This window comes from Vigna umbellata, chromosome 2 (genome assembly GCF_029865625.1).
Source record: "Vigna umbellata cultivar VRB3 chromosome 2, Vumbellata_1.0, whole genome shotgun sequence".
NCBI classification, from domain to species: Eukaryota; Viridiplantae; Streptophyta; class Magnoliopsida; order Fabales; family Fabaceae; genus Vigna; species Vigna umbellata.
The window spans coordinates 48,802,544-49,377,997 of record NC_142166.1 but is presented as its reverse complement, the minus strand read 5'-3'; the positions used below and the strand labels follow the sequence as shown (position 1 = coordinate 49,377,997).

Below are 575,454 nucleotides of genomic sequence, written 5' to 3'. Positions count from 1 at the left end.
CTTGAAATTCTTGGCATAAGTAAAAGAAAAAGAAAAAAAAACTATAACTACAGACAAAATTAACATGGACGCATTAATTATAATTTTTTTACAACACATCTATTATAAATTATATAACTCATGTTTTTTTTAATCTGTATTGAACAAATAAATTTTCCTTTTGTTATATCTAAGTTTGATGAAAGTATATACACCAATAGTAACAATAAACGATAATTCATCCCATAACTTTAATTATATGGAACTACATATAACTGGATTAAAATCATTTGTCTCTATTTTGTGTTTCCTTTTCTTCCTCCAATAAATTTTCTGCCAATTCAAATGATTGTTAAATTTCATTTGATATTATATATCAATTGATGTGGGAAGAATTTTCTCTCTCCCTCCAATAAATAAATTTGATATTAGAGTGGCTTTGATACCATATTTAAAATGGTTTTTAAGCCTAACTCAACTTTATAAAATTGACTTTTAAAGTAAGGTTTGTACCCATATATATATATCATAAATTGATTTTATTTCTAGTCAATGTGAGATTGACTTCCAACACACCATCTTCACGCCGAAATATAAACATCTCGAACGTAAGAGTAAAATTAATGGGTGGTCTGATAGCTCCGATAGCGAGTGGAACATAATGTCACATAGATCTCGCTAGCATAGACTCTAACCATGCTCTGATACCATATCAAAAGCTTTAAAGAATAATTCTGATGCATTATTTCAAAGAGCAGAGTACCATATATATATATATATATATATATATATATATATATATATATAAGATTCTATATTTCTTCCTCTATTAAAGACAGTGCACAAATTTACACAAATTATAATAATATCTAAATTATAATTAATGTAATATTTGATTGCCTGTTAATAAAATATTTGACATATCTTAAAATATAAAAGAGAGAAACAATTTTAATCCATATTAATTAATATATGTTTTATGTTATTAATTTCAATTTTAAAATGCTTAAACTAATTTATAATATGCCTAAACTAATTTCAATTTCAATCCATATTAGAGGCACATGTATGCATACTCCGACGTGCACGGTGAACTTTTAATTTAATGTGTTGCAAAAAATTGAATGGAAATATCAGATATATGTGATCTCGGAGACGAGATAATGGGATGAAGTGGACTCATTCAATCCAGATACATGTTTTATTCGATTTTCAACTCATCTTATATTACCAACTTATATCTAATTTGCTTATAATTATCAATTGAAAAAAAAGGTGAGAAAAAATAATGTTACACAATTTTTAAAGGTGAAATTAAAATAAAAAGTGAATATAAGACCAAAATACAGTTTTTTGTATTCAAGAATTAAAGTTTTGTTTGTGATCAGACCTCTTTATCTTCTATCACAAAAAATGGACATTTAAACTTTCCTACAGTGAAAATTAACTTTGAAAATATATAAACTAAACAAAAAAATTTACCAGACATCCACTTCTATACATGGGAAGTTGATTCCTACATGTATATAAATTTACTAGACATTCAACAACGTTACTTGCGTACGTGCCGAAATAATTTGTGTCACATAGCAATAGGCAAAGACAGTTGTATAATGAAAATGATATGTTTTTCCACTTGTGAGCATGTGATGTGTGAATATAAAGGGAATCACCAATGAGCAACAAAAATTGACTGAATTTTATGTTTTCTTTATACGTAGAAATAATAGCGACGTAGACGTTGTATGACTAAAGTTTTATATTGGTCGGTGTTGGAACAGAACCGTTGGGATTTTTATGTCTTGGGTGATTGTAAGTGTATTTTTTGGGTACGCTAATTGTTGTTGAATATTACGTGTGGAATAATAAAGGATGAGAAAATGAGCTGGTTTTACAGGTATACATAGAGGAGCGAGGGCTGAGGGTGACACCATGCTTAAAGTGGCACACTACAAAGATGAATTTATGAGCTGCCACTGCCACAGATTGTGGGGTCCATCACAGTGCCCCTAATGGGCCCCACCATATTATTGAGACTTAGCTTTGAGCCATGTGATGCAGGACACTAACCTAGCTGGATGTGCCCAATCTGTTATCCCAATCCAAACCTTTTACATCATACTCTTGCTTTACCTGAATCGGAAAAAAAAAAGTAATTAAGACCACATTTTCAAAATATAACATAACCCACCAACAATCTATTCCTAATATATTTTTACATTCTCTCTTATAATGTCATTTTAGATGTAACTTTATTCTTGATTTCTAAAGAGATATTCACTTTTTTATTTATTATAACGCATTATCATATTATCTCCATTTTTCACTTTTAACTTTTCAATATATATTTTTTCATATACAAGTAAGAATCTAAGTTTTTAAATAAAAAAAAGTTTTATTATAAGGAAAACTATTGAGCTTCTCATACCAGATCGTTTGGTGCAGTAAATGACTAAAATTTTGGGTCAAAATACCACGTTACATTTAATTAGTAAGAAAGTTGTATAAACATTTTTTTAAAAATATTTACCATCACACAATCCTAAAATTATAATTTATCTAATTTAATTGATTCATAATAATCACGATTTTAATATATATATGTATAAATTCTTCGCATTAAATACTAACTGCCTTGTTGTTTAAACATTAGAAATGCCTTTTTTCTTTAAATTGTCAAAGGAAAAAGAATAAGATGAGTTTGGTTCAGTCTTTTTTATGAAGTCACTTAATAAGGATAAATTAATTCAATCTTTTTTTAAATGGTCCATAAATTACAACCTTTTACTATCATAATATCTTTTTGTCCATATCGGTCTTGTACTGAAGTTTTTTTTTCTTTCTTTTTATTGTTTAAATTGGTATAAGATTGATTGGGAGTAAAAATATGTCATTAGATCCAATGAATGTGGTAAAATCGTATGTAAGACTATATCAGGATAAGTTAAAATCAAACACTAGAATCTTATAAATAATTTAGTGTCTCAAAATTTATTTGTAAAAAACGGTTAAAGTCTTGTGAATAGTACACACTTAAGATTAGGTACTTAAAAAAAAATAATTTTTTAATTTTATAATATAAACAAACCCATTTTAGATCAGACAACATAGGTTGTAATTTTTTAACTCAAATTAATTTACGTATTTTTAAGGTGAATATTTGACTAACCTTATTTTAACAATCTTATTATTTGGCAGTAGTTGACCCACAGAATTTAACTATAATATATAATTACATTAAATATATCTTTAATGGTAATCTTAGTAATAAAGTAAAACTGTATGTATCTCACAGAAGCTCCATATGTAAATTTATGAAGTAACCACTCTTTATTAAATTACAAAACAACAACGTCATGTTTATTTATTTTAATTGAACTTCTTTTTTTGTTTCTTTATTATTGTCTATCATGTCTGATTCGTGTAAATAATTGTTTTTAAAAATACTAAAAAAGTATAATTATAACATGTAAGATTTGATATTTGAAATATTAAATATAAAACATTATTTAAAATATTTTCAACTTAAATGTCAATCTTAATCCGTGCTATTGTTAATTTCACGTGAAACAATTCTTTGTCTTATTTTCCAGTATCCTCATTTTTAAATCTTTGTTATTATTTAACTGTTGGTTTTAAAGGTTCAAGAGATAATATTAGTCATTTTTCTTTATTTATATTCTTATTTATTACTTAACAATTACGTTATATATATATATATATATATATATATATATGTATTAAAGTAAAAAATTTATAGATATGTTATTAAAGTAAAAAAAATATTAAACGATAATGAAAAGAAGACAGATTATCTTTTCATAACAGGCAATCTTGTTTGAATGAAATAAAATATTATAAAAAATTTATAGATATGTTATTAAAGTAAAAAAAATATTCATTGTAAAAATAAATAGATATGTTATAGATATGTTATAGATATGTTATAGATATGTTCATTGTAAAAATAAAAAATAAAATAGAAAAATTTATAGATATGTTATTAAAGTAAAAAAAATATTAAACGATAATGAAAAGAAGACAGATTATCTTTTCATAACAGGCAATCTTGTTTGAATGAAATAAAATATTATAAAAAATAATTTTCTTTAAAAAATTTGGCACATTTGTAGAGTTACTCGTAACATAAAAATAAATTCATTAATGAGAGAAAGACAAATTAAAAATGTACCAGCATGTACATGTTAACGTGTACCCAGATTCTACGATAGAAAAATCTGGGGGCATATATAACATAAGTGCGTGGAAGTAGGATGAGAAGTTAAATGCATAAAATGTTTTTCACCAAGCAAAGACGGTGAGAGAAAAAAAAAGAAAAGAAAAGAAAATGAGAAGGATGTACATATATACTATGGCACCTGTGAAATGTGGACGTGAGTGACGATGACTGGGTACCGGCAAAGACGCAAACCTCCCTCCTTTCTCTCCATAATGGTGTCTGTATGTGGTTCCGCGTCACGTGGCTTTGTGCGTTGCGTTATTCCTTTTCCTACCTTTGTTCTCAAATCCACATCCCAACTAGATTACGTTAGCTTTCCTCCATTTTCTCTCCCTTCATCTTTTTCAAGCTCTGCCCCTTTCATTTACTTTTTCATTTTCTTCAATGTAAAAAAATGAGGTGAATTCATCTACCATTTTTCTAAAATTTGGACCACATCCAATATTCTTTTTCTTATAACTTTTTCAAAAGTAAAAGAATCACTATAAATATACCCCCCAGTTTGGTTTATTAATAACAAATCAAGAGTTTCTTTAGTTTGGTAATAACATAAAATGTTTACGCGTAACCATTTCTCTTAAATATATATACTGTTTGTGCATATAATGTGTAGGTTTGAGAGATGTATTTTTTTGTTCTGCTCGCTTGTATTCTTGATTATGGAAGTTATATGCAAAAGACACGTTTAAGTTAAGAACAATTTAATGAATTGTTTAATACAATTGAATATTTTGGGTTTAGTCGATTTTGGTCTTCATTTTATATTTATAAGTCATATCATGGATCTTAAACTAGCACAAATCTAATAAAATAAAAACAAACTTACATTTAGATTCGATTAGTTACTCATAAACGGCTTATCAATATCTTTAATCAGATATCTTTGATTATTTATCGTCTGCTCGATTATTGGTCCAATAATAATTTAAACGCTGATTCAATTATAACCTAATATGGTTGATGTAAGTCATGAATGTTAACCGATCTATATTATATACTATACATATACAATTAAGTATTTCATTGCTATATTATTTATTAAAAAAAATTAAGGTAAATTTGTCTAATGCATGTGTATATAAGAAACAGCATCTGTCAAAAGAGTTTAATCAGTTAACTATTTTGTATAATTAATGCCTAACTTTCTGTTAAGAAATAACTTTTTCGAATAAAAAAAACAGTTCTTTTTATTTTCTTGGCGTTTTCTTTCATTTTCCTTCTAGTTAAACAGGTAGATGAAATACATTATTATGTATATTTAAATTAATGACGTTAATATTTGAGATATCTATTTAATGGCTTTTTAGTTGGACGTACGTACTAATGGGACAATTAAATACGCTTTCATACACTAAAATGATTGTTTGGTCATTAAGAAAATGAAGGTGTGGGTAAAATGGTAAAAGCGGGAAGAGAAACTTTGATGCGGGAGTACAGTTGGAGAGGGTCGTTGTGGAGGGGTAAATTGGGAAAGAAGGTGAGAAAAGGTTGAAAGCACGCGACCACAATGCAGTGAAGGTGAAGGGAAAATGATGGTGGTTGTTGTTCTTACAGATGCCTGGCGCGGCTCGCTTATGAGACCCTTTCGTTTCCACAACTACCCTTTTTCCCACACGCCCTCTCTCTCCACTTCTAATTATATTGCTTTCTCTCTCTAACATTGTCGGAGAACACACTCTCTTTTTTTCTCTCTCTCTCAATCTCTCTCTCTCTTCTTCACACTTTCTTTCTCGAGCAACTGAATTCGTCTCCGATTCGCTCTCCTCTGCGTCTCTCTGTTACAACGCTGCTTCCCCATGGAAGCAGGGGAAGATTGCTGCGTTAAGGTCGCGGTCCATGTTCGGCCACTCATCGCCGATGAGAAGCTTCAAGGATGCAAAGATTGCGTCACCGTCGTTTCTGGGAAGCCGCAGGTTCACTTACTTACTCACTCTCAGCTCAATGCTGTCGTTTAAACTTCGCCATTGGCGAATGTGAAAATGAACAGAGCGCATTGTCGTTGACTGTTGACACTGTTTGAGTTCCGCTGTTAGCTACTATTAATTTCCTCTTACGCGAGAGATCTGGATCCGAAACTGCTTACGTTATAAAACATGTGTTACAGAGTTTGGAATTGGAATTACTTTTGTTTGTGATCTGACAAACTTACCTAATTTGGATATTTGACTTGTGTCTATTTCTGACTCCTGACATTCTAGCCTAGGCTTGATTCGTAAGTTTCTGAAACGTTATTTTGGGGAAATAGACAGGGTTTGTTTTTGGTAACTATATTTCGACTAGTGTTTTCAACGAGAGAAGGAGAAGAAGGCTTTTATCCAGTTTTACAGTTTCACCTTTTTTTCGTACGATCCATAACCCGTCAGTTACTAAGATACAGTGTTTTAAACAGTACACATATGTGTGTGTATTATGATAATAATTCGCCAATTCTTCTCAACTTTGGTAAGGCACACTAATTGAACATGATTCATTAGCAAGGGCAGGGAGATTTAGGAAATAAAAATAGCTCTACAGTTTCTCTGTGTCATCAGAACCTCGGTTCAATTGCTTGCTGCATTATTTTTTGCCTTTTTCTCGGTTTCCAATTTAAATTTGCACTGTATGCATCGTGTCTGATATTATCATCTTCATTTTTTTTTCTGTAATAGTAGGTCCTAATTTCGTCTTCTTATTAATAAAGCTATTACAGTGGAATATGTCAGTCATTCTCTTATTTTCAAAGAAATCTAGCAGCTAGCGTTCAGTATAATTTTCATGTAACTTACATATTTGCATAGACCCAAACTGCGTATGGTTTATTTTCAAGTCACTGGGACTCCATCATCGGAAAATGAACCCACTAATAATAATAATAATATATTTTTAAGTGGCTAAAAATTTGGCTGGGGATTCATATGCTAATAATTGTTACCACAATCCAGGTACAAATTGGTGCTCACTCCTTTACATTTGATCACGTTTATGGAAGCACTGGTTCTCCCTCAAGTGCCATGTTTGAAGAATGTGTTGCTCCCCTTGTTGATGGTTTGTTTCAAGGATATAACGCTACTGTTCTCGCTTATGGTCAGGTATACTTACTATGAAAGTGAACGGAAGTTACATGCCACTACAATGGTCTCTTTTTGCATTTTACAGTTTCAGTCTACTGCAGACAGGTTCTGGGAAAACGTACACCATGGGAACTGGCTTTAAAGATGGTTGCCAAACAGGAATAATACCTCAAGTTATGAACGTTTTGTTTAGCAAAATTGGGACCCTAAAGCACCAGATTGATTTTCAGTTGCATGTGTCTTTTATTGAGGTTTGTTGATCAGTTCATTATTTGCAGCATGAGTTTCATAATTTGATTGTTCTTTAGTTAATGAAGCTAATAAAAAATTTATATGTTAAAAAACATTTAGATTAAGTATTTGACAATAACCTTTAATTGTGAAAAGATTCTTAAAGAAGAAGTAAGAGACTTGTTGGACCCCTCGTCCATGAACAAACCAGAAACTGCAAATGGACATTCAGGAAAAATTACCTCTCCTGGGAAGCCACCAATACAAATTCGTGAGACATCAAATGGTGTCATCACCCTTGCAGGATCCACTGAAGTCAGTGTTACAACACTAAAGGAAATGGCTGCTTGCCTGGAACAGGGATCATTGAGCAGGGCAACTGGGAGCACAAATATGAACAACCAATCCAGGTAGACGATTCATTTTTCTTCTCTTCTTTGAACTACCTATAACTAAATGTTAAAATTGGATACACCTTTAAAGTGTACCGGCTGTTTTTAAGCATCTGACGGTAAGGCTGACTTTGTAATAAGCCATGTAGAAATGTTTTAACTTTTGGATCTCTGGTTACCGGTGAATAGCTGAATAGTTAAATTTCTATGCACTAAATACAAAAATCTGACACTGTCAATCGAACATAAATTATCGTTTTTATAACTTTAAAAACAGTTATTATAAAAGCCTATAAACTTATTATACACAACAGTATGTGATTGAATGATAGTGTGAAAGACTTTTACATCAGAGCATACAAATTTTACTTCGTGGTACTAGTCTATGATAAAAAAAAAATGCCTTAAACGGCTGTTCCTGTTTATTCTACTGGAGTTTTATTACTTATTCTTCTTTTTGTGTAGTCGATCTCATGCCATCTTCACCATCACCCTAGAACAAATGCGAAAGCTGAATAGTCCTGGTGAGAGTGGTTTAAATGATACCATGAATGAAGAGTATCTTTGTGCCAAGTTACACTTAGTAGATCTTGCTGGATCAGAACGAGCTAAAAGAACAGGGTCTGATGGTCTGCGTTTTAAGGAAGGTTAGTTTGGGACATTTTTTTCACCTTAAGTTAAGTATGTTTTTGAGAAAACATATTCACCGGTCATTTAATCTTTCAAACAGGAGTTCACATTAACAAAGGCCTTCTAGCCCTTGGCAATGTTATTAGTGCACTTGGTGATGAAAAGAAGCGAAAGGAAGGTGTTCATGTTCCTTATAGGGATAGTAAGCTTACTAGGCTTTTGCAGGTTTGATATCTTTATATACACACCTTTCAGTTTTCTGTACTCACTTTTCTTTATTATGAAGTATGTGGTACTTTTTTTGGATAATAATCATTGTGCCCTCTATTTGTCATTTCTCAAAAAACATCAACATATAATTTCATAGGAAGCTCTTTCACAGCATGAGCTTTAAACAAATACTGCAGAAACGAAATTCTGTAAGAATACAATATATCAAAGAAGGCTCCTCTGCCAACACCCCAAATCTTTCCCCAAAATATGAAGCCCCCTTCCCTTCCCCTAGCACTCCATTTTCATATTATCGTTCCCTTGCATGATCCAAAAGTCCTCCATCTCCAATGTCCTTATGACAGCGCCCATTTTGTTAGATCTCACCACTTCCTCTCTAACAGAATTGAGATTTTTTATTCCGAATTATGTCCCTTTTCCGTCCCTTGGTCAAATGGTATGTTGGGTGATTCTCAACTGAAATATTACAATTGCTTTTGTGAAAAGAAATAATTATTGCTAATAAAAGAAGACAATATAAAGTAAATATGTATGTAAAGTATTTTGTATTTGGTTTTCTTTGATATTACAATTGCTTTGCTGAAAAGAAATAATTATTGCTAATAAAAGAAGACAATATAAAGTAAATATGTATGTAAAGTATTTTGTATTTGGTTTTCATTCTTTGATCTTTAGTTTGATTATTTTATATTTAAAGATGAAAGTTAAATGATTCTGCAGGATTCACTAGGAGGTAACAGCAGAACTGTCATGATTGGTTAGTTGTTTCTCTTTCTTTCTTGTATTCCAATAACTTCTACATTTCTTGGGTATCTTAAGCGGCATTTGGCTCCAAAGAAACATTTCTAATCTTCAGGATGCCAATCTGTTTCTTAGCCTTTTTAAATTCTTTAATCTTAATATTCCAGGGTGGCTTGATATGTTATAAATTATTAACAAATTTCATGATAACACATAAACTATGATTTTATGTTTTTCATTCTCAAACTTTTCCCTACTCTGGAAATAATTATTTTTCAGCAGATTTGAACTTCTTGCATCTCCTCTTTGGTAATAAATGATTGAAGGCAAGAATAATGATGCTCTGTTCTGTTTTACCGATTTCGTCCAAACCTTTCGTGTTTCATCTAATATAAGCTGCTGTTAATTTGTTCTTCTTCTTCTTACGTAAAACAATATTTCTGTCAGCTTGTATAAGTCCTGCTGATATTAATGCTGAGGAAACCCTTAACACTTTGAAGTACGCAAATCGTGCACGCAATATCCAAAATAAGCCTGTTGTAAGTATCTGCAAAAAAAAAAAAAAAATCTGTTCTTTTCTTTTGGAAAAATTGAGATAATTTTATTTTGATTTATGTTTGCTTATTGATTCTTCTGTAGATCAATAGAGACCCCATGTCCAATGAGATGCTAAAAATGCGACAACAGCTAGAGTATTTGCAGGCAGAACTTTGTGCTCGAGCTGGTGGCTCTTCTGAGGAAGTTCAGGTAGTGGGATCCAGTTAACTTCAATCTTAAGAGATTGATGTCTTGATTACTTCAATATACTTCCTATAATGGGCTAGTAGTACCATGGATGATTTGCATTTATCATAAATATAATAATTTTATAACTTATTATATAGGTCCTTAAGGAAAGAATTGCTTGGCTTGAAGCTGCTAATGAAGATCTTTGCCGTGAACTTCATGAATACCGTAGTAGATGTTCTATTGCAGAACCAGGTGAAAGGGAAGCTTATGTATGTCTCTTACTTTGTCTTACTTTTCATATTCAACTAAGGATATTTTTCTCAGTTTCTGTTTTGATGCGTCTGTCCTTTCATCTCATCTTGGTATTTACAGTCCACTTAATGAAGTGAGTTCAGGATATTGGCTTGATAATGTATGCATGCGTGGTTTAAAACTATTTTCCAGGATGGTAACACATACATTGTGAAGACTGATGCAATTAAGAGGAGCTTACCTATCATAGAAGCTGAGTATCCAATGAGTGAAACAGTGGGTAAGCCTCTTCTTTGGCATTTCTAAAATATTGTTGCTGCTATTTAGTCAAATGTGGTTTGAACTGCAATGATTCAGGGTTTTATTTGCCCTTTTAGCAGGTGATTCTAGGGAAATAGAAGAAGTAGCAAAAGAGTGGGAGCACACACTTCTGCAGAATAGTATGGATAGAGAGTTACATGAATTGAATAAACGCTTGCAACAGAAAGAGGTTGTTGCAATGTCTACGTGAATGCATACCCGTGACACACTATGCATCAATCAGTAGTGTATTTTTATGTACCATGAGCAACTTCTTTTCTCTAATTTGGTGAACCTTATTATGAGAAACTTATTTCTGCTGCTTAATACTGTTCCCACTTGTGTTATACTTGAATCCATTTTTTTTGTAACTAAGTCACATATCTTCTTAAGGTTGTTATGCTACTAAAAATGATCAGAATATCTTATCATACGGGAACTTAATAATTTAACAAGAGAAACAAAAGCTAAAACATATCACTAAAGCTGTAAAATGTTTCTTTTACAAACCTTATAATTATGCTCTCTTAGAAATTTCTTCCATGTCTTCACCTGTCGCGTATTTTATTTTATTAATTTAATTTTTTTTTATTAATATCTGGGCAGTCCGAGATGAAGCTTTTTGGAATATCTGATGCCGAAGTACTCAAGCAGCATTTTGGTAGAAAGATAACGGAATTGGAAGATGAGAAGAGAGTAGTGCAGGTTCGATATAAGTTATGCAAATTTATTTTACGCTACTTAAAAATTATATTGATTTATGCACTTGATTTATGAATGCAGCGAGAGAGAGATTGTCTTTTGGCAGAAGTTGAAAATCTCGCTGCCAATTCTGATGGACAAACACAGAAATTAGAGGATATTCACGCCCAAAAATTGAAAGCACTTGAAGCACAGGTGCCTCCTTCTCAATTTTCGCATTAATATTTAAATTTATTTTCAGTTCCAGATTTAAATTGAAAGATATTCTAAATTACGAAAAAAATTTCAAAACCCTGCCCAAAAGATTATGGATCTGAAGAAGAAGCAAGAGAGTCAGGTCCAGCTTCTGAAGCAAAAGCAAAAAAGTGATGAAGCAGCAAAGAGACTGCAAGATGAAATACAGTGTATAAAGGCTCAAAAGGTTGACTGTTGTATTTCTTCAAATCAAGGTTATAAAAATCTCTTAATATATTATCTCTGTTATAACCTGAATAATATTGCAGGTTCAATTGCAGCAAAGGATAAAACAAGAATCAGAACAGTTTCGGCAGTGGAAGGCTTCAAGAGAGAAAGAGTTATTGCAAGTATGACAAGCTTTTTCTTTTTTTCAATTAACTGAATAAACATCTTAAAATGCTTTATTTTTTTTTTCCCAAATTGAAATATTTTCTTCATGACTAATTTGATGTTTCTTTGTAAAATAATAAACATCAATTCATGCATAATTTAAAGTTTCAAGACCTGACTGCTCAAAAGTTTGCAAATAACAAATAAAGAAGTTAGATGTAGAGGCCATGATCACTTCATATATTTACTGTAAACATGATAATTGATCACTTTTTCTTTGCAAAACAGTTAAAGAAGGAGGGAAGAAGAAATGAGTATGAAAGACACAAGCTGCAAGCTTTAAATCAGCGGCAGAAATTGGCAAGTATTTCTAAGTTGTTTCATTGCTACTATGTTTTAGATAATGGTTTTGCTTTTCATTATAAAATTAATCTAATATGCGATATGAAATTGAGTTTTTATATGTTTGGCAAATTAGAGTGGTTTTTAAGCGTTTATAGGCTGGCCTCCCCTAAGCGTTTACTCCTGCAAGTATTTAAAATGTATGCGTACTTTTTAGCAATAGATACACTTTGAACTTTGATATTGAGAAAATTGCTTACCTCAAATTATTAATAATTTTTAATCTTCAAGAATGATGATTTTGTTTACATTATGGATAAATATCACTGAGGAAACTGGTGGTACAGTTCCCCCCGGCCTACCCAGTGGCTTTATTTAGCAGGGAGTTGGGGAACTTTTTGCATGTGGCACGTGTTAATTACCAAGAGACTGTTAAAGTCTGCCTTTCTATTTTATGTTTGAGCTTTTTATTCAAACAAAGGTAATGAAAAGAAAAGAAAATATGCTATAATGCATCGAAGTCTTTATTCTGAACCGCAAGATGGAACGAATTGCCAAGGTAACCAAATTGCTGTTGCATGGTATCGTGTCAGTTAATTTAATCAATACTGCATAGTTATTTTCAAAATATTATTTCAAATAGGTTACATGTGAGAATGGTAACATAAGCAGATTTAGGAAACTGGTGCACTATCTTCGAAAACGTTTTCCCCAAAATAAATCATGTTTAAAAAAGAAGTTGAATGCATGCATTTCATAATGTTTACTCGATCTTAAAATTATATACAGAAATTCAGTTCTTGTTTTTAAGTTGAATAAAACATATTTCTATTTTTGTGATTTGAAATTGTAAATCGAATAGACATGTGGTAAATTCTTCCGTTTATCTTTTCCGCTAAAAAGTGCATAAATCTTTGTATAGGAAAAAGGAAAAGATTCACAGAACCACAAATTGATGTTATTGTTGATTTTTGTGATTGTCATGCAAAGTGTGTATATATTTCAGGTTCTTCAGAGAAAAACTGAAGAAGCTGCGATGGCTACCAAGAGGTTAAAGGAGTTGTTAGAAGCACGTAAAACTTCAGGCCGAGAGACTTCAGGTGTGATTTTTTTTTACGTGGACGGACGATGCTTATTTATTTATTTATTTTTATATATATTTTCATCCGTATGGGATATTAAAAGAATCAGGTGTGGCTTAAATGTGATGTGCTTTTGAAATGTCTAAATAGAAAAACAGTCCACTAATGAATTGCATGGTAGTATCATTGCATTTACTCTTTTGTTATTTTTCTAATTATTTTTCATCTTTCAGTTACAACGAATGGAAGTGGAACAAATGGTCAGGTAATGAGCTCTTCTTCTTTCTCTTAGATTTGCTTTAGTATCATGTGGTCTTAACAAAGTTTTTGAGCTTCATGTTTAGAGCAATGAGAAGTCTTTACAACGGTGGCTTGATCATGAGCTAGAAGTTATGGTAAAGGAGCACGAAGTCCGTTTTGAGTATGAGAAACAGAGCCAAGTGTATGTAACACACGTCCAGTACTTATTTTTTCTTCTGATTGATCTATATTGGATAGTCTATAATATTATGGTGCAATCTTCAGGCGAGCTGCCCTTGCAGATGAATTAGCCATGCTGAAGCAAGTAAATGAGTTTGCTGCAAAGGGTCTCAGTCCTCCAAGAAAGAATGGATTTGCCAGGTACTATTTCTTTTGAAAAAAAGTTAATTTAATTTGTCAAGTCTTCCTCTTAAGTTCTCAAAAATATTTGATCTTTGAGGTAGTGATGCATAGAATATATGATGGATAACGTGTTTTCCTGGCTGCTTTTAAAATTGTATTTCCCAGGGCATCCTCCATGTCACCAAATGCAAGAATGGCCAGAATAGCTTCCCTTGAGAACATGCTGAGTATATCATCTAATTCACTTGTTGCAATGGCTTCTCAACTTTCTGAGGCAGAAGAACGAGAAAGAGCCTTCTCTAATCGTGGACGCTGGAATCAATTGCGTTCAATGGGAGAAGCGAAGAATTTGCTTCAATATATGTTTAATTCTGTTGCAGATGCTAGGTCCTTTGACCTATACCTTTTCTCTCGATCATTAATTATATTTTTTTCTTTCAATTCTCTATAAATAAGATAACTAAACAATTTTCTAATTGAACAAGGCACAATTGTGATACTGTATACCGTTATGAATTTCTGTGTTGACAATAGGTGCCAACTCTGGGAGAAGGACATGGAGATCAGGGAAATGAAAGATCAAATAAAAGAACTCGTTGGTCTCTTACGGCAAAGTGAGATGAAGAGAAAAGAAATTGAGAAGGAACTAAAAGTGAGAGAACAAGCTAATGGAAGCACACTGGCTACACCACCTTCGGTAAGACTTGCTACTCGGTGAGGCATCATATGCCAATAAGAAGCCTGTGATTTTGGGAGACATTCTGGAGATATACTTCGGTGCCTAAATATGGAATGAGTGCTGCTCCCTCGATGTGAACAGTGCAAAATTAGATTTAGGATTGGATGGATTTTATAACAGATTCAAGCGAGAATCAAATATGGTTTAAAATAAATATATAACTAGTTGTTGAGTCGTCTGCTAACTAAGCCTATAATTAGGGAACAGAGGTACTTGAACTCTTACATTTTTGTGCTTAGTTATTGATTTTGAGTAGTGCTCCCGGCTGTAAGCAGTCGGCAAATTTTGGATTTAGGATTTGATGGGTTCTAGAGTAGATTCAAGCCAAAACCGACTGGGATTTAAAAGAATAATAATTGTAGTGTTGTCTGTCAAAGAGTCGGATCCAGGCAGCTGACTGAGTCGAAAAAAAAAATTAGGCTTATAGCAGTATTAACTCTGTTAGCGTACCTTAAGTTCTTCAGTTATTGGGTATCACATAAAAGGTCGTTAGTTCATCACACCTCTTGGTGACACGGAGAGACAATATTATTTGGCTGGATAGAGTCAAAGAAAAGTCGTATTCCACCATCAGCCACTCCCTATTTGTTGTTTTACAAGTGCAAAGCTTGACCAAAGTTTCCATCTTATTTTCAATTCCTCATTAACTCAACCGACTATGCCTCACGACTTGACCTTCTAAATCTTGACAAAATTATCAAAATACTTCTAAGGACTATAATATGAACAGAAGTAACAACTGGCTAATTCTAATCCTTGTACCTTCAAATATCAAGTCTAGTAATTTCTTGAACTAGTAGAATCAAGCCCAGAAATCGAAGTAAACCAAAATAGTGAGATTCTTTGATCTTTAGGCTTACACTTCATTGATGTTTCTGTTACCTGAATACAAGACCTTCGGTGCTTGATTAAAAACGAATTTAAGTTGAAGGTTAACATCTATTTAGTATAATTTTAAGGTTTATAGTAATTATTAGTAGCAAAGGACAATCATGTTACAGTGCTTAAACTATAATTGAGGATGTTCTGATAGCTTCATACTTTATCATGAGTCAGAACTGTCTCCTCCATTAGGATTCTGCTAATTATTGTCTTGATGAATTGCAGCTGATATTTTGTGATGGTTACAGCAAACTTTTGGTTGCGTTATTTTACTTTTGTATATCATAGCAGTGGTTATCAAGTTATTGCTTCCTTTGCAAGTAGTTAGCTACTTAATTTATCATCATTCAACTTCAACAGGGTGACTCCCCTAATCCATTGAAACAACAAGCTGAAGACATGAAAGGGCCTTTATCTCCAATGTCTATGCCAGTGCCTAAACAGCTAAAATACACGCCAGGGGTTGCCAATGGGTTGGTGAGGGAATCGGCAGCATTTGTAGATCAGGGTAGAAAGGTAAGTTAATCTTCATTCTTCACTTGAATCGGTTTACGGCTTTTATTGGGCACGGTTGTGAATTTACTGTTAATGTAGATGATACCCATCGGACACCTGTCAATGAAAAAACTAGCAATGGTAGGACAAGCTTCTGGAAAGTTATGGAGGTGGAAAAGAAGTCATCACCAGTGGCTGCTACAATTCAAGTGGAAATGGCAGAAACCATGGAGACTTTCAGAATGGATACGACATAGTGATGAGACGATCATGAGAACAAAACCACGCTCACAGGCTTTGCCACGTATCAGGTGATCTGTTTTAGGATCAGCCTATTCATGTGGCTCGGTATTTTTCGAACCACAAGAATTATCCTAGACACATGGCATTGGAAATAACAGAGCACTAGGTACAGGTAAATTAGTGATGACCATTCTTTTTTAAATTTGTCTTCAGTTAAAACTTCTTGCAAACCACTGCCAAACCTGTGGTCTCGAGAAAAATTGTATAGTCCAATATTCTTTAAACGAATAGATATCCGACCTTTCAACTTTTCATTTTTGCTATATTTTGTGCTAATTGTTAGTATATATAACTCGAACATTATTATCCAAAAAAGTTTAGTATGGTATTGATCTGACATTCATCGTTTCTTGCAACAGTGTAATATAATTGGTTGCTGAAGCAATGTATATACCTGCCAGTCTTGAATAATGCTGTCCAGATCTTGGAAATTTTGCCATAATTTTGTGCATATGGATGATCTTGGAGGTATGTTGCAATGTAATGTTTGGACAGCGCTACCCAAATAATGAAAAACGAAGATGTCGCTTGCTTGAAGACAATCGTAGATTCTGGACAGACAAACTATCTTGGAAAATAGTCTGTTCATACTAACAGTACAAGAAACAAAGGAAAGAATTTTTTGTCAAGTCTTGGGAAGCTTATTGTGTATGTTATTCTTTATTGCAAGCTCTTACGGTCCTATTGTGTTTAAGAAAATTGATTTTTGTTTATAGGTTCTATGTTGTAGCATTTGTCACATAACAGAAGGAAATTCCTGGGTAGTTTTTTAGTTCTCTAGTGCTTCGTGTGTGTAAAGAAAGTTAGCTGCTATATTGAAAGATATTTTACCATACAGATTGTATTATAATAACGTAAGCTACTGTTTCATCTTATCATCGTAAACCTCCTATTACGCGTACTGAATTGAATTGAGATATTAAAATATCAATTTACTAGTAAATTTTAAGGATTACATGTGTGAGAAATCTATTAAGTTTTCTTAAAAAAAAATTTGTGCATTTTAAACGGTGTGTAAGGGACTGATTACATGTTGGGCTGGGAAAAGTCAACGTGCTGTTGGACTACTGTAATCTAGTTTAAATATATTTTAAGAGTGTTTGTTTTTGTATCTCTACATTTTTAAAATAATCTTTTTTAATAAATTTTGAAATCAGTTGAAGTTTTCAAAAAAATTTATTGAAAGTTCTTTTTGAACGAATTTCAAAATTCATAAAGTGTAGGACTTTTTAAAATATAAGAATAGTTTTAGAATTTTTTAAAATGTAAGAATACAGGAAGAAATGTGGAGAAATACTCGTACTTTAACCCGTTGGAGAAACCCATGTCTTCTTACTACTATTAAGATGAGTTAATTAACAGAGGACAAAATCAAATTAAAAAGTTTAGTAATCATGGCATGAAGTGTTTACGGGATATATAAGCTTGAATATTGGTCAATCCAATCTTAGGATAAAAAATGTCTAATATATTTTGATTTCGAAAATTGAACTCAAGACCCACTTAAGAAAAGAAAATCTTAATTTTATTTATTCTTATTTCACATACCCACAACCTCTCTATTTTTATAATAAGAATGGATGGTAACTATTTCTAACTCTATAAACATAACTTCTCAGTTAACATTGTGAGGGGGAGAACATTTGAATATTTCTGGCTTAAACATTTTTCCAGTCTTAACAGGAACAAATACAAATAAGATGGTTGAGATTCTCGTATTAGAAGAAATTATTATTTTTAGAAGGCGTTAATTTGTTTTCCTTATAAACTTATAACTATGAAGTGACTTTTCATCAAGTTAAAAATTGGTATTTGTTGTGATGAGTATCTAAGGCAAACGTGAGATGTCACATCTTGCATATAAGATGTCAGTTCCTCTGCCATACTTGCCCACATCATCTAGGTTATCCGACACAAATGTTTCTCATTATGTTGACGATACGATCAACTAAGGCTCGTCGTCTTCTTTTGAACTTTTCACCAATTCATTACACATTCTGGTTTCCACATCATTCCAAAACATGTTGATCGTCATCTTCAATTTAGATGTATCACAACATTTAACCAATTTCAAGCAAATTCATGATATTTATAGGATCATTTTCGCAGCATGTAGATTAGGCAAGAGAAGTTGTTTTTTTTTTTTATTTGTATTGTTGATTTTTTTTTATATATTGTCCTACAATTTTAAAAAAATAATCATACCTGTGGTTTCATTATTAATTATACATGCGGTTTACTTTTTAATTTAATTTATTTAAATTCCAAACCGCACAATTTTTAAAGTACTAATAAAGTTTAATTTATTAAAATATAAAAATCAATAAACATGTAAATAAATAGTGGATTAAAATTATAATTTTAAGTATGAAACAAAAATACTAAAAGTGCATGTACTAAAATTGTGAATTAATAACTGAAAATTAATTTCATTTTAATGTAAAGAAACAAACCTTATTCTCAAGAGAGATTGAAATGAGCGATGAATTATCATTTTATAAAAAAAACCAAATTTCATAATTTCAAAGACATATTATAACAACCAATAATTTCATGATATAAATTGACCATTAACTGACTAAGTCATTTGAAAATGGCAGGTAGTGAATTCCCAGTCTTTTAGATAAATCATATCCCTTAATGGATAGCCTTTTAGGTAGAGTTTCATAATACGACTAAACAAAAACTCTGGAAAAGAAAGAAAAATGAAAAATATTTACTCTCCAGCAGCAATATACAAGCCCAAAATGGGACGTTATGAACCCTCCACAATCTACCAAGATGGTAAAGTCTATTTAAGTAGTACAACAAAGTATAATTTATGGATTTCTTTCTTAAATTTTTTACCCCAGTTTACTAATATTTTGTCCATCTATCCACAGTTTATCACATAATTAAACCGAAAATTTTTGGAAAAATAAAATAGAATAAGACTAAGGCATGTCATCACCACTGCGCAGTTCCAATTCACTGGTATCCTCCAATAGTACAATTTCTTTGATTTCCTGCAACATCTTCAAGACCTGCCACATAGTTGGCCTCTGCTCCGGTGAGGTCAAGCTACAAGTTGTAGCCACCTGAAGAAGCATGTCCATTCGGCTATCTTCGCCCCCATTGTCATCCCTTATGGACCTCACCCAACTTGACATGTCACCAGGAACCATAAATGGAAGCTCGGAGGGAAATTTCCCAGTCAGAAGCTCAAGCAACAAAATCCCGTAGGCATAAACATCGGATTTGTGGGTTGGCTGATGATTGGGGTTGCGAGTTTCTGGAGCTCTGTACGCTGCTGAATCGCCGTCTTCATCAAATGTGGATGGGTGTGTCAACACGGAGAGGCAGTAATCTGTGATGCATGCCTCGAAATCAGGTCCAAGAAGAACATTCGTGGACTTCAGATTGCCATGGACTAGTCTCCATGCCTGGTGGATGAAGGCCAGACCTTGTGCTACGTCCTCTGCTATTTTTAAGCATGATGTCCAGTGTAATGGCCTTGCCCTGCTTGATCTCGATCCTGCACAAAAAATTACCAATCATCAACAAACTATTTCTTCTATAATGTTATGTTTGTTCATTATGCGTCTGAGCATGAATCACACCATTAAAGTATGTATTGGATTACTCATTTTGACAGCATAATAGGAAATTAAAAGCAACAATCAAGCCTAATGCTAATAGAAAAGATAAAAAGAAATATGAAGTTAGGTATAAATATTGGTAGTTGATTCATCGCATTGTGGTTGCATCTAGGGAAATTCAATTCAACACCGAAGCCCCACAGAGATCAGTTTACGATCTCACAGTTTTCACCGAGGAAATACAGTACAAGCGATAGAAGCAGAAAAAAACAGAAGTAGATTGATTCAGTGATCAGATAAACGTCAGAAATTTAAAAATCAGACAGACAAACGTCAGAAATTTAAAATCTCCGACCACCTTGGGTTCCACCGCCTGCATACGGCCAAAAGGGTTCAGTGATTTTGAAACTCCTAAATCAAAAGGTCAGATCTTTTTCCAGTTCAACGGCTATAAAGACTTAATGGTTTATGAATGCACGTACCATCATCAGCCCCACACAGTGATGCCCATCTTTACCTTTCAATGGAATCTACCTGTCCTGAATTCAACAGGAATCTGCCAATACAATTAACAAGCTACCCGCCCCAACTGCCAAAGTCCAAATACCATTGCCATCTATTAGCTGGTGTTACAAAGAAAAAGCATTCTCCAGTAATACCATCTGTCCTCATCGCTTACAAAGGCATAGGACCGAAAAAAAAGAAAGGTGAAAACAGCTAGCTGGCTAAACGACACGGACCAGACACTTCAAAAAGACTATTCAGTAGCCAATAGACCCATGTTTTCATTAATTATAAATTAAAATTCCCCGTCCAATCTTAAAATAATCCACTGATCCACATATAACAAAACCAATTCCTATTCCCACGTAGTCACTAGTCAACAAGATTCTCGCTGCTGGATGAAAAGCTTAACCGCTATCAAATCCAAAAATGCAATCACATGCAAAAGAGAATTTCAAAAACTTTCCACGCACAAATACATTTAATAATTTTGTTATTATTATTAAAATTTAAAATGGGTGAAACGAGTCAGAGTGGCGAAGGTTCGCTCGCTAACTCAGTGAGTTTGAGAAGGGTACCATACCGTGTATGAGGGAGAAGAGACTGCCATTGGGCTGAAAGTCATAGATAATGAGCCTCTCTTGCTTGGCCTGGAAATACGCCCTAAGAGGAACCAAATTGGAGTGTCGAAGCCCACCCACGGATTCCATGTGTCGCTCGAACACTTCCTTCGTTGCATGGGCAGCCATTTTCCCCGCATCAAGGCGCTTCACCGTCACCATCAGACGGTTATCAAGAGCTGCCTTGTACGTGGTTCCCAAACACCCTCTCCCTAAAAGCTCCGCGGAACCCTTCATCAACTGGTCCAGCGTATACACCTGCGCCTCACCCGCACAGAATACCAAACTCCCACTCTTCGCCACCTCCGCTCTCTTCACCTTCTCTTCCAACTCTCTCTCCATCTCCATCCGCATCACTGCCGCGGCCTCCGCCGTCGCTGCCGCATCCGCCGCCATCATCCCGCACGGCCGGTCCTTATTGCACCGGCTCCTCTGCTTCCTCACCGCCGCCGCGAAGCACACCAGCGAGCAAACTAGAACGAACACGCCGGCGGAGAATCCGATTATCACAGCCCGTCGGTCGCGCCGCTTCTTCGCGTACGGCTGTCTGATTAAGCCACTGACGCCGTGCACCTGCGCGCTCTGACCGAGTGGCGCCTTAGGTGGCCCAGCGGACCCGAAGAAAGGCTGCGCAGGACGGCATTGCACGCGGATGATTTCACCGCAGAGGTTAGGGTTGAACGCAAAGGAAGACGGCGGAAAACGAAACAGCGTCGGCGTCACCGGAATCGCGCCGGAGAGGTTGTTGCGGGAGATTTCAAGTATTCTGAGAGAGGACTGGTTAAACGGAGGGACTGAACCGCTAAAAGCGTTATAACTAAGACGGAGTGTGTGAAGACGATCTAGGTTAGTGAAGGCAGCAGAGATAGGTCCAGAGAGATTGTTGTGAGAGAAATCCAAGTTTCGTAAACGGTGGAGAGAGAAGAGTGAAGGAGGGAGAGAACCGGTGAATCGGTTGTTGTCGAGGAAGAGGCTTTTGAGATTGGAGAGAGCGCTGAGGTCCGGGATGGTTCCCGTGAGTGAGTTGTTCTGTAAACTGAGAACTCGGAGCTGGTCGAGACGCGTGAGTGTGTTTGGAGCCCAAACGCCGCCGAGATCTAAGCCCTGGAGAATGAGACGCTCTACTTTGGGGCCGTTGCATATGACGCCCTGCCACGTGCAGAAGCGGAGGCCGCGCGTGAGGGGGGAGAAGTCAAGGTGGTCGTTTACGTCGGCTTTAAGTTTGAAGGCGAGGAGGGCGTGGGCGTCCGTGAAAACTAACGGCGGAATATGACGATGGAGTTGGGAGGAATGTGCGTAGCAAGAAGCGTGCAGTGGCAGGAGCAGAAGCAGTACCAGTAATGGGAATGGATGGTTTGTGTTCGGCATTGTCGGAGCAACCTCAGAACAGGGTGGCGAAGACTGAATGAAGTTTTTGGTGTGTTGATAAAGCAATTGGGGATTTGTCCATTCGATACGCTCCGCTTGGCTACTAGGAATGGAGTTTTTGCGTTTTACAAGAGAGAGAACAGGTGACAAGAAGAGGATGCAGATGTCTGACCACATAGGTCAGACATCACGTGAAAATAGGTACAGAGGGAGCAACATCTAAACTTACATCTATGGCGCTTTGCCTCCTCTCATCACAATATTAAGCTATGTTTCCATTCAAAAATATTTCTCCCCACTACTCACTATCCATTTTCAATAACAAAATTAGTATTTATTTATCTTTTTATTATTGGAAATTATAGTTTTATTAGAAAGTGTTCATTAATTACCTTGATTCCTAAACGAAAATTATATTATTTATACTAATTTTACTCATCTTTGAACTGTAATCGTAGTATAATGAAACATGAAAAAAAAACTTCATTTGACACGATTAAGTTTATTAGCACTCAGCCTTAACTTTATAGGTATATAAAAACCTATGCAAAAACCTAGTTTTGTCTTATTGTTAACTTAAACAAAACTTTAGCATCCACTCTAAAATGTGGCAATCGTATCACATGCATTCAGAAAAAAGATGTCGTGATAACCATTTTTTTCTACAGGAAAACGATAATTTTACAACCTTTTCTATATACAATTAATTGATAATTAATTTGTAATATGATGATAATAATAATATATAAATATTTGTTTTCCAATGATTTAATTCACGCTTTGGCAGACGGGCTTTTGTCAGTGAGCATTTGATCATGAGTAATCTGCCTAATAAGGAAAGAAGGCTAAGGAGGAACATGATACTGAAACTCATGGACAAAGTAAGATTGACATCATTGGCAGATGCCAAACAACCGTATCTTCCTGGTTCCAGATTATCATGTTCTCAATTCTCCGTTCAAACCTAGGTCAACGCTGTAATATACCAGCCGGAATGTTCCAGATATTATCATACCACATTACAGAAAGCATTCTACCCACGAAATAGGATGAAAATCCATGATAGTTGAGCACTCTCAAACTTTAGAAAGAGATCGATGACGTTCGAGTTCACACCAGGATGAAATGTTGATGAAAAAACTTAATAACATCATAGACATCTCTTCCGATGATATTCGTGATAAAACAAAGTACATGCGCAATCCAAACAGTAAAAATTAACTAAAGAGGGAATTGACGACAGTTTGACCAGTCCAGTCCAAAAGTCAAGGCAATCGTCGTTACACATGCCACTGTCAATCAATTATGGAAAATTATACTCTTTTTCCAAATCCTTTTGTTTTAGCAAAGTGGTTTTTGATCTTCAGATTAAAAAAATATTCTAACCCGTGGAACTAAAATAAGTATTTTCATATTGATCTTCTATTTTATAAATAAAAAATAATTATCCTTTTTATACATTTCACTTTTCAAAACCTGCTTATCTACTGTCATTCTATTTCTTTGCCAAATAGAGGCAGAGAAATAGCTTAAATTGACAATGTGATTGAAACGCGTGTTACGTGGTAAAGGAAAATAACATTTATCATCATAAATGTAATTTTGAAACTTGTAATTTAAAATTGCATTAAAATATTTTCAATTAAATTTTATTTTGTTAAGCTTATTCTTAATGGTTAATTGCTATAAACATGTCTAGAAAAAGTGATTTGTCATGTCCTTAAGCATCAAAACAAACACGGCGTAATTAGTGGCTTGGTGCTTTTGATTGTTGGGCGGTAGGGGCACGTGACTTTATGTGTGCCTTCATCTGTGCGCGGTGGAGCTCAACTAATTCAATGTTTCACTTCCAGAAAAACACCATTAAAAGTGCTTCTACTCTCATAATTCTCAATACAAAATTTTGTTTTTTTAATTATTTTGAATTAAATGTTTGAATAAAATTCCTTTTAAATTGATAAATCTAATGAAAATGTTATATATATATATATATATATATATATATATATGCAAATTTACCTCAATGAAATTCGTAGTGCAAAAAAAAGTGACACTGCGTGCTCAAGGTAAATTGATACCCGTGAGTGGTTTCTGTTCCAAGTGAGCGTGAGTTGCTTTTTATTCGAATGCTTTATAGAAATAGTAATTTGTATTATGTTAGGTACAAAAAACATATAATAAGGTACACATGGTTGGTCTCATAAACGGGACAGTGGTTGAACAGATATATATCTGATAGTTGGATAATCAATTGCTAAATCTTTGTTCTTTTCATATCTTTGTTCTATTTAATGTTAAAAGTCTCAGATTTGAGAAAAAACTAGATTTCTTTTCTGGATAATGGCAGAAGCAGGATATATAGAAAAGCAATTTCGATGGAAGAAATTCTAATACTAAAAAAAGATAAAACGTATAATCAGATATTTCAATATATCCTTATAATTTTTGTGTGTGATTTCAGGTTAAAATTAATGCTATCATTAGTTGGAGGGTTGATGGGAAAAAATAAGAGCAGTAAAATTAATGGAATTTGTTTGGTAGGTTGAAAATGAGGAGATAAATGGAAAGGAATGTAGTTATATTTTACTCGCATACATATTTTTATTCATTTTTTATTTTTATTTTATATTTTTTACTTAACATGTTTCATTTCTTTTTTGCTTTATCACTTATTGTTTGTACTCATTTTATATTATTTTTTTTATCAATTGAAAATGTTTTTCAGTCTTATTCGCAGTTTTAGTAGATAATTTTGTTATTAGCTTGTCGTATTTTTTTAAATATTAACTTTTACTTTTTTTTGTTATTTTTTATATTTATTATATTAAATAATATGTTTTTGGTCATCATATTAATTAGTATTACTTAAGTTTTAGGCTTATAATCAAGCTATGATTGCTCAAACATTAAATGAGAAATTAAGTAAGGGATATAAATTATCTCGAGTGATGTTGGATTGTTCAATTAAAGAAGTCTTCATAGATCCAATGAATAAGATTCCTAAATAGATATAAGGATGCTCAAATGATATACATTTATTCAAACAATATCTATATGATATTAATGACAATGTTTAATAATGAACATGTTATATATATACACTACAAAAACATTGCATTTTAGCGAACACCGTTTTCGGTAGCTAAAATATTAAAATGAGTCACTAGACCTTTTAGCGTTAAAAATTAAACAGAAAATATATAGTTAGAACAAATTATAGTGACAAAACCTTTAGTAATCGATTTTTAAATTAGTCACTAAATAATCATCAAATTTTTGGTAGTTAATTGAACATTAAAATATTAGTCTATTATAAATATATGTGACCAATTTGTGATCGAAACGTATTGGGTAGTTTCAACCACTAATTCGGTCACCAAAATAAAAAGTTTAACGGTTTTTTTTTTTCATACGCTTATGAGGGAAAATGGATTAAATTTTTCAAAAAGAATGACCACTAATTTGGTCTCTAAATAACAATGCAAATTTTGGTTAACTAATGACTGAGTTTTTTAATTTAATTTATATTTTCTTTAGTGGTTAAATCAGCCACAAAAAACAGAAATATGTAACGACTACCAACTTTTGATTACTAAATAACAAATTTAAATATTTTAGTGACCAAAAGTTCGGTAGCTATGTACAAGACTTTGATCTGATTTTAAATAATATTTGATTTATTTGTAAATAATTTCCTAACCTGCTTGTAAATACTAAATAATAATCAACTCTGTCAAATATAATAAAAGGTAATATAAAAATTATATATATATATATATTATAAGCTAATATACATCATAATAGTTCTAAATAAATATGTAATGATATAATAAAGGTTGATTTTTAACATCAGATTTATCAACATACATTATTAAACCAGATAAGCGTGGTTTACTTCTAGATCGTTAAATTTGAAGGTTTAGTCATCCTCACAAATTATTTGAAATGATATATTGAGATTGTCAAAATTTATTGAAAGGCTCAGACAAATTTTAATATCTCAATAATTGATATTTTCGTGCAATATTACTAATAAAATAATAATTCAAATTACACACAACATTCACACGACACGAATATAATGTTGATGTTGTAAACTTTTTTTTTTTCAAAACCAAAAGTAGTAAAATTAGAAGAAAAAACATCAAACTAAATAATGTAATAGAAAATAATTTGTTTTAAGTAATCTGGCAACAAAAAAGGTGAGGGTGAAAACATGAGTCTTAATTCGTTCTATACAAATAATCAAAAGTGGCAAAATATATACTTCGAGTTTTCTCTGGTAAGTGACCCAATCTAGTTGGAACTCAACACTAATAATAGCACTGCTGAATATTTCAAGTGATGCACCAAATCTAAGGTAGAGCGTATGATGACTAAGATTAAGATTTCAACATAAAGAAATTAATCTTTGATTTTGATATGAAATTAATAGAATTGGTTCTGCGCTTTATAATAACCATAATATAATCTTTATATTAGTCACAAAACTTAGCCTTTCTTAATCAGAAACAAGCAACCAAGATAACATATAATATAACAATCACATCGTTAATAAACTAATAAATAAAACAAACTTGATTAAAAAATATAAAAATTATAATAACTTAATATACATTTGGCCGAACGGTTAGCATCCAAGACCGATCGGTCTATCTACTGCAGCAGCGTTCATCGATAACAATGCTCGTCAGTACGGTCACAAACTGCAACAGCGCTCGTCAACCAGACAACGCTCGTCGGCCAGGTCAAACCGCGACAACGCTTGTCAATTATGTAGATACCGAACGGTCATACACTCAGCACCGTTCGGTCACCACTAACATTCAAAGATATCTGATTAAAAGATATTCATAAAGTTGTTTATGAGAAACCGCTCGAATTTTAAGGGAAATCTGTTTCCAGCCACCCGGATTTTAAGGTAAGTCTGTTTGGCTTGTGACAACTTATAAATACAAGGTCAGGGACATCAACCAGGTAGGCTCAATTCGCACTCCAAAACATTCCATTTACATTCTACTCATGCTCTACTGAGTTCATAATACTCAATTACCATAATATCCATTTGTGAGCAACATCTCCTTCAATAGACACCTAACTTGAGCGTCAGAGTGCCTTTTGCAGGTACCTTCCCCCTTGGCTCGGACTTGAAGAACTTGGAGCAGGAGATTCAGAGGTCAAGAGAAGGAAAGCCACATTAGAAAGGTAAGTGTCTCGGTGACCACGAGGAGCATGGATGAACAGCAGAATACCAAAGATTTAATAGCATAAATGCAAGCATAGATACAAGCCCAAGCAAGAACCATACAGGTACAGGCGCAAGCACAACAAGAGTTGCAGCGAAAGCGTGTAGAGGAGATTGCGGTGCTTAGAGCGGAACGAGCCCGTACCGAGCGCACTGCCTCAAACCAGGAGAATGAAAAAGAGAGAAGTCATAATTGGTAGCCATCCCAACACATTAACCCAATGGTCGAGGAAGGAGAGAACCATCGCCCCTCCAAACCGTTCGGCCTAACAGTTTACTCACTTTTACGGCAAAAATCATACAAACTCCAATGCCGGAGAAGAATCCTCCTACATTAGAGAAGTATGATGCTCGACAGATCGCGACAATCATCTCAGGATCTTCACCAACGCAATGGCGTTCTACACGGACAGTGATCCGGTCATATGCAGATTCTTTTCGTTATCACTCAAGGACGAGGTATTGGAGTGGTATAACACTCTTCCCCCAAACATAGTGGATTGCTTCGCCACCATAGAAACCCTATTCAGAAGGCAATACGCCTCCAATAAAAAACAAGAGATAACCCCGGCGAAATTGGTAAACACTAAATAGGAGAAAGGGGAAACTTTAAAGGCCTTCATGAAAAGGTACAACGAAACCGCACGGCGGGTTAAAGAGAACTCCAAGAAAGAGTAACTGAGTTCATCCGTATTGAGGACATGTGAATCTCACAAAGAAAGAAACAAGAAATCTCTACAAGTGGAAGCAAGAAAGAAGGCACGCAGTCATTCAACAGTAGTGACATGAATGGAGGTACATTTCACAAGGATTTCGTCCGAACACCCAGGTATAATCATTACACTCCCCTCAACACACCCAGGGTAAAAGTTCTTGAGGAAGCTCTAAATACTGAGCTTCTTACAATTCGGAAAAGGTCTTCACCAAAAGACGTTGACGAAAGGAAAAGTTGTCGATTTCATCTAAACCGAGGACATACTACAGAGGAATGTGATGCATTAAAGGATGAGATAGAAAGGCTCATCCGAGGGGGGCCTCTGCAGAGATTTGTAGAAGAAAGAACTCGAACAAAAAGTCCTACCAGAAAAAAGTCTCAGCATAGAGAAACTGAATGGTCATATCAAAGGACCAAACGAAGACACAGGTGAAGTCGTAGCCACAGTCATAGCCCTTACCGCTCAGTTCGGGACTGTATCGACTAAAATAGATGATAAAAATTCCTTCCTAACATGTGACGCGCAACAAGTCTCAAAGTTTACGTTACTATCATGCTTATTTCAATTTCTTAAGGCATAGACTTTTGTTGTTTAAATTCTTTTGTTGGAATAAAACGTTAATGACACTGCCATCATGCTTTATCAAATGCATTTGACCGTTCGGCCTTACATGTATTTAGCCATTCGGCATCCCATGCATTCGATTCTGTCGTTCGCCCATCAGGCCTCATAGGCGCTCGACCATCAGGCCTCACAGGCGTTCTGCCATATGGCCTCACAAGCGCTCAGCCATCAAGCCTCACAGGCGTTCTGCCATCCGGCCTAACAAGCGCTCGGCCATCCAACCTCACAAGCCCTCGGTCCCGTTGGCTTCACGGGTACTCGACCAATCGGCCTTATAGGATCTTCCACAAAACTTAGGGAACGTTCAAAACCGAACGGCAAAAACAGTCCCCCATGGACTATAAATCAAAGACACTCCCCCATGGACTATAAATAAAAAACAGTACCCCATAGACTATAAATCAAAGACACTCCCCCATGGACTATAAACCGAGCAGTAAAGACAATCCCCCATGAACTATAAATCAAAGACAGTCCCCCATGGACTATAAACCAAGCGGTAACGATAGTCCTCCCTGAATTATATAAACCAAGCGGTGAAGACAGTCTCTCATGGACTATCATCCGAATGATAAAGGCATTTCCCCGATGAACGCTCGCTCATACGCATTCACAAGTACACGGCCATTCGGCCTCAAAAGTGCTCAGCCATGCAGCCTCACAAGTACTAGACCGTTCGACTTCACAGACATTCGACCATTTGGTCCAAAAAGTATTCAGTCAGTCGAATTCATATTGTAGGTAAACAAAAAGGCTATCAAAGTCACTAGTCAACATAGGAAAAAAGTTCTAAGAAGAACTCCCATCACAAGCCGATCGACCAATAGAACACGGACGACCTTCCCCAAGCTCATATAAGTCCTATACTTAACCTTGGTTAAAGCCAAAGGGTTAACTCGGACTTGGGGGACATGTATAGTATGATATCTAGGCCGAACAGTTAGCATCCAAGACCGATCGGTCTATCTACTATAGCAGCACTCATCGCTAACAACGCTCGTCAGCACGACCACAAACCGCAACAGCGCTCGTCAACCAGACAACGCTCGTCGGCCAGGTCAAACCGCGACAACGCTCGTCAATTATGTAGATACCGAACGGTCATACACTCAGCACCGTTCGGTCACCACTAACAGTCAAAGATATATGATTAAAAGATATTTATAAAGCTGTTTATGAGCAACCGCTCGAATTTTAAGGAAAATCTGTTTTCAATCGTCCTGATTTTAAGGTAAGTCTGTTTGGCTTGTGACAACTTATAAATACAAGGTCAGGAACATTAACTAGGTAGGCTCAATTTACATTCCAAAACATTTCATTTACATTCTACTCATGCTCTAATGAGTTCATAATACTCAATTACCATAATATCCATTTGTGAGCAACAACTCCTTCAACAGACGCCTAACTTGAGCGTCGAACCTTTTGCAGATACCTCCCTCCTCGGCTCGGGCTTGAAGAACTTGGAGCAGAAGATTAGTCACATCAGAAATGTTAGTGTCTCGGTCTCACAAAAATAAACAAAATAAGAAACTCGTATAAAAATATCCAAATAAAACTTAATTAATTTTTTTATTATATAACATTCGGTAAGAATACCAGTTATTTATCTTAATCACAACATCAATCAAATGATCTAAACCCAATGCCATTTATTGAATTGTGTTTTAACTTCTATATTAACCTAAAAAGTGCATTTAAAAAAATATATATTATGAAGTTATATTTATAGACATAAGTTGTTTTAAAATACAAACAATATAGTTGATTCAGTCTGACTTTGTTGAAGTTTGGCTTGTATAGGCTCAATTAAATTTTATTAAATATCCAATTTATTTTATTGAATTTTAGATTGAAATTGGATGTTGAAAAAATCTACTCAAAGGACTATTACACTATTTTCCAAGCAAAATATTCAAATACATTTTGATTTTACAATTAAAAAGTTCACTTAAACAATAACTTTTCCACTGCAAAATACTTTTGCTTATTTAAAATGGACTTCTTTACTTATGAAGCAGAGTGAGAATGACAGACGTTTGATTTAGTTTTATATGCCCTCGCCATTCATGAGCGCTCAATCACCTTTATTTTATTCGTTTAATAGCAATAATCAAAGTTATCAACATTAATTATTATAAAATGATGACGTCTGACCTTATAAATGCCCATTTCCTCCCACTCCTGCAATCACCAAAAATATCGAAACAAAAAAAGAAAATGCAGACAAGTAGATCTTCCGCGCCTACGATCCTCATCGTGCTCTTCACGGTCTTCACAGTGTCTTCCGCGTTGGACCTGTCCATAATCTCATACGACAGAACCACCTACGCCGACAAGACAGCCCGGAGAAGCGACAAGGAGGTGAGAACCATATACGAGGAGTGGCTTGTGAAGAATGGCAAGCTGCATACCACCCTCGACCAGAAAGAGAAGAGGTTTCAGATTTTCAAAGACAACCTCAAGTTTATCGACGACCACAATGCTGAAAACCGGACATACAGGGTTGGACTGAACCGGTTCGCCGATCTTAGCAACGATGAATACCGGTCCAAGTACCTGACAACCAAGATTAACCCCCTGAGGATGATGGCAAAGCCAAGTAACCGTTACGCTGGGCGCGTGGATGACAACTTGCCGGAATCTGTTGATTGGAGGAAAGAAGGTGCTGTGGTGAGAGTCAAAGACCAAGCAGAGTGCGGTAAGTACTGTACTCTACTATTATATTAGTATTGCATACTTTCTTTTCTTCTTATTCTCTGTTCTCTTACACTCCTTTGACCAATAATTTATCTATTCTTCTCCCATGTTTTTCTTGAGAACATTATATTTTAAGTTTGGATAATATTTTATAGTTATGATAACTGGCTTATATTAAGTTAAAGCATTCCTTTAATTATTTGATGTTTTTAATATAATAGTAAAGTTAATTTAAAAATAAAGATGAAAATGATAAATTTAAGTGTAAGAAATTAAAATGTCAAGTATATTTATAAAGATGAAAGAAGACTGATTTAAATAGTCATTTTCTTAAACTAGTTGTTTCCTCAAATTAGATTTGAAATTAAAACAAAAGGGTATGTTTTTTAAATTAATACAAATTAAATGTAAGTACTTAATACATAAGATCGGTATAAAACGCATGTCTCCTTTCTCGTGATACGACATTTCACCTTCAAGTTATGTTCCTATTTACAGTTAAAATTACAGTGTATATATACTTTATTTGTTCCTACTCCAATGAAAAAATGAATTTAGTAATAATATTTTGTGTAGTTCTAATAAAGGCGTTTAAGACTAAATTAAACAAGACTCAAACTTATAAATCTAATTTTTATAGAATAGTCTTCAATCTCGCACCCAAGATTTCTTAGATATTAAAGTCCTCCATAACACTTTCCTTATATGATAAATTTATTTAATGTAGTCCATTTTCATTTTCTTATCCTAAAACTTTGGTAAGATTTTAAAAAAGATTTGGATTGTATTTCATGGTAGCTTTGTTTTCGATGTTATTGGAACCGTGTATAAACTTAAAAACTACTGTTTTTCTGATACAGATGGTTGCTGGGCATTCTCAGCAATTGCCGCAGTGGAAGGGATTAACAAGATAGTAACAGGCAATCTAACTGCATTATCAGAGCAAGAACTGTTGGACTGTGACAGAACAGTAAACGCAGGTTGTAGTGGCGGACTTGTGGACTATGCCTTCGAGTACATTATAAACAATGGTGGCATTGACACCGAAGATGATTACCCCTTTCAAGGCGCTGATGGTATATGCGATCAATATAAGGTTCGTTTTTAACTCTATTATTTGTTAATTTGGTTAATGTTTTCAATAGGTTGCAGCTATTGCTTATATACTTTTTTTCTCATCTTTAGCAAAATGCTAGAGCTGTTACAATTGATGGTTATGAACGTGTTCCTGCCTATGATGAGTTAGCCTTGAAAAAGGCAGTAGCAAATCAACCGGTGAGCGTTGCCATTGAAGCATATGGCAGAGAGTTTCAGTTATATGAATCTGTAAGTTTGTAATCAATTTTATCTGAAAAGTATAACCTACATTCTTCTGAGTAAACATTGCTTCTTGATTCCTGGAGTCATATTATGAATTTATTTGTCTGCATTTTACTAGGGTATATTCACAGGAACATGTGGTACTTTTATCGATCATGGTGTAGCAGCTGTTGGTTACGGCACAGAAAATGGAACTGACTATTGGATCGTGAAGAATTCATGGGGTGAGAAATGGGGAGAAGCAGGTTATGTAAGAATGGAACGCAATATAGCAGAAGACACTGCAGGGAAGTGCGGAATTGCGATTCTGTCACTCTATCCCATAAAGAGTGGCCAAAATCTCTCAAACCCTGTCAACCCACTGGGAATTTACATGTAGGAACAAGATGAACTTAAGCAAACGATGACCAACTTAGTTCTCATTTTCGATTTTTTTATCTTTCTGTGAAAAAAACAAACACCACAAAATGTTTTGGCATAGGAATACCGCACGGCGAATTAATGGTATGCCATTTCACTCTACTGTTGGATGATGCATCATTATATGTGATAGAAATCTGAATCAGCAAACATGCGTTGCTTATTATTAGTTTCATACTTGTTAGTTTCGAATTCTAGAGTAGTAAAGTTCGAATAAAGTTGGATATTTTACGATTTAAAGTATAACATGTCGGACATATTTGTAGCTGTTAAGATCATTGGATTTTTATTTTAAGTTTTAGATAGTATACATAGTGCTAAAGTTCGAATTAGATTGACGAGAGAATAAAAAAAAAGTTTAAGAATCTTAGAAGCGCAGACAATCATTAATAAAAGTTTAATTATAAAAACTCAAGGGCAGTTGGTTTTACTAATAATGATCACTGATTAACCTCCTTTATCAGAGTTTCGTTTCTTTCTTAGTATATGCCCAACAATTTTGAACCCTTTTTTCAAGTTTTAACCTCTAAAGAAATTCATTTTATAATATTAGAATAAGAGATATTGCATGATTTATTTTGTAATTTTTTTCTAGTAATTCTAATTTAGTTTCTTACTTTTCTCTTTGTTTATGCTTTTAGGAAATAGCAGAAATACTAAATAAAAGAGTTTTAGATTTCTGTCTTTAGAGGTGGAAGAGGCCCATGAAAAAATAAGTTGGATTTTTCCTCCTCTCTGTATCTAAGAATACGAGAAGAATATCAGGGTGTAAACTCAAATACCATTTATTTAGCTGAAAACGGCTATTCCAAACTAACAGACCTCGTAATTGAAGCAACTCCACAAGATATCATTCTAAACAGACACATATTAAAGAAGATATTTTCCAGGAAACATTGAGCCTCGAATGGAATGATAAGGAATTGTGTAAGAAGTAGTGAAGTTTAACGCAAGGCGCAGTATAAATGGGTCCAGATAGTAATTCCTGACAAGAATATCTAAGAAAGTGTGTCTGTGAGAGTTTGTGTACACATGAATTCACACACGTAACTTTCACACACTCGAGTTGTCAAGGAAACAGTACTGTGTTGGGGACCAGGGCTCAAATACCAATTGTCGCACAGAGCAGCTTGACGTTGAGTTGCTGACTTCAATTATCACTCCCTTCTTCACTCTCCTTTTCAACACAGCCCCACGAGATGGAACACCACACTTCAAACCATACCCTACCATCTCCATCATCTCCCCACCACGCTATTCTCATCTCTAGCCACACACCCTTCCTTTATTCATCTTAATACCATATTATTTCCCCTTTAATTTTCAATTATTGCGTCCTATTAACTTTCTAGCAGGGAGTTAGGCACCATCCATATCTTTTTGACATGATACAAAAAGTTCCACTGCTTAATCAAGTTCTGTTCTAGATAATGTCTGCTTTGCATTCATCATTACATAAATGCGCGCAGAAAGAAACACCAACAGTGATCGCTATGATTGATAGATTGTCGGCCACCAATAAACATACCACAATACATAGTGCCCACCACACAAAATAAATAGCTTACCGTTTTCTTAATCTATACTAACTACTCTGATTAAGTGTCATTACGGTCGAATCCATGCTACTCGTTCAAGGAAGGAACCTTTCCCTTGTGATCACCGTCATGGGTAGGATAAAATTCGCAGTCCTCGATCTTCACTCTCTCGATGGTGCTGCTCTGTGTCCCAGAATTAGGGACTTGATTATGCAGTGGGATTCCAGATGGTAACTTCGATAGCAAAGCTCCAAAACTGCAAGGCATGGTTGGTAATGGTAATGGTAATGGTAATGGTAATTGTAAAGGTGGAGAACCTGAACAAAGAGATGGGCCTGGTGCTCCGATTTGAGGGTTGTTCCAGGCCATGTCATATGGAGGCATTCCATTGCTTTCTATGAAACTGGGCTTCACAATGTATGGATGTTGAATCGGTAGGTATGATCTTTGAATACCAAACACACCCGGTATGCTTTGGAGGTAGCTGAATTGTCTTTGTATGCTGATCACCAGATTCAGGTCCTCTGCAATCTGAAGAACTTGTGGACTGATTAATAATATGGAGATATTGCAAAAATTGGGAAACACCAGGGGTGAGAAAGTGATGCACCTTGTTAAAAGAACCCAATTGCACAATGCCTTCTCTGACTGCTATTATGACTATACTCTACCAAAGTGAATTATAATTGTTAGAAGTCATTAGCTTTTTGTATTGTGTGGAGTTTGTGAACGAATTTTTACCAACCTGAATCCCTGAATTGAACTGAGACTCCCATGCCTTTGGTTGCTGTTAAGTATCATCAAGACAAATACAATGAATATTAAAAAAAGAAAGAAAAGGGTGAAGAGATGGGCGAAAGGTGGAGAAATATATTACACATTTCAATTATTTCTGTTTATAACAATGACTTCTTACAGGCTCTACCGAAGTGTTCCATGTAGCAATATAGCTAGCTTCACACTCGTTGTTGTGACTCTCGTTGTAAACCCATTTGTGACCATTATCTGCGGCAACTTTTCCCACTAGTCTGCAGATATATAGAGATCAAAATATAGATTATCTTGCCCCTCTTGCATCACTTGAAATTTGCAATGCTACTTTTGGAAAACAGAGGAAAAGATAATGAATCTTGTTATGGCAAGAAAATGTAAAGGTAATGTCAACGCTCACCCCTCTCCATAATTGTAAACCTCATGGGACATTTTGAAGAATACGTCAGCTCCAAATCTACCGTTCAAATAACCACTACCACTCTTCCTCTGTTCGCATTCGTTAAAATCGCAGAACCCATCTTCCCAGACAAGAATCCTAACCAAGGAAACCTTCTTTCTGTTGATAAAAGAAGAACTCTACAAAAACGAAACATTTGCAAAGTTGCATACAAAATTACCAGTTCCTTTTATTTCCTTTGGAGAGATCAAGCGCAGTTCCTCCAAATTCCCACCTATGGGAAACCAGACAAAGAAAACTCATCAGCAACAGAATAAGTTATTTATAATTTAAAAATAGAAGCCGTCAGTAAAATTTGAATGAGCGACTGATTTTTGTTTTGGTTATAGTGTTTGACATTGTTGTTGTACGTAGCACATGCATTAGTTATGACCTTGGTGGAGGAAAGTTTCGAGGCAGTATCCTCCAGAAGACAGCATAAACCCACTTAGAAGAATTGGAAGAATTGGAAGAAGTGCAAATGGTTCTGAGAGTCTGCTGCAAGAGACAGTTAAGCAAAGGTAATCCACTTTCCATCTTCTAAGGACAAGGAGTAAAGAGAGTGGGGAAATGAATGGGGGCAACAAGATTAAAATTTAAAAGGCAATATGCAAACAAACTGAGGATGGTACCCACTGGCCTCTTGCAAGCACCAACACTCACACACCCTTCTAAAAGACAATTCAACTTGTTCTAATTTTACAGTGGGACCTTAGCCTTCACATTTCCCTTTCCTCTTTCCATGATTGGTGAAGGCATTTATAACAAAATTTATATCCTCATACTCAATTGGTTACACTTTGATATTTCCACTGCAATAGCAGTATCATGCGTAGGAAACCCTTATTTATCATATGCTTCCTTCACTTGTCACTTTTTAACCCTTCGCATTTCTTCTCCTCCTTCATTTCTCTGTATTGATAAGATATTGTCATTGTATGTCAAACTTTCTAAATTTACTTTTGATACGTTGGAACAGGTAATTAGAGTTAAATGTAGTGATGGGGTTCCTGCTAGCGTTGTCTGTAGTGGAAATGGTCCTGTTGTTGGATGATAATTGATTTCAGCACTTGGTGTTCCACCCGTAGTAACAAAGTGGCTTTTCTTTTGGGGCATGATGGACCTTCTAAACATGGGGCCATAACCCCTTCTTCACTTAATATTACTACGACTTAAGTGTTGTACTTGGACAAAAACCACAAGTTTAAGCCTTCAATATATCAATGTCCCTTCAATCTAACTTCTTTCCGTCTCCTAATTATCTTTTTAGTCAAGATAATTATTCTTATCCTGCCTAATACAAGTTTATTTTAGTATAATCAGTTAATTAGATGAATTTACACACATGTTCATCTCCCCACTTTAAAACTCATTCTACCATATTCTATATTACACAAACTCATACTCTTCAATTATCACTTGTTGATAAAAATAGATTAGTATATATTTTGATTCTCTAGCAACCTTGAAAAACATTTCTTTCAACTTATAACTCTAAAGTAACCTATCGAGTAGTCGAGTGGTCAGACTAAATTGAAATTAATACTAAATTGAAATTAATACTGAATTGAAATTAATACTGAAAGTAATAATGTTAAATCTAAGCAAAATCATTATTAATTGGGTTATAATTTTAATTTGAAATCCATCTCGATGTTTATAAATATAGGTTTCTAGTATCGTAATAGGTTGGTTACACCTAAATATTATCAAACTCTTACTTTAACATCGAATGCTTCCTAGATTAACTCTTTCTTAGACCAAATAGTACAAAGCTTCTAATGAAAAAGAATTGTGGCCGTACTTAAAGTTGAAAAACTATATAAAAAAAGGTTTAATCTCAAAAAAAATACTTAGATTGACTTAAAAATTTAATATAAAAGGTGATAAACGAGAGTAAAAAAAAATAATCTGGAAGCAATCGTCCTTTCAAAAAGAAAAAAATCCAAATGTGTAACGAGATAGAATTTAAATTCTTATTGAGTGTTTTATATTTTTATGTTAACTTTTTTTTATCTTTTAAAATATATCTAGACACTAACTTACTGATTTTAATGTTCTAGAATATATTAAAAACTATTTTAGTACACCAACATTAATTGTATTTTAAAAATTCAGCATATGAATAACATAGAAAAAATCTAATAAAAATCCAAATTTCTTACCTAACTTTATACATTCCAATCGCTCCCGGTCCACTGCCTCAATAATTTCAGGGCACTTTTTTAAACAATCCCATATTTTCTTTTCACACCTGTAATACAAGAAATGACTTATATATTCTTCACATAAAAATTCATAATCAATTGAAACTATATTCTAAATCTAAATTACTTAATGTAATTAGAATAGACTTTAAGGTTATAAAATTTAAAATATTATTTTAAATTACATAATCTGTTATATAATTTTGTAATTATAACGTAACTCTGAATTATAAAATCTCAAATATGATTATACGATTATAGATTATACAATGTAAAATATAGTTTCATATTAAACAATAGGTGTTACTCCTACCACCACCACATTTTCTCCCTCCACCTCCCCAATTCTATTACATATTTTTTGAATTACAAAACTAACCTTTTATAATTATAAAAATAACTTTTTTACTTTTTAATCCTAATTATTTACTTTAACCCTAAAATCTATCTTTCTACCCCTTCTCACGACCTCCCAACTCTCTCATATTCTCACCCAAACTCCATCACATCCGTTTTTCATCTTTCATTTTTTTTTCATATCCGTTTTCTTCTTCCTTCAGCGGTTCGACGGTGTATACTAATAACAATAAAAATCCTCAAAAATACATTATTAAAATACATCAAAATATATTCAAAAATAATATATCAAAAAATATAAATTATATTATTTAAATATCTTCAAAATTAATATAAAAAAAACTGTAAAATATAACCGTATAATTTTTAAACTGATGTTGACATCCGTTGATTGATGCTCACATCCATTTAAAGATTATACAGTTTATATTTTAGGATTTTATTACGCACCTTCACGCCTCTGAACCAGCACCTTGAAGCACCACCGCACTGAATTGTTTTCCCCACTTTCAATCTTACTAAATACAAAGTCCACCACACTCTCACGTCACAATGGTGGAACATGAGAGACAACCTAAGGATAGTGGAACGTAAGAGACAATCCGGGAAAAATAATAAAGAAAAAGAGAGAAAAATGATAAAGAGAATGAATGTCCACGTAAAATTTTAAATAATATTAACCATAAAATTTTAATAAGTGTAAAATAGAAATAAAAAAATAAACATAAGGGTAAAAGAGAAATGGAATGGTGGAGGAAGTTGTGGTGGTGGAGGCCCTCTCTATAATTTGAAACCACAATTCAAAACTATACTATATATGGATCATTCAATCTGAACACAAATATACAACTCTGAATTGCTAAACCTGAATATAGATTTAAAAACCCAATTCAAGTTACCTGATTCGTAAATCATTATTAGAATAACAATTACAAATTTCTGAAAATAATAAATTCATAATGTATTTTCATATAAACTATTCCAAAACTTATTCATGTAACCCAGAAGATCTTTATTTTATCTAAAGAACACACCTAAATATTTTGGTAAATGGATTAATAGCGTGGGAAAAGGAAAAACGAAAACAGAGAAAAAAATGTCTTATGTAAAACATTAAACCGTAGTTTTCGTTCTTAAATATCAAATCAAATAAAAAATATTTTTTAGTATCATTTTAATTCCTAAAAATATTATAACATTATTATTCAAATTAAAATAATTATAGTTTTTCAATTTCAATTAAATTTCCAGATATATTTTTTAAATATGTCAATTCTAGATTCTAAAGTAACAATATCTCACATTTTTTTAACTAAGAAAATGGATATTCACTCGTGTTTCAACACGTGTTGTGTAAAATAATATAAGTTGATATGTGGAAAAACTTCATTTGTTTTATAACTAAATGTGTTTTTAGTTTCTTTTATTTCTTTAACCGTTGATACAAAATCATTTAGCTAATATATAAGTAAAAAAATTCAAACATTTATGTTATTTTTTTATTTCTCAAAATTAATTTTGACTAATAATAATCATCTGAATTATTATATAGTTAATTATTCTTGCTAAATTTTAGAGATTTTATTTTGCATACATTATCTTCATTTTTTTTTCCAATTTTTATTCGTTCATCCGATTCGTTAAAATGTTAATATGTGTCACAAAAATAATCAAAAATAAATAAACCGTAACGATATTTCGTTTTTTAAAATAAATCTTTTTAATATTTTTATATTTTATATTAGAGATTTCAAAATGCTAACACTTAGCCAATTTGATTTTTGGGGTTAGGTGGAAAAAAAAATGTGAGTTAAATTAATTCTGTCGTACTTAACTTCGATAGAAGCATAACTAACAACTGTTTATTATTTTTTTATCATTTTTCTAAAGTTTTCATTATAACTATTTAATAGGTACATTCCTTCCATTCGAAAAATAATATGAAATCAATATAATTATTTTCATGATATCCTGTATATATTATTTTTATAATAAACACAATTATAATATACACAAATCTCATTAAATGTAATATATATAGAAATAATAAATTAAATGAAATATAATTTATTCTTATTTTTAATTGTGTATATTGATATATTATTTTTATAAATATTAAAATAATGTTTAAATAAAATTTTTAATATAATTTAAATAATTTAAATATTTAATTTATTTGTTTGTTAAATTATATACGTAAATTCATACTTTAATTTGTAAATTTTATAATAATATTTAGTGAATCAGTGAAAACTTTTATTATAGTGTTATAAACAAAATGAGTTAAGTTAATTTAATTTAATTGTATGCAATAATTATATAAAATAAAAACCTGAGTGACAAGTGGTATTATATTATATTATATTATATCATATTATATTATATTATTTTATATATATATATATATATATATATATATATATATTCGTCATACATTATTAATTAACTAAAAAATAAATTGCGTTAAAATTGAGAAAAAATAACGATAAAATAGGAAAAAGAATTAAAAGATAAAATTTACAAAATAATAATAGTTGAATGTTAAATGTGGGCTTAACTCTTATGTATAGTGAAAGAAATAACTGAGAGTGTAAACAAGTTGTACAGTAGGTTAATGGAGAAGTTTTTTCTTATATATAATTCATAAGTCATAATAATAATAAAAGTAAAAATCGGTTTAACTAGAAATGCAAAACATGATTATCCTTTAGGTATTGTTAGGCGTGAAAGCATGAATGAATGAAAGAAAGTTGTGTCTGGGTGACCTCTTCAAATGGATCGGGTATAATAGGGCTGGGTATGTGCAAGTCACGGTGGCTGCAACATAGACGCACTGTTCGGTGCCCACATAGGACGTGCTGCTCATCCCTGTCTGTCACCCTTTCACACTTCCAAACCTTCACTATCTCCAACTTCGCACACCCACCACCCAACATCAACGCCGACACTCCCTCATCAGAAATAGGGCAACCCTCCATGTACACTTCTCTCAGCGCTCCACATTTCGCCGCCATGCATTTCATCTCACTGTCACCAACCGTTTCACTTCCACACACCGCCAATTGCTTCAAACCCTTGCAATTCGAAACCAACATTTCCAAACACTCTTTGCTCGGATTCACGCCAATCAGGACCAGTTGCTCAACATTAACGCAATACTCAGCGACACCCATCAAACCTCTGCTACCTATTTCCTCCATGTCCCACCCAACACGAAGTTTTCTTAAACTCCTGTTGCAACCCTTTGCAACTGCAACCAGTCCTTTGTCAGTGCACTTAGGTGTCCTTGTCAGATGGAGAACTTCTAAATTCGAACATTTTGCAATCGCTTCCAAACCAATATCGCTGATTTCGAGCATCACGAGGTGGAGTTCCACTATGCCAGTAACCTCATTCGTCAACACATGAAAAAGAGTATTCAAGTCCCCGTGGCACCGGACGAGCTTCAATACCCGCAGATTCTTGGCGCCGAGAAAAGGATAGAATAAAACGGTGTCCTTGAGAGAAATGGCTTTGAGTTTCAGCTTTGGCAGTGCAACACTCGACGCGTTTTCTGTTCCACGAAAACCGTCGAGGGAGAGGTCTTCCAGAGCCTTGCAATGATCCATAAATGCCTTCATTCCTCCGCCTCCCAAAAAGTTGGACCTTAACTGCAACTTCTTCAAAGCCTTGCAATTCCTGGCGAGGAGATTGAGGTCTTGGTCGGTGAGAAAGCAGGAGGCCAGGACTTGGAGGCTCGTGAGATTAGGGCAGAGTTGGGAGATACGGATGAGAGTTTCGGCGCTGATGGTCTCGTCTTCGTAGCCGAAATATCTGAGACTGACTTCGGTGACGGTATTGAAGCGAAGGAAAAGAGAGGGGATGAAGTCAGAGAGATGTGATTCGGCGGTGAGGGAGAGAGAGTGACGATTGTGTCCATCCACCTTCAACCACCGCCGACACACAAGCGAACAACTGTTGCGATCGACGGTGTCAAGTAACCGGAAAACGGAAGCCAAACAGTCATCGGCAAGGTCATCAATACTGGTAGGTAAGCGTTTAGCCTTTTTGGAAGGGTAATACATTCCGTTGAAACCCATTATTTGCCTTCATCAGAGAAAGAGAATCCGATATTTGAACAAATTTTTTGAAGATATATTACGTGTTACTGTTTTACAGTTTCGTATCTTTGAAACAGATAATCACAAATCACATTAATAGTTTTCAAAAAATTATCAAAAAAAATTGTTAAAAAAACATTTTTCTAATAAAATATATACATTTTCTAAAATCGGTTTTCATAATAAGTTATCATTTTTAGCCGATTTTTCTCTCATCTAAAAAATGTTATATTTTCCAACTTTCAGTTGCATATCCTTTTATATCAATACTTCCCGTTTGAGTTCGCTTTTGTTTCTCAATTATGCATCTAAAATTTGAATCCTTCTAAAAATATTAGTTCTACGTTTTTATTTCTTTTTAAAAAAAAAAATCAATAGTTAGTATATCATATATTTACTAAATAGGAATTTTTTAAAACACGTCTGTGATGTATATTAATGTCAACTATTTATTCATGCAAATCTTAGCAACTGATTTTATCATCACTGACCCATATTTCAGCATATTCAATTAGTAATTGAATATTATATATATATATATATATATATATATATATATATATATATATATATATATATATATATATATATATATATTAATGATTGATCAAAGTTGTTTAATTTGGAAAATTTGAATCTGTATGTGTAAATATGTGGTGATAGCAATTCATGGAGTGATTCGAGACTCGTTATTACTTTTAGATGAACTTTTTCTTCGTATGTATTCTTAAAAGTAAATAATTTGTATTTATTGATACATTAAAAAATTTAAATAGTGATAGAATTTTGTGATAGGAAAGAATCCCTCACGAATATTTTGTTATATGTATTATGCACTGTAAGGGCCTAGAAAATTATAAGGCCATTGGGCCCAGTTGGGGGCAGCCAGACCCAAACTAAGGGAACATGACCTTAGCAAGGGTCTTTCTCCAAAAGTCAGATTCTTCTTTCTGTTTTTCTTTCTCACTCTAAAAAGAAACTCTTGTCCTAAAAGTTTTCTCTGCCTTCTCTCTAGATACCCAGAACCTTGAACCATAGAAAGTTGACTCTGGTGCTGCCTAAGTGTCTGTGGAGTAGGGGGTTTCGTTTCCAGGGAACAATTTCCTGTTCCGACCGGTAAGTTTCCTTTTTCCCCTTCTTTTTCACTGTTCTAGAACCTAAGGCATGTGAATTTGCTGGGTTCATGTACCTTGTACGTTTTCCTTCCATTCTCTGTCTATTTGGGCTCTAAGAGTTATGTTTTATCACCTATATGGTGATTTGTAGGTTCTGTCAAGTTCCGCTCTGTGTGGAGGGTACTGTTAGGGAACTCCAGTAGGATATACTGCTCATCTTCAAGGTAAGGGGAGCTAGTTATAATTTTGGATGATGTATGATATGCTTGTTTGATTTCTTTGATTTTTACTGTTCTGCTTGTTTGGTTGGATGGTTTAATGTATCTCCGATTGATTTCATGTGTGTTGTGATTAATACATCTTTGTTAATTGTTGAGTTCGGTTAGGCTTTCTTTTGGTCTCGTTCAGTTTTCATTGGGTTATCTGAAGAATGTTTTGTGAGCCATATGATAGGGATGTTAAGCACTTATGATAATGGGTGTTGTCTTGTTCAGTATATTCATGGTTTTAATTCTCTTTGAAAATATTGGTTACGTATGTGCTTTGTCTTGGGTGCTTATGGCCATGAATCTGGTTTTTGTGACATTTGCGGGATCATATAATCTTTAGAGAATCCATGGGTCTTATAGATTGGGGGAAAGTAAGATTAAAATTAGAAGTAGTCTATCAAATAAAAACTCTGGAAATAGTTAAGGTGGGCAGTGAGTGGATACCTGGACTGTTTCAGGTTGATTACGGTGAGCTAAGGGGGGGGCTGGGTATGTTTATTTGATTTAAAATCATATATACTGCATCTGATGCAAATCTGAGAAGGAGAGGATGAAAAAAATGGGGTTTCTGGAAATCTGGTGTTTCTGCATAATTCTGCAAAATTCCGCAGAATTCTGCAGAACGCGCGTTCGTCCAATTGCTAGACCAATTTAGCGTTCGGCCAAAATGTCATGAGTGTTCGGTCTTGTGCCCTGCGAGCGAGAGTTAGCGTTCGTCCTTGGCATGTGTTATGATAGTTTAGCGTCCGTCCTTGAGCCAGTGTTAGTGATCAGTTAGCGTTCGTCCTAGTGATGTTAGCGTTCGGTCTTGATCATGTGTTAAGTGATAATAGCGTTCGGTTTTATACTCTCAGGTAGCAAGTGTTAGCGTTCGTCCTAGTGATAGTAGCGTTTTGTATTGGTGCATTAGTGACGATTAGCGTTCGTTCTCGATGAGGTTCGTCCCCAGGTACTTTTCATAGGTAGCGTTCGGTCATGATGAGGCTGGATATTTGAGCGTTCGTCCAAACAGTACGCGATCCATTATGATGTTCGGTTTTAGCGTTCGGCCAATTTTGTTCAGTTTAATATGGCGTTCGGTTTTAGCGTTCGGCCAATTGTGTTCAATCTAATGGTGTGGGGTTTGAGCGTTCGTCCTAGCATGTTGATCTCACAGAGTTCGTGTAAGTAGTGTTCGGTTCCAAGTTCCTTGCTCTTGGGTTGAGTTAAACGTGTAACATGTTTGGAATGTATACTGTAATTTGATTTATGTGACAGTATGTGAATGCATGAGATATGTTTAAATTATTGTGATAATATGCTTGTGAATGTAAATGTAGAATTTGATTATGAGTTGGACATCTCGGGGAGAGATGGATGAAAGTGATATGTGGGGTGTTGTTGATGTTCTGTATAACTGTTTGGAGCTTTGAACTGGTATGTCTATCCCTACACTCGAAGCATTGTTCATACTCAGATAGAGGAGAGCAGTGTAAGTGGTGAGAGTAGAGGGAGGTCCTCGTCTATAGTCTTAGAGTTTAGACATAGACAGATTTGGGGGATTTACCTTGCATAGTGTTGGGGAGTGCCAACTGAACTACGCAAGTGCAAAGACGACCAATAGTTCGACAGTTATACTAATCCGGATTGAGTCGTGTGAGTGTTGGAGTCATGGTTTAAAGTGTTATGTATTAACTGTTTTATATGTACTAAGCATGATGATTACTAAGTGATTGAATAGTATGATTATTGCTTGTTTATTTAGCTCACCCTTGCTTCTGTGTTGTGTGTTGCTTGTGTATGTTTTCTTTGCGATGATCATCCGCTTGGATGGGAGCAGATGTTGTTGAGGAGATACCTTTGGAGCAAGAGCTAGAGGAGAATGATGCTGCTGCACAGTCTACTTAGGATTTAGATATTTAGACCTTTGGATATTAAATACTCTAAATTGTTTAAGTTTAACTATGTATTATGTTTTAGATGACTGTAATTTCGTGTTCAAATTGCAAGTCATATTCTAACTGTTCTCTTTATTGGGGATGTTGACTCCTAAATTATATGATGTGGTTGTTATATTTTGGGGTGTCACATGCACAGTTTGTTTCTTAATAAGGCAAAATATGATGTAAAATAGTGATTTTATGTAAATATTATAATATGATTTTATGTTATCGTTTCTATAATACAATAGTTGATTGATTATATAATTAAAATTTATTTCATAAACATTTTTTTTAAACGTATAACATTTAATTTGTAATGGTTAGGAAAGTTCTTGTATAGTGATAGGTAAAATAATGGTTTCTGGATAGATTTGTCTGAGTTCATATATATGAATATAACATTTTACTAATGTTACCATTAAAATGTTGCGAAGATAAAAATAATTAAAGATAAATGTTTTATAAAAATATAAACCTAGGAAAAAAAAGGAGAATAAAAATTAAATGCTAAAACATTTTAATTTAAAACATATAGCTAATATTCCAAAGATCTTTCATATTAGCTTTCACGAAATCATATTTTTAACTTTATATGAAACTTATTTGAGGAACTCTCATATTTAAACCAACTCCCAAAAAAAATCCCCACAATTTCTCTCCTATTTAATTATATGACCTTTTGTTATTTTCATAATGTCAATAGCAATACTATTGTGGTTTAAAACACTGGACACTAATTTATTTAATACCTTCTAAAATAACGAAAGTCGAAATCTACTTTTAGACGAAAAGCATATTCAAACCGAGTTTCGTTATACGAAGAACCAAAAAACTAAGTAACAAAAACTCATCAACAATATTCTGTAAAAAATAATTTGCATGACTACTTATTATATATTAACCCAACACAACCAATTATGGATATATATGTTGAGACACATAATTTATCAAGCACAAGACTATAATCAGTCATTATACACCAACTTCTCATTATAGTCTATCATCTATATCATTACAATTATTTATGATTTTATAAATAGTGAACGGATATCCGATTTCGTTAACAAGTGAGCTGGCAACACACTGTGTCGGGTTGAGTTTATAATGAACTTGATTGAACCATTACAAGAAGATTCTTTCTGTAATTTATGTTTTCATCCTGAACCCATAATCCTAATGAAATGACTTAGTTATTCCTTATTAAAAGTTTTGCATCTTCTTTTAAATTTGCAGACTGTACAATGTAGTATGTGTTTTTTTATTTTACATTATCTTGTAAATTTGCTACATTTTAGATTATCCATTTATATTAAGGATTGTATAATCCAAAATGCAAATTTGTAATATAGATTTTACCATCCAAGATGTAATTTACATTTTGAATTGTCTTTTAAATTTTTATCATACAATTCAAAATGTATATTTGAATCACAATTTGTATAATCTATAAAACGTAATTTACGTTTTGAATTATCTTCCAAAATTACATTACAAATTATATAATTTTGAAATGTAAATTTGCATTAGAATTGTATGATTGTATAATCCGAAATATCTACAAATTTTAGAATCTCAAACTATAACTAAAACACAAAAAAAAAGTAGACACTATAACTTTTTATTAATTCATTTAATTATTTGGATGTCTTCATTTTCTAAAAAGTTTTAATTGCGTGATAACTTTTGAAAAAAATTATTCAATTAGGTTATTTTTAAAAAAGAAATTACTAATTTCATTAACCAAATGCCAAGTCAATATGTAATTTTTTAAATTTATTTTTTATTTTTTTTGTCAGTCCTTAGTGTGACATGACAGTGTCATTTGATAGTGTACGTGTTAAGTATGATCGTCTTTATTTTAATTTAGTTTTATATTTGTCTTTTGATTCAATTTGATAGTAATTTTTCTCATAATGAAATAATATTGTTCCTCCCAATAAGACAAAATTAATTAGTTGTATAAATGTTATAATTATATTTGTTAAAAATTTATTTTTAACACATCATAGTGTATATTATTCATTTATGTTTCAATTTCAATTTAATTTTTATATATGTTTTTTGTTTAAATGTAATCTCAAATTTTCTCAAGCAATATTATCAGTTATTTAAATTGAGACAAAATTTATTTGTTGTATAAATATTATATTGATATTTTTATTAAAAATATTTTTTTAACATATTACGTAATTATTATTATATATATATTATTAATTTATGTTTTTCTTAATTCATGTTTCTTTTATTAGATTAAAACTAATTAAGTATATATATTTTTTAAATAAAAGAATATTTAAAACTAATATATTATTAGCCAATGTGTTTTTTATAAAAATAAATAAATTAAAACTATTTATATAAATAATAAATTTCATTGGGCCAAATTTATTATCTGTATACTAATATATTATATAATAATTTAGTAGTTAAAAGACAAAAACTAAATTTAGAACTTTGTTTTTTAAAAGAATAAAAAATTTTGAGAAAAAATTAAAAAAAAACCACCATTAACATGTGACATGTCAAATGAAACTTTTTTTAAAAGTGGAAACAATTTGATATACACTCCCACTGATTGGAACCTATCATGCCTTATTAATTTCAGTGTGGGTACATTTGAAATTTTAGAAAGTATAGGATGGAGGGAGAAAATACGGGGTGCAGGAAGAAATTCTCATTACGAGATTATCAGCACTCACCACGCCACCATAAACCAAAACCCCATAACCCATGGCTGCTCCTCTTATTTTCAGACAGGCTCTCCTCCTTCGAGTTTGTTTCCATAACTACCAAAGCTTCACCACCGGAGCTGTCGCGGTGCGTCACAGGCCGTTGTGCAGCGCCACCGCCAACTTATCGTCGGACGAAGCCGGCGAGAAAACAAAATCTAGCGGCATTAGCAACAACTCCTTTGTGCGGAAAGCTCAGTTCCCGTCTAGTCAGTCGCGGTGGGAAGATGACCCTGACTACCGGAAGTGGAAGGACAAAAAAGAGGAGATTCTGAAGGACATCGAGCCTATCATTTTGCTCGCCAAGGACATTCTCCACTCCGGAAGGTCGCTTCCGAATTTCATTTCTACAAATATCTCAAGTTGATTTTACTTGTTTCTTAATATATTATGTGTCTCACACTTCAGGTACATGGACGGAGAGCGATTGAATATGGAGGACGAGAAAGCGGTTGTTGAGAAGCTTCTTGCGTACCATCCACAATCTGAAGATAAGGTTGGATGCGGCCTTGAATCCATTATGGTAAGCGCGCGGTCTGAATAATGTCTTCGTTGCGTACGTCGTCGTTTTGTAATAGAAATGCTGTTTTCTCTGTGATGTGAATGTGTCATTACTGTGGTGGCTTTACTATTTCTTATCTTATCAGTTTGCAACTTCTGACTGTAGTAGTTGTTCCAAGTGCTTGTTATTTCTGACTGGTTAAAAACTACTTAAAATATTCCAATCGTGCAATTTTTTGTGTTTTTATATCATAATATGACAAGATCGTATGTTTCTCACCCATTTCATATTTAAGTAAACGTCTTTTAACCTGAATTTTAATTTACATTTCTTTGATAAGCATTTCTAAGACTTTCATTTCAACATGTTTGGTGGCTTGTTTTCATCTACACCCCTTGGACTATTTTTTTTTCCCTTTTGGAGGGGGTGTATCTGTCACAAGTCATATGACATCACTTTAACAAGAATGTCCGAGCTTAGTTTGAGCACGGTGGTGGTTGCTCTGTGGGGGTTAGAACCTGTGTAAAACGGTAAAACTATGGTTCCTGAACGGGCAGGTAGACTTGTGGTTTACTTCTGTAAGATACTGAAATCCATTAAACGTTCTCCACAACTGCCAATAAGGTTTCACTCAACTGCCAAGATTGAACAATGTCCACAATCCACTAGAAGGTCCTGGGTTCATCCTTTCTGTTTTTCTTTCCTTGAAAGGTCGTTGTAAGTACTTCTGCAAGACTTTGCTTAGTCATCTTGCTTATCTTATCCTTAGAATAGGGCCTCTTCTCCCAAACTTTTTTTTCTGCCAAAAAAAATAAAACCTATATCTTGGCTCTTTTCATGTTGGTTTATGAACTTTGTTCCTTTAATTTGTCTGGCTGTTTTAGTTTTGGTGTAAATTTTGGTGGTGAGTGAAAGAGATGGGCAATTTGTCTTCTGGATTAGCAAGGGTAAGCTTTGTTAGCAAAGGAGGAGAGTGGAGAATCCAAATTTAATTTGTTTGGCTAGAATAGGTTGCCTACTCTGTTATTACCCACACCTAATTGAGCCAAGTATTATTCCCTTCAATTTACCCAATGTTACTGTTCATGGCATTTAAACAGCCACTAATCAGTTCTTTGAACCATCCCATGGCTTCTAAGTTCACCATATCCTCACATATATCTATCTAATGTTTTAGGTTTGAATTAGAGACGTTAAATCAAAATGATGAACCAAGTACTATAACCTTTACCCGTCTAAACTAAAGATGCGGGTTTCATTCTCACCACTTGATTATAATCTATATTTATTCTATTTAAATTTATCTTTTTCTGAAAGAATGAATTTAGAATTTTTAATAATCGATGTATTCTCGGCCATTGATCCACCTCTAATCCAGACTCATTAAATCCGAAGCCCTTTCCTTGATGTCAAATGTACTATGTAACACGAATACTGAAACGAACACTAGACGCAGGCACAAATACTTCGACTTAAAATGTAGAACATGAGACACGAATATGTATATTAGGTCATTATGGATTATTTAATTAGCAACCAATATTTATGTATTCAAAATCATATAAACAAGGTTTGTCAAATATAATACTCTGAACAAATTGTCAATACAAAAATGAATCTAATCCATCTATCTAACATCCAAAAAGTGAAAAGAGGATATAATTCATATAGGACATTTCATCCCCTTCTTGATCACCATCATTGAAAAAAACATTTTAGTCAAAATTCATTTAAGACGAATTAACAACTTAAAAAATTCCACATTACATGAAGATATGATAGGAGACTAAATAAAAAAATTATCAATAATAATATGTAGTCTAAATATTCGAAATCATATAAGATATTTTCCTTATTCTTACATTCACAATAGAAACTTATGCAATAAGTTTACAAGTTTATGGGTTTTTTTAGAAAATAATTGTATTTGTCCTTATTAACATTGTGTTGGAGTCATGTCAAAATTTTGGAAAAAAAAATGTCTTTTGAATTGGGCATTTCACATATACATGTCAGACATGGAGACAAACCTATTGAGAGGCATGTATGAGCTTCATAGGTTATTACAAATTGTTGAGCGGCTACTCACCTTAATCAAATAATTATAGATGAAGATTGTTGTTTCAATTACCACTCACTATCAAGCTATTGCGAGTTGAACTAACCGTGAAGATAGGCGTTGATCTAGATATTGGGAAACACACATTATGAAGTGAATAGTTAAGCAGTTAGGAATTAATTTTATCTAACTCGTTATTCTTTGATTACCACCAATTCTTTCATTCAAATGCATTAGAACAGGTAGGATCCAGTAGTTTCATGAAAACTTTTTCTTTTATTAGAATCATATTTCTTATATGAAACTCAAGTATAAGAAATATTAGATTTTAATCACAGATATCTGAAAGATATAGTTCCTAATCCAAATCTAGCATTTAATCCAATGACCAAATACCATTTGTAATTCAAAACGTAAGTATCAATTCAGTGGTGATCAATCAAAGGAAAACATTAACAGCAAACTTAGAAAGAAACATCGACCGAATAAAATTGATCTAAACTCTAGAAGAGTAAACTCTATTCAAGGTCAAGTAGAATTCATCCTTAATTAACCCAGGGAAAGTTAGAAATACATGATAAAATGAACAAAAACAAGGAAAATAGAGATGAGAAAAGAATCACCGTAGCTGTAGGAGTTAGTCCTAGGATGAGTCTGCACTTGAAGATGACATATTGTAATTTGGAGTACCCTCCCGTGCAAAAGTTCAAATTTCGGGTTTGAATTGTGTTTTGGTATTGTTATATTTAAGTATGATTGCTTAGCAAAGAAAATTCAGCATCGACTGATTTTTTGAAAAAAGATCAGACTGTTGTGGGCAAAAATGTTAGGCAACTATAAGAGAAACAGACCTGGCAATGACAAGCTTCAAACAGATTTTGCATGGTGAGCAGTCTTCACTAAGCAATAATGATGGAACATGGGATCTTAAAAAATAAAGGAAATTTAAGATAAAATTGTGATATCCCTATAAAAAGCCAAACAAACTTTTAGTAGAACTCTTAATACTAATATACATCCTCAAATACTCGTAACCTGTCTCCTGATAATTACTAATTGTGCAAAATGTACATTTAATTGCTAATAATATATTTAAGAAACTCTTTACATGACTGCTAGAGTTATATTTCCCATCTCTTTTCCTTTTTATAAATTTAGTTCGAGCCTTGATTAGATTACATGTCTAAAAGCTGAAATTATGAATAGAATTTTTAAATAATTGATATTTGCCCTCCCATTCATGTGGAACGATTTGGTGGCCCAATTTAAATGGCTGCTTTATTTCTTCTTCATCACTAGACCAAAACTATAATATGAAAAATGCTAGTTGATTATTTTTTTTTTATCAGCATGCTAGTTCGTTAGTAGTTTGTTGAATACTAGTTTCCATGAACCGATACTGTATATTTAAAGTTGTAAATGATTTCCTTTTGATAAATCTTCAAATTAATGTAGAAGTTATGTCAGAACCATGTTGACAAAAAGATTCGGCCCCTTTATCTACTCAAGTAAAATACTAGGTTTAATTGTACTTTTAAGCTCTTTAAACATTTTCCCAATTCAATTGCAAAGTTTTATCCTTTAAGTTTTCAGATTGTTTCGAGTAACTCCCTTTATCGCGCACCTTGTTATTAAAGAGATTCTCTTTTGATTATTGGTGGCATTGTGCAATACCATTTAATTGTAAGCAAAATCATTGAAAAAAGGAGTTCCTCAAAAGAATTTGATTTCTTTCCAGCGAAAAAAAATGTGTTTTTGTGGAGCTCATTGCAAAACTGACATAGGGAGTAATTTATAGTTAGTATAACTATGCGGACAATGTTGTAGAAATTAAACTAGAGTACAAATCAAATTGCAAAAGTTAAAATTGCAAAAGGATCTTTTATAGACTATGCATTTCTGTCAGTTTTGTGCTTGGTAAGGTGTTAAGATTTTTCATTCTTTCTTACTTTCCTTGCCTTTTGAAGGAGCTGTGATCTTCTATTACTAATTTACTATCTACGTTACCTCCTCAGTTAGATCAAATATACTTACTGATGCACCTCTCATAAATAATACATTATGTATATTTGTGTGGGTCTTTCTGAATTTTCAGATATTCTCATTTACATTTTAGCAAAATAGATATACTTTTGTTCTTTTATTGGCTTGTTATGTTAATTTTGATCAAATGATTTTGTGCTGATCGGTTCTTGTTTAAGTGATCCTAAAAGTCTGTCTTTCAAAACGCATTATTGTGGAATAAAGCACTTCTTCCTTTCTGGATTTCACTTCATCCTTTAAAAATGTGATTGATTTGATAATCATTTCTGAAGACCAAACTCCCTCCTTTCCAATTAAAATTTGGTAAATAAGGTCATTAATCTTGTAAGATGTCCATGTCCTTGTACTTTGCAAGGGTAAAATCCTTTATCTCATTTTATTTTTAAACTATCAACTCCTATGTATTTCCCGTACATTTTCCATTTTATTAAAATTTACATGATTCGAACATAAGATAAGACTGGAACTTCAGCCATTATTTTTTTTTGGATTTTCTTGTCAGTGTTCTGCTTTGGTTACTCCCCAAAGCGGAAAAATAGTGCAGGATATGGATATGTGACTTATTTTGTTGTAGGTCGACCGCCATCCCCAATATCGACAGTCAAGGTGTCTTTTTATTGTAAGAACTGATGGTGGCTGGGTTGATTTCTCCTATCAAAAGTGCCTTCGGGAATACATTAGAGATAAGTACCCTACTCATGCGGAAAGGTTTATTCGAAGACATTTTAAACGTGGCAGTGGTTGATGTATATATAATGGAATTTGGTTACTTTGGTGTGATCATAGCTTTTTACATATGCTTTTCCCTCTAAATGCTCTCTGGCCTACCTATACTGTCAATTGCAGTAGATACCCATTGATTGACTGGGATATCAAGCTTATTATGAAAGAAACAGAGAAAATTATTGAAGTGGGCTTCACTTTGTTGAATTATATGTTTTGTAAAACATTTTATTGGGCATGCAAATTGGTGGTTGGGTAACATTCTGGTTGGCAGTAAGGAATGGAATTTTGTTGTCTAATATTGTAAGAAATTTACTAAAATTCAATGTCATTCTATAGTCAGAGCATATTTTTATTGTTGCGTGGGCTTCAGCATTTGAATTTAACCCCGTAATTTTTGGAGGATGCTTTCAACCTGAATTTGGATTCATTCCCAGAGATTCACATAATCGTCACAACGAGGTTAGAAAGCACCCGGAACCCGTAAAAGTCTATAAAGTGATAGGGAAGCCTAGGGTTGTACTGCGTACCAACTCTGGATTATGGGTCTTGATTGAGGTGTCCTATATCCAGCTCTATTAGTCACGGGACATTTAGGAGTGGTTGAGATTCGACATGTACATGTCAATACTCGGCAAGGGTCAAGCTCAACTAGGTTCAGTAGGAACCTCTGCCAAAGTCAAAACAAAGAGAAACTATGTCTGGCTGCTGCTTTGAGATTTTTAACTGAATCATGTTAGTCTTGATGACAAGTCAAACATTCGAACAAATTTCCTCTCTATCAGTATTACCGTCAATAACATATTCCCCAGGCTAATATGGCTTATAACTTCACCAAGGGCTTAGAATCAATGCCTACAAACTCGAATGATTTTTTATTCTAAACCTTTAACAAAAATTTGAAACTTTAGCATCAATAATAGGAAATAACATAGCCCTACGGTCTCCAATTAAGCTACTAACTTCTTTTGTCTCATATTCCTCCCATACTCCAAATATTGATAGCAAGGATAGAAAATAACGTGATCGACTAACCTACTATGGTCAGAGTGGTGGGGTCCAGTGAAGATGTGACTCGGTCTTTTGGTAGATTTACAGTATTGGAGGCTAAGATGGTGGAGGGTCGGGGATTAGCCAGAAAAAGGATGTTCTTTCACTTTATAAAATAATTGACACATAATATAGCGGTGTTTCGCTTAGATTTTTTTTTTTACATTTTAATGAGCATTATTATGAGTGTGGATATTCTTTTTTTGCTTCAGGTTTGAAAGTTTGATTTGGTCGTGGGTGTTAACCAAGTGACTTCAACTCGAGGGGAGGTACGTTTGATTGTGAATAATCTTTAAAAATTTGCAAAACTTAGAAAGAATAATTTCAAGAACCAATATGAGATTAAGTTGGCAATACCTAGATGGATATAAAATCACTAACGCATTGATCAGATAGCAAAATAATGACTGAACTTTTATAATTCGATTCAGACCAAATGTGAAGGATACCTGTAAACTTACTATATCGTTGCAAAGGATGCCTGATAATGACAAACCATTAACAAAATTCACAACCCAAAGGCAAGTATTTTAAGAAGAGTAAACTCAATTTGCCTATCATTAAGAATGTATTTGGGCGAACTGACTTCTTAGGAAAAAAATTCTTTGTAAATTAAAATTGATATATGTATGAATTAAAAATAAAATTTTTAAACATTATATAAAAGGGCTTATAAAACTGTAACTTTTCTTTTTCATCTTCAAAATCTAAAATTAAAAATAAAATAAAAGATCAGCTAAATATCTCAATTTAGAAACCACGTGGTTCAGCATTTCTGCAGATATGATCGTATTTTATTTTCTCCCTTGGGTAAAAGGAGTTTCCCATAGTAATAGCATTTGTCAATCTTATGAGAATGAAAAATGATTTTTTTAAGCTCTTAAATTTTTTACCTTCATTTAACATTATTCTTATTTATTTTTTACTTTCTTCTTTCTTAAAAAATACAAAAATTTATATTTTTATATAACCGTTTTATTCTTATATTCTATGTCAAATAAATATAAAAATGTGTTATCATAATGTATTTATATGAAAATTAAACTTAGAAGATCACTCTCTTCGAGAGACTAGTATAAAACCACATTATTTAGAATAAAATAGTAATTTAATCAAATTAACTTAAATAATATTTAAATTTCAAAATGCATGTCACGAATATGGAATCGAGCTACAAGCACTACGTCAATGATTCACCAATAATATCATGAGAAGATACTTTTTTACTTAGCATTAAGTTTTGATTATTTTCTATATGCACATGCAAGAATGGCAAAATCTGTAGCAGGAAGAAAAAATCCATTGAAAGTTAAAAAAACTCTTAGAACTTAACAGAGTAACATGACATCGTTATAACTGATGTTATTTACCAAAACCCTTCACTTTCTAACCTGCTGCAGACTTATGTCAAGTCTTATGATTTGGGTGGTTCGCCACTTAAATCAAGCAGGTTGTGATTATGATAATCAGACGAAGTTCTTCTTTACTCATAACAAAGTCCTTTTTTAAAAAAAATAAATAAATCCTGTTTAACCTAATCAGTTAAAATTCCCCCTTTTAGTCAAAAGTCCTTATGCATGTCCACTCTGTGATATATTCTTTAGGTAAAACTGCAACTTAGCCTTTGATATATTTATTTGAGAAAGATCTTTATCCCCTTTAAAGCAGTTAAAATGGATTGTCAAGGAATCAATTATTTATTATATACAGTTAAATAACTATTTCTATACAAAAAAAAATAGTAGAAAAGTTAGAAATATAAAATTAATTTTTATGTAAACTAAACTTAATTTAAGTCCAAGCTGATCTATATTTACAAGAAACTAATTTATACACAAATTAATTTTAATTTATAAAAATATGACTCTTTTATTTAATTTTCTTATAAGTACTTGAACATGCCATAAACAATAATTGAGCGTCTGCAAGCATATGCTTGGGCAACTACTATTTGTGGATGGAGTGGCGAAGTTCTTCTACAATAATGCAACAATATGAATCCTCAGTGCAATTGACTTATGCCATGACTAAATAAAGAGCAAAATTTCCACACTTTTAACATGACCATTGACCACTATTACACGTCAATTTCAATCTATCTTAGTCGTTTGTTACCTTTTATTATTATATATTTTAACAGATGATCATGGACAAAGATTTACAATCTTCTACGTCAATAATAAACTTTTTTTATTTATTTTATAATGAAATTTGTGTTGGGTGAAAAAGTGAAAAAGAGAGGTAAAAAGCAAGAGGTGATGGAAGTGAACATTATTTGAGTTCATTCATGGTAGTTATGTTATGTTACCTGTGTAGCAATTATGTAGTGTTGTGGTATTTTATGATTACTGTGAAAACATTATGATTAAGCTCTGACTCTGTTGCGGACCCTTCTTCAGTCTTCAACCAGCTGGATGAAGATCTTTGTGGCCCATCGTCTTCCATAACTCACACACTCAAACACTGTTTTTTTCTTAGTACAACTTCCCAGGGAGGGATCCTCAGTTTTGGACAAATCAATAAATTCAAAGAATTATTGTACCTCAAAATAACCTTCTCATTTTCTCATCCCTTCTTTTCATTCCCACAACTTTAATATTATAATCATTTTTCTTTTCAACACCTCTCCTCCCCCTTACCATCATGCTTTAATTCATTATGGGCAAATTTATATCTTATATTTTAGGCGTTTGGTTAAATAAAATTAATGCACACAACTTTTATGAATTTTAAAATTTTGTGGAAAAAATCAAGATATATAACATTTACTTTGTTGAATTTACGAACGTGCAACTTAGCTCGTAATATAAATCGGTTATCGATAAATAAATACATAATTTTAAATCCTTTGCAATCGGTGAAAATTACTTGTATAGATAATTATTTTTGTTTGACGTTTATATCAAGTGCATGGGAGACAATGTAAATGTTCACAAAAGATAAACTATTTTTAAGTTAAATGATTTATTAGTTGAAATATTTATTAGAGTAAGAAATAATTGAATTTTTTAAAGCCAGGTAGAACATGGTTAAAAATAAATAAACTTTAGACTAACTCAAATTTATAAAATTGATTTGTAAAATGATTTTTTTTTAACTTGTATTTATGATTGTTAATGCACTTATATATATATATATATATATATATATATATATATATATATATATATATTACGTAACTAAACATTAATTAAATAAATTTTATTAAGATATTATCTATAACTCTGATAATATGTTAAGAAATAAAAACTTTAAACTTAATAAAATTAATTTTGTAAAACTAAAATAAACTTAAAATCAATTTTTTTATCATAATATCAAAACCTAATGCGTTCCTCAATAAAGTTTATCAGTTTAAAAAAAAGTTTATTCATGTGCTTAGTCATCCTATAGTGATAAGATATATAAACATATGGAATATGATAAACAAAATGCATGACAATCCATAAAATTTTGAAATTTATAAGAAACATACTCACAGACAATATCAGCGTGCAAAGTTTGAACAAAAGTTTCAAATGATTTTTAATTTCAATTTCATTGTTAGATGTTCAAAATACTGAAAACAACACAAAACCATTATTCATTAAAAACAATCTAATCCCTATTGAATTATCATCCATAAAAAAAGAAAAAATATTAAAATCTTAAATTTATCTTAACACCATTTGTTCTAAAATGTCAAAATGAGTTAGGTCAATAAGTTTTATTTCATTTTTATATTGCAATATAAATTACGTAAAAATTAAAGGTATAATTTATTAAAAAATCATTAATATTACTTTAACTTTTAAAATATTAAAAAATAGTTCAAAAATTCTTCAACGTGATAATAATTGACCGAGTACCTTTTAATAATTAAATGCATTATTCTGTCTGTTATTTTAATTATCATACAAGAGATTAAGTACCTAGAGAAAATGGTGAAATGATAACTTGCTATATAATATTATTAATTGTCCAGAGCAATAATTACCTTGTCGAGTATCAAAAACAAAATCGAAAAGGTTGACTTGACAAATAATTTACCTTTCTACGTACCTTTTTATCCTTTTTGTATGAAGGAAAAACAAAACAATTTAAGCTAGAGAAAAAATAAAAATATTTTAAGTTAGAGAAAAAAAAAGATAAATAACTGAAATTAGGGAAAATAAAAATAATTGAAGTTAAATAGGAATTAAAAAAATAAAGATAGGAAAAAAAAAGAAAAAAAAATGAGTTGGAGAAAAAATAAAATAGAAAATATTATCATTTTCGTGTTCTATTTCATTTTCGTTAGTTCCCATCAAATAAAATAAGATAAATTATTTTTTAAACTTTGTTTTTTTTTTCACTCATACATTCTCATTTTCTCCTATATTTTCCTCCAACAAAACAATGTGTTATTAACAAAGTATATATGATACCAGAAAGTTTCCTTTTCATAGTAATTTATTCATATGTTTTTAACCAAATGTTCATTTTAATAAATCCGTGAACAATTATTTTGTAGGTATTCTTATGGGACACACAAATGTGTATTTTTTTTTTAAAAAAGAAGAGTATAATTTTTGTTTTATCCACCATGCATAGATCATTTAGACTGGCAAGTGCACGTATAATTTATTCTTTGAGAGTAATTTCATATCATCCTACGAAATCTAAGTCCAGTTTTATGAGATGAGCGAGTCAACAATATAGTGTTTAGAAAGGTAACAGTTGATTAAATCAGTCTATAACCATATATATTATTCAATCAATCAATCTCCAATATTATAAACAAATAACAATAATAACATTAATAATAATAAATAAATAACATTAATAATAATAATAATAATAATAATAATAATAATAATTACACTGTATGATCGATCGGTCCGTCCTCAGTTGATCGCGTGATCAACGTTTTTATCTGTATTTATCTCATAAATCAGATGAATCTCACTAATGAGCAAGTAACTAATCAGTATAACATATGTTAGTTAATCATATTACAAATTGAACACCTTTATAGATAACATATATCTATCAGTTTTTGGGTTATGATTAAATAAACTTTAATTAAAAGTCGAATTTGAAACTTATAAATTAAGACTTTACTATGCTAACCGAACACTTGAGCGTTGGAATATCTTTAAGATGTACTTATCCATGCAGCATGATCAATGAGTGAGGAGAGTGAAAAACAACATAACTTGGCCAGGTTTGAATTTGAATGTGACATGTAAGGATGACAATCGGTCGGATTAGACATAGACAGTGTCTACCCGCTACCCGCATGAATACCGTTTAAAAAATATTCGTAAATATTTTAAAACACACAGTTATCTCAAAATATTTAAAATTTTATTTTATAAAATTTTAAAAAATATAAAATATAATATAAATTAAAATTTAATTTTAATTAAATGTAATACGATAAAATATAAATTAATTTTAATTTTAATTAAATTTAACTTAATAAAATATAAATTAATTCTTTTATTTTTTACAAATAACAAATATCTATAAATATGGATAATATAATACTCACATCAACTTCTTTATAAATAGATATTAAAATATTGGTTACATGTTTATAAAAAATAAATCCCCACAAATATTAATTATACATAACCGATTTTATCTAAAAAAATATCGACACAAATATTTTTCTGTCCTTAACTATTTGATTGTAAACTCCCCAAACAATGATTATTATGATAATAATTATAATAAAAATAATAATAACAATTAAAAAAATAATAATAGTGGTAGTGGTAGTAGGAGGTGTGGAAAGGGTTGATGAGTCCCAATAAAGGTTATGTTCCTTTATTTTCCTGCTCTGAGATTTAATTGGAAGAAGAAATCAAGATCTCTGATCGTGGAGGGAGTGGACATGTCTGAGTTTGACCAGTATAAAGTGCGTGTCGCTGTTTTTGTCTTAGAAAGAAACGGTACATACACTAGCACACTACTTTTGGGAGAAAGTTAGGAAGAAAAGAAAAGAAAACTGATAATCATGTTGTGATAAGAAAGGGTTGATTGCAAAAAATGGGCGAAATGAATGAATGAATGAATGAATGAATGAATGAATGAATGAATGAAAAGTGTTAATTAATTAAACACAGTGAAAGAGTGAGTAAGTGGTGAGATTTCGTACCATAGTTTGGTGCACAAGAGTAAAGGTTGCTTGTTGCGTTAGTGGTGTGCTGTAAACCACAAATTCACCTTTCACTCACTCATTCTGTCTCTTCTCACACCTTCCACTATCACACTAATCACTATGTTTACCTAGCTACTCCTCCTCTTTCCTCGAACATCGAGCCTACAAAACAACCATGTAAATTTCAAAAACAAAACAAAGAAAGCAACGTCTCATCACACCACCACATACTTAATTACACCTATAACCATGCCTCTAATTTTATTTACTTCTCTCTACCTCTGTTGTCTCACCATTTAAGACATGTTTTTAAGGCTTCATCAACTTTATAATCGTTAATAATTTTTACATGCATGGCATGGCTAAGCAGCTAGCTCTGAATCAGTCCTATTCCTACGGCTCGCTGCTCTGTTCCAACAATTTATTGTGATGGGGCAATTGCAGAGACATCTCTTTATCGTACGACGAAAAGAAGAACTGAGTTGTCCTTGTGTTGTGTTATATATTAGTAGTAAATTATGTTGGGAAGTGTATCCTTCCGTATTTGTCACATTGCGTTATAGTTTTGGGTATCTGAAGCACAGGGAATGATACTCACGAATCACGAATCCAAATCACAAATTTCACCCTTTCTATTTAACTCTCTTTCTAAAATCTCAAATACATCCACTCATGCAAACATCCTAAACGCCACGGGGATAACTCTTTTTCTTCCTCCATTCTTTTTACTTTTACAAATTATTAAATTATTAATTTCATTTCTATTTCTACAAATCCCATTTTATTTACTCTATATAAATTATTAAACAAATAGTTAATATCTTATAATCATTATTAGAGAATCATACTTATACACTATTTATTTATAAACTCAAATAGTATTATATTTATTTTTTAAGATTATTTTATCTTCTAAATATTTTCATAGATTTTTTTTTAAGTTTTAATTTGTTTATTTGAATACAATATTTGAATTACTATCCGATACAAAAATATCGTATAAATGACATAAAAAATAATATTGGTTTTCGACGATATATTTGTAACAACAATTAAATATCCTTTTATATTTATTTTTTATGATTTATAATTCTTTCTATTTTATTTTTTAACAATAAATAATAATATAATAATAAATAATTATATTAACAGAGGTCAAATCATCATCTTCTAAACCATATTATTACTAGTCTAACGGAAAATAACAAAACTAATCATTGAATGTCTTAACATTCATGGAAAAATAACATTACTCATGTTGATAAAGAAAATACTAACAAACATTAATATATAATAATTTCAATGAAAAAAAAACTAAGTATATTGTATATCTATGTCAAATTGAATGTCTGTTTTAAGAATATTTTGAATATCAAAACTACATTATTTTTAATACGTGGAAAAAGCTTTTGCTACGGGGAGATAGAGAATTTGCCGTGTGGAAACGATTATACAAATTGAATTTGATGTTCCCAAAATATATAGAATCCCTAAGTCTTCATCGTTGTCGTATCATCTTAATTTGCACTACATCCCTTCGCAAAGGTCAATAGACAAATTTGAGATTTTAAATTGGGAACACAAACCAAAGCTAACAAGGTCCATGACATGCATATTCATTTCATGAAACAAAATTAAACGTATTCATTTTCTTAGGCCAATGTATTATAAAATTGTATACATACTGATTAAAAATCTTGCTTAATTCACCATAATCTTTATCTATAATGGTAAAGTTTATACGAAAGACCACATCGCAAGCTATTGTTATTATAAATAGAACTGAATAAGTGTAACGAAATCACCATTAACACTAATTATTTTAAAGAAAAGTGTGATTATTAATAATTAAATCGTAATTATATTGTTATTAATCTAAAATTTATTCTAAAAACTATAAATACAAGTTTGAGATAGAAAGATTAGTGATTGTATTTAATATTTATTAATTATTCAAACCGCTAAATCTTTCTGATTTTGATATCATAATATTTTCTGGAGATAACTTGCCATGACTTAATATTCAAGAAAGACTTAAACTCTAAAAAGAAACATTAATCAATAATAATTAACCTCCACCTATAACCAGAATAATTTTACTTAAATCCTATTTGTTTTAAATTTTAGTATCAATACTAAAAAATAATTAAGACGATGTTATATTCTCACAATATAATTATGAGAAAATAATAAACTAAAAATTAAATTTAATGGATCAAATCTATATATTTATTAAAGATTTTATATATTTTCTTGCCATTCTTTACTGTTTTGTAAAGGGAGATATTATTATTATTATTGCAAGGTTTGGTATTTAGTTTAGAAATTATAAGTAGTTGGATAGAACCTATGAAAGTCAGAAAGAAAATATTTCGGTATAGACACTCTCTCTAGGTTAATTAGGTTTTATGTCTGAATAGCGTTATTATTGAAGTGATGAGCAAGTGAAAACTAACTGTTTATGCAATTATCAATTAATACGAAGATAATTATTACTAATTGATGTTCTATAATGATTTAATCACAATATACATAATATACACATGTTAAATCTATAATTGTTATTCTATGTTGTTTGTAAAATATTTTATAGGTTAATATTTCTTATACAATAACATATAGTTAAAACGACACTCGTACGGCAAATACATAAATCACTCAAAAGATAAGATATACGGACATTGAAATAACATGAATTTTAAGTTTAAGCAATATAATCTAAAATTGAAATGATAATTTGATGCTTGATCAAAAGATAGTTCTAAACAACCATCTCTCATTTTTATTTTTATGTACTCAAACATTAAATATTTGTGATGATATATAGATTGTTAGAAGATGAGAGACCAAATAATCACGTCAGTGCTCACAACGAATGTATTTTTTGTGATTTAACATTTAGTATTACTATAACTAAAATTTAAGATTGTGTGATACATGACAAAATATCTTACCGAATAAAAATGACGTTATTGAAAAATTCTAAAAAATCATTTTATAATTGTTTTTTTAATTGTAAGTAACCACGTTAACAAAAAAATTGATAATAATTTTTATGATAATGTTTTCGATTGATAAATGTTAGTTTCAAGCAGAATGAACTTTATATAACTTTTTCAGAAAATGTTAAGTGTAGAAAATTATACAGTTTCATTCACGTGTAATTAGAAATCTTATCAATTCAAAGTGATTGAATTGTTGTTTATTATTCTTGGTTTGTTAATATATACATATTTTTGTGTTTGATGTAGATGTTATTCCCTGTCATTATTTTTTTAAAATTAAATCATCCTATATGTCTTCGTGTATTGTTGTAATCCATAAAATTAAATATTTTTTCTTTAATTTTAACGTATTTGTTATTTTTCAAAATTTTGTATCACTTTTGAACTAATATAAGTTAGGAAAGACGAGACGATTAAATAATCAGAGTATATATAATTTATTATTGTTAGTTTTAAAAATTTTCTTCACCAGGTAATTTATTTTGAAAAAATATCGTTCAAATATGTAAAGAAAATTACTTTTGTTCTTAGAAAATATTGTGAAAATCAGAATAATATCAGTAATAATTGTAAAAATTATATTGGTATTTTTTAAATACGAAAACTCAAACTCAACAACAACAATAATGAAATTAATTACTTTATTAATGACAATATGTATGTGCAAAAATTTTATATACCAAATTTTAGATAATATATTATTATTGTTTAAGGAAATTAATTTTTTCGCTTATGATAAATTATTGTTACATGAAATAATTTTTTCATAATAAATGCATTATGAATTTAACTTAAATATAAACAAATTAAATATTTATAAGATAAAAGATCTATAAATATATTATTTAAACAACTTAAATAAAAATTAGCGTCAATCGCAAAGAGTTTTTATCATAAAATCAACAAATACAATATAAAATAAATAAAATTAAATAAGATAAAAATTATAAAATGAAAACTCATTATAAAATCATTTTTTGTAAGAATTTGTTTAACAACTGTTTATGATTTTTTGCAGGCCAATTACCAATTCTTTTATGTAATTATACTTGTGAAAATTAGATAAAATTATATAAGACAAAAATTATAAAATAAAAACTCATTATAAAATTATTTTTCGTAAGAATTTGTTTAACAACGAGTATTTCTGATTTTTTTTCACATTAATTACAAATTCCTTCGTATGTCATTATGCTTGTAAAAATTAGATAAAATCAAATAAGATAAAAATTATAAAATGAAAACTCATTATAAAATCACTTTTTTATTGTTTAACAACTAGGGTTTTTTTCAGTTGGGGCTACAATAGGATGACAGAAAAAATGTTTGAGTAATAGAGATCAAAGAGAAAGGATTGAGATAAATGAGGTAGGTGAGCAAGGGTTTGAGGTTTATTTTAGTTGAGAATGAAAATTATTCAAATATCCTTAACCTTAAAACTTAGAATCCATAGTATATGAGAGTATTTTTGTCTACTAAAACCTAATACACATTACTAAAATGTACCAACTAAAAAACAGACCTACACAAGTTAGCAAACCCATATATATATATATATATATCAAAGTCTTTAAATATTTTCAATAGTCTTTATCAACATCTTATAGTTTAAAATTTTAAGATCTCCCCAGTAGTATCTTAATTATACACATGTTCGATTAGAATATAATTATTAAATGTTAACAATAAAATTGATTACTTTTAAAGTGATCAAAGAAAAAAAATCATAAAAAAATATATGAAGAAACTAAACAACCAAACAATTTTACAACTCCAACCCATGTTTTTAATTTTATTTATGCTTCGACATTTAATAAATCATTTCAGATTCAAAAATGTTTTACAGTTCAATTTTTTTAATCATTTGTTCCAAATTGTTCAAAAGATATTTACGTAATATATTTTAATATTAAATTTAACTATTTAATAGTTCAAATATTAAAGATTCAATAATTTTTATCTCAAATTTATATTTTTAAATACTAATTATATTTTATATTTGAAGTTATTCAATATTAAAATTAATTATTTTAATAATTAACTAATCTTTAGATTTTTAAAATAACAATTTACTTATATGTCTCACTAATAGTCGTCCGACGGTTTTCATAATTCCAATGTGTTGTTTACATTTTATGACATCACAGACACATAATATATATAAATACAGCTAACCAAACCCATTTCTTTTGGAAGAGCAGCTAACTTTCTATCATTCTATTATTTCCTAAACCAAAGTACAGACATTAAAACTAATTACTTCAATCATAATAATAATTTATCTGTACATTTCATTAACAATGAGACAATCATATTATACATAACCTATCATTTTTCTAATGTCACCAGAGACATCACAGACACATAATATATATAAAGACAACCAAACCCATTTTTTTAGAAGAGCAGCTAACTTTCTTGCATTCTATTATTTCCTAAACCAAAGTACAGACATTAAATAAGAAGGTTAAAAGAGTGGGGTTACATAATTCAATCCCTTTACTATGTAACTGGGCAGTCAGTGACTGGTGATTAAGAATGCTTCAATGGAATTAGGTAAAGGTACTTTAACATCTTTCCATTAGGGTGATTGTTTTTTATGATTAGTTTATTACTAATTAAGATTTGCATGAGTGTGAGAACGAAGAGCATCTAACCCTAGCTTGTTCCCAACCGTCGCTTCACATCTGAAGCCATAAGCACATGAAGGAGTCGAGTTCCAGCCAATAAATACACCACAAAAACAGATAGATAAAATATTCTGCATCCTCATATGACAGCTCATTCTGTAAAGATACTTTAATGTCCAAAACTAATACAATTTGTATGTATATGTATACGTATATGTATGTATTGTGAAACGAAAGGATGCAGCAGGACTGGGATGACTTGTCAAACCTTGGTGGAGGCTTTGCCATTCTGTCTCAAATCAGATATCAGATATCAGATATCAGATATCAGATAGAGAGAGATATGTTTGAACATGTTCTTTTCACGTGTAGCCCACTGTGTTTCTTTTAATTCCCGCGCGCGCCACTTTCTTCATTTCTCTCTTTTACCACCTTCAAATAAAATCATATATTATTATTTCAATGTTATATTCAACTCAGTTAGTATCTTTTATATATAGGCATTATATAAATAAATATGTTTTAAGTCTTCAAGCCTATTTTTATTACGAAGAGTCTGATATTCAATTTACAAAAATTCTACGATAAATATTTAGTAAAATTCCAATGTCGTGGTAATTTGTAAGGAATTTGGTTAAATAAGTTTAAGTCTTCCATTTTTCTTTTTACAGAAAATTTATATATTGAGAGTTTTGGGTACAGGTGATAAGAATGTTTTTTAATATAATATTTTTAAATATATTTTTTAATAATTCATTTTTAATGTTGGGTACGGTTTAATTTACATAAATTTTGAGTTTATACCGGGTCGATCCCTTATAATTAAATCAAGTTACTTGTTATTCATATTAACTAATTTATCTATGGTCATTAATAAATACATTTTAAATGAGCTCCATAAGACTTTTGTGTCATTTATTTTAAGACTCTGTATACTGTTAATATATTTATAAAAAAATAGTGAAATATAATTTATCATCAAAAAATTATTAAAAAGATTGTTAACTTATCACCGTGCTTTGTTTTTGTAAGAGACTAATCGGGTTTTTAGAAGAGGTGTCAGGGATGGAGGGGGGCATTAGAAGTAAAAAAGTACCGTTAGTTGTGATGGGATTGTACAGTGTACCTTAACCAGGGTTTAAACATTCTATAAATAAATTGGTAACCAGTAATAGTAACACAGAACATAACATAACACGATGTTTAGGAGGAAGGGATGAAAGAGGGATCCATTAATTTGTAGGGTACATTTGTCACGTGTCGAGTAATTGTGGTGCATGGCCCATCTTTCATCCGCCTCTGGAGCTACCGCCAGAACCTCACAACAAATAAAATAATACTTCGTTTCGTTTGGGGAATAAATAACAATAACACGCTCTTTTTTTATCGTCACTGCTCACTGCCAGTGGTCACGCACACACACTCCTTCTCAATTCTCTCTTCTCTTCTCTTCTCTTAAAACACAATGGAGGACCTTCTTCTTTCTCTCTCTCTTCTCTCCATCGCATAGGACTTCCCTCATCCAACATGGCTAATCACCACCACCATCATCATGCGCACGACACCAACCTCAAATCCCTTCTCGACACCCTATACTGCTCCGAAGAGCATTGGGAGGAAAACGTCGGGGAAGATGAATTAGACCAGGCAGAGGATGATTACCCAACAGCTAACGATATTACTAATAATAACGCTACCAGTAGCACCACCCTAATTAACTCCCTTCACTCCCCTCATGCGTTGTTCGAAAGCGACATGTTTTGTGACGAACAGGAGTTGACATCGCTGCTGGGGAAAGAAAAACACAACCCTCTAACCACTTTCCTCCGAAGCAACCCTGCGCTCGAGTGTGCTCACAGGGAAGGCGTGGAATGGATGCTCAGAGTGAACGCTCACTACTCCTTCTCTGCTCTCACAGCTCTTCTTGCCGTCAACTACTTTGACCGCTTCCTCTCCACCTTCCGCTTTCAGGATGGCAAGCCGTGGATGACACATCTCGCTGCCGTCGCTTGCCTCTCCCTCGCTGCCAAAGTGGAGGAGACACAAGTTCCCCTTCTCCTAGACCTTCAGGTATCTTCCTTTCTCCACTCTCTCACATTACCAACAAACAAAACTCTTTACGTCTTAACTCAAAAAAATTACGAGAGGAGAACTTTTTACTTCTTCTCTAACATTTTCTATAATAAATGTGGGATTTCAGCTTTACAAGAGTTGTCTCCGTTTACTTCTTATGTTTTCTAACTATTTATACATGTCTTGATTCTGATTGTTCTCTGAATTGTGCAGGTGGAAGAGGGTAGATACTTGTTCGAAGCCAAAACGATTAAAAGGATGGAAATTTTGGTCCTTTCCACTCTTGGATGGAAGATGAACCCGCCTACCCCTCTCTCCTTTCTTGATTACATCACAAGAAGACTTGGATTGAAGGATAATCACTGCTGGGACTTCCTTAGGAAGTGCGAAGGCGTTCTTGTCTCTGTCCTCGGAGGTAATTTGGTTACACCTTCGTGGTTAGAAGAAACACCGAATCAGCAAACAAGCTGAAAGACAATTTTCGCTTCTGATAGTTCATTACAATTCGATGATTTCTCGTATCGTGAGTTCTCCCTCTTGATTATGTTTATATTTAAGTCTTATTTTCCAACATTGCAGATTGGAGATTAATGGGCTATCTACCGTCTGAACTGGCAAGTGCGACGATGATACACGTAGTGAAAAGCGTGGAGCCTTGTCTAGAAGGCGAATACCAGAGACAACTCTTGGGTATTCTAAGATTCGACAAGGTTGGTGGAGGTTTATTTTTAATTTGGTTTTTATGTTTGATTTGGAGGTTGGTAGGAATAAGAAATAAAAATGTGGAATGTATGCGTACAGGAGAAGGTGAATGAGTGTGGGAAAGTGTTGGAATTGTGGTCAGGATACGAGAAGCAGGGGAGACAATGCATGAAAAGGAAATTTGGAAGCGTTCCGGGAAGTCCAAACGGCGTGATGGAGATGTCGTTTAGCTGTGATAGCTCGAACGAGGAGGTGTGGAGAGTAGTTGCCGGTGGTTCGGTGTGTTGTTCGCCGAAGAAGAGTAGAAGTGAAGTAAAGCGATAAAGGAAAATGTTGTGGGCAGCCATTAATTTCAACTACCCTCTCACTCCTAATGGAAACATATATAGTCTTTCCCTGCTTTAATAACTGCGTATCTTTCTCTTTCTCTTTTTGACCACCAAGTTAAATTGCCAACCATCTCTGCCTCGCACTACTTCCATTCACCCCTCATTTACTGATCGGATTATAGATTTAGACCTTCCACGCAACCTCACATCCCTCTTCCTGTCTAGGACTGCAACCAGATATTGTTGGCATTTTATGAAGAACTATTTTATATAATTCATTACTATTAATAATATACTAATACTATATATTTATATCAACAAAAACACCACCTTAATGTATTTTTTCTATTCTCTTTTCCTTTCAAGCGATGAGATATTACAATCATTAATTTCATGTTCAATCCACCAATAATAAAAAAGCATTTGTGGAAAGATTTGGGTGAATGAAATTTTGTTTTGCTTGTGAAGAGAGAAACACAGTGTCGGCCAGCGGCAGATATGAGGGAGCGAGTGATTATTATTTATTTGTTGGGGGTGTTGTGTTGACCTCTTTGGGTTGAGCTCGGCTTCCGTTTGTATAGCAATTATGGTAAAAAGTAATCATACAATGAGCCATCCAGCTGTAAACCATCCTTTTATGTTTCTATCGCTTTCTTTTTAAGTTTTTTAATGCTTCTTCATTTATTCTCATTTTTCAAAATTTTCTCCTTTCCTTCTGTCTTTTTGTCATCGCAAAAAGCCAAAGCGGACCCTTGTCTTCCCCATCTTGCTGCTTCTTCTTCTGCTCCCCGATTCAAACCATAATAATGTCATTATTAAAAGAAAAACCATTTCTTCTATAGACGTGGATCTTCTTTATTTGTGTTCTAAACTAAAATCGAATCATCTTAACATTTTAAATAGGTTTTCGGTTACGTTAAACATCACGACATCGATTTCGAAGATACTATAGTCTGTCGGATATCCTTCCGAGATAGAGACGTTTGTGACATCCGCGGCAAGTGTTGCACTTAGCATGTATTATTTGTTTGTCTATTTTTCCTTTAACTGAAAAAAAAGGTCAATTACCATTGTGCATTTATTTTTTTAACGAGCAAAATAAAGCAGAGGAAAATAAAAGCGCGTGCCAATAATCTTTTACTTTCCCTACGTTAAAAGAAAGCGCTTGTTGGTAGGTATGGCAGTGGATTTTCGATTTTTGAAGCTCTCGAGTGCAAAATTCGTCTCCGATATCCATCCTTTCTCGGAAGCACCGCAAATCGAATAATAAAACAAGACCAAGTCAAAATGAGTGCAAAACAAACAGTTGTTTTCTCAGATCTCAACCAAGAATAAAAGTGTGATATTTTTACTGCATTAACTCCTCGTAATAACAACTTCTACAGAGCTTTTGCAGCATTCCTTTACAATTCAGTGGTAAAAGATAATGTTTCCTAATTGCAGCAGAACAGCATCTTGAATTAAAAAAAATTATAAACTGGCCGTCTATGAAACCTTGTTGGTTCACTTGGATCAGTCACAAAAAAAAAAGAGAGACAATAAGAAAAGATTTGAGTTTAAGAATTGGTTTGCTCGGCAGAACAATTTTCTTTTGTAGTGGATCTTGGTTCTGTCTTGTTCATAGCACGCAAAAGACAGCCATGAAAGCCCCTGCATATGCTTTCCCTACCTTATTAAAGGGGACCATTGCTTGACTTTATTCCCTTTCTCTATATACGTGCTGCTTTGAGTTTTTTTTTCAAGGGAGATTGAGTGTTGTTGTTGAAATGACATTGAGAAGAAACAAAAACTTTTCAATTCCACCAAATACTTCCACATTTCATATATTATGTTACCACTAACAAGACAACATCTTATTATTTTAATAATGAACTCATAATGTGTAGATACTGCATCATGATATGTGTTTCCAAAAACTAAAATGTTTTTTTTCCCTTTCAAGCACATTCTTCCACCCCAATCTGACTGAAAATTTTGTAGTATAGGTGATGAATATTTTTTTTATCTAACTCAATTCAATTCAATTAAAATTGACGTAAAGTAGAAGAATTTATAAATCTTCCATCGTATAAAAAAAATTGTATAAAATAATTTTTAATGATATAAAGCGTATATGAATTAAAAAGAAAAAGGAAGAAAAAGACAACCACGGAATAGTATAGACTATTGGCGAAAAGAGAAACATGTTGCTTCTTTCTCGGTATAATTTATTTAAGTACACTTTTTTTTACTCAATTGTTTTAGTATATTTCAATGTTTGAAATGGGCAAAGAGATGATAGGAGCAGTGTGGCACCCTTTGACCTGTTCAGTTATTTACTCCTATTGTGAATGGAGTGCTATTACAAGCCTTTTCTTTTTAGTGCTCAGAATAGTTTCAATAATTTATCAGTTTATGCCGATGGTTAATTCTTGGTAGATAACTGTAAATTTTTTTTTTTCACAAAGTATAATTATTTTTCTCAAACAAAGAACGTAAAAATAAAATTACAGTGGAAACTAAATTCTATATAAAATTTACTGTGGTCATAGGTCTAACACTGAAATTTAAAATAATTAAACATTGTTATTAATATTTTTGTTTTGTGTGTTTGAATTTGCTGTGGAAAGAGAAGGAGGGGTCCAGAGAATATGGAGCCCACCACACTTTTAATATGATTGTGCAGTCAAAAGTGTGGGTTTTGTGATTTCACCGCGTGAATGCATTAAAAGAGAGAATGTAAATTCGAATTGCACGCTATATGATTGAAGTGGGGAAATAATTGATCCTATCCGAGGAACTGTGGAAGATTGTGTGTGAAATATGATTATTATAAATGAGAATTGAAAGGGAGAGAGACAATTGGAATTGTGAAGTTAGGAGGAGATACACATTCCGTGCGTGAGTGTTATAATGGTGAAGGACCCCTCTAAGGGTCTTCACATGGGGCACGGGATGACATTGGAATGGGCTTCTGGGCTTGGGCCGCATGCTGCTGTCTGTTGGAAGCTGTCACTGTCCGAAGCAGGCTAATGCCAAACACTGCTGCTACTCAGTACACTTGTTCATTAACTGCATCTGCCATCTTCTCCTATTGTCTTTGCCTCCAAAGGGATCCACCTCTTCTACCATCATTTACCAAACTTTCATTCAATTTCATTTACCACATGCATTCCACTCACCTATTACTATACTCACACTCAATAATCTGTTCACTCTCCTTAGGAAATCTAATCCTTAAAACCTAATTAATAGGGCCTCAGAAAATCTTGTAATTTTTTCTTGAAATTGAGTTGAATTGAAGAAAGATGGATGGAGGAGTGAAGAGAGAGTGCTAGTTAAAGAGTTAACATCAAGGGCAGAGTTGGGTCAGTGGCATTGTCTATTTCCTAAACAAAGTTTTTGTCTTGTTGAAAAGGAAAGTGACATTAATAAACGTCACAGGTCACAGACCTAGCCATGGATTTGGCCACCGCCACCATAATCATCAACAACTAACTATACTCTATACATCTTTCAAAGATAAAAGATCAAGAATATGTGAACCAACATTCATTGCTCTTTGCCTCCATCTCACCTTTCCTTTTCAAAATCTCCATTTCGACACAATGCCAAATCACCCATTCAATACATGTTTTAAACACATTTCATTTATAAAAATCTATGATTGCTATATTTTATTTTATTTTATTTGTTGAAATTTCGTTTTCATCTTTGATTTCTTAAGGATTTATTTGTTACTCTTTGTTTAATTTGGATCGATGTTGTCTTTTGAAGCAGTGACCTCTTTTAAAGTGTAAAAGACTAAAATAAATCTTTTAAAGTTACAAGTTGAAAATTAATAAGTATATAAAATAAATATTTTAGTCCATTTTTTAAGAAAGGGACTACCGAGTAACAGAGATGAAACTGAGCCTTTTTGTGTTAATGTTAGCAATTCCTTGTGCAATTGGGTTGGACCGAGAACTCAAGCCCAATCAACATGGCCTGCTTTGGAGTGGAGTTGGGGAAAACAATTTCAGGCCTAGCGGTCATGTATTCTTTTAATGATTAACAGTGTTTTGGTCCACATTATTATAAAATGTTTTCATATAATTCAAATTGGTAAGATCTAAATGAGTTTAAATATTTAAATTATACGATAATTAAATTAATAATATATATTTTTAAATTATAAAATATAATCTATATATATATATATAATAAGAACTATTTATGTTAAACTCTAATAAACCAATTCAATTTGAGTTAAATTTTTTTAGAAAATACTATTTGTTTCCTTAGACTAACTTCTCTTAGAAACTAACAAATTAGTTTGAAAATTGACATATCAAATTAGTTTGAAAATATTTATTGACATAATATTCACCAGAACATTTCATAAACTTCAATTATTCTTTAAAAGAAATACTTTTTATAAAATCAACAAGCGTTAAATATGTTTCGAACATATTCTTAATATTTAATTAAATTTATAGATAACAATCGGGTATGACGAACCCACTAAATTTACCGGACTTATTTGCTATTTTTTGTTTTATTGGATTTATCAAATTGGTGGATTAGAGGTGGAGTGGAACAGTCTAATCCGTTAAGTTTTTTTAAAATAAAAAGTAATCTAAAAATTTGATATTTATATATCATATTATTTGAAGATTGTAAATATATAATAATATTATAATTTAAATTATTAATCTTTACAGATTACATTTTAATTATTAATTATAAATGTATATTTAATATGTAAAAGTAATAATTATTTTAATATAGATATTAATTAATTAAAACTTAAAATATATTTATGATGTACTTTTAATACATACACACACACACACACACACATATATATATATATATATATATATATATATATATATATATATATATATATATATATATATATATATATATATAAATAAAAAAGATAAAAAAATTAAAATAAAACATACTAGCGGGTCACATCACCTATCCTTCTTTAGGCAGAATGGGCCAGAATTTCTAAACTTTTTTTTCCTCAGAAACCTGACCTTGGATGTTTTTGGCGAATCAATAACAGACTAAGATTGTCCCCTTAGTTGAATTATGTTTAATCATGCAACATTTTTCAACAAGTTTGTAAAACATTTTTATGTAATAATTTATATGAACAGATACTATTATTATATTGGATATAATTATAGATTTGAAATAGAATTAAGACAGAGCAAAATATTGATAGAAATAAAACAATAGGTGATTTTTTAATAAGGAACATTTAAGACATTTTGAATGTTGCTTTATTTATCTAAAATAATGATAAAAAAAGGGAAATTCAAAGGAATACCAATAAGAGGAGGAAACAATACTTGGTTGTTATAAAATTAAAGCGATGCGACATTGAAACACGAAAAGAGATTTCAGCATACGCGGAAGATAGCCTCAGAATCAGTTTTATTGGCCATTAAACGGCAAAAACATTCTTAAGAAAATACACGATCGTATGGAAATTGCATTACCGTTCACGTTCTTTTCCATTCGTACATTGTCAACTTCAACGTAAAACATCTTCGTTTTCAATGGTTGCTTTCGTTGAAATGCATAACTCAATGTCAATGTGCCATCAATTGACACTGCCTAATTCTGTTAAGGTGCGAGTTTCACGTTACTAATTTATTCATATTATTTATTTCACTCCACACTATTCCTATTCAACCATTCTTCCTTCAAATTTAAAACTAACACCACAAAACATATTTTATTTTACAATCAATTTACAATAACCACACATCTCATAGTAAGCAATGTGGAGCTGGCAAACTTTGTACAATTTACGAGCTCCTAAAGTTAGAAATTGGTGCGCTAACACCAAGAAGAAGCAAATAAATGATGCTATATATAGTTGGAATAATCGATGCGTTAACACCAACAAGAAGAAAATAAATGATGCCATAGAATGAAGTCGACTTCCAATCATGTAGCCAATTAAGACTTGAATATGAGGAAGGAATGATAAATGCTATCTTCATTAAAATTGTTTTCAACTTAAGATACGTGTTGGGGAAAAAGAAAAGAAGAAGAAGGTTAGAACCATACCATAAACAGCAAGTGAAAACCTTCAACTTGGGGGTGTTTCACATGGGCTTCTTCACATAACGTGGAAAATGTGCAGTCAGAACTAAATTCTAAGGTCACATTCTCACAAAAGAAGCATCAAAACTGTAACCACGTAAATAGGTAGATGAAATAATATAACGGGGTTACATTATATTTTCTTTTTTATTTCCTAAAATTAGATTGGGATACTTCTAAGATGGGATTATGTCAAGAATTATGGGTTTATTTAATAATATGATATTTTTATTATTTTGTATTTTATTTTCATAGATTAGTTTATTAATCAAGGGTCATTTGAATTTTCACATGATCGATTAGTTTTACAATGACAGTAGCTCTGTAACTTTCCCAGTTTGTTTTCATGAGCTATTTCGACCAGCATGACATACCAACCAACTTTGGAAAGTAATTATGTTCAATCATTTTCCAGTTCTTTTACTGCGCTTTTAAATGATACCTACTCAAATATGAATTTTGTTATTTCTTATCTTAGACAAACCAACTTTACCTTCCTGACTATGACCACAACCAAACCTTCGTTCAACAGGAATTCTTCTGTCCACCACCACTGTCTCGTAACCGATCTAAGTTAATTTCTACAGAATTGACTTATAAAATGAAATTAATATTTATATATATTTTAAATTAGTTTTATTTTTGGTAGATATAACAAATTTAATATTATATAACAAATAATTTTATTATATTTGAGAAATTGTAAATCCTATGCTACATTTTGTACATAAAAATTCTCAATTTTCTGGATGACAGAAGAAATGTATTCTCGCTCTGTCTCTGTACATATATCTTCTACTTTTTAAAAACAAATAAAGTAGCAATTTTCCAAACCATTCAGGTACGAACTAGCTAGCACAGCACATGGGACCAGGAGAAACGTGGTGCAGTACATGAAGAAGAAGAATACAGTTTTTTTTTTTCATTAAAATGGTTCACTCTAATCTCAATTTAGATATTCTGACAGGTTTTTAAATTAAAATTTGGACGTACAATTTTATCATCAACTTGGTCACCTAAATAAGGATTTTGATTTTTTTTCTGGTTTATTTTATGAATAGTTAGATATTTAGAAATTAAGCCAATTTAGATGATAACTTTTGAATCCTTTTTTGTACTTAGACTTGCTCAATCGAGATTTCTTCATTAAAAGATGAAATAAACTATGGTATATAAAGATTTGGAGATCGGACATGATAGTATATTATTCAATAATGTGCCTCTGATATAATAGTTCAGCACATTCGTAACTTTTATATGATGCAAAGTTCATTGCGTTACTTCTTAAATCCTAGTTTTTGTTAAAGTTAAGCATCAAAGACTTCAAAATGTTGCATGATGATTATTCAAGTACCCATACTTTTCAAATAAAAAATATCAAGTTATTTTGCTATTGCACAAAATAGAGATCACAGGATCTTTCCATCAGTATTTATAATTGTTAAAGGTAAAATAAATGAGACACTTTGTTGAACTTTTGACAAGCGTACTGTACTATAATGATTTTTAAGTAAGAGTGTCGATCCCACGAGGAATAACTTCAATTAAATAGATAAATTTATCTCAAACAGCATATATACAAGGGTATTCAAACTGATTCATAATGAATTTTGATAATTTATACTACGTTGCGTAAAAGTGAAATATTAATGGCAGATAAGTTAAAGAAAGTTTAATACGAGAAGTTGGGATTGAATTCATCTATCTCACTCGTCTACAATCTAAATGAATATAAACATATAGCAACTGAAATTACCAATATTGATCCAACACACAAAAGTCATTTATACCGATTCCTCGGGTATAAAATTCATAAGATTAATTCCTTGAATATCAATTCCTCACATATCCAACAAATTGTCTAGCATTATATTCAAGTGTTAAAAGCAATTAATAAACTAAAATTTATCCCTAGCATCACAGGATATCAAGCATTCTTGTTCAGATCATATTTTAGAAATACTTTTCAGTCAAATCTAAAACCCATATTCATGAAATTATTGATCAGATAGAATCAAGCGCTAAGAGGAGAACAAAAATACCAATATTGAATAAAACAAAAATGCTATATATAAATATCACCAGATTACATCCGAGTTCGAATCAATTACATTCAATCCCAAGAGAGAAGATCAGCCACTCATCGTAGCCATTAGCATTCTAAGCGATGAAGAAGAAGATCCTACAACTAAAGTGGAAGAAAAACTCTTTGGGTAACTTCTTTCTCCGCAGCTCTCCGTCTCTTCCTATCTTTCTGACTCGTGAGTATATATATTGCCCAAGTTCTCGCTTAAGCTAGATGATTATCACTTAAGCAAGAAGAAACTTCTTGGAGAAGATAGTCATTTTCGCTTAAGCTAAATTATTTTCGCTTAAGCGAAAATGACTTTTAAATCGATGGCTTCCTGATGAATCTAGCTTAAGCGAGATCATTTTAATTTGAGTGAATTGTTGTAGGATTTGCTCTTCTTTCTTAATTTACCCGGAACATATACAAAATAGGAATCAAATGATTTCCTTTTAATCAACAACTCGGAAATATATGATTACATTTCATCTTTTTTATATTGGGGCGAATTGATACAAATGTACACAATTTAAAATATAAGTGTCAAAATTTCATATAAAAATTTACTATTTTTTGGACTTATCACACTTGTGTGTTCTTTTAACTTGGACAATAATATGTAGCACATCGGTAAAACTTATGCACTATGGAAACAATTAAATATACAACTGAACTCGTTCATTTAAACCCACACCCGCATAAATTTACATTAAAAAAAATTCTTAGTGTATAATCTGCATGAACTTCAATTTTATCACATACCTACTCTCACAAAAATTCTCATGTTATATAATATAATTGAAACTAATATTAATACATTTCAAAAATACTTTAAGCTTTATTAAATTAAAATTTAATACGAAGTACACTGAAAATTATATGACACAATAACATATAAAAAAAATCCAAAATTAAGACATAATAAAATAAACTTATATGCATCTATTATCTTTGATCTTATACATAAAAGAAATTGTGAAAAGACTTAGGTGCAAGGTGGTTGTAAGTATTGTGGAAAGGAATCAAGTGTCTGATGTTGGAATTCAAATTGTGTAACACGTGTTGAAAAGTGAGTTAAAACACTAAACTAAGAGAGAAATCGAAAATTTTTTCTTTTAAGACATAAATGTGACAATGAAAATTGGACATAAACAAAATTAAATAAAAAAAAATCATTACAATTCGGAATTATATATTAGTCATTAAATTTTTATCAACTTACATAAAATAAAACTTTTGAAAAAGTTTTGATTTTTAAAAAATTGAAATTATGACCTCTTAATAAAATATAAATTATTATGTGAGCCACGATTTCTTCGTGAATATATTCTTCATGATGAAATTTCATACACACGTATAAAAAACAAGTCCAAATCTTATAATTTGATATCAAAATTGCACTGTCTTAGTGGAAAAAATGAATACAAGGATATTAAAAGTTTGAAAAGTATTTTTATAAATTTAAAAAATGGAAAATTTCAGTGCTTTAAACGGAGAAAGAAATAAAATTTATTAATAAATATATTTTTTAAATTTCTTGGTACGAAATTGAATCATAAAAAAGATATCATTAATCGCTGTCACTCTTGTGTTAGTGGCCTACCCAAAAAAGTAGCCTACCCCAAAAGTTGGGAAGTGCTGGTCAATTTCCTATCAGCGTGGGCTATTTTTATATATTCAAGACAGTATCAGTTTTTTTTTTGGAATATTTTTATTTTATATTAATTTGATGTCATTAAATTTTTTCAATCAATCATGAAAAATATAACCTGTAATAAAAACCTTTAGAAGGAAAACACAATTATGAGTATTTTTCAAATTGACAAATATTGAAAGAAGAAATCCATTCAATTTAATTGAGATTTTGGAAACATTATTTACTTTTGAATGAACTTTAGATGATTATATAAATAAAGTGGAGTTAAACCATTATTTGATAATTTTATGGCATATATTAAGTATTTTTTATAATTGGAGATTAAAAAGTAAAGAAGATAAGATATCTTAGTTTGGGTTTGTATTGGTGAGAGCTACAATGGTTGGGTCCACACAAGTTCGTAGCATTATCTCTTAATATCTATGGCGATCATTAGTCATCTTAAACAGCCAATCACAACCTTATCTTTCCCTTAATCAATTATTATAATCATAAATTTTCTAAATAATTTCATAATCCAAATTGAGATTTGTTTATTAAGTTAAGGGTTGAGCCAGTTAATAAGTAAGCACGTGCATAACGCATCAGCTGTGACTTATCGTGTTAATTAGTCACCGATCTTACCCGATTTTCTATAGCCGCCTCAACTTTCTACTGGAATCCATCTCACCAGTATTCATTTAAATAAACAATAAACTCAAAACTTCTTATAAATAATGCTACCAATTTTATCTTTACTTTTCAACATAATTCATTTCAATTTTTATTTAAAACATAATTTAAGTAATATTTTATTATTATTTGTTTTCTTGTACCGGACCAATCAAATCATATTTGCTTTTATTTTGTCATATCTCTATGTTATTTTATTATTATATCATCTTTTATTATATTTAATTGTTAAACAAGATTTTATATTATAAAATTTAATAAGTAGCTAAAATTATTATTCGTGATTCAACGATTATATTGTTTATATTATTATCATTATTTTCATCTTATCTAACTTTTAATTAGTTTTTATATATAAAAAGTAAAAAAAAAAATTACGAACATGTTATTAAAATTATGAAAAAATATTACTATTTTTATTTTTCAAAATATATAAGTAAAACTTAAAAACGAAATAGGAAAATTGAAACACTTGAAAGTCAATAAGAGTTTTCAGGACCCTGCAGAAATATCACTGTGGCTTTTCTATTGTCTTTTCTAAAGTGTATTGGTTCTATAAATTCTTAATCCGCTATAATAATCTACATTAAGTTGTAGAAATTGAAATTTTTTGTCAAAGCATTTAGAAATGAAATTGTTATAACACGTAGTATCAAATTTGAAGGTGAAACTATATTATAATAATAATTTTATTGAGTTTTTTAATTCTGTTATCTTACCTTTTGATTAATATTAGTTAAAATGTATGGAAAAATAAACTAAATAATGATTCAGGTCACACTTCCCGGTGAACCAAAGGGATTCCAGATTCCCTCGTTTAAATAAAATTATCGGTACTGCAAGATTCTTCTGAAAAATACTGTATACGTGCAGTGACGTTAAAAAACAAAATAAAGAAGTTCAAATTGGACATTTTGCACCCTTACTGTAAAATGATTAATTAAACCGAGATATTATAAATCAATGTCCTATAATAATTCTTAGAATAAAAAACATGGTATGTTTTACGTAAAAAGTGGTTATGGTATTTTCATTTCAATTTTTTTAAGGAGGAAAACCATGTTTAAAACATGGTCAAACATAGATGTTGTAATAATATCCTTGCCAAAAGTCCATGTTAATTTTAAAATAAGTCCATGTAATAATATCCTTGCCTCGTCATGGGGATCATACTATCTATTTTGGCATTTTAATTTTTTTAAAATAATCAAAAAGTACTCCGTTTATTGTTAAGAACAGTCCATGACGACGGGAGACAATTTGCTGCGAACAGACATGTCTGCTTCAACTAACCATTTTTTAACATTTTTCGAGGACTCAATTTTCTCAAATAGACATTTTAAAGCAATAATTATTACCATAAAAAGATTTGTTTAATTTTACCGATCACTATACTTTAGAAAATATATATTCCTTTGGAATAAATACTCTCTATTCTGTTATCAATATTCATGAATATCACTTAAAGTCATCAATGTATTTCTCAAATTATTCATTGTCCAAACGAATATACATTTATTACAAGAGAAAATCATTTAGTACTTTCTAAAGTAATTAATTTTTTAATAATTATGTTTAATGTCTTAATTACTATATCTTAATAAATTTTGATAAAACATATTTATCTCTATTACGGATAACTGTCACAATAATATATTTGTTATTATAAAAAAAATAAAAATATTATTATCTGATTATCATAATTTGTTTTCTTTCATTTAATGTTTTATTCTTCTATTATTTACATAGTTTTGAGAAGTTATTTTTTGTTTTTTATTAGATTACACTTATGATAATGTCTAAGTGAAAATGAAGTGTAACAGATAAAATTTCTTTTAGTATAGGTTTCTTTTTTATTTCATAGATTTTTCTCATTTGTATTTTTTAAAAACTTTTACAGTAAAGGTTTATAATTTTAAAATATTTTAAAATTATATATTAATTTTTTATAATATATAAAAATTTAGGGTGACAAAGATCTGTCTTAGCTTCCACAATGAGGTTTTATATAAAAAAGAACATCGAAGTATACATATTTGACATAAATTATATATGATATATATTTAATATAATATTATTTTTTATATGTATGTATATATTTATTTAGTTAAGATAACCATATACTCTAATTTGGCAATATACAACAACAATATGTAATGTAATGTGCATATTATTTATTAAACTGAATAATCTTTACATTTTTGCATTATATGTATGTTATCTACTGAAAGGGGGTAAAATTAAATATGTACTTTTAACCAATGCAAACATAGGTTTAACCAATTTGTGTTTATATGTTTTTTATGATAATAAAAATTGAAAAGTAATGTTAGTCATTAATAATAATTATCAAAGTAAACTAAAAAAATAGAAACTGTCATTACAAATAATTTCTTACATATCATAACAAATTATGTTGACTTTGAAAACTATTTATAGTTTGGAGCATGATTTATTAAAAAAATTTCAAAAACTTTAGTTGAAGAATGATTTTTTTTAGTTTGTCATAATTTTTTGGATTAATGAATAGTTTTAAGAGTTTTAGAGAAAAATAATGTTAGTGTTTATATTTTTGTAAGTAAGTATAATTCAAAAATTTTCATTTTTTCTTTAGGAAAATCATTATCACGATAAATTAGTTAATTTAGTTTTGATTAATAGAGAATAATATTAATGATTTAGCGTTTTATCTTTATGTATTTATTTTATTTTTTTTATAGATATAATTTTCATATCTTTTATGAATATTTTGTTATAATAGATATATCTTTTTGTGTGTTTTAATTTGGTGTGATCTTTTCATGTTTTGTATTTTTTTTATCTTATTTTTTATTAAATTTTCGTATAATGGCAAATTGTTATTATGAGTGAGATGTTGAATGTTTGTTTGATACATATGAATAGTATTAAATATATTAAATTACATAATTTCATAAAAAATTACTTCATTGAGTTTCGAATAGAAGAAAAAATAAGTTTAGTGTTATTATCAAAATATAAATAATTATGAATTAGTTTGATTGATGAAATATATCTAAAATGTGATTTAGTTAATATAATAAAGGTAAATGTGTTAATTGAAGGGATTGTATTTAATGAATAATAATGATTAATTTAAAGCATGAAAAGAATAAGTTGAATCTTACCCCCTCCCATATCCAATAGTGAGAGGAAAACAGGGACAGAAGAGAGCAGCGTTGGACACCGAAGTCTGACTCATTCTGCACAAACTGGGGAAAGGGCAAGTTCGGAATACGCACCCTTCCTTCGTAGTTGATAAGGAATCCGAGTTGTCCAAGTCAGGGACAACAACTCTCATGCATCCGAAACGACCGCGTACCACTTTCCCTCCCTCAACCCTAACCCAGATTTAACTACACCAGATAATCACTTTCAAGTCCGAATTTCCCTATAAAACCACCAACCAACTTCTACCCCCAAACACAACACAAAACGATACACAACTGCGTACATAGAATAAAGAGAAATAATATCATGGGGGGCTGGGCAATAGCGGTGCATGGTGGCGCAGGCGTGGATCCTAATCTCCCATCGCACCGTCAGGAGCAAGCCAAACAACTCCTTACTCGCTGTCTTAATCTTGGCATCTCTGCCCTTCGTTCCAATGCTTCCGCCGTCGACGTTGTCGAACTTGTCGTACGTAATTCTTTCCTCTCTCTCTCTCTCCCTCCCTCTTGCATGTCCTTTCTTTGCCCTTACCATTTTCCAAACGAATGTATACCCATTCGTGCCATGGCGTTCTCTCGCGATTCTCGGACCAATTTTGCATTTAAATCTGTGGAAAACGCTGAAAGATTTTAATTTAACAGAAAATGTTTCCCGGCTGCTTCCTGCATGCCTAGTTCTCCATGCATGCATTCTTTAACCGAGTACAAGAAATACAGAACCCGTGGAATGAATAACAGTAATAATCAAACTCAAGAAATGTCGTAGCGGTCGCGGTCGCGGTTGCTGTCATAGTTGTGCAGTGTCCAAAATGTTAACGTTTCAATCAAAGTTGCTCTCCGGACCCTTTTATATCAAAACCTTCATGATGATAAATATATCTATTGCCTAAAATGTGATCGAGATTATTTATTTATTCTATGAATTGCTGTTTATTTAGTGGCGTCGGAGTGATTTGGTATTGTGGATGCAGGTACGGGAACTGGAAACGGATCCCCTGTTTAACTCGGGTCGAGGATCCGCCCTGACAGAAAAGGGAACAGTGGAAATGGAGGCAAGTATCATGGACGGTTCCAAGAGACGATGCGGGGCCGTTTCGGGCCTCACCACCGTCAAAAACCCCGTCTCACTCGCTCGCCTTGTCATGGACAAGTCTCCACATTCCTACCTCGCCTTTAACGGCGCTGAAGAATTCGCCAGACAACAGGTTCTTTCTTCTATTAACGGTTCCTTTTCTTCTGCATACAAGATAAGAAACTGTCACAGCCTCACTGGTGCGACATCATCATCACACCACCGTTTATCACACATGTTCATTTTATTTCAGAGCAAATTTATATATTGTAATATAATAACACAAACAATGTTGGCCGGTTAACAGGGTGTGGAGGTAGTGGAGAACGAATACTTCATTACTCCTGAAAATGTCGGAATGCTGAAACTGGCAAAGGAGGCAAACACAATCCTGGTACGAACACATTTTTTTTTTATTGAATAAAATAGAAAATAAATTAAGGAATGTTTTGTTTGGTTTACGATGCAGTTTGATTATCGGATTCCAACGGCTGGATACGATAGTTGCGGTGTGGGGGCCGAGAGTCCGTTGCAGATGAATGGACTGCCAATAAGCGTGTACGCGCCGGAGACGGTGGGGTGTGTGGTGGTGGACAAGGAGGGGAGGTGTGCGGCTGCGACGTCGACAGGAGGTTTGATGAACAAGAAGAGTGGAAGAATCGGTGACTCGCCTCTGATAGGTGCAGGGACTTACGCTTGTGGAGTGTGTGGGGTTTCGTGCACTGGGGAAGGTGAAGCTATCATACGAGGCACGCTGGCGCGTGAGGTGGCTGCAGTGATGGAATACAAAGGACTGCCACTGCAGCAGGCTGTGGACTTTGTGATCAAGCACCGCCTGGACGAAGGGAAAGCAGGGCTGATCGCCGTCTCAAATACCGGTGACGTCGCTTATGGCTTCAACTGTAACGCCATGTTCAGGGGCTGCGCCACCGAGGACGGATTCATGGAGGTCGGAATCTGGGACTAGAAAATATTAAGAAAATAAAACGTTTTTTTTTCTTCATTTTGGTTCTGCACTTTTTATTTTTAAATCAATGTTGGGGTTCTATTACCGGTAGAAATTAGCATTAGCTCTTTTGAATTTCGTTTGGGTGTGACACAGATGCCATGTTTCCATAAGTACGTCATTCATGTTTTGTTCACATATCCAACAACCGCTAATTTGCTGCAGTTCGTGTCAGCCAGTACAAACCAAGCAAACAAAATTTAATCTGACAACACGAGAAAGAAAAATGTTTTTTTAACTTTTGATAATTTATTTTACTGATTGTTCTATTTCAAACTAATAAAATAATGATACATAAAAAAATTATTAAAAACATGGTTAAGGTTTCTAAACAAAATTATTGAGTCATTGAAAATTAAGGATATTTATCATAAATGAAACCTCTAATAAACATTAATTTTTTTATATGTATTTTATTTGAAGGTTTAAATTATAATAATTATGCATTAAATTATATGTTTATCTTAACGTAGTAGTAATATTTAAAAGAACAAATCAGTTTTTTTTGTAAATAGTCTATCTAACAGTTTAATTCATTCTTTAAAACATATTTTCAATTTGTTCACCACATTGCTGCAAACATTCAAACTATATGGTGAATAAGTTTTTGTAGTTGTTTCCAAAGTTATCGGATATATATGAGGAATATTACAATCTAATTAAATTATCGAAATTAAATCATTAATGTAATTAGATTATCAAAATTTGGTCATACATTATTATTATATAAATATTTACATTAACAAATATATCTCAAAATATTTCTTTAATATTTTAGATTAACAAATTAAATAAGTCTTGTTAAATTATGTGACTTAATATACTTGTTAAACTGAATATATACAATAATACTTCAGTAAAAGTATATATACATCTAAATCGACATAAAATATATATAAAGGAATATAATTTTCATAAACACACAAATAAGTTAAATGACCATAATTTCTATAACAATATTTAAATCAACACCAAATGCATAAAGAAATAAACATTCCAATGAAAAGATAATTATGAAAACATATTGAGGTCATAATAGTTTTTTCTTTACTATAAATATTTTTCAAGTACTTTGTGAAATACAACAACAGAAGAAAATATATTATTGCAGTGGTCTCATTTTGTTAAGTAATACATTTTCTATAATACTATTGTACTGTAAAAAATAAGGTATATGAATGAAAGAAAACCAATTATATTCAAAGTTTAATTATATTCAAAGTTTAAATATATATGTTACTTATGACCCGACGGTCTCAGTTCACGATAAGGCTGTCTGGTCATAGAAGATATATGACCGGTATGGACTGGTGGACGTATTTACTGTGTATTAATTATTGCTATTGTTATATTAGATAATCGGACGGTTTAATCATTGACTTTGGCATCAGAGTATCTTTAACAGGTACACACCGACCGGATTAGCGAACCAGTAAGGAAAAGGACCGGATGACAAAGAAAGACAAATTACAAAGATGTTTAGCGACTGAGTCCTATAACCAAAACATATGTTAAAAAATTTCGTAAACACTACAATGCTCTTTTTGAATAAAAAATAAATGAGTCATTTTGTTTATTCACAACTTAAAGGAACACGAAATAAATTTCGGACGCAATTATTATAAATTATCTTTTATATTCTTAATTGTATATTCCCCACTCATCATGTGCAAGTGAATAGTTCTTAAAAAAATGCTTATATTGTTATTACTTAAATCATTTAATTTTATGTATACTTTTAAATTAATTGTAAATTTTTGAAGGAATTAACTAGGTAAATACAAACCAACTCTCAGTATACTAATTCAAAATTAAAAAATATTATTGATACATAATAATGCATTCTCCATAGTATCCGTGCCGTCCCCTAAATTTCTACAAACAAATATTATTAATTATTTGACCAGTACTCTTATCAGAAGACTCTCTTGATACAACTTACTGCATTAACTATTTCTTTTATATGGGTACAAGAATACTTTTGCTTGTAAACAAAATTATTCTTATCATTAATGTGTCTTTAGTGCAGAATGCTAACAACAATTTTAAAAGCAATATTACTTCTTTCTATTAATTTTTGTTCATCATAGTTTAAAATCATTAATGTTATGTTAATCTGTAAATTAACATTTACTTTAATCTAATGCTATGATAAATCATTAATGCTAACAACATCATAGTACGAATAATATTTTCAGGAGAAAACTGTGTTTTGTTAATTATGAGATTATGCGAGTATTTCCTTTTAAAAAAGGCTAAATTATGAATTCTAATAATATATTTTTTTATCTAAAATGAAGTTATATTGTTTATATACACACACGCCATTCTATTGTGGACTCGACCGAGTAATAAATTATCAAGTTTTGAAAACCACATTATTGAATTTCGTTGGTCTAATATTATGTTCTCTTAAAGATAATGTTTCAAACGTAGTTTTTACTAAAGAAAATTAATAAAATAAAATAAAGATAAGAAAAGATGGTGTTTATGATGATTTCATAAGGTCCAAAGCCAAACTTGGGTACTCCTCACAAATTACTTGTTTTTGTTAATAATGATTCGTGACATGCATTGTGTCCAGCTGTCTATATTTTATTTCACATAATTCCTAAAATTCAATTTCAAATTCAAAATGTATGAATATAGAATATCTCGGACCGTTGATGCCGTGTTGCTGTTTGCCCACTTTTTCCCCTTTATAGTTATCGCTTCAAAGCCAGTGGAGATTTCTTCTTCTTTCATCAACACTCAAATGCCACATATACTACCATTTTTTTTATATAAACTAATTCACTTAATTTAAATAAGTCTTCTTTATTCGTTTTCTAAATATAAATATAGGATAAATTATCATATTTTATTTTATCTTTAAATATTTTAATTCGTATTAACACCTTTCTACGTGACATTGTTTTGGTAATTTCTTTAAGGAGCAAGAGTTGCTATGTGATTTATTGCTTTTGTAACTTTAACTTATCATCTAATATATAATATACGAGTTTAAAAATAGGAGTAAATAGACTCAATATAAACCCTTAAGATTGAGTTTTGCGTTGGGATTATTGATATTAGATTAAGCTCGAATGAATTATATTAGATTTAAAACAAAAGCATAATGAAGGGTGTGGTCTACTTAAACAAAATATCAATGGATAAGAAGCAAACATGTCTCTTCCTTCGTTAGTTAAAGACAAAAGCATTTTTTTTTACAAACGAGTTATATGGTATTTGTACAAGATAACCTTAAGTCAAAGTCATTTCAATTTTTAACTTTAACATATAGTAATTAATGCTATAATTAATGAATATAATATACCATCATATCTAAAATATTTATTTATAGGTTTTGTTGTCAACTTTAAAGTTGAACTAATTATAATATAAAGGTGAATAATACTTTAACCTTTAGTTAATTAATTTTATGGTTCATTTGCATTGATATTGTTTAGTCTAATCGGTTTAATTTAAGACTAGACAATCTATTAGGTGACTATCCTGGTCTAATGGCTTGTTTACTAACTTGGTGGTTGACCATCCAAACTAATACATGATTGATCAACCTATTTGATAACCATTCAAGCTTAATGACCAGTTTTTCGAGCTAATGCTTGACTATCCAATGTAATGCATGGTCGACCTGTTTAATGACTTGTCGGGCTTCCTGCCTTGCAATTCTAGTTGGGGGGTTGACGATCGATCTAATGCATGGTTGACTAGTCTATTTGGTGACATGTTAGGCTTGTTGGCTCACTCTCTAGGCTTGAGGTTGACTATCTAGTCTGATTCATGGCTGACTGATTTGTTTGGTGACTTGTCGGGCTCATCAGCTTGCTCTTCGCATGGGGGTTGACCATTTGGTCTAATGCATGGTCGGTCAATCTCTTTGGTGACCTACTGAGCTTGTTGGCTTGCTCTTTGAATTAATAATTGATCATCTGATTTCTCTAGTAACCGTCTGGGTTCAATCCCACATCACGTGTGCAGTTTGATTATTCATATGAACTCGTGATTCGTAATCGATTTTATGATTGACTATCTGAGTTATTATTGACAATTCTGATTATGATTGATTGAATCATCATACAATAGAAGTGGTATCTTAGTTCTATAATTGTTAGCTTTTTTTTTGTAAAATTGATATTGTTCGAGTATACTTTGAATTGAGATTTTAGTAATTAATTGCGTTATATGATAGATGATTTATCATAATGGTAACGACGAGTAAACTAAGAACTCATACTTTAATTTGAATTTAAATGATTCGTACACTGCTCCAATTTTCTTGCGGAGTTGATGTCTAATTACATGATTGTGTTATAACTATTATGGGTGAAAATGGTAATCGCAAAAGAATGCTGCTATAGGACAGATTTGTGCAAAATTGAGAGAAGTGTCATGAACAAGGGAAGCTTGTAAACACAAAAGGTACAGTTGTAAAGCCTTATGGCCTCGTTACGAATTGGGCTGAGATTGTAATTTAAGTTTGAAGAGGGTACGAACTGAAGGAACGCATCAGCCATCATTTGTCCAAGATGAGCCTGGGCCGGAGTGGAGAGGTGTAGCCCATCGGGCTGAAGAGGCAAACCATGTGCGTCCACAGTCCTCAGGTTGAGGAGGTCAGTGCCCAGTTGGGCTTGTCTCACTATCTCTATGTAAGGGCCTGATCCAGATGCCAATGCTACCTACAAAATCACACAAAATTTGGACCAATCACATTCACGTGTCTCTTGAATTTGGACACAATATTATAAATAGAGACTGATACCTGTTTTGATAGAGCAGTAATTACATTTTGAATTCACAGGAATCTTCCTATACGAAACCATTTATTATATTGCAAACTCAACCTTACTCTGCTTCAACAGGATAATGGAATTTTAAATCTAGAAAAGCCATATACACATATATAGATTTTAATTTTAATGATGTATTGGCACAAAATTATTGAAACAATTTATAAGGTACATAAAATTTGTATATATGATAAAAATTATATATGAAATTAATTTCTTTTTGCTAAACATATATATAAAATATTTTATTTATATTAAATAATTTATAAACTAAAACCAAAATATAAATATAATAATAACAAATAAATTAAAATAAAAAAAATAAAATAATATATTTAACAAAATCAAAATTATGAAATTGTACGAAAATTGCGGATATTTTACTATTGTTCTTGAAAAGTGAAACATATCTCTCCCTCTATTAAACGGTGAACAAAGTCCAAGCAACGTGTTTACATGATTTTATTTTTCGAAGTAAAGTTCGTACTTTAAAAGATGTCTAAGAATTAAATTTATGACTCTATATATTAATTATTTCTTGAAATTTAAATTTTTAATTTCTCAATCAAGGGTTATTATTCATTTTCCAATTTTCTAAAGTGTAACCCATATAACATACGGCGTATATTAGCAAAATCAAGTGTGATTATTTTAAAAACGGGAAGAATTAATTTCTATAAGATTAACTTTAACTGTTAAACGTAATTAAAGCATATTTTAAATTAATTTTAGTTATATTTTTCACATTAAAAAAATGATTCTAAAGATTAAAAAAAAGAGACCTAAATTTTGGTTGGTGAATGGGTTAGTTGACTGGTCATCATGGTTGGAGTAAGTCCACATCATTGATACTGAATGCCTATGTTTTACCGTTACAATGACCACCAAGTCTACATTTTAAGTATACTTGCTTCACCAATGACCATAGGTTGCTACACCCAAAAATCATATTATTGATTCTTATTTGCTATGAAGCAGGTATTATAATGAAAATATATAATTAAAGAAAGTAATATGCTTAACAAATTATGATCCAAATTATTTGAGCTATTAAAGTATATGAAAAGGTTGGATTTCTAAATTTATACATTGCCAAAATATATGTTCAGCATAGATTACAACGAGTGGTTAAACCGTTTATAATGATAACATTAGATAAAAAAAATAAACATGAATATTTACAAAATATTTTAAAAAGAAGGAAGATAAAAATAAAAATCGGTGATATAATAAAAAATATATTAAAAAGATTTTATTATATATGGGATTTTCGAGATTTGAAATCTAACAGGGCATATAGTTGATATCCGAAGTTACCTAGAAAAGGGAGATTCCTCTGTCCCAATCACTAACGAAAAATATAATATTATCTAAGGCCGGCTCAGTCTTTTGTATTTGACCCGACATACGTAAATGGTGGCGGATATTACTTCACTCCGAATTAAAAGAGTTGAAGAAAAAGTTTATATGAGCAGCAACTACTTTGTCTTGAAAGCATGTATTCAACTAACAGAAGGCGAAACCAAACCAAATCTACCAAAATTTAATGAATAATGTAATGTAATGCTTTGAAGAAATAATCGAAAAAGAAAAAAACCTGGATAATAGGAAGCAATGGAGACTGCAGATCATCACGAACATCCAAGAAGAACTTGTGGAGTCGTCGTTGGTACAACTGTGCATCGTGTAGGTTCACCGTATCGGTTTCCCCTTGGTACCAAAGCAAGCCCCGAATGGTGCCACCGTCACGAACCGATGCCTTCGAACGCTTTATCGTCTCACTGTAAAGCTCTTTTCCACGTTCCCACTCGCTTATGGTGGTGCCTCCGATCGCGCAAGGGACCAAACCGATTACACCAAATTCTGGGTGTTTTCCCAACACCGAGTTTGCGAATGCCATTCCTGGACCCACTCCGTTGGTCTTCTTATAATCGATGTCCGCGTGGAGCGGCTCACGCGCTTCCACCCACACCAGGTGCGCGTCGAGCTTCAAAATGGAGGGGTTGGAACGGCACTGGGGTGGAACGACGCCGTCCCATGTTGTTACCCCGGTGGCCGTGTCGTTGATTACGCCGCCCCGACCCGCCATGTTGCTTTGACCCGCTAATATGAATATGTTCCTACCGTAGCCCTGTGGCTTCACTGGGCGGGGTTGAATCAGGAATAGCAACAGTAGCAACATTGGCAAGGAAGGCATGTTGTCTGATGGAGGACCTCTTTCTCCACCTGTAGAATAGTATATTTATAATGTTTCTCACTTGCTTTTCACACTTCATTTGTCAATGCTTATTCTTTAATAGTTTAAATTATTTCACTATTTAATTATACAGATAATTTCATTAGCGCATGAAACGCACCCCTTAAACATGGATTATGGGTTGGCAGACACAATAATGTAATCATCACTGTACGAGGTTAGCAAAATTCTTTTTTCAGGACCAAGGGACCAAGGTCCTGGTTGCGTTACCAAGTAGCAACATTAGACAAAAGAGTGAAACAGAGAAAAAAAAATCAATAAAAATAGAAATAATGTGATAAAAAATTAAATGTTTAATTAGTGAGGTGCTCCTTGTATTTATATTTTTTTATTCGTTTTTGGTTTTTATAGTAATTTTTTATTTAATTGAATCTAAAAGAGTCAATATAATTTATTTTGTTAAATTGGTTTTCATCTTGTTTGGATGAGAATTCCGTTTTAATAAAATACTTAATAATTTTGTTTTTATATTTTTATTCTTATTTTTTATTTAACTGAGTTCTTATATTGTTTAAATAAAAATAATACAATTGTTTTGGTAAAATTAATTTTAATATAGTCAAGAGTTAACTTGGATGTGTCAATTTTGTCAATGGCTTATGGATCAATTTTAACACATCTTTGAATAAGTCCAACTTTTGGAACTAACTTGGATGTGTCAATTTTGTCAGTGGCTCATGGGTCAATCGTAGCACATCCTTGAATAAGTATAACTTTTAGAAAAGAATGAAACAAGAGACTAAAAAACAATCTTAAATTTAAAGTCTCTTCTCAAATGAGTTAAAACTAAGGTGTCTTTGATACAATTAAAGATTTTAAATAATTCTCAAAAACAATATCTTGAGTTTTAATCAAAGATCAAGCTAAGTCATCTCAAACTGAAGATCGTCGAAAATTTGAAATAGATCATCGTAGAGATGAGTTGTCTTGTATTGAGGATCAAAGATCGAGATAGATCAAGTAAGACTAATTTGTCTAAATTTCACTAAGTCAACCATGATCAAAATTCAACCGAATTTGACTGAGTCGGAAAAATTCGATTGTGTGGGTCTAATCAAATTTTTTCAAATCCGATTAAGTCAGCTACCATTATAATTTGGTCAAAATTAGATGAGACAACCTTGATTGAAATTTGACCGATTCGACCACGACAAAAATTTGGCTATTTCGACCACGATTTAAATTCAGCCAAATTGGATCGAGTCAGCATCGACCATAATTTATTTGAATTTGAAGCAATCTACTCCTGTTGAAATTTGACCAAACTGGACAATTTTGACCCCGACTAAAATTTAACTGAATTAGATCAGGTCGGGCACGATCAAAATTTTATTGAATTCAGTAGAGTCGATCCTGACCCAAAATTCAGCCGAATTCAAACATCATACAATTCAAACCTAATGAATTTGAAGACAAATTTGAAGCTGCAAAGCATAGCATTAACAAAGCAGAAAATTAACATGTAATTCAAGAGTGGAAATATTGATTCTTCATATACTCTGATCATAAAAGGATATGGTTATTCTCATCATGGATCACTAGTAACATCATATAGTGTGATTACACATTGCAAACAAATTAAAGTGGCTATAAATTGGATTTTGTCATCACAACTACATTAGAATTAGGAAAAGGAAAATGTTGTTCAGAATTCCCACTTCCTAGAAAAGACTTAAAAATAAGGAATACGAGGTGTTTTTCATGGTTGAGGCTATTCGTAAATATGTTGTTCGTCAGCTTAAGGAATTTGAGCGACGGAAATTGGTCTCTGCTACACAGATTTAGCTCATTTAATTATTCAGGTTTTGCACAGTATGTACAAGTTTGTTCTGTTTTAACATAAAACTAAACAACTTCTACTTTTGTGGGAAGTTGTGTGGTTTTGCAGGGTAACAAACTTAATGATAGGATTAGTTTCTTCTTTTTGGTGTTTCCTAATGGGTGATATAAAAAATCATAAGAACTCAAAGGTAATACAAGCAATACAAGATGGCGTAAGAATGGTGTTTGATCGCAAGGAATATGTAGATGAGTTAGAAGTGCATCAATTAGTATACTTAAATTCATACTCAAAGAAATCCCGAGACAACACGCATCTATGCATTGCTAATTCCTACAGTAAAATTCCTCTACAACTTAATTATACATCTTGTTTGTTGATTTCTATCTTTTAAAAATCTTTTTTCTCATATTATCGCAAATCAAATTAAAATCATATTTAGAACCCTAACTAGTGAATGTTGTAATAAGTCAAATTTTGTAGGGTCCCATCGAAAGGATTTCTAACGCATTAAATGCTATTGCACCAGTTGTTATTTGTCAATGTCAATTATTACAAAATGTTGTTACACAAACCACAAATCATAAATTATATTCCAGTAACATTAAGCATAAAAGGGTTTAAAACATCTATTTGGTCAAAAACGGTCCTAACTCATTGTTTAAATTGATGTAAACTTCAACATCTATTTGGTAATAACCATGAAATTCTGACCTCAAGTACCTGTGTGGTTAGCAAGACCTCGAAGAAGTGATGCATCAAATTGAAGCCATTTGAAAAACCAATTTTTCAGCGAGAAAGAATAGTTGTTTCAGATCAGCAACTGCTTCCCCACTGCTCCCAAGTCTCTCTGAATACAACCAAATTTATATATTTTTTTAAAGTTGAATGACTTGATCTTACAAACTAAAAGATATAGTACATGCAATTCGTGGTTGATTTTACAAACTAATAGATAGTACATTCAATTGGCGGTGCCATCGACAACCTTCAAGAATGTAAAAGTAAATATCACAACAACAACGAGAATATTATATTTCTCTCATTATTTACAAGAAAAAGAAAGAGTAAAGATGTTGAGCAAGAAAAGGAATGAACTTTTTCATCATTTAAGAGCCATAACATAAGAAAATTACACATCTGGCACACAGCTACAACAGACTTGAATAATATGAGAAAAAAAAATACTTTGAGATTATCACGAAGACCTTTATCAATAATAGACAAAAGACAAAGACAAGAATATGAAATTTCAATCATTACATAGTCATGAAATAAAAATGGGGTAAAATCCAAAAGAAACAGAAAGGAGATAACCCACACACCATGACATGTGCCAAAGGAATGGATACCAGACGTGCCAAAGGCAGATACGTGGAAGAGTCTTGCCTAATCGGGAAGAGATGGCGAAATTGTAGAATTTCTCCGGCTTGAGATTCGCGTTGGAAGGTAACCATCAAGAAGTTTTCCAACGAGCACCAGAGCCAGCGACCTCGCCGCTGCCTCTTCGTTCGATGCGGCGTTTCTTGCATCTAAAATTTCCAAAAAAACAACTCAATCTTATCCACGCACTCAACGTCTTAAAGTGTCAACAAATGAATCAAAATACAAAAACCATCAAAATAGAAAATGGAATACAATTTAATAATCTTTGAACTCAGAATCAACTCACCTTTTAAGGCAACCAGAGCTTTAGTTTCACACCAGCCACAATTTGTTTCGTCTCCTCAAGACCCCATACTGCGTACACCTTCCTCAATGTGCATTCACTTTAAGTTGAGGGATTTTTACTAGGAACTGATTTCGAGCTTCATGGCTTCTCAATAATCAGCGATTTCAAGTTGTAGGGCTTCTAAAGCGTCCTTCGAACAGCTTTGAATAATTCACCTTCACGGACGACCTTCGAAATTTTAGATTGGGGATCCATGTTTCTTAGAGAAAATTCCTATTAGGGTTTTAACAAAAAAGGGAAAAATGTTGAGGCCTCGCGAACCTGTAAAGATGGGCGCGTAACATTAATAAAGTTTCAACATTATTAATAGGATTTTGTATTTCTAATTTCCTCATCTCAAATACCATTTACCTCATGGGTCGCACAACTTACACTTAATTTTGAAAATATTACTTTTTAGGATCGCAACACGTACAATGTACACTGCTTTATTTTATATTATAATTTTATACTTTTTATCTCGCGTCGGTTTCATCGGCACAAAAATATTATTATCTAATTCCGAATATGTATATAATATTTGTGTTGATTTAAGCGTCCAAATCGACATAATTAATAAATTTTATTATTTTTTGTTTTATTGACTCATTGCTCAATATTATATTTTCTTGTACTCTTGAGGTCCAATAATTTGAATAAAGTAGAATATAGAAGACTTCAGGATGACCGATTTAGAAGGATTCAGTTTGACGTATTTAGTCAACTTAGGCATGAAGTCAAATTCAAAATCTAATTTGTGGAGCTAAGTGAGCTATGGCCTTTTATTTGGGCCTACAGCCGACCTACGGGATCTCTTAAGATCAATGTTGGACTGAACCTGATAACAGAAGAGTGATAACGAACTCAAATTAGGTCTAGACACGTTTAGCAACGCTAACAAATATTGCTAAAAAATCGAGCTAATATCTAAAAGAATGGAATCCTGATCAATTAGGAAGGTCGAAACAACTTTGTAATTCATTATTGTTACAAGGGAAAAATGACTTTGGCCTTGTAATGACATTTTCTTATAATTAAAAAGAAACTCACACGATCAAGGAACAAGACTTTTTTTTACCTAAGTGTATTTTTCTCAAGTCAGGAAGTGTTCATCATAATTATTATTTTATTAGCTCATCGTGTCACCTTTTGATCGGCTAAACCCACTCTAATAACTTTAAATGTTTTCTGTCATGTTAGAGTCATCTAAACAGACTCTAAATATAAACATTCCTTTTCGGACCTGTGCTTCTATATGACAGCTAACATTGAGGCTACGGTAAACGTTGGAAGGTAAAGAAGCTTTGCACAATACTTAAAAGATAATGTTTCTTAATTTCTTATTCTGTCATCTATAACATGGAAAGATTATTTTGCCACTAAATTCATGTTATGATGCCTATATATTGGTTAAAGTGGATTTGAAGTAAATATAGTTTTGTTGTAAAACTAGTTTTATGATATTTATAGCTTTCTAATATTATTTAAAGATCAAAGTAGGAAAATGGCGTGAGAATACGATGACAATGAGGAAGACTTTATATTCAGGGGTTACGTAAAAATGAAAAACGTGTTTATACGAAACTTAAACTGCCAGGAGATATTAAGAGTATAACTGATAGAAGAAAAAGAAATTAATAATTTAATCAGTCATGTTTAAAAACAACATTTCATACTTATAAATCATATTTATTTGGGTTTGTTTCGGTAGATATATTTTGGGACCGACCTCTTCTGACGTGTCTTTCTCGTCTTCGAACGTTTGGATCGCTTGAGTCGCTCGCCTTTCTTCAGTCTTGACCGATCGGTGGACTTCAAGCCTTAACCGCTCACTCGCCTTCTTGGTGGATGAGGGAGTACCTGCAAAAGGCACTTCGACGCTCAAGTTAGGCATGTGATTTGAAGAGCATCAGCTCTTGGTTGAGTATTTAGTTAAGGATTATCGCTACTGAATGTTTGGGTGTTATGAAGTGTGAGCTGCTTATCAATGTCTTTAATTAGATATTCTTGATTATTCTATCATCCGCTGGATCACTTGGCCCAATAATAACTTAAGCGCTGGCCCAATTGCGGCCCAATCTTTGACCTGAGTGGATGGACCGAACGGTGCTGAATGTTAACAGTTCGGTCTCCATTAGGTACGATACATTATGTCCCCCAACTCCGAGTTAAGCGTTCTGCTTTAGCCGTAGTTAACTATAGGACTTATGAGTTTGAGGGAGGCTATTTTTAGTCGTTACACGCGGCTGGCGAAACAGTGGACTTTTGATCTTTTCAATAAGCCGAGCGGCCATTTTATAAGGCTGGAGTAGATTCCACAAAGAACGCTTGTAACAGTCTGGCATTAACGTAGGAGTTCTTACTATAGAACGGGCTTTACCATTCGACTTTGCACTAGGAGTTCTTGGAGAACATCCTAGTGAGGGGCTTTACCTCTTTGCTTTGACTTTAACCTAGGAGTTCCTCCTAGGGAATGGGTTTTACTGTTCGGTTTATAGTACACGGGGGACTATCTTCACCGTTCGGCTTATAACTTCAGTTTGTTGGCAAGAGGGATTTACCACTCAGTCTTTGACTTCAACTTTCGGGTGAGAGGGATTTACCTCTCGTTCTTCGACATCAACTCTTTTAGTTGACGAGAGGGATTTACCTCTCGGTCTTTGAGTTATGAGTGTTTCCTAGTGAACGGACTTTATCGTTCGACTTTACACTAGGAGTTCCTGAAGAACTTCCTAATGGGAGGACTTTACCTCTCTGTCGAGATGAATTTACCGCTCGGTCTTTGAGCTAGGAGTGCTTCCTAGTGAATGGGCTTTACCGTTCGGCTTTACACTAGGAGTTCCTGGAGAACTTCCTAATGGGAGGCCTTTACCTCTGGGTCTTTGAGCTAGAAGTGCTTCCTATTGAACGAGCTTTACTATTCGGCTTTACACTAGGAGTTCCTGAAGAACTTCTTAATGGGAGGACTTTACCTCTCTGCCGAGAGGGATTTACCTCTCGGCCGAGAGGAATTTACCTCTCGGTCTTCGACTTCAGGTTGTTAGCGAGAGGGATTTACCTCTCGGCCGAGAGAGATTTACCTCTCGACCGAGAGAGATTTACTTCTCGGTCTTTTAACTTCATCTTTCTGGCGAGAGGGATTTACCTCTCGATCTTTAACTTCAACTTTAAGGCGAGAAGGATTTATCTCTCGGCCGATAGGGGTTTACCTCTCGGCCGATAGGGGTTTACCTCTCGGCCGATAGGGGTTTACCTCTCGGTCTTTGACTTCAACTTTTGGCCGAGTGGTCTGCATGATCCTGTCACTTACGCTGTGAAGCCAAACGGTTGAATACTAATGAGGCCGGTTGCATGGTTGATACTTGATGTCAAATTTGACTAAGTGGTGAATGCATTATTGGACCATTAATAAATCTTGAACAATATTATAATATTGAATTAAGATATTTAAATTAAATTAAATAATAAAATGAATCTATATCAAAATAATTATCTGTAAAACCGTAGAAGCTTGTTTACGTTGATGGTAGGACTGCATCTTAGTCTGGTTCGTTGTGGTTATAAGGGATGTCCCGGCTCCACGGTGAGCGCCAAAATATTTCAGTAGATATTTTTTGGGGTCGGGTGTTATGAAGTGTCAGTTGAACTGGCTTGTAACCTAGCTTTCTATTTTAATCTGACATAAGCCCAATAAAATATAAACAGAATAAAATACAAACAGTCTTACTTAAAAATATGACTGATGTTTTATAAACTGCTTATGAATATCTTTAATTAAATATTCTTGATTATTAATCACTTGGTCCAATAATAATTTAAATAGTAATTTAATTTGGGATCCAATTTTTAACCGTGAATAAACCGAATGATACTGAACATTAATCATTCACTACCGTTAAACACTTAATCATTCAATCTCCACTAAGGAGGGGTTGACACATAGCAACGAGAGAGATGGGAGTGTTTGATTTGTAAATCTGTTTGTAGCAACGACAATTTCTCATTGAAGAGGTGTCAGGTTGACAGCTGTATGCTAGTAACTACCTCTTCAGGATAAACACATCGCTCCTAACTGCTGTAACGGGTTATCTCCACCGGTTACACAGTTCATCTCTATAACTTTCGCATTTTTTTCTTTTCCCGGTCTCTCTATATATATTCCCTTCCCATAGCTCTGCCAAACTCCCTTTTTCCTTCAAAATTTATCAACTTTTGAAAAACTGATGGAAACAAAAATCGATTTCTTCACAAAAAATAAAATTTCCTATGATGATTTGTATAATGATTCGCGCTATAGGAATGAAGAAAAAAGAAACAAATTGAGCAATGAATTTATAAATCGCACAAAACTGATAAAACTTATACATAAAAGTATCCTTTCTATGTTTGAAAATAAAATTCGATTTTGTAATGATGAAACTCAAAAAAAATATTTAACTAAAACAAAAAAATCCTTTATTAAACTTACAAAAAAATCTGAATACAACAAATAATATTTTGATAAATAAAATGGAGTACAGGACGAAGCTAATAAGCAAATCCATTCGGAGTGATGTGACAAATAGTGCCGATTGCGGTGGTGTAATCCGCTGTAGGCACACGCCAGGTTCGGAAACAAGTGGGCCACCATCGCTAGCCTCCTTAACGGCCGCACCGACAACGCCATCAACCAATTTGAGCTATTCGGGTTTACCTTCTATGTCTCCCATCGAGGCATGTGATGAAAGAGGAGCCCAAGGAATGGCAGTGGTTGAACAAAGAGTACTTGAAAGTGAGGAAGTATGATGTATGTATTGGAAGGTGGAATGTTTACTATCATTCCTATTTTTTACTTTTTTTTTTTTTTTTTTTAAGGTTTAATATCCTATTTTATTAATCTTGTTTATAAAAAATAAATATAAATTTGAAAACAAGTATAAAAAAATTTAAAGAACACATTATAAAAATCTAGAGTATGAATTTAACTTTGGGGAGCTCATATCTGGTTCGACGTGCTCAAAAGAATTGTCTACCGTACATGTTCTATTAATCAAACTTGACATCTATTAATCAAACTTGAGACATCAATATGAGGAGGCAACTTCTTGATGGTGACGGTGAACACACCATTCTGGTCCATGACAGATATGGCATCAGAGTTGGCATCGTCTGGAAGCGTAAACCTGCGCACGAACTTTCCGACTCTTCACCCCATACTCAAATACTCAATTCCTTCTCTCTCCTCCTTCCTCTTCCTATAGCCGTGATTAACACATTCTCCTCCTTCACCTGCACCTTAATGTCCCCAGCTTTCACGCCTAGCATGTCCAACACGTAACAGATAAACTTGCACCTTAAGCGGGTAACTCTTATAAATTTATAATGTTTTTGTTTTTAAATTTATCGTGCAATAACATATTTAATTTTATATTCTTTATAAAAATATATTAATTTATAAAATTTGTTTCATCCAAACAAATAATAATTTCCGTTTGCCATCCAAAATATGTTTGAAGTTTTGCATAATGATAGATAATAAACATGTCATTTACAAATTAATAACAACAATATTTTATTTATTAAAATAAACTCATTACATATGTTTTTATTTGTTGAAAACATAGATAAAACTCATTTTTAAAAATAAAAATTATTAAAACTGAGCATATAAGTTGATTACATTTTAAAAATTAAAATCGTAAATACCTAAGAAGGAGATAATTAATTTAGGTTCTTTTAAAGAATGATAATAATTTAGGTTTTAGTTAATGAAAACATTTCTTAATTTATTCGAAGTAATTTACCTGAGTGGTGTGTATATATATATATATATATATATATATATATATATATATATATATCATGATTATAGGGTTAATTATTTATCATGATTATAGTGTGTCTATCATTATCTTATTTATCATGATTATATTGTGTATAGGTTATCTTATTTATCATGATTATATTATGTCTAGATTACCCTATCATGATTATATTGTCTAAGGTCACCATAATTATCATGTACTTTTATATTAATTTATTTTTATAATAAAGAATTATTTTAGAGTTTCAATCTCAAGTATATATATATATATATATATATATATATATATATATATATATATATATATATATATATATATATATATATATATATATTAATATTAGAATATGCATCTTTATTTGTATTGATTTTGTAATCAAATTTAAAATATTAAATATATTGAAAGATGGTTCAATTATAATTATGTCATATTAAATGCAAAATATATATTTTTATAAACTAATTCAAATCTTTTCTTTTGTATTTTTTATTATCATCATAAAACTCATTAACATTACAAGAATAAAAAAGAAATTTAGACAAAATATATAAAATTAGTCCAGACTAACTCAATTAGGTGTGTTTGAATTTGAAAATAAATTTTGGGTAAGTGAATTTGAAAGAGAAATGAGGTGAAATTGTGGTTGTTTGGATTAGAGAAAATATGATATGATTTTAGGGAATTTGAAATGAAAGTTTAGAAAAATTTGTATTTAATAATGTTTTAATAGATACAAATTAGGTGATTATTACTATTGTTATTATTATTACTATTATTATTATTATTATTATTATTATTATTATTATTATTATTATTATTATTATTTTATTTACCATCACTTATTCTTCTTTAAAAATCAATTACATCTAAAAAAATCACACAATGAAGACACCTCCAACACTGTTCACATTCTCTCCCAACACAGTCATAACTTCAACTTCGCATAACCATCATGCATAAAAAAAACTAGTAGTAATTCATTTTCACTAAAATAGAATCGATTATTGAAAGTGAAAGTAAGTTCTATCTGACACATAAATCAATTCCAAAATTGTAAAAAAAAAAAAAAACAAACTGAAGAACGATTTGATAATTAAATTCTCCGTCTGCCTATATCTATCCACTCTAATAAAGATATAAAATCAACTATCTTTCTCAAATTTATGTTATCATTTTCTCGCAAATGAAGTTAACAAAATGAGACTCTCACTACCTTTCACTCTTTAAACCAGTTGAAACAAACACTACATAATATTTAATAAATGATTCAATACTTAGATCAACGATTTAATGATAAAAAACTATTATTAAAGTTTATAATTATTGATTGTAACACCATATAATAGATAATAGATAGTTTAATCGTTGATGCAAGTAATTATCTTTTTTAATATCAAGTAACCATAAAGAATTGTCTGTGATCACTATATCTACTTCAAATTTAGATGAAATTGAGGTAGACACATTGCATTATTTTCTAAATAATTTTTCATCAAAATTCATGATCAAGGCGACATGGTAGTAGTTTTCCATAATACTATGCTATTCTAAAATCAATAACACAAATTATCAGTTGTTACCAAGTTAAATTTTATTTACGAATTAAGATAAATAGTGAAATAAATTAAGTTAAATCTCATCTAGACTTCAATATTAAATATAAAATTCTGAAAAATGATACACGTTTTGCAAAATTTTGATTTTTTTTTAATTTCTAAAAATGCTTTAAAAATGAATAAAAAACAAAAGCAGCACATATTACATTTTCTAAAAGACACTAATCTAAGATAGCATTCATCCTAATTTCGGTCAAATTTTACCAATATAGCAAATCAAATAAAATCCAATTCAATCCTTGTTTATTTAAATATTTTTTATATTTATTTTATTTTTTCCTTTTTATCTCATCAAATTAACCAAATATAATAATAAACTAGAAAAAAAAACTATGTTAATTTTACACTATTAGTTAATAATGAATTATTATTATTATTATATATTAAATATAACTTTTTAACAATACTTACGTTGAAAACCTTAAATTTATTAACTTTTATAATAATGAACTTACATGTTATACAATATAATAAATTTCCAGGGATATTTCAGCCATGAATTTCACCTTCCTGTTCTCTTACGCTTTTTTTTCTATTAAAGTAAGATCAACCCTAATATAAAGTTTCCTTTTAGTTTTTTTTTTTATTAATCTGAGATTAATTCATTTGGACCGTATCGAGCTCAACTTTTACGTCTGGTTTTAGAGCATTTCTTCCTGCACCCTCCATAAAACCTTTGATTTCCAAAATACCATTAATTAAAATTAGGTTTAAACCCTTAACCTATTCCCACTGAGTTTCCCTTGTTTCCAATGCACCTTGTCTGGACAAGGTACTTGTGCAGATTTTTATTACATTATAAATTACACAGTCCCAAAATACATTTCGGAGTTTGTGTTATTATCATTATTATTTATAATAATATAAATATTTTTTTATGGTCTAAATTCATTTTATCTATTAGTAAAAATATTTCTATAGTATTATGAAGAGTAATTTAAATTTGTTAACAACGGTAACATCTCAAAAATACAGTCTAAAAATATATAATAGAATAATTACATTAAATAATAATCCAGATCAGTCTTACACTAAAGTAGAGCGTACGCTTATGGGCGAACGACCTTACCAAAAGAGTTACAAATTTAAACTGTACAGTGGTATAAATCTGACCGAACGGTTTACAAAATACTATATCGAACGGTCATACAAAACAAAAGAGGAAGGTGGTCGAACGATCAGGCTATCAGGCTATTGCTACTGACCGAACGGTTCTACGGTTCGGTCTTAACCTCTATCTCTACTAGGTTTTCTTCTTCCAGCGCCTCTTCCAACAGCTTGTCTCCTTCTGCTCACATCCACACGGATGATCATTGCAATGACAAAACGAACATACAAAACAGACAAGACAGGAAATACAGGGTAAGCTTATGTAATTTAATTCATGTATAAACATACATTTCACACAAACAAACACACAAGATAAATTTCATCATACGTTTCATGCAAAGCCTAATACTAGACTGAATGTTCGGACTGTATGAAATCTGTGTAGCTACGACATTCGTGCACCCGGGTGATGTAGTAACTGGGATGCCCTCAACAGCTGCCACCCGAGGTTAGTCCTATCTGTCCAAATTAACCATAAGGACTAAGACCTCTTGTCGTTCCCACACATGACCTACCCTCCTCTACGTGAGGACGAGTACTCACAGAAGATCAGGATGAACCGCCAGCTTAACATGACCACATTCATACTTTACCAATTCCAATATTCAATCATGAGTCGTTCTTCCCCGGAACGCTCGTCCATAATCCAACACATTTCATTCATATCATATTCTCTTCATCTTTCATTATTATTCACTTTTAAATAGACTGAACACTTAGAGTGTGACCGAGAGGTCTCTCGTTCCAGAACAGACTAAGGTCAAGAGGTTTACTATCAATTTGATAAAGAAACCGAGTGCAATAGATATCGTAAGAAATGAATGGAACGAACGTTAATTACAAGGTGGGCAATTAGACGAACTGACTCTTGAGAGCTCCGACTGAACACCGAAAAGACCATGTCAAGAAGTTCTAAGACTCTAGGCTGGAACCAATGAATGCATACACTTCAAAACATTCAAAAAATAATACTTAGAAGGAGTCACATGAAGAACCCGAACGTTTATAAATACTTAGCTTATTTGAATTTAGCCTGAAGAAAACCGAATGCCAGTTAATGATCGAACACGGTAGAGAGAGAGAACTCTATTAAAGTTGGACGAACGCTATTTCCTCAAGATGGATTATAAAAGAAACGAGTACGATCGCTTGGTGTAAGACCGAGCGCTACTCAGTACGAGCGCTTGGTGTGAGACCGAGCATTACTCAGTACGAGCGCTTAGGGTAAGACCGAGCACTACTAAACTTATAATAGAAGGCCTTGATAAATATAAGAAGATACTATTGGAGCAGTGTTTAAGAACAAACTAAAATATACAAATACATATATATAAATACTTAAGTTTATAAGCGAATACCAAGAAACAATTATGCTTGGTCGAACGCTCATGCACAGTATTACGAAACGAAGACGCTCGTCCTCAACTAGGATTCTTTCCAAATGACATAATCCAATTATAACCAAGTTCACTAGAAAAACCGAACGGTCAATAACCGTTCAGTAACGATCGTAAACTTTCATAGGGAATTTCATACTTCGAAATCATTTATCTCAATTAAATTTCTCAACATATCTCTTCATAATTTCGTATATTCATATCATAGCCAATTTTCATACTTCATACAATCCATATCATAGAAATTTCATACATCAGAACATAGCACATTCATATTTCATATCCAATCATCAAATCAACGAACGTTCATGCAGCACAGTAAATATACAAATTAAATTAAATAAGCTTCCCTTATCTCTGAGCGTGAACGAACGTTCCTAGAGACAAAATTAAGGCTCGCCTGACTATAATTCCTTCTACTCTCACGTTCAACAATTCTTCAAACTAAACCAAACAATAGAAGACCCACAATGGCTCAAACAAGATGACATCATGCAACCAGAACTTGGTTTTCATGTACCAGATAACGAACGACTAAAGACAAGGAGAACTTACCAGTTCAGAACTCGAAACCGATCGGTTCAAACTGAAGCCCTTGATGCCGAAAATGCTTCTACGGTGCTTGAACGGAGATCGAAGAAGAGAAAATGTGAGATTTCTTAGAGAGAAGGGAGAACTTTTAGAGAGAAGGAGGAGAAATGAGAATTTCAGAGATTAGAGGAGAGGTTGCATGCAGGGAATGACGTGGATTTCTGAAAACTCAAAGTTTTCCTTCCAACGTCAAGAACGAGCGTCCGCTCATCTGTCAACACCTGCCTTCCCCTATCTGATTTTCGGATCTCTTCGCTTGACATCTGACGTCCGTCATCTGAGTGTCGAACCCCCTCTTGACATGTGAACTCTACTAAAATTAGTCCTGAGTGCGTTTTAAATGGGTTCTGACACATTGTATTGTATTTATTATTAAAAATACTGTTTTGACATTATTAAAATTAATTAAAATATAATATATATATATATATATATATATATATATATATATATATATATATTTTAAATATATTTCGAATTGTAAAATTCAAATTTTATTTCCAATTTAAAAATACATTATGAATTATACTCTGAAAATAATCACTTATAATGAGGGACAATTTTGGATTATCATGTTTTATGGGTTACGTGAAGAAAACGGGGAAGCATGAAGAAATTGTCTTTTAATGTTTTATATGTTTGGGAAATTTGCTTATGTTTTCAAAGTTTGTTTGTTTCACATGGAAAGAGCACATGGTACCTTTACATGCAGGGCTCAGAACCATCTATGTGTGAATTTCTAGAAAGTTCACATAACGTTTCTTTGTTGATGAGTCATGTGAATCAAGTAACATTTACATCGTGGAATATCATGTAGTTGAATATTATTTTTGTTTTTGATAACCTATTCAAATTTTATATATGTTCGATGAGAAATAAACTTGTCTCTAATGAAAAAAATTCAACAAATATGAAACATGGTTTATCAGAATTTTGTAAAGAACTTTTGTTTAATATAACTAATACAAATACATTTAAGAACCGTTGAAGAAAAATAATTTGAAAAGAAAAAATAACGTTGAAGAAGAAGAATAATATATTAAAAAAAAAAAAGAACTGGTTGAAATAAAGCAGAGAGAAACATGTAGTTAAAAATGGTTTGTGAAAGTAATCTGGGGATCTAGGAGAAGAAGTAAATATAACAAGCCAACAATAAATATAGTGGAGAAGCAATAATTACTTCTTACTTAATTAATTTAATAATTTAAATATATACTTATTAGGATTATAAGGGAGCTCACAATGATATTTGGTGGTGCAGGAAGAAAATGTCGGGTGCAGGAGGAAAGCCTCGTATGTTATATCTGTAGTTGGGGTTTCGGCCATTTCATTTCACAGGCGGGTGTTACTCCCTCCACCACCACAACTTGCTTTCTCCATCACTCCATTCCCTTTTTACCATTTTTTTTATTTTTTCATTCCTATTTTACCCTTATTAAAATTTTATGGTTAATATTATTTAAAATCTGACGTGGACATTCATTCTCTTTATTATTCTTCCTTCTTTCTCTTTATTATTTTTTTCAGGTTGTCTCTTACGTTCCACTACTCTTGGGTTGTCTCTCATGTTCCACTTCTTCTCTTTTACAAAATTGTGACGTGAGAGTGTGGTGGACTTTGTGTTTAGTAAGATTGAAAGTGGGGAAAGCAATTCATCTTCAGCCGTGAGTGTGGTGGTGCTTCAAGGTGCTGGTTCAGAGGCGTGAGAGGTTCAGAGGTGTGAAGGTGCATAATAAAACCCTAAAATATAAACCGTATAATCTTTAAACGGATGTGAGCATCCGTCAACGGATGTCAACATCCGTTTAAAGATTATACGGTTTATATTTTACAGTTTTTTTTATATTAATTTTGAAGATATTTAAATAATATAATTTATATTTTTTGATATATTATTTTTGAATAAAGGATATGGAGGAAAGATGGAAGATGAGAAACGGATGTGATGGAGTTTGAGTGAGAATATGAGAGGGTTAGAAAATGGGTAAGAAAGGGTAGAAAAATAGATTTTAGGGTTAAAGTAAATAATTATGATTAAAAAGTAAAAAAGTTATTTTTGTAATTATAAAAAGTTAGTTTTGTAATTCAAAAAATATGTAATAAAATTGGGGAGGTGGAGGAAGAAAATGTGGTGGTGGAGAGAGTAACACCCTTCACAGGCTCGTTGTTTAATTGTTTTGGGCCAGTAGCCTTAAATAGGTGGTTGTTCCTGAACCTCCACCCTTTCATATGCACCTTCAATTTTCATAAATCCCTTTTAATTAATAGATATTAAAATTAATTTATTGAAAAATTCTCCGTGTACATTAAATAAAGCCTTTTTCGGCATTAAATATATTGTTTAAAAGACCTGCATCTCATTCACTTTTAAGGCCATGTTCTTTTGAGGGATTTGAGGAGATTTGAGAGGATTTGAAGATAAATTTTTTTGTTATTTATTTGAGTGAATTTAGAGGTAAATGAGAGTGAATTTGGAAATAAAATTTATGAAAATTAGTACAGAATTGTATTGACGTGACAAATTAAAAAAATTTATTTCCAAATTCACTCTCATTTACCTCCAAATTCACTCAAATAAACGACAAAAAAATTTATCTTCAAATTCTCTCAAATACCCTCAAATTTAGTCCCTCAAATCCACTCAAACTAAGTGTTTGCACCCTATGTATTCCATTTCCATTTCATTCATCTCTATTAAGTGTTTGCACCTATGTACCCTATTTCCTTCTTCTCTTGAGTGTTTTTCTACTCAAGCATTTGGTTGAATATTAAGGTGTTGGAGGTAGCTTGGAAGCTTGGAGAAGCAACTTACATGTGGAGGTTGGAGAAAACTGGAAATGGTAGCAGCTTGGACGCTGTTTTTTTTTAAATTCTCCTAATTATTAAATTTGTATATGTTACGGATGTCCATATTCAAATAAAAGTAAAACATAACGTCCGAAAGAATCAGAATGTCGATATTTGAAAAGACAATTTTCGGATCTCAATATCCGGTTTTGTCTGTATCGGATCCGATACATATTTTTTCTAAAATTTGTTTATCACATCTTGAAATGCGATGTATATATATGTTTTTTAAAATAATTGTTTCGTACATCAAAAACCGATGTGCTTTGGAAAGTTTTTTTTAATTTATTAGATTACTTTATAATATAAAAACTCACTACATTACTTTAAAATATTTAATTATATCATTTACAAATATTTAAGAGGTGATTTTAAAATTTGTTATATTATTTCAAAAGGTTTAATTATGTTATTTACAGTGTAAAAGTTTGTTTTTTTAAAATCTTTTCTTATATTTAAAATTTAAAAGTTTTTTATTTTGAATGTGAAAGTTTATTAGATTAATTTAAAATGTTTAATTATATTATTTATAAATATTTAAATAGATAATTTGTATGAATATTTTAATTTTATTAAAAATATAAATTTATTTAAAATTTATATAAAAAAATTATAAAACTATTAAGTAGTTTTAAGTACTATTATTATTTTGGTGTTTTAATTTTTAAGTTTATTAGATTATTTTTTTTGATTTTATAATTTAATTATAGATGCTTAATTTATTTTATTAGTTTTTAATTTGTTAAAAAATTGGTATAAAATAAATTGTATTGTGCTATGTGAGAAGCAAATGAAATGCGATGTAGAGAACGTAAAAGTTGAATTTGCCCTGTTCTGTGTGACAACCAAATGAAATGCAATGAAGAGAATAAAAATTAAAACCTTTAAAAATCTTTGATCAGATTCTTTTTAGTTTTTACAAAAATTAAAATAACTTTTAATTAGGGATAAAATAGTGATTTTGTTAAAATTTGGAGGTGCAGGTGAAAGGATTGGAAGTGCAGGGTGAACATCTAAATAGGTTAAGGGTTTGCAAATATAATTTTTTTACTTTATTTTAGTCATAGGAATTTCTATCGTTTTTAAATTTTTGACACTTTTCAGTGTTAATATCTAATTCATAGTTAGTTTAGAGCTGAAATTACTAACAAAATACTAAACACTTAATATAGACAACATAGTAATTAACATTTTAAATGGAGATAGTTATATTATTTTCAGTAAACAATTCAATTAAAATGTATTTATTATTTATCTAAATAAAAAAAAGTATTTTGTATGTATAATGAAAATCAAACTTAAAACCTTATAATATGTAAACAGGTAAAACTAAGATTAAATGTACAGAATTTAATCCTAGAATATGGCGATTTATATAAGCTAATTTATTCATAATTAAATTTGAAGATATTTAAATAAACTATGCATTGATTATAAAAATGAAACAATTAATTGTTAATAAACCTTACCATCACACAGTTTTAAATTAAACCGGTGCTTCTGGACTTCAAGCTACTTATTCTTATGTTAAAGTCAACTTCTAAGTCTATTTCATGTTGGTTACGTATACATTAACATCCAGAACCACTCTGTAATTATAATTATTTAATTAAAAAATCATTGAGGCACATTCTTTACAATTAGAACCCATTGTTATATATTTTCATTAGTCAGGAAAAGATCCATTTGTGTTTGTTTTGTCGTGTGGCCAACGTCCTTTCTCGGTTAAGCATCAACTGGGCCCCTTCCTCACATGCATTTTATGATTAATGTTTGAAATGTAGGATGTATAGGTAAAGAAATGGAAATATTATAATGTGTAGTTTGCTTAAGAACATTTATTAATTTGGGCAACTCGATGGTCGCTGCTACGTAATCAATCGGATTGATCTGCGTCCATAACAGCACTTAAATTAATATTGATAATATTGTATGATATTTTAATATAAAATAACATAACACCGTAGAGAAAGAGACATTAATACATTAGCATAAATGTTGTGGTAGTGCTAATTAAGATGATGGGATCGACAGGACCAATACTAATTTAGGATAAAGTGTTAATTGGTTGATCGATAAATGTTAGTATATTTGATAATAATAAAAGAGGTTAGAAACTAAACATTAAAGAATATTTGATTAGAGTAAACGAAGAGTTTGAGGCTGAGGAATTTGGAGGGTCTGAAAGAAGAGGATAAAAGATATTTTTGGAAGGAGAAAGAAAAGGCAAATCACATTTTTCAGTGTTTTTAGCTGGTATATGTATTTTTTGTTAGAACATTATGGCATCATGGTGGAATTTTTTGATCCGTATCTCGATGGCCAAAATTTTATTTTTCTAATGCATAGTATTATAGACAATATGAGTGTGGAATATTCACACCCTTTCTTTGCCATTTACCATTTTTGTTGGATTAAAGATCTTTAGAATTAGTATGATGATTCGATTAGTTGTGTATCATCTTGCATTGTGTTGAGATACTATGACTGGTTGGCAATAAAATTATCATTTTGATTGGCAACGACGTGGCATAATCTCATTTTTTATTTATTTATCATTTTTTTATTCTATTTGATTTATCAATATTTGTTCATCTTGATCACTCATTTGTTATTTATTTTTCAGTTGTGTTTGAAGTATATTTCATCATTTATCTCATTAAAAACAACGTTTCTTTGTTGTTCTAACCAAAAGATGAAAATTCGATTAACAACTAGTCTCCTAAAAGTTCAAAAAGAATAGTCTCCTAAAATCTAAAAGGAGCAACCATTCTTTTTAAAAATCCAAAATGAGCAACCATTTTTCTAAAAGTTCAAAACGAGTAACTAATCTACTAAAAATCTAAAAGGAATAATCAGTCTCCTAAAATTTGAAAGGAGCATCAAATCTCCTAAAATACGAAATGAACAATAGTTTCTTAAAAATATAAAAGGAGCAATCAGTCTCCTAAAACATGAAAGGAACAACCAATTTCCTAAAATATGAAAAGAGTAATTAGTCTCTTAAACGTCGAAAGAAACATTAGTATCCCACAAGAAAAGAGTATTAGTCTCCCAAAATGTGATCTTACAAGGCACCTAAAGGAATTTGGACAACCTGATAGCATTTTAGAATGATCTTTCAAGGTGTTCCACTAAGCTGACCTCTTAAGACATCAAGAAGAATTTGATAACCTCATGACACCCAAAAATTACATTTCAAGGTGTTCTAGTATGGTATCATGATATTATGAAGAATTTAAGTGACATAAAGCCATTCAAAACTGACTTTTCAAAAACATCTAAATTTAAGTATTTATTTTAAGGTAACCAAATGAGATGGATTGATAGTAGAAATTAAATGATTAAATTTGGTTTAAAGAACTTTTAGCCTTATATTGTGATATTAAGACTAAGGTTTTGTTCACTTGAATGGATTTGGGGAAGAGTGATTGAGGTGATTTGAAGGTAAATTTTGTTGTTGTTTATTTGAGTGGATTTAGAGGTAAGTGAGAGGGATTTGTAAGTAAATTTTTTTAATCTGTCACATCAATCAAATTCTAGACTAATTCTCACAAACTTTACTTTCAAATTCACTCTCACTTACCTCTAAATCCACTTAAATAAACAACAAAAAAATTTACCTTCAAATCCTCTCAAATCCTCCAATCACTCTTCTCCAAATCCATTCAAGTGAACAAAGCCTAAAGGAGTTGTGTGGTGTTAGGTCTAATATCAATTTAATTAATGTTAAAAATTATACTTTTAGTCTTATGCCTTTTTAGGTTAAGATTAATGCTAAGGAAGTTATGTAATGATATATCGAATGATTATAAAATTGATAAGACTAATAATGATCTAAGATAAAGTGTCACTTGTTTGATATATAAAAATATATTTGATAATAGTACAAGAGATTATAACTTCAGGGATTAAATAATAAAGAAATACTAAAGAACATTTGATTAAAGTAAATGAGGAGTTTTAAAATTAGAAAATTCACATGAATTTAAAAGATATAAAAGAAGTTGATAGAAGAGATATTTGGAGACAAGAAAAAAGTCGATCACATTTTTATGTGACATATTTTAGCTTATCGGTCTCAATAATTTTTTTTACTAAAAAACAATAATAATTTATGTTAGTTTTAATATTTTAATCTGCTTCATTATCTTATAGTATTTTTTATAACATTTTATTAAATATTTATTAAAAATACTTCTCTAATCTGTTTTTTCTCTTATTTTAACAGGTTTTCGACAACTTATGATAAGAGTAAATTATTTTTAAGGATGTTTTTCTTTTTCACTTAATGAAGTTATTAGCAACGTACTAGAGCAGGTGACATTTGACAGTATTTGGTCTTGGTGATTGGGGGTATGGATCCACTCATATTTATTGTGTGGAAATATTGGTTAATTCCAAATTTGAACATTTATTCATCTTACCACTTAGCGCATATCGTGTCATTTATTTAGCTATTCAAAGACACGTACTTGAAGGTGTATTGGTTAATTCCAAATTTGAACATTTCACTAACATTTATTCATCTTACCACTTAGCGCATATCGCGTCATTTATTTAGCTATTCAAAGACACGTAGTTGAAGGTGTAGAAAAAAAAAAAGGGTTAAATATATTTTTCGTCCCTTAACTATCACACGATTTTGGATTTAGTTCATACTAGAAACTTTAATGGTTTTTAGTTCTTATAGTTTTAAAACTCTTACTATTAGTTCTTAAAATTGGACGGCGTTAACTTTTAGTAGATGTGACACGTCTTATGTCAGCTTGCCTCTTCACTCTCTGCCACGTTGTTTTTCTTTTTATCTAGCCAATAAGAATTTGACACGTGTCAGCCCCCTTCCACCCCAAATTAGAGTTTGCCAGATTAGGGAAACTTGCCCCTGCACCTCTGCCACGATTTTGCTCTTCTATCTTACGCCGTAATGAGCCAAGAACGCGAGAAGGGAAGGGTTGCTCTCTTGCAGGTGGCGAATGGAGTTTTTGCTGTGTTTTTAGATTTGCAGGTCTATTGCAGGTGATGGTGATGACGCGAGGGAGGATGTCGCGGCTTGCAAGGATTTTGCGCGTTGAAGGTGGCGTTGATGGAGGATGGCGTCGCTACAGGGTAGCTTGCGAGATGAAGGCGCAATGGCAGAGAGACTTAGGCGATTTAGGGTTCGTCGCAGCACTCGCGATTTGGGATTTCGCTTGGCCGTGGTTCTCGATTGGTCGGAGCGAACTCGATGTGCATCTTCCGGCACGGTGCGATTTGCGATTGGAGTTGGTTGCGTTTTCTGGTTTTGTCTGAGTTTTAGGTGATTCTGGGAATGCCATGGATGCTCGTGTTTTCTAGAATGCCATGGAGCAGGTGTTGACGGCACGGAACAGTAGACGTTGGCGGCCATCTGCTTCGCCGAAATGGGGAAGATAACCCCTACTTTTGGGTCGGGCCGAATCAAAGGAAGGGGAGAAGGTCCGGCACGGCGGCTGGTCCGATGGAGGCTAGGCTCTGCCGGGGAAGACGAACGAAGTTCTCAAGCACAAGCAACGTGCGTGACAGAGAGTGAAGAGACAAGCTGGCATAAAACGTGGCCTCGCTGTTTGCCACATCTACTAAAAGTTAACGCCGTCCAATTTTAAGGACTAATAATAAGAGTTTTAAAACTATGAGGACTAAAAACCATCAAAGTTTCGAGTAGGGACTAAACTCAAAATCGTGTGATACTTAAGGGGCGAAAAATATATTTAATAAAAAAAAAAGACTATAGGCTACAGAGACCTAAATACTAAAATTAATTTAAAACTAATTTAAAACGTACACCCTTGAAATTGTAGAGAATGTTTGACGAACTAACAAGCTTGGAGTTCGGTTTGGAAAAGCGTGTTTATTAGAATATCAAACGAATATTAATATTTAGTTCGACGTTACTTTCTAAAATTCATTTTAAGTGTGCATTTATTTCTATTATTTTAATTATTCACATTTATATTTCATGCTGATTTAAATTGGGTTTTTCCTTTAAAAAAATTTCATTCAATACTACACAGACCCTGATAAAATATAGTATATTCTTGATTTGTATTTGTACAGAAAGAATATATTAAAAAAAATAGAAATTAGAAATGTAAGTGAAATGAAATATTTTTATTAATAAAATAAGCAAAAATCTCAATTTTCCACAAATATAAACCCACAAAATGTAAATTTACTGATAATAAATTAATAATATAAGACTATTTTTTAACTTCTACATAACTATTTTGTTTAATTTTTTAACCACAGCTTAACATCTTTGAAAATATTAAGCTTAAAAATAAAACTTAATATAATTATTATAATTCTCAGACATACTTTAGTCATGAGACTTTTAAAATAGGTTTAATACCCAATTTTGTCCCCACTTTGGTTCGGAAATCTCAAGTTAGTCCCTTTTTAGAAATGTAAGTGTAATGGATCCTTACTTGTAATTATATGAGTCTAATGAGTCCCTTCCGTTAAATAGAAGGAAACGGAGTTAGTGAACTGATGATGTGGCAGTAGTCATTGGTGAGGTGTCAAAACGCAATTAAAAATTTATAAAAATGAGAAAAGAAGAGTCCATGTCAGTGGGGGCAAAAGGGAAATGTCCTTGGACTGTGCTGCAAAGTCGAATGTGTAAAGTCGAATGCGTGTGTTTGAAGGTGAAGAAGACGATATACAGTGCTTCATCACAAATTTGAAGAAAACATATTCGGTTTCATAGCTGTAGTATTCGGTTCCAGAGCTTCAAACCATTCACACACGAGCTGTATCCAGTTCCAGGCGCAAATGTATTCGGTTCCCCATTCTCGCAGATCTCGCACAACACCATATTCGGTTCCAACAGCAGCTGTATTCGGTTCCGTGATGTTCCTTCCAGCATCACAGGGAAGGGAAGCTTGGCGTGGAGGTGGAGGCCGCCTGAAGTGTTTTGAACCCGGACAATGCAGAGAGCCTAACCTGGAGAAGCTCCAATCCACCATTGCAGGCATTGCAGAGAGCTCCATTCCATGGTTTAATCTTCTCCCAAATCCTTCCCAATAGAAAATGGGTTGTCACGACAGCAAGGAGAATAAATCAAAGGCAGAATTCAGCGTTGCTTATGGATCAGGCACTCGCAGTGACAGTGGTAGTCAAAACACTGTTCAATCACCACCTACCACCACTGTTGCTCAGGTTCAAACATCGTTGGTGGCCAGGTACTGAACACTTTCTTCGTTCAAACTACAATGCTTTCTAACTCTTTATTTCTTTCTGTTTTTCAAATTTGTTTTCTGGCGTATCAGAGTTCGGGAAAATCGTTGGTGCTTGAAAGCGTGGTCGGAAGAGATTTTCTGCCTCGTGGATCTGGTGATTCTTACTCTCTTTCTTGCCATCTTCTGCTCTCGTTCGCTACTTTACGAGATCTCTCTAGCAATGTTGTTCATAAAGCAGTTCTACTACTATATATTTATATATATTACAAGAAATGGTGCATTGCGGAGTACTGGTTACTAACTGTGAAATCAAAAACAATTGTGCAGATTATTTATAAAGCCAGAGAAAGCAGAAAATGAGAGAATTGCAGAGAAAGAAGTAACTCGCCAACTGCAAACCACCACTCCTCCGTCGTCTTCCCGCGATCACTGCCTCTGTTCTTTTCCACACACGAACATGCCCTAATTTAGAACAAATTACCCCCAAATCATTTTATCCCCAATTTCTAAGAAAATCCAATTTCAAAATCAGGTACCCTAACACCAGGTAAGCACGCACGCACACATTGCGTCTTGACACCTCACCAATGACTACTGCCACATCATCAGCCCACTAACTCCGTTTCCTTCTATTTAACGGAAGGGACTCATTAGACTCACATAACTATAAGTAAGGATCCATTACACTTACATTTCTAAAAAGGGACTAACTTGAGATTTCCGAACCAAAGTGGGGACAAAATTAGGTATTAAACCTTTAAAATAAAAGCATAAAGAATGAACAAAATCACAGACCTCCATGTATTTAGAAACACGCTGAGACCGGACAACTAAGGGTTTTGGGCAAATTAAAACAAAAATAGTTTAAAAATATAATAATCTACACATAAATTCAAATAAATATTATTTATAATCTAAAACTTATGGTAAAATTATGGAAAGATAAAAAAGTATAAAAAATTCTTAACAAAATGTATATAATTGAAAAATTAACTAACATGGGATAACACGTTCAAATATTTTAAATAATTCGAAGTATATGCAGAAAAACTATTTGAAAATTTATATCAAGATTATGTTACTCATCTCAAACTAATACAAATTTTTTAAGTTATTATGAATTTCTAATTTCTATAATATAGATGATATTTGATACATTCAATATGGATGGTAAGAATAATTGTGATTCGAATTATGGTTGTGAGTTGTCAGCTAAAGACTTATAAACAACTTGAAACCTAAAGGACAGAAGAACCCTACTTTGGCTTTTTTAACAACTTTTTGACAATAAGTCACATGTCATTATTTTATTGGTATGCTTAAATTTATTTTTAAATTTTTTTTGAAACGAACCAATCACAAATCACTATGTATAAATTATAAAAAAATTGTCAAAAAAATTTGTTAAAATAACATTTTCTTATTAAGATGTGTTGATAGGTTAAGAATTACTAATGGGTAAGGATACGTAAACAACTTATTTTTCAATCAACACCTTATATTTTATTTTAAAATGTAAAATAATTTGGAGAATCAACTAATAAAAATAAAATTTTTAATTTTATTAGAAGGGTAAAAAATTATATTAAAATACACACATGTAAAGTTTTCCATTGCTAATACATATTGCGAGCAGCATGCTTGTTTAGTTATAGCTAATATTTATTATCCTTCATTTTCATTTCATCAGCAACTCATTTTATAGGTGATGCTAGATATTTTTAATCAATTATCCTCTTAAATAAAAAGGTATAACTTTCTCAATTATATAACATCTTGTAGGGAAAATAATGCGCATGAATAATGTGAATTGTTTTTATATTTTGATATGATCACAAATTACATTGATATATAATAAGTCTTAAAAGTGATAATATACAATAAAACCCCTTAACTTTGTAATTAAAATATAAATTTTATCAAATCCTAGCATTCGCAGCCTTGTTCTTTAAGGGAATATTTGTTGTGCGCAATCATAGTTCTTCCTATTCTTGGCATGATAAATTGAATGCATATCAACATGTAATATAAAATGGATGGAAACAAAAGAAGGAAAGGGAAGAACTTTACTACCTACCTATAAACCTATAATGTTTCATATTTCATAAAATTTTTATGTGAATATTTCACAAGATTTATTAAATTTATAGAAAAATCTACAACCGACTTATCTTTTACAAGTTTTTATCGTAAAATATGAAAAATACAGTAATTTATGTACTTTCTTGTTGTTAATTTATCGATTTATGATTTCCTACATTATCGATCTTCTTTTTTATATGTACACACATGTAAAAAGAATCCAACTAAACAAATAGGCATCAAACATAATACCAATAACAATAGTTTTAAAAACAAAAACAATTGGATGTTATGACAAAGTCAACAAGAAAAAAAAGGAAACAGTAATTGTAGATTTATATAAAGATGTAGCAGGTTGGACTGAGGCATTGATGGTGTATCAACATCGATTAATTCATGTACTTTATGCTCCCAACAGCAATGGGTATCAAACCCTTTATCCTTCTCCTCTTCATCTCAACTTCATCTGCTGCAGCCACAGATACACTTCAAGAAGGTTCTTCACTTTCAGTAGAGAAACAAAGCGACATCCTCTTTTCATCCAATGGTGATTTTTCAGCTGGCTTCTTCCAAGTTGGTGAAAACGCCTTCTGCTTCTCCGTTTGCTTCACGCGCTCCGAACAACCCACCGTTGTGTGGATGGCCAACCGTGACGAACCTGTCAACGGCAAAGGCTCCTTCCTATCACTCTGGAAAAACGGCAACCTCGTTTTGACGGATGCCGGAGGAACCGTTATCTGGGAAACCGCCACTATCTCCTCCTCCCAACTTTATCTGAAGCTAAGAAACAACGGAAACCTCCTTCTCCTCAATTCCAAAGGCACCACCATTTGGCAAAGCTTCGCTTCCCCTACCGACACCCTTCTTCCAACGCAACCACTCACGGAACGAGGCGGTCTCGTTTCTTCGAGAAGTGCAACGAACCATTCATCGGGGTTCTACAAGCTTTACTTCGACAACGACAACGTTCTTCGCTTACTCTACAAAGGTCGCACGTTTTCCAGCGTGTACTGGCCACCATCGTGGAAGCTTGCAATTGACATAGGCAGATCCACCTACAATGTAACCAAAACTGCTTCTTTAGATTCTTTTGGACAATTCACTTCCTCTGACGGGTTTCAATTTCTCTCCACGGATTATCCCAAAAAAGTGTACAGGATACTCAAGTTGGATTCTGATGGTAATTTGCGTTTGTATAGCTTCAACGAGGAGCGTAAGACGTGGGAGGTGACGTGGCAAGTTATTCCAGAACCGTGCACCATTCATGGAATTTGTGGAGCGAACAGCATGTGCAATCATGATCCCGTTATTGGAAGGACTTGCTATTGCTTGAAAGGGTTTAAGGTTAAAGATCCCAATGACTGGACTCAGGGCTGTGAGCCTGAGTTTTCTCCTTCATCTTTTTCTTGCAACAGTCGCCAGTCATTTGGTTTTCTCCGTCTTCAAACCACGGAACTGTATGGCTACGACTGGAACGTGACACGCGTTTCGAGCTTAAAGGAATGTCTGAATATATGTCTGTCACTTTGCGATAAATGTGTAGCTGTTCAGTTAAAGTTTAACGAGTTTGCTAGCTATAATTGTTACCCGAAAACGATGGCATTCAATGGACGGGATATTCCTAGTTTCGATGGAGAGATTTATCTAAAGTTGCCGAATTCGATTCTGCGCTCGTCCACGAAGATTCTAAAGCATTCCCGGATGAATTGCCCCGTTGGTTTGTCTCAAAAGTTTAACAGGGTTTATCAGCCGCCAAAAAAGAACTCCACATTGAGTTTCTTGGTTTGGTTCGCTTGCGGGGTCGGAGTGTTTGAGTTTTCCACCATTTTCTTGGTGTGGTTCTTCTTGTTCAGAACAAGCAAGCACCCTCACAGGCTGGATCAACAACACCATCTTCTGTCTGCCACAGGGTTTCAGAGGTTCACCTACGCGGAGCTAAAAGCCGCGACAAAAGGGTTCAAAGAAGAGGTTGGGCGAGGAGCAGGTGGGGTTGTTTACAAAGGGACATTATATGATAACCGTGTTGCGGCTATTAAACGCTTAAACGAAGCTACTCAAGGGGAAGCTGAATTTTTGGCTGAAATAAGCACAATTGGCATGCTGAACCACATGAATTTGATTGACATGTGGGGGTATTGCGTTGAAGGGAAGCACAGGCTTTTGGTGTATGAGTACATGGAACATGGATCCTTAGCAGACAATCTCTTTGGCAACGGTCTTGATTGGAAGAAAAGGTTCAACGTTGCCGTGGGCACAGCCAAAGGTTTAGCTTACTTACACGAAGAGTGTTTGGAGTGGATTTTGCATTGCGACGTGAAGCCTCAAAACATTCTACTTGACTCAGAGTTCAAACCCAAGGTAGCAGATTTTGGGTTGTCAAAACTTTTAAACAGAGACGAGCGTGGAAACTCTAGTTTTTCACGAATAAGAGGGACTCGAGGGTACATGGCTCCGGAGTGGGTCTACAATCTGCGTATCACTTCTAAGGTGGATGTTTATAGCTATGGGATTGTGGTGTTGGAAATGGTGAGTGGAAGAAGCCCTGTGGCAATTCACAGTCTTGAGAACAGCAGGGACATGGACCACCATCGCCTGGTGACGTGGATAAGGGAGAAGATAAAACATGCACCCACTTGTGCCTTTTGGATGGAGGAGATCATTGATCCCAAGTTAGAAGGAAACTTCGACGTTTCAGAAGTAGAGGTTTTGGTTAAAGTGGCTTTACAGTGCGTCCAAGATGACATGAATGAAAGACCATCCATGAGCCAAGTTGCAGAAATGCTTCTGGCCAACGAAAATAAACTCATCTCTCCTTAGTTACATGTTTTTGCATTTTTGTCACCAGTGCTGCATCTTCTTTTGAAGGAAAGGATAAATTATAAACAATAAAGTTTTATTTATGCTGCATTGCTACTGTTCTTATACACAGTATTATTTCGGTTTAATTGTTGATCAAGTTCTTCAGTTATCACAAAATCAATATTTTCGTTATAATACCATCTTAAGATAGGTTAATAATATTAATTGTATGAATCTTAAGATTATTTTATATGACATGCAATAATTATAATTTGTCAAATAAATAATTATTTAATATTTTGTGCATCATATTACTAAAGATCAAATGTGACAATTTCTATTTTTAAAAAGATTAAAACAAAGTGTTTCTAGAGGAATTAAGATCAAAATTATCAAATTATACAAGAATTAAAAATATAGTTCAGTATTGTTTATCCTTTTTATTTTGGACTTTTGAACTTGTAAGAGTTTTATGTTTGAGTTGGAATAGCTCTTAAACTTTGCTTCTTATTAGAAAATTGTTCATGTAGAATAAGGATAAATAATTTAACTATGGTTGAACATTAAATGTGGTAGAGATATTATAAATAAGGATTAGAAATAAAGATGAAAACAGCCAACAGTAAACAGACAACATAAGCCAAAACTCTTGCCGTAAATCTGTAAATATCCTTAATCATACAATAAGAAAATGGATTTATTAGAAATTTCCTTGATAGTTGTATCAGAGGGAAACATTATTCTTGATTTTCTTACATTATTTTTTAACTTCCTTTTATAATTACCGTTTTATCGTGTTGTGTTTTAACAATTTTTCTTAACTCGACTTGTTTTTTCACAGATAATGTTTCTTAATACTTCGATCTGTTTCTCTCTTTTCCGTCAAATGTCACGTATTCTTTTGGTATCAATTTATCTGAGATAAGATTCATTATCTGTCATTTTCTTTCCTTTTCCCGTTTTCTTCTTATTAAATAATTTGATATCTTAAATAAGAATGTAAAGAAAAATAAGACAAAAATAACGTGAGCCAAACATTACTGCTATACTTGATGACAAATCCGAGTTCTGACTATTTTATGTCAAGTTGAGCTCCCACAAAAACTGTGTGAGGATTGCTCATGGAAACGAAGACCACTGAACTAAAAATCCACTGAAAAATTTGGGTCAATTTGAGACAACTTTGGGTTTATAATAATAATAATTGTGATAATTTACACATCAGCAATACAAACCTATTTCATTTTTCTTTCTGTCCTCGTATTTGTTTTTGAGTATTTTTTTCAGCCAAGTTCATAGTCTTCCATTTGGAGTCAAGCAACCAATAGATATATATATTGTTAATTTAATCAAATAATCCATACCGACCCAAATGGCATACCTAAACGTAGCAACTTGGCCAATGACGATTATCTATGCTTCAATTGGAGAGGTTGGTCAAGTTTTTTGGCTTTTGGCAAGCAACTCAATATAAGAAACATTAGTCACGGGGTTAATTTTAGTTCTATCCGAAGTCTGCGTTTTTCTTTTTCTGGAACATCATCGGAGTTTTGAGGACCTAGAAGTGGAAAAGTTATCCAGTTTTAAAGTTCCAATTAAATTTGTGCAGTTTTAAGATTTCCATAAATTTTCAAGATTTGGTAATTCATGGAATGTGTTTCGGTAGATGTTTTTGGTAAATTGAGAGACGAACTTTTGCTGACATGACTTTTCTTTTTCTGACTTCTAAACCTCTTACTTCAAGTTCTTAAAGAGAGAGTTTACGGAGAACGTTCCTTACCGCTCGGTTTTTTGACTTAGGAGTTCGTTTTGGAACTTCCTAGTGGACGAGAGTGTTAGTCCTTGGGGATGTGCAACACCGCTCGGTTTAGGACAAGAGTGAGAGTTCACGGAGAACGTTCTTTACTGCTCGGTTTTTCGACTTAGGAGTTCGTTTTGGAACTTCCTAGTGGATGAGAGGGATTTACCTCTCGGTTCTTGCACTCCTCTTGGCCGAGTTCTCTGCATGGTCCTATCACCTGTGAAGCCGAACGGCTGAATACCAGTGAGGCCGAATGATCGAACTGTTGTACAGTTGAACACTTGATGCCAAATTTGACTAAGTGGTGAGTGCGTCATTGGACCCTTAATAAATCTTTGAACAATATTATAATATTGAATTAAGATATTTAAATTAAACCATATAAATTAAATATTAAAATGAATCTATATCAAAATAATTATTTGTAAAGCCGTAGAAGCTTGTTGACGTTGATGGTGAGACTGCATCCTTGTACGGTTCCTTGTGGTTATAAGGGATGCACCCCGACCCCACGGTGGACGCCAAAATGTTTCGATAGATATTTTGTGGGACCGAGAGATGAGCCTTTATTGACGTGATTTTCTTTCTTTTGACCTTTAAATCTCTTGCTCCAAGTTCTTCAAGTCCGAGCCGAGGGGGAGGGTACCTGCAAAAGGCACTCCGATGCTCAAGTTAGGCGTGTGTTAGAAGAGCTTATGCTCACAATAGAATATTCAGTGAATTGTTATCACTGTTGAGTATTTGGACGTACTGAAGAGTGCATAGAACGTACCTGGCTTTTAGCCTTAGACCTGTATTTATAGGTTATCACAAACCTAATAAAATATAAACAGACTTGTCTTAAAATCCGAGCGGTTGCTCATAAACAACTTTATGAATATCTTTAATCAGATATCTTTGATTATTCTGGATTATTAGCCCAACAACTTAAATGTTGGTCCAATTGGCTTAACATCTTTTAACCTGGTTGATGAACGCTCTGACTCAACATCATTTAACTTGGTTTGACCTGGTTCACGAGCGTTATCCACATTTGACCTTGTTAACTAGCGCTGCTACAATAGATAGGTCGATCGGTCTTGAATGCTAACTGTTCGATTTAGATATCATACTATACCGTATTATTCAAGATTATGAAACCTCTTAATACAATTCTTTTTAATATTTAGTCATTCATTAATATTATATTTCATTTTTCTTTGCATCTATTTTAATTTATATATATATATATATATATATATATATATATATATATATATATATATTAGAATATCTCACATTTATATACATAAAACTAAATTATAATGTATAACTAATTTTCAAATTTTACTTTATAGACATTTTTGTAAAATTGATTTAGATAAAAACTTACTTATTAAAATAATATTGAAATCTATCTTAGTTAGATTAATTAATTATAATATAATTACTTTAATATATAATCATAATATCGCCTAAATTATAGATTATCTGATATAAGAGATGTTCTTCTTAATACTAAAGTCAATTGTCTATAGTCTTGTCAATGTTTGGCTGCTTGACAGCTATCTAAAAACATTAGAGTTATACTCTTATGAACTATATATCCACCACAAAGTTAGAGATTTAAAATAGTTTTCATTGCAAATAGAAGTACAATAAAGTTCTGCAAGCCTGAAAATAGAGATAGATCAACACTTAGATTATAGTCCCTTAATATTTTTCACTGTAGGTCTAATAGATAAATCTTAGTGTTTTTAATTAAGTCTTCAGTAATATTTTTTTTATTAAATTACAAAATTTTATATTTTTCAATTGCGTTCTCTTTGTTTGTAGTTAATACTATAGGTGATTTTTATTGTTAGATAAGGGTAAATGAAAACAATGAGAAAAGTAAAAAAAACAAAAACAAAATACAATGTTAGGAGATTGCAAAAATAAGTTTGGGGTTCAACAACAAAACAAAAGTGGGATGAAATTTTGTACATTATTTAAGATAATGTCATAAATTTTTCTTTTTCTGTTTCACACGATGTATGCGGTATCATTTTCATCTTATATGTGAATAAAGAATATAAAATGGATATAAAATAATTATATTTTAGATAATACCTGGATGGCTAAAAATAAAAGAATAGTCGTCATCAATGTTTATTAGAAAAATATTGGAAAAGTCGTTTAGAAAATATTGGTATGCAAAATTAGATGTTTGAATTCGATAGTCTGAAAATAAATAACTACTCATCAAACATTGAAGAAATAACATAACAAAAATCTTTGAACTAAATTTTAGAAAAAATTCAATTTACTTTTAAATAAAAATTTTAAATTTTTATAATAAAATTAATTAAATAAAACTAACTCATTTTTATTTAAATGATCAAAATGTTTTCATTTGTTTTTCTTTTAATATATAAAAAAAACAAAAAAAGGAAAACAATATATTTGAATTAGCATTATTATAAAGAAGATAAAAGTAAAATGAATAAAAGATTATTTAATTTAATGAAAAGATAAAATTCACAGTTACCAACAATATTAAGTCTTATCTTAATTCACTAAAAGAAAAAAAAATCTTAAAAGCAGTGGATTTGACTGTGAAATTTGAAGGAGAGAGTATACCCACATTTATCACTGATAGTTTCTAATCACACTTTTTTCTTTTTATATCCAATTTTACTATTTTATGGTTTAGTTTTTAAAAACTGAACATATAATAGTTTCGGTTCAGTTAACTGTGAGACCTGTATTTACTCTTTTCTCTTCTCTAGTTCCCGTTCAATTGCTTCGTATGGCTAAGAAAACGTTATTTAATAATAAAATATTAATAAAAGAAACCGTTCAAATAAAAAATTAATAATGATTTTTTTAAGACAAAATTTTTTATCACAAATTTTTATATTTTTTCATCAATAAACATATATTACTTTTTAAATAATATTATTTTAAGTAATAAAAGTAAAATATATTTTTTTAAAATTTAATTTTATTAAATGATTAAGTAATATAAATCATAAAAAAAGACTCTATAAAAAAATAATACTTTAAATATATTATATTCTTTAATATATTATTAAATATGTAAAAATATGTTAAAAAAAACTTTTAATGATATTAAAATGTGTGTAAGCGCACACACTAAAATAACTATTTATTTTAAAAATCAACTTACTTTAAAATAAATATCAATATTAATATTTTTAAATGATAGTATTTTACATACTAAAACTAAAATATATTTTTAAACGTTAAATTTTATTAAATGAATATATAATGAAATATCATAAAAAAATAATAATGTAGCAAAAATAATTAATATTATAGAAATATCAAATGACAAAAGAATTAACAAACGTTTATTAAGAGTAATTTTTCTAGTATCATCTTTTATTATATTATAATAATTAATAAATATTAGTTTAATTTTTACATAATAAAATATAAATAATAAATAATTAATTAAAAAAAAATTTACGAGGGAATAAAATAAATATAAATAAAAAATTATTTTAAAATAAAATAAGTAGATAAAAAGATAAAATAAATTATATACACATATAAAACAAAAAAAATATAAATAAAAAATTAAAAAAGTAAATATAAAAGTAAAATAATATTCATGACAAAATAAATATAAATAATAAATAAAAAATAAATTAAAATAAAATAAATAATAAAATAATCTTCATACACATATAATAATAAAAGAAATATAAATAAAATAGAAAATAATAATATCAAATAATTAAAAAGTTAATTTGTAAGACACTTATGAATAAAATAAAATAAATATTAAAAAAAAATTCAATTAAAAAGAACATGTATTATTATACTACTCAGTTTAAAAACTAGTACAATTCAGTTTAAAAACTAGTACAATTGAGTTTAAAATTAGTATAATTCAGTTTAAAATTAGTATAGTTAGTAGTTCAGTTTAGTTTATATTGTAGTTTAATATAATTTAGTATAGTTCAGTTCAGTCCAGTTTAATAAAACAAAAACCAGTTTAGTTCAGTTTGTTTGAACTGTTTTACAGCTTAGTTCAGTTTATACAAATTAGTTTTTAGTTAAGTACAGATTTTAATAGTACAGGGCAGGGTAAAAAGTGTTAATGAAGAGATATTATACTGAAGGTGAAAATTTATTATTTTTTCTATAAAAATAAAATATTAATAAATGGATATTCGAAGTAAATACAAATACATATTATATTAGTTGATTGACTATGGACAAGTATACGAAAGTAGAAGACAAAAATACGAAGACAAATAGAAAATGAAGCTGATTTTGAAAATGATTATTATAAGCATTAACAGCCGCCTTAAATTGACCCAAATTTTGCAGTGGAGGATGGTTTTAGTTGGATGCTCGTGGTCTTCACGAACCATCACACTCTGTTTTGTAGTTGGAACTCAGATTTTACCAATAATGGTGAAAACATACATTTGACGGATAAGAATGTTATATTCACATATTCTTGTCTTATTTTTCTTTATATATTTTTAGTTTAAATACTTTTTTTATTCCAATTTTCGTTAAAATATTTCAAATTATTCTTCAAATAAATTTGTTCCTAATTTTCGAAAAATTAACGTAATGGTACCTACTGTTTTAATTTCTATACTTTTACTCGTAGTAAAAGTATCGAATTCGTTTAAAGAAATAATTAGCCTTTTAAAAAGTAGAGTTTAAGAGGTGTTAGTTCTTATTTAAGATTGGTGAGTTGGTTGCTCGTGAGGGAAAGTTGAAACTGTTAACACAGAATTTCTTGTTTGCAGACGTAATAATTTATTTTCTATTATGCAACAGATAGTTTGATTTATTACGATCAATATTCGACTATATATTACTAATAGAATTTTTAAAGATTTATTGGAAAGACTTAACAATAATGAGACACTTAATTTATGTAAAAGATTAACATCATTTCAACTTAAAATTTTAAAATAATATACAGGAATCTTTTTATAAGTAACTTTCTGATATCTATTTAAAATTTAAAATGAAGTTTAGACTCACGTTTAAATTTTAAAAAATTATAATTAAAATATAAAAATCTTACACATTGTTTAGAAATCAATAAATAAAAACATGATTCACGATACATTAATGAGACAAAATGAATGTTAAATTCGCCCACCTATACCTCAAATCATGTCTATAATATAATCTTTATCAGAATTAAAAACACTATTAAAATTGTTTTTAAAAGAGTATACTAATGAAAACAAACTTTAAAAAGAGAGAGAATAAAATTAATCATTTTATAAAATCTAGATAAATTTGATAAAATGTATAAAAATCTTATATATTCATTTTTTCTCTCTTTAAAAAGTACACCAATTTTATCTGATTAATTATATACTAATGGCATACAAAATTTCTTCTCCACTTAATTACTATATATTTAAACAGATTTTTAAGAGTGGCAAAGAATATCTAAAGAAAATACACTAGTTTAGTTGGACGAGATATGAAACATGATCTTCTAGGTATGAAAGATATAAAGTCCTTAAATGAATAAGATCAAATTATAATAGACACTAATGTTGATATGCGGTTGGTTATATGAATGATGAGACGTGGAGAATTTCAATTGTATGACTCATCTGGTATGTACACAATACCTATGATAAAATAATATGTAATTCGTTTCTCTCGTTTTATTTAATAATGGGTCTTTTCTTCCTGCACACCCCATAAAATTTGATATCTCCATTTTACCCTCTATTTAAATTATAATAAAAACCCTAGATTATAATCTTCCGATACCTCCTTTATTGTCTTCCATGTGTACCACATAGTACCTCCATCTCCATCTCCATCTCCATCATCAAGGTTCTTCATGCACCAAAGACACTAAATGGTATGCGAGGGAGGTGGAGGTGGGAACGGAGCTTCCGATGGCGTAACAGAAGAAAGCCTCCTGCAGTGACATGAATGTTGAGCTTTTGGCCAGGGCCGAGAATGAAAGTTGCATGGAGTTCTTGAGGGACATGGAAGTAGTGATGTGGAATTTGGTGGTGGTCTCTTGGTCGGAGATCGCGAAGAAGGTTCTCTAGACGCAGGGCATGGAGTTTGGCTCGCTGGAGCTCGTTAGTGTTGTTGTTAAAGGTGGGCATTGAGCTGAGGAAATCGGTGCAAAAAGCCTGATCTAACGGAGGTACGTCGTCGTTCTGCATGGCTTTAATGCAAAGGGATGGTAGCAGATTGTGGAAGTGGATGCATGGCTGTCAGGTTAAGTGAAAAACAACTTTAAAAGCGCATGTGGAAGATAAAATCCTCCATTACTTTTTTTACTGATATTTTAACAACTTTTACAATAATATATCCATATTTATTACATTAAACTAAATCTTTTTCTAAAACTTAGTTATAATTATAGAAAGGAAATAGTTTCTATAAGCAAATTTTACTCTTTGTATGTTTGATAAACTTAACAAACTTTATTGATGTATGAAATTAGGCATGATGAAAAATTGGAATTGTTTCTATTATATAATTGTAGTTATAGAAAAACAGTGAAAACCTTATTTTTACAATAATTTTTATGATGATTAAGATTGAAACAAGTTATGGACAATTGTAATGATATATTAAGTATCTAATCAATTTATACAATCACATTCTTTTATTTTACTTTTCTTTTTGGAAAGAGATTGGCCTATTTATAGTTCTTAAAACATAATTTTCCTGTCCACGAACAAGCTTGATCACCTTGTTCAAATGACTTAGTTTCTGTGTAAACTGGCCATGGGATACCATAAGTTATGAGAGATGATGCAGATTATCATCTTCGCGTCTACATTTGAGAAGCATTTCTACTACTTGACTCATTGTGGGTCTCTTCTCCTTTTCTTCTTCAACGCATTGCAGAGCCGCTCTCACCAAAGCTTCGATCTTATCTTCCTCATAAACTCCTTTTACATTGGGTTTCAATATTTCACCAACCCAACTGCATCCATTTTTCTGTTTATCTTTAAGCCACGCCACCATGCTGAGATGCTCTTTCTCCACTTCATTATCAGTGTAATCAACATCCTTTGTTGCACTCTTTCCGGTCACCATTTCCAGAACAACAATTCCATAGCTATAAACGTCAACTTTGGACGTGATTCGTTGGTTCAAAACCCACTCAGGAGCCATGTAACCTCTTGTTCCTCGTATCCGTGAAAAACTAGAGTATGTACTACTAGTATCATTTCTGTTTCGCAGCTTTGACAGCCCAAAATCCGCTACCTTTGGATGATAGTTAGAATCTAGAAGAATGTTTTGGGGCTTTACATCACAGTGTAGAATCCACTCCAAGCACTCCTCGTGAACATAAGCCAACCCTCTTGCCGTACCTAGTGCTATGTTAAACCTTTTGGTCCAGTCCAGTTCATCTGACTCCATATTTTCTGCTAGAGACCCTTGCTCCATGTACTCATACACCAAGAGTCTGTGTTTTCCCTCAGCACAATACCCCCACATCTCAATCAAGTTCATATGGTTAAGCCTTCCAATGCTGCTTACTTCTGCCAGGAAATCTTCTTCTCCTTGATTCGCATCCTTCAGTCTCTTCACAGCTGCAACTCGTTGATCCAACAACACACCTTTGAATACAACCCCTCCTGCACCCCTTCCTATCTCCTCACGGAACCCTTTCGTGGCTTGTTTCAGTTCAGAATAACTGAACTTTCTGAAACCAGTCATGGCCAAATGATAGACTCGTCTATCCACACCAGAATATTTTCTCTCCCTTGTTCTCACCAGAAAAAAACAAATCACAAATATGCATAAAACTTCGAACGCCCCCAATCCTCCTACAAACCAAAGCAAGAACTTAACATATCTGCTCTCATGAATCATGTCATACGCTCTCTCAAGCTGCATCGTGCTCAAACTCGAAGAACAATCAAGACTCTGCTCATGTGTGGATCCTTCAAAAGAATATGAACTATTTGCTGGAAGTTTCAGGTACAAATCAGCGTTGAAATACGGTATCTGATACGCATTCCGTAGCTGCAACTTTGGGTAACAAGTATAAGTGCCACTGCCAAAGACATATGTATACTGAATGCCTTTACAGTCGCATAATTGAAGGCATAACTGCTGACACTGATGGAGAGTGTAATTTGTCAAAATCCCATAGTCATAGCCATATAACTCCACGCGGCTTATATGCAAAAACCGAGACTGTGTTTTGTTGCAAAGAGTAGAGAATTTCGGTTCACATCCAAAAGACCAATCGTTATCATTCTTCCACTTGTACCCGGGAAGGCAAGAGCACTTCATACTAGAATTTTGGTGGTAAGAGCACAAACTGTTAGGGCCACAAATACCATGAATACTACACGGTTTTGCTTTGGCTTGCCACGTAACAGACCATTTCTCTCCTCCATTTCTGCGACTATGAACACGAATGTTTCCATCATGATCAAGCACTAATCTTCTTTGGATCAGAGTGCCATAATCGGAAGTCAAAAAAGAGAAATCATCTGAAGAACTGAAATTGCCAAGTGTGTCCATCACCGCAACTCTACTGTTGTTGTAAGTGGATCGTCCAGCGTCCAAAGTGGCCAACCATGGATTTGGCCAGTAAAGGCCAGAAACTTCAGGACCATCGTAAAGAAGACGAAGAACGTTGTCGTTGTCGAAGAACAAGGAGTAGAAACCGGAGGACTTGTTGCTCTCGCTTCTAGAAGAGACCAGCTTCGCGTATCTCGTGAACACTTGTTGAGGCAAAAGCGTGTCCGTAGGGAAATCAAAGCTCTGCCACAATACGACACCGCCACCCTTCGTTTCAAGCAGAACGAGGTTGCCAGTGTTGTCGAGAAACAGTTGCACAGACAACAGTGAAACGGTGTTTGTTGACCAAACGTGGGATTCGTCGGCGTCCCTTAAGGCGAGGTTGCCGTTGGGAAGAAGGGAAAGCTTCGAGCCCTTGCCGTTAACGGGGTAGTCACGGTTAGCCATCCATACGACGGTTGCATCCTGGGTTTCGCCGTTGGTTTGGGAGTACCAAACAGCGAATGAATATGCGTTTTGGCCAACTGCATAGAAACCGGCACAGAAGATGGCATTTGGTGAGAGCATGAAATCGTTGGGGCCCTCCACTAAGAGGGATGAACCTTGATGCAGGATTTCTACTGCTGAAGATGAAAGTTGCATAGACATAACGAGAGAGAGAAGGATGAACCACATGGTAACAATTCAGTGAAAAGTATTCCACCGTTAACAATAATCTACCTTCATCACTCTCAACGCATATATATTTCTACTGCCTGTAATTGTGTCCACTAAGGTATACGCTTTCATTTTATATAGAGTTTCGAGTCCCTTCATCTCATCAGCTGACTATTGATTTAGCTTCATATTCAAATAGTTGCTTCGTGGTTTTGGCATTGGCTTCCTTCTGCTTCCTTGCGCAGACTCTTTGATAGTGATAATTATGTTGTCATCAAAAGAATCATAGGATGTATTGACAATATTTTTCTCTTACATGTCACTGTCGTCTTTTCAAGTCAACCATCGAGGAATTCAGTATTTTGGAATAGTTTAATACCAAGAAACACACTCGTAATCGATTACAACAATCTTGTAATCGCTTACCAGAATGAATCTTGCACCAAATACAACCTGGTAATCGATTACACAAGTGTTGTAATCGATTACCAGTGCGTTTTTGGCATACTAATTTGAAGTCGTGCAGCGTGGTCACGATTTCAACAATCTGTAATCGATTACCATTACGTTGTAATCGATTACCGTCATCATAGGTCGTTTTTCGGATACACGACTTCAACACTGTTCATATAAACAGTGTGAAATCGTGCAGGGGGGCACGACTTCTTCAGTAGAAGTCGTTTGGACCCCCACGACTTCCCCATTTTCGTAATATGGTTTGAATTTGCCCGTTTTAGTAATATTAGAGGCATATTTGCCTACTTTGGTGAAAAAATCCATAAATTAATTGCAACGGAATGTATAATCTTTAGAATAAATAGTCTTTATAAGAATTTTTACACTCTTGTTCAAATGATACACTAACAAATTTGTTGATTATGATAATAATAATTGTTTTAAAGATTATACCAACCACAATTTTTAGTTGACAAAACTTTTGATACCAATAAATTAGAGTATTCCATTGTTGTGAAAAAGACAAAGGGAAAAAGAGTACAATAGACAGTTTGAGGAAGATGACAAATTCTCCTTGTACATTGCTCAACAAGGTGTTTTGGTGTGTCATCATCCCACGATGTTGGTGAGTCCCACTTTAGATAAAAATATTTTGAATCATATATATTTTAAAAAATATATATAAACACGCAATTTAGGATAAAATATAGTAAAAGAATACATTTTTGTAATTTAAAAAAAAGTAAAAAAATAAGAAATTATAATAATAAATTGACTGTAAAAAAATTATATATGTCAATATATAAATTTTTTTCTAAAAATATAAAAATTCACTGTTCTATAACTATTTTATTCTAATAATATATGTTAAATAAATGTAAATATGTATCATTCTACCGTTACTCATTCTACCCTTACTCATGTTCTTATATATTGTATTATAGATAGAAAGTCCAATTAAATAAAAAAGTTTATTTAATGTAAAACATCACATTTTGAATTTATAAAAAAATGAATTTGGTCTGCTTAATAGAAGCTTCCAATTTAACTTATGGGATATTAATGTTAAATATAAAATTATTTTAATTTAATTTTTTGGATTATCAAAAATTAATGTAAATTGGATAAATAACTCAAAATGACTTCATTCCTATTCAAAAGATTTATAAATCAATCTAATTAGAACACTTTGATGTTTTTTTAAAAGATATATAAATCATTCCTATCGTAGACTTTGAACTCGTATAAGATGGTACTATTTTCTAAAATTTGTTTTATATTCAACGTTTTATGATTATTATTTGAATAGCATAAAAACATTTAATAATAACAATAATAATAGTAGTAGTCTACTTCATGACTATATTTAATAATAATCATAATGTTGTTAAGATTAAAATACATAATAGTTCAATAATGATAATAGCAGTCAGAAAAACTGGAAGGCAGCCGTCAGAAAAACTGGAAGGCATCTTAACCACATCAATGGAGATTTGTCATTCAATTATTATGATCACAATATAATTAAATAATATATTTAAAGAACATAAATAATATTTATATAATTAAATAAATATAAATATAAATAAATTTAGTTTTGTTAAAAATATTTTTAAAAAATAATAATTTTAATAAAAATATTTGTGTAACATTTATATATAAACTAAATTTCGTTTTAATTTAAGAAAAAATAAAATTGTTTAATTTAAAAATGAAATTTAAGATTATATTGAGACAAATATAAGAATATAGAACCAAATTAAGACTATTATAATTAAGACATCTATTTAACTATGTTAGCAGTTTATTAAAAGAATCTAATTATTTCAATTTTTAAAAAATAAGAAGTCAAAATTGAAAAACTATAACGATTAAACATTTTTCTTGAAAAAGAAACTAGGTTAACGATAGTTTAGTTTGAATTTGTTAGTTTTTTTTAATCTTGATTTATATACATATTCTCGTGTTTTTAAAATCGTTATTATTAGAATTCATTTAGGAGAAAAAAGGTGACTGGTAGCATAATTTAATTATTTTAGAAATAATAGTCTTGCTATGAATGTATTTATTAATATTTTAATAATTTACTAATATAACTTATGATTTAATTATATTTATAAAAAATATTTAATGGTTTAAAAAATTACAGATTGTTTTTATTTATTTTTGGTTTGCCCCTGCTATTCTGGTCCCGTATCCCTGGGTGGAAAGAAAATAAATGTGTTTGACTTACTAAACTTTCTCGTTTGGTGAGATCCCTGGAAGATATGGAATCACAATTTTGTTTATAACACTTCCTCACTTTTCTTATCTCAAAGAGGAGATTGCCTACCATTCACAATAACCTAATTTGCAAGCGTTGAAACGTGAAACCAAGGGCATTGTTTGGAAAACGTTAAAATCTGAAACAAAACTCAGAAAGATCAACTGGTATTTAAAATTAAGGATGAGTTAGGTAGTAATTTCCTTCCATAATTGGTACACTCTCCGTACCCTCTGAAAACGTCATTTCCAAAAACTAGGTTTACACTTAGCAAATCTAATTTCACATCATATTCATAAAAACGAAGGTAAAGTGCAACTGTGATAAACATTCTATACCAAGCAGCAGCTCTGTGAAACTATGTACAAAGCAAAATCAATTGTCGCCGACAAGCCTAGTCACCTTTTTTGTCGGAGCTGATCTCAATATCTTCAGCAACATGATAAGTAGAAAGGAAAAACGTGCTGTGGTTTTTTTGCAAGAACCTGCAACATAAAGTGGATAGTTATGCATTAAAAATTGTTAGTAAAATGTAAACTGTCAACAGAGGTATTTTCTCGTTTTAATCCATCACGAAAGAACATTGGAACCTTAGAAAGTCAAGTAATTGTGCCCGAAGCTCTGTCAACGTCTCCTCTTCAATGCTAGCATGGAACAATAGCTCGGGCAACTTAACTTCAAAATTCAAATTCAGAAAAAAAGAGGCACCAATAATTAGAATCTTTAAGCATTATAATAATGATAATAACCACAACAATAATAATAATAAACATAATAAAGATCTACAAGATGCAGATTTGACAGAAACATAAGCATTTTGCTGTCCACTCAGGGCAGAATAATCACACAACCGTCTGTATTGTTTCCATTACAACTTGATGCAACAATAAGCTAAACTTGAAACCCGTCATATAGTAAGTTTGTCTGGTGGCAGACAATCGAGCATACCAAAGAGGCGTAACAAATGTTCAGCACCATATATAGCAGAAGGAAACACATTGGCTGGACAAGCTTCTTGGTACTGTTGGCGCTCGGTCTTGTACAAGAGCATCACTGGCAGTGCTTTATCAAAGTAACGACACAATCCTTTCATAATTTCTTCAACTGAATCAGCCATCCTATTTCAAATAGTAGAGATAAGAACAATGCGTAAATACTATAAATACTGTGGTTGCACCAAAAACAGAGAGCCAGAGTAGTAATGAAATTCAAGAAGCTAAACAATTACAGAACTTAAGAAACAAATTGTCATCATACTAATCAAACTGAAAGTTTCCACTTGAATATGCATTGACCGGCCCAAAAAAATCAAAATTATATTCCAAAACAATACTTAAAAAGAAGCGTAAAAGATTAGTGAATAGGTTATTAGGCAGGGGGTTACTCTAAATAATAGTAACTTCAGTTAAAATAATTGCTGGCTCCAGGTTTTCGTTGTTTGAAATAATTTTACACACTTCACTTCCCAATATAGAAAAAAAACATTTCTACATCAAGCTTAAAAAATGGAGGGGTGTGTCAGCATAAACTTACGAGCCACATTTCTTCAATCTGTAATCAAAATAATTTTTCAATATGTCTTTCACATTAGGAGAACGAGGAAGTTTAACGAGCTGCATAGGAAAAAACATATATTCAACAATTTGAAAATGACTTCGCGAAAGTAAAACTGTGTTCAGTAACTATTCACAAACTATATATGCATATCCACTTGCTCCTAAAGAAATGAAGCACAGAGTAATCATCATAAATTATATTAAAATTTTCAATACGATATCACTACCTTGCCGAGATGGTTAATAAACTCACAATCATCAAGTAATTGTTTCTTCAGCGTTGGAGGAATTTGAATGGTGACAAGCTTGTCAGGGTCAAGAGCAGTTTTGGGCTGCAAATAATCAAGCAATAAAATCAACTATACTGATTCTTTTGGAAAAAAGGAATTGTGAAGAACCATCGCCTTACCTACTCACGGAACAAAACATCAGCGAAAAGGTTTGCAATTACTTACACAAGAATTGTCCAACTAATTTGACTAAGAATTTGTATTGATGTTGAAGAGTTACGTGAACTTTGAGTTGAGTGGATATATCACAAGTGCCTTATATAAACAGAAATTTACAAAGGAGACTACCTTGATGACAGGTTCATTCCGTCGCTTCCTGCCTCTTGAAACTGCATTTCACATTTCCAAACATCTCAGAAATATTAGGAACACAAACTAAGTAAAAGTTGATTTTTACATATTTGCATCAGGTCACAAAACCATAAAGCCCTTTTACTTTACAGCACAAACTACAATAATAACTATACTAAAACAAGCAATGCATTGAATATTAGATCAAATGAGAACCAATTTTTAAGTAAAGAGAATAACTTAGCACAGACACAGAGCATTGCACACGACCGGATCTATGTTGAGTTGAATGAGTGATGCTCCAACCAAGCACAGTGATTCGTCGTCATTGACAGCAATATTTGCTTAGAAATCACTCGTGGAATGCAATATTGTTAAGGATAAGACATTATACTTTAGCTAATTAGGCAAGTTATATATATTGTGTTATTTTGGAATTCATCCCACTAAATAAAGTGGCAGTGACTGCAAATCATAAAATCAGCTTTTTTCACCAGTATCTCTCGTGGCCTTCTTTGTGTGTGTCCAAACTACCTTAACGAATTTTCTATCATCTTTTCCTCAATTAATTACACTAATCTCTCCTTGTATACAATCATTTTGTATCCTGTTTTGTCTTTTGTGACTATAAGTCCATTTTACTATTGTTATTTCTTACACTCCGACATGTTTCTCTTGTCCTTTTAAGGCCCAACATTCACTACCGTAGAGTTTAGTCAATTCATAGCAATATGACAAAGATTCTTCAGAACTTGGTAGGTACATTGCAATCACATATAAGCCACAACGTCTTTCTACATTTTAATCATCCCACTTGTATCCTATGTTACATCTTTATCAATTTCTCCATCTTTTTGTAGAACTGATCACAAAAATTTAACCAGGAAAGTTGGGGTGTGACATCTTCCAATTTTACTTCCAAATCATATTCCTCTAGTCTCTTATTCCAATTAAGGCAAAAACATTCTGTTTTCAACATATATTAACAGAAAAAAATAACTCAAAGGGAAATCATATTTTCCTCATTGCAGAAATCTTTTTGGAACAACCACTGAACTAGGATACTATAAAAAGTTAAGTTAGAGATATAGAGCACGTAATATAATATATACGTGTGTGTGTAATTAGGTATATAGATTGCAAAAAGAAACAACCAGTCTGATGACAGCCCCCAACAGCTCATGTAACCTTCAAGTAATCCCCAATTCCCCATAGAGCCAAATATGAGAGGGAACATGATGACGTTCCTCAACAAAACTGTTTCTTACCATGCATATTGATTATTGCGAATAAAATGGCTCTGTAGAAACGAACTAGAGAGCATCATTCAAGAACTACTTTGCTTCTATAAAAAAATGCATTAAACTGAAAATAAAAATCCTCATCGCTAGCCTCATCCCAGTTAGAGAAATTAGTTGGTGGTTATAGACTACTAAAGTTGTCGTTAATCTTTAAATAACATACAATGAAGTGTTATTAATTCTTTCTCATAAATTATAAAAATTGAATACGTATACAGACATTAGTTGGGACCATGAACAAGTGGTGTTCCCAAACCACGAAATAAATTCTCCCTCGGCATGCACAAAAGACATTGAGTCATCAGCAACTTAATACTGCATCAAGAAAACTATGATGAACCTTTTGGTAGAATTCCTAAATGACAAGTCAGACAAAATCAACCTCTGCACTTTCCAGCCGAGACAGCACATGCATAATCTAATTCTAGTGTTATGCCTCAAATTAATTTGGCTTTCACACAGTCGCAAGCTCCACTATAGACAAGAAACACAGGAAGTCACTGGGATTGAATCAATAAAAGTGCAGAAGAGAACTATCTGACCGTTAGTACTCTTGGATTTAGCCAGAGGACCACGTGGGACTTTCGGATTCTTGTCAATGCCGTGCTTTTCATCAAGGGCACGTTTTTTGCGCATATTTTCCTCAGTGTTTTTCAGCAAACGATCTATTCCAACCCATTCATCCCAACTGCAGCAAAGATTGAACACTTGAGAACTAAGCCAGAACCTCTCAATATAACGTTGAACAAAACAACATATAACATACACGCTCACCTTTTCTTCCAACCCTGGAAATAGAAAAAACAAAAAACAAAAAACAAAAATACCATTTAAGAGAAGAAATAAGATTGAGAAAATGTTAAAGGAAGAGTAAAAGGAGAGAAACGTTGAGAAGGTTACGAGATAATGAACGAGGAATTGCCAGCCTTCAACGTTGTGGTACTCAACTTGCCTAACCTTTTAAACAAGGCAAATACTTGGGTTTCAAGAATGATTCTTTTGAAATTTGGGGTAAAGGAGAAGAAGAAGAAGAAGTAGGTAACCTTGGCTATGTAAAGACGATTAGAGTGTGTGGCCAATAGCTGTTCTCCTTCGGCGTAGGGAGCAGGAATGGAGATGTGGTTGTCAGTTTCAGTCTGAGTGCTGCTATTGCTATTGCTGCTATTGCTGTTGCTGCTATTGGAATTGGAATTGTCGGTAACCTCAGTGCTTGTCTTGGAAATCCCCATTTTCAATACTTCCTCTTTCGATCAGATTCAATGCTTATCTTTCTTTCTTCTTCCCTTCCCAAACAAAAAAAAAATCAATTTCTTACTCTTTTTTTCCTTCCTCTCCTTAAACCCAAACCCCAAAACCAACCAAGACGTCTTTTCTTTCTATTCAGTCAACTACGGCACACTTTATCTCAGTCGAAATAAATTCAATGTTTTACATGTTAACCTAAAACTAATCACAATTTACTTTAAACGAATTCATTCTCCCATTTATTTAAGCCACACATATTTTATGTTTAGTTGCCATCTATTCATGTATTCTCATTAGTAATTTATTAACAAAAACATTTTACCTTCCGTTGTTAACAACTTGCACACACATTAACTCATCGAATAAAACCTATATATTTAAGGCCTGCTCGGTTCAAATATGTTTTATAACCTTAAATTTAAGCTTTTTTTTTATTTTTTATTTTTCATTTCAATTTGAAAGGATACAACAAAAGCCTTTTTTATATATATATATATATAGAGGTTTACTAACTTCGCAGGTTTTTTTTTACATTTTAGCTATACGTATCGAATTTTAGTAAACAAAAATATCATCATATATTATCGATTCTAAGTTTTAAAGTCAAGGGTATTTAAATAATTTTCATTCTTAAAACTTAAAAAATATAAGAAACTCTCAGATCTTTACTCACCTCGCTCATTCCTTTCAGTCTTTTTTCTTTCATCTCTCTCACTCAAATATTTTATTTGTCATCTCTACGGTAGTCCAACTGAAAAAATCATAAACACTCACGTTTAAACAATTTTTTACAAAAAAATATTTTATAATGAGTTTTCATTTTATAATTTTTGTCTTATCTAATTTTCACAAACATAATGACATCGGAAAGAATTGGTAATTGGCCTGGAAAAAATCAGAAACACTCGTTTTAAACAGTTTCTTATAAAAAATGATTTTATAATGAGTTTTTATTTTATAATTTTTGTCTTATCTAATTTTCACAAACATGATGACATCCAAAGGAATTAGTAATTAGCTTGGAGGGTTTTTTAGAGATGATTCAACATTCGTAGATGATGAAATTAGAGAGGTTAGTGAAAATGATGAAATTGAAGAGATATTGAATGAACCTTTGTCTGAAGACAAATATGTCAATGACTCAATTCTTTACAAAGGCATGTTGTTTAACAGCGAGTGTTTCTGGTTTCTTGTTTTTTTTTAGTTTTGAGAATGAATATTATTCAAATATCCTTAACCTTAAAACCATAATATATGAGGATATTTTTGTCTACTAAAACCCGATACACATTGCTAAAATGTATCAACTGAAAAAAAGTGTACGAAAGTTGTTAGCAAACCTTTTATATATATATATATATATATGGTTGGTGCTATTATTCCATCAGAATTTAAAATTTCACTTTAATAATTTATATATCAATAAAATGTATTGCATATGGTCTCAAGTGGTTTGTACTTATGTGTTTGTTTCAAAAAATGACAATATCAAAGGGAATCTACAAAGATGGATTGGAGTATTTATTGTTATTCGTTTAAACAAATTCTGAAGATGAAAGGAAAAATATATGCGAGATGCAAGGATTGTTTGATCTTTGTTAAGGGAAAAGATTTGTAGTGACTTTTTGTGAAAAACCAATATTATTCCTCAACTATCATTCAAAACGAGGCAAAAAAAAGCATGCAATGTGGTGGAAATGGTGTAGAGGTTGGTTGGTGTGTGAGGGCACATGGTGTAACCATGGATGTGGATTGAAGCAATGGAAGTCTGTATTCGATTTCAAGGAAGGTTGAATCGATTCCACCTTATGTAGAAAACCTTGAAGAAGTCGTATGCGGTTATGAGCATGGCGTATTTGGTTCCAACAGAAGCATAACTGATTCCAAGTTTCGTTATTCGAATCCAATAGAAGGTGTAGTTCTCGTTTCGGTGTTTACTTAAATATAACTTTTTTTTATTTTAAAAAATATTTTTTTCTCCTTATAATAATTTTTACGATTATATATATTATTAATAATTATAATTTTATATTACTTTTACTAATAAGGACATTTTTGTCATTTTCAGTTTTTACAAATTAAACCATTTTTTTATTTGTCACAACAAATCTTTTTTGAAAAATATAAGAAGAATTGCATGAAGAGAAGAAAAACAAAAATTATTTTATTACAATATGTTTTTATGTTGCTTCTCTCTTTAAGCTCCGTGTCTTATAATTGTCTTTGAAAAGAAAATTTCTTTTACAAGTTTTCAGAATATCATTGTATTGATTTCAAATCCTCTCAAAGAGACTTATACATTTTGTTCTTGTAATATTTTAAAACACTTTGTCTGTTTTGTGAAGTGAAGTAAAACACTCAAATAGGTTAACTAAGTGGAGTTAGACAATCTAATTAGACAAACTAGTGATGTAGGAGTAGTTAAACTCGTCTAACCAGTGGATTAGTTGTATACCAAGAATGATTGAACTCATTTGTAATCATTCGTTATTAATGAAACCCCTTAGATGATGTAAGAAAGAACTTGATGTAGCTTATTTTGGAACCAACCAGTGTAAAAACAATTGTATTTTATTGTTTTTCTCTTTTGAAGGTTTTCAATTAAATAATGTTTTATAAACTTAAGTTAATAACTAATGCATGTTATTTAACTCCTACAAAAATCGAACACTAATTTACTACAAATTTAAAACTATTCAAACTCACCTTTATAAATTTTCCTTTGTTTTAACTTTTAAATAATTTAACACTTGACATCTTTTAAACTTTAAAACATGATACCTTTATATATGTTAATTTACTACAAAAAAAAAATCAAAATAATTCTATTTAAAAAATAAGAAATCATAGTCCCAAAAGGAAAGTTACTGGTTAAGTTAAAACAAAATTTTTAAAAAATCATATAAACGAGGATACTTGCACATATTATACAATTCAAACTTTTATTAGAAAATATTAAAGAAAAAATTGATAATTTTTTTCTTAAATTCGTTACAATGATTCAATATTTTTTATTTTATTTTTAACAGAGTGCTTTTTATATTTTTTAGGGAAAAAATCTATATTATCCTCCTCTTAGGTCAAAACTAACGACATTTCTCTCATTCTAACACACCCCCTTCACGCCGAGGTATAGACATCTCGTGCGTGATAGTAGAAATTGGGTGGTCCGATAAGTGGGTTTTAAGCCTAACTCAACCCCACAAAACCGGCTTGTAAGGTGAGGTTTGTACCTCACTTATATATTATAATTTGGCCTTATCTCTAGTCGATGTGGGACTTCCAACACAATAAACACAAAATGAATAATTATATTCATATATATCAGTTTATCCTATAAATAACCTTATATAAAAATACTATTAATCCTAAAAAAACATAAATATGTGGTTTAATTTTAGTTTGAAAAGTTTAAATCAAAATAATATTTTATTATTTGATTGGATCGCATATGTTATGTGTAATATGAAATGATCTTTTAAGTAATTACTATAAAAATATTAAATATTTTATAATAAAAAATTATTAAATGAAAATATTTATCACAAATTTTAATTTATTTTATATAAAATTCATTTATATTAATAAGGGTTAATATGTTTTTAATTCATGAATTTTAATGCAAAATGATGTATTTTGGTCATTAAACTTTAAAATGAATAAACATAATACATTTTGTTGACATGTTAAACACATATTTTAACTGTCATTGAAGTAAAAATATGTCAAATAGTGTAACCATAGTAAAGGCCAGTGTGAAACGTGTTTAACATTGAATTAAAAAGACTATCTCCATTAATTTATTAAAATTCAAAGATGAAAATGTATCAATGTTTTAGACATGAAAGAATTTGAATTTGATAACTTTTTGGCAACCATACCAAATCGTTCCAAGTAATACAGTGAATAAGTAAAAGTATAGTTGTCCCAAAGGAGTTGTGCAACACATGACAATTTTTCCTTTTATAACTCAATTAGGCATCAAAACAACACATGAAACTCTTTTTGGTATTTTATTAAACAGTTGGTGTGCAAGGAATTATATTTAAAAGAAACTTTGTTGGAATTGGGTTTCATGAATATAAAACTTTGTTCAATATTTCATTACTTCATTCAAACATTCACATCAAGACATACTAGTCATAATCCCTTAGCAACTAGTTCTAAATTAATATATTAAAATGATAATCCCTTAGTCAATTTAACATACAATTTGCATTAAGTCTGATGTTAAGAATGATCAAGTTATTGAGTCTATCCCTAGATCCCAAATCACTTAAGTGCTCTATCTACGTCATATTCAAAGTTACTTTCCAGTAATCAAAGACATTCAAATAACATTATATTTTCATACAATGATAATAAATTCAAGAAAGAGCATATGAACGAACAACGATATATTGATGAGGAAAATTACATCACAGTGAGTTCATTACATCTAATTCCAACAAAAGAAAAATTTACTTACTCCTAGACATCTAGAACGTACACATTTGAAGCAATCCCTTGCAACAATGGTGTCTTGATTCCTTGAAGTAGTCTCCGGAAGTTCCTGAGATGTTTTCGTTTCTTTCCTCTGTCCGGAACTTCTATCAGAAGAATGTTTCTGTCTTTCTGTCACGTCTTTTAAAGCCACTTAACTTCATTAATTCGCTCAGCGCACATGTACTGGTGCGCTATGCGAATTTTCTTAACTGCTGCACTTTAACCGATGTTATTCGCTCAGCGCACAGGTACTAGTGCACTATGCGAATTTCATTCTTCTGACAGTGTGAATTTTGGCTTTCGCTTTGCGAAAATTGGTTGACAGAGTGTAAATAATACACTCTTTCCTGTACAATATTTTACATAACAAATATTTAACTCTATTAATAATTTTAACTTCAATTTATTAATAAATTAAATAATATTGTTCTTAAATATTAAATGAAAATAAATGATTTTACTATAATGATTTTGAGTGAAAATAAATGATTTTACTATAATGATATTATAATATATTAAATGATTTTACAATTTTACTATAATGATTTAACGAAAATAAATAAACTATAAATACGTTACAATCAAATCTTAAAACAAAATAGTCCACAATCAAGTCCATAAATATTTGTTAATTGGGTTAAAGTACAATTTACGTTTTGGAGTATAGTTTTAATGAAACAGATAATCCAGAAAGTGTAATTTCTGATAATTAGATTTTTTTTAATTTAACAAGTATTTGTAACATCCCAAAAATATAGTAATAAACCATATAATAGAAATAATTACATTTAATAATATATCAGTTCAGTCTTACACTAAACAACGTACGCTTACAGCCGATCGGCCTTACATAGAGCTATAAACTTAACTGCACAAGATAAGCAATATTTGACCGAACGGTTTACAAAACCAACATCGAACGGTCATACAAAACGAAAGAAAAAGGTGATCAAACGACTACCTTATAAAATAACTAAACTACTAACCGGTCCTACTATTCGGTCTTCACTTCTACCTCTACCAAATTCTCTTCTTCCAGCGCCTCTTCCAGCAACGTGTCTCCTTCTGCTCACATCCACACGGATGATCATTGCAACGACAAGACAAACGTACAAGACGAGACAACACAAGGAAAACACAGGGTAAGCTTATGTAATTTAATTCAGTTACAAATCATACAATTCATACCATCAACACACAGATAAAGTTAACAATACGTTTCAAGCAAGGCCTACTACTAGACCGACCGTCCGGACTGTATGGAATCTGTGTAGCTACGACGTTCGTGCACCCGGGTGATGTAGTAATTGGAATACTCTCATCAGCTGCCACCCGAGGTTAGTCTTATCTGTCCAAAGTACCCCTAAGGACTAGGACCTTCTGTCGTTCCCACACATGACCTACTCTCCTCTACATGAGGACGAGTACTCAAGGAACATCAGGATGAATCGATAACTTAGCATTATCACAGTCATACTTTACAAATTTCAAATATTCACTCATGAGTCGTTCCTCCCCGGAACGCTCGTTCATATTCCACAACAGTTTATCCATCTCATATACTCTTCATCTCTTATTATCCATCATTCTAATTTCATCTTTAACACCAATTCGACTAACAACAAAAACTGAACGTTCAGTCCCCACTCAAAACGAGGACGAACACTAGGAACAAGACCGAGAAATCTCTCGTTCCATAATAGAATAAGACCGAAAGGGTTACTTTTAGATTTAAGAATAAATCGAGTACAATTATACAATATATGACGAACGTTACTTACAACATGAATCAGTTAAATGAACTGACTCTCATGAACTACAACCAACACTCAAAGAATACATCAGGTACGGGGACTCTAGGTCGGAGACTATGAATGTAGATGTGCCAAGACTTTAAAGAACCATACGTAGAATAATTCATATATATATATATATATATATATATATATATATATATATAGACTAAATGCCGGTTAATGACCTAACACGGTAAAGGAGATTCTACTGAAATTGGACGAACGCTGTTTTATCAAGGTTGACCACTTAGAAACGAGTACAAACGCTCGGTATAATACCGAACGCCACTCTTTACGAGAGCTTGGGGTGGGGCCTATCACTAATTAAACTTATAATAGAAACATTAATAATAATATAATAAGATACGATAGAGACAGTGTTTAAGAAATAACTAAATATACAAATACAAGTTTACGAGATTTTCAGTTCATCACATAACACTCAGCTGCATCTACGATTGGCCGAACGCTCAAACGTAGCACTATTACAAGAAGGCGCTCGTCCTCAACTAGAATTCTTCCCAAATGAAAGAATTCAATTTCAAAGAAGTTTACTAGAAACACCGAACGGTCAAGGACCGTTCAATGCCGAACGTTCAATATCATAGGGGAATTTCATATTCAGAATTCATTTACATTCAAATTCATTTCTCAGCATATAACTTCATAATTTCATACATTCATATCCTAGCACATTTCATATTACTCATACATCAGCTCATAATCATTATCATATATCAAATAATCAATTATCACAGAGTCATGCTTCATACAACTCACAGCACGTCCATGCAACACAGTAAAAACATACGAATTAAATTGAATAAGCTTCCCTTACCTCTTAAGATAGTCGAACGTTCACAAATACAGACTAGGGTTCTCCTTCTAACAGAGGCCTTAACGTTCTACAGCACGTTCTAAGAACTATAACCAACATAAAACCGGAAAGATACTCAGAATGATAGGATCAACTCATGCAACCAAGAATCTGGGTTTGCATGTTACAGAAAACACACGAATGGAGGAAAGATGAACTTACCAGTTCAGAATCCTAAATTGATCGGTTCAAACGATCGTTCTCTACGCCGGAAGAGTAGAACTGTTGCCTGAAGGGTGATCGGAGTACAGAAATGGTGAGTTTCGGTAGAGAGAAGGGAGAGCTTTTTAGAGAGAAGAAGGAGAAATGGAAGATCAGAGGTTTGGAGAAGAAGGTGCATGCAGCGAGAATGTGACGTAACTTTCAAAAACCCAGTTTTACTTAAAACGTACGTTCGCTCAGCTGCTGACACCTGCATTCCACGCGTTTTTAATGGTTCTGACAGTATTATACGCTTATATTGTGAAAGAGAGAATCTATAAAAATTGGTTAAATTAGTTTTTAACTGGTATATATTAATATATGTAATTGTTTAGTATATGTTAACATTTATATAAACATGTACCTACCTGTCTAAAAAGTCACAAGCGATGAGGTACTATCAAATGAGTTGCATAATATGAAAAGACGGGTATAGAGTAGTTACTATGTATTATCATTCTTAATTATGTGATTGTTTTATTATACGACTAGTTTTAATATTAGTTTGTTTAAGTATATATTAGATTAAAAGATATTTAAGTTATGAATTAGAAGCAAAAGAGTGAAACAATAAATGTTTTTAACAATAAATAAAGTAATTTAAATATTGAATAAATATATTTTAAATTATGGTTTGTTGTTTATATTTATATGTTTTGTTTATAAATGTTAATGTATTTAGATGAAATATAATTTTATTGTTTAGTAAAATTAATTGTGTATTACTATTTTGATATGGATCGTATTAAATTAAGCGTATAACTAGTAGTTTTGTTTTATTTTAAGTTGATTATTTAGTATATTATACTTTTTATTGTATGATTATAAATTTGAATTTATATAATGATCGTACTAAGGATTTGCTTTACAAAAAAATATCATAATCATCACCGTTAATATAAATGACATGTTTAACCTTTTGTTATCCCATATATTTTTAATTGAAGCAATAAAAATCATTTACGTTTTATATTAATTCCAAAATTATTTTATAACAACCATGAAGTCCCACATCTCTCAACATGTGAAGAGAACAACTTATAAAACAAAATAAGATAAAAATATTAAACATTTCATAATAAATAGTTATTAAATAAAAAGATTTATCATAATTTTTATTTCGATATACTCATTATTCAAATTCATAATTTCAAAGTTAGTTTATCAATAAATAACATAGTTTATACTTAAAAATTACAATACAATTTTACCATGATGATTTAATGAAAACAAATAAACTATAAATACACTACAATCAAATCTTAAAACAGCATTAAATAGTCACATCCATAAATATTTGTTAATTAGGTTACAGTAGAATTTATGGTTAAGAGGACAGTTTTATTGAAATATATGACTCAGAAAGTGTAATTTTTAGATAATTAGAAGAGCAAGTTTCAATGTTTGAATTCCACTGTCTTTCTTGATGACTCGGTGTAAAGCAAGTCCTGCACGCTGTGGGTGACTCTGCCTCTCCTTTCCCTTCACACAGTATTTATATTTTATCTATTATTCCCATTTCAATTTTAGTGCGTGCATCGGTTTTTCGCAACAAGAGAATCTAAACGATGTTTGACCCAACATTAAACAAAATTTCCTTTTAGTCTTTCACAGTTCTTCCCATCATATCATGTGTTATGCTTCTTTTTTTTTTTAATGACAACCAAACACAACCAACGCCTTAAGGTCATTATTACAGCTGGAAATTTTAGCCATAAGAAAAATAATTTCGTTAACCTGTATGGGACACGGATTGCTTCTGTTGCTAATGCCTAATGAGAAAGGAACATACATAGTTGTTCCTGTTAGTATTATTATCTAGTTGACCAAATTGTCTCATCGTACTTTTCAAACAAGAACCGATTTCATCACTCAGATTCCGAATCCTAATTCATTTGTTTACTGCCAGATTTTTTTTGTAAACAGAGTAACGTAAACGCTCTTGAAAACATGAAAGCGGAGGAAAAAACAATATATTCGTCCGAGAGTGTGTCTGTCTCTGTTCAGTTCTCTGATCTAATACTACAATATTGCTAAAGCATGAAAAAAATACGGTGGGGAAAACAAATAATAGGGATCCCCGTAGCGACAAATATCGTCCCTCAAGAAAAAATTTGGCTTTTGCAGAGGCAATAGAAGTGCAAACTCATTCGTGTGTCCTTTACCCATTGGGCCGAAGTAAGAGCCAGAAAACATAGGCAGTAGCAGACATTTATTACAGAACAAGAAGACCTCAGCCTCTGTCTCCTTGTGCCTATTCGGAAAAAACACCAGGACCGCCAATCACTCATCCTTCCACTCCTTTCGGCAATTCCCCCCACCACACCCAAATTCTTGCTCCGTACACTCCGAAATCCTCCCTTTTTTCCCTTCACATCCACACCCTAATCCATTCTTCCAACTCCCAAAACAAGAAATTTAACACACCATCGTAGTCATAAATCATGGAGATACAGATACATTCCAATACTCATTATATTATATTATTAATCAAATCAAAGTACATACATACAGGTTACAAAACACATCCAGCTTAGACTAATTGCCTGAATTAAAAGCCGATCTGGCAACTGAAATCTAAAAATCGCACCAAATAAAAAAGAAGGGTCGAAAGCCGAAATTAGGTTTAGAAAAGGTAACACATCGAATAGATTACAGATTATGGATAATGGATAGTAGAATAATAAGGAATCATCTGGTTCGGTTATTGAAATTCATCTTCTCGTAGTAACGAATGGAGAGAAGCGAAAGAGAGAGGTGAACCTCGTCCTTCCCCAAACGTAAGGGTTTCGATCGAGTGACTTGGGAGATGGTGGGACCCCAGGGAGAGGAGGAGGATGACGAAGAGGATGACGAAGAAGATGTATGAGGTTTGGAAAGAGGAAAGAGATAAAGCGCGTGGAGGCGACGGAAGCCACCGAGGGCGAGAACCACCGATCGTAGCTGTTGCTCTCCACATCCAGTGTTCGCCCACTGCTTCGTGCAGATCAGTTCCCACAGCCTCTCGTCCTGTGCCGTCTTGTGCCACTGCTTATTGACACACCCTGCCATAGCTAGGGTACGCGCGTTCACGTGCTTCAAAACCTCAAACAGCAGGTTGTCGTCGAAACGCCCTAATCCCTCCACCTCCACGGGTTCCATTTCCTCTTCTTCTCCATCCTCTATCATCACCGCCTTGGCCTTCTTCGTCTTGGTATCGTCATGATGGGCGGAGGTTGAGGGAAGTGAGCGCTTCATGGAGGAAGAGGGTTGAGTGGTTTGTGTGAGGGGGTGGCAGAAAGTGAGGCGCTTGATGGAGGAAGAGGAAAAGGTAGAAAGAGAAGGAGAATAAATAAATAAATGGGGGTGAGAAGATGACGGTAACGGAATTGAGAGAGTTGGGTTTGGGTGGGAAGAGAAGGGATGGGATAATGGGGCAGGTGAAGTAAAGGTTAAGGTTAGGGGGGTGCACCTGCTTTTGATGGTTTTCGAAGACGACAAAGGGAGAAATGAATGCGTTTGGATTCTTTTATGTGATGGACAATTTTGTCCTCATCCTTCTGGCCTTGTCCTTATGTTCCCATTCACCTTCTCACCGCCGGGGGGAATCGATGAATTAATGAAATGAAAGAAAGAAAAGTAAAGAAAAGAAAGTGGGTAGGTATGAACTCTGAATCTTAACGTGAATGTGAAAATGAAAGAACCATCATCTTCTTCTCTCTACCCTCTCCATTCACTGTTCCTAGCCAACCACCCCATGCCTCTTCTTTTAAATATCCTCTTTACTTGCACTTTCTTTTCTGTTTTATTTTCTCAACTTTAATTGTTTTTTCTCTTTCACCTTCCCGCATAATCAAAATTTAATTTTTCATCCAATGTTTTTTATATTATTTTTAATTTTATAATTAAATATATTTTTAATTTCTGTAAATAAAATTTGAAATTGTTTATAAAAATAATATTTTAAAATTTTAATATTAATAAATATAGTAATTTTAATTTAATTATGTAATTTTTTTTGACGTATGTGATTTAGTATCAGATAAAAATCGTATTTGACTTTTTTATGTAAAAATTTAACATAACTAAAATTGCATTAAATGATCGTATTTAATTATTTTTAAAATTTAAAATCTAAAATATATTAAAATTTTAAATAAAAGAAATTCAAACTAAAAACATATTTAATATAATATTTTCTTATCTTGTTACAGGGAATTTTTTTTAACATTCAGAAAATAAAAAGTACAAATCAATAACATTTCATATATTTCAAGAATTGATTTTATGATTTGAAAAATTATATATGTGTATATAAATTCAACTGTGCTTAGATCATGTATGAATTGATTGGAAAAAACAAAGTTAACACAAGAGATAATTACATTAATTCTAAACTAAATCATCATGGTTTGAGTAGTAATCAGTTTAATACTAATCAAAAACTCATCTTCAAAATTTATAAATTTTAGTATTTAAGTAATTAATTACATTAATTTTCTATAAATAATATTTAATTCAACAAAATAGATTGAAAATAAAATCTTAACTTAACCTTTTTGAAAATTTGAAACTCTTTGAAAAAACAAACTTAATCTCAACTTCATGAATCAAAACAATATAAAAATTATATTTTAATAATAGATGGCAAAAAAATTCTCAGATAAAATTCGCGATGAATAGTTACTATCCGCGGATATTTATTACCCACGGGTAACAAGTATTTTAATATTCGCTTTTAAACAAATCAGGTGCGGGTTTTAAACTATCCGCTCTGCGGATACCCGTGCAAAATATAATAAAAAAATATTAAATTTTATTTTTAAAAATTTAATTTAATTAAAAATTAAATTAATTTATATTTTATTAGGTTAAAGTTAATTAAAATTAAATTTTAATTTATATTTATTTTACTTTATATTATATCATATATATTTTTTGTAATTTTATTTAAAATGTATAAAATATATCTTTTTAATTATTTCGGATATCCGCGGTTTTAAAATATTTGCGAGTATTTTTTAAACGAGTACCCGTGCGGGTAGCGAACGAGTAATAGATTATTTTTTTTTTGCTGTTCGAGTTGCGTGTAAACATTATTCACGTCCGATCCGTTGTCATCCCTACAACCAATTCATTTAATGTTACAAAATATTGAACATTAAAATGAAAATAAAATGTTACTCGTGAACAGCGGATAGTACATGATATTTACTTTGATATATCACTCGACTTTAAAAAAAATGTGGCATAACATGTCACCAAAAATTGGCACTAAGAACCACTTAATTACGTTACATAGAAAACATTAAAGTTAAAAAATCAATATAAAATTAAATCAATGCATTATATGGCTTAAAAATTGGAGACTTGGTTTATTTAATCAATTGTGTATACCAAATTTAATGAATCTAAAGTGGCCTTCTTTTGTTAAAAAAGTTTTTGGTCTAACCCTTTTTATCTTATTGGTCGAATTAGGGCAATTTTGACACCCTTTCACTTCTTTCACTTTCAGCTTATTTTGGGCAGCAAATGCAAAGTATGTGGTTAGTACCAACTCCACGTTGGTAGGAACGTGCTTAGCCTCATGCAAATGTTTAACAATGGCTAGCCAATCCCTATAACACTTTCAACCAATATTTACATAATCGCTTCTGAAAATGACTTCTTTGGCGTTTTCTCAACCGCGTTCATTTCAATTTCATCTTCATTCGGTTCGCTCTTTCGGTTTAAATCTTTATATAGTAAGATACCCATGTCATTCATCAGTTTACTTTTTCTATTATTTTCTACATTTAATTATTATTATTTTGTTATAATAAATTCAGGAAACAGGTAACAACGTGAGTCAGAAAGCAAGACACGCTTTTGGACATTGATAATTATATAAGATATATATTTGTTTTATACAATTGAATATTATGATAAATAACAGTTTTTAAATTCATGATTTTTTTAATTTATAAAACGAGTAATTTATATTATTATGCATGACTGTTTTCAGTTATTGATGTTTTTAATAGAAATCATTGAAATTTAACGTAAAGTTATATAGTTTGAATTAATAAAATGATCAAAATGTTTAGATTAAGATAAAAACAGTGGTTTTACAAGGTTGATACGAAAATATTGTTAATGATGAGAGTGTGGTATAGAAAGCAAATAGAGAAATGTATCATTGAGAGAATTCTCACCGTTGATTATTCAAATATATTCAAACCGAGGGTTTATTTTTTGAGGTACACACACACACACATATATATATATATATATATATATATATATATATATATATATATATATATATATATATATATATATATATATATATATATATATATATATATGGGTTTGCTAACGCGCGTACGCCTGTTTTTCAGTTGGTACATTTTAGCAATGTGTACCGGATTTTAGTAGACAAAAATATCTTTATATATCATGAATTCTAAGTTTTAAGGTTAAGGGTATTTTAATACTTTTCATTCTCCAAACTTAAAAAAAAAAAAAAAAACCCCCCAAACCTTTACTCACCTCTCTCATTCCTCTCAATCCTTTCTCTTTCATCTCTCTCACTCCAATCTTTTCTCTGTCATCTACTGTAGTCCCAATTGAAAAAATCAGAAACACTTGCCTTTAAAAAATTGTCTTTGTAAAGAGTTCAGTCATTGACATATTCATTTTCAAGGCAAAGGTTCATTCAAGATCTCTTCAATTTCATCATCTTCACTAACCTCTCTAATTTCATCATCTGTATTTGTTGAATCATAATCTCTAAAAAAACCCTTCAGGCCAATTATCAATTCTTTCGGATGTCATTATATTTGTGAAAATTAGATAAAATTATATACGACAAAAATTATAAAATGAAAATTCATTATAAAGTCATTTTTTTTTGTAAGAAATTGTTTAACAATGGAGTGTTTTTTATTTTTTTCCAGGCTAATTACCAATTCCTTTGATGTCATTATGCTTGTAAAAATTAGATAAGACAAAAATTATAAAATAAAAACTCATTATAAAATCATTTTTTGTAAGAAATTGTTTAACAGTATTTCTGATTTTTTTCCAGGTCAATTACCAATTGCTTTATGCTTGTGAAAATTGGATAAAATTAGATAAAACAAAAATTATATAAGATGAAAACTCATTATAAAATCAGTTTTTTTAGTTTTGAGAATGAAAATTATTAAAATACCCTTAACCTTAAAACTTTGAATCCATAATATATAAGGGTATTTTTGTCTACTAAAATCCGGTACACATTGCTAAAATGTACCAACTGAAAAACAGACGTACGCGCGTTAGCAAACCCCATATATATATATATATATTGAATACACAATTGTGAAAATGAAAGACTTATAAGGTATTCAATTAAGGAAAGTTTGTATAAATTTAACATTTAGCACTTTTGTAACAACATTGTATAACGTGCTATGCTTATAAATTTAATCACTACATTATAACTTTCAATTATTTTTATTCTTTATAAATTTAGAGTGTAAAATAATCTGGTTATCCAATGCCAATATTTTATATCAAGAGAAATTGATTGACAAAAAAATTAAAATCTTATAACGTTATGCATCAAAATTCAAATGTTCTGCTGACCTTTTAGAGATAAAGTTATCGTTGTTTTTTTTAAATAAAAATCTGTTGCACTAAATGTATGTTTACTTTTACATATAATTAAGTTCAACGTAGATTGATATTTTTTATTTAAACTGATTTAAAAAAAAAAAATCACATCAAATGGATACGAATCATACGATACTCCAAATATCAACTGTGGGAGCTAAATAATCTTATTGGAATTTATCAAGGAACGTGTTGAAAAACTCTTGTCTTAAATGTCGAGTTAATGCTTTTCAATAAAAAAAAAAATTATGAAAGATCTACCTATAAAAGATATAGTTAAGTTAGGAAGAGAATAATGATTTGTAAGAGAAAATGAATAAATGAGAAATATGACGATGAAAGTTGAGTTTCATAATTGAGTTTCATAATTGAGTTTCTCCTCTGATGAGATTTATATAGACATTCTAAATTATGAGAAAACATATATATTACACAGATTTTTGTTATTTGAATAAAATTTTATAAATCAGATATATTAAATAATATATTATTATATAATGAAATATTATGTGATGTTATTAACTAAATATAAAATAATTCATAATATATTAGAGGTATTTACAAAGCTGTTTTTTTTTTCTTTTATAATTTTTCATAACATTAATACGAGACTTTAAATATCAAATTGAACGTATATTCAAACCATCTCTCAAAAATTTATTTCTCTATTTTTCAATTTAGATAATCGAGTTCATTATAAACAAAGAGAGCATCGAATGTGAATGTTGTCATTTTTTATTAAAAAAATTATTAGTCAGTTGAATAAAACAATTAATTTCATTGGAAGGTTTTAGAAATATAAAATGAATAAATATATTTGTTTCAATTTAAATTTTGTCCATTAAAGAATTAGGTTTTAGACTTAAGTTATTTTGATTAATCACATTATATTTTAATTATATTGTTTTTCAATTTTTTTTACTTATCAATCCATTCGGCCATCCCACCATAAATAAAGTGAAAGATGCAACATAATGTTGCATTAAATATAAAGTTAAGTATCTTTAAACTTTTATATCTTAAACTTTAATATATATTTTGATCTCAAAGTTAAAAAAAACAATAGATATAATTATTTTAACTTAATTATATTATTTAGGTTAATGTTTGAATTATTTACATCTATTAACATATTCTTATTTTAGTATCTATTAGAAAATAAATTTAATATGTCAAAAATAATTTAATATAATTAAATTAAAAAAATTATATACATTATTATGAGCTTATAGCTGACTGATCGGGTACCATGACAAACTGGATGGAGAAGATCGAACAGTTGACGTACCAGAAAGCATCTCATGACCGCTCAGTTCCAATAGCCGTTGGACAGAGTTAAGGCACAATTAATGTCACAACGACTGCTGTTAAGTGATTAAGGTTTGCATTAATGGTCATTAAAAAGTAAATTGGTAAACTCATTATTAAATTACTAAAGGCCTACATAGAAAAATTTTGACCTAAATATCGTAGTGTGTTCTGCAGGTCATCCCCATCTGCCGATCGGTAACCAGAACGCGGAATGGAGAAACATTCGGCACACGAAAGATCTATACAGACGGATAATCCTCGTCCCATTCTAGCATGAACAATATAAATTTACTTATAAAATTTGAAAACTGAAATATATCAAAATTCTGTCTAAATTTTTTTTTTAATTTTATATCAAAGTTAAAAAATGAAAACATAATTAATCTTTTAAGTAATTTTGTAGATCAGTATGAAACACAAAATGAATACTAGGTCCATTCGTTTAAGGTGGAATGCCCCCTAACTGTTTATGTGTGTTTCTTACTTGGGATGCCCGTAAATGTTTCATTTCGTATAAACATGGCCCAACTATTGGGTGTTGCTCCCTCCACCTCCACAGCCTTCTCCCTCCACCTCCCCAATTATCTTTAATTCCAATTATATCCTTAAAGTTAAAATTTTTTATTTTTATTATTTTATTATTTTAATATTTTAATATTTAAATATAAACTAATATAAATATACATTATTAAAATACATTAAAAAGATATTCAAAAATAATAAATCAAAATATTAAAATATCTAATAAAATAATAACAGAAACATAAAATTAAAACAAAGCTTAAACGGATGACATCCTTCAACGGATGTCAACATCCGTTTAAGGCGAAACGGATGTCGACATCCGTTTTGCCTTAAACGGATGTTGACATCCGTTGAAGGATGTCATCCGTTTAGGCTTCGTTTTCATTTTACGTTTTAGGGTTAAAGGATTATTGGAAAGATTATTGGAAGGATTATTGGAAGGGTTTAGGGTTTAGGGTTTAGGATTATTGGAAGGATTATGACTACGTACCTGGAGAGTAACCACGACAAGCACATTACACCACAAACGCACTGCACCACGTACTTGCACCGAAAGCAAGAGGAAGATTGCTTAATAATTCTTTTCACGATCACTGAGCTTTGCAGAAAAATATTTTACTCATACAAGGATCTACGTAGGTTATCAGTGAAATATGTTATAAATGAGTAAAATTAAAAAACAATAATTCTAAATAAAATTTTACTGAGGGACAAAATAGTAAAGGGGAGGTGGAAGGAGAAGGCTGTGGTGGTGGAGGGAGCAACACCCCCAACTATTTTAATCTTCCATGGCTTACGAAAAAAAACAATAATAGTCATATAAAGTGGTGTTTGTAATCATTATTATCACCTTGATAACTTTTTAATGATTATTGTTGTAATTATTATTTATTTGACTTTATATATATTTTTAAATATTTTTTGAAAAATATTTCTGAAATATCCTCCACATGGCCACATGCAGTATCCAAGTAAAAAGTTTGAACAGTTACAATTTTATGCAATGAATTGTCAGGGCCTGGGCCGTCCAAGATTCAAAAACAAACTAAAATGAGTGTTTCGTCCTACACCTCCAACATCTCATCCTGCACCTCCAAAAATTCCATTTTTAACCTTCTGACATCCTGCACCTCTAATTTTTAATTTTTTTCTCTTTCTTATTAAAGATATTTTAATAACTATCTTTTTATTTTCTTCTCTTTTTTTATTAAAGACACTCTACACCACCTTAAAATTAATTCTAATTTAATTTAAAATTTAAATATTATTTAATATAATTTTATATTTTAATAATTATTAAAATATGATTTATATTATAATAATAGCTATATTAAAAAATTAAAAATCAGTTTTGTTTTTTATTTAAAATTTAATCAATATTTAATTTAATTAAATTTATAGCATTATTTATTATATTTTTATATTTTAATAATTATTAAAATATGATTTATATTTTTATAATAGTTTTATTAAAAAATAAAAATAATAATAACTAAAATAAGAGTAAAAGTAATAAAAGTAAAAATTATATTAAAAATCACATTTAATATATTTAAATATATTAAATTATATCAAAATATTAAATTAAATTAAATAATTATTAAAATTTAAATAAAAAGCAAAATTTTAAAAACGTTATCGGATATTGACGTCCGATAAATTTATAATCGGATATGGATATCCGATAAATAAATTTTTCTAAAATTTTGATTTTTATTTCAATTTTAATAATTATTTAATTTAGTTTAATATTTTAATATAATGTATTTAAATATATTAAATGTGATTTTTAATATTATTTTTATTCTTATTTTAGTTATTATTATTTTTAATTTTTAATAAAACTATTATAAAAATATAAATTATATTTTAATAATTATTAAAATATAAAAATATAATAAATAATGCTATAATATTTAGTTAAAATAAATATTGATTAAATTTTAAATAAAAAGCAAAACTGTTTTTCGATAACAAGTTTTTAAAAATTTGTTTCTATTTACAATTTAATAATTGTTTAATTTATTTTAATATTTTAATATAATTTAATATATTTGAATATATTAAGTCAAATTTTATATTATTATTATTATTTTATTTTTATTTTTTATTATAGTTATTATTATAATATAAATCATATTTTAATAATTATTAAAATATAAAATTATATTAAATAATATTTAAATTTTAAATTAAATTAGAATTATTATTAAGGTGGTGTAGAGTGTCTTTAATAGAAAAAGAGAAGAAAATAAAATGTATTTAATTAGAAAGAAAAGAAAGTTAAAAATGAAATTTTTAAAAAGGTTGGAGGTGGAGGATGTCAGAAGGTTAAAAATGGAATTTTTGGAGGTGCAGGATGAGATGTTGGAGGTGTAGGATGAAACACTCAACTAAAATAGAGTGTTTCATCCAACATCTCATCCTACATCTTCAAAAATTCAATTTTTAATTTTCTAACATCTCAATATACACCTCCAACCTTTTCAAAAACTTTATTTTTTAACTTGAATAAAAATATTTTTATTTTATTTTCTTTTTTATTAAAGACACCTTAATAAATATCTTTCTATTTTTTTCTCTTCCTTATTAAAATTACTCTCCACCACCTTAATAATAATTTAATTTAATTTAAAATTTAAATATTATTTAATATAATTTTATATTTTAGTAATTATCAAAATATGATTTATATTATAATAATAGTTATATTTAAAAATATAAAAAAAATAATAAAAATAAAAATAAAAATAAAAATAAAAAATAAAAAATAAAAAAGTGAAATAATAATAATAATACAAAATTTGATTTGATATGTTAAAATATATTAAAATATTAAAACAAATTAAACAATTATTAAATTTTAAATAGAAACAAAAATTTTAAATATGCTAACGGTTTTGTTTTTTATTTAAAATTTAATAAATATTTAATAGAATTAAAAATAATAATTTAATTATATTTTTATATTTTAATAATTATTAAAATATGATTTATATTTTTATAATAATTTTATTAAAAAAGTAAAAATAAAAATAACAAAAATAAAAGTAATAATAATAATAAAAATGAAAATAGTGTTTAAAATAACATTAAAAATATTTAAATATATTATATTATATTAAAATATTAAATTAAAAAATTTTAAATATGCTAACGGCTTTGTTTTTTATTTAAAATTTAATAAATATTTAATAGAACTAAAAATAATAATTTAATTATATTTTTATATTTTAATAATTATTAAAATATGATTTATATTCTTATAATAATTTTATTAAAAAAGTAAAAATAAAAATAACTAAAATAAAAGTAATAATAATAATAAAAATGAAAATAGTGTTTAAAATAACATTAAAAATATTTAAATATATTATATTATATTAAAATATTAAATTAAATTAAATAATTATTAAAATTTAAATAAAAAAAATAAAATTTGTTAATCGGATAAGAAAATCCGATAATATATCATACGTATATGAATGTCCGATTAAAAATCTTCTTAAAATTTATTTTTTTTATTTAATTTTAATAATTATTTAATTTAATTTAATATTTTAATATAATTTAATATATTCAAATATATTAAATGTGATTTTAAATATTATTTTTATTTTCATTATTATTATTTGAATTATTTTTATTTTTATTTTTATTTTTTTAATAAAACTATTATAAAAATATAAATCATATTTTAATAATTATTAAAATATAAAAGTATAATAAAGAATATTATAATTTTCATTTAAATGAAATATTTATTAAATTTTAAATAAAAGAACAAAACCGTTAGCATATTAATTTTTTTATTCTATTTAAAATTTAATAATTGTTTAATTTATTTTAATATTTTAATATATTTTAACATATGAAATCAAATTTTATATTATTATTATTATTATTTCATTTTTAATTTTTTAATTTTAATTTTTTATTTTTTAATATAACTATTATTATAATATAAATCATATTTTGATAATTATTAAAATATAAATTTATATTAAATAATATTTAAATTTAAAATTAAATTAAATTATTATTAAGGTGGTGTAAAGTGGCTTTGGTAAGAAAGAGAAGAAAATAAAAGATATTTATTAAGGTGACTTTAATAAGAAAAAGAAGAAAACAAAAATATTTTTTTTAAAGTTGAAAAATAAATCTTTTAAAATGGTTGGAGGTGCATATTGAGATATCAAAAGGTTAAAAATAAAACTTTTGGAGGTGTAGAATGATATGTTGGAGGTGTAGGATGAAACACTCACTAAAATAACATGATATTTTTTATCGGTGTAACTTACCATGTTTAAATAATCAAATAAAAATATATATACATGACTATTTTAAGACAATGTAACATATGCACCCAATATTTTCTTACAAAATTATCAATTTGTTTAATTCTTTTTGAAACTATAGATTTTTTTTTAAAAAAATTTATCTTAAACATCCGATTATTGGAATAGAACATCAAAATTTAAAGGTTTTAAGCAAATGAAAAGTGAATCTCAATCATCAAATTAAAAGTGGCAGCGGGTCTACATTAACTATTAAAAAAACATTAAACACAATTTACATCTATTGATATGAAATTTAGGGTGTGTTCTTTTGGGTGTATTTGGGAAAGACGATTTGGGGGAGATGATTTGAATGAATTTGAGGGTAATTTTTTAGTTGTTTTTTTGAGTAGATTTGTGGTTAATTGAGAATGGATTTGGAAGTAAAGTTTGTGAGAATTAGTGTAGGATTTTGATTCATGTGATAGATTTTAAAAAATAGTTTAATTGGTAGAAAATAAAGATGACCAAAATGCCCCTAGTTATAAAAGTATTATAAAATGTTATTTTATAATCTTATATTTAATTGTATAGAGATGTTTATAAAGAGAAAAAATTATGAATAATTTATAAAATTAATGTTTAAAAATTATAAAAGTTATAATGTAGTAAAATGAATGTATTTTAAAATGTAGTATTAAGTTGTAATATAATTTAGTATGAATATGGAGAAGCCACTGTGCAACGCAATACGCATCTGGAATAAGCTAAGTTGTAACCGGTTACGTGAACCTGTAACCGAATACGTCATTAAGGCAAATTCTTCATGAAGTTGTAACCGGTTACGCCTCCGTGTAACCGAATACGTGCAGGGCATATCAGTCTTTCTATGCCATATCAGTCTTTCTATGCCATTTCATCGCAAATCTGTGCACCTAAGGCGAGATGACTTGAACAGTGTATTCTCGCAAATCAGCGCTTTTACATCCGACCAAATCCTTGCAAATCGGCCCAAAAGAACAACGCTGTCACTAGTAAAAAAATTGCATTTTTAACTCGTACATTATGCTTCGGTTTTTTCAGAATCGAAGCATATCAAACGCGGTGGCAGGGCTATAATTTTCAAATCATTATATGCCTCGGTTGCTAAACAACTGGTGTCTAAAAGGCATACTGACTCGGTTGGCAGAATGGACCGAGGTATATACCTCAGGTGAAAAAGTTACTGCCTCGGTTACCAGATGGACCGAGGCATATAAGGCTTGGGCTTTTGGACTGAAAATCTTCGAGAAAACCTAGCAGCTCTCTCATTTTCCTTTTATTGTTCTCGCTTCTCTCTCGTTTCCTAGAATCTCTCTCATTTTCCTTTTATTTTTCTCGCTTCTCTCTCGTTCCAATCTCGCTTCTGCGTGTTGTAAGTGTCGCTGCCGCTACCCCGCCACTGCCTCGCCACTGCCTCGCCACTGCCGGGAGCCACCACCACCTCGTCCTGGGCGACGGCTCGAGTGCAGGTTCCACCTCACTTGCCATTGCATCTCTGGAGCGAAGAGCAAGCGGCCCCGTTGCTACAAGGAGCCACCACCACCTTGCCTGTGCAAGCGGCCCCGTCTCTGGAGTGAAGAGCAAGCGACCCCGTCTCTGGAGTGAAGTCGTGGCTGTTGGCGGTGGCTGTTGGCGGTTGCTGTTGGCGGTTGCTTTTGGCGGTGAAAAATCTCAGATCTACAGATCTGAAGGCCCGACTTCCACCCCTAAAGACCCCTCCTCCATCCCCAACATCCACAACAAGATCCAAAAGCTCACCCGCAATGTCTCCAAAGCTGATGCCTCTTCGCATCTGGGGAAGTGTCGTTCGCAACCTCACGTTGGAGCCGAGGCCAGTCGTCGGACCGCCGTTGTTCAACAAAGTTGCCGTTGTTGGCTCCATTTTACGCAGGTGAAGAAGGAGCAGAGCACGGGCTTAAGGATCTTTTTCTTTTTTGTGTTGTATGATTTTGTTATCTTTATGAAAGAATCTGAATATGATTTTAGGCTCTCTGGATATTTTCCTCTCTTTTTCTGGTTGTGAGATTTTCCTCTCTTTTTCTGGTTGTGGTTTCATAGAGTTTGAGATTAAAAGATGCAACAGAGAAAATGATAATAAGTTAATGTGATGAAAGGTGATCTGTTAATGGAAGGTCATCGGTTAATGGAAGGCAACTTCCTGGAACATTTTCTGGAAAATCGAAAACCACTATACTGCCTCGGTTCAGGTCTCAAACGAGGCAGTAGAATCCGAGATATTGACTCGGTTCAGCAGAAACCGAGGCAAAATCCTATCGTTTTTCGACTCGGCTCACAACCAAGGCAAAAAGAGGTAAACTTTTTACCTCGTCTGTATATGCCTCGGTTATGAAACCGGTGTCTATAACAGAAAATAACTGAGGCCATATCCCTTGAGTGCACTAGTGTGTTCTTCTAAATCAATCCTCGCTAATGCACGTGAACATAGAAATCAGTCCAAACAAACACAGCCTTAAAGATATAAGAGAAGATTCATTTTCTTTTTCTTTAATGCCAAAATCACTGCCAAAAATCACTGAGAGAACATGTCGTACGGTAATTAACAACATCATACCACTACAAGATATCATTTATTCATTTGACTCTTAGCTCTATAGTTGTGGTTGCTCATAATTTAACTTTTGAGAGTTGATTTTGTAAAAAAAAAAAATTAAATGCAGATTGAGTTGTCTCAAATCTCAACAAATGTAAACAAGCCTGTACGGAGAATAAAGTTAGGTGCTGGAAGGATATGGAGACTGCAGAGGAAATGAACCATTTAATTACATCTTATTCTACTTTCTCTGCTTAATCAGATATTGATCGTTTCAAAAATATCAACGTGGAATATTGAAAACTATTTTCTAAGTAATATATTTTTGGCGTGTTTAGACTTTTTTTTGTGGTGTCAGTCCCACTGAGAGAATGAGAATGATAAACGTGAGAATACCGAGTCTAATGAATGGAAGCTCACGAGATTGCATGCATTGCAATTAGAAATATTTAACAGATTATTTTATAGGTAAGAATTTTAGGTAATTAGGTCTATGAATTGCGAAGCATATGTATTTGTTGACATGGTTTCCTTTCTGTTAGGCAACGAAATAAAACAAGACATTATGGGAACCTGTTTTGTCAACCTCACAAGGATCTCCAACTTATCTTCACTATAACAAATTACAATGTGTTTTATCATAATCCAAGAGATTCGTTCATGTGTTATTATGAATTGGAAGTGGTTGCAAAGTTTAAAAAACTCCAGTTTAAAATACCCATACGTATTATATTATATTTGCAAATTATAAAAGAAATACTGGATAGAGTTAAACCTTGAGTAGTCAATACATTTTAAAATATAGAAAAATATAGAAATCAGGAGAAAGTAATTTAAAAACAAACACAATTTCATCTATGAAATTAAAAATTAAGTTGAGCATTTAAAAGATATTTTCTGGCTTCGCCAACTAAACCCATCGTTACCTTTTTGTGTTGTGAAGGGTATATACTACTAAATTATGTTTTGGGGCCCTTTAAAAGTCATTCTAAGATTGGAACAAGTGTGCTAATTAGGAACGGAGTTAGGTTGGTGATTGCTCCTAACGACCCAATTATGATCTTGTGAGAATAAAGTTCGGCGCAGGATATGTATATATTTGCTAAATGATTGCATAAATAGCATTATTAATCAAAAACATTGAAGGTCTTTTGGGGTTTTAAATCTCTATTTTAATAAACTAAGCACCTAGAACAGGCAAGTGATTACACGCTTTTCTTTTAGGGTTAAAATTTTGTAGCATTTGTAATCATGCAGATATTATATGGGAAATGGATACTATTATTTTCACACCCAATTTTTTTTACACATATTTTATTTAAATGGTGGTGTAAGTAGTGTGAAAAAGACATTTTTTTTATAGGAAATATATGTAAAAGACATAGCCTTTTTCAGTTAAATTATGACGTCGATGTGAAATATCCCTATCTATCAGTAACCCTAAATCTTGTTATATAAAGGAATGGACATATATAGATGTAGATGACTTTTGTATGCGCATGGTTTTGATGGCATGGGCCACATACATACACCACCGTCTTCCACTTGAACTGAGAAAAGGCGACACACGCTCTTTTTCCGTACTCGACAGGTGGACGATAAATTTGAAAGGGCACGTTCTTAGTTGTGTGGAGCATGCAAAAAAGGTACATAAAATGTTTAAAAATTGAAATATGAATGAACTCAGCAAGACAACCACGAGTCAAAACCCAGTGTGAAACTAAATGGTCGAACGTGAACATGCAAAAGCATAACATAACCACGAAGGTAAACCTACTTTTCCTTATTTTGGGTTCTTTCGTTGTCACTGATTTTATTATTATTATCCTTCTCGAGCTGGGATGAGGACTGGTACGTTATTGGTGAAAACATAAAGTTGGTATTTATTAGAAGGTCAACATTTGGAAAAGTTGAACAACTTCGAAGGAACAATGCGCAAGTGAGAAAGCATAATCCCCACACGGGCGCCACCAGAAATCTTCAAGTGGAAAGAAATAGCACAGCATAAAATCAAAAGTCAAATCAGAATGCAACTCTTAAGGGCCCACGTGGAAAGCGCTTCACCGTCCTCACCAAAATCTTTTCTGTATATAAACCAAGTTTGGCTCTTCGTTTAGACCAAAACATACAATAGCTGGAAATATTCCAACAAAAAATAGCAAGAGGCCCTTCAAAATAAGGAATATTGTTATTTGTCAAAGGCTTTGTTTCGTGAACAAAGATGCCGATGAAGAAGAGTCTTTGCATTTCTTTGGTTACCATAATGCTCGTGTTTTCATCGCAGCAATGGTTGGTGCATAGCCGAGTTCTTCGATCGAAGGTGCTAGCAGAGGTAGCTGATGACTGTGTAGAGTTGAAAGGATCGGTTTCTTCTCTCTGGGGAGGGTTCTATGTTTCTTCCAACAATTCAACCACTCGTGTTTCCAAACGCAGCTTGGCTTTTAGACTAGCTTCTGGACCCAGCAAAAAAGGACCTGGACATTAACTAACTACATTAAATCAGCCATTACATTCTTTTTTCTTTCGATTTTGGATTTTACATTGTTTTTTCCCCATGTTGTTACTATGTTTTTTTTAGAAGAAAAAACTTCTCTCACAGACACTGATCTGATACGTTTATGCTATCTGTACTTTGTATAGAGTGTTTGCTCATTGTATAAACAAGGCGTGACATAATAGATGTTTGATGCTTTTAATGACTTATCTGCAAATCTTATCTTGAGTATTCGAGTTATTAGCATAAAAAGAGTATTTATTTTTCATTAATATTTGAGTGGTCTGTGTAGGAAAATTAATTATAACCCTACAAACGCTTCATACATCAACTTATTATTCATTGTAAACATGAGGGGAAGATGCGTTATAGTAAGCATTTTGAAATGCGGTTTTGATATATGAAAACCTTTTTGAGATTAGATACACAACTTGGGAATCCATATTTTATTTATTATAAAAGTTAACTTTTATATATATGAAAAATAAAATTAAAAGATAAAATAATGAATAATAAATATGAGTAAAACTTATTGAATAAAATTAAGATAAAATAACGAATATAAAATGTGTAAGAAAAATAATCTACCCATTACAGTGTACGTTTGATGCATTTTTGAAAAAGGAGGTATTTTTACGTGGAACTGTTTCCCAAATACAGACCATACCAAATCTCATGAATTAAAGTCAAAGAAACGATAACGTTTGAATGAGAGGCACTGCCTCAAAACTTGACCATGCTGTATATACAATATTAAACCGACCCATGCAGTATTTGGGTTTTCAACACACACCTTTTGAATACGAACATGCATTTTACAAAACGGGAAGAAGTATATCTATATATGTTTTAATTGAACAGCTGGGAAATTTCCCATTCTCCTTCTTTTGAAAGGAAAAATTATTATCAGGCAAATTTTACACCCCGTTTTTTTTTTATCATTTTATAGAAAAAAACATATAGTTTTTTAACAACTTTTTAAAATAGACACTTGTAGACAATTTCATTTTAATTATAATATACATCAATAATTTAATTTTTAAAATAAAAAATAATTGGAAGAATTAATATAACGAATTGTCATTGTTATCTTATACAAATAAACTGAGAATAATACCCTTGGGAACTTGCAATGTGTCAAACTGGCAAATTCAAATTCAGAATCAAAATAATAAGCACGTTCACGGTACATTTGGCTATAGTGGACGACGATTTTTTTATATTAATAAACCTTTTTTAACATTATTATAATTTATACCTATCTAGCTCCCAACAAAATTTAAATAGTCAAATATAAAGTATGCCTTTTACTGTTCATGCAATGAATTCGAGAGTCTTAAACTCGAATTCACAGCACACATTTGTTTCTTTTCTTTTAGAATTCCGGATTTCACCACCCTGAACATTCTTCTAAATTTTCATATTTGTGTTACTTTTTAGATAGGTATTTAGGAACATGTAAATTTTATTTGCAATATGTAGGATAATTAAAGATGCATTTTTTGTTTTTATTTTATTTTTATTTAATTATTATTTTGTGTAACATACATCTTTATTAATTATTATAAAAAAATTACGAATTGATACGTGAGATTGACATCTTAATACGGTTTGTAATTAAGTTAAATTCAAACATTAAAATTCAATTCAAATTAAAAACTAAAATTGGAATTCAATTAAAACAAAAAACTAACTAGAAACTGACTTAAAATTTTTCAACAAAACTTAAAACCAAACTAATAATTAAACTTTTATCTAAAATTCCACATAAAAGAAAATATTCGAAGTAAAGGAAAGCCATATTTGGAAGCTTATGCCATATTCATGGCCATATGGAACACAGATAACTGCTTTTAAGTATTTAACTGCATATCCACTTGCTTGCAAAACCAACCTCCCAATCAGCATTATTCAGTTAAGCAAGGTCTTATATTTTGGAAGGGAAGATTAGTTATTCCAGTGATCATTCCTTAGTCCAACAAGTATTACATGAGTTCATAGTTCTACCACATGTGGTCATTTGGGTTATTCCAGAACTTTGGGTAGAATTTCTTCTCAATTTTATTGGCAAGGGATGAATACTGCTATCAAGAATTTGTTCAAAATTGCTTGATTTGTCAGCAAGCAAAGACTTCTAATACTCTTCCCTTAGGGTTATTACAACCACTTCCATTTCCTGATATTGGGAAGACATAGCTATGGATTTAATTACCGGACTTCCACCATTTCATGGCTTTACAATGATCTTGGTAGTAGTAGATGGACTGTCTAAGTGTGACCATTTCTCTGCTTTGAAAACAGATTACACCAGTAAACAAGTGGTAGAGAATTTTGTGTCGACGGTGATTAAACTACATGGATTCCCAAAATCCATGGTCTCAGATAGGGACAGGGTTTTCACTAGCCAATTGTAGCAACATTTGTTCAGGTTGAGTGGTACCACACTTAGTATGTCAACTGCTAATCGCACGTAATCCTCCGATGGTCAATCCGAGGATGTGAACAAGTGTTTGGAAATGTATTTAAGGTGCACGTTTCAAAATCCTGAATAGTGGGTCAAATTCTTGCCTTGAGCTGAATTATGGTATAACACTTCCTATCACCACAACAAGGGCATGACTCGTTTCAAGGCAGAATATGGAAGAGACACCCGTAACTAGTGAAATATGTGCTTGACCCAGCAAATCTGATTTCAGTTCAAGAGTAGTTGTTGCAGAGAGACATCGTTCTCTCCCATCTTAAATATAATCTTCATCGAGCTCAACAAATAATGAAGAATAATACAGATAAAAATTGGATGGATGTGGAGTTTAAGGTTGGAGATAAAGTGTTGGTCAAATTGTAACCTTATAGACAACACTCTGTTGCTTTAAGGAAAAACCAGAAACTAAGTTTGAGGTACTTTGGTCCTTTCCCTATTATTGAAAGGATTGGCAAGGTTGCTTACAAGCTGTGGTTACCTGAGACTGCTGGAATTCATTCAGTTTTTCACGTTTGACAGCTTAAGCCTTGTAAGTAGAATCTTTCTCAATCTTATATTCCCTTACTCACATCTTTCGGGGATGCACAACCAGTTGTTATTCTTCAGTCTCGAGTGATTATCAAGGGCATGAAGCATGTTCAACGACACTTAGTCCAATGGAAGGGATTAGATAACACTCAAGCTACTTGGGAGGATCACACCACATTAGAATCTTCTTTTTCGGAATTCAACCTTAGGGACAAGGTAACCAATTTGAGAAAAGACAAATGAGGGGAATATGGCAACAACTAGTAGTAACCACGTTGACAGCTGATACAAATGATAAAATCATAAGAAAGAGTTCACGGTCCAAAATAACTATGGCTAAAAAATTATGTGTGGTGAGACAATTGGCATATAGGTCACGCTGATTGGAGAGAGAAGGGGAGAAGAAACTTATTGGGCCGAACCTTCCTCTCTTTGGGTTCATTATGTTTTCATCCTTGTTCATCTTTTACTTTGTAATTACTGCTATACTCTAGTAGTTGTCCTTCTTTTAATAAAGACATTTCCAGTACAATGATACAGTTACAGAGTATTTCTCTTGTGTGTATTCTGGTGACCACTATTACAACATTCCTCCACCACAAATCCCTGTTCATCTAAGAATATATAATGATTTTTTTTTAAACAAGAGAAGCCAATATAATAAAACATCATCCCCCCAAATGCTGCATTTTTCTCTTTTTGCTCATAACGATCCCAAACCTCCATTATACACAGTCGTGTTACATAAGACATCAAACAAGGATATCTGTGCCATGATATGTTCTAAGAATAAACACAGCAGGGTAAAACGCATGCGAACCAGCGAGCTGCTCCTTACGACAACTCGAAAACTATATTTCATATTAGAAAAATAATAACGAAACATTTATGATATGAAGCCCTCTCAATCGAAGACTTAAGAGTATTTAATTGTCATCCTTTCTTGTGGTAAAAACAATAATGAAGCAATAAGGATACATGATCGCTCCTTATACTAACTGATTATATAAATTCTACTATTCTAAGAGCGATCATTTTCTCCATAAAATAGTAAAATACACGTAGTATAATAATAAGAAAATAGCTCAGTTTGGGATATTCATCACAGTTATATCCTTTTTCAATCAAATATGATTTCATTTTGGTTTTGAATCTGAACTCTTATACTGCATAATTATTTAACTACTTTTTTCTTCATTTTTATTTTCTTCCATCACACCTTAACTCCACATGGTAAGTTTATATTTCTACGGAAAGTATAAGTTCAGAATGCAATGACTAGCAAGAGCACGCAGTTATTACAAAATCTGTTCATAACCAGCACACATCATAGATAATACAGATAATAGGCTCTCTCTACAACTCTCAGAGATTATTAAATATGAAATGCTTCTCTAGTTCAGACCACCCTAAGCTACAGGTGCATGATAACATACAAAACTCCTAATGAAATATTAACCAAGGTAAAGTGTTATGACCACAGAACAGAAACTATGCATGTTGTCCCAGCAAATTGCTCTGATCATTGAGCACACATAGAAATATATTAGCTCAATCGGTTGATCATCAAATTCATGAATCATAATTGCAACGTCATATGGTATAAACAACTCGAATATACAACAAATACACAGTCATCAAGCACACAATATAATACAGACGATACACTCTCTACAACTCCATAAAAGATTATCAAAATACGAGATGCCTTCTCTAGTTCAGAACCACCCAAAGCTACTGTTGCATGATAACATAAAAAGCTCCCAATGACATATTAACCAAGGTAAAGTGTTTAATCTGAATACACAGAATAGTACCATGTCCCAGCAAATTGTTCTGATCATTGAGCACAAATGGAAATATGTTAGCTAAATAGGTTCATCATCAACATCATTAATCATAATTGCAATCTCACAAGGTATAGACAACTTCAATATACAAGAAATAAACAGCATCAAAGCATATTTAAAAACTTTAAGCTGCTCAAATCACCACAAGATACATCGGTCACAACTTCAATATAGCTAAGCATGCATAGGTCACAACAAGATACATAGACTATGCGGAAAAAAGAGTAGAAAATTGATGCTCCAACTAATAACAAAGGAGAATTTGTTAGAGAAACTAATGGTAATTTAAAATTGGATCCAAATAAGCAGTAACAGTAGACTTAATCCAAAATTTGACGAATAGGACCATGAAATCAGAAATCAACAAGACCGTATGGTCACAGCACCTGAAAAAGATAACATAAATATAACTGCGTGTTGATGCACAGTGAGAAATATTTATTATACAAAAAGTCATTGAAGAGTCATTATTCTACGTGTAGAAAAGTTTAATCTCAAGATTGTGGTTTTAGTGTTCAATAAATTGTTGGAAATGATCATAGATTATGCATTTAGGAAATGCATTTAGTGTTTGGGGATCTGCACTAAAGTAATATTAGCCTATGAAATAATCTCTATTAAGCTACGTTGGTCCGAGTTATATTAAATGCAATCTCTTTAAACAATGTCTCAAGATTGAAGGACAGAATCCTCTAAAGGTGACTAGTCAAGTTCCCTTAAGAAAATTAGTAATCGCATTGACAGTAGATATTTCTTATGAAAATAAGAATCTATATATATGAACTACATTCTCTTGCATAATATACCATTATCATTCTCTAAATTCAAAAAAAGCAATTAAATTTAGTCATACGTCCAATCAGCTCTAGAACATTCCAATTTTTGGGGTCCTATAAATAGGTGTTTTTAAATATGTTTCAACTAACTAGTGAAGCCTTACCAATTAGGAGTTAAACATAATTATTCCTATAGAAGGGCTGAAGGGCACGCCCTTCCCTTCTGGAACTAGATAGAAATCCGAAGTCTTTTCAGATTTCGATCTAAGTTGACTCCTCACATCTTTCAAATAATACCACATTTCACTTTAAACCCCAGGTCTACTTCACACATGCTTTGATGTAAACTGTCACACAAAGATATAGAACTCGATTCAATGGTAAGTCTAACTTTCAAGAAATTTATTCTTTTATAAATAAAATATCAGTATTGATTACTCATTACTCAAAAGTCATAGATATCAACTCTGAACTACATTCTCTCGTTGTATATCTAATTCCAAATCAGTACTAGTATAAATACAACAATAAGCAAGCTAAAAGACAAAACACCATATATGCACAAGAGAGGAAAATACTGCAACAGTTAAGTAACCAAGTTTAACCAATCCATAAACAGTTTCACGACTTGCAGGCGTACCAAAACAATGTAAGACGTGAGTTTGCAACAAACAATAAATATGCACCGAAAACAACAACACACACAGTAATGTTTGGAGGAAACAAAGAAAAACCTAAGATGTTCAAGGGAATATATATAATGAAAATTGGTTGCACGACAAATAAACTTAGTTTTACAGATAGAACATCATCAGAGTATATAACATTAAAATATAAACCCCCAGCAAGGAAACCCTGAGATAATATACTATAATCCCGAATGGTCAGGTTTCGGACTCGGCAGCAGCGGCATGATCGCTCTCTGCGGCAGGGGTAGGAGCAACTTCGGAGGTAGGGTTCTCAGCAACACCGTTATCGACGGCGGGAGAGCCGGTGGTGGCTTTGGACTTGACGGTGTCGAGCATCCGTTTGCTGATCTCCTTGGAGTAAACCTGGAGGATCTCGATCCCGTCGCTATCAGAGGTGGAGAAGCCGCCAGCGACGGCGAAGGCCTCATCCTCGATCTGGCGGGCGGCAGCAGAGGCCTCCTCGGGAGGCATTGTCCCGTAGCGCTTGGAGAGGACGGATGTGGAGGACAGGTTTTCGATCAGGCGGTTGATGACGGCATCGCGCGTGCGCTGAGTGGGAGGCCAAATGGTGAAGGTGACGCTAGCGGGGCCGGACTTCGCGGCGGCGGCGGCAGCGGGTTGGTCTTGGGTAGGCAGCTTCGACGGCGGGACGGAGTCTTGCTCCGATTGGGGTTCGGGTGCGTTTTCCGGTTCGGACATTTTGAGAGGAGAGGAGAGGGAAACAGTGGAATTGGATTGAGGCAAGACCTCTCTGACAGACTAGTAAGGAAAGAAGTAGTTCGAAACCTTTGGCTTTCAAGAAAGGACTTCTATTAATTCACCAAGCAAAAAAAAAAATCATCACAAATTAATTAACCATAGAAAAACCTTTCCTAATCGTAGTTTTAAAATAGACAAAAGTAAAAATAAATCATTTTTAAGTATAGAAATCAAAAGTAACGTTTGCACAGCTAAGAAACTAGATGAGTAATTTTTTTTTAAAGTTTTGAATGTAATATACAAGTAATTGTTTCTTAAAATAAACTAAATTAGATATGTATTAAAGTCATGGTAAAGGGAATTTTAGGAAATGTAATTCAAAAAAATTACTGAACGCATTTTGAATTATGCCTTCTAAAATAATTATTATCTTGAGCAATATAATAGATATTATAAAATTATGCAAAATACGAGTATTAAAATATAAAAATAAAAATATATAGAAAAGGAAAACAATGGGATACCAGAAAAAGAAGCCCAAACTTTAATGGTAAGAAATGGAAAAGCCCAAATGTGATTGCGACCCGGTATCCGCCCAAACCCCAACCCACACCACCACCTCCACCTCACTTCAACACCTCTTCTTCGAGCATTTTCTCTGCAGTTAACACTTGAGCCACTCTATCTATTCCCTTTAACAAACTGATCAACAATCACAATGATCTCAATCACCTCCACTGAATTGAACTACTTAGTCTTCCGTTACCTTCACGAATCAGGCTCGTCCTTTTTGTAATCTTTTTTTTTTTTTTTAATTTTTCGCTTTTTTTCTTTCACAATACAAACTCTTAAATATCAATTTTATCACGGTACTTAGTTAGGAGGAACTCTTCCATTTTAGCTTCCATTATCTTTGCTTGACTTTTGCAAACCCAAAGGTTTTATCATTTGTCAACTAGTTTAAAAAAGAAGTTTTTAAGTTCTCATTTGATATAATTTATTACTCGAAACCGTGGTTTCTAGAAAGTTAGTAGATTCGGTCATCTTTGCGATATTAGGGTAATTATTATTTTAGTATCTTGTCATATCCGTAATGGCCTTGATTTCATAGTTACAAATCATATAATTTTTCCTGCAATATGATTTTTGTTAAAAGAGGAAAATATACCGAAGATAACGTGTCCCCCCCTGTTGAATTTCTTCTCATATTTTCTGATGGCTGCTTTGTTTCAGGTTTTACTCATTCTGCATTTGCATTCGGGTATGAAGCGGGGATTGATAGACGCAAAAATGATGATAATGTGGTTCCACCGGGTGCTCTTGTTACATTCATACAGAAAGGCATTCAATATCTTGAGCTGGAAGCTAACCTGAGTGGTGTAAGCAATTTTAATTTTTGTTGTTCATCTTCGTAATATGTTATCGAATAATCAAGTCATTAATACTAACATGCACATAATGAATGCATTGCTCGAGGACCTTAAGCTGATTGGTGTCTGTGTTAGGTCTCCAGAGTGATGCTGACATGGATGAGGATTTTTCGTTTCTACAACCTCTGGATCTTATCACAAAGGAGCCCAATGAGCTACACGATATAGTAAAAGCCAAAAAGGAAAATCTAAGTCAACATAAATCCGAATCGAATAAAATAGTGAATGGCTCGACTCACGACAACGCAAGGAGGGAACATGTTCAGGAAAGAGAGAAGGAGAGGAAAGAAAAGGAAAACGAACAGAGACTGGAAAAAATAAGGTTAGAAAAAGAGAAGGAGCAACCAAAGGATGAATATAAAGAAACACAACATACCGATCAAAACCATACAGAGAAACACGAAGATAAGACTACTGTTGAAAATCTAAACAATAGAGCGTATGGAGGTAAATATTAATGTATAATGTTTTATTTAGTTTTTTCCCCATTGGCTTTCAATCTTTATGAATATAGCATGTCATATAAGGGAAAAAGTAAAGCTGTTATGCACAGGGCCTGAGCCAATGGAGATTTCACAGAGCCCCATGTCGTCGCCTAATGATACTCCATGTCATGATGTAAAAATTTTGAAAGGCCATTCGTCGGAGGTTTGTGCTTATCTGTTTTCTTATTTTCCGTGTAGGTTTTCCTCCCATTGTGAGGCTTATTGAAAGTTATTTCATTCCTGTCAGGTTTTTGCCTGTGCTTGGAATCCATCAGCTCCACTTCTTGCGTCTGGGTGAGTGCAAGCCACTTTGTAAAGAAAACACATTTAGTTCTCAAAAGTATATTCTCCCTGTTATTCTATTTTGAAGACAATAGCTCTTCTTCTTTCTGTTCCTTTTATTGCCTTTCCTCTATTCTCCTATTCATGAATTGCTGGTTATTTCCAAATTTGAAATACTGTTTTATAAGTTCCTTATGACAGCCGTCGTAATATAGGACACATAGTAATACTGTCTACCTATGAAGAATTTAAAATTTAGTTTCTTAATGTATACAAGTCAAAGGAACTTGTTATGTATCAATATACAATAGGGCAGTATGCTTTTTATGACAAACATTCTCTTGATTTTTAAGTTTTGACCGTGGACTTGTACTTCAAATTGATTGAAATTCTCAAATCCTCAAAATTTAATACTTTGATCCAGTGTTGAATTATTTATATGTTCAATAATACTATAACTTAAAACCTACTTACAAAACATAGAGTATGACAGTATAATTTGCCTACAGCAACAATACAGGCTGTTTTCTATCATAAATTAATTGTGAAGTAAATATTTTATTTATTAAAATCACCTTAATGTTGAAGTAGCTCAGTTTCTGATAATAATTATGCAGGATGAACACTTAGCAAACAGTATGAACAGCTATCCTTTTGTTTCCTTGTATCAAATTTATGTTAAGATCAGCCAATATGTCAATTTTGTTTGATTAACTATTCCAGATCTGGAGATTCAACAGCTCGAATTTGGAAAATTGCTGATGGACCTTGTGACTCTGGTGTGCAAAATGAACCAGTAAATGTTGTTGTGCTGCAGCACTTTAAAGAAAACACCAATGAAAAAAGCAAGGATGTGACTACACTCGATTGGAACGTAAGTCTTTGTAGCATTACTATTAGGTACCTGGGTTTGAAACCTAACTAAAACAAACACTCTCGCACTAATGAACAAGAAATAACACTGTAAAACAATGGTTTCTGTATTGATACTGAAAGAAGGTGCATAGATAGCGCTAATGGAGGCCTAATCCCTCTCTTAGCCCTAGCGGAGGCCTAATCCCCCTCTCCTGGCCAAAGTCCAGATTTCACAAAAAAATATTCCAAAAAGCCCCCTCTCACAATATAAGAGAGTACTATTTATACAATTCCTCCACCTTCTATCCTAAACCCATTACCCATTATACCCTACCACCCTATATCCTAACAATTACTGTGGTTGCATACTTACTGTGAAAATCTTTGTACAATTAATTTTACCCTTTTTTGGGTCTTCCACTCTGCCTTAGTCGAACACTATGAATTTTGTCTTCCACTTGTTTTCAGTTTCATTCTTCAGCTTTTATCTATCGATATGCTTTTTATTACAAAGGGGGACGGAACACTATTGGCAATCGGTTTCTAAGATGGGCAATCAAGAATACTATGAATGTCCTCTTCCACTTGTGTTTCAATTTTGTTCCCCAGCTAATATGTTTTTCTATGGTTTTTTTATTACAAAGGGAGACGGAACACTATTGGCAACTGGTTCCTATGATGGCCAAGCAAGAATATGGAGTAGAGATGGTGAGTTGTTAGATATTTTATTTAATGAATATGCATTTCTTGGCATGATATGTGCATTATTTGTGACCCTGGTTCTTGTATCCTTTGCTGTTAGCTGACCTCTTCCTTTTTGAGGTTCATTAGGGGAGTTGAATAGTACACTAAACAAGCACAAAGGTCCAATATTTTCCTTGAAGTGGAACAAGAAAGGGGATTATCTTCTTAGTGGAAGTGTGGATAAGACTGCTATTGTGTGGAATATAAAGACTGGGGAATGGAAACAACTATTCGAATTTCACACTGGTAAGTTTGTTTTTTGCATATTTTCTGGTGAATAAAACTTCTGATTTTCTGTATGACTTTCCTTGTAGTCTTAGATATTAGCAAATTGTATCAGGTCCAACTCTTGATGTTGATTGGCGAAACAATGTTACGTTTGCTACATGCTCCACTGATAAAACGATTCATGTTTGCAAAATTGGGGAGAATAGACCACTCAAAACTTTCTCCGGGCATCAGGTATCTCGTCCTTTCAACCAGTCCTCTGATAGATTTATTTTGTTAAACTACTAACTTTTAAACTGAAAGGACAGGGTAATTGTCCATCAAAAAATAGAATAAAATGTTAATTGTATTAAGCTGTGAGCATATTCAAATATGGTTTTTAATCTTTCCTCAAACATTCTGTAATGCTATTGTTTCAGGATGAAGTTAATGCCATTAAATGGGATCCAACGGGTTCTTTACTGGCTTCATGCTCCGATGATCACACTGCAAAAGTAATCAACAGAAAACTGTCCCTTAGGTTTACTTGGTTGTTATATAAAACAGAGATACATCAGTGAAGTGCAGATATACATTTTATTTTAAAAGAATTATTATAATGTTGTAATATAATCGGTGAAGTGCAGATAAGGGTCGTGAGGAAAAAAAAAAGTGGGAGTGGAACTGAGAAAAAATATTTATTAAATTTAGTTCTTGATAAAAGTATATAACAAGCATCTGTATGAAATATGTCTCTTTTTTTAGCATTTTTGAACAAAAAGTGGATAGAAAACTGCTTGTGGAAGGGTAAACATCACTGTAACTAATTATTTATCATTGTCCAATTGACTGTTTCATGAAACTATGTTGCAGATATGGAGTTTAAAGCAGGATAACTTTTTGCATGATTTGAAGGAACATGTCAAGGTTTGGAGAGATGTTTGTCTGTGTTCTTTTTTTTCCTTCTGATTCCCTTTATTCTCTTTCTAATAAAGAAATGATCCTTTAGGGGATCTATACAATTCGATGGAGCCCTACAGGCCCCGGTACCAACAATCCCAATCAGCAGTTAGTGCTAGCAAGGTAAATATGCTTTCAACATCATGTAAAATCAGCAATAGTAGTAAGATATGAAACTGCATCTTCGTGAAAAAGTTTTTGTTTTGAAACAACGGTTTTGTTAACTTGTGTCCTGAGAGTGGAGGTTAAAAATTAAAAATATATACTATTAAATGAAAAGTACAAGCATTTAATATGTTAAAAATCTAAAAAAATCAATACTTTTCTTTTATCTTTAAGTCCTTAATGCACATAATAAATGTTACTTGTCCTTGAACTGTGTCCCTGAAGGCACACAATTAAATAAACCAAACTCATTATTATGTATTCCCCTAATACTTTTGCTTATTGTTCTCTCAAACAGTGCCTCATTTGACTCAACGATAAAGCTATGGGACGTGGAACTAGGGAGTGTACTCTACAGCTTAAGTGGTCACAGGTGAAGAAACTATAAACATGCTTCACAAGCATAATACACACAAACACTTATGCATATGCATTTGTAAGAATGGATGGATGTATTTTTTATCCAGGCTCATATATCATATACTATTAATCAGTAATGACACAAAACTGAAGAATTGGAGACGATTAATAGGCAGTTGCTAACAAATAGGAATGTTAAGCTTTAGAGAGAAACCAAGAGATCCATAAATTCAAATGTTTTGGCGGGTAATCAAGAACCATAGTTAACTGAAAATATTAATCGGAATCTGACTGTCACAAACTGTAATAAATGTTTTTATACTCCCCTAACATGGTTGGAGTGTGGAGGAAGATTTCAAGGAATCCTACATTGGACATAAGTGGCGTACACAAGTTTCTTACCAGAGCTTTTATGAGAATATCTGCTTATTGGTGTTGGGATTTTGTGTGAACTATTGGAATCTATAGTAAACATGTTTTCAGATGAAAGACAATTAATATCTCTGTTTTGAGCTCTGATTGTGGATATCATAGAAATCCATGACCGGATCCTTAACTAACTCAAACAACCTAAGTAGATCCTGTTGTGGGAACTAAAGCTTATGTAACATGGATATGTAGCTCTGCTGTAATTATTGTTGATGTTCTTTTGAGTCAGCTGTTTTTATAGGTCTTTTTATATGTCGCTTGATGTAATGGAGACGAATTTCAGAACCCAAGAAGCAAATATGTTATTTTTCCTTTCCATGCTTCATACTGAACATCACTTAGCTGGTTGAAAAATGGATCCATTCAAAGACTGAGCTTATTTTGGGCAATCAGTACCCTGCACATGGCTTTGTGTGTAGAGTCGTGGTTCTCACCTGATTGGTAGAGAAACAAGAATCAACCCAAAGCTGATTGATAGAGAAACAAGAATCAACCCCAGATTATCCGGTGGGTGAAGAAAAAACGGAGTTGAAACAGAAGCAACAGTAAGATACTGATATTGAGTCAGAGAGAGAAATGATGAACTGGATCTCATTACAAAGAGGTCTACGGATACATTTAGACAATAACTGAAGCGAATGGTAACAGAATAACTGGATTTCAACAGTGACAAACAAATACAAAAAAAAAATATAGAGGAATAGGTGTTTTTCTGTTTATTGGAATTTATAAATCATCAAGGTTCCTGCATATTACATTTTTAGCATTTTTAATTAATATACTGTTTTCTCTTATAACACTCAGGGATCCTGTATATTCCGTTGCATTCAGTCCTAATGGGGAGTATCTGGCCAGTGGCTCCATGGATAGATTCGTGCATATATGGTCAGTGAAGGAAGGCAAGATTGTAAAAACATACACTGGAAAAGGTGGGATATTTGAAGTTAATTGGAGCAAAGATGGTGATAAAGTTGCTGCTTGTTTTTCAAACAATATAGTTTGTGTTTTGGATTTCCGAATGTAAATTATAGAGGACATACCTCTTCTACTCTAATATCATTTCCTGTGCTACTTTAACAGCATTTTTGTACAGACTCATTAGGTACATTTCTCTACTTCCATGTTACCCAGCTTTACTTGGTGATAACCTTATTTATCTGATGGGTGTTTGTTTCAAAATGGTACAGGATTTGTAAACTAAAATTGTAAGGTTTTACAAAGTGTCAGAGAATTGTCCAGTCTTAGAAGAAATTTGATTACAGGAATTAAAAATATACCATTGCCAATGAAGTAATAAACAATTAAATGATGAAAAAGTTCCAGAAATGAAATTAAACTTGAAAGATAAATAACAGAAATATCAAGGAAAGCAATTAAATGGAAAACTTGTAAATGGACTAGTTGTTATATGCATATTTTCCCTTCATTTTAGTAAGTTTTTATCATTAAAATATAGTCCTATTTTAGTTTTGTTTTCTAAAATTTTATCTCACTCTTTTATTCATTTTAGATTACTCCTTTAAAAAAATACTTTGTATGTACTGCAACTAAACCAGCTATATATATTATAAGAATTTGAAAAGAAGTAGAAGAATTATACTAAAAGGAAAAAACTCAATTATATTTTTTTAAATTACTACAAAAATCTAAATATTAATAAAATATTGAATTAAGTTAATTAATTAAAATATTAATTAAATCAATATTAATTAAATCATTAAATAAAAATTTAATAAAAGTAATTATAGATGATAGCATATTTTTGAAGAGTTTCAAGAATATAAATTTTATGAAAATTATAAAAACTGAGTGAAAATTATAAAAACGAAATTAATGAATATTATAGAATATTAGTGAAAATTTTAAGTTCAATTTTTTTATAATAAAATATAAATAATGAAGTTTTGTAGGTTGTTTTTTTATTTTATTTTATAAATAATTTTTTTTATTGTAAATACTTATTCCAATTTTAAAAATAATTACATTTGAAAAATATAATTAAATTAAAAAATATTATTTGAAGAATAAAATTAATAAAATTAGTTTAAAAAAAATACTTGAAGAATAAATAAAAAATAAAATGTGAATGTATACAGACCATTATAAACCATTTGTTACTTTTTCAAATCATTCTACCAGAAGGCGGAAAAGAAGCGCCCTTCCCGCCATGTGAAAATTCTCTTATATTCCTACACAAACCCTAAACCACACTATACATTTGAATTTGGAACCAAAACGAAATCTCAAGATTCAGTCACGCCAAATCTCTAAATTTTCAGACACACTAATTCATTTTCGTTTTCATTTTCCAAACTCTCTTTCTCTTGTCTACCCATTATACATAAACATGGCACCAATCTCTCTTCTTCACCCAAAACTTCAAGCTCATCTTGTTCCATCTGTCTGTTCTCTCCCTCTCTTCCAAATTCACATCACAGAAGGAACAAGATGGAGACTCGTGCCGCCTCAAAGAGAAAGGCAAATGCAATGGTTTTGGTCCAAAAACAACATCCCAAAAGGCATAGGGTTGCTTTGGCTGAAGAATCCCAATCTTATCCTTCCAGGAACTCAAAATCCTTTGAAAGAGAAATCGCGAAATGTGAAGAATCCCAATGCCAAGAAGCCATCTCCCACAACCAATCACTCTTCTTCCCCTCACATTGATGAATCCCTTGTTTCCGATGTCTATGAGTATCTTCATGAGATGGAGGTAATTTTGATTTCTTCACATTATCAAAACTCTTACTTTTGTCCTTGAGAATTTTATGTATCTCAGTTTTAAATTTGATATTTTTTCTCAGATGCAGAAAAAGAGGAGACCAATGGTTGACTACATTGAGAAAGTTCAGAAGCTAGTTACACCAACCATGAGAGCAATTTTGGTGGATTGGTTAGTAGAAGTGGGTGAGGAGTACAAGCTTCTCCCAGACACTCTTCATCTCTCTGTTTCATACATTGATAGGTTTTTGTCTATTTATCCTGTGACTAAATCGAAGCTTCAGTTGCTTGGTGTTTCCTCCATGCTCATTTCATCGTAAGGATATCATTTTTTTTTATTTTTTAATATTTGTTCTCTTAAGCTGCTTAAAAATTACATTGTGTCTTTTTTTAATATGTAGAAAATATGAGGAAATGGATCCACCTTGTGTGAGTGATTTTTGCAGTATTACTGATTACACATATGACAAGGCAGAGGTAAAGATGCAGTGCTATTTTTGGGAGTATCAAATTGCTTTTCTTAGTGAATTGTCTTTTTTTTTAACTCTTTGGTTTTCATGGCTAATGATTATATATAATATCTATGTATATATAGGTTGTTAAGATGGAAGCTGACATACTGAAGTCACTAAACTTTGAAATGGAAAGTCCTACTGTGAACACCTTTCTCAGGTATGGGCCTAATATTGTGAATATGAATTTTCACCTCTTTTGACATGAAATTAATTGAGTGTTGTTATTATTTAGGAGGTTTGCCGATGTTGTTTCTGACAATAAAATGGTAAGTTAAACTGTTCCACCTATTCTTGGTCATGGTCTTAAAAGCTTCATTGAGCTTCACCTATTCTTATTCATTGTCTTAAAAGAGCTTCATTGTGTTGTTTATTAATTGCTTTTCTTTTATTTGTTATTTCAGACTCCAAATTCACATATTGAATTTTTGGGCCGTTATCTGGCTGAATTAAGCTTGTTGGACTATGATTGTTTGAGATTTTTGCCTTCTGTTGTGGCAGCATCAGCTGTATTTCTTTCCAGGTTTATTATCTCGCCTGAAGTGCATCCATGGGTTAGTATTTTCATGTTATGAATAGTTGTAAGTTGATTTTTGAAATAGTTGGAACTGTTAGCAATTGTTCAAGATACTCATAATTGAGAAACTATTGCAGACTCCTTCTTTGAATGAATGTGCGGGTTACAAACCAGCTGAGTTGAAAGAATGTGTCCGAACCTTGCATGATCTGTACTTGTTACGAAAGGCAGCATCCTTGAAAGCTGTCCGGGATAAGTACAAGCAACAAAAGGTGATTATTTTTGTATTTGTTTAGTTATTAAGTACCTATATTCCCCTTATAACAAATGGAGTGATCCGAAATCTTTTATTGAAACAGTTCAAATGTGTTGCGGACCTGCCTTCTCCTCATTATGTACCAAATTGTTACTTTGAAGACCAGTGATGCAGCAAATTTTGTGATGAATATATCTCCGTTGCTATCTCTTAAATCATGTTTGATAAAGCACATGTCAATAGTGTGGTTGGTTTGATCATTGTTTGAACAGATTTGGTGGGGTAGTTAAGATATCAATGTTCAATTGTCTTTTCTGTTGAACAATCATGGAGAAGACCTTTAAAGATGCATACGGCTCAATTAACATCTTAGATTGTACAGCTTCTTGGTCATCATTGAGGCCCTGAAGGAGACACAGCACTCAATCATGATGGTTACTGTTAAATAATTATGAGAGTCTTTCAATGACATGTATTGGGAGAACTATGGTGTAGGATGAGGTGTGAAAATTGCATAGTTCATTGCATAGAATTTTATATGAACAAAATCACCTTGTGAAAAATAGTCCTTGAGATCTTGCTGATGTCTTTGGCAGAGTCCAAGTGATGGTTGCAATCTTGGGAGAGTCTTTGTGCTTAACTGATAAAGAACGAGGGTTTTATTGTGTTTCTAGACAGCAAACCAGAGGTGTTGATGCTGGGATTTAGGGATGTTGTTTCTGGTTTGTTGGAAATGCCCTATTCTTTAGGGACATATTTGTTTTTTATCATTCATTTTTGTTACTATTAACATTTAGGCATAATACCCAATTTTGTCCCCACTTTAGTTCGGAAATCTCAAGTTAGTCCCTTTATAGAAAAGTGAGTTGAATGGATCCTTACTTGTAATTAATTGACTCTAATGAGTCCCTTCCGTTAAATAGAAGGAAACGGAGTTAGTGGACTGATGATGTGGCAGTTGTCGTCAATACGCAATTGTTTGCGTGCTTACGTGGTGTTAGGGTTCCCATTTTCAAATTGGGTTGTATTAAAAATTGGGGATAAAGAATTTGGGGCTGATTTGTTCGAGATTAGGGCATGTCCGAGAAAGAAGACTGCCTGCCTCTGTTGGTCCTGATTTCAATCTGGACCCTGATTATCACATGCTTCCATTGGCAGACCTGGATTTGGTTACAGAACCACTGCCTGAGTTTATAGATGTTATGGAATGGGAACCTGAAGTTGAGGTGTTTAGCGATGATGCAGATTCAGAATATAACGTCACTGAAGATTGCTCTTCTAAAGGGTGAGAAAGGATGTTCAACCTCCAATGCTTCTGGTGATTCAGGGTGCAGCACAGACAACAGCGAAGGGGAAGACAATCACATGGAAAGCATCCGTAGATCAAAGAGGAAAAAACAGAAGACTGAGGTACGTACAGGTTGAAAACTGTAAAGTGAACAATGGTTGTTAATTTTGTAACAACTTTAAATCATTCCGTTTTTTGTACAGACTGAGATTATGACTTATTCTGGGAGACGTGTGAAAAGGAGGAACTTGGATGAGTGTGATGACAATACCATTGGGAGTAGCCGACGTAGGAAGGGAAAAAGTGGCCAAAAAATATCAAGAAGGAAATTTTCAAAATCTAAATCTTCCCGGCCTCAAAGGGCTGCTGCACGCAATGCTCTTCATCTATTTTCTAAAATTAGTGGTACACCGACAGACGGAGATGGAGATGAAGATAGTTTGATTGGTGATTTTTCAGACAGTGAATCAACATTGCAAGAGTCTAATATTGACAGTGATGAATCTGATGGAACTTTACAGAAAGATCAATTGAATTATCCCCAAATCAGCCCCAAATCCTTTATCCCCAAATTTTAATACAACCCAATTTGAAAATGGAGAACCCTAACACCACGTAAGCACGCAAACAATTGCGTATTAACACCTCACCAAAGAAATTGCCACATCATCAGTCCACTAACTCCGTTTCCTTCTATTCAACGGAAGGGACTCATTAGAGTCAATTAATTACAAGTAAGGATCCATTCAACTCACTTTTCTATAAAGGGATTAACTTGAGATTTCCGAATCAAAGTGGAGACAAAATTGGGTATTATGTCTAACATTTATTTATCTAACAGACTCTAATAAAAGAAAAGTGTCATTCATTCTAGTTCTGTGTTCTTTTTTCTTAAGTTAATATTTGTTTGTGTGATTATTAAATGGGGATTGAGAAGTTGAAAAAATAAATAATAAATAGTTTTAGGTTTAATATTAAGTTTTAAATATAATTAATGTTTGAAAAATAATTTATAAATTTCGAAAGTTTACATATATAAAAGTATAAAAAGTAAACTTTGTAAAGGTAACAAAAATAAAATGGAAAGATGTAAAAGCAATAAAAATCTTCTCTTTTATTTTCTTATCTTTCTATTATTATTCTTCTATTTTTATGATATTTTTTGTTTTTTTATGAAGGGTTAAACATTAGGGTAATTTCCTAATGAAATTTTGAAGTTATATGAACAAAATTGTTTTTTTAAGATTTTTATTGTGTTTTATTTTTATTTGTTTTTTATTTTATAATGAAGTAAAATTATTGATTTTTATATTGTAATAAGTTAGTAAAATGTTAAATTTATATAACAATCATGAGTCAAGAGATTTTTAATTTTAATTGAAAAATTAATTTGATTAAAGTTATAAATTTTCATGTAATTAGATGAAATTTTGCTAATTATTAATAATTTATTTTAATTAAAGATGAAAACTTTAACATTAATTAATTAATTGGATAATTAATTTTTTACTTAATATAAATATAAAAAGTAAATGAATAAACATAATTATAGATGTTAATATTTAATTGAGAATTTATTTTAGTTAAATTTATTACAAAATAATAATAAAAAATTATTTTTTTTAATTGAAAAAATATTTTGGTTAATCTAAAGAATGTCAACATATTAATTGAAGTTTATATTGATTAATTTTAAAATTTAAAACAATCAATTTAGTAATAATCCTTTTAGAAAATCAATTACAAATCTCATTTTAAAAAAGTAGTAAAATTAATCTCTTTTTTTATTGTTTTAATTCATTTTTATTTTTTTTCAATTTTATTTCTTTTTTTTCATTTAATTTTTTATTTGACTAACTCTTTATATAGATTTTATAATAATTAATTTGATAGAAATAAATTTTTGTTAGGTGGGAGTTTAATTTATCTTATCCATTTCGATCTTTTTTATTATTTTTCTTAATGATACATGAGTTGTTACAAGTAATACTTATTTGAAAGGTTCAAACAACAGTTAATAGTTTGGTATGAGAGCCTTTACTTGGCTTAAAACATCAAAGCAAGTCGTTGAATTCTTGCAGTGGAATAGAAGATTACCACATAAGGTAGTTTTGATGGCCAACGTGACCATTAGAGCATGCTAATGGAAGACTTATAAGGAACATTAGGAACTATGTTAGTGAAACTGTACAAATGGAAAAGTAGAAGAAAATTGATGAGATGAAGTTGACAGGTCTAAAAGTGAATTATCTCTACCTAGATTGATCTAACCTTTCTGCACACCATATCAAGAAAAATGTTTTTAAAGAAATGAGATACTAGAAGTTTGAAAGAAATGCATGACTTAAGTCTCAGTTTCAATTTCAAGCTGTAATGGTTCCTGTACGAAACAACAACACATTATCTAAGTAATATTTTGCACTGTGAATGAGACAGAGAGAATACACTGGAGAAGGGAATTTGTTATAACCTACACAATTTCACCAATGTGGTTCTATATTCCGAAAACATGCAAAAACTTTACAAATGTGGCCTGCTCTTTCCAACAGAATCGTGCTCATCATCAAATTTTCCCAAATCACCATTTAAATGTCCTTTTGATGCCATTTTCTAGACATTTTTAACCATAATTTGATTAAAGATGTATGGTTCCATCATTTAGCTTGTGTTTGGATTAGGTGATAGATTTGGGGGAGTGGAAAAGAAAGGAAAAAGGGAAAAAGAATGAAAAGTGAGATAGTTTGGATTTAGTTTGTGTTTGTTTTTCATGATTTACTGCTATTGAAGATGGAGGAGCTAGTGTAGCCAATGTTTGCTTCAAGTGATTTGAACCAAAGATGAACAATTTCAATAGGATCTAAGAGAAAATATACCTAATGTACTTAGGTTATTATCTAGTGAATTGGTGAAAATAATATACCATATTGATATTCAGAGAAAATAAAACAAGGATCAACAACTTTGGACACTATCTAGAAAAATTAAACCATTAAGAATTTTTTTTTCCACTGTAAACTTGATGAGGATTAGTAGCCTCGTTATTTAGGGGAAGCTGATGTTCGAAAAGAATAAAATCTAACATCAGATTTTGGTGTTAAATGATACATCATTCATTTATATGAACTAAATGTCTGATATTAATAAACCATGAACAAACAATATTAAAAATTAAGACACAATATTCAAACTTTACCCTTTATATATTAGTTATCATATTCATCTCTACCACTCATTACACTTAAATTCGTAAGACTAAACCTAGATATAATCCCTGATAATACTTACAACACTAATCTAGTTCTGATTATCATGGTCATTGGCGGTACAAAAAGATCATTACATCAGTTATTGGGTAATCAACTTCAGCCTCCAAGAACCATACAATCTAAGATCCCTGCAATAATGAAATTGTTTGTTAAAGGTAAGACAAAACTTGAATAGAGTTCAGCATTTCCATTCAATCAAATTTAAAAGATCCAAAGAAATGTACCTATCAAAATAGGTTAATTGCTAAATGCAACTTTGGGAGAGATTCTACATTAATAGCCGTAAGAGTGCAATTCAAAAAGAGGTTTATGTTCAAAATCATTATTTGTCAAGGAATTGTCACTGCATCATCAGTCTTCAAAGTAATGACTTGGTACATGTGGAGGAGATGGCAGGTTTGCCACACACTTGAACTGTTCGAGCAGAAGATTTTTGGTCACTCAATTTGTCATAAAAAGAATTGAAGTATTTTTATAACAAAAGAAATGCAAAAGCTTTACCTTGCACTGTTTATATTTATCCCTAACAGATCGGAATGATGCTGCCTCTCTTGAAAAATATAAGTCATGCAAAGTGACAACACAGACTTTCAACTCAAATGGTTTGTAACCGGACCATTCACCCAGGGAAGAACTCTGCAATAGGTTGTGAAGTTTAAGTTTATCTAAACAAGAGTAGTACTTTTCCTCCTTTAATGAGAAACATGAAGCACTATGCATAAGATAAATACTCACCCAAGGATGCACTTTGGGAGAGGTAATAAACCTGGCAAGAAATAAAGCAGATGCAGCTATAATGGAAGGCAAGAATCTTATACAACTATAATCCAACAAACTTAGCTCAGCAAGATAGAAGCTCAGGAACTCAATCTTCAAATTTGGTGTCTGACAATAAAAAAATAAAATAAAATTACAAAACAACACAATAAAGTTTTTAAGATAATTAAGAAGGAGAACAGCAGATCCCCTTACTTTTTGGTTCGCAGAAGCAACACTCAAAAATCTCCTGGGACAATAACCATACCCAATTAGTCAAATTAATTTCATCTACAGAAAGTTAGATATTCACATTTCGGTATAAAGTTCATACTTTAGAAAAGTGATTGCAGTAGGATTGCCAATTTCAAAGTTTAGAGACTCAAGTATTTCAGCTTCCATCTTTACAACCTATGTCATCACCAGAGTGAATGAAAAAAGAAGCAAATGACATATGTTAATAGGAGCAACAGACAAGTATAACATTTACCTCTTTCTTTTCAAAAGTGTTATCGGTGATGCTGCAAAATTTGCGCACACTGGGTGGTTTAGTTTCCTCATACTTCCTGCAAATTTGAGAGGAATATAATAGTGAATCTACCATGTCTACATAATAGAATAAGGGTAAAAATCTTAACAAAACTGAAAACCAGACGCTTACGAGGCAAGAAGCATGGAAGAAACACCTACTAACTGAAGCTTGGACTTTGTCACAGGACTAACTGATAGAAACCTATCTATTAATGACACACAAAGATGAAGAGTTTCAGAGAGAAGCTTATACTCCACAGCAACATCTACTAGCCAATCCACCAATATTTGTCTCATGTTTGCTGTAAGTACCAACTGAACTTTGTCCATATAGTTAACTATTGGTCTTTTCTTCTTCTGCATACCATAAACAGTGAGAAAAGTAAGCTCCAGACAATATATAAAAGAAAAAAAAAACAACAACCTTGAAATTTCTGAATCACCTCCAATTCACGAAGATATTCATCGATGTCAGATACATAATGTTGGTCTATCTGAGGAGAAGGTAGTTTCTTGATGTTGGGATTTTTCCAACATGAAACTTTCTGTTTGGCCAGATTTTGATTAATAAGGTTTGGTAGATTGGGAAGTTCACCCAATACAACCCTATGCATCTTGGGGTGTTGTTTTTCCACCACCACAACAGCTTCCTTTCTCTTTCTCTTTGCCCCAGCACGGGTTTCCATCTTCTTTCTTGTGTGTTGTTAATTTGAAACAGATTGTGAAAGGGCAAGAAATTGAAGAGGAAGGAATAAGCTAATGTTTTATCATGTTTGTGTATTGAGTAGAATAGACAAAGAGCGGTTTTTTGAAATAAAAATGAAAATTTCAGGAATTGGGTTTGGTTCCAAATGCACATGTTTTATCATTAGAGTTGAAAGATTTGTTTTCCTATGGGCGGGTAAGCGGGCGGGTAAGGGCGCGCCACTTTTCATTCACGGCGTCAAATCAATTATTCAAATATATTAATTAATTTATTCATTTCATGTGTAAATATATATTTATATATTAAAGTAATTAAATTGAAAGACTTTAATTTATTAATTATTTATTTATTATAATAAAAAGATGAACAAAATCATGTGAATAATAATATTATTAAAATAAAAAAATTTAAATGATGTTAACAAGAGTTGTTTCATTACTTTAATATAATTTAAACTCACACATATAATAGTAAAAACTATAATAGGGTCATTTAACTACTTTTAAATAATTGATGAGAAAAATTTACAAATACATTATTATTAATCCTACCACTTTAACAAAAACAGGAGAAGGAGAATATAATGCATTTTACTACTGGTTCAAACATTTAAATTTAATTTGTATTAAGAAATTACAAAAGTATATCAAATTGTATGTACAAGTGTGCACATGAAAAAAAGTGTAGTGTGTTACAAAATTGTCATGAGTAAAGAGTTTCTTTCTTGACACTTCAAAAATATGATTAGAGTGTACAAAAATTTTTATATATTGTATAAAAATAGATATGATTAACATGTAAATAAAAATATGCGTAAGGTTTGAAATATTTATAATGTTAAATATTTTTGTAATTACTAGTAAATGTTCATTGACAACTTTTGAATTAAAAGAATAATTGTTAAGAACAAAAACTAGAATTGGATCATTCTTTTTACTTAAAGAGGAAAAGTCAACTTTTGGTTTAAAAAACAGTAGAGGAACTCTCTAAACACATGTATAAATAATTAGAAAGTATTAAGAACCCACTTCAATTCATTTAATAATGTTTTACAGATCTTATATATGTATATATTTTGCATTACTTAAAAAAAATAGGTTAGTACTTCAAAAGACTAAAAATACGAGCATACATAAACTTTATTTCTATATATTTTCATTTTATTATTTTTATCATTATTAAAAAAAATAAAGTGAAGGATAATTTTTCTTTTAATTTGAATGTGATAAAAGATAAAATAAAATTACACAAATTTAATATATTTATAATAACATCGAATCGTGTATGTATTATAAAATCTCATTTATAATCTTTTTATATGTTTATAATAGTATTTCATTCATTTTTATCCATAATAATTATGAAATGATGATACACATATTTTATTTAGGATTAAATATGTTTTAGTCCCTTAACTATCAGATAATTTTAATTTTTGTTCCTTTTCAAACTCTGGTACACTTTGATCTTTGTCCGGAACTATAATTTTTAGTCCTCCATAATTAACGGTGTTAATTTTTAGGTTTAATAGGTTATTTTGTTCCTAGTTTTGCTGAATAATATCAATTCAATTTTTATTTCTCTCTCGTGCTCTTCTAAACACAAGAGTTTTTTTATTTGTTAAATACATTTTAAATTTAAAAATCAAATTGTATTGTTTAAAAAAAATTCATTTCTTTCTTAACATTTAAGAATTCAAAATATATTTAACTTTTAAAAGTAACAAAATAAAAGAAACAAATGACAGTAAAATAATTAAAAATAAAAACTGGAAAAAAATTCTTCACTTTCATTTGTCCAGCTGCTGAATTGTTTCTACAATCGCATTTTTCTGAATTATCCATTTCATTCTTAGCATCTCCACAGCACCAACACAATCCAAATCCTTAATTCCCAATTTTTCACTGTTCCCCGTCCAAACACGATCACCCCCAACAAAGAATAGAAGCTTCTCCCAACACCTTTTGAATTTCATCCTTTTGTAATCACTGTTTTTCATTCACTCCTTTTATTACCAATTATTCCTACTGAAATTGTAGTATCATTGCTAGTTCAAAATGTGTAATACATTCATTGAAATTGTATCAAATTTTTCATGGGCTGTGTAAAAGTTTTGAACTCTTTACCAGCTTAGTTATTCACTTTTGTAACTACATAAAACTTATCATTGTTTATAATAAATGGAATTTGGAGAATAATTATACCTCATTGACATAATCTATAACTACACTTTTGGGTATTCTATTTTGTTTTTCCAATTTTATCTTTTTAATTATTATTTTGTTAATTTAAATAATTATTCATAATAAAACATTATTTTTCAGTCTTGTCATTTTAGTAATTTTTTTTAATTAAAATAATGATTCATTATGAAAAAATTATTTATTCTTTTATCATTTTAGTAACTATCTCTTAAAATTTAAATAATTACTCTTAATATTACTTATAATATTTTTTTTATTTCAATAATTAAATTTATTTTATTAGCTATATATCTACAATTATATATACTTTTTTAATTTTATTATTTTAGTTTTATCATTTTAATTTTATCATTTTAATTAGTATTTTTAAAATATATAAAATTTATAGATATTTAAAAAATACATACACGTACGTTATCGCAGCTTGTATTTATTCAATGACGATTATAAATTATTTAAAAAATAATAATTATGTTCAGTGTAACTCAAGAAAATATAGACAAAAACATTCATAAAAATCACACACATATTTTACCTTCAAATTTTAGCTTCTAATTAATTTATGCTAAGGGATAAGTAAAATTCAAGGCTGGCTGTAAAATATCTTCTTTTAAGAATATATTTACTTTAAAATTGTAGAAAAATTAAAGTAGAAAGAATCAAAATAAAAACGTCATTTCACTCTAAGTTTTGTTTTTGATTATTTTATCGTTCTTTTTTTTATTTTGTTATTTTTAAAGTTAAATGTATTTTTAATTCTTCAATTTTAAGAAATAAATGAAAGAAACAATACAAATTGATTTTTAATTTTAAAATGTGTTTAACAAATAGAAAAAAGTTGTTGTTCAAAGGAATTCAAAGGAGCATGGGAGAGAGAAAGAAAGAAAATAACGCCGTTTGTGCGTATTTATAGGAAGAGATGATGTTGGTGCAAAATTTACTAGATGAGGACCAATTTCACACACTTTTAAAACGAGGGATTGAATTGCCATTATTCAGCAAAACTAGGGACAAAATAGGTTATTATACCTAATTTTTATCTTAGGTGGCTAACGGTGTGCCACATTATTTTTCTTTTTTTCTAAAACGTGTCAGACCCTTATCACCTGTGAGGGCAGAACCTTATCACCTGAGGAAAATGCTGACCTTGAAACCAATTTTAACAATAACACGTGAAAGTTTGCGGGTGATACCCCTTTCGGTAGGAGTCGAACCCCTCATCGTCTTCTTCAGACCCAGATGAAGAAGAACATGACATCACCTCTGATCTATGAAAAAACTTCACCTTTATCCTTCAAAACAACACTCCTAAATGAATGATCCTTCTTCTTTCTCTGTCTAATCACACCCAAGTTTTGTTGTGTAATTCTCTTTCTTTTTAGATTTTAAATAAATCCCCTTTTCTTGAACTGAAAATTTGAAGCTTTTGTTTCGAAGATGGAAGGGTTTTGTGTGGCGTCCTCAAATCACGAGTCTCTCTCCCTCTTCAACAGGTCCTCCACTTTTTTTTCTCTGCTTTCTCTTTTGCTTCCTGCAATGTTCTCTAAAGATGTGTATTGTGTGGGTCTTGCATTTTTCATAGGTTCGTTTTTTCTTTTTTTCTCAAAGTAATTGTTTCTTGCTCCCTTCCTTTTATGCCCTTTGGCATCTGAATTTTGTATGAATAGTGGAAGGGCTTTTAGGGAAGATAAGTACTATGGATGTTATTTTAGGTGGGGAAGGAATAATCAGAGTCTTGAAAAAGAATTGTGAGTTGTTGCTCTTTCCTGTGTGTCACCCATCTGCTTCCTATCTTCGTACTTATACTTATATCCAATTTCACCCATTGCAGCTCTTACATAAGCTTCAGTCGTTGGTATAAAAACTGAATCTTTCTCAATAAAAGTCACCTTTGACACCATCTTCGTTGCAACGTATAGTGGTACCTTCTTCACTCATTAATATTCTTAACAATTAATTAACTAATCCTTCCTATTCATCATCATTCCTCTACTAACTTTACCCTAAAACCAACATTGCAATAACTTGTACCTGACATTGCGATAGATCCCTCTGGCAGATCCCTGCACGCGAAGTCCATCGCCACCACCTTCATGCGCGCGTTTGGATTCTTCGCCTTGATTTCTCGCGCAACGGCTTCCAGCTTCTGCAAGGTTATGCTGACGAGGATGAGGTTGAGCCCTCGCTTTACCAGCTAGCAAGAGAAGGCCTTTTCGATGTCGCCGATGGCTCCGGTGACCACAGCCCAGGAACTGATCTGTTTAGAGCTTGGTTTGAAGGTATAACATTTTCCTCAAGTGTAAGGGTCTACCTCACAGGTGATAAGGGTCTGACACGTTTTAGAAAAAAGAAAAATGATGTGACACACCGTTAGTTACCTAAGAAAAAAATTAACACCGTTAGACATGGAGAACTAAAAATTATAGTTTCCTCAAGGACAAGGATCAAAGTATACCAAAGTTTGAAAGATAGATGAAAACTAAAATTGCTTGATAGTTGAAGGACTAAAAACATATTTAACCCTTTTATTTATAAGAAGATTGTTTAAACAAGCAATAAAACTATCAATTATTAAAGCATTTTGTTTCTTGTTCAAAATCAAAATACATTTACACTAAATTCTTGAACATGTTTTTGATAAACTTAATACCAATTTTTACAATTGAGAATGTGATTACATTGGGAGGTAAGAGTATTTAAATATAATTCAACGTATTATTTATTAAAATGTTGGATTCATGCTTATCAAACTCGCGATTCAACTTGTAGAATTGTTTGAGTTTACATGTAATCGATTCAACTTGGTATTGAACTTGTTTTTGAAGCAAACTCGTTAGTCGTCGTGAACTCGACTAAACTCGCGATTCAACAAACGAGTTTGCGAGTTCGTGTGACTTTTCATCAAATCCAAAAAGACAACAGAGATTATAAGTTTCTGATGTCAATCAACTCGACGTTCTTCTCCTCTCTTGTGACTCGCGATAAGGGTTCCAAGCTCTCGACATTGTTACTCTTGCTACTCATCACGCGATCGTTGGTGGAGTATAGTTCTATCGTGGTTGTTCTAAGTTCTCTTGTTATAGCATGCTATCGCGGTTAATGTTGTGTTGTGATGTGCCGCTATCTTACTCATGCTGCTCAGATATGGATAGGATTAAAATTTGGTGAGACTTAGGATTTCTTGGGTGAGATTTAGGGTTTGCTTACTCTATTATGGGCTTTTAGGCTTAGTCTAGTATTATCTTGTTGTTTCATATAAAGTCTAATATGTGTTATATAAAATGTTGTAACTAATTAAATTTATTATAAAATAATAATTATATTAGAAAATCTAAAAAATATAATCTAATAGTACAATAATATTTTATTAAAATAATTTAAAAAGTTATTTATAAATCATATAATAATAAAATATTATATTATTTATAAATATTTTAATAATTTTTATATAAAGTAAACTCTTACGTATGATTCGAGTTTAACACTCCTGGTTGGATTGAAATCTATTATAAAAATAAATTCTTTTATGAATGATCGTGTAACTTAAATTTTGTAATATATGATGCTTTAAAGATAAATTTGTAATATATATAACATTGGATTTGCTAAATTTTAGTTCATACACTATAAGAGGTTACATAAGTTAACAAACCATATATATATATATATATATATATATATATATATGGGTTTGCTCATTCCAACCTTTTTATCTATTATCCCTACTGTAGTCCCAATTAAAAAAATCATAAACACTTACGTTAAACAATTTGCCTTTGTAAAGAGTTGAGTCATTGACATATTCACAAGATCTCTTCAATTTCATCATCTTTATACTAACCTCTCTAATTTCATCATCTGCATATGTTGAATCATCATCTCTAAAAAAAACCTTCTAGGCCAATTACCAATTCCTTCGAATGTCATTAAACTTGTGAAAATTAGATAAAATTATATACGACAAAAATTATAAAATGAAAACTCAATATAAAATCATTTTTTTGTAAGAAATTGTTTAACAAAATGTTTCTGATTTTTCCCAGGCTAATTACCAATTCCTTTGATGTCATTATGCTTGTGAAAATTAGATAAGACAAAAATTATAAAATGAAAACTCATTATAAAATCATTTTTTATAAGAAATTGTTTAACAACGAGTATTTTTTATTTTTTACAGGTTATGCTTGTAAAAATTGGATAAGACAAAATTATAAAATAAAAACTCATTATAAAATCATTTTTTGTAACATTGTTTAAGAGTCAATGTTTCTGATTTTTTTCAATTGGACTACCATAGGATGAGAGAAAATGTTGGAGTAAGAGAGATGAAAGAGAAATGGTTGAGAGGAACCAAGGGAGGTGAGTAAGGGTTTGAGATTTCTTTTTCTTTTTCTTTTTTTTGTTTTGAGAATGAAATTATTAAAATACCCTTAACCTTAAAACTTAGAATCCATGATATATAAGGGTATTTTTGTTTACTAAAATCCGATACACATCGCTAAAATATACCAACTGAAAAACATGCCGCGTTAGCAAACCCACAAATATATATATATATATATATATATATATATATATATATATATATATATATATATTTAAAGACATGATTTGAAATGATACAACAGACTTAAAATATGCTTTCAACATAATTTTTTTTTTACTTTCTATGTCACCCTTACAAAAAGTAACTTTCCATATAAAAAATTAGAAAAATTTATTATAAGATATACAAATCACAATCACCAAAACCAAAGAGACAATGGTAAATATCATGCATGCAGTCATTAATCCCTTATTGTAGTTCAGACAAAATAATCAAATAACCAGAGCCCAATAGTTTAAATCATGGATTCAAAAGTGAAAAAAAAAAACATGAACAAAACATTTCTGCATGCACTCCTATCCATTAAAGCTTTTGCTATCAAAAATAGAAATTCTCATTGATCCTAGAGGGTTGCAGATTTGCAAACTGTATCACCTCTCATTGCACAAACGCTGAATCCAGTAACTTCAAACAAACTGCAAACATCATGAGGAGGGAAACAAATTAAAATTATGCAGAAAATATGATTGTTTCAAAATACAAATTGATAAATGGTCTGAAAATATTTACCTCCCACAGTAATGGTGATGAATTTTCAAGAAAAATACACTAGACAAGGTTAAAATTTTCATCAAGTAGATTGTCAATCGTACATAACTTTTGCTGATCAGTCATATGCAACTGGTCTTCAAAGTAGTAACTTGGTACATATGAAGGAGAAGGTAGATTTGACACGTATTTGAACTGTTGAAGTGTACAAAAAATTGTCACTCAATTTGCCATGAAGAGAATGAAAATATATTATAACAAAAGAAATGCCAAAATAACCACTTTGTGCTGCTTGTATTTCTCCCTAACAGCTTCGAATGATTCTGCCTTCCTTGACAAATGCAAATCATGCAAGATGAGAACACACTCTTTCAACTCAACTGGTTTGTAACCCGAACATTCAAACAAGAAAGAAGTCTGCAAAATACTCTCAAAATTGAGTACTTGAAGAGCATTTATATTATTCTTTTTAAATTAAAATTCTATCACCATCTATAACATATACTTACCCAAGGATGCACTTTAGGATCAATAAAAAATCTCGCCAGAAATAAAGCGGAAGCTGCTACAACAGAGGGCAAGAATCTTATACAATCATCATCCAACAAACTTAGCTCAGCAAAATACCAGCCCAGAAATTCAATCTTCCAATTTGGAGTCTGAAATATAAAAAGAAAATGTAAACACAAAGCTTTTGTGACAATCAAAAGAATGAGAAAACCAATTCAACTTACTTTTTCATAATCAGAAGCAGCACCAGATAAAAACCTAAAACAATAATCACACTTGAGTTAATCAAATTACTTCTATTTTGTGGAGGTTAGATATTCATATTTGCATATAAAACTCCCACCTCAAAAAAGTGATTGCAGTAGGATTTCCCATCTCAAAATTTAAGGCCTTGAGTATTTCAGCTTCCATCTTTATAATCTTCACAACCATGGAAACCAAAGTAGGGAGAAATAACTAACAAATAGGAAACAAGGCTTATTCTGGTAGCATAAAAAAAAATGCAACAATGACATATTTACCTCTGTTTTGTCATAGGTGTTGTCAGTGATGTTGCAAAACTCATTCAAACTGGGTGGATTAATTTCTTCATATTTCCTAAAGGTATGGCGAGAAAGAAATTGTAATGCTTAAACAAATTAAGGAAAACAATCTTTGCAAAATTAAGAACGGGCATTGAAAGCTTACGAAGCAATGAACATGCAGGAAACACCCAACAATTGAAGCCTCGATCTGATCATGGGCTGGACTGATAAAAATCTATCAATGTATGACACACAGAGCAGAAGAGTATCGGAGAGAAGATTGTACTGCTCGGCAACTTCTACTAACCAATCCACCAGTACTGCTCTGTTGTTGGAGGTAATTGTTCTTTGAACTTTTTGAATATAGTTAACCACAGGTCTTCTTTTTCTCTGCATACCAAGAAACAAACAACTTAAAAATTCAGAGACCTCACAATATCAACAAACTGATAAGTTTAGACAAAATTAAGAATTTGCTAATGTTAAAAGAAACATAGTCACCTCCAAGACACGAAGATACTCATTGATGTCCCAAACATCAAGTTCATGAATTTGAGAGGAAAGAAGAAAGTTGTTTATGGAATTTGGTTTTTCAAGGTTGACGTTATTCCAGGAGATTGCAGATTCTCTTTGCAAAGACTCATTTTTTGAGAGAATGATGTTTGGTAAATTGGAAGGTTGAGTGAACCCAACCCGTTGCTTCTTGGGATGTTGTCTCTGAACCACAACGGAGGCAATGGCATTTGACTTTCCCTTTCCTGCAAGAGTTTCCATGTCTTTTTTCATTTCCTTGAGCGTTTTAATTTGGATTTAAGAGTTTTTGAATTTTGGGGTGATTGGAAGAGTGGTGGGGTTGATTATATAGAATGGATACAAGAAACAAAAGTGTTTTTCAATTGAAAATTTAGCTTGTGTTGAAAAATTCAGGTGTTGTGTGAAGTGAGATTTTCACGCGCTCTTTTTTTCTGCCTTACCCATCAAATTGAAGAAAGAAATATATATATATATATATATTACACATTAGTAGAATCTTACCATTTAATAAATAAATTATCAATTCTCATTACATTAAATTTTTTTTGCTTCTTTACCATATTTATATATTATTATTAAAACAAATTCAAAACTTATTTATTCATAAATATGTTTAATTATATTATTTTTCTTAAATAAATATAAAATTACACAAAAACTACGCATGGGTTAATAGTTTTTAGTAAAATTATTTAATTATTTTCTATATTTAATACACATTGTAATGAAATAACAATATGTTAAAACTTCAAAGTGACAAATATTTTACAGGTTCAAAGTTGTTTGAATTATTGGAAAATATGAATTTATTTTAGTTTTTTTTTAACTTTTCTTTTTTGTATTCTCTGATATTTTTTAATTTGTTTTAGTTTTAATCATTAATCACAAATTATTTAGTGTTACAAATGGAAAATATTAATGAAGATAATTCAGATAATAAATAAATATTTGATTATATTTTCAGGCACGTAAATCAATCAATTAATTTATATAAATAAGGTAATTAAATATAAAGAAAAGATAATTAGGAATACTATATATTACTGTATAATTTTCTTCACAATTTGTTTATTTAAAGGATAAAATAATTGAAGATATCAAGTAAAACAAAAATTATTGTAAACATACACAATAACTTTTTAAATACTATCAATTAAAACATACCACCAAGTAACATTTGATAGTAGTTTAAATAATTTACTAAAACAAAAATTTAAAACCATTCTTTCCAACAAAATATTTAAAAATAAAACCATTAAAATTTTATACATTTTTATTTCCTTCACTAGAGATTTCAACACCTTCTCCTTTGGTCTTCCTTAATTTCAGTGTTTACGTCTCAATCGAGTAGTTGACATTGTTGGATATGTCTAGTGGTCATAAAAGTTCACCTCACAATAGTCTTGGGAGGGTTCATTATGCATTAAATTGAAGTTCATCTCCCATGTAGAAGACTTCTAAATCAACACCAACAAAACTCAAGTCATGCTTTGCAGAAGGCGAATAGATGGAAATCTGTTGATGCTACCATCTCGAGACACAGAAATCAATATCCCTTGGCATTCTGTTTGGAAGTACTATAATAAGTTGTTGCTGCTTTCTTGGTTGAATTACTGTCTTCCTCGAGATTGCAATTATCAACATGTGGATCAATGATGTGAAGCAAGATCTCGAATTCCTCTTTCCACATAGAAAGAACTAAATCCTTCCAAATTCAGAAGAAATTCTCATTATGACAAACACATTTCCTACTTCACCCGAATGAAAGTTCTCTTGGAAGAACTAATGATTTTCAGTCCATCTTGAATCAAAACTATAACAATAATACTCAGCAACTGTTAATCGACCCATCACTTTTTTCCATGATGATTCACGGTAAAAGTGACAGAACAGTGGTACCTAACCTATCCTGTTGCTCTTTCAGATCAAATATACATTTAAAAGATACCAACTTCTATCTAAGTAAATCAGTGCACAAAAATGATATCTTTTCTGATTGAGGCGTTTTTATGAAGGATTCTCAGTGCATCACTGAGTTTCAAAGTAATGACTTGGTATATGTGGAGGAGAAGGCAATCTTGCTACGAACTTGAACTGTTCCAGCAAAAGATTTCATGTCACTCAATTTGTTCAAATCAAATTGAAGTATATATCATAACAAATGAAAAATACCTTGTGCTGCTTGTATTTCTCCCTGACAGCTTTGAAAGACGATGCCTTTCTTGAAAAATACAAGTCATGCAAAATCATGACACATTCTTTCAGTTCAACTGGTTTGTAACCAGAACACTCAGACAAGGAAGAAGTCTGCAATAGGTTCTCAATATTTAGTCCTTAAAATACAATTAACAGGTTATACTTCTAAAAGTATATTATAACATTAGACATTTACCCAAGGATGAACTTCAGGAGCAATAATAAATCTGGCAAGAAATACAGCTGAAGCTGCCACTATAGAAGGCAAAATTCTCAAGCAATCGTAGTCCAACAAACTTAGGTCAGCAAGATAGCAGCTTAGAAATTCAAACTGTAAATTTGAAGCCTGAAACAATATAACATAGTAACAATTAGTAAACAACACAATAGAGCTTTCAAGAAAATTAAAATAATAAGTAGATGAAGAAATATTTAACTTACCTTTTGGTTATCACAAGCAACATCAACAAACCTCCTGAAAAAATGAGAACACTCAATTTTATTTCAATAAAAGCTGAAATTCATATTAACATTTAAGGTATATATCCTCTTACCTTAGAAAGGTGTTCACAGTAGGATTTCCCATCTCAAACTTTAGAGACTTGAGTATGTCAGCTTCCATCTTTACAACCTATACATTACAAGCACCCATATAACCAATCTAAGGGGTAAATTAAAGATCATAAAAGTGAAAAACAATAATAATAAGAGATAAAAGAGAACAGTTAAGGATATTTACCTCTGCCTTCTTGTATGTGTTGTCAGTGATGTTGCAAAAAGCATCAACACGGGGTGGATCAACTTCGTCATACTTTCTGAATATAAAAGAGGAATGCAAATATGAAGTTTAAACACATCAAATCAAAGATAGCTAACTTCAAAAAGGAAATGAAGACTTACGCAGCAATGAGCATGGCCGAAACACCAAGTAATTGAAGTCTTGACTTACTAACAGGATTCACTGACAAAAATCTATCTATGTATGAAACAGAGAGATGAAGGGTATCCGAGTGAAGATTGTACTCTTCAGCTACCTCCACTAACCAATTCACCAATATTGTCCTCATGATTACAGTAACTTCTCCCTGAACTTTCTCGATGTAGTCAATCATTGGTCTCCTCTTCTTCTGCATCTGAAACCAGAAATTTAGAATTTGAAACAGACACTCAACATCACCGAAAATTGTCAGCTTGGACAAAATCAAAACTTTGTTGACATTAATGAATAAGAACTACCTCCATCCCATGAAGATACTCATAGATGTCGAAAACGTAAGGTTGGTCAAACTGTGATGAAGAGGAAATGAACTCTGTGGGAGATGGTTTCTTTAAATTTGGATTCTTCCGACATTGTAGTTTCTCTTTGCGTTTGTTTTGAGTTGCATTCGGAAAATTTGAAAGTTCACCCAGCACAACACGCTGCCTTTTGGGATGTTGTTTTTGGACCACCACCATGGGAGCAGCAGCAGCGGTTGCCTTTCTCTTTGCAGCTGCACGGGTCTCCATCTTGTTCCTCTGTGTTGTTATTTTGGAACAAATAAAGGATGGAAAAAAGAAACAAGATGCAGTTGAGATGTTGGGTAAGGAAGAGATTGTGCCATAATGTATATGTATATATAATGAGTAGACAAAACAAAGAGCGGGTTTTCAAATGAAAACTAGAATGATTTGGTGTGTCTGAAAAATTTTAGGATTTGGCTTTGGTTCTAAATTCAAAAATGTGGTTTTAGTGAGGCAAATGTTTTAGATTGAGAGTAAAAAATTCCATATGGCGCCCAACCGCCAAAGGCGGGCTTCTTTTCGATGAATAAAAAGTTCTGTATTTTTTATAGGCGGTAACCTAAATTATTTAATTCTTTCATTTAATATATATGGTGAGAGAATTTGACTGAATAACTTTGCTTTTATATTTAATTTTAAAATTGTTTTTCAATCTATATAACTTAGTTCTATTACTGTAGTCATTGCTGGCAATTGTTTAGGTAACTTTTTAATCTTATTATATGATATTTTGTGTTCATATTTTTTTATAATAACATTAAAGTTAGAATATATATATATATATAGAAGACTATGGATATATTATTTTCTTAATCAGAAATATAACAAAGTGATCAACAGTTATTATCTTTTTACTTTAATTATTTAAAAAGTTAAAAAAGTTTTCAAAATTTTAAATTTCACATGATGTAATTTATCTATAATTATAAAATTTCTTTCTATAACAACTTTTAATACATGCATTAGTTACAAAATTTATTTTTATTAATATATCTATTTTATTATTTTATATTTTAAAGGTTATAAGTATTGTTTTAAAGTTGATTAGCTGTATATAATCTGTAACTAAATTATAAAAAATATTTATTCATAATTATTTCATAAATTTAATAATATTTTTTATTTTAATAGTTACAATAAAAAATTATGTAATAAAAAATTAAATAAATTAAACATATAATAAAAATAAAACAGAGAAATCACTTTGTAAAATTAAGTGACTTAAGATAAAATTAAATAAACTAAAATGGTAAGGAAATCGAAAATCAGATTTCAAATAAAAAATAAAACATATTTTAAGTGAACAATATAAAAAATAAAATAAATTAAACAACTGAAAAAGGTAAATATATCATAAGTGAACAATATAAAAAAGAATAAAATAAAATAAACAACTGAAAAAGGTAAATAAATTTTTTAAATTTAAAGATACAAAATATTTTAAGGGAAGTTATTTATTTTAGCTTTCCATAAGAGTCTAGTCGAAAATCTCTATATCTTGCCCTCACTGAACTTTTTCTTCTTTCACAACAGCTACTGCCCAAGGGAGTCGCCGCTTGGGGATTTGCGGCTTATTGAACTGGACATCCATTCTATTCTTGGTTAGTCTCATCTACTCAATCACTCTCTATTCTATTTTGATTATTGTTTTTTTTAAGGGTTTCTATAGATTTTCTTTTGAATAACAGAGGCTGAACCTCTGAATAGAATTTTGTTATTAGCTATGTAAAATGAGTTATGACTTCTCTATTACGAATACAACTTTCTATTAAGAAGTTGAATGCTTGAATTTGTATCTTATGCTGTGACATTACAGTTGTGATTTTGTTTTTTTCATTTGTTTTAGAGTGATGTTTATGTTGCTTTGATGCATGAGTGTACAAGTATTTTAGAAGGAGAATTTAGGATCACAAGATCATCTTCAAATCAGGAGTTTTTATCACTCCTTATCCTATGTAGAATCCCCTGATGTCTTTATGCATGAGTCAGCTGAATTCCAAAAACACAATTCAAGAACCTAATTGTAATTTTTTTTTAATTTCAAAAGTTATGCATCTTTATAATAACTGTTTCACTGCATTGTATGTTATTTGTTGAGAGAGCCAAGATTGGAGAAAACTGGAGAGTGATGGTAAACTATAATGCCTTGTATTCATATCTGTAATTAGTATTTAATTATCATACTGGTGTGGAAGTTGGAAGATTAAATTTATGGAATGTTGTTAATTTGTAATTGTTGAAGTGTTTTACTATTTTTCTTGAATGGTCTAATGACGTCTTGGCACATGAAATGTTGTGACTGAGATGCTACGAGTTGAATATCATGGTAGTGTCATTGTGGCTTCTTTAATGGTTATATTTCTAAATTTTCTTTTAGGGATACATATAGATGCTCTTCCTTTAAATTCTAGTGCTAATCTCAATATGTTCAGTGTTAGGCTGCTGCTCTGCTCTGGAGTTTGGATAACTGAAAGTAATTGGTTTTGAAGGAAGAGAGAATGAGTGAACTTCTTTTTGATGATATTTTCATGGTTGAGACTCTAGATCCAGATGGCAAAAAGTATGACAAGGGTATGGGCACCTCTTATTTCTTTGTATCATTTCATTTTCATGCTTTTAAAGATCAAACTGCTGTATGATTTTGAACTTGAAAGTTGCCTCAACAAGAATCATTGGTTATTGGAAAGTATGGCTCTATTCTGTTTATTGTTAGCATTGCAGTAGTTTTGGCTAGAACATTATTGTTATTATTTTCCTAAATCATAATGAGTTTTCAGAGATATAAATAAAATGCTAGGTTCTATTTTTTTAGGAGTTTTAATTTATGAAACAAACCATATTGAGCTGAGGTCTTTTCAGAAAATTAAGGAGAATATAATTTTGCTTTGGCTCCAAGAGTAAATCTCACTTTTAGTGACAAATGACTATGAACCTAGGGTACAAGTGGAGAATTTAATTATGGAAACATTGGTATTCGGGTTCTGGTAGGTTGTGATAGAGATTTGCCACTTAATTGAATTTAGCAATGGCATGTTGTTCAATTTGCAATAATTTTATACTTTAGTTGTTACTTTAGGTCGATAGTAGACCTATGTTAGTTCCTAGTTTTATTAGTTGAAAAACTTATTTGATCTTATGAATAATGTTTGTTAGACAAAGTTCTTTGAGCATTTACAGGATCGTTGCTATGTTCTTGCAGTTTCTCGGATTGTGGCACGGAGTGAGAAGCGTGACATGTACATGCTTCTAGATGTAAATACAGAGATTTATCCTATGAAGGAAAAAGAAAGATTCTTGATGGCTTTGTCTCCTTCACTTGTTTTGAATACTAAGGTAAACTAATTCATTTACAGTTCCGTGCTTAAACCTCTTCTATAATCCAATTCTTATATACGCTTTGTTTTCTGCCTGATCATATTGTGGACTTAGCTAAAAATTGGCTCATTGTCTCTCGATCACATATATAATGGAAGGTTCTTTCTGATGGTGCTAACTAAACAACATGAACTGGTTAAGGTAGATTTAGAACGAAAAGGCGCTGAGTCAAATTAAATTAAATGCCTTCCATACTTTGAAATACAAGTCATGTTGTAGTTGACTGTGGAGAAAGGTCTCAGAATGTTACCCTAAGGTTATCTGCTTGCAAATGCACTTATTTAGAAACTGGAACAAGTAGTTGTAATGCCTGAATGGGATTAAACAAATTATAGATGGTTAAGGATTAGTGTCAGAATAAGTGAAGAGATATTTAGCAGGGTGTTTCAAGCTTTAACTACCATATGATGGTAATATATAAGTATGTGAAAGGTATCTGTTAAATTAAATTCTGATGGATTATGTTATAGAGGGGTTTATTAGGGAGAGGTTAGAAATGTGACACGAGTCTTAAATGACATAAGGCATTTGACACTACTTTTAACTTTTACTTAACTTGGATTATTCTCAACAATCTCTCCTCAAGGATAAGTTTCTTTCATATATTATATTTTCCCTCTGGTGTACTGATAGGATATAATATGATAGGTTATAATGGGTAATAGGTGTGCAGGAGAGAGAAAACAGTTGAAGAATTAATTGTTCAGTTTAGGAATTAATTGTTGTTGGGTAGTTAGAAGTGGGTTGCCTTTATAAGAAGGCAAGGGGGGTCTGGTAGAGGGGACAATTTTTGATATCAATTGTATAGACAGGAACCTTGATCCTCTGGAGGGGGATTATGCTCCCAGTTACTGCTTGTACATGACATTGGTTGATGTACATGACATTGGTTGATGTGAATACATATTTTCATTCTTTTCTTACCATTTGGGTGCTATTGTGTGAGTGTGTGCTGTGAGACAGTTATGTTTCATACCCAGAAACCTAACATGTACGATAAGCTATTTATACCCTGTTGTTATGGTTATGTTAGTGTTGTTGTTATAGCGGTCTAAGTGGTGATACTAATACCTTTTTGTTACGGTTATGGTCATACTAATACCTTTTTGTTATGGTTACGATGTTGTTGTTGTTATAGTGATATAAGTCAGTCATCTTGAACCAGGTTTTGATACCACTGAGTTATGTTATAGAGAGGTTTATTAGGAAGAGGTTATATATGTGACATAAGTCTTAACACACATAAAGCATTTAACACCACTTTTAGCCCATAATTTTAAGGCAATCAGTTCTTGAGTCTTTCATGCATGAATTATTTCCACTTGGAGTCATGGGTTCATGGGTTCACACTTGGATTATTCTCAACAAATTCAATGAATTATAATTGTCGCAAACGTAGTCAATACTGGCTTCACACTGAATTGATCTTTCTCCAGGAGGGCAAGGTGTCAATTCAAGACAAGTTTGAATACATCATGCATGGAAGGCTGTATAACATTGAGGGATGTTCAAAACCTGAGTTTGAAGTGTACGTACATTTTTTCCATATTGGTGTCTTACTTCATTTTGTTCTCGTTAAAAGTATCATCTGAGGATCTAGGATGTTCAATCAAATCGTGCTTTACATGCAAATTGTATTAGCAGAGAAATAGTTTAGTTGCATATTTGTAAGCTTTATGTTTGTCTACTTATTTCATGGAGTTTGATTAGAATGTTATTTACATTTTGCTTAATCGAGTCTCGTGTCTTTGCAATCACAGTATGACGGCGCATGTTTTTCTTTCATAGTTCTACCTCAGTTTATGCTTTTGTTCTTGAGATTGGTCAATTCTCCAACCGAGTTCTTTTTCTTGCACCAGGGAGGTATATGCATCATTTGGAGGGCTTCAGTTGATGCTGAGAGGACATGCTTCTCATTGTGTTAAGTTTGCAGTCGATCAGAACTTGTTCTTACTAATAAGGAAGATTGGAAGTTGAAACTGATGGTGGTGTGGCCTGAAAAAGAAAGGCACCCTAACATTATGTTTTTACTGTATTATTTTTTATATTGGATAAGTAATTTGCATGAACTATGTTTTTTTATGTTTCTCCGAAGTTATTTTTTTGGTATATCAAATGTGTGTTTGAGATCATTGCAAAATTATATTATTTTAACGATTAATTATTCTTATAATCGATCGTATTAGAGTAAGTTTTTATTTGTGTAAACATTTGATTAATATAGAATTTTGTGCATATAATTATATGAATGAACTTTCAGAAGTTTTGCATGGATGAATAGAAATAATCATATTTTTTCTAAAATTTCAAAATACACAAATGAAGATTAATTTTGATTTTTTAAAATATATTTAAAAAGTTAATATACTAATATTAATATATTTTAAAAATTCAATAGAAGGATAATAGACTCCTAAACAATCATAACTTCTTTATGTGCTAACGCTTTTAATGGATTTTTCTAACTTTTACTCTTAAATTATAAAATTGAAAAGATAAGAAATTTTTTTTTTACTAAATGACTAGTGCTTTATTTTATTTTTATTGATTTTGGTAGGAATGATTTTATTTAAATTATTATGAATATTTTTGTTATTATTATAAATCATTATTAGTACGGATTGTTTAGATAAATGTCATGTAGGCTGTTTTACATATATAAATTAGATTTTTTATTGGTAATTGTCAAGGTTATTTAGATATTGATGTAATTATCTTTTTATCATTACTAACAATGATAACTTTTGCTAACGATTTTTTTCCAATGTTATTTTGAAGAATTTCCAGACAATAATGACAAAAAAGTCGGCAAAAATATTCTCTAACCAATAGATATACTAACTTAAATAATTGTGATTAATATTGCTTAAAAACAATTTTAATTAATGTCATTTTAGGAAAAAAAAATTGTCAATACCAGTTAAAATAATCTTGATAAATTTTTTACTTAAAAAGTAGTATCAAGAAGATTGACTAAAAATAATTATTAATATCAATGTTTTCCAATATTTACAATTGATATTTCAGTTTTTTTATATTTTCTAAGATAATTAAAATAAAGAAAGAGATTTTTGCAAATTTTGCAACTGCTTCTCGTGACATATTAATGGGTAGGGTTGCTTTTTAAAGATAAAATTAAAGGGTGTCTTTGTTTTTCACTTCGAGATATTCGGTGCAGATAGAGAAACGAGGAGTGCAAAAGGTCATGGCCCAAGAGCTTACACCAATTTTTCTCTATATTTCTACACCATCACTCATTCATTCCATTTGGCAACAGTGAGAATTTTTAGACTCTCAATAATTCAAACTCAATACGTGTTTTCTTAAGAGAAGAATATACATAATTCAAATACAACGACAAACAAAGTCAACTAGGCCAGCAAGGGCACCATACCCTATTCTGGACGCCACAAAATACAATATCTGACCATGAAGTTATTCAATTTTTTGTGGGTCATTGACGACAGGGAGTGACCCATGTTGTCGTCTACAAATATAGTTGCACCTGTTTTTGTTCTTGAATAATGTTTGTCTTGTCTACTTTTACATATTTTTCAGACAGTCTTTTTACTTGCTTTTAAACCTTAAAACCCAAATATTATGTTTCTTGTACTATAATATATACTGTTGTTTCTTCAGCTTTTGACTTTTACATCATCTGTCAAACATATCTTAATTATAGGCATATCCGCCCTATCTGCATATCAGCGTGTGTATTCCTTGTAAAAGACATCTATTTTGATTTTTGTCACGCTTGCTGTCAGTATTTTGATATAAACGGTAAACCTTACCATGCTTTGCTATGCTTTCGTTCATTTTAATTTTGTTAGCATGCATATGTAGACACTGTTTACTTTTATGATTAAGTGCTGTAATATTTAATGTTAAAATTGTATCCATGTGCACAAGAAATTATAAGGTGATGATGTACTCTTAAGTCTGTCAGTCAGTGTTTAGCGTTTGATTGTGTTTACTCTTGAAGAAGTATATTAATGAAAAGAAATGCAGAATTGAACTAGTTGATGTGGAAAGTAATTAAACTTATAGTAAGTAGCACCTAACGTTCAACATACATGCCTGTACCAGCAATTCAAATACCCGCCAATCTCTCACACCACACCTAACGTTTAGTTTCATAAAAGAAGAGACAAACTCTTCAACTCTCAATGCTGCTATCTTGAATTGTATCAAATCAATAGCTCTGTTACATCCACCCATGCGCACTGCACAATCTCAGCCTCACCGGTGGCAACATGCTTGGATGCTGCCTCCTCTCGCCATTTGGATTTCTGGCATGTCATTTTTCATCTTCTGTGCTTCCCTCCCTCCTTTCATCACTCTTTCTAACGCATTGCCTTTTTCTTTTTTTCCTTTTTTTCTCTATGTTTCTATTTTGCAGTTTCAGCAACACTCCGTTATGGGTATTACAGGGATTCCTTTATCTTGCTTGGTCCTGCCTCATCCCGTTTGATTACAACCAGTTCTGTTTTTGTGAAGCAGCTTCAAGTGTCAAGCAAGGATAAAAATCAAGTCTTTGTTCACACTTTCAATAAGAAGCCCGAGTTGAGCTCCCAAACTAATTGGACGGCGTCGGATTTTTTCCTTGTTGAAGCGTATAAAAGCAAGGTAACATTGTTACAAGGTTTGGTTTGGTTTGGTTTGTTCTAAAGCAATCACCCAGAAGAATGTCTTTGAAGAAATTGACTTTTCAACTTCAGGGGATTTCTCTGTGGTTAAATCACGGCTCCACCATCCGTCTTAGGTGGGAAGAACATACTACTACTGGTTTGGATAAGCTACATGGATGGTGGTTAAAGGTCATGCCTGTCTCTCTTTTTTCATTTTTTTTAGTATGAATTTCAGGTTTGTCTCAAGAATCATTCTTATTTCGCAGGAGACGTGAAGTTTGAACAACTACAGGATTCACATACGACCTTCCTCAATTCAATTTCTCTTCGAGAGACTGTTAATGGTAATTGATTACAGAATTAGCTGTCTTAGCAAAAAATTGGGTCAAAAACGACTTTAGTGATATTAGTAATTAAGCATGGGCTGCAATTTTGAAACTAGAATTTGGATCACGAATTCCAAATTCTTTTGTACTTCTATACACTATTTCTCTCATTAATAATTGACGTGAGATTCTCAACCTACCCTATTCTTGACAAAGATTATTCATTTGAGTTGTTTGATAACACCCTGTTTGTTAAGTTTAACAATTATTAAGGTAAACTTTCATTTACATCATCTTAAAATTTAACTCAACATTAAAAACTAATTTAAAAGAAGAGGGTTGACTCTCATTTACTATACTATTTAGTCATATTACTAGTCAACAAGAATCAGTGATACTTATTGTTGTTCATTATAAGTTGCTTCTCGCTTGTCATGACTTTATTTTAAAGAAACAATCTTTTTTCAGAAAGCTTACGTCAGTCATTATTTCTTTCAATAAGAAATTCATACCAATTAAGGAGCAATATGTCCAATTCTATTCTCTAGTGTTACGCCCATTTATCTTTTATTTGCTAGCTAAATGGAAATTTTGAAAGAGGCAGGGCATTTTGATTTTTGTGGACATTACTAGGTAAAGAAGCTGAATACATGGTCGAGGAAGATGATAGATACCACATTGGAGTTCTAAACATGAATGCAAAGAACATAATCTTGACTATGGAAGTTAATGTTTCAGCAAAGGTATATGATACCACCAAAGCCAAGAAGATGTGCTCCACTGAAAATGGACCTTGTAAGCTCAGTTTTTTCTTCCCAGATACTCATTATGTTATTCTTACGGCAGCCAACAATGTAAGGCACAAGAAACCTTGTCTGACTCATTTAACTTTGGAGATCTTCACCGAAGTAACTCAACAATACATTGTTACATCGATTGGTTACAGGGAGATGGGGTAACGTATGTTGACATTTCTTTAGTGGCCCGTGTGTTTGTCTACGTATTACTTCTAGGTACAATGATTAAAGTTTCTGTTCTGAAGCCTTTGGTTGAATTATATATACTTTTTGTTGCTAAAGATGCCGCATTTTTGCGTGTAGGAGTTATTGCGATTGTTGTTTATCTGATTCTGAAAATTCTTGGAGTTTATGGTGATGCTGAGCAGCATAGTCAAGTTACAATCGATGTTACATACAGAACAAGTAATGTGGTTGCAACACGGGCCGAAACTGAGCCATTGATGCGAGGGGAGGAAAATCGAATGTCATATGGAACAAATGCAAAAGATGATAAACAAAATTCAGAAGCATGTAGTAGCTCTTCCTCAGAGGAGTTATATGATGAAAAATTATGTTGCATTTGTTATGATGAACAACGCAACAGCTTCTTTGTTCCTTGTGGACACTGTGCCACTTGCTATGACTGCGCACAGAGGTACTCACTACTGAATATTTTCACAGGCTTCAGTTTATACAAAGTTCAGAAGATTCACATTTGAGTGCATTTTGCAGGATTGTCGATGAGGAGAGCAGAGTATGTCCTATATGCCGAAGGCTTATTCACAAAGTACGAAGATTGTTTCCCATTTAGGCTCACAGACATGTGTCTTGTAGTGATGTGATTTGAGGGATCATGTAGATAGCTGGGAATTAGACTTTGGGTGTGGGTTTTGTGAAGAGATTGAATGATGTTATTTTCTATTTTTTGCATGAAGCTGCAGGGGAAATGGGTAACTATCGTTTCAGCATATACTTCGGCTAACTAAGCAACCAAAAAAAATAGACTTTTCTTATATATTCTTTTCATATTTTCATCACAAGTTCACACAGATAAATTTGTTCTTACCCGTAACTGACACTTGTATTGAACAATGCTTTTTAACTTTAAAAAGTCTGATTTTTTGTTTTCTTGATTCAACCATGAATAGCTCTTCCAATAGATGTAGTGATTTGAAAAAAAAAAAAAAAGACTTTTTACTACTTGTGTCTAATATTTGGTTTTAAAAAGGAGGTTTTTAAGTATATATAGAAGGTAACTTGATCTTTAGAAATTCATCATAAATGTAAGTTGTGTTTGTTTGTTTGTTACAATTATGAAAGAAAAGGTATACTTTTATTCCCTTAAAGTATTTAAAAGCATTTTTATAAAAGAAGTTGCTGAGAATAAAGGAACTCCAAGTCATTTGTAAGACAGATTTTTGTTCGGATTTGGCATCAGCTCAGTATTCCCCGCGAACTAATATCATGTTTAGTATGCAGCAATTCATCGGTGAGGGCACGAATTTATCTATATCGAGCATGATATAGCTTATTCCATCATAAAAAGCTTTTTTCAATTTCCCCAAACATCATTTTCTTTAAGTCTGTCACTTTGTATAGAAATATTCTACCCTCTGATATAGTCCTGGCCCTTGAAGTCATTTTGTGTTGAAAGTTGTATACTCACCCTTCCATGATGTCCTGATACTTTAACTAAAAGGAATTAACATATTCCTCTATAATAGGCTGTTAAGCTGAAATTTACCAAAACTATTGTTTGTCTGATTGCTGGAATCAGGAGCCACCATGGTACATAAACCACACCTAGTTTTGTAACTCGGGAACATAGTGGTTTGACCCAAAATCTATTAACCTTGTATCAGCTTGTAGCCACAGCCAAGAGATAGCTAGTGATAGGAAATGAGTGATTATAACACGTTTCGAATTAAGGATAGAAAGTTCAGACATATGTATGCGTGGAATTTTAATCTTCAATCTTGAAAGAAATATTCCCAATATAAAGAATGCCGAGTGGTTTGCCAAAAGGGTCAACAAAGGAGACTAGTTGTGTGGCTTCAAATGGTGCTGCAACTGTTCACATGAACTATTGCATGCCAATTTTTTCACTTCAGTCGTTCCTTCACCTTTCATTGACTCTCACATCAGAGTAACCCAATTCTGGTTAAGATTTTCTGAACTTGCAGGTGAATAAAAGCACGGGTACATAATAGAGAATCAGAAAAGGGAGCCAGTGAAAGTGTATGAGGATGGCCCCACTTGGCTTTTTTTCAACAAAATCTGATGGCTGTTGTTATGGCTGCAGATGCTACAATACAAGCTACAAACCGCCAAAATCAAAGCTTTATATGTAATTGCACCCTGCAGATCTTTATGGGTTGGAATTGGACTTACGATCTTCTTCCATAAAGAGCACCAATTCTATGGATTATTGTTGAGACACAAGTTTCAGATAACCATAAGATGCTCAGTATCAACTAGGTAAGGCTATGTTTTCAGTTCATCACACTGTTTACCTTTTGGAATTGTTTTAAACAGTATTGTTGCATGAGACAACACTACACTACAGTGCCAGCATATTTTGGCTCCCCCAATATTATATCTATCTATCTAAAATTACTCCAATAAATTTTTAAATTATAAATAGTTAGTGGTAATATATATATATATATATATATATATATATATATATATATGGGTTTGCTAACGCGCGTACGCTTGTTTTTCAGTTGGTACATTTTAGCAATGTGTACCGGTTTTAGTAGACAAAAATATCCTTATATATCATGGATTCTAAGTTTTAAGGTTAAGGGTATTTTAATAATTTTCATTCTCAAAACTAAAAAAAAGAAACCCCCAAACCCTTACTCACCTCTCTCATTCCTCTCAACCCTTTCTCTTTCCTCTTTCTCACTCCAATCTTTTCTCTGTCATCCCTACTGTAGTCTCAATTGAAAAAATCAAATCAGAAACACTTGTTGTTAAACAATCTTACAAAAAAATGATTTTATAATGAGTTTTCATCTTATAATTTTTGTCTTATCTAATTTTATCCAATTTTCACAAGCATAAAGGAATTGGTAATTGACTTGGAAAAAATTCAGAAATACTCGCTGTTAAACAATTTCTTACAAAAAAATGATTTTATAATGAGTTTTCATCTTATAATTTTTGTCTTATCTAATTTTATCCAATTTTCACAAGCATAAAGGAATTGGTAATTGACCTGGAAAAAAATTCAGAAATACTCGCTGTTAAACAATTTCTTACAAAAAATGATTTTATGAAGAGTTTTTATTTTATAATTTTTGTCTTATCTAATTTTATCTAATTTTCACAAGCATAATGACATCAAAGGAATTGGTAATTGACCTGGAAAAAAATCAGAAACACTTAGTTGTTAAACAATTTCTTACAAAAAAAATGACTTTATAATGAGTTTTCATTTTATAATTTTTGTCATATATAATTTTATCTAATTTTCACAAGCATAATGACATCAGAAAGAATTGGTAATTGGCCTGGAGGGTTTTTTTAGAGATGATGATTCGACAAATACAGATGATGAAATTAGAGAGGTTAGTGAAGATGGTGAAATTGAAGAGATCTTGAATGAACCTTTGCCTTGAAGGTGAATATGTCAATGACTCAACTCTTTACAAAGGAAATTTTTTTTAAAGGCATGTGTTTTTGATTTTTTTCAATTGGGGCTACAGTAGGGATGACAGAGAAAAGGTTGGAGTGAAAGAGATGAAAGAGAAAGGATTGAGAGGAATGAGAGAGGTGAGTAAGGGTTTGGGGGGTTTCTTTTTTTTTTTTTAAGTTTTGAAAATGAAAATTATTAAAATACCCTTAACCTTAAAACTTAGAATCCATAATGTATAAGGATATTTTTGTCTACTAAAACCCGGTACTAAAATGTACCAACTGAAAAACAGGCATATGCGCGTTAGCAAACCCCATATATATATATATATATATATATATATATATATATATATATATATATATATATATATATATATATATATATATATATATATATATATATATATATATATATGTATAATTTAGTCAATTTGTCGGCTACTGCTTTTTCTATCAATATTTTCTTTTAATTATTTTTTCTATTTATGAAATTAAAACGTGAGAACTTACTATAAAAAATTAGGTTTAATTAGTTTTTCTATATCATTTATTTGTTCCGTTCAATTTGTTGTACTTTCAATAAATGGTTCAAATTAATTATTCATTATTTAATTGGTTTCACTTTTTTTCCCAAAATTGACTTAAAATAGCGATATTAATTAATGATAACAGTTTTAAATTGTCATTACTAATTGGCCACGATATTCTTTCATTGACAATGTCATTAATTAAGACTATTAATTCAATTTACACGATAGGTACGGAATTGTATTGATTTTAAAAGATTATAAGACCAAATTTCATTTATTTGAAATTTAAAATCAATTTAAACCAATGAAGTAAAATAGAACAAAAATTATAAATAAGTAATGGAAAAAATTAGCTAATTAACTAACACAATTAATTAAGTATGATATTACGTTATCTAAATATAGTATGATTGTTTGGTTTTTCCTTTAAAGAAAAGGAAAAAGAGTGATTCTTCATACACTTCAGGTATCTCATCCTACATCTCAGGTATCTCGTCCTGCACTTTCCTCTTTTTTTACTTTTACAATAGTGCCTCTGTTAGAAGAGCAGAACCTTTGGCATAACCTTTAACTGCTTTATTTTTGTTTGAGTCATTTTAAAAAACTCATTTTCTCTTTTGCATTTCATACCAAACCCTGCACCCTTTTTTCCTCCTCCCCTTCTCTTCCTCCTCTCCTCCTCCCTTCATTCCCACAGAACTTTCGTCCTTCGAGTGTTGTGTGATTAAGAGGCATTTGTGGGATTGTATCGTGGATGAATAAAGGATTTGTGGTAGGGACAAAGATATGTGGCAGGGACAAAGTTGGAGACTAATGCAGTTATGGTCTCGTCGTAGTTGGAAGTGCGGTTTAGTGTGTGTCGCACTTGGAAGTGCGGTTCTACGGTTGCCGCAGTTGGAAATGCGAGTCTCGCCTAGAGTGTTCCACTTCCAGAACAAGCACGAAGTCAACGTCTCTATTGGATGCAAGTATTATGGTGAATAATATTTGAAGAGTAGAGGCAATGAGCGAATAACATGCCTCGGTGGAGACGACGACCAAAGCACAGTCGTTTTGTAGGAAAAGGGTGTGCTTTTAGGGTGTTGGCTTCGGATACTTCCATACATTGGTTTCAACTTGGAGGGGAAAATTAGGAAGAGGGCAAAGGGATTGTTTCGATTAGGTCCTGGCAACACAGAGAGAGTGTGAGAGATTAAATTTCATAATAAGCTTCCTTCGCTGATCTACCTAATTAAATTACTCCGGTCATCACAGAAAAATCAAATATTGGTTTTCAAATATATATATATATGTATATATATATATATATGTATGTATGTATATATATATATATATATATATATATATATATATGTATGTATGTATGTAAACAACTTTAATTAATAAAAACAATGTAACCAATATAATTTGTATGAAAAATAATTTAAGAATAGCAACGTTAAATAGGGTAAAATTAGTCATTTTGCTTATACTTTATTTTATTGATTAAAAGAGGAGAACTGAGATAGGGTGCATGCACAAGCTTATAATACATGTTAATTGCTATAATATAATAGTACATGATTAAGGGTTGTTGGTGATTGAAATATCATTAAACCATCATTACTTTTTTCATATTTTATTAAATGAGGTATATCTGTCAATTGGGAGGTGTAGGATGAAACAGGTGAGGTGCAGGGAGGAACACTCAAAGAATAAAGAAAAAGAAAGAATAAAGGAGTAAGTGGTTATGTGAAAAGAAAATAAAAGAGGAAGCTTAACTTTTGCTAACCTGAATTGGATAAAAGAGAGAACAATTTTATTATATGAATATGGTTAGTAAAATTGAATTAGATACTAACCTAATAAACAAAAAACATAAACAACCGCAACTCCTAAAACGCAACTCGTTAAGTGCAACTCCATGTGCAGCAACGAAAACCGTAGATCCAAGTGCGGTTCGCCTCAACCGCAGATCCAACTGCGGACCACCCACATCCGCACTTCCAAGTGCGCCAGCCATGCAACCCAACCGCAGGTCTAACTGCGGTTACCATCAGGCGTAGATCCCATTGTGGCGCCACCTCATCCGCACATCCAAGTGTGGCGGGCATTAATCGCAATTCTAAGTGCGGTTATGCCTACAACTCGTCTCGGTTCCAACGCCCATCCCAAATCAAGCACAAAAACCATGCTCAAGCGCATATCAACCAGAAATCAAGCACAAACATATATTCTATCATACAACAACACGAAACAGTGAAGGGAGGAGGGGGAAGGAAGAGCACAAAGGGTAGGAGGGGAGGAGGACCGGAGAGGAGGAAAAAGAAAGAGTCCAGCCTTTCAGAAAGGGGGTGTAGGTTTCAAATGTGAGATGCGACAGAAGCTTTGAAGATGGGTTAACTTTTTTATAAAATCAAAATATTCTCACTGACACGGGTACAGTTGGAATTACAAAAGAATTGGGAGGTGCAAGGTGAGTTTAGTGAGGTGCAGGGAGAAGCGCTCAAGAAAAATTCATGATTTATGATTTATTTAGGTAGTAATGTTTTAAGTCTTACTTTTAATGAGAAAATGATAAAACAAATAATTCCCTAACGTACATAATTTCTATATAGTTCGGTAAGAAATAATAGAAATAAAATTATTAAATTTTATATAAAAAGAAGTATACAAGTGGGAATTTCAAAATAGTAGACAATGAAAGTTTTTATATTAACTTTAATATATGACTTAGTGATAAAGTTAAAAGGTAGATGCAAAAGGACAGAGATTATGAATGGTTGTGGATTCAACTTCTCCTATTAACACTTAAAAGTTATAATATTTGGTAAGTTTAAAAGGAGTGAAAGGCATTGTATACAAAATAAAAATTTAAATTTTCAGATTACTTAAAAGTTAATTTTGTGAACATAGAGAAAAATAATTAATTAAAAGAAGAGAAAAAGGAAATTATATATATATATATATATATATATATATAAATAATATGTAGTGTTGTTAAAACGTATTAAACGGGTTCGAGCCATATTAAATTTAAAAAAAAATTACAAATTTCGATATGGATCAAAATTAAACTCGATCCACTAAGAACCCGATTCACCTAGATTGAACCTGTGGTGAGTCGAATTGACGAGAGTTACTCCCTCCACCACCACACATGACTTCCTGTACCTCTCCATTCCTCTTTTGCCCTTCAATAATATTTAAACGGATGTGAATATGCGTTGAATTTGTAAACGGACATAAACATTCGTTGAAGGACAAACAAATGCCGATATCCGTCCACAGATCTCGACATCCGTTTAAGAATCGAGGTGCACCTAAAAAATGAGTTCCTCAAAAGTGTGAGGGAGACCAACCAATTATCAAATTAACAGAGTTCAAAAGTAATCCATGCTGAAGAAAGAACTTCAATCCAGATTCCCATATCCAGATTACTATATTCTCAAAAATGTCATCATCTTAGGCAAAACGACACCAGTGAAATCGCAACTTTATCATCAAGAAAAAATGGCCTTCACAAAAAAACAAACACACCAATTACTCTAATCTCACGAATAGCTAACCCTTGAATATAAATAAATAAAAATAAAATGTAAAGAAATCAGGAAGAGATAAAAGAATGAAGAAGAAGAAACCTAAAAGAGAAAGAAAGTGAACGGGAGAATGAGAATGAACCAAAGTGAATTTATTTTCTTCTCTTTTGCGAATTTTTCTGAGAATCTTTTTTATAGGTTTCCTTTTTCTATTTTTTATTTTTTGTTTTTTGAATTTGATTATGATTTTTAATCAAAAGTGTGGTTTATAAATCAGACAAGTTGGGTGAAGAAGAGATGGAGAGAGAAAGCACGCACGATACCCGAACATTTGTAGCAGTGGAGGAACCAAGTCTACCTATTGCAGATGAAGATTCTTGTAAAATTTCTTCAAATGAAATTGGTATAAGTGAAGATTCATCTTCTAAGTGTGATGCCAACCCTGATAGAGCTAAAGCAAAGCGTTCCTGCAAGAAAAAGTAAGATGCCTCCGGTAAAGAATGAGGACTTGATTCCTGGGGCAAGTTTTACTGGGAAAGTGAAATATGTGCAGCCATCTGTGTGGAATAAGAGAAGAAAAAAAGGAGGGTGTAGGGAGGAGATTTAGGATTTTAGGTAAAATTTAAATTAAGGTAAGGTATTTTTGGAATAAAAAAAATAGTGGGAGGTGTAGGAAGGATTTGAGGTGGTGGAGCGAGCAACTCTCCAAATTGGCTCATCAACCCATCCATAAATTTTAATTATATTAAAAAAAATAAAAACCCTAAACCTAAACCTTATTATGTTATGAATTTATTCATTCAAGATTCTAATATTATAAACGAAAAGTGACAACAATAATTTGATATTTTATATTAATTTGTTTTGTATTTTTATGTTTCTGAACTGTATATTTGGATTTTAACATGATTTTAGATTGTATTGTCTTTTTTTAATTTTGGACTGTATAGAGTTTGACATCATGTTGGACTATATTTGAATTGAACTTTATTTAAATTTTAATTAGAAAAAAATTATTATTTATCTTTTAGATTGAAGAAAGAAAAAATTGTAATTAAGTGAGCTAATAAATCAATTTGTTTAACCCATAAATATGTGGTAGATTGGACGGAATTCAAAGTTTTCAGACATCCTAATAAATAAATTGGACTGGATTAACTCATTAAATAATTAATTCGTGATGAGTTGAGTTAAATTATACTAAGTAACGTATTTTAACATTAAATAAATATAAAATACTTTACTATACGAAGATGAATTCAAATAATATTCATAAAAACATTTCTTATTGTTCTTACTTTCAATTTTATAATATATGAACGTGATCATAATTAAAACAAAACTCACATAAAAAATTATTATGTAAAAAGAAACACTAAAAAAATAGAAGTGAATTTTTCTATATAATTAAATTAAATTATTCATAAATTAATTTGTACAAATTTGTTTATATATATAATTTTTTAAAATATTCATAAATTAGTCTTACTTATTATATTTTTATTATCTGTAAATAAATATTACGAATGTAAATGAGTTGTTAATTGAAAAGGTATTTAGATATAAAATAAGCTTTATGTTAAAATACGTTACTGATTTAGATATAAAATAAGCTTTATGTTTTGGGTCACCTCATGTTACTGTTACTTTGAGTAAAAAGTAAAAAAAAAAGAAAAGAAAAGTAAAAGTTCACAAAATTAATATCTATGGATTTTAATGTTGTCTTTATATATAAGTCTCTTTACCTTTTAAACCTTTTTTCTAATTAAAGTTAATTAAAAAGAAAATGCATAAGAATAAACTTAACAATTACATTAAACATTTTCATAAAACTACATCAAATGTTCCTTCATATATTTAGCGCCATGCTTCATAAAATAAAAGCAGAAGTTATTAAATAAACTGAATTCATCTTCTATAATATTTTTACTCGTTTATAATTCTTTATTTTGTTATTTGACATTCTGACAGAATATTTTATGTTGTTTTTTAAAATGTAAACTTATGAAATTATAAGTTTCAAAATAGAAAAAATTTTAAATGTGATTATTTATTCTAGCTTTAAACGAAAATGGTTCCAAACATGGTATTCTCCTTGAATCTTAACTGAAAATTTTATTCTAATACGTTCAATAATTTTACATAATTTAGAAATGGAGGTAAAAAGTTAAATTAAATATACGTAACTCTTTTAATCTTTCAACTACCTTAATAAACTTTCTTTTTAAACTCTGTTTAGGTAAATTTAAAATCAAAATATTTATTAAGTATATATTGTATGAACGTTTGTTTAGTCATGGATTGAAGAATCGATCATTTAGCAACGAAACAATTGGTAAATCGATCAATCAGATTCTAAATTAGATTATTCTAAATTAGATTATTAGGGTATGAACGATAATTGGATTAGCCTTAATCAAAAGTTTATTAAAAAAGTTTATAAATACTTTGATTACTTTTATTACGTATTTATTACGTATTTATTATGTATTTATTACGTATTTATTACGTATTTATCGTTAAATGATTGAAACAAACACACTTGAACATTTGAATATTTTTTTGCATGTGATATTTTGTACATAAAAGACTTGACTTCCAGCTACAAATCGAAATAAAGTATATTATATAATTTCTTTTAACACATATCGCCCACTATAGTTCTTTTTAAGATTTAACGTTATTAGATGTAAATGTTTATTTATTATGCACTAAAACTTTAAAAAGTCACGCTTCTTAATGTTTTTATGTAAATTTATGCATGCAGAAGTTATATTCACATGTGGAACGTGTGATGTTGATTATAATTTGTTCCTTAAACTCAACAATGAAAATAATGCGAATTTTCTAATTCAAAGTTAATAACTATTTTAAGCTAAAAAGTTTCTCTAGATTATGGAAGTACTTATTATAAACAAAATAGTTACGTATCATTTATTTTTTAAATAAGAAAATATTTCAGTTACAAAAAGGAAAATAATAACAAAATACAAAAATAATAATTAATATAAAATCCTTTTTTAGATTATAACATTTGTTAATAAAATCGTATCTAATCACATAATGGACTTAGGCGAAGTTTAATTTTTGGATTCATAATTTCAGATCCACCTTTGGACGTCTCATTTCTGATTTAGTATTGGGCTAGGTCCCGAATAACCGAAATGATATTATGCAAACACTGTAAAAATGATATTAATTAAAAAAACACTCATAAATTATAATGAAACAAAATAATAAATATTATATTTTATAATTGAATACATTAGACATTATCATTAATTTATAATTTTAAAAACAATTCAACCCTAAATTATAAAATATTTTATTATTAAGTAATAATATTAAAAGTCAATTTGTATTATTTACATCAATAACATACTAAATTGATTTTTCATTCATTCATAAGGTAAATTTATCATTTTCCCTTAAACAAAATAATTTTTCATTCCACGTGATGGCCACACGCCCTTTAGAGATCAACATGGGAAAAGAACCAAATGTCTTTATCTTTATGAAGATTGTGTGGGCTTAAAACACCCCATCCTTATTATGAAAAGTTCAAAAACACTTTAGTAGGTACAGGGGTTGAAAAATAGTCAAAAAATACCTTTCAATAATTTATATAAATGTTAAATATAGTCACATTTTCTTACACCTCAATGCATTAGGGAAGAAACACTTTTTTTCTAATATTAGATAAGATTAATTTTGTTGAAAATCTATTAAAAAAAGTTATATGTTTCTGACCAACAGAAAAAAAATAATTGAAAATTAAGCTCAAATTACAGTATAAGAAAAACTCAGCTTAGTGCGTAAATTCTGTTCTCAATATAACTTTATATTATAAAATGGACACATACTTTATGTAAAAAGAATAACAAAATAGAGTAAACGCAATAATATTAACAGTTTTACCAGTTTTAATTTTTATCATATAATTTGAAATATATGAATCTTCTGAGAATGTATAATAGAAGAAGGATTAATATTTCGGTAGGTACTTTTTTTCGTACAAAATCTCAAATATGTCACGTATTTATTTGTTGTCTCAGTTGATTTTTTATTTTTATAAAATTGAAACAAATATAGGTTTGTCGTCAAAATGGACAAATATAGTTTAGGAGGTCCTGACGTGGCATGCTGACAATATATTTTTAATTGACGTGACAGTAAAAGTCTGGTGATTAATCGGCTTGGTTGGTAGTCGGCCACTCGGTCTGGTAGTCAGTCAGCTTGGTAGGTGGTCAGCCCAGTGGTGCCTAAATGAAGGTCAATGTTTGTGCTTTATTGACTTCGTTTTATACAACTTGCTTTATACAATTTGACTTTGTTTCTGAATATCGTACGGTCTCCTGACACTACGAGGCTGATTGACCACCAACTGTGTGGCCGACCACCGGGTCGACAACCAGGTCGACCACTCTTCAGGCCGACCACCAGGTTATTACTGTCACGTCAATTAAAAGTATGAGACCTAAGAGATTGTGGACGAAAAAGAGACCTACCGAAACATTAAATAATAGAAAAATAATATAATATTTATTTCATTAAATATTAATTTAAGAATAAAATAAAAATATATGATTATAAAGGTCAAAACATATAATGGATTTTTTAATAAATTTATCAACCGATTCTAAAATTAATATTAGATATTTTTATGTTAGATGACGTGACAAATGTTTATGAACATGTCAAATATGAATGACAACAAAGTAATTCTATATTCTTTAATGTTTATGTTAGATATTTTTATTTTTTATGAAGAAATAATGTTCAATAAGTAAAAACTCCAAAATGCTACTATTAGTTTCTTTTTAATATTTACAGAACTATTTTAAAAATTGTTATTTATAATACTAATTTAAAATTAAACAACATAAATAATCATTAATAGAAATAATGTCAACTAAGAGACATGAAGTACACCATGTTTGGTGCGAAAAATAGAAGTCAGATACGATACGGGACTTGAAGTGTTGTATAAATTGTAGTAATAACCGCGCACCTGACAAGATAAACAAACAAGAATGATGGTGAAATAAATGATCGAACGGCCACAGACGCAGACGATGCAATAGTTTCTCTAAGGAAATGACGAAAATAAGCCCTGTAATTGTGACGTGTCGCTAGATGTTAGTTTAAACCGAGCGATTGCATCTAGAACGGAGTAGAGAGTAACTAGCTGCAGAACACATTGGCTAGGCCAGATGGTAGATAGATCCGTATAAATAGGTGCGTTGAGTTTGCACACGTAGCAGGTAGCAGGCCACCGCGAACTGGCTTCCTCCACCGTCCGCGCACGCCGGAAAGTTTGATCAGAAAATGAGTGCTCCGTCGCGAGAAGAGGGGTCGAAAGAAGAGGAGAAAGACGAGGAGGCGAACCGGCTTCTAGAGGAAGCAGGAGCGGTATCGTCATCGGAAGAAGATGTCGCATACGAAGCGGGGGAGAAGATCCTGGTGGCGGATTTCGATTTTGACACAGTGGACGATGCGACGGTTCCTCCTTTCTCATGGAAGAAGCTGTGGCTCTTCACTGGGCCTGGGTTCTTGATGAGCATAGCTTTTTTGGATCCGGGGAATCTCGAGGGGGATCTCCAGTCTGGGGCCATCGCGGGCTACTCGCTCCTCTGGCTCTTGATGTGGGCCACCATCATGGGCCTCTTGATCCAGCTTCTGTCCGCCAGAGTCGGGGTCGCCACGGGCCGCCACCTCGCTGAGCTCTGTCGGGATGAGTATCCCCATTGGGCCCGCCTTGTGCTCTGGTTCATGGCCGAGCTGGCCCTGATTGGCGCCGACATTCAAGAGGTCATTGGAAGTGCCATCGCCATCCAAATTCTTAGCCGAGGCGTCCTCCCTCTCTGGGTTGGAGTTCTAATCACTGCTTCCGACTGGTATCCTTCCTCGCTGTTGCTAACTCCTGTTTCCATTGGATTTTTATATACCGGAAATGCATTTACCTCAACTTTTGGAGAGAGCCTTGCATGCAAAACTAATTTTATTTGTTGGAAAAAGTTTGATTAATTTTACCCTTTTATCTCGTTTTTCTATCCACACTACTTTATCCAAATTCTTGTTCTTTGAATTCCACCTGTCATGTTTTGAGGTGGTTTTTATGTTGTTTGGTTTTGGTTTCATGTTTTTCAATTCTATTTTTCCTTTTCAAATTAGTTTCTCTACAACTTTATTTTTAATTTATGCATTCACAAGCTCATTTTAGTTCATGGAGGATTTTATTTTATTTTCTTATTACTTTTCTTACAAATTATATGTACCCTTGTTTGTAGTATATTGTTCCCTTTCATTAATTGCTTGCAAGCTTTCCATTTTCTCGTCTGAACGTGTTTTAACTGTGGTATATTCTCTGTTGTTGAACAGCTTTTTCTTTCTATTTCTTGAGAACTATGGTGTGAGGAAGTTGGAAGCTGCTTTTGCAGTTCTCATTTCTATTATGGGTCTTTCTTTTGCCTGGATGTTTGCTGATGCAAGACCTAATAGACAAGAGCTTTTAATGGGTAAATTTCATCTGATGTTGTGGTTGAAATATCACTTTTTTATATGACCCATGTGTTCTTTATTAGCTTGCCCTTCTCACTGGTGTTTCACAAATTAAAAGATATCTAGCCTTTCATAGTCCATGGATATAATATAACTGTGTTTGTTCCTTTTGATAGGTATTTTGGTTCCGAGACTAAGCTCAAAAACAATTCGTCAAGCTGTGGGTGTTGTGGGTTGTGTCATTATGCCTCACAATGTATTCCTGCATTCTGCTTTGGTTCAATCAAGGAAGGTTGATCCTAATAAGAAAGGTCGGGTACAGGAGGCTCTCAACTACTATTCAATCGAGTCATCAGCTGCACTTTCAGTCTCCTTCTTGATCAATCTATTTGTCACAACAGTTTTTGCTAAGGGTTTTTATGGAACAAAGCAGGCAAAAGACATAGGACTCGTCAATGCAGGGCAATATCTTGAAGAAAAGTATGGAGGAGGAGTTTTCCCTATTCTTTATATATGGGGAATTGGGTTATTGGCAGCTGGCCAGAGTAGCACCATCACTGGCACATACGCTGGGCAGTTCATAATGGGGGGTTTCCTCAACCTTCGTTTAAAGAAATGGATGAGAGCATTGATCACTCGAAGTTTTGCAATTGTGCCAACTATAATTGTAGCTATAGTTTTTAATACATCAGAAGCCTCCTTGGACATTTTGAATGAATGGCTCAATGTGCTTCAGTCCATGCAAATTCCCTTTGCTTTGATTCCCCTCCTCACATTGGTCTCCAAAGAGCAGCTCATGGGAACCTTTAGAGTTGGACCTGTTCTTGAGGTTAGTTAATCATCTAACTGTTCTTTCATTTTGTTGATTGTTAATTATAAGATCTACCTAAAGCAACTTCCCACATGGTTCAAAATTATGTTTCAGTAAGAGAACAAAGGTAAAGCTGTCCAATGTTTTTGCTGTGTCTGCAATACCTTTTTCTGTAGTTAAGGATGGTTGTCCGTCAGGCTTGACAGTCAGTGCCCAATCTGATTATCAAATCTGAAGTTATTTAAGATGTGTGTTGGTAATACAATAACAATCTATACCTGTTTGCTGGATAAAACAAGAAATAGATCTGCCAGTTATACTTAAGAGAGTGCAACGTGGTTGATGCCTGATGTTTTTCTATAGTTGCTTCTATCCCCTTTCTTTTCTTGTTTTTCTGCTTAGATGCATTTGGTTTGAATGATTTTTATATGAAGGTGAATTTAAAAAAAAAATGTTTTAATTCTCCAGTTGAATTTCTGCAACAGAAATGATCAACAAACATGAATTTAAGTTACTTCGAGATCTGTTTCTGTGCAGTGTAATGTGAAGATGTTTTAATTTCAGTTCATTTTTCTATAGGAAAAAAATAGAAAAATTATACAGTTCCTTGCTTGAGTTCATGGAGTCCTAAAGTTTTAAGGAATTCTCTCATAACTGTAAGGAAAAGTATTGCTACTCATTGACTTCCATTTACATAAGTATCATATAATGTACATTAAAATTCTTGCCAAGGATTTGTTCCTATACAAGATTCACGTGCTTGTGGGAATTGGGTTGATGTAGAAGTAATTTAAGGAAAAACGATGATCAAATACCATATTCATTAAGTATACTGATTTCAATATTACAAAATCTTCTCTCTTTTTTCCATACTAAAGTTAACTTATTTTGTACTTGTAGAGAGTAGCATGGACTGTTGCTGGACTGATAATAGTGATTAATGGGTATCTCTTGTTAGATTTCTTCATTTCTGAAGTGAATGGCGTCTTGCTTGGTCTTTTAGCCTGCTCCTGCACGACAGCCTATATTGCGTTCATAGTATATTTGGTTTCACGGAGCGGTATTCTTCCTTCTGCATGGGTTAATCGTCTTCCCAAGGGATTTTCTTCAACTGGGAATTAACTCAACAAAATTCATCCTTTGATGAAAAATCTGGAAATAGTACGGCAAACTTCTGCTAGACAATTTTGCATGAGTTTTGCTTCATAAACCATAGAGTTTATAGAGTTTCTCTAACCATGCAACCTGAATTAAATTGAATACAAGGTCAGGTAGGGGAAACCACCTAGTTTTAACTGCACTTCAATTTTGCAATAGCCTTACAAAGTTTACCTTCCATGTGCACCAAGATGGATATACCTTTCGGATGGAAGACATGGAGAGAGCATCATTACAACATGCAGGATAGATTATCGATTTACCGCTCGGCATACCTGCCATTCTATTTCTAACAAGTTGTGAATTGCTGCATTATTCTTTGATGTATACAGTTTGTATTTAACTTGGCACTGGCACATGTTCCGTTCATGAAGGAACACGAGATACATTCCACTTGCTGAGGGCAGAAAGGTAATTAAGACAGCAGACATAAGTTGTCGGGAATACCCAATAGTAAAATCTGGAGTACATTTATTTTATATTATCTTTATGTTTTCCAGCTAGTTATGATCTCACCTTACTTGAAGGTGCTACTCAGTTGCTGAGCAACACACTAGCAATAACAAACTGTTAGGGCCTGAATCTGATTAGGCTGTAGTTATTGGGTTACTTTTTTGTTGAAAAGTAAAAGGTGTCAAACCAATTTGATGAATTACTTGTTGAATTATATGTCAAAAAACTCATTTCTCTTATTTCTATCCATTTTCTCACTCAATTTCTAATATTACTTAAGGTAACCATTTCATCATTTTTTTTCAGTGGTTTCTTCTTTTACTAAATAACTAATTTCTTTGGTGGAATCTACCTCCGGATTTAATTTTAGAAAGACTAAAGTTTTCTAGAGTTACGAACAACACTTAAGCACGAAAGATACCTGAGAAGCTTTTAGCCATGGGATAAACTCTCATTGACGAAGATTTTAAAATAATGTGACACAAAATCTTGTGTCTTAATAATATAACAATTTTTTTTAATATCAATTAACATCAAATTAATTATACACTTAACGGAATGGGAAATGATGGAAATGAGAATAAAGAGAATGGAAAATCAAATTCTTTTGATCATGAGAAAAAGAAGGAATAGTTCCAAACAAGTTTATGAATATGAATGGTTTAATAGGTGTGATGGATAAAAAATGTTTTAATTGATGAAGATGTAAGATTATAATGTAGTTTTTGTGGTTAATATTATTTTAAAATAAAATTTGATTGGTTGAAATTAATTTAGAATAAAATATAAATGATTTATTGAAATAAAAAAATGTTTTAAATAATAAAGTTAATTTAAGTTAAATATGATCGACTAAAATTAATTTAAAATAAAATATAAATGAGAGTTGTTTTTACTTGCAAAACTGTTGCAATTTTTTTCAAGAGATAATTCTTTAGTTCTATACTTCATTTCTTACGAGATTTCAATGTGGGTAAAGTTTCTTTTATAAACCAATTACATATTCAAATCTTGAAGTCGAGATCAATTACGAAACTAAAACAAACAACCCCTTTATCTCTTGTTATATATTGGTCAATAGTTCCAAATATTTTCTGTCACAAAAGATTTCTACTTAACTCCACGTCACTTAGTGCATCGACCAATCACAGAGTCATTTTGTTAGAGTAAAACTTGCAAATATAAGTAAATTGAACAGACATAACAAAAAGTGAACAAATAAGAACCTCTAAAATATCAATGGAGCAAAAACCGTCCCTCTTGAGGCTTTTGGAGATGCAATAATCATCTTTAAACGTAAGCACATGTTAGAAAAAGTTAAAAGAAAGTGACACAAATATTATGATAAAAGAGGCCTTGGAGTTTCTTGTATCTTTTATTGTGCTTTATCCTCGCTATTTCCATCTCCAGGTTCACCACTCTCATCATCATGGTCGTGGACTGAAGTGATACTTGGTTGAACAATTAGCTTATAAGGATATATTTTATTTGCACTGAAGTGATAATTGCTTGAGAGTATAAAAAAAAGTAAAAGAGACCTATTGATCCAATTGCACATGCTAAATTGTTTTGTTTTCTTTGAATGGTGATATGGCATTAAGTGTTGAGTATATATCGTTAGACACCACTTTGAAATGGCCAAGTTAGTGAGCTCTAGTGGCCATAGGGTTGGGTGACACTTTGGGATTATCACTTGCTCACTTGACAATGACTCCAAGGGTAGTTAGCATTGAGTGCTGCTCAAGTACCATTAAAATTTAAATTCTAGAGAGTTCTAGGGCATGATGTGTTGGGCGTTGGTTTTACTGTTGGGCACAAGAGCTCATCGCTGAGTAAAAAACCTCAAACCGTTGGCCATGAATTTGATCTTTTTTTCTAGGGAGCTCTTTGATTGGGTATCACTCTCAAGGTAACATTAGGTGGTATGTATTGATTTATTCTTAGTGGTGAATTGTGGAATCTTATGATTTATTGAGAAAGGTTATAGATGAATGTACTCTCTATGATGATACAAAGGAATGTATAGATTAGAAAGTTGGTTTTAAAAAGATGGACAATTTATGATCATAATGTCTCCAATGAGGAAGTATGCTTTTATTAATTTGGTGTTATACAATGAATATAAATACATGTTTGTGAGAAGTCATCCTAAACTTTACAAAGCTTAGAGACTCGCATGAAGCAGTATAATATAGACGGTGAGATCTGAGGTGAGATTCATTTTCTCGTGAATTTATAAATAAACTTACCCTGTTGTTATGATAGGAGTGAGATCGTATAATTTGGTATGGCCAATATATTTCTTTTATGATCTCATGATAAACGTAAGACTTCTAATGTTTAATTCGATGCATAAATCAGGAATTGAGTCTAGAATTTTTATATCATGAGTATTGCTTTGAATTGTATTTATAAAGGAACGTTTCTTTTGATTCTAAGCTAATAGAAAGTATATTATTCTCCTATATTTGCTTGATATTTTAAAGTAGATTTACTCTATTTTTTTTGTTAGATTATTACAAAAGTACATTTATTTTTATAAGCCGTGGAGATAATTTAGGAATTTTACATAATAAAACCTAAGAAATAATATATATATTGTATTTATATATGCCAAATTTCAGAAAGAGGAAATGTTATTTTCCATATCCATTCTTCTCCCTTAAAGTTTTTCCCAAAAATGATACTTACATATTCCTGATCTAATCTTTTTCCCAAAAAAGAAAATATTGAGTCAACTGATTGACTCCGTGTATGTGAAGTTAATTCCATATAATACTTAGCTGCTCAAAATGTTCACCTTATGCAATTGGTTCAAAATGTATCTGAAACACAAACTAAATAGCTAGTGTTTCTTTTTGCCATTTCTGGACTACAAAGAGACCAACTTTATTGTGGAAGTTGGATACAATTTTGACCCAAACTAAAAAAATGGTAATTGTTGAAACACGCATTCATTTGGGTTCAAAAACAAAACAAAATAGTTGTGTATTCTTAGTTGGGCAGAGTTTGACCCAAATTAAAAAAATATATCAGAAAACAGTCAGCCATCTGGATTGGAATCGATAAATTATTGTGTATATATTTGAAATATACTAAAACAAAATAAAAACTAACTTTATATTATTAATATTTATTTACTTATTTATTTTATAATACTATTAATACTATTTTTAATATTAATTTTATTTAAAAACTTATTTTAATAAATTAATTTTTTTTTATAGATTTAAAGATTAAAAGAGACTGTGTACTTTTATATTGCTTTTTCAAGAGAAAGGGCGTTGTAAAAACAAAGTATATATACTTAGGCAAAGTGGAGAAAACATACTATTCAATAGTACATAGTATTTTTTTAAAAATTATTTTATAGTTTTTAATAAATGTTAAAAGCGATCACACATTTATTGTATCTTTACAAAATTCAAATTTGGTTACACAAGTGAAGAAGTTCACAGAAGAAACAATAAATCTTATTTATAGTAAGGAATGAAGTTAGTTTTAAAATGGTTTTAACAACTACAAAGTGAGAATGTTTGTTAGAGGATTAATTTCTATATTTTGATGAAGAAATTATGAGAATAGATCAAGTTAATTTGGGAGGATAAAAATATATTTAAATAATGAAATCTTATAATATGTGAAAGGAAAATTTGAAACATTTCTTGCTATCGTACACTGAAAATATGCAATTTCATATTATAAAACTAATAAGAGGTTATATTTGAAAAAAAAGTGAGGATATATAAGAGAAAGAAACTATGGTACACGAGTTCGCATCCAAAGCTGCCGAAGCAGTAGTTTCTTTTGGGTTTTCTCGCATGTAATTTTACTATATATTGCATGCAGAACGCTACCCATTGGAAGACTCTCTTTACTCAGCTAAACAACACTGCCTCCTCACCTCCCACACACACTCTTCTTCTTCCCTCTTTCTCACCCTAATTCCTTTTTCCTTTCACTTTTTCAGCAAATAATAAAAATCCTTAATTCCTTTTTCTAAAACCCCTTTCTTTAAATCCTTCTCATTCTTTCATCAATTCCTTTCGTTCCCAATGATGTCGCATGGATCATCATCGTCTGCATTTCAAAATGATCAGTCAGTCTCCTCGTCTTCTCAACAACCTGCGGGGCTGTCTCGGTTTTTCTCGCAATCCCATAACCCTTCCCAAACCCTAGAAGATGCTTTTTCTCGTCTTTGTGTTTCTGCCTCTCCTTTCAACTACTCACATTCCGCCTCTCCTTTCAACTACCCACATTCTGATTTTGTTGCCGACAGTCCTTATGGTATCAATGGTTCTTCAAAGATTCACCCTTACAACAGTTGGGCTGGTGGGATTCCCACTTCTCAGACCGCCAATCTTTGGCACCCCACATTCACTTTTAATAATTATTCTTGTCATGCTGATGGGTGTCTTGATTCCAAACCATTGACGAGACAAATAGAAAATCCCACATTCAGTGGTGTTTATCCTGTTGTACCATTCTCCTCCAATGGGATGATGTCGCAGAAGACCTCTGACAACGGTTTCTTGAATGGTGGTATTTTAGGTGGTAATGGTTTCAATATTCTGGGGTTTAGTTTTGATGAAAGGCGCCTCCAATGGTTCAACAATTTTCGGGGTTGCGTTTTGACGTTGGCTACGGATCAACTTATGTGTAGGACTTTGCAGGAGACTTTGAAAACATTGACGAGAGAAGAGTTTGATATCATTTTCTTGGAGCTTATTAATCACGTGACTGATTTGATGGTTGATCCCTTTGGGAACTATGTTGTTCAGAGGATGATGGAACTTTGCAGCGAAGAGCAACGGACTCAGATAGTGTTGAGAGTGACTCAGTGTAATTTTCAGTTGGTCAGAATTTGCCTGAGTCCCCATGGGTACGGCTGTTGACTTTTCCCTTTTCAAGAATTTTGTCTGGTTACTCTAGTTTCTTGCCTTGTTTCTTGTATTTGAACGCTGCTATATGTCCCTTTTTTATATTTATATTTATGTACAATAAAGCCATTGGTCTTTTGTTTTTCTAGAACCCGGGCTGTCGAGAAATTATTGGAGTATATAACCTCCCAGGAGCAACGAAATCGTATTATGTCAGCTCTTAGTCCCGGTGCTGCTGTATTGGCAAAGGATGTGAGTGGTCATAGGGTGATTCTGCATTGTCTAAAACAATTCCCTAGAGAAGACAATGAGGTAACTATTGTTCACGGTTTGTTTTCTAGTGTACTTTGCCTTATATTAAACTTTCATTTCCTCTGCAAGCAAGCAACTGAGGAAACTATATTGAGAAATTTTGTTTGATGTCAAGGCTAGACATTTGGTTCTTAGAATGAACTATATTTAAGTGATGTGAGTTTAGCTCCGTGTATTCTGGGATAGCATATTTTTCCACTCCTGTATAATTATTTCAGAGCATTTTGAATTTGACCTTTTATGCCATTTTACTTGAAAGTTGTTTTCTTGGTTACTGTTGATATGGTTATATACACTTTCAAGTAATAGTTACTGTAACTTATGATACCTGTTATGTTACTTTTACTCCTTTGGTAGGTCTTAATTATAAGTTTCTTACTAGAAATAAAGTCTATGTTTATCGAATTAGTCTGTATTAAGATCTTCATGCTACTTCATTTCAAATACTTTTAAGAAATTTTTGTTTTTCCTTAATTCATATCTTTTTGACTGAACAGCCCTGTTTGGATAAGTTCTACTGAAGTTATGGAAATGATGTAGCTGGTTTATAAGCCTCACTATTCGATTTGTTTACAGAAATTCAAAAGAAAAATAAATTTATTATGTATGAGGTACATTGATCTGGTATTCTTGGCTTCATGAAGTTTTGATTGTAGACTTTTTCCACAGAATCTTCTGAATGTGGTGGCAAACAAGTGCTTTGATATTGCAACAGATAAAACCGGATGTTGTGTGCTGCAGCCATGCATTAACCATGCTCAAGGAGAAATGAAAAAGAAGCTGATAGCTTCTGTCATGTTTTACGCTTCACACTTGGCTGAAGACTGTTACGGGTCTCTTGTTTTTGCCTTCTATATGATGTTTTCTCTTTTCTAGTCAATGAATTTTAATAAGCTTGACTGTTACTATTGTTTTTATGTTTCCTGGCAGCAACTATGTTGTGCAACATTTATTGTCTCTGGGAATACCAGGAGTTGCAGAATCTCTATGGAGACAGCTTGAAGGAAGATTCTTCTATCTGGCCTGTAACAAATATGGGAGTAATGTAGTGGAGAAGTTCTTTCAAGACTCGGTTGAACCGCATTCAACATATATTTCTCTGGAGTTGCTCCACAATCCAAATGTTGCAATGCTTCTGGTGGATCCATACGGGAATTATGTCATCAAATCAGCACTGTCAGCATCTAGGGTCAGCAAACTCAAAACACTTTGTGTTTTGTAATCTGCATGTTTGTGCATTAATTTTCCATATAATATAGTTTGGGCAATTTGCCCTTTTGCTAGTTACTGAAGTTTGACTTGCAGGGTCATGTCCGGAATGCCTTGGAGCAACTAATCAAACAAAATTCCTTGATGATGCAGAGCAACCTCTTTGGCAAAAAGTTACTTGCTTGGTTTAACAAGGGAAGAATATAAACATGCATTACTGTTACTTTGTTTGTATAGTTCCAAAGACAACTCATACCACAAGGGGTTGCACGTGTCTCCATTGTCTGTCTGTTCCATTACTGTCGTACCAAACATTGTTTATGTCTTCGATTGTGTTAGTTTTGTAGTTTATTTAGTTCTTTTCAATTTTGTCACCTTCCATGCGATAGTAGGACTTGCTACTGAAAGCCATTCAGATTGAATTACAGAGGGGACTATATTGGACAATTCTCTGCTGTATAGATTACTTCGACCCTGCATGAGGGCTGAAGCATGTGATGAAGCAAACTGATAATCTGAAACTGTACTAGTGTTGTTCCTCTGTATTACATGTTCAATAAATGGATCATGAGGATAATTTTGCTTAAGGGGCAATACTGCCGTAGCTCTTTCTACCAACCTCCAACAAAAATGACAAATGCTTGCAACATACTTTTTTATGCATATTTTTTCTCTCTCAATAATGTATTTTGTTATGATTAGATGTAATAGGTGAGATTTAATTCTTTATATCTCTTTGTTTGTCATTTAATATTGTAGTAGACTAATTAGTCTTTTTCTCTTGTATTAAGAAAATGGTTAAGTAGATTTTAAATCTAATTGAATCCCACCAAAACTGACTTGTAAGGTGAGGTTAATGAGTGATTAGATAACGACGAGTGGAACAATGTCCAACAAATAACAAATTTTGCTAGGATAGACTTTAATAATAACTTTGATAAGAAATGAACTTTAAATTTAATTTAGTCTCATAAAATTGGTTTGTAAAGTAAGATTTATTTATATACTCTAAATTGATCCTATTATTAGTTTATATGGGTCTCTTAGAGTCTTAAACATCTCATGGACTTTCTTAACCATTTGATACTCCTTTTTAGCTTCTTTAGATGCTTGAGCTTGTATCTCTTTCAACTTGTTGAGAGTCTCTTAGCATGACTTTAGAGTTGTGACTGCCATCAAAGTTCTTGCATTTTGTCTTTTATCATTGTCCCAACACCAAATTGATGAAATGTGAAGTATATTAAAACTGAGATTACCCTTTTGTGCTATGTCCTTATTAAGCGTGAGATTTTACTCAGCTCATAGTTATTTCCCTCTTAAGCTTAGTATAGTCTAGTTTAGAATATCTTTGTTTTAGTTTGCGTATTTCTTTTAGCAATTTTTGTTTTACAATTTCTAGCAAATAGTTTTATTTTTCCTTTTAATGAGTTAGTATAGTTAGTATAATTTCTAGCAAATCGGTTTGGCTTGGCTCGACTCAGTTTGATTCGGCTAGGCTCACTTCGGGTTTGGCTCGGATTGGCTTGGCTTTGTTCGGTTTGGATAAATTTAGTTTGATTTAGTTTGGTTCAGTTCGGCTCGGTTCGACTCGACTTGACTTGGTTCAGTTTAGCTCGGGTCGGGCGGTTCGGTTCGACTCGGTTCGGTTCGGTAAAGCTCGACTCAGCTTATTTCGGTTTGGTTTGGTTTGACTCGATTCAGTTCGGCTCGACTCGTGAGGAAAGGTTCACTTCAGTTCAACTCATTTCAGTTTGGTTTGGTTTAGTTCGGCTCAATTCGAGTTGGTTGGGCTCATTTCGGCCCCCTAGGCTTGACTCGGTTCACTTCAGTTTGACTTGTTTTGGCTCGGTTGGGTCGGATCGAGTTTGGTTGGGTTGGGTTTGATTGGGTTCGGGGTAGGTCGGGTCGGGTATGTTCTGGTTAGGTCTGGTGCGTTCGAGTGGGGTCAGGTTGGGTGGGGTGGGGTTGGGTTGGGATGACCTTGGTTGGATTCGGTTGGGTTGAGTTCGATTCAGTTTGGGTCGGTTCGGTTTTGATCGGTTCGAGTCGGGTCGGGTGGGGTTCGAGTTGGGTTGGGTTCGGTTGGGATGGGTTGGGTTGGGTTTGGTTGGGTTGGGTTGGGTTGGGTTCTATTGGGTTGGGTTGGGTTGAGTTGGGTTCAGTTCAGGTCAACTCAGTTCAGATCAGTTCGGTTCGATTTCGTTCGGGTAGGATCGGGTCGATTCTGTTTGGTTCGAGTAGGGCCGGGTCGGTTCTGTTCAGGTTGGGTTGTGTTGGGTTAAGTTGTGTTGGGTTCGGGTTGGCTCGGTTCGGTTCGGTTCAATTTGGTTTGGGTCTAGCCGGCTCAGCTCGGTTTGGGTTGACCCGACTCAGGTCGGGTCGACTCGTCTCGACTCGGCTCCACTAGGCTCATGTAAGCTCTGACTCGCTCGACTCAATTCGGCTCGACTAGGTTCGGCTCAGCTCGATTCAACTCGACCGGACTCGGTTCGGCTCAATTTGACTCGACTCAACTCAACTCGGCTCAGCTCGGCTCTACTAGGCTAGGCTTAGGTAAGCTCGATTTGCCTTGGCTCAATTCGATTGGCCTCGATTCGGTTCGCCTTGGTTCGACTCGGTTCGGTTAGGTTCGGCTCGGCTCGGCTCGACTCAACTCATCTCGGTTCGGGTCAGGTAAGCTCGGTTCGGTTCGCCTCGGCTTGGCTCGACTCGGTTCGGTTCGCCTCGGCTTGGCTCGACTCGGTTCGGTTCGCCTCGGCTCGGCTCGGTTCGATTCGATTAAAATAATGAATATAACTATTATTATTTGTATGTAATTCGTTTAGAGCAAAATAAATTGAGATAATGTAAAAGGGATATGTGGAAGTTTATTAGCAAGTCGTCCAAAATGGAGCTTTGTTGCTGCTTCCGCTCAAACCATTTCACGTAAGGAGTGCTAATTAAGCCTTTTTTTTCTCTCAATTTGATGGATCAAACTTATTTAAAAGTGGCAATCTTTAGTAGTGCTAATTAAGCCTGGTTGAGTTTGAAAAAAATGTAATTTTTTTATGCGGGCTAGTTTTCAATCTGGCTCACTTAGAACCCGGCTTATCGAGTTGAACCCGTGGTGAGCCGGATTGGCTCACCAACCCACCTAATTTAATTTAATTATTTATTATTTTGTGTTTCAATATTATTAGTTAACATTTTTTTATTATATTGTAGATGTTGATAAAGAAAAAGATATTTCAAGAGAGGAAATATTATAAATTTATTTATTCAAGACTCTAATATTATAAATGAAAAAGTGTTACAAAAATTATCAATATTATAAATACTTTTTTATTTATTTTGAATTGTCTATGAAGTTTAACAACATTTGTAACTTTTATTTAAATTTGAATTAAAAAAAAGGGTTAAATATGATTTTAGTCCCTTAACTATCACGCGAATTTTGGGTTTAGTCCCTGTTCGAAAGTTTTGTTCATTTTAGTCCTCATAGTTTTGAAAATATTATAAATAGTCCCTAATTTTAGATGGCGTTAACTTTTGTTTGACATGACTAACTGCGGCACACATCTTATCCCAGTTACAAGTTTATTCTCTGCCATCTTCAACCCTTCAACTAGCCGTGAACTCGTTCGCCGCCACGTGGGCCACCAAGCCGAGGCTCTCCACCTGTTCTGTGTAGTTCCCCAGCAGCCCCTCGTCCACGACTACCTTCTCTTCCATTACTCCGAGGTTGTTTCCACCAATGAGGTATTTTCCACTGATTTTTAGCGCACCTGTAGCTTGAATTACCTGTGGAAACAAGATGTAATATAGCAATAATGGTCATTCTTGTAACGGATCAATATTTTTATAAAAACAAACAAGGACCTCAGCAGCTGTTAGTCACAGGATTTGGTCATGAAGAGTGGCACTGCTTCAATGCCATTTTTAATGATGATGGTTAGAGGGAAAAGGAGAGAAAGGTATCTTAATAATTGGCATCTAATGAAAATATGACTTGTTATGTAATGAGGATGCAAAGAAGTACTACCCATTTGTTTTTAATAATTCAGAGTATAACTAGTATATATGCTGATTGCAGCTCCATAGAGATCATTAATATCATAAGATTCCCAAAACATTGAGATTTCTAATATTATAACATAGTTTGCTACTCAATCTTGGCTTTAATTATTTTTAAACTGACTATTCTTTAATTATGTGTTAACTGTCCACCAGTGGTTGAATAGATAGATAGTATCTGGCTAAAATATATTCCGTGCATAAATACACAAAAACATAGTACCTTATTAGTACTAATAAAGCTATCTAATATAAGACTTTAGTAATTCATTGAATAACAATCAGCTCCAAAATCACTACCAAGTTAAACTGGTTCAATAGTTGGTTCTTTAAACTCAACCTTTCTTGATGCTAGGGAGGTATAGGAAACAAAAATGTATGTATTTCTTATCAAATAGTCGTTATATTTGTAGTTGAATCAATAAAAAATATTATTGTAGTTAAAGCAATCATTGATAGAAATCCTTTAAACTAGAATATTCATTAGTCTGACATACAGGGCAAACACTAATAGCTGCAGCCAAAAACATCCCAGCACCGTTGATGAATTTGTGCATAGAATTGGAAGTTTCAAGTTATTGTGGTAGAGGTCAAGAATTGGTACGGAAGGATTTCTTTCTATAAATAACCCATTGGTTTCAAATCCAATCAGTTTCAAACATCATTCGAGTCTTCTTCCCTTGCAATCAAGTTGTACACTGCTCCCATCCTTGAAATTGAATTCAGCCACAGACCCGGCTTCCCATCTCCCGGCCACATTGCCCCCAAATTGTTCCCAGAAAACTCAAGCCGATCATTCCGGTTATCAAACAGCACATCCTGAAAACCAAATAACTGGTCACAGAAATCAGCCATGGTCATCATCACAAAAACAACCACTATCCTCCGAGAAACATGCACCCGTTCACCCGTTCGAATGTGCTTCACCTCAACCCCCTCCGCCGGAACAAGACCCTGCAGTTTCTTCCTCCATCCTTCTTCCCCGTCGAGGACACCCTTCTCTTTGGCGTTCCTGAGTGATACCTCTGACTTGGCAAGGTGTTGCACGAGTTCTTGATCGGAGTACTGGAAGAGAAGGTAGTCGTGGATGAGGGGCTGCCGGGTGACTACACAGAACAGGTGGATGAGAGCCTCGGCTTGGTGGCCCACGTGGCGGCGAACGACTTCATGGCCAGTTGAAGGATCGAAGATGGTAGAGAATAAATTCAGGCATAAGACCTATGCTCATCGTTAGTTACTTTAAACAAAATTTAACGCCATGTAAAATTAAAAATTATTTATAATATTTTCAAAACTAAGAGATCTAAAATGAACAAAACTTTTGAATATAAACTAAACTTAAAATCACGTGATAAAAGGATTAAAAACATATTTAATCCTAAAAAAAATTGTAATTTTTTTTTATTTAAAAAAAACTTATAACTAAATGACCGAGTGAGTTAACCCGTTTAACCCACCAATCCGTGGTGGATTGAGCTGGATTCAAATTTTTTTAGCTCGCTAATAAGTAAACCGGGTTGAGTTGTTCACTAAGTGACCAACCCGTGATAAACCGGGCCGGATCGAGTCGGATTACCCATTTTGACAGCTCTAATCTTTAGTTGCTGCGATACACTGAATAAACATTATTTAACTAATGTTCTAAAAGAAAAATATATAATTTCAAATACTGCTAACTCACCCCAATCCCTTTACTTAATATTTGAAATCTTTTTTTGTTTTCATAGTATTTGTTCTTTCGTAATTTTGTTACATGTCAACAACAACCTTCCATTCTTTATAATATGCTGATTTTGAGATTGATTATCAAATCTCTTATCCATTAAATATTAAAAATAAAAGCAATTTAGAATTTATATATAAATACGAGGGAATATGTTAAAAACCTGATAAAATATATATATATATATATATATATATATATATATATATATATTTATTATTACTATTCTATATGCTTATCGATCATAATCTATATTATTATTATTATTATTATTTTAAGATAATTAATTAAAATTATATTTAAATTAACATTATTTACTTATGTTACTCAATCTTCACCCCGTAATGCAGAATCTACCCGAAAAGTATAATGAATGATTGCAAATGTAGCCTCAGATAAATAGTATGATACACAATATACATAAAATAATATAATAATTGAAAGTAAAATTAATATATAATTAAAATAATTGGATTTTGAATAAAATATAAAAAAGTTTAAAAATAACATATCTATATATTTCATTTTATATTTATTAGTTACCTTAACAAAATCATCTGACAAATTACTTACGATATAATGAGTTAACGAACCAACTTTCCATTATAAGTAACTTTTAAGCTAATTTTAGGTAAAAGATACTTTAAAAAGGAATCAACAACATTGATTGTTCACAGAAGACTAAATTAATTAAAACTAGAACCTTTCGTGTATACAGAAGGACGACAAGGAAACCAATTAAATTACCCTTCTCGTCACACCCAATTAATAATAATGATGATATATGATTCATGAATCAGTAGATATAGGAACATGATTACAGTAATCATATATAGTAAGCTAATTAGCTAGCTAAGCCAATACATAAAGTAGAGGGGAATAGCTAGACAGATCCGTGGCACAGTATTATTATGAAGTTTGGTAGAGTGGAAATGAACATAGAAAATGGAAAGTGTTCTGCAATGAAAGGGATAACAAATTCAAGGGCATTTGCCCTTGCCCTTAGAGTTCTTCATGTCCCTGTAGCAAGGACACTCGTCCTTGTTTCCGTAAGTCCCAGATGGCACACAGTTGCACTTCTTGCAGCAGATTCCACAGAACTTCAAGCATCTGTGCTTAAGCTCAGCCTTCGCACACCTCCCTTTACACTTTGAGTCACAGAAAGCTAAATCCACCACACAACACATCAATTATAATCGATTTCACCATTTACAACAAATGCACTCCTATCATGTAGCAACCAACCAAGTGACATATAACACATACATGCAGTGACATATAACAAGTGATGGAGTCAATTACCTGAACCAGCCATTGAGATTTCCAAGAAAGAGGAGCTAAGGATGAGGAACACAAGGAGCACATTTGCATACACAATCTTCATCCTGTTCTTCGCAAAGCAGAATAGAGAACACAGTATTGATTGTGACGAAATGTGAAGGTTGTTCTTACTAGGTTGTGTTGTGTTGTGTTGTGTTGTGCGTTGTGGTGGAGTGAGCAACTAAAGGGTGTTATTTATACTAACAAGTGAAGGGTATGTAAGACTTGCTTCGACTTAGGAAGATCTTACGTGTGAAATTTATTACTACTTCTTAGTTCGATCAAAACTTGCAAGCAGGATACAGCTGGCCATTTCCTAGTACTTGTAACATCATTATGTACTACACAACACACGATTTTATTAGAGAGAAAAATATGCAACACAAGATGTTAAAAGAGGGTCAAATTCTTTACTAACGTTATTATTCAATATAAAGTTAAATGATATTTGAATTTAATTTTGATATATTACTATTCTTTTATGCTGTTAACTAATTACAAAGCATGCTAAGTATATAATTAACTTTAAAAGGATGTTAAAAAATTACAATTGTACCGCGCATAAGAATTATCATTAAATTTATTTCTAGATTTAGGTTGTCATTAGTCGCAGGTAAGAGAGCATGCCTGCCATTATTAAATTGATTTCCAGATACAGATGACGTTTGTCGTCACAAGTAAGAGGAAGAGCATGAAACATTTCTATTCTTGGATTATGTACCCAAACCAATCAATCAACAATACTCTATATGGGATATTTTATACATGCAAGAATGTATTTGGATTCACAAAATTGAAAACAATATAAATAAAAAAATATTTGATATAATTTTATAACACTTTAAATTTTTTTCTTTTGATCGGATGAAGAAAAAAAACTAAAAATAATATGTAAGTGTTTACAAACGAGTACTATAATCCTTGTTTATGTAATCTTTGTCCGTTATTTCCTTTAATTTTAATATTTTTAATTTGGTCAATCATCAAATTAAAATATCATTTTTTTGTCTCTATACAATTATATTTTATGGCACATATGTCTTGATTATAAATTTATCTTAATTAAATTACTTTAATAAATTGACTAATAAAATATAATTGTCTTAAAATATTTAATTATGTATATATATATATATATATATATATATATATATATATATAAAGTTTGCTAACTTATTTAAGTTTTTTTTCGTTAGGGTTTCTGATTTTTTTAATTAAAATTATTGTAGAAATGACAGAAATAATGTTGGAGTGAAAGAGAGAGGGTTTAGAGGAATAAGGGATGAGAGAGATATGAGAAAATGTACGAGATTTTTTATTCTTTTTAATTTTAATAATAAAAATTATTCAAATACTTTTAACCTTAAAACTTTTTTTAAGAATGGATAACATAGAATATTTTTATCTACTAACCAACTCAAAAAATAGCAAACCCATATATAATAAAATTGGTAACTTACGTGACGAAATCACGATGATAAAATGGTATGAGTTTTGCCCATGCGGTTGTTTGTACCAAAAAGTTTTGAACCTTTCCAGATCTCACTTTAACGCTCACATGCATCTTTATGCCTAGGATAGTTTGGTAACGGATTCTTGTGTATGGAAAATTAAATTCCGAAAATTGTCATATTTCACACGAATTAATAAGTATAATGTCAACAGGATTCAGTAATTGACGATCTTGAACAATAACATTTTCCTTAAATTATCAGCAACTACAAGCACAGTTTTAGTATATATATAAGATGAAAATGTTCATTTTCTGACGTGTTTTTTTCTTCTCTAAATTGGAAAGGAAAGAAAAATATACCAAGTTTGAGAGGACCCAGTTCACCCCACGAATCTGGGTTACAGCAACAGCATTTCCCAAATATCTCTCTCTCCTAGCTTATGATATAATATACTCACGTCATCTATATATATTATAAATCTTTTTCTTTAAAGATTTAAACCTAATTTAAGCTCACATTATGTTAACATAAAAAATAATTAGAAAAAATGTATAAAAAATATGTATAAATTTATTATTTTAAAATTGGTTTAACCTCTAATTCATTGATTTGGTTAATTTTGGTCTTTTTATTATTTTTAGGTTCAAGTTAGTTTTTTAATTTTTTTTAAAAAGTTTAATTGGATTATTTCTTGATGTTAACACCGTGTTTATACATGTGTCAAATTCGTAAAATTTTTATTTTATTTTATTTTATTTTACTTAAAAAAACATAAACAATCATGTGGGAAATCATAATCTTGCCACATAATACTGTTATTCTCTCATGACAGTAATGGTTTTTAATTTAATATCTATTTAAAATTTTGATTTAACATAATTTTTTTTAAACAATCAAATATTAAAATAATTTTATAATTTATATATTCAAATTATTTATTGTTTACAAGTGTAAAAAGTTACAATTGAAAAAAGTAAAAAATAAAATAATTTGAATGTTTAAGCGGAATGATTTGATATTTAATTCTAAAAAATCGCTTTAAAAGGTATATATAAATTTTGAAATATTTTAAAAAAGAATTAAAAAGATAAAAGTTATATATATATATATATATTGATTTTTTTGAAAAAATTAAATGACTAAATTAGACCCAAAAATACTAAAGAGATAAAAATGAACCAAAATAACAAATTTGAATAATAAACTAAGGTTTTATATTAAGAAGCTGATAATTTCTCATGCGAATTCTGACCATGTCTGTAAATTCTCTGTGAATTTTTGTTTGCCACTTCTGTATATCACTAATATCCTCACCAGCCTTGACATTTTATACTATTCTGTCTCCTAACAATTGCCATTTTTCAGAATAGTTTTATATATTAAGAGTAAAATTTTAGAGTTAATGGATTAGTTAATATTTAAATATAATAACTATTGACATGATTCTTTAAAATTCATAACTATAGACTATTGTAGTATATTTTTTAATTTTTGAAAATTCTACATAAGACTATTAAAATTATGTTACATAGTTTAGTTAATTAAATTTAAGTTTTATGAAAAGAATATTAAGCATAAAAAAATATATCTATATATCTATATATATATTTTCTGGCATTGTGATGCTTCCCGTTGAAAAACTTCATTTACCAAATAGGAGTTAAAAGGCAATTGTGTATTCATAGCTAGCAAAAATATTCGTGGTGCATTAATGGAAAAAGGCTAAGTTAGCAAAACACAAAATACAATTGCTTTCTGCATTTCTGTAATCGGATCATCTTCTTCAGTTAAACGTCTTTTCCCTCTCTTTATTTCATTCCTGGATTCTCGGCATCCACCAACAGTGTATTTGAATACCACACAGTAATTCATTTCATCTGATAAATTCACGGTAACATCATAAAAAGGTAAATGATGAAAACAACTTTTTTCTGTTTTTTATTCAAACGATGAAAATGAAGAGTTTTTTGTTCATTTAATCATGCTAATACTTCAAATTAAAGCAAAATAATAATTTTATAAATATCTATGAATATGAAATAAATAATTTTTCATATGCCAGCATAAAACAATTTTTGGCAGGTATATGAAATTGCCAGTTCATGTGTGCTAAGACCCAGAAAGGATGTTACCTTTTTTTGGGACCATTATCTTCTGCTTAACCCTTACAGCAAGCAAACAATTTCGACGTAATTCACAGTTAAAAATAGTTGCATTGCACTTCTATATGGGGAGGAAAGTTCTTCGTTATAACGGGCCCATATACCATAGTTCTATTTTCTTTTCTTACCTTCCATTGTTCATTGTTAGAACACTTACTTTTAGAATGTCCGGAAATGCAACATGTCATGGGAATATAAACGTGGGTTTAAGTCACATCGTAGAAATGAAAAAATTAATCGTCTTATAAGTTAAGTTTTAGGTTGGAATATGTTAATTCCTTATATGTTATGAATTTATATTCATTGATACCATGTTTTTTAGTTTATTGTTTTTCGAAAGACTTATAAATAATATCAGAGTCAATGATATATCTTAGTAATAAGTTTAAACAAGTGGAAAAGATTCGTTTTTAAAAGGTTTTGGATTAGAATTAGTCTCGATTTCTTACATAAATTGGACACATATATATTTGATATTGTATTTTTCGAGGGATTCCCCCATGGAAAGAACAATCAATTTCAGTATTATGCAAGTTGATTTTGGATATTTGCTAATATTTTCTGCACATAGCTGGAATTTCGTAGCACAATTCTCATCTGTCGTATGCTGCCATAATGTTGTTTGGCAACATGTCGAACAATTCGGTGGAGACGAATATCCCAAACTTTATATGGCTTGGATTCACATAGATCTACATGATGTAGTCATGGTGAATGTGATCACAGAGGATGCAGTGACATGTTGACATGCATGGTATGAACAGTTTTTGAAACATTTCAAATTCACAGTTGCCCCTTCAATGATCCCTTATTTGGCCTGGGATCAATGACTAAGGTTGCTCTTGATGCTCCGTAGGACACATGACATGCTGTAGTAAGAAAAAGGGTGAGACGTTATAGTTAACAAACTTTGACACTTCCGTGATAGATACCTAAATATACGGAACTGAATTATTGAATCTATACGGAATAATTTGTTAGAGGTACCAAACTTTCTCACACTACAACCTCTGCACTAGTTTAGTTATATAGAAAGAAATTAAGTCGATGAAACGAGGGGCCAAAGAAACACATAGAAAATAAGGTTTAAATTTATGTTGTTTGGTTTTGGAAAAAAAAATAGAGAAAACGTATTGCAACCTTCGTCGATTAAGTGGGAGGAAAGATAGAAACCGTAATTAGGTAAAGAAAATAAAGAATTCTCAATTAGTTTGTTATTCCAAACAAAAATTAGGTTAGACGTACTGTTTTCTTATTATTTGTTTGTTTTCACTCTATATACCCAAATTGATAATTTAATGAATTTGTATTAACTAAATACATTGGAGATCTCGTATCTTTGAGAATATTTTGTGTATATTTTAATAAGGTTTGGAAAGTCTGTGCATCATTCATTATTCTTATCAAACTATTTATAAATATATAATCTCACTAAATGGGGCAATGTTTCCTTTGGCAATATACAAATCAATTGTTCATGTATTGAAAACTCTCTTAAAATTTGGTTTTAAATATAATTTCATATTGTTTGTGTATGTCGTTTGTCTCATCATGTTTTCTTTTATTGTAATTTTAGAGCTTTTAAAACTCTTGTACGTTTCAAAATTATAAAATTATTATTCGCATTTTTTATTTTTTATTTTTTATTTTTTGTAAAATTTAAGCAATTAGAGGCTTGCCATCAAATTGTTCAAACGATCATTTAAGTTTGTATTACGTGGCTTGATCAGTGTATTATTTTAAATGATATGGCAATTTATACATGATTAACGTGTATTTTTAATTTTTAAATTAAAAAATTGAGAGCAAATTGCGAAAAAGAAATTAAAGGCAGTCACTTTCTCTCTGACGCGAAATTAGGGTTCTGAGAGGTTGTTGCGGAAGAGCGAGATGAAGGAGTTGTGCTTGGAGGCGAGGAGGGTGAGGCAAAAGGTCTTGAGGAGCGCGTGGGAGGGCTCGGTGGTGTCCTGGAAGGTGCAGACGCAGTAGCCGCCGGTGAAGGAGAGAAATAATAGAAAGATGAATGGTGAAGCGGTAAGGTTCAAAAAATCCACTGATGCTTATGGTTTCGGCCGAGAGTGCTAGTTTTAGAGTTTTGATTTATTTGAGATTTGGCGCTGACATGTGTGGCTAGAATCCTCGGATGTTAAGCTGATGAATTTGGAGTGCTTGAGCTTTGTGGAAATTGGAGGTAGCAATTAGTTGCATTTGAGGGAAAAGGGGTTAGCTTTTTTTTATCCCTGTGTTCGTTTCTTGGGCAGTGTTGGATGAATTGAAGTTAGAATTGCCTTGTTATGGAAAAGCTGTGGAACAGGGGCAAATCTTGGTGCTAGAAAAGGCCATGTTGTGAATTTGTTTTGGGTCATTTTTCATAGGTCGTAATGACGGTTCTATCCAATGGTTGTCTTTCTATTCTTTCTCTGCTTGTCTTTTCCTATTTCATGATTCATTAGTTGAATGATTTCAAGAGCTAATTTTTTTCTACAGAGACAACATCCAAAACGGTAATGAAACTCATGGAGATTTTAGGGCTTACTTTGTATTATCTGTAGAGCCATCTTCAGGTAAAAATCATTAGTTTTCTGATTAGGGTTTTTTTGGTTTTTGATTTGGAAATTTTCGTAGCGGTGAAAATGTTGGGCAAACTCGTGATTGGGTTCCTACAATTTGCAGTTCTGTCTACTGTGACTGCCATGGAAGTGTGATTTGGTTATTGGAGAAGATGAAAGATGACATTCCAGGAGCAAAAAAGCGTGATTTAATTATTTCCACTTTGCCCTTCAAAAAAGCTTATTACACCTCTATGCATTCAAATTTTTTAATACAAAATTTGATGGTAATGTCACATGTGATTAATGTATCACATGTGATTAATGTATACTCTGACCATGCCACGTAATCAACACTTAAACGGTCGTTAGTACAATTTGACGGCAGGCCTTTAATTGCTTCAATTTAAAAAAAAAAGGACTCAATTGAAACGCCAAAAAGAAAGAGAACTTATTTGAGATTCCATACCAAAATAGGAATTTACCGATACATTAAACCTATTTTTAATTATACTCTAGAAATCTAAAATTAATTATCAACCAAATTTTAAACCAAACAACCTGATGAATAACTTGAGAGGCCTTAAGTTGAATGTAATTTACGTACAGAAGTGAAAACACTCACTTTTGTGGGTTTTATTTGGTTTTCTGAAAATATCAATGAAATAGCAGGTATCGGCTTTCTTTCTGCACCTCTAATTTTCTTTCTGTGTACCTCCAAAATTTTCTAAATTCCTTAACTTTCTTACAGAGTAAAAACTGTAAAATATTGTTTTAAAATTTTAAAATTTTAATTTTTAACTTGTACATAATTTCATTTTAACTTATGATTAAATCAATTTTATTTTATTTTCTCTTAAATTTTCTAAATAGACCCGTTTAAATAGTCCCACATCTTAATGTCGTGTTTTATATTAAAAAAAAGACATTTTTTAGTGTTATAAGTCTCTTAAATAAAATTAGATTTTTTTTCTTATTTTTTTCCTATTTCTATCTTTAAAACATAGTTGTTGTATGAAAGGGGTATATATTACATGCTCTTTGGAGATAATAAAAAAATTCTATATTTAGTTTGCAAATGTGTGAGTGTTAATGAAAGCGCATACCTGGGTTTTGGATTAAATATGGGAGCTATGTATGGTAAATGTACGGTGGTGGAAAGTTGCTAGCCGAAGATAGAGAAGTGGAGAATGGAAAGGCAAAGTAAGAAGTCTGAGTCAGTGAAAGGGTACAAGAACATTGAGTGGTTGGAAACAAGTGAAAAATAAACATGTTTTTCTGGGATGGTCTGGACTGCTGTGTTTTGATGCAATACTTTTTATATTTGATTAGATACGAGCATGAATATTAATAGTATATAACTTTTTAAATTGAAATATAAAGATAGATATGATTATGTTTATATCTCCGACTTTGATCCTGTGTTAATACTTATTTATGTTCTCATATATATATATATATATATATATATATATATATATATATATATATATATATATAATCTTCTTTTTTTGGTTACATAATTTATTTTTTCCATTTTTTAATTGCTTTATTTATTCTATATTTATAATATTCACTCACATTTCATAATTATTTTTACTCTTATAACTATGATTGTGTTTAATTACATATTATCAATTATAGTCAATATTTTTATGTTTTTATTTATTGTTTATATTTTTCATTTACATAAAAGTATTTAACTTTCGATTTCAAGTATTCAATTGTATATATCTTTCTTTAGTAATAAAAGGTGATATTTTTTTATTCTTAATTTTGTTTTAATTAAAGAACTTTTATTATTACAATCATTTTTACTTTTTTTTAACAATTTGTTTAGTTTGATATTCAAAAGTTTTCTTAGATTAAAATTTTTTATCTTATCGTATAATGACACTCTTTCGTCTGTTTCGTTGTGATTCCTATTAACGAGACATAATAGTCACCAACTAAGATTTAGAAAGCATAATGGAGACTTTCGACTTTGGAAAGAAATGTTGTAGAAGAAGAATTCACTCATACTTTACAACTGTACAAAAAATTTATCGACGGCTTGGTTTCTTCCTGTATTTTGTAGCCTGAACATTCAACTTTACAACGTAGATTTTTGTAGTATTGATTTATGTACCGTTCGATCCTCCCGACACATACATCGAGCGAATGGTTAATCCAATGCCACCCACCCAGGTCACAATCAAGACCGAGCGTCCAAACTAACATTGTCCGAGCTTTCATCGTACGGTCCTCCAAGGCCGCCCACCCAGGTCACATTCAAGACCGCACGTCCGAGTTAAGACTGACTTATTGGCCAACCGTACATAGAACGAGCGGCCCTCCAAGGTCGTCCATCTAGGTCGACCGACAAGACCGAGTGTCCATCGTGACCGATCGGCAGAACCGAGTGGCTTCCCACCGAGGTTGACATTTTTGGCCGGTCACCCTGCTACCGGCCGTCACGACCGTCCCTCACTGTGTCGACTATGCGGTTAAATACTAATGACTCATTAAAGCCCTTAATGAAGATTAAGGTATGATTGGGTCGTTTTCAGGCCCACGAAAGGTAAAAGTCCATTACAATCAGTATAAATAAAAGTTCCAGGTATGAGTTCTGGACAGATTGCTTACAATGCAATATACACATGCATTACAGACCACTTGGTCATGTTGCTGACTTAAGCATCGGAGTGCCTTTGACAGGTGCACGACCGCCCGACTTGGAGAGCGAGGTGGGAGAGGACGAATACTACTACAACCAGGACTTGAAGATGAGAGCCCGTTCGGCCCTTCCCAGCGCATCCAGCCCTCAGCCAAGAGCTCGTGAGAAGGCGTCCGTCCGCCACCGAGTGTCCGTCCGATCCGTAGCGTAAGATATCATCCGTCCGCCTACCGTTCGTGAGTGTTTTAGCAGGGTCCCACCAGATCCGGTCGAAACAATTTAATATTAAGATGAGATTTAACAAAAAAAAATAACATAAATGGTTGAACTATAGTATCTTCAATCCACGTTATGTTTTTCACTGATTTGTAGTTTACGTGGGAAAAGAAAAGAGACAGGTAATAATGATAACATTTTTCATTTACATTTTTAAATATTGATGCGAGACAAAATACATTAGACATATAAAGTTCTTCTGTTCACTAATTTGTAGGATAAGATCACAACATAGTCCAACAAATAATACAATTAATCATACCTCTCCTCACCATATTTTTAGGATCAAACAGTTTTCTTTTATTACTTGATGTTGAAATATTATTCATTAACATCTTTGCGTGAAATTAAGTTAAAAGTAAGTTTTATTTGTTATATTTAAAACATGGGTTGATCAAGACTTCAAATACCACACCAACTATGCATTAAGCCTTTCCAAGATAGTTGCTTTTAGGAAATTGATCTAGTTTTCACTGCTACAATAGACACTGATAAGAGAAAACTAGTGAAACTTCTCTAGCATGACAGCATGTGGATTTGGATTTGAACAACTTAAAAACCGTTATATCCGAGCAAAACATGCTAAATTCCGCATAGTTTGATGTGTCCAGATTAAATCTAGTCCTTGCCATCATGAGCAAAGAACTGTTAATGGTACGAAGAAACAATTAATAATGTCCCCGCCTCAATTGTTTTGGCTTAGTTAAAGGAATCTTTGAAGCATGATCTGAAATAATATTCTTAAGAGAAAGATGAAATCTAAGAAACATCCTATTCATGCTTTCCACCTATGGCAGCCGCATATTCTTGAGACCACCACCACTGTACTTAAATCATGTTTTTAATCTATATTTCTGCTTTCTAAGAGATGCCCTGTGTATTTTTTTATCTCAAGGTGCAAATTTAGCAATGTGACGGGACCACAATCTGGAACTGATTTGAAGGACATTGTTTTGCCATTTGAAGATGTGGTCCCTCACAAGTTTCTCTTTGCCTATTACACTTTAGCTTGTCAAAATATTTAAATGGAGAAATCAGTGGGAATTGTGGGCTAATGTTAGTGAAATCCCACCATCTATTTTCAGTTTAACTTAGACTTTTTGTACTCATTTTTACTTAAAAAAGCTTTATAGGCATAGGTGTAACATTACAGCTCTTGACAAAAGAACTTATTAAGTTGACTGGATACGGGACAGAATGATGATGAACTTGCATAGAAAACTATAAAAGCATCACGAGTCTACACTGTGTGCAACATATCAAAGTCTTATAATTTTCTTGCTTACGTGATCCCCTTTGTCGCATAAGGACGATAAATTCTTGCATAAGAAAGGGTGTACAGAACGTAAGAAAAGTTAGATAAAAAAGAAGTAGAAAAAACTGAAGGTAAAAAAGCCTTCGTGAACAAGTGTTTGATTTAGAAAATATTGTCGGGTTATCGACCAAAGAAAAAGAAAGTGTTGTCGGGGACGTTTAGCTTCCAACAACAAACGTGGAATCGTAGATCATGAGGGAGAGCACCGCACCGAACCAAAGTGCTCGATTAAGAGAAACTTGTCAAAAAAAAAGTTTTTTTTTTAGTATTGTAGAACTGTGTTGAATTGTCCTAGTGCAGTGTAGATAACAACGACAGATAAAAGTTAAAATTCAAATATTATAAATTTCCAAGTTTTATTATCAGTAAACTTCATCGCAATTGAATAAGTTAATAGATGTTACTCATATTTAATGAAACTTTAATTTTAAAAAATAAATTAAGTTACAACTATTATCCAAATATATCTTAACACTTATTTTATTAATTTAAAGTTATGTATTAAATTTAGAAATATTAGTTATGTATTTTAAAAAAATCGTGTTATCAAATCAACGCATTGAAAATGTGTAGAATTGAACATAAAGAATGTGCAAAAAATAAATATATAACACAAATATTAGGTCATTTCAAGTAAGATCTTTGGAGGTATACGCGTGCGTGCGTGCGTTGGAAATGATATCATGCTGAAAAATAGTACAAAAGACTGCCAGAACTATGCAAAACTGGTGTTACGGTAAATTGATCCCTGAAGAAAAAGACTATATATTGCTCTACGAAACAAGAAAGTATTCGACATTTTAAAGTTCACCAGAAGAAGTAAATAACACTTAAGTCATATATAGAGATTAACCAGTTGCATACATTAGAGAGTGTAAAATTGTTCCCTTGGTTAGAACTTTTGAATTTGAATTTTGGAGATGCATCTATCATAAATAGTTGAAAGGGATGGTCTTGTCACTAGCAAGAGCATTACCCAATTGTAAGGATAATGAAACTGCTTTATTGGATAATGAAGGCGGCCAATAGGTGTGGATAAATTATTACATAATTTTTTTTCCCATCAATCTATTTCAACCCCTTTGGCCAAGGTTCCTCATATAATCTACCTTTCTACTCTCACAAATCAATCAACTGAGACAGCTATGAAGTCCCAAATGAACAAAGAGAGAGTAACCCCTATTCCCAATACTCCTTGCAACGCCGGCGATCATATTTGCATCGACCCGGGTTGCTTCTTCTGCAGCATGGGAGAAGCAGATGCATCTCTCAGAAGGGCTGGAATAACGACCTGCTTCAAAGAATTATTTCAGGGAGAGAATCATGAACAGCACGTGCTGGTGCTGAGTGGACTGTGGCACATTGCAATGACCCAACCCAGCGACCCAGAGTTCCCATCCTTCGGAATATTCAAATGCATGGCAAGTCTAATCCACAAAGGGATAAACGACAGCCACTGGCTTCTCACAAATCAAAACATATACATACCCTATTACGCTGCTCACATCATTGGCTCTTACACGATGAACAAGGAGGAGTTTGCACAACTGGCCGTGCAATCAGGTGTGATACCGCCATTGCTAGACCTGCTCAGGGGGAAGATCAGTTGGGTTGAGCAAAGAGTTGCTGTTAGAGCACTTGGTCACTTGGCCAGTTACAAAAGCACGTTTGAATCAGTAGTACTGCACGAGCAAGAGGTAGTGAAGTTGGCCTTGAACTTGGCTTCCACTTGTTTAGAAGTGGTCTATGTTGACTTCGTAGCTGTGAAGGAAAACAAAAGGCTGGAGTATCACAGAAACTTGCTCACTAGAGGGGTTGGGGATTTGGAGATGGAGAATCGCAAGGCAGAGGAATGGGCTAGCCAGCTTCAGTGTTGGTCTCTTTATCTTCTGAATTGCTTTGCTTGCAAAGATAGGGCTCTGGATCTCATATGCAAGAAGGGGTTTCTCAAGGACTTGTGTGATATGTGGGGAGGGATGATAAATCACACTTCACCAGCAGGGGTTGGACTGATACGAATCTTGTGTTATAGTAAAGAAGGAAGGAAAAACATTGCTCAGTTACCCAAAGTTGTGAATGCTCTAGGTAACCTTTCAAGATCTTCAGATGATTGGCAGTATATAGGTATCGATTGTCTCCTTCTCCTTCTCAAGGATCCAGATACGAGGTACAAAGTTCTTGATGTTGCCGTCCCTTACCTGACTGATTTGATTGAACTTAAAAACCTTGGAGATAAATCAAACGTGGGCGAGACCATCACAAAGGTTCTTCTGAATTTGAAACCTAACAGACAAAAGGTTGGAGCAGTATTGCAAGAAGTGATGGATTTGAAAGTGGATAGGAGGGACCAGGAGAAGGTACTCTCGGAGGAAAACTTGGAGGAAACAAAGGCTTTGGTGAGTTTGATAAAACAACAAGCGAATCACAAGTTCAGGTTGGGAAAGATTGAAGAAGCTTTGGTGAAATACTCCGAAGCGCTTGGTGTTTGTCCCTTGAGGTTTAGGAAAGAGAGAATGGTGATTTATAGTAACAAAGCTCAGTGTCATATTTTACTGAAGGACGCAGATTCAGCTATCAGTGACTCAACGCGCGCTCTTTGCCTATCCAGCCCTGCAAACAGCCATATGAAAAGCCTTTGGAGAAGATCACAGGCATATGACATGAAAGGAATGGCGAAAGAGTGTCTCATGGACTGCATAATGTTCATGAACAGTAGCATCAAGTCGGGTGGTGAGACCATGGGTGTCAAGATTCCATACCACCCTGCGCGCCTGATCTGCAAGCACATGGATGCCACGTGGCTCTTTGCCACTGCTCGCTCCAGGCTAGAAAAAACAATGCAAGAATTGAACCAAGTTGGCGGGCATGATCAGAACCAAAAGCAACCATGTGATCATAATAAGACCATGATGACGATGATAGAAAATACAAACAGTCATATGCACGGTAATTAATTCCTTGCCTTCCTCATTTAATTTGTTGCCTACATAATTACATAAATTTCTTGAAAAATATTCACAAAATTAATATTCCAGCAATGGCTTTTGACATAACTGTAGCACACAGTACACAACACTCATATATGCTTCTTTTTTTCATGTACAATAATATGCATCATATAAGCACTGATGATCATAATTCTCAGATCTTAGTAAGTTATTAAGTCATAATTAAACTAACCTAATTTAAATAAATTTCTTCATAAACATTTATTAAAAAAAAGTCAATTTAAACAACTTTTCTGTTAAAATTAGTTTGTGAATCCTTCACTACATGTTTGGATGTCCATCTAGGGTATTGAAAGTGAAATACTATCGTGGTAGTTTTTTTTGTCATTTCTAGCTTTTGACTTACGTCATGAATTTATAGCAGAAAAGAGTTGCTGATACTGAAATAAGCATGCTTCGGTGTAGTCAGAAACTACTTTAAAGGAACCATTGATGTGAAAAATAACATCTCAAATGAAGTCGATGAAATTATTGCTTCGATGCTGTGTTCTCTAATCATTTTCACACACACTATGAGTAATACCAAAATCGAGTATTTTTAACATAATTTTAAGTAAATATTATCATCTTTAATAGTATATTAAAGAAATTATTTTCAATAACATGCAAACTAACTTAAAAAATGGAATGTATACTGTAACTGACTTGAATTTAGAGTACAAACTCTGTTTATTTTAAACTTTACAGCAATTGCGTGCGTGAGGGTCAAAATCACTTTTGCTGTGAACTACTTTTTCAGGTCTGTCAACCATTATTGAAGAACCTTTTCACGCGAAAGAAGGTGGTGGTAGGAGAAAGATGGAAAGGGCGAGAAGAAGATTCAAGAAAGGTGCTGCGGCCGGAGCAACGTAGGTCAATTTTAATGGCTTGTTAGATGCGAAGGAAGAGATTCTTGTGCCACCCAGCTAGGCCCCATATTTTGGCCACTAGGTTAAACTTAGCCATATAAATACTTTCTTTTTTGTGTACTTTAATTTGTGAGGGCATTCATCTGTGAGTGGCAGGTTAGAAATGGAACCAAAATGGGTCTCTAATAATCTATATTTTACATATGACAATGGAAAATGGAGTAGTACGTAATGGAATGGGTAATTATAAAAGAATAGCGTGACCGATATAAACCAGCAGAACCCCGGGAAAATGGAGAGGACCACATCTCCATTCTTAATATAATAATGTAATTTACTACTCGAATTAAAAATACTTAGAAATGTTAATATAACCACACTCACATGATTTGGCTATGTGAATTGAGATTAGAAAAATATAAACTATAAATTTATTAATTTTTATACTATTTTTCTTAGAATATTATATAACAACTGTTATTTTTATTTATTAGAAATGTAAAGTATATATTATCAATAGATGAACATCAATCTCACCTCTAACTAAAACAATACTAACAATACTAGAATATATTTTTTTATTAATCTACATTACGAAATGCTACTGGTGCAATTAAATTTAAATTATACATTTCAAATATGTAAAAACATATATTCGAAGAAATTAAAATAACAATAACTCATTCATTGGTGTAAATAAAAGGTAGATATATGATTTTTATATGAATAATCATCAAAATACCCCTAGCCTTTCTAGAAAGCACGAATTTAATTCTCAGACTGGGATTTATTTTTAATTTTAAATATGAAAATCATCTATGAATGACTTTTGAAATTTTGAAGAATACTAATCACACTAAAGTAAATTGATGGTAGCCAAAAAAGTTCGCAGAAAATTACTTCTAATAGTGTATCCTTAAACTAAAGGTTCCTCGTAATTTATAATTTCTTTTACAATTAATAATTTTATAATTATATTCTGGTTAGAAGAACACCTAATTAATAAAAATTGTAAAATCATATAATATTTTTTTCACGAAGACTTGTTTTATTTTAAGTAAATTTACTATCTTATATTGTTTTTAAGGTTTTGTTCCACATTTTCATTCTCATCAAGACGAATAGTGGGAATTGGGTGAGTCCAATTTTATTTTCATCAAAATAGGAGCGTATTTTTTCTGCTATACTAAAGATGAAGATCGTGTGGTAAGGGAAAAAGTCACACTTTTACACTAAAAACAATAAAAATTGACATGGTTACTGATTTTTTTGTCATGAATCACAACAATGATAAGTTCACTTCAATAAGAAAAGTTAGATTTACATTTAACAAACTAAGTCAAATTAAGAAAATAAATGTTTTACCATATATATAATTTATTACAGATATGTATAATCTTAAATATTTAAATTATATTGTAGTGAGAAGAAAACTAGTACATAAACTTTTTAATTATAAATAATTTTAATTATTCTTATAAATTTTTTATTTTTTTAAAATTATGTACATAAATAAAATGTTTAATTATAAAATCAATTACATATATATCCAACGAATTACATAGTGTTTTTTATGATATTCCCTTGTTTATAGATAGTTATACCTATTTAAAAACACGAAAATAAGTTTTTAAATAGAATAATAAGCTTAATTTTATAAATTGACTAAATATTAATATAGAACATGGTAACGAATTTCGTTTTCAATTCTCTTAAATTAGCTTCATTTTTTTTATGCATGTATCTATTTTCATGATATGTCTTAATTGTTTTTATCCGAATGGAATATTAACAATTTTGTTGAAAAAGAATACAAACACTTAAAAATAAACACATAGCTATTGATTTATTATATATTTAAAACATAATTTATGTAATGTGAAATTTAGTATATGAAAAATACTATTGTTATAAACACCACTTAAAACTCTATATAATCCTAAAAGATATAACAAACTGTCCACTTTTATATTAAAAATTAGATTATACGACTTAATGACTGGTATTTAACTTTTTCGCTCTCTTATTCAATATTATTTTATTTATATTTTAAAACATGAGTTTTACAACTAATTTTTTTTTCTCATCTTCTAAAAATACTTACTTCTTTTTATCACTATATAAGTATTTGATCTACCGTCTTAAATAATACAATAATTTTATCACTTTTTTTTATCCTTAAACTTTATTTTAATAATTTTATATCATAAATAATTACTTACAAAAAAATAGCACAGATTAAATTATATATTATAACTACACAACATAATTACTTTATTTAAACACGTTTTATTTACCATAAAGTTTAAATATACAATAATATGTATTTATTATAAAATTAATTGCGTGCCGCTATATTTAACATCATACTAAATATTTAAATAAAGCAAGAAATATAGAACTCTCAATCTTGGGCTTATCCGATTAGAATTATCATCAGGACAGGTCATCTCATCATTACGATATTGTTACTATTATTATTATTAATTCTAATAAATCGATCTGTAAGTCCAAGAACTCAGACCATAAAGCCTCTGCATCTGCTAAATCCAACCATTCAGATTCACTTCTTCATTTATCCTAAACACTTCCCTCTATCAGATTCAAAATCAAACCAGAAAAACATGAGTTGGTGGTGGGCTGGAGCAATCGGCGCTGCCAAGGCAAGTTCATCAATTATTCATCATGTTTTTTCTTTCTTCAATTAAATTATTATTTCTTAATTTTTGTTCTTGTGCTGATGCAGAAGAAATTCGAGGAAGACGACACTCCGCGAAGCTTCGAGAGTGTGGGACTGGTGATCGGCGTAACGGGCATCGTCGGAAACAGCCTCGCCGAGATCCTGCCTCTCGCTGACACCCCAGGCGGTCCATGGAAAGTCTATGGCGTGGCACGGCGGCCGCGGCCGCCGTGGAACGCCGATCACCCCATCGAGTACGTTCAGTGCGACGTTTCCGATCCCGCCGACGCCGAAAGCAAACTCTCCGTCTTGACCGACGTCACGAACATTTTCTTCGTGTCGTGGACTAACCGTCCCACCGAGGCCGAGAACTGCGAAGTTAACGGCGCGATGTTACGGAACGTGCTGCGCGCCGTTATCCCCAATGCTCCCAATCTTCGTCACGTGTCCCTTCAGACAGGCACCAAACACTACCTCGGATCGTTCGAATCCATAGGCAAGATCCAATCCCACGAGCCCCCCTTCACGGAGGATCTCCCGCGATTGGACACGCCTAATTTTTACTACACTCAAGAGGACATTCTCTTTGAAGAAACCGCTAAGAAAGAGGGTTTGACTTGGTCCGTACACAGGCCCGGAACAATATTTGGCTTTTCTCCCTACAGTTTGATGAACCTGGTTGGGAGTCTTTGCGTTTACGCCGCAATTTGCAAGCACGAAGGGATTCCGTTGAGATTTCCCGGCACGAGAGGCGCCTGGGAGGGTTATTCCTTTTCTTCCGATGCGGATTTGATTGCGGAGCAGCATATTTGGGCCGCTGTTGACCCCTATGCGCGGAATGAAGCATTTAACTGTTCCAATGGTGATATATTCAAGTGGAAGCATCTTTGGAAGGTGTTAGCTGAACAGTTTGGGATTGAGGAGTATGGTTTTGAAGAAGGTTCGGGTTTGAGGCTGTCGGAAGCGATGAAGGATAAGGGTCCTGTTTGGGATGAGATTGTGAGCCAGAATCAGCTTCTGCCTACCAAGCTTGACGAGGTTGGTGATTGGTGGTTTGTGGATATTATGTTCTCCGGAGAGGGATTATTAGATAGCATGAACAAGGCCAAAGAACATGGGTTTTTGGGATTCAGGAACTCCAAGAATTCGTTCATAAGTTGGATAGACAAGAGCAAGGGTTATAAGATTGTACCTTGAAGAATTGAACTGTGGTTAATTTGTAATGGGTATCTGTTTCTGGTTTGATTTATTTGTCTCCACTGTAAGTTATCTGGAATAAATAAAACTCGCACATTAGTGAGATAACAGAAGAGACTGTGCATGAGGATTTGCGTTGTGTTCTGTTTCTGTCTTGTATAATAATGCCTCAATGAGAGATGAAACTGTGTTTGAAAAGGATTGAATTTCTAATTTTGTATCAAGAGCTAGATCTCCTGAAAGGGGTAGCAGTTTTGAATGAAACGCAAGTACCACTTCCTGGAGACGTGTTTAGTTGTTCTTCCATTTATAGCAGTGATTATTGTTATAAAAGGGATTGCAATTTGTTAATAAATATTAGGAGAAAATTGATTTGACTACTGAAACAAGTTAATTCAACTACTCGCTTGAATGAATAGAGTGAGTCCATTATTGCCCTTGAAGTAGTTGCGTTTCTCTGATATCTATATACATTTGACAAAAGTAATGGTTACCACGCACCAGTGAAGTCCAAAGAAAGACTAACGCTCAGTTCGCTTTGAGTTCATACATATATGGAGAATGGTTTGCGTGGATAGATTTGCGATTAATTTCGTTTTCATGGATTAAGATTTGGAAGATATAAAAAAATTCATTCCTAGCTGATAGAGGAGATTTAAAGGTGATTATAATAAAAAGTCATTTTTATTCCTGGTATGAAATAGCTTTTGCAGGATAGGTGCATGCACTGCTGTAATAAAAATATCCATTCTAATTATAAAACTTGAGTAGTTTTAATAATAATATATATTAATAATAAATATAATAATAAAAAAACTAATAATAATAATTATTATAATAATAATATTATTATTATTTTAATTTATTAAATTAAATTTTTTTTACATTTTAAAAAATAATTTTTATTTTTTTCTTCTTATAAATTTTTTTACAATTATATATAACATTAATAATTATCATCTTATATTATTTTTATTACTAAGGGTATTTTGATAATTTTTAATTTTGATCAACTAAACAAAATATTTTATCTGTCACATCAATCAAATCCTACATTAATTCTCACAAACTTTACTTACAAACTTTACTTTCAAATCCACTCAAATAAATAACAATTAATTCATTCTCAAATCCTCTCAAATTCATCCACTCATTCTCTCCCAATTTCTGTTTCCCAAGTCAACACACCCTAAGTTTTTAGAATGAGATGATAATGTTACTAGTTTGTTCCTAGAATCATTGAGCTTCTTGAAGATACGAACTAGGGATGGCAACGGATCGGGTCGGGCACGGATAGTGCCTACCCGCAACCCGACCCGACAAAAAAAAATCCACCCGCTACCCGACCCGCTACCCGCACGGATATCCGCTTAAAAAATATCCGCGGATATTTTAAAACCCGCGGATATCCGTGGATACCCGTGGATATCCCATAAATATTTAAAAAAATATATTTTTATAAAATATTATAATAAAATTTAAATAAAATTACAAAAAATATATAAAATATAATATATATTAAATTAAATATAAATTAAAATTTAATTTTAATTATATTTAACTTTATAAAATATAAATTAATGTTAATTTTAATTAAATTTAACTTAATAAAATATAAATTAAATTTTTATTTTTATTTTTTGCGGGTAGCGGATATCCGTGGATACGGATAGTATAATACCCGCACCCGACCCGTTTATAAGCGGGTATTAAAAAACCCGCTACCCGTAACCCGCGGATAATAAATATCCGCGGGTACCAACTATCCGTCGCGGATTTTATCCGCGGATATCCGCGGGCGCGGATTTTTTTGCCATCCCTAATACGAACGTTCTAAACTATGGCAGTAATTAATGTTGCGGCAACATGTAGGACTGAATTTATTTATTTTACTAAGAATTTCACTCCCCGATTCAAACTAATGAGAATTAAGATAAACAAATATACAGAAAAATAATTGTTTAGAAATACAAATCGAACTTAAAATATGAGAAGAATTCAAAATCAAATTAAAAAACGAGAAAAATTCAAATTCGAATTATAAGATATTGAATAGCGATGGATTGAGTGCACGTTTTTTCTTCAATCGTTTAAGACGTTTTTTTAAAGTTTTTTTAAAGTTAAAATTGATGGAGTAATGAAATTTATAGTGCAAAATACCTCATATAATCATTGATTTAGTGGTATTATCTTAACTGATTTGGGTGTCCTACGCTAACTAAAACTTTATAATTTTGAAAGTTTAATATTATCTTTTATAAAAATCACAGTTTTGGTCATTGACTTTTTTTCAAATTTTTTATTTAATTTTAATTATCTATCATTTTGTTTTTTGAATGCTTTTTTGACAAATTTTTATCCTTTAAATTATTTTTTTATCTCTAAATTTGTTCAATTTTCAAATTATAAAATATATTAAATCACTATGTTGAAAGTTTCACATCGACTAGAGATAAGGTCAGATTATAATATATAAATGGGGTGCAAACCTCACTTTACAAGCCGGTTTATGGGGATGAGTAGGGCTTAAACCAATTTTCTAATATGGTATTAGAGCGAAGTTAGAGTTTATCCTAGTAATATTTCTTGTTTCTTGGACATTTCTATTTCACCCTTTGTCATGTCACTATCGGACCACCCCATTAATTTATACTCTCATACACAAGATTTTTATACAGTGTAATTATATATAAGGACTAAAATTTGAAGAAATAAATATAGAAATACAAATTATAAATAAAATGGCATATGTGAATCTTTTAAATTGGATATTTATATATTGTTGTCGTGAGTGACAATTTTATGTTTGTAGATCAAATGAATCAAAAAATGTATGCTAGGTAGTTATGGTGGACTTGTTTTTGGGATCTTAGTCCGGGTGTTGCTCCCTCCACCATCCCAAGTCCATACACCTCCACATTAATTTTGTTTATTCCAGAAATACCCTATCTCTCCTCATATTGTAACCCTAGGTTTTGAAAGCTGATCATAAACAATGGTACAACGTCTCACCTACCGCAAGCGTCACAGCTATGCAACAAAATCCACAAAATCTAACCAGCACAGGATCGTTAAGACCTCCGGTGATAAGCTGGAAAACAAATCTGTTAGTGACAAGTTTAATTAGTTTAATTTATATTACAATATGACTCATTCGACGTATATACATATATACTAATGAGATTTGGATTGTTACAGTCGCAAATGCTAGTAGCTACCTAAAGTCTGATATTCATTTTACGTATGCTTTTAGACTTTATATTGAGTCATATTCATTTTACTTAGTTTGAATCTTCAGACATAGATGGATTTATTATCAGATTGACACATTGCGGTAGGGTATTTCTGCACCATTGTTTCTGATCAGCTTTCAAAACCTAGGGTTGCAACATGGAAATGTGTAAGGTATTTTTGAAATAAAAAAAACTAACGAGGAGGTGCAGGGACTTGGTGTGGTGGAGGGAGCTTAACACCCTCTTATTCCAAATGGCCTTTCATTTTGTACTGTCATATGGGTCCATGAAAAAACGTTTTTGCTTCCTGCACTCCATCATTACTACTCCACCCCATACTAACTGAAAATAATTAAAATGGCTTTCCTTACTGTACCACATTATCACTCCCGGTCACTGTCTTTCACTGACACTGTTGCAAAAGAAAAGCTCGTTCTGAAAAAACTCTTTTTGAAAGAGATTTCATGTATTTCAATTTGTTTTCGAAAATTTAGTTTGGAAGGTATTGTATTGTTTTGGAAATTCTGTTTTCAAAAACCTGTTTCAAAGTGTATTTCATATATTCTAAAAGTTTCATTATAAAATCCATATTAATTTCTACAAAAATCTGTTTAAGAAAAACTTTTAAAATGGTTAATCTAGAATTCACTTTTACAGAAAGTGAAATAGATATTCTGAAAACTATAGCGTACGCCTAGAAATTAAGGGGTACAGGAAGAAAAAGCCTGAAATAAAAAGGCTTCTCCACTGAGGAATAGTTAATTGCATTTTGCTCTGATTGGTTTGATTAGGCCCTCCATAATGCCTTTTCCCTTTACTCTGTATACTCACTGGTAAAGAAAATAAGAAATCAGAAATGGTTATCACAACCTTCAACGGAGCTGGCGTTGGATTTGGTACGCCGTTTGAGTTTCGCCATTTCTCCATATTTCGAATCTCAATTCCTTTATCTCACGCGATAGTATTTTTTTCAGGTTTCGGCATAGGTTGCGGTTTCGGTGTAGGATGGGGTTTCGGAGGTCGGTGGCAGCATGCTGCATTTATTTTTTCTGCTTTACTTTCATTTCCAAATCGTTTTAATCGAATCCTTTAAGAGGTTTCTCTACCTTTTGATATCGTTTTCCGGTGCCATGGGAATGCAATTTTTATAGTCCCCGCTGTTTACAAGGTCTTTTTAAGCTCTCAGAATCTTGTAAGAGTCCTTGTTCGTGAGACTATGCTGACAATTTAGATGTAATTTTAACATCCTTTTTTTTTCGTGTTAATCTTGTCGTTCCAGCTGACTGTGTTGGTATATGGTATTTTTTGAGTCTGGATAATGGAGAGGAGCGGGGAAATCGAGTGAGGTGGATAGGCTTTAATCTTAACTCAGTTTTTTGGCAGAGAAAAGAATGTGGATGGACAAAGAAATTTTAGTCTTATAATTTAGACCCGGTTTTGATTAGGTTTTTTCTAGCTATGTGAAGTACTATTTGATTTAAATGATAGAGCTTTTTAAAAAGATAAATAATGTAAGTTGATATTTTCCTTTTTGAGAAGTTTTGATTTATTTTTATCACCTTGATTCATATTTCATCTTGGAATTTATCCAAACTTGCTCTGAGTTCATTTTCATACCAAAGTTACTTATAATTGGCTAAATATGGTTGTGTGGAGTGGAGAATATTGGACTACATTTTCTATCATCCCTCCTCGGTTCTATGTTAATTTTCATTCCAAAATTTCACCGGATTTGCTTCAGCTAAACCAATCACACTCCTCCCAAATTCTGTCTATCTATTGTTACTTTCCCCTGTCAAGTCTTCTGCGAAGTATCTGTCCTAGTTTCCTACCACCCTTTTCTATTTAGCTGAGTGTATTGAATGAACTTTTGCCCTCTAGCTGTCTTAATCATTTCACTTATGAACAAACTACATTCTCCAAAATCTTGACACTCAATCTCCTGGATACAAAGGTGATTTAGACAGTTCAGTTGAGGATACAGAATCCTTCGTATCTGGAAACTGGGAACTGGAAGGAGCAAGGAACAGACTGTTGTGACTAGGGGCAGTTCAGAGGCAAAATATAGAGCAATCACTGAAGGTGTGCCGGACTGATCTAGATAAATAAATTACTTGAAGATTTATCTCTTCCAATTCATGAACCTGTGAAACTCTTTAGTGACACTGACAGCGATGCAGCCAAGGGCATAATCCTTCTACTCTCGAATATATGTAAAGAAATTGGCATGTATGTTAATATCAAATACATACAAATAACAACTACTTTCGTCTTATTTAATAACACTATCTTCAAAATATCGTTCATTTGATTGGATTTTTATGATCAATGACATTTTTTTTATTCTTGATATCAAATTCTAATAAAGGGTAGATCGGGGGGAAATTAATTGTTAAACTAGATTGATATAGTTAAATGATGTCTATTAACTTTCTTAATTACTATGAGTTTTTTATTTGTTTATTGTCGGTTAAGAAGGGTTTGTTCATAATCCAATTAAACCTGATAAGATGAAGCATGTGAGGATTGACAGAAACATAAATGCATCATATCCCAGGTACTGCATTGCAACCAAATTATAGGAAGTAGATATGCTCACAAAGGTCTTGTGCAAATACTGATCTAATGTTGGCTAGCTAGACCAACATCTATTTTATTCTAAGAGAATGAGAGCATCTCAATAATAGGAAGGATTTCACTCAAGTATTCTATTTTTATTTTTATTCCTGTAACTTGCTGATTCCTTGTTAATTCTGTAAATATTTATGGATTTTGTTTTTTTCTTTATATAGTGTATCTCTTCTTTTGAAATAGTACGAAGATGAAATCATTTTCTTCATACTCTGGTCATAATTTATGTATCTGATCTGTTGCACAGGTATGCCATTGAACTTATTGGGTCTTGGTGCAGGTACAATAAGCATGAATCTGCTTTCTTTACTATTTCTAAGTTTTAATTTTCAGTATTCAATGGTTATGAATATGACATGCTGCATGATGTGGGTAGCCTTTTTTTCTCCAAAACCTTCATCTTACAGGTTACATTTAATGACTTTTTCTTCGAAGGTGCTTTTGTTGGAAATTGTTTTCTAATTATTTACCCTTCTGGTTTGTTAGTTAGTGCTAATACCTACTAACCTTATGGGATAGGATTGCCATCATTGCTCTAACCCCCTCCTCCCTAATATATATGTGTGTGTGTGTGTGTGTGTGTAGAAAATTACTCTGTTTCTTGTTTCCTAACTCAAGTAATGTTGCCCTTTGCTATTTCTTGGTTTTAGTTCCACTTATGATTTTTATGATTTTAGTTCCACGTTATTTCAAGTACTTCTATACCCAATTGTCTTTGGATTTCATTTTTATGTTGAAATACAGTTACTTTTTTTTGTACGCGACAAATTGTTTACAATTTGTTTATACCCAAACAAAGTTGCCAACCAATCCGGAAATGGACCATTGTTTTCCTTTTGTCTGTTACAATACTGTGTATTGCTTTTATATTACAATAAAGCTTAGATCAAATTAAAATTCAGGTCATTTACAAAGACCATAGATATATGTAACAGTTATTTTCGTATTTGTTTCTTTATTGCATGCTGTTACCATGTCAATCTCACATTTTACAATGGTCATAGCCAATGAAATGACTGCACATAGAGTTTTTTTAGTGTCGCTAAATTGAAAACATGTATTATCTTCAAGGACCGAATTTTTTTAATCTTTTTTTTTGAATTTGACCTATCAATATCGAATTGGGTATGTTGGATTTAATTTTTAAGGTGGAGGCTGTGGCGTTGGAGTAGGACTTGGTTGGGGGTTTGGTACTGCCTTTGGTAGCAAGTATCGGTCCTCACGGGTCACATTTCAAGGAGTGGAATTTGATAGCAAGGAGAAAGTTAACAGCAAGGAGTTCTCAAAGCCCAGTACAGAAGCTGGAGGTGCACGGTAGTGTTTCTACTTTGTAAATTCCTGGTCGGCCTATGGAGATAAATTGAATTTGTAATAACAAGAACATGTGGAGATTGCGACTTCCTTTCAAATTGTAGCAGTTTTTGGATAATGGCTGCCCCTAATGGTAATGTGATATGTACGCATTTTTTATTTCAAGAAAACTAATGGTGTGTTTATAGTCATGGAGTGGATGTAGAGCTTTTGGTATTAGCACTAAATGTGTACGCATTAGATGAGTTTGTTTGGTGGCACGGAGATTGGAAGGAGAGAAGTAAAAAGTGAATCTGAATAGTATTTTTATACATTATTTTTTATTTGTTTCTACTCTTTTTGTCATTCTCTTTTCTGTTTTTTCTTCAATGAAAACTTATGGTGTTTACTTTATTTTTCTATAGTTTTTTTCATTTTCATCGAGTATATTGTTAAACCGTTAGCAATTTCTCCAACAAAAATTTTTTAGTAGGAAATATTGTACTATTAAAAAGACTTTTTTGCAGTGGTATATACTTTTGCAGCAAAAGTTCACATTATTAGAATACTACTAATCATGTAAAGTATATTAATAGGTAAACTTGTTCTTTTTTATTATACTTGAGAGGATTCATTTTCATGGATGGAAGAGAAGCATGTATCACCCGAATTCTATTAATAGGTAAACTTGTTCTGATTTTTAAAGTAATCACCCAAACGGTCTATTAAAGTCAAGCAGATTTGCGTGACAAGATCTATCATTGGAGCAAATGATTTCACGTTGACAAAATAAATGGTATTGCTTATTGTAAAACTCGTAAAATTAAATCAGTATTACTAATATTTAGGTGTTTGTGTGTGTGTGTATGTAGAGTGTTTAAATAAACAACTCATTTAAATAATCAACTTATGCTTAAGTTTTTCCAATTTATGCCTAAATTAAGTTTACCTTACTAGCACATTGATTTGATTTGATTTTTCTTTATTTAGTTTAATGATTTTATTTTATTTTTAATTTTAGGTGCAGTTACTTTTGTTTTCTCCCACCTACTGTTCATCGCAATTAATTATAAAACCACATTTAATGACAAGACAATGTACTGTGATTAGATATCAATATGTTTTATTTTCATCAGCTGTAAATTATTATTATTATTATTTAATGTGATCAAATAATTAAAACGTAGGATTCTCCCATTATTTACCTGATAATTAAGTATAACATTCTTTTAACGTTAAGCAACTCATAATTTATCAAGCGATTTAACCAAATTTACACTATATACGTTAATATATCTAAAATAAACTCTATCCTTTATAAATAACAATTAAAATGTATGGCAAGTAATAAATAAAATTGAAGTCTCGTTATTTATCTTGGAAATATTCTAGACGATGGTCTGAGATTAATCATAAAGAGTAGCAGTTATCATATAAGCCATAAATAGATTTGGCAGTTATTCCCATGCACATGATGAACTGGTAGTTGATAACCATAGAGGAAGAAAAGCACGTGGTGGTAGAAACGGAAAGTGCAACCTATCTACCACCGTTTCATTTATAAATTTGGGTATTATATGTACGTGTCTTATACTGTCACACTCATTTCTTACACGAACTTAACCAAAATCGTCAATCATTAGCAAGAATGGCCGAACCAAGGGTTTTCACTCTCTCACAGGTTGCTCAGCACAGATCCAACAAAGACTGTTGGGTGGTGATCAATGGAAGAGTAAGTACTACCTTATTACGTTGAACACTCTAACTGTCGATCATCACCAACAATATACCAAAAAGATTCACTCAGATGTTTGGTGTGATTTGATTTTTTAGGTTTTGGATGTGACAAAGTTTTTGGAGGAACACCCGGGAGGGGAAGAGGTGGTTCTAGAAGTTGCTGGGAAGGAGGCGACGAAGCAATTTGATGCCATTGGACACAGCAAAGCAGCACAAAACATGGTACTAAAGTACCAGGTTGGTGTTCTCGAAGGTGCCAAGGTTGAAGAGGTAGACATGAACGATGATGTTGTTGACATGGAATCCAACAGCAAAGAGATGAGTGCCTTCGTCATCAAAGATGGTGCAAACTATAAGTCAACCTCATTTTACGAGTTCTTTGTTCCTCTTCTTGTTGCTGCTCTCTACTTTGGCTATCGATGCCTCACCGTCCCTCAATATTAGCTCTTCTTATTCAAACTTGTTGATCATATGATCAATTGCTTTATGCTGCATGTCTTAGCTTTTAATTCAGATTGTTGCTTATTGATATCTATCTACTGGAAGATGTAATAATATGGGTTCAACGAGGAGAATAAGCTCTATTTTGTTTCATTCAGTTTCAAATTTTCTTCGGTTCATTTTCTATTCTTCAACCAAATATGTATTTTTCTTATACAATGTTAGGTTTTTTTATGATCAAATATTATGGGAAGATCTGAGATTATGAAGAATTTTTTTTTGCTATATATGTGTATATATATTATTCACACATGATTTTGTATTCGAAATTTTAGTTTTTCAGGATCAAACTATGCATTAAATAAGCATATTAATGTATCAGGCATGAGTCAAATAAAATTTTCAATGTGTTATATGTAAATTTTCTATTAAAAGTTATATATTCCTTCCACGTTTCACTCTCTTAATACATACATAGTTTTCCTAACAAGTTATTAAAGAGACTCCTGACACCTGGTTGAAGACTAAAAGAGAATTGCTTTGTAGGCTTAACCATTTCGTGATGTTATCTGTTAATTTATTATTTTACTTTTTCTATTTGACACAAACTATGACATGAGTTGTGTTTGGTAAAAGAAATTCTCTAAATGACCAAAAATAAATTAATTTTTAAAACAAAGTAAACAAAACACACAATTCTACATTCGGCACAGTAGACAATTTGTTTTATTTGTTTTTAACCTCTATAGTTGAATATTTTAATAGTCATATAAAGAGAAATTCAATACTGATAAATTATGAAAACCATAATATAAAACATTAAAACATTACTTCTGATTCAAAATATTAAAATAGAATATATTTAATGATTTTTAATATATGTTATTTATCTGATTATTTCTTATTTTAGTATTAAAATATAACTCAAACTTAAATTCTTAAAAAAAAACATGAGAAGTTGTGCCAACCATTATCCAAATCTCTATTCTTTATTCTAACTTATGAGCGACATCATTTGTTTTGGTGGATGACAGTCTTAAAGCACAAATACGAAGATGGATGTGTGAATTTCTGACATGTTTGTTTGAGGGTGATTTGGAAGCGCGGATTTGTTGGAGGAAGAATCATGGACGAAAAGAGGGTGAGATATGAAAGGAATGTACTAAGTTTAATTTGAAATAAGAATGTGTTGTGGAGGTGCTGCTGTTCTCGTCTCATGCTTGATGCTGCCTTGCTCTTCCTAATACTGTTGATGATAATTGTGGAAACCAATGAATGATGGGTTCAAATAAAAGGAGAAAGATAATATAACATAACTGGGAGAGAGAATTGATTCTTCTCTTTACATAATCGATTTCCCTTCCATTGTTATTATTAATAATAATATAATAGTATTAATAATAATGATAATAATAATATTATTATTATTAATAACATTAATAATAATAATATAATAATGTTTATTAAGAATAATAATATTACTACTAATACAACTTTTATACATATATAATTTTTATTTTTTTATTATATATTTTATTAATAATTATTACTATTATAGATATAATTATAATAATAATATTTTTGTAATTTTAAATAACGTAAGACTTTTTAATTATGAAATGAAATCTTGTTAACATGACTTGTTCAACCTCAAAACTTTTTTTAAAACTTGTAACATTTTGATAATTTCAAAATTAAATTACCGCATTGTGATTAAAAAAATGCCTTACAAATTTGTAGCGGGAGAAACACCCTTTGAAATAATTATTTTTTATATATACTAATTATACAAACTTATTCTCAAACTACACAATTTGAAAATTGTGATATAAGTCAATTTTTTTTATGCAAACGATTATTTACAAGCCAAAACACAAAATATGAGTAAATACACGGTTTATTCTTCCAAAAAAATCCGTTCTTATTTAGGTTTATTAAAATATTACAATTTAAAATTAAAAAAATATCACTAAATTATAAAATTCACAGGCCACTTTTTTCCTTAAAAAAACTTTCACATTGTAAAATCCAAAAGTTGAAAATAATTTCTGAATCATACGAAACCTTTTTTTTTAACCATCTCCAACTTCTCGAAGTATTTTTTTTTTAATGTCTTCTGAATTGTGAAATCCGAACTGACAAATTATTTTTATTTCTATCTTACACAATGAAAAAAAAAAGGTAAAATGAGACATTTTTTTATATAGGATAAAGGAAGAAACATAGAGGTAAAAAAAGAAACTTTTCTATAAAACACATAGCATGTATATATTTTTTCTTCAATAGACAATGCCTTGTCTGGGCAGGACAATGGAAACTTTCTTTTTATTACAGATGTACTCCGGTGAAAATTTAAGAGAAAAAACCATGAGAAACAGAAATGAAAGTTTAATCAAATAAAACTAATACAAAATAATTGAAATGACAGGCCGAGTCTTCCAAAGATTCGGTACAATTAATAAATCTTTATTTGTTGAGTCCTTGAACAATATATAATCTTTCCAAAGCTCTAGACTTAGTATAAAACAAGTCAGTTTCATTAGTTCTTAGCAATTGGCATGAATGAAGATGTTGGCCCCAAATTGTAAACGCAAAGCTAAAATCTTTGGTAGATAACACAGTTAAAGCATCCATGAGAAATTATATTGGTTACTGTTCATTCAATTAGTCCTGTACATCTGTATCTCCTGATATAGTACAAAAGCGAAGAGAGAATAAAACACTCTTCCTGAGACCATTCTAAAATAGGTGAAAAATGCCATGAAGAGAAAAACAGCTAGGAAGTGCTACACTGGGTGTAATGGAAGACTCTAAACAGTGATGTCAAAGCATTAAAATGTTACATCAGAACATGTATGCCAAAGAGAACCAGAAAAAGTAATTTATGAACTCGAATCAAGGCTCCGCTGATTCTGCCTGCCGCATTCCAGAAAGTGATAAATAATGGAACAAAATCTTCCTTTCTACATCGTGCAAAAAGCAATAAAAACTGCAGTGAAATCAAAATTGTAAGCAATATATATTATTTCTAGAATGGACGGCCAAAGTAAACAACAATTGAACAGAAACACCCTAAGACTAACAACAATTGCAGTCTAGAATTGACATAGCTTGTGAATATTCCTTCAGCCTGTGAGGCATTAGGACAAAGCTTCAAACAGTTACCAAGTACTATAGACCGAGATATAAGCACAATGATGCACACAGAACACCCTTTGGTAGGTGAAAACAGCGAAATATAAAATTTCTGAGTAAAATTTTAGAAGAGGTAATCTTGACTAATCTCTCTCATATGACATTTGGATGTACCCTCTCCCCACCCTCCCCAAGTATGCATGGAATATAAGCAATAAGCAATGCTAGAGGTCAGGTTACCGACCAAATTTAAAAAATAGTTAGAAGTGCAGTTGCTGATTACTAGCACTGTTTGGATAACCAATGTATGTGATCAGAATTTCAGAGTATACAGTGTAAACATAATAAATAGATTGAAGACTTGAGAAGAAGGGAAATGTAGGAATAATAAAGTTTTATAAGTTCAAAATAGCTTCATGTCCATGTGTGAAATCATGTACATAGAAAGGAACGAAGAGCACCAAGAAGTAGCCTTCTGGCTTTCAGAAACAAAGGAACCAGGAGTAAAAAGAGACGAAAATAGTTCCATGATCAGGGGAGAGCGGATGACCTAAATGGAAAGCATCATCAACACGGCAATACCAATTATTAGAATAAAAAGGAAGGAGGTGAAATTCCACCAATTAAGTAGTGTATGATAAAAGCTATAGAAATCTGAGAGAATGCAAATGCATACGTTTCTTTAAAACACCCAAACAAAGATCTAAAGCTTACCAATCAAGCAAAGGAGAATAACAGCCCAGATAGTTATTTGAACATGCCGATTGTATTGCATTTGGTATTGAGATCTTTGAAGCTGCCTTTGCAAAGCCCCGTACCACCCGTGGAGTTGCTTATCATAAGATTCGTCATAATTATCAAGGCAAGTCTTACTTTTTTCATAGTATGCATTGTTGCCCTGTATTTAGAAAAATAAACATGAAATATTAAGAATTAAGCAAAAGCATCGACATACACAAGCAAAACTCTGTTAAAAAACAGAAGCAGCTAAAGCACAAACCCCATTCAATCCAGCTGATGGTAGTAGTGCATTATCCGTTTCTTCACAATGATTCACTGGTTTCAGCTTTCTATAACCATTCTTCGGCCACTTCAACTTAGAGATAGTTTCCACGGAACCAAAAAATCCAGAGAGACTTGCTACCTTGTGTACAGGATTTAGACTGGAAGAACCATTGGAGGAATTTGATTCTTGCACACCATCAGAAACAGTGATTTGCCAAGAACCAATGTCAGGATCAGCACTAGCTGCCCTGCGATGCCCAAGTGACTTTTCTTGTGCTGCATCAGACGAAACCCACCCAGATGAAACATGTAAATTGCTTGAACAATTAGGGATAGAATCTTTGTCACTTAACTGCACATTTTCACCATCTCTGCTGGCACACTTCACAGGAATTTTGCAAACAGCAGCCGATGTTCCCGAAAGAAATGATGCGAGTTCATCACGCTCTCCTTCATCCAGACGTGGCCAAGGCAGAGATGCCTTGCTACCTGAATGAACAGGTTCTAGTAACAAATGTTCAACATTGCTGATCTTGTCACGGATGGCATCAACAAAATCTCGGTGTCTATTTCTCGCATCCTCAGTTGAAACTTTGCTATAACTTGACCGAGTAGCCCGTTCAAATTCCTCTAACTGCATAAGCCATACAAGTGCAACCACATGCTTTGTTATGATGATACAAAATTTGAAACTCTTTACTAAGAGAAATTACCTGCCATTTAGCAGTGCCAATGGCAGTTTGTAGATCTCGGCGGGCTTCATCGCAGTTCCACAGGCTGGATGCATCCTTCATTGCGTGAATCCATGTTCTATAGATAGATTCCATCCTAGATAACACAATCATACCATGTCAATAACTAGAAAATTAGATCCAATAGATATGTGGTTCAGTTGGAAACACACGCTGAGGAAGACTTAAAGTTCAATTCCAGCAAAAACACATCCAGGGACAGGAATGACGAATTTTAACTATGTTGTCCGTCCCTGACCCACAATTAGTTTCAAAGCCAACCCAGGGGTCGAAGCTTATGAGGAAACCTTGATCTTGTAGCAGAGCCAAAGCTCCCCGTTATATTGGTTAATAATAATAACAAGAAAATGGCATCAATTCAGGCTTCTTCTGTTAAGATTGTGCACAAAAAATGAACTTAAAAACCTTAAAGTCATTCAACATTGACTTCAATGCCAAATAATAGAATAAAAAGGTAGGTATTATTGGGAGGTGCATTTATTTCCCCCCAAAATGGAATTACATGGCAAGATTATATTCTATTATGCCTACATTCCTCGGAAAAACAAAATTAACCATTGGATTAAACATAAAAATCAAATGGAAAACCTAATTGGAAGAACAACAGATACCGGTCAGAAGATTCCTGAACTTCTTCGGCAGCACTAAAGAAAGGATCTTTTTCCCATCGATCAAAACTGGACGCCATGAATATTGAATGATAATATAAATGTATGATAACTGGAATATGGAAAAGAAAATAGTGGGTAATCTGTGTTGGGGATAGAGGGAAAGGTGGTGAATTAATTGGAAGGGATGTTCTTGTTATTCTGTTCTCTCTCAGAATAATGCCAGGAATTGCAATTTGCAATGAAACCAAAAAGTAAGAAGAATAATTAGATTATATATATCCCTCTTCTTCCCTCACCCATTTTATTCATCAAATTATAAGGTCCCTCGTGTTTCACTTATTAATATTAATACCACCAGAATCAGCACTATAATGACACTTTACTTAATTTTTTTTTAATAAAACTATTCTTTTTATTATTATGATTATAAAAATTAAATAGGTATAACTTTTATAATTTTATTGTAAGTAATTTTTATTTATTTTGTAAGTCATGTTTTAATTAAAATATAATTAAGTTTAAAACATGCTAAATAAAAAATATTTAAATTTAAATTAACAATCACCTAAAAATAATATTGATAAGATAATTATTTTAATTTTAAAAAACTATTTAAAAGATAAATACAAAAATTAACACAAAAAAAGAATTTTTACATATTGGCATAAAATTATTAAAAACCTATTTAATACCTCTTTAATATTATTAGTATAATACTAATAGAAAATCTCTGCATCAAATTTTTAAAATAAAGATTAGATTGAGATATAAAGAAAAAACCTATTTAATATTTTTTTTTTTTACAAAGATGGAACGAACCAAACGATATGATCTATAATTTAACATATTTTTTCACTCTTCAAATGCTAAAACAATTATTTTTTCCCTTCCTCTCTTTGTCATTAGTTTATAGTTTATCTATTTAACTAAATATGAAATAATAGTCAATGAAATATTTGTTATATTTTATGATAATTTTTATTAAACATTTTAATTATTAATCAGAGACTTGACTATTAATCCAACAAAATATATATTTCTAAATAATTTATAACTTCTAAAAAATGTGCTTTTTTTAAATGAATATATGGAATTAATTATTTATATTTTGTAAAGGTATTTTTTTCAATAATGCATACCAAATTTTGTTTTATTTTATAAAAAGTAAAAGTGACTTCAAAATTTTAAAAAATAATATTGTAATAAAAATTAAACTCATTCATCTTATAAAACTATAAGCACACTTAAAAAATAATTCCTAATATGTTGTAAAACCAAAAACTTTCTTTTTCATAATTTTTTATCCAATATTAATGTAGAAAATAGAAAATAAATACGAAAATTGTTATAATAAAGAAGAAATGAGAAAGGTTTTAGAGTGGAAGGTGAGGGTTTGAGGTTGGAAGCAAGAAGATGAAGGAAGCAGAGGAGCAACTGTGCGAGGCGGCCAGAAAGGGTGACACGGAGAGAGTGAAGGCTCTCATAGACTCCGGCACCGATGTCACCCACTTTGACGGCGAGGGCCTCAACCCTCTTATGCACGCCGCAAAGCAAGGCCATGCACCCGTCCTCACTCTCCTCCTTTCTGCCGGCGCTCCCTGGAACGGCCTCTCTCCCTCCGGCCTCTCTGCCGGCGACTACGCCATGCAGGAAGGTCACAGCGAAGCCTTCGACCTTCTTCTAAACGCCGGTACACATTCCTCTTTTCCATTCCGAGTAGTACTATTTGCCTATTGGGATCTGATTTCGTATCAATTTGCCAGGGATTCAGGCCGAACTGATCCTGGGAACAATTGCGAGGAAGGAAAACAAGAGCGAAGATTCTGGTGTCGATTATTTGGAAGATAGAGTGAGTTTTAGTGAAGACAAGCTCATGGACTCTGAAAGCAAAGCTGTGATGATGGCGTGGGAGAAGCCGTTGATGGAGGCTCATGCCAAAGCTGTTTGTTCGGGAGGGGGCCACGTGCTCAATGTTGGGTTCGGAATGGGGCTCGTGGATTCGGCCATTCAGCAGTATGCACCTGCATCACACACCATCGTTGAGGCTCATCCGGAGGTGTATCAACGCATGCTTCGCTCCGGTTGGGGTCAGAAGGAAAATGTGAAGATAGTTTTTGGCCGATGGCAGGATGTTCTGTCTCAGCTTGAAACATATGATGGTAATTTCTAATTCTTATCTCCATGGACGTTGATACTTAATTTAGCACTGCAATATATTCAATTTTCTTTTGTTTAAAACAGACGAATATTTTTTTTTTAATTATTTTTGGAGATCCTATATTGGCTATGGAGTCTGCTAAATTTCTTTATTTGAGTCACTTTTTTGGATTTATTTAAGCTTAATATCTAATTTTAAGCTGATAGCTCCCCCAAACGGACCGTCCACCTGTTACCAAATTATCTGCTGAGTTCATTTTTTAGTGTATCGAAGATTTCATATTGTAATGATATGGCTACTAAGGGTGTGACTGATAGAGAGGAGAGAAATAGGTTGGATGTAAATCAGTTGGTGGAGTGGAAATATTTGATAAATAAGATGAAAGTTAAAGGTGTTTAATTGAAGAGAAATAGAGAAGAGATGAGGATACAGATAGAGAGATGAGTATAAATAGGAAACAGTATTTTTCTTTTTTTTTTTAATTATCTTTTGTTCTTTCTATCCTACCAGACACCCTATCTTAATTGATCTTTATCCATTCTCACAACCAAAGTTTATAGTATATAGTGAGGGAAATCTTTAATTTTTTAGCTTTTGGAGTTGAGTTAGACCCAGTTTCGAATCTGGGAGTGTTATTTATTTGTATCAAATGTATCCAATTCTTTGGGAATTTGATCTTTAACTGTTTTCTATATTGTCATGCAATCAATGCACTGACCTCTCACCTAGTAGAAAATTAGGCTTTATTATCATTGTTGTTGAATATGTGTATTATGCGTGATGAGTTTTATCTGGGTTATGTCTGATTTGGATCAACGGCATGAATTGTGCTCAGGAATATTTTTTGACACCTATGGGGAGTACTACGATGATTTGAGGGAATTCCACCAACATCTCCCAACACTATTGAAGCCTGGTGGTATCTACTCATTCTTCAATGGCCTCTGCGGCAGTAATGCGTTTTTCCATGTTGTTTACTGCCATTTGGTATCACTTGAGCTTGAGAATTTGGGGTATTCCACGCAATTAATTCCATTACCTGTTAAGGATTGTTTAGGAGAACAAGTTTGGGAAGGTGTGAAACAAAGATATTGGCAGCTAGATACGTACTACCTTCCTGTCTGCCAGTCTGTAGAAGACCCTGAATGATGTAGGAAATTTATGTTCTGCAGTTTAGAAGAACTGCACCCTCTGCAGTTATTGATTTCACCATTGATGCTAGTTTTTGTCCCTTTTATATATTTAAATCAAAGGAATGACTGAAATCTCATGCAGTGTTTTTTCGAAACTGTTGAGGATATTAAATGGAGTGGTGTATGGTTTGATTTTAATCACAGTCAAAAGTGTTCTAACATTGTTGTTGCATTTGTAACTTAAAAATGATACTGTAAGAATACGGTTGGAATCATATTGAAATCCTCAACTTCATATGTTAATTTCGTTACGTGGTGTCGTTTAAATTCAGAAGTCTTTGGCCATAATCACCATGATTCAAGAAAGATCACCATAGTCAATAACGAAGGATTTCTTTTCAAACTATGGAATTCAGAAAAAACTATTGTTTTCAAGTCTAAGGCTACAGAGTGCTCATAACTAGATGAAGTTTAGGGTAAGTTGAGCTGTATCCCCCTTTTTTCTTTGTTAAGCTTTCTATATGAAGTTGAAGGTAACAATCTAATCAAGTCAGTGTGGTAATAGCTAGTGTAACCGTCTTCTCAATTCTTGACGCTAATAATAAGCTTATTCCTGGAACGACTTCTGAAAAAAAACAAAAAATTAGAAAAATTCACGAGAGAACTTTTATAAAATTAAACTAAATATAAATTAATTTTTCACTGGAAAAATATTTTGTTTTAATTATATTTCTCTTCAATAAATATTTTTAGAGAAATTTGTCCAAAGATATTTTAAGAGGATACAACTAAACTTCCGAGCAAATGCCTTAGCACTTCAGTTTTTGGTCTTCATATTTTTATTCCTTATTACATATCAGTACTACTAAATTACCTAAAGAAATCTAAATGTGCTGGTAAAGGGATTGGGATGCCTGCAGTGGATAAACCGTCTGATAGATAAACCTGTCATGTACGCGCCAACAAGACCAAAAAGCTTAGTAAATACGAATTACCATTCAGTGCCATTATTCATTAATTCAGACAAGCCATTAGTCCATTACCCTGTTTCTTTACTGTACAATCATTCTTTTATAATTTTCAGAGAACAGCAAGAGACACAAACATCATACCCCTTTGCTGGACCGAAAGCAAAACAAAACATAGATAAACGATTATTCTTGAACTCAGCCGCGTTTGCAACAGGTAATTCAGAGTTAGGGCCTTTAAAAATCAGTGTCAAGTCCAGCTGAAAGCAATGGGACTAGAAACCTTGTGTTTCCCATCAGACCATTCTAGATAAGCAAAACTGGTTGTCCCAGAAGGCTTTGAAGAAGACGTGAACGTAACTGTGTAGCTCTTCTTCTCATTTAGTTCACGGAAACTAAGTGTTTGTGGTTGAACCACAATCTTCACCGAGGGAGACTGCGTCACTGAAACTGTATACGTTGCTGGGGCACCCACGTTTGTTAAAGTCCTTGTGTACTGAACAGTGGTTGGTTTTTGAGAACCACCCTTTACTCCAAAAGCCGTGTTAAAAGGAACAGCAAAAGATGGGTAGTTGAGATCTTCCACTCTGTACTTCTTCCTTTTGCTGCAAGTAAAATCTCTCCTTGCAACAAGCTTTATCTGATAGGAACTGTATTTCAGGGCACAGAAGAAGCTCAAGTAGTCATCCACGGTGGCATCATAGACAAGGCCAGGATCAAAAGCAGCCACTGGATCTACATGTCCAGCCCCAAAATCAAACGGTGTAGCTGGTAGGCCATTGTCAACATCTTTTAAGGTTTGCCCATTTTTGTAGGTTCTGTAAGATGTGGTCATGAGGGCAGACCTTATAGCTGCAGGGCTCCATTCTGGGTGAGTGCCCTTAAGAAGGGCAGCTAACCCACTGACATGGGGGCAGGACATGGATGTGCCTGAGATGATGTTGAATTCCACATGCCTTGTGTCTTCAGTCATACCAGTTGGTCCAACTGCACCTGTCCATCCAGCTAGGATGTTAACTCCTGGAGCTATCAGGTCTGGTTTGAGCACCTTTGGTGTTAGCAAATTGGGCCCTCTTGAGCTGAAAGCTGCCACCACTGGGGATGGTTGAACCCCTAACTGGGTGCCACCAAACGAAAGTTTAGCTGTGGGATTGGGAGATGAGAAAACATACTTCTTTAGCTCATTGCTGGATTTCTGGCCCAAAGCTAGTGCGGGAAGGAGATAAGAGTCAGCTATTAACTCTTCCCCGTAATCTTCATTGTTTGCTAGTATCATCCCAATGCCTCCAGCACTCTTCACCACCAGACCCTTTTCCACCCTTGGATTCCCTCCTCTGTCACAAATCACGATTTTTCCTGCTACTTTTGCAGCAATCAAACTACCTTTGCCGCACTGACTTCCTTCTGAATCACCACTTACATTACCGGCATACACAATTGGAATTGGAGTCTTAGGTGGGAGTTTGCCATTGTAAAGGGACACCCCAGTGTATGCCTTCCCATTTCCAAGGGTGACATAGGCAGGGAAGTCACGGTCTATAGTTCCAGCACCAACTGTGGTTAACCATGGTGCCACATTAGACAAAGATGCTTGACTAGGCCCACCATTTCCTGCTGAAGTGGAAACCAGTATTCCGTGGGCAGTGGCAGCAAAGGTTCCAATCGCAATAGTGTCTCTGTAGTAATCCGCCAAACCTCCCCCAATTGACATGGAAAGGATGTTGACACCATCTGCAATGGCCTTGTCAATACCAGCAGCTATGTCTGATGAAAAGCATCCTCCAAGCCAACACACTTTGTATGTAGCAACTCTGGCTTGTGTGGCCATTCCTCTTGCCGTCCCATTAGCAAAGCCGAAGAGGCTAGCTCCTGCAACTACAGAGCCTGCTGCTGTTGTTGAGGTGTGAGTTCCATGGCCATCATCATCCCTTGGTGACTTTGATTCTGTACTTTCATTGATGGGTCCAAACGCCGCCTCATAGCCCTTGGCGAAAAACCTTGCACCAATCAACTTCTTGTTACAGTTTGATGGGTTGAAGTTCTTACCTCTCTCACACTCACCTTTCCAGCTACTTGGAACTGGCTCAAGACCCTTGTCATCGAAGCTTTTTAGCTCAGGCCACACACCAGTGTCTAGCACTCCAACAACCACATCGCTTTGTTTTCCAGAGGCCAGTGAAAAAGTGATGGCTTTCCCCAACCCCAGAAACTCTGGTGTTCGAGTTGTGTGAAGATCGTATCTAACTTCAGGGATGACAGAGAGAATTCCGGGTTGCTTTGAGAGTAACTCTGCTTCTTGGCTAGTTAGCCTTGTGGAGAAGCCATGAGCTACATGTTGGTATGTGTAGAGCATCTCTGCTGACTCTGACACTGATTTCAGTGACGAATCATACCAGAGGAGATGGTCATTGAAGCTTGATGGCATGTTGAATTTGTCCATGTGAATTATGTATGTGCTTTTAGAGTGGTGATTGGTTTTCTTTTCTGCTACGGTGTGTCTGCTACAGAAAACCAGCAACAAAGAAATCAGAAGGGACTTGAATATCACCATATTCATCTTGTCACCTTGCTCTCGCTCCACCATTTCAGGTTTTAGCAGAATTTAGTCTCAGCCTTCTCTCCAATTTGCTTCACAAACACAGGGAAAGTTGCTATATATTGTTGGCTGCGGGCCAAGCTAAGCTATCTTCCAATAATTGGAAGGGAATGATAATAAGGGATGAAAAAAACAGTGTAATGGAAACGCAATGTACACTTTCATCCATATAAAACTATGTTGATATCAAATTTTTAATAAGTATAGCAAAAGTTAACAAATTTATATATATTATAACTTTTTTCTCGTAAAAATGTAAAAAGAACAAAATAAAATCACCATTCTCTTGTTTAAAGATATTACACCCTATGAGAATTTATTTTAATTCTATTAAATATACAAAATGAATTCAAGCACTGAAGTTTTTGATAAAATGAAAGATTATGTAATTCTGTAATGATTTATAGGAAGATAAAAAAAAACCATGTTTATCTTCAAATTTGATCTAATATTGTTATTCAAAAAATACCTTTACCTTTAATTCTATAAATTTTCTCTAATAAAGATGACTAAAAGTAGTTTAGGAAATGTGTTCTATCAAATCAGGAATATTATTAACTATCATTTATAACATCTATAAAACTAGTTGTTTTTGCATTCATGGGCCATGGAGATTGCTTCATTTTATTTCATTTAATTAATTCAATAAACACAAGCAACGGTTGGCTTTAGATTTTCTGTTTATCCCACTAAATTCAATCACTTCCCACCAATCTAAACTTAACTAAGTTAATACGTCACAGCATTAATTTGAACCCATTCAACTTATTTGATTATATAATGAAATAATAACACATTAAAATAAAATGTAATAAACTGTAGTAGTTGGATGTATAATTGCACACGGTGAACTACATAGGATCCTGTTAAAATTATTTTTCACAAAAATGAAAAGGGTTAAATATGTTTTTAGTCCCTAAACTATTGGTCGTTTCTGGTTTTCGTCCCTCTTTCAAAGTGAGGTATAATTTGGTCCTCATTCTTTTCGAAAACGTTCGTTTTAGTCCTCGAAAATTAACACTATTTAAAAATTTGGTCCTAACCAAAGTTCCGGGGACTAAAACGAACAGTTTCGAAAAGAATGAGGACCAAATTGTATCTTACTTTAAAAGAGGGACAAAAACCAGAAACGACCAATAGTTTAGGGACTAAAAACATATTTAACCAAAATGAAAAAATACCTTTTATTTCAATGCTTCTATCAGAAAATTCGATAAGAGAAACATCAGACATATTTTTCAAGATAAAATCATGACACACTCAAACTAAAATATTAATGTCAAATCTTTCTTACTTGATTTCTCACCAAAGGAAAATATAATTACCTAATGAATAAAAATATTAATCTTATTAATGAAAAAAAAAAGAATTCTTTTAATCTTTTTTTTTTCATTTTTTTCGCTAAACTGTTGAATTTATTAGGCAAAGTAATTCTTTAATGTATCAGAATAGATAATATACAACCTCTTTCTTTTATTATGGATATTATTAAGAGAGAGAAAAAAATGGATTTACTGTCACTTTACTTAAACTTCTAACTATATATATATATATATATATAATTTTGTTCCACTGTTTACTTTACATGTCATATTTTCACCTTTAAAAAAGTTTGGAGTGTACTTATATACAAAGAAAAGTGGCATTGCTTGTGGAAATGTACTATCCCAACTAAGTGTGAGTGTGTAAGTTGCAAGAACATTATGGAAATAATAAATCAAACACAATCAATTCCTACAACATCTATACTGTTAAACTATATTTATAAAAAAACATACTTGGTGGATATGGTTCTTTTAATTATTTTATCTATCCACTATTTCTAAAAACTAGCTTGCAATCATTACATTTCTTCTGTAAATAAATAATTTTTGGTGATAGTTCTTTTTAAGTACTTCTCATCACATTGAAGGCACGTCAACCATTTTTTAAAATTAATTTAATATAAAAGAATTTAATTATACACTACAAAAGAAATATTAAAATATAATTAATTCTAGAGTTAATATAATATCATTTTATAATTATTGATAATAAAATAATATTATTATAAATAAATAATTATAATTAGTTTGAAAGTTAAGTCTAAATTGGTCTTTAATATTCTAGTTAGTAGCTAAAATATTGATAATTAATATTAGAAATTAATTTTAATTTTAATTCACAAATTAATAATATTTTTTTTTCATAGTAGAAATTGTTTTAGATACCAATAAATTTTAATTTATAAAATGATATTTAATTTAACTAATATAGTGATTAATTATTTTGATTGATTGCTAGTTAATAATATTTGTATAGTAATAAACAAGGTATGTACAACTAATTCAAGAGAACTTTAATTAAAATTACAAAAGAATAATAACATAGGTCAATTTGTAATAAAAGATATATTTACTTTTATAAAATTTACGAAATTAATTAGCTCTAATACATATTTTTTAGTTGATTGAAATAAATTTATTTGTATTAAATTTATAATATAAAATCTCATGTGATAAGTGTTTATACATAATTTAATAAGTATGCACACATTAGTTAGTATATAAGGATGAATTTGATAAAAAAGATGAAGTTGAAAGATAAGAGATATAGTAAGTATAATATCTGCATATACCTCATTTTAGACTCTTAGCTTTCAAACTAGGAATAAAAAAATTCAAAATTGAACATTATGATATTCTTAAAACTTGATAGGATCTTTTTCAATACATCCAATCACTTAGAAATCAAGGTTAATAACTATTTAATACTTTTATTTTTTATTTTTTATTTTTCTATTTATTTTTTAAAGAAAAAATACAACCGAGTATAAGATTAGAATTGTAAAAGAGTTAAATATATTTTGTCTTAAAACATGAAAATTGAAAATAATTTATGTCCAACACTTTAATATAATTTAATCTCCTAATTTAAAAAAAAACATATAATTAATTATTTTAACTAAATTTTGTTAAATTTATTTTCTAATGTTTTCTTAATTAACTTGAAGTAAAAATATTTTTAACGTTTCAGTATTAATCGAAAAAGTGTTAGAAATATTAAATAAACCTAACAAAATTTAATTAAAAAGATTAAATACACAATTATAAATATGAGGAACTTAAATTAATTCTAACTTTTACTTAAATTTAGGAAGTAAAACATATTTAAACCATTGTAAAATGAATAATATTTTTAATACCATAATTAATTATAAAAATGTTATTTCAATTAACTTAAATGAAAAACATTACCATTTATTTGTTGGAAGTAGAGCTGTCAAAATGGGTCATCTGATCTGCCCACCACGGGTTGGTCACTTAGAGAGTCAACCTAACCCGACTCATTTATTAGCGAGCCAAAAAAATTCAAACACAGCCCGACCCACCACGGATTGGTGGATAAAAGGGTTGGCTCACTGGCTCACTTAATTACAATTTTTTTAAAATAAAAAAAATTACAATCTTTCTATAACTCAAATCTAAACAAATTTCACTCCCAAATCTCACTCCCAAATCTCACTCCCAACATGGTGTTTAATTAATTTTGAAAATAAGAAACTTAAATAATATTTTCAAGAAAAACAAAATAATAAATATTTTTTTATAAAATTAAAATTAAATTTTAATAAAATAAAATTAGGTTGATGGGCCAACCCGGTCCACCACGGGTTCAACCCGCATGAGCCGGGTTTAAATGAACCGGGTTAAAATCTGACCCGCATAAAAAAATACAATTCTTTCAAACATAGCCCAGCTTTTTCAAACCCGTGATGGGCCAAGTTGGTCCACGAGTAGTGACCCATTTTGACAGCTCTAATTGTAAGAGTAAACAAAGGATTAGATAAATGATTATTGTTATATTAGTTTGTTTTTACCCTTTTCTAGTGTGTTTCTGTTTTGATGGTGGTCCAGTGGACAAAACATGATGAGCAGTTAAGAAGTAAGTATACATTAACATCTTGACCATAGGATTCTTCCATGCTGTGCAATTAAAAATAACCTAAATGCCAATAATTCCCTTGCTTTTCTCTCAATCATGGATGAGCATGTGGAAAATGAGGACTCTCACTCTACTTTAGTACACTACAAAATGATAAACAAGTTATATGAATTTAGTTAATGAATAGCGTAACATTAATTCATCTTTATATGTATATATGAATTTCTTTTGTTTTTAAAAGTATTATATAATTATATAAATTTATCATTTGGTTTAAAGCCACTTTTGATTCCAATAACTTTACCAATGTATAATTTTGATTCCCTCAAATTTATAATTGCAATTCTTTACTTAATTTTTGAAATTAATATCTTTTCCATCACTGATATAATATTATCTAATTATGAAAAAAAAACATTTGTCAAAATAAAATACATTAAAATTAATTGTTAAACGTAATATTAATAATCTTACTTAAATGAGTAAATAAAGTTATTATTAATTATTCAAATAATTATAAGACATATTAAAAAAAATCAAAAAGTACTTTATTTAAAAAAAACTGAATAATTAAACCTGCAATTAAAATTTTATAAGGAATAAGAGTGAATGTTATCATTATTATTTTGTACATAATTTTATGAATTTTTACACTAAATTGACATTATTTCTATTAATTAAATTTTTTAAAAAATATTTCATTTTAAATTGTCATCAAACATAACAAACGATATGCCAGTAATTAAATTATATTCTCAAAAGAAAAGCTTTTCCACTTATTTTTTTTATTAAATATGTATTGAGTATTTTTTTATTAATTAAAATCAGTTTCCTTTAACATATTTTAAAAAAAAAATATTTTGTCTTTTATTATTTTTTATGCACAAGTATGTGAGATACTAGATGCTTGATTTGTACCAAGAAACCCACTGAGATATTGGTTGATATAGTGGAAGAAGCACTTAGAGCTTAGGTTACTGCTACTTATACTATTCAATATTTTCAGATATTTATTCCACCATCGCCTCACAATTCTGCAGTATTATATAAAATGTAAAGATACTCTTTATGCATTATGCATTATGCATCATGCATTATTGTGGTTGTTGGCTCCACTCCACCTACACCACTCTTCAATGTTATCCATTAAGCTTAATGTTCCACTTAGATATTATCATTTGTTTCTGGATAAATTATCTGATTCAAAGGATTTATATAATATCAGTACTTATAACTTTTTTTATGAAATTTGTTTCGGTAGATACTTTTAGGGACCGAGAGACTAACCTGCTGACGCGTCTGGGTCGCTCGCTCGCTTCCAAACTCCTCCTATTGGCCGATCGGTGTTGGCGCAAACCGATCGGTCTCCTTCTTGACGAGGGGGATGTACCTGCAAAAGGTACTCCGACGCCCAAGTTAGGCGTGTGATTTGAAGAGTCTCGGCTCTTGGTTGAATATTTAGTGAATGGTTATCACTATTGAGTATTTGAGAGTCATGTAGAGTAAGTGGAACGTACCTGGCTTTTGGCCCTGGCTTTGTATTTATAATTTACCTCATGGATCCTGAGCTGATATAAGCCCAATAAAATATAAACAGAATAAGATATAAACAGATTACCAGAATATCCGGTTGGTTGTTTGTAACCACTCGGTTAATATTTTATACTATACATTATGCCCCCCAAGTCCGAGTTAAGCGGTTGGCTTTAGCCGTGGTTAACTATGGGACTTATGAGTTTGAGGGAGGGTGTGTTTGTTGTATTGGTGAGCTTCTGCCGCTCTTGTCGGTGGTTGAAGAGAGTTCTTTTTAGAACTTTTTCCATGTAACGACAAACTGATGGCGTTTTACCGCTCGTCCTTCAACATGAACCAAGAGGAATTTACCTCTCGCCCTTCAACAGGAATCGAGAGGAATTTACCTCTCGGTCTTTGACAATGAGCGAGCGGGTTTACCGCTCGACGATCGACGTTTGACGATCAACGATCGACACTAACCGAGCTGGATTTACAGCTCGTCCTTCAACAGGAACCGAGAGGAATTTACCTCTCGGTCTTTGACAATAAGCGAGCGGGTTTACCGCTCGACGATCGACGTTTGACGATCAACGATCGACACTAACCGAGCTGGATTTACAGCTCGTCCTTCAACAGGAACCGAGAGGAGTTTACCTCTCGGTCTTCGACATTAACCGAGAGGGCTTTACCTCTCAACCTTCTACTTTAACCGAGAGGGATTTACCTCTCGACCTTCGACTTTAATCCAGAGGGGTTTACCTCTCGACCTTCGACTTTAACCGAGAGGGGTTTACCTCTCGACCTTCGACTTTAACCGAGAGGGGTTTACCTCTCGACCTTCGACATTAACCGAGAGGGATTTACCTCTCGACCTTCCACATTAACCGAGAGGGATTTACCTCTCGACCTTCAACATCAACCGAGAGGGATTTACCTCTCGACCTTCGCCTTTAACTGAGAGGGGTTTACCTCTCGACTTTCGACTTTAACCGAGAGGGGTTTACCTCTCGACCTTCGACTTTAACCGAGAGGGGTTTACCTCTCGACCTTCGACATTAACCGAGAGGGATTTACCTCTCGACCTTCCACATTAACCGAGAGGGATTTACCTCTCGACCTTCAACATCAACCGAGAGGGATTTACCTCTCGACCTTCGCCTTTAACTGAGAGGGGTTTACCTCTCGACCTTCGACTTTAACCTAGAGGGGTTTACCTCTCGACCTTCGACTTTAACCGAGAGGGGTTTACCTCTCGACCTTCGACATTAACCGAGAGGGATTTACCTCTCGACCTTCAACATTAACCGAGAGGGATTTACCCCTCGACCTTCAACATTAACCGAGAGGGATTTACCTCTCGACCTTCGACTTTAACCGAGAGGGGTTTACCTCTCGACCTTCGACTTTAACCGAGAGGGGTTTACCTCTCGACCTTCGACATTAACCGAGAGGGATTTACCTCTCGACCTTCCACATTAACCGAGAGGGATTTACCTCTCGACCTTCAACATCAACCGAGAGGGATTTACCTCTCGACCTTCGACTTTAACCGAGAGGGGTTTACCTCTCGACCTTCGACATTAACCGAGAGGAATTTACCTCTCGACCTTCCACATTAACTAAGAGGGATTTACCTCTCGACCTTCAACATCAACCGAGAGGGATTTACCTCTCGACCTTCGCCTTTAACCGAGAGGGGTTTACCTCTCGACCTTCGACTTTAACCGAGAGGGGTTTACCTCTCGACCTTCGACTTTAACCGAGAGGGGTTTACCTCTCGACCTTCGACATTAACCGAGAGGGATTTACCTCTCGACCTTCAACATTAACCGAGAGGGATTTACCCCTCGACCTTCAACATTAACCGAGAGGGATTTACCGCTCGGTCTTCGACCTAGGAGTGCTCCCAAGGGAACGGGCTTTACCGTTCGGCTTTGAGAGGGTTTTACCTCTGTTTTGAGCTAGGATTGTTTCCTAGTGAACGGGATTTACCGTTCGTCTTTGAGAGGGCTTTACCTCTCTCCCGAGGGGGATTTACCGCTCGGTCTTCGACCTAGGAGTGCTTCCTAGGGAACGGGCTTTACCGTTCGGCTTTGAGAGGGTTTTACCTCTGTTTTGAGCTAGGATTGTTTCCTAGTGAACGGGATTTACCGTTCGTCTTTGAGAGGGCTTCACCTCTCTCCCGAGGGGGATTTACCGCTCGGTCTTCGACCTAGGAGTGCTTCCTAGGGAACGGGCTTTACCGTTCGGCTTTGAGAGGGTTTTACCTCTGTTTTGAGCTAGGATTGTTTCCTAGTGAACGGGATTTACCGTTTGTCTTTGAGAGGGTTTTACCTCTCTCCCGAGAGGGATTTACCGCTCGGTCTTGGACTTGATCGTTAATTATGAACTTTGCTGACAAAATTGGCAATCAGTGCTTGCAATAGGAGACTTCCCCTTCGTTAATTGAATTCCATGATACTTTAAGCATGAAGTTCGTTTATGACTAGATCTTAGTCTGCACTTGCATAGTTGATGGCGTGGATTTCGATATATATTTGTTCAAGATGTTCATTGCTGAAATTCTCATGATGATATATATCATGGTATATAACCGTATAATAAATGTTTCGGTTACCAGATATTATGAATTGCATCGAATAAATAACATAGATAATAAACAAGGTATCAAAACCGTTTCGAGATTTTATAATATTGTTGTTGATAGTTATCTCTAACACAATAATTTATTTGACTATTTGAATCATGCCAGAAAATGTTTCGGTTATAATAATTAGATAACTATATTTATAGTTATGTACTATATTATATATCATATATCATATAATATATTATGGATTATACTATATATTTAACATAAAAATAGTTGTTATAATATCTATTATCAATTAGATATTTTATGAAATATTCATATTTCAAAAAATACTTATCTTGTTGACGACGTCTCACGTGTAGTTTTTACTTTGTCGAAAGTTTCTCGTGTTGATCCGAAATAGTGATGTCGAGACCGAACGCTCGTCTTGGTTTCTTATGGTTTCTAATAATCTTTCTGGTGCTTTGTTGTTCCTCCATGCTCCTCCTGTTGGCCGATCGGTGTTGGCGCAAACCGATCGGTCTCCTTCTTGACGAGGGGATGTACCTGCAAAAGGTACTCCGACGCCCAAGTTAGACGTGTGATTTGAAGAGCCTCGGCTCTTGGTTGAATATTTAGTGAATGGTTATCACTATTGAGTATTTGAGAGTCATGTAGAGTAAGTGGAACGTACCTGGCTTTTGGCCCTGGCTTTGTATTTATAATTTACCTCATGGATCCTGAGCTGATATAAGCCCAATAAAATATAAACAGAATAAGATATAAACAGATTACCTGAATATCCGGTTGGTTGTTTGTAACCACTCGGTTAATATTTTATACTATACAAAATTTAATTTCAATTTTTGAGAATTAATAAAGTTGTGATATGTGGTGGGTGTCTGATCACCGTAGACATAGTCTAAACAGTGATAACTAATATTTCGACCTTCTTGAAAGTCTTTGGTCAAAATATAAATATTAGATCAATATGAAATATTTGTTTGACACAAGTTGTCGACATAATACAATAAAAGTTATAAATAGATAAAGAAGGAATGTTCGACATTTTATTTAATTTACAACAAGGACATTTTTCCTGTTCATTCTTTTAATAAGAGCCTCTCCTTACTTAGGACTCCGAAGTTGAAATAATATTCTCAATATTAATGTAAGAAGGAGAACTTATCTTATTATATATATGTTTCATTTATAGGTTAGTCTAAGTTTCAATAAAAGCTATATTTGTGTCGATACCCTTCTCTGCTGTTTTGTTTTTGTTTTTGTCTTTATTGTATTATATGGGATATTGTACAAAATTCAAAACTTCTGTTTGTGAATATTCCTAAGAGTATAATTAACTTGTTAACATATTTTTTCTTAAAAAAAAAGGTTGACATGATATTTCTTTTTTTCAAGGCACAATATATTTGATACAAATTTTAGAAAACATAAAAAAAAATTAATGAGCTAATTAATACTATTATATCAAAATATTAATTCTATTTAATAATTAATATAATTTATTAATATTTATTTACTTAATAAGTTGAATTAGATTATACATTTGTAATGAAATTTTAATAGGTTTAATTATATCAGATTTTGATTCATTTTTTTTCAATATTTGCTTTTTTTTAATCAAAATCGATTCAATTTGATAATTTTTATTAGAGTTATATAATTACTAAAAGAGTGTTAAATTGATTATTTAACTATTTAATGAACATGTATTAATATATTTCTATTTTTATATTTTTATATTTTTAATTTTATTTTTCTCTCTCTTCACCTTCTTCCTCTCCTGTTATATGGAGTTGTTCCCATGACTCACTTTTAACCTTATTTTATGGATAATGATACTTTGAATATATAAATAAGTAACTCTTCATGTAAATTCTAAAGAGATGTAACTCTTCATGTAAATCAAACATATATTGAATATATAAATAAGTAACATCATTGTTTAAATGTTAAATTTAACAATGAAAATTTAATAAACTAAAAGGCACTACAAAATATTATAGAAATATAAACTTAAAATATACAGTATATAAGAGAGAATTAAAGAGAAGAAATTAAACTGTGTTTCTTGTGCGTTTTGATCAAAGAGAAGTCTCCAACTTACGGTTACAAATGTAATACAATATTGGAAACAATTCAAAAGTTTATTTAAAACAATTAATATAAAAGAACTAATCAACAAAAAAATAATTATTCATAACAATTTTAATTCAATTAACAAAAATAAGGCAGATCTTTCCTCTGTATTAGATCCTAAAATTTGATAAATAAACGCTCCATTCATTGCAATACCTTTTGGATAAAGGTCCAGCTATGATTTCTAACTGTTACACCTGTTTTGCTAAGTTCACTGTCAACCTTCCATTGGTTTCTTTTATTATTTTCATTGTATATAATTTTGACATATTTATAAAATCATGTAATGTAATGAAATATGAGTTACTTCTATTTATAATATTAATTTATTTTAATTTCAATTATTAAAAAATTAAAGTTCTAACAAATATTTAAAAAAGGGTAATAATTAATCATTTTTATAAAATAAAAATAAATAAAATAGATACAATAAAAATAAAAATAATGAAAAAATATTTCGAAATATAAAGACTAATTACTTCTTATATTTTAAATGTGAAAAATATTTCTCATTATTATAATAATGAAAACAAGTAAATTAGTTAAAAACTCTAAACAAATTAAAGTAATTTATAACTTCTAAATTATAAACTTTTTTTAAATAATTTAATACAAATAAATGTTTTCGTATTAATCAAACTAGTTTATAAATTAGTTAACTAATTGAGAGTTGAAGTAACATAACCATAATATAATATTAAAACTTGTCAACGTATGATACTTTTCAACTATTAACATATCTTCCTCATTTAAACTCGCTTTGCAGGAAATGAAAACAACTTCATTTTAACGAAATCATTGTTTTAACGATACTTGTATGTGAAGCTTATATCATCATAACATCAACAATCAAATCACAATGGTTTGGTTGGATCAACTTTTTCAAAAAGCTTTTATATAAAAGAATCAACTTCTCTACGGCTTCGTTAGTTTGAATTATTCGTTTTGAAAGATAGATTTTCAAAAGACTAAATGGATGAACGTGAGAAGATTTAATAACAAATTGATTATTGTTTTTTTAAAGGATTTAGAAATGAATTTGAAAATAAAATTTATAAAAGTTAGTGTAATATTTGATTAATGTAACTAATTAAATAAAATAGTTTAATATGTAGATATCAAAGATTATTAAAATACTCTTTATAGTATAAAAAATATAAAATGATAATTTTTAATATTATATATAATTGTAAAAATATTGTAAAGAGAAAAAAAAGTTAATTTTTAACAGAAAAAAATGATATTATTATTAAACCCATTCATCTTCAACCTCTTGACGTTCACCTGAAACCTCCATCTTCAACCTCTGCAATGGAGAGTCATTCATCTTCAACCTATGTGTGAAGTAACTTGGCTTATATACGAGGGACATTTGGTCATTTTATTGTTAATAATCGCAAATCCAAGCTAAGATGCGAGGATTCACATATGCTACGATCTTTCAAATCTTATTGATTCTTCGCTTTTGAATCATCCAAAATGAATGTGATAAATCTCACAAATCGTTCATCGTCAATCAACATCAACAGTACATTTCATACAAACAAACACAACATACAGATTAAAATTGATCTACATACATACAAATTAAAAAACTTTAAGAAAGTTAAAAAAGAAAAGAAAGGAATTTTAGTTTGTTAGTATATAAACTAATTTTAATTTTTAGTCTTATTTTCGTTTCCTGAGTACCGTTAGTCGTACTAACTTCTCCATCATTTACTTCGAAATAAATAAATGATTGAAATGATTTTTATAAGCTAAAATTAATTTATGGAAATTCTCATATAGTTTGTTAAATATTTATTTCAACTCATACGTAAATTAATTTTAACTTAAATTATTGGTTCTCATTTCCAAACCCATTTCCATCTGTTAGGATTTTGATAGGTCTGCTTTTCTTTTCTTCACCATTAATCCCAAGCTCCCAACTCACACAGTCTCAATTATCCAATTCAATGGGACCTAGCCAGCCATCATTCTGGACGGCCATTACAATGTGAAGCACCGTGCTTGTGTTCGCAAACACTGTCTGCTAAGAAACTCAAATTATTGTTTTAAGTGATTCTTAAGCGAAGATGGTTTTAGCAGTAATTTGGTAAGAGATGTTTGGTTTTAACGAGTCATCAAGTTAATCATAAGTGGTCCTCCATCTTAACCAACACTCCCACTTGCATTCTTTCTTTCCCTTCTCCTGTTACCATCCTTTTCTTTTTATACGCTCAACCTTTCACTAAGTCACTTCACCAATTGAGTAAGTGCTTCGTCTCTTGGAGTGGATTTGTTTTGGGGTAAACTTATTTTTTCATTTTTCTAATTGCTTTCGTCTGTGAATGAATAATGTATATTTTTTCAAGTTCACTTTAACTTACAGAGAAAAGATCTTCAGTTATCTTCAGAAATCCTTCTCGTTCATATACAAGTGTTGGGTGAGATAGATAAATCAGAAAATATGTAGGTAAGGAAGAAGTTGGCGTCAGTTGGAAAAGCATGGGTTTGTCAGTTGGGAGGTGAAAGTGGCTTTAATCATATTATCTTGTCCTTGTCCAACCTCGACACATGATTAATGAGATATGCAGAAGCCAATGTCCCATTGTACCAATTAACCAAATTAACTACTGTGTTCCAGGACCCACCACAACTCAGTCAATCCACACTCCCAGATTAATATGCATTTAACTAACAAAATCATACTCATAAGCCTCGTTCACCTTTTTTTATTACTTATAATGCGACGGTTACACTCAAAAACCTGGGTTTCCGCATTCCACCGTAACGCTCAAAACATCCTTCCCATTTAGCATTTTCTTCATTTTCAATTCACTCTTTTTGTTCTTTGCTTTTCCCGTAGCCCAATTCAGAAACTCGTTCATGACACTATCCGGACAACAATGGTAGAAGCTGCAATCTCCACGCCCAAAAAACTCGCGCCTCGTTACACCTCATCGTCCTCGTCTCCTCGGTCGCCGTCGCCGTTCACGCCCAAACGATCACAGTCGGTGGAGCGAAGACGACCCGGCACTAGTGGCGCCACCCGCACGACGTCGTCTTCTGCCAAAATACTTCCAGCTTCCGCGATAACAAGAAGCCTATCCGTGTCGTTTCAGGGGGAGTCGTTCTGGATCACCGTCAACAAAGCCAAACCGACAACCAACGTCGTTTCCTCTCCCAAACTCGTCGCGCCGAGAAAATCGCCGTTGGACGGCGCATCGTCTCCGCGAGGAGTTATAAATAGCAGGGGCCAGGTTTCTTTTATTCGTCCTGCTTCACCGAACAAGGTTTCTAATGCAGTGCCAGCCTCTTCTTCTTCTTCCAGAGGTGTGAGCCCCCTGAGGCTCGGAAACGGAGCGTCCTGTAACGAGCCTTCTGTTTTGAGTTTTGCCGTTGATGTTAAGAGAGGGAGGGTGGGAGAGAACCGAATTGTGGAGGCGCATTCGCTGAGGCTTCTCCATAACCGCCTCTTGCAGTGGCGTTTTGTCAACGCCAGAGCAGATTCTGATCTCTCTGCACGGAAATCCAATGCTGAGGTATGGTTTTATTTCTACGGAATGATACTTGCAGTTTATTATTATATACTTTTTATATGATTTCTATAAGTGAATATATAAGTATAGCTTCCTTCCTTCTCAACGAGTTTGGCTTAGATAGATTAGAGTAAGTAATCTCTGTAGAAGTTCACTGGAGTTTCTTAAGTTTAAATTGAGATATAGGACTAAGAGGCTGACATTTAGGGTGCAATGGTAAAATAGGCAAGATCAGTGCAGGTCATGTAGAAGTTGACCAGTTCTTTTGTTGAATTCAATGCATTTTAGAAGCTCGCTAGAGTTGCTTGATTTTATATCTGAGTTTCAGGACTCTGGAGCAAGTTATAATTAGAGAACAGTAGCATTAACTAAGAATGATTAGTCCAGGTCACAACCTTGTAGAAGCTCACCAGAGTTACATTAGTACATCTTGAACATTTGGCATGAGCTATCTTAGTCAGTGATAAAATCATGCTTGTGATTTGTTATGGATGTACATGTAAAATTGACTGCTAATTTTATTTTTCTTTTATTAGAATTGTCTCTATGATGCTTGGGCATCTACCACTAAACTACGAGAATCTGTGAGTTCCAAAAGGAGAGAGCTACAATTGCTGAAGCATAAATTGAAGCTGGTTTTCATTCTCAAAAAGCAAGTAAGATCTTCGTTAGCCTGTGAATTGTTAGTATATTTTTAGCTTGATAAGATTTCAATTTTATTCTCTTCAACATGAACTTTCATATCCCAAATTCTAAAGTAAACTTTCACTGTAGATGGTTTATTTGGAAGATTGGGCTATTTTGGATCAAGTTTACATAAGTTCACTTGCCGGAGCTATTGAAGCATTAAAGGCCAGCACTCTCCGGCTCCCTGTTGTTGATGGGGCCAAGGTATTTACTTTTTGCTTTTTATTCATTCGTCTTTTCCTTCGATGATAGGTAGTGTCATAATGATTCAGTTGATATCACTGCATTAGCATGTTTTGGGAATAATATAAAAATCTTCTGTCAGGCAGATGTACATAAAGTGAAGGATGCTGTTTGTTCAGCTGTGGATATAATGAAGGCCATGGGATCCTCCGTATGCTTTTTGTTACCGAAGGTGCATATTCTTTTTACCATAGATAAGGATTTTATATATTAATTATTATTTGAATTTCTGGGTGAACATAATTTTTGTTTGATTTTCTATTTGTTAATAAATTAGTTTTTCTTGGATCACCTGGTCTCTGGATCCTGAATTTCCTATTATGTTATTGTAGTCAAGTAACTTTGCTTGTTTTACTTAAAACACTTCAAGTCTGAAAGGTTTCAAATTCAACCTTGGAAATGCAGTGACATTAAAAAAATTAAGAATAAGCTTTGTTGGTGATAATACCCGGTGTGACCTAAATTAGTCGGATGCTTAAAATATGTATTTCAGAAGAAAACGATAAGCCATGAGTCTAGCATTGCAAAGACAATTTCCCTTGCTTGTAATAACTAACACAAGCGGGGAACCAATTTCTGGGAAAATTGTTCAAATTGTTACCTAATGTCATTTGTTGTATGATGAACAAAGATGGGTTGAGTGCATAAGCTTAAACTGCGACCAATGAGGAGTGTATATACAGGCTTTGGAAAATTTACTGAAGTTTCTGTAATTCATTGAAATGGATAAATAAAATAAAATTATTGATATAAATAAGTCCTACTTGAAATTACTTCATAATAAAACTTATGTTTTAATATATGTTTATAATTTGTTTTCTTTTTTATTGAACTAAAATTATATTTATATTTATTGAATTCCATTTGCAAACACAAGTTTAATTTAAAATACTATTCTTCTATACAGATTCTCATTAAAAAAATTAAAATCATATTTACAGGAATAACTTAATTAACTAAAATCATGTATTAAAATACTATTTTTATTGCAATTTACTGGATAAATTATGAAAACTTTATCCATTTTGATAAATTTAAAAACTTTGTAATTTATACATTTTTATTATTATTTGTTGACTCGATGTTAAAACCTTTATTTCCTTCCCTCAAGTTTTCCTCTGATCATTCTTTTGTTTATGCATTTTTATTATTATTTGTTGACTTGATGTACCACCTTTATTTCCTTCCATCAAGTGTTCTCTTGATTGTTTTTTTGTTTATGCATTTCTATGATTATTTGTTGACTTAATGCCACCACCTTTCTTTCCCTCCATTCTCTAAATTGAATTTATTACACACTTATGTCCACTTTACATACCCCGCCATTCTACACAGCGACAGGTTCTTGTTTGTTTGACTGTGCAACCCTGTTTCTGCATTATTTAAAAATGAATGTAAAACTGTGTCATCTATCGTTACTCTATTTAAAAATAACTACGATTTCTTTAAAAATAAATACATTTCGGAGTGACTTGTGAGTTACAGAGTTTATTTTTTTGACTCGTGCAAATAGTTAGGATTAGTCTTAGTTTCTAAATCCGAGGCCATGCATTATCATGTTAAAGTCGAACGGTGATGCCTGGTGCCTTTAAGTAAGGTTCCATTGACGTGCTAAAATGTCTGAAAAGCATTTACAATTGATAGGTTGGATACTTAAATTCTTTGGTGGTCGAAGTTGCCAACTTGATTACAAAGGAGCATGTTTTGCTTGATGAGTGCAGACACCTTTTATCAATGGTAACAACCATGCAGGTAAATAGTGAAGCTAAATATTTTGCTGATTTTCATTGAACTCAAATGTATGGCTGCAAGCTTATTGACAAAATATTTACGCGTGCAGGTTAGAGAGTGTAGCCTTAGAACGCATATTTCACAACTAAAGTGCTTACCGGAAGCTCAACATCGAAAGTAACAAAGCACAAAACTGTATGTATGACCAAGCTCACATTCTTTGTAAGTTATGATTTTGCGTGCTACCAATTGCTGTGCTTATCTTGGCCTCGCATCAATGCATACCATACCTGTATGATGCTTTAAGATGCAGCTTTATTTATATACGCCTTTTTTTCTTTTTCCTATTGTTATTTTAAAAAGGTCAAAAAGATGTATATAACTCGTGTAGGATGTTATATTTTAGTTGAATCTTTTTATCTGTCGTGTAATTAGCTCATTAATGGTATAATTATGATGCCGTTAACAAGAAATCTGGTTTTTACCCTTGTTATTAAAAGGGCGTTTGGTATGTATTCCATGGGAACTATTTGAAACAGTTCATTTGTAATATATAAATATAATATATCATTGCTCCATTAATTTTTACTACGAAAGTTGACTTTCTCACGATAGCGTTAAGTGAAATACAATTGTGGATATTCTTTATAAAATTGTATTATTCCCTTTCTACATATTGGGGGGTTGAAATATAATTAAATGGAACTACATAGTTTTCTTTTTGTTTAGTGCGACTTTTTTTTATGTATTCATGGCGGAATGAGTTTTTCCTCGTAGAGAGTGACGTGTTTTCTGTTTGTTTTGGGCCATTGGCCCCTTTCACAAAAACACATCTTTCTGTTGGGTTACGGCTCGTTAGCAGGTCAGTTGGAATTTGAGAGGAAGATTATTTGTATTAATTTTTTGCTATTTCCAAATCCTTTTTTTTAAAATATCTCAACAAAAACTATTTTCTATAATATAACCTATGTTCTGAGATATTATAAAATTGATTTCAGTAACGTTTAAAAAATATATTATGAAAGCTAGTTTTGGTAATATATAAAAATTTATTATGCATAAACTATTTTTTGTAACATGTAATAGAAAGTTACACAAACTGGTTTTGATAAGGTTTGTGAAAAGAGATGAAAAAACATAAAAATAAATCAGGATGGCTAAAGATGGCAGGGTTGAAGGAGAGAGAAAAAAAAAGGGAGGGTGAAGATGGGGTGATTTTAATTTTGTATTCCACTTTTCTATATAACAATTATTTTGTATTGCAAAAAATAGTTGTCGAATGCTGGTGTGTAACTAAGGGAGGTGTGCCTAGAACAAGAAAAAACAAATACAAAAAGTAATCCCAATATAAATTAGCTCATATTGGTATAGTCACTAAGATCAGCTTGTATCATGCCACAAAAAGTATAAACATTCATTTTTTTTTCTTTTATTGATGGCCACAATCTCGTCTCTAGTTTTTTACGTGTCTAATAAATTATTATGCACAACAAGTTTGACTTAAATTTTAGGATTTAAGATTTAGCATTAAAAATTAAAATTTTCAGATTTCATGAGATTTATTTTGAAAATTAAACATAATATACTTTCTAATTATATAAAGTTTTTAATAATGTAAATTTTTTAAACTAATAATACGTATGATTTTGTATCAGTTATCCTTGACCTCACCTTTCATCCATTTCCTCTAGTTCTGCTAAATTAAACCATGCTAACTTAAACAGTAGAGTTTAAGGAGAAATTTACTGTTTCATTAAGAAATTTATGTCAGGTTCACACACACTAAAATATATCATCATGTTCTTTTTTTTCTTTTAATTTCCCACTATATATGTTTTTAATAGTGATTGATTTCAAATTTGAAAATGATACAAGAAAGTTTATCTAACTTTTTTGGTTCTTAAAAACAATCCAATTGCAAGTTGGTTGATTTTGCATCGTTTCAATAAAAAAAAAAACTAAGAAAGTATTCTGAATTTGAAATATGAAGTTGTCAAGGAGAGTAATATGTTTTTGTAAAATAAGTTAACGCATAATGTTGTCAAACATCTTCAACTTTGTTGTCAATCGTAATTAGTTAACTATAACATCGAACAATATAGACCAATATTTTGAATTTGGTATCCTTCAACGATCTTTATTCAACAAATCAGAGCCATACCTACAAACATACATACATATATATATATATATATATATATATATATATATATATATATATATATATATATATATATATATATATATATATATATATATATATCCTTGTTTAGATAATTTGCACTCAGCGTTAAATTTTAACATTGTGATAAAACAATTTCACCATCATTCAGTAATTTGTTATATATAATGTTTGAAATTTGAGATGAATTATTCTTTTAAATTTTTAAAAGATTATTTCAGTTCTTTAAAATAATATCCATGTGTAAGAATGAAAATTAAAAACAATGGCCACAGGTAATACTATATAACATTATCGGATATTTTCAAATGAGTTGTCAATTTTAATTTGTCAACTATAACATCCAACAACATAGACCACACTTTTAGATTTGATACTTGTCTATATTCATTAACAACTTTAACAACTCAGAATCGTATATAAATATGTACACATTTTGAACTGTAGCCTTGAATGAATACCTAATTTACTCTATATAAACTTATTCCCAAAATAAAAGTTAACAATAATAATTAAAGTTTAATTTTAATATTATGATAGATATTTATTTCTCAAGACAAAAACAATTCATTTAGACTAAATTTAATTTTTATATAAATGTTATAATGATATTTTTAATAAATGTTTATAATAATATTAAGTTATTTAAAATTATATTTTACATTAAACTTTATTTAAATTTTGTTTCAAACATTAAATTCAGAGAAAAGTGGAATCCAGGTTTATGCAGTTGGTTGGACGGAACGGTTTTTGACGATAGTATATAAGTAAACTTTTCAAAACTTTGAGCCACTTCGTGCACCTCTTCTCTCCAAATTTTTGAGTTTTATTTCTTCTCCTTCTCTCTACAAATTCTCACATTTTCCTTCTTCTGATCATCAATCAGGTTGTGCCTGAGTTTTTCCTGGTGGCAAGAGTCTCTATTTTCACCAATCAAGTTGATGTTTGGAGTTGGTAAGTTAAATTCACTCGTTCTTTGAAGTTTCTGCATTTTCTGATACATGCAAGCACTGTTCAGCTTGCATGTGTTCGTCATCTATTTCTTTGAATTTGTTTTCTGTCTTTGATCCTCTGGTCGGCTCCTTTTCACCGATTAGAAATTAGTAGCTTGCCTTAAAATTTGCTTGTTGGTTAGTCAACATTGTGGAAGCGTAGGAAGTGTTTGGTTTATTCGAGGTAAGGGAAGCTAGTAATTTAATTATGTTTGTTTATGTTTGAAATGATTGGTTGAGCGTGTGCATGTGTGAATAATTCGATATTGGCTTGATTTTTGTGTGTTGCCGAGACCTGTGAACTGGTTGAGAAGTTTTGTAGAATTATGTAGATAGCAGAGCGCTCGTTGTTGAACGCTTGGTTAGGTCATGTAATCGGATTTAGTGGTATTCAGTTTTGTAGTGATATTTTAACTTAGTGTTGTTCGGTTTAGTATTAACGTTCAGTTTTAAAAGTATTTGTTTTCGATATCGGCAGTCTTCGAGTTGATATTAATGTTCGTTCTTAGTCGTACTACGTTCAGCGTTTAGTTTTACTAATATTCGATTGGATTATAGCGTTCGGTCATACACTAGTACTCGGTAATCATAACGATCGACCCGCTTGGTCATATGTTGATTGGCCGCTTGGCCATATTCAGGTACTTGGTCACTAACTGGGTTTGGTCTCTTTAGTCTTATCTGTTCCTGATCGTTCGGCCATAGGTGTGTGGATGGTTTCTTGTTAAGCGCTCGGTCTTATACTGGCAGTAATGCTAGTCTTAACGCTCGTTCTCGATAATGTTCAGTCTTGTACTAGCGCTCGTTCTTGGTAGTGCTCGGTCTCATACTAATGCTCGGTCTGAGCTATACACATTCTGTTTAAGTTTTTAAGCGTTCGTTTTAAACTCTTAAGGTTGGGCTAAACTCCTAGTGGTCGGTTTTTCTCTAGTGATCAGCCAGTATACGATTAAGGAATTTCTTCAGTTATATCTGTTATGAATCGTTTGATCCTATCTTTTGGGTAGTGTGAAGGTGTTCGGTTTCCAACGTTCACAGGTTCTCTTTGTCTTATGAGTGAAAATATAACTGATGAATGACTATTTATGTTAATTTATGAGAATTATGTTTTCAAAACTGTGGAAGAGAATTCCAAGGAGGAATATCTCATGGATGGTTATGGAATTGTAAAGTATGAATAGGGATATTGCTAAGCTGGTGTTCATCCTGAAATTCTATGAGTATCATTCTCACATAGAGAAAGATATTTCATTTGTGAGAATAACAGGAGGTCCTACCACCTTAGGGTGCCGAGGTAGGTATTATGGGATTAACCTTGGGTAGTAGCTTGATTGGTGTCAGTTGTTACACTATCACAAGTGCAAGGACGACTGTAGCAACATATTCATACAAAATCCGGATAGTCAGGTCAGGTGTTCGGTCTATGCATGATTTGTGGTGTTAGGCTTGTATATGATTGCTTGTATTCGGTGTTTGCATGATGTAGCATTCGGTTTCGTACGGTTTGAACTTGCATGAAATGTATGAATGTGTTTATAATTAAATTACATTAGCTTATCCTACTTTCTTGTTTTGTCTTGTATTGTCCGTCCGATTACCTTTCATTTGCAATGATCATCCTGTGGATGTGAGCAGAAGGCGATGAGTGTTTGGTGGAGCAAGCGTTGGAAGACGAGGATCATGTTGCTTAGGTTAGGACCGCTTAGTCATCAATTGTACATAGTTTTAGATTGGATCTTTCGTTCAATAGGCTTAACTTATCTTTTTTAAACCGATCGGTTTATACAGGGTGTTGTATAACCGTTTGGTTTATGTCTATGTTTTGTATCAAACTTATGGTACTTTGTAAAGTGTTTTTTTTTTGTTTTATGGCTATTTTTGGATGACTGTAATGTTAAATATTTTACTAACTCTTGGAGAACTGATATATCATATTGTTATATGTGATTAATCTATGATATAGTATTATGCTATATTTTTGGGATGCTACATTATACATCAATAATTTTATTATAAATTTAAATGTAAAATTTTAAAATATTTTTAAACAAAATTTAAATATAGTTCAATGTAAAATTTTATTAGAAATATAATAAAAATTCAATTTTAATAAAAATATCTATATAAAAATTATAATATTTATATAAAAGTTAAATTTTGTCTCATGAAATTATTCGAGTTTAAACAAAACTGAGAATGAATTGAAAAAGAATTTAAATAGAAGAATTAAATTAAAATTTTTACGTTACACTTTTCTCAATAGTTATTTATGACACTATCACCTTTATATCATGCTATCTTTGTGATTAGATCTTTATTTGATACGTTAGAATTTTTTTAAAAAGTTAAAAATAACACACGATATATAACACATGAATTAATTATCATACTAACAAAAATGATTAAATTGTATCTTATTTTTTTATAGAATAAATAAAAACATAATTGAAATAAATTAAAAATTGGTGACATAATTGAGATTTTTTTTTAGCAAATACGATAACCATCAAAATAATGATCAACGGTCACTCTCTTCACGCTCTCTTTCTTTGAGTAAGATAAAGATATATAATTCCATAAAGAAAGATATGAATTTTAGTAAACAGAGGAGTTTGGAATAATTTGTTATTGAAAAAAGTAAAAATAATAGAATGAGGAGTGAAAGGTGGGTAATGTATGAAGTAAAGTTGTCAAAATAGGTCACAATCCGCGGGTCAATTCGACCCACCACGGGTTCGAGCCGGGTTGGGTTTGAAAAAAAGAGTTAAATATGTTTTTGGTTCCTTAACTTTCAGTGAAAATTGGAATTATTCCCTCTTCAAAACTTTGGCCTAATTTAGTTGTGAATTTAGTTTTTTTACCTCAATTTTGTTAGGTTTATTTGATGTTTCAAGTGCGTTTTATGATAGCATTTGAGTTGTTTACACCGTTTCACACATTTTTGCTTCAATGTTAACTGAAAAATGCGTTTGAAACATCAAATAAAGTTAACAAAATTTGGTTAAAAGAAATAAATTCATGTCGTACTAAAGATGGAGGACTAAATTGGTCCAAAGTTTCAAAGAGGAACTAATTCCAATTTTGACTGAAAGTTAAGGGACCAAAAACATATTTAACCCTTGAAAAAATTGTATTTTTATGCGGGTCAAATTTCAACCCGGCTCATGCGGGTTGAACCCGTGATGGGCCAACCCGGTCCACCAATCCACCTACCTAATTTTATTTTATTAAAATTTAATTTTAATTTTATAAAAATATTTATTATTTTTTTTGCTTGAAAAAAATATTTAAATTTCTTATTTTCAAAATTAATTAAACACCATGTTGGGAGTGAAATTTGAGAATCAAATTTGTTTAGATTTGAATTATAGAAATTTTGTAAATTTTTTATTTAAAAGAAATTGTAATTAAATGAGCGAGTAAACCAACTCAATTATCTACCAATCCGTAATGGATCGAATTAGGTTTGAATTTTTCTGACTTGTTAATATATAAATCAGATTGGATTGATTAATTAAATGATCAATCTGTGATAGATGGGTCGAGTGGATGAGATGACCCGTTTTGACCGGTATGAAGTGAGGCATAACTGGAAAAGCTGTAAATTATGCGTTATGCAGTTGATTGGAAAAAAAGAAGTATATTACACATTGGCGGTGCGAACACTTTTAATGGTTCTCTCGGTGGACTTTTTCCCACTGATTAATTTGTACGCGCAAAGCCAAAGGGTACACAATAGATACACATACACACAGTTCAAACTTGAAAACCAAGAATCAATGTGTTGGTTTCATTTAACGCGAATATTCCACACCATCAGAGTTTGGCATCAAATTGGGCACCTCCTTCCCCAACCAAATCACCTTTTCTTTTACTAATTTTAAATTTTAGATACCGCGTCTGACTAATTTCTCTTCTTCCCACCGTGAAACGTATCAGACCAATTTTGGTCTTCACCGATCCTAGATACGACCATTCAATAACGTGTCACAAGACAACACAACGCTAGAATGCTGCTAATTCAAACCGCTACGTTGCTTTCTTTCTCCAATCCTCCATTAAACCAATTATTACAACGTAAGGATAAGTAACCCACGTGTCGTTATCATCACAGCGTTTAAAAGGCCAAACCCAAACCCTTGTTCTTATCCACACTGCCAAGTTCCTCCTTACATCACTCTTAATCATCGACATTAAACAGAAATTAAATAAGTCTAATATTTTCGTAAAACAAAATAACGAGGGATTTATAATATTCGGGGACCACACCAACAGTGAAAAACCGTTACACACCCAAAAACCGAATGAAACACGCGCAAGTGAGCTCACCACATTTGCCCCACCGTTCACGCGGTTCCACGGCGTATTCTAGATCAACTATCAATCATCTACTACTATTATTACAGAGGAACTGGTAAAAAATAATGAATTGAATTTAATGGAATCACCACTGTAGAATTACAATCTAAATTCTAAAGCCAGAAAATAATAAGGTCCAAGTACTATGTATGTACAAGAACGGATTAATCCAGATAACTTAGAAAAGACTGAATATTTTTGGATCGATCGATTGATCAGGACCGAGGGATTTCAATCTTGGGGATGGTCAGATGGAGACGGGGCTTCTTCGATGGGTGGGGGCTGGAAACCTCCTCATCGGTCGAGAACCTCGTTGGAAAGTCCGGAAAAGCCGGCAGGTTCAGATCGAAATCGCGGTGGCTTCCTGTGTGAGTGGACCCCACACCTTCGGAGGCGGTTACGGCGCTGTTACCACCGCCGCCGCCTTCGTAGTGACAACGTTTGTGTCCTCCCAAGGCCTGTCCCGTCGGGAACGTTTTGTGGCATATGGAGCACTCGTGGGTCCTACCTCCGCCGTTGGAGGCAGAAGTCGTGGTGACGCTGGAGGAGGTGGGCTGGTCTTCGCCGGCGCCAGATAACTTACGGTGGCTGGCCTTGTGCCCGCCGAGGGCTTGGTAAGAGGAGAAGGCCTTGTTGCAGACGGAGCATTTATAGGAGACTTTGGCGGGGAGAGGCGCGGAGTTGTTGTCGGAGAGAGAAGGCTTGGCGGCGGTGGGGATGGGAGCGGGAGCACGAGAGCCGCCGCGAGCGAGCATGATGAGACAGAGAGCGAGATACTCCTCCTCGGTGCATGAAGGGTGTTGGTCCATCCGGGGACGCTTAGAACGCTTTCCCTTAGCCCAAGGCGTGTCTAAGTAAGTGAGAGTGTCTTCTTCGAAGGGAGTGAACGATGGGTTGGCAGCGGTGGGTGATTGAAGAGCTTGGAGAGCCATTTGAAGAAGAGAGAGTGTTGTTGTTGTTGTTGTGGTTGATTTTGAGTTTGGAGGTGAAGTGTGAGAGTGGAGAATGGGGTGGGGGATTTATAAGGAGGTCATGAGGATTTGAGGGAAGTTGCGTGACAAGTGCAGGGAAAAGTAGGCGCAAGGAAAGGAAGTGCCCATCTCAAAAGAGTATAGCACGTGTTTAAGCAAATAGTTTTCTTGGTGGCTAGTGGACCTTTAAGTCGGTCAAATAAATTGTTAGTTCTAACTGCGAGTTTTTCTTTAAAAGAAAGTGCAAGTGAACTAATTAGAAGACCGGTTCAAGTTTCAAAAGTCAAAATCCAGAAAGAGTAAAGAAAGATGTCAAATTTTATAAGTTAAGAGAATGTGGCTTAAATTAAGGTTTCGTCCACAGCAGCCGGTAGGCAAGTGTATGTAGCTAGCCACCAACGACTTTTCTAGTCAATATCATGGGTGCGACTTCAGATTGAATAATCAAGTAGAAGAAAGTGAGTGATTGATGCATCGTTGATTTAATAGCGTGTGTGTGCATGTATCTGTGTAATGCAGATTCCATTGCAAAATTCCATTGAAGTGGCACGTCACATGTTGTGATTGGGAAAACATGTGAAGAAGAGATGAGTGTGGAGTATACTTGGTGTGTGAGATTTCACCACTATTTTCTGTTCTGGTTTTTATGTATAATTAGGACAAGTTGAAGAAGGTTCAAGAATATATGCAGAATTGTTCGGCAAAATGCTATTTCCCTTTCCAACAAGAATGAAGCATGGCATTTTGGCTAACCCGTCTGAACAAACCAAACCCGATCCTGATTCATCCAATTCCATCTACACAATTCAAAAGTAGTTCAGCTAACTCTACTCACTGCTTCCTTCGTTCATAACTTTAAAAGCCTCTTTCACATTTCAACTGTTGTAAATAAATTACAACGTATTAATAAATTCTGCTTTATGTTACTATTTTTCAATATTTTTTTAATTAAAAATTATAATGCAGCATTTATTTTAGTATCAACAAAAATTAACTTTACAAAGTCAAGCTTTTGAAAAAACATCTAACAATTCGCAACTTTAAAGTATAAACCGGTTTTACAAAATTATTTTTCCAATAAAAAGAATAGCTACCGTGGTCGGAATAATGTTGCAAAGCAATGCTTATGTAACCCACAATTTTCTCCTTTATTTTCTTTGATTTTTTTTAATTTAACACACGATGCCTGAAGTTGAATTAATAATATAGATCCTAATTTTTTAGACATGTTAGTGAGATTTTCTTAAGTACAATCAATTTACTTTCAACCAATAACCTTTTTTATACCAACAATATAATTATGGTGGGCTATTTTAATACATGGCTTTTATATTAAGCCTTCTATTTATAAGAACTTTATTTCTTACTATTTAGTTGTCAAAAGTGATTTTTAGTATTTTGTTTTTCTGGTGATTAAAGGATTGAGGAGTTTTAGAGAGAATATTAAAGTAAAAAAGATATCTCATAATTTATTTACAATAGGGAACTGCATTTACTTCTTTGAGATTATCCTTCAAGTTTCAAAACACACAAATATACTGTGTTTTTTATAAAATAACACTCATAACTCCCAAGGTTTTAATAAGCATTCACCTTTTTTGTGTTTTCAATAAATAACTCTCACATGTGTGAATAAAATTACAGTTATCTCTCTTGTTCTCTTTTATGATATTCTTAAAACAATGTAATGTTAGTTTTTAAGTAGATGAGTGGTAGGTAATACATGAGTGTTTGGGCAGCAAGAAACAGCGACTACTGCTTTTGAAGTCTTTTGTTTAGAAAATACTAAAAATCTAGAAACTGTTAGAATGAGAAGTTGGAAAAAAGCTACGCGAAGCATCCAAATTCACACGTGCACTTGTCAAACTATTTTTCCACGGTTTCTAGATTTGCCCTACCCTTCCTCAACGACAAATAAAATTGGTTCACCCAAAACAAATCATGTTCATGTATCAAAAAACAAACATTGAACATTTGAGTAATTAATAATTTGCAGGTACTCTCTACTTTCTTTCTCTTCAGTACTTACAGAGAGTGTATTGTAATAAATTAATTTAAATTATACCAAGTTTTATTACTGGTGTTTATTTTAAGAAACTTCACAGGATGAAGATTTTTCTTTAATGATTATGAAAGTAAACGGTCGGTGATCAGTTCGGACAATTAATTTTAATATTGATTAATTTAAAAATAACTCGTGATTATTTATAATTCAGTATTAATTAATTTGATATTAGTTAAAAGTTTCTTTTAAAAGTTATAAATGGAAATTTGAGATAAATAATTGGATGATTTGTATTTATTGTATTATTAATATCTGAACTATAAACGTTAAGATTCTTTGATTCATTTGAACGAACCGTTTTGATAGGAAAATTTTTAGATTCTAAAGAACTCACTAAACTTTGGATGATTGACTTCCATCCTACGTTCTAACACATTAGTATTATTTTTCTTTAATTTATAATAATATTAGAAATATCTTATTTATCATTATTATATTACCTAAAACACATGTCTCCAGCAATCACACGTTTTATTATAATTAGTTTGATAGTAGAAAATGAGTAAATGAATTAAAATAAACAACAATAATATAATATGAAAATTATAAAATAATTAGATTAATATAATTAGTAATAACATGAGATCAAAGAAACACTTAAAAATGCAATGAAATGAAACCTCAAAATATGACACATTAAAAATAGTATAATGTTTTAAGTTTTATTTAATACATGTTTATTACAACACGTTTTTTTTTTGTTATGGAGAGTCTTGACTAAACTTTCGAAATAAAATAGTATAGTGAGCAGACATTAATAGATAATCCTTCAAATTATTTGTTGAGATTCCTACTATGGTTTTTCATATTTTTATTAATTAATGTTTAATATAAATTATGCAAATTAAAATTTTATAAATAATTAAAATTAAGGCGGACATTCTTAAATTCTGATTTTGAAAATTATCATTACGCTACTCTTGCTAGTAATTTTCCTATACAAATTAAAGTTAAATATATTGTTTGAAATTAAATTAACAGAAATCAAGCTTGAACTATTAATTATATTACTCTCACCTACACATAAGATATTCTGAAAAACAATTTAAATATACTCATGCTCATAAATTAGTAAAGATTCATTTGCTCCCAAAAACTTAAAAAAGAAAAATTGAAATCTTAGCCATGCATCCTTTCCCACAAAACCAACTCAAACAAAGAAAATGACAAAGAAAAAATTTTCTGAAAAATAACTTATGATCATGTAGAAGTGTTTTAATCTCCATGTAAGACAACTAAGATATATTTAGATATATGAAAAATCGAACAATTATTTCATAAATTTATTGAAAAAAGAAAAAAAAAAGTGTTATAGGGAAATAATAATTTTTGTAAAATAAATTTTGGGTAAGTAATTTGATTATTTATACATTTTTAATTTAAATAATAATATATTCAAAAGTAATTTACTTTTTCAAATTTCACTCTTAAACAAATTAACTCAGTTTTTGACAACTAATCAATTTCAACACCTCTAAAAGAAAAAAAAGTGTTAATTTTTTTTACCCATTATTTTCTATTTTATGTTATTGGAAAGGTTATACAGTATCTATAATATATCAATCCCTATAAATATGAGGTTTCTTGAGGCTTCTCTGGTTGTGCGTGCTATTAAGGGTTTAGTTCTGAACTCTTTTCAACTCTCAAATACATATTTTTTGAAGATTTTATTATCAATTATAACAAATAAATATATATGTTTACTGTTGTTAGTTAATATATACATTAAGGATATAAAGATAAAATGGTTTTAAAAGAGTAAATTTTTGTAGTTTTTCGAAAAGAAAAAAAATTAAAAATAAAGAAAGATAGTATCAAATAAATGTAAAAGAATTAGGTGTGTACACACACTGAGGTTTACTAATTTGCGTACGCCTGTTTTTCAGTTGGTACATTTTAGTAACCGTGTACCGGGTTTTAGTAGACAAAAATACACATGGATTCTAAGCTTTAAGGTTAAAAGGTATTTTAATAATTTTTATTCTAAAAAAAAAAAACCTTAAACTCTTGCTTACCTTCCTCATTCCTCTCAACCCTTTCTCTTTCATCTTTCTCACTCCAACATTTTCTCTGTCATCCCTAGGCTAGTCCCAATTGAAAAAAAAACAAAAATACTTGCCTAACCCTAATCTACCTCCCTCACTTATCCAATTTATTTATGTGATTTTGTGAAGCTAAAGGTTTTATTTACCATTACATTCTTCTGGCTTTATTTTTAATTGGCTAAGCTTAGTTTGATTTTGATATTTGTTTATTGATGATGGTGTGCCTGTAGGGGGAGTTTGTAACACAACAAAATTCTAAAATTTAAAAACGAAGTTTAATAATAATCAGAAGGAAACATATATAACACAACTTTCCAATCAAAAATCAACATCAACAAGGTCAATTATTTTTTTATGCAAAAGCAACAAATTGTGGCGTCGTAAGTTGTTGTGTGTGATTTTTTCAATTGTGACTAGCGTAAGGATGATAGAAAAAATGTTAGAGTGAGAAAGATGAAAGATAAATGGTTGAGAGGAATGAGGGAGATGAACAAGGATTTTGGGTTTTTTTTAGTTTTGAGAATATGAAAATTATTAAAATATCCTTAACCTTAAACTTATAATCCATGATATATTAGAATACACGTTGTTAAAATATAAAACAAATATACACTAACAAATTCATATATATATATATATATATATATATATATATATATATATATGTGTGTGTGTGTACGTGTGAGATAGCTCTATGAATTATGTTAATATTATCACACCTCAACAATGATGTCTGCCCTAATATTCTAACTTATAGTTTTGAGTGTGTTGGTACAAACATGAAATTTCACTTCCTTCATGTTTACAGACATGGTGGTACAGTAATATATTAATTGCTAGTTTTTGTCCTTTTTAGTTCTCAATCTAGATATATTAATGTTTAAATTTTGTCCTCAAAATCTAATTTAGATTAAATTATTTTTATATTCTGGTTTATTTAACCAAAATTGTTAATTCTAATTAATGTTATGATTTTTTTTATCTCTACATGTTCTTTTATTTATTTTTGGCAATCCAATTGGTTCACTTACCACAACTTTTAACACACAGTATATAAGTAGGAGTATTTTTTTATTCAAATAAAAAACTTTTTTAGTTCAGTACTAACTAGTGGAGTACGTCCTTCTTTTTAAGAAACAACCTTCGATGAATTTTTTAATCTGTATACAACATCAACCAAATTTTAGTACGAAAAAAAAGTACAAATTTCAACATAATTATTTATTTTTAAAAATAATGATAAGACGATACATTTTTATATTTATTTAACACAATATAAAATAAAATAGCTAGTAAAAAATAAACTTTTGTATTTTTATAAAAAAGATAAGAGTGAAAAATAAAAAAGTAGTGTTAAAATGAATATAAAAATAATATCTGTATCGAAGTATTATTTTTTAATTTTTAAATTCTGGACATTTATCTACCCCAGATCTTAGTTTGATCACTAGCTTAGAAAATCTTAATTGATCATGTATAAGAGTACAAAAATTATTATGGAAAACAAATTTAGTTAAAAAGCTTAAACATGTTAATAATTCAGCCTAATTTTATTTAATGTAAATATTCCGAGAAATTGACTTTATGAATAAAGTGATAGATATATTTTTTTATAACATTAAAATGTTTAAAAATGACTTACTAAAAAATAAAAAAATTTAAGAATATTATTTCTGATTGAATGGAACCTCACTTCACCTACCGCATCAACTGGCAAATGGGAGGAGGCACACTATCTTTGGTTGGACCAAAATACCCTCTCACCGACCATTTTAATTTCTTTATCATTATTATTATTTATTTTGGGTGTTATTATTAGCCAACTGACCCGCGTTCCAATAAAGCAGAATTTAAGAGGTGGGAGTATAGAGTGGTGTGCCAAATCTGGGCACTTAGAAGAAATATATGTTTTTATTTTAATTATTTTTTGTGGGTTATTTTTAATTTTATGGAAATCGAAAAGTGACAAGTGAGGAGCCCAGAAGAGAATGCGGGTTGTAAATTGCTCCATTTCGTGGTCGTTTCGGTCAGCCGTCACTGCCGCTCTCCCCTCTTTCCCTTCTTCTAGATTCCCTCCGCTCCTCCCTTTCTCACTCCCTTCTTCCAACCCTCCGTCCACTGTCCTCCGCCGTTCCACTTCTTCCGGTACGGAACTTTCTATCAATTCCCTTCTCTCTCTCTCTCTCTAATTGTTACTGTTTTTGTCGTTCTCCCAATACACAATAAAACATTCCTTTGTCTTTGTTTGGTTGGGCAGCTAGACGAGTGACCAGAATGGCTCTGAAAAACGCTAAAGAGGAACAAGACCCGCGTTTGGAGAGAATCTCCTCTGCAATCCGAGTCATCCCTGATTTTCCCAAGCCAGGTCTCCCTCTCTCTTCTTCTCCTCTCACACAACCATCTCTTTTCCTTCCTTTCGTTTAATAATTTCTTTTACCCTGCATTTGTTGTCTGTCTCAGGAATTTTGTTTCAGGACATAACCACGCTGCTTCTTGATCCCAAGGCTTTCAAAGACACCATCGATCTTTTTGTTGAGAGGTACAGAGATCAGAATATCAATGTTGTCGCAGGTACTCATTGTTCCTGATTTATTCTTTTCGTGGTTTCGAATTATTTTGCTTTACCCCTTTTTGTTTCTGTTTTCGCTTCTAATTTTGTCGCACTTCCTCAACCCGGGGCCAGGGGAGACTTAGATTTTGTCACTCGGAGAGTTATGTAAAAAACACTTTATTATATGTATCAACTTGCGATCTTTCATTCGCAGTGTCCTTTTTGCTCTTGCAGCCAACTTATTTATTGCGAATTTGGGTAGAGGGAGGGTGTGATAGTGGTTTAAAGGGATCCTTAAATGTTAGTAAGGAACGTGATCTGTCATCTTACATAATGGACCCTATGTAAGTCTTTCTATTTGCCTCAAGCCCAAGGGTCAAATCATTATAGGTATTCATGCATTATTGGTGTTGTTAACTTTGACCTTCGTGTGAGCTTCACTGTTTTGTCTCTAAAAGATGCTTAGTTGGTTAAACAACAAAGATGTTCACAAATTATCACTTGCTTCATTTCTAAGCAACGTCGAACTTTTTTTTTGTGCGTGTACTGGAACAGTGAATCCCAATTGAGGCTAAGGAGATATAAGGCCTTGTGTCCCGCATGTGTGGCCTGTTCTAGCTCTACACCTTTCTTTCTCTTAAGATGACATTCTTTATTAGCCTGAGATAATCCTAATCCATGAGTTTTGTACTAGATAAATTAGAGTTTGCTGTTGTGTTCTTAAGCGTTTTGGTGTTGCAAGATTTTTTTTCAATTCTAGTCTGCAATTTGTGATGGGTGGCAGCATTGCTTCCTTTCCTGTGGGTACAAGTCAAAATTTTATATTTGTTTTGATGTGTTTCAAATACTTCGTTGATAATATTTACTGGAATGATCTCTTGACGACTAATTGCCAACGTGAGATCTTTGTTTTATTCAAACTCAGATACCAATTAGAATCTGTGTTGCTACAAATCTGGATTGTGCATTTTCTCTTACTTCTGCTAAAAATAAGTGACTAATTTTTTCTGATAGCTGTACTTATGTCCCAATGCAGGTGTTGAAGCAAGAGGTTTTATATTTGGTCCACCCATTGCATTAGCTATTGGAGCCAAATTTGTCCCCATGAGGAAACCCAATAAATTGCCAGGCATATTTTCTGTACCTTTCTTTTCAAATCCCTACTTAACAGATAATTGTGGTTCGAGGCCTTTGAATATCTGTGTTGTGTATGGTCCTCAATTCTAACTTTTGCACTTCTTCATTGTGCTTATTTTTAGTTGTTGAATGGTCATGTTTTGATTATACTTACAGGGGAGGTTATATCAGAAGAGTATTCTTTGGAGTATGGAAAAGACAAAATGGAGATGCATGTAGGGGCTGTACAACCTGGAGAACGGGCCTTAGTCATAGATGATCTTATTGCCACTGGGGGAACGTTAGATGCTGCAATTAAGCTACTAGGTAAACTTGTCAATATTACTGCATTTTGGGCTAGTCAAGGAAAACCCATTTTGGGTAAACGTTAGTTTCTGTCTTCCTAAAGCTATCCACGAGTGGTTCTTGCATCCCAACCTAGTTACTCTTGTCTGGTTCATATGATTTGTGTGTTAGAAAGACCTTGTGTTTTTTCTTTTGTGAATTAAAAATGTATTTAGAATTGTGCCAATGGCCAAACATGGACTTCGGTCCATCATTGAACCACATAAGAGACCATACTATCAGTGTTTCAGCATTCATTGTTTTCTTCTTTCTGTTTATTTATACATTCAGACAAGTAATGCCTGTATTATGTACTTTTAATGAGAAGACAAAAGCTTGTTTCTGGGTAATGAACCTAATAGCACCCTCTTAGTCTACCACTAAAATTGTTTTTTCCAGTGAAGTACCTGTTTGACTTGGAAGTGTATTCTATAATGTTTAATTTTATAGTGTTTAATGCTCAACACAAGCATTTCAATACATTCTTAGTTGTTTTGTTTGTTACTCCCTTTATTGCAGAACGTGTTGGGGTTCATATTGTGGAGTGTGCTTGTCTGATTGAATTACCAGAGCTGAAGGTACAGCCCTAACATATATTTATCCTCTCCTTGTCTAATTGTTGGCTGGATTTATTTTTTAAATATGTGGGACATGTCAACTTCAAATATCAATTAAATAAACAAACACTGAAATCTGGATGGCTATTATCTTGCCAAGTTACAGGTGGAATTTTAGGATCTCAAGCGACATTAGCAAAACTAAAAAATGACGGTAAAGTTGAATTGTATCTTTGAAAATTGTGGGAGCCATTAATCTAAAAAATTATTGTGTAGGCAACTAGTGCAAAGTAAATTGTGCACTGACCCAATGGAGAATGATGTGATTTGACATTTTCAGATTTAAGTACTAGGTAATAGGACCTGTCAAACTAATTGGATTTACTAGGTTCAATGTGATAATGTTTTTTTTTTAATATAAAATAAAAATAAATCTAAAATATTTGTCATATTATTTTTATTCTACACATAAACTTATTGTTAATAATAAATATTGATAAATGTTATTCAAATTTTTAAGTGTGATAACATGACGTATTTTATTTTTTATATGTATTTAAAAGCAACTTAATTATAAATTCATGTTTTATTTTAGTTTTTAACATTATAGAATTATGATATTACATTTTTTTAATTTTTAATTTTATATTATTTAATTATTATAATGATTTATTAATACTAGTTCGACCATGATGAACAATGGAGCCTTGAACTGGTGCCTAGACTGATTCAGTTACTGGTTTTAAAAATATAGGTATTTATACAAATGAGTCATGAACAAAGAAAATTCTTAATCCTAACTGATCCTAGAATCTGGGATCAAATAATTTGTCTCATTTGCAATAATTAGGAAAGCTAATAAGAAAAATAGAATCTGATGATGGTCAATACTCTCCTTTCTTAACATTTGGGTTTAACTCTTACTAAATTCTACAAAATTTGTTTATAAAGGGATAATTACCTTTCATCTATAGATTTTGATTTGGTTATATCACTAACTGATGCAAGACTAAATCACTACACTTAAGATTGCAAGGCGACCCCAACGTGACCGCAACTTGGGCAGGCTAGTGGTGACTGCAAAATGACTTTCTAACACAATCCTTTATACCTAGGACATCCAACCTACAAGATGGTAAATACATGTGATCCAACATTGGGTATAGGATAGTATCTGATTCTGTCTTACGATTCAGTTTAAGTCTAACTCAACTATACAATTGTCTTTTAAAGTGAGGACTGACTTGCACTTACATATATTAACTTAACAATATTACTAGTTAATGTGAGACTAAACCAACTCTTGAGATTGCAATTTTAAGCAACCTCCAAAGAAGTCACAGCTGGGGCGGGTTAGGAGTGTCTGTAATTAAGGAGACTTCTCAGCATACATGTTAGCTGTGTCCAACTTGTTCAATATAGAAGCTTTTCTAGGGTTGTAAGAACTTCGCCAACATGTCAATAGGTTGTTCCATAGAGCCCACAAAACTTATATATGTTTAGACTTCTATTAGTTGATTGGTTATACAACAAAGTGTCGTGGGATATATCTTACAAAGCTTCAAGTTTTGAAGTAAATGCTTTAACCATAAGGGTTCACAGTCGCATTAGCTATTACCCAATACTTGTACTTTATCTTCTGGCTAAAGTCTACCTTTTACTTTTCCTCAAGTTAAAGTTTCCACCAACGAGAACATAATAGCCTATTCTGGATCTTCCCAATATTCATTTGTATATACAATGATGTTAGCATTACTCTTGTCCGTATCAACGAGCCCTTGGCTAGGTAATCCTTTGATGCACCCAAGGATCTGAGCAACTACATTCCAGTGTCTATGACATGGTGAATTGAGATAGTGACTGACAACAGTAATAGGAAAGGAAACGTTTGTAGTCTTTGTTAGATAATTTAATTTCACAACTAATCTATATTTGCCTAGATCATTATAGGAATCTCCCTGACTTGGTAGAAACCTCACATTTGGGTCCATAGGAATATCAACAAGCTTACAAATAAGAATTCCCGTTTCTTCCAAAATATTGATAGTATGTTTCCATCTTTGATATTTAGTTCCGAAGAAGTATCACAATCGACTAAGACATCGTTTCAAAACCTTTGAATTCTGAACTAATGTTGCGTCAACTGCCTGATGTTGTCTTGATCATTACTTGTCAACACAATACTATACACCACAAGTTATCTTATTAAATTGTGAGCATTTAAAGAACACAGAGTGATCTATGTTACCAAACGGTTGGATAGCTACTAAATTTACCAAACCAACCTCAAGGTGATTATTTTAAATCATAGTAACACTTCGGTAGCTTGCAAGCAAGATCAGACTCCCTCTCCCTCTGAGCAACAAAATTAGATGGTTGTTCCATGTAGATTTCTTCCTCAAAATTACATGCAAGATATTTTTAATATCTAGCTAGTACTAGGTATATTGTCTCATGTCAGCCATAAACAAGAATAAAAATCATCAAGGTAACAAGGGAGAAATTATCACCATAATCCAAATCATAAATTTTAGCATATCATTTCGCGACCAGACCAACTAAGACGATAAGAAAATATGAGTGAGGTTTACAATTCTCTTATAACCTTTTCTGCAATATCACATAGATAAAGTGGAATACAACTCGCCTTAGAGAAACGTGAAGAACAAAGTCGAAAACAAAGCACACACGTTTCTTAATAATAGGTTGACTCAAGCTAAGTTGTGTCCTGTCTTTCAACATGAAAGATTTTCTTAACTAAAGTTGGTTACAATAAGTCTTCTCTAAGTCACTTTTTTAACTATACAATCGGTGGTCATTTTAGGTGGAGAACCCGGGTTTCATACCTTACAATTAAATCCTAAAAATATGTAGCATGTCCTGCCTGCCCAAGATTCTCTTCCATTCCTTCATTCTGGAGTAAAAAGAGGCAATAAATGGAGAAATTATATGGACTTTGTCGGTCACCGTTTGTGATCCTGCCTTGATCTAATATGTTTGGTTTAAAAATAATAGTACTGCTAATCTTGCTGGAGGAGGGTCATTGAAGTTATGTCACCTCTTGAATTCCTCTCAACTGATTACGGTGCATGGTTAATCTATAACTTCTGGTCCTGCATAGGTGTTTTCTATTCTCTATATAGAAAGAAAGGCCATAACTTCCGGATTCTTTTGATCTGGCTATTGCGCATTACACTGACTTTTTTCCTTCTGCCTTGTTTCAGGGGCGAGATAGGCTGGGAAACAAGCCGCTATTTGTCTTAGTGAAAGTGGCTGCATGATATTTTTCCTGGTGATTGTGTTTAGTTATGACGATTTGATCTGGCTCTTGTTAGGAGCTTTATTGATGACTGCTTAGATTTTCTTAAGATATATTTTGATGGGATATGCAGCAGAAACCTTCGATGTTTCTGCGAGTAGTTCTTCTCTATTATCATTATCATTATTTATTATTATTATTATTATTATTATTATTATTTTCCGTGTCTCCTGATTGGTTTAAAATTCGTAATTTATATTTATAGTAAATAATCAACAGAAAAAACCATTAGAGTCGGTCTAGTGGTTATAAATTTGGGTAATATGCACAGATGAAAATATGTTGTTCTTTTAAAATATTATTATATTGTACTTTATCTTATTTTATAATATCTTATCATGATTTTCCGTTAGTTTTTTAAACATCATTCAGTTTTGACTCTGGAAGATTAAATGAATTTTTTATATAAATATTTTAAGATGACGGTTGTGATGAACACACTATACCTTTTAATATGCTGAAATCAATAATAACATGTTTTTAATTAGTTGAGAGTGATACTAAAATTGTAAATAAATAAATAAATTAGAAAAATGTTTTATATGTATTTCCTCATGACATGAAGACTTTAAAATAATATATATTTTATAAATGTGTTTATTTTATACGGTTCAAATCTCTCCACTTAAAACTGAGGTTCAACGAAAAAATAATGAATGATAATTTGCATGCATAAAAAAATCATCAAAAAGTACAAGTTGAAGGTCAAATGTGTCATTAAATTAACAGAACCTTTAACACCATTAGTTCGTCTGCATTTTAACAGAAAAATAATTGCATGTGAAGATTACGAATATTTTTGTTGACAACTTCATTTTTCTTTCTATAAGAGAGAACTTTTTATTTATAAAAAGTCGAGTATCACTATCCATTTGAATATAAAATCTTAAAATTGATTTAAACGACTTAAATAAAATGCATATATTATGAACTAAAATCGTAAATTTTAAAACAAAAAATTAGTTGATTGATACGTATAAAATTTTCACATTCAATGGAAAGATAGATTATTGTAATATATATATATATATATATATATATATATAAAGAAGCTGAAATATGTTTTTAATTGCCTTTTCGTTTGGTTTTATTTATTTTTTAAAGTTTTGGGAATAGAGTATTGTAATGACAATTATAAAGTCGAAAAATTGTAGTTTACTCAACATTTGTCATGTTAATTTGATTCAGTGAAATGATTTTTAAAATTTTTTTATTAAAGATTTGAATAAGTTTTTAGTTTTCTAAATTAGCACACTTTTTTTTTTGTTATGTGATTAGTTTTTAGGATTGAAGAGTGTTATTACTATTGGTGATGCCACAAATGATGATATAGTCTATTACATGAATTTAACTAAGTCGTATGGTTTTTAATTTTTTTTTGAATTTTTGCGCATTTTGGATTACAATATTTTGCTCATCTTATACATGTGATATATCAATAGCATATTTAACTATCTAGAAACAAAATATTTAAAAGATACTATTTCATAAAAATAAAAACTAATGAGATACTCTAAGTCATTTTTTTTAGTGAATTTCTTTTTATGGTAATATAACTGATAATTGCAACTTTACCATTACACAAAATATATAAATATAAAAATGACGATAAGATAATAAAAAACAAAAAGAAAATATATAACAGATGGATTATGCAAATTATGATTGTGGCAGTTCCAACAAAACCTGAGAATTACATGTATTACACAAAGAAAACCCAGGCTCTGAATGAACTGAACCCAACCCAACACTGAGTTAACTTTTGGTATTTGAAAGGACGAGTTCAGTTTTATTTCCAACACTTTAGCAACTCCGCACCATCGCCGCCCTTCTCTTACGGCACTTGGCTGGATTCTTTCCGATTGAAATGTCGAATAGATCCGGTCAGGGTAGACAAGACAACAATAACAAAGGTTTCACCAAAACCCATAACCACAACAACTTTCTCCCCAAAAATCCCAATCCAACCCTCTCAACTTCTCTCAGACAAACCCAACCATCCATCCCCGCCACCACTAGCGGAGTCCCAAACAGAGGCCAGAATGGTAATTTCGTTAAATACTTACCACAAGACGAGGCCGTGGCGGCGGGTCTTGGCGCCGAAGATGGAGCATTGGATCCCCTCGAATCTCAGAGAGTCGTAGATCTTTTGAACACACACTTGTCACGCTTGCTCAAGTGCAAACCTAAGCAATTCTGGACGCAAGGTACTTCACTCAATTATTCTTCATTCATTCTCTAAAAAAATAATATTTTTTTTCTTCATTCGTCCTCAATCTAATCTTACCAAACCGTGTACACTGATAGTACTCAACTTGTCATTGAATTGTGTGCTGTGATGTTTTTACGTTGGGAATTTTTGTGTGAAGTTGGTGTCAATGTTTTTAATTGTATTTGCAGTGGCTGCTGACGCCTCCCTACATGAGTTTTTGGACAGCTTCTTGCAATTTAGAAACAGGTGGTATGATTTCCCTCATCGCGGGGTGAAAGGGATTGTAGCAGGTGTTATTGTTGGCGAGAGGGATTTGAGTCGCCGCGTTTTCATGGTATTGTATCGCATGTAAGTTTCTCTTGAGTTGGAGTGATGCTCTGTTTTGGACTCTGTATTCTTTATGTGTGATTTTTCGTAATGTGTGTGCATTGCAGTTCTTCGAATAAAGACCCTGGTGCTCGACCGGCCGATGCCCTCAGTTTGAGAGACCATGGAGGTGGGATCTCATTTGACCTTTTTTAGGCTGTGTGGGCTTCATTAGTATATCTTGGCCCAGGCAGAGGTTGAACACGCATTGGAACAACGTTTTTGTACATGTTCTATAAATGTTATGTGTATACAATAAATAGGGAGTGTCTGGTACTGTGCCGGAACTCGTGTTTCTGTGCTCTTTGGACATGGTTCCAAACACCCATATTTGACTAATAGTTGATAAAATTGGTCAGTCCCTAGAAAAGGTGGCATTTGATTCTCTAAAAATATGTATGGCCATTTATGGTATAATAATAAAACATCATTGCATTTATTGGAAAATAATTTCCACTGCGGATTCTTGTCGGGCAATTACCTTATATTTGATCTTTTTTGTATAGTGATTCACCAATGTTCACTAATTTTGCCTGTAGTTCTTTTGCAGGAGAAAAAGCTGCTTGAATTGCCAAAGTTATTGGATATATGTGCCATATACTATCATGAAAATGAAGAATTAACAAGATCACTGGTGAGAATTTCTTTTTAATAGTATATTAAGTGGTATAAGGAAATAGCTTCTTTGAATGTGAAACAGAAAGGCTGTGTACAATTACCCTTCCCCATACAATTAGGCACCTGTATACATGATTTATATCTTTGATACTCTTTTTTGGTTTATTAAATGATTTGAATAAAATAATAGATGAAGTTCATTAAGACGTTCTCCCTTATTGCTTGTGAAATAGAATGCATGACAATGTTTGGTTTTCTCTTTTCCTCTCTCCTAAAGTAAACCAGTATGATTTATTCTTTAGCTCTCTCTGCCTTATTTTACTCTTCATCTTTCTGAGTTTTTTTTTGGTTTACTTGAGTTATACCTTCTCTGGAAGGTCCTATTACTTAATTGTTATGAAAAATATTGAAGGATACTAATCCAACCTTTTTATTTTGTCTGCATTACACCCGTACACATTTTATGTTCTTTAGACATCTCAATCTAAGGGGTAATTCTATGTAAAATTTGTTGTGGAATTTAAGTAATTCCTTTTTTGTGCATTTAACTTTACTTGCTAACTTTTCTCTTTTTTGTCTCAGGTCAGAAATGCCTTCAGTGCTCAACCTTGGCTCCATAATAATCTGACTGCAGTAATATCCCATTTTCTAGGAATTGTCAGCACAATGCATGAACGTTGCAGTTCATCATTGGAGGTATTCTTGTAATTTGACCAGTTAAACTGAATATTCATCATCATGTTAATTACTTTCTTTTCTGCTTTGAGTTTTTATACTGTATTTTGGTTAACTAGATAAGTTTTCTTTTTTTGTTGGTGAGAATATTAATCTAGTTTGTTCTTGTTATCGAAAGTATGTGTTACGTCTTGAATCATATTATTTGCTAAATTGATAAGTTTACTTTTGACGTCCAACAAGCTGTTTTGTTTCATAAGACTTAAAAAAAAAGGGTAATCTTATTTATATTATGCCATAGAGTTTCTTGATTGTTTTATTAGAATTTATACTTTCAACACAACAAAAGGATAATCTAGCTCAGGCGCATGCCTCCAAACATTTCCGAAGAAAAGGTGGGGAGAGGAAATGGCCTTTACCTACATAATTAACAATAATTTGTTGGATGATATGTGTTGAGAGAACTGGTTTGTACCAGGTGCACACATCACTGTTTCTATATTATTTGGATAAATGCACAGAACATGCATATTTGATCTTACAAATTTAAGTTATTAATTCATCATTTTTAGGTTAGAAGATACAGTATTTAAGTATGACTCCATACTTTTCTTCTTGAGTTCCCTTTGAACATCCTGTTGTCCAATAATGTGCCCGAGGATGACCTTTTTTCTCTTCCTTCTATAAGTTATTTGACTTATGTAGAATGCATTAACGGATAAAAATGTTTTTCAGAAAACTATTTATAAGTGACTGGATGTCTAAATCTTGATGGAAAGTTTGTGTATAATTATGGTATATAGGAGAAAATTACAATGCAAATTAAAACTTTCGTTTGGGGATTATGTTCAGGTTTTATTTTCTTCTGGAAATCTCGATGACCACAATGCTGCTTTTCTTCAAGCTGATCTGCTGGAGGTGAGTCACTTTATTCTGTTACTGAGTTGTAGACCAAATACCCAATGTTCTTTTACGGGGTGATAAAGCAGATATGAGAATACTCAAATTCTGTATCTATAAGTTTGTAATTTTCTACATCGGGATAACTGATTGGCCTAGTCCCACTAAGAAAGTTGAGTGGATTTTTGTTACCCATTTTTAATGATCCTTATTGGAAAAGAACCAAGAGGAAAATACAACTAAGGAATGACAGTATACAAGTGCAACTGGATAGAATTTGAAAAATGGAGTGAAAACAGTTGAATATATAGCATTTTAAACTGCGGTATGGAAACACCAGAGAGAATGGTCAGCTCATGAGCTCTTAAGCATTTGAGTAGAGCAGCTTCTATCTAGATTCTGGAATGACCAACTTTCTTTTCCAAGTTACTCTCCCCTTTATATGTGAAGTTACCTGTTGCTGCATCCAATACCAGAAACCTTCTTGGGCATAATCCAGCTAACCCTGGACATTTTTACACGGTAGCAAAATAAAACTTTGAATTTATGGCATTGACCACATCAAATCAATTGTAAATAATATTTTCCCTGTATCACAGTGTCAGATATTTCACAGACAATAATTACTTCCATATTTGAACTAGAATTTTGCTGTGGAAAATGATATGCCAGGGAATTGTGTATTGTCCTTGCCATAATTTCTTAAAACTATATAGCATTTAGATTGAGGTCGAGTGTTGGTGTGATGCTAAAGTTGCACCCTGGTGACCGACTAGTCATGAGCTTCAACACAAAAACAGTCTCTCAGCCCATGTAAAGGGAAAATTGAGTACAATTACTTCCCCCTCCATACCTTTGTTAATATAGGATTTAGTTTATCCACAATTTATGTACTTGTTCAAAATATGCTGCAATATAATTATGCCATTCGATTTTTTTATAGGTGATGGACTTTATAAATGATGCAATTGTATCAATGGATTCTTTTGTTAGTGCATACGAACCAGCAGCTGTATTCTTTTCTTGTCCAGTTGAAATGAGGTATCCTTTACCTCTGAAAGTTGAATTTTATGATAACTGAAGATTGAATGTCATAAATTTCAATAGAAATGACTTATCAAACATTGCATTTGGTGTATCATGCGTAGAATATTTGTGTTGGTTAATTTATCTAAATAGAATAAATGATTAATATTTGCCATTTAAAATTTTCCTTCAAGACTTTGATTATTTTTTTATGTTCTGTGTAATTTATTAGTTATGGGAATGAGGAACTGCTGAGCCTCCTTGCCAGATTGCATGATTCACTAATTCCGTCATTACAAAAGGGGTTCCGTTTGATTTTTTCTGACAAACATGATGGCACAACATCTAATATCTTGGTGAGTCTGAAGATGTTAAAAATAAGACTGGTAAAGTTTGGTTGGCAACTATTGCACTTGTGCTATCTAAGTGATGAAGTGTTCAGAGATGGCATCCCTCTTCCAGCTGCCACTAAGATGTTTCCTGCCAATGTAGAGGACCCAGTCATCAGAGCAGATATTCTTGTTCAAACAATTCGAGATATCAATACAGTATCATCACATTCTCGGGAAAGCCATCAGAAGGAAACATTTCTTCAAGATGTTGAAAGAAATTTTAATATACTGAGTGGGATTGAGAGATTAAAGGATAGTGGTAATGATCGTTGCATTTTAAATCGTTGCATTTTTCCATTCATGTTTGCAATATGCTTGGCCCTTTTCCTTTTCTAACTCAGTTACTATGATGCAGGTTGGATATTCATTGATAATGAACAGTTTCAATATCTATCCGGGATGATGAGTTCTGTGAAACAGATTTATAAGGACCCATATTCTGCAACGGCCCCTGTGCCAAACCAATCATTACTGACGGATGAAGATGCTGCAATTGCAGAGTCGAACATCAGTCAAATTAGGGATCTGTTTCCTGATTACGGTAAAGGTTTTTTAGCTGCGTGTCTTGAGGTTTATGACCAGAATCCAGAAGAGGTTATTCAAAGAATTTTAGAGGGAACCCTTCATCAAGATCTGCAGAGCCTGGACACCTCGCTAGAGACATTACCACCAGCCAAGCCTACCACTGTGAGTGGGAATGATAAAGGAAAAGGTAAATTAATTGATTCTACGTCAGCATTCTCAAATCCAGAAGTTGTAAGGGGGAAGCAACAGACAGAGGGGTCACTGATGTCATCCTCTGCTTCACTAGGAAAATTTATAAGGAAATCTAGAGCTGATTTGCCTGATCTCAGTATTCTGGATAAAAAGGACGAGAAAGATACATCAAAAACTGCTGCTATGATTTTACAATATGAATATGAAGATGAGTATGACGACTCTTTTGATGACTTGGGTTTAAGTGTAGCAGACTCTGGATTAGAAGAAAATGAGATACTTGGTGACCAAATAAATGCAAAATCAGGGAAGTCGTGGGCAACAGAGAGTGGAAACTCGGTAAAAGATGTCCCTGATTCAAAATGGGGTTCCAGGAGAAAGCCACAGTACTATGTCAAGGATGGTAAGAATTACAGCTACAAAGTGGCTGGTGCGGTAGCAGTTGCAAATTCTGGTGAAGCTTCACTAGTAACGCAAGCTCAGAAAGAGTTAATACATGGCCTTGGACGAGGCGGAAACCTTCCTCTTGGAGCGGTAAAGAAGTTGACGGATTCCTACAAGGAGGATGATAACCAATCCCAGGTTTCTGAAATGGAAGGCAATGGGATTCCGGGCAAATCTTTTGGTAGGGGTAGTAGGAAGGAAGGTGGAAGACAGATTGCATCTCATCAGCAGCAGCAGCAGCAGCAGCAGCAGCCTGTGCAACAATCTGGTGATTCTGAGGTGGATGGGAATAACCAAAGGGGTAGAGGAAGAGGTAGAGGGAGGGGCAGAGGAGGAGGAAGAAACAATCACCACCAGAAGGATCGATCCATGAAGAAGCATTTCTCTGGAATGAGCGGATTTTAAGCGCTTAAGTTAGTCATTCCATTTTTCTTGCTTGCCAAGATACCATATTTATGCATCTGCTCGGTAACCTTTTGGCTTTTGTCTACATGTGAAACCTTATATGTTGCAGGGTTAAAGTTCCACTAGGTACATAGATATGTTCTACATGGTTCATACATAGTGGCATTATCGAATGTGCAATTGGCAATCTTGATGCCAACATCCTCTGAAATATACACAATAGTATAATGTCTGTAAAGGTTAATTTAACTCAACCCCGGAATTGAATTTTGTTTAGAAGGATTCGGGTTTATTTTAGTCAATATTTCCTTTCAGCTAGGGCATATGAATAAAACTTTGACAGTTATACAATAATTGTGTAATGGCAGTACTCGAGCTGCTGCACTTCAAAATTTAACGTTGGAAGCAACACGCCCTACTGGTGAACTGTGCCTTGTTTATAAAGGACTTACCCTTTCACAACGCCATGACACTAATTATTATCAGTTAATTTACTTCGAGCAACGAGCAATTAATTCTTTTACGTATTCCTCTTAGTGAACTTGTAACGATTTGTTCAAGGATTTGCAATTTATTTTTTATTTTATTTTCCTTTAGAAGGTAACAATTATACAGTTTCCTTTAGCCACCATACGAGCTATGATTTTCGGAAAGGTAAATTAGTTATTAGTTTTCCCTGATTGGTGTCATTAATAGTATATTAATCATCTGTAGATAATTTTGAAAGTAAAATTGTGTCAATTTGGTTTTGGAATATAATTTTACAAATATTATTCAAGTTTATTGTAACAAAATTACTCCAATATCTTCAAATAGTGATAGATTTCTCGTTATCCGAATACTATAAGTTTTCGCATCAAGGCTTTGTTCACTTGAATAAATTTGGGAGAGAGTAATTGAGGAGATTTGAAAATAAATTTTTTTGTTATTTATTTGAGCAGATTTGAAGGTAAGTGAGTGTGGATTTGGAAGTAAAATTTGTGAGAATTAGTGTAGAATTTGATTGATATGACAGATTAAAAAAATTTACTTCTAAATTCAGTCTCACTTACCTCCAAATCCACTATGAAAACATAAGTCCACGCACTTAATTGCTTGTCTCTTCTTTTTTTTATCCTTGATTCCTTTTTTCTTTGTAACAATAGTAATTGTAATATTGGACTCTTCCATCAGATATCCAGCTATTCTTACAAATTTCAATCATTGAAATCAATTATAAAACTTCATTTTAGTCGTAACCATAATTATAATTAAAAATTATTGTTTCTCCAAAAGAAATGTATTTTATGAAAGCAAACCTTGATTTTCCCTAAAAACTTAATATACGTTGCAATCTAAGCCATTCTTGTAGACTTCTTACGTATCGTTACTGCATATCAACACTTTAAGTGATCGCCCGTAATTATTTCCTACTTTAAATAACTTAAAATGTCTTCAGCTGTGTCATAAGCAAGTAACAATTGTCAACAATACATTTCTATTTCAATAAAAAAAATGATTTTTTAAATAAATTGTTTGACTGTAATTAAAAATTAATATACCGTCTAATGACATACACCAGTGGGGGCTAATAATCCAATTAAAAGTAAAAAATATAAAGATGGTCCTACCTCAAGCTTTTGTTTTTGTTTTAGTCAACTCATCATGGCAGCCGCATCACACGACGGGGGCACCCTTCTTCTCTTTATATTACAGCAGACAGACACAACCTTCATTCGGAAACTCCGATGAAATGAAAAACATAACAACCTTCACTTCGACGACGACAACAATGGACCCCAGAATCTGGAGCAAACTACCTCCTGATGTTGTGGAACACATACTTCTGTTACTCCCTCTCAAGACTCTCTTGAATCTCAGACCCACTTGCAAGGCTTTCTCCTCTCTTCTCTTCTCTCCTTCCTTTGTCTCCAAACATTCCCCATCATCATCATCTTCTTCTTCTTCACCCTTCTCTTCCTTTCTCTTACTCTCACACCCTCAGTGCCCTCTCTACTTCCGTCTCTACGATTCCAACCTTTCTTCTTGGCGCACTGTCTCTCCCTCTCTCCCTTTCTCTTCATCCTTCTCTCTTGCATCCTCCTCCGGTGGCCTCTTCTGTCTCCTCAACCCCTCTTCCTCTTCCTTTCTCGTATGCAACCTCTTTGCCAAATCCTCCAGAACCATCCAATCCCCAATTCACTCTCTTCACTTCACCCACCTTTCTTTTCTCGCCACCTCTCTTACCTACTACTTAGTCCTCCTTTCTTCAAACTCAGCCTCCAACGCCGCCTTTGTCTACAACTCCAACCAACACTCCTGGAGGCGCTTCCAGGGGTTCCAGGCTGTCCTCGGCGACAGTTGCCTCCAGCAGGGTACTTTCTTCCACGGCGGCTTGTACTTCACCACCCCGGAACCCTTCTCCGTCGTGCGTTTCGATTTGGAGAGTGGCAAGTGGGAGAGACACGTGGCTGAGTTGCCCCCACAACTCACCTTCGTGAGGCTTGTCAGTGATGACGATGGAGAGGGAAAATTGTATTTGGTCGGTGGGATTGGAGCCGATGGGATCTGCAGAAGTATGAAGGTGTGGGAATTAACGAGTGACGGGGTTTGGGTGGAAGTTGTGGCGTTGCCTGAGATTATGTGCAGAAAATTTGTGTCTGTCTGTTACCATAACTATGAACATGTTTATTGCTTCTGGCATGAGGGTATGATCTGTGTTTGCTGTTACATGTGGCCGGAGATATTGTACTACAGTGTTTCCAGAAGGAGTTGGGATTGGCTTCCGAAATGCCCCTATTTGCCTCTCAAGTGTAGTTGCGGTTTCAAGTGGTTTTCTTTTGTTCCAAAGCTCTATGCTTCCGTCTGAGTCATATTCAGTAGCCATAGTTGTTGGATTCGATGCTTTGTTTATCTGTGAATGTGTGATAATGATGATGAGGATGATGATGATGATGCATTCAAGTTTTCTGTGATAACTTTGGGAATTGAAAGTATGAGGTGCACAGCTTTTGATTTTGCAGATTTCATCTTCTTCACTGCAAACAATATTACAGAAAAATCAAGCAAGCATTTTCCTTTCTATTCATGATTCTCCAAATGCATGGCTTTGAATTTCGTTAGTCTGAGATATCTTTTACTTGATACTGTTAATCACTAATTTTCTTTTGATAGTTACCTTCGTTGAAAATTTTCTTTTTAATCAATTAATTAAACTCATTTTACTCAAACAAACCGATCATATACATGTAGTCAGCCATGTTTTAGTTTTTAATTAATAGAAGATATTTTTTTAAGAGCTTTCATGGCGTGTTTTTTTATCTAATGTCTTTCTTTTTCAAATCTTGTTATTAAGTTATCTGATTATTATTAATCACTGGAATAATTTTTGTAATTCTTTCGACAATTTTCTAAATTTCTATTTGCTACTAGACTCCACAACTTTAACCTTTTATCTTATATGTCATCTAAACTATTTATAGAAAATGTCAACGGATATGTTAACGACTCCGACATTTATTATTATTGTTGTTGTTTTATACAAATGCAAACATCAAAACTTTTGAAGAACCACGCCATGCTTGACTGAAATTTATCAAACACTTTTTCAATTATAAAACATCAAGACTTTAAAGCACCCAATGTGCTGTCATAAAACTAACAACAGTTTTCTTTTTTCAAATAAATTAAATTAAACATCTTTTAATTATATTTTTCCTCAAGAGAATTTGAGTGAATTTGGAAATAAAATTTGTGAGAATTAGTATAGAATTGTATTGACGTGACAAATTAAAAAAATTTATTTCCAAATTCACTCTCATTTACCTCCAAATTTACTCAAATAAACGACAAAAAAATTTATCTTCAAATCCCCTCAAATTCACTCCCTTAAATCCACTCAAAAAAACAAGGCGTAAAAGATACAGTGGGTGGAAACAATGAAAAGAAAAAGAATTACAAAAATAGTAAAAATAAAAGTGTCAAGTATAAGGAAATAAAAAATAATTAAAAGTAGTAAAATGTAAATATAAGTTAAATAATCTCTAAAAAAATTAAAGATCGACTCGTAATTTTTTTATAATTAATTGATTATGACTTGCAAAATAACGAAATTATACATAAAAATCACTAATAAATGAATAAGTCTTCTTACTCAATGTCTTGCATACCTATTGTAAAGAAACTGAAACTATATATTTTTTTTTATTGAATGTTATTGTAAATTTTGTTATCCTATATCTCATTTCTCTCTATATTAAAAATATAATAAAATATATATTACTTAAAAGACAAACGAAGCGAGAGAATTATTTATTACAAAAATGACAAATAAAAAGTAATAATGGGGTGCATTTTCTTAGAGATTTAAAGTGTGTCAAAATAAATAATTAAAAATTAACTCTGATGCCATTAAGGGTGTCAAATTGATACGGTTGATTTGAATTAAAAGTGAGTTAAATTAAACTGATTCAATTTTAATTTAAAGAATTGGTAGATCGAGTAAATTGTTTTGAGTGTATTTGTTTTATGGTAAATGTGGGAAAGTGAATTTGAAAAGATTTAAATGGAAAGAAAGGTGAAAATTTATTTGAATTAGAGAAGATGATGAGAAATCAAGGAACATAAAATAAAAGGTTATGAAAATTAATGAATGATGAAATAAATTTGATAGATTAAAAATTTATTTTAGTTGATACGTGAATTGTTGTTATTATTATTATACTTATTAAGTATCGACATAGTCCAATTCAATAAACATCATATTTTTGTTAGATTAATATTTTATATGCAAAAAAAATTAATTTTTATAATTAAAAAATATTATATGTTTATTACGATAATTAGTCACTTTGATGCTGAAATCGACCTATTATGTAGAATTCTACACTTTCTTTTTTTTATAATAAATGTAGAGCAATTCGTGATAAAAAAAAAATAGGAAGAAAGCAAAAAAAAAAGTATAAAGAAAAAATCTGGAATGAAAATAGAAACCAAAGCAATTGATTTATCAACATGACCCTTAAAAATTAATAAAAATCATAAAGGTCAATAGCGCCTAATATTTTCTACCACGAAGAGTTTATTAATTTATAGTAACAATTATTGTTATTCCTATTAGGATTATATTGGATATTATAATCTGTGAGAAATAACCACTAAATATTATACTTATCAAATTGGTCCAATTTACAGGATTTAGTTTTGACTCAATATGTTACGTGTAAAAGAAAATGACATAATTAAAAAAAGTTCACGATAAAAAAATTTAAAAAAACTTGTAGATCAAAGTGAGTATATGAATTTCTTTTTAAACATGAAAAATATTTTCTAACTGCGAGTTGATGTAAAATCATCATAAATGTTATAAATAAACTACGCAAATTGGGTGCTGCTTGGATTTCTTTATATGCCAGTTCCGTAATCTTCATTCATGTCATAAAATCCTTTTTCAAAACAACTCTTGATTCCACGAATTTGAGCATAATTCCATCTCTCCTGATCTTTTAAATTCTCGGTGAAACCTTGCATGTTTGTCCACATACAACAAGATGGCGGATTATCATAAAGCAGAGGAGCACAAATTATCATGTTGACGACGGAGGTTGAGATTAAGGGCACAGTAAGCGAGTAGGAATTTGTGTACGTGGTGGAAGCACAATGCTCCATTCACCATTTTCTTTTCAAACGGAATTTGAGCTCTGAAAAGATGGATACCCAAAAGTTGTACTTTCTCACCCCTTTGGTGGCAGGTTTGAACAAGTTGGGGAAAGGACAGCCGCAAAGAAAAATTTAAAATATTACCATTCATTCCTTAAGTTTGATAGAGAGAAAAGGCTAAGATATCTGGACAGCACGGAGAGAAAAGAAAAAGTACGTGATATTAGTATATAATTAATGATAACATCTTATTCATACATTTTTTTTTATAATAGAGTGACTCAATATCTTTATTTTTAAAATTAAGTATTAAATAAAAATTTACGTTTTATCATGAAGACGAAATAAATATTTAAGCCTAAACGATAATGTTTTTTAAATTAAATATGTTTTTCGTCCTTTAAGTATTACACGAATTTAGGTTTGAGGTCACGTCTTATGCCAGCTTACCTTTTCACTCTTTATCACATTGCTTAAAAGGAAAAGCAACGTGACAGAGAATGAAGAGGCAAGCTGGTATAAGACGTGGTCTCGCTGTTTTGGTCTCGTTGTTTATCACATCTACTAAAAGTTAAGGTCGTCCAATTTTAAAAATTAATAATAAGAGTTTAAAACTATGAGAATTAAAAATCATAAAAGTTTCAAAATAAGAACTAAACCCAAATTTGTGTGATACTTAATAACGAAAAACATATTTCACCTATGTTTTTTTTACACGGCTGCATCTCACAAAAGCCTTGACTAAAAAAATCATATAGCTGTTGTATTATGAGGCTGAGTATTATTGATAATTCTTTTCCTATATAGATATTGATACCAATTGTCAGTTTAAATTTGTTTGGTTTTCAATTTTCTAAAATTATTGTGATTTCTTGGTTCGTCATTCGTGATGGGTATGTAATGGGTCAATTCATTAATATCATTATCGAGACAGCAGTCTATTTGCCTCACATTATTCTCTCACTAAACTAATACCAATTATCGTTTAATCATCAAACCACGCATTCTTTACTTTGACCATACTGCCATCAAAAACTACAAAATCATAAATAAATTCCATCAAACAAATTAATTTACTATAATTGTAGAGGATTATCTTAAATATTGTTTTTTATTAACTTCCTTGAAATTAGCATGATATCAATACATGTATGCTTTATAAATTAATAAATATATATAATTTGCTAATTATTTTATCAGCTTATTATTATGAAATAACACATAAACATATAAAGGTTGGCTAATTATTTAAACTGATATTGCATTTTAATATATAGATATGATTCTGTCACATTGCAGATTGTTCAAAAGACTCATTAAAGATTATTATTATCAGATATCAACATTAACATATAAATTATGAATAGTGTATTACAAATTTCATTCTCAACTTTTTCATTGTATACTTATTTTGTAAATGCACAAACTTTTTGTGTCTATTTGTTTTTGTTTTTTTAATGTCAAATCTTAATATTTCTAAACTTTAAGTGGATATTAAAATACTGATAGTTTCATTGTTAATAAGCCCTTTTTATAACTTGTTTATCAAATTTTCATTTTTATTTATTTGAAATTTACATTTAATAATACTTGAGTTCGTACATTTCTATATGCAGTATTTTGATATATTTCTTAATGCATGTTGATATAATTGAAAATACTTTGCGAAGCGATAAGTTTTTTTATTTATTCTCCTAATTAAGTTTTTTTTTGCATATATAATTGATATAATATTTTTTGCATATATAAGAATATACCAAAACCTTCACGATTATATCTCAAAACTTTAAATCAAAATTAAAAACAGGATAGTGAAATAACCGAAATAAGGAGTGAAGAAAGAAGCATGTAAATGCAATTTTTCATTACATTCTTAACATATGTTTGGAGAAGTTCTTCTAAAGAATTTTAAGACAAAATAAAATAAAATAATAAAAAAAACAGAAATTAACTTATACTAAAATTTTAAATAATAGATTAGATTAGAAGAATTATAACATAGATTTAACTAAAATAAACGGATGACACGCATCCTCTCCTGTTATTAATTTAGTTGGAGAATTACTTCATATATCTATTTACAATGTCTTTTTAATAATTATGTAATCTTTTAAAGAATAAAATATAAAGCATAAAGGCTATTCAGTATTTATTCACTTAATATTGAAGGAAAATATTAAAAGAACTATTATAGGATAATTTAAAATATTCTTACTTGAAAATCTTACGGTATATAGTGCTTGTAATTTGTTAGTACGCATAGATATTTTTGTCAGATCAGCAAATATATAATGATAAAACTAAATCGGAGAAAACAAAGTAAATGAATTTATCAGATTTAGTTTCATCCGAGATAGTTCGTTTTGTTATTATGATTTTATTTAAACGATAATAATTTATGAAAATTCAACACTTCAAATGACATGGAATTAAAATAATAAGTGAAGTTTATTTAATTCGATGTTAAATTAATATAATTTTGAGTTAAAATAAATCACATTTTTCTTTTTTGAGTTTTTACTCTAAGATTGTTAAGCTGTATTAAAACACTTTGAAAACTATACATTCTTATCAGAAAGGCAAGTTACGTTATAGTTAATGTCTGTGATCAATCATGACATAAGTTTATTTTTTTATAATATTCATTTTGTTAAAAAAATATTAAACATACTTTTGAATAAATTATTGAAAAAATTAAATATACAAGTTAATGGAAGATAAGGGGAGAGGATGAAAGAAAAAAATAAGACAAATAATATAAATATAGACGGGTATACTAAAAAACTGATGTTTTATTGCTTTTAAAGTTGTGGATGAACCCTCCAATAGTTCATAATGCCTATTATCTTGTACTCAATCTCAATCATAAGAGTTCTCCACCGACCATACAAACATCGGAAGCATGTTCATGTTGTTCTCAGAGTAATGAGTTTGCGAAAGCTCGAAGGCATGAAATGGAATGATTTCTAAGAAATGCATGTGATACAACATTATAACTAACCAAAACTTCCCTGCAATCGATTTTCCATAGTAGTAGTCTTCAATTTTAACCTTTACATCTTCGATTAACATATGAAACTTTTTGTGTAAAGAGATTAATTCATTTTTGTTTGATTTAAATAGATGTTGGGAATGATGGATTGGATAATGATATATTATCACATATTTTTTTATAATATTTTGATATAGTATACGTATTGTTATTTTTATTCAATTTAAAATACATCAATATAATAATAAATAAATAATAAATTAGTAAAAAAAAGTTTTAAAATAAATTGTATCAAAATATTATTTCCAGATAAATTTTGTATTCACATGTTGAAGTTCATCCTATCCAATTATCATCAGTTGCCATCATGGAGACATACTTCAGAAGGCTTCCATCTAAGTGGTCAGCTCAGTTGCTTTTCGTGAAAATAAACCTTCCCAAAGTCCTTTCCTTCATCAAAACTTCTTTTCTTTATCTTCGACTCAAAAATTAAAGAAAAAAGGAGAAGGAAAAAGAAAAAGTGACCAATCTCAGTCTGTTATAGTTAATCTCGTTATTATAGTTACCAAGTGTTTCGTAAAATTAGTAAACACGCTAAATGAAAAATGTATTAATTTTTTAACTTTGAGATTGTATAGTATAAAATATTAACCGAGTGGTTACAAACAACCAACCGGATATTCAGGTAATCTGTTTATATCTTATTCTGTTTATATTTTATTGGGCTTATATCAGCTCAGGATCCATGAGATAAATTATAAATACAAAGTCAGGGCCAAAAGCCAGGTACGTTCCACTTACGCATTATTCACTCTACGCTACTCTCAAATACTCAATAGTGATAATCATTCACTAAATATTCAACCAAGAGCCGAGGCTCTTCAAATCACACGCCTAACTTGGGCGTCGGAGTACCTTTTGCAGGTACATCCTCCCTCGTCAAGAAGGAGACCGATCGGTTTGTGCCAACACCGATCGGCCAATAGCAGGAGTTTGGAAGCGAACGAGCGGCCCAGACACGTCAGCAGGTTAGTCTCTCGGTCCCCAAAAGTATCCACCGAAACATTTTGGCGCCCACCGTGGGGCCGAGCGTCAAACCCAATGATGACCACGAGGAGCATGGAGGAACAACAAAGCACCAGAAAGATTATTAGAAACCACAAGAAACCAAGACGAGCGTTCGGTCTCGACATCACTATTTCGGATCAACACGAGAAACTTTCGACAAAGTAAAAACTACAGTAGATGAATCATCATCTCTACGTGAGACGTCGTCAACAAGATAAGTATTTTTTGAAATATGAATATTTCATAAAATATCTAATTGATAATAGATATTATAACAACTATTTTTATGTTAAATATATAGTATAATCCATAATATATTATATGATATATGATATATTTTATATAATATAGCATATAACTATAAATATAGTTATCTAATTATTATAACCGAAATATTTTCTAGCATGATTAAAATAGTCAAAGAAATTGTTGTGTGAGAGATAAGTATCAATAGCAATATTATAAAATCTCAAGACGGTTTTGATACCTTGTTTATTATCTATGTGATTTATTCGGTGCAATTCATAATATCTGGTAACCGAATCATTTATTATACGGTCATATACCATAATATATATCATCGTGAGAATTTCAGCAATGAACATCTTGAAGAAATATATATCAAAATCCACGCCATCAATTATGCAAGTGCATACTAAGATCTAGTCATAAACGGACTTCATGGAATTCAATTAACGAAGGGGAAGTCTCCTATTACAAACACTGATTGCCAATTTCGTCAGCAAAGTTCATAATTAACGATCAAGTCAGGGACCGAGCGGTAAATCCCTCTCGGGAGAGAGGTAAAGCCCTCTCAAAGACGAACGGTAAATCCCGTTCACTAGGAAACACTCCTAGATCAAAGCAGAGGTAAAACCCTCTCAAAGCCGAACGGTAAAGCCCGTTCCCTAGGAAGCACTCCTAGGTCGAAGACCGAGCGGTAAATCCCCCTCGGGAGAGAGGTAAAGCCCTCTCAAAGACGAACGGTAAATCCCGTTCACTAGGAAACAATCCTAGCTCAAAACAGAGGTAAAACCCTCTCAAAGCCGAACGGTAAAGCCCGTTCCCTAGGAAGCACTCCTAGGTCGAAGACCGAGCGGTAAATCCCCCTCGGGAGAGAGGTAAAGCCCTCTCAAAGACGAACGGTAAATCCCGTTCACTAGGAAACAATCCTAGCTCAAAACAGAGGTAAAACCCTCTCAAAGCCGAATGGTAAAGCCCGCTCCCTAGGAAGCACTCCTAGGTCGAAGACCGAGCGAACGGTAAAGCCCGTTCCCTAGGAAGCACTCCTAGGTCGAAGACCGAGCGATAAATCCCCCTCGGGAGAGAGGTAAAGCCCTCTCGGTACATGTTGAAGAACGAGCGGTAAATTCCTCTCGCTTAATGTCTAAGGACGAGCGGTAAAGCCCGCTCGGTTAAAGTCGAAGGCCGAGAGGTAAATCCCTCTCGGTTCATGTTGAAGGACGAGCGGTAAATCCCGCTCGGTTAAAGTCAAAGGCCGAGAGGTAAATCCCTCTCGGTTCATGTTGAAGGACGAGCGGTAAATCCCGCTCGGTTAATATCGAAGGCCGAGAGGTAAATCCCTCTCGGTTCATGTTGAAGAACGAGCGGTAAATTCCTCTCGCTTAATGTCTAAGGACGAGCGGTAAATCCCGCTCGGTCAAAGTCGAAGGCCGAGAGGTAAATCCCTCTCGGTTCATGTTGAAGGACGAGCGGTAAATCCCGCTCGGTTAAAGTCGAAGGCCGAGAGGTAAATCCCTCTCGGTTCATGTTGAAGGACGAGCGGTAAATCCCGCTCGGTTAATGTCGAAGGCCGAGAGGTAAATCCCTCTCGGTTCATGTTGAAAGACGAGCGGTAAATCCCGCTCGGTTAATGTTGAAGGTCGAGAGGTAAAACCCTCTCGATTAATGTTGAAGACCGAGAGGTAAATTCCTCTCGGTTCATGTTGAAGGACGAGCGGTAAATCCCGCTCGGTTAATGTCGAAGGCCGAGAGGTAAATCCCTCTCGGTTCATGTTGAAGGACGAGCGGTAAATCCCGCTCGGTTAATGTTGAAGGTCGAGAGGTAAAACCCTCTCGATTAATGTTGAAGACCGAGAGGTAAATTCCTCTCGGTTCATGTTGAAGGACGAGCGGTAAATCCCGCTCGGTTAAAGTCGAAGGCCGAGAGGTAAATTCCTCTCGGTTCATGTTGAAGGACGAGCGGTAAATCCCGCTCGGTTAAAGTCGAAGGCCGAGAGGTAAATCCCTCTCGGTTCATGTTGAAGGACGAGCGGTAAATCCCGCTCGGTTAATGTCGAGGGTCGAGAGGTAAAGCCCTCTCGGTTAACGTAGAAGACCGAGAGGTAAATTCCTCTCGGTTCCTATTGAAGGACGAGCGGTAAATCCCGCTCGGTTAATGTTGAAAGTCGAGCGGTAAAACGCTTTCAATTTCGCCAACACAGCCTCCCTCAAACTCATCAGTCCTATAGTTAACCACGGCTAAAGCCAACCGCTTAACTCGGACTTGGGGGGCATAATGTATAGTATAAAATATTAACCGAGTGGTTACAAACAACCAACCGGATATTCAGGTAATCTGTTTATATCTTATTCTGTTTATATTTTATTGGGCTTATATCAGCTCAGGATCCATGAGATAAATTATAAATACAAAGTCAGGGCCAAAAGCCAGGTACGTTCCACTTACGCATTATTCACTCTACGCTACTCTCAAATACTCAATAGTGATAATCATTCACTAAATATTCAACCAAGAGCCGAGGCTCTTCAAATCACACGCCTAACTTGGGCGTCGGAGTACCTTTTGCAGGTACATCCTCCCTCGTCAAGAAGGAGACCGATCGGTTTGTGCCAACACCGATCGGCCAATAGCAGGAGTTTGGAAGCGAACGAGCGGCCCAGACACGTCAGCAGGTTAGTCTCTCGGTCCCCAAAAGTATCCACCGAAACAGAGATATTACTCGAATATACTAAAAAAATCGTTGAAATAACTTGTAAGTGTAAACTGATGCAAAATGCATCCGCCTGTTATAGATATATTATCCAAACTTTCTCACTATTAAGCTTATTCTGGTGCTAAAAAGAAAAGTTTATTTTTGTAGTTCTTGGTTAGTATTTAGAATAATATGCTATAACTTATTTGATATAAAATATAAAAATATTTGGTGAATTTTAATACTGTACTTTTTTATATCTCAACTCAACCTCAGGAAAATAAAAGTTTATCCCTCCATTGAACATGTCAGTAGTCCACACGAGGGTGTTCAATAGGGCAGGTGGTCCTAAAATTACGTGCGAGATCTTTCGAAGAGCGTGAAACGTGAACAGTCAGACCAATTTTAGCAATATTCTTTTAAAACTACAAAAGAAGGGGTGAAATAACTTAGTTGCCGACTCACTGTCAAAATAAATAAATAATAGGAAGACAAACTAAAATTCAGACATAAAATTTTATTTCTGATGGTCATAGTAGTGAGATAAGCAAACATTAGATCCTCTTGTAGAAGGACTGACACGTATGCATACATATATATATATATATATAATTTCATTTAATTTAAAGTGTCTCTTAACGAATTTAACAATGACAATTAATATTGTAGGAACCTTTTAAAAATTATAAGACTAAATTAAACTAATATTTCAATAACTTAGACTAAATTTAACTTATAGCACGGAGAATGATTTTACGGCATGGACTTTTTTATTATCAAGTATTATGATTATGAATTCATTTACAACGCCTTATAATGTTGCATATTGATAATGTGGACATTTGTTTTGTGATAATGAACTTGGCATATTTTGTCGGCAAACTTGTAAAGCTATAATTATCAGGAAAGTTATCTTAATTATTATATATATTATGTTTAAACTTGAATTTGACTACACGTAGACGTTCAGAGGGGAAACCTCAAATTTAAAAACTTGCAGTGCTTGGATTTAGGCAATAATTAGGAGCGTATTAGCCAAAACACCCTAATAGGGGAAATGAGCTATTTTTCGCACACGGTTCGTTAAAGTCTAAAAGTAAGAAAACTGCTGCGTTTGAAACTGGGAATGATTTGTTTAAAATGTGTAGTTTAATTTAAAGTGGAAGTAAATAGTTGAATTCCGTTTAGAAAATAATGTGGTTTGGACTGAAATAATTCTGTTAATTAAAAGTAGAGATATAGTTGAATTGATTTCGTTAGTTAAATTAAATTGTGCTTTTATTATACAAGGAGAAGCGTGAAATTATAGTCCATGAAAAGGGAAACATGTGGAGACATGAAAGCTTAAACATGATTATGGTAATAGATTTGCCATCATTTGGGAAAAGGAGAAGAAAGTGGAGCAATGAAGATTAAAAAACAATAAATGTTGGTTAGGAAGTACATATCATTATGAATGAATAAACAAGAAAGGAAGTTCAAATATAAAAAAAAGGGGAAATTGGATTAAGAAGCATGGCGTAGTATTAATTAAAAAATGTTAAAGATGAAGGTTCTGGAAATGGCGTGGGTGAGCTGTGGTGTTGGGAATGATTGGTGTGAAAGCATGTGCAGAGGGGGAAGCAGGAGGAAAACATTTAATCTATTTCAAGTATTGAAACAAAATGGTAACAGTGGAAACAAAAATGAAAGAAGAAACAAACAGAAAGGGGTCAACATTGAGTTCAATACGTGCACGTGTCCCTCAACAGCACTTCCCATATATTTGCCACCGCTTTCCTTCTTTTTCCTTTTCTTTTCTCAAACTCCGCTTCCTTCACATTCTCACTGTACGGGGAGGGCCATGTTAACCACCGTCAACAACGACAACTCCTTCTCCGCTTTCAGCGACTGCAACAGCGACAGATCCGCCGAATTCTCCACACCGTCTTCCGAGAGCCGCCGCCTCCTCATCGCATGCGCCGCCGACAATTCCGACGAATTCATTCGCCACCTCGTTCTCAACCTCCATTCCTGTTCCATTGAGGACCAGAAACAGGCCACCATGGAAATCAGGCTACTCGCCAAGAACAAGGAAGAGAACCGCGTCAGGATCGCAAAAGCCGGCGCGATTAAACCCTTGGTTTCGCTTCTATCGTCCTCGTCGGACCTTCAGCTTCAGGAGTACGTGGTGACCGCGATTCTCAATCTCTCGCTCTGCGACGAGAACAAAGACCTGATCAATTCCTCGGGAGCGACGAAGCCTCTTGTGGGAGCGCTGGAGACGGGGACGCCTACGGCGAAGGAGAACGCGGCGTGCGCGCTGCTCCGGCTCTCGCGGAGAGAGGAGGACAAGATTGCGATAGGGAGGGCGGGGGCGATTCCTCCTCTGGTGAAGCTTCTAGAAGGTGGGGGTTTGCGCGGGAAGAAGGACGCGGCGACGGCGCTGTACGCGGTGTGTTCGGTGAAGGAGAACAAGGTGAGGGCGGTGAGGGCGGGGGTTATGAGGGCGCTGGTGGAGCTGATGGCGGATTTGGGGTCGAGCATGGTGGACAAGGCGGTGTACGTGGTGAGCGTGGTTGTTGGGGTGGTGGAGGGGAGGGCGGCGTTGGTGGATGAAGGGGGGATTCCGGTGCTGGTGGAGATAGTGGAGGTGGGGACGCAGAGGCAGAAGGAGATCGCCGTCGGGGTTCTGTTGCAGATTTGCGAGGAGAGTTGGGTGTACCGTACTATGGTGGCCCGCGAAGGAGCCATTCCACCCCTCGTCGCTTTCTCACAATCACAGTCACACTCACACTCCCATCGCCCCAGACACAAGGTAAACCTGACAACCACCATCCATCACTTTTATATTTTCTATATTAATTTAAAAAACTACTTTTACAGTTTTCTAATTTCCAACCATTATTATATTTTGTTCCAAAGTGATATGATATCACGTTCTTTCTTTGTATAAAAAAAAGTGTGGTCGTAAACTGAAGTTGTTGTTTATTTGTTATTGTTGGTGTACGTGGGAACAGGCTGAGAAACTCATAGAGCTTCTACGGCAACCGAGATCCGGCAATGGCGCTGGTCGTTCCTAGGAAATGTCAGCATAAACCCTACCACACCTCCGACAAACAAAAATATAGATTGGGGGACACAACTTGTAAATAAATACCTCTGTAACCACCTTTCTCATTCTGTTTTTTTCTTCTTACTTTTGCTCCACATATTTTCCTTTTCCTTTTCAAATTTTATACAACCATAATTAATTAAAGGGGCATAATCAACCGGTTTATAACCTCTTTACATATATAAAAACCGATTTTTTTTTAAAATAGCATTATGTCTGGATAAATAATGCTAAACAAAATAAGTACATTTTATATGAAAAGAAAAATTATCTCAAAAATCATTTGGTATAAGAAGCTTTACCTTCCTAGACATTCATTATTGTTAGGAATAGTTTTAACGTACATGTATATAAAAATATAAATTGAAAAATTCAGGGGCCAAGCCAAGACCCCTAACTCCATGTGCTACGGGTCTACTAACTTACCATAAGTCATTGCAACTTTAAATATATGACGATGGTCAATTTAATCCCTACATTATTGGAATAAATTATGAAAGACTCGCTATAAATCACTCTTAAAAGCATATACGAAACATTCATCATTTTTTAAAGTTTAGCCTTGTTTATTTTTGCATTATGTTTAATTATTTCATAATTTTTCATAAGCTTTTTGTGTGTGTCTACATTTCCAACAATAGTTTGTTGTAGTATTAGTTTACAGTATATGAAAACTGATCTCGTGTTTGGAAACATAATTAAGGTGGTGAAGTAATCAATAGGATTAGTAAAAAATTAGATAAATATAAAATGTAAAATGTTAGATAATTGTATTTATAAATTGAAGTAAGAACACTTTGCAATTCTCTACAAAGGTGTTTTTATCTTAAAAAGTATAATTCGTATAAAAAAATGTATAAATACATTTTTTGTTACGTTGAATGTCTCAGTAACTAATTTTAACTTAGCTTTGCAAATACGACTTATAAATTTGTAGTAAGCGTTAACTTCAAGTTAATTTATGAATTTTTTTTAAAATATAACCTTATTTAATTATATTTGTATGTTGAGCTAGGAGATGATCAATATTTGTCTGAAAATGTTGAGTGATTTTGGGTGTGAAAGAAATTTAATGATGATTTGAACTTGGGACTTTGAATCAGTATAAGCAGAGAAGTTAAAATTTCTTTTGGATACATTGGAGAAGTTAAAAAAGGGACAAGAAGGGAGAGAAAACAACACGAGTGGCCAATTTCAAGTTTAACATGAACAAGTCAAGATTCTCGTGGAAATTTTAAAAGACGAAAATCAAAAGGCAAGTGGGTCTTGTTTTGCCGATGGATAATTTTTTTAATAGCAAAATGAGTCGATAACAATTTGTTTTTAATTTAAGACACACTGAATTTGTTTTTTTTTTTTTGGAAAACTATATGCTGTGTAAAATTTAACATTCAATTAATGTTATATGACTGGGAAATTAATTATATGTACGTTTTTTGAGTTTTATTATTTGGATATTAAATTCTTAAATCGCATCTAACAGTGATATAATGTATAGTTATTTTTTCTTTAATTCAATTTTTATTTTTCTTATACACACTTTTAAAATAATCTTTGTATGAAATTGAATTGAGGTTAAACAGTAAAATTTATGTTGAGTATTTTACTCTTAATACAAAATTATAATAACCATAAACAAGAAAATAACGTATTTTTCTGTTTTTGACTTTTTCTTGAGAAGACGTCAAAAGATGAAACAAAAGACATCCATAGAACGCGTTGAAGTGTAATTGTTTAATGCATATGTTTGACATTATTGTACTTCTGCTGCAAATTTTTAATGCTCTAAAGTTCACTCAACTTTTGCATCTTTAATAATTGTGAGAAACCATCAGCGAGGGACCTTCGTGTTTTTGTCAAAGGATTTGTATGGATATACGAAGACAGCTTTGAAAGAGAAAGTCTTTTTCATTGTATAAGTGACGAGATTTGTGTGGATACAGTGTTTATTTATAAAATGGTTTTTTTCTTTTATTATTTTGTCCCTGACACACTGATTATGTTGAAACAAGTAGATGAAATTCGTTCTGCGTCGTAAGAAAATTGATTTTCTGTGATGAAGATAAAGCTTATTGTGCTGAGATGGGAACGTTTATGGGTTGGAAGGGAACGTTGAAGATGTAAAATCATATATAATAAATAATAATAATATATTATTTTTAATTACAAGTGTATAATACAGTAATTTTATATTTTTAATTTATCAATTTTTTTTATCACATATCAATTAAACAATTTATAAACTTTTCAGAAACTTTATTTTCAAAATCACTTATTTTTATTTTAAATTCTTAAAAGAACAATTAAAATTCATTCACTCAAATTTATCATATCTTTCTTCCTCAAATCTATCTTATAAAATAAATATACAGCAAATGATTGTATTTAAGATAATGCAAACATTATTAGATGCTATTAATAAATAAGGTTTTCGTTTTAAAATCACTTTATTATACTTAATTTGTAAGGTTAATGACTTATTTCACCTCCATAGTTTATTTATTTTTAGTTTAGCTTCTTTATTATTGAAAATTCTAATTTAGTTCCGCTTTTTTAAAAATATATCTTAATGTTTTTCTTCCATTGAATTAATAGAAACAACGTGTATAAATTGAAAACTAATTTAGGAATAAATTTTAGCATTTAAAGTCTTAGGATTCCAGGAAATTTTGAGTGATGAGAAGAATATCATACTTTCATTGTCCTTTAGATTGCATCATGTGTTCAACTTCCTATGAAATCAACTAGGGTGTTGCTACCTCCACCACCATCACACCTTTCTCCCTCCATCTTCTCTTTATTATTTTGTCCCTCACTAAAATTTTATTTAGGGTTATTTTTTTTTATTTTTACTCATTCACAACCTATTTCACTAATAACCTATTCTAGTCCCATACATGAGTAAAATACTTTTCTTTCATTTTAACATTATATTTCTTCCTCTTTTTCTTTCGTCGTTGTGAGATACTACAAGTTGCAAAGGTTGGTGGTTGTGGAAAGAATTATCAAGCAATCTCCCTCTCGTGGTGCAGTGTCACTCTCGTGGTGCAGTGCGTGTCGTGCTTCCTCGTATTTGAATAAACCTTGAAATAAAACCCTAAAATAAAAAATAAATGGAGGTGACATCCTTCAACGGATGTCAACATCCGTTGAAGATGTCACTTCCGTTTAAAGGTTACGTTTTTTATTTTAGAGCTTGTTTTATTAGGGGACATCCATTGATGCTCTGGACGCTCCTCGATGTTCCTCCACTCCACGGCGGCGACGCTCCTTCACACCATGGCGGCAATGGAAGCTTTCAAACCAAAAAAAAACTGGGAAGAAAAAGGAATGGAAGTGCGGGAGGTGGGGAGGTGAAACGCAAATGGGGAAAGGGGAAGAGAGTTTCGTGGGTGGGTGCTGGAAAAGTAAAATTAGGGTTTCAAGTTATTTAAAATAGGGTAAAAGTAAAAATATTTTTAACTTAAGGATATAATTGTATTTAAAATAATGTAGGAAGGTGGAGGAAGTATAAGGTGGTGGTGGAGGGAGCAACACCCAATCAACCAATACAAGATTTGGTGTTTGATCCACTTTAGATGAATTGGATTTACATTAAAATACTACTTAGCTTGATTTTGATAAATGTTTGACTATTTAATTTTCTGTTCAGCATCCAAAATATTAATTTAAAGAAAGATATTGTTCCCTCATCACCACAGTTTACTTCCTCCACCACTCCATTCCTTTTTTACCCTTCTATTTATTTTTCCATTCTTATTTTATCCTTAATAAAATTTTAGGGTTAATATCTTTTAACCTCTAACCACTCTAATCTTTTTTAACCTCTACACACTCTAATCCTCCACGCAGTGGGAACTCTTCTTCCTCCTCTTTTTGTTTCATGTTCTTCTTCTTCTTTTTCACACTTCTTCTTCTCATTCTAATTGTGGTATGAGAGTATGGTGGACTTTCATTAGTTAGTGTGCGAGATTGTAAGTGGTGGTGGAAGCAATTGATCAATATACAAGATCGATGTGGTGGGTGCGATGGTGTGGGAAGATTTGTCGTGAAGGAGGTGTGTAATAAACCCTAAAATGTAATCGTATAATCTTTAAACGGATGTGAACATCTGTCAACGGATGTCAACATCCGTTTAAGGGAAAACAGATGTCGATATCCGTTTTGCTTTAAACGGATGTTGACATCCGTTGACGGATGGTCACATCCGTTGACGGATGGTCACATCCGTTGACGGATGGTCACATCCGTTTAAAGATTATACGTTTATTTTCCAATTATTTTTATTAGTTTATCTTTTATATTAATTTTAAAGATATTTTAATAATGTAATTTATATATTTTGATGTATTATTTTTTAGAAGACAGATGTGCTGGAGTTGGGGGTGGGAATCTAAAAGAAAGAGAAGGAAAGTTGGTGGTGGGGCTGAGTGAAAAGTGAGTGGGTAGAAAAATAGGGTTTGAATTCAAAGTAAATAAATATGATTAAAAATAAAATAAAGGTTATTTTTGTAATTAATAAAAGGTTATTTTTATAATTAAAATTTTTTTAGAGAAGGTTGGGGAGGTGGAGGGAGAAGTGGTGGTGGTGGAGGAAGTAACACCCAAGATACAGATGTAAAAGTAGCTGGCCCAAAATAGGCCCAAATTATAGTAAATAAGATATTCGGTTTAAAAAACTTGTAGATATTCAAAATCGAATGCAAGGGTTTGATTTTTATGGCCTTTCGATTGAATAAAAAGAAATATTTATTAAAAAGAATATATCATTCATGTTATTCTGCATTTTGAAATGAAAAGCAAATAAAAATATCTTTTTTGATAAATACATAAAATTATAACATAAACTACCTATATCTCCGAAGAAAATACAAGGTTAATCCTAAATTTAAGAGATAAAACTTCAATGCAATAAGTAAGTTTGCATGTAGAAAGTTCCATTAACATAAAACGGCTTCATATAATAAATAATATTGATTAATAATCAATCTCTAACGCATACTAAATTATCATTCGTAATGAAATTTAACACAACTTTTATGCCAAATTAAACTTTCATGCAATGAAAGCTAACTACAACCCTTCAAAGACTAGCTGTGCACGTTACAACTAACTACATTATTCTTGGTTTGGCTTTTTAATTATATTTTATTGCCTCCATTTCTATCGAAAATGACTTAAAGGACTATGGTCCATTGAGGAAAAAATAAAGTAGATGAAAATAAAATTAAAATGTGTGGTCGAAGAAAAATAAGAACATAAATAAGGAAAAAAATGAAAAGAAAATGTATCTCCTACTAATTTCATTCCTCAAGATAGAAAATACTTTCTTTTGTACGAGAAATGTGAAACAATGTATTCTGTGGATTACGCAGTAAGTAACCCATGTAATACGTATATACATCACCGCATTTTGTAACCAATGAATGTGTCTCAAAAGTTGTGATACTGTTCTCGTGTATAAAGTATTGGTTTTTCGTTTATCGATATAAATGATACGTATAAAAAAGTTAATTTGACACGCGTATCTATACCCATAAAATATCGTAACTAACCGTATAAATAACCATATTATACTTGTAGGCGTGTGTTGCACGGTCACTGTGTACGGTACGTAACTATGCATATACTTTTCTTGATGGAAGAAAAAGAAAAGAGTAACAGCTTTCTTTTATACTTTGGCTTTTTTGTAGTTCACTTTCTAATTTTTAGTTATTTATCCACACATTTCTATATATAATTTTTGTGCTTTTATTTACGACAAATGTTAAAAGAGTTTCGCTTTATCTCTGTAATTTATTTGCTATCTTTTTTTCAGATATTCTTTTTTTCAGATAAACAAAAAAGAAAAGAGATTATTGATTATACCGTATTCTTTTGTTTACATGTGTTGCAGTTTTGTCAGCATCTGTGTGGCCATAATAATATAATGATAAATAAGAAAATTTGAAGCGAGGGTCCCACGTATGACATGGAATGCGCTGTCTGAAAGCTTCTTCTAACGTGCAGACATCAACAGCGTTTAAGCAGAAGTCCGTTCCCGTAACCAACACATCCGCCGGAAACTGTTTCCGTCCGAAGAAACAGGGCCCATTAGCCCACAACACCAGACATTTTCGTTTCATTCAATATCACAAGTCACCTTCAGTTTTAACATCAATTAATCTAAAATAATATTCAAGAAAAACTAAAAATTAACTAAAACTGACCTTCTTTCCAATATATATATATATTTTATTTATTTATGATTTTATTAGTAATTTTTCAATTGATTTAATCATAGTATTATAAATTTAAAATTTGCTAATAAGTAGTAAACTTATAAATCGGTGTCCCTTGAATATTACAATTTCACTGAATCGTAGTTATTCAAATAGACTCGATAATTCTGTATTGTTTAATTGTTTAAAAGTCTACGACAGTTTATACATTTGACATACTTATTTTAAGGATAACAAAATTCTGAATTACATTATAGATAATATTTAAGATATTATTTCGATAAATTTAAACTTTGAATAATAATATTGTTTCGATTGTAATGATATGAAGGTAAGTCGTTCTTGCTTTGCTCTGCTTCGATCATTTAATCTTCTTTAAGAACTCAATCTATTTTGATGGATTTTGACACGCAAAAGACACTCTAACGCTTAAGTCAGATATATTTCGTATAGATGTTTCTATTTTATTAGGATAAATAAAAATGTCTGTACATTAACCACATATTTGATATGACAATCAAACTATTAATGCGATATATTCATATTGCATACCGACAGTCAAATCATTAATGTCGTCAATCAAACAATTAATGTCTACTAATATACTTGCTAACTACTCATAAATCACCGTTGCATTTTTGATTAAATTTTAATTACCTAAAGCGGCTGCTTCGATCCACTGGTCAGTTGATTCTCATTATAACGACGAGCCATATATTTTATACAATACAAATATATTTATATTTTTTCAAATTATCATAATAAGTTTTCGTGGTATTACAAATTGTATTTTTGTATTTTATTTATCATTTGTGTTTATCAAATCACAATAATAAATCTATAAATAACGTTTAGAATTATAAATATGATAATAATAATGAATAAAACATTTACACATTTTCTTATTGAATATTTTTATAATTTTATTATAATAATATCTATATTGAGATTGTTGAAAATTAAAGTGGAAATCTAATTTTTACACTAAATAAAAATGAAAAGATTTAACTTGACAAACCAATCATCTTAAAGTTTTAAAAATGATGTAATTAATTTTTTATTGATGTGATATTTTATAATAAATCTCCCCAAAAAGATTCGTCAAAATTAAAAATGTTGATTTTATTTTATTTAAATTTTAGATAAAATAAAATTGTATTTGATCTTTAATATTTAATTTTGGTTACTTTCTAATACAACAGTTACATTTTTAAAAATGTTTATTCCATAAACTAAAGACATATATGGATGTCATATAATAATTCATAATAGAATTTCGTTTCTCACATGAAAATACTGAAGAAGGATATTTAATACATCTACCGAATATATATATTATTTAGAAAAAAATGTTCGAAGACAAAAATTAATTTAACCTAAAGACAAACTAGATTGGGTTTCAAATATTGTTAATTGTAATATATGAAACACCTTTTAATCGTGAATAGTGTTTACCTTCATTTTTTAAAGTAAGATAAAGGAAAATATTTTATAATATACTTTATCAGTTTTTTCATTACATGATAATATCAAGAGATATAAACTATAAATAAGTGATTAAATTTATAATTTTATTTGATATCTAAAAAATTATTTTAATGTTAAGAACTGTTTTATACTATAAGAAAGTAATAAAAAGTAATAAAAGGATGCTTTTTCTTATTTTATCCGGCTATCGATTAAAAGAACCAACAACTTAGGTTCAATTTGATTGGCAGTGTCAGACTGTTAGGTTTCGCTTTCTTGCGCAATTAATAACTACTTTTACTATAATTATTAGCAAATGTTAACGTCAATTTTAAATTTGAAGTATTTTGCAACCGTCCTCGAAAAACAAATCATTTTTTATTGAAAAAGAAAACATTCATGATGTAAACGCGAAAAACTGTTTTTGATAAAATTTAATTGGTAATTATCTGGTAAAAAATAATCAAGAAACTAAACATAGACAGTAGATGCAGATCTGGCTATAAAATATTATAATAAAGTTATTTTTAATTTGGTTTAATTTTACATGGGTCACACTATTTGTGTTGGAGGAGAGTAAAGGGTGGGTTAGTGAAGTTGACGATTGCTTTGTTCTGTTTGGTCTTGTCTCTGATTCTTCTGTTTCAAGTCCATAGAATAGAATACGAGATTTCCTCACTCAGAAGCTTTTTTGTGTTGTGTCTTTCACAAAAGTAGCTTACTGTCTCCGCAGATTTTTTTTTCTGCTATTCTCCTACTTTTACATCAACAGTACAAATTGCTTCGTTACAAAAACGTTGCTGTAGTTGTGGTTATTGTTGAATGAGCTAGGAGCAAGGTTTTGTGGGAAGGAAGAGAGTAGATAGATGGAGAGTTACCTGAATGAGAATTTTGGGGATGTGAAGGCCAAAAACTCGTCGGAAGAAGCGCTTCAGAGATGGAGGAAAGCTTGTTGGCTCGTTAAGAACCACAAGAGGAGGTTTCGTTTCACTGCTAACCTCTCCAAGCGATTTGAGGCTGAAGCTATCAGACGCTCTAATCAGGTTTCTTAATTGTTTTTGTTTTTTTTTTTATTACCTCATTTTGCTTTACGTTTTTTCCTGCCAGATCAAGACAAGTCAGAACTAAAATACACTTTTACTTCTTCGTTTGGCGTTTTGTGTCCGCGAATCTGGATATGTTTACTTTTTTAAGAAAAAAATTAACGGTAATTGTTTATTGTTAATCTGTAAAGATGAAATCTGATATGGTTTGAGTTGAGCCAGGCATTTTTTGGTAAGTGGAATGGTCGGAGATTAATGATTCTCCTTAAATTAATTTTACTTCAACACCAGTAGAGAGAGCACTGATTACTTTTATCCAGAAATTAGTAGTTGATGTTTGATGCTTGTGGTAGTTCTAATGCAATGGTCGTGAATATTATCTTCTTTGCCACGCACTTGTGACATTCACTATGTTTGGCTGTTCTGCTTGGTTGGACTGAGATATAGAACCCTTTTAACTGGGATGTGAATTACTTGAAAACTTCCGACTTATTTTCTCCTCATCCTTTTTGTTTGCAAAACTGGGAAATGGAATCAATATTAGTTGTAGGTCTAAACATTATATTTACATTGGTCCACTTTATTGCTAATTTTCACAACTTTCCTTTTCTTTCTGTCTACGGTTTTAAGACTGGCCTATGCTGCATATCGTTTTGGTTTTGGGACTGGGTCATTACTTTTAATTTTAGGGTAATAAGTTTGATCAAATGACAATGAATAACTATAAAGTACAATCTCAAGAATACCTATCCTTGATGCTCTGTGGGGATTTGTGTTTTAGGGGATAAATTGCCAATTTTCTCAACTTGCATAGCCATTTATTCTCAACATACTTCAGCATTCATACTTAAGTTTGAGCATGTAACACTTTGAATTCCAAGACATTAATTTTGAATAAGAAAACAAGTCTTGGAAGGATTGGAATGAATATATGTCCCCTCGCTGCCTTGTGCATCCCAAGATTACTCTAATAGCTTAATTCCATGATCTCTTGATTTCCCTTTCACCACTATACATCACAGGAAAAGTTCAGAGTTGCAGTGTTGGTTTCGCAAGCTGCTCTTCAGTTTATTCATGGTAAGGAATTCAACTCGAACGCACTTCAATTTTTTTTTTGAAAGTTTCATTTTAAGACAATAAACAAGTCTGTACTTCTTCAGGTCTAAATTTGTCAACTGAGTACACTGTACCAGAAGAAGTTAAAACCGCGGGCTTTGAAATTTGTGCTGATGAGTTGGGATCGATTGTTGAGGGACGTGATGTGAAAAAGTTGAAAATTCATGGTGGCGTTGAGGGTATCACAAACAAACTAAATACCTCGGTTGATGATGGGATATCAACATCTGAGCACTTGCTCAATCAGAGAAAAGAAATTTATGGAGTTAATAAATTTACTGAAAGTCCAGCTCGTGGATTCTGGGTTTTTGTATGGGAAGCCCTTCAGGATACAACCCTCATGATACTTGCTGTCTGTGCCTTGGTCTCTTTAGTGGTTGGTATAGTAATGGAAGGGTGGCCCAAAGGTGCACAGGATGGAATTGGTATTGTTGCTAGCATATTGCTTGTAGTGTTTGTCACTGCCACAAGTGATTACCGACAATCACTGCAGTTTAAGGATCTAGATAAAGAGAAGAAGAAAATTACAGTTCAGGTAACGAGAAATGGCTGTAGGCAGAAGCTTTCAATATATGATCTGCTTCCTGGTGATATTGTCCATCTAAATATTGGAGATCAGGTACCTGCTGATGGGCTTTTCGTGTGTGGTTTCTCTGTGTTAATAAATGAATCAAGCTTGACGGGGGAAAGTGAACCAGTCAATGTCAATGAACTTAATCCCTTTCTGCTGTCTGGAACCAAAGTCCAAGATGGATCATGCAAGATGCTTGTGACCACTGTTGGAATGAGGACCCAGTGGGGTAAACTAATGGCTACTCTTAGTGAAGGGGGAGATGATGAAACACCTTTACAGGTAAAACTGAATGGTGTTGCTACCATTATTGGGAAAATAGGCCTCTTTTTTGCAGTTGTGACCTTTTCTGTGTTGGTCCAAGGGCTATTTAGCCGCAAGCTGCGAGAAGGATCCCAGTGGACATGGTCTGGTGATGATGCTATGGAAATTGTGGAATTCTTTGCTATTGCTGTTACTATTGTTGTTGTTGCAGTTCCTGAAGGTTTACCTTTAGCAGTAACATTAAGCCTTGCTTTTGCAATGAAAAAGATGATGAATGATAAGGCACTTGTTCGTCACTTGGCTGCTTGTGAGACAATGGGATCTGCAACTACCATCTGCAGTGACAAGACTGGCACACTAACTACTAACCATATGACTGTTGTAAAAGCTTATATATGTGGGAAGATTAAAGAAGTAAACAGTTCTAAGGTCTCTTCTGATTTCTCATCTGATATTCACGATTCTTCTGTAGCAATTCTACTTGAATCAATATTTAACAACACGGGAGGAGAGGTTGTCAAAAACAAAGATGAGAAGATTGAAATTCTGGGGTCGCCAACTGAGACTGCACTTTTAGAATTTGGACTGTCACTTGGTGGTGATTTCCTAAAGGAACGACAAAGGTCAAAACTTGTGAAAGTTGAGCCGTTTAATTCTATAAAGAAGCGCATGGGGGTAGTTTTACAGCTTCCTGATGGTGGTTTCAGAGCACATTGTAAAGGTGCCTCTGAAATAGTTCTAGCTGCATGTGACAAAGTTGTGGACTCAAGGGGCGAGGTTGTTCCACTCAATGAAGACTCCATCAATCACATGAATAATATCATTGAGACATTCGCTGGTGAAGCTCTCCGAACACTTTGCCTTGCTTACAAGGATATTCATGATGAATTTTCTGTTGGAACTCCTATTCCTACTAGTGGTTACACCTGTATAGGAATTGTGGGTATCAAAGATCCAGTTCGTCCTGGTGTTCGAGAGTCTGTTGCCATTTGTAGGTCAGCTGGTATTGTTGTTAGAATGGTTACTGGAGATAACATAAATACAGCAAAGGCAATTGCTAGAGAATGTGGAATTTTAACGGATGGTATTGCAATTGAAGGCCCTGAGTTTCGTGAGAAGACTGAGGAGGAATTGCTTGACATCATTCCGAAGATTCAGGTGTGTACATGTCATTTAATCGATTTTTCAAAAATCTAGATAGAGGTTTTGCTTGAACATGCCAATATCATAAAAGAACAATTCATAAAAAAATCCCATTTGAAGTTTGAAATTTCTTTTACTGCCTATGCAAAATTATTGTTGTGTTTTATATGTGCTGTAAATTACAGTATAATTATTTAAATATGTCATCCACCAAGGGGTCGTATTAAATTGGGATTTTAAAAAACATTGTAAAAATAGTCTTGTAGAATTTAAAAGATTTTGTAAGAATGTAATGGTTTTTTAAAGATATTTTAAAAGACTTTTAGGAATAGGATTTTATAATTTGGATTCTGAAGGATTTATAAAATATAAAATCATAAGATTTTATGGTACCATGTATCTTTGCCTTTTTATGTTGAAGTCCACTTTTACCTATTATCTTATCTTGAAAAATTAGGATAATCAAAGTGCAATTTAGTTGTAGCCAATACAAACAACACTTGATATCAGGCTACTAGGTAGAGGTGACAAAAAGTGCGTCTTGGTCCATCTTGACGGACCACCTAACAAATTTGTGCTAGCCTACACTGTATTCTAAATGGTCTGCAATTTTCAGACCCAATCTGACCCTATGTCATCAAATCATTTTGGTCCACTTTTAAAAAATAAAAATAAAAATTAAAAAAGTGTACTTTTAAAATTCATATTAATAAAATTAATTTTAATTTTAGATATAATCATTTGATATATAAATTCTAATACGTATAGTTGTTTTAATAAAATACTACTCTTCATAGTTGTTTTATTTTTTTAATATAGTTACTATTTTATAAACAAGATTAGCTAGTAAGCCAAGAGTCGTTTGGTTGAGGCCGGGGCTAATCAGGTTGGGCTAAAAATGGTACGATTCAGTTTAGGCCACAATATTAAATTACCTGACATGGATTACTTTTCGGGCTCCTTCAATCAGTCCTTCAAGCTAAGTTCATTTTGATATTTCTACTACTAAGCCGTTAATGAGAATAGTTTGCCAAAAGCTAATTCTTTTGGTAACAAATGGATACCAGTGATGGACCATGAGAATACACTGGGTGAATGTTGAGCGTTGAATGTAACAGTTTGGGGTTACATTGAATGTAACAGTTTGGGGTCCTACATTACTCTTCTCCAAGAAGAAATTCTTCTACAATTACGTGATGTCTATATCTGCAGGTAATGGCCCGATCTTCACCAATGGATAAACATACCCTGGTGAAACACTTAAGGACAACATTTCAAGAGGTAGTTTCAGTTACTGGTGATGGAACAAATGATGCTCCAGCACTTCATGAAGCAGATATTGGACTTGCAATGGGCATTGCTGGAACTGAGGTATGCCAAAACAACTCTCTCTTGATCTTGTCTTAGTTAATGTCTTTCTTTAATTTGAAAGCATGAATGGTTTTTTTTGAGTCAGATGTTCTTTTTGCTTCTACTTTTCATGGGGAATTAGGTAATTGGATTTAGCGGCTATGTTTCATCGTCTTTATTTCCAAATGCAGCTTGAATGTTTTGGGAGAAATGTTGTTTGAGTTCTCTAATATGTATGCCTAGATGTAAAGTGCTTATTACTTCCATGTTCGTTTTAGCCTAATTTTCGGAAATAATGATTTTTTTAAATCTAGTTCAGCGAGTTGATAAAGAAGCTGTTAGTAGTTCCTTAAAAAAAGATGAACTTTTGCTCTGTATTTTTTATACTTATTATCCGTATTCCTGAACGATTCATTGGTTGCTAGTGGAGGGTTTTGATCCTTGAAATCATTATGCTGAATTGTACTTGATAACATATTTCGTAAACTTCTTTATTTTATCAATTTCAGGTGGCAAAAGAAAGTGCTGACGTAATAATTCTAGATGATAATTTTTCCACTATTGTGACCGTAGCCAAATGGGGCCGCTCGGTCTACATAAACATTCAGAAATTTGTGCAGTTTCAGCTAACTGTTAATGTAGTTGCTTTGATCGTCAATTTCTCTTCTGCCTGTTTGACTGGTAATCATGATGCTGCCCGTTTTTAACTTTCTGATCAAAATTTTCTTTTTATTTTTAGATGCAATTTATTACTTTTGTCTCATTTTCCCCCTTCATATATGAATTACTAGGAAATGCTCCTCTCACTGCTGTTCAACTTCTTTGGGTCAACATGATTATGGACACTCTTGGAGCACTTGCACTTGCCACTGAACCTCCTAACGATGAGTTGATGAAAAGACCACCTGTTGGTAGGAAAGGAAACTTCATCAGTAATGTGATGTGGAGGAATATCTTGGGACAGTCTATATATCAATTTGTCGTAATATGGTTCCTACAGACCAGAGGAAAAGCAGCATTTCATCTTCATGGCCCAGATTCTGATATGACATTGAATACACTTATTTTCAACTCATTCGTATTCTGTCAGGTAAGTTTAAAAGCATTGGACTATTTCAGTGTCTGTCTTTCTTTGCTCTGATATGGTCCTGAAGTTGAATGGCAGAAATTATATTAATTGAAAATTCTGACTGGCTTTGGAGACTTCTTTTTGTAGTTACTGATTTCTTTTTCTGTTTTCATTTTTTTTTCTTGTTAAATTTAGAGGACCAAATTTAAACTATGTACCATCTTTGAATGCTTGTTATCTGGATATAATTTCATGTTCAGACTTTGCTTTTTCCTTTTTCACCTTTGTAGTTTATACGAATAGAAGTATGTTTTCCTATTGTCAATCATAAAATATTCACAATATTTTTTCAAAACTAGTTTCCTGAATTCTTTCTTCAGTCAAATATTTTTCTAAATCTTCAATTGAGTGTACGAGGAGTGAAATTCATTAATAGAATGTTCTGACTGTAACTCCTTCTGATTATTATACTTTATATGATGATCATTGTTATTCAAATATATTGGTAGGTTTTCAATGAGATTAGCTCCAGAGATATGGAGAGGATAAATGTGTTTGAAGGTATATTGAAGAATTATGTGTTCGTAGCTGTGCTCACTTGCACTGTGGTCTTCCAAATTATTATTGTTGAATTTTTGGGCACCTATGCAAACACATCTCCACTTAGTTTGAAGCAGTGGTTCGGTAGCGTTCTCTTTGGAGTCTTTGGCATGCCAATTGCGGCAGCTCTAAAGATGATCCCCGTGGGATCTGTCTAAAATCAATGCAGACAAATTAGGTACCGTCTCTGCTCTCACTCGTAAATCAATGCTCTTTTTTTATCCTAGTATCTTGAACGACACCTATCAAACAAACAGTTTTATATGCATGAAATTTCCATAAGCTGACAAAATAAGAAGCTAGATTTGGTATTTGTTCCTGGTTTCAAAATAAAAAATGTATACATTTTTCATGATTCTCAAGTTAAACTGACTTGTTTTAAGTAAATTGAAACTTTTTATATAACAAGGTGAGTTTGCAGTATAGAGATTCTAATTTCTGTTTGCTTCCAGTATGTTATTATTTTTATTATTATGACAACAGCAGTAGCAGGGATGTCCTCCCACAAGTTCTTTCTATTTAGTATCTAAGTCATAGAATTGACGAGTTTGCAAGAGGCTTGTGCATTTTCTCGATGCGTCTTTGTTAGATAATTGATTGCTTCTTATGTTTGAATTGCGTTTTCTCGGCTAGACCAAGGTAATAATATTAGTTTAAGCTTTTAGTTATCGTGACCATCGGCAGATCAAACTCAGGAGCTTACCCTGGTTGGATTCTTCTAGGTAATGAGATTGGAGATCAAAGCTTCTGATATTTCCAATTATGATTTTCAGTCGCACTGAACTCAGCGTGAATGACTATGTATCAAGTTAAAATGCAAAAGAAAATTTATGCAATACCTTTCTCCTCTTAGCTCGTAGTAATTGTGAAAGAAACTTGTATTTCTACGAGTTTTAGACTCCAGTTTACTGAATCATTTGTTGGTGTAATCAGTAGAGTTACTTTTGGGAAATTAAACTAGGGAAGTTCTCTAGGTTCGAAGCAGGCAAGGTAGCTTCAGTTATGAGTATACAGGATACTGCTTGGTGTCTGTCCTAATGAGAAGGAAAACAATCACCAACCTAGATGATTTTGAGAATATTTTCATTGGCCTGGATCAATAAAGAAAACTTGGCTTTTGCATATGGTGGGAAGAGGGGGTTGAATTATGTTTAGTGTACACGTATGTCTGTACAAATTATCTCTGGCAGGTTGGTTCCCCCGTCTGATCAAAGTTAATTTTGATTATGCAGTTAGCCAGGAAAATTTGTGGATGCCCATTATTTTTTGAAGACCAGAAGGGCAATGCCCAGGAGTAAAAAGTGCTTCCATTCAATCCTAAAGAAGCAGTGATGGCTGCACACAAACTTTGGCTTCTCAGAGTTTTCAGGTACTCGATGGATCGGAGTTCAGTAGGTCTGTTATAAGAGAATTGCATTTGCTCTAGTTCTGCACAATGTACATTGTTCTGTGAATTGGGCAGCTCCCTCTGTAGTTCCTAAAGAAGGTTTGATGTCTTTTCTTCGGTACTCATAATTTAGTGTTGAGGCCGTTGGAACAAAATTATTTTATTGTTTGAAACTAGTACCTGGTCAAGATTTTAATCTTAAACTAACTAAAATACAAAGCCGTTAAAGAATTTCAACACAGCTCATTACAACATCTACCTTGACTGGGTGCTTTCACCTGGCTACTCGCAGGGTGCCTTAAAAAAGTTACCTTTAAATGCAAATTTAAATATGTCTACCCTTTCTTTCTTCCTACAGAAACTTCATTCTGAGTCCAAACTAGGGTTAATGATTATCTCTTGCAATCAACAAAGTAATTTTATTTATTAAATAAGCGAATAAACCTCGATGATTGTCAAAGAGTTAATCAAGACCAAAAATTATGAACATATGATTGTCAAAGACCCATAATAAGAAAAAAAAATATAGTAAATAGGACAAGAGCAGCTTGTTTTTGGTTACCACATATTTTGTCTTGGACGCTGAATATTAAACATTATATTTTTATTGTTTTAAAGTTTGTGATATTTTGGCGGTTAATTTGATGTGGTACTTACAGTCATATCATACTGAAGCCGTATTACACGGATTTTTGTATATGGTGAGTCATCTGAAATCAGACTCTGTTTGAGTTAGTAAAAGAAGACATAAATAGTATATCTTGGCTCAACCATGAACTATCTGCATCGAAGATACTTCTCCTATGTATAGTTTATTGAGTACAAGTACTACTTTGACCGCTGACACCAATCATTTCTCACGGACTTCATATTGACCCTTCAACTCTTCTACATTCATCATTCTTTCTTGTTCTAAAATTGTGGAGAAGGGACGGAGCATCACCAACATCTCTCATCCTACACTTTAGGCTTATCAAAATCTTAGGAGAGTCAGTTTCAATTATTATAAAGATATGTTCAGATAATTTTTTTTAAGTAGTTTAAAAATGAGTAAATAAGTTTCAACAGTGACTGTTAATTTATCACAAGTTAAATTTAAAACTTATAATAATTTTTCTAGAAATTAGTTTATAGGTTTTGTAATAAAACTTTTCAAAGAACTTAATGTAGAGAAAAATAAAATAATGAAATAAACATTTTTATAAGCCAAATCCAACAAGTGGTTTATCAAAACATTTTAAATTTTTTTATAAAAATTTACTTATCTCAATTATAAATTAATTGTAACTTACAGAAAAGAAAAAACACCTTTACTTTTTTTTATATATAAATATTTATGGAGAAGTTTGTCCAAATATATTTTATAAATAAATTAGTTTAATTTATAGGAGAAAAAGTTCCCCTAAAAGTGTTAAGAAAAAGTTTGCTCTAACAGTCTTCCCACTAATAATCAAATAAATGAGATAAAAGAAAGAAACTTTGCATGCAAGCATCTTTTTTTTTTTCCAAAAAAAAGTGGTTGAATTTACAAATATTCTTCTCTATCTCAACCAAGTAAGAGAAGAGCTTGTTCTGGACAAAAACGGTTTGAGGCACCAATTTGTTTCGTTTCAGCATTTATCTTTTCTTTTACACTCTGTAAATGATGTCGTGTAAACAAGAGTACAGCAAGTTAGAATGTTTGTTAGAGTAATCCTGGGAGGGTACAAAAGTCCGTTGCTGCATTCAAAGCATAATGAACATAGAAATCCTTTTGATTCCACAAACACTAACTGAGGTTTGATGACCCATGAACACAACGAAGCCATGTAAAAATTTGCAGGCAAAAGGGTAGGTCCCGCCTTAAAAGCAGTCAGACATTCAAACAAATCCAATCACATTCATCCTTACAAAACTTTTATGATGGCCATTATGCAACATAGACCATGCACCCAAACAAACCAACACAGTTTTCCCTTCCCGCTTTCACCCTTTTTCAAGACACTACCAAGCATCCCAAGCATCCATCAAAACTTAGGTTGCAAGAGATATTATGACAAAACAAAATCCGCTATGAAGAAGCAATGAAGGTTAAAATGATTAACCGAAACAAAAAAAAAAAGAAAAAAATGATAATAACAGTAAGAATGGAGAAAAATCACAATAAATTATAAGGGTAAAAGAGGACAAACAATGTCCTAAGTCCTAACTGGCTGCTTCTGATTCTGCAGCTTTCTAGATCAGCATCTGGCCTTTTGTGTTTACCTGGTGATTTGATTTGAACACTTCAACTAAAATATGTATCCCAAACCCTGAATTTTTATTCTTGCTTCCTCCTTTTTCTTCTTTGCCTTGCTGGTTACTCAGGAAGACACCAAATCAATACTAAAAAACTTTTCTTGCACCAACAATCAATACCTTTCACATGTGGGTTTAACTTTCACCCCCTCTATCTCTGGGTGAGATTAATGCTAGAACTAATCAAGAATGCCAAAACATAATCTTCACAATTAAATAATTAGACCTTAAAAAATATTGAAAAAATTTGGATTTTTCTAGCCCTGTCCCTTCTTCCCATGACTACTTCCTTCATCACTGAATGTGAGTCTTCTTCTCTTTGCCATTGCTGCGGAAGAAGTAACTCTGGAGCTGTCAGTCACGTCGATTGGCGTGTGCGTGTCCCTTTTGGTCTCCTCCTCCTGTAATCTTTGAATTAGATTGTAGTACTCCAATACATCTTTCTGCGAAGAAAACAAACCAAAAGGGGCATAAATTAATTCGGAGTATCCATTAACTTATATGTTTATGTTTTAGTTTTAAAAAACAACACAAAACTTACAGGTTCTAGAAGCCTATGTTGAGGAATTGAACTCATCTTCAACTCCACCTCCTCCATCGTCATTTTTTGATCCATTGCCACTAATGTAGCAGCCGCTGCAATAACTGATGGTTTTTGATCCATTAAATTTACCTCTGCACAAGAGAACAAATATCTGCTAAATGCCTATGGAATGTGACTCATTGAATGTTTTTGTCAAAAAGTTAACTTAAAAGCCATAAGATAGAAAGGAAAGGCCGGTGCTCGTGATTCACCTTTCATAGTGGTAAAGATGAGTTGCATGGTCTTGGAAAAAGTAGGACTTGGTGGAGATTCTTTACAGAACTTTGTGATGAAATAGGAAAGAAAATCAAAGGGAGTGATGATACCCATTTCCCACTCCAATGTGGTGAGCACCAAGAGCTCCATTTTCTGAATCACTTTTCCCTCAAAGGAATAGTCTTCCGATTTGAACTCTGATAGCTCTGGCACATTGCACTCCTCCATCTTTGCAGCCAAAGAGAGACATGCAATTGAAAGCAACCGAATTGCCCACCACTTTTCACTCTGCACAAAAATGAAGCATTCGACCAAAAGGGTAAGTAAGGAATAATTAAGATCAATGAAGAAGAGCGATGAAAGATTGAATGCTGTCATTAATTGGAAGAGTAACATAACGTTTTAGCTTACATACATCAATGGACCGTCTAGAAAGAAATCGATCGAAGTATGTGACTGACAAATAAGCCGTTTCGAAGCGAAAACCCAATGTTGCTCTTGTCTAATGAACAACAAAATTAAAAAGGAACAAACAAAAGAAAATCAAGATCGAGTTTCCTAATGCAGTTTCATTAATGAAGCTCAATGGAAAGTACAAGTAAAATGGGTCGTTGGACTAACTTTGAGAATCCAATTGATTGCCTCCAAGCGTGCACGCTTCATCCAGTCCCCAAACACCAAACTTTCGTCCCTTCTGAACCCAAGAACGATCTCTCTCTCAACCAAAATCCCCACATACTCATCCTCCGAAACCCCACAATCATGCCGTGATCCAACCAATTGGCATTCTAATTCATCACCTCCTTCTTCCAAACACGTATCGTTTTCTTGGCACAGAAGGCTGGACGAAAGATCATCCATTTGGGGGAAAAAGAGTTTTCTGAAAAGAGATTCGACGACCCAATTGAACAACAATGCAGAAAAAGTCGTCTCTGAAATGTTTTATATGATATATGATTGAGTAATTAAGCCACTTCACCAAAGAGTTTAGAATTAAGGACGAAAGATGAGGCTATGATTTAGGTGGAAATCTTAGAGCTGTTGTAGCGGTTACAGTTTGGGAACATTGATTATGTTGTCTTGGGCAATGAGGCTTAGTAAGAAAGGCGAGATTTTAGTTCCGAGGGAGTGATAGAGTGAGTGAATGACCGTGTCGTTGTTGTTGTTGTTATGTTTCGGTGTTCAAGGTGTGATGTTGGGTTGGGTGAGTGTTGAGGATGATGAGGTTTTGATTTCAGTTTGACCCATAAAGTCTTTGCGTTTTGAGTGCCACTGTCGACTCACTTGCGCTTCCGCAGCGCGTGGTGAGCAAAAACCCACAGGGCCTGTGTCCGGGTCGGGTCGGGTTGCTTGAACCCTGAGTGGGCCCTGCCCTAAACCTGAGGTCTAAGAAGCGGGCCGGGCTTTTAATAGAAAGCATGACGGAGGGTCCGGAAGAAGAAACAATCCTTAGGGTAATAGTTTGACCGGTCAAACATGGCCATTTCTCTTTCAACAAAAAAAAATTGAAAAAACTTGTTCAGTGATCAGAAGTTCCGATGTTCCAGCATATCCATCAATGGCATACACCATTCATAAGTGCCGATTTTCGTACAATAAATCCATCATGTACTTTATCATTCACCCATATTTTTAATATATATACACACATAATCTTAAGAACAACCATGTGTTTGTCAGAGAATATGGAAAATAAATAACGAAATACAAATAAAAAGTTATTTATTTAATAAGAAAGATAGATTGAATATTCTCTTTTTTTAAGGGGAGCGCGGGAGAGAGAAACTAAACCTAATCCTCAGCAAAAAAATGGCATGGATAAGCATAAATGATTCATGCGACACTCTTGAAAGATGACAGTGTAATTCATAGCTGTTTGAATCTTTACGTTTACTGTTTTTTAACTGTTTTTTAATTTCCGGTAAATAACATTTTGTTTCTGTTTATATAATTGTCGATTTATGGCGTTTTTTTAGCGGATAAAATCATTCTAAAGTCTCCTTGTCAACTCTTTTTTTAAAAGAAAAATAAAATATTATTTTAAAAAGAAATAGTCATTTATTGTAACGTGCCATTTAACTTAATATAGGCACATGTAATATATATACATATACATATATTGAATAATTGAAATAAACAATGAATTAACTTTTAAAAAATATTAAGTCAACCTTACTTGTATTTAAATAATTAATAATTGTTATTTTCTTTCCTTATTCTTGCTTAACGAGAAAAAAAAATATCGAACTTTTTGTTTTATTATGTTTGAGTTATAATATATTATTTCCGCAAAAATATAGTAAAATATAGTTCTTTTAACAATTCAGAGCATTTTTAAATTTTTTTAAAAAAAATTATTCTATTTATTTCAACGTTCAAATAAGATTAAAAGCACTCAATTACAAGTATTTATGGTTAAAACCTCATGTTGCAATCATTTGATCATTTTAACCATGATCATTCAAAATTCTAAATGTTATTCAATTTATTAAAAGTGCACTTCATTAATATTAAATCTAACAATTGTATATCAAACTTGATTAAAATTTGACTTTTTTTATTCAACAAACACTATTTTTTAGTCAAACCAACTATAGTTATCCAATATTACATAGTTATTCACAAAATTATCATTAACTTCTTAGTTTTATACATGCATAACTTAATTATCTAATTTCACATTTAACTCAAGCATGACTAAATTACAATAGATAACTTTTCTTAAAAGTAACTTCTAATCCAATCAATAATTGAGGAGCCATAGAAAAACACCAAAATATAAAATAACACACACACACACAAAAAGAAAATGAACCAAAAGCTAAATTAGTTTACATACTCACTTTTTAAACTTACTAAATAAATATTAAACTCAAACATTAAACAAAATAAAAAATATGTTTTTGAAAGAAAAATGTATTTACTCCAAAAATAAATCTAATGGGACAAATCGCTTCTTTAACTTCTTATTTTATTTTATAAACTCTCAAATAACAATGGTAAAATAAATAGTATAAAATGATAAAATTCAGTGATCACGTGATTTTTTTTCATTTACTTTATTTTCTACTCTGAATTTTTTCCTTATACGCCATCGAATTGTCATGTGCTGGATTTTAATGTTGGTTTTAAATATAAGAAATATTAAGTTATATTAACACATAACACTACATTTCAATGATGATTTTAGATTATGAATAGATTTTTTAATTAGTAAATTCATGTTTAACTATTTTAGCACATTTCTAATATATATTGTACTTGTAATTTAGTTTTTTTTTTGCCTTGTAAAAAAAAATATTTATTTTGTTTGATTGAATTTTTTATTTAATAAAAAACATTTTTAAATTTATAATATAGATTTTTGGGCATATAAATCATATGTTATTAGATTTATAATCGATAAGTTTTATAATGTTTTCTTAACTATTGACTACTTTTTAGTAAACGTTGGAATTTAATTTTTGCTAAAATATTAAAAACACATAATTTTCTTCTTTGTCTTGTCTAATTGGAGAACTCATGAAATTAGAGTTGACTCCATTTATTGCTTCTCTTCTTTCCTTTGTCTTGTTACACAAAATAAATGAAGAACTAAAAATTGAGTTTTTCCCTTCTCTTCATAATCTGTTCTACCAATTTTCCATCAATATAAACGTATTGTTAGATGAATTAATTACAAAATAGAGTTGAGTTGATTAATTTTATAAAACTATTCAATTAATAAATTAATGAAATTGATTAATATAGTTATTTAAACACAATATATTAATTTTTAAAACTACTCCTAAAGATTGAAACTTTTCATTCTTTATCCATATAATTAATCTATGTTTATCACCTTTAATCTCATAGGTTGTTTTTATTTTATCATATCTCTTTAAATCATAATATTTTGACTTTTATTGACTTCAAATCTTCGAAAATCATTAAAAGTGCTGATAAAGAAAACAGTTAAAAAACAATTTAAAGAACCTCTTACAGATGGATAAATAAACTTCCTACAAATTAAGTTTTACTAATAATTTAAGTTCTTTTAAAAAATTATTTAATACTAACATGCATATAAATTTTAAACGTAATTAGGTTTTAAATTTGTCGTAAATTTAACTATATTTTTAATTTTAAAATTTGATATTATTAAAAACAAAATAGCTTAGATATTTATATGTCTTAACTATTTAAATTTTACGGTAAATTAAAACGATTAAACTTAATATTTATTAACTCTGTTGTCTTTATTCGTTTAAAAAAATTACATTATTTTTATATTCTAAAGTAATTATTTTTTAAGTCTATAAATAATAAAAAACATGTTTTAAAAAATGCTTAATCGAAAACTTTTATTACATCGTCTTGGTAAATTTTAACTTTAGTGTTAAGCTAATTACAACTAACAATAAAGATTAAAATTACAAAAAATTATGAATAATCTAAAAAAAAAAAATCTTACAAAACCCGAAAGCATGCAGCCAATATAGTTTCTTTGCTTAGTAAAAGGAGAATTAAAGTTTACAGAAAAATGGTTATAAAGAGAACGTTTTAGTTTATTACTAAATAAAGATTAATCCCACTCCAAAACTTCCTAACAATTTCTTTAGTTAAAGCGTGTTTGAAATTATTTCTCTAGTTTCGTGTTAAAATGCTACTGCAATGAACCACGTTGACGAATATTGGGATTATGAATTTAACACGTGTCCATGTTATCATCCATGTTTATCTGCAAAGTTCGAGGTGGCATCACCAAAATATTTCATATTTAATTGGATAATTACTTTCAAAATATTTTTTAGACAACATTTTAACATCATTTACGAATCATTTCGTGATTGGTTTATGTTGATATTTATAATAATTATTATTGATTGTGTAGTAATTTTGGACTAAGAATGACACGTAAATAATATTAAAATATTGTTAAAAAGATGTTTTCAAATTATGGTTATTTTATTTAATTTGGTTGGTGTTCAAGAAAGCTTATAAATAAATGCATACATATGCATTTGCACCCACCCAAAGGGTCCTAATAAAGATTAATTGACATAGTTAATATATGTTGAAAACATGGTTAATATAAAGTTAAGTGTTAAATGAATGGTTTGGACATAGTTTAGGAGGATAATTAAGTGGTAAGAAGTAGGAGGGGGAATGGTCCATGGGTGGGGCATTGTTCACTTAACTACAAAACTTAATTATGCAAGTCTTCCCCTCTGCACAAAACGTACTCATGCTATGTAATGTTGCTATCTTCTTCGTCTCTTTCCCACAAAAACCCATATTATCAACATCCACATGCATTTTGTTCCCACCCCGGAAGCACTGCAAAGAAAACGATAAATTCAAACTATGCCTTTTTATTATTATTTTTTTTTCAAACATACCCAGCTATACATCATAACCTTTTTTTGCAGTTAATGACAATAAAGTCTATCTGCAACATTTAACGTCCTCTTTCTTCTTTTTTCAAATTCACAGCTGGAAAAACTAGATAAGTCCAAAATGGAGGCATATATCTATATGCGTGCCACAATAATTACTTTTACATTAATTCAACCTCTCTCTTTGCCAACTCAAGCCTTACCATTTTCTTCTACGAAGAAGAAAAAAACACACAGATACTCTTTGCGGATACCTTCCGCTCAACGTGGATTCATCACTAGCAAACGTTGGAGTTACTAACCATGCGGACAATATTTCTCAGTTATTATTGCAACTCTTGTAAGAATTTTTTTTTTAAGAGTGAATTTTAAGTTTAACTCAATTCTATAAAATTAGGTTATAAGGTGAAGTCTGCATTCACTTATATATTATAAATTGATTTTATCTTTAGTTGGTGTGAAAAACATAATGGATGGTCCGATACGGATGGAACAATATGTTTACATAAATCTTACTATGATAGGTTCTAACCTGACTATGATACCATGTTAAAAAGTAGACTTTAATCCAAATTCAATATCACAAAATCGGTCTGTAAAATGAGTTATACATCCATTTATATACTATAAATTTGTCTTATCTTTAGTCGATATAAAATAAGAGGTGAAATAGTGCTATGATATTAACTTACAGTTGTTGACAAATCTCTCACAGGTGGAATAATTTCCTCTTTAGTCAACAATGAACGTAGACAGTGTCGAATATTGGACTACAAGAATTTATGTTGAAGTGAAGACTACTTAACAAAAGCAAGTGATGGGTGTGAAGAAACTTATGAAAATAAAAGAATAGCTTGAAAGAGCAGAGAAGGGGACAGACAGTTAAGTTATATTATATGTCACGCACTGCATTATGAATAATAACTTAGCATTATTGTCGTATAGTGTGTGTTTTTATAGGTACTTTATTCCCCAACCCTTTTCTAAATTCACCTTTTCATTCATAAAAATTACAGTGCTTTCATTCTCCTCAGTACGTAATTAATGTTTCTTCACTCTTTGGATACGTCTAAAGTTTAAACTGTTTTGTTTACATTACATTTTGCCAATTCACGGAAGTTTTAATTCTTTAACTTGTATTTGTTCTCCATATGTATATTAGATGAAGAATGGTTATTTATAAGGGAAAGTCTAAAAAGTCCACATAGTACGTTTTTATTCAATACTCAACAAGAATAATTAAAATCCTTAATGATGGTCACCTGCCCATAGATCTAGATACATATTTTTGGACAGGTTTTGCTATATATGTACATTATCATGTTTCCATTGTTCTGTAGAATGTTGTAATACGTAAGTAGACATCTGCCACTGTCCTACCTGAACAATTTTTTTACACAAATTACTAATTAATGATATATTGTCTCCTTGTGCCATTTTTATCTCTCTCATTTTAATTGAACACTTTTAGGTTCGATTTTTGGTACAAATTTCTCGATGTCGACGTAGACCTATTTGTACTCATTTTTTTTTTAAATATGATCACTCAACTCTTTCAAGAAAACTTGAATTTGAATTTCTTAAGTTGTTAAAAACTAATCTCACAAAGACTATTCGCTCCTTGCTTGATTTTAAGTATCTACTACTTATATTAGTATGTATTGAATACTTGTCTGCATACTTGTTCTTTTTGGGTATTTAATTTTTTATTGATTTATATAGTCAAAATTGAGATCTGAAGAATCATGATTAAGTCGCGTAACTACAATACGAGAGCAACTCATTTAAGGTTTTCGAACGGGACACCATTTTTTCTTATATAAAAAATGGTCATCTTTTATGTGCTTAATTTAAAGTGTTCTCCTATGATTAAAACTACTTTTTATGTCCCTAATCGTGTCATCTTGTATTTGGTCAAATTTTGTTACCGTTAATGAATGTCATCAATTTAGAATAGACAAGAAAAAAAAATCCTATTTATATAATATTATAATGATATAAATTAAGCAATAGCAGAATTAAAGGCTTATTGCGTAGCATGTTATCTAGTTGACGATGAGGGCAGAATATCACACCGCTGGAATAAATTAAAAAAAAAAACATTTTTTATGAAGTGACTAAATCTGTGGCAGTCTTGGACATGTTTTATTCCAATAGGTACGTGCAATAAAAGAATCGTTCTGTTTTTATTAGGATTATCTTGCAGAAGCATGGTTGGAATCGGAGCGGATATTCAGGTATATCTATCAGCCTGCTGAAAAAGACGATCGAAAGCCCACAAAAACAACTCAATTTGGAGCTACTATCCTGATGAAAGCTGCGTCACATAATAAATCTGTCACACTGCAGAAAATACACATTAATTAGTTTACGCTCATTGTGTGGTCAATGACACTGCTTTGTACGAAAAAAGAAGAAGAAATGAAGACACAGCATTGATGCAGCATATTATTATGTGAGATTGAGAAAGCATGCAGTAAGTGAGCAATGACTTTATAATTTGTATGACTTTGTAGATTACAGAGGTACGTAGTATCGTGAAAAAGCATGGTGTATTTAATAAGTTGAAGTTGTAGGCATTTGTAGATTATAGATGGATAGATAGAGAAGAAGGGTGAAAGGTGGGGTGTTTTGAAAAAGAAGTAGGTAGAAGATGAAAGAAAAATAATAGAGGTTGGTGAATGTGGGATGTAGAAATGAAGGTGGAAAGAGCTGGCAGGCAGGGGGTAAATGACCCAAAAAACTGAATGATGTGTACGTATAATGTGTTTCGGGGTGCGAGGGAGACGGGGAGTGTGGAGTGTGGAGTGTGGGTTATAAATAATCTGACAGAGAAAGGGAAGGTTATACCCCACACCCACTAACTCCCATGCCATTTCTTTCAACAAAACTTCCTGTGTCATCTTACCTTGTATTTCACACTGTAGGAGTTTGCTATTCCCAAATCCCAATGCTTTGACTGTCCCTATCTCTTCCCCTTCTCCGCCCACTCTCCTCACATGCCATCTCTTCACCTTTTTCCATCTTTTCTACCACCACTTCCATTTCTTTTTTATTCTTTTAACCAACACATCATCTTATTTCTTATACCACTATAATAATAATCACTATCTTTTCTTCACTCACACAAAAAATACATGTTCTATAAGTTAAGATCACCTACGCAAGTATTTCTGCTCCACCGGACTGCCAGAGCTTTAACTTTTTATTTGCTCCAAAATTCTATCAAGCAGAATATTTTGGGAAAGCCCAATAACGTCCCAATAGGGCGCCCATTTATCAAGGAGGCCCATTCTTTGAAAGCATGCTGTCAATTGTTTGATGTTCTTGCAGGAATAAAAGGTAACCACGTTCCCTCAAAAACAAACAAATCTGATCCAAAACAAAAATGTTAATAGATGCATAATTAAGAGTTACTTGTAAATTTTTTTAAAAAAATCTTCTACTTCATGATTTTTCTTATCAATAATAAATACTTGTTTTAAAAATCCTAAATACATTTTGTACTGTATAGCTGATCGATCAATTATATAAAAAATTAATTTCAAAAAAAATCAAAACTAAATAGATTAAACTGTCAATATATTCGACTATGTGACCATTCTGTCTAAATATCTTATCTATAGATTAACAAAGTAAAAATATGATTAAACGATATTGGACCACAATCGGGACAGTCCTATTCAAAGACCTATTACGAAACCTATAAATACAAAGGCAAGGTGAGAAGGTAAGTGATTACATTTATTAGATATTTAAAACTTAATCTTAATAATTGATCGATAATTAATAATTAACTTGAGCATTGAAGTGCCTTTAACACGTATTTATCTCTTAGATTTAAACCTTGTAGGTAAAAAGTAGAGAAACTCGAAAAAGAGAAAGACAATAGACAAAATTAAATTGTGAAAATATGATTCTCGACCTTACCTACTAAAACACATCTGTTTATTTTTGTTTATATTTGAATATGCTGATCTCTTATTTGAAGTATTATTAATTTTAAAAACTCTACCTGTTTATCTATCACGTCCTGGCGATGGTAGAGAGTGGTACAAGTAACCTGTACAAGCCCGAAGAAACAATCAACCTTACTTAATTTTACACACTTCCTTTTTTCAACTTAAATATTAAAGTCACACGATTTCTTGTTGGAACTTGACTCGTAGGAAACTATAAAAGATTTACAACTGTACAGAATATTCCTTGCCAACGTAATAATAATAATAATAATAATAATAATAATAATAATAATTATTATTATTATTATTATTATTATTATTATTATTATTATTATTATTAGTATTGTCTTGAATGTTTACAAACAAAGGTCATACTTAAAATGGTGCTGAAAAAAATCATATGTTCAAGTAGTTTATTGACGTATAATGCACCGAGTATCTTTATAAATTTATGATTGAATTTAATGCAAAAGCCTGAGAAACACATTCAGAATTATAAATGTGAACTAAAAACAACTTAGACAAAATGAATTAAATTAGTTAAGAATTGTAATAATGTAAAAATATTTCATCGTGACTGGTGTTGGTAATTTGAATTGATTATACTTTTTAGGTAAAATAGTATTAACCCGACTTTAATATAGCAAGTACATGCGGACAAAAATATAACTAAAGTTGTGAGAAAAAAAAAAACATGAGCAACTTTTCCCCACTAAATAAGTAGTTTGTTTTTTCTTTTTAATTTTGTTGTAGTATATTCCACAATGTTCTTAAAACCTTCTAATGGTGTTTCCTTACAGAAACGTTGTTCCTAGAAAGTTGGTGGAAACTGGGGAAGCATGTGCCACATCGTCATCAAAATCAAATCAGGGACGAAACGGCAAGGCAATCCAGGTAGACAACCTTGTTACGTCACGTGTTACACGCCACTCAATAGATCAGAGCCACGTGTCCAACTCCCAAAGGGCAAAATCCGAACATTGACGGTTCAAAACGCGCCACGCAACCGTACGCCTACCGAATATTCACATTTCACACCACCCACCGTTTAGAATAATTCCTTCATCTCATCACAATTAATTTATAATAAATAATAAATAAGAATTAGTATTTCCTAATAATCAAAACCCTGTTTCGTTTATGTTCAAAGAAAAGAAGCCGTGTTTTATTTTTTTAGGGTTCCATCTACCTATTTAGATAAAACACGAAAACCCAATCGTATTCGGAAACAATTCCTCTCTCTGAGAGAAGCTCTCGAATTCCAACTGATTGTCGTAGAATTTTAATGGCTTGTTCATCATCCGATTCAAAACCAGTGACGTCGCTGTTGTTCTTTTCTTTCCTAATTCCGATACCTTTCGATTCTGTTTCCGCCCTACGCATACTCGATACTTGTTCATCTCTTTCTTTCTCAAATTCCGATTCCTTTTTGTAACACACATACCTTAGTAACCCAACGAACGAACCAAAGAAACCGTTGTCATGGGAAAGCGTAAGCTCATAATTCCTAGGGTTTCTGTGTTTATCGATCCGACTCTATTTGATTTTCTATTTTTTTAATTAATCAACTAATTATTTGTTTTTGTGCTCTGTGTAGGTAATTCTCAACGTAAAAGTGCTGCGATGTTTGATAGTGATGATGATAGTAGCGTGACCTCGTCGTCAACTGCTCGCTCTGATCTCATGTCGGTGTCCGGAGCGGAAGATGTGCAGTTTGTTCAAGATTCCTTGCTCGACCAAGCTCTCGATGCACTAGATGAGAAAAGGTACTTTGCTTAACGATATCGAAATAAATTGATATTGTGGATGGAACTGGAGGAATTTTTAACATTTTTTTGTTGATTTATTAAGGGGTTCCACGAGAGAGAAAGCTTTTCAATCGATAATTGACGCTTTCAATAGCAGCATGCAGCATCAGTTTGTGGAAAAGAAGTAGGTTTTGTTGGTTATTTAATTTAATGTGTGCTGTTGTGTTATTGTTTTTAGAATTTAATTCAAGTGCACTTACTCTTCATCCAATCACCACTTCGCAGTAAGCTTGTTGAATTATAAAGTAGTAACTCCCGTATAAGTCATTTATAGATGATTTTAATTGGTTGACATTGTTAAAAAGTATGGCAATTTAATTCTTGTTTTTATTGCAAATGAAACACAAAGATAATTTATATAAATGTGCTTTAATAAGCAAGATCATATATTTTGAAAATATGCGATATATGTGTTCCAATGATGATCCTTTGTTTTAAGGTTTTGTTGGTGGTTCTATTTATAAATTAACTTCGCAATCTGTACATAAGCACATGGATATTCATTTTTCAATATAAAGTTATTATTGTCATAACCTCGAGGTGCTTTCTCTAATCAGATTTGCTACGTTGTTACATCAATGCCTTTCTTCAATTAAAAAGGGATCTAAAAAGACATCTGCTAAAGAGATAACTTTGGCATCTCACGCGATTGGTAAGAATTTGAGTAACTTAAGCATGCTTAGTTTTGACTTCGTTTAATTGAATATTTAATGTCATTCATTTTTAAGGTTGTCTGGCCTTGACTGTTGGATGTGGTGATAATGCCCGTGAAATATTTGACGAATCCATTCGTCCTTTGGATGAATCTCTCACATCTAGGATAGATGTTTCCAAGATACCATCAGTAAGTAGGAGTTTGGAAATATTTCAAATTCTTGTATTTGGACTTCTCCTTGTGATTCTCTATCTATGATGCTTAATTTTATCTGCTTAATGATGTTTATAGCTGTTGGAGTGTTTGGCTATAATTACCTTTATTGGAGGGAATGATCAAGAAGAAACAGAACGATCAATGGACATAATGTGGCGAGTTATTAATCCCAAATTAGGTTCCAATGTAGGTATCTGTTTCAAACATACTAATTTGTTTTATTCACTAATCACCCGTTTTAAGATTGACTCATATTTCTAATAGTAGTTGGGTTAAATTAACTAAAATGACAATCTTTTTACCGTGTTTAGGTAGTTGCTGTCAAACCTTCTGCTTCATTAATAGCTAATGTGGTGTCTGCGTGGTCTTTTCTTCTCTCCACAGTAAGCAATTTGAAGTTAAATTCGAAAAATTGGCAAAAGTAAGAATGCTGTCCTTTTCCATCCATTTTTATTTAATTCTACACTATGCATATATAGGTAACATGCTAATAGGCTTCTGTTGGCAAAATCATTTAAATGCATGTATGATGTGGAATCAATTTAACCCAGTGTGTTAATATCCCATCCCAGAGTATTCTATTTTGTTTGTGTAGTTCACGTAGTGTATACTATTGAACCATGTGGTCACCGGTTGAAACTAAAGCTGGGACAAAATTTGAAAAATTATGTACGAGATTAATCTCCCTTGAGTAACTTTATTTATAATAAAGAAAATATGGATTAAGTCTAAAATAAAAATAAAGAATAATAACAAAGTAACAGAAGATAAAGATAAGATATCTAATAATTTAATATATTTAACATATACTATATACAAATAAATTCTCCAAAATGAAAAAATAAATTAATTAATGTTCACTAATTCATAATCAACTATAAAAATTCATAGATGTCTGGAAAAACATACAAGTACCACTGAGAGCCGAATGTGAGCTTGCTACATGTTGACATGACTTATAACAAGAGGCAGCAATCTCTAACAGACCCTGTTGCTGGAAGAAGCCAGTTTCCTGAGAAATTAGAAACCAGTTGCCAGAGGAACATGTCTGTCAGCTAAAAAAGAGAAAAAATAGGTAGAGAAAGTTAGAAACTAGTCACCAGAAAAGAGAAAGCAGTCACTGAAGAGGAGAAATCAATTGCTAGAGTGCCGAGTTGAGAGATAAAGGAGGTGTTGAGAGACATTATACTCAGAAATGAGGGTGTTGGGTTGTGACAGAAAGTGAGAAATAACAGCTTTTTGATTGGTTTTGTAAGCAAAACGTTGTTCTAGAGATTGGAATTTTTATAATTAGTCCCCTCCCAAAAAAGACCTAATTTTAGTGTTCAGAGAGGCCATTTCTAGAATCAGGAGATAGCATGACTAACCATTTTTCTGATGCCACCATTTTGTCTGCATCAGTTTTTACCCTGAACTGCTCCACTGCCCTCAGTGCCTCTATTTATAACCAGATCTTAACTGTTTCGTAGACCCCCAACTTGTTGACGCATTTGTTGCTTGTTATTAAGAAAAGGAGCCCATATAAGAGGAATAGCCTGCACCCAATTTTTGCGAGATTGAAAGGCAACATTGACTGCACAAAACGTAATATATTTCAATTAAGAACAATGGGGTTATCGGTTGAGTTTAAATATTTTATAGCCACCCTGGGTTTAAACTTTGAGATAAAGCAGTTATTTATTTTGACACATGATGTCTATAAGGTGTAACAACTTAAAAATTTGATATTTAAATTTTCAAACCCTGGGTATTTTTTATTCTATCTCTCTTTTTTCATGAATTGTTTTTAGGTATTTCCTTTTCTTATTTTCAGCAAGGTAGTTATAATGTGGGTATAATTGGAGTCCCAGAAAGATAGTATTATGAGTTTGTTTGAACGAACTTTTGTAGAAGGATTTATGGGAGAGAGACATGTGAAGAACAAAATGAAATTAACTTCTCCATAAGTTAAATTAGTTTATGTGTAAGTTGCAAAAATTTGGAGAAACTATATGAGAGGTCCTCTATAAATTAGTTTATGCATAAAGTAATGTTAACTTATGAAGAAGTCTATTTCATATTTTAGATTTATCTTTCATCTGTTTTATTTGTTGTTACAAAAAATATCCATGGAGAATTGCATTCTATGTAACCATTCCTGGGATCCAACTTATTGTTTTGTTGTTCATGCAGTACAATATCTTATTTATCTGGTCTTCTAGACAAGGAAGACAGATCTGTACGAATTGCTGCTGGTGAAGCACTTGCTCTGATTTTTGAAATTGGAGTTATAGATAAATTTTCTGCCCAGTCAGACAATGCAAGTGATGCAACGCAAGAAGGGAGTAAACCACTCGAAAGCTACATATTTTTACAGGGACTGAAAGGAAAGGTGTTGAATCAATGCAAAAAACTTTCCATAGAGGCGGGTGGAAAAGGTTCTGCAAAGAAAGATCTTAATAGTCAAAGGAACTTGTTCCGAGATATATTGGATTTTTTTGAGGTATGTTAGTTACTACTATGGTTATTATTTGAAAACAATAGATGATTTGCTAATGAAGGTGGGGATTCTGTACTGATCTTACCTTGTCATCCTAGTATGGTTACTCCCCGGATATTTCAATGAAGATTGGGGGTGATTCCCTGCAGACATCATCATGGTCTGAAATGATACAGGTATTTCTTGTGTCCTGTCTTTCCATACTTCTTGAAATCTCTTTTCTTGTAGCATTTTTGACATTCAAATTCTTGCAGTTGAATTTTATCAAGCATTTTCTTGGAGGAGGATTCGTTAAGCATATGCAGGTAGACTTTCTCAACCTTTTTCTTTGGCAAGCTTCTGGTTATTGTGTAATCTGGAGCTCATGTTTACACCCTTTTTTCCCTCTTCTCCCTTGGCAAACAGGAAAATGAGTTCCTACATGATGTATTTGGTTTTTCGCCGAAGAAAAAATATCTTAATAGCGGCGAACACAAAATGTCTGGTGGTGAAAAGGTAAGTTTGTTCGTGATTGTGCTCAATTATCTTGATTTTTCGTGTATGTTCCCCCACTCCCCACCGCACTTGTTTTCATGCGCTAACCTGCCCCATTCCCTTTAACCGCAGAGAATGTTTAAATCTCCAAATTCGGTTTTGAACAAGGCTAGGACGCAATTACTTAATAAGCAGCGGGTATTATCTGAGGTTAGCATTCTTACCGTATATGAGAACGTTCACTTTTATCTTCCCGTGGAAGTACTTAAAATGATAATATGGCAGCTGAACGTAATTTGAAATATGATAACTTTCTTCTGCAAAAGAATGTGCTGTGTGGATTGTATATCAATGCTTATTTTTTTCCTTTGATTTCTTTCGATAAATTTACAGGGCAGAAACTTCGGCCACTACGCTGTCGGTATGGCTGACGAAGATGCATGAATTTGATTGGGAACAACGATAATTATTTGTCATTTAGAGATTCGATCCTTCATTTGTGTAACGATATTTCTTACATTTCATAAGTGCACTTTGTCCAATCCTGTACTCCTATCGATTTCATCTGATGATGTGAGACTTATGATGTTGTAATATGAATAACAAACAGATATTAAGAACGGATTTCAAATGCCTATTTGTTTTAAGGATATGTACAAGTGGAAAGAAATTAAATTAATTTGGAAAAGTATTATATTTGATTCAATTGCTTTATAAATTAATTACTTCAATTTAATATTCCCTCTTTAGTTATTTTTTGCAAGCTAAAGTAATTTCTAAAGGATGACATTTTTTATGAATGTTGTATTACTTTAATGACTATTAAATATTTCAATGAAATTTAAATAACACTTTTTGCAAATAAATTTAATATATATATATATATATATATAACTCTTTTATAACAAAAAGCTTAAAGTTTAACTATTTTCTTTTGTGTAATATTTTTAATCAGAAAAAGAAAAAAAGAAGCAAGAGTAAGGAAAAGGGAGAGGATCATGAAACTATATATAAAATCATTAAATATGTACCCAATGTATATTAATTATATTTAAAATCATTGAATATGTTCAGTATATATTAATGTTATGTTTGTATTTACAGAAATTATGTGTTCACACGGATTTCAGGTTCGATTTTACAATAATATTTTTATTAATATGTATCATTATAAAAAAATTTATATAATAGGGTAAGGTACAAATATTATAAATTCTTAATAATTATATTATTAATATACTTTTATATTGTAATAATATTAATATATTATATTAAATAAAATAATTTAATAATATAAATTTATTAATTAAAACATTTTTTATTTATCAAATCTATTAAATTATTCACATTTCATCTATGAAAAAAAATTCATTCTCTTACTTTTTTTATTCTTTTTTGTGGAGATTTGTAAAGAGAATATATTGTCTGTGCAAGTTTGTTATTTGGAAATTTATTATAGAATTGAATGATTTGTAAAAGATTTGAACTCTAGATATTTTTATATTTTTAGAAGTATATTATATTTTGGCACATTTTTATTTTTTATATTCTTAAAAATATTTTTATAAATATATTATTTTTTTCTAAACTTATGAATTATTTTCAAGTTTATTATATTAAAAATTTAATTCTAAATTTAATAATATTTATTGTTATTTTTATCTCTAATTCTTTTTTAACAAATACATAAATAAACATTAACGCGCGTATGTAAGAGTTTAAAATTAATTTAGCTTAGAAAATAACTTGTAATTAAATGTTCTGTTAAGAAAATAAATAAAAAAATCAATTTAAGGACAAGAGTTATTAAAAGGATATGTATTATTCAGGATTTAAAAAGTATCTTAAAAGTTTTTTTTATGATGTTCAATCAATTATTAATTATTTAAAGAAAAAAAGAAATGATATATAATTGAGATTTAAAAAAATTAAAAATTATTTAAAATAATACAGTTATTAATGTTTTAAATTTTATGTGATTTTTTTATAGGTCTAAATATCATGAAATAGTAGGTGTTTACAGCCTAACCTCTGTGAAGGTCGTTTTGAAATTTTGAGAATTTTAGCAGCCTTCTCTATTTTTTATTCATGTTTTAAATTAAATGAATTACCGTAAATAAAACTCTTAATTAATAAAAGAAAATTAATATTAAATTTGAAATTAAACATGTATTCATGAGAATGTGGACTGGATCTTGAAATTTAAATACTTGATAAAAGATCTGAACAATCATTTCGATAAATTTTTTAGAAAGAAAATCGAGTATGTTAAGGTACGTTCTGCCTGTATATATTTACATGAATCTAAATTCATTTCATGATTTATTCACATATGTATAGAAATCAATACAATAAATTTATTTTTTAAATATACTAAAATATAAATTATTAATTATCTTTTATTATTGTTAATTTAATCATAAAATTTTACACATGGGCAGTGAAGCAAAATATATTTATAATTCCACTGTGTTATAATCAATTCTACAGAGTTATGAATTGGTCTAATTACACTGGTTTCATTTGATATTCTCTTTATACAACATTTCAAAATAAAACTGGCTAAAATTTTTCTATTCTAATCTGATAATCTCGGTAAGTTTTGGAACGCCATAATTCTGGGTATACTTCCACATATATTAGGTAATTATGAAAGAACAACATTATTGTGAAATAATGATAAACCTAATTATTTATGTAAAGTACCTTCATTTAGTCAGTTTATATTTTCAACATCTTTTAAATCGAATAAATATAAAAAATATTTTTAAAAATTGCTTTTATTATAACTTTTAGTTATACCATTTATTAACGATTTAAATTATTAACAAAAATATGTAAAAATACGAACTCACAATGCGGTGACGACTGTTCCTTCACTAGTTTTAATTGTAATTTCCATTTTCTAAAAACCCTGTTATTAGGATTGATTTAAAAGTTAGCAAACACACATAACGAATTAACAGAAAAGTGAAGCATGCAATATCAACTATATATATAGAGGTTTTAGATGAAATTATTTTTAAAATAAAATGTTTTCATTTACAATAAAATTACTTAAGTTAAAGTAAACAATGATACCATATAAAGTTATCCCGTTTCAAAATTGAATAACAATAAAGGAGTATTAGATAAAACATTACATCATAAAAAATGACCCTAATTTGTATAATTTGATGTCAGATAATTTTTTAACATTCTTTTCTAAATGGTGATTATTATTTTAATTATTATTTTTATTTAAAACCTAATGAAGTGTTGGAAATAACAATCTTAATTAGTAAAAGCATGTAATCAATAGCCATAAAGAAGAAAAAGAAATATTCTATACAGCCTAGCTAATTAAGGCAAATTAATGTTAAATTAAAATTAAATCTAATATTCTGTCTGGGAAATATGGACTAATCTTAAAATTTAAAATTTAAAATGTAAAGAGTTAATGAAATATTTCTGAAAGCATCTTAATATTTGAAAAGAAAACAAAACATTAGTCCCTTTGGTATCCGAACCACCAAACAAAGTAAGGTTTTTTAAATTACATGAATACAAAGAGGATACAGAATCGATTCCTTGTCTTCCATGGTGGTGATCTATGGCTCCTACGCCTGAGCCTCCACGAATCAACATTGAACCTGAATATTGTCCTCAGGCGGTGACGCAATGGTACCATCTCGCATCACTGCCAAGTAACAGGAGAGAATGTTCATTACGCAGGGACCTTTCCTTAAAAGCCAAGAAACATCTTCGTTATCTGGGTTGGAAATTTTGGTATGTTGAGAAGAAAGATAAGTGGGAGATGCGTTACACATCACCCATCACTGGCAAGAATTACATTTCTCTCGCCAGGGCTTGTAAAGCTTGCATAGAAGAGGGAGGCTGCATTGAAAACCCTCAAGATTTTCAAGAAAACAACGTTGTTCTCGAATATCCTACTTCTTCTTCTCAACCAAATAAGGAGACAAGAGAATCCAAAAAGAGAACTAGGGTGTGCAAGAAAAGGGAAAAGGACGATCACGATGATGAGTTGGTAGAAGGCTCTAGTTCTACGAATGGTAGAAGAGGTAAGGCTGCGCCGTCAATCAAAACAACGACGCAAGAGGGTGAGGCACCGGTTTCCAAGTCTTCACAACAACACCGTGGAACTCTTATCCCTTGGTTGATAGAAAACGGTGCTGTGGGTTTAGATTCCGTGGTATCCTGCCGTGGTTCAAACGGCGTGGTCAAGAAAGGGAAGCTGTTGTACGGTGGCATATGTTGTGATTGCTGTGACAAGTTTTTTTCTCCCACTCGCTTTGAGGCTCATGCCAGGTGTCAAAGGCACAGACCAAATTCTAGCATTTTCTTGGAAGATGGAAGGTCATTGTTAGATTGTAAAAACGAGGCCCTAAGTTCTCAGCAAAACGGGTTTGTGAAAGAAGATGAAATCGATGAGTGTGGTTATCCAAATGATAGCACTTGTGCTGTTTGTCGTTACGGGGGTGAACTGGTGTTGTGTGATGGATGCCCGTCTTCGTTCCACCTCAAGTGTTTAGGTTTAAGCGTTGTTCCTGATGGTGATTGGTTCTGCCCAGTTTGTTGTTGCAAAATATGCAGGCGACCCAGATGCAGAGATGACCGTGCTCGTAATGTGGGGGTTAACAGTATTTTAGTTTGTCCTCAGTGTGAGAGGAAATTCCATTTTGGATGCTTAAAGGCTCCAGCCTCGTCACATACCAAGTTGGAAAAGGAAGAAGACCGTGTTGGTGATAGGAATTGGTTTTGCAGTAGAGACTGCGAGAAAATATTTTTCGGTCTGCAGGAGCTTTTGGGAAAAACCATTAATGTTGATGGAGATGATGTTACTTGGACGCTGTTGAAGGCAGTGAAAAGGGATAGCAGTGGAGAAGATTATCTTAATTTGGATGGAGACGAAGGTTTGAGTGAAAACGAAAGGAAGCTGAGTGTAGCTCTTGATGTATTGCGTGGGAGTTTTGACCCAATTATTGACGCTTTTTCTGGTAGAGATGTGATAGCTGACGTTGTTTTCAGCAGAGGGTCAGAACTGGGTCGGTTGAACTTTCGTGGGTTTTATACTGTGGTTCTGGAGAGGGAGAAGGAGGTGATTTCTGCTGCTACTGTGAGGATTTTGGGGAAGAGGGTTGCGGAAATTCCCTTTGTGGCAACAAGGATGCAATGTAGAAGACAAGGAATGTGTAGCATGTTGATGAATGAGATTGAAAAACAGTTAAGTTACTTGGGAGTGGAGAGGTTGGTTCTGCCTTCGTCGTGCAGTGCGATAAACACATGGACAAAATCATTTGATTTTGTAAAGATGAAACCTTCAGATAAGTCTGAGCTACTTGATTTTGTTTTTCTGTCCTTCGAGGGTACCATCATGTGCCATAAACCTTTGTTGCAAGAAACTTATGTATGATCTAAACCTTTTGTCTATTGGTTATGTGAATGTTCTTTTATACGTTAATGGCGATTTATGCTTGCATATATTCTAGGACAATTTGCTGAACTTCAAATAATCGTTGCTTGGTTATTTATAATATGCAGTATTGTTGAAATACTGGGGAAATGGTCTTCACAGTGTTGAATTAAAAGTAGTGATGTTAATTCGCATTTCTAAGTAAAACAGTGACAATCATTATTAGACATCTACATCTTGATAGATGTTTGAGACAAGTGAGACAAGACAAGTGATTGATGTGTTCGTGTGATGATGAGATGTGTTTGTAATTTCTGCATATCCATAGCATTCATCTTTCGAATATATATATATATATATATATATATATATATATATATATATATATATATATATATGTATGTATGTATATATATATGTATGTATATATATTAATAATAAACATATTTGAAAAACAAATTATACTTAAAGTTCAATCTTTTAATTATTATGATAATTTGATTATAATTTGGGACAAAATATATTATTCAATTATTATTTTACTATTTTAGTGATTTTGATTACTGATTTAGTGAATTTTTATTAAGGAAATAAGGATTTATTTGATGATCATTATATGAAAGACTAACATAAGATATAAGGATGTTATAAAAAAAGTATAGAATAAAAAGAAAACAATGGTAGTAATTGTGGTAATGATAGTAAAAATAGTTGTAGCGACAACAATGATACTAACAAAGATGATAATATATAATGATGATAAAAATGGTGGTGATAAGGATAATAATGATATGATAATGAATAACAATAATACTAGTAATCATATTATAAGAGACTTTTGATAAAGGTGAGCTTAAATGTTTTCCTCCTTTCTTCGTACCAATGACAAAGCAATCACCCAATTAAAACAGCATTGTGCATCCACAATTAGACCAAAGATTTTTGGATGTGTCAAACACTTTATAAACATTGAAGTGACTCGGATAAAGGAAGCTATGTGATTTTTCAAAGAAAAATTGCATTAAATATGTTGAAAGAAACATGAATGATTGATTCTAGATCCATGAATAGTTCTATGAAGACTTCTTGTATATATTGTTTGTCATTCCTCAAATAAACGTCATGATAACGTTTACTATACGAAGAGTAAAAAAATATTTAAATATTGAAATCATATAATGTTTAGATGGCAAGATCCATAGACAATATTGTGTTTTCATGAGAAAGAATATTATTTTTTACGAAATCAAGAAACAAAATATGGTTGTTTGATCAAGTGTTGAAACTCAATATAAAGTGACATGACTCTTTTTATAATTTGTGTGAATAAAACAATTCTATAAAAATTTGAAATTTAGTGAAATCTAATAAATAAGGATGAATTGTGATAATAGATGAATATTCTTCATACTGTATCAATTCCACATTTCATGAAAAGACAAAAACATATAAGCATTCTCTGCCATTTTATTAAAAAAAAAATTTGTGCTTAATTTATAACATTCAATTATCAACTTGCAAATATTTTAACAAAGATAACCTCAAATTTTTAATTTATATTATATAATGTTACATCCTTTTCATCGAGAATGCTAAACTAGTTTATATTACTTTCTAAACAATTTATAAAAAAACGTTTTCATTTTTACAATATATAAAAATTAATTTAATTATGATACGATTGATAAATATTTTTTTTATTCTTAAAATCCAATATCTTAAATTTAAGACCTTTTCCCATGCCATATTAATATATTTTTAATAAGACTACTATATTAAATTTAATTTAAGACCTCTGACTATGACATATGGCATCTTGTAATATAATACTCTTATATATCATGAAATGTTGCATTATTGCTCATCAGTAACTTCAAAATATAGACATGACACTACTAGAACATGCATTTGCTGTTAATATCTGTCGTCAATTTACACCTCCACCCTGTACTATAACTCTTGGGAACCTTATACATAATCTGTAATCTAGGTAACATACTCTGAAATCCTTAAAATGAAATACCAAGAAGCTTATCAGACGAAATTATCAATAATTTAGACATTTACGTTGATCTATTGTAATTGGTATTACTGTGAAACCTTTACACCAAATGATCACTTGGATGAAATTGTTGCCTTTGTTAACTATAATCGCATTAAGTCTTCTTTGGGCACCTTTCCAAAATTATTGGAAAATGTTTGATGGCCACCTAAAATTTCTCCTTTTAGCCATGCTCACTTGAATCAAATCATAATTCTTACACTAACAGAGTTACAACCCAGATTCTCTGAGCGCAAATATTCCAAGAGGCGTCTTCATAAAGAACCATCACATATCATAAAACTATCAGATATATATTAAACAACCATATGCTTATTGACATGCACTTTTTGAACGGCTTAATTGATGAAACTTTTTTTTCCTTCTAGTAAAGATACCATAAGCTGCAACAATATAAAGATTTGAGTCTGCATATATGTACACAACTTTTTATTAGCAAAAATATTAAGAAAAATGTGTTTATGCTGCAACTTACAACAAGGAGACAATTCAATATACACAACACAAAAAAAGTTATATTCTACACAAATAATGGCTACTAGTATACAGTTTGGTGCTTCAAAACGTTTGACATATGCTGCAAAACCAGAACAAGCCTACTCTACAAATCCCACAAGCATCTATCAGAAGGGGGCAGAAGATGAACAAGAAAAAGTAGTTACACGAACGGAGGCAAGACTCAACTACTCCAGTTATCCTGATCCTCAGCAGGACCTTCACCCTGCAATTTATTTCAATGAGGTCAGACAACGACAAAATGGAAGTCTCTCTCACTTAGCCTATACGCATGATAATCACAACATCAACAACATTGATTCAAAATGTGTACCATTTCATCATCCATTGATCTTGCAGGTGACCAGACAAGAATTTGTCTATCATTTCCACCAGTGTAAAGTTCCTGTGACAACAAAGAAAATTTGGGTTATTTTGGATGTACCAACTAATATGAGAGTTTTGTTGTTTCATGGGTTCACTGTTTTCCTGCTACAATTAATTAACTTTATAAGAAATTAATAAATATTTTCCTCTTGGGATTCATGCAATTTTTGCCAACAGAAACTAACTTCAGTCTGTACAGTGTATAGCCAGTTGTCTTCTAGTTCATTTATGTCATGTAAATGTTATCCTTTTCACCCCTCACCTTTATCTTTATTTCATCCACAAACACGAACAAAGATTTATCACATTTTAATTAACTATTCTTTCAAAAAGCTACTTTTATCAAAGAGGGAATAGGACTGAATATTACAGTAGTACATGTATATACAATTTACACCTATTCTGTAGATACATCACTTTACCTTTTTGGCCTTTTCCATAAAAGAGTGAAATTAGGAGATAAAATGAAAAAGAAAGAGGGAAAATAACCATAATTTGTATAAATTGATGATTAGAAGTATGCCTATGTGTGCATGAACAGGAACTATAAGGTTGACTTAGTGTAAAGTTGGAAGGGAGGGTGGGAAAGGTTGTGGGTTCCACTCCTCTTACTAACATTTGGAAACTATAAGGCTGGTTTGAAGGGTTTGGAAGGGAGGGGAGGGGGGGGGGGGGGGGGGGGGGAGAGGTTGTGTGGGTTCAACTCCTCCCATTACCAAAATACTAACAACTAACATTTGCCAATAAAAGAAAAAGATATAAATAATGAACTAATGATAAATTTCAATGAATTTAGTTTTGCATGTTGGCATGACTAAACAAAAACAAAAATATATGTACTCCGTTTAACAGGAAACTCAACATGTTGAAATGACTAAACAAAATCACATGTGTGTACTCAGTTTTGCATTTCCTTCATTTGATTTATAACCACAGAAAAATAATTTAATTTGAAACTGCACATGTTGGCCCAGCTAGCATAACAGATTTCACTTATGACATCAGAAGTTGATGAACCACTGATAAAAAAAGAATAGGGAAAGAAAACGGACCGCCACCCCTTGAACATGAACTGACCTGATTTTGTTGATTAAACCAGCAAGAGTTCACACATTCATAGTGGCCACGTAATACTGTGTAGGTGTACCCAGACCACATGTCAAATGCCTGAATAATTCGAAACATAGATCAGTGTTCCTCATTGCATTTGTAAATCTAAATAATACACAGTAGAGACGTACTTTCACAGATCTCATGCATGGAACAAAAACAAGGGCTGAATCTTGAGTGGTGGCTAATTGAAGAGGTTTATTTATTTGCAGACGAACTGTTTCAAAGTTTACAAGTGTGTTGCAGCCAGATTGAACATCCCACAACCTTAATCTTGAATCAGATCCTGTCATGCAGCAGCACATCAATACGGTGAGAAAGATTTTACATACGAAAAGAATTTTTACAAATTGTGAGAATCAAGTTTAATATGGAAGCCCATACCAAATTATTATTGCATGGATAATTCCTATAAATCTACTATCAAATAACTAATTAACAACCTGCACTTAGTAGATACATGCCATCCTCTGTTGCCTTTAACCCTGTCACAGCACCATAATGAGCAGTCGCCCGATCCTGAGTAGACAGCATTCCTGGATGTAACCTCTGCTTCATTGGTCCCTTGGATGGAACTCTGCCAATTGGTTGTTGTTTGTAACCACTTCCATTAGCATGTTTCTTTTGGGCACCACGCAATTTTGCACTCGAATCCTGTGAGTGATAAGGCTTTGGGATTATAAAAAAACCATAAATACTGAAATAACAACACTAGATGACTTTTTGCTACAATATTAAAACATTCACGGCCTTCGATAACCACTATTTTGATTCACTATCTGAAGACAAGGAAATGCTAAACTTAGAAGAAGAAAACAGAAAGAGTAAAACCTTTGTTATCATGGACCGTTTGAGTATAGGTGGGCGTCTTCCAAGCTGAGTCTGAGATTGATCTAAAACTTGGAAACAGCCAGCACGCCTGATGTCCCAAAATCGTATTGCACCATCACATCCCCCGGTAATTAATACCCATTCACTTGAATTAGACCATTCAACAGTCATTACACCATCTGTCATCACGGAAAACGTTTGACACAGAACCTTCTTTTAATAAGCACTCAGAAATCTATCTCACTTTCTTGTATTTTACACAACATTAGATCTCGATTAAGAAATCATTTGGCCAAAAGTACATGTTAATACTTCCCTTAAGAAGCACGCAACAGATCCATACCATACAAAGATGTCAGTTTACACAAGTGATAACCAAATAATCCACTAAACTGACTGAACGTAAGTGTAATAAATTCTAACCGGAAAGCCAACAAGCCATGCGTAAATAACTAAACAAAGCAGTAGGAATAATAAAGTATTGACATACCGCGGTGACCGGACAAAGTATGAGCGAAAGCCCCGGAAGCAATATCACAAAGGCGAACTTGAACATCCTCAGTGCCAGCAGCGATAAGCATGTGAGACGTTGACAAATTAGACATTGCAATCCTATGCACCTTTCCTGGCATTTTGAAGTTCACCACCACCTGCACATAATTCAAAGAACAAACTAATTTAAATTAAGAAATTAATCTCCATACATACACTGTGATCCTATTAAATATCAACTATCAATGAAATTATCACAAAATTACGAGTAGTAGTAGTAGCAGCAGCAGCAGTGCTGATACCCAATTTGCAGTTTAAATAAGTGCATTGCAATTAAATTGATTAAAGGAAAAAATATGACAGTGACCTGGGTGGTATTGGTATCCCAAACATTAATGTGATGATCGTATGAGCCAGTGACGAACAAACCGGTGTCAATGGGATACCATATGGCTGTGGAGACGGCATATTTGTGGGCCTGTTGGTGGTGCTTGTCAACGACAAATAAGCACCTGTGTTTGCAGAAGGCGGAGGAAGCTTCGGAAGTGGAGGGTCGTTGAACGTCGTAGACGGCTACAGAGGCATCGGAGGCGGCGGAGAGCAGATACCTTCCCTCTGTCGAATCAATCTGATTTGACGGTGAAATTGGAAAGCGTGGAAAGAAGGTGGGGATTTGAATTGACGGAAGAAGGAGAGTGAGTGAGAGTATGTACCTGAAGGGAGTTGACGGCGCCCTTGTGAGGGGACACGATGTCTTTGTGATTCGCCAATTGGAGTTGCGAAATGCGATAGGATTTTATGCTATTGACGAAATGGTTGGCGCGCACTTTCCCACCTTCTCTGTCTCTGATCTGCTTCCACACATGCGAATGCATGTTCGGAGCATCTTTGATTGATTTCAACTCGATCACAATTTTCACTCTCTCTGTCTCTCCTCTCCCTTCTCTTCTCTTCTCTTCTCTTCTCACACTTCTATTTCTATTTTCTGCCTAATTTTCACCAAATAATCTTTCTCACCTCCAACAAATATGCCTAAACTCGACTCCACTATTCGGCCCACTTTGTTCAAATAGTTGGGCTTAGTTGTAGTTTATAATTACTATCTACACTCCCCATTTTACTACTACACTCGAATAATCAACCTTATTTCGTACGTCTCTGCTTTCCTCATTTATTAAGACGCTACAAGCAAATGAAACCTGTAAATGTTTTTGGTTTCTACAAAATTTTATATAACATCCATCAAAGCATTACTTGTATAAAATTTTAAAAAGAAGATGAAAGTGAAAAGAGGAGACAAGGAAAAAGTGCGATGAGGAATGTCAGATTTCAAAAATGGTTTTGGGGGTAAGGACAAAAATCGGCCATTCCGGTTCCCTCTCCTTCCAGCTTTTCAGCCTCCACTACTCTTCCCATGCATAGTAATAAAGTGTTCACTAGAGACAACTGCACCATAGGTTTAACTTTAGAAACATATGTTTTTTTAAAGTTAAATAATATATAAAAGTTTGGTATGCAAAATTCCTTTTTATTACAAATATTAATCTAATTGTACAAATATTAATTTTGATAAAAAAACATACTTTTATAATATTTTAAAATTAAAAAAAATTATTTATAAGACATATTAAAATAAACATGAGATTAGTCCGGAGATAAAGAAAGTAAATCTACGGTGTAGTTTTTTAGAAATTTTTGTAAGTTATTCAAATAGATAAATCGTGTTTGGAATTGTATGTTTCAAAGAAATAAAGTATAGTATAATGTACAACTTTCTATTGCAAAGATTTCTTTTCTTTAATAAAGATGTTGTCATTTTTGTTTGATTGACAATGAAAGTGTGTATTTGTAGGGGTGATTTTTCGAACTTGTTGTATGAAAAGCTGTGAAAGGGAAAATTCGTCATTGACAAGACTTGGTGGGTATCATTACCTTGCATCTTGTCAATTTAACTATTAGTTTGGTTGAGGAGAATAATGTTGGTAATGTTGCATCAAGTCTCGTGACTTGACTTCCTTAAGCAAAGGTGTTAAAGTTTGTTTCTTTCTTTTGTTTTATCTTAATATACAGTGTCATTGTGTGGATTCCATATTTTTATCTTAATAGATTTCTTTTTCTCCTTTTTACTTTATAGTTTCATTTCTCACAGGTGTGGTTTGTAATGTTTGACTTATTAAGATATGGATTTGATGATAAAGTTTTTATATATTTTTTTAAGATATTTGAAAATGAAGTTTGTAAAAGGTTATAAAAAAGATTGATGGATGTGATATAATAAAAGAATACTTTAATAAATTAAAATATAAGATTTTTTTAGTCTTTATTATTATTATTTAATAATAGTACTATTATTTCTTATATAATGAAAATCAGTTTTCTTAAAGTCGATTTTTCTCGCGTAAGATTGTTTTGTTTTCGGTTGGTATATTTTAGCAATGTGTATTGGGTTTTAGTAGACAAAAATACTTTTATATATTAAGGTTAAAGGTATTTGAATAATTTTATTCTCAAAACAAAAAAAAAATAAGAAACCCCCAAAATCCTTACTCAACTCCCTCATTTCTCTCAACCATTTCTCTTTCATCTCTGACATTTTTACTATCATCCTTACTATAACCCCAAGTGAAAAAATCAGAAACGTTCACCGTTAAACAATTTGACTTTGTAAAGAGTTGAGTCATTGACATATTCACCTTAAGGCAAAGGTTCATTCAATATCTCTTCAATTTCATCATCTTCACTAACCTCTCTAATTTCATCATCTACTGAATCATGGTCTCTAAAAAAACCCTTAAGGCCAATTACGAATTCCTACAGATGTCATTATGCTCGTGAAAATTAGATAAAATTATATAAGATAAAAATTATAAAATGAAAACTCATTATAAAATATTTTTTTGTAAGAAATTGTTTAATAACAAGTGTTTCTGATTTTTTTCAAACCAATTACCAATTCCTTGTGAAAATTACATAAAACTAGATAAGACAAAAATTATAAAATGAAAACTCATTATAAAATCATTTTTCAGGTCTATTACCAATTTCTTTGATGTCATTATATTTGTAAAAATTAGATAAGACATAAATTATAAAACGAAAATTCATTATAAAATCAATTAAACTTAGGTATTGGGTAGTGTAAGTTGAATATTGAAGTAATTTGAACTCCCAACGTGGGTTCGGGTAATGCGCACTTTCTACACCATATTAACTCCATCTGTGGGTCAAAATTCGCACTTTCTACACCATATTTAGCTCCATCTGTGGGTCAAAATTGGAATGCTGTAGTCAATATGTTTAGAGATATGCAGATTGGTGAATCCTTATGCTCTTCACCAATGCACCTCGTGCACACTTACAACATTTTATTAATTTTTTCCATCAAACTAATAACTCTATGTTATCGAGAAGTTACTAAACAATTTAAAACATTGTCTCTTTATATTATATAAAATTCATATTTTCTATAATTATCTCATTAATTAAAACACTAATACTTGATAACTATTATTCACTTTTAAAGATAAGATTTTAATAACACTTATAATACAAATTTCGTATACTTTCTTGTCACTGTTAATATATATATATATATATATATATATATATATATATATATATATATATATATAAAATTTATTTCATGAATTTTATAGACAGTTTATGAATTTTGTTTACCACAAAGTAATGCTCTAATAACTTAAAATTTTCAGATGTAAAAGATACACAACTTTGGAGTTGGGTTTGCTCCTTATTGGTGTCTTGAAGAAAGGTTCTTAATTGGCCAGAGATAGTCAACTTTAAGGTTTGATCTTTCTTGTGATTGTGTGTTGTTTCTGATGTGATTCAAATCTACAAGAAAGGTTTTTGTTCTGTATGTAGTATTTCTTGTATGATTTAAGAAACTTGGTTTATTTATTTTCTTTGAAAGAATTCAATTACAAATGAACTTGCAAATTTTGTATTGGTGAAAAGTCAAGTTCATGTTATCTTGACTAACTGGATGTAGTTCTATAAACATTTTGTATGTATTCTTTTAAGTTTTTTGCATTTCATTGTTGTAAGTTTAAATTATAAAGAAAACTAATTTGTTTTATCTTTAATAATCATTTTGGTTTATTTGTAAATTAGTACATTTATTACCATTATAATTGATCTTGGTTAACAAATAAGTAAAATTTAAAATTTGTTTGTTGAGTGATATTTCTGTAAATTATTGTCAGCATTTTAATATGTTGATTCCATAATTTAATAAGTTAAAATGTGAAATATATTTGAGATCACACATAAAGAAATAAATAATCTGAAGAATATAAAAAAACATGCATTGATCCAAATATAGTCGTACCATTCCAATTTGTCCTTTGCCAACAAAAAAAAAAACATTTTCGTGAATTCAAAATTGATTTTAAAAATGCCACGTAGAGAATATTAAAAGTTTGTAAAAAAAATAGTTTCAAAATAAGTTTTGTTTCCCAATATGGTGGTCCTAGCCGAACCCTCCTTTACAAATATTTTGAAGCTCTATATTCCCCGCATTTGTTGCCTTCTCCTTTTAAAAACTCAAACATAAAAAATTTTGAACGCCAAAGCTCCAATTCTGAAATGCTGAACTAACAAACTTCAAAGTTGAAAGATGAAAGACAAAAGGGTCCAGTAGCAACATTGGTTCGCATTGCTGTGTCTATTATTTTCTAGTCAGAGAATAAACAGAAAACATAAAGTTGAATTTTCAGATCTCGAAATAGGATTTGCACAAGAAGCTGGGGATTGGTCCCGTTGATGAATGGGTAAAGAAAGTTAGTTGAAATCATCGGAATCCGAGCAAGCAGTGGTGAGTCCAATGCTCTGTTTTCGTTGTATGTCTCGCCCTTTTCACAACCTTTTGTCCTCTTCACTTTTTCTTACCATCCTCTGCTCTCCTGTCTCCATCTCGATTACTGTAATGTAAAGCACGTTACGGCATCTGTCCTGCTGTTCTTCCTTTCATTTGCTTTGCCAATTGCCTCTGCACTAACGGAAACGCGTTTCTTAAAAGCTGTGCGCTGAGGGCGGAGTGATCGGAGAAGATGTTGTGCGCCTGTTCTTCCGGTGGGCAGTTCAAATTCGAAGAGCCGCCGCAGTCGCCGGACTCCCTCGCCACCAGGGATTTCTCCGCCAGCGGACTCTCTTCCAGGAACACCGGGGAATGGGAGCCTAAATTCGATGAAACGCAAGTAGAACAAGCTGAATCTACTCTTAAAGAAGCTCTTTCCTTAAACTATGAGGTTGGTGGTGCCAGATACCCATGCATTTCCATTATTTTTTTTGTCAGTGTTTTTTAGGATACCTCGTGCATGTTTTATTATGCAAATTATTGCATGGTCCGCAACTAACTATGATGATTCAACTATTCTTCTACTTGAGAAGAAGTATTCAACTATTCTTCTACTTGATTCAACTACTTTTTTTGTTTTAGTAAATTGAACAACTCTGGTTCAGATAATGTAGAAATTAATTGAGACCATATACAGATGATAGTCCTGAATTATCTAATAATTTGTTCTTATATGGCTAATCGTTTTCGAGTTGATTAAGATTACTATAGGTGGTAAAATTCTCTTTGACTATTTAATGCAACTGTATACTATCGAGTGTTGTTTAAAATAGAACAATCATCTTCAAGTTGATCCACAAGATTTTCTGTTTGTGTGTCCGTGTGAATTTATTTTTGGTTTATATGTGTCATGTGTGTTTTGAATGGATTCCAGGAGGCCAGGGCTTTATTGGGGAGACTTGAATACCAAAGAGGGAATTTCGATGCTGCACTTCAAGTGTTTCAGGGTATAGACATCAAGGGTTTGACCCCGAGAATGATCAAGGCTATTGCTGAAAGAATCAAGCAAAGGAAACCACGTTCTAAGGCAGATATCGTGGGTTCAAATGTGATGTCATTGCACTCTGTTAGCCTGCTTCTTGAGGCAATTTTGCTTAAAGCAAGGTCACTGGAGGAACTTGGGGAATGCATTGGTTGGTAACTAATTTTATATTATATTAGCTTTTTCTTAAGAGTACTTCCAATACCTTCTTTGTTAAATTGTGCAATTTAATTTTGCATATGAGATCATGAGCGTTGCTCTATTTGAATTAACTTCATTATTAAGGATGAGAGGTTTGGGGTGTCAAATCCGTTGAGTTTAGTGCTTTATTAATTTGGCAGAGGCTGCAAAGGAGTGCAGAATAATTCTTGATACAGTTGAATCTGCCCTTCCGAATGGAATGCCTGAGGGTATTGGAGAAGATTGTAAGTTGCAAGAGATGTTTCATAAAGCATTGGAATTACTTCCAAGGCTTTGGATCAAAGCAGGATTTCTGGATGAAGCTGTAGCTGCATATCGTCGTGCTCTGGTCAAGCCATGGAGTTTGGATCCACAAAGGTTGGCTTCTGTAGAAAAGGATTTAGCTACGATACTACTCTATGGAGGTGTAGAAGTTAGCTTATCCTCTCAGCAGCAGGTGTGGGGTAAAACAACTCCTACCAACAGTGTTGAAGAAGCGATACATTTGCTAGTAATACTCATGAGCAAGGTGGCAATTGGGGAAATAGACTGGGATGCTGAAATAATGGATCATCTTACTTTTGCACTTTCAGTCACTGGCATGTTTGAGTTACTTGCGGATCATGTAGAGCAGATCCTTCCAGGTATCTATAGTCGGGCTGAGAGGTGGTACTTTCTTGCTCTGTGTTTTAGTGCAGCAGGACATGATGAGGTGGCATTGAACCTTTTAAGGAAGGCTTGCGGCAGTTCTGAAGCAAACCATAGACCCCATTTTCCTTCATTTTTGCTTGGAGCAAAACTCTGTTCCCTAGATCCTCGCCATGCTCATGAAGGCATTAACTTCTCACGTAAAGTTATTGAGCTAGCTAAGCATCAAAATAAGCATTTTCTGAGTCAAGGCCATAAATTTCTTGGAATCTGCTATGGTGCTGCAGCTAGAATTTCTGTACTCGATTCTGAAAGAAGTATATTTCAAAGAGAGTCTTTGGACTCTCTAAACTGTGCTGCCGTAAATGGAAATGATGACTTGGAAGCAATATTCAACCTTGGATTGGAAAATGCAATTCAAAGGAATCTGGATGCAGCTTACAACAACATAATGACGTTCTCAGACATGAGTGCTGGCAGTTCGAGAGGTTGGCAGCTGTTAGCACTTATAGTATCTGCACTGCAGCGGTTTAAGGATGCAGAAACTATAGTTGATTTTGCTTTAGATGAGGCTGGGGGGATGGATCAACTTGATCTTCTGAGATTGAAAGCTGTACTTCAAATTTCTCAACAGCAACCCAGGCAAGCAATAGAGACATTTCGAATCTTGCTTGCGTTAATTCAAGCAAAAAAGGAGTTTTGGCTTCAAGAAAACAACATTGATCGAGAACAAGCATTCAGGCATGAGGTGTGTACTAGTATATTCAAAGGAAGAACTCTAACATACCTTGTACAGGCTGGTGTTAAAGTTGATTCAAAAGAAAAAATACCTTGTCTACTGAAAACTGCTAGAACAACTATGGTTATTCCTAGACTTTGTTTAACACTAATTCTCTTAATGGCCTAGGTTGTCTGTTAAAGAAACTCCTCCCATCCTTCACCCTTCCTAAAACTATATGCTAGATGTCCAAATATTATCTATGCCTAGATTGGAACAACGGGAATTAAACTATTAGGTGCAAAAATATTAGTTTCATCTCTGAAATCTTGAGAAGAATTCCCCTTCTAACTTTTTCATTCCTCTCAACAGGCATTAACAGAAAAGAAGTTGGAAATGGAAGCCTGGCAGGATTTGGCTACAATTTATACAGATATCGGTTGCTTGCTTGATGCAAAAACTTGTGTTGACAAGGCCCAATTGATAGAGTTTTTTTCTCCAAGAAGTTGGCATATAGCAGGTAAGGAACCTGTCTATTCAAGTTTTTATGGTTGAACTCATGTCTGCATTGAGTGTTTGTGCTCATGGTAACCTAATATGAAATTCCCGGTGTATAATTGCAGGGGTGGTGCTTGAAGCTCAATCATTATACAGAGAAGCATTTGTTTCCTTTTCAATATCATTGGCAGTAGAACCAGATTACATTCCCAGTATCATTTCTACCGCAGAATTATTGATGAAACTTGGTATGCAATCACTTCCAATTGCAAGAAGTTTTTTAATGAATGCTTTACGATTAGAACCTACAAACCACGATGTTTGGTTCAACCTTGGCTTGGTTTCAAAAATGGAAGGTTCATTACAGCAAGCAGCAGAGTTCTTTCAAGCTGCTTATGAGCTGAAGCTTTCTGCTCCAGTGCAAAAATTTAAGTAATCAAGGGAAAGTGAGCTTGCATAAGAATGACAGAAAACATGCGAGCAGCAACTAACTGAGAAAAATACTCATCCCACATTTATCATTGCTTGGATGTTGATTTGTTGAAAATGTATAGCTAAATCTAGCTACTTATCAATAAATTTTCTTTCTGTTAAAATCTGTCTTTGTTTCGTAAGTAGAATTAACCGTGGGTAGAAATGGTGAAACGTCATATAGTCCTGTCAAATAATGACATGAACTAGATAGTCAAGGCTCTCGTAATAATTTTTGTCCTTTTGGCCCACAGTTTCTGTACTGTGGAAGAAAATGACCTATTTACATGGAATCCTGTCAAATAGTGACACGAACTAGATAGTCAAGGTTTTTATAATTGTGTGCTCGATTCTTACTTTTGTCTTTTCTCGTACATAGATTCTGTACCGTGAAAGAAAATTACCTATTGTTCGTCACTATTTCTAACTGTTATTGTGAAGCAAAAAAAGAAAATGAACAAAAAAGACAAGCAAGCTTCACGTTACGACTTCAACCATCGATCTAACATCCCATCATTAATTTTATGTCAGCAGCCAACATTTTCAATAAAACGTTCCTTTCTTCAATTCTCCCATAAATGAAACACCAAGAATTGGGAAATGAGTATTGAGCTGTTCTACGCATCAATAATCAAATTGATCCATGCATTTGATAGAAAGGCTTCATCGCAAAGTCATCTTAAACCCAAAATGTAGTCCCCTGCTTACACGGTTGACTGCAAGATGAGATGCTCAAATTTCTCACTTTTTCTTCCTACAATTTATAATACGTGCCAGGGTGGCCGGACCTGGGATGGCTTGTACTGAATGTATTGTTATTACAAATCTTTCTCTGTATACAGAAGCCACTGAAGAGCATTTTTATATTGAGAAATAGGAGGAGAGTTATAAGGCACAGAAGGAGATGTGACTGAAGTAAGCAGAGAAGGATATTGGACAGAAGGAGTTGAAATAGAATTGGCTGTATGAGGGATATTCGGTGTAGTGGTTTAGGATCAAAAGCAGAGTCGGAAGAAACAAGAATAGAGAGTTGTTAGATTATCATATTAAAAACTTTAGTAATGTCTGGTAAGGGTTCAAGCAACAATATGAGATCTCACTTAATTAAGCCTTTAAGAAAAAAATCATATGATCTTATTTCTTATGTTTTTAAGCATAGGCAACAACACTATAAGAACATGTAAGGTCAGAGTACCTTGGTACAACTTGTACAACTCTTCTTGTAAATCCACAATTCTGAAAATATCTCTATGATGGAATCGGTGAAGATCTTCCTAAATATTGAAAGCACTCTCGATCCAGATAATAGATTTAAGAATAGATTCATCATGCATTGATTATTGAGTCATGTGAGAATCATCTTATTGCACGGTCTCATGACTCACGAAGGGGGGGTTATTTGGCAGAGGTTCTTGCAATGTTCCATCGATCAATTTCAACTTGTTTTTGGATTTAAGCGCCAGTTTCATAGTCCAAGTCCAATTCTTGCCATCTAATGGAGGAGAAACAAGAACAAGGGCCGGATTTTCATTGAAATGAAGAAAGAAATGGTTTGAAGGATTTGTGTGGAAATCAATATATGCTTTGATCAACATATCATTTGAAGAAAGAATTAAGAAAGAGAAAGAAGAATCGAACCATATGATACCATCTTAGTTCTTAGATTTTGAAAGAACTCTCATTGTATTGAAGCTGAGATAAGCGTCTTGCAGAAAGAGAAAAGAAAACAGAGCTTATATAAAACTCTGTATAACATAAAAAACCGATAAAAGAAAACAATGTGTAACTGCTATAACTATAACATTAAGAAAAACTATCTAGTAATAATATTAATGACATATATGGCACGTATTTCACCAACTGTAGAATCACGAAACAAGTTCAAGTTCTTCTTAGCACCCCTTCCCAAAATAAAAGCAAATACAGAATAGCAGATAACATAAAGTGGTTGATGCGTTCAATTTTTGCGGAAGGAAAATGGAGTTTTTTCAATACCAACAAATGGAATAAAATCACCAAGCTACATCCTTGTTTCCTTTACATCACGAATTCTTTCCAATCAAACATAATATTTCCTGATCTGGGAAACAACAAATTTGACCGATGGTACAGTTGTGTAGTAAAGACCGGTTCTTCATCTCCGGAACAAGGAAAGCTGACAGTGCAGAGGATTCGTCTGGACCTATACTTATTAATACTGCAAAATAAGAAAAGGAAAGCCAACGAGACAAGTCATTTCCAAATTCTGAATTGGAAGAAGATACTTTCATTTTCCACAGAAAATAATAAATTTCTACTGCTAACTGATAATTCATTCAGCTTGCAACATAGTAGGAAAAACATCTTTTTGTTACGCCCTCGTTTGGATTTTGTTAACTTTATTTCATGTAGTGCAGACACGCAGCATTTTGATGATACCGTATATGCTTCTCTAGACATAATTCATGAAAGATCTTTAATTTGGCTACCATTTTATCCAATGCAAACTTGATCATACACTAAACTTGGTTTATGCAAATCTTGTTTACAACAGAAACAAAAGTTATAAAAAGGGAAACCTAGAGCTAAACTTCATCATATAGATGCTTCACCTTACATTTAATAAACAGTTGGCCTATCCCTCAACCCATCTGCCACTGCGTCAACGGATGAAAAGCCAAAACATATATATTATCAGTGCCATAAAAATATTGATAGCCAAACGGCAAGAGCAACAAGGCAGCAAATCAAGGGAAGATAAGTTATTGATGAAAAAATTCACCAAAAATCAAGTGGCCTCTCTAATCCTTTACTTCGCCATTGTTGGAGTTTTCAGCTTCCTTTTCCGTCTCCGCCGCTTCTTCCACTTCCGCTTCCGCCGCTTCCTTTGCCTCTCCCGGTTGTTCTTGCCTGCAATGACAATCAACACCTAAAAATCAGTCCACATGAATATACCCATACATCATCGTCATGACAATGAAGGTTCCATACATTCATTTTAATCCAAGATCGTTTTCATCAAATATTACAAAACACGCACGCATGTGTATGTTTATGAGACACAAGCAATTAACGTAAAGCAGAAGTTGCAGGAATAAGCAGCAAAGAAGACATAGATTGAAGATGCATGGATGCATGGATGCATGCATGCATGATGATGAGGAAGAAGAAGAAGATATACTTTTTCTGGGCAGCTTCAGCAGCTCTTGCACGTGCTTCTTCCGAGGCCAACCTTTCTTCTTCCTTGGTCATCCGCTTGTTGCCCCCATCGAAGCAACCAAAGCACAAGCCCATGGTTTCGTGCCTCTCCCCCTCCCCTCTCCTACCCTATTATGCTTTTTTTTTCCTCTCTTTTTCTTCCTTTCTCTTCCTTCCCTTCTTCCCTATACGCCTCCACAATCTCTATTTCTCTTTCCTTCATCATCACTAACATATTCTATATTAATATTTCTATTAACAATTTTTTACAACTGAATGCCTACCAATTCCGTTACACCCTTCCACCTTTAATCATTACTTTACTCTATAAAACATTATTTCATATCACATTTCTTTTAATATCTATTTTTTCTACATTTTAATACAATTATTCTTCTTAGGATAACCATATATAACAGCCTGTTCTTCAACACTCTTCACTAAAAATAATAAAACAAAAAAACAAAATTTAGGTCTAACAACACTCACTTTCAAACCTATTTCAATTTGTTAATTTAAGTTTGTCTAAAAATAACTTATCGTATAGATCCGTGGATGTACAAAAATTACTCATCAATTACATGGATCAAATCGTATCGTCGAGTTGTATTAATCCAGATTTTCAATATTTTTTTTCCTGAAATACAGACGAAATACTTTATGAAACTTTATAATTTGGTGTTCATACCTAACTTATCGTGGATGTGTGGATTTTTTTTTATACTCTACTTAATTTTCTCTTTTCTATTTAATGTAGTTAAATCTCTTATATGATTCGTTGACCCCAATCTATTTCTTAAAAGAAATTCGAACATTGCTAATTATATTATATGATGTGATGTTAGGGTTTCACAAAGCTTCTAGATTCATGGAAGAGAGAGTTGTTGAATTGGGGATATTAAAAGTAAGTAAACACTATTTTGTTGAATTCTCTTAATTAGTATATAAGATCATTTAAGTTGCAAATATATGTTTAACTTTATATTTATAAATATATAATTTAAATGAATACTTCCTTATATTTACTAAAATAATGCAATAAAATATTTATTATTAACTCTTAAATCATATAATTATTTAGGAAAGTTAAATTAAATAGTCCATTTGATTGATAAATGTTACTCTTAAAATAATAAAAATGGGTTTAATATTTGACATTTAGTAAAGTAATCTTTTTAATCCATTACACATAACAAATACAATACGGTATATTTAGTAAAGGACTTAAAAAAATATATCATAAATGCTCTAAAAGAATAATAAATACACACTTTAGTTGGAACTGCATTGGTTCTAAATTTTCTTGCAATTTTTTCTTTTTATTTCTTATTTATCTTATGAGATAAATACAAAATATTTTTAATATTTTTAAAGCATTAATTGTATTTATTTTATTTAACTTTTCTTATAAAGATGACTCAAAATATAACATTTTTTTCAAACTATTTTCACAACTAACTTGGTTGATAAGAAGTTAGTTGACAGTTAAGAAAAAGAAAGGTGCTCGCTCGTGGTGACCACACTGCCTCAACTATGCACGACATATAAAGGTCGTGTTTTCATTCAATCTTAAATATTCTACTCCATTTTTTTATTGCTTATAAAATTTTCAGTATTGGCTATAAATTCCTATTATTAAGTAATTTATCAGAAAAAAAATTATGATATGAACAAATATTTCAATAAAAAAATAATTAACTGAACCAAGTTTATTGAATTTTTAAAATAATTCAACATAATAAATGTACTGTTATTATTAATAACTTTTTAAAGTCTCTTCTTATTGTTTCTTTATTAAAAAAAAATACACATATTCATAATATTTGATAGGAATAAAGCATGAAAATAAAGTTAAGGTTTGACAGAAAAATACTTATTCCTTTTTAACTATCTTTAAGGTTCTTTTACATAAATCAATAAATACAACATTTTCTTAATTTCAATAAAATTCTATTGTATAGTTTTATTGTTAATTAATTAATTAAAGATGATGTAAATGATAAAATAATAATTAATGTTGTTTTGATTCATTAAAACATTTATATAAAAGGATACTAAGGAACATAATGAATATAGTATACCTTATACAAAATTTATAAAAAAACTCATGCCTTATATTTAAGACTTAAGGAATAATTTAGTTCATAATAGTAATTAATTAAAACACTTTGTGGATTAAAATGATTATAATTTTTTTTACACATTAAAATTAACAATAAATATGTTTTTTTTAAATAACCATACACTCTTAATAAACCTGACTGAAAGTAATTAGTTTAAGGTACAATTTAGAAGAAAAAAAAACCGTGAAAGGTCATACATAATTCATTTAAAAGTCTTCAAGAAATAGTAATGAAAGAATAACTTGAAAACGCTGTTCACTTGTACCTATTCTCTTTTAGTAACGTTTAGTCATTATAATTTTTTATTCAATTATAAAATATCCAGTGTAAAAATAACTAATACAAAATACATTCTAAAACCGGTCTTATGATGAAGAATAAATAAACTTTTAATTTATGTTTTAAATAATAAGTGGTGTATTTTTGTAAACTTTTTGTTTCATTTTATTCTTTCCTTAATTTTTTTAATATTTATCACCATACAAAATATAAAATATCAGTACTATTTGTATGGATATTCTTACATGTATTTTGTTATCAATATATTATGTATATATATCACCTAAATTACTTAAATATATCAACAAACATTTAACTTATTTTAAAAGGTTTGTGAAAACATTACTTTATCACAATAATTTATGTGATTAATAAATCTGAAAAGATAAATAACAATATGAGACTAATTAAATACATTTATAAAATTAGGTTATATGAGTCCTTAGTAGATAATTTAGGGAGAAAGGGAAGTATATCGGAAAAAAATTATTCATTTTATTGTGCTTTTAGAAACGCATCAGAAAGAAAATATATAAAGTGATGATTAAGTTATCAAATGAAACACTTGGCCATATATAAACAACATCCATGTGGGATAAATAGAAGCATTTAATGAAATGTATTTATAGTTATCCAAAACAATGTCTTATAATTAACAGAATACTTAATTAAAAAGACCCATAAACTCGTATAATTAGTAAAAATAACACTAATAATCACGGTAGAGTTCCCCCTATAACAATATTTTTCATGAGTAGTAAATGCAAATTTTTTTAAAAAATTCTGACAATTGGAAACATTCTTAAGATAATTTTTTCTTTTTGTAAAATTACCGTGATTCTATTGATACTAGAATGATTAATTTTATAAAAATATTTTTTGACACACCTAAATTTTTTACATTCATTTGATATTATCCTTTCTTACTTTTTACTCTCTTCTTTCTTGAAAAAATATAAAAATTTACATTTTTATAACTATTTTACTCTTGTACTCTATGTCAAATGAAAGTAAAAATATGTCATAACACCACTAGTCTTAATTTTATATACGGCTTTCTTGTGAGAGTTATTCAAAGTTTCCAAATATTTTTCAATGAAGCATGGCACATGGACAAATCATATGGAAAAAAAAATCCACACATTCACATGCAATACCCAAGAATAATTCATTTACAAGAATAGCATAAGAGACTGAAGGTTCCAGAAATTTAATTCAAATTGAAATCGTTTAAAATATGAACACCCAGATTAAGTCAACCTATTAAAACAATAATATTTTGACCATGTCCATCGTATAAAACAAAATCTAGAATCAGTCACTGGAAATACAATTGTTTTGGAAATTTTAATTCTTTAGCAAAACCATATTAACAATGTACATGGATCAGTCGAGATTTAATTACAGTGGAAAAACGTGAACAAGAGAAGGATTGAAATTTGAACCTGTCTCAAGAACGTCACCAACAAAAACTACACATATTTACAGAAGGAAAAAAGTTATATCAGATAATCAATCTTCACCAGCTTTTCTGGTGGCCATGTTTCCCTGAATTCTTGCCATTGGAATAAGCCTTGAAATCACCATTTCTTGGAGAAGCTAACTCCTCAGGATTCACCATCTTCGTGTCATTCAACCATCCCCAAACATAATCTCTCTTCTTCCAGTTCATCACCGATTTCCTTGCCTTTGAACTATCATAGTAACATTCACTCAACGTGGGAACCACATACCACACAACACAAGTGCAGAGTGTTGCAACAGATCTCCCAAACACAGTCAGAAAAACCAAAATCAAAATAACAACCGCTGGCACATAGAAAGAAGGCCACTTCAACATGTTCCATGAAAAGCTAAAATCTTTCTTCTTATGAGATTCCAACTTTTTCTTCTGTTCCTTACTTTCTTCCACGATTGCTTCTTCATGATCAGCTGATTTCTCCAATTGCTCCGAGAAAGATGTCAAGTGTGTTGTTTTGAGTTCTTCACTCTTGTGTTTCTTGTTCTGATCCTTGTTTTTCAGTTTGACTACTATGGGAACGAAATCATCGTTGCTTGAATAGGCAAAGCGGACCAAAGATATCTCCTGAGGACTGGTTTGAGAGTACACCTTTTGCCTTCTCTCGTCAAGATCAGCCAAAAGGGCTGAAAATTTGTCTAAGCCTCGATCGGAGTATGGGTTGTTATTTCTACTTTCTTTTTTTCTCTTGGACTTCATGGGGCTTGAACATGGTGCAACATCTTCTTCTTGCTGCTGGAAACTGCCACAGACAAAATGGTTCAACATGTGCGGAAAGAACAACAAAGCTGTTTTTTTTTTTCTGAGAGTTTAAGATTATTGTGAAAGAAAGAGAAAACTGAGAATTATATATAGATCGTTGTTAAGACTATGACTTGACTAGATCCAATCAAATAATGATGAAGCTCAACACGCATTACGGGTCAAATCAAACTTTTTTTTGAAATTTAATCAGGCAAGAGTTTCCAACGTGGCTATCTTAATCTTTGACTTATTAGAGAGAGAAAGAGAAGTTGCGCCGATAGCTTAGGCTATTCTTTCAAACACTGTAATATTTTAAAATTGAGTAGATGATGACAATGGCTTAGAGAACATATTCGTGGGTCACAAACTACAGACAAATTGTTATTTCTTTTAATTTAAAAAGAGATACTTGGGGAAGAGGGTGTTGATTAATTGAAGAAGTCTTTGTCACTCATTAATGATACCAAATTGGACAACCTTGCCTTCAATATTTTTTGCTTTAATTGTCAATTTACATATCTATTATTAAGAATATTTTAAATAAATTTCTATAAATAGTATTATAAAATTGAAAAAAGTATTAACTTTCTCATAAATTTAAAATAATTTTTGTATAACTTAATAAGGGTTATATTTTTATATCACTTCTCCTAAATCTTTATTTTGAATTTATATATAAAGTAATTTTAGTTCACAAAAAAAATGTACATTTCTTTTAATTCTTTAAAACGTTTATGGATTCATTTTTCAAATATGTGTAGGTTGAATTTTTAGAAGGAAATTAAGTTGAATGAGATGGGATGTGAAAGGTTTAGCGGCAGCAAAGAAAAAAACAAGAATGCAAACGTTATTTCCAATGTTTTGTTTTGTTGGTTATAGGAAGTTTCCAAATTAATCAACATATGATTGCGATAAAATTTATAAATACACAGCACTGTTATTTATGTCTTATTTAATTTTAATTGATACACAAAAGTATATTCAAAGATTTCCTAGATAAAAAAAGTGTACTCCTAATATAACAAGATTTAAACTAGATCCTTTGTATAGAATTTTATAAAAATTAAATGTTACTTTTCGTTAAACATAACGTTATCGCATTTTTATATTATAATTTCATAAATAACTTCAACAGACACTCTAGAGCCAAATTTTCATGTTCAAAAAATTAAACAAACTGCTGATTTCCTTTTATTATAAATTATGTACAGTTTGTGTTATTCACCCACATAGGAGCAGTATGCTTAGTTAAGTACAAAGAATCGGGATTTTGTAATTTGTACGACAAAGAAATGAAAAAGGTATATAAATAATTAGGTGGTTATTAGATTAATCGATCGTAACCAGCATTCAAACCCATTTTAATCCCCGAGATATGTTCATTAAAAAAATTTAAAATATCAAAATTTGATTTTTGATTTCATAAATTAATTTCTACAAGTTTATGTTTGAATTTCGATTCAATTTCTGAAAATTTACACTACCACAACTGCCATTTATGAGACTAAGTATTTTTGTTTTGTAGTTTTTAAACTTTATTGAAGATACCTGTTATTTTATGTTTCCTCTATTCTCTATTAAAATTTATTTTGAATATAAGTAAATGGTGGAGCAGATAGAATAGAACCATTCTCAAACATGTAGAAATTAACTGAAATTCAAGGTTTTTTTACGGGCAAATCTGTTTCCATATTATGTATATAGGCAAATTTTAAAAAAATTACGTAAATGGATAAATAGTGTAATCTTCACACAACTTCGTATAAAGAAATTTATGTAAATGGACAAATCTGAATCGTACGGTCCTCACACAGCTATTTATAAATACACCCCCAAGATGATTTCAGTAGAAAAGTTGAAGTCGTGCATTTGACATGTTCAAGGTCAAAACTCCATATTTTCTTATTTTTTACATCCTTCAAGAAATGCGTGGCTCTCAAGCATCCTCATCACGCATTTTCGTCAACCACATTAATTTAACATGTTCATGGAAACTATCCATGACTTCTGGTGGAAGAAGGATGCCTCTGACCACATAATAGCATAATAAACTCTCGCAGCATTTCTACTATTGATGTCATTTAAAAAGAAAGACATTTTAATTATTATAAACAATTCCCAACTAAAATTGTAATTTATTTTAGTCCTTTGTGGTATAAATAGATATCAATTCCCAACTAAAAATTGTACGCTTGATGGGATAATTAAGATGAGATGACTTCAAAAACAAACAAAATTCATTCAGAACTACAGGATTATAATTATAATAATATATAAAGCCAAATCTGAAACATTCTTTTATGCACAAGCGGTAGAGTGCACCATGGTGTCACAAGTACGCAAAACAACAGCCAAAGCAACGTAACAGCGAATGGAGAAAGTAAAATTTACTCACCAAAGTGCCATTCTCTTTCAATTATTCACCTTTCCCATCATTCATTATCATCATTATTTTCATCATCCTTCATGTACTTCTCTTGCACTGCTGCAACTGTAGATTTTGAGTTAAGGGAAGCTCAGAATTAAAAGAGTCTGACCAGGAAAGAGGTAAAAGAAGAATAGGCAACAGAACTGATGCATCCATTGATTAGCAGAACACTGGTTAAGACAACAGCATTAGCAATCTCAAAAATAACTTAGAGTATTGTTCAATTCGCTGGGAAGCTTTCTCAAAAGCATAAATGATATCACAAGTGATTGTCTAAAAAAATCTACAATTGGCATCAATAATGCAAGATTATGTTCTAATGGAATTGAGAGCAATGTCATGATTTCTACATATCAAATACAAATGTCATAAATCCTCAAAGGAATAATGGCGAGACCTGGCCACTTATCTGCACTGAGTTACAGAGCTCATCATGATGTTCAAATCCTCTAAAAGGTTGGGCCACGTAATGCTGCTCAGCAGCTGATTTAAAAAATTGGGCAATTTTTACTCCAACCGGAGCATTTTCCAGAGAGGTTTTACAGGAATCTTCCATGTTTCGACCAGTCATTTCTTCCTACTTAATGCATTGAATCTATATTCCAAAATAATTTAGTTAAAATGTTCCCAAAAGGAAAGACGACTATTGTGTTTATAATGTATATGATACCACTCACGATCACTGTTACTACAGGCTGCCAAGAATCAGTTAAAAACAGTATATGCATTGGAAAGCAATGAGTAAGGGTAGTTCTGGCATGCAATAGTGAAAGTTATGGTACATTGTAAAATAAATCATCTCAAGATGTCAGAATTCAGAATAGATGACGAAAAAAAGGATATCTATAATAATCCCAATCAACAGGACCAACTGCAAGCTTGCTAAATTCAACTGCACTTGCTTCTATACCGGTAAATATGTACCCATTGCATTTGTCTATCAGCTTCACCAAATTCCCTACACTCTCTTTGTCCTGAAAATACAAATTCCGACTTAGGATTCCAAACATTTGATGAAAACAGATGAAAATTCTGGGCATACTTAGTTTACCTGAATATCTAAGGTTGTAAAACTCACAAGACTGAAGTTCTCAATAACTTCACATAGTTCCTTTGTGAGTTTTCTGCAAATATCATTAAGATTAATGCTACTCAGAATAACAATAAATGTCAATCTTAAGGATGCATTCGAGAACAAAAAAAGGTCATCAACAAGAATGCGTTAACTATGATGTATACTCATAAAATAATATCTATCTAACACATTTAAACCTTCCTTGACAACCATTTCCAACATTTTATTCACTTTGTAAGGCTAACATTCATACGTACTCGAAATAATGAAATATAGACCCCAAACTTCAACCGAGGAATTTGATTAATCCACCCACGTTGGCATATTTCAACATCACGGCAGATTGGATCCTAGTCTATTATAAACATAGCAAGTAAGGCAAATGAATGAATGATTCAATTGATGCATATTTCTTCTTGTTTTTAAATAAAATTGCAGCGCATTTGTCATTATAAGTTGCTACGACCAATGGAGCACCCTAATGAGAAACTATATATTCAACGTTGGTGCATGATTATTATTTTAGACCAGTATCTCTCAATCAAAAGAGGGAGTTGCTGACAGAAACACTAAAATTTAAAATCTGTCTTTATTCCTTTTCGTCTAATGGGAATATACATAAACAATTTAAAACAAATGTAGCTTTGCAACAGTTCAGTGTGGTCTTAACGGCCAGGGTAGACAAGATATAGAAAGATGCAACAGGTCGCTTTGGGTAAATTTTTCTCCATAAACATTTCTAGAAGAAGAAACTAAGAAGAAGAAAAAAATGAGCTGCCATAAACTAAATTTTACACTGATAATCCAGACAGAAGTGGTGTTAAATTCTACATCTTAAGAAAGAAAACAGTTAAAAATTATCAACAGAACTGCAAAACATCAAAATACTATTAGAAAAAAAAACTGGTTAGCAGTCAAAGAATCACCATAGCACACCACACCTGTACTTAGCAGAGCGAGGATCTTGATCAAGGTGGTGTTGTAAATATGACAAGTCTTGCACGTCTGTATAGAAATCAAGGTTAAAGGCTGCAACAATAAAATATAAAGTCAGCATGTAAATCTCTCACTGTAAATCAAGGTTAAAGGCTGACATCTGAAAACGAGTAATGACTGCACCTAGCTTTCCGTAGCTCTCAATTAAATCAATTTTAGACAAGACATTTATGTGAGGGAGTTCTAGATGTAGCATCGTGGACAAGGATAAAAGCAATGCACTAATATATTTCCCAGGGTCACTGCAAAGATGGGCATCAATCAAATGCATTGCAGTTAACTGCATAGAATAAACACATAAATCAGTTCTTAAAACATCATACAGTTTGACACCAGCAAGACGTAAAGGACAGTGCTATACCCTTAGGTTCAATTTCTTTATGAGCTTCATGATGACATTCTTGGCACTTGAATGAAGGAAAAAGAGTTCCACTTGGCCAGGAAAATCAAAGAGTAGGTAGTGATCTGAAATGTAAATACTGTCAGGTTACCAAAGTGTGTTGTTAACTGATCAATTAGGGTCTATATAAGAAGAATGTTAGAATTTACAGTTTGATTATTTAGCCTGTACATCTACAAATTATGGCACAATAATGCACTGACCTTTCAAAAGAGGTTCCAATTTTGCTTCCAACCAGTCGATATTTTTCTCAAGATAATCCATGCAGTACACAAGACCTGTTTGTACAAGATAAGAGAAACTTCTGAATACGTATACACAGTACATTAGAAAAGCTGGTGTGACACATTCAAAGTTCCTTTTACAAGAACCATTGCACTCAGAGTAACTTGTTTAACTTCTTGTCATAAATTTACACAGTATAATCTAAAAAACCATCAGTTCATGTCTATACTTTCAGTAGTCCAATACCCGCAGTACCGTGGTTCCATGGCTTTAAAAAGGAAAATTTCTTAAAATAAAAAAATGTAAATAAATATAAATAAATAATTTAAACAAGAAAAGGAAGTGGCTTACCCCCATTTGGACCAAGTGAATGTTCCACCATTACATCACTTAATTTCACAAGATCCTCAATGTTCACAGCACATTCATAGCTATATTCTTCATTAAAGGAAACCATAACGATTGAACTATGCATCTAAAAAGGGATGCATCAATTGAACTATAAGATTTTACTTTTCAGAACAAAAAGTGAAAAGGATACGGTAATGAATCATTAGCGGGATCCAAATTGATAACAGCAACCTTCCTACATTCCAAAGCAACGTAAGGCAAATATAATACCCCATATTAATAAAAAAAACTACCATCAACATTAATAATAAAAACACAAAGTAAGGCTTACCTTCCAATGAGACTTAGAAACTGAGACATGCCATTGCAATAAGTTGTTTTGCCAGAGCCAGGAGGCCCAACTACTACTTGCCCAAACACCATTTTCCTTCCTTGTTACCAAATGCTATCTCCCTACTTAATAATAATAAGTCGAATTAAACCTTGTAAAAGGGAAAAACAGAATCTTAATAACTAATTTAAGTTAAATCAGTTGTCAAGCTGGAGGATAGGAAGACGATAAGAGATGGTAACTCAAGGATTCCAACCATAAGAGTTAGGAAGATTTATGGAAAACTATATTTATGTACATGAAAATAAATTATAAACTAATAGTAATAATGCGACCAAAAATAACTCAAATTATAAATGTTTACATCCAATACTAGTTTCATAACATAAAATAACTCATAACAACTAATAAATTCATAATGGATTAGTGAAAATTACGAACTTTGCATAACACTCCAAATCTAAGTGGCAGCAAGACCAGAAAAAACAAATTTTAGATCAGAAAACTGAGAAGAAATATGTTTTAAATTGTCACATTTTACTAAAATAATAAAATAAGAAGTATCTCTGAGAAGAAAAACTCACAACAGCCAAAACAAAGATCGACGCACCCCAACAGTTGGTGTCACTGTCGGCGAAGACCGGCGAAGATGAAGGCAAAGCCGGTGGTGATGAAGGCAACGCCGGTGATGGTGATGCAAGAGTAAGAGATAGTGACGCGAACCCTATCGACGGTGATGCAAGCGTCGGCAATAACACGCGAGTGCTGTGATGGCTGATACCTACGACGCCAGCGTTATAATGGGTACGCTGTGATGGTCGGGGACACAGTCGACCAGAGCAGGATGCTGTTTGGTTCTGATCTGCGATGGAGAACCCTAGGAAAAAAACAGGTCTCTTTTATTATTTTTTTTAAAATTGGGTCATTATAAACCCTATCCGGAAAGCCCAACTACATGTGTTGGCATCCGAACTGGACAAAGCTCGAGCCCGCACAAATGCTTTCACGAGCAAAATACCGATACTGCAATCCGCGACCTTCCCGTCTTGCACGATCCTCCCATACTCGCGATCTTGACAACAAATCACTTAACCAAACAGCCATGCATTTCATCAAACAACATACACTCAATCCAGAAACTCTAAAAACAAATCAACACGACTCAGCATTACACCATACAAGCAGAAGCAGAAATCATAAGCACTGATTATCTCTATCCGAAAACCGCCCACATACAACAGATGTAAAACCCAAAAAAAAAAAAAACTTTATTTGCAAAATAATTAGGGGCATTCCGAGAATCGAACTCGGGACCTCTCGCACCCAAAGCGAGAATCATACCACTAGACCAAATGCCCTCCTTGTCAGATTCTGACAGATTAATTAAATCTAAAGCTAGAGTTGGCGACACTTCACTTACCTAGATACAGACTTTGAAGTTGCATGGTGTGGGACAAAAACATATTAAATGCAAGCTGTCATCATAATTGGAGTGTTACTGAAGATTGCAGACACACCAAACCCATCATTTTAGGTACTTTGTGCTAAATTATACACCCTGACGTTGATCCCCCATCTTTTCCATAAACAAGTAAAATCCCCAACCCAATATATCATAACATATTTGACTCCAAATGGTAAACGTAAAACTAGTGCAACTTAAGAAAATGCAGGAGCCTATACAGTTATTATAACTTAAGAATGCAATTCATCCCTTCTAACTCAAGAAAAATCTGTCATACTGTTTAAAAAGTGGGATTCGACAATGAAAGCAAGCCAGATGGAACCCCACGTTACAAATGTAATCATCTTGTACCTGTTTTTTAGTTAATTATATCATTAATAAATAATTATATTTGTAACTATTTTCTTACATTTTTTTTACAATGTTATTCTTTATATCTTGATAACTGTTTTTGGTTCATAATAATTTAACTTTTTTAATTATATTGACTGTATTTCATAACCATAATAATGATAGCTGTATTCTTACTAGTTTGTTATAATGTTAATTAATCAAATAAGGACTCAGTTGGAGACTTTGGCTATTCTATAATTTAATTGAATGATACAATAATAAACAGAAAGGACTTTGCAAAAGATTTAGGTCAAACGCCAGTGAGTTATGATAGGTAGGGTCATGGTCTCCACCTATCTTACATTATATATGAAATAATGATTCTGCATCTTCCAAACTTGATAAAGTAGTAAAAAAACAAATGTAATGGTGATGGTAGAAAAGAAAAAATGCCCATAACACTTGGCTCAAAAGTTAAACTTCATCTTCTTTGTTGCGTACAAATTATGTTATTGTGGTTGTTTCTTGTTTTTTAGTGTGACGCATTTAACTTAACAGTTGAAGACATTAAAAATGTGTAAGAGAAAATGTGAGTTAGGTGGTTAAAATATTAGACAAAATGATTGTCAATGACAGTATATTTGTTGGGGTGTCTGCTTTTGTCTCCTGCCTCCCACATTTCACCACCCCCCCTTTTGCCTTATCTCCTCTTTTTCATCGTTTTGCTCTTCCTCTTACCAAGAAAAATCTACTTAAGGCGCTACAGAGGGATCATATAGCTCTGTTGCACCTTGCTAAGGGAAGAGAATTCGGAAATATGGCATTTGCAGGAACAACTCAGAAATGCATGGCTTGTGACAAAACAGTTTATCTGGTTGATAAGTTAACTGCGGATAATCGAGTGTTCCACAAGGCTTGCTTCAGATGCCACCACTGCAAAGGAACACTCAAGGTCTGTCTCTTCTGACTAACCTCTTTGGATTTGTATCTACAGATATATCATTTCATAATTCTTCTTGGTTTTCTAGTGTTTGACTCTAGTTCAGATCTTTCTGTCCCTGGATCTGGTGTCTCTTGTTTCTTGATAATTCGAACAAACCAGAGGCATCAATTTCAGCACTTGCTTTGACTGATAATTCTGTGTTTACAAAAGTATTAGCCAGGTTGTGAAATTAACCAGTGGAAAAAAAGTATCAAACCTCAACAAGAATCCATCCAAAGATGTATTGCTAAATCTCTCTATTACTATTTGTTTTATTTTTCTTTTTCTAGTTCGTTGAGATAAGTGGATCTAACTCTGCCTTCTACCCTTCACTTGTTTTTCATCAAAAACGAAAATTGATTTGTAAATGTTAAGTTTTTGTATGATTCCCCAGATGTTCTGCTAATTTTTCTGGCAATGTGTACTAATTTTTGAAGTTTACTGATTTAAGGCGTGTAACTAGATTTAATTTTTACGAACTATATTGATTTAGTAATGTATTTGCAGCTTAGCAACTATAACTCTTTTGAGGGAGTTCTTTACTGCAAGCCACACTTCGATCAACTGTTCAAAAGAACTGGTAGTCTTGACAAAAGCTTCGAAGGTAACACAGGATCCAAAATCCAATTATTCAAAGCCTCGCTATTTTTTCCTTCTGGGGTCACTTATCTTTATTTCCTTTTGGCTGATCAGGGACACCAAAAATTGCTAAACCAGACAAAACTGGCGAAGAGGTAATCATTTTTAAATCTTCATGCCTACTAATGCACAATAAAACAGGTTAACACACTCTGTTAAACATAAATTTTATTATTGATCAAAAGTTATATAATTTTGTACATTGAATTCTTAATGAATCTAATGTTTAATAAATTTAAATCAATAATAACAAATGTATTAGAAAATGAGTTATCTGCGCTCATGAACATGTCAGTTACCTAGCCTTCATCTAATTTTGTGTTGTTTCTGATCAGAAACCTGCAGCAACCAAGGTCTTGAATATGTTTGGTGGAACCAGAGACAAATGTGCTGGTTGTCAGAAAACAGTGTATCCCACTGAAAAGGTAACAACACAACCTTAAATTTCATCAGTGAGACATTTTAGTGGCACCATTCAGAAGTGCAAAGAATCCATCGCAGCTCCTTTTCTAATTTAAACCACGATGCCAACCCAAGTGATAAAATTTCCATTCTATTTGAGAAAGGGATATTAAGTTTTATATATTTTGAAATGGTGTAGGTGACGGTGAATGGAACTCCTTATCACAAGAGTTGTTTCAAATGCACTCATGGAGGCTGTGTTATTAGTCCCTCTAATTACATTGCACACGATGGAAAACTCTACTGCAAACACCATCACATTCAACTGATCAAGGAGAAGGGAAATTTAAGCCAGCTTGAAGGTGACAATGAGAAGAGTACAATTCAAGAGAAAACCAACGGGGAAGTAGTTGCAGCTGAGACATGAAATGAAATGCTGGACTTATGAGAAAGTCTAAGAATGAATATTCCCTTCAAGTTCCATATTTATGTATATCATGTGTTTTCTGCTATATCTCTCTCATGCTTTACCATCAGTACCGAGTCCAGAATACTCTTGAAAAATATGATATTCCCTTTATTGTGGGTGGGGTGTGTGGAAATCCATCATTTTGTTTCTGTTGTGAGTTGTGGATACAAAAATGAGACATTAATGGCATTTGATTCTGAATGTTGTTCAGAACCCAATGCTACTGAATTTCTTTAAACTTTCCCTATGCATTCATATTGATTCAGAAGCCACTCCTACTCATTTTTTTCATTTTTTTTCCACCTCTCAAGACCTTCCTCCACATTTAAGAAACAAAGAAATTGAAACTCTAGTTTATCGTTGAGTGTAGTTAAGAAAACAAAATTAAGATTTTAAATTTTTTCATCTTGCTCTATCTTCCTCTATCATGCTCTTTTGAGAACTTTTGTTTTGGAATTGCATAAAAGATTAACCAAATTTTGACAGTGACTAAGTGATATTATTATCAATTTAACGAAAGAAATCAAATTAACTTTATTTAACAAATATTATAACTCAATTGATTGAAAATATATATATATATATATATATATATATATATATATATATATATATATATGTATATATAATAGTAAATTATCAATTAAACTTATTATTATCTTTTTTAATTCTTTACATGTAGGTGTTATTTGGACGAGAATGAGTTTAGGTATCTCATATCATCTTCATCTCGTTGATGTTTTTATATTTAATTAATATGAAATTTTTGTCTCATCATTTTTATGAAAAAAAAAAGAAAAACCATAATCGCTTCCATACTTTTTCTAGTAAGCTTACCACATTATCATCTCTACTCGTGTTTTTCATCATTTCATATTCTAAGCTAATTTTTTAGTATTGCTATTGAGCTCTCATAATATACTATAGTGACATATTGAAAAGAGATTTTAACATAACTTAAATTATAAAAATCAATATTAATAAATATATTTTGAAGATTCAAGAAAAAAAAACAAGTCAAAAAAGAATTCAAATTTGAGTTAATGCACGTGTTAAGATGATTGATGATATTTAATATTTTATTTTAAAAGAGTAAAGAGATTTTAATTTTGAAATAAATCATACCGTTATAGATAAATTGAAAAATAATTTAAAATATTGAAGACAAGTAATATAACTTTATAATAATTGTTTTTGTTTTTATTTTGTTAAAAAAGTCAGTATTTTCAATTCATTTCTATTTAACATATAATTTATTTAGTTATGAATGTGTTTATATGAAAGTATATGACGTGTTACAGGTTGGAATACTCAATAACGAGTAAGAAAATGTTAAGTACGTATGTCAATATTATACATACATACATACATATATATATATATATATATATATATATATATATATATATATATAACCTCTTAAAGAAAAATGTATGAAATTTTAATTCAAAAAAATTTCTATTCATAACAAAAATATACTTTAAAGACTAGATATTTTAATAATTTTTATTTTAAATTTAAAATAGAAAAATAAAAAGAAATTAGAAATTATTCATATATCATTAACCTTAAAATTTATATTCATAGAATATTTTTGTCAACTAATTTAAAATGTTATATAAGTTAACAAACACGTATATATACATATAATTAATAAAAACATTACTAGTATTGTAATTTTAAATCAAAATCATTACAATTTACAAACATATATAGTATGTTAGTGAATAGTAAAAAACTTAAAAAAAAAGATAAATGGGTTAAAGTATGATATATAATAAACATATAAAAAACAATAGTATTATTTGAAGAAAAAAATAATATTAATAATGATAATAAGTTGAATAACATAAAAATAAAGTAATAAAATTAGAGTTAAATACATTATCCTTATCCAAATTTGACTGGAAAATTGGAATTAATTATGTTTAAAATTTTTATACATTTTGTTCCCAAAATTTTTAAAAAAATAATGAATACAATATTTTTAACCCAATGTTAATCTTTTATGTGTTAATAGTCGGTCTTTCATGTTGTGGTTTGAGTTCTAATGTGTCAAATAGTGTACACAACTCAAATATCAACTTGAGGTCCTACTAGATATATAAAAAAATTAACAAAATTGGATTAGAGAAATTATATTTAATTAATTTTAAACTTTGAAATCAAATTATATCAAAATTTCTAATAAAAACGAATTTTGATTTTACTTTAAAATTTATGTACTAAAAATATATTTAATCATAAAAAATAATATGTAATAAAAACAAATTAAATTATAGAAATATAAAATATAAATAAATGAATTATTAAAAATAAAAATAAAAATGAAAACAAAAATAATGTACTATTATAAATAAATTAAATAATAGAAATATACAAAAACAATACATTATTTAACACAAAAAGAAAATAACATTACTAAGTTCATTAAAATTAATATAAAAGTGTTGGCCTTCCCTCTCTTTAGCTTTACTTTTAATAATGAAATTCAAGGGGATACATGTTGAAGGAGAGTATAATGTTATTTTATAACATTTAATGATAATTAGTAGAACACTTATGTATAAGAATAATAATGTGAGTCGTTTCGTCTCCACTCATCTCACATTTGATCCATAAAAGATAGGCTGAGTTAGTCTGTCTCGCATAAAAGATACAGTCGCATAACATTTGTTTGTAGGTTTGTGAGTCAGTTCGTGAGCTGCATAAAAATTTTATAAAATTTTTATTTAATTAAATTAGTAGAAATCATATTTTCTATAAACACACTTCTTAAAATAAATTATATTCATAAAATAAAAATAAACTAAAACGTGAATTAAGGAGTTACTTTAATGGACACAAATAAATAAACTACTTTTAAATTTAAATAGACTGAGATTGAATAAACAAGTTACTCAGAATAAACACACATTATGTGTTGTGTTAATTAAATTAAATATTAGAAATTTAAGCAAATAAAAAAAATATGTGGGTCAATCACGTTATTAATCCATGCAAACTACGCCTCAGATGAACCTAAACGAGTAATTTGCTACTGAGCCTTCAGAATATGCTATAGTGATAAATTAGAAAGAGATTTTAAAATAACTTAAAGTATAAATATATTTGGAAGATTCAAGAAAAAAATACTAAGACAAAAAAAATTCAAATTTGATTTTAATGCATTATTTAAGATGATTGATGATATTTAATATTTTATTTTAAAAGAGTAATGAGATTTTAATTCTGAAATAAATCATACCGTTATAGATAAATTGAAAAATAATTAAAAAGGTTGCTGACAGTGAGTGCTGATAAAAATAAAGCAAAATTCACTTAAATGGTAACGCGCTCTCAATTAATTACCTTCCTTGTAATGGTGTATAAAGACACTTGGGTTGTTTATTCAATATGCATGCATCATATGAAAAATTTGTCAATTCTGGTAACGAAAATTTGTATCAAATACAAATGCAAAAATTGTTTTACCTTCTCCATATGTACTATAATCTTAGAGCAATGAAAATTATCATTGACATTTGCAGTCAATGCAGTACGTGAGCACTTATTTTCATATTGAATTATATGACGATTGGTAAATTGAAAGCAGGAAATTACCATCAACATGTGATTAATGCAAAGTGCGAGTGGTCAAACTAAAAGTGAAGAAGAAAATTAAAAGTTGCAAACCACAACTTTTTTATACTGAATTCTATTCTAAAAGGAGAGAAGAACACCAAATTCAAAGTTCCACATATAAGCTAAAAGAGAAAAAAAAAAGAAAAAAAAAGAAGGAAATGTTTAAGGATTGATTGCAGGATTTCTGATGAAGATCAACAACACGCGTCCAAGCACTCCATGCAGCAGCACAATTCTAGACAACAAAGGCATCCCAACGCGCCAAGGCTAAAAAGATAAACAAATTAAACATAATGACATATATCTCTTTTCTAATGTGTTTGATAAAGAAAAAAAAAACAGAGTAGAAATAAATTAAAATAGAGAAAATTTAGCAGTCACGTGATTTCATTAATTTGGTAAATTTAACGAATATAAATAAAAAAGTTACATATATTTTTATTTTCGCATTATTTTTAAAAAATATGTTTTATTTTTAAACTATATATATATATATATATATATATATATATATATATTATGTTTATTTTCTACAAAATATTGTAAAATACCTTTCTCAGTGAACATCATACATGACTTCTATAAAGTTTAAAAAACTAAATACATATTAATTTAGTTCAAAAATAAAATATGATTTTTAAAAATAATTTGAAGAAAAACATTTAATTCTAAATAAAATTATTGTATACATAATTTTATTTTCAAAAGTTATAAAAAGTTCTGCAAACAAGTAGGTGTACACAGTGGTACTTATTATTTTTTAATAAAGTATATTTTGACACTATTATTATTATTATTAAAAATACTTATTTGTTTAATCAAATATTATATTACAATAAAATAATAATTCATATAATTATAAGCTGAATGTAAAAAAATAAATATTAATGAATCATGATCCTTATACTGCTAATAAAGCTATTGTTTAGTATGAATTAATTTCTCGTCTTCATTTATAAAGAGATTCATTTAATATTAAACAGCTCATACCTGTGAAAGTCAAATTAATATAATATTTTAATTTGAAATAACTTTCGTAAGAAAATTTTGTTGAAAATTTTCAACATTTACAATTTTAAAAGATTCTTATATATAAATATTTTTTCCGACTAATATTAACAATGCAAATAACTCTTATTAAACAGCTCTAAATAAAATTAATTATTTTTATTTATCTAAAATCAAACTGTCATTTTTTTTTATTCGTTGTTTTTTCTTTACCAACAAAGTCTTCAATTTTTCTGTACATCCATGAAAATAAGAACGATCTTCTAACAAAAACCAGAGTACATGTGTGTATGATGAAAGTAGTTATGAAAGAACGTACCATCCCGCCATTGCACCAGTAGCAGCTCCTGAGCTCTGTCCTTGCGCCGGCGGAGCCTGGGTGGCAAAAACTTGAGGTTGCGGAGGAGGAGGTCCTTGATAACCTGGTGGAGGATACCCTACACGATTCCATTAATTTCATCGTCAATCATCACAAATCATGATTAAAAGAGATAATTAACTGGATTAATGAGTAAACAAATAACAATTAAGAAGGTTTTGTGGAGGAACTAACCCATGGGAGGAGGAGGAGGCCCAGACATAGGAGGATTTTGACCGTAGTAAGCCATCAGCCTTTGGAACTGTTAATCACTTCGGAAGTGGATGTGTGCATGCTCTTCTTTCTCTCTGTATGTATATATATATATATATTTGTTGGTGATGGGTGAATCGTGATAAGAATAAAACTAAAATTCACATTAATGGAAACGCGCTTTCATTCAATTACTTTCCTGTAATGGTGCATAAAGACGCTTTGGTTGTTTTAACATGCATGCGTCACATGGAAAGTTTTTCAAATCAGACTGTGTGGTCCTGGGAAGGAAGAAGAAACTGAAAATGGAAATGAATTTTTTTGGATGTTTATAACTCATGAATTTATTGTGAAGAGGGATTTTCGTGTTTTGGTATGATTCAAGTTTTTTATTAAATAGTTATTTGACTTAATTATACAACATAAATGTTTTTCTTTCCGTTGAATTTTAATTTATTATAAAATTTGACTAAATTAAAGTGTGTGATTCAATTGGTATTTTATTGTTTACCATAAAATTGTTAAGTATTTTTAAAAATTATATAATATTCTTTTAAAATGTTAATATTTTATAATTTTATAATAAAAGTTGTCACAAAAAATTGCTATAATTATTTATGATTATTATTATATTTGTTATTTTAATTTGATAAAAATTGATAAATTAAATACATAATTATATAATTAAAATCTATTGTAAAAAGTTATTATTATGTTTTCATAATTAAAGATACATTATAAGTAAAATATAATCATATCATAAAACAACGTTGAAGAAATATACTTATATATTGGATGGATTTGTTTTATAATCCATATATATGCAAAAAGAAATTAAATTATAAAAGAAAATAATTTTTTTGATAAATTTAAATTATTAACGAATTTTATCAATAAATTTATTATTGACAGAAAAATTTATTAGTAATATATATTTTATTTATGGACAAATATTTGTATCGATAAAATTCATAAATACGTATAAATCTTAAAATCTATCAATAATTTAAACTATTTATTATTCGTTGTTAAATTTGTTTATAAAAAGAACAACAAAGTTTTCGTCCAATATAATTTACTAGATGTGTAAGTGGTATAAATGAGGTGTAGAAATGTAAATGGTTGCTTATTCGATATTCCTTTTCAAAGCAAGAGAGTTTCTTCTTTCATCACATTTGTGGCTACCATAGAACGTTACAACGCCTACCGCAAGTGTGATTAGTGATCACACTAACTTGTCAGAGTCCATATATCATTGTGTTGGTAGCGTTGTGTTTCTACTTTTATGTATGTGGGTTTCGCTCTTCTCCTTCTTCTTTGCCATTGTGATACCAAGACAGTCACTATCACACCTCTTCACACGTAATGCGACTCATTGACACACCTTTCAGTTCGTAAAATTCAATGCAAAATTTTCCCTTTTCATGTGTTTATGCAGTGATTTATTACGTGTATGGATATTGAATATGTTTTAATCAGAAGAAAATGATGATAATGATGAAGAATGGTGAACATGATTTGATTCTATCAGCCATTTGTGTTAGTTGAGACCGTGAGAATTAGGTTAATGAAAAATGAAGATAAAATTGAAAAACAGCGGAATAAGAAACAAAAAAAATGAAGAAAAAGATGAATCATGTCAAAGTGTTTATAGATGAATTTTATCGATAAATTTTTTCATTGGTAATTACGAAACAAAAATTTTGTTAATAAAAACGACTAATAAAATTTTTTTCGAACACACTTTTTATGGTTAATAAGTCGACAATAATTTTAATTTATTGGCAAATTTTAAACATGGTTTTTGATAGTTGATAATATTGATTTTTTATAATATTTTAATGAGTTTGATTATAGATATTTTTGTAAATATGTATCAATTACTAATTTTGTTTTCTTTTTAAATTATTTGTGCACACATTTCTTCTTTTGTAGCTCCTATCTTTATTTTGTATACTTAACTTGAAAAATTCAAATACTCCTATTATGTGATAATAAAAATTAATATAAAAGTTTTTTCATCACATTTCTCTCTCTCTCTCACACACACACACACACATATATATATATATATATATATGGATTTTGTTAATTTAGATAACTTATTGAGATGTATTAAATTTTAGTTGATAAAAATATCTAGATTATAAGTTTTAAGATTAAAAATATTTAAATATTTTTTAATTTTTTATTTTAAATCGAAAATAAAAATTATTAAAATATTCATATATTTAAAATATGTTTTTTTATGAATAAAAACTTTTTTTATCGATTAAAATTTAATACACTGTTAAATAAGTTATCAAATATATATATATATATATATATATAATAACTTTAACATAAACTTTAATAATATTTTTAATTTTATAACTAATTTTTAATTATAACTTTTATTTTTTGTTAACAAGACGCGTAGCTTCTACGCGTATTTGTTTTCCTATTTTTATCTCCCGACCAATTGTTTTAATCTTATTATATGAAGTCGTTTTTGTTTTATTTTCTATTTGAAACGGGTTTTACACTTTGTCCTGAGTAACTGAAAAATTACTTTAATGAATTTGATGTTTTCTAAAAACAAATAATTGATATCTGACGTATTTTTACCAACGGTTAGTAACGTATACTTTAATATTTTTTATATACATGATGTAAAAGAATAGTTAACTAATAATTTCATTTATCATCATATATTACAGAACCAAAATAATTTTTTAATAAAATATGAGCACAAAAATCCTTTATAATGAAAATATTATTAAAATAATAATAATAATAATAACGTGGATTAAATTAACGTATAAAAAATATATGCCATTTTTTTTTAAAAGAAACTGAACAGATTTAAATATATTATAAAAAAAATAAAACCAATGCTATGATATCACATAATTTATAATGAAATTTATTTTTTAATTATAAAATTCAATTTATCCAAAGTGATTTTTATTCCTAAAAGTATGAGAATATTTAATTTTCATTCTTTTGTCTATCTTTGAGATTTTTTTCCATCTTCTTCTAAAAGCCAAAAAAAAAGAAATTTTCTAACCAAACACGTTTAAAATCAAAATTTTGAAAATGTTTAATAAAAATGTGACTCTCATAATTTTAGCATATAAGAAATTCACACCAAAGAAAGAATAAAAAATAATAATATATTTATCCATATTATCTCTTAAAAAAATTCAACATAGGCTACAATATTTCATAATATTTATTCATTTTAACCAACTTTCGGAAAATACCAAAAAAATTATATATGAAAAATAATTTTTTTCTAATAATTATATCAAAAGATTTTAGAAAGAAAAAATAACACATAAGTTTTCTTATACTTCATAAAAGAATTACTTAAATTTATTCAAAACTTTAATTACAAACATAAAATTAGTTTCTAACCAGATAAACGATATTTGTTATCAGAATTAGATATTTAAACATCTCATTACCAATATATATATATATATATATATATATATATATATATATATATATATATATATATATATATATATATATAAAATAGTTTATTTGAGTACTTTATATTATTTTATTAATATCTTTATGTTTTAATATTTTTTATTGTTCTTAATCTTATTTAGCTATTATACCTTTTTTATTTTCATAAAAAATAATTAATTATTGTAATATCTTTAATATTTTTATGTGACCACTTTTAAATATTTTGATGTAATTTAGATTAAAAAAAATTAAAAGTAAAAATTGAATTTATTAGACCAACTTATTTAAATAAAATAGTCTGTCTAAATAATATATATATTTTAAAAAATAAATAAAAATATAAAAAAAATTAATAAAAATTTACTTATTATAAGATTTGAAATTATCAATTCATAATAATATACCTGAAAAACGTAAATCTTCTAAATTTATATTCAAAACCTCTTGCCATCTCACTAAATCAAATTTGAATATGAATTAAGGAAATGAACAGGTAAAAAAAAAAAGTAAAAATAAATGGGTGTTGCTTCTTGCACTCTATTATGCCATCAATTTATTTAATTTTCGCTTTTACTCTTATTTGAAAGTTATTTCTGAAAAATGTAATCCAGAAACAGGAAATATATTCTGGAATTTTGTTTCCAAAAAAGAAAAATATTTCGAAACAAATTTTTGATTTTTTTTCAGAAATTTGTCTCACAGAATTTTTTGTGGAAATTTTATTTTGGAAATATTTCCTTTAAAAAAAAACTGACTTTCAGATTATTTTTCGGATGACTTCTTTTCGAAAAACCTCTTTTCACCTTCCGGAATTCATTTTCCGGTCAGTATTTTTTCCTTTCCGGAATCCACTTTTGGATCAGCCACTTACCTTTCTGGATCCCATTATCCGGATCACACTACTGCACCTTCCCAAGTACTTTAAAACTCTCAAAGACGAAATGGAATTAAATAAAATGATAGGTTGCAGCAATTGCTAAAGTAAAATTAAAGGATTTTCCTGATTGAAATCATTTCTGAATTTCTTATTTGTCAATTATAATATATTTTGTGATAAACGAAATTAAAAACTATTATGTGACTAAATTTCAGTTGGAACATGATTTCAATGGCCTTAACACTAGCATATAGAAACTGTCCGAAACATGTTTTTGTTTTCGTATGTTCGAATCACGTGTTATACTTAAACCACTTAATCCAAAGGTTTGATCATTGGGATCGTTTTCAAGTGAATAGAATTTTAACCAAATTTGAAAATAATGTTTTTACAATTATATTAATTTTATTTTAATGTTATAAGATTGCTTTAATTAAAAAACTAATAAATTTTTATGCAATGTTCTAGTTAATTTACGTACATTTTAACTAATTCACTACTGGAACAGATTTTGACTAATTAATCAAATTAATTTTGTTTTCTTCATCAGAAGAACTGAAATCATACATAATTAATATTTATATTTCTGTAAGGTTATGTTATCTTAATGTTCGGATTAATCTTTTTGTGTTATTCATGATTACATTTTTATTTATTTCTATTATATACAATCTATTACAATTAACTATTTCTTACCAAAATATAACGTTGAATGACGGTTTAATTTGTTGAAATCGCATAATAATTTGTATTATTTGGCTATCAAGACAATATAACTGTTATGTGTAGTAATTTAATAGGTGAAATTGCATCCAAACAGAAAATATTACTTTAAATAAGTGATTAAGTTCACTTGTACAGTATCCTTCTCCGCTTTTACAAACATGACTGAGGGCGGTGACAGTGGTGGTTGCGGTGGCAATGGCGGTAATAAAAAGACACAACCTGAAGTGGCGTTAGCTCTACCACATCCAGTGAAAGAACAATTACCTGATGTTCAGTATTGCATTAAGAGTCCTCCTCCCTGGCGTCAGTATATTCTGTTCATCGCTTATTTTCTTTCTTTTTATGCTAAAACATATTGGAAATTAACACACTAACACGCTTCTTACGAAACTCACACACACACACACAAACATATATATATATATATATAAATATAAATATTCAATGCAAAGTGTGTTTACTCAGAATATTGTGAGTTTTCCTTCTGAACATCTAAGCTGAAGAACAATATTATAATTTTCATGAACCAAAATATTCATCAATTTTATCTTCTTGAGCTTTAAACTTTGTATATGGATTTGAGCAGAACAAGCAGTGTTATTGGGATTTCAGCATTATATTCTGACTCTTGGTGTGACAGTTCTGATTCCAACTACGATCGTTACTGAAATGGGTGGGGGCCATGTAAGCTTCTTTCCATTTGTTTTTTTTAGCTTTTTTTGTCTTTTCTCTTTCAAATTTTACAAGGGTATAAATTGAAATCCTTAATCAACGTAGGCTGAGAAGGCCAAGGTGATACAGAATCTACTGTTTGTTTCTGGAGCAAGCACGCTTCTGCAATCTTGGTTTGGAACACGATTGCCAACCGTAGTTGTTGGTTCATACAGTTTCCTAATACCCACAATGTCAATTGTCCATGCCAAGAGATACAGTTCATATACAGATCCTTACGAGGTCAAGGAGATTATCTTCTATGCTTGTATAAGTTCTTGTGAATTGTAGGACTTCTCCGTGAACACTTGTAATACAAAAAAAATGAAATAAAACTTCTCCATAAAGTTGATATTACACAAGATTGTAAGAAAAACCTATCCAAATTAAGAAAGCCTATTGACTTTGGTTCCACTTGATGATATTCAATTCTTGCTATTATGTTGCTGATGAACAGAGGTTCACTCATACAATTAGAGGGATACAAGGCGCCTTGATTGTGAGTGCATGTTTCCAAATAGTTGTGGGATTCTTGGGCCTTTGGAGGGGTGCTGTCAGGTTAGTAAGTGCATGCTTACAGTTTTTTTGGCCAGTTAGAGTCTATAAAATCCTTTAATCACTTCCAGCGTGTTATATCTACCTAATTAACTGCTTTCTCTTGTGCTGCTTTAGGTTCCTTAGCCCACTTTCTGTTGTCTCTTACGTAACTTTCACTGGACTCGGTCTCTACCATCTTGGATTCCCAATGGTAAAATTTTTCTCCTCTGGTATAGATGTTTCAGTCAAATAGGTTGAGCGCTTGAATCTTAAGTCACAAGTTTTATGCAATTTAGCACTTTACAAGTCTAGGAATTGATGGTAGGATTATTTGACTGACTTTCCCTCTATTTTGGCTGATCACTCTTGCAGCTGGCAGAATGTGTTGAAGTGGGGCTTCCTGCACTGATTATTTTGGTTTTCATCTCACAGGCAAGTAGTTAATCTTACTCGTGTCAAGTAAAATGTGATAATTTCTTTTAGCATGGAGAGTTAAACCCACAGCCTCTCACACCCCTCATTCTAACTTTTATCACTAAACTTTAACATGAATTGTGAACAGACTTGGAATAAGTAGGCTGTAATGTGTGAGATGTGACGTAGCTAAATTCAAAATTCACTACTTCTATTCTTAAATTTCGGTCATGATGTATTCGTTATCTTCTATGCTTTTTGCAGTATCTTAATAGATTTATTAGCCCCAACAAGCTTATCAACGGCAGATTTGTGGTGTTGTTTTCCATTGCAAGTGCATGGTTAATTGCACAGATTCTGACTGCAAGCACTATATACAACAACAAGCCAGAAGATACCAAGAATAGTTGCCGCACTGATCGTTCTGGTCTTGTGAATTCTTCTAGTTGGTAAGATTGTGGACAGATTATGTTTTTCCAGTTAATCATAAATAACTTGCATTCTTTCAGAGTCAAGGTTTGCTTTATCCACCAAGTTTCAGTCTTTGAATGAGATGTTGATAAAATTGTCTGCATTAATACAGGGTATATCTCCCTTTTATTCCCTTCCAATGGGGGGTTCCTACCTTCAACTTCGGAGAAGCTTTGGCTATGACAGCAGCTTCTTTTGTTTCTCTTTTTGAGGTAAGCACACCCTTAACACAGACACCCATGCTTTAATCATTACGATAGTGTGCAATAAAGCAACTTCAATAGCCTTTCGTAACAAAAAGTACCCAAATCTGAATAAACACTTCAAAATGAAGCCAGATTCCATCTTATGTTTGTTTCGAATTTCAACATTTTTCATCTTTACATTCAGTCTACCGGTGCATTTTACGCCGCGGCAAGGTATGGAAGTGCAACACCCGTGCCACCACATGTTATTGGCCGCGGAGCTGGCTGGGTGGTAAGATCCACATGCACTTATTTTTAATTACATGCACTTATTTTTAATTCTTTCTGAAATCACAATCGGGAAACTTAATATTGATTGTTTGTGTCATTCTTAATGTTGTTTTAGGGAGTAGCTTCTTTTTTCAGTGGCGTTTTGGGTTCTGTAACTGGATGTACGGCATCAGTGTAAGTCCATCTCAACATTAAAACCCCCTTAAATGTACGGCATCAGTGAGCCTTAACCTATCACTCATGATTTCAAGCTCAACCGATTTAAGGACATTCTTGTTTGGTTTGAAGAAACTCTTTTTCTTTATTAAATGTGTGTAGGAAAGAGTGGAACGATGTTTCATTTTAAACATTCCCTATACAATTCTTTAAGTAGAAAAATATTATGGTGGTAAAAATACCAAAACTATAGAGTTTTCTTTGCCTTCCTAGTTCCTGTTAGTGCATGGTTCTGCCCAGAAAACTTCGTAGTGGTTGCGAGTCTGTAACCATATGCATCTTTTTCGCGTTTGCATTGCTCTGCTTTCAGGGAGAATGCTGGATTATTGGCACTGACTAGAGTGGGAAGCCGAAGGGTCATCCAAATATCAGCTGGCTTTATGATTTTCTTCTCCATATTTGGTATGATAGACTAACATCTTTGGTAAACTATGAAGCTTAATGTTCTTCCCTTCACAAATATGGAATTTCCTAACGGGGAAAAAGTTAAATACAATTAAGTATGGTTGGCATTGTTCTCGTCAGAATTGAAGTTTTACTTTAATAATTTGCATAATACCAAGATGACACTTCAATACTAATTTGAGAAAACACGATCAACACTGAAGGAGTTGTGTCCAGGTTTTGTTCGTTCATGATGTTGTCCATGCAGTGTTATTATTCTCTTCAATTAGTGATATCTCATATTGCACACGTTCTCTTCAACCAGGAAAAGTGGGAGCAATTTTTGCTTCTATACCTTTGCCAATCATAGCAGCATTAAACTGTGTGCTCTTGGGCTATGTCTGTAAGTTCTCTCTAACCAACTGTCTTTGTAGAGCTTTGCGAATCATGAACTTGACAAGAGTTTGCAATTTGGGATATGCAGCTTCTGCAGGTCTTGGTTTTCTCCAGTTCTGTAACCTGAACAGTTTCAGAACCAAATTCGTGCTGGGCTCTTCATTCTTCCTCGGCCTCTCCATACCACAATATTTCATAGAAATTTTTCACGTGAAGCATCAACACGGCTGGGTGAGAGACCTGAACCGAAACCAATAATTGAAATTTAATTCACAATGACACAGTTCCCTGGATACTTAAGTTCAAATTATAGTTTCCAAAGCACGTAGATTCTGATCAAGTTTAGATGTGATTTAGATGATTCTGTCATTTCAATGAATTTGCAGTTCAATGATATGGTTAGCGTGATCTTTATGTCCCACACAACAGTGGCGGGGTTGATTGCATTCGTTTTGGACACCACACTCACATGCGAAAATGATGCAGCCCATAGGGACAGTGGTTTGCAGTGGTGGGAGAAGTTCAGTGTATATAATGCTGATGGTCGGAACGATGATTTCTATAGATTACCATGCAGACTCAACGACCTCTTTCCCGCTATTTAAGCCAATTCCACTCTTTTTTTCAAAACATTTTGTCTCTAGTTGCGAATAGCGTTGTTTGAATTGGAATAATGTTGTTGATAATGGGAATAATTTATTTACTATATTATTTCCTTGAATCGGTATTGTACTTGTTGAAGAGAAGAAATTTAATAAAAGAAGAAAAGAAAGTGGTCACATTGTATGGATCACAGGGAAGTGCTGATTTTAGATCATAGAAAATTAAAATGGGACAGAAATCCGAATAGACGATTCCAAGAGAGAGAAAAAGGATTGACCTTTTCTGCCAGAGAATATATGGGATCACACATGCCATGAATGGCAAATAAAAGTTCTGAGTTGTCTCAATTTGAGGTTGCAACATGGCGAAACTAAGAAATAGGGTATTAGGTGTCATACTGGGTTTATGCAATGTCATTCTTAATACGTTGGGATGGTGTAATGTCCTTTGCCGGGACTAGGATACCATCCTCCGGCACCACCTTATCATCTTTCTTACAGTATTGTCTCTTCCCTTTCCCGGGCACATCAGTATTCATCTGCATACTTCTGTCCCCCTGAAAATTTCAGGCAAGTCAAATTTTCATACAATTTTGACACTCTACGTTTACATTAGATGCACCGTGCCACTGTGTGCGTTGTAAATTTATTTTAATTACATGGGAGAACTGTGATCAATGTCAGCAATGTCTAAATCAATGCGCCTCTGTCAGATGTTTTCCCGAATAGATGAAACGGCGACAATATCCGATTACGTTCAGGTGTTTGAACTTGAATTGTAAGGTGGAAATTTGGGTGGAGTCGTGGGTGATTGTGAATTTGATATTTAATTTTAGTAATGAATAGAAGCATAGGCTTCGATTTTCTTGTTGGCCAACTCATTCACAAGGTTCCATTGCTGCTTTTAGACTCAAATTCTCCAAAAAAACTTGACAGGACTAGGTAGTATACTGTTTTAGCTTTAGCCTTGGTAGCAATATTCACGTTAATCCTTTTCATGTTTGAGTGTAAAATTCACGTTATTATTTTTAATTTGTTCATTGAGGCTGCTTAGTGTTTCTTCTTGAAATCTGCATGGAAGATTATATTCCTCAAAGATCACATGAGCGAAGTTAATTCATTGATTCTACGGAACCTTATAGCATGACCATGTACCTTGTTCTCATTGTTTCATCCTCTGCTGTCTGCTTCTGCAGTTTGTCTTTTGGGCTTTCTTTTCTCCCCCATCCCTTTTGGTTAGAGACTATTATGTTGTCTTGATTCACTTCAGAAGGTGAATAATTTCTAGATGGGTGTTAATCATTGGCCTTTTGGGTTTTCTTTTCTTCATAAACCGACTTAACCAGGTCAAGAGAGAAAAGTTGTTGAGGGCTATTATCATCTGGGGTCTTTGATCATTGCCCAGTGGCTTCAATATCAACTAGTTTCTTGATTTGAAAGTGTTCCTTTGTACATTGCAGAGATGATACGTGGTGCATCGGATGGCTTTATAGCTACACACGAAAAATTTAATGATTTACATGATGGCGAAGATGAAAGAACAAGTTCAAAATTACGGAAGGGAGTAAGACAATGGAGAAAATTAAAATACCAGCTTGTAGAATACAATTCACTACCAGCCTACATGAGGGACAATGAATTCATATTGGGTTATTATCGATCAGAGTGGCCACTGAAACATATCTTCCTTAGCATTTTCTCAATTCATAATGAAACATTCAATGTCTGGACGTAAGTACTTTGACTTTCAAGTACAAATATCTTTCATTATATATCTGCTAAACTTGGTGCCTTTTTATGTTGTATTTTTTTTTTTCATTTGAGGTGCATTTTTTAGTTTTAAAAATTTATTGCATTGTAAAAGTGTGGCTTAACTTAGTGCTACTTCTATTTTATATTTGTTGCGCATAGTTTAGCTTCTTTCAAACATGTCCTATTAAAGTGTATATATATACAAGATAATGTATTTTAAGATTTTTTGTTATCACAGAATTAATTAACCAAAGGTGGGGGCAATAAAAGAGGAGTTTGTACTTAAGTTCAAGAGTGTTCTTATGTTGGGAACACTGTTCAATAACAAATAATGAAAAGATCTACTTTATGTGGTTGTGGCGTTTGTTTTCTCATCACTATTGAAATTTCATTTTGGTAATTTGCGCATTAATCAGCCTTAAAGGACAACGTAGGCTAGTGAGATGCAATTCCATTCTTAATTGACAAACAGTACCACAATCTGAGGTACATCTTGAAGATTATCTCTAGATATACGATACGACTTATTGTTGTGCTTTAAGTATGTCTCTTTTAAGAAACGACATTAAAGGTGCGTAGTTAACTTGTCTAAATTACAATCCTTCACTTAACGACAGTGACATTGTTTCAGGCATTTGATAGGGTTCTTCCTTTTTCTCTTTCTCACCATATACACAGCTGCAAAATCTCCAATGGTTGCGGATTTCAATTCCGTTCAACATCTGTCTGAACTGATAGGGAAAGCTGATCTGAACAAGATTCGTTTAGAGCTCTTGAAATGCCTGCCTTCACTGCCCAACATGCATGAGACTCTCAAGCTAAATGACTTGAGTACATCTCTTTATTCTTTAGACTTTTCCTCAGTATCAGGTTGGACCGTTGTGGAACTTCTCAGAAGGTGCTTGCCTGAGCAGTTTTCCCTTGTAAGTTCCTCTTCCTCTTTGTGAAGTGTCTCCTTTAAGATTATGTTCACCTATTAGCTGATGCATTCAAAACATTGATTTCTTTTTGTATAAACCGCGATGAATGATGTTATTTTAGCAAAAGAAGCATGTGTGAATACATTGTATTTAAGTAATTGTTACAGTACACTACTAACGTTGGTTTATATATGAGAATTATACTTTGTTACAGGATGGTCTGAAAGGTGACATGAACATGGTATCCCCCTTAGTGGTAGAACCGATTACGAGGTGGCCTTTCTATGCCTTCTTAGGTGGGGCGATGTTCTGTTTGCTGGCCAGCAGCACATGCCACCTCTTTGCTTGCCATTCACAGCGCCTTTCCTACATCATGCTGAGAATTGACTATGCCGGGATTTCTGCATTGATTGCAACTTCATTTTACCCTCCTGTGTATTACACATTCATGTGCAACCCTTTTTCCTGCTACTTCTACTTAGGCTTAATAACACTGATGGGGATAGCCTCCATGATCTTCTCTCTTCTCCCATTTTTCCAAAAATCTGAGTTCAGGAAGTACCGTGCTACTATCTTCTTTTTAATGGGATTTTCAGGTGTGGCACCCATTATACATAAACTCATACTGCACAAGCATCAACCTGAGGCCTTGCAAACAACAGGGTATGAGATACTAATGGGAGTTCTTTATGGTTTGGGAGCAGTAATATATGTGGCAAGGATACCAGAGAGGTGGATGCCAGGGAAGTTTGATATTGCTGGCCACAGTCACCAACTGTTTCATGTCTTGGTTGTGGCAGGGGCATACACACACTATGTTGATGGATTAATCTACCTAAGATGGAGAGATTCTCAAGGTTGTTATTAGGTACATATATATATATAGAGTGAACCTTTTGTCTTTCTTTATATGGCCATCAATATTAACTAGAGCAAAACTACATTCCCTTCTACCATTCTCCTTTTCCCTAAATTTAAAACCTCCCTTTCTTAACATACATTCAAAACTTTCTATCAAAATTCCTTTAACTTTCATAAATTTTGATATAAGTTATTTTGTAAGGGAAGAGAATGGAACTTACTTTGACAGTAGAAATAGAAAAGAGAAAGAATAACATGTTTTAGTTAAAATGTTTTTAAGTTGTTAACTGGTGGCACTAGTGAGTTATTAGATTGAAAAGATGGGAAGTACAATAATATGGAAGTTGAGAAATAGGGTGATCACATGGCGAGCATTGAAGTGTGTGGATAAAATACTAACAAATACTATCGCTATCTATCATCCGGAAAACATGGTCAGCTGTAATTGGATCGCCGCTTCTCTTCTTTTTCATCTTCTCCTTCTAACTTCTCACCATTATAAACCCAAACAATTATTGCACAAAAAGACAATTTCGAATATTTTTTCTTTGGTTTCCCCTTTGCCTACCATCTCACTATTCTCAAATCTTCATCTCTTTCAAACTTCAAACTTAGATTCCACTATTTTTTTATCCACAAACTATCACAGATTCAATCTTTCCAATAGTTTAACCATCTAACAATTTTGTCCTCTTTCAATTCTTATCAAACCTTCTTTTGTAATGTCTTCATATCACTTATAACATGTTTTTTTTTTAAAATAAAATAAAATTCAAGCATAATTTTAAATTGAATAAAAACGAAAAACTTTAACATTTTATAATAAATTAAGGTTTTGAGTGAAAGCAGGAACCTTTTAGGTTGTAGATGGCTCTGGCTTTCCAAATATTTTTTAATACATATAAAAATTTTAGTATATTTTGTGTATGTCGCACTCAAAAATTATATATATATATATATATATATATATATATATATATATATATATATATGTATGGTATTTCAAAATATTTATTAAAGACTCATTATGTCTTTAATGGGTGGAATTAATATAATTTTCTTACATAGATTTAACTTATTTTCCTAATATTTTTTTAGAAGACTTATTAAACATAAACAAAAATAAGAAATATAATATATAATATAAAAGGAAAAGTCAAATAAACATATTATTATATCAATTTTAAAATATTTTAGACTTAAATAAATTATAAAACTGATTTTTTATATAATTATGTGCTGCTAAAATTGATTTATGAAGTAATAATTTAAAGTTATATTTAGAATAGGTTGATGCCATTGCTAGAAATATTGATTATCGTAACATGAATGATATGAGTTTGTAGCTTGTACTGAAAGATACCGGTGACAAACAAATAAAATAGTAGCATAAGAGTTCACTAAAAAGGACAATAGATTGAGAATGTGCAAAGTAAAAAAAAATAGATAGAGAGGTGATGAGTAGACGAATAAAACGAAAAGCATGAGACTTAAAATCACGTGCTGGATTAGGGTTGTAGGGTAGTTGGGAATTTGTCATTTTTGGCTTGATTCTCGTCTCTGAAGAGGGTGAAGAAGCAGTGTTTGTTTCTGTCACATTTCGCAGATGCGCATGCCATTGCCATTCACCAATGTCCGTTGAAGTCATCAACTCGTGGACAACATCACTCTAACTACATTTCTTCCATCGTTAACGTCCGTCTGCATAATAATTCACAAAACCATCATCTGCATCTTTTTATTTTATTTTTTAATTTATTTTAATTTGACACGCTTCGACATACACTAACACTGATCTTCATCTTGGGTGTGAAAGGTAAAGAAAGTTGGTGCTGCTAGGGAATGGAATCTTGAAACACTTCAATTTCGCAATCGGCAATCTTTGACTTTGCAATTAAAAAAATGACAATAATAGCAAAGCTCGTGCGGTTGGAAACGCGAAATTAATAAAGGTGCGCAAATCGAAACAGGAATGTAGAAGAGAGAAAAGCAAAGGTACATTCAACAACTCATAAGAATGTAAATTGAGGTCAGAAATACATTTACTTACGATATCGAAAAAAGAAAATGATTACCAGGCATACCAAACCGAAAGAGAGGAAGCTTGAAAAAGAGGATTCGATATAAAGCAATTATGTCTCTTTGTCTGGTTCCGATTGTATAAACGTTGGAGTCCCAAATTCTAAAAGTGAATTTGCATGCTGGTGTTGTTTTTTTAAAACGGTTTAGCCCTTAGTTGACTGGTTTAGTTGTATATATTTCAGGTTGATAATCCCGGTGCTTAACAGAGCAGATATGCATCACAAATTGCAAAAGGACATAATCTATTAAAAGAGGGACATCTTTGCATAAAGTCACACTTCGTTGTCCACAGACTAAATATTTTCTTGAATAAATGAATAGAGATTCCCATTCATCACTAGCTTCTTGCGTTGAGGAAGGGCCACTCGGTGACTACTCTCAATTGATTATTCACAAATAAGTCCAAAACAAATATAGAAAAGCAAAATTTATTGTCACTGCCACGTTTCCAACGTCAATCACGAATTGGTTTTTCTCACTTTTTACTGTTATCCGTACATGACATAAGAGCATTTTCCTTTCAAGAGTGCAAGAGCATCTGTTGTTATATTTTTATTTCAATTAAGTTTTGTCTTCATCACATTAATTTGAGAATATCTTTATAAGTTTTGCTTTTAATGTAAACTATTATGTTGAAATTAAAATAATATTTTTGTACCACGTTTCTTGTAATTTTTTTTTTTTGCAGAAGCATCTCTTAAATTTAATAAAACTGTGAGCTATGGAATGATCCAATGTGGCAAGCTAGGCATATATGTGCCAAAGTGTCAGATCCCAAGCACAGTGTTCCTCAAATATGACATTATTTCCGTGTACAAAATCACACATAGAGTAAGAGCTACCCTATTACGCTGGGCCCTTCATGTGTTGTAAGTACCATATGGATTTTCTACCATTTGGGAAGGGTAAGTTTTTGTCTCAAAAAGCAAGTTGTACACATGCGGGGTATATCTTAATGTACAGTACCCCCATCTTTTGGATCTTCATCATCATGCTTCATATATTTTCTACTGTGTCCTTTTTCACTTTCTGCATTTAATTTGACGCCGCAGATGCATATTTATTAAGCGAATTAAGTGTTTGTTACTCATGGGCTAGTAGCGTTTTGCATATGAAAAAGAAAGTCCAAAACGTGAAAATGTGAGTCATGTTTCTGTCTGGTAAAATCCTTTCCGTGTTGATGCCTGCAGGGTATTTAAGCATTGAAAAGAATATTCCACGTAAATAAGCAGCAGTCTTTTTTTCGGTAAGCATGCATAATTGCTTTTTCTTGTTGGCATCACACTCAAGTCGGTGCTTACCACTGCTTGTTCTTTATGAAACATGACTCTGTCTAACTCCAAGAGTGGTGTTTAATCCTCTACTTACATATCAACTAAAAAAGTGGAAGAAAACAAAACCACCCTTAAATGCCCAGAAATTAATTTACCAAGCTATGTGGTGCACGAGTGCATGGTTGGTGATTGTGACAAATGCCTGTTCAGTGAAAAATTTAAGAAAATGGAGACAGAGCTGAAGAAATTAGTTTGTTGGTGGTTGAAAAACACGCACTCTGAACGATTAACGGGAACAAAAGACTAATCATTAAGGCATCATTAGCCGTGACTACACCATATTAAAATTAACTTTTAACTTGAAAGGACACCACTTACTATGTTTGCAGCATGGTAATTGGTAATGCTGCCACCATCTCTCTCTCTCTCTTTCACTCTCGCGTTCTACAGTCTACACTGATGGACACTTTAGTACACACACGCACACAAAGCCAACTGGCAGTGTTGATTCATTCGCATAAAGATAAAATAAGAAGGCGAAAGGAGTGAGCAAAGGGACAAGCAGTTTAGAATTCTTGTGTGATTCGTTTGTTTCTCTTTCTCTCTCTCTTTTTGTTTGTCAATGAATTATTTTTTTCTCCACCCTCTAGTGTTCCTCCTCCTCTACTTAAACTGAGAGCAACCACCTTCACAACCACAAAAAGGAGAGCCAAGAAAGAGAGAAAACAGATCCTTTATCTACCACTCTACTACGCTCTTTCACCTGATCACAACATTAAAGGGCCAATCGCTCAAACAAACAAGAGTTAAATGGATATATCAAGTTCGCAATACAATAGTGCTGATGAATCTGGTTGGACACATTACTTGGACCAATCCTCTCTCTCTGAAAGTTATTTCCAGAGGAGAGGTGGGATAGTACACTATGAAGGAAAGGGGGCTACAATGGAGGAGGAGGAGGAGGAGGAAGATTTATCCATGATCTCTGATGCTTCTTCTGGTCCTCCTCATTACCATGAAGATGATGATCAACACAATTGTGTAAATTGGTATTCTTCTTCTTCTCACCACACCAAAGAATCAGAAAAAAAGAAGAAGAACAAGGTCAAAGAATATGGTAACAATCAGCATCCTTCAACCCTCGATGACACTGCCAGTTCCCCTGTTCTTAACTGTGCTAAGGCAAGTCACAAGGAAAATGTAATTGTTGTTATAATTGTTATATAATGTTATGGCATAATTATTTTATGTGTAAAAATTTCATCGGTAGCAATTCGTTTTAGGAGGTTAATGGGACTTCTTTTTTTTTATATATATATTTGAATAGAAGAAAGCCAGTTTCTCAGGGAATGGAGCAGTGGAGAATGCAGTGGATTTCCCTCCATGCTTCTCGGGAACAAAAGTAAAGGTAATCTGAAGTTTTATCATTTATATTGCTTTCTAACACATTCTGTTTATTTCCGGGTTTCACATTTTGTTAATTTTGAGAGCTAAACTTGTCGATCACCGCAGAGAAAATCTAAATTCCAAAAGCACTTCAGTTTCTTTGAGCGTTCTGGAAAACAAACTTCAGAGGAACCAGGTGATCCATTCTTTTGCACATTATGTTTTTATGTTTGTGTCCTTCCTATAAGCTAGCACGTGCTCGTAGTCAATTGTTTCATCATTTTTCTCCTGATGTTAGATGGTTTCAATGAAGGAAGGAAATGACAATTTTACCTGTGGCTTTTGCTTCTACTGTGGAAAGAAAGACTGGGGGATATCAAAGTAGATGCTGTTCAATGACAAATAGAACTCCTTTTTTTAAAAAGAAGAAAAAGGAATGTCTCTTATGTTGTAATGTTACTGTTTTTTGTAATTTTACTGTTCTTTTTAGTGGGTGCTGTGTTATACTGCCAATGCAGTTTGGAACAACATAAAAGAATATAAGAAACTCTAAGAGGTTTCTGATTCCATTTTCTTTGCTGCCATCAGTCTCATGCCTGTCTGATAAATATGGTCACATTTTTTTTTATTTCTCTGGTCTCCAGAACACAAGCATTAAGTTGCTAAATTCGAATATAAAGTAGCAGAAAACTAACCAACAGTTCACACATCACAGCGGAAAATATGATCCTTGATTTTTATTTCCATAACCAACGTCCAACCATGTTTCTATCATCCAAAATTACATAAAAACACTATATCCTTCTTCATCATGGTTTGAATCTTGCTAACATCGTATCTTATGTTCAGTGTAGCTTATTTTTGTCGGTATCAATTAAGATTTGTGACGCTAACATTTCTAGTTTTTGACGATGTGTTTGGTTACACACCTCCAATTCAGACACATCATTAATAAAAAGACTGAAATAGAAGCACATTTTTGAATTGACCTAGAAATACAATAAATAGAAATTGTGTCCCACAAATGCAGTAATAATTTGAAAACCGATCTCACGTGAATCACATAATTTGAAAAATGAATCTGATTAAAAATGACCCAAATACACAGTCAAAGGATTTGTACCAATGAAAGGGGTTAGAAGCAGAAGGCAGAAGAGAGAGAGGGTAGTTTAAGTGACTGGTGATAACTAGGAAGGAAGCAGATATGAAAGCAAAAGGGTTGTAGGGAGTGGTGACCCACTTGATTAAGTTGAGCTAGTGCCAGGCTAGCTCTCAACCACTTTGGGTGGGTTAATATGGTAACCTAAGCTGCTTGACACCAAAAATAGACAAGTATCCAAATGCAACCAACAGTCAAGGTGCCAAAGTAGGCACCCCCACCACCACCTGATAGCTACCCACATAAACTGTGATCCATATACAACAACACTCGCTGGTACAATTATTGAATTTGTTTTCATAGAATATCCAGCACAATCTTTTATTCCAAGTGTTTTACATCCTCCTCACACTCAAACCAACGTATGGATCTATCGGAAAAGAACTCAGATGTTGGGAAACAGACAACACTCCTGCTTTCACTACTCATCCCTCTTCTCATGCCCATTCTAATTTGGCGTTACCCACTTACAGTTAACTAATAATTGAACCTTTCTTGTTTTTCGCCCTTATCCACACCAATATAAACACGTAGAATCAATGAAAACAACAAAACCTTGCATTGCACTCTCATACACCCATTACACAACAAAACCTTTTAAAGTACATTTTCCTCTTACTATTTTCACCTTCTATATTTCTATCTACCATCTTCCTAACCAACCAATACCCTTCAAATCTACTCTACAAACTTTATGACTATTTCTTTTTACTATTTTTTAAACATCAAATTCTAACATAAATTCTATATCAAACGATAACTCTAGATGCAGAAATTCAACATACTTTTCTAATTTTTACGACATTGAAATACTTTCATCTCTTTTAAAAATTATGCTAAAATTTAAAAAAAAATTAAGTTTTTTCATATACTTTGTTATTAATTTACATTCTAATCATTATCAAACATATTTTAAAGTTATTTCTTTTAAAAATTTCTACAATGTACTTATTGTAATATCTTTATTACTTTCACCGACAATTATTTCTAAGTATGTATGCAATTTTTTTTAGTAAATTTTAATGTATTTTAAAAAAATAAATTATGTCACCATACAATAGTGTTTTTCAATTCTTTTTAGCTTTTTACATTTTATTATAATTTTTTCACTTCAACTTTTTATCATTATCAACTTGCTTATACAAATAGAAAGTTCTATATCATAGCGTAATGAAAACTATATTCCTTACAATTAAAAAAAAGAGAGGAGTTGTTGAACAAAATAAACCACAATTAATGTAACGTGGTAAGAGTATATGAAGACGTCAGGACCACATTTTCTAACACACTATGCGTAACTTTCATTTTTTTTATTAAAAATTATCCTTAAGTTATTAAATTAGGATATAAATTCATTCAATGTTATATATATTTCACAAATTTAATGATTTTTAATAAAATTCATAATCCGATATATATAAATCAAAAACATGCTATTAGCCATTTTTTTAAAGTATGTATAAAGAAAAAGGGATGGAAGGGGAAGGTTGGTGGTGTTTAACTGAAAAACTGCTATTTTCTACATTCCAATTTTTTCCCCTAATCTTTTAAATGTTCATTTTATTTTTTTGAGTAAATAATATAAGTTGAATTTATTCGATTCTCCTTCTTCTCTAATTTGAAATTTCATCTTCCCACTCTTTGCTATTTTCCTTCGCATTACCTCCCCATGCTCCATGTCTCCTATTGTTCTTTGAGGCAAGTCAACATATTATGACACGAGTCTAACATCACGATTTTAAATAAAGAAGAAGACATTGAAAATAGATGCATGCATTTTAGATTTTTCATTTTGGGAACGTATTTTTTTTTCTATTACTAAATTTTCTCCAATACATGTATGCACATCCACCCCAAATTGGTAAAAGAGAGGAGTAAGACTCTTGAGTTGCACATGAATAAAGAAAAAAATAGGAAAAATACTATCAGAAGGGTGTTTCAAAAATTATTTTCAAGGTATTTCTAAATGCGGAAATGCATTAAAATACATTATGGATTGGGAAATACATTTCAAAATACATTTTTTTTTTTCAGAATAGGTATTTCAAAAGTTATTTATGAATTTTAAAATACATTAAACACTTATTTCAATTTTTTTTTTTGTATTCCATAATTATTATTTTGCAAAAAATATATTTGAATCCGAAAATATTTATTTTGGAAATTGTTTTGGTACATTTCGTATTAAATTTTTCGGAAGTTATTTTTTGGATTTGGAATACATTTGGAAATATTCAATCCAAAAAATACTTAAAGTAAAGAAGTGTATAAATATTTATTATATTTTTAATGAGGGAAAATTTGGGAAGTATAATTTTTATGGGGGTGCAGGAAGAAGCAGCCTGCCTGTAAACGAGGCCGGATAATGTCAAAACCAATGGGCGGAAACCGGCCCAATACGACGTTTGGTTTATCCTAACGACTTTGCTGTCCCACATGACACCGGGAGTTGCTGAATTGGGATTATCTCGACACGAGCCAGGTTGCCGAAAACGAACTAGAGTATCAGAATTAGTTATAGGGGAGCACTCCGAGTCACTGTGACTGTGTGTGTGCCATGACATGAAACTCACGTGCTCCCTTTCTCTTTCTCTCTAAATCTTCAAGTAAAGTCTAACGCAAACCCGAGCCTCGAAGCTCTCGTTTCCGATCCAATTCTTCGTTCCTCAATGGAGGACGCGTTTGCCAGATCTATTCCCGAGGTAATTTCGTTCTGCTTTCTCCATTTTCCTTGCCGCTGCAACAAACACCAAATCTCATTGTGACTTCACAATTCTCATTTAACAAATCTCGAACCATACATTCTTTATTTTTAATCTAAAATTGTAGAAGACATCGCAATGTGAATTATCTATGTTTTGTGTTTTGCGACCTTCGGTAATAGAGATATTGTGTTTTCATGATCACGCAACGTAATAATGTTGAAAATCTATGATCACACATGCTTGCATTCTTGCCTCTGGCAGCAGTATTATTGAACTCTGCATCGACATATCTCTTCACGCAGCGATTGCTATAGCTCAGTTATATATTTGAATGTTCCGCTGGAAAGCAATAATTATTGTTGTTAATTTTGTCAGGTCCTCGATTTCTTCGGAGTGAACCCGACTAAGGGTTTATCTGATGCTGAGGTGCTCCAATTTCCTTTCATTTCTTTGTCGTCTTGGTTCTCATGTTTTTTTAAAGCCCGATTATGGTGTTAATAGTTTCAAATGATTAAATCGCCCTTATTTTCCAGGTAGTACAACATGCTAGACTTTATGGGAATAACGGTATGTCTTCTGTAGGGCCGTGTATATTTTAATCCGTTTCTTACTTGGACAAGAGAAGAGATATCAAGGAATGTGGTTTTATCTTGAAATGAATTTGCATTTGTATAGAGTGTCAGATGGCAGTCAGGATAATAAGATTACACGACTGATCTTAGCATTTGAGAAATTTACCTATTGCATCTTTTTTACTAGTTTTGTTTAAGTATCTTTTTTGTTTGCCTACTAATATTTCTTTCCTTTTCTCTTACGGCATGGTGACCGCTACACAGTGCTGCCTGAAGATCAAAGTAAGTATATGGAGTTTGTACCTGCCTTATACTTTTGTTTGATTATGTTATTTAGGAAACTTAGTGCTTTTCATTTGCTCTTCCTGAATGGCAATGTCAGTGCTTGGTACTTAATTTTGGCTAGTTATAGAAAAATATTTTTTTATTCACTGAATTATATTGGATGCTAAGTAATTTGCAGATCATTCATAAAATCCTATTAATGATAGTGTAAATGGTTTGAAACTCATCTCATATATTATTGCCAATTGAGGTTTTCATGATTCTATCACACTAGATTCCGTAGTTCTTGTTGTTACTAAATCTCATCAATTTAATATGCAGGAGCTCCTTTTTGGAAATTGGTTTTGAAGCAATTTGATGATTTGCTTGTAAAGATACTAATTGCAGCTGCTCTTATATCTTTTATTCTGGCTTTAGTTAATGGAGAAACAGGCTTGATGGCATTTCTGGAGCCTTCTGTAAGATATATTTGCACTCATGTTGTGTTTGATATTTTTAGCCTCAGTTTTATTTGGTAAAGAATTAATTTTTCTGGTAGTTCTTATACATAATGATGCAGAACTGAAAAAAGGCTGTATCCTTCCTATAGAAGCTGTAGATTATGAGCTAAATGACCTCTTTTTGCTACTTATTGAGTACACTTGTACAATACTGCATGCCCTCTTGCATAACTGGTAAACTCATGAAGAGTGGATTTTTACAGAGAATGTACTGAATTTTTTCTGGACTAGAGAATATAACAAAATTTTCTATTTGATTACACTATTTGTTAAGCTGGGTTATCAAATAACATTATTGCAAAATGTGAATTGATTTGGTTTTTGGTATTGGGTTTTTTGATTGAAAATAAATTGTTGTATGCATAGGTTATTCTCATGATATTGGCAGCAAATGCAGCAGTTGGAGTGATTACAGAATCAAATGCTGAAAAAGCTCTGGAGGTAAAATTGAAACACCAATAAATTTAGAGCTCCAAATGATGTTTGTCGATAATGATTTTATTTTCATAACAACAATTTTGATAAACTTAAGACTAAAGCTCAATTTGTTTCTAATTTGTGCTTTAAATTCTCCATTTGCTTAATGAAAACTTGTTAAATTAAAATAACTTTATTATGGAATTCTCTTGTTCTGGCTCTGTCAAGTTGAGCTCACTTTTTATCTATTGCTTTCTCTTTTGTACTATCTTAGGAGCTGCGTGCCTATCAAGCTGATGTGGCAACTGTCTTGCGCAATGGTAACAAACTTTTGTACCTGTCTAATTTTTTGTAGCATGGTTAGTACTATAGTGGCTTTGTGGCGCTTTATTAAATGATGACATATGGTGTTAATGGGTGGTGTTTTTGTAAAAGATAATTATTCATATTTTCTATTTCAATTTTTTTTTTTTTAATTTCAAAATTTTCTTTAGCATTCCTAGCTAATTGTGTTAGTTTTGCAAAAAGTTTACTAAACTCAATGATATGCTCTTAACTCTAAAGGAACTATGTCGTAATTTTCCTTACTTTTTTCTCATGGTCTTGTCTTTTCTCTGCTTCTACTTTTGGGGTGTGTGGCCAAATAGGGGGAGGTGAGTTATCCTCATGAAACTATGTTTGTTTTGTATAATAGCATTGGGTATTCACAGAGCCATTATTTAAATAAAGGGTCAAATAGTTTCAAGGGTAATTTATTGTTGTTTCCTCTTATATAGGACGAAGTGTTCATCTTGGCTTTTTTCGCTTTGTTGATTCCAACTTTTGTGGGATTTACTAAAGATATATCCTGGGACTAGCAAGCTTTACTTTCTTGAATTTCTTAGGGCGTGTTTCTTGTTGTTGGAGAATGTCTTTTGTTCTTTTGTTTCTTTAGTTTGATTTGGAATGACTTTTGTCTTTGATAATCAATCAATAAATAAATAAACAAAGATGTTATGACAAATAATGAAGAAAATAAGATTTTAAAGCTTGCTAAAATAGAGAAGTGAAGCCAAGAGAGTTGGATCAAGTAAAATATATTAAGAATAAACAAGGCAAAGTTTTGGTCATGATCAAGATATGAAAGAGAGATGAGAGAATTCTTTTTATAAGAATTTCAACGATGAAAAGGGAGTAGAAACCAAGAGGATAAACAAATTTTTGCTCACTATCATAGAATTGGAATTAGAGCAGTAAAAGAGGCTCATAAGAGGAAATGGATAATTTACAAAATTGTTGGTTCTTGTGAAGGTTTTAAGTGTGTGGGAGAACAAGGTATAATTTTGTTCCTTGACTATTGAACGAGATTTTGAAATCTAAGAAAATATCATGAGTAGAGGAAGAACACTTTGGTTCCTATACGTTGGAAAGTTACCTTAATTATTGTCACCCCTAGTTTACTTTGTTGGAAGTTCCATATCGACTAGATATAAGGTCAGTTTAGAGTATATAAGTGGGTGCAAACCTCACTTTACAAACTGATTTTGTGCGGTTCAGTTAGGCTTAAAGTCCACTTCTTAACATGGTATCAGAGTCATGGTTTAGAGCTTATCCTAGCAAAATTTGTTGTTCGTGGGACATATTGTTCCACCCGCTATTGGACTGTTATTGGATCACCCATTAATGTCTAGTCCCACGTTCGAGATGTATATACCTTGGCATGAGGGGATTGTGTTGGAAGTCTCACATCCCCTAGAGAGAGTATATAAGTTGAGTGCAAACCTCACCTTACAAGCCAGTTTTGTGGAGTTGAATTGGACTTAAAGTTCACTTCTTAACAACTTTAGTTGCAACACTTTTGGGGGTTTCTTGATTGTTGCTTCAAGGGTGGTGATTTGTTTCAACATCTCAAGTAGTTCTCACCTTACAAACCAATTTTGTGGAGTTTGATTACGTCTTAAGTCCAAATTCTAAGATGATATTATAGTCTATTCTTGTTTCTATACTAGGTCACCTACCGTATTATCCATCCATCAATCCCAATAGTATTGGGCGTGCGGGTGACATGGAGAAAACCAAAATCCCAAATTGATTAGATATAAGGTTGAGGTAGCGTATATGGATAAGGGGTTAAGGCCTAAGTCAATTCTACAAACTTGGCTTATAAGATAAGGATTGTTTAAGCTTTATAAGCTCTATTTAAGCCATATTTTTTGTCAATGTGAGACTAAACCACCACCTTTGAAGTTACAATAAAGACAATTCCCCTTAAGAGGTTGCAACTAAAGGTGGGCTAGGTGCTTTTTGCAATTAACGGAACTTTCCAATACTGCCCTTCATGCCCCTGATGACCTATCCAGAGTGTGACAAATGTAGGTGATCAAACAGTCGGTCTAGGATAAACTCTAATGTCATCTTAGAATTCAGGGTTAGAACATCTTAACTCAGCCCTAATAAATTTTCTTATGAGGTGAGACGTATCCTTCACTTTATGTGCTACCTTAACCGTATCTATGGCCAATGTGAGACTTGCATTTTTCCAATATGATAAAAGGGAAATATTCAAAGTTGTGTAAAATTCAAGTGTCAAGAAGGACATTGGAGGAAGTTATAAAGAAAGATCCCATGATGAACAATATCTCTCTATATTTGGTCTTTAATTGAGCCAAATTGCTTCATGTAATTCTTGTAGTTGACTTTTTCTAATGGGAAATAAGTTTTTGTTGTTGTATAATAAATAAATAAATAACTTCGTAATGTCAAGTGCCTTCTGCATTAACAATTTAAATTAGATCCGGTTTGCTTTTCTTTTCCTTTGGAAAGAAATTACAAAGACAGGTTTTCTCTCTAAGGTTGTAAATATGATTAGTTAACCATTTATTGTCGACATATATTTTTCTAAACCATTCTCCATATTTTGAGTAGACCTCCTAATGCTTTATGGAAAAACGAGAAAATAATGGTAACCAGAAACATAAAAAACTCAAGTGTTGTTTAAATGTTCCCTTTGGATAGCTCTACTGGAAGAGTTTGGGGTAAACAAGGATAGTGCGAGTTCAAACCCTTGCACTGGGGCACATTCTACATCCCCCTAATAGTTAACAATCTTGTGTTCGAATTGTTTTCTTTCCTCTGTCTGCCTTGATGGTTCAGTTGTCTTTTTTTTGTTTTTATTGAATTGGTTAAAGCTTATCATCTTGAAGTTCTAGAACAATTTTTTACTTTCTATTTCTTTCAGGTTGTTTTTCCATACTTCCTGCATCTGAACTTGTTCCTGGGGATATTGTGGAGGTTTCTGGTAAGCTGATAAGCAAACTGTCTCTGTTGAGTATTTAATCCTGGAAAGTTGAAAGTTGAATCTGTTTTGATTGTGAATTAAATAGTGGGCTGCAAAATTCCTGCTGATATGAGAATGATTGAGATGCTAAGCAATCAAGTGCGTGTTGATCAAGCCATTCTTACAGGTATTCTTACTGCTCGTATATGCTGTGAATAGAACTATTGAATTCTTCTACCTAGGAATCACTTCATTTGTGTGGTTGTGTCTGAAAAGAGTGAAAATGTACTACGTACCCTCACATGTTGACAATTTAGGTAAGTGTTTGTGAATTACTGATGTTCTGATTTTTAAGTAATACTTAACATTAACCTTGTTGATCAATCAATAATTTTAGCTTGTTAGTTTTGATAAATTGACTACTAGAGTAATACCCTTGAAAAAACTGATTTTCTTTTATAGAAACCCATGTTTTAAAAAAATTGAAAATACTTCTCTGTCTAGTATATGCTTTTGCCTGGTTATTTTTTTGTACTGCTACATGTGTGAGCAAGTGGTAACAGATTAGTAAGTTTATTGGGGTCTAGGCTGACTCCTTTTATGCTCGGTTACTTTAACTGTCCAACTAGCAAATTTGGCTGACACATTTTTTAAATCCTTTTGGCTTAACAAATTTTGCTGATGTTTCTATTGCTACTCATTAGAGTACTTAAAGGTTCCTTTTGGCCTAATTAATGGCCCTGTTGCAAAGTTTTCCTTTAAATTATGCTTTCAGGATGCTAGACAATACTTTTGAAAAGGAAAAGGTGGTTAGATAAATATGTCAATCTCACTCCCTACACCTTGTGTGTGGGAAATATGCCATGTCTGTTTAAGGCAAAAACTACGTGTATGAATAATTGTTTATTGAACATAGTTATATGTATCTTCTGACATCTCACTGGATTAATGTGATCAAGATTCTCTTTGCTGATTGTAGGTGAGAGCAGCTCGGTGGAGAAAGAGCTGAAAATAACCACAACTTCAAATGCTGTATACCAAGACAAAACAAATATTCTGTTTTCGGTATGAAGCTTGCTTTCTTTGTTCAACCAGCATGTGGCTAATAAGGTTTAAAATTGTTCTTTAGAATATTAATCTTTTGGATTTCTAAGTCCAATTTGTAATTATGTTTGAGGTAATGAAACTTATCTAAACTCTACTTTGGAAGATTTTCTTGTTGGTGCAGGAAATTTGGGTTGGTGTTACTTGTTAATAACTTTTTTGTAGTTGTAAAAAATTTAAAGCTGTTTAATTGAACCAATCTAGCTTTTAATTAAACATTTCAGCTGCTAGTTTTGGTTGGTTGAGGCTTGATGGTCACATGGAAAAGATGAGTTTATTTTAAGTTACTGAAATAATTATATATGCAAATTTGATTATTGAGAGGAGTTTGACCTGCAATTTTCTGTAGCATTTTCTCACTTGTGCTAATTGAATCAGTTCAATGTTTGTGATGTTTAAGATCAATTGTTGTTGCTTAAAATTGATACACGTACCTACAAACACGCAGGTCTATGTATGCTCACAATAAGTGAAATTTATATACCTGTACTGATCATTATATTTATATATTGTTCATTGAAATTTATTTGCAATTGAACAATGTTAGTCAATATTTAAAAGTAATTACTTTGTGATCTTTAAATTTTGTAAAAAATTAACATGATGATTTTGTTTTTAAGGCTATGTAAAAAAACATTAGTAAATTGAGAATTCATCATCATTTATTCTGGAAAAGAACTTATGAGCTGTTATAGCAGTATAAAAATTATTTAATTTAAATTTAAATTGATGAAATTCGACATATGATATAAACATACAATCTTAAAGTTTATTTATAAAATTGTTAAAAGGAATTATTGTTAATAAAAAAGATAGAACCATGATGCATAGCATTAGTCCAAAATATTTTATTATTTGTAATTTCTACTTAAAAATAAAATTGAAATGACTATTGGACATTGAACATGATGGATAGCTACGTTGATAGTTGTCTTCAGAAATTTCAAAGCTCCATGAATCACAGTAATATAAAATTGTGTTTGCATTAGCGTTCTTCTGTTTGTATTTTCTGTGCATCCAAGTTTCAAATATTTAAATAAGCACGAGTTCAAGGCACTTTTTCTTGTAGTCTGGTAGCCTTGTGTCATTTGAAATTGTTCACGTTAACTCTTATCTTTTTCCCCCTATGTAAGAGTTTGTTTTCACTGCCAGGGTACGGTTGTGGTTGCTGGTAGGGCAAGAGCTGTTGTGGTGGGAGTTGGTCCTAATACGGCCATGGGCAGCATACGAGATTCAATGTTGCGAACAGAGGATGTAAGCATTGAATTTTACTTACATTGGTCCTTTTACTCCTTGTATCTTTATTCAATTTTTTGTGCATTTGTGTTCTGTCTTGACACATGTATAGGAAAAGTTGCTTTTTACTTTTAGACACACAATAGAGGTGGTTACATCTTTTATGATTGGTCGCAGGAGGCAACACCATTGAAAAAGAAGCTGGACGAGTTTGGTACCTTTTTGGCCAAGGTGATTGCTAGTTCTCTGATTTCACTGTATTTCAAACTACTGGGGAACACCAAGCTCACATCAATAATAGTGTATATAAGTAGGGTCAGTCCTCACCTTAGAAACTGGTTTTATAAGATTAAGTAAGGTCTAAACTACTTTTTAAGATGGTATAAAAATCTATCTTATGTCCATTATAAGGGTTACTCCCATGTTATACCTGTACCAAGCCTGTATTGGATGTGCAGGAGTATATTGGAAAAACCCAAGACCTACATCCAATAGAGATAGTGTCAAAATAAAGTGGGGGGAATTTTCATCTAATAAACCAATTTTGTAGGGTTTAGTTAGACCTACAAATTATGATTCAAAAATTAACTCGGTGATTTAGGATTGAGTTATAATGTCTTTAATAAAACCACTTTACCTTTTCTCACCTGTTTTGGCATTCAATGAGAAAGCTCATTTGATGCATGGCAAAGAATTTGAATTATAAGAAGTAAAACCCTTTTATTTGGGAGCCGAAGTATTATCAGCTTCAAAAAGTAAAATATATCAAAGGAATATTTTTGTGTAAGAAATCATTTTTATTATTCAAGTTTTAACTTTGAAGCCCACTTATTATTCTGTTTCCAAATTGTGAGGGTGGTGGTTCCTTTATTTCTTTTTTACAGGTTATAGCAGGGATTTGTGTTTTGGTGTGGATTGTAAATATTGGTCACTTCCGTGACCCTTCTCACGGTGGTTTCTTGAGAGGTGCAATTCATTATTTTAAGGTTTGTTCACCAATGAACTTTGTATTATCTTTATCAATGTTTCCATTTGCTCTTGTATTCTGTTTTTACAGGCATCATGTAGTCTTCTGTTGTTTTTATTTGCATGTACTGCTAAGTTGTTTTATGTTTAGTATCTTTTTGTGTTTGGTGTATAGTTGGTTATATTCGCTCTTTCTTTGGAAGAAGATATCATGTTGTCCTGTGAACATGAAAATCTTTTAACTTCTAATCATATTCCTGCTAGATTGCAGTTGCTCTGGCAGTTGCGGCAATTCCAGAAGGGCTCCCTGCAGTTGTGACAACGTGAGTTTAGGAACCTATTTTTGTTTTTTCTCTGGAAGCCATCTTGTATTTAAAATATCTTTATTTTGATTATATAAAATAATATATAGATGTTTTGGCTTGTGTGTTCATATAGAATCTACAATTTGTTATATATATATATATATATATATATATATATATATATATATTAAAATGTTTTTAATTTTGGGAGTTAATGTCCTTCTTCAAATATGATTTATTGCTCATTTTTTTGTATAAGAAATATATATGTTAAGAATGAAACAAACCATAAGGCAGCATTTCTTAAGGCCCTTTTATGAGTGATGTCCTTGAGGTATTAATATTTCTTTTTCTGAGCTGAAAGGGAGAATTCCAGTTCCTATTAAACTCAAATTTCAATCACTATTGTTTACTTAGATTTTTAATAATCACATTTGTGTATTAAGTATCTTAAAACTCATAATCTCACTTGTCTAAGTTGTTTCTTTGTCCTTTTGTGTACCTAATGCATGTTATCGAATTTGATTATTACTAAATTATTTTGTAGTCTATACAAAATATTGGTATTCTGGGCAATATTGCTATTGTTTTTACACTAGAAACTTTTTTGATAAGGAGGAAAGGCATTATGATGTTTTTGTAAGTTTGGGAAATAGACCAAGGCTGCTTACTATATGGGAAAAGACTAAAAACATTAATAGACAAAAGCTACTAAATTCTTCAACACTGTGCTGAGAAAAATCCCTCAGAATGGTTTTGTGCTTTGCCCTAGATATTATACCACCAAGTAGAAGCCAAATGCCTAATAATCTTGGCAAACCAGCTATTGTGCTATAGAAACTTGCTTACAGAATTACTCGTTCCCTCCCTACTGACTGGAGACTTCCCATGATATGCTGAGATGCTATGTTTGAATTAATTTTCTGGTTAGAAAACAGCATATATTCAATGTGATGGAAAGTTAATCTAGGATTTTTTTTCTTTTTCCTATTTTGTTTTGATTTATTTTCTTTATAATAGGTGTTTGGCTCTTGGAACAAAGCGTATGGCTAGGTTGAATGCCATTGTTCGCTCCTTGCCATCGGTCGAGACGTTGGGCTGCACAACTGTTATTTGCAGTGACAAAACTGGGACGCTAACTACTAACATGATGTCAGTTGCGAAGGTGAGTTCGGCTTGACACTGAAATAGTAAAATTAAAATTTATTCATTTGTCTTTTTTGTGCGTTTTCATGTTGCCACAAGTTTCGCATTGGATTGTGCCATCCTCATTGAACTCTGTCCCGATTAACTGATGCTTATTTTTTGGTTTTGTTTTAGATGAAACATTTTGAATCAATAATAACCTCATTGCTATTATGTTTTAACCTTCTTTCTCTTTATTCAGGAATTTTAGATGTGGTATTAATAGAGTTTGTGATAAAATCTGCTTCTAGATGTTGAAAGTCTGAGTAGTATTCAGTTTATGAACTATTAAGCGTTTCTCTTTCCTCCTTCCCCATTTTTCATTTATAGAGTGCTTTTGATGTTCATCTTTCAGTCCTGTCATGTTTTAATCAAGCCTGATACCAACTACTGCCTGCATATAGTGCATGCACGCATATTATTGTTGTTAGGTTTAGGATGATACAAAATTGTTATGCACGTTGCTTTTCAATGTGTGTTTCATCGTGCAAATTATTTTTATGTATTTTGTTACATGTTGAAATTTTTACCTGGATGCTTATGGATGACTTTTAGCAATTTCCTTGACCAAATCCTATGGTTATGTGGGTACAGGTATGTGTTGTTGAATCTGCAAATCGTGGCCCTGTTGTTTCTGAATACAGTGTCAGTGGAACAACATATGCACCTGAAGGCATAATATTTGACAGTACAGGGATGCAGGTATGATTATGTTAATTCTTTGTGCTTTTTCATTTACACACTAGCAAAAAACACGCATCACATTTATGGCTAAGTATATTACTAATTAATAAAAGGAAGGAACCTTAGCTAGCTGCACAAAACAAAATTCATGGATAGTTTGCCAAGTCAGTGTATGCTTTGTGGTGGATATCCATGCTGTTTTAATTTGCAAAGATTGACACAAGAAATATTGCATTGAGTCAAGCCCTTCCTTGAAGCACAACTTTGCCCTATACTAGAACTCTTATGGCTGCAATGGTTTAGCAGCACAGATGGTTTTCTTTGTTTATCTTCAAAACATAAACTCATTGTAATCGTGTATGCAGCTTTGTTTTAGCTAAAACAATGTTTCATTTTCTTGATTTTGCAGCTTGACTTTCCTGCTGAATTGTCTTGTCTTCTTCACATGGCAATGTGTTCTGCTCTTTGCAATGAATCAACCCTGCAGTATAATCCTGATAAAGGGAATTATGAAAAAATTGGTGAGTCAACTGAAGTGGCACTACGTGTCCTGGCAGAAAAGGTGTGTATTGTTTCCTCTCCTCGTGTCTCTTATGTTAGAAGCTCCATCATTACTTCAGTATACTTTGATCATTTGTTATTTGTAGGTTGGTCTCCCTGGTTTCGATTCCTTGCCATCAGCCTTGAATATGTTGACTAAGCATGAACGTGCTTCTTACTGTAACCATTATTGGGAGGAACAATTTAGAAAGGTGAGATTTAGAAAGTTTCTCATTCCTATTTTGTATTTATCTTCGTCCATTAACATATTTTAGGAAACTTGAATGTTAAAAATTGCAGGTTTTTTGAAAACAATTTTCATGCCTATTGATCAGAAAACACTATTATACAACAGATGTTTTCATTTAAAGAAAAGGGAATAGATAAATGTTAGTAAAGGACTGTGTTATAAACAATGAGTTCAGACTTTACAATTAATCTTGACAAAAAAGATAACAAACTTAGCTATATTAGGTTAATGCATCCATAAACCAGGGGTGAGACGGCCGCTTCATCCAACATAAGAAATTTAATGAATATATCTACTGTTGGATATTTTTTGGGTATTGAGCTATGTGTATTTATTTTCACACTTGATGCTTTGCAGATACATGTTTTGGAGTTTTCTCGAGATCGGAAAATGATGAGTGTGCTTTGCAGCCGGAACCAGATGCATATTTTGTTCTCAAAAGGTGCCCCAGAAAGTATAATACCTAGATGTTCAACCATTCTGTGCAACAGTGATGGTTCCATTGTGCCACTTACAGCTGATATTCGAGCAGAGTTGGACTCAAGGTTCAACAGGTTGATTTTTATTGTTTATAATTTTATCTGTATATGCATATTACATAGTTTGTTTTCTAGATTTTTGCTTGTTTTCTGTTTCTTATTCAAAATAGGCAAAAACATTAGAAAAATTCAAACCATGACTGATTGCCTTGCAAGGGCATAATTCCATGTCTGTTAGCGCTAGCACTGCATGGGACGGGTGAAATATAACCTACATACCTGCCTAATGCCATGCCTTCTTGCTGCTAGGCTTTGAGAAGTAATGATAGAAAAGACAATTATGTAAAGAATTTTCACTGATGATGGCCCACCAGATGCCAACCATACAGCCTCTGGCCTTCTGCTACCCTTGGCTTGAGAGCAATTTGTTCACCCTGCCTTTCCTGAAAATGCTAAATTGATGGGTCAATATTTGATTTAAAAATAAATAAGTTTAACCCTGTTTATTTGTTTGCTCTCACTAGATACACTACACCACTATATTAACAATCCTATATAAAGCTAAATTGTTTTTTAATTATTAGGAAATAAATTAAATTTCATAGTTGTTGTGACAATCTGATTTGACGGTCTGATGTCTGATCTAACCAGGTAATGGTCAAGTTTAGGTTGCCGCTGTCACTTTTTTTCAGTTAACTCACATCTTTGACCCAGAATTTTCCAGTAGAGACTCCTTCAGTTGTAAGGGGAAAACAGCTTCAGTTTTGGTAAATGAAAAAAGTAGTGAGATGAATTTCTTACCGTTGTAACAAATGGGATACTAATTTAGTCGGTTCAGTTTTTTATTCTTCACATACAGGAAACATTTAATACTAATCAGACCTTTTGTCAGTTGTTAAGGGTTCATGTAATTGCAGTAATTCAATTATCCTTGTTATGTCAGCGTTACTTGGCCATTTAAATTCTTAATGAAATGTTTGACTATGTTGAAAGAGAGAAAACTAGATGGAAGATATGCTGAAAATCGTTTATATGGACTACACAACATAGTCCATTTTGTACAAGTTAGTAATAATAAATATAATATGATATGGCTGCGAATCATTTTTTAATAAATTGGAAATAATTTAATATGATATTTTTTTAATTATAGAGGTCTTAATTTGATAGGGAAACGGATGAACATATAAAAGAATAATAAACACTAAAATCCATCCAAAATACTCTACAATATTCTAAGATAGATATTTTTAGATATTTTTTATATTTCTAACACTGTCAAGTTGAAATGGACTAAGCTTTACCTTGTTACAAGAAAATAATTCATTTCCCTGCAAATTAAAAATAAAAATGCATAAAAATTTATATAAAGTCGAGACCAATGCATCACGGAAGAAGTCCGGGCCAGTGCAACTGGGAAAAGTTGAGGTCAATACATCTCGGATCTTAGAATTGTAAAAAATATCTTAAGATATTATCTTAGAATATTCTAGACTATCTTAGAAGATCTTTTAGGCTTAGTTCTTCTTTTATATTTGTTAATTTATTTCCTTATTTAATTAGTATCTTTATAATTATTGGAATATTTGATTAGAATAAGATTTATTAGAATATAATTTATAGGCATATAGAAATATAATATCTTATTACTATTTATATTTATTGTCATCAATCTATATAAAATGAACTTTGTTGTGTAGTCTGTACATACATACAGATTTTACCACCGCTTTGGTCTATTTTTTCTCTCTTTTAACATGATATTAAAGCATTATCATCCTTCATAACCCGGTTTGTCACTACTACGTTGTTGGCTTCCCTAAAACAAAGGAAAAGAAGTGGAACTGCAATTAATCACATCCTTTGTGGTCTCTTATTTTCAACATGCTTGTCACTTTTCCACTGTTTACAAATTTGGTTTGCCACTTTGATTGACGCACCCTGTTTTAGCCACCTACCCTATGCACTTGGCCTCAACTCTTTCTAGGCTTATTGGCCCTGGCTTTTCCAGGCACAATAGCCCCAGCTTTTTTCAAATGCATTAACCTTAACTTTTCTAAGATATACTTTCCATATGCAATGACCCTAGAATTTTCTAGATGATGACGCTAATAGCACCTGAAAAAAGTCAAGGCCAACGCACCTAGAAAAAGCTGGTGAATGACAACTAAGAAATTGGTGAGTGAATGGATTCCACCTTAGAATAGGATAGGGTCAGAATGCCGTTAATATCACATATCTAGTCAATTTGGGATCTACAACCATTTATATGCTATAATTTGATCACATATCTGGTCAATTTGGGATCTCCAACAAGTATTTCTAGCATATTACATATCTGAAAATTCTATTGTAACTTATGGACATTAATAATGGGTACTTAGTTGTTTCTCTTCTGTCCATTTCCAGTTTTAGACTGCCTTTTGAGCTCCTGGTTTTTTCTGTTATTAACACTTAACAAAATTTGTTGGCCAGTTTTGCAGGAAAAGAAACATTAAGATGCCTTGCTTTGGCCCTGAAATGGATGCCCTCAGTTCAACAGTCATTGTCCTTTGATGATGAGAAGGATCTTACATTTATTGGGTTGGTATGCTTTCTTTTCAATGCACAATATATAGTTTAATAGTTAAATTAATGAAAGTTGTTTACTTCATCTGTTCAATAAACTATTGGTATCAAGTTCCAATGAAAGAAGGTATAGGAAGAAGCTTTGTTTTTAAAATGAGAATAGTAGAATGAAATGGTATGGACTTTCTTAAGTACCGCAAAATTTAGTTAATTTTGCTTATATTTGAGTTTTGAGGGAGTACTTTTTTGGTTTTGTTATGCTTTTCCAATATTTTCATTCTTCCTCTATTAAGTAATAATCTTTTTCCTTCTCTCCCCTTGTGTAGGTTGGGATGCTGGATCCTCCACGAGATGAAGTAAAAAATGCAATGCTTTCCTGTATGACTGCTGGCATCCGTGTTATAGTCGTCACTGGGGATAACAAGGTTTCAAACTCCAGCCAACTTTTTTTCCCTTCAACGTTCCATACATCTTGTCTAAAATTACTTTATAATGAATGAATCAGTCCACTGCTGAGTCACTTTGCCGCAAGATAGGTGCTTTTGACCAGTTGATTGATTTTTCTGAACATTCTTACACTGCTTCTGAGTTTGAAGAACTTGCACCTCTGCAGCAAACAATAGCATTGCAACGTATGGCACTTTTTACTAGGTATATTGTTTTATATCTTTTCTCTAATATTTGATTTTGTTAGACGATTGCAGAATAAAAAGGCAATTTCTTTTTTTGTTCAACCCTTTTGACATAAAAAATTCATAGTAAAAGTTGTGTTATGTTAGGGTTGAACCTTCTCATAAAAGGATCCTGGTAGAAGCATTGCAGCACCAGAATGAAGTGGTATGGTTGCTTCCTTTATCAGAATATTATTTGTAATTACTAACTAGTAATGTGTTATCCCTTTGACTAGTTACACAAAATACACTTGATACCCTCTACAGAGTTACAAGAGCTTTATTTATAGCAGCTCTGACCCGCTCTCCCTTTTACAACCGACCACCCCATACCCTTAACTTCTAAACTCAATCTATCCTATCATCCTATATCCTAACACACATTATCTATAATTACTAACTAGTAATGTTTTATTTTTGTGATTATTTTTTTTAGTTTCTTATCTCCCAAGGTCACTTTAATTCTCTAGTTCTTGTCATAATTACATAACTTTTGTGTTTATCTGCGTATAGATAGGTGTACGGCACATTATTCAGTAGCTGGATTGTGAGGATTATTTTAGGTGAATGCTCCTCATTGTTATTTTACACTTGTAGTTTTGATTGTGGATACTGGTGAGTGGAATTCAAAAGTTGAATAGCTGACCTTAAATGAAGTTCTGTACCGAAGATAGCATATACGGTACAAATAATTTATAATATCTGCGTAAATGCCCAAAACTAAAATGAAGCATAAGTCACATCTTAAAGACACATGCATCTAATATGATACATAACTAAAAAGTCAGTGACAAGAGTAACAGCAAATAAATAATTCAGTGCCAAATCACTGCTTAAGGCATGAACTGGTGCCAGAAACACTGCATGAGGCTGGAACAAGGCAGGGCCAGGCTAGGAAATGCAAGTGAGGCTGTGAAGTGAAGTGCAATGAAATGATAACAAAGGCATGTCAAGTGTTTCCAGTGGAGGGATGGAAGTGAAGTGCTGACTGGAGAGGGTGTAGAGAAGTGAAGTATAAAACACTATGAAAACAAGTGTGCTTACTTCAAAACCTCTTAAGCTGCTGTAAAGTAGTTGTATTTTATTGCAAAAATAAGTGAGGCTGCGGGAATTTTGAAGGGCTTTATGCCTGAAGTTGAAAAAAACAGCTGGGGCTTCTGGTACAAAACGGATGGGAAATCACACTAATATCTATAGAATGAAGGGTGAGATAACTCAAGGTAGGTAAATATGGATCTTTGACTCTTCTTTTTTGGATCAGCAGATCTTTGACCCTGTACCCACGGCCCGTACCTGATGTCACAATTAGGATATGTGATACACAAAAGAATATGATGGAACATCATGATACTCCTGCTTGAGGTGTAAGATTGTAATACATGCTACCAACACCTCTTTACATCTGTTTTATACATAGAAACACTTAACACCTGGAGTCCTCTTAAAAGTAATTGTCAGCTTGGACACATCTCAAATACTGAGCCAACTCTTCTGCACGGCTGGTCACTAGTACTGGTATTATAAGATAAAATTTAGTTTTTTAAGCATTCATAAAGTTGGCTTAAAGTATAATATATTTAAAATATCAGTTTTAAGAGAAAAAAATACGAAAAAACTTAAAATAAATTTTTCCATTATATAATTTGTGAAAACTCTCATATAGCTTGCAAAAGATGATTTTTAACTCAATACTAGCCCTGTTCTTTAATGATAGTCATTTAAGGTTTTTTCACCCATAGAAAGGAAAGCATTTAATTTTCTATTTTTAATGCAATTTTAAGTGAATTGCCTATTATACTCCTTTCAGTTTTCTTATTCCATTGAACATTTATGTATCGTTACATTTTTTTTTTCTTTGTTATTATAACAAATTTTTATCTCTGCATATTAATGATTTTAAGGGTATAAGTGGAAAATAATTGTTATCTTGAAATTTAAAAATAATAGATAAAATAAACCTAAAAAGGAACGGAGGGAGTGTAAGCTAATTTTTGCTTATGGAAAAATTTACTTCATCTTTTCTTGTTTTTCCTAGAAGTCCTTATGGAGAAAGTACCTTATCGGAATGACTTTGTTGATGTTTGTGTGTGTTCCATATCATTAGTGCTATGCAGCTCTACTAGTTTCCTGATAAAGCTCTGTTTAACATCACTAAGTCCTCTATTTTGTAATTTATTGTAACCTTCTAATCATGGATGTTATTGTTTATGCAATCATTCCAATAAATTCTTTCAAATTTTTCGAAATTTACAAAGTCAGTAATTTAGGTTGCAATGACGGGTGATGGAGTTAATGATGCACCAGCACTTAAGAAGGCGGATATAGGAATTGCTATGGGTTCAGGAACAGCTGTTGCCAAGGTGTCATCATCTGTCTATACTTTTCTCCTATATTTTTTTTCTTGTCTAGTCAATAATCAACAATCCTAAACAACTTGCTATTTTTCTTCCCTCTTTGATTATAGAGTGCTTCAGACATGGTGCTGGCTGATGACAACTTTGCCTCTATTGTTGCGGTATAATAGCATATATCAATTTCTACTCAATTTTTTGTCTTATTATTACTTTCCTTCCCTCTTGAATAGAAAACAATTTTCCCCGTTTAATTTCTTATTTGTTTCTCTTTAGGCTGTGGCAGAGGGAAGGGCTATATACAATAATACAAAACAGTTTATTCGATACATGATTTCTTCCAATATTGGCGAAGTAGTTTGTATATTTGTGGCTGCAGTGCTTGGAATACCGGATACCCTTGCCCCTGTGAGTGATACAATATTTGTGTTGATGATCTCAAAATGCTCATTTTATGTTAGTAATTAAGATTGTAAATGCACTGATGCAGAGAAAATTGACTCACTTATTATTAATGGTAAATGTAGCTTTAAATAGCCAAATGACAGTTTCTAAACAATTAAAAACCACCCACCGAAAATAAAGCTAGTAGTGGTTACAGGAATGAGAAAAATTAGCAAATATCCCTAAAGACTTGGTAAACCAAGATATTATTCAAAACAGAAAAACTGCTGCAAACTCCTTCATTTCCTCCCTTAAACTAAATGTTATAAAACAATTAGTTTATATCAGAAATTATATCAGACAGATCACACACTCCCAGCAACCTCCGAAGCTTCTGAAAAACTTCCATCTTCAATGGCTTGGTCATTATATCAACCAATTGATCTTGACTCTTGCAATGAACTAATTCAATTGCACCTTCCTTAGTAAGATTTCTCAAGAAATGGAACCTTACATCAATGTGCTTGCTGCGGCCGTGCATAACAGGATTCTTTGACAATTTAATGGTTGAGTTGTTATCACACATCATAGTTATACAATTTTCATAAGAATGACCCAACTCCTTTAAGATTCTTCTCATCCAAACTCCTTGACAAGCACAAACAGCAACAGCTACAAATTCTGCTTCCGTGGTTGATAAAGTTACAATAGGTTGTTTTTTGGAACACCATGAGACAGCACCTGACCCCATTAAAAATACATACCCAGATGTACTCTTCCTATCTTCCATATCCCCTGCATAGTCATTGTCTGTGAAAGCTAATAGCTCACCACTTTCTGCTGTCTTATAAAAAATCCCATAATTTACAGTTCCTTTCAAGTATCGTAAGGCTCTTTTAGCTGCTTGCAGGTGAATATCTAGTGGTTTTGCCATATATCTACTTATGAGACATGTCACAAACATCATATCAGGTCTTGTGGCAGTGAGATACAACAAACTTCCAACCGACTGCTTATAATAAGTTTCATCAACAAAATTCTTGGTTCCATCTTTGCTCATTTTGAAACCTGGGACAATTGGCGTGCCTACATGATTACTTTCCAACATACCAAACCTGCTCAAAACTTCTAATGCATATTTTCTTTGACATATATAAATACCATCAGGTCTTTGTAGCACCTCAATCCCAAGGAAAAATCTCATCTTTCCCAAGTCAGACATATCAAATTCTCTTAACATAGAGCTTTTAAACTCAGACATCATGACTTCATCATTACCAGTAAAAATTAAATCATCAACGTAAATACTTACAATGATAATTTTTCCTTCTTTGTTTCTCTTGGTGAATAATGTTTGTTCGCTGTCACACCGCTGAAATCCTTCACTAATGAAATGAGCTTCAATTCGACTGAACCAAGCCCGCGGGGCTTGTTTTAAGCCATACAAAGCTTTATGCAACTTATAAACCAAATGCTCACTACCCTTTATTTCATACCCTTTTGGTTGCTCCACATAAACATCCTCATTAAGGTCACCATGAAGGAAAGCCGACTTAACATCTAGCTGGAAAATTTGCCAATAATTTTTATGTGCAGCTAGAGCAATAATCATTCTTACTGTATCAATCCTTGCCACTGGTGCATAAACTTCTGTGTAGTCAATTCCATGTTTTTGAGAATACCCCTTGGCCACTAATCTAGCCTTGTACTTATCAATCTTGCCATGTTCATTGTATTTGATTTTGTAGACCCATCTCACTCCAATTATTTTAGCTCCAATAGGTAGTGTAGTGAGTGTCCATGTTTGATTCCTTTTTATGGATTTGATTTCTTCATCCATAGCCCATCGCCAATTTGGATTTTTCACAGCTTCCTCAAAACATGTGGGGTCATTTGACACCATTAATGCCATATGGGTCTCATCCTCCGATAGACCTTCTCCAGGAACATAATCATCCATCCATGTAGGAGGTTGCCTATTTCTTGATACTCGTACTCGATCTTCAGTATTGTTTTCTGCATTTATTTCTGTAACATCATTTCTTGCATTCTCACCTGCATCTAATTCTGCATCATCTACTTCTGCATCATCTACTTCTGCATCATCTATTTCTGCATCATCATTCCATTCTAAATCTGGTACAGGTTGTGTTCCATCCCAATCCCATTGTTTGTCTTCCTCAAAAATCACATCTTTACTTATGAGAATTCTTTTAGCTATGGGATCAAATAACCTATAGCCTTTAGATTCCTCACTGATTCCCAACAGCACACAAGTGATGCTTCTATTATCGAGTTTCGTTCTTCTTGCTTCTGGAACGTGCATATGGGCTACACATCCAAAGACCCGAAAGTGAGCAACCGAGGGTTTCATTCCACTCCATGATTCTTGCGGTGTAACATCTTTCACAACTAATGTAGGAGATCTATTTAGGACATAAATGGTCCAGTTCACTGCCTCTGGCCAAAAAGACTTGGGAATATTTTTATCAGATAGCATGGAACGAACCATGTTCATCACTGTTCTGTTTTTCCTTTCGGCGGCTCCGTTCTGTTGTGGAGTATAAGTAGTGGTCAATTGCCTTTTGATCCCATTTTGTTTGCAGAAATCATGGAACTTTGTTGAATGAAATTCTCCCCCCCTGTCTGTGCGTAAACACTTAATAGACATGTCAATCTCTTTCTCAACCATAATCTTAAAACATTTGAAGGAATGTAACGCTTCTGATTTTTCTGCCAAAAAATATACCCATGCTTTTCTACTATAATCATCAATGAATAGTAGAAGATACCTTTTATTACTATTAGATGTTGGAGAGATGGGACCACATATATCTGCATGGATAAGTTCTAGCTTTTGACTTGCTCTCCAATTACTTTGTTTTGGAATGGAGTCACGATGTTGCTTTCCATTAAGACAGTCACTGCAGATTACTGTTGACATAGAGAGTTGAGGAAGTCCTTGTACCATGTTCTTGCTCAATAATGTCCGTAAGCCACTATAGCTTAAATGCCCATACCTTCGGTGCCAAAGATGAGATAGATTTTGAGTGTGTGTATGAAGGCACTGGTCAGAATTTGTTTGATGGAAAGTACAAGATTGGGGCAGCAAGAAAAACATCCTGTTGGCACTCATGTTGGTCTGAATTATCAAGCCTTTCTCTGGATGAAATATTTTGCACATTCCTCCCTTGATCAAAATGGTCAAGCCTTTCTCTTGTAATTGCCCTATGCTTAAGAGATTATTTCGCAATTCTGGAATATAGTAAACTTCACTGACAACAAAGTTTACTCCATCTACCAGTAACTTGATGCTTCCTTTTCCCATCACTGTCATCTTCGTGTTGTTTCCCAATTTTACCGAGTGTCGAAAGTTTGCATCAAACTCATGGAACATAGCAGAATCACCACACATGTGATTAGAACATCCAGAATCAAGAAACCAAACATCTTTTCCTTTAGTCTCAGGAAACTCCACATAAGACATCAAAAGTAGCTCTTCTTCTTCATCATAAACCTCTGCATAATTTGCTTCTTTGTTCCGAGGACATTCATAACGAAAATGTCCAAGTTGATGGCATTGGTAGCACTCTACAGTTGCCTTGTTGAAGGTTGTTCTACCTCTTCCTCTTCCCCGTCCTCTTCCTCTTCCTTTGTAGCCACCTCGACTATGACTTCTTTCCTCTTCAAAGGTCACTTTTAAGGCTTGTTCCTCATCTTTGTGTCTACGAAACTTCTGTTCATGTACTATTAGTGAGCTTTGTAACTCATCAACAGAAAGATTATCTATGTCTTTGGACTCCTCAATGGAACATACAATGTAATCAAACTTCTCAGTTAAAGAACGGAGAATTTTTTCAACCACTTTAACGTCTGACATAACTTCACCATAAGTTCGCATTTTGTTGGCCACTGTCATGACCCTAGAGAAATACTCTGTCACTACTTCACCAGATTTCATCTCAAGAACTTCAAATTCTCTGCGGAGAGCTTGAAGATGAGATCTTTTTACCCTTGCATTGCCTGCAAACTTTTTCTTCATAGCATCCCATATCTCTTTAGAAGTGTCTTTCTTGAGTATGGTGTCGAGAACAGTTCGGTCAATAGCTTGAAAGAGATAGTTTTTGACTTTCAAATCTTTCAGTCCCATCTCATCTTGCTTCTTTTGTTGTGCTTCAGTTTGTATGGTTCTGCTTGCTGGAATTACATAACCAGGTTCGATGAGATCCCAATACTCTTTAGATCGGAGGAAATTTTCCATTAACATGCTCCAATGGTCATAATGACCATCAAAACGTGGGATGGCTGGCTGGACAAAGCTCCCTTCGGTAGTCATTTTTTTTTTGTGCTAGTGCAAAACTTCAAAGACTGCTGCTTTGATGTATCAGGCCCAGTGGGGGCTCTGATACCAGATGTTAGTAATTAAGATTGTAAATGCACTGATGCAGAGAAAATTGACTCACTTATTATTAATGGTAAATGTAGCTTTAAATAGCCAAATGACAGTTTTTAAACAATTAAAAACCACCCACCGAAAATAAAGCTAGTAGTGGTTACAGGAATGAGAAAAATTAGCAAATATCCCTAAAGACTTGGTAAACCAAGATATTATTCAAAACAGAAATAAAAACTGCTGCAAACTCCTTCATTTTATTCTATGCTGCGTTTTATACATACTTTATACCTGTGGAAATTCTAGATTTTTTATTGATCGTGTCTTCTGTGCCCCTTGGTAGTGGTTTGTAGCCACAATGTGCTTTTATATGATTACAGTGTCTCTTCAGTGGTAATTGCACAAAAATAATATTTTCATTTTTGTTCCAGTGAAGAGAATAACTTGAAATTTTTCTTTTGTTCGCTTAACTTCTTCCAGGTCCAATTGCTTTGGGTCAATTTGGTTACTGATGGATTACCTGCCACTGCTATTGGCTTCAATAAACAAGATTCTGATGTGATGAGGGCTAAGCCTCGAAAGGTGTCATACCAATAATTCATTGGTCGACCTTCTATGTGATTTAAATAAATAAACAGATAACCTTCCCAATTATTATTTTATTTTTATTTCACTTTGAATGTGTAGGTGAATGAAGCCGTTGTTTCTGGTTGGCTCTTCTTTCGCTATTTGGTAATAGGAGGTAACTATAAATATCAACCCCATCTTTATTTCTGGACTGAGTATCATTTATTATACCCATCGGCATTGCTTCATTTAATTTTGCCAGCAAGATTTCTTCTTTATTGAGGAATAGCATTGCTTTTTATGTTTTTATATAGTTACATATCGTAGTTAGATATAGACAAGAGATGGGTAATGCCAATCCCTTGTGATTGTTTGTAGGTAAATAACCAAATTGGGAAAATTGGTACAGAAGGTTCTTGTTACCATTAACAAAGATGTAATTGGATGCAGCAGAATAAAGGACACGTGGATCTTAGGAGGACAATTCAAAAAGACCAATAAAAGAACTATCAAGAGTTCAATATGCACAATGGATCAATGGAACTACAGGGACTGGTGTTCAGACCACTTTAGAAAGTCTACATAGTTTCTACATAAATCTTGGTCTTAATTAGAGGACTCGGATTGCTCAAACCATTCTAGAGGATTTCCGTGGGTTAATAGAGATGTAGGTTTATCAGCTATGATCATTGGAAAAGTCTGGGTAACAGTGGTTAGCCTTGAAAAACCATATAAAGTCTAATACTTGTCAATTTTAAAGCCTAATGCTAAAACTGTCTACAGAGGAGAAAAGTTCTCAAGAGGATATGTGAGAACATTGATTGATAAACTAACTAAATCTAATACTAAACGCAAACCATGCATAATATAGTTATACACTTATTATCCAGAGGTAAAAGTCTTTTGCAGAGCATATTCTGATAGGAGAATGTCTTGTTTGAAGTAGGAGTCAATTTAATAATGGAACTTATGGAAATGCAGATGGAAAGAAAGGGCAATAAGCTCCCAGCTCTTCAGCGTATCTCTCCAAGCTCAGGTATAAACTTAGGAAAAATACCAAAACCAAGGAATGACCCTGAGCTATACTACCCCTACAATTCAAACCCTCCCCATCATACACTCCCCCTTTCTTGCTTTCTCTGTAAAGATGGCAATGGATAGGGTACTACAATACTTTCATTTTAAAAAATGAATCTGTAGCCTGCCCATACTCACACCGGTAGCAATTTTAATTTTTCTACCAATCTGAATGGGTTGGACTGGTTTGTTTGAAAGCTCTGCCTACGGATCCTTCCTTAACCACTGGGTCTCAATAATTATCATTACCACCTACAGAATCATTAATAGAACATATACCTTTATTAATAACAGCTACCAATCCAGTAGTGGCAATTTTTATCCCTTTTGGATCTCAGTTCCAGTAAAAGGAGCAAAAATGCATGTTTGCTTGCAAAAAATCTAGAGAAAATTGGGCAATGAGAGAACTCAATGTGATCGTGGTTGGTAGAATACTCTGAAGGTTTACAGTTTGGGGCAAAATACACTGCGGCTAGTACACCTAATTGCAAAGGTGGTGAAGGGTTTAGGGTCCTAGGTATCTTGCCTCAGGGATTAATTAGTGAATTTTGGATTCATTAAAAGTTTTTACTTTCTGAACAATCCAAAGGAAACGGCTACATAAGAATTGAAAGAAAAACAAGCAATTTGTCGATGAAATAAAAGATGTCTCGGTCGAAATCAACAAAAAATTGTCTTAACCAAACATTTATTTTGAATTTCTTAAAATCCAAAAATATTGGATTGGGTTGGATTTGAATTAAATATATTAAAGTGGACTTCAATTTAGTTGGATCAGAATGAATTTGGATTAAATTTTAATATAATGAATGTTTTGCGCACCTGTACTTTTAGAGGAAACCCTGTCTTCAAATCTTAAAGAAGCATTTTTTTTAGTCAACTGGCTACGCAAATCAGAAACTATGATTCCTCAAGCTTATTCTAGGAAACTGTGGAGTTTAAAATCTGTCGATTGAGGCTGAAAGTCACAGAGGATTCTTTCTTAGGTCAAAGAAGAGAGTATAAACTGAGCTGAAATAACAAAATTTGAGAAAAATGCCCAACCGATCCAAATGGGTCTTAAGCATATTTGTCACTAAAAGGTGGTTTTGAGGGAGTTTTTACCTTGCTATTTCAGATGGGATGGAACTCAGATGTAGTTGGAGAATCCAGTCTCGGAATTCCTGGGAATCATCTTTACTCTTTTTTGTTATTAGAAGTCTTTTTTTCCATAATTTTGAACCAGTTTTTGCAATAAAGAGTGGGAAACGAAATGAAAGGATATATTGGAAATCGTGTATCTCAACTACTCCAAGGACTCTACTAATATAATGAATTGATAAATATAGTATTATATTTTCCTAGTGATAATATGTTCACGTAATAATATAAGTTTCAAACATGTATTTCAACTAGTCATTTACTCTTCAATTGATTTTTGGAAAGTAGATGCGTGGTCCTGATGTTGTTTATTTTGTGTATGATGCAGCTTATGTTGGCCTTGCTACTGTTGCTGGTTTTATTTGGTGGTTTGTTTATTCTGATGGTGGCCCTAAACTTCCATACACAGAATTGGTAAGATATTATCATTTCCTCTCCTGTGGTCTCTGTACCTTTGTTTGAGCATCTTATACACACAGCATGATAACACGTGAGGAAATGTGATGTGAGGCTATAAGCAGTTGATGTATGGAAATAACTTTAAAAAAATTCCAAATTTCCATGACTGCAGAATAATTATAGCAAAAAGCAATGGAAAATAGATATAAGCAAAATGGATATTTCAACTTCAATCTGGCTTTTATATCTTTCAATATGTAATATTTTTTTTGTAGAGAAAGAAAATTTAGAGATAAGAGGGAAAGCACAACTGCATGAAGGATAAGATATCCTCCAAGACAGAAATACACAAACATGATAGAAAAATAAAATAAAAATAAGTAACAATCAGCGAGGCTGCTGAGTCCCTTTCCTTATCAGAATTGAAAACTCCCTTCAAACAGCCATAAGATCAATGAGAAACCATTAACATGATTATCTCGAAAGTAGCAAGACGCCCTTGAAATTGAAAATCACTTGTTTCAATAATAGAAAGAGTTAAAAATCATTGTTGACACGCAACTACAATACTTGCTATAAAAAAACACATACATTGTGAACATGAGATTGTTTGATAATTTTTCTGCTTCAGTCCTGGAAAATACATTTTGTTGTAGGTACTACTAATAAGGCTTTATTTAAAAAAAAAATTGGCTGTGCTTATTCTGGTATGAATGTTTCTTTTTGTTTATAATTAATAAATCTATTTCGGATATTCTTAGATTAAGTTCTTCTCTTCTTCCAGATGAATTTTGATAGCTGCCCAACCAGGGAGACAACTTATCCATGCAGTATATTTGATGATCGACATCCATCTACTGTATCAATGACTGTGCTTGTCGTTGTTGAGATGTTCAATGCTTTGAACAATCTCAGTGAAAATCAATCTCTTCTGTAAGTAATTTTATACAATTTAATTTGACTTAATTATATGATTTTGGTCCTTCATGGTTCCTTTCCTTCATATTAATAGGATGAGATCAGGATGACGACAAATATAAAATCTTTCACGTGCTTTCACCCATCAGCTTAAGTTTATGGGGTCAGTAGGTTCATCAGGGTCACTAAACCTGAAGGAAGAATATATTATGAGTGAAATTAGTAAAATGATGTAATCGACATTATACCCCCTTCACTGGACCACATTGAGAGAGATGGTGGAAATTCTGTTAATTGTTAGCGACCTCAGGAAGCAATAACTCCAATATAGTTATCAGACAAGACACGGACATTGAAAAACGATGAATTTTCAGAATATAGGACATAGGCAAACCACTTATATATGATTAACAAGGCAAAAATCTCAATTGAGAACTAAATTTGTAAATTCACGGTATAAAAATAAATTTACTAAGTTCTATCATTTTCATATAATAGGGGTTCTCACAATAAAATCCTAAGGAACTTGTCTCTTATCGTATCATTTTTTTTTTTTGGAATTTATTTTTACTTTCTTATGATAACAGTGCCAACGACGTGTTTTGTTAATATCAATCTTCTTTAGGAACGAAGCTTTGTATTTGGTTATTCTACTTTACTCTGTTTTTATCGAGGACTGGAGGACTACAAAGTTTGAACATTGTATTCATATATGCCCTGTGATTGTGGAGGAATAAGTTGAAATCCTTAGAGAAGCATCAGTTGCTAGTCAATCTGGGAAATCAAATTCATACTAAGAACCTTCCCTTTGTTTTTAATGGGAATATGTATACTACAAACAATAGGAATTGTGTCTCTTATTGTTGAATTATATTTGGGAAATAAAAGAACAGATATTGCTGTAACAGTTTTTTAATTGGTGTGAAAAATATCTGTTTGTCTGTTTCAGGGTTATCCCTCCTTGGAGTAACATGTGGCTTGTTGCTTCTATAATCATAACTATGCTTCTTCACATACTAATCTTATATGTTCACCCACTATCGATTCTTTTCTCTGTAAGTATTTTTAAAGCAGTGATGCACATTTGATTTTCTGAAGTGACAACCTGCCTGTTTATCCTGTTCATAATGTTATTACAGGTAACACCGTTATCTTTGGCTGACTGGACAGTTGTCCTGTATCTTTCGTTACCTGTATGTAGTTTTCTTTAACTTTCCCAATTCCATTACTTTGTCATTTTTATCGTTGGGGATTTTTCCCGAGAAGGTGAGTCGTGCTACTTATTCATGTCAACTATCCTTTGTTTCCTTATGCAGGTTATAGTCATTGATGAGGTGTTGAAGTTCTTCTCCAGAAATCCCATTGGTAATCTTTATTCCATTTTATTAAATTTTCATATCAATCTGTACCTTGTTTGTGTGAGAGGGTAGCTAGTGTTCAACATGGCCAGTAGTAGGATTGGTAGTCTCATTTTCAGTTGGAAGTTAACTGTCATCATAGAAAAATGTAGTTGGTGCGTTACTTTTGTGATGCTTTTGTTATGGGATCTATAATTAAATGATGTAACCAACAGGCATACGCACAAACACCCCCACACAAAATTTCCATATAGCTGATGTTGATTACTTTTCCTTTGGTTTTAGGATTTAGATTCAGGTTATGGTTCAGGAGGTCCGATTTACTTCCAAAAAAAGATTTACATGAAAAGTAAGCTGTGGAGTAACATTTAGCACTTTTGGAATCATAAAGCTTCAATGGTATCCTTGATTGAATCTAAATCATCAATCTCCATTTGCGTGGCAATCGAGGAGTTAAACAAGGTAACTGAAGATATTGTATAATATTTGTGTTATCTGTAATATTTATCTCCGTAAAATCTCGGTGATGTAAAACAGTAAAATGTAGGAGCCTGTAGAGTTGTCGTTATCTTCAATTATTCATTTTTCTTCACATTCTGTATTTAATCAATTTTGGTAGCATAAATACCTCAATAGCACCAATTATGCCCTTCTGACAAAGTTGTACATTGTCATTGTGTATCGTTAAAAAAACGATGAAGAGATTTATGCCAACATGTTACGGATATAAGTATAGGAAATAAACAAACGTTTTTTCGGTTCTCGTTCATCACTTGTTTGCTTAAACGCATCGTATTCATGTATAAATTAAGGTATCTAATTAAATTATTTGTTAATAGTGGAATTAAACAAAATAAATAAGATTCAAAAAGTAATGAAGTTTACCAAAAATGTTAACATATAATTTGAAAAAAAAAGTCCTACAAATGGTGCAAATCGTGTGCGGGTTGGCTTTTTCGTACATACCACAATTTTATTGCAACGTCTCATTTATTTTACGTTTTTATATTTCATTTTGGAACGTAGTGGATTTCTTTAAGCATCTCCTAATTTCTTTCTACATTTTAGAAATATGAAAATTCTCACTTTGTCCTTATAGTTTATGAACTTTTGTATTATACAATTCAATAATCACTTTTGATTTCAAATACAATCAAGTAATTTTTATACTTTTGAATTGTGTAACTTGGAAGCTTATTTACTTTTGGGTGTAATTGAAAATTCCTTTTTATGAAAAAAAGCTATTGGATCATGAAAAGGTTATTACAAATGAAAGTTATTTAACTGTTGGATTTTTAATTTAAAAGTTTCTTTGACTTAATTTGAAAGTCATTTTTTGCCTCAAAAAAAGTTGTATTACATAAATTTGGAATTTTTTGAATTATACAATCTGAATCTTTTTTTTTTCTATGAAAAATTTTAGATTTTATGATCCAAAATACTTTTTTACTTTTATTCATTCATGGCGTAACACATAGACGTTAAGGGGATATCAGCTAATTCACCACGTGACGGCAAGGGAGAAAAATTGATTTTTTTTAACTACCACGATGGTAGTGCATATGGAGACTGTGGATGGCCTGGAATGTGAAAGTTACCCTGAGAAAAGTCCAATCCCATAAGAATTAGAAGTGACATAATAAAATTGCGGGTTTTTCTTCCAACACCTTTACAATATAACAAATTATTAATACGTGTATGTGTCATCATACTTTATAGTGGAATTGAAACTATATTTCAGAGTATGAAAACTGAGATATTTTTAGGTCATGGATCATAATATAATATATTTTGGATTTTCAAGACGGAACGAAGGTTGAGATGTACTGTCTAAAATTATATCATATATGTCTAACAATTTAATAAATTGAAATTTAATTTAATTTTTCACAATAAAATATTAATATATGAAAGAAGAAACAAAAATATAAGTTTCAATTTTTAAAATAAGCAACTATCATTCAAAATAAAACTTCTGATAACATAAACCATAAAAGAAAATTAAACAGTACAATCCAATTCATTTTTAGTTTAAGAAATATATGTATAACATCGTAAATTTACCATTTATTCCTCTGGTTGTTCTTTTGGCATGCCCTAGGCTCAGAGTGGCTTATTAGATATCCATCTCATGAACATGGCTAAACATTCCTCAGGTTTGAACTCCGGAGCTGTGTGCCCTCCACCCTGCAAGTAAACCCCTCAACAACACAGCTTATTATTCTATACACAATTGTGTTATTCTTACAATATAATTAATTACTTAGAATATTGTTGCCTAAGCTGGAATTGTGCCTACCTTCACAGTCGCAAATGTCATCTGATTTGAGTAAGTTCTCGTGTATCTATCAGTAATTTAGTCAACAAAATGGGGTTAGTCTAGTTTTTCATATAAATCAATGACATGGTTGGATAATTTTTTTGGCAAGAAAATACAAATATGTATTGAACTTTATAACAGACTAAAATCAACTCAAGCACTTTATAGAACTGTTACTTTAGTTTCGTTTTTAAAATGTTTAATTTACTCTATCTTTTTCAATAATTTTTTGTAAGAACACGAGAAGATGTTTATCCCAACAGAACATTGTCTTGTATCACTTTCCAGAGTTAGGGCATACCCTGCGACTTGGCCATTGTAATACCACTGCCTCCAGTCAGAGACGATGGAATAGTTTAAAGCTCTTATCCACGCTTGTGTAGACAGGAATGGAACTACCATGTCATGATCCCCACTATTAACAAACAAACAATATTTGAACGCTCAAAAAATGCTACCTAGTTTATGTTAAAAGAAAGAAAAGTAAATGTATAATAAGCCGTATATGATTCAGAAAAAATAATATCAGTTGTCTATTAGATGTTTATGATTGGATTGAAATTTCACTCTGGTTATATGCCCTATAATTATTTCATTGAATGTCAATATATCTTAACAGTAATTGTAATCGAAAAATAACACAAATAATACATATGTAGGAAAAACAATGAATCAGATACATTTAGCAAGAAAAGAAAGTGTATATATAGAAAGTAATGTTGACCTGTATATCAATGAACGGTAGCCTTTTCTGCTGAGATTGACGTGATATTGGAAGCTGTTAGAGATATCAGTCTTAAAAGGTATATCATAGTTACAGCGCTTCCATTTCCCTTTAGTTCCCTGCAGCATAAATGTATATATAAAATTGTATGAGACATAGTTTCTGTTCTGCTGACACTTTAAACAAAGGTAGGCACATTTAATATTTATCTACCTTCCGAATATGCAGTGCTTTGCGGACATCATCATCATTGGCCCAATAGCTAGAAAGGACATATGCATGAGCCTGCGCATGGAAACTCAATAAAATAAAATGTTTTTAAAGTGATTTGGGTTACCAAATGCATGATCAATTTTGAGACCTAATGCATAGGATATTTATCAAAATTTCTAACGTGTGTTTAAATTAAAATGTAATTTTCTTAAAAATGGTCACTAGTCTAAACATATGTTTGTATCTATAGGGATTGACTTTATATTCTAAAAATATTGAACTGGGTATTCATTATTTGTGAGAATGACATTTTTTTTATATATAATATTTAATTGGAAAAAGGTTCTTTATCACCATTTGATAATCATTATAGAGATAAAATGGTTTTAACAAAAATTAAATTTTGTATTTCTTAAAAAAAGAGTGAAAGATATATATATAGATATGTATATATATACACATGTGTATATATATGTATATATATGTACATATATATATCTATACATATATATGTATATGTGTACTATTTTTCATTTTAATATTGTACTTCAATCAAGCTTGTTTGTAGTTACGTTGTTATATGGAGTCATTTTATCTAAAATTTATTGATAAGTGTAAATTTTAAAAAGATTACTCAAATAGAGAAGTGGCCTTATTAGATGTAAAATTTCAAAGTGAAATATGTTAAAAGCACGCGTTTATTTTGACTTGGTTTATTTTATGCAATAAAGTTGTGCTTCTTATAATGACCACATTTTTTTTTTGTAGTGAAGTCGGAATCTCTATCACCACTTCAGGGTTTTTTTTTTTCAGAATAGTATTTTTTAAAAAAAATAATAATTTTAAATAAAAGTATCTCATTGCTAACCACACCTGGCAGTTGTCTAAACTAGTTCAGAAAGATGTAACTTTATGGGTATGAAAATATACCCTACAATTTAAAGGTGGCATTGTGAGAGGATAGGATTCATGAGCAAGAGACCTCCTGCAGCTCCAAGTATCTTGAATTGGATTACGCAGAGCAGACTCCTCACAATCGGGTTCCAAAACATGCCCAATTGCAATTCCTGAAATAGACTGACCAAAACCAACAATTTATTACCAGCTTCCTCCTTCTCCTTATGGTCCCAATCCACATTTAATACAACTCCATTTTCTTTCAAGAACCAAAGAAAAAGATTTAATAATTACTTGTCCTTGTAAGTATGACTAACCTCCTCGTAGGACTGCATGTCCCTTGCACAAAATGCGTTTGTTGGGTCTATGTTTTGATACTCTCCTCTGCAATTCCTTTGCAGTGACTGTTCACTCAGTAAATTATAAAATTTGTTAGCATTTCACCTTTTGGACTCTACCAAATAAACAAAGAACAAACAAAATCACCTGGTAGAGTTCATCAGAAATGAGTGCCATGCCATGATTAAACGGAATTTCGTAGTTTTTTTCAGTGGATGTTGTTATGGGATTTCCCAGAATGTATCCCTGAAAAAAAAAAAAAGGTTCCTGTTAATCAACATGCTAAATTAATAAAAATATAATTTGGTTCTATCCTGGTTCCTTTATACTCTATAAAGGAAATCATTATGGAAGCTGTTCAAATTTGTCTGCAGATAGATAACTTGTCCCATATAATAACAAGAAAAATAATAATAATAATAAAGGTGACGTGTTATATAACAATAAGAGAAATTGAGAGAAATATATAGAACTTTTTTATTTACAAATCATAGTTGTAATTAATTGTACAAACCTGGAGATTTATCCATGGTTGGATACCACCTTTGTTTCCTGATAGTAATGAGATATGGAGAAAAAGTAGTGCTACTTGTCAGTTGTCAATGTCACAATTAAGTGCTTCTTAATCTTAGTTTCAATTTTGGTATTCGATTTATTTGACTCTTAAGTGAGTGTGATACCGTATGAAATTTCTTGAACAATAACTGGTATAGGAAGGCCACAGAATGAGTCGCCAGCAATGTACACCTTATTTGAGAGAAATTCCGGATGATCAATTAGCCACTACACACAATTTCAACATAACTGTCACAAACTATTCCACTTGTCATCACATTCATTTTTCTAAGCTGGAACAGTAGAAAATTTATGCTATATATTCTCAGTCAATTATGTTTCTTCATTTCTAAAATTAGTAAATTTAGTCTTCATTTTACTTTTTTTCCTGAACACTTAATTCTTTTAAGTACAGAGAAATGTAGCCGAAAGAATATCAAATTTGATAGACTTTATATGAAATACTTGATTTGTTAAATTTCCAAAGACAACTAAAACCACTGACACTTTAAGCCAATGAAAATTTAAGCAATGTACCTTCCTAAGAAATTGATGAGCATGGCGAACAAGCTTGGAGGTACTTTGATTAACAGCAAGTTCTGTTTTGGGATAAGAGAAGCCTGTACCCGCTGGCAGATCCACAAATATAATGCTACTTACCTGACCAACAAAAACATAAACAGTATAATCAAGCAAAAATTTAAACAGTGTAGTTAAGCTTATGTTTATTTGGATAAAATAATTATACTCATCATAACAAAGAAAGTTGTAGAAGGATGATTAAGTACATAGCAAATGAAATCAGTGTTATCAATTAATATATCTAATTCAGGCAACAAGTGTCTAGACATGCATGCATACTCAACCTTTGTCCATGATTGTGGCTTCAATGTCAAATTAGGTAAGCTCCCATTGTATTCCTGGTTTTCAAAGGACAGTGGACCTGCAAAACCACCCAGATGACAGTAATAATAATACGTAATTAGAATTTAATCAAGCAATCTAGCTATTTTTAATCGAAAAACTTCCCCGTTTATCACGTTAACAGAATCACTGGCTGCAGAAATTACATATTTTTCCCATACAGAATTTCCAGATCATAATATTTAAGGTTTTCACTGTTCTTTATGCCATTATTTAACTGTGCATCAATTAATTAGAAAGATGATAACCATATTGCAATTTCCTTTCATGCAAGATTCCAAAAAATTATGACATATCTTTTTGCATTAAAAAATCAATAATGAAGAATATAAAGAGTTATAGAAAATAATATAATATAACAGGCGATCTAATTGATAAAACAAATTTGACATAAAAATAATCTTGATCCGGTTAGTCAAGTTAAATTTAGAAAACTCATTTGGAAAATATTATAGCTATGTTTTCCGATAATAATATTTTTTTATTATAACTTGTTAAAATAGATTAGAAAAATAGTTGATGAAATATAGAGACTGTAAAAATATTGGAAGTGGAATTAACAAGTAATAATTATGAGGAGAAAATGATCACCTATTTCAAAAACTAACCCAGAAAAAGCGGAGCAACCGGGTCCCCCAGTTAGCCAAAGAAGAAGAGGGTCCCCTTTGGGGTCATTCTCCGACTCAATAAAATAGTAGAACAGTTCTGCATTCTCCTCTGCTTCACTTTCACCCACTTCCACATACCTGATTCCAATTCCATCACATCTATCTATTCTAAATTTTCATTGAATAATTGAAAAGCATGAATGACCTAAATGGAGAATCTTGGTTAGCTTACCCAGTTTGAAGTAGAAAAGGAAGGGGTCCATGGAAGCCAGGAAGGAAGCGCACTATGGAGTGAGACGTTGCAAAGTTTGATGAAGGAAGAAAGAGAATAAGGAGAAGCAGAAGGCCTCTGTAATCCATAACCGCCATAGAGATACTGCGAAATCGGGCTTGCACTCAAGAATCAGAGCTTGTTTCTTGTCCCACATTGCTTTTCTACTCCCTTATCATTTCCGTATGGATTTTGATCTTCGTAACAGGGACGGATTCAACAATGCTATTTATGAAGGTGACCTCTTTTATTTACTTGCAGAATTAATATTTAATTTTAATTACTCTTCTTTTTTTATCATTTTAATAAAGTTTTGTTTCTCTTTTATATTCCTTATTACAAGAATAATTATATTTATTTTATACTTTTCTCTTTCTAAAAAAATTAAATATAATTCACTTTTAATTTTATTTTTCTTTTGTCATTTGTCTCAAAATTTATAAAAAAAAAAACTATATTTGCAAAGCTTTTATTAAATTTTATTTTATATTTTGATAAAAAAAATATATCCCATTTATTATGACAACTGCGTGATGGTTTTTGCTTTCTTGTGGGGATAAGAGGAAAAATAATTTTAGAGGAAGACCGCTTAAAATTATACAGTAAAGAAAATTGGACTAGATAGTCTAAAATTGTGGAGGATAATTATCCGTTATTTTTGGCCTACTAAATTTTTTATTTTTTTAATTTAGATTTAAATAATAACAAAAATGTAAATTTTAATAAATATAATATTTAAATAAAAGTTAAATTTAATTCAAATTTAAAAATAAATAAAAGTAGCGAATATAAGGACACTCACATATAAAACTATACTGACATATAATATCATATTAGATTGACACAGATAATTTTGTAAATTAAAAACAAACACAAAAGGTTTGAATTGATATGTAATATAAAATATTCACTATCTATTAATCATTTAAATATTATTAGAAAAACAACTAAAATAAACAAAATCTACCAAAATTAAAATTAAATTTTAAAAAAAATATTAAATCTGAAGTAAACAAAGTTATCTAAAATAGAAATTAAATAAGTATTTAAATTTTAAATCTATACAATTTTGATCCAAATTTTAAGAAAGAAAAAAGAGTTTAATCAAACAGGTTCAATCATTTGTGGAACTTTTCATGGAACCACCTTATTTTGTCATGACAAATAAACACTATTTTTCTTTTAAGAGAATTTTGACAAATTTATAATACGAAGTGATATCACAAAAGGGTGACCATGACATAGAAACAGAGAATCTTTCATTTAATAATAAAATAACACTTTTATTTTAAAATATAATATAATTTAAAATGAATTATTAAAAATATATAAATTCTATACCAACTAAAAATAAAATAAAATTTTAGTATATAATTACATATTTTATCTTATAAAGAATAATATTGAATTAAATTTAAAATTCATTTTTTAATTTAATCTCATTCATAAATTAAAACATGTAATATTTGCTTTTGACTTTTAGTTTACTTTTTATGATATATTGAAAAGAGGCAAAGAAATAAAGAGATATATATGTAAAAATTTTGTTACGAAATTAATTTACTTAATAGGCGTGTCTACAATTAGGTTTATGGGTTAACATACAAGCTTTTAGTGTGTTTTAGGTTTAACTGGGTTACACAGGTTTTATTATTATTACCGAATGTTATTTGGTAAACCTATATTATGTCAATAGCTAACACTTACGTCGTGTTTGCATGAACGGATAACATTGTTCATGCGAAATTGCGAGGGATGATTTCAGTATGGTGTGTTGTTCGTTTGAGAGGATTAGGATGGATCAGCGACGATGAATTTAGAGAATTCATCGAATTTTCGTCACCCGCGTATGGGAAGAGATTTGCATGGATTGTAAGCGAAAAGTCATGAGTGCCCTCGATCTATTTGCTAAATTTCATCCTTGTATATCAATTTACCATTTACAACTGATTCCCTAGCATAGTGCAGTAACCAGAACCGATTCGAAGGAGTTAATATTAAAAAATTTGATAACATCGGGCTTTTACTTTTACTACTGTACATGCACGAGAGTACTTGGGTTGGCGTGGTGGCGTGGTTACAGAAATATTCTTGAGCTTTCCTCAGCTGATGTTACCTTACTTCATACAGCCATTCAACAGCAAAGATTCCTGCAGCCAGACATAGTGAAAGTGCAGTATGGATATGAAAGCGCCATTGACCAGAAGACGGACTTCATATATGTGGTTGCTAGTGGGTAGGTCATTTTATTTATTGAGTGATCAAAAGCATAATATATTGGTTGCTAGTGTTGAAAGTTGTGTGCAAAGGGAGACTTGTTGGTTGTTTTGCTGAGACAAAGAAAACAAAGTGGTGAGGTTAGTAAGATAGTGTGATGTATGTCCAAGCACACGTTGTTGGTTTTCATTTGCAGGGTTGTAGACGGGGAGGAAGAAGGACGTTGTGCGTGTTGATGGCATGAAGAAGCTGTGGGTTGAAGATGAAGATGAATTCGCGTGTTTGAGAGGCGAAGAAGACATGAACAGTAGGAAGAGGGTGGCGTAATCGGTCACAGCAAAGACGTATGCGGTTACAGTAGTATTCGATTCCCTCAAAGGGGTATCCGGTTACACGGCCAGGAAAATTTTTGAAAATTTGGTTACGGGGAGGGGTGAGTGGTTGTGTGTGCTAAACAGAAGCACTGGAATCGGTCTTCTTCGTAGGCAATGAGAAGGTTTCGGTAGAGGCTGTTATGGAGGACGTGGTGAAGGTGGCGGAGGCCATCTGAGAGATAAGAAGGTGGAGAATGAAGCAACAATCTGATGAGAAACGAAGGTGGAGAAGGAAGCAAGAGAATGCGAATGAGGAGTGAAACATGTGTAGTCCATGCAGAGGAGTGGCTGGTGGTGGCTGAATAATGATGAGTTCTGACAGTGCGTTTGTGATGCAGGTGTTGACTGGTTGGACGTATCGTGACGTGGTGGACGTACGTGCGTGAAGGTGGTGGAAATTGGCAACGTCGTGGAGCGGTGTGAGCTACGAAAGGTGGTGGAGGTTCATCAACACCATCATTGTGTGTACTTGGTATTGTATTGGTGTTTTGTTTTTGTTTGTTGAAAATGAAAGCAAATGCTCATGACTTGGATAGTTTAAGTATGAGTTCTTAACCACTTTTTATACACTTTTTATATAGTTGCATTGGTAGGAAAGACATGGTTGTGTGGTTGGTTGTGAAAGTGGGGGACTGTGGTGCATCAGGGGAGCAAAGTGGTACATTTGAAAATGTAACATTCAAACTTATTTTCAATCTTGTGCAAGAATTGAAAAATGGGGTTCTTATATAATCAACTGATATAATTATGTTTGCATGTTAGGTTTGTTTAAGAGTGATTTTGTAAATTGAGAATTGAACGTAGCATCTACATAAGGACAAATTGGTTACGTGATTGGACGAAAAATCTTAGTGCCCGTCATTTGTGGAAATTTTTTGCTTAATCCAGCTTGAAGTGTGCATACGTGTTGAAGGTCTTCAAGAGATAAGTGTTTTAAAGTTAAGTTGGATATAATATATATATGAATCATTGAATCAGTGGTGGTTATTTGTAGCTTGACGGGGTTCAATATATGAATGGAATGTATTATGTTGATTTATATTTCTATGTTATTTAATATATGAATGTATAATTATTTTAAATAAGAATTTGATTTGTTATATGCATATGTATGTTTAAATCGTGTCACTTTTTTTTTATGTCATGTAATATTATAACTTTGTTTAATTATTTGTTTGTTTAAAATGAATCAATCTCACTTTCGTAATAAATTGATTTATACTACTTAGTAGTAAATTATATTACAAACAAATATAACATTTAAAAATAAATTCATTTTACTACATTATAATTTTTAAAATTTTTATAAATTAATTTTAAAAATTATTTATAATTTTTGTCTCTTTATAAACATTTTTACAATTAAATATAACAATAATAAATAACATTTTATATTACTTTAATAACTAAGGGCATTTTGGTAATCTTAAATTTCTATCAATTAAACTAATTTTTAAAATTTGTCACATCAATCAAATCCTACACTAATTCTCAGATACTTTACTTCCAAATCCACTCTCAATTACCCACAAATCCACTCAAAAAAACAACAAAAATAATTACCCTCAAATCCATTCAAATCATCTCTCCTAAATATTCTTCCTCAAATCCCTATAAAAGAACAAAGCCTTGATAAAATAAAATAAGTCGAACCCTCTTATAGATTAATATACGATGAAATTAATTGAAATAGTTGTATAGAAGTTCTGAATTAAACTAAGTTCAGTTTATACAAGTGTCTAAATTAATTTTATAAAAACATAAACAATGTTAGGTTTTGAATTTTACATGATAAAAATATTTAAAAAAAAAAATAAGTGAAGGCGGTATAAATAATTTGATTTGATGAAATTAAGATTGCATTTTCTTGAAATGCAATATATTATTTAAACGAAATTGTACAAAGACACAAACTGTGCAATCAAGACTGACGATAGCAAAATGTTGAAAAAAAAAATTGGTGAAATAAGTTTTCCAAATGAAACCAAGTAGGACACTTTTATATAAAAGAAATAATAATATTTAAAAATTAGTAAAAATAATTAAATGTGTATATTGTAAACTATTTTATTTAATGAAATTGAGGATTTTATTTCTTAAAATGCAATAAACCATTTGAATGAGACCACATAAAGAAAAAACATGTGTAATAAAAATTGTAATTGAATAAAAAACACTTATGAGAGATCTAAATAATTTTTGTGAATATTCAATAATTAAATAGTTGTGAATACTGAAAAAAATTATAACAAAAGAATAAAATATCAAATGAAAGAAAAATAAGAACCAAATAGAATACTAATATTAAACACTTTATGTTACATAATAAATTATTACTATTTTAATAACTTAAAAATTATTTTGATATATATATATATATATATATATATATATGTGTGTGTGTGTGTGTGTGACATCCCAAATATATAGCAGATATATAAGCAAAGACATCACCAAATTATAATATTAGAAAGCAGTTAAGAGATGTACTTAAAATATTATAGGATTACAGTAATCCGGAATTTACTAAGAAATTAAAACTTCAAGCACTAGAGTATTCCAAAATATGCCCAGAATTTGAAACTTAAAATATAACAAGGTATACTAAAGTACTTCAAAATACAAGAACTGGAATTGTTTAGAAACATGGAAAGCTATGGAATTCCTAGAGAGACTAAGCTGCAGCATCATCTTCATTCCTCTCCAATGTTACCTCCAAAGAAACCTCATCTTCCTCTGCTCACATCCAAGTGGATGATCATTGCAAAAGAAAAAGCATGCAACAAACACAACCACAAACAAGCAAGGGTGAACTAATTATATAAAAGCATGCCTCATATCAAGCACATAACATACAAGAGTTAATTTAAATCAAAGCAGTTTAAGGCATACATCCTAACATGTTATCTTCTAGACTTGACTCGTCCGGACTTCAGAATGATAGTCGAGCTATGGCGGGTCCTGCACTCGTGGTGACTTATGAAACTTGGGTTCCCCACCCTACCACACTCACGAGGTTAGCCTGTTCCGGGCCTTGAGGCATACTGGAAGCCCCCAAGACTAAGACCTCCTGCTACTCCTCACCACATGGATTAATCCCTCTACTCGAGTATGATTAGCCATTGGAGTTTCAGAATGACCCCCAAGACTGAGCTCCTACTTTCATTCTAAAACACTAAGGATCTCACCAAGAGATCCTACACTGATGGAACTTGATTTACAACTTGGATCATACTTTCATCACTTTATAATCATATACTTTCTACCAAAATCAACATATACACAATCTCAACAATATACATCATTCACCACTTACAAATTATAAAAATAACATCTCCACAATTAAACCTAAGTTAATCAATACCAAGAACCAAACAACTCCAACTAACCCATAATAGCTCATAAAATGCATCAATTTATACATACCAACAAGTAATATAATTATTGATTAACACTCACGTTTTTAATATAAAAAAACAACTATCCTTACTTTATTTTATATATATATATATATATATATATATATATATATATTATATTAACATAATATATATCATACGTACTTACTAATTATATATAAAACTATATTATATTAATATTCCTATAATATATTAATACCCATACCTACCGTAGCTCTTTTTTCTTTTCTTCTAACTCCCTCTTCTTCTTTCATTTTATAAAACCTTATATCTTCCTTCCCACGTAAATTCTATGCAAAATTCTATCCCTGGATAAGCAACCCATGCATACCCAACCTCCCGTTCCTTTCATCATCATTGCTCACAGACCCAACTACTCAAGTTTTCTTTATTTCTCTTCACAGTAACCACAATCTATCACTTCCTCCTCATGAAAGGTCACGTAATATAGACCTTTCACCACCTCCTTTTTTTTTTTCCTTAGGCTCATCTGAAGCTCTTCCCTTCACCACCAATGCTTAACCAGTAACTCCTACCCCACACCTTTCCCTTTCTCTACTAATAACACCATTAAACCCCTCAAGACTTCATCCTCTTTTTCTTCTGCTGCAACACAGTAACCCATTTTTCTTCCTCTAGTTCAACTCCACCCTACAATTGTACCACTCAATCTTCCCACCTAAATTTATGTAACCTCTACGTAGGAGAAAGGAAACCCATTTTTCTTTCTATATTATCTAACCCGAGACCCTCCCTACTCTCTCTTTCTTAATCCATTTTCACATAACTTCCTACTCTCTACTGCATCTCCTTATCCACATAAAACACTAACCACTTCTATCATAAAATACATTTTCTCCCCTTTTCCCCTCAGGTTAATACTTCCACTAAACAAAATCCAAGTATATATTTTCTTACTAAAATTTGGTCTAACAGTCTCCACACGTGTAACTACTTCAAAGAGTGAATTATTTCAGTCAATCAATACACCCAACAGAACATACAACACATCACATTATAGTTCATCCAACTCAGTATCCAAACACCTTCAATTTAAGTTACAGGAATCCAACTCAAGCATAAGGACATACTTACTTCAAAAATTTATCCATCATACACGTCATACAAATAATATACAGAAACATAATTAGCTCCCCTTACCTGGTGGGTTGCTCAACACAGTTTACAGATGCTTTAACAGTACCCCCTACACCGTGCGAAACTGTACAAAACCCGCTGGAACGCAAAACCAATCGGATGGTCTCGTAGCTCTTGACTCCAGGAACAAGAAAACACCACCAAATTAGGATTCAATCGGTTGGAAACCTAGAGAGAAGTCAGAGCATTTGAGTTAGGGCAAGGTTTCTGTTCTAGAGAGAGAGGAATATGTGAAATGAAATCTGACTTGCAAGGAAAGAGCTCATCCCAAGGTTCAAGTGTCCTTGGGTTAATAGGTCTGGCTTGTCAAATTAGGGTCCAATGGCTTTATAAAATCTTCAGACTATTACAATGTGTGTGTGGTTATATAATCAAAACTTTAAATAAAATTTAAACGTATTTTTATTGAAATTGTTTTATTTGCCGATTTTTTTCTATAAAACTATTTAAAAATTTACTGAATTTTGTTATTTTTATTTATATTTAATATTTTAATTATTATTGAATATACAAACATTTTAATATTAACAAATATTTAACAATTTAAAAATATGACTCGGAAAGTTTTCCGTCAATATTCATTGTAGCGAAATTGCGCCCAACTCTTTAAACCTTCAGTCAATTAAATTATTTCTATCAATTAAAATAAACCTAAAATGTTTCAGGTCAAATGAGCATTTGAAAAATTTAAATAAAATATTCAAAGAAATCAAACGAATGTTTATTTTAAAAATAAAAAGTATAGTTAATTATCCATAATTTGAACGAATAAAACTAAATCAAATTGAAAAAACAACAAAGATATGACTATTAAACTACCAACGTCCATCCAAAGTTGGTTTGGACTAATAGGCTGATACAGCCATATTCATATTAAAAGGTCGGTTGAAATCTTGAAATATATTATTAATTGGACTCACCAACTTTCTTTTGTTTAATTTTTTCCCTTATTTAGAAAGCTCTTGAAAAAAATTGATTCTTGTTTGTTTCATCATTTGGAATATGGAAGTAAACATAATGTTTTGGAACTTTAAATTTAAACACGTAACATTTTATTTATTTAATGGTGTAATATTATTAAATAAAACTTCATAAACTAATAATTCGTATAGAAATAAATACATAATTAGATTGTTATAGTTATTCAAAATAATTATACTAATAATATATAATAGGGTTTCAATCAATTTACTTTTGAATAACTAAAAACTAACTATATAATTATAATTATTTTCATAGAAACTGTGTTTAACTCTTATACATCAACGTCTTTGTTATGAGATAAATCTACACATATTTTTCTCATTTACTCGTTAATAAATATGATCATTGTAGAAAAAAAAACAAACATAAAAGCAAAAACAAAAAAGAAGATAAGTTGGTTTATAAAATAAATAATCATATAAAAATTAATCTCATTACATATTAAAATAGTATATTTTAAACATTCATAAAAGGAATCAAACGTATAGTTATAAAATCTCTAGACTCAATTATTCGGATAGATATTGTCAATGGATTTCACCCTATTACATTCTCATATCCATTAACAAACTCATCGTCATCAGTCATTATAATTTCATACATCATTATATACATGCATATTTATCAACGAATTCATCAACAATTCTATAAATAATCATATATATTCTCTTATTCTAAGATCAAATCAAAACCATAAATAAAAAATGTTTCTCACAAAAGAGAAACCACTTAAAACATGAAAAACATAAAAAGTTAACTTTTCTAATTACATACCTCTATTAAAATATTCAACCATTCAAAGTAAAAATTTATATGTCTAAGACTTATTTTCAAATTTTTAACTCGATCAAATAGTTAATGAAACAAAAATTATATTTTTTTTCCAATATGACTCGGACCAAACAACCATAGTGACGTCCAAAGCTTAAAAAGTGGCGCTCAACACTACAAGTCCATGGAACCCACTTATTTGAATGCGTTCGGTGGTTTAAAAGTAGCGCCTAGTGCCCCTAAGTCAGTGGCCACTGTCTAAGTGGCACTCGACGACACTACGACAGTGTTTGACTTAAGTAATTTGACACTCTTTAAGTCACTTCTCAGTATTTAAACATTTCAATGATCATAAATTTCGTGTTTCTTAGCTCAACTAGTGGCATATTACCCAATTGGAATCTTACAAAGATATTATCAAGAGCTCATCAATTAATTTCAAGTTATTCATAAACTCAATACATGTTAACCATGATTATACACACATTCACATATAATTTAAGTGAAAACAAATTTCAATCAATTCAACCTAATTTAATATATTTCACATTCGACCTAATTTAAGTGAAAATCAATCATTCAAGTAAACTAAGAATGCAATTTCACAATTCAGAATACGACTCATTATTTATTTTAACATGTCAAAACCAAATTCCACAATAAATTATTAGTTTTTTTTCACATTAAGAATAACCTCAAAACATATCTACGACACTTATAGGCCTTTTGACTCATAAAAAGTTGGTTATCTTTTTATCTTTTGTATTTTAATGGTTCACTTAATAATTAATTATTTTATATATAATTATTTACTGCAATTAAAAAAACTAGGAAATCTTATAAATATTTTATTAAAGTTAAAAATTTCTTATATTTATAATTATTTTCAAAAAATATTTATTCAGAATTTTATGTAAGAATGAAATTTACAATTAAAGGTTGCAGTAAACAGAAGTTTATAAAATTTGAAAATATAGTTTCTTTTAAGTTAAAAGTAAGAATTTGGGCAAAACTCCATCAATTATGAGATTTAATGTGCATTTTACTCCATTTATAGTAAAAACACAGTTCTATATTTTAATTCAGAAAAAAAAAGGAGTTAAAATTGACTCGTGAGTTGTCCTCGGCAATGAATTAGGTAGATTTAATAATTAATTTAGTATGATCGACCACTAAAATAAATCAAATCGAATTAATTCATATTAAAACCTAGTTCGAGTAACTTATTGACCCCAATTATTTGACCCTTCAGAACATCATTGCCAAAAATCAATGCCGTGAAAGGATGCATTTGTCTTTAATGATTACACAGTGCTTCCTCTCTCCACCAACTTTAATTACTCTTATTCCATTTGTTATTTTCTCCTTCTTACAATTATTTTAGTTTTAATCATTTGAAAATTTTAATCCACTCATACTCTTGAAACTCTTTCTTCTAATTTATTGTTAAAATATTAAATAAATATAAAGTATCTTAGCTTAATTTAAATTATTTTTTTCAAAATGAATGATGGTTAAATTTCTTTATTAATATTTGTATTTTTTTTACCGATATAAAAGTTATGTCTTTTATAATTATTAATATTATACTTTTTTTAATGCATTTTAAAATTTAAATTAATTAGTAATATTTTAAATATAACACACAAAATATTGGATTAAAATTCATTGGAAGAGTTAGAAAAACTATTTAAAGTCTCAAAATGAAATTTACAATTAAAACAAAAATTAAATAAGATATTCTATCTACCTCATATATAAGGCCTCTGATATAGGAATTATGGCACTAAATATGCTTTTAAATATCAATCAGAATCTGAAAGACAGCAATTCTTAAGTTGCAGTTGAAATAATGAAAATAAATAATTCTAAGAGGGTTAATGGTTTGGAGGACACAATCCCTGATTATTTTATTTAAAATAATATATTATTAACAGTAGATTGTTTTTAATCAATTTAGAATATAAAAGGAACGCAAATTTTATTTTAAAAATCGGTTTTATAAGATTGAATTAGATTTAAAATATATGTTAAAGTAATATTATAATGTCCAACCATAACATACTTTTTAACCCATATTTAAAAATTATAATATAACAATTGTTGTTTATAAATGTGTAAAAGAAATTTAAACTAGATACTATATGTGACGAAGTGAGGAGAATTTACGTCAGGTACAGTTTTTCATTTCGTAACTCTTCTTTTGTTTCATTCTAACTAAATTGACTCCTTCCTCGGAGTACCATCCTTCATTAAAGACGCACATTAATTACAAAAGTTCTCTTATGCCGTCTGCATGCCAGATATATCATAGTTTTAAAATTACTACCGCATCAACTATTTTTTTGTCAAGTAAAAATATACAAAAGTGCTTCATTTTTAAAGAAATATCTATGTAATATGTTTATTAAACCTTAAATAATAATTATAAGAATATATTCAACCATAAATTTGGTGAGAATATAAACTTTTTTTACCATGTATTAAAAAAACTATGTACCAATTACCAAAAAGATATTGAAGATAATAAAGTAAAAAGCGACTTTACATGAAACCGTCCCCTTCAAAGCAGTCCCTACCACCCACAACGAAAAACCAAACCACAACAAATTCCGATCAAACCTAATCTCAATCGAATTACCAGAATGTATTAATCAATTATGTTTTTCTCTGGAGAAGAATCCAAAGAAATCAAAACCTACTTTAATTTCAGATCCAAAAGTGTGTACAAACTTCACAGTACAGCACTCGTCTTTCCAACAGCGTAGCTTCTGCTTCTGGGATACGCTTTGGGAAGGGTGCCAACGTCTCCTTCAGACAAATCATAAGGCGTGTCCTCGTCGATCCGGCCCATGCCGACGCTCGTGGACTTCGGAAGCCCATTAGAGGAAATGGGCGGCCGGGACTGGGCCTGCTGTTTCAGAACTAAATCCACGTCGATTCTGTTGCCCAGGGTCCTGGCAGAAGCCGCTCTCAGAAGCTCGGCGAAATCCTCGTTGTCGGAGCGTGACGTGGCAACACTGTAGCTTCTGGGGAGAGCCTCGAATCTGCCAGCAGCATCAACGGGGTTGCTATAGTTCATGTTGTGACCACACTGCGTTATGCTTCTGACGTAAGCATCCCTCGCTTTTCCCAAGACTCTGAAAGGCGTGGTTATGATCCACACCAACTTGTTCTGCTTCTGCTCCTTGCCCTTTCTCATGCTTTTCAAAGTCACTCACACGATCTTTAAGCTATTTGCGATGAAGGTCTTCTTCGGTTCTGGGGTGTAAGAGGGGAATTATGGTTTTGTAGAGGTGATTGAGAGACGGAGGATGTTAAAGAGAGAACGAAAGGAAGGTGGGTGTGAAACTGTGAATGGCGCACGGACTTTTTCAGAGCACACCGTATCAGAAAACAAAAGAGATAAGAACAAAGGCGTGGAAGTTGGAACGTGTTAGCCTAAATTCTCATTTTTATAATCATAATGAAGTTGTTCAATTATTACGGAATTTTATTTTATTTTCATAATAGTAAAAGGTGGCTTGGCTCCCATTTGAAGGACAGATATCATTTTCAATTCTCGGCACCATATTTTGACTCGTTTTATTATACTATGAGAACAAGACGCGTAAAACGTAAAGTTTGTACATATATTTGGCTCGTTTCGTGAAAATGGAGAAAATCTAAACACAGATGTAATGAATACGTGAAATAATATAAAAAAATCGAAAAAGAGAGAAAGTATACATATAATCGTATATAAAACATATTTCTCTTGCAAGCTTGGTTGAACTTATAATTGGTTTGATTACTATGATGTTGTTATGTAAACTTTGGTAATAACTACCTTGAATTAATATAATGATATGAATTCATCACACGTGTCGGTACACGGTGTATACTTTTCTTTAAGGTGAAAAAAACAGAACACTAGTAGTCATATGAGAGCGTCAAGGCTCGGTCAAGAAATGTAATCAATCAAATAAAGTAGCACTTATTTTAAATAATAGTTAAAAAATGTTGGTTCAATAAATAAATAGGGCATTTTGTACTTACATTCTGTTAGGAATATTGACGATGTTAATGACAAAAAATAATAATGTTGAAAATTATAAGTTAGACACGTATATAGTAGACCAGGTCTGATGGGGGATGAGAAGAAAAGTATTTGCAAGTGTGAATTGGTGATTTTAATAATATATATATATATATATATATATATATATATATATATATATAGAGAGAGAGAGAGAGAGAGAGAGAGAGAGAGAGAGAGAGAGAGAGAGAGAGAGCAGTTTTAACATTAATGGTGTGAGAAAGTGCAGTAAAAAGGAAAAGATTGAGAAAATGAGAGTGAAAGTGAAGAGAAAAAAAGATGGGGTAATAGAGGGACACGTGGCGGAAGGTGAGCATTATTAATAGTGTTGACTATTTTAGTATTTATGGCTACAGGTTGGGAAATTAAGACAAATCCAAACAGACGATCCGTGTGCTTTAAATCAATGAGAAGGAGTGCACTGCTAGACAACACTCACAACTTAAATGTTTAATCGTTGAAGTTCAATTAATTTGTAATATAAATCAATTTATTATTATTTTATATATATATATATATATATATATATATATATATATATATACATTTTGTCTTGATTTAAAAACAATTTACAAAATATTTTAAATTAATTAGAGATAAAATTAATTTACAAAATATTTAAATTTATTTTATAAATTATTTGAATAAAATTAAGTTAAACTTAGAATAACTTTAGGATAGAATATAGTGTCATGAATTAATATTTAAATAATAGTATTGTAAATTAGTTTATCAATCATGCCTCTAATTTCACTTTTGAAGAATTAAAAAGATTTTGAGTTTAATTGTAATTCAAGAACTCTTGGAATATACACAATAAACATGTCCACAATTAAACCCCGTTAAAAAATTAATCATGAATTACAGAACTCTATTACATAAAAATGAAAAAAATATAAATAAAACAATATTTATTAGTTTTATTTGAATGTAATCAATCTCCTCAATTTATATAAGTGAAAGAATTCTAACAAAGATTAGTGAATTTCAAACTTCTATTATAGATATACTTATAATAAATTTTGATTGATTTTTATAAGTGAAAGAATTCTAAGAAAGATCAGTGAATTTCAAACTTCTTTTATAGATATACTTGTGATAAATTTAGATTGATTTTTACAAGGATGAAATTTATACACCAAAATATTCATAATAAATCTTTTAAAAGTTATTTATATGTTTTTCTTATATCAATATAACTAAAATTTTATAATTAAATAATGTCTTTCTTAATTATTTAAAACGTTAATATATTTTCATAACTTTATTCTAAAAAAATATTATAAGAAAAAATAATATTGTTAATGGCTAAAATTTGTTGACAATGTTTAGAATCAGTTGATAAATCAAAATTATCGATAAAACGACGATAAAAAATTATAGATAAAATTTTCAACTATAAATTTTATTGACAAAATTTTTAGTATGTTAGTAATTACCAATGAAAAAATACTTATTATTCGTGTTTATTAGAATTTATTATCTATCTTCATTCATGTATTTTGTGTTATTTTAATGAAAAGATGTAGGACTTTTATGTTTTTCCTTGAGATAAATATAATTATCTTTTCGTGGAATTATTTTGTAGGAAAATGGAAGATTGAAGAATAATAGAAAATTATTTGCCAGAATCATCTTGTCCAGTTACTTAATCACTTATCAAGCGAGAATATCAAACACCAGCTTACAGTGAAAGTTGTCTCGTTCAGCAATGCAAAACAATTAAATGTAAAACAAAATTTAACTCTAGTCTAATAAGAATGTATATAAACACAATTCCATATAACAAGTCACAAAAATTCAATGGAAACCTATTCTATCAAATTCAACAAAACCACTCATAATTTTAACTAAATGATCACGTAACACTCAATCTAATATTTAATATCAAATTAAATTTATATCTATCTCACTTTAAAAAAAATTAACTTACTTAATTTGATACTTGATTCAAAACTTAAGTTTTAAACATGCAGTAATTATTTCATCCAACCACAATCTAACTACAACCATACAATATTATATAAACAAACATTCACAAAATGATAATTCACTTTCTAAGATTGTTTACACGTAAATCAGCAGAATAAAATTCAGATTCACTTGCCTAAATGTGACTTACGCTTAAAACAAAATAAAATGGAAAGGTATAACTCACTGTAGCTATAAAGACCTAAGATAACATAACAAGCAATAGCAAAATTTAATGAAAGGCAGGCTAAACTTATTACGAGCATATAATAGTAAGGTATAACTCACTGTAGCTATAATTTACAATACAATTTGCATATAATGTAAGTTTTTACCGAAAGGCCTTTTTAATTATGTTATAAAAAAGTACAATGAAAAAAATAATACTCATAAGCACTTGCAATTCTACAAAATAGGGAAAAGCTCACCTAACATCCACGAAGTCATCATCATGCAACATTTCTTCACCCACCATTTACTTCACCAACTTCGTCCATACAGACTTCAAAAATAAAACACTTTGACAACATTTCTTATAACACACAATTTTTGTTGCTATTTCCTATAATAAAATATTTGATGTCTTCCACAAAAAACAAAGTACATTTCTAAAATATTTCAACTCCAATGATATATTATCAAAGCAATCATTGTATAATCATTTAATAGTCTCTTGCTAAAGGGTAAGTAAATCACACAAAAGAAAAAGAAGCATCATTGATATTTACGAAAATAGTAACAATAAAACTAGATAACATTTAAAAACTTAAATATTTATTTCGTTCCATTAAATGAATTTTTGTTTAGTATCTGATTTTAAAAATATATCTAGTGAATCTTAAAGTTATAAAAATTGTTTAAGGTTTAAGTTATAAAATCTGACTTTTTTTTTTCTTTCTTCTCTCTGGTATTTTTCTTCCGTAACGTGACTTTTTCTCTTTATGCAACGTTTCCGCATTTAAGCCTTTTTTTTTAATATTTAATTTCTTATATTTTTAGAATTTTTTAATTTGTAAATATGATTGCAAATTAATTTCAAAAAAATAATCCGAGTACTATTATATGATTTGTGTCACGCCCCATTTAATACCTCTGTGTTTCATTAATGCACCCACGCCCCTCCACGTACTGTGCCATTAATGTGCACTTTCATTCTCTGAATATCTCTGACATGTGTCACATCGGAAGGTTCTGCACTCAATTCTGGAATCCAGGTGTCAGCACAGGAAGGAACGTCCGTATGAATGGGTAAGAGAATTAAATTTCTCTGAACAACTCTTCCCCCCTCTGCGTACACCTTCTTCTTCCCCAGGAATTTAAAATCTCCATTTTTCTCCTTCTTCTCTCTAGAACCTCCACCTTCTCTCTACCATAACTCACTTTCTTCTCCTCCGATTACGTTTCAGAGACCACAGAAACGTTCCCTGCACCAAGAGCTTCAGACTGAACCGAACAACTTACGGTTCTGGTAAGTTTATTTGGACGTTCGTTTCTAGAAGTTCCTGCAAACCCTATTCCGTTGCATGCAAAGGCGTGGATTAAGTCCTTTCTTTTTCTTTGGTTAGTTTAGTTGGAAAGCGTAAGTGAAACGTTGAGGGAGTCTCGGTTAGACGAATCAAGGTCCACTCAGTTTAGGACGTTCACTACAATCCGGGTAAGGGAAGCTTTAGTAATTTAATTTAATACTTGTTTGATGTGTATGAAAGCAATGAAGTGTACTGGATGTCTGAAATGCATGAAATATTTGATGTTTAAGTATGCATGAACGAGCATGGTTGCACTGGATGTATATGATGAATATTGTTTGAACTGTATGCTGAGAATGAAACGTATGATTCGGAGTATGATTAAATTTCTGTATGGTTTGGTATGATAATATGAATTTTGTAATGTATGAGATTCATGGTGGAGAGAAATTATAAGTTATAAATCGTATGAAAACTGTAAAGTTATTGTAAAATGAAAAATCTGGAAATTTTCATATTCTCTGCTTGATAATGTACGCTCGTCATCGAAAGGTCTTATACCGTTCGGTTTCCCTTGAAAAGGACTTAGAATAAGAATTCTTTCATTCGGAAAGGATCCTGATGAAGAGCGAGCGTCCTTTGAGTGAAGGGTTAGGTTGAGCGTTCGGCTCAGCCTAGCGTGTCCAACGGTTGAAATAAATTGAAGTGTAATTAGTAACGCTCGGTTTTATATTCCAGCGTTCGTCATAGGTAGCGCTTAGTCTTATACTGAGCGTTCGTCCAAATGAGCTCTCGGTCTTAGATTGAGCGTTCGTCCTAGTTAGCGTTCGGTCTAATACCGAATGTTCGTTCTAAATAGTGTTCGTTCTAATTAGTGCTCGGTCATTTACCTAGCGTTCGTCCAAAGCAGAGTTCGGTTTTATAACTGAACGCTCGTCCAAATGAGTATGTGGTAAAGGAACGCTCGGTCCTATACCGAACGTTCGTTCATTTCTAAATTATCAACGAGCGGTAATAGCGTTCGTCCCAAATTTGAAATAGCGTTCGTCCTTACTATCTAAATAGAGTTCGTCCAATAGTTCTATTGACGTTCGTCCAAGTCCTCAGTGACGTTCGTCCAAGATTTATTAAAAGCTTATTTTCGCGCTCGGTCATTGACTGACAGTTGTCTCCTGGATTAAAATCTTGTCTAGTTTATTTATCTAAACAACTTGAAATTTCACCTATCCATTGGATTCGTTCAAGTGTTACTGAACTTAGATTTTTCTAAGTATTATTTGGATCGTACTGGAATCAGTTCATTTAACTGATTCGATGGAGTCTTTCTTGGTATAGCTCTTAACGTTCATCCTCGTTATGAAGGGGAGTGAACGTTCGTCTTTTTATGCAAGTGGAACATAGAATGAAAATGTATTTAAGAGGAAGAATTAAGATGTGCGAATACTATAAGAGTTGAAATTATGATTATGGATTTTGAACGAGCGTTCCAGGGAGGAACGACTCTTGGTTGAAAATTGAGATTTGTAAGTATGCTTAGATGGTGGTTCATCCTGATATTCCGTGAGTGCTCGTTCTCAAGTAGAGAGGAGTATGTCATACGTGGGAATGGCAGGAGGTCTAGTCCATAACTGTAACTTGGACAGAACAGACTAACCTCAGGTGGCTACTGATGAGCATTCCAGTTACCCCACCTGAGTGCACGGACGCCTTAGCTACACAGGTTTCATACAGTCCGGACGGTCGGTCTAGCATCAGGGTTTGGATGGAATTATTGTATGAATTGTATGTACATGTTTGTGAATTTACTTGCTGTATTTGATAAGTATGAAATATATGTTTTACTTAAATTAAATTCAATAAGCTTACCCTTGCACTTTCCTTGCGTTGTCGGTATATGTGTATCCGTCTTGTCCTTGCCATGATCATCCGTGTGGATGTGAGCAGAAGGTGATGCTTCTCTGGAGCAAGCGCTTGAAGAAGAAGTCCTAGCTGGGGAGAATCTCGTTGAAGTGGAAGTGAAGGCCGAGCGGTAAAGACGTTCGGTTTTCAGTTAGTATATTTGGGTAGCGAGCGGCTGTGAGCGAGCGCTCTTTTGGGGATTGTAAATAGTTGAACGTTCGGCCAATATTTTGTAAACCGTTCGTTCTAATTCTTTTGTGAACGCTCGTTATTTTTGTGTGTATATGTAAGGCCGTTCGGCCATTTTTGCACACTGCTCTCTTTAATTGTAAAACTGCTATATAATATTAATACATGTTAATATTCTATTATATAGTTGCTGACTGTATAATTTTGGGATGTTACAATTTGCAATGTAATTTGGTATTATGTAATCTGTTTGAAAGATATATTTTTATCTGGATTTAAATGTTTTTTTTAGTACAACATTAACCCCTCTTATATCTCCACATTTATTTCCTAGCTTTGCAAAGTACGAAGCTAATAGTTTTATGTTTCTTGATTTTAATAAAAAATCATTATATAAATTCTAATTTATTTGAAAACTTAAATTAAATTATATTTGTTTTAAGAAATAAAATTATGGAGTTTATGAGAGAAAATACGGGAGACATCATAAAATATCTAGGTAGTATTCTAAGGCGAACCGTAAAATAAATATAATAAGAAAAAAAAGTTGAACATAATATCATAAATTAAACTATTTAGTTTCATTTTACAGTATACAATATTTGCATAGCTATGAATTTAAATATATAAAGAGTCACTTTTGAATTTTCTATATATTTAATGATAGGTAAAGTGTCAAACATATTCAGTTTGAAATCTGATTTCATATATTATTTTATCATAGATAAATATTAAATCTAACAGCCAATAATATTAACCAAATTAAAGATTAAGTTCCATGTTATAGTTTTACAAAACAAATTCTATCTAAATCCGTTTGACAAGAAAACCCAAGTAAAAGACCTAAGCTCGTAAGAAAACACACCAATTCAACACAACCTCGCAAAACTGTCAACAATGACATCCAAACACTGCTTTACCAATCCCACACCCACCATCGTTTTCTTCCTTCTCTTCGCCCTCCAAATTTCAACCATTCTCGCCGCCAGTTCCCACGTCATCAATTTCCGCTCTCCGAATCTCTTCCCGGAAGGGCTAGCGTGGGATCCCACAGGGCAACACTTCCTGGTCGGATCCCTCCGCCACCGCACCATCTCCGCGATCTCCGACGCCGGGGTGGTCGAAACCCTAGTCTCCGACCCCTCCCTCCCGGAAAACGTCACCATCTTGGGCCTCGCCGTGGACTCCCGCAACAACCGCGTCTTGGCGGCGCTTCACGCACTGCCCCCCCTACCTCCGTTCAACGCGCTCGCCGCCTACGACCTCCGCTCCGGCAGCCGCCTCTTCCTTTCTGCCCTCCCCTCCGCGGAAGAAGGCGACGAGAAACGCGCCGTCGCGAACGACGTGGCAGTGGACTTCAAAGGTAACGCGTATGTGACCAACTCGGGGGGAAACTACATCTGGAAGGTCAGCGAAAAGGGAGAAGCCTGGATCCTTTCAAATTCCGCGAGATTCACCGAACACCCAATGATCATCGGCGAGAAGTTCAGCTCCTGCGGCATAAACGGTTTGGTTTATAACGGTAAGGGTTATCTCTTGGTGGTTCAAAGCAACACGGGGAAGATGTTCAAGGTGGACGCGGATGACGGCGTGGCGAAACTGGTGCTCCTGAACGAGGATCTCGTGGGTGCGGACGGCGTGGTTTTGAGGAACGACGGCGTGGTTTTGGTGGTGTCGTCGAAGAGGGTGTGGTTGGTGAAGAGTAACGACGGGTGGAGCCAGGGTGTGGTGTTTGACAAAATTGACCTTGATGACGAGGGTTTTCCCACTTCGATTGTGGTGCGGGAGAGAGAGAGGGCTTACGTGCTGCACGGGCACGTGCTGGAGGGCATTTCGGGGAATTCGTGTGAAAGTTTTAAGATTGAAGAGGTGAGGTCTGCCAGAGAAAGTGAGGGAGAGAATGTTTGGATGTATGTGATGGTTGGAATAGGCTTGGCTTATTTCTTGTTTTGGAGGTTTCAGATGAAGCAGCTTGTCAACAACATGAACAAGAAGATAAATTGAAATAAGTATTTTTTTTTATTCACTTTTTATTTTGTATTAAAAAACCATATTTCTCTTTCACACGGTATCGTTGTAAGAACATATGTAATTTTAAGAATAAATTTCTAAGTTTCTTTTTTTAAAAGATAAAGAAGCAAGAAAGAAGTTTTTAGCATATTAGATTATGAAATCTTGATACTATAAAATTTATTAAAAGTTATAAATGTTTTAAATTTATATCTATACAATTTGTCAAAATTCTAGATATGTTTTTAAGTAACCTAAACTATGTAGAAATACAAGGATTTTTAAGCTAGTGATTTTGCATACTCATACTTAGTTCATCGTCAATGAAATAGTAAAATATGAAGGAGAAACGTTGTTAAGACTTTTTCAACTGTTTATAATTGATGGCTGCAATTATGGCAATCTTGTCAAAAAGGTAAAGTCATTTTTGAGTTTAGATTATTATCCGCTGAATTTCTGCTGCTGCTGTTCCTCTCACTTTCAAGATATACTGATTTTGTACAGAATTTAAATTCATCTTTTTTGTTTTGGTTTATTGGTTTATTAGGTCATCATACATTGTTGGTGGAATGAGAACTATTATTTTTTCAGTATTTTTTCTTTTTAATTTGGAAAGGTCCCACGAAAGTTGTGGAAGTATACACAGGCCCAGTAGACCAAAAGCATTGAACTTAGGTTCAACCTTTGCTCTTGTTTGTTTCACATTAGCAACTTTTAACAATTCCTTCCTGCACCCCAATCAAATATGTGAAATATCAAAGTGTAGTATTTCCAACTTCCCACAGCTTGTCTGGCTTTGCAAAGCACTAGCACTCACCACTGCCTCCATCCCACCAAAGCTTCCCAAAAAATCCCTAAAAACCAGTTCACCACTGTCTCACAACTTTCAAATAAAACAAACCAATGATAAAAATGATTTTCAAAAACAGATACGGTGCGTGTAGAAATTGATGGGGTGCATGAAGCAATTATCACAACTTCTTTGGGCCGTGCAACTTACTCTTCAGGCCTTATGAGTTTCGTTTCACAATGACCCAAAACAATCCTAGCCCATCAAATCGAATATAATGCATTTCCACGCCAGCTCACGGTCATTCATTCATAGTTTTAAAATAAGCGATTAAAGATGTGAAAACGTGGCACCTTAGCTGCCCCATTTCTTGTACATAATATTCAAAGCGAAAATAAAACAGAAATATCCACCACATGCTTTCCTTTTTACTTCTCACCCGATTCTCTTCCTCCATCATTACTCATCTATAAAGAACACTTAAAAAAACAAAGCCCCAGAAAGGGGTATGGTAGGTATTTGGATAAGTTATCATCCATATTATAATGAAGAAACAGGGTGTGGTCAGGATTGGGTTTGCGACACTCACAGAGGTTGTTGTTGTGATGTTGTCAGTGGTATGCACGTGCGGGGCCAGCACAAGCGGGAACCTGCACCCATTGATTCTAGTACCTGGTAACGGAGGGAACCAGCTAGAAGCCAAGTTGAGCAGAGAGTACAAGCCATCCAGTTTCATCTGCGAATCCTGGTACCCTCTTGGGAAGAAAAACAAAGGCTGGTTCAGACTCTGGTTTGATTCCAGTGTCATTCTTGCACCTTTCACTCAATGCTTTGCTCAACGCATGACCCTTCACTACCATCCACAACTCGATGATTACTTCAACACCCCCGGAGTTCTCACTCGGGTCCCTCAATTCGGTTCCATCAATTCCCTTCTTTATCTCAATCCTCGTCTCAAGTAAGTGCCTCCCTTTCTTCTTCAATTTTTCTCAAGACTTTTAGGCACAACACAGCACAATACAACTTTGTGTTTATTAAGAATGTTTCACCAATTAATGAACACATATTGTACCCCTAATAGGCATATTACCGAATACATGGCATCCCTGGTGGATTCATTGCAAGAGCTTGGTTATGCTGATGGTGAGACTCTATTTGGTGCCCCCTATGACTTTCGATATGGTTTAGCTGCTGAAGGTCATCCCTCACAAGTGGGTTCCAAGTTCCTAAAAGACCTGACGAAATTGATAGAAGAAGCAAGCGCTTCCAACGGTGGGAAGCCAGTGATACTGGTATCCCACAGTTTAGGAGGTTTATTTGTCCTACAACTCCTAATTCGAAACCCTCCTTCTTGGCGTGAAAAATTCATCAAACACTTCATTGCTCTTTCAGCTCCATGGGGTGGTGCTGTAGACGAAATGTTCACCTTTGCATCTGGCAACACTCTAGGAGTGCCCCTGGTGGACCCTTTGTTAGTGAGGGGTGAACAAAGAAGCTCCGAGAGTAACCTTTGGCTTTTGCCTAACCCCAAAATATTCGGTCCTCAAAAACCAATTGTGATCACTCCAAATAAGACCTATTCCGCACATGACATGGTTGATTTTCTCAAAGACATTGGTTTTCCCGAAGGGGTTTACCCTTACGAAACACGCATTGTACCCTTGATAGGGAACATTCCAGCGCCACACGTGCCTATAACTTGTATTATGGGAACAGGAGTGAGAACCTTGGAAAGTTTGTTTTATGAGAAAGGGGATTTTGATGAGCGGCCAGAAATTTCATATGGGGATGGTGATGGAACGGTGAACTTGGTGAGCTTGCTGGCGCTTCAATCACTATGGAAAGAGGAGAAAAATCAATACCTTAAAGTGGTTAAGATAGATGGTGTGTCGCATACTTCAATACTCAAAGACGAAGTTGCGCTTAATGAAATTGTTCATGAGATTACTGCAATTAACTCTCATGCTGACCTTCGTTTGTCCAATGTGTTTTCGGGGTAAATGATGTTTGAACCACGACTAAAATATCCGCTCTCTGCCAATTAAACTTTTGCATGGGATTCATAAAATGCATTTTTTTTTTTGTTGATACTAAGGTAAAATTCGTAGGATACTACACTGGGACTTGCTTGATTTTAGTTCTCAAAATTTATATAGTTTTTGAAAGTAAAATAGAGTGTGTTTTTTGGATAATTGTTTCCTGCATAAATAGGTTTAGAATTGTTTTCAAAATTACAGTTTTGGAACCAAGAAAGCACAGACAGCTTAAAAGTTGTTTGGTATCTTTACCATCATCAAATTCGTTGATATCTATAGAAAGCACATTAAGTAACATGACGCATTCTAACACCAAAAAAAACTTAAAAGTAATTTTATTTTTTTACCACATTAAGTAACCTTCTTACATGTTTAATTTTTTTCAAATTAAAAATAAATTCTTTCATTTTCCTTCGAAATCAGCTTTCCTGTTTTAAAACTCTAAGGCCGTGTTCGTTTGGGTAGATTTGGGAGAGATGATTTGGGGGAGATGATTTGGGGAAGATGATTTGAATGGATTTGAGGGTAATTTTTTAGTTGTTTTTTTGAGTGGATTTGTGGATAATTGAGAGTGGATTTGGAAGTAAAGTTTGTGAGAATTAGTGTATGATTTGATTGATGTGATAGATTTTAAAAATTAGTTTAATTGGTAGAAATTAAAGATTACCAAAATGTCCCTAGTTATAAAAGTAATATAAAATGTTATATTTAATTGTAAAAATGTTTATTAAAAAAATTATGAATAATTTATAAAATTAATGTTTAAAAATTATAAAAATTAAATAATCAACTTATTTTTAATAAATTAGAAAATATAATATACCTAATTTTATTAAAATGTATATCTTTTTAAATTATAATATTAAAATAATTATAAAAAAAACTGAAAAATATATATTGTGTAACCGGTTACACGTTCGCGTAACCGGTTACGCGTTCGCGTAACCTATTCGCGTAACAGTTCGCGTAACCGGTTACGAGTTTGCCAGCATCTCTGTGAAGTTAACAAAATCACGAGGGCACACACGTAATTTGTGAAGAAATCAGCGCAAATCTCCTCGTTTCAGCGGGATGAAAAAAACAACCCCATCTCGCAAATCACATCAATTCGTCGCTCGCAAATCTGCACAAACGAACACCTTCTCACTCTCAATTCATCGCTCACATTCGCCTCTGAACAGTAAAATCTGTTCAAGCGAACACTGCCTAAATTATGATTTTTTTCACTTCAACACACCCTCCTAACTTTTCTCACACAGTCACTTTCTTAAATATGAACAAATTTCTTTTTAAACATGTTTTTGTCTCTTAATTATAAATGAAAATTAAAACTACTCTTCTCTTCAAAACATTAAAATAATTTAGTTATTCACCATTTAATATTTTAAACACGTTTTTTAGCTAATATTAAAAAAAATGTTAAATAATATAAATAATTCAAGTGATATATAAAATCAATTTGAGAATATTAAATAAATTTAATAAAATTTGATTGAAAGAATTAAATTTATACATTTTTAAAATTGAGAGATTAAATTGAATTGAATTAAAATCTGAGAGATAGACTAATTTTAATTTTTATTAAAGGATAAAAATATATTTAACTATTTCTCTTTCTTGGCTCTTACATTTTTTTCTCAATCTCTTTCTTCTTTCTGTTATCTTTTTCCTGTTAAACCATCTGAAACTTTTTCTCTCATACCTAGCCCTCTCTTCCACTTTTTCTCCTCACCGTTGATTTTGGTTTCTTTTATGGTGTTTTAAGATTTGGTTATAACTTCGCTTTGTCTCTTTATCTCTCAGTTTCAAAGGTTAATTCATTTTTTTTCTTCCACTTTTTTTATGATATTTCATAGTTAGATATTTGAATTTTTTTTTTCAGACTCTGATCTAACTTTAATTATATGGATTTAGGGTTTTTGTTATTGTTCTTCTTCTATGGTTGTTTTTTCTTTCCCTCTCCATTTCACTCAGGCTCTATTCTATCTTTGTTCCAATGGTTTATGCTTTTTTCTTCTTCACTTTTTTCTTATATTTTTTAGTTATACATTTGAATTGTTTTTGTTTTTGTATGTTTTAATGTTTTTTTTTTTTGGATTTTGATATGAATTTTGTGATATGAATTTAGGATTTTCTCTCTTACTTTTCTTCTATGGTGTTTTAGGGTTTGGTTCTGCCTTTTGCTCTGACTCCTTTGGTTTCGAAGATTTTTTCATTTTTTTCTTTTACTTTTTTATGAGCTTTCGTAGTTATATATTTCAATTATTTTTTGTTTTTTTATACTTTTTTCAGATTTTGATCTGACTTTAGTTTTATGGATTTGGAGTTTTGGTTCTTACTTTTCTTTTATAGTTGTTTTTTCATTCTATTTGTATGTTCTTAACTTTTTTTTAAGAGTATTAAATCGGTATAAGTAGGAAAATGAAAGTCCAAGTATTATTTTTTTTAAAGAAATTTGTGCTCGTTTGTTTAATTATAATTATTTACTAATTACAACTTTGATAAAAAGTTATGATTTGATTCTCAGTAAGAAAAACCTATTTTAAACAATCAAATTATAAGATTTATAAAGTGATTCCGTAAAAGTTTCATCAAGTTTGATTTCATGAATCAAAATAATGTAATAATATTTACAATATACATCTTTATCTTACTTCAAACATTTACATCAAAAGTAAACTAATCCTAATTTCGGAGCAAGTTCTTAATTTATATGTTAAATTATTAATTTTTTAGTCAAATTAACGTACAAATAAAAAGAATTAAGATTAGATAATTAGAATGAGTAAATTATTAAATCTATTCCTAGATCCAAACCATTTTAATGTTCTATCTATGTTCAAATTTCAATTAATTTCTCAATGATTAAATACTTGCAAATTGAATGATATTTCAACCTAAACATGAATAATCTAAATATAACGTATAAACAAGAAAGAAATTATACTCCATAAGAATATCTACCATGAGAATATCTACATCAAGTATGGGTTCTCTGCATCCAATCCTAATGTGGGCATCTAAAATATATAAGTTGAATGAAATTGGTGGATTAAACGGAGAATGGTTTACCTTAGATTCGCCGACTAAAACCCAAAAATCCACGTAAGCGAATATTGACCATATATTAACAGTAAGAAAACATACGTTTATGAAATATCACATCCCTTTTCATCCGCAGACTATTCCAACCACACAACAAAAGAAAATCAACAAAGTGAACAGTATTATAAACATAAAGTTGGGATGTGGAAGGCTTGACTAGAATTAACTGCATCCACATAATTCCATCCTAAAATGCTGCAATTCAAAATTTTATTTTTTCAAACGATTTCTTCATTTTTCAATTTAAACATGAACTGATTTTAATAAACATTTAAATGAAGTGTGGAAAAGAGAGCAGAAGTGAACAGAAGATAGTATTTAATATTAGTTAGTGTGTTAACGTTTGAAATTTGAAAAGGAGAGAAAATAAAAAAAGAAGTGAAATTTGCCCCGGTGGAGGTTCACTCAATTTGTTTAGATTTAAATAGCAAACACAGAGTGGGTGAGTGAGGAAACAGGAGTCCGAAATTCGAAGCGGAAGCTTGGAAAGTTGAATTCTCCCTCCGTGAGGTTGAGTTGAGTTCACACATGGCAACATTTTAAGAAGGAAAAAAGAAAAGTTCGTACGATACACGAGACACACCCTTTGGCCTCGGTTAAGTGCCAGCTAAATATTTGACTAGATTTACTTTTTTGTTTAGAATTCATTCTTTGTTTGCAGGCACAGGCAATGCCAATGGCATCCCCTTTGGCCTTTCTGACATTGGTTTTGACCACTTTTGGTGGAAAGAGAAAGAGGAACATGCCCTCGTGCACTTGCTTATTCCTTTTCTTTTCTTTCCCTCACCCAATTTCTCCTCTTATTTTCAGCTTCACCATCCATACTATTACATTATTCACCACAAATCTTATCCACCTGTCAGTAAATTTCATTCACATACAAAAATCGAATATGTCTTGTAAAAGATTCCTACCCACTATTAAAAAACAATCACATTTGTTTAATCGATGTTGTTCTATCAAGGAATAGTGGGAAATAGGAAAGAGAGTGAAAAAAATAAATAAAGTTGGAAGGCAAGTGTCTTGAGAGTTTGAACCAATTGAGTTGAGTGACAGAAACGACGTCGGTTAGCACACTCTTCAATAATTCTCGGTTGGTGGCATCTGGTTACCTTTTTGACTATCTGTCCGGGTCCCAGGTTGCGTCTTCAAGCTCAAGATTGTCCCTTATCTGCTCCACAACTCATGCATTGCATACCATACACACACTTTCTCTCTCTCTACCACTACAGTGCCAGTATCAGATATTAATTAATAAAAAGGAGTTCAAAAGAAACACACACCACCACACTCTGTCACTGACCTCAAAGTTAAAATTTCATATCACTCTATGCACTCGTGTGCTGCGCCCTCGTTTAATAAAGCCCCCTCAACCTCACCCCTACCCAATCACTACTTCAAAAAAACGTCTAACCCTCATTATTTTAACACATTTTTTACTTCTCTCACAGAATGCATTTGTAAAAAAATATCAGAATCATATTAAAACAAAAGAAAGTCTCACTCTTTATCTATCTTGATTTCATGTATTTTTTATAAATTACAGCTGTTAATAGAATGTGCCATAAAATTTTGTAAAAGGGTAAATTGCTTATGGTGAATAATTTTAGAGTAGTTAGGTGGCATGACAGTCTCGTAGAGGGAAAGGAGAAATACAGAAAACAGCTTTTTCTTCCTTGGTGGTTCTATTCCACGGTTTTTTTATGCCTGTCTCTGTTGCTTCGACTATATATTTTGTAGCATTGGGTACACTGAGGCGCAGTTATGTTCTTGAAGCCCTGTACTGTTTTGTAGACTTCATTTTGTTCTTATCAAGCGCTATTTTTCCTTGTCCTCTCTCTCTGTTTTTTTTTATTATTGTCTGGGGTGGGTGATTTCCTACACTTTTTCGAAGCTTGAGGAGGAAGAGTGCCTCGGTATTGGCGATGAAAATTAAGACTCAATCATGTCGTTCATGATGAATAAGCGGAGCACTACTTTTTTGACCAAAGAAAGGCAGCACAGTTAAAGAAAGAAAGGCATAAAAAAATAAAATAGAAAAGCAAAGGGTGGAAAATAAAGTTGTCCCTTTGACAAGCACTTCTTAGCTCTCTCTCCACCTTTCTTTATTGCTCCCTCCCTCCTTTCCCCTCTCCCACACGCTTCTTCTTATCCTCATTCACCATTTTCCCTTTCCCCAACTCCAACTCGCACCTCACACCCTTCGACTTCCACTTATAGAAAAATCAAGTGCACGTATGCAACAATGCCTCAGTACCAAGAAGACCTAGTGGCAACACAAACAACAACGACCACAGCAACCATGAAGGATGCCAATGGTGCTAACGTTTTGGATCTGAAAACGTTGATTGAGGAGCTTGAGTCATCGATTGAGGTCCCTTCCGTTTTTATCTGCCCAATCTCGCTCGAGCCAATGCAAGACCCCGTCACCCTTTGCACGGGACAAACCTACGACCGTTCCAACATCCTCAAATGGTTCTCCCTCGGCCACAACACCTGCCCCACCACAATGCAAGACCTCTGGGACGATTCCGTCACGCCCAACACCACTCTCCACCACTTCATCCTCTCCTGGTTCTCGCAGAAGTACTTGGCCATGAAGAAGAAGCTCGAGGATGTTCAAGGCACCGCCTTGGAGCTCCTCGACACGCTCAAAAAGGTCAAGGGTCAAAACAGAGTTCGCGCCCTCAAACAGCTTCGCAAACTCGTCGATTCCCATCTCTCCACCAGGAAAACCGTCGAGGAAAACAACGGGCTTGCTTTGATTTCTTCCCTGTTGGGTCCTTTCACCTCGCACGCGGTTGGGTCGGAAGCGATTGGGATTCTTGTCAATTTGGATTTGGGTTCGGAGCTGAAGAGGAATCTCATGCAACCCGCGAAGGTTTCTTTGTTGGTGGACATCATGAACGAGGGAACCATCCAGACGAAGATGAATTGCGCCAAGTTGATTCAAATGTTGTTGGTGGAAGGTAACCCCTCGGAGACCGTTGTCTTATCAAGTTTGAGTCTTTTGGTCGGGGTTTTAAGGTTAGTGAGAGATAAAAAGCACCCAACAAGCGTTTTAACCGGACTCATATTACTAAAAATTGTGTGTTCGCGGGAATCGGTTAGAAGCACAATTGTAAGCATAGGAGCAGTGCCTCAGCTGATTCAGCTTTTGCCCACTTTGAACAACGAGTGTTTAGAGATAGCCCTCAACATTCTCGAAGTCTTGTCAACACTTCCTGAGGGAAGATTGGCTTTGAAAGAGTGTCCCAATATTATTCCCAGTGTGGTGAAGTTGTTGATGAGAGTCTCGGAAAGTTGCACACAATTCGCATTGTCGATTTTGTGGGCTATTTACAAGCTTGCCCCTGAAGAATGTGCTTCGAAAGCTGTTGAAGCAGGGTTGGCGGCGAAGCTACTTCTAGTGATTCAGAGTGGTTGCAACCCAGTACTAAAGCAGAAATCTGCGGAGTTTTTGAAAATGTGCAGTTTAGATTACTCTTCTAGCATCTTGATTTCTAAGTGTATGCTTACTGCCACAATACAATGAAAATGAAGAAACATTTGTTCATAGCTAACTTCGTATACGTATACTTGTTTGTGGCAATTGCAAATTGACGGTTGGAACATAACAACTAGTTGGTGGTACTACTAATTAGGTTAGAGTTGGTTGGAAATTCAAATCAGCACGTATCGGATAACGCTGTGTGCTTTTGAAATAATTGTGGGAAGCTGAGTTGTAAGATCATAGAAAACGATAATGTAATAGTAGTCCAATTTATACCGAAGCCCCACTTTATTGTTCCTGTGTGTTGGGATTAGCTGGAGGACGAGGACTGATTAATTACTCCTCTGTTTTTGTTTCATGAAAAGAAATTGAGGAAATAAGAGAAAGTTTCAAATTTGAATGAAGATCGAGACGGAGATTTTAATTTTTGGTTTTGAAATTGAATGATATTTTTTCCCTTTTTATTTGTGTTTAATTGAATAAAAAAATGTGTGCACTTGGTCTGGTCCAAACAGATAATTGATTTGCTTTGTGTTATTGTGGGAAGAGGGTAGTGTTGATGACAGGACAGAAAGTGTCATTTTTGGGAGAAAAAAGATGAAGGGTCAACAAGGAAGAATCTGGATTAGGTGCGGTCAAGATCGGGTGACTATAGAGTATTAAATAAAAAGTGAAGTAATTTTAAATGTCGAGGAAGACAACGAGACATAATTTATAGCATGCTTTTTCGTATTTAAATTTTCACAAATCCCGTTTTCCATTCCATGGCGCGGCCTCGTTTAATTTGAACAGTCCTGGGAGTAATGGGTCAATCAGATATTGATATGTATTATATTGATAAAATAGTTATAAAAGTGAATTTTTTATTATAAAAATAAGTTTAATACTTATTTTATTCTTTAGGTTTGGTAGGTTTTAAAATCGAAATCAATCAAAAAGAAAAATAAACTCAGTTCGTAAACAGAGAAAAAAAACTCAAAATATAAAATCAATCCTATTCAAAATTACATCGGAAAACTTTAAAACTTTTAAGATTTCAAACACAAGAAAAGAAAACCCATAATGTTATAATCACCAAAATCATCCTCTTCACAGTTCAATCCTCGTGAATTGTGAGCCAAATAACGAGAAAATGAGGCAGAATAGAGACTTTCGTTGTTGCAGAGACGCTAGAGAAAGAAGCCTTCACATCGACGCAGAGACGTTGCTACTCACGCCTACAATACCGCAGAGTCACGTCTTCACTGAAACTCGTCTTCTCTCTTTGCGAAACACTCTCGAACCAAAACGAAAAAAAGACTTAAAAAAAATGATTAACTTGAATATTTTTTACAAAATACGGGACAACTGTGAACATATGAAAAAAAATAAAATAACTTTAAAACAACCTACCAAACTTGACTAAAATAGGTATTAAATCATAAAAAAAATTATTTTAAATTTATTTAACCAATTCTCGCTCTAAATTGACTTGTTTTTTGTTTGGCTAAATTCTCAATTAAAGGGCTTGGCAAACAAAAATTGATGGCAGTATACTATTTGATGGAAGCTGGGAGTGAATTGGTAATTGCTTCCAGCTATGTTTAATATCTCATGTGTTTAGGTTTTTTATTCAAAAGTTATAAATGTAATACTATTTGTAATACCTACATTATTGATGTTTTGTATATTTGAAGTCTGTAACACAGCTTTTCTTTAAGGCGACAAGCACTTTTTGTAGAGAGAAAATTCAGTTAGTGAGTTCACACGCACATAATCATGGAGAGTAGTTGAATCAGATATTTTTTTAAAAGTGGATTCTGCCATGGATTACCTTTAAAAGTGATTCTTGCATGAGTAGTGAGATTCCAGATCAATAATCTGATGCAGTGCGAGGTTGTGTTCTTTAATAATCTCATTCATCGCAATACTCTGATGGATTAAAGGAAGACTTTGAAACACAAATTCATTTCGTCTCAGCCTGAAATTGTTTTGTATATAAATCATAAATTAAAAATTATACAACTTTTTACACGAGTTAACTTAGGTATAATTTATTTTTTAATTTGCTAATTTTTTTTTCTTCTAAACACGCCTTATATAGTCATAGAAGTCCTTATTTTTCTCCGCTAACTACTTATTGTAGTTCACTTTTGATTTTTATCACCGCTTCGTTTGCTTCTATTTTTATCACAACATATTTTCGAGCAGAGAAAACAAAATAATTACGATATTGCATTTTTTGTTAATTTTAAATTAAAAATAATTCTATAATTTGATTATATGGTGTATTTTTTAGATTTTAAAATTATTTTTTAAATATAATGGATAAATAAAAATACTAATACTGTATGAGTAATAAGATCAAATAAAACAACATTATAATAAAGATAGTTTTTCTAGTATTTTTATTTATTCTATTCCAAAAACAATTTCATTTTTACTCACTTGTGAGCTATATGCCTTTCTTTTTTCTTTTTTAACTTCTCAATTTTTATCATGTAATTAAAATAAATTTGTACTTGTAAGTAGAGTTAAATGGACTGTTTTTGTAGACTAGTCCATCTGTCTTTTCAAATTGGATGACCTTGGTTGAAATTTTCAATATATCAGACTTGGACGGATCTAATCGGCCAAAATGGTTTTTCTTGATTATGTTGTTTTCTATTTTTTAAAATGTTTAATTATTTAGATAGTTCATTTTTCGTGACTTTTTTAAATAAATTTTTACTTTTTTTTTCTCAATTAAGTTTTTATTTTTAAAAAATTAAAACAACTAGGTTCTTAACGTTATTTCCATTCTAATACCCTTAAAAAATTGTCACGTGTGACCTTGTCATTTTTTTGAATTTTTAATCTTCTTTTAATTTCTTTTTTATTTTTACTTTTCATTTTTTAAAAAATAAATAAATTTGTCATATGTAAAGTTAACTACGCGAAATTGACACTGTTACGTATCATTGTTATATCATTACTTTACATATATTTCAATTTATTTTTATGTTTTTATTTTATCTCAATTTAATTTTTATATTTTTATTTTATCTCAATTTAAAAAAAAAACTTAATCAAATTGAAATCAAAATAAACTTTTATTCGTGTGAAAAATCATTTATTTTATTCTAGTGAAAGGTGCTTAATAATGTAGATATTGATATTTTGTAGTTACACGTGAGTTTCAGTTTATCTACACCATTAATACCATATATATATATATATATATATATATATATCTTAATTATGAAATAAATTAAAATATTATAAATTTTATCATGTATATTTATAAAATCATTAATATAATTATTCATAAATATATTTTAAAAAATATTAAAGAATAAATATTATTAGCATAAATTTTGAGAAGTTCAAAATAATGCAAGTTACTAAATTAACTAAATATTGTTAATGGCCATTATGAAATATAAATTTTCATCAATATCAGAATACATACATGTATATACCTATTAAATATCATATTATTTAATATCTTTTATTTGATTGAAAATTTCTTTCTCATATATTATATTTACAAAATTTTATGTTAATTCAAAGTTATTTAACGTCTTTTATATATAAATCAAAATTGACATAATATTTACTTTTAAAAAGTATTTAAATACGAATCACTTAGTTTTTTGTTTAATCTTAACAAAATTCCAAATAGATTATCATGCTGATATAATTTATATTTTTTATGATGTAATAGAAAATCAATTTTATATAAAATTATTAATGACATAACATTTAACAAGAATTATGAGATAATAATAGTTTTCTATGGGATAACAATCGCTTTAATTCTTATAGGTTTAATAGCATATATTTTGTTCTTATTAATTTAGTTACTGTTTTGAAAGTATATGAAATTGATCTCATTTGTTCCTTTCTTTAAGTATGCATATGGTGGTGTTGATTTTTTCTTTCTTTCTCTTCTACTTTTATGTATAATGCAATATTTTGTCAGTTGTAACATAAATTAATTACTTTCAAATGAACAGTTTTAAATTTATTTTAATAATTAAATTCAATCAGAATAACATAAGTGCAAAGAATCGCGGATGCCATGGAGAAGAACAAGGATAAGGCTCAAGAAACCCTCCAGAAGAAGGAAAAAGTTGCGGCCAACAAGGAGACGGCGCGGCGAGTGGGTGATAGTGGTGCCGATGCACTTGGAAAAACAAAGGAAAGCGTGCATGATAAAGCCCGTGATGTGAACGAATACACGCCGGACACTGTAGAAACAGCGAAGGAGCATGTGGCTCATAACATCTCAAAGGCCAAGGATTCTTTGCGCCGCCTCAAACACGCATTAAAAAGCAGTTTTGGATCGTTGGAGAGCCTAAATTCGATGACGGGGTGACCAACTTGCTGGGGTTTGCCACTGCTTATGGGATGTGTGTGTGAGTTACGTTTATCTCCAGCTATGTGCAGTCGAGGGCCATGGCGAGGCACCAGTTTGCAAGAGTTAAACATTATTTAATTGACAGTGCATCTTAAATACATCAAACCATTTTCTTTGTAGACAAATAGCCAAGTATTCACAAGCTTGTAGGACAGTTTCTATATTTTAAATAAATTACCTATGCCATCCCCAACATATCCGTATGCATCTTTTAATTTATCAAGCGATATTAAAAAAATATAATTAGCACCTCCTGATGCAGATTTTCCCATACACAGACTCCCAAGAGAAAAATTTCCATTCTCTGTTACGAATTTGGATTATTTAGTTGCAGACAGTGGAAAAATCTGAATCTTAAGCTGAGATCCAAAAACAACCATTATGGGGCTGTTTGTTTCGGACCGGGTTCTTGAAACATGAGAAAGGCTTGTTGTCAAGTATGGAAGTAGGGCTCATCATGGTTTCGGTTTCATGGAAACCTTTCGGAGTGAAATTGGTGAACAACCTCCAAGAACTGAAGAAAGAAGACGAAACGAATTTATACACGTGGACATATTTTATTTATAAATTTATGATAACATGTGTTATTATGATTGGATTTAATTATTAAAATAAATTTTAAATTATTTATTTGAAAAGTAATTAATTTATGTTACGGATAAAAGACTGTGTTATACAGAAGAAGCAGAAAAGAGAAATATGTTTAATGAAAGCACGTTGACGCAAAATTTATTATAAAAATTAATTTTACTTGAAATAAGTGGATGAATTGACATTATTCATTAAAATTGGAGATAAAATAGGTTATTAAATTATTCTTATAAAAATAAAGTTTTAGTACGTAACAATACTAAGTTTCGGTTATGTGACAAACTCAAACCAAAACTCGTTTCTGCGTGTATTTGAGTCTCTAAGACGACGAAAACAAGCTTCTATAATGGGAGATTAAACTTTAGTTAAAATATTCCTTATATATTATCATAAAGCTAATACAAGTAATGGACTGTTAATAATTATTTTAATAATGTTATTTGGTGATGGGTATATACAACTTCAACTCAACTTCCGTTTCCCTCCGTTTTACTGTTAAACACGTGTCTGGGTCGTTTTCGTCTTTGTCTCATATGCAATGAAGTTCTATTTGTTTCGTTTCAAATTTTGTAGTGGCGACAAGTTAGAGCGACGTGTCGAATTAAAGTGCACGCCCACCGTAGTACACGAAGCACCCGATCCACGCTCTCTATCCTTCCCTTCACCCTCTTGCGATCAAAAAATTCGAAACCATAAACCTTTTTCACAGGTCACAATCTCCGATTCACCATTTTTTTTTTTCATATTTTTGAAAAATAGAAAATGGCATGGTTGGCTCGCTCCTTCGGAAATTCTCTCCGACTCGATGGCGACGGAGATCACGAAAACGACACCGTACTCGATCCACCTACCACGTCATTGAGAGACCCCCTGCAGCCGCAAGCACGAGAAAATGAATTCGGATCAGAATCAGAAGAAGAAGAAGACGAAGAAACGGAAGGGCGTGGAGTCAAAGAAGACCTCGACGAAATCAAGCAAACCCTGACTCGCCAATTTTGGGGAATGGCATCCTTCCTCACTCCGCCGTCAACGGATTCTCATTCTCATTCTCTTTCTCTTGCTCATACTCAATCCGATCCCTCTTCGTGTATCTCCAATCAATTCAAACATCGCTCTTTTTCTCCGAACGAAGAACCGCAATTGGACGAGGCTGCCGTTTCCAATCGCTCTAATTCAGTTTCGTTGGGATCCGATTCGGAAGGGGATTGCGGTCCAGAACAAGGCGCTGTTGGAATCACGGAGGAGGTCTTGGCCTTCGCGATGAACATCGCTATGCATCCCGAGACGTGGTTGGATTTTCCTATTGATGAAGAAGACGACACCGACGGTAAATTCATGCAGACACTCACTAGAGATAAACGCTGTTTTTAATTGGATCAGATCACAGCACGATTAATGGACATTGAAATTTTAACTGGCTCTTGTAGTTGTAGTTGTAGATAGATCGGTAGCTCGTGACCGTTAGTTACACCGTATGATACATGTTAAATGTCTTCGTAATTCAGATAATAATGTCATGACAGTATGAGATTTAATTGGATTCTTTTACTCATTCCTTTCATGTTGTTGAGATTTTGACGAGGTGAATTCTACTTGTAGATTTTGATATGTCTGATGCACAAAAAGAGCATGCAGCGGTTGTTGAAAGATTAACTCCTAGATTAGCTGCGCTCAGAATTGAACTATGCCCTTGCCATATGAGTGAAAGCTATTTCTGGAAAGTGTATTTTGTACTATTGCATTCAAGGCTTAACAAAGAAGATGCAGGGGTTTTGTCTACAACCCAGGTCAGTTACATGGGCTTTTGCTTTAAACTTTCATGTCCATGGTTTTCAAAGTTACCTAGTGGGCTTATACTTTGGAATTAAATTACCAGATAAAAATGGCCAATCATCCATTGTGATTAACTGGGGAATGTTTTGGCGTGTGAATAGTTGTAAAATATAAGTAATCAATGGAAGTAATAAATCAGGTTAATGATATGGAGTCCAAAAGCTACCGGACTGTTGCATTTATTTCCTTCCTTCATGCTGCTCAGTTCCCAACTTTATACGTGTGGAATTGGTAGAGTCTGTGCTTTCTGATTTTGAAATTTTTTTATCAAGATGAAACTATCACACTCGCAATGATTTTTCCTTTGAATTCTGGCTTGTCAATGATAATGTACAGGATATTTAAATCCTTGTCACTTACGAACTTTGCAGACGATTTCTTTATAATAACTTCTAGGAGAGATAAATAATTCAACGAACTTCTCCATAAGTTAAAATTAGCTTATGCACAAGTTAAATATTAAAATTTAGAAAACTAGGTGAGAGAACTTTTATAAATTAGTCTATGGAAAAGATAATTTCAATTATTTTTTTCTCTTATAAGTCCTTATGAAGAAGTTCATCCAATCAAAACTTGTAGGAGATTTCTTTGGGTTTCAAAATATATTCTCCTTACCTGTCCATTTGTCTTTCCGTTTTCTCTTTGGACATTAATAAGCCAAAATCTATTTGTTATGCGCTCGATGTTGTAAAATCTATTTATTCTGAGTTTTATTCTCATTTTGTAGAAGATATTTAGCAATCTTTGATTCTTTAGGCAAGGAAGATTACTAAATTCTAATGCACTTTTCTTTCACTAGTGCTTCTCTATTATGCCAAATATATTATTATTTATGTTGTAAATGTGTAATCCTTTTGTCTGTACTAAATCTTAATGACGCGTACTATTGATATTGACATTGTTTACGATAAATAAGTTCTTATAATCAGCATTCTTCAAATATTATATCTCATTTAAAAAATAGACAAACAGTAAGTCTTGAGAAGAAAAGCATACCTTTTTATATATAAGGCGAGCATAAATTTTATAGTTTTGCATTATGATTGGATGGTTAATAATTTAATTTGCGAAGCCGTTTCTTCTTTCAGCTTTAAATGTCTATAACTATTTTGAAATAATGTAGTTTGAAATTGGAGTAAGTTGGATCTATCACTGTTCCCTATGAAGAAAATTTTGTTTATTTATTTAAGTGTGCCTTTGCTTTGGTTGGTTTAGTTATCATCAGAAGATTGGTTTCTAATGTTTATATCTAATGTTTACGTGCACTTCTAGATTCACCTAGTATCATATCTACCTTAATAGGTACATGAACTTTTCCGATGTCTTAGTTTTAACACTTGCAGATCACGGCAGCCAGAGCATTGTGGATGCAGGAATTGCATAAACAAACAAAGCCTGACTTTGAAATTTTTGGAAGAAGTGCTTCCTACCCAAAAGACAACGCACGGTACAATGAATTAACTCCCAGCCTATTAGATGATGCTTATTCTGATGACATGCCTAATCAGACATATGGATATAGAACAACCTCTTTTTCCGTGAGGACAGATTATGAGACTGATAAATACATGGTTGAAACATCTGGAACGCATCTCACTGATAAGTCTGTTATTGAGGAAAAGTCAATTATTAAAACTGATAACAAGGATCCGAAATGTGGTCGACCCTCTCAAATTATTATTAAGGATTATGATGAAGATGACGATGAGTGGCCAGAGGAAGATTCTGATTTAGGTGAATATGGTGGAACAACTCACCCCATAGTAAATGAAGAAGACATATCCTTCAGCGATCTCGAAGATGATGATTATGGCATTAAACCTGTTACTTTAAGTACAGGTGGTTTGAAATTGGTTTGAAACTTCAGTTCAGACACGACCGTGGTCATTTTAGGTTCTGTAGATCCTCACTCAGCACTAAGAACAGTTTAGAAAGTTGTCTAATGTTTGGAAGCAAGAGTGCTGGTGTCTGGAACATTCTTTTTTATATAAAGAATGGTGAACGAAGTTGATAAAATGCCGTGATGCTATGTGAAGCCGTAAAAAGAACTTGTTAATCCTTTTTTCCCTACATCTTTTTTGCCGCAAGGCTAGGTTTGGATTCTAAGTTGCAGGCCGTGTTTTGAAACAACTAATGAAAATGAAAGAGTGGAACTAAGACTGTGATTTCTGTTAATCCCTGTTCTTTTGAGATTCAAAATGAGAATGGGGGATGAAATATATGCTACAATTCGAAGGACAGCTCTCTTTCTGAAGGTACATCATATAGGTGGAAAAAGTGTATATAAAATCTCTCTTATTTGTCCTCAAAAATAGATATTGGATTTTCTCGTGTATTTTTGGCGGTTGTAGTGGGGTTTGGGATGCTCTTTCGTTCCTTTCCATTTTGGGGTGTTGTCCTCCTGATTTGCCTTGCTGTAACTGTGTCTGAAAACAATGACGTGATTATTTGAACAACTTTGAATGATCGGATGGCATGATATGAAGGAGAAACAGAAGGTTGTAAATTTGGAAGGGAGAATTTTAGTTTGTACATTGACCTCAGTTCCGTTGTGCATTAACGTTTTGCAGATATACAAACGATTTCACTAATCCTTATTTTAAAGGTGATGAATGATTGATATTTGAAGTTTTTACAGGAAATTACACATTGCATATACTTTTAACATTTTAAAACAATTTTTTTCACCCTGAAGGGAGTGTTTGATTGGGAGAGCTTTTCAGGCATCTTAAGCTGCGAATTAGAATCTTATATTTAGTATGAATTAGAAACATAATTATAAAACAAATATATTTCACTTCGTGGAATCATATTTAGGAATAAAAAAATATATACCAAATATTGTCTCAAATAATGCAAAGTGAATTTGTTATAGATTAGCCTATATGGCTAGTTGATTTCACTTGACGTTTCCTGGTTGACTCTTAAATGATGATGGAAGCCTTGCCGAGCGCCAATTCACGGCTAATCTTCACTCGTGCTGATATTCTAAAAAGGTGAATTTGTTTGAATACTTTTGGAATGTTGGAATTTCAAAGGATTGATAACGCAGAATTAAAATAGATAAGAAATTAGTTCTGATTAGTCATTTTACTCACCAAGGTCACCCCAACAACAAAAAGCTATTAAACCTCTTCCGATTTTAGCTACAGATTCGAGTTGGAGGTAAGTTAGGAGGCTGACTACTTTATACTCTTTGAAATTACGGGAGAAAAAAAAAGCATTTATTTTCTTTTAGCCCTTCTGCTTTTCTTCTGCGTGTACAGCTCCTTTAACATCCACTTACAAATTGCTTCCTCATCTCCAAAATCTCAATATATCCATTGACAAGAGTGACGAAGTTGCTTTGTATTTTTTCTGTTAGGTCGCTTCAATTTGAATTGTCAAAAGTGTTTGGGAAAAAAGTTTTCTTTAACCAAATCCTAAAGTTATTTCACATAAAGCAGTGTAAGAAGAAACCAACAATTTTGGTAGTTAGAGAAAGAGGCAAACGTTTTGTGGTTGGCGGAAATTATTCGATGACATTGATTTTGATTTTTTAACTGTGGAATTGTCAAATTGTATGGATTACTTGAGTATACTTATTTTTTATGGAAGCCATCAAATGGATTGAATAATACAACGTGATAAAAGAAAAAACTTGCGTGAATTTTGAACTCTTAACAAGCAATTAATTAATAAATTAAAAAGTCCCCATGTACTTTTACATTGACATTTTAAAGTATTAATAAAACATTGGCGTTATGCATATATAGTTAAAAAGTGAATTGCGTTGCATTGCATATAGGGGTATGTTCAACAACCGTTTGTTTGGCGCGTACATGATGATGAGTGTGCACCACTGGTATTTTAATTACTGAGGCAAAGCAAAGTTAGTAGTTGGAGGAGTGTGGTGTAATGCCAGAGAGGTGTGTTATTTTCCCTCCAACCATTCAGATTTCAATAACTAACTGCATTTATTTCATTTCCATCTTCCTTTGTTTTCGCTGCCTGCATCTTCCCCTCTTATTTTTGGGGTCAATTATATATCCGCTATCAACTGCTGCATTACCCAACAAACCAATCTCACTTGGATACAATCCACAGGGTTTTCACTCTCATGGACCTTCCGCTTCTCAGGAACTCTCCCCAATTTTCTTCAAGAAAAAGAAAATACCTTCTCCTATTTGCCTTCTTCGGTGCCTCCGGTTACGCCGCCTATAGGGCTTACAATTCACCCTATGTCGCTCAAAAACGCCACCGTATTGCCAAGCTCCTCAGAACCTTCGTTACCGTCGCCGAGTTAATTTCCGATTCTGCACACTCCCTCACCGTTATCTCTAACGACGTGCACCAATTCCTCGCTTCTGATTCCGACGAGATCCCCACCAGTTTGAAGCAATTAGCGAAAATCGCCAAATCGAAGGAATTCTCAACGTCGCTGGCTAGGGTTTCCGAGGCTGTGACGATTGGAATTTTGTTAGGGTATAACTCACGTGCGGGTAATGATAATAACGGTATTGCTCCCTTGGAAATCACCGCGGAAGCTTCTAAATTCTCTGATAGGGTGTTAGAGAAGCTATTCTCGAAGGCTGGGACGGGTTTTGCGTCCGTTGTGGTCGGGAGCTTTGCGAGGAACTTGGTTTTGGGTTTCTATGGTGCCGAATCAACGGGGGAGAGGTCTCAATCGGGGGTTCCTAGATGGGTGAATGCCATTTATGATGAGAGGTGTGGCAAGTTTATTGGGGATTGTGTGCAGATTTTTGTGAGCACTGCGGTTGCTGTTTTTCTTGATAAGACGATGAATGTCAATACCTATGATGAAATGTTTGCGGGGTTGTCGAATCCCAGGCATCAGGAGAAGGTGAAGGAGATTTTAGTTTCCATGGTTAATGGGGCTGTTGAGACCTTTGTCAGAACTTCGCACCATGTTTTGTCTAACCGGAGTGAGAGGTTGAATTCGGGTTTATCTATGTCTTCTGTTGTTGTTCCAGCAAGTGAAGACGGGTGCCTGAAACAGGAGGTTTTTCTGCGGCAGGTCAGGATTGGAAGCTCGGTTGGGGGGGCTCAGGATGTTGGGTGGCTTGAACAGATTAAGTCAACGCTAGCGGTGCCGGCTAACCGAAGGTTTGTGCTTGATGTCACGGGGAGGGTAACGCTTGAAACGGTGAGGTCATTTGTGGCGTTTTTGATGTGGAGAATAACGGATGGATTCAAAAGTAGTGTTTGTAAGGTTCATGATGAGGTAGTGAACAAAGGACTAGAAGTGGTTAGATATATTGCAGCCAAGTCATCGGTTATTTTTACCTTGTGCCTTGCTTTGTATTTGCATATTGTGGGTGGTAGTAGGATTGTTTTTCCTGCTTAGTATGATGTTTCAGCCTACCTCTTAATTGTAATGCAGTTGGAATATAATGCAGAAAAATCGGATCTTTCAGTTAGGCAGCATATATATGTTTCCAGGTATTAAATTTTAGTTAATATTACAGTAGGTGAACAAGAAAAAAATTCTGGTTGTAATGTTCGAGTTACTGCTTCTAGTCTATTCTCCATGCCCAAAAGGAGAGGCAGTGGTTTGAGCCATTTTACTCGAATTTACTTTGCTTCAATGCTGGATGCATATAAACACAACACCTCAGAAAACTTGGATGATTGTTTTATACTTCTTTCTTGAATGGAAAACAAAGTTGTTCAATCATTGTAATAGTTAAAGCGTATTCATCTACAGCAGTATATGAATAACGGTTTTGTTGGCACTGGCTGGTACTAGATTAGGTAATGTTCTTCCATCTATCTTTTGTAATTTGTAAATAATAGTCTTCTAATTAGCCTTCAATCCTTGGTACTCTTAATCTTAGTCATAAAACCTAGTTTTAGTGCATTTATTTTTTTGTTTTTTATATGGCAAATCGACATTCATATTTGTTTGAATATGCAGCTTTCCTTTCTCTATAAAGTTTAGATTTAGCAGATTTGACTCTCTGCAACTGCCATTGGAAGTGGCTGTCGGGTTTGTATCTGACTAATTTTCAGATTGCTGATGTTGTCAGGTGAGTTTAGCCTTCTCTTATCCTCGAGCAGCAAACTTGGTTTTGTCACTTACTGGATGATCGACTAACTGCGTGCTTAATGTACCCTAATACATTTTTCTCTAAAAGGAACATCTCATGCACAAGCTTGCTTTACATCCTTTACATTGTTGTTAATATTATTAATCATTACTGTTCAGTTTCCTGCATTCTATTTCTTGCAATGGTTTCTTTAGGATTAGATTAAGAAGTCATATCATGAGAGAACTCTTACATTTAATTACTTCTGCTGAATGGTTTCTTTTTTATTTGATTAAGAAGTCCTATCATTAAAGAACTCTTAATTTAATTAGTTCTGTTGAATCAGCGATACTCTCTACGAGTCACGAGCAGTATACTATCACTGTTTTGTCTAGGTATGGCAATTAAATCTTAACCCATGACCATTCATATATGATCCTGCCCTGATTTTGATGGAGAAAATATGCTTTGACTGAGTATGTTCATGTTTTTTCCAATTTGCAATAGTGGCATGGGTATGTTTATGTATCTATCTGCACCTGAACCCACCTTAAAGTCACACATGTGGATGGTGTACTGCGTGAGAGATGAGAAGTACGAAGGTGCGGTGTCGATTTACTATTCTCGCCTTTGATTCTTTCTCACTATTTCTGAGACACTACACATGCATATGATCTCTCAATCTTATTTCTTATCATGGTTGAAAAGCATTATAATTATTAAATCTCTTAAATTATAATAATATATAATTATTCAAATCATATGTTCAGCTCTTAGGTTTCTATTTTCATAATTCATGTATATATCATTTGAATTAAAATGTACTTGGCCCTGATGAAGACCGGTTGGGTTTAAATTTTACATAACCCGCTCCTCCTAACCTGTAACTGAAGCTGGAGAGGCAAAATCTAGAATAGACTCATTCCAAATCCATACCTAGTTTTCTTAACTCTACTCAGCATTTTTGTCCGTTATATGTCTAAATGGGCCAGTTGCCTTTTATTATTCATGTCACCCTGTCAGGGATTCAGCTGTGATCAATAGGGTACGAGGTTATCTTTCAATGCTCTTACTCTATCCTGTCGAATATATATATGATGTTTTTGTTCTTAGAACATGACAATGCAACTCTATGTGGCTGATTAAAGTATTATAATATAGTTTGTATCCTTTTTTCTCTAAATTTGACTAAACTGTAGATTTGTGTCCTCTTCTGTTTTCTCTTTTGCCATGAATGAGATGTGGTTTAAGAGTTGAACACTGAAACTTTATAAACCGGTGGGACTGAGAGGCTATCCTTTCGTAGAATTAGAATTTGTTTGCTTCTCTGGCTGTCCCGTTTTCTTTAAACCAGAGGACCACTACCAGATTCTATACGCAGCCGGGTTAAATGTCCTTGCTAGTGTGCACAACAAAACTTAATTTGGCCGTCCACAACGAGACTTTTTTTCGCCATTTGAGAACCAATTACGTTAGAGACAAAAAAAGGAACCAATTACATAATACTGAATGTCACTGCAGATCTGGATTTTTCCCGGCAAACAATGTCTTGGTAACCCTTGGGGCTAGTAGGCAGTTAAAACTATTTTTATACACTACACCTCTGTCAATGAAGATGATGCATTCTGCGTCTCTGCTTCATTAATGTCCTTTATTTGCCTCCATATTGGTTTGTGCATTTACTTTATGTTCTTTATTTGCTAGACAATCTGTTTATATCGCAATTAATTATGGACGTTAGATAAAAAAAAAAACGTTATTCTTATATTTCTAAAGTACTCATGCACTATTTTAATAATATTGTACCAATTAAAAAAAGAAGTTAATTTTAAAAATTATATTTTTCATGATTAGTTAATTTTAGTTTTTTTCTTTTCACTAAACAATCTCATGGGGTTAACGTTTTCTACTTTTGTTAACAAAAACACATGTGCTCTCGCATGTGTGTCTACATTCTTTAAGTTTTAAGAAAAAGAGATTGAGAGTAACATAAGAAGTATCTGATTGAGAGTAACGTAAGTGTAGAAATTACAAATACGTTGAAGAGAAAAAAGAAAAAAATGAAATTTATGATAGTTTTATTAAAAAATTTAAAATAACGATTATATTATAAAAAGAGAATAATTTTTTTATATACAGGTATAGATATCATTTAGTAACTTTGTTTATTATATTAAGTTAATGAATCAAATCATAAAATTAAAAGTCCATGTAAACTATGGATCAAATTATTTAAATAGAAAAATATTGTTATTTTCACAGATAACGTTAATTACAATATAAGTAAATAATCAATGTGAAATTTAAGATACGTGATTAATTATGGACGTTTACATGTATTCATGATCTTAAATATTTTGGATTCCGAGTGTTTCAGTCAAATTAAAATTGAGTATAAGATTTTTATTCAAACCGACCCCATTAACACGATTTGAGGAAGCTTTGGCGTTTCAAAATTTTTAATATAATATAATTTATTTTAATTTTAATATATTTTATGTATGACATTCCAAAAAAATTATATATTTATTTTGATATTCTTAAAATATTTATTGAAACTAAGTCTGTGTATGTTTTATAAAAGAAAAATTGAAAAATTTATATATATTAAATATAATTTGTCCTCTTTTCTTATTTTATCTTATGGAAAATCCATTTATGAATTCTTAAACTACCTTATTACATATTACATATGTGAAACTTTCATTTATATTTAAGAAAGTTGTCTATTTTTATTAATAATAATGTCACTGTAAATTCAAAATTTCCTCTAATTCCTTAGCTTTGGAAAACATACTTTTTTTTTTTAAATAATAATACTTTTATTGTTATCATAAAAAAATAAACACAGTAGTACATATATTTTCACTGTGTATTAATCCAACACTAGTTACCACTAATCCAAAACAAAAATTATCCTAAGCAGTTTATTAAACAAATAATTAGTTTATCGTATTTGGAACATTACAATTCATTTAGGCAGACGTCATCATAATTATTTTTAAAATGGAAAAATAAAATGAAATACTACATAAATATATATATATATATATATATATATATATATATATATATATATATATATATATATATATATATATATATATATATGCGAAATAAACTGTTCAAATTAACTTATATTTAAACTAATTTAAAAGAAAAAAAGTGAATTACTTCCAAAACCGCCTTTGCAGTCCAATTGTACAGTGTTTGTCTACAAAATCTAATTGCCAAAAAATAGCGTAAAAGTAGAGCCTCATTTTACAGAGTAGGTGATGGGTTACAAAATGTAACACTCATGATATGATGAGTATCCATTACCAGTGGCTGGCGAAAGTTTACCCACGATTCTCGAAAAAGAAAAGGTAACCCATGAATCATGATTTATTACCTCATTAGATACACATCAACGATAATATACAACAGTATTGTTTTCGAAAAAGTGCAAATTATATTTTTTGTATGTTTGGTTCGATTTTTAAAATAAATGGTTATTTCTATTGATTTAAATACTTTAAAAAGGACTTTTAAATAATTATTGTGAAATGTTCTAGAGCTATGGACAATGATTACACAAAATTTTGTATAAAAAAATTGTGAATGTAAACTGTGATTTCTGTCTTCTTGCAATGCTGCTAATAAAAGGATGTCCAAGGTGTGATTCATGTTCGATGTGAGAGAGATATATAATCTAACAGAAAAATCTTAATCTATAAGTTGAGAATGTATTGAAGAACGTTATTGAGCAATAATTGTGAACGTAGCTTATGATCAAATTCATGAAATATTTAATATATAGCTGTCTCTGCCGTGTATTTTGTGTCAGATGCAACGTAACTACAATAGAGTACGCATCGTTTATTCTCGACTGCCATTCCATTTTCAATGTGTGGGGGCGCCTGCTACGTACATAACAATTTAGCTTAGGATAAAAGATAATTACAATTAACAATCAATTACAATACATAGCTTTAACTACTCTTTTTGTATATATTTCAACAGAAACTACTCATTTGTATATCCACTGTTTTGAAGCTTACACTTATATTTAAAACAACTTCATTATTTGACGTGGACAAAATGACACCTAGACAGTATTTGAGACAGTCATAAGTGAGTACATAAGAAAATAATGCCATGTTTTTTTTTTCATCTTAAAGGGGTTAACTAAATGGTGGGAAGAATATTTCTAATTATTATTTAATTAATGGTAACTGTTTACATTTTATAAAAAATAAGTATAAGTATTATCAATATTATTTTAAAAATACATGAAATTAACTATAATATAAACATTAATTTTGTAACTTAACAACATAAAATATAAAAACATCATTAAAATTAGGATAACAAAACTAACTAACCAGTCCGACTCAATTAGATATGCTTTGCTTTCTATTCCATCAAGGAAAAACACGCTTATCAACCTTATTATGGAGTAGGTCAATAGGACAATTTATTGTCCCACAAAAGTTAACATTTTGTAAATTATATATAAATATAAATATAAATATATATATTAAAACACACTTAATTACGAATATATTGTCTAAAACTTGATTGTTATAGTTGATTAAGCTTTGTAGAGTCCGTTAACTACGAAAAGCTGAAGCTTCTTAAGCTCTGGCTTCTGTTCTCGCTGTGCTCCTTTCAAATTATTGCCCAAAACTAATTCTATGGCTGCCACTACTTCTTCTTCCACCTGCACCGGCTTCTTCAGTCTCCGATCACCCAACTCCGTCGAGTCCAGGGTCTCCTCCACGCAAGCCTCCTCCGGTTGCGGAAAGTTTGATGGCGTGGCCATGTGGTTCATCAACGGCGTCACAACGGCTTTCTTCGCCTCCTTGAACCGTTGTTCTTGCATTCGCATCGCCACCCAGGAAGACGGCGAAGACGCCAACGACTTGCCGTTGATGCTCAACGACGGAAACCTCCGCCACGACGGTGTCGTTTCAGCCGCCGGCAGCAGGAGAAGGACCGGGAAAGGGAAGAAGAGTGAAGCCCTGATAGCCGTCGACGAGGACTGAAGTCAAGCGAACACAATCAAAATCAACGTCTCTGAATCTTCTCGGTATATGTGATCTAATGTTGCATCTATGGGTTATTAATATTGTGCCTTCACACCTTAATTATGTTTTGGAGTGATTTTGGAGAGCCAAAATGAAATTAAGAATTTATCTTTTATATTATTATACATAATGAAGAATGATTAACGTGTAATGAAATAAACTAAACGGAGTTTGGAGATTCCCCTTACCTTTTTGTGCAATTTTCTCATGTTTCATACAGCTTGACAACATTTCCATTCACCAACGTTTCAAGGAAATATTTGTGAATCGACAAAATTATGAAGTGCTTATTTGTACCCAGTTTTTAATTCTGATTGTATATTCATTTTTATCTTCAGCAGCCACCGACTCACGAGAGACTTTATGGATTAACATTATTGAGAAAATGTTCATTTTTAGTGTGATATTTAATTAATAAGTCGCATCGTAGTAACAGAAGTTTTATTGAATAAAATTTGCTATAAAAGTGTACACATTAATTTAGTAGATTAAAATTAAGTTATTTAATTAGTTTCATCATCCTAGAAAAACCTATGGTGAAGTTTGTCTATTTAGACTCAAAGTTGTCAGTAGAAATTTTGGTTTACATTGCAAAAACTGAAGTTTAATTTTTTATGAATCAAAAAAGGGAAAATGGGAAAGGAAGAAAACAATTAAAGTGATGGGCAGGGCAAGAAGATATTGAGTTGGGAACATGATTATTGGGATCGGAAAGAAGATGATGATACATTGTTAGATTTTGATATGTGTAGCAATTAATTTAAAAGTAACAAGTTGCAGAAAAATTGGTTTACAAATGTAGATTGGGCATGTTCTGTGGACTAAAGCTGCATTAAAAAAATGAACATGTACTCACACTCTGTCACTGAATTGTTTCATATTTGATGATGTTGTCGTTTGGATCGTGATGATTGCGTTGTTTCGGTGGACAAAGTTTCTTTTACTTTAAAAATGTTGTCCCTTGACTTAACATCAGTAACAAGGAATCCAAGAAATAGTAGAAGACGCGTTTGCGAGATAATTAAATTAAGGGAAACGGCAACAATTTTATTAGTGAGATTTTGATTTGCCTAATTATCTTTTAATTTTTTTACATCACTTTTGGTGCAATGGTGTGGACAAAAACACATGATTAATTCTGAGTTTCTCGTTTATGTTCAACTTTCTTTAACAAGTCTTGATGAATTACACGTGAATCAAGTAATGTTGTTTGTTTAGAATTTTAGTTTCATATTTATATGATATGTTTTTAAATTGAATTAATTAGAGTATTTTAATTTAAGATTTTACAATTAATAATGTGCAATCTATTTATATTATGAATCAATTTTACAAAGATGTTTAATTCAATGTGTTACTACAAGCTCACTGGCTACCGATCGGTCAGACTCATTGGCTACCGATCGGTCTCAATCAGCTTTTCCTCCGTTCGGTCTCGACAATTATGGAGCAGAGTTAATGCACAATGAATGTGATAACGGCTACCGTTAAATAATTAAGGTTTGTATTATTGACCATTAAGAGGTAAATTAATGTGTCAGATTCCTTTAGAACTCTATAAATAAGGGTTTAGGTTTAAGGTAAAGACAGATTCAACTCATACTACAATACTTCCTATTTACATCTTATTAGGATGTCAATATTTTAACTGTAGCAAACAGTTCATAAACCGCTCCTAACTTGAGCGTCGGAGTGCCTTTTGCAGGTACCTCCCCTCCTTCCACAACCGAGCGGGCAAGATTGAAAGTGACCGATCGGTCCAAATTGGAAGCAGGCAGGCGGATCGCGTTAGTCAGAGGCACCCTCTCCCGCGGCTCGGACAAGGAAAAGAGTGAAGACAGCACAACTGTACATCGGAGCAGACAACTTGGAATGTTTTGGATTAGGGTTCTAAATCCCGCCGAAACACAGTAAATTTCTCTTTTAAAGTGAATATCAATTAGGTATTGATACATTTCTTTCTAATAATAATAATTTAGTATTTTTCAATAGAAATTGAATGGTGGGAATAGAAATAAAATGTTGTAAACAAAAACGAAAAATATAAAGATAGATTGAGGTAAAAGCGTTTGAGAAACTAAAAACGTAAAATATATATATTTATATTTTGTTGGAAGGATTAATTGTGTCATTTATAAACGTACACTTACATTTGTAATGAAAATAAATAAAATTTGTCTCTAAAGTCAAAATGACATGTGAATATACATTGAACCCATTATGAATGATTCTGACGTGCCATCAACTGTGGAAGCGCATCGTTCAAACCGATGCGTAGTTACACACACATTTCACGTTACTCATTTTCTCCTTATTTACCCTTTTATTTCTTCTTTTTTCTACCTCTCTCTATATTTCACATATTTTACGTTCTACAGAAATATTACTTCAACATTTTACTTAATGTTTATCCCTTCTTTCTTTCACTCGCTACAACTATTTTACTTAATGTTTATCCCCGAAACTTCTACCTACGTAATTATTTTTTAATTTAATTAGTTTTAGTTTAACATAGAAAATTGAAATATAGAAAAAATATCCATTCCGGTAGTTTTGTTCTGTATACATCAAATACAAATCATATTAGTATGCAAAATGAAAAATTCACAAAATTAAATAATTTTAACATGAAAATATTAAATATATAGAGTGTTTGATCAATTTTTATATAGTATAAAAGGACACCACAAAAAATTTCATATTTTTATAACGAATATATATATATATATAAACTAAATGCCTTAAATTAACAAGTGTCAAAAATACTATAAAAAATTTGCAGTAAATGGACAAATTTTGGATATCTTGGTCCCTCTTTGGGTATTACTCACGAATGTATAAAGTTTCTAATTACCAAAATTTTGTATTTCAAAATACATTTCTATAATATTAAATATAAGCTAAAAGAAATTACTAAAAAAATTGTTAAAAGTAAATTTCTAACTATCTTTATGATCTTTATAAAATCGAAGAACAGTAAAACACAAAAAGATAATCTAGATACAACACAGTCAAGATACAAAAAGTAAATATCCAAAGAAGGCAAACAAATAAACAAAATCAAAAGAAATTAATATTTATGTACAGTTGAGAACCAAACAACTATGTTGTGGAATTTAATAATAGAACGATTATATAGAATATCTAGGACTTAGACATACAAAAAATCCAACTTAATCCGTGGAAAATGTTTCCTAACTGATTCAGACTAACAAAATGACTTCCAACACATATAAAAATACATATACAACGTCACTAGAAAGAAAATAAGAAGAGGAAAAATCACACTGAAATTACTTGGAAAAATAATCTTATGAGTCTTGATTTAAAAACTTTCACATTAAATACCAAATAATTTAATGTAAAACAATTTCACTTATTCACAAAAATATCACTACTTTTTTTTTCTCATTTTCCTTTGAAAATCCAATGTAAATAGTGTGACGTGAAGGATTAGTTTTAAACTAATATAATATAACTTTAGGATTTCCCATGTTTTTTTCATTATCGTTATTTATAAGAATCTTTTAAATGAAGAAATGTAGGTGACAACAGAATCACAAAATGTCATTTTGAACGAAAAAGCAATTAAAGAAATTCCACCATTGCTGAGGATTTGTCACTCGAATGACAAGCGAAAATAGTTATCACCACTATTACAAGGACAAAAACAAAATAATAATTAAACAACTGTTAACGAAAGTTAAAAATCGCCGTTGCCGGGGATCGAACCCGGGTCACCCGCGTGACAGGCGGGAATACTTACCACTATACTACAACGACCAAGTGATAGATTCGTTTATAATAAATTATATATATTATTTAATGATTTCCATTGGTGTGTTGAAGTGTAGATATTTCACGATCTTTCTTCTTCTCGAGCACTGTAGATATTTGGAAACTCACCATCACCTACGATTCTTTGCCATAAACCCTAAACTGGATTTGTTTCTCGAACATTGATAACCGAAAGCAATTGAGATGATGCTGAGCGATGGAGACGAAACCCCCTCAAGGTACTTGTAATTTCACGATCACATTTTTGTTCTTCTGCGCTCTCTTTTTTGTGGCTTCACTCGTGTCAAATTTTATGATTATGATTGGGTAATGGAAGGATAATGCAATCTCACATGGTGTTGCATCGTGCATTATTATTTTTCCTGACTTTCTTCTTTTGATGTTTTGGATGCGCTAATAATACTGTCCTGCATCATTTTTTTTTCTCTTTTTGGTAAATTGTAATTATTAGTTTTTTTTATTTGTGTTCCTAAGGTATGAATTGTTGAGCATGGTGAAGAAAAACTCCAAGTTAATTGGGCAAACGGTAGTTGAGGATCAAGATCAAGATACTTCTGATGTTGAAATGGATATGAGGTTTTGGCACGATGTTTTTGATCTGTATTTCGTCCGTGGCATGGAGTCAAGGGGACGTCAAGACGATGATCTTGTTTTCTTTGTCAGAAAATTGGTATGTCTTTTTCAACTTTAAAATGTCTCGATTCATTTAATGTTAATCTTTGTTCAAACGGGTTGTTCGTGACATATAATTACTATCTTCTTGCTATGTTCTTTGGTTTGAAAGTTGGATTGGAAGCAATATTTGATCCGTTTAGAAGTCTTGTTTTCCTTCAGGGTTCCCATGGTTCTGGTTCCAACAATAAAACAGAGATCGTCGAGCCTTATTTTGTACGCAGGTGGGCACCTAAGGTAAATTCAAATTTAAAATATATTCAAAGTCTCGTACACTTGTGCACACACAATATAAGGGTCAGCAGAAGTTCAAACTCCGAAAGTGCTTGTTGTCGATGTTCTTCACGCTAAACGATATACGATAAATCGTTTTCCTGTGTGCTTCATACATATGATGATAATATTCTAACTTGTGTCTTTTTCCCCTGAATCATTTACCTAGTCAAAGAAGACGAAAAACATGTAAAAGATGTTTCTTACTGATTTATCTTTTACCCGTCAATTGAAGTTGAAAACTATTGTCATAGGTGTTTGAGACTTTTAATTGTCATTGGCATTCATGGATATGTAGTTGTTAAAACAATTCAAAATTTATTCTAACAAATTAACATGTTAATGCAATCTCATTTTTTAAACTTGTTCCTCTTTTATTTGGTTTGGGCCTTAAAATTAGCTTGTGCTTACGTATGTGTGCTATTTTGGTCTTATAGCTGGTCAGTATATGATCTTTGACTCACACTCCTCACATTTGGGATTGCACGTCTCAATTAGATTTTTTAAGACTAGACATCTACCATCCAGGTGATCCTACAATGACCCATTTACAAGAGATCCAATTGGTTTAATAACAACCATTAGGATAAACTTTGATGCTGTGTATGTATTAGAATTTTGGTTTAGGCATTACTCAAAATCTAAGATATAGCCTAATTAGAATATAGGATTGCCTTAAAAAAGCAGAATTTTAGGTGAGTTTGTGTTAATTTGAGGTTAAAAAGTTGGAGAGCTCAAAAACATTTTTTAAAGCAACAATTTCTCTGTTCTTTATTTGGTGCATCAGAATTTCTCTGTTCTTTATCCAAACATGACAGTTAAAGTTGGTCTGGGCTTAGTATGAGTTGAATTATGTCAGGTATTGAGTGCATGAAAGTGTTTATGTATCATGTGGCTTGGCATTAATTTCCTTGTGAACCAATTATATTTTTTAATTGCTAAAATCCATGTGGTTTATTTGATAACGCTTTTTGACGTAGGATTTGGTAGTTCAACCCTTGTGATGCCAAATAATTTTGTTCACTTTTTCTCAACCAGTTGCAAGACTTAGTTGATGAAACTTCTATAGATGTGGACTGGAGGCGATCATTTTACTTGAATTTAATTGCCCATACATCATTCAGTGTAACTGTTGCAATTTGCAGGTAATGATCCTATTTCCTTAATTTTGTTTCCACCATTGTGTTTCACCATGGCTAATCTTTTAGATGATTTCACAACCATTCAGGTTGCCTCTTAATTTTATCTACTTTGTACCATGGTCATATGCATGCATCAGTTGATTTTTTTTTGTAGAATCTCCAAAGAACCGATCTCTTATTTCCTTAAATATTACGAAGATAGATGAGTTGTATTATTGCATTGTCATTTGGTCATTTATCACCTGCAAGATTTCTTTTATGCCAAATACCAAAGCTCATTTCAGTTTCAACAGTTTTCTTTTTTCCATATATTTTGTTTCATCATTTTCATTGTACTTGGAGTAACTTACAAATTCCGATTGAAACATTCTGCAACTTTAAAGAAGAATCATATGTATGTTTTTAGGCCAAGAAAGTGTTTGAATAAACTTTATAAATCCTTACAATTTAGGGTTATTGTCCATAGGTTCCCCACAAGCATTTATGTAGGCAATCTGATTTGAGTTATCTATTTCTCTAGTCGCCAGGATCTTCTTAATCATCGAACTGGGGAGGATACACCTTTATCCCCTATATACAAGGTATGTGTATAATGAATCTCTCCCATTTGCATTGTCCATACTTCCTCTACTTGTAGTTTTTTGTAAAAGATAATGTTCATTTTTTTTTATTTGTTTTCCTCTCTCCTATTTTATTATCTAATATTCATAGGTCAAAAATGAATTTTCAAATCTTGTCATATATCTCAATATAAGGTTCAGAGAAAACGGAAGATTTATGAACCCTAAGTCCTGTTTTGATGGGATGGTAATGAATAATTTCCATCTTCAAGCTACTGGTTTGGCATGTCTTGGATCCGTAGTTTCTTTTATGAAGGTCTAGTTCTTCTGGGCTTATTCAGGCTCACCCCAACCCACACCAAATATTTTAGTCCTAACTTTCTAGCTGATTCAATTTGTTCATTGTTATATTGTGTTGATTAATTGCCATAAGAAGATCTATTGAGAATGTCACAAATACCTTTGCACAATTCCGGGTTGTACTGTTATTCTATTATGATGAATTTCAGTTTTCATGGCTTCAAATACAGAAGTGTGGTACTGTGAGTGCTTTCTAGATTTCTGTTACTTCGAGGTTAATATATCCCCCTTTTATGTCTGTCTAAAGTCTTGATTTAGACTTTCTTGACATTTTGATCAAGGGCTGCCTGGAACCGTAGTCTTCAACCATTCCCATATGTCATAAACTGTAAATGTAATTCAATTCCTTCCCAGTTGTTGGTAATATTCCCTTCTATGTTTTACATCATTATATATTTTTATCTCATTCAACTTCTACATTAAACTATTTTTGTCCCTTTGAAATGGTGATTGTTTTGTTCTTTTCCATGGTCAACCTATTGTTGGTGTTGGTGTTGTTTAAATTTATTTATCAAGAAGGATTTTTTGAAATTTTGGACTGGAGGATCCCTTTCTGTGAAACTTTAAGCCAATGAAGTTTTTTTCTCAGTATTATATGCTTAATATTGGTGAGTTGGAAGTTTAAAATGTCTAAAACTCTAAATGTAAATACACATCATATCCTCTGATTTGGCAGTGACGCCCTTTGTACTTACTCAGATTGTGAAGACAGTTTATGCATCCCCAAGTCGTGTAAATTTTCAATTGGACTCTAAAAAGGCAAGTATACTAATCTTTTTTCTTTTGTATATTCATATGTAAAAGAATGAGTACTATTGTTTTTGGATACTTAGTACTTTTATTGACAATTACACTGACATTGATGTGTGTAGGAAGTGGAAACGACTCCTGCTTATCCAGATATATGTTTTGCAATTGATGATTTTGACTCTACTTTTGATGCTGTGGTAATAAATCACTTTAGTAAGTTTTACGTTTTTAATTACACTTTCATGTATGGAATGTTTATACTTACTCAACATATTTTGTGGTTTACATTTTCTAGTTAAGTTAGGTGATATTTTGTAAATATGCCCTGCTTTATATTGTTTGTTTCATGTTGCAAAATTGGTTTCAAGGTTACCTTGAAATGCTCCACTCTTTTATTTACTTGTGAAATTTCCACATCAATTTACAAAAATGTATACTAGTCACAGATTAATGGCTGATCTTGTTAATTGTTTAATGCTTATGTGTTTCAGTCAAGAGCTGAATTTTGATTGATATTAATTCTAAATTCTTAATTCACATTGTCATGTATTTATTTATTGTATGAATGCTTACTCTTGGTTGATTGGTCTTGACTTGCTCCATATCAAGAGTAGACAATATTGAATGCATTATGCATTCTCATTCTGATGACTTCATGAAATCTTGGTGATTTTGTTTCCGTTCAGGTTTTGACCGAAAAAGATCATTGCTATTGTGTAGTTCTAAACGCACATGATGGGGCAGCATTTCCAAGTGAGAAGGTGTCAAATGATTGTAATAATAGCTCCAATTTAGAAGTCCATACTAGATCCGCAAAGAAAAAGGATACAAAGGTTTAATTACTTCTTCGTTACTATATCTGAAATTTATTTTCCGTCCAGATTTTGATAATCTGCTCAGTTCATTCTATTAATAATTTTTTTTTGTTTTATTTAAATGCTGCATAATATGGACTGTATATTCCTTCTACATGCTTTGGTGTTAATGATGAAATATGCAGCTGGAACATTTGTCACTTTTTGCAGATGCCAGGGCAAAAGATAGTGCTTGTAATTTATTTAATTGAAATGTGAATAACTGTCTTTACACTTCTCTGATTATAGCATGAACATTATAAGATGAGACATTCATACCACTTTCCTATGTTTATAAGATGCAGCAAATTGTCTGTAAAGAATTTGTTTGCAGGACTCACTTTGAGAAAACATCTAAGTTCAACATAAGAAGGCCATACCTGAAATGCATGCTAGAATATTAACTCCTAATGAGCTTTCATATATGAGTGTGATTTCTTCAGATATGCTCTCTATATTTAACCTATAAATAGGAAAGTATATAGAAATTACAATTTTATCTAACAATGTGCCTTTTTTTTTATTGATGAACCAAGTTTTATTTTCAACATTCTCTGCCTAATTCGTCAAGTATCTACTTAAATTATTCAATGGGTATGTCAACAAACAAAACTTATGCAGAACTTCTTAATTTACTAACTTCAACATTCTGATGTTCTGATATCTCTCCGATTTGCAGCTTACCCTTTTCTCAGGATTTGTAAGCTATCAAATGGTTCGAGATGCTTATGATGGTAATCTTTGGGGATGTAATTTTTAATATTTTGCATATTGTCACCATAGTATTTTACCAGATATGTGGATGTGGATAAATTCCTTTCCTTCACTTGATGTGTCAATGTTATTTTGAATATCTTGATCTTTGACAAATCCATTAACCATGGTTGGGTAATTTTATTCATCCTTGCTAAAATTAAGTGCCCAACCATATTATGGTATTTCATAAATTCTATTTACAGAAATTTTCATATGTAGAGCAGTTTAATAGATTAATCTTTAGTAGCATTTTCCCTCTTACTTGCTAAAGGAACACTTTACTTCCTTCATACCGGAAATTCCACAAGCTCTTTATGTTGTACGTAGCTAATAGATGCCACATACCATATATCTGTTGTCTCTTTGGTCAGATACAATCTATTCCCTCTTGCTTCACAGCAGGTGGCAGGTCCCGATTTGGGAGCCTTTTATCAGTGGGCCATTCTTCTGGCAAAACAGATAGGATTTACATGAAAGGTCCTGGAGGCCGAGGAGAAGTTGAAGTAGCTGTTTCTGGTGTTGCAGGTAACAAACCACTTTATGCCTGGTGTTTCGGTATAAAAGTTGAGGCTGAGATATGAACCTGATGAGTCACGTCCTTTCCTCCTAGAATGTTGTTATCTTCACGTCTTCTTTCTGTTCAGAATACTCCGGGGAGAAGAGAGTGGGTACCTGCGATGGCACTCCGACGCTTAAGTCAGAAAAAAGGGAACTGGAGAACTCTTTTAGTTCAATAATCGAAGAAAATGATAATTTTCTCTTTCTCTAATTCAGAAAAACGTACCTTTCCTCCTCCTTGTTTTTCATATTTAACCTAACGATAAAATAAACCGTTTATCTAAAAATCCGGTTGGTTAAAGAACTTGACCATTTGGAAAACACAACCGTTAGGTCGTGCTTGATACTGGGTCAGTTGATCCCGTGATTTGTGGCACTATGTAGATATTTCTAACTGTTTAGTTTATTAGGATTAATATATCCATATTGAATAAAATTGACCGGACGTCTCTCCTTTGACATTTGATTGGATTGTCGTGACTTCGCGGGCTAATCCTCAACTGTTCAGTGCAATCGACATAATCATTAAACAATCGCTATAATACGATCGTTTAATGATTAATGCCAAGAGGGTGACTTGCGGGCAAATCGCCAACCGCTTAGTGCAATCGACACGCACATACGATCGCTACACTACGATCGTAAGATGGCTCGCCATTGTGTGCTTTATTTTATCCTTAATGGTCGCCTGGGTTACCAGTCGACAGTCGATTAACTCAGATATCCTACTATACATAATGCCCCCCAAGTCCGAGTAAACGAGCGCGGTTTTCGCTTGCGAGTTTACTATAGGACGTTGAGTGTACAGTTATTGGGTAAGTGCGACGCATCATTTTGGCAAAAAGGCTTTAGGGTTTCCAGCTTTTGGGGTATATGAAAAGACATGAAAATGGAGCCGTTGGATTAAGTTGATCTTACGTCGCATGATGTTCTGGCACCCTTGGCTTCTTTAATACGAAAGGGAATGTGAAAAGGTGTGTTACTTTTACCAAAATCAAAAAGCATCCTTTTCCTTCTGGTGACGGTTCTCCTGCTTTGCAAAAAGTTGACTCTGCTTCCATACGAACCCGCCAGGTAAATCTTTAATCCTTTCTCCGTTCTACTGTGCTTATTGCCGATAATGGAAGAAAAGGGGCAGAATGCCCAGGTTGACACATCGAGATCGTCATCGATGGCGGAGCGTCACGAAATCACCACCATTCTGAGCGGTGAAAGTGCTTTCTTGTACGGAAGCGTGTTGAGTGAAGGTCCAGAAGATTGTGCTGAGCCCACGACTAGTGGTGGTGGCTATGACTGGGCTTTGCGGGAAGTAGGTGAATTCCGTAGCTTGTTTAGAAGTAGAGTAGTGTTAGCGGATTGGGTAGAAAACAGTTGTATCTTGAGAACCCTACATTATAGGTCTTGCTTTAAGTTGGTGGCCTGTCGTGAGGATGAGAGAGTTTTTCACGGAAGAGAAAACGCCACCAATGATTTTTTCTACTGTAATTCCTCGCCGTTTTATGATCTGTATGTGAAATTGCCCTTGACCAATTTTTAAATGAAGTATTAAGAACCCTAAATGTGGCACCTACCCAACTGCATCCCAATAGTTGGGGGTATATGCAGGCGTTCGCTGTCATTTGTCAAGCCTTGGCTATCAGGCTTACTGTGGCATTGTTTTTGCGTTTCTTTAGATGTCGACCGGTTGCTAAGAAGGGTTGGTTATCCTTAATTTCTGAACATGGTGATGCTCTCCTGGAGCTTTATTTGCAGTCGTACAGAGGCTTTAAGGAAATTTTTTTTTAAAGTGTCGATTCTCGACTCAGGGCGACCGTACTTTTTTGACGAAGATGGAAGTCCGAAGTTTCCTCTGTACTGGACACAGGATCCGTTGAGATTCACCTCATGAGCTGAGGATAAGATGAGGATCGAAGAATTAGAGACTTTGAATGTGTTGACGGCATTGCCACGCCCCTTTTCTTCCTGTCAGCTCATAAATTGTCTCGAGCATGATGATTTCGACTCGAGGGTAATCATGCTCGAGACAATTTATGAGCCGACGGGAAGAAAAGGGGCGTGGCAATGCCGTCAACACATTCAAAGCCTCTAATTCTTCGATCGTCATCTTATCCTCAGCCCATGAGGTGAAGCTCAACGGATCCTGTGTCCAGTACAGAGGAAACTTCGGACTTCCATCTTCGTCAAAAAAGTACGGTCGCCCTGAGTCGAGAATCGACACTTTAAAAAAATTTTCCTTAAAGCCTCTGTACGACTGCAAATAAAGCTCCAGGAGAGCATCACCCGGCTCAAAAATTAAGGATACCCAACCCTTCTTAGCAATCGGTCGACATCTAAAGAAACGCAAAAATAATGCCACAGTAGGCCTGATAGCCAAGGCTTGACAAATGACAGCGAACGCCTGCATATACCCCCAACTATTGGGATGCAGTTGGGTAGGTGCCACATTTAGGGTTCTTAATACTTCCATTTGAAAATTGGTCAAGGGCAATCTCACATACAGATCATAAAACGGCGGGGAATAGCAATAGAAAAAATCATTGGTGGCGTTTTCTCTTCCGTGAAAAACTCTCTCATCCTCACGATAGGCCACCAACTTAAAGCAAGACCTATAATATAGGGTTCTCAAGATACAACTGTTTTCTACCCAATCCGCTAACACTATTCTACTTAAACAAGCTACGGAACTCACTTACTTCCCCCGAAGCCCAGTCATAGCCACCACCACTAGTCGTGGGCTCAGCACAATCTTCTGGACCTTCACTCAACACGCTTCCGTACAAGAAAGCACTTTCACCGCTCAAAATGGTGGTGATTTCGTGACGCTCCGCCATCGATGACGATCCCGGTGTGTCAACCTGGGCATTCTGCCCCTTTTCTTCCATTATCGGCAATAAGCATAGTAGAACGGAGAAAGGATTAAAGATTTACCTGGCGGGTTTGTATGGAAGTAGAGTCAACTTTTCGCAAAGCAGGAGAACTGGAAGGAAGAGGATGCTTTTTGATTTTGGTAAAAGTAACACACCTTTTCACATTCCCTTTCGTATTAAAGAAGCCAAGGGTGCCAGAACATCATGCGCCGTAAGATCAACTTAATCCAACGGCTCCATTTTCATGTCTTTTCATATAACCCAAAAGCGGGAAACCCTAAAGCCTTTTCGCCAAAACGGTGCGTCGCACTTACCCAATAACTGTACACTCAACGTCCTATAGTAAGCTCGCAAGCGGAAACCGCGCTCGTTTACTCGGACTTGGGGGCATTATGTATAGTAGGATATCTGAGTTAATCGACTGGTAACCCAGGCGACCATTAAGGATAAAATAAAGCACACAGTGGCGAGCCATCTTACGATCGTAGTGTAGCGATCGTATGTGTGTGTCGATTGCACTAAGCGGTTGGCGAGCAAGTCACCCTCTTGGCATTAATCATTAAACGATCATATTATAGCGATTGTTTAATGATCATGTCGATTGCACTGAACAGTTGATGATTAGCCCGCGAAGTCACGACAATCCAATCAAATGTCAGAGGAGAGACGTCCGGTCAATTTTATTCAATATGGATATATTAATCCTAATAAATTAAACAGTTAGAAATATCTGCATAGTGCCACAAATCCCGGGATCAACTGACCCAGTATCAAGCACGACCTAACGGTTTTCCAAATGGTCAAGTTCTTTAACCAACCGGATTTTTAGGTAAACGGATTATTTTATCGTTAGGTTAAATATGAAAAACAAGGAGGAGAAAAGGTACGTTTTTCTGCATTAGAGGAAGAGAAAATTATCATTTTCTTTGATTATTGAACTAAAAGAGTTCTACAGTTCCCTTTTTTCTGACTTGAGCGTCGGAGTGCCTTCGCAGGTACCCACTCTCTTCTCCCCGGAGTATTCTGAACAGAAAAAAGACGTGAAGATAACAACATTCTAGGAGGAAAGGACGTGACTCATCAGGCTCAGATATCCTACTATACACCTGGGATTTCCAAAATTTTCGTTGGCATTTGACATGCTATGATTTTTTACCTTACAGGATTTCTGTAGTACAAGACTTAAAAGAAAATAAGATATTATAAAGTTTGAATAATATTCTTCGTCGGATTGAAACATGTTAACATATTATTGTTTGTTTTACTTTATGTGATTTTGTATTAAATTTGTTTCAATCAGGATAGCAAGTGCTTCTACGGTGTTTATAGGGTTAAAAGAACAAAGCCTCACGGCAATACCGTTTCTTTCTTTGACTATTCTAACCAAACATGTTGTGAAGCTTGTGTATGTTCCAATCTTATCAATTTAAAGATAGATATAAGGATGGCTGAAATGGAATCTCTCTGTTGCAATGTCAGATCAAAGCCACGAGGACTCAGGCCCATTTTCTCCAGTTATATCAAAGAAAGGGTTCGGGCTTGGCGTAATTGTCCGCAGAGCAGCTTCCGCCGCATCAGTAGCAGCAAGGCATGCTTATGCAGCGGCCTCTACCTCTAGCTCAAATTTTGATGATTTGATACCTTTGAAGTGCAGCTTAATGTCCATATCATTGCCCTGGGAATGTATTGCCTATGATCTTCTGTTTAAGGTGTGTTGATCACTAAGGGTTAAAATGAATTGCATGTTTTTGTTCTCATTGCTACCCTTCGATTTTGTTTCACTGATTAGAACCTGATCATAGTAAGTTTGATTGTGAAATTAGGGAGCTCCTGCGGTTAACATGTGATCATTAATTGTGTCTGTGGGCGCAAAGAAAATCCAAAAGGAGATATATGCAGGCACACTATTTTTTTAGACATGAAGTTCGTTTATCTTCTGACAGAGTTGTCTTTGGTGCATGTCGTGCAGGCGCATACTCAGAAATGTGCATATTTGGGGTTGGGTTGAGCATCTCTTGGTAATTTGTTGCATCTGGTTATACATCTATGTTAGTTGGTGTATGTTGGATTATTGTAATTTTTATATTTTCAATTACTAGGGTAGGTTCTTCTCGACTAATGCATTCTTTTAATTATTTTAAAAGTTACTTATATCTCTTAACAGATTCCCCTAGAGATAAAAGGTGAAAGAAAATGATCTCCAGTCAAAGCTGCACTCAGGCAGCGATTGCCACTAAAAATGGGACTTTTAATGTATGGGTTTATTTATGAAAAAGTATGCATTCTTCTTTGGTTAATCTTCATAAATAACTTCATGAGTGTAAGTGCTAACGTGATTAAAACTTAAAATACCCTACTTGTCTCTATTTTTCTTTGACAGCTACATAAATAATCCATCAGCTCATTTTTGCGAATTCATACATTTTAAATTTATTATTATTAATAATATATTATCTTTTCGACAAGTTCACTGCATTACCTAATTTTTAACTGATAGAGAATTTGAAAGTTTTTCGTATTATGGCAATATTAAACAACACAAAAAGACACGAAAGTCATTTGTTTACTTCAACAGATAGTTCATAATGGATGTCCTTATGTTTGTTTTTCTAATCTATGTTTCTAATCTATAAAGCATTGAGTTATTCAAGTTGTTGTACTATATGTTCATTTAGAGTTGCCGACAAATTGTCTGAAACTGTTGTTTAGTTTCTTTTTTTTATCAAATATTTTCAAGGGGATGAAAGTTACGGTTTGAAGGGGATCAAATATTATCAATATTAAAAAATTAATAATAGTAATTTGTCATAATCTATTTACTGCTTTGACAGATTATTGCTTTTGTTATTTTTTATAGCACATGATTGTGAGAATTGTGTCCTAAATTAATCTACTTTTGAGAACTCTATTATCACTCATAGGCTTGCTACCTAAATTATTAATTTTTATTGTTATGAATATCATGCTTTGAAAATTTTAATATATATAAATATATCTGGATGGAAACCCAAGTTTTTTCTATGAAAAAATAAAAAATAATTTGAAAATAAATATCAAATATGGGTCATTATGGGCTTAACAAGAAATAAATGTTTTTTGAAAAAATTCTCACGAAATCATATAAGAATATCATCTTAAACTCACTCATAATACTCGTCAGTTGGAGTGCGTAGACGATTGACTTGGTAACCATAATTTCATCAATCATTTGATCAATCATTCAATATTGTTGTATCACAAACTTCACGTGTATAATCTTCAAGTTAAAATTGATTTTCAAGTCAATTTAATAGTGCTATTTTTTATCTTGAGCATTTCATGCAAATGATGGAATGCATTGCTCGTGACTAAGTTCATTGTAATTGCATTCCTTTCGTCATCATACACCACGCGTTTCACTCACTTCTCTTAGTGTTATGAATAATTGTACTTTTATTGACCGCATAATGCCGCACCCTTCAACAAATATATGTAATTAATTTCTCTCCAATTACGAAAACATTTAATCATCGTCAAAGACTCCAAAACTATACGTATTTTTTTCATTAATATTTCTCTAAACTCAGAAATGCCAACAAATTAAAAATAATAACAATTGGGTGGCAAATTATACAACGAAACTTTACACGAGGGATGAAATTAGCCTTCTCCTTTGGCCATTCCCTGTGTGTTGGAGAATTGTTCCCTATTGTCTAAAGAAGCAAAAGCCAAGTGATTAACTACATGAAATGCAGTCTGTTTATTGTAATGTCATTGCGGCCACAAGGTTAAGCGAAAAAGAAACAATTAATTGCCACAGATAAAGGAGAAGCACCTAAATTGTACTATTCTTCTTTCCATTACATTTACTTGCATTGATGCACATGCAAGCTACTTTAGCAAGCTAAAAAAAGCGATTGCTTCATTATCTTTTCCCTTCATTTAATTAATCAAGATTAACCAAAATGGCAACCCAAGTGATTGCATGTTATCCCCCACTCAACACTGGTGCTTTAATATTGCTAATAGTCCAAGGGAACCAACTACCAACCACTACAAAATTGCCCCATATACTCAACTAAGAAAACTACCCAAGAATATTCCTCTCTATTGTCTATCAAATAACTTCAAACTCTCACATCAACTTACACATATATACAGCATTCTCCATCACGGTTTTAGGCCTCATCATATTACTTTGGAAACCCTAATGCCAAAACTACTTAAATTTTACATACACTAATGGCAAAACATAAATAGTGATTTTTGCTTTCCCTTTTTATTATATCTACTTTTTTATTTTCACCCCCACACACTTTCTTTTGTGTATTTTTGTTTACGTCCCTGTCATTTCCACAATACTGTTACTTTTTTTTCTAGAGATTCCATTGGTCGTTTACACTATATCTCGGGAACCCTTTTCCAAATTATTCAATACGGAAATGTCATGTTATCATGATAACTAAAGCTTTCAAGCTGTTAACTTTTAAAATGGTGCCACAATGTGCTTTGTGTATTCATGGTATAAAATTATTTCCACAGTCAATCGACCAAAATCAAATGGTTTTACTATCATAAAGTAAGATTGGTTCCGTTTCTTCCTTCTCCACTTTTTGCACTTTTCATCTCCACTTTTACATGTGTTTATCACACTTTACACAAATTTATATGTCATAAATGTATAACATTTCTCAATTTAAGTTTTGTTAGTGTAAACTCAAAGTGATTGTAGCCTGTAACTAACGAATAAATACGTAGGTTTGGCATGAAAAAAAAAAATTAAAACTACGTAGACCAATACCGTCTTTCTTTTCTCAAAAATAGTGAATTTACTCCACATTCGAATATTAATTTTTATTACATGGTTTCGTTTTTTTTTTCTTTGTGGACAGAAGTTAGATATATGTTATTTAAAAAACACTTTCACCACTGCTTTCTAATTAAAATTAACGTGTAATTTTGGTGTTGGGCAGCTTTCTAATCAAGTTTGTTGTTTATATGTTTTTGTTTGATCCTTCGTCATTAAGATAAAGCTAATCTCTTCAAAGAACATCATCTTCATTTTGTTACCTTAGCAAAAAGGTTACCCAATCTGAATCTCTCCACCTCCCACTCCCACACACTAAACTTTACTTCAATCCCTTCTCTCCACAGTTTTTATTTTTTCAAGTAAAAAAAAAAAACTTAGCATAAAAAACCCTAATTATATTGATCAATCACTTTTTTATGAAAGGTTAGCATCAAAACCTACTTACGTCCATTAAAAAATTATTAATATTTTCTGTGAAATTAGTTTTCCAGAATCTTTTGCACTGATGGGCCCCACATTTTCCTTTTCCACTCCTTCAAATACCCCTCTCCTATCCTTCCATTCCTCCCTTTTCCCCTTCCTTCCTCCCTTCGGTTCACTCTTTTGAATTTCCCGGTTTCTCTTCTCTCTTTCTTATTTTCTTCTTCTAACCCATGTTGCTCCACGAAGCGGTTCAGTTCCCGTCTTCTCCGGTTCACCAAACCATGCTGACGCAAAGTGATATAGAAGACCTGTTTTCTCTCATAAACAAATCCATAGACCGGCCCAGCCCGGGCTCCGGTTCGCAGGGATCGAACCGGACGGTTTACACGTCCGAGGAAAGAAAGCTGAGACGCATGCAATCGAACCGGGAATCGGCCCGAAGGTCCCGCTACAGAAAGAAGAAGCATCTTGAGAACCTGACGAGCCAACTGAAGCGGTTGAGAATCCAAAACCGGTTTCTCAAAAACCGACTCGCCTCGACCATGCACCAACACCTCCTTCTATCCCTACATAACGATCATCTTAAATCCGAAGCTATTGCCCATATGGCCACTCTTTCGGATCTGTGTGGGATTTTGTTTTAGACTCCATGCTTTCACATTAATAATATATTACAAAACGCTTCGTCGTAAAAACCAAGTAACAAAGCATTCACACTTCATATATAATTTTCATATTAAACTTTTCTATGTTACTAGCTACGTATATAGTCATAGAATAAAGTTCTCAACCCTCGAAAATTGTTGGTTGGTGAACCGAGGTAGGGAAAAACAGTAATGAATGCCCTAGAAAGTGGTATTCTTTATGTTCTTTTGGCTCAATTTCTAGCTCTAGGAAGAGGAAAACACGTTTACGTACGTGCAGTGTGGTGGGTTAAAGAAGCCCCAGGTTGTTGGAAGTACGATGTAGGTTTTTTATCATGTTGTTTCCTTTTTATCTTTTGTTTTGTAAATCTGTGTAGCATTATCGAGTGACGAAAATCATGAATAGGGTTTGTCATCTTGGTGGAATATGTAAATATTTCTAGCTATTGGAAAATGGAAGGAATCCATGCATCTTGTTTCTTAGTATTAGTTTTTGAGTCTTTCTGCGTAATCTTCTTCATTCCTTCGTGTAACAGAGAAACAAGTGGCATAAAACTTGAGGTTGTGAGGTCATACATAGGACCTACACGTGAACGATTATTTCTAATCATGTGACGAAAAGTACTTTTTGTAGCAGCGATGTGACATGAGTTAACAAAATAAACAATAATAGTGTCTTTTTTTTATGGTATATTCGCCCAAGTGAGAGAAGAAAGAAAGTAACAGATGACACCTGTGATGTAATGGAAAGAGAACAAAGGTATATGAGCATTTGCTTAATAAAATAATTTACAGGAATCTTAAAATAAAAAGTAATTCGAATATTAGATCATTAGAATAAAAAGTAATCTTTTAATATTAACAATATAGCGTGATAGTACCTATCTAAACTAAAATAAAATCCCGTAAGAATTTCTTACAAATATTTTGTACTTCAATCTAAAAGTAGGGATTATGTGTTTGCATTTCATTTTGTTGTTAAAACTTAAATATTACATTTCTGCATTATAAATATTTATAGTTTCATCGTACTTGGATGTATTGTTAAACATTTTAATTCACTTATACATCATGTGTTAGGATTATTATTGATTTACTTAAAATTATAAAATAATATATTAATATTTGAATATATAATTAAGAATATAATTGTCATGAAAGAGTAATTCATTTTAAAACACTATAATATTATTTGTCAGTTTTTTCAATTTTACAAATTTATGTTTATTTTCTTTGTCTCATATGTCTCGTATGCATATTATGATATCAAATTTAATAAAATTTATTTTTAGACAACTTTTTTAAGTAATTTTTTAGTAAATGTCATTTTTAAGTAAAAGTCGTGTGATACTTCTCATGAATGGTTTAGATGGCTTCCTCTACTAAAATGGTGGTACAATATCAATTATCATATTGTCATAAAGTGCAGTCCGATTATATTTGCCTCCAATAAACCATCCTTGAGATTTGAAGTTCTTCGAATAACTCTCTATTTCTAGAACTTCTTTCACTACTAAGACTCTTATTTCATAAATATATAATAGAGTAGAGATATCGCAAGAGGGATGCGACATTGGATTGACTAGGTTTGTGTATATATAGGTAATGAATAATTGATATTTTGAGAATTATTTGATAATTATAACATTATTTTTAAGTTTTACTTAAAACATAAAACATTTCAAAATGATTGAGGATTTTATGAATAAAATTAAAAACTACTCTTATAAACACCTGTAATAATAGCTTGAATGTGTGGCCTTTTCCCATGCTCCCTTATGCCCAAAACAAATTTGATGTCATGAGAAGGAATGTTATGGAATATCCATTGAATTACAATCTTCATGGTTTGGTGAAGAGTTTGACTTCCAATCATCATTTTTGGGTGAAGAGCAACGGTGAACAAGGTGAAAAAAGTGTTTTTTTTTCTTTGTTAGTTCTCTCCATTCTTCCATTGTTCTTTTTTTCTTTCTCGTCTCCATGTATACAGAAATAGTTCTTCACTCCAAAACGCTCTTTTTCATTTGAAATCTTGCTACATGTCTCATGTCTCATGTCTCGTATACATATTCATCTATTTATTAATATACGATGTTAAGTTTAATAAAATTTATTTTTGGACAACTTTTTTAAGTAAATTTTGAGTAAAAGTCATTATTAGAATAATTTTTATTAATGATTTTAATGTGTATTTAATTAGCAATATATATAAACTACTTAAGAAGACTCTGATGATTATTGACACGATCTAATATGTTCTCTCATCACATATTCTAAATTGTTATGTTCTTTTATCACACATTCTAAATTGTTATATTCTTTCATCATACATTCGAAATCGTTATCTATTTCAGTACTGATGCAGTTATATATTTTGGTATTATGTTTGGTGTCAGGTAAAAGAAATGTATATTTTGGTATACAGTACCTTCCGCTATGAATAAAAAAACTTTATTTAATTGCACTTTGAAACTAAATGCACCACTATTAAGTTTCTCACTCTCTCCATATACACCAATACAATTTCTTTTAATATAATAAGTAAGGAATCTAAAATGGTTCTAAAAAAATAATCATTTAATTAGTGACATCTTTTATAAGAAAACTTATAACATTAAAAAATTTCCAGAGGTTTGAAAGAAACAATATATATATTGAAAAAAGTTATTAGGTGGTCTTGATAATCCTTAATCTGGTCCTATTTGATTACTTTAACCTTTCATTTGATTCGTGCACTTGTACGTGTTTTATTGTTTTGCATTCGATAGGTATCAAAAATGATTTTACGACTTCGTAATAAGCTCAATCAAGCACTGAAAAATAGTATAAATAGTGAATTTATGAATACAAATATCTTACATCAGTTAAAGACTTTTTGATGATGTGAAGGATAGATTCATTCAAGAAAAAACACATATATACTCATGCTCATGGAAAACATATGTTTGACTATACATGTGTTAAGAATAAACAATTTAATTAAGTAATATATATATATATATATATATATATATATATATATATATTATATTACTTGAAATATTAAGTAAAAATATTTCTTTTTTACTTTTTAATATTTAAAAAAAATTATAGTGTTTTTCTTTACTAAATAGACACTATTATATATCATCGTGTCTCTTTGCATAAACTACTAATAACTTATTGGTGGAAAATATATAAATAGAACTGTTAATAACACATATTTCAACATACTCGTTCTAAAATATTCCTTGTTATTGTTTAAAAATTTATTACAACATACAAAAACGCGAAAGGAACTTGTTAAATATGAAGTAAAATGAATAAAATTATTAATCTTTTTTTATTTAAAACAAAATTTTTATTTTCTTAATATGGTATTATTAATAACTTTTCTTTCATTCACCACAAATGCATTAGATATTAATAATAAAAATTTAGTAACTGCTATTGTCTTAAACTTTTAAACAAAAATCTTCATTGAGATGATAATTCATCCATTGGTTAGAGAGACTTATATAATATATATTCACATTAACATTTCAAATCTCTCATTAAAAAATCTATAAAGATGTGAGTTAGAATAACGCATTATTAGTAGACAATATAAAAAAAAGTTTAGAGGCTTATGCATTTAACTAGGATGATCTTCATGAAACCAATGAAGTATTAGATAGTGATAGATGAAGGAGTTTCCATTAGGTTAAAAGTTCTAACCAACAGGTTGCTTTTTTTGTCCAAGTGCAAAGGAACCAACTTCAATTTCGGATTTGTAGCCCCCATCAAATCCTCAAAGAATCATCATACAAAGTTTCTTCAAACAAAATAAATAAATAATAAAAAATATTATTAGAAATCCAATTGGCCATAACAAGATCAACAAGTGTTATTGTATTGGTGCTTTCTTTTCCTCGTTGACCATGCTTAGTGCCACACGATCCTTCTATAATTGCTTCCATGATTTTTTATGCTCACATATTTAATAACTTTTTATTTTGTCCACATAAAATTTAGCCTTTCTTTGTCAGACAATTTTTTGACTTGATCTAAGAAAGTTATAAAAGATGAAGGAAAAAATAATTAATATTATTTTTTTTTTACTTTCTCTTTCTAATATTTTGTAGTATTGATAGTAAAGGTTTTTAATATTTTGAAAATATATTAATGATTTTGTAAAACCACAGGTATTTGTATTTTTAATAAAAACATATCAAAGCAAAATAAAATTATGGATTTGCCGCTAATTGCCTTGTGTTTATTCCACTTTCTTCAAAGGCAAGTTCTTAGAGATAACCAGACACTTGTTTAGTCGAAAGGTTTAGATAAAAAGCAATGCTATCTTTTGACCTAATAACGCGGATTAGAGACATTGACAATGATTTGTAAGATAGCTTTGATCTTATAAAAGCTTCATTAAGACATTTTATTCTTTATTAAATAACCAATCCATGATTGCGTATTAACTCTGTGCTCTCATGAAAGAAAAACCCCTCCGGGTCAAATTACAATACAAAGTCACGGTTTAAATAAGTATAAATAACTTAAAAGTAATAGAATATGGTTTTAATAGTGATGCGTAGATAGATATATCATTATATTCTTAATGTTTGAAAATTTTAAATATAGATTAAAATTATAAAAAATATTTAAAAATTTTGTTTGATATTTTGTTAAGGTTAAAACATTATCGTTTAATTTAATATAAAAATTAACTCATATTCCAAAAAAAAAAGGACAAAAGGACATATCATAAAGAAAAAAAAATGTATAAAGATTATTATTTTTTAAAGAATTATGAAAGCCATAATATAGGTATAAATAAAAATCCTTCTAATATTTCTAATCCATTTTTTTCCTATGGGTTACAGTGGGCTTAATTTACGCGTGCATACTTTCCGAAAGTGAAAGCGCGCATGCGTTTAATTTGCCAGTTTTACACTTTTAAACTCATCATAAAGTTCAAATTGGAACCTTCTCATTATATTGCACTATATTGAACTATAAATTAAGTCAGTTATTTGCATGCACTGATATTTAGAACAAGGAAGTTAACTTGTAACGCCTAAGCAAAACAAAAACAAATAAATATTAGTTGTATAATATCTGCATAAAACACTTTTAAAATGTTAGCCATATAAAAATTAATTATGATACGTGCTTTTAAAATCATCACCATAAAGAAATTACTATTATAATTCATGATTGAATGTGAATGTAAAATTGTTTTTGTGCGTAGATCATTTTCTAAAATAAATAAAAAATGTAAATAAGTCTAATTAAAAAAAATTATGGACCGCAATACACCTTATGTTATTATATAAATTAATTTATGTAATAACTCTAATATTTTTTCATTCTGTGATAAGTCAATTACATTCATCAATGTTACATCCTTAAAAATGAATAAATGGGGAGATAGCACCAAAATTCAAACGAGAACCCATACTTTTATGTTTCTGTTGAGGGAGGTCAATTTCTTGCTGCACTTAATACACCAAAATTCAACAAAAGCCCATACTTTTATGTTTTGGTTGAGGGTTGACAATTGCTTCCTGCACCCATTTTTCCTTCCTGCACCCAATAAAATTTGATAATATGAAATTGCCCCTCATTAATCATGAAGTGATTCTTTCGGGATTGCAAGTATAAAATGTATTTCCACAAAAAATAAATTTTAGATTGTGTAATTTGTAATGAATTTTAAAAAATACTTTATATTTAAATTTGTTTTAATAATATTAAAGAAATATCTTTACTAAGAAATACAATTCATTTTTTAGACAATAAATACAAAATATTTATATCAGAATAATTCTTAAATATTAGGTGAAATTGTTTTTATTGGTGATTGATCAGTTTATTTATCTGACATTAATGTATATTTAAGGAAAAAATATGATATTATGATTAAGATATTTGAATTACTCGTAATAATAATAAAGAAATATTTTTACTAGCAAGTACAATAAATACGAAATACATTATTATAATAAATAATAATAATAATAATATAAATAATAATAATAGTAATAGTAATAATAATATCAAATTATGAAATCCAAAATACAATAAAAACATACAAAAATACATTATGAAATCTAAAATACAATAAAAACATACAAAATCTCCTATCCTATCTATGTCTATGAATTTCTCTATCAATTCCATTACTTTATCCTTACCCATGAGGTTACAACATTTGATCCTTAATTGAGCTAGGAGTGGATCCCGGGCATCCTCAACAGAAAGGTTCTTATCAAAACCAACTCTATATCTGGGAAAGAAAAAGGTAGCACCGAAGAAAGGAAAGAGCGAGATGGTTGTTTTTGTTGTTCCCGCGAAGCGAAGATCATTCGCCAAGCGAATGAAGTGGGTCAACCTCTTTTTGGCTTCGGCCAAACACTTTTTCTCACTGGTCGAGCTTTCTACAAAACAAGCGATGCGAGAACGTATTCTCTTATCTAAGCCTCTTCCCTGTTTCGCTCCCCCCATCGTTGATGGTTCAGCCACGCCCGGTGCCACGAAATGATTGAGAACTACGACGGGCTCGAAATGCATTTGGTTCTTTCTATTCAATAAGAATTGCATGACCGAATAATTAAAAGAGGCGCGCACTGCAGGGAGGGTCCTTTTAAATAGATGACTCGTCGGGCCGTCGGAGCGGGACTTCTTGGGAAAAAAGAACTGAAATAACTTCCTTTTTCTGAAGGAGTCGTCATTTTCTATTAGGAACGCTATGTCATTTACAACCCCGGCGTATTTCGGATGCTTGAAGGCCCCGCTGACCCGAAGTGATTTAGAAAGATTCTTCTTGATCGATGGTGATCGGTGATGGTACCCATACCATTGCTTTTTTTCGGCCAAATCCGAATTTCGTTTTGCTTCTCTTGGTCTTCGAGCCTGATCGACTCGACTCTTTTCCCTGCCCTCCGGCCTCTCACTTCGTTTCGTTATTCTTCTGTATTGTCGCTGGAATGAAGACACCCGATCGGCCCGACTTTACCAAATGCCCACAACCGGCCCTTCTCCTTTCCGGGTCTACATTTTTGGCGTCGTTTAAGTCGTCGTGGTCGACGGGGAAGAAAGCTCGACCAGTGAGAAAAAGTGTTTGGCCGAAGCCAAAAAAGAGGTTGACCCACTTCATTCGCCTGGCGAATGATCTTCGCTTCGCGGGAACAACAAAAACAACCATCTCGCTCTTTCCTTTCTTCGGTGCTGCCTTTTTCTTTCCAAGGGATAGAGTTGATTTTGATAAGAACCTTTCTGTTGAGATGCCCGGGAACCACTCCTAGGTCAATTAAGGATCAAATGTTGTAACCTCATGGGTAAGGATAAGGTAATGGAATTGATAGAGAAATTCATAGACATAGGTAGGATAGGAAATAGAGATGATTATAGACATACGTAGGAATGCATAGCTCTCCTATCCTACCTATGTCTATGAATTTCTCTATCAATTCCAATACTTTATCCTTACCCATGAGGTTACAACATTTGATCCTTAATTGACCTACGAGTGGTTCCCGGGCATCCTCAACAGAAAGGTTCTTATCAAAACCAACTCTATCCCTTGGAAAGAAAAAGGGAGCACCGAAGAAAGGAAAGAGCGAGATGGTTGTTTTTGTTGTTCCCGCGAAGCGAAGATCATTCGCCAAGCGAATGAAGTGGGTCAACCTCTTCTTGGCTTCGGCCAAACACTTTTTCTCGCTGGTCGAGCTTTCTACAAAACAAGCGATGCGAGAACGTATTCTCTTATCTAAGCCTCTTCCCTGTTTCGCTCCCCCCATCGTTGATGGTTCAGCCACGCCCGGTGCCACGAAATGATTGAGAAGGGTCGAAATGCATTTGGTTCTTTCTATTCAATAAGTATTGCATGACCGAATAATTAAAAGAGGGGCGCACTGCAGGGAGAGTCCTTTTAAATAGATGACTCGTCGGGCCGTCGGAGCGGGACTTCTTCGGGAAAAAGAACTGAAATAATTTCCTTTTTCTGAAGGAGTCGTCATTTTCTATCAGGAACGCTATGTCATTTACAACCCCGGCGTATTTCGAATGCTTGAAGGCCCCGCTGACCCGAAGTGATTTAGAAAGATTCTTCTTGATCGATGGTGATCGGTGATGGTATCCATAGCGTTGCTTCTTTTTCGGCCAAATCCGAATTTCGTTTTGCTTCTCCCGGTCGTCGAGCCTGATCGACTCGACTCTTTTCCCTGCCCTCCGGCCTCTCACTTCGTTTCCTTCTTCTTCTGTATTGTCGCTGGAATGAAGACACCCGATCGGCCTGACTTTACCAAATGCCCACCACCGGCCCTTCTCCTTTCCAGGTCTACATTTTTGGCGTCGTTTCAGTCGTCGTGGTCGACGGGGAAGAAAGCTCGACTAGTGAGAAAAAGTGTTTGGCCGAAGCCAAAAAAGAGGTTGACCCACTTCATTCGCCGAATGATCTTCGCTTCGCGGGAACAACAAAAACAACCATCTCGCTCTTTCCTTTTTTCGGTGCTACCTTTTTCTTTCTAAGGGATAGAGTTGGTTTTGATAAGAACCTTTCTGTTGAGATGCCCGGGAACCACTCCTAGGTCAATTAAGGATCAAATGTTGTAACCTCATGGGTAAGGATAAGGTAATGGAATTGATAGAAAAATTCATAGACATAGGTAGGATAGGGAATAGAGATGATTATAAACATAGGTAGGAATGCATAGCTCTCCGATCCTACCTTTTGTCTATGAATTTCTCTATCAATTCCACTACTTTATCCTTACCCATGAGGTTACAACATTTGATCCTTAATTGACCTACGAGTGGTTCCCGGGCATCCTCAACAGAAAGGTTCTTATCAAAACCAACTCTATCCCTGGGAAAGAAAAAGGGAGCACCAAAGAAAGGAAAGAGCGAGATGGTTGTTTTTGTTGTTCCCGCGAAGCGAAGATCATTCGCCAAGCGAATGAAGTGGGTCAACCTCTTTTTGGCTTCGGCCAAACACTTTTTCTCGCTGGTCGAGCTTTCTACAAAACAAGCGATGCGAGAACGTATTCTCTTATCTAAACCTCTTCCCTGTTTCGCTCCCCCCATCGTTGATGGTTCAGCCACGCCCGGTGCCACGAAATGATTGAGAACTACGACGGGGTCGAAATGAATTTGGTTCTTTCTATTCAATAAGTATTGCATGACCGAATAATTAAAAGAGGGGCGCACTGCAGAGAGGGTCCTTTTAAATAAATGACTCGTCGGGCCGTCGGAGCGGGACTTCTTCGGGAAAAAGAACTGAAATAACTTCCTTTTTCTGAAGGAGTCGTCATTTTCTATCAGGAACGCTATGTCATTTACAACCCCGGCGTATTTCGAATGCTTGAAGGCCCCGCTGACCCGAAGTGATTTAGAAAGATTCTTCTTGATCGATGGTGATCGGTGATGGTATCCATAGCGTTGCTTCTTTTTCGGCCAAATCCGAATTTCGTTTTGCTTCTCCCGGTCGTCGAGCCTGATCGACTCGACTCTTTTCCCTGCCCTCCGGCCTCTCACTTCGTTTCCTTCTTCTTCTGTATTGTCGCTGGAATGAAGACACCCGATCGGCCTGACTTTACCAAATGCCCACCACCGGCCCTTCTCCTTTCCAGGTCTACATTTTTTGGCGTCGTTTCAGTCGTCGTGGTCGACGGGGAAGAAAGCTCGACTAGTGAGAAAAAGTGTTTGGCCGAAGCCAAAAAAGAGGTTGACCCACTTCATTCGCCGAATGATCTTCGCTTCGCGGGAACAACAAAAACAACCATCTCGCTCTTTCCTTTCTTTGGTGCTCCCTTTTTCTTTCCCAGGGATAGAGTTGGTTTTGATAAGAACCTTTCTGTTGAGGATGCCCGGGAACCACTCGTAGGTCAATTAAGGATCAAATGTTGTAACCTCATGGGTACGGATAAAGTAGTGGAATTGATAGAGAAATTCATAGACAAAGGTAGGATTGGAGAGCTATGCATTCCTACCTATGTTTATAATCATCTCTATTCCCTATCCTACCTATGTCTATGAATTTTTCTATCAATTCCATTACCTTATCCTTACCCATGAGGTTACAACATTTGATCCTTAATTGACCTAGGAGTGGTTCCCGGGCATCTCAACAGAAAGGTTCTTATCAAAACCAACTCTATCCCTTGGAAAGAAAAAGGTAGCACCGAAAAAAGGAAAGAGCGAGATGGTTGTTTTTGTTGTTCCCGCGAAGCGAAGATCATTCGCCAAGCGAATGAAGTGGGTCAACCTCTTTTTGGCTTCGGCCAAACACTTTTTCTCGCTGGTCGAGCTTTCTACAAAACAAGCGATGCGAGAACGTATTCTCTTATCTAAACCTCTTCCCTGTTTCGCTCCCCCCATCGTTGATGGTTCAGCCACGCCCGGTGCCACGAAATGATTGAGAACTACGACGGGGTCGAAATGAATTTGGTTCTTTCTATTCAATAAGTATTGCATGACCGAATAATTAAAAGAGGGGCGCACTGCAGAGAGGGTCCTTTTAAATAAATGACTCGTCGGGCCGTCGGAGCGGGACTTCTTCGGGAAAAAGAACTGAAATAACTTCCTTTTTCTGAAGGAGTCGTCATTTTCTATCAGGAACGCTATGTCATTTACAACCCCGGCGTATTTCGGATGCTTGAAGGCCCCGCTGACCCGAAGTGATTTAGAAAGATTCTTCTTGATCGATGGTGATCGGTCATGGTATCCATAGCGTTGCTTCTTTTTCGGCCAAATCCGAATTTCGTTTTGCTTCTCCCGGTCGTCGAGCCTGATCGACTCGACTCTTTTCCCTGCCCTCCGGCCTCTCACTTCGTTTCATTCTTCTTCTGTATTGTCGCTGGAATGAAGACACCCGATCGGCCTGACTTTACCAAATGCCCACCACCGGCCCTTCTCCTTTCCAGGTCTACATTTTTGGCGTCGTTTCAGTCGTCGTGGTCGACGGGGAAGAAAGCTCGACTAGTGAGAAAAAGTGTTTGGCCGAAGCCAAAAAAGAGGTTGACCCACTTCATTCGCCGAATGATCTTCGCTTCGCGGGAACAACAAAAACAACCATCTCGCTCTTTCCTTTTTTCGGTGCTACCTTTTTCTTTCCAAGGGATAGAGTTGGTTTTGATAAGAACCTTTCTGTTGAGATGCCCGGGAACCACTCCTAGGTCAATTAAGGATCAAATGTTGTAACCTCATGGGTAAGGATAAGGTAATGGAATTGATAGAAAAATTCATAGACATAGGTAGGATAGGGAATAGAGATGATTATAAACATAGGTAGGAATGCATAGCTCTCCAATCCTACCTTTGTCTATGAATTTCTCTATCAATTCCACTACTTTATCCGTACCCATGAGGTTACAACATTTGATCCTTAATTGACCTACGAGTGGTTCCCGGGCATCCTCAACAGAAAGGTTCTTATCAAAACCAACTCTATCCCCTTGTAAAGAAAAAGGTAGCACCGAAGAAAGGAAAGAGCGAGATGGTTGTTTTTGTTGTTCCCGCGAAACCAAGATCATTCGCCAAGCGAATGAAGTGGGTCAACCTCTTTTCGGCTTCGGCCAAACACTTTTTCTCGCTGGTCGAGCTTTCTACAAAAAAAGCGATGCGAGAACGTATTCTCTTATCTAAGCCTCTTCCCTTTTTCGCTTCCCCCATCGTTGATGGTTGAGCCATGCCCGGTGCCACGAAATGATTGAGAACTACGACGGGGTCGAAATGCATTTGGTTCTTTCTATTCAATAAGTATTGCATGACCGAATAATTAAAAGATGGGCGCACTGCAGAGAGGGTCCTTTTAAATAGATGACTCGTCGGGCCGTCGGAGCGGGACTTCTTGGGGAAAAAGAACTGAAATAACTTCCTTTTTCTGAAGGAGTCGTCATTTTCTTTCAGGAGCGCTATGTCATTTACAACCCCGGCGTATTTCGGATGCTTGAAGGCCCCGCTGACCCGAAGTGATTTAGAAAGATTCTTCTTGATCGGTGACGGTATCCATAGCGTTGCTTCTTTTTCGGCCAAATCCGAATTTCGTTTTGCTTCTCCCGGTCGTCGAGCCTGATCGACTCGACTCTTTTCCCTGCCCTCCGGCCTCTCACTTCGTTTCGTTCTTCTTCTGTATTGTCGCTGGAATGAAGACACCTGATCGGGCCGACTTTACCAAATGCCTACCACCGGCCCTTCTCCTTTCCGGGTCTACATTTGTGGCGTCGTTTCAGTCATCGTGGTCGACGGGGTAGAAAGGTCGACCAGTGAGAAAAAGTGTTTGGCCGAAGCCAAAAAAGAGGTTGACCCACTTCATTCGCCTGGCGAATGATCTTCGCTTCGCGGGAACAACAAAAACAACCATCTCGCTCTTTCCTTTCTTCGGTGCTACCTTTTTCTTTCCAAGGGATAGAGTTGGTTTTGATAAGAACCTTTCTGTTGAGATGCCCGGGAACCACTCCTAGGTCAATTAAGGATCAAATGTTGTAACCTCATGGGTAAGGATAAGGTAATGGAATTGATAGAGAAATTCATAGACATAGGTAGGATAGGGAATAGAGATGATTATAGACATAGGTAGGAATGCATAGCTCTCCGATCCTACCTATGTCTATTAATTTCTATATCAATTCCATTACTTTATCCTTACCCATGAGGTTACAACATTTGATCCTTAATTGACCTACGAGTGGTTCCCGGGCATCCTCAACAGAAAGGTTCTTATCAAAACCAACTCTATCCCTTGGAAAGAAAAAGGTATCACCGAAGAAAGGAGAGAGCGAGATGGTTGTTTTTGTTGTTCCCGCGAAGCGAAGATCATTCGCCAAGCGAATGAAGTGGGTCAACCTCTTTTTGGCTTCGGCCAAACACTTTTTCTCGCTGGTCGAGCTTTCTAGAAAAAAAGCGATGCGAGAACGTATTCTCTTATCTAAGCATCTTCCCTGTTTCGCTCCGCCCATCGTTGATGGTTCATCCACGCCCGACGACGGGGTCGAAATGCATTTGGTTCTTTCTATTCAATAAGTATTGCATGACGGAATAATTAAAAGATGGGCGCACTGCAGACAGGGTCCTTTTAAATAGATGACTCGTCGGGCCGTCGGAGCGGGACTTCTTGGGGAAAAAGATCTGAAATAACTTCCTTTTTCTGAAGGAGTCGTCATTTTCTATCAGGAACGCTATGTCATTTACAACCCCGGCGTATTTCGGATGCTTGAAGGCCCCGCTGACCCGAAGTTATTTGGAAAGATTCTTCTTGATCGGTGACGGTATCCATAGCGTTGCTTCTTTTTCGGCCAAATCCGAATTTCGTTTTGCTTCTCCCGATCGTCGAGCCTGATCGACTCGACTCTTTTCCCTGCTCTCCGGCCTCTCACTTCGTTTCGTTCTTCTTCTATATTGTCGCTGAAATGAAGACACCTGATCGGCCCGACTTTACCAAATCCCCACCACCGGCCCTTCTCCTTTCCGGGTCTACATTTGTGGCGTCGTTTCAGTCGTCGTGGTCGACGGGGTAGAAAGGTCGACCAGTGAGAAAAAGTGTTTGGCCGAAGCCAAAAAAGAGGTTGACCCACTTCATTCGCCTGGCGAATGATCTTCGCTTCGCGGGAACAACAAAAACAACCAACTCGCTCTTTCCTTTCTTTGGTGCTACCTTTTTCCTTCCAAGGGATAGAGTTGGTTTTGATAAGAACCTCTCTGTTGAGATGCCCGGGAACCACTCCTAGGTCAATTAAGGATCAAATGTTGTAACCTCATGGGTAAGGATAAGGTAATGGAATTGATAGAGAAATTCATAGACATAGGTAGGATAGGGAATAGAGATGATTATAGACATAGGTAGGAATGCATAGCTCTCCGATCCTACCTATGTCAATGAATTTCTCTATCAATTCCACTACTTTATCCTTACCCATGAGGTTACAACATTTGATCCTTAATTGACCTACGAGTGGTTCCCGGACATCCTCAACAGAAAGGTTCTTATCAAAACCAACTCTATTCCTTGGAAAGAAAAAGGTAGCACCGAAGAAAGGAAAGAGCGAGATGGTTGTTTTTGTTGTTCTCGCGAAGCGAAGATCATTCGCCACGCGAATGAAGTGGGTCGACCTCTTTTTGGCTTCGGCCAAACACTTTTTCTCGCTGGTCGAGCTTTCTACAAAAAAAGCGATGCGAGAACGTATTCTCTTATCTAAGCCTCTTCCCTGTTTCGCTCCCCCCATCGTTGATGGTTCAGCCACGCCCGGTGCCACGAAATGATTGAGAACTACGACGGGGTCGAAATGCATTTGGTTCTTTCTATTCAATAAGTATTGCATGACCGAATAATTAAAAGAGGGGCGCACTGCAGGGAGGGTCCTTTTAAATAGATGACTCGTCGGGCCGTCGGAGCGGGACTTCTTGGGGAAAAAGATCTGAAATAACTTCCTTTTTCTGAAGGAGTCGTCATTTTCTATCAGGAACGCTATGTCATTTACAACCCGGCGTATTTCGGATGCTTGAAGGCCCCGCTGACCCGAAGTGATTTAGAAAGATTCTTCTTGATCGATTTTGATCGGTGATGGTATCCATAGCGTTGCTTCTTTTTCGACCAAATCCGAATTTCGTTTTGCTTCTCCTGGTCGTCGAGCCTGATCGACTCGACTCTTTTCCGTGCCCTCCGGCCTCTCACTTCGTTTCGTTCTTCTTTTGTATTGTCGCTAGAATGAAGACACCCGATCGGCCCTTCTCCTTTTCCGGTCTGGATTTTTGGCGTCGTTTCAGTCGTCGTGGTCGACGGGGATGAAAGAAATGAATGAATGTTCTTTTGGGAAAGTGTATTTATATCAGAATAATTCTTAAATATTAGGTGAAATTGTTTTTATTTGTTATTGATCAGTTTATTTATCTGACATTAATGCATATTTAAGGAAAAATATGATATTATGATTAAGATATTTGAATTACTCGTAATAATAATAAGGAAATATTTTTACTAGCAAGTACAATAAATACAAAATACATTATTATAATAAATAATGATAATAATAGTAATAGTAATAATAATACCAAATTATGAAATCCAAAATACAATAAAAACATACAAAAATACATTATGAAATCTAAAATACAATAAAAACATACAAAATCTGCCCCAATCGCAGAACAACCAATCCATCATCCAATACATGAAAGGATGACAAATGGGGACGTTAGGAAGTGTGAAAGGTGAACGAGCTTGAACATGAAGGTGTGTCGAGAACAATGGAAACTCTGTGTGAGGGGATAGGGTTAAGGGTTTAAACCTAATTTTAATGAAGGGTATTTTGAGAATGAAAAATTTTATAAGTCTGCAGAAAGAAAAAAAGGGAGGTGCAGAAAGATATAACCTTGAGGGAAAACTTACTTTTCCATGACGGTATTTCGGCCCACGGACCAAATTTTATAAACAATGCCAAACAAAGTTATCTACCTAATTTGTAAGCGACATTATAAACTTATCTTCGATCAGAACTTATTAGTACTCAACAATAGAGACTATGACAAATATAATTCTTATATAAAATTTAATGTTGCTCTATTTGGTTTCGGGTTCAAGCGGTGTTAAAAATAAACCTTGAATTAAATATATCACTAATTAACCAGTAATAAATAACGTGTCATAATTTTATATCTAATTAAATTGATTGTCCTTTTTCTATGTTAACACTTACACACACTTATACGATACGTGAGTTGATGCAATGAAGAATCGTAGCTAATGTTATTTATATTCTTAATGAAAACCGTAAATGCACTTGAAAAGGAAGCCTATTTGAAACAACTACCACTCATACACATTGGTTTAATAAGAGAACTCACAATTAATCCATCCAATTTTTTTTTTTTTTCTAACTATCACACATGTTAATAAACGTTGTTAGAAAATATATTTTTATCTTTAAATAACATTTGCACAATAAACTGGGTTATTATAATAAATAAAGATAAAACTTATTCTTAAAAGCAATTTAATAACATATGTGTTAGTTGGGGTAAAAATTCTGAATATCTATTAAGTAATATATATTTTTCTTATTCTTTTTCTTGAAGTTTATTACATATTGATTTGTTTTTGCATATGACGTTATAATATTTTTTTAGCTTAATCATAAACTAGTTTCATTTAGAGTAATAATGGTATCATGACATACATTTACATTTATTTGACACAAAGTTTTGAAAGTTTCACATCCACTAAGATATATATATAAATGGGTGCAAACTTCAACTTTTAAACCAGTTTTAAGGAGTTAAATTAGACTTAAAGCCTACTTTTTATCATGATATCAGAGTTATGATTAGAATCTATTCTAACAGTATCTGCGCAGACATGCTAGTAGAAAAAGAAAATGTCAAATTAATAAAAAAGTTTAGATACGTTAAAAATAATTTTTTTTCTTTCACGGTGTCACAACATGCTCATTAGTTGTAGTCTGTGTTGGTTTCTGGAAAATTAAAATAGCACATAACTCAATGACTTTTTTTTTATAATATTGAAATAAACATGATTTTTAATGTGGAAAAATATTTCAATAATTAGACATTGAAAGATAAACAGATGTTGCATAGACAGCCTCAATCAAAATGTTGTATTGCTTCTAGAAAATGCGCCATTAATCATAATTGTGTTGCCTTTAATCATGGTGTCGTGTATAATCATACCTAATTCGCATATAAGTGAGAGTTGTTTTATTAAGCAAAAATGTCATTTCGATTGCATTTGTCATCTAACTTTTTTATGTTCCCACTACTACTTTACCTTTTTTGGATCTTTTCGCATAGAATATTTTGGTTAGTACCATTTGTCTTTTTTCACAATATTATTCTCAAATTACATAAGTGTTAGAAAGGTAAGTAATACCTATCGATAATTAAACTAATCCCTTTGTTTCCTCACATTCAATCATTAAGAATATTGTGTGACATTAGCGATCATATGAAAATATATAATGTATCACAAATATGATTGATAATTTTGGTTAGGTTGCATCTTGTGTCTCTTCAATCACCATATTAGTAATTAAATCCTTCGTAGTCGTGAAATATTATGTGGAAATCATGTCCCTAAAATCCAAGTCGAAAATACCCGATTATTTGAGTTTCTGGTCAATCGAAAACTTGAAACATTTAGAATTGATTTTGAATTGCACAGCGTTTAAATTTGGCTTTGGAATTACACTACACTATGCTGAAATTTTGATACCCGGTAAAATACATATTTAATTTGTTGTAAAATTTCCCAGGACATAGATAATTTTTTATTTTCATTGAATTAAGTTTAGAAGCACTAAAAAGAATGCATTAGATAGAACTGATTTATATAATTGACTTGCAAAATCTCATTTATATTTTATGTATTGGTAAAAAAAGTATTCTCGGTTCACCTTTAAAATGTTGTATTTAAACATAAATGGAATTTTAAATCAATCCTGTGAAGTAATTTTTTTTTAACTTAACTTTATCAAAACTAATTCATAGAACTTAATAATATAGACCATCTAATATTAAATCACTTTGGAAGGATTGCCACCGACAATTTATACTTTTATTTTAAAATTGACTTTTGCTTATAAAATTATTGTTTTTTTTAAAGGTTGATAAATGAGTTGGACTATATAGACTTAATTTGTCTCAAGCTTTTTTTATTTTTATTTTTATTTTGTTGTTGTTTGTAACTTGCTAGCTGACCCGGTCATAGGTGTTTAAAGAGAAATTGATCAGGTTTATGGTGAATTAATTCCACGATATACCTAACTTTTTTATTTTATTTCATGGTATTGGTCAATATCATTTACTAGCTTCAAATTTTTTAATTAGTTTTAATTTTAATTTACTATTTAATTTGTATAAAATGTATTCTATAACAGTTTTACTGCATTTTTAAAAATATATAATATGCAAACTTTCATTAATGATTTTGGGTTTTTACGGGCAAATTTATCAACTCATAGTTGACACACAAAACCTAATAATAAAAACGGTATGAGTCAGGTTGACCCATGGAATTAGATTGTAGGTGGCCAAGACAGGTTAGCATTATTTTATCTAGAAAAAGAAAATTGTATTAAGGTATTCAAGACTAAAAAATGTACTTTTCATATGTTCTTTGGCTATTGTCTTTCTTTAATTTTTCCTCTTCGTTCTTTCAACTTGGAGCTCGAAGTTTGTATGCTTTATAACCTATGATTAGTCCTCTCTTGAAATTAAATTGAGCCTAGATCGAATTTTGGACATTTTGCTTTAGACTCATATTGGATAAATCTTAAAACAATCTCCATTGATCAACTCAATTGTTATGACAAAACATGACAAGATGTAAAATTCTCCTGTTTTATGAAAAATAATAGTATACAACAGAAATTTGACTCATTTTTCATAGAAAAAATTTATTATAAATTTTTCGATTATGATGAGGAAAGTTTATTGTATATATACATACGAGGTCTTATTTCCCTCCGTAATTATAGTGAAATTTCCATTGAGGTGGCTGAAAATTTTCAGATACATAATTACAAAGGGTCCAACTTAATCTTGAAATTCAATGTAAAAGATAAATTCGTTGTGGTCATTTCTTACACACATTGATCATTATCAATATAATTCATTTTTAGTTTTTTGCTGAACTCACATGTCTGTCGGTCTTCTTAACAATTGATTTTAGCTCTTATAATTGGAGTTATTTAAATTTAGTTTGACGAGTTTTCCGTACAGACTAAATACCAGTGTCCCTCCGTGGTGAGTCTTTGCCAGAGATATAAAAAATATTAGAGAAAACTTTTTTGAAGAAAAAAGAATTAAACTTTAGTGTCACTTTACCAAAAGTTTTTATACCAAAATAAAATTAGATGCAAAATTAAATTCTAACAAGTATGATGATCCGGCTTGAGATTACAGAAACAAAAAACAGGTGATATGAGACGACAAGTAGTTAAATATATAAAGTAGAAAGTTTTAATCTGATGATGTATTCGAAATTCAAAGTTTAAAGTATGGGCATTAATGAAAGAAAAGGAAAGGATGGCAGAAGGCATTGGAGGCTATTTATGAGGAATTCACGTTGATTATTTAAATTGGTTAGAATTGATACGAGTTCAAAATGTGTAGCAGAGGCAGTAGGGAATTTGGGGATTTGCAGGTTGATTTTGAAGTTGAAAGAAGCAGGTGACAGAAGAAGAGGTAGGTAAAATACATCCATAGAGATTGGGATCACGTAACTCCCAAACTCCTTACATCTCTGCTACCACACTGTCCTAAACTCTGTCAGATATGCTGTCTATTCAAATTTATTGCTCTGCCCCTTATCACGCACCCATTTAATATCCGCATCTTCTTATATCCCCACCCAACTCCACCATTCCAATTCCCATCCCTTTCTATGGCTTCACCAAAACCCAAATCAGGGAAAATACTCGCAGAATTTCTAAAGGAACAACAAGACCCTTTCATCCTTGACCTTTACCTTCTAGAAAAAGGCTACTCAACCAAGAACAAAAAGAGAGAGCCTCTATTCCAATTTTCCAAACTTCTTACTACTCTACACAAGAAGCTTGTTTTCCACAACCCTAGCTGCATTCTTATCAGGGAATCTCACATCATAAACCAACACGTTCTTCATACCGTCCCTCGTCAACCCGAAAGCAGTGATCAAACAATCGAAGACACGGATCGGTTCTCATCCTCAACCGCCACCAACTCAACCGTCTACCTCTCGTGCTCGGACTCCGATGAGGACGGAACCGCGGTGTCGCCACAGAAAAACAAAGCTTTGTTTTTTCCAAACAATTGCCACGCTTCGAATACGGGAATTCCGCAGAGGTATGAACTCAGATTCTGATGTACCCTTTTCATACTACTACATTATTATTCAATCATTTAACTTCTGTAATTTACGATAATCTTTAGTGCATATTTTTATCACTCGATTTTTGAGTAAAATTGTAATTTATTTTTTTAAAAAAAGTGTATTGATTAGTTTTGTTACTCTTACGAACAAAGCCAACAGACTACCGACAATGAAAAGCACGAGCAGAGATGCTTAGAAGGAGACCCTGTTCCAGAGTGTGGGAGTAGAAGTAAGTTTTGTGGGCTGTTATAAAGTGTGTTTAAAATTAGTTTATTAGAAGTAACAGTTTTATAATGATGTAGTGATAATGTAGCAGTTTCTGTAACGGAGGAGGCGACGTTGAAGCAGGATGTTTCGGGAATGGAAGAGAGAAGGAGCAGTTGCTGTGTGTTTGTACCGAAGAAAATGACGGAGGATTCGGTGTTATCGGTGGCTCTGTGGAGTTCGCTCATTCAGTCGGCGAAGAGAGAAAAGTGTAGCAAGGAATTGGGAGAGCTCCTTGGGGCAAACGCAAACGTTTGCCACGTCTTGAAGTCTAAAACTCTTTTGCATAAGCTAAAGCAGGTGGTGTTTTATTGCGTGAGAGAAATCAGTGTAAATGTTTGGAGAAAAGAGTGTAGGGAACACCAATGTTTGAAAGAATCAAGGGGACGTGAGGAGTTGGGGAAGATCATATGTGTGAGGACAAGGGAATTGGGTGGAAACGAGAGAAACAGAATAGCCAGCTTGCTGAGTTTGGATGAATGGAGTGAGTTTAAGCCTCAAGTGAGACATATTTGCGTTGAGATTGCGGACGCTCTTTTGGAACGCTTGACCATGGACATTGTAGCAGAGATGGTTTAACTTTACTCTGCTCCAAAACTTCAATTCATTTCGATTGCAAATGTAACTCCTTCTCAAACGTTGCCGTTTTCCACAATTGAAAAATTAAACGTGCAATCATCCCTTCCCTCCTCCCACGATGGTATATGCTCACTTTTTTTTATTAATCCTGCATAGTCATGTGTCTTAGTACAATGCAATTTCACTGCATCGATGCGGTTACTTTAGGATGACAATGCTAGAATATTCTTTTGGTTCCACAATCATACTTTAAAATATTAAATAAATTGTGCATGTAGAGTTTTAAAAGTATGATCCTAAAAACTGTAACAATTGGAGAATGGAGGGAAGGGAAAAAAGAATTATACAGGCTGATTTTTCACCCAACATGAAAGTGACTATTAAAGTTTGTTTTGTGGGGGCCAAGATGATGATCTCTTCACCCACTATGGCCACTGTCATCGAGCCATTCTCCTTTCCATTAAAGAAGTGGTTTCGCTTCGTTGTGGGCTCAACGCCGCATTTACAATACGAGGCAAGCCTACGAGTATGCAGTACTCTTATAGGTACGTGATTGCGATGTAGTACTCACTCTCTTTAACTCACTATATTTTCCTTTCAGTTTTACTTCAATCTAATTTCAAATGAAAATTCCACCAAAACAAAAATACTTTTGAACCCACTTTTTCTCTCTCACCATTCCATAAATATATATTAAATCATGTCATTTAATTATAACAAAATTATTAAAAAGATAAAATGGTCAACATATCCTAATCCAAACATTCCAACCAGTGAACTTTCTATAAAGTAATTATTTCACTCTCACAAGAAAAAAAAAACATTGGGCGGAGAGATCGAACTTTCAAACCCTCCTCTGTTTTGCACTCAGCCCCGAGCCTACCAATTTTCCCAGTCCAAGATAAATATCGTGCTTTATAGAAAAGAGAGTAAAATATATATATATATATATTAACTATTTTTTGGTACTAGTTTTTTTCTCATATCAACTAGGTTAAGCCGTTAGTGATTCAACCATAAAGATGTAGAAGTGATCCATTTTTCTTTCCATTGTTCTCCTGCCCTATATTGCAGGAAAAGTTTTTTTACCACATAACTATATGTTGATGGAAAAGCAGATCAAATAACAAGTCACTTTCAGTCCTCATTCTGTAAATACAAGATTGTTAAGGATATAAATTTTTATTTCATTTCAGAACGAAAACGAGATTGTTTAGGATTCAAAACTTTAGCTTGAGATGTTAGCAATGTACATAGAAGTGTTTCTATGATATAATATTTGGTAACAACATTATGGCAAGTCTAGTGACTATATGAGTGATGAATTGTTGAAAAAAAAAACATTTCACCAAGTAATGATAGATTTTTACTTTATACAATACATTTACGATATTGAAAAAATATATAATTTGGTTTCTAAAATATTTATATAATATTATTTTATAAATTCTTGAATAATTTTAAGATTAATTATGATTTTAGTTTCTAAATTATAACACAATTTTTATTTTTTCTTTTTATCTCAATTTCGTTAAATGACATTAACTAGTTTTTGATGTAACAAATAATAAATCATGTCAACACGGTTGGAAAAAAAAAAGGATTGTATCTATAAATCTTTTAAATATGAAAATATAATGGGATTAAAATTTAAAATAAAGACGAAAATTAAAATTATATTATAATTTGAGAATAAAAACATAATTAACTCTGTGTGATGCAAATGAGTCCTCGAAAGATTTTTCATTTTGCATCATCTTGTTATTTGTTAACAGACTCTTCGCAAAAGTTTACATAAATGTCTTTATTCCTTGTGTAAGTATTGTATAACTCATAATGCAAATGCATCCTTAAATATTATTTTACCAATATGTAATGAATCAAAATCAATCCAATCCGTTATTTTTTTTCATAGTTAATTCTTATTTAACTGTATTCTGTGTTGAATTTTCGTCTATGAAAATTATAATTTTTTGGGTTAAATATGTTTTTAGTCCCTAAACTATTGGCCGTTTCTGGTTTTCGTCCCTCTTTCAAAGTAAGGTACAATTTGGTTCTCATTCTTTACGAAACGTTCGTTTTAGTCCTCGGAATTTTGGTACGGTGTTAGTTTTCGAGGACTAAAACGAACGTTTTCGAAAAGAATAAGGACCAAATTGTACCTTACTTTCAAAGAGGGACGAAAACCATAAACGGCCAATAGTTTAGGGACTAAAAACATATTTAACCCTAATTTTTTTATAAAATAATCAAATCTTTAATTAAATTTTAATAATTTAAAATAGACCAATTTGTTTTTTCATTTAAATATTATATTCGAAATAAAATTTATCCACTCTTTAGTCTGTTACTGTTATTTTAAGCAATTCTTAATAAGTAACTCGATTTTTTTTTTTGTAAAAAGAGTACAAAGAAAAACATTTCAAGAAGTTGTTAAAAAAAGTATCCGTAGTAAAGAGTAATTACCCTCCTGTTATTCAAAGTTGACGAAATATGAACATTTTTTATTGCGGTCACTATCAGTCCAGCTACTATTTTTTTTTTTTTTTACAGTTATCAATCAAGAACAAATTTAAAGAATTTAGATGTTAGAATTTCTACACGTTAGCTCATTAATAAATCAAACTGATCATTCAAGGAGAAGTTCATTTTTTTTTCTTGGAAAAAAATTGTTCAAACAATATATCAATTTATAGAATTTTGTTGATATAATTTCCCTACATTTTAGTCCCGAATTGTATAGGAGTAAATTTAACTTTAGAATTTGAGTAATTTTGTTCTGGCCTGTAGTAAATTTATTGATTGATTATGATACATGGTGGGTTTGGACGGAAGAGAATATCCCAACACAACGTGGATTATACTTAAATTAAAAAAGGTTGTAGACACATCAATATTTATGTACATTATTTGGCTGCAATTAAGAGATTCTGACCAAATGACAGTCACGAACAACGCAGGATTGCTTGCAAGAGATAAACGACATGCTATTCCTTAACCTCGTCTCGATGCTAGCTTTAATCTGTAGTTTTTTGTTCCTCTCCACACTTTTCCTACTCTTGCTGCACTTTTTATAAGCTTCAAGAAATGGATCATGGTCTTGCATGCGATAATGAGGCTGAAAAGTGCAAGGAGGAAGTGGAATTTGCAAATCATGATCATAATTTCTTTGGAAACTTGTGTATGGAGGGGGTTGTAACTTCTTCACAAACTTGCGTTCTCTTTGAAGACTTTCAGCAACTGATACTTTCGGTATACCTGGTTTTCTTTCCCACGAAAATGGTACTTTCCCCGGAGAATGAGTTACTGGTTGATCCATGTTGTGTAATTTGGAGGAAAGAGGAAGAACGTTACACATTAATTTATGTATGTGGTTTGTATTTATTCCATTATATATGTAATAGCTCGTAGCAAACATTGTCACAATGAGGCAAGTGCATTAAACGTGTAGAGTTAGAAAACGAAATTTACGAGTCAAAAAAGGTAACGCTAATATAAAACAAATAGTAGATGGTTAACTTGTACAAAGGGAGTCTAACATATATTCTCATCTAAAAAAATTAAATGTCTGAGTGTCTGGATGGAAATTTCTATACCTTATAATATATAGGAGATTCTAAGTGTATCTTATATTACTTAATACTTTATTGATTGTAGAATAATATAAAATACAGAATTACAATGCTGACTAATTTAAACAAAGATGTTGGTTTATGTTTCACATTAAATGTATAAGAATATGAACTCCTACAGTGACCGCATCATAACACATTTTCCAGATAGGACAAGAAAGAAATGTCAAATAAAAAATATTTTTTTTTTCACCACTATGAATATTGAATAAATTTTATTATTTTCCTCGTTGTTTGAAAAAAAAAAACGTTGAATCAATTGGTATTTGTCAATTTTAATTTCAAAATTCTTAATCGACGATTAGTTTGTCCATTGATATGTTTTAAGTTATCATAGTTATCAAAATCATTATTGCAACCACTTTTTTTTTTTTGCTTCAGACCATGACTTATATAAGTTAATTTAAGAAACTTATGTACTTTGAAGCTTTATGAATATACTATTCTAAACATATAGATCTGGATTGGTTTTACGTCTTGTTCGGTCAATTTTAATGGTAAAACATACAGCTGGGTGACAATAAAAAATCCTATTTATATTATTTGTCCTTTTTCAAATTTCAAAAGTATATTTTAAATGGGTGACCATAAAAAATCTTTAAAATATTTATCATTAATACTTTCAAATTTTATTTCATTTTCTAGTATCAAAGTATTTTCTGTGACACGTATTTTTTTAGGGGTAATTATGACAAAAACATTGTTGAGTTAGGATTCAAATCTTTGTTACGGTGAAACAACGTTTTCTACTTTTCTAACTTTTTTTTTTGTATATTTTAAATACAACATAAGAATTATTTTCACAGAAAGTTTCAATTAATAATTAAAAGATAACAGAACTATAAATGAATCAAACATTTAAAGCCCAATTTATATTTGTTAACCAACACAAACTCAAGTTTACAACCTTTTCTCCATATAAGTTATAATAAAATAAGTTACATTTAAAGGGTGTAGCCTTTATCACTATGCTAACTTCAGTAAATAATGACATATTTATATAACTCAGCTTAAACATAAATAATAAAGCCATGAAAATAAATGTCCCAGTAATTTAGAATATTTATTAATACAAAAACAAAGCATATATACTTTAAATCTCTTAATTACTCTCAAAGCCTTTGCAATGAAATTAAACAGTGCTAATAACATCACTGGAAAACTTACAAGAAAAAATATCCATATACTTAATTATGTTAGGTCGAGATGCATTGCTTTTAGTGTGTTTGCAAGGTTGTTTAGGCATGAATGAGAGCTCAGGGGTTTGTGTGCATTTTTTGTAAGCTTGAAGAAAAGGATCTTCCGTTTGACTCTGCAATCGGAACAATCTATTTCTCATGGAAGAAGATTGAAGTGCACAAAAAGTAAAATTAGGAGCATCAACTGGAATTTGTTTATTATGTGCAGTCCTAGATGATGAAGATGGAGGAGGTTGCAACACTATGTTACTGCACCTTAACTCATTCTTCTGATATGTGACTTTAGAGAGACCAGGCTTGGATTCCCATGAAAATGGTATGCTTACCCTTTTTTTTAATGTAAACATCATTATGAAGGGTATATTTGTTTCTAGTGCTGTACCTGCTGTGCTCCATGGTGTGGATGAGATATTGCCATTGCTGTTTCTGTTATATATATGCAAGTCTTTTCGATCATCTTTTGAAAGGGAATTATGCTTTATTTATGTCACGAGTTTCTCGATTTATCAATTTACAAGTACCGATTCTGTTGTAAACAGAGATAACTTGTAGATTATTAATTAATTCATAAACAAAGAAACAAGCAAGAAACACTATGGGTTCACGCTATATTTGACACAAACGTTTATCTATACTTGCAACCGTAGAAAATAATAATAAACAAAATGATAATAAATAAAAAAACTTTTTGAAAATGTTTGAAATGCTGTATTAACGTATTTTGAAGTGTTATTTCTGAGAAAACGGTATTTAGAACGGTAAAAATAAGTTAGCATCTTTATTAGGTTTAGTGAATAAATTTTGAGTGAATATTAAAAAAAATTGAATTATATGAATACTTTCTCTCCAAATACCCCTTGATAACATGGAATAATTATGTAGTTAATACCAATCCTCATTAAAATAAAAAAAAAACGAAAAATATGACTTCATAAAAGGGAGTAATCGATTTTATGAGATCGTATTTTTTATCTTTTAGATTTGCATAATTTGGATTGATATAATTTCTATAACAATATATAATATCTCTAATTTTCAAACATACAATGCAAAGAGATTCAATAAAGACATATCAAACATTAACAATACAATACTTTTTAAATTAGTACAATATCTATAAAATATTGGTTTTTGCCTTAACATTTAAGGTAGATTATTTTCTTTGTTTTTATTGAACCAACAATTCACATAATTAATTTTAAGTTATAAGTATTCGATTTATCTATAGTCGTCGTCCAACTAATCTTCAAATTAAATATATAAATATTTTACTTCATTGAAATAACATTACCTGTTGATCGAGCTGTTGACTTAGGTAAAATTGAAATAAATCAAGGTGTTTATATATATTTAATAATAGTATGACAATTAAATCACGAAAAGAAAAAGCTCACTTACAATACACAATAAAACGTTACTCAATACTTCATCATATAAATATTTCAAGCTTTATATTATATATTACATTATATTAATTGTAATAATTTTTATGTCTCGTCTTTTCTAGTTTTGAGCTCCATTTTTCGTAAATGAATGTAAATGACCGTGAAAATATACAGAATACAAACTTAGCAAAATATATATATATATATATATATATATATAGAGAGAGAGAGATAGAGAAAGAGTGAGGTATTTTAACACCCGCAAATATTAAAAAAAAATATATTTTATACACTTTCAAAATAAAATTACAAAAAATATATATAATACAATATAAATTAAAATAATATAAATTAAAATTTAATTTTAATTAAATTTAATCTAATAAAATATTATTATATTTTATTTTTAATTAAATTTAATTAAAAATATATATAAATTAATTTATTATTATTCTTTGTTGTGGATAACGGATCGTGGATGATTAGTACCGATCCGTTTAAAAACATATATTACCTACTATCTATTATCTGTAGATAATAACTACATGCATACCTTGTATTTGCGAATTTGTTTGTTTAACCCAAATGTTATAATATTCTTGGACAAAGTTTACCGATCTTTTGATATTTTCATTTTTTTTTAAATATATTACCTGTTGCAAAAATTATTTTGTAAAACTAACTTTCAAATATAAGATATATTCAGAAGAAAAAAAATCTAACGTCCATATCCGGTCTAAAAGTTTGTTTATCGTGTTATGAAAAGTAATTTTCGGAAGTATAGGGTACTGGAAGAAATTGATGGGTGGAGAAAGTAATAGCCATAGTTAAAGGCCTGTTTTTTATTGGGCTTCGGTCATATCAAGTCCGAAAATATAGCCGGTTCGTTATGGTTTAGGGTTTTGAGCGGCGTGTCAATATCAGCTTTAAATACCCATCCCTCACTTCTCTGGTTACCGATAAAGAGTTATCTCAAACTTCGATCTCATCTCGGCGATCGAATACGTAGCTTTTGCATCTCCAGTTTCGTTGTTTTTTCTTGTGATTTCAGTTCATGTGTTCTTGTTCACTTCGTGTAGCGATGCTTCCGCGAACTTGATTTTTCAATTCTTTGCAGTGTTTTGTTCATTAGAAGATTCGTGTTTCTTTCCTGTAGTATAGTTCTTTTTTTCGTCTATCTGTCAGAAGTGTTAAGGGGTTGACTGCGGTGATTATAAACAATTCCTCGTTCTGAATGCTATCGCCATGGCATGACAGACACGATTACACCCATAGAATATGAGCTTTGCCCCTTATATATTTCTCAATTGAGGTTTGATTTTGTTTAAATGTTATCTGTTTTTCTTAATTTGTGTTTGTTGATAGTTACTTTTTGAGGAGTTAGGTTAATGATTTGCAAAGCATTTTTTTGATAATATAGGTGCTTTGTGTTTGTCCAACTCCTTATATTGATTGAGTGGTGTTTAAAGCTCTGACCTTAAATAATTGAGGTATGGGTTACGCACACCGCAATAGTACAATAAAAACTCAAATTTGATTAGGTTTTGAAGTGCAATCCTATGATATGTTGTTTTAATTAAGTTTAGATGAAATTTTTTAATTCAATACATAATCCTTCTTTGTTACTGTGCATATCATCAGTAGATTACGCCTAATTCATTATATATATTAGCTTAAGTTTTTTAATTGAGTTTATTGAAATAGGTATGTTTTTTATGCAGGTAGTTTGTTTCTTTTTGATTGTGATGATCTGTAGCCTTATTTTTTTTTATTGTTTTATTGAAATATCTTTTGGAAACGTAGAAATTTTACACTATATGTTTCAAATCTTTTAAAACAATATCAGTTGTATCAGTCAATGTTTGCTAAACTGTTTAATTATAAATTATTTTTGGAAGTATTAAATTATTAATTTTTTAGAAACATAAAAATATATACAGTTATGAGCATTATTAAAATTTGATATTTTGATTATATTATTTGAAACCAAATTGTTTTTAGGTAAATAATTTGTTAGATTTTTTTTAAAATTACAGTGGACAGTTAGATGATTCATTTTATAAATAAAATTGTGTACAAATTTCAGTTTTTTTATTCTGTTGTATATGTGTGTTTTACTTTTTTATACAGTGGACAGTTAGATGATTCAAGTTATAAAAGAAACATTAAATCTTTGGTTTAAAATTCTATAGTAGAAAAAATGCCCTTAAAATAAAATTGTGCTGAGTGTTTTATCACTCAGCATATTTTACTTTTAATTATTGGATAAGATTGAAGTAAATTTAATTTTAAAGATTATTTCCCTAAAATAATCAGAAGAGTAAAGATAAAAGGGCTTCAAAAGAGTAAAGAAAAAAGTTTGACTAATATTATAGGAAATATGATATTATAAAAGAAATGAGGTAAGCAAATAAAAATATATAAATTGAGGAGATTTTAACTTATATAAAAAACATTACCTCATTTTCATTGGATTTATTATTTTCTAATATAGATATAAGAATACAAGGAAAATAAGATTTTTTCCTGCTTAATATACAAATCTGACAATTGGGATAGATAAATGCCTAATGTTAAATGCTAATGAACCCAACTTTATTTTTTGAGGTAAGTTTTATGATAACAGTATTTTGAATATATAAGTTACATTTTAAAATTTTATAAATAATTATAGAGATAAAATAATATTTTAAAATTTTTTGACGTTTTGTGGGTAATCAATAAGAATACGAAATGTATAAAAGAGAAACAGTTAAAGAAAGTGAACAATACGGATAAAGATAACAGGAAAATTATTTGAGATAGTAAATATTTAAGAAAATTGAAATTAGGTGAAAAATATATTTAAACAACTTAAATTATATTAAGTTTAGATATATGTCCATGTCAAAGTGATTACAGCTCTAAAAGATTTTGGTTTGAAAAACTTTTCATTGAATAATAATTTGTAGAATATGGTTTTACGATAACTGTTTCAATTTACAAAATTAGAAAAAGGAAATACGTTGTCTTCGCTCATAAATTTTTATATATCAAAATGAAACTATATTTCAATTTGAATTTAGTAAATAAAAATTTAGTAGAAAATGAGATTAAGCAGGGTAATTCATGTATTCTTGGTGATTAAAACTTGCGAATAAAAAAAATCATAAATGACAGAGGGCTTTACAGTATTTATGTCTTAGCTGTTATTTAAGATCAGATGGAGAAAATTTAGGAATATCTCTCATATCATATATGTTTATTTTTAAAAAATATGTAATTTAATTCCGATATATTATATATTAAATTTATCTTCTATTTATTCATCCTTACTGTCATACTTTAAAAGATATTGAAATTCAAATCAGAAATAAAGATATTAAAATTGATTAATTAAAGAAATAAAATGTTAAGTCCAATTATTCGGTTGATTTTATAAATCTAAAAGAGAATATAGAATTTCGAATGTAAATACATATTTAAAATGACGTTTTGATATTTGGTTACACTTCATCGAATATTAAATATGTATAGGCTTAAATGTTTATCTGGTTTTAAAAATGAAGACATTTATGAAAAGTGTATTAATAAGGTCATGTCTGTTAAGTTGACAGCAACAACGATAAGTCTATTAAGTTGACAGTAACGACGTTAAGTCTGTTAAGTTGACAGCAACGACGTTAAGTCTGCGTGGCCACTTTTTCTTTTCTCTCTTCTGGTGTCCAAATTTTTTTATCTTTTATTCAGTTTTTTCTTTGATGATTTGTTGAATTTGTTCTTTCTTTGTATCTCTTATTCATATATTTTTTATAACATAAGGATCCAATGTCTTTATTTTTAAAATCGAGTACTAAACAAAAAATTTATCTCATGGGAACTAAGTAAACATTTATGCCATATGTATATGTGGAAAATATTGAAAGTTTAAAGATAGAATATATTTGAAATTAGTTTAGAATATTCCTTTAGAGTTTGGGCTTGGGCCAGTAATTTGAGATAGACGGGTTATAAATGGAAAAGGGCTTTTGGGCCCACAAAGGAAATCAATTTTACGGACAATGACGTAAGGGGATTTAGTTAGTGTCCGGTTGTTGGGAGCGAGAAAAGGAATCAGAGAAAGGGGTTTTTGTGATTGAATTGGGGATTTAGGGATTGGGTACAGTAGAGTAGAATGAATTTGAAGATGGATTCCGATAGAGCGAAGCTGTTCGTAGGGGGCATTTCTCGTGAAACCACCGAAGATGTTCTCAAATTCCACTTCGCCAAGTACGGTACCGTTTTGGACTCCACTATCTCCGTAGACCACAGCACCCGATGCCCTAGAGGTTTCGGCTTCGTCACCTTCTCTGACCTCTCCGCCGCCGATCAAGCCCTGCAAGACACGCATGTCATTCTCGGAAGAACGGTTGGTCCTTTTCCCTGTCTTTCCAGAAACTCTCGTTTATTCAAGCTTCAAGAAACTGAAACCGTCGGTCGGTTGAATTTCGTTTGTTAATATGTGGTAAATGTGTTTGATTTGACCAGTTCTGTTTTGTTGTCGTGTATAGGTAGAAGTAAAGAAAGCAATTCCAAGGAGTGAACAGCAACACCAAAACCAGTTACACAATAGAGGCGGAGGTAACTATAGTAGTAGTTGTGACTGTAGCAGTGACACCAACGTTAGGACTAAAAAGATTTTCGTGGGGGGTTTACCTGCTGGAATATCTGAGGAGGAGTTTAAGCAATACTTTGAGAGGTTTGGTCGGATAACTGACGTTGTGGTGATGCAGGACAGTGTTACTCACCGGCCCAGGGGGTTTGGGTTCATCACCTTTGATTCCGAGGAATCGGTTCAAAGCGTTATGGTGAAGAGTTTTCATGACCTGAATGGTAGACAGGTGGAGGTCAAGAGGGCTGTTCCTAAAGAGGGGAACCATGGGTATGATGGTTTTAGTAAATTGAGAAGTAAGAGTGAAAGAGGAGTTCCTAAAAGTTTTCCTCCTTACAGTCCTAGGAATATGCTTCCGGGTCTTGCTCCTTTGCCGTGGTATGGTAGTGATGGAGTATATGCATATGGTTCTAATGCTTACGGTTGTTGGTACCCTATGGGTGGGTATGGGGGGAACGGATATGCGATTCCGTCTGAAGCTTCTAGGAACTTCTGGTACGGGCCAATGATGGCTGGTCCTCAGGCATGTCAGGTGCCTTATGCTAGTGCTATTCCAAACTTGGCGTGGGGTAGGATTGGAATAGTAGGTAGTGGTCTAGGATCTTGGGGGTATGGTGGCATTCTTGGGTCTGCAACAAATTTGAAATTTGATCAACCTTTTATTGGCAACGGATTTGTTCCAGGCAACACGACATTGCATCATGGTGTAAAGCAGAATGTTGTGGACTCTTCCAGTTTGAAAGGGAGCAATGGTGAAATATCTAGCTGACTGACTAAAAGGTTCCTTTTGCCCTAATTCATGTAGGTAAATACTCACTGACTGCTTAGGGGCTGTGAAAGATGGCATATTCTTTCGCAAGATGTTGTAAGAGTTAGTCACTCGACCTTATTACTTTTAATTTGTGAAGATACCTTTTTATGTGTCATAAACATGTAGTTTAGCAGCTCATCATGTTTAGTTATGGAGTTTTATTAGTAGAGGTTTCATGCATCTGTAAAATTTTCTTGCAAATCCTTATCTCTTATTTCTCTTTTAATATTTTTACACAGTGCGTGCTATTTGGTTTGTTTGGCTTAATTTTTTTGTTCCCCTTTGTTGAAATGCGTATTTTTTTCATTATTTGATTGACTTTTTAGTTGCCGTTTTTCGTTCATATATTTGTGTTAATCAGCATGGTGTTATTTTTCCTTCATAGATAGCGCTAGTTATTACACCATTCAAGGTAGGATATATATATATATATATATATATATATATATATATATATATAACTAGGCTTTCTAGGTTATTGTGTGTGTGTGTGTGTATATGTGTTAATGCTTATTTTACATGCATATAACTGGGCTTTCTAGGTTATCGGCTTCTTCTGTGTGCCTTTATTTTGTTGAGTTCATGTTCATGTTAGTCTATTTTTGCATAGAATGCTGATGACCGGTTGTTTGAAAACAGATGGTTTAATATTTAGTCTCCACAATATTTTATATGAATGCTTCAAGGGATGCTCCTATTTATTTGGAAAATTGAGTACCACTGTACTTTTTTTAAAAATATTGATATTTGTCAGTTAGGCAAAAATCCGTTTTTCCTCCAGGGTAAAAAATGTGTAATTCTCTAATTCTATAATTTTTTTTTTATTTGGATCTCAAACATAACTATGACCTATGGCGTTATATGATTTGAAAAGATTGAGCTGAATTAGGCCTTTGGAAACCCTGGACCGGCTGGGAAAGAAGCAGTTGCAGACCTCTTAACTGTTTTCGCCACTCGGTTACACAGCCGTGGACTGCATTTTATTATGTAAATCTTTTCGAGGTAATAATCGGGAAAAGAAAAGTGAAATGGGCACCTAAGGATGTCCCGGTACAGGTCAAAATTTATTTCTTTTAAAATTTAATATAATCTCTATTTATTGTAGAATTGCTAGTAGTAATAATGTGTCCAGTAGAAGTAAACTGTTATGCATATTCTACTTACAATTGTATGCTATAATATTTAATTTCCCTCAACAATGCCTCTATTTGTAATCTAAAACTGTTAAAATTGGTTATTGAGGCTAGTTAAGGTGAGGTTTATATAAAACTTCGGCGTAAACAAAGCCTTTGAATTTTGATGTTCAATGAGACTGAACTATTTTGAGTTAGATTAGGTTGTTTGTGATAGGATGGCAGTGCTAGGAGAGAATTTACCATCCTTTCATGCATTGTCCACATGATGTTTATATGCTTTTTAGCTTTAATGCAGTCTGCTCAAATAGTTCTTGTTAGGAAAACTCACAAAGGACTTCTACACAAGGTGACGAGAAAAGAAAAACATATGGAAGATATGTGCTTCATTATAATTTTAGGGTTTCGTTTAACGCAAGGAAGGAAAATGTAGAGTGAATACTGTATTTGATCTTTTCAGAAATTTATATGAAAAATGAAGAAAAAAAATGTATTCTTAAAGTTAAAAAGGAAAAAATTAAAATTGACTGGATGGTTAAAAAAGTTAGATATATATTTATATATATTTAAAATCAATTTTTTGACGAAATAATTATTTATGGTTGCAAATTCAACTAAAAATTTCAAAGGTCTAATTTTTTAATAATTTTAGTGATACAAATTATTGGGAAAATGATCATATAAGACTTGTATTTAAAATATATATTTTGGTAACGATAAGACAATTTTTTTATACGACGCGATATTTAATAAATCTCGTATTCATTTTTTAAGGTAGGGTTTAATATCCAGGGCCTTAGCTGTATTATATATTGGGAGTGAGATATTGCAAGTCTTTGATTATAAAGTTTTAATAAATTACTCCACAGATTAAAATGGTTAGAACAAAAGTCTATGATCTGTATTAACATAATTCCTATTTTAAATTTTACAAAAGATGAATCGTTATTAGATAGGACAAGTGCATGAAAAACAAATTTTTGGGTCAATCTATGTAGTAAAGAGGAATGAATATTTAACTTTGATAAGTAGAAAAGATAATATTTTTAATTTGTTGTATTTGATATCAAAAGGGAAGTGATAATTGCACAAAGAGTCTCCTCCGCTTGTTATGGTCAGATAGTATGTGTCAAGCTCTAAGGTCAAGATGACTGAAAAAGTTGTAACATTTTATCTTCTTGCACTTTTTTTTTATTGCATCACCAAAAACTTATAAAACCCAAATTATCCTTTTTTAAAATTATATAAAAAGCGTAAAATTTTCCTCTACGCCTCGTTTTTTAATGAAATTCCAAATTATGTAATTTGAATAGTATTTCTGTTCTAAAAATATATTTAAAAATACATATTCTCAAATGTATTTAAAACATATATACTGGAATGTATATTTCAGTACATATTTTCATATCCAAAAATATGAAAATACATTCTAAAATGTATTCAAAAAATATATTCTGGAAACGTTT

At 32.4% G+C, this 575,454-nt stretch overlaps 58 protein-coding genes, 4 long non-coding RNA genes, 3 other non-coding genes and 5 pseudogenes across 88 annotated transcripts; 44 read left to right on the top strand and 26 right to left on the bottom strand.

Moving 5' to 3' along the window:
* Nucleotides 1–5,756: 5,756 nt before the first annotated feature.
* On the top strand, nt 5,757–17,366 carry LOC124839622 (kinesin-like protein KIN-4A). Of its 3 annotated transcripts, none has more exons than XM_088107288.1 (26): nt 5,757–6,132; nt 7,141–7,287; nt 7,371–7,520; nt 7,657–7,910; nt 8,358–8,539; nt 8,623–8,747; nt 9,474–9,510; nt 9,942–10,033; nt 10,134–10,241; nt 10,379–10,492; nt 10,668–10,755; nt 10,853–10,965; nt 11,382–11,480; nt 11,559–11,672; nt 11,782–11,898; nt 11,981–12,061; nt 12,333–12,404; nt 13,393–13,486; nt 13,702–13,733; nt 13,813–13,910; nt 13,994–14,089; nt 14,237–14,458; nt 14,606–14,768; nt 16,053–16,208; nt 16,287–16,596; nt 16,850–17,366. In XM_088107288.1, exons 1-25 carry the CDS (start codon nt 6,016–6,018, stop codon nt 16,500–16,502), a joined length of 3,087 nt encoding a protein of 1,028 aa, XP_087963414.1. In that variant the 5' UTR covers nt 5,757–6,015; the 3' UTR covers nt 16,503–16,596; nt 16,850–17,366. The 3 variants fall into 3 exon arrangements, with proteins under 3 accessions (XP_087963414.1, XP_047171462.2, XP_047171461.2); XM_047315506.2 differs by having other exon boundaries at nt 5,758–6,132; nt 10,856–10,965; nt 16,287–16,602; XM_047315505.2 differs by having other exon boundaries at nt 5,758–6,132; nt 16,287–16,602.
* A 1,813-nt stretch (nt 17,367–19,179) lies between these two features.
* LOC124839627 (putative inactive receptor kinase At5g67200) lies at nt 19,180–22,878 on the bottom strand. Its single transcript, XM_047315510.2, has 2 exons — nt 21,156–22,878; nt 19,180–20,004 (listed from the first exon to the last, which is right to left on the bottom strand). Exons 1-2 carry the CDS (start codon nt 22,735–22,737, stop codon nt 19,424–19,426), a joined length of 2,163 nt encoding a protein of 720 aa, XP_047171466.1. The 5' UTR covers nt 22,738–22,878; the 3' UTR covers nt 19,180–19,423.
* An 8,448-nt stretch (nt 22,879–31,326) lies between these two features.
* LOC124839634 (cysteine proteinase mucunain-like) lies at nt 31,327–33,760 on the top strand. The gene is made up of 4 exons (XM_047315518.2): nt 31,327–31,846; nt 32,706–32,941; nt 33,031–33,171; nt 33,284–33,760. The coding sequence occupies exons 1-4, from the start codon at nt 31,366–31,368 to the stop codon at nt 33,542–33,544; spliced, it is 1,119 nt and encodes a 372-aa protein (XP_047171474.1). The 5' UTR covers nt 31,327–31,365; the 3' UTR covers nt 33,545–33,760.
* A 733-nt stretch (nt 33,761–34,493) lies between these two features.
* On the bottom strand, nt 34,494–36,982 carry LOC124839635 (protein RICE SALT SENSITIVE 3-like). The gene is made up of 7 exons (XM_047315519.2): nt 36,728–36,982; nt 36,515–36,568; nt 36,295–36,432; nt 36,040–36,151; nt 35,869–35,910; nt 35,734–35,790; nt 34,494–35,654 (listed from the first exon to the last, which is right to left on the bottom strand). The coding sequence occupies exons 1-7, from the start codon at nt 36,868–36,870 to the stop codon at nt 35,211–35,213; spliced, it is 990 nt and encodes a 329-aa protein (XP_047171475.2). The 5' UTR covers nt 36,871–36,982; the 3' UTR covers nt 34,494–35,210.
* Nucleotides 36,983–41,614: 4,632 nt separating this feature from the next.
* LOC124839629 (F-box protein SKIP2 pseudogene) lies at nt 41,615–42,976 on the bottom strand (annotated as a pseudogene).
* Nucleotides 42,977–43,908: 932 nt separating this feature from the next.
* On the top strand, nt 43,909–46,573 carry LOC148204191 (uncharacterized). The gene is made up of 3 exons (XR_015784015.1): nt 43,909–44,113; nt 44,264–44,336; nt 46,201–46,573. It is a non-coding gene; the product is annotated as an uncharacterized LOC148204191 (long non-coding RNA).
* Nucleotides 46,574–48,984: 2,411 nt separating this feature from the next.
* Nucleotides 48,985–54,620, top strand: LOC124839623 (DCL-like protein). The gene is made up of 3 exons (XM_047315507.2): nt 48,985–49,359; nt 49,441–49,555; nt 54,211–54,620. Exons 1-3 carry the CDS (start codon nt 49,034–49,036, stop codon nt 54,379–54,381), a joined length of 612 nt encoding a protein of 203 aa, XP_047171463.2. The 5' UTR covers nt 48,985–49,033; the 3' UTR covers nt 54,382–54,620.
* Nucleotides 54,621–68,543: 13,923 nt separating this feature from the next.
* On the top strand, nt 68,544–70,905 carry LOC124839631 (cyclin-D3-3-like). Its single transcript, XM_047315515.2, has 4 exons — nt 68,544–69,241; nt 69,458–69,659; nt 69,824–69,954; nt 70,046–70,905. The coding sequence occupies exons 1-4, from the start codon at nt 68,699–68,701 to the stop codon at nt 70,268–70,270; spliced, it is 1,101 nt and encodes a 366-aa protein (XP_047171471.1). The 5' UTR covers nt 68,544–68,698; the 3' UTR covers nt 70,271–70,905.
* A 13,199-nt stretch (nt 70,906–84,104) lies between these two features.
* Nucleotides 84,105–86,189, top strand: LOC124839633 (putative isoaspartyl peptidase/L-asparaginase 2). Its single transcript, XM_047315517.2, has 4 exons — nt 84,105–84,416; nt 84,919–85,152; nt 85,327–85,413; nt 85,489–86,189. Exons 1-4 carry the CDS (start codon nt 84,255–84,257, stop codon nt 85,984–85,986), a joined length of 981 nt encoding a protein of 326 aa, XP_047171473.1. The 5' UTR covers nt 84,105–84,254; the 3' UTR covers nt 85,987–86,189.
* Nucleotides 86,190–90,250: 4,061 nt separating this feature from the next.
* Nucleotides 90,251–96,947, bottom strand: LOC124839621 (putative carbohydrate esterase At4g34215). 2 transcript variants are annotated; one of them, XM_088107286.1, is made up of 5 exons: nt 96,531–96,947; nt 96,184–96,390; nt 95,573–95,708; nt 92,419–93,047; nt 90,251–90,710 (listed from the first exon to the last, which is right to left on the bottom strand). In XM_088107286.1, exons 4-5 carry the CDS (start codon nt 93,016–93,018, stop codon nt 90,387–90,389), a joined length of 924 nt encoding a protein of 307 aa, XP_087963412.1. In that variant the 5' UTR covers nt 93,019–93,047; nt 95,573–95,708; nt 96,184–96,390; nt 96,531–96,947; the 3' UTR covers nt 90,251–90,386. The 2 variants fall into 2 exon arrangements, with proteins under 2 accessions (XP_087963412.1, XP_087963413.1); XM_088107287.1 differs by having other exon boundaries at nt 95,582–95,708.
* Nucleotides 96,948–119,504: 22,557 nt separating this feature from the next.
* Nucleotides 119,505–122,191, top strand: LOC124839632 (putative receptor protein kinase ZmPK1). Its single transcript, XM_047315516.2, has one exon. The coding sequence runs from the start codon at nt 119,612–119,614 to the stop codon at nt 122,030–122,032; it is 2,421 nt and encodes an 806-aa protein (XP_047171472.1). The 5' UTR covers nt 119,505–119,611; the 3' UTR covers nt 122,033–122,191.
* An 8,371-nt stretch (nt 122,192–130,562) lies between these two features.
* Nucleotides 130,563–132,965, bottom strand: LOC124839624 (putative receptor protein kinase ZmPK1). The gene has a single exon (XM_047315508.2). The coding sequence runs from the start codon at nt 132,951–132,953 to the stop codon at nt 130,563–130,565; it is 2,391 nt and encodes a 796-aa protein (XP_047171464.2). The 5' UTR covers nt 132,954–132,965.
* A 2,856-nt stretch (nt 132,966–135,821) lies between these two features.
* Nucleotides 135,822–140,520, bottom strand: LOC124839628 (protein MRG2-like). The gene is made up of 10 exons (XM_047315511.2): nt 140,163–140,520; nt 140,020–140,076; nt 139,894–139,907; nt 139,662–139,807; nt 137,816–137,856; nt 137,465–137,569; nt 137,215–137,294; nt 136,630–136,799; nt 136,272–136,356; nt 135,822–136,166 (listed from the first exon to the last, which is right to left on the bottom strand). The coding sequence occupies exons 1-10, from the start codon at nt 140,346–140,348 to the stop codon at nt 136,076–136,078; spliced, it is 975 nt and encodes a 324-aa protein (XP_047171467.1). The 5' UTR covers nt 140,349–140,520; the 3' UTR covers nt 135,822–136,075.
* Nucleotides 140,521–150,180: 9,660 nt separating this feature from the next.
* On the bottom strand, nt 150,181–151,143 carry LOC124839630 (F-box protein GID2 pseudogene; annotated as a pseudogene).
* Nucleotides 151,144–172,916: 21,773 nt separating this feature from the next.
* Nucleotides 172,917–173,656, bottom strand: LOC124846719 (MFP1 attachment factor 1-like). Its single transcript, XM_047324050.2, has one exon. The coding sequence runs from the start codon at nt 173,562–173,564 to the stop codon at nt 173,061–173,063; it is 504 nt and encodes a 167-aa protein (XP_047180006.2). The 5' UTR covers nt 173,565–173,656; the 3' UTR covers nt 172,917–173,060.
* Nucleotides 173,657–174,184: 528 nt separating this feature from the next.
* Nucleotides 174,185–180,665, top strand: LOC124846720 (WD40 repeat-containing protein HOS15-like). Its single transcript, XM_047324052.2, has 14 exons — nt 174,185–174,343; nt 174,798–174,943; nt 175,078–175,441; nt 175,548–175,642; nt 175,727–175,773; nt 176,485–176,635; nt 177,261–177,324; nt 177,448–177,606; nt 177,701–177,822; nt 178,008–178,082; nt 178,441–178,494; nt 178,577–178,650; nt 178,991–179,065; nt 180,286–180,665. Exons 1-14 carry the CDS (start codon nt 174,283–174,285, stop codon nt 180,503–180,505), a joined length of 1,707 nt encoding a protein of 568 aa, XP_047180008.1. The 5' UTR covers nt 174,185–174,282; the 3' UTR covers nt 180,506–180,665.
* Nucleotides 180,666–181,619: 954 nt separating this feature from the next.
* LOC124846716 (G2/mitotic-specific cyclin C13-1-like) lies at nt 181,620–184,157 on the top strand. Its single transcript, XM_088107283.1, has 8 exons — nt 181,620–182,191; nt 182,283–182,515; nt 182,601–182,676; nt 182,795–182,871; nt 182,947–182,980; nt 183,116–183,265; nt 183,366–183,500; nt 183,588–184,157. Exons 1-8 carry the CDS (start codon nt 181,829–181,831, stop codon nt 183,651–183,653), a joined length of 1,134 nt encoding a protein of 377 aa, XP_087963409.1. The 5' UTR covers nt 181,620–181,828; the 3' UTR covers nt 183,654–184,157.
* A 138-nt stretch (nt 184,158–184,295) lies between these two features.
* Nucleotides 184,296–185,635, top strand: LOC148204190 (uncharacterized). The gene is made up of 2 exons (XM_088107285.1): nt 184,296–184,894; nt 184,976–185,635. Exons 1-2 carry the CDS (start codon nt 184,682–184,684, stop codon nt 185,348–185,350), a joined length of 588 nt encoding a protein of 195 aa, XP_087963411.1. The 5' UTR covers nt 184,296–184,681; the 3' UTR covers nt 185,351–185,635.
* A 2,298-nt stretch (nt 185,636–187,933) lies between these two features.
* Nucleotides 187,934–190,157, bottom strand: LOC124846717 (putative cyclin-A3-1). 2 transcript variants are annotated; one of them, XM_047324049.2, is made up of 9 exons: nt 189,769–190,157; nt 189,456–189,682; nt 189,285–189,360; nt 189,129–189,205; nt 189,011–189,044; nt 188,774–188,923; nt 188,540–188,674; nt 188,263–188,452; nt 187,934–188,166 (listed from the first exon to the last, which is right to left on the bottom strand). In XM_047324049.2, exons 1-8 carry the CDS (start codon nt 190,009–190,011, stop codon nt 188,390–188,392), a joined length of 1,005 nt encoding a protein of 334 aa, XP_047180005.2. In that variant the 5' UTR covers nt 190,012–190,157; the 3' UTR covers nt 187,934–188,166; nt 188,263–188,389. The 2 variants fall into 2 exon arrangements, with proteins under 2 accessions (XP_047180005.2, XP_087964171.1); XM_088108045.1 differs by having other exon boundaries at nt 189,011–189,041.
* Nucleotides 190,158–197,040: 6,883 nt separating this feature from the next.
* On the bottom strand, nt 197,041–199,175 carry LOC124833921 (putative cyclin-A3-1). Its single transcript, XM_088108044.1, has 9 exons — nt 198,866–199,175; nt 198,528–198,754; nt 198,362–198,437; nt 198,184–198,260; nt 198,065–198,098; nt 197,840–197,989; nt 197,613–197,747; nt 197,352–197,525; nt 197,041–197,257 (listed from the first exon to the last, which is right to left on the bottom strand). The coding sequence occupies exons 1-8, from the start codon at nt 199,148–199,150 to the stop codon at nt 197,391–197,393; spliced, it is 1,119 nt and encodes a 372-aa protein (XP_087964170.1). The 5' UTR covers nt 199,151–199,175; the 3' UTR covers nt 197,041–197,257; nt 197,352–197,390.
* Nucleotides 199,176–200,000: 825 nt separating this feature from the next.
* Nucleotides 200,001–202,686, bottom strand: LOC124833919 (putative cyclin-A3-1). Its single transcript, XM_047308495.2, has 8 exons — nt 202,331–202,686; nt 201,995–202,227; nt 201,834–201,909; nt 201,649–201,725; nt 201,536–201,569; nt 201,291–201,440; nt 201,071–201,205; nt 200,001–200,992 (listed from the first exon to the last, which is right to left on the bottom strand). Exons 1-8 carry the CDS (start codon nt 202,598–202,600, stop codon nt 200,927–200,929), a joined length of 1,041 nt encoding a protein of 346 aa, XP_047164451.2. The 5' UTR covers nt 202,601–202,686; the 3' UTR covers nt 200,001–200,926.
* A 1,156-nt stretch (nt 202,687–203,842) lies between these two features.
* Nucleotides 203,843–207,882, top strand: LOC124833909 (DNA-directed RNA polymerases II, IV and V subunit 8B-like). The gene is made up of 5 exons (XM_047308480.2): nt 203,843–203,976; nt 204,808–204,946; nt 205,575–205,708; nt 207,187–207,278; nt 207,610–207,882. Exons 2-5 carry the CDS (start codon nt 204,874–204,876, stop codon nt 207,725–207,727), a joined length of 417 nt encoding a protein of 138 aa, XP_047164436.1. The 5' UTR covers nt 203,843–203,976; nt 204,808–204,873; the 3' UTR covers nt 207,728–207,882.
* Nucleotides 207,883–209,879: 1,997 nt separating this feature from the next.
* Nucleotides 209,880–212,509, top strand: LOC124833911 (RING/U-box superfamily protein). Its single transcript, XM_088108043.1, has 8 exons — nt 209,880–210,042; nt 210,150–210,376; nt 210,469–210,567; nt 210,626–210,722; nt 211,338–211,558; nt 211,651–211,717; nt 211,805–212,138; nt 212,216–212,509. Exons 1-8 carry the CDS (start codon nt 209,967–209,969, stop codon nt 212,292–212,294), a joined length of 1,200 nt encoding a protein of 399 aa, XP_087964169.1. The 5' UTR covers nt 209,880–209,966; the 3' UTR covers nt 212,295–212,509.
* Nucleotides 212,510–224,321: 11,812 nt separating this feature from the next.
* LOC124833914 (metal transporter Nramp2-like) lies at nt 224,322–228,136 on the top strand. Of its 2 annotated transcripts, none has more exons than XM_088107282.1 (4): nt 224,322–225,073; nt 225,558–225,694; nt 225,854–226,506; nt 227,447–227,608. In XM_088107282.1, the coding sequence occupies exons 1-4, from the start codon at nt 224,505–224,507 to the stop codon at nt 227,465–227,467; spliced, it is 1,380 nt and encodes a 459-aa protein (XP_087963408.1). In that variant the 5' UTR covers nt 224,322–224,504; the 3' UTR covers nt 227,468–227,608. The 2 variants fall into 2 exon arrangements, with proteins under 2 accessions (XP_087963408.1, XP_047164445.1); XM_047308489.2 differs by having other exon boundaries at nt 224,348–225,073; nt 227,389–228,136.
* Nucleotides 228,137–231,892: 3,756 nt separating this feature from the next.
* LOC124833917 (pumilio homolog 15-like) lies at nt 231,893–234,843 on the top strand. Its single transcript, XM_047308492.2, has 5 exons — nt 231,893–232,981; nt 233,129–233,291; nt 233,961–234,124; nt 234,222–234,480; nt 234,597–234,843. The coding sequence occupies exons 1-5, from the start codon at nt 232,155–232,157 to the stop codon at nt 234,705–234,707; spliced, it is 1,524 nt and encodes a 507-aa protein (XP_047164448.2). The 5' UTR covers nt 231,893–232,154; the 3' UTR covers nt 234,708–234,843.
* A 3,936-nt stretch (nt 234,844–238,779) lies between these two features.
* On the bottom strand, nt 238,780–240,133 carry LOC148204189 (uncharacterized). The gene is made up of 2 exons (XM_088107859.1): nt 240,107–240,133; nt 238,780–239,771 (listed from the first exon to the last, which is right to left on the bottom strand). Exons 1-2 carry the CDS (start codon nt 240,131–240,133, stop codon nt 239,208–239,210), a joined length of 591 nt encoding a protein of 196 aa, XP_087963985.1. The 3' UTR covers nt 238,780–239,207.
* Nucleotides 240,134–241,041: 908 nt separating this feature from the next.
* Nucleotides 241,042–241,770, bottom strand: LOC124833918 (peamaclein-like). The gene is made up of 2 exons (XM_088108042.1): nt 241,579–241,770; nt 241,042–241,441 (listed from the first exon to the last, which is right to left on the bottom strand). The coding sequence occupies exons 1-2, from the start codon at nt 241,658–241,660 to the stop codon at nt 241,257–241,259; spliced, it is 267 nt and encodes an 88-aa protein (XP_087964168.1). The 5' UTR covers nt 241,661–241,770; the 3' UTR covers nt 241,042–241,256.
* An 11,312-nt stretch (nt 241,771–253,082) lies between these two features.
* LOC124833913 (ARM-repeat/Tetratricopeptide repeat (TPR)-like protein) lies at nt 253,083–256,128 on the top strand. The gene is made up of 2 exons (XM_047308488.2): nt 253,083–254,954; nt 255,756–256,128. The coding sequence occupies exons 1-2, from the start codon at nt 253,154–253,156 to the stop codon at nt 255,866–255,868; spliced, it is 1,914 nt and encodes a 637-aa protein (XP_047164444.1). The 5' UTR covers nt 253,083–253,153; the 3' UTR covers nt 255,869–256,128.
* Nucleotides 256,129–258,357: 2,229 nt separating this feature from the next.
* VEP1 (NAD(P)-binding Rossmann-fold superfamily protein) lies at nt 258,358–259,939 on the top strand. Its single transcript, XM_047308491.2, has 2 exons — nt 258,358–258,527; nt 258,611–259,939. Exons 1-2 carry the CDS (start codon nt 258,489–258,491, stop codon nt 259,739–259,741), a joined length of 1,170 nt encoding a protein of 389 aa, XP_047164447.1. The 5' UTR covers nt 258,358–258,488; the 3' UTR covers nt 259,742–259,939.
* A 3,785-nt stretch (nt 259,940–263,724) lies between these two features.
* On the top strand, nt 263,725–267,249 carry LOC148204188 (glycine-rich protein). 2 transcript variants are annotated; one of them, XM_088107280.1, is made up of 4 exons: nt 263,731–263,870; nt 263,949–263,993; nt 265,853–265,885; nt 266,754–267,249. In XM_088107280.1, exons 1-4 carry the CDS (start codon nt 263,831–263,833, stop codon nt 266,921–266,923), a joined length of 288 nt encoding a protein of 95 aa, XP_087963406.1. In that variant the 5' UTR covers nt 263,731–263,830; the 3' UTR covers nt 266,924–267,249. The 2 variants fall into 2 exon arrangements, with proteins under 2 accessions (XP_087963407.1, XP_087963406.1); XM_088107281.1 differs by lacking the exon at nt 265,853–265,885 and having other exon boundaries at nt 263,725–263,870.
* A 1,226-nt stretch (nt 267,250–268,475) lies between these two features.
* On the top strand, nt 268,476–269,226 carry LOC124843174 (uncharacterized). The gene is made up of 2 exons (XM_047319831.2): nt 268,476–268,627; nt 268,729–269,226. The coding sequence occupies exons 1-2, from the start codon at nt 268,544–268,546 to the stop codon at nt 269,074–269,076; spliced, it is 432 nt and encodes a 143-aa protein (XP_047175787.1). The 5' UTR covers nt 268,476–268,543; the 3' UTR covers nt 269,077–269,226.
* Nucleotides 269,227–271,694: 2,468 nt separating this feature from the next.
* On the bottom strand, nt 271,695–274,810 carry LOC124843176 (uncharacterized). 2 transcript variants are annotated; one of them, XM_047319835.2, is made up of 5 exons: nt 274,577–274,810; nt 273,927–274,041; nt 273,209–273,847; nt 272,923–273,106; nt 271,695–272,062 (listed from the first exon to the last, which is right to left on the bottom strand). In XM_047319835.2, the coding sequence occupies exons 1-5, from the start codon at nt 274,651–274,653 to the stop codon at nt 272,037–272,039; spliced, it is 1,041 nt and encodes a 346-aa protein (XP_047175791.2). In that variant the 5' UTR covers nt 274,654–274,810; the 3' UTR covers nt 271,695–272,036. The 2 variants fall into 2 exon arrangements, with proteins under 2 accessions (XP_047175791.2, XP_087963405.1); XM_088107279.1 differs by lacking the exon at nt 274,577–274,810 and having other exon boundaries at nt 273,209–273,843.
* Nucleotides 274,811–275,940: 1,130 nt separating this feature from the next.
* Nucleotides 275,941–278,065, top strand: LOC124843175 (ankyrin repeat family protein). The gene is made up of 3 exons (XM_047319833.2): nt 275,941–276,266; nt 276,340–276,735; nt 277,570–278,065. Exons 1-3 carry the CDS (start codon nt 275,990–275,992, stop codon nt 277,881–277,883), a joined length of 987 nt encoding a protein of 328 aa, XP_047175789.2. The 5' UTR covers nt 275,941–275,989; the 3' UTR covers nt 277,884–278,065.
* Nucleotides 278,066–278,844: 779 nt separating this feature from the next.
* On the bottom strand, nt 278,845–281,579 carry LOC124843169 (subtilisin-like protease SBT1.7 pseudogene; annotated as a pseudogene).
* Nucleotides 281,580–294,101: 12,522 nt separating this feature from the next.
* QWRF9 (QWRF motif protein (DUF566)) lies at nt 294,102–298,366 on the top strand. Its single transcript, XM_047319829.2, has 6 exons — nt 294,102–295,126; nt 295,660–295,779; nt 295,898–296,014; nt 296,136–296,225; nt 297,698–297,805; nt 297,894–298,366. Exons 1-6 carry the CDS (start codon nt 294,491–294,493, stop codon nt 297,963–297,965), a joined length of 1,143 nt encoding a protein of 380 aa, XP_047175785.1. The 5' UTR covers nt 294,102–294,490; the 3' UTR covers nt 297,966–298,366.
* A 7,004-nt stretch (nt 298,367–305,370) lies between these two features.
* LOC124843173 (zinc finger protein ZAT10-like) lies at nt 305,371–306,360 on the bottom strand. The gene has a single exon (XM_047319830.2). The coding sequence runs from the start codon at nt 306,247–306,249 to the stop codon at nt 305,533–305,535; it is 717 nt and encodes a 238-aa protein (XP_047175786.1). The 5' UTR covers nt 306,250–306,360; the 3' UTR covers nt 305,371–305,532.
* A 5,890-nt stretch (nt 306,361–312,250) lies between these two features.
* LOC124843168 (adenine phosphoribosyltransferase 1-like) lies at nt 312,251–318,445 on the top strand. The gene is made up of 7 exons (XM_047319823.2): nt 312,251–312,543; nt 312,656–312,763; nt 312,859–312,969; nt 313,986–314,078; nt 314,243–314,392; nt 314,930–314,988; nt 318,192–318,445. The coding sequence occupies exons 1-7, from the start codon at nt 312,387–312,389 to the stop codon at nt 318,246–318,248; spliced, it is 735 nt and encodes a 244-aa protein (XP_047175779.1). The 5' UTR covers nt 312,251–312,386; the 3' UTR covers nt 318,249–318,445.
* A 1,521-nt stretch (nt 318,446–319,966) lies between these two features.
* LOC124843170 (Ubiquitin system component Cue protein) lies at nt 319,967–326,355 on the top strand. Of its 2 annotated transcripts, XM_088107277.1 has the most exons (9): nt 319,967–320,493; nt 320,687–320,846; nt 320,933–320,994; nt 321,404–321,498; nt 322,065–322,178; nt 323,010–323,075; nt 324,001–324,098; nt 324,316–324,734; nt 324,831–326,355. In XM_088107277.1, exons 1-9 carry the CDS (start codon nt 320,154–320,156, stop codon nt 326,039–326,041), a joined length of 2,565 nt encoding a protein of 854 aa, XP_087963403.1. In that variant the 5' UTR covers nt 319,967–320,153; the 3' UTR covers nt 326,042–326,355. The 2 variants fall into 2 exon arrangements, with proteins under 2 accessions (XP_087963403.1, XP_087963404.1); XM_088107278.1 differs by lacking the exon at nt 319,967–320,493 and having other exon boundaries at nt 320,759–320,846; nt 321,415–321,498.
* Nucleotides 326,356–327,560: 1,205 nt separating this feature from the next.
* Nucleotides 327,561–329,104, top strand: LOC124830841 (F-box/kelch-repeat protein At5g43190 pseudogene; annotated as a pseudogene).
* Nucleotides 329,105–340,210: 11,106 nt separating this feature from the next.
* On the top strand, nt 340,211–341,852 carry LOC148204187 (uncharacterized). The gene is made up of 2 exons (XM_088108039.1): nt 340,211–341,471; nt 341,674–341,852. The coding sequence occupies exons 1-2, from the start codon at nt 340,212–340,214 to the stop codon at nt 341,734–341,736; spliced, it is 1,323 nt and encodes a 440-aa protein (XP_087964165.1). The 5' UTR covers nt 340,211; the 3' UTR covers nt 341,737–341,852.
* An 8,179-nt stretch (nt 341,853–350,031) lies between these two features.
* ACA1 (autoinhibited Ca2+-ATPase 1) lies at nt 350,032–358,236 on the top strand. The gene is made up of 8 exons (XM_088107276.1): nt 350,032–350,499; nt 351,522–351,576; nt 351,660–353,608; nt 354,806–354,964; nt 355,453–355,624; nt 355,735–356,033; nt 356,522–356,790; nt 357,845–358,236. The coding sequence occupies exons 1-7, from the start codon at nt 350,323–350,325 to the stop codon at nt 356,768–356,770; spliced, it is 3,060 nt and encodes a 1,019-aa protein (XP_087963402.1). The 5' UTR covers nt 350,032–350,322; the 3' UTR covers nt 356,771–356,790; nt 357,845–358,236.
* A 1,890-nt stretch (nt 358,237–360,126) lies between these two features.
* On the bottom strand, nt 360,127–362,318 carry LOC148204186 (cyclin-D5-1-like). Of its 2 annotated transcripts, XM_088107274.1 has the most exons (5): nt 361,697–362,317; nt 361,491–361,577; nt 361,072–361,363; nt 360,818–360,951; nt 360,127–360,719 (listed from the first exon to the last, which is right to left on the bottom strand). In XM_088107274.1, the coding sequence occupies exons 1-5, from the start codon at nt 361,934–361,936 to the stop codon at nt 360,534–360,536; spliced, it is 939 nt and encodes a 312-aa protein (XP_087963400.1). In that variant the 5' UTR covers nt 361,937–362,317; the 3' UTR covers nt 360,127–360,533. The 2 variants fall into 2 exon arrangements, with proteins under 2 accessions (XP_087963400.1, XP_087963401.1); XM_088107275.1 differs by lacking the exon at nt 361,491–361,577 and having other exon boundaries at nt 361,697–362,318.
* A 9,231-nt stretch (nt 362,319–371,549) lies between these two features.
* On the top strand, nt 371,550–376,753 carry LOC124848689 (uncharacterized). Its single transcript, XM_088107273.1, has 13 exons — nt 371,550–371,907; nt 372,013–372,181; nt 372,267–372,347; nt 372,781–372,875; nt 372,952–373,067; nt 373,170–373,284; nt 373,410–373,515; nt 375,267–375,576; nt 375,672–375,749; nt 375,828–375,878; nt 375,979–376,068; nt 376,180–376,257; nt 376,441–376,753. The coding sequence occupies exons 1-13, from the start codon at nt 371,898–371,900 to the stop codon at nt 376,489–376,491; spliced, it is 1,350 nt and encodes a 449-aa protein (XP_087963399.1). The 5' UTR covers nt 371,550–371,897; the 3' UTR covers nt 376,492–376,753.
* Nucleotides 376,754–379,554: 2,801 nt separating this feature from the next.
* On the top strand, nt 379,555–381,526 carry LOC148204185 (increased DNA methylation 1-like). Its single transcript, XM_088108087.1, has one exon. The coding sequence runs from the start codon at nt 379,640–379,642 to the stop codon at nt 381,458–381,460; it is 1,821 nt and encodes a 606-aa protein (XP_087964213.1). The 5' UTR covers nt 379,555–379,639; the 3' UTR covers nt 381,461–381,526.
* Nucleotides 381,527–383,936: 2,410 nt separating this feature from the next.
* ATCSA-1 (Transducin/WD40 repeat-like superfamily protein) lies at nt 383,937–387,848 on the bottom strand. Its single transcript, XM_047326447.2, has 9 exons — nt 387,551–387,848; nt 387,205–387,465; nt 386,836–386,995; nt 386,346–386,524; nt 385,958–386,168; nt 385,646–385,800; nt 385,482–385,571; nt 384,352–384,423; nt 383,937–384,243 (listed from the first exon to the last, which is right to left on the bottom strand). The coding sequence occupies exons 1-9, from the start codon at nt 387,710–387,712 to the stop codon at nt 384,202–384,204; spliced, it is 1,332 nt and encodes a 443-aa protein (XP_047182403.1). The 5' UTR covers nt 387,713–387,848; the 3' UTR covers nt 383,937–384,201.
* A 3,536-nt stretch (nt 387,849–391,384) lies between these two features.
* LOC124848692 (protein NPGR1-like) lies at nt 391,385–395,335 on the top strand. 3 transcript variants are annotated; one of them, XM_088107271.1, is made up of 6 exons: nt 391,385–391,671; nt 391,791–392,104; nt 392,588–392,846; nt 393,037–394,271; nt 394,614–394,761; nt 394,865–395,335. In XM_088107271.1, exons 2-6 carry the CDS (start codon nt 391,907–391,909, stop codon nt 395,173–395,175), a joined length of 2,151 nt encoding a protein of 716 aa, XP_087963397.1. In that variant the 5' UTR covers nt 391,385–391,671; nt 391,791–391,906; the 3' UTR covers nt 395,176–395,335. The 3 variants fall into 3 exon arrangements, with proteins under 3 accessions (XP_087963397.1, XP_047182406.1, XP_047182405.1); XM_047326450.2 differs by having other exon boundaries at nt 391,385–391,696; nt 391,876–392,104; XM_047326449.2 differs by having other exon boundaries at nt 391,386–391,671; nt 391,876–392,104.
* A 1,690-nt stretch (nt 395,336–397,025) lies between these two features.
* Nucleotides 397,026–398,810, bottom strand: LOC124848688 (uncharacterized). The gene is made up of 4 exons (XR_007029708.2): nt 398,371–398,810; nt 397,972–398,099; nt 397,807–397,846; nt 397,026–397,407 (listed from the first exon to the last, which is right to left on the bottom strand). It is a non-coding gene; the product is annotated as an uncharacterized LOC124848688 (long non-coding RNA).
* A 3,251-nt stretch (nt 398,811–402,061) lies between these two features.
* Nucleotides 402,062–403,144, bottom strand: LOC148204184 (uncharacterized). The gene has a single exon (XM_088108038.1). The coding sequence runs from the start codon at nt 403,074–403,076 to the stop codon at nt 402,309–402,311; it is 768 nt and encodes a 255-aa protein (XP_087964164.1). The 5' UTR covers nt 403,077–403,144; the 3' UTR covers nt 402,062–402,308.
* A 2,144-nt stretch (nt 403,145–405,288) lies between these two features.
* QQT1 (P-loop containing nucleoside triphosphate hydrolases superfamily protein) lies at nt 405,289–410,161 on the bottom strand. 4 transcript variants are annotated; one of them, XM_088107268.1, is made up of 11 exons: nt 409,443–410,161; nt 408,859–409,009; nt 408,718–408,762; nt 408,528–408,607; nt 408,155–408,229; nt 407,913–408,016; nt 407,675–407,831; nt 407,497–407,584; nt 406,532–406,604; nt 406,324–406,454; nt 405,289–405,545 (listed from the first exon to the last, which is right to left on the bottom strand). In XM_088107268.1, the coding sequence occupies exons 2-11, from the start codon at nt 408,948–408,950 to the stop codon at nt 405,485–405,487; spliced, it is 906 nt and encodes a 301-aa protein (XP_087963394.1). In that variant the 5' UTR covers nt 408,951–409,009; nt 409,443–410,161; the 3' UTR covers nt 405,289–405,484. The 4 variants fall into 4 exon arrangements, with proteins under 4 accessions (XP_087963394.1, XP_087963395.1, XP_087963393.1 ...); XM_088107269.1 differs by having other exon boundaries at nt 408,859–408,980; nt 409,469–410,161; XM_088107267.1 differs by having other exon boundaries at nt 408,859–408,983; nt 409,443–410,160.
* Nucleotides 410,145–410,216, bottom strand: TRNAP-UGG (transfer RNA proline (anticodon UGG)). The gene has a single exon. It is a non-coding gene; the product is annotated as a tRNA-Pro (tRNA).
* A 1,102-nt stretch (nt 410,217–411,318) lies between these two features.
* LOC124821959 (LIM domain-containing protein WLIM1-like) lies at nt 411,319–413,439 on the top strand. Its single transcript, XM_047293897.2, has 5 exons — nt 411,319–411,608; nt 412,146–412,242; nt 412,332–412,372; nt 412,613–412,702; nt 412,879–413,439. The coding sequence occupies exons 1-5, from the start codon at nt 411,474–411,476 to the stop codon at nt 413,104–413,106; spliced, it is 591 nt and encodes a 196-aa protein (XP_047149853.1). The 5' UTR covers nt 411,319–411,473; the 3' UTR covers nt 413,107–413,439.
* Nucleotides 413,440–416,808: 3,369 nt separating this feature from the next.
* On the bottom strand, nt 416,809–418,492 carry LOC148204182 (uncharacterized). The gene is made up of 3 exons (XR_015784039.1): nt 418,334–418,492; nt 418,100–418,217; nt 416,809–417,039 (listed from the first exon to the last, which is right to left on the bottom strand). It is a non-coding gene; the product is annotated as an uncharacterized LOC148204182 (long non-coding RNA).
* A 5,082-nt stretch (nt 418,493–423,574) lies between these two features.
* On the top strand, nt 423,575–427,648 carry LOC124846225 (putative nucleobase-ascorbate transporter 10). The gene is made up of 14 exons (XM_047323445.2): nt 423,575–423,719; nt 424,003–424,100; nt 424,194–424,370; nt 424,585–424,685; nt 424,800–424,875; nt 425,037–425,096; nt 425,343–425,527; nt 425,662–425,761; nt 425,940–426,026; nt 426,141–426,199; nt 426,552–426,643; nt 426,951–427,028; nt 427,110–427,252; nt 427,408–427,648. The coding sequence occupies exons 1-14, from the start codon at nt 423,575–423,577 to the stop codon at nt 427,624–427,626; spliced, it is 1,620 nt and encodes a 539-aa protein (XP_047179401.2). The 3' UTR covers nt 427,627–427,648.
* A 352-nt stretch (nt 427,649–428,000) lies between these two features.
* LOC124829750 (heptahelical transmembrane protein 4-like) lies at nt 428,001–431,251 on the top strand. 2 transcript variants are annotated; one of them, XM_088108037.1, is made up of 4 exons: nt 428,001–428,174; nt 429,064–429,354; nt 430,007–430,298; nt 430,510–431,251. In XM_088108037.1, the coding sequence occupies exons 1-4, from the start codon at nt 428,035–428,037 to the stop codon at nt 431,161–431,163; spliced, it is 1,377 nt and encodes a 458-aa protein (XP_087964163.1). In that variant the 5' UTR covers nt 428,001–428,034; the 3' UTR covers nt 431,164–431,251. The 2 variants fall into 2 exon arrangements, with proteins under 2 accessions (XP_087964163.1, XP_047159269.1); XM_047303313.2 differs by lacking the exon at nt 428,001–428,174 and having other exon boundaries at nt 429,086–429,354.
* Nucleotides 431,252–434,994: 3,743 nt separating this feature from the next.
* Nucleotides 434,995–436,480, top strand: LOC124829753 (uncharacterized). 2 transcript variants are annotated; one of them, XM_047303317.2, is made up of 4 exons: nt 434,995–435,694; nt 435,840–435,920; nt 436,025–436,094; nt 436,212–436,480. In XM_047303317.2, the coding sequence occupies exons 1-4, from the start codon at nt 435,323–435,325 to the stop codon at nt 436,220–436,222; spliced, it is 534 nt and encodes a 177-aa protein (XP_047159273.1). In that variant the 5' UTR covers nt 434,995–435,322; the 3' UTR covers nt 436,223–436,480. The 2 variants fall into 2 exon arrangements, with proteins under 2 accessions (XP_047159273.1, XP_047159272.1); XM_047303316.2 differs by having other exon boundaries at nt 435,004–435,694; nt 436,197–436,480.
* A 3,021-nt stretch (nt 436,481–439,501) lies between these two features.
* Nucleotides 439,502–468,136, top strand: ECA3 (endoplasmic reticulum-type calcium-transporting ATPase 3). The gene is made up of 34 exons (XM_047303311.2): nt 439,502–439,759; nt 440,138–440,188; nt 440,296–440,329; nt 440,599–440,616; nt 440,941–441,077; nt 441,486–441,560; nt 441,811–441,856; nt 444,754–444,813; nt 444,899–444,979; nt 445,772–445,857; nt 447,049–447,150; nt 447,310–447,363; nt 448,017–448,118; nt 448,363–448,421; nt 449,424–449,568; nt 450,183–450,290; nt 450,682–450,834; nt 450,920–451,024; nt 451,420–451,616; nt 454,017–454,128; nt 454,436–454,534; nt 454,615–454,760; nt 454,889–454,946; nt 457,048–457,140; nt 457,245–457,295; nt 457,408–457,539; nt 462,389–462,490; nt 462,596–462,650; nt 465,021–465,106; nt 465,876–466,024; nt 466,959–467,064; nt 467,149–467,202; nt 467,326–467,374; nt 467,653–468,136. The coding sequence occupies exons 1-34, from the start codon at nt 439,727–439,729 to the stop codon at nt 467,718–467,720; spliced, it is 3,006 nt and encodes a 1,001-aa protein (XP_047159267.1). The 5' UTR covers nt 439,502–439,726; the 3' UTR covers nt 467,721–468,136.
* A 1,139-nt stretch (nt 468,137–469,275) lies between these two features.
* On the bottom strand, nt 469,276–474,430 carry LOC124829741 (serine carboxypeptidase-like 7). Of its 2 annotated transcripts, XM_047303310.2 has the most exons (14): nt 474,180–474,428; nt 473,931–474,085; nt 473,282–473,358; nt 472,953–473,075; nt 472,541–472,643; nt 472,375–472,412; nt 472,008–472,106; nt 471,839–471,925; nt 471,555–471,701; nt 470,625–470,696; nt 470,412–470,530; nt 469,989–470,102; nt 469,667–469,712; nt 469,276–469,554 (listed from the first exon to the last, which is right to left on the bottom strand). In XM_047303310.2, exons 1-14 carry the CDS (start codon nt 474,314–474,316, stop codon nt 469,471–469,473), a joined length of 1,401 nt encoding a protein of 466 aa, XP_047159266.1. In that variant the 5' UTR covers nt 474,317–474,428; the 3' UTR covers nt 469,276–469,470. The 2 variants fall into 2 exon arrangements, with proteins under 2 accessions (XP_047159266.1, XP_087963390.1); XM_088107264.1 differs by lacking the exon at nt 469,989–470,102 and having other exon boundaries at nt 474,180–474,430.
* Nucleotides 474,431–485,644: 11,214 nt separating this feature from the next.
* LOC124829752 (uncharacterized) lies at nt 485,645–486,587 on the bottom strand. Its single transcript, XM_047303315.2, has one exon. It carries the CDS (start codon nt 486,341–486,343, stop codon nt 485,876–485,878), a length of 468 nt encoding a protein of 155 aa, XP_047159271.1. The 5' UTR covers nt 486,344–486,587; the 3' UTR covers nt 485,645–485,875.
* Nucleotides 486,588–493,466: 6,879 nt separating this feature from the next.
* Nucleotides 493,467–494,770, top strand: LOC124829740 (NHL domain-containing protein). Its single transcript, XM_047303309.2, has one exon. It carries the CDS (start codon nt 493,642–493,644, stop codon nt 494,746–494,748), a length of 1,107 nt encoding a protein of 368 aa, XP_047159265.1. The 5' UTR covers nt 493,467–493,641; the 3' UTR covers nt 494,749–494,770.
* A 1,145-nt stretch (nt 494,771–495,915) lies between these two features.
* Nucleotides 495,916–497,632, top strand: LOC124829738 (alpha/beta-Hydrolases superfamily protein). Its single transcript, XM_047303307.2, has 2 exons — nt 495,916–496,502; nt 496,626–497,632. Exons 1-2 carry the CDS (start codon nt 496,090–496,092, stop codon nt 497,542–497,544), a joined length of 1,332 nt encoding a protein of 443 aa, XP_047159263.1. The 5' UTR covers nt 495,916–496,089; the 3' UTR covers nt 497,545–497,632.
* A 4,789-nt stretch (nt 497,633–502,421) lies between these two features.
* LOC124829739 (U-box domain-containing protein 30 pseudogene) lies at nt 502,422–504,617 on the top strand (annotated as a pseudogene).
* A 5,135-nt stretch (nt 504,618–509,752) lies between these two features.
* Nucleotides 509,753–513,539, top strand: LOC124829737 (uncharacterized). The gene is made up of 3 exons (XM_047303306.2): nt 509,753–510,477; nt 510,750–510,937; nt 512,327–513,539. The coding sequence occupies exons 1-3, from the start codon at nt 509,913–509,915 to the stop codon at nt 512,840–512,842; spliced, it is 1,269 nt and encodes a 422-aa protein (XP_047159262.1). The 5' UTR covers nt 509,753–509,912; the 3' UTR covers nt 512,843–513,539.
* A 1,223-nt stretch (nt 513,540–514,762) lies between these two features.
* On the top strand, nt 514,763–516,410 carry LOC124829736 (protein PHLOEM PROTEIN 2-LIKE A10-like). Its single transcript, XM_088107263.1, has 2 exons — nt 514,763–514,891; nt 515,070–516,410. Exons 1-2 carry the CDS (start codon nt 514,881–514,883, stop codon nt 516,328–516,330), a joined length of 1,272 nt encoding a protein of 423 aa, XP_087963389.1. The 5' UTR covers nt 514,763–514,880; the 3' UTR covers nt 516,331–516,410.
* A 5,151-nt stretch (nt 516,411–521,561) lies between these two features.
* LOC124829751 (uncharacterized) lies at nt 521,562–522,268 on the top strand. Its single transcript, XM_047303314.2, has one exon. The coding sequence runs from the start codon at nt 521,689–521,691 to the stop codon at nt 522,037–522,039; it is 351 nt and encodes a 116-aa protein (XP_047159270.1). The 5' UTR covers nt 521,562–521,688; the 3' UTR covers nt 522,040–522,268.
* Nucleotides 522,269–525,792: 3,524 nt separating this feature from the next.
* On the bottom strand, nt 525,793–525,864 carry TRNAD-GUC (transfer RNA aspartic acid (anticodon GUC)). Its single transcript has one exon. It is a non-coding gene; the product is annotated as a tRNA-Asp (tRNA).
* A 76-nt stretch (nt 525,865–525,940) lies between these two features.
* Nucleotides 525,941–536,968, top strand: CW7. 7 transcript variants are annotated; one of them, XR_015784452.1, is made up of 13 exons: nt 525,941–526,097; nt 526,354–526,549; nt 526,714–526,788; nt 527,863–527,969; nt 528,487–528,547; nt 529,586–529,645; nt 529,759–529,833; nt 530,323–530,469; nt 531,170–531,224; nt 531,646–531,771; nt 536,151–536,380; nt 536,495–536,689; nt 536,836–536,968. XR_015784452.1 is itself a non-coding variant. In XM_047303302.2 (12 exons), the coding sequence occupies exons 1-12, from the start codon at nt 526,063–526,065 to the stop codon at nt 536,516–536,518; spliced, it is 1,188 nt and encodes a 395-aa protein (XP_047159258.1). In that variant the 5' UTR covers nt 525,941–526,062; the 3' UTR covers nt 536,519–536,836. The 7 variants fall into 7 exon arrangements, 6 of the variants coding, with proteins under 6 accessions (XP_047159258.1, XP_047159257.1, XP_087963387.1 ...); XM_047303302.2 differs by having other exon boundaries at nt 531,649–531,771; nt 536,495–536,836; XM_047303301.2 differs by having other exon boundaries at nt 536,495–536,836.
* A 22,506-nt stretch (nt 536,969–559,474) lies between these two features.
* On the top strand, nt 559,475–561,353 carry LOC124829732 (uncharacterized). The gene is made up of 3 exons (XM_047303298.2): nt 559,475–560,327; nt 560,508–560,584; nt 560,669–561,353. The coding sequence occupies exons 1-3, from the start codon at nt 559,888–559,890 to the stop codon at nt 561,196–561,198; spliced, it is 1,047 nt and encodes a 348-aa protein (XP_047159254.1). The 5' UTR covers nt 559,475–559,887; the 3' UTR covers nt 561,199–561,353.
* Nucleotides 561,354–568,345: 6,992 nt separating this feature from the next.
* On the top strand, nt 568,346–569,046 carry LOC148204181 (uncharacterized). Its single transcript, XR_015784552.1, has 2 exons — nt 568,346–568,726; nt 568,835–569,046. It is a non-coding gene; the product is annotated as an uncharacterized LOC148204181 (long non-coding RNA).
* LOC124829755 (small nucleolar RNA snoR8a) lies at nt 568,613–568,701 on the top strand. The gene has a single exon (XR_007028116.1). It is a non-coding gene; the product is annotated as a small nucleolar RNA snoR8a (small nucleolar RNA).
* Nucleotides 569,047–571,482: 2,436 nt separating the features above from the next.
* LOC124829731 (RNA-binding protein 1-like) lies at nt 571,483–573,122 on the top strand. The gene is made up of 2 exons (XM_047303297.2): nt 571,483–571,801; nt 571,944–573,122. Exons 1-2 carry the CDS (start codon nt 571,568–571,570, stop codon nt 572,811–572,813), a joined length of 1,104 nt encoding a protein of 367 aa, XP_047159253.1. The 5' UTR covers nt 571,483–571,567; the 3' UTR covers nt 572,814–573,122.
* Nucleotides 573,123–575,454: the final 2,332 nt, after the last annotated feature.

Coding starts and splice junctions, on each gene's coding strand:
- LOC124839622 (XM_088107288.1), top strand. CDS start 6,016: ATGGAAGCAGGGGAAGATTGCTGCGTTAAGGTCGCGGTCCATGTTCGG. Junction 12,405..13,392: donor TAAATCAGCGGCAGAAATTG/GCAAGTATTTCT, acceptor TATATATTTCAG/GTTCTTCAGAGAAAAACTGA. Junction 16,209..16,286: donor TTGTAGATCAGGGTAGAAAG/GTAAGTTAATCT, acceptor CTGTTAATGTAG/ATGATACCCATCGGACACCT.
- LOC124839627 (XM_047315510.2), bottom strand. CDS start 22,737: ATGTGGTCAGACATCTGCATCCTCTTCTTGTCACCTGTTCTCTCTCTT. Junction 20,005..21,155: donor TCTCTTCTCCCTCATACACG/GTATGGTACCCT, acceptor TTTTTTGTGCAG/GATCGAGATCAAGCAGGGCA.
- LOC124839634 (XM_047315518.2), top strand. CDS start 31,366: ATGCAGACAAGTAGATCTTCCGCGCCTACGATCCTCATCGTGCTCTTC. Junction 31,847..32,705: donor CAAAGACCAAGCAGAGTGCG/GTAAGTACTGTA, acceptor TTTCTGATACAG/ATGGTTGCTGGGCATTCTCA. Junction 33,172..33,283: donor AGTTTCAGTTATATGAATCT/GTAAGTTTGTAA, acceptor GCATTTTACTAG/GGTATATTCACAGGAACATG.
- LOC124839635 (XM_047315519.2), bottom strand. CDS start 36,870: ATGGAAAGTGGATTACCTTTGCTTAACTGTCTCTTGCAGCAGACTCTC. Junction 36,152..36,294: donor GTTTACAATTATGGAGAGGG/GTGAGCGTTGAC, acceptor ATATATCTGCAG/ACTAGTGGGAAAAGTTGCCG. Junction 35,911..36,039: donor GGAACACTTCGGTAGAGCCT/GTAAGAAGTCAT, acceptor GATACTTAACAG/CAACCAAAGGCATGGGAGTC.
- LOC124839623 (XM_047315507.2), top strand. CDS start 49,034: ATGGCTGCTCCTCTTATTTTCAGACAGGCTCTCCTCCTTCGAGTTTGT. Junction 49,360..49,440: donor GACATTCTCCACTCCGGAAG/GTCGCTTCCGAA, acceptor CTCACACTTCAG/GTACATGGACGGAGAGCGAT. Junction 49,556..54,210: donor GCGGCCTTGAATCCATTATG/GTAAGCGCGCGG, acceptor ATTTTGTTGTAG/GTCGACCGCCATCCCCAATA.
- LOC124839631 (XM_047315515.2), top strand. CDS start 68,699: ATGGCTAATCACCACCACCATCATCATGCGCACGACACCAACCTCAAA. Junction 69,242..69,457: donor CCCTTCTCCTAGACCTTCAG/GTATCTTCCTTT, acceptor TGAATTGTGCAG/GTGGAAGAGGGTAGATACTT. Junction 69,955..70,045: donor GTATTCTAAGATTCGACAAG/GTTGGTGGAGGT, acceptor GTATGCGTACAG/GAGAAGGTGAATGAGTGTGG.
- LOC124839633 (XM_047315517.2), top strand. CDS start 84,255: ATGGGGGGCTGGGCAATAGCGGTGCATGGTGGCGCAGGCGTGGATCCT. Junction 84,417..84,918: donor TCGACGTTGTCGAACTTGTC/GTACGTAATTCT, acceptor TTGTGGATGCAG/GTACGGGAACTGGAAACGGA. Junction 85,414..85,488: donor AGGAGGCAAACACAATCCTG/GTACGAACACAT, acceptor TTTACGATGCAG/TTTGATTATCGGATTCCAAC.
- LOC124839621 (XM_088107286.1), bottom strand. CDS start 93,018: ATGCCTTCCTTGCCAATGTTGCTACTGTTGCTATTCCTGATTCAACCC. Junction 90,711..92,418: donor CATTGCTTCCTATTATCCAG/GTTTTTTTCTTT, acceptor GTGATTTTGTAG/GTAGCATTGGCATCTGGATC.
- LOC124839632 (XM_047315516.2), top strand. CDS start 119,612: ATGTACTTTATGCTCCCAACAGCAATGGGTATCAAACCCTTTATCCTT.
- LOC124839624 (XM_047315508.2), bottom strand. CDS start 132,953: ATGTCTATGCAACTTTCATCTTCAGCAGTAGAAATCCTGCATCAAGGT.
- LOC124839628 (XM_047315511.2), bottom strand. CDS start 140,348: ATGGGGATTTCCAAGACAAGCACTGAGGTTACCGACAATTCCAATTCC. Junction 137,570..137,815: donor GGAATGAACCTGTCATCAAG/GTAGTCTCCTTT, acceptor GATTATTTGCAG/CCCAAAACTGCTCTTGACCC. Junction 136,357..136,629: donor ACATTTGTTACGCCTCTTTG/GTATGCTCGATT, acceptor TGAATTTTGAAG/TTAAGTTGCCCGAGCTATTG.
- LOC124846719 (XM_047324050.2), bottom strand. CDS start 173,564: ATGTCCGAACCGGAAAACGCACCCGAACCCCAATCGGAGCAAGACTCC.
- LOC124846720 (XM_047324052.2), top strand. CDS start 174,283: ATGATCTCAATCACCTCCACTGAATTGAACTACTTAGTCTTCCGTTAC. Junction 174,944..175,077: donor TGGAAGCTAACCTGAGTGGT/GTAAGCAATTTT, acceptor TTAGGTCTCCAG/AGTGATGCTGACATGGATGA. Junction 177,607..177,700: donor ACTATTCGAATTTCACACTG/GTAAGTTTGTTT, acceptor AAATTGTATCAG/GTCCAACTCTTGATGTTGAT.
- LOC124846716 (XM_088107283.1), top strand. CDS start 181,829: ATGGCACCAATCTCTCTTCTTCACCCAAAACTTCAAGCTCATCTTGTT. Junction 182,981..183,115: donor TTGTTTCTGACAATAAAATG/GTAAGTTAAACT, acceptor TTGTTATTTCAG/ACTCCAAATTCACATATTGA. Junction 183,501..183,587: donor ATAAGTACAAGCAACAAAAG/GTGATTATTTTT, acceptor TTATTGAAACAG/TTCAAATGTGTTGCGGACCT.
- LOC148204190 (XM_088107285.1), top strand. CDS start 184,682: ATGTTATGGAATGGGAACCTGAAGTTGAGGTGTTTAGCGATGATGCAG. Junction 184,895..184,975: donor GGAAAAAACAGAAGACTGAG/GTACGTACAGGT, acceptor TTTTTTGTACAG/ACTGAGATTATGACTTATTC.
- LOC124846717 (XM_047324049.2), bottom strand. CDS start 190,011: ATGGAAACCCGTGCTGGGGCAAAGAGAAAGAGAAAGGAAGCTGTTGTG. Junction 188,924..189,010: donor TTGCTTCTGCGAACCAAAAA/GTAAGGGGATCT, acceptor TTTTATTGTCAG/ACACCAAATTTGAAGATTGA. Junction 188,675..188,773: donor CTCCCAAAGTGCATCCTTGG/GTGAGTATTTAT, acceptor AACCTATTGCAG/AGTTCTTCCCTGGGTGAATG.
- LOC124833921 (XM_088108044.1), bottom strand. CDS start 199,150: ATGAAAAAAGACATGGAAACTCTTGCAGGAAAGGGAAAGTCAAATGCC. Junction 198,099..198,183: donor ACTGCAATCACTTTTTTGAG/GTGGGAGTTTTA, acceptor TTATTGTTTTAG/GTTTTTATCTGGTGCTGCTT. Junction 197,990..198,064: donor CTGCTTCTGATTATGAAAAA/GTAAGTTGAATT, acceptor TTTATATTTCAG/ACTCCAAATTGGAAGATTGA.
- LOC124833919 (XM_047308495.2), bottom strand. CDS start 202,600: ATGGAGACCCGTGCAGCTGCAAAGAGAAAGGCAACCGCTGCTGCTGCT. Junction 201,910..201,994: donor TCGGCCATGCTCATTGCTGC/GTAAGTCTTCAT, acceptor TTTTATATTCAG/AAAGTATGACGAAGTTGATC. Junction 201,570..201,648: donor ACTGTGAACACCTTTCTAAG/GTAAGAGGATAT, acceptor TCATTTTTTCAG/GAGGTTTGTTGATGTTGCTT.
- LOC124833909 (XM_047308480.2), top strand. CDS start 204,874: ATGAGTGAACTTCTTTTTGATGATATTTTCATGGTTGAGACTCTAGAT. Junction 204,947..205,574: donor TGGCAAAAAGTATGACAAGG/GTATGGGCACCT, acceptor ATGTTCTTGCAG/TTTCTCGGATTGTGGCACGG. Junction 205,709..207,186: donor CACTTGTTTTGAATACTAAG/GTAAACTAATTC, acceptor ATCTTTCTCCAG/GAGGGCAAGGTGTCAATTCA.
- LOC124833911 (XM_088108043.1), top strand. CDS start 209,967: ATGCGCACTGCACAATCTCAGCCTCACCGGTGGCAACATGCTTGGATG. Junction 211,718..211,804: donor TGTCTACGTATTACTTCTAG/GTACAATGATTA, acceptor TTTTGCGTGTAG/GAGTTATTGCGATTGTTGTT. Junction 212,139..212,215: donor TGCTATGACTGCGCACAGAG/GTACTCACTACT, acceptor TGCATTTTGCAG/GATTGTCGATGAGGAGAGCA.
- LOC124833914 (XM_047308489.2), top strand. CDS start 224,505: ATGAGTGCTCCGTCGCGAGAAGAGGGGTCGAAAGAAGAGGAGAAAGAC. Junction 225,074..225,557: donor CTAATCACTGCTTCCGACTG/GTATCCTTCCTC, acceptor GTTGTTGAACAG/CTTTTTCTTTCTATTTCTTG. Junction 226,507..227,388: donor GAGTTGGACCTGTTCTTGAG/GTTAGTTAATCA, acceptor TTGTACTTGTAG/AGAGTAGCATGGACTGTTGC.
- LOC124833917 (XM_047308492.2), top strand. CDS start 232,155: ATGATGTCGCATGGATCATCATCGTCTGCATTTCAAAATGATCAGTCA. Junction 232,982..233,128: donor ATTTGCCTGAGTCCCCATGG/GTACGGCTGTTG, acceptor TTGTTTTTCTAG/AACCCGGGCTGTCGAGAAAT. Junction 234,125..234,221: donor TTGGCTGAAGACTGTTACGG/GTCTCTTGTTTT, acceptor GTTTCCTGGCAG/CAACTATGTTGTGCAACATT.
- LOC148204189 (XM_088107859.1), bottom strand. CDS start 240,133: ATGGGTAATCCGACTCGATCCGGCCCG. Junction 239,772..240,106: donor ATCCGACTCGATCCGGCCCG/GTTTATCACGGG, acceptor CGATGAGCATAG/GTCTTATGCCTGAATTTATT.
- LOC124833918 (XM_088108042.1), bottom strand. CDS start 241,660: ATGAAGATTGTGTATGCAAATGTGCTCCTTGTGTTCCTCATCCTTAGC. Junction 241,442..241,578: donor AATCTCAATGGCTGGTTCAG/GTAATTGACTCC, acceptor TGGTGGATTTAG/CTTTCTGTGACTCAAAGTGT.
- LOC124833913 (XM_047308488.2), top strand. CDS start 253,154: ATGAAGTCCCAAATGAACAAAGAGAGAGTAACCCCTATTCCCAATACT. Junction 254,955..255,755: donor TACAAACAGTCATATGCACG/GTAATTAATTCC, acceptor CTACTTTTTCAG/GTCTGTCAACCATTATTGAA.
- VEP1 (XM_047308491.2), top strand. CDS start 258,489: ATGAGTTGGTGGTGGGCTGGAGCAATCGGCGCTGCCAAG. Junction 258,528..258,610: donor GAGCAATCGGCGCTGCCAAG/GCAAGTTCATCA, acceptor GTGCTGATGCAG/AAGAAATTCGAGGAAGACGA.
- LOC148204188 (XM_088107280.1), top strand. CDS start 263,831: ATGGTTATCACAACCTTCAACGGAGCTGGCGTTGGATTTG. Junction 263,994..265,852: donor TGTAGGATGGGGTTTCGGAG/GTCGGTGGCAGC, acceptor TCTGTTGCACAG/GTATGCCATTGAACTTATTG. Junction 265,886..266,753: donor CTTATTGGGTCTTGGTGCAG/GTACAATAAGCA, acceptor TTAATTTTTAAG/GTGGAGGCTGTGGCGTTGGA.
- LOC124843174 (XM_047319831.2), top strand. CDS start 268,544: ATGGCCGAACCAAGGGTTTTCACTCTCTCACAGGTTGCTCAGCACAGA. Junction 268,628..268,728: donor GGGTGGTGATCAATGGAAGA/GTAAGTACTACC, acceptor TTGATTTTTTAG/GTTTTGGATGTGACAAAGTT.
- LOC124843176 (XM_047319835.2), bottom strand. CDS start 274,653: ATGGCGTCCAGTTTTGATCGATGGGAAAAAGATCCTTTCTTTAGTGCT. Junction 273,848..273,926: donor TTGGCACTGCTAAATGGCAG/GTAATTTCTCTT, acceptor TGGCTTATGCAG/TTAGAGGAATTTGAACGGGC. Junction 273,107..273,208: donor CATCAGCTGGATTGAATGGG/GTTTGTGCTTTA, acceptor TTCTAAATACAG/GGCAACAATGCATACTATGA.
- LOC124843175 (XM_047319833.2), top strand. CDS start 275,990: ATGAAGGAAGCAGAGGAGCAACTGTGCGAGGCGGCCAGAAAGGGTGAC. Junction 276,267..276,339: donor CGACCTTCTTCTAAACGCCG/GTACACATTCCT, acceptor TCAATTTGCCAG/GGATTCAGGCCGAACTGATC. Junction 276,736..277,569: donor TCAGCTTGAAACATATGATG/GTAATTTCTAAT, acceptor AATTGTGCTCAG/GAATATTTTTTGACACCTAT.
- QWRF9 (XM_047319829.2), top strand. CDS start 294,491: ATGGTAGAAGCTGCAATCTCCACGCCCAAAAAACTCGCGCCTCGTTAC. Junction 295,127..295,659: donor CACGGAAATCCAATGCTGAG/GTATGGTTTTAT, acceptor TTCTTTTATTAG/AATTGTCTCTATGATGCTTG. Junction 296,226..297,697: donor TATGCTTTTTGTTACCGAAG/GTGCATATTCTT, acceptor TACAATTGATAG/GTTGGATACTTAAATTCTTT.
- LOC124843173 (XM_047319830.2), bottom strand. CDS start 306,249: ATGGCTCTCCAAGCTCTTCAATCACCCACCGCTGCCAACCCATCGTTC.
- LOC124843168 (XM_047319823.2), top strand. CDS start 312,387: ATGCGGGTTGTAAATTGCTCCATTTCGTGGTCGTTTCGGTCAGCCGTC. Junction 312,970..313,985: donor GAATATCAATGTTGTCGCAG/GTACTCATTGTT, acceptor GTCCCAATGCAG/GTGTTGAAGCAAGAGGTTTT. Junction 314,079..314,242: donor GAAACCCAATAAATTGCCAG/GCATATTTTCTG, acceptor TTATACTTACAG/GGGAGGTTATATCAGAAGAG.
- LOC124843170 (XM_088107277.1), top strand. CDS start 320,154: ATGTCGAATAGATCCGGTCAGGGTAGACAAGACAACAATAACAAAGGT. Junction 322,179..323,009: donor GTTGCAGTTCATCATTGGAG/GTATTCTTGTAA, acceptor GATTATGTTCAG/GTTTTATTTTCTTCTGGAAA. Junction 323,076..324,000: donor TTCAAGCTGATCTGCTGGAG/GTGAGTCACTTT, acceptor ATTTTTTTATAG/GTGATGGACTTTATAAATGA.
- LOC148204187 (XM_088108039.1), top strand. CDS start 340,212: ATGTTAAAGATGAAGGTTCTGGAAATGGCGTGGGTGAGCTGTGGTGTT. Junction 341,472..341,673: donor CCCATCGCCCCAGACACAAG/GTAAACCTGACA, acceptor ACGTGGGAACAG/GCTGAGAAACTCATAGAGCT.
- ACA1 (XM_088107276.1), top strand. CDS start 350,323: ATGGAGAGTTACCTGAATGAGAATTTTGGGGATGTGAAGGCCAAAAAC. Junction 353,609..354,805: donor ACATCATTCCGAAGATTCAG/GTGTGTACATGT, acceptor CTATATCTGCAG/GTAATGGCCCGATCTTCACC. Junction 355,625..355,734: donor CTCTTCTGCCTGTTTGACTG/GTAATCATGATG, acceptor ATGAATTACTAG/GAAATGCTCCTCTCACTGCT.
- LOC148204186 (XM_088107274.1), bottom strand. CDS start 361,936: ATGGATGATCTTTCGTCCAGCCTTCTGTGCCAAGAAAACGATACGTGT. Junction 361,364..361,490: donor TTTCTAGACGGTCCATTGAT/GTATGTAAGCTA, acceptor ATTTTTGTGCAG/AGTGAAAAGTGGTGGGCAAT. Junction 360,952..361,071: donor CATCTTTACCACTATGAAAG/GTGAATCACGAG, acceptor TCTCTTGTGCAG/AGGTAAATTTAATGGATCAA.
- LOC124848689 (XM_088107273.1), top strand. Junction 372,876..372,951: donor TTTGGCATCTCACGCGATTG/GTAAGAATTTGA, acceptor TTCATTTTTAAG/GTTGTCTGGCCTTGACTGTT. Junction 376,069..376,179: donor AAATGTCTGGTGGTGAAAAG/GTAAGTTTGTTC, acceptor CTTTAACCGCAG/AGAATGTTTAAATCTCCAAA.
- LOC148204185 (XM_088108087.1), top strand. CDS start 379,640: ATGGCTCCTACGCCTGAGCCTCCACGAATCAACATTGAACCTGAATAT.
- ATCSA-1 (XM_047326447.2), bottom strand. CDS start 387,712: ATGCATTCGCATGTGTGGAAGCAGATCAGAGACAGAGAAGGTGGGAAA. Junction 386,996..387,204: donor GGGATACCAATACCACCCAG/GTCACTGTCATA, acceptor AATTATGTGCAG/GTGGTGGTGAACTTCAAAAT. Junction 384,424..385,481: donor GGTTTAATCAACAAAATCAG/GTCAGTTCATGT, acceptor TTGTTGTCACAG/GAACTTTACACTGGTGGAAA.
- LOC124848692 (XM_088107271.1), top strand. CDS start 391,907: ATGTTGTGCGCCTGTTCTTCCGGTGGGCAGTTCAAATTCGAAGAGCCG. Junction 392,847..393,036: donor GGAACTTGGGGAATGCATTG/GTTGGTAACTAA, acceptor TTAATTTGGCAG/AGGCTGCAAAGGAGTGCAGA. Junction 394,272..394,613: donor AACAAGCATTCAGGCATGAG/GTGTGTACTAGT, acceptor TCCTCTCAACAG/GCATTAACAGAAAAGAAGTT.
- LOC148204184 (XM_088108038.1), bottom strand. CDS start 403,076: ATGTTGAACCATTTTGTCTGTGGCAGTTTCCAGCAGCAAGAAGAAGAT.
- QQT1 (XM_088107268.1), bottom strand. CDS start 408,950: ATGGTGTTTGGGCAAGTAGTAGTTGGGCCTCCTGGCTCTGGCAAAACA. Junction 408,763..408,858: donor TTTCTAAGTCTCATTGGAAG/GTAAGCCTTACT, acceptor TTTGGAATGTAG/GAAGGTTGCTGTTATCAATT. Junction 407,585..407,674: donor TGAGAGCTACGGAAAGCTAG/GTGCAGTCATTA, acceptor TTATTGTTGCAG/CCTTTAACCTTGATTTCTAT.
- LOC124821959 (XM_047293897.2), top strand. CDS start 411,474: ATGGCATTTGCAGGAACAACTCAGAAATGCATGGCTTGTGACAAAACA. Junction 412,373..412,612: donor CAGACAAAACTGGCGAAGAG/GTAATCATTTTT, acceptor GTTTCTGATCAG/AAACCTGCAGCAACCAAGGT. Junction 412,703..412,878: donor CAGTGTATCCCACTGAAAAG/GTAACAACACAA, acceptor GAAATGGTGTAG/GTGACGGTGAATGGAACTCC.
- LOC124846225 (XM_047323445.2), top strand. CDS start 423,575: ATGACTGAGGGCGGTGACAGTGGTGGTTGCGGTGGCAATGGCGGTAAT. Junction 424,686..424,799: donor CTTTGGAGGGGTGCTGTCAG/GTTAGTAAGTGC, acceptor GTGCTGCTTTAG/GTTCCTTAGCCCACTTTCTG. Junction 427,253..427,407: donor TGAAGCATCAACACGGCTGG/GTGAGAGACCTG, acceptor ATGAATTTGCAG/TTCAATGATATGGTTAGCGT.
- LOC124829750 (XM_088108037.1), top strand. CDS start 428,035: ATGTCATTCTTAATACGTTGGGATGGTGTAATGTCCTTTGCCGGGACT. Junction 428,175..429,063: donor GTATTCATCTGCATACTTCT/GTCCCCCTGAAA, acceptor TTGATTTGAAAG/TGTTCCTTTGTACATTGCAG. Junction 429,355..430,006: donor GAAACATTCAATGTCTGGAC/GTAAGTACTTTG, acceptor ACATTGTTTCAG/GCATTTGATAGGGTTCTTCC.
- LOC124829753 (XM_047303316.2), top strand. CDS start 435,323: ATGGATATATCAAGTTCGCAATACAATAGTGCTGATGAATCTGGTTGG. Junction 435,695..435,839: donor CTGTTCTTAACTGTGCTAAG/GCAAGTCACAAG, acceptor ATATTTGAATAG/AAGAAAGCCAGTTTCTCAGG. Junction 436,095..436,196: donor ACAAACTTCAGAGGAACCAG/GTGATCCATTCT, acceptor TCCTGATGTTAG/ATGGTTTCAATGAAGGAAGG.
- ECA3 (XM_047303311.2), top strand. CDS start 439,727: ATGGAGGACGCGTTTGCCAGATCTATTCCCGAG. Junction 445,858..447,048: donor AAACAAATATTCTGTTTTCG/GTATGAAGCTTG, acceptor TTTCACTGCCAG/GGTACGGTTGTGGTTGCTGG. Junction 466,025..466,958: donor AGTGAAAATCAATCTCTTCT/GTAAGTAATTTT, acceptor TGTCTGTTTCAG/GGTTATCCCTCCTTGGAGTA.
- LOC124829741 (XM_047303310.2), bottom strand. CDS start 474,316: ATGGCGGTTATGGATTACAGAGGCCTTCTGCTTCTCCTTATTCTCTTT. Junction 473,359..473,930: donor TGGGTTAGTTTTTGAAATAG/GTGATCATTTTC, acceptor GTGGTTTTGCAG/GTCCACTGTCCTTTGAAAAC. Junction 470,697..471,554: donor TGCCACCTTTAAATTGTAGG/GTATATTTTCAT, acceptor TTCCATGCGCAG/GCTCATGCATATGTCCTTTC.
- LOC124829752 (XM_047303315.2), bottom strand. CDS start 486,343: ATGAGAAAGGGCAAGGAGCAGAAGCAGAACAAGTTGGTGTGGATCATA.
- LOC124829740 (XM_047303309.2), top strand. CDS start 493,642: ATGACATCCAAACACTGCTTTACCAATCCCACACCCACCATCGTTTTC.
- LOC124829738 (XM_047303307.2), top strand. CDS start 496,090: ATGAAGAAACAGGGTGTGGTCAGGATTGGGTTTGCGACACTCACAGAG. Junction 496,503..496,625: donor TATCTCAATCCTCGTCTCAA/GTAAGTGCCTCC, acceptor TACCCCTAATAG/GCATATTACCGAATACATGG.
- LOC124829737 (XM_047303306.2), top strand. CDS start 509,913: ATGGCATGGTTGGCTCGCTCCTTCGGAAATTCTCTCCGACTCGATGGC. Junction 510,478..510,749: donor TGAAGAAGACGACACCGACG/GTAAATTCATGC, acceptor TTCTACTTGTAG/ATTTTGATATGTCTGATGCA. Junction 510,938..512,326: donor GGGTTTTGTCTACAACCCAG/GTCAGTTACATG, acceptor TAACACTTGCAG/ATCACGGCAGCCAGAGCATT.
- LOC124829751 (XM_047303314.2), top strand. CDS start 521,689: ATGGCTGCCACTACTTCTTCTTCCACCTGCACCGGCTTCTTCAGTCTC.
- CW7 (XM_047303301.2), top strand. CDS start 526,063: ATGATGCTGAGCGATGGAGACGAAACCCCCTCAAG. Junction 527,970..528,486: donor GTAACTGTTGCAATTTGCAG/GTAATGATCCTA, acceptor CTATTTCTCTAG/TCGCCAGGATCTTCTTAATC. Junction 529,646..529,758: donor TTCAATTGGACTCTAAAAAG/GCAAGTATACTA, acceptor TGATGTGTGTAG/GAAGTGGAAACGACTCCTGC.
- LOC124829732 (XM_047303298.2), top strand. CDS start 559,888: ATGGCTTCACCAAAACCCAAATCAGGGAAAATACTCGCAGAATTTCTA. Junction 560,328..560,507: donor AATACGGGAATTCCGCAGAG/GTATGAACTCAG, acceptor TTACGAACAAAG/CCAACAGACTACCGACAATG. Junction 560,585..560,668: donor TCCAGAGTGTGGGAGTAGAA/GTAAGTTTTGTG, acceptor GTGATAATGTAG/CAGTTTCTGTAACGGAGGAG.
- LOC124829731 (XM_047303297.2), top strand. CDS start 571,568: ATGAATTTGAAGATGGATTCCGATAGAGCGAAGCTGTTCGTAGGGGGC. Junction 571,802..571,943: donor ATGTCATTCTCGGAAGAACG/GTTGGTCCTTTT, acceptor TGTCGTGTATAG/GTAGAAGTAAAGAAAGCAAT.